This window comes from Zootoca vivipara, chromosome 15, assembly GCF_963506605.1.
Source record: "Zootoca vivipara chromosome 15, rZooViv1.1, whole genome shotgun sequence".
Classification (NCBI taxonomy): Eukaryota; Metazoa; Chordata; class Lepidosauria; order Squamata; family Lacertidae; genus Zootoca; species Zootoca vivipara.
The window spans coordinates 7,257,926-7,719,759 of NC_083290.1; the positions used below are offsets into that span (position 1 = coordinate 7,257,926).

General features: G+C 45.9%; 8 protein-coding genes and 1 long non-coding RNA gene across 24 annotated transcripts; 5 read left to right on the forward strand and 4 right to left on the reverse strand.

Annotated features, from left to right (window-relative positions):
• Positions 1-11,983: 11,983 nt before the first annotated feature.
• Positions 11,984-341,399, reverse strand: LOC132593242 (uncharacterized). The gene is made up of 2 exons (XR_009558600.1): positions 341,351-341,399; positions 11,984-12,811 (listed from the first exon to the last, which is right to left on the reverse strand). It is a non-coding gene; the product is annotated as an uncharacterized LOC132593242 (long non-coding RNA).
• Positions 13,491-75,841, reverse strand: HNF1B (HNF1 homeobox B). Of its 3 annotated transcripts, none has more exons than XM_035139222.2 (9): positions 74,969-75,841; positions 59,655-59,854; positions 53,511-53,697; positions 50,065-50,303; positions 27,225-27,394; positions 22,230-22,362; positions 20,690-20,875; positions 19,300-19,418; positions 13,491-14,166 (listed from the first exon to the last, which is right to left on the reverse strand). In XM_035139222.2, the coding sequence occupies exons 1-9, from the start codon at positions 75,367-75,369 to the stop codon at positions 14,146-14,148; spliced, it is 1,656 nt and encodes a 551-aa protein (XP_034995113.2). In that variant the 5' UTR covers positions 75,370-75,841; the 3' UTR covers positions 13,491-14,145. The 3 variants fall into 3 exon arrangements, with proteins under 3 accessions (XP_034995113.2, XP_034995111.2, XP_034995110.2); XM_035139220.2 differs by having other exon boundaries at positions 20,674-20,875; positions 53,511-53,775; XM_035139219.2 differs by having other exon boundaries at positions 53,511-53,775; positions 74,969-75,840.
• Positions 120,711-143,681, reverse strand: HEATR6 (HEAT repeat containing 6). Its single transcript, XM_035139695.2, has 20 exons — positions 143,432-143,681; positions 142,952-143,059; positions 142,054-142,194; positions 141,523-141,638; positions 141,177-141,291; positions 140,180-140,281; positions 138,957-139,094; positions 137,393-137,670; positions 136,999-137,176; positions 135,190-135,396; positions 134,748-134,847; positions 133,970-134,334; positions 133,118-133,240; positions 132,296-132,382; positions 131,667-131,801; positions 131,006-131,128; positions 127,386-127,510; positions 126,564-126,660; positions 124,948-125,152; positions 120,711-123,756 (listed from the first exon to the last, which is right to left on the reverse strand). Exons 1-20 carry the CDS (start codon positions 143,657-143,659, stop codon positions 123,203-123,205), a joined length of 3,525 nt encoding a protein of 1,174 aa, XP_034995586.2. The 5' UTR covers positions 143,660-143,681; the 3' UTR covers positions 120,711-123,202.
• On the reverse strand, positions 171,800-186,626 carry DYNLL2 (dynein light chain LC8-type 2). Its single transcript, XM_035139685.2, has 3 exons — positions 186,302-186,626; positions 176,727-176,865; positions 171,800-173,436 (listed from the first exon to the last, which is right to left on the reverse strand). Exons 2-3 carry the CDS (start codon positions 176,856-176,858, stop codon positions 173,299-173,301), a joined length of 270 nt encoding a protein of 89 aa, XP_034995576.1. The 5' UTR covers positions 176,859-176,865; positions 186,302-186,626; the 3' UTR covers positions 171,800-173,298.
• Positions 229,984-237,607, forward strand: SRSF1 (serine and arginine rich splicing factor 1). 3 transcript variants are annotated; one of them, XR_004693997.2, is made up of 5 exons: positions 229,986-230,632; positions 234,438-234,622; positions 235,114-235,286; positions 236,164-236,283; positions 237,105-237,607. XR_004693997.2 is itself a non-coding variant. In XM_035139436.2 (4 exons), the coding sequence occupies exons 1-4, from the start codon at positions 230,439-230,441 to the stop codon at positions 236,200-236,202; spliced, it is 591 nt and encodes a 196-aa protein (XP_034995327.1). In that variant the 5' UTR covers positions 229,984-230,438; the 3' UTR covers positions 236,203-237,607. The 3 variants fall into 3 exon arrangements, 2 of the variants coding, with proteins under 2 accessions (XP_034995327.1, XP_060124598.1); XM_035139436.2 differs by having other exon boundaries at positions 229,984-230,632; positions 236,164-237,607; XM_060268615.1 differs by having other exon boundaries at positions 230,000-230,632; positions 235,558-237,607.
• Positions 280,073-315,040, forward strand: VEZF1 (vascular endothelial zinc finger 1). 6 transcript variants are annotated; one of them, XM_035139376.2, is made up of 9 exons: positions 280,075-280,505; positions 301,292-302,010; positions 302,644-302,707; positions 305,658-305,841; positions 307,690-307,731; positions 309,124-309,258; positions 312,685-312,723; positions 313,562-313,606; positions 314,303-315,040. In XM_035139376.2, exons 1-9 carry the CDS (start codon positions 280,473-280,475, stop codon positions 314,728-314,730), a joined length of 1,689 nt encoding a protein of 562 aa, XP_034995267.1. In that variant the 5' UTR covers positions 280,075-280,472; the 3' UTR covers positions 314,731-315,040. The 6 variants fall into 6 exon arrangements, with proteins under 6 accessions (XP_060124508.1, XP_034995270.1, XP_060124509.1 ...); XM_035139377.2 differs by having other exon boundaries at positions 280,076-280,505; positions 301,292-301,989; XM_035139378.2 differs by lacking the exon at positions 280,075-280,505 and adding an exon at positions 281,061-283,919.
• On the forward strand, positions 328,161-393,955 carry CUEDC1 (CUE domain containing 1). 7 transcript variants are annotated; one of them, XM_060283092.1, is made up of 13 exons: positions 328,163-328,439; positions 351,925-352,049; positions 367,504-367,629; positions 370,515-371,154; positions 374,427-374,554; positions 378,861-378,987; positions 380,975-381,158; positions 381,831-381,914; positions 385,092-385,166; positions 385,762-385,855; positions 387,451-387,514; positions 387,783-387,851; positions 389,029-393,955. In XM_060283092.1, the coding sequence occupies exons 4-13, from the start codon at positions 370,864-370,866 to the stop codon at positions 389,059-389,061; spliced, it is 1,149 nt and encodes a 382-aa protein (XP_060139075.1). In that variant the 5' UTR covers positions 328,163-328,439; positions 351,925-352,049; positions 367,504-367,629; positions 370,515-370,863; the 3' UTR covers positions 389,062-393,955. The 7 variants fall into 7 exon arrangements, with proteins under 7 accessions (XP_060139076.1, XP_060139075.1, XP_060139072.1 ...); XM_060283089.1 differs by having other exon boundaries at positions 387,783-387,846; XM_060283091.1 differs by having other exon boundaries at positions 328,163-328,359; positions 387,783-387,846.
• Positions 393,956-398,330: 4,375 nt separating this feature from the next.
• On the forward strand, positions 398,331-404,207 carry MRPS23 (mitochondrial ribosomal protein S23). The gene is made up of 5 exons (XM_035140134.2): positions 398,331-398,475; positions 398,969-399,145; positions 401,582-401,659; positions 401,772-401,895; positions 403,772-404,207. Exons 1-5 carry the CDS (start codon positions 398,432-398,434, stop codon positions 403,919-403,921), a joined length of 573 nt encoding a protein of 190 aa, XP_034996025.1. The 5' UTR covers positions 398,331-398,431; the 3' UTR covers positions 403,922-404,207.
• A 46,908-nt stretch (positions 404,208-451,115) lies between these two features.
• Positions 451,116-452,340, forward strand: CCDC182 (coiled-coil domain containing 182). The gene has a single exon (XM_035139786.2). It carries the CDS (start codon positions 451,728-451,730, stop codon positions 452,313-452,315), a length of 588 nt encoding a protein of 195 aa, XP_034995677.2. The 5' UTR covers positions 451,116-451,727; the 3' UTR covers positions 452,316-452,340.
• Positions 452,341-461,834: the final 9,494 nt, after the last annotated feature.

Consider the following 461,834-nt stretch of genomic DNA (forward strand, 5'->3'; position numbering starts at 1 on the left):
GCAGCTCTGTGAGGGGAACAGGGGTCTCCTCGCAACTCTCAGCGCCCTTAACACACTGCAGCTCCCATAATCCTTAGGGGGGGGAGGAGCCATGACTGTTTAAAGTGGCCATCATAGTGCAATTGTAGTCACACAGGCACACAGAGGCAGATCGGCTGAGGAGCAGTTATCTTTGCCCGTCAAATGGTCCGCCCTCTCACCGTGCGTGAGGCAGCGATGGCCACCAACTTGGGTGGCTTTAAAGGAGCAGCAGTCAAGTTCATTGAGGAGAAGGCTACCAACACCGACCAGCCAGGAGGGTGGCTGTCCTCTGCCTCCCCCGTCAGAGGCAGTTTGCTTCTGAGCACCAGTTGCTGGAAACTCGGTGAGAAAAAAGTGTTGCTGAGCTCAGCTCCTGCTTTCGAGCTTCTCATCGAGGCATCTGAGTGGCCGCTGTGAGAACAGGAAGCTAGACTGGATGGGCCATAGGCCCTGATGCAGTGGGGCTCGTCTTCTTATTTGGTGACCAGGGAAGGAACAGTCTGAAAGTCTTCTTTGGCGATCACTCGTAGCCGAGTAAGATTGTCTTCCATAAACACAGTTTTAACAATGGGTCCATAAGTGACTGTGGAGGCCAATTCTGGATCCACACGTCCTTCCACAGTGGGGACATAGGTTTCCAGACAGGAGTTGATCACGGTGAGGGTTTGCCAAGCGTGCCTTCCTCTTAGCTCGTTTCTCCCTTTCGTCTTGAGTTTGAGCGTCTTCAAAGTCCATGACATCTTTAGTAAAGGCTGTTCTCCAATTGGAGCGCTCGCAGGCCAGTGTTTCCCAATTGTCAGTGTTTATTCTACATTTTTAAAAAAGATTTGCCTTGAGACAGTCTTTAAACCTCTTTAAACCACCACCATTATGCTTTCCATTTTTAAGTTTGGAATAGAGTAGTTGCTTTGGGGGACGATCATCAGGCGTCCGCACAACATGACCAGTCCAACGAAGTTGATGTTGAAGAATCATTGATTCGACACTGGTGATCTTTGCTTCTTCCAGTACACTGTTATTAGTTCGCCTGTCTTCCCAAGTGATGTGTAACATTTTTCGGAGTAAGGGGATCCCAAGCCACAGGGTTTTCACTGCAAAAGAACTGCAACAGTTCGGCAGTGGTTTGGAGGGGATCTCAAAGTTTGGGGTTCATAGATAATGTTAAGTATGAACGCCTGTGTTCTTTAACTACGTTAATGACCAAAGATCAAGATCTTGTACTAACTGCTCAATAGTTACATGCAGTAGTATGTTTGAATATTGAATGCTGGACAAGTGTTTAATAGTTTTTGTATTTGTTTAAAAAACAATAAAAATTTGTCTTCAAAAAAAGTATGAACGCCGTGTTTTGATGTATCAATTACTCTGTTTGTGGGGTGCTGCAAAATGCAGGGTTTTTGCCCTGCAAAGCACTGCAAAAAAACTGCAAAGTTTTGCCACAGGTTTTGCCACAGATGCCCAAATTGGTGTGTGTGGCTTTAAATCTTCAAGTCATCCTTGAAGTGCCTTAAGGTGAAATAAAACCAGGAGGTGTGTGCATGGCGGGTGTGTGTGTGTGTATCCAACCAAAGAATCAGCCATATAGCTGAGTAACAAAATGCAGTTCTCTGCTCCAAGGAGCATACAGTTTAACCTGACCATTAGCGCTTTGAATGTGAAGCATCCGCCTTGTGGCCAATCATTGATGGAACTAGCCGTTTCTGAGGATTGGAGCTTTAGGGAAGGTCATGCGGACAATGGGAATGCTTGGTCATGTAAAAGGGAGAGTCCCGTTTGTATATAGTGGCAGCCCTCAAGGAATCTGCTGAGTAAGTGCTGATGGCGGCAGGAAAGGAAACACAGCGGGCTTTTCATCAGAGGTATGAATTAAAACAAGGGAGGCCAAACCCATCCTTCTTACCCTGTATCCTGTCTCCAGCAGTGTCCAGTAGAGAGGAGTACAAAAAAGCGGAACAATTGCGGAATAATGAACCATTCCTCTTCTCTCTCTCTCTCTCTCTTTCTTTCTCTCTCTCTCTCTCTCTCTCTCTCTCACACACACACACACACACCCTTTGACAAATCCAAAACTTTCCACAATTCAGATCCCTTCTGCCATACCTAAGAATCCGCTTGAAATTAAAGGCCGCAAGCGCATTTATACTGCACCGTCCACACAGCAATTCACTTTCTTAGTTGCCCTGTGATCTAGCTCAGTGTTGTCTACACTGACCAGCAGCAATATTCCAGGGGTTTTTCAGGTAGGACTCGCCCTGGAGATGCTGAGGATTCATACTGGGACATCCACCTCTACCCTTGCCCTGTAGTGTCCACACCCTGAACATTTGCACCATAGATTTCATAGAATCTTAAGAGTTGGAAGGGACCCCTGAGGGTCATCTAGTCCAACCCCCTGCAGTACAGGAATCCTGCCCACAGAAATCTCTGGTCAACAGCCAGACTCACTGGTCCATTGTCCCACGGGCCTTCCGCAAACCTCAGCTCATTTTTAAACTGTGGTTAACTGTGACGGGAAAACTAGACCATTGTATGCAAATCTAAAATAAATAATAAGTTACAATACGAATGCATTTTGGCAGCTAACTTTCGCAACCTTGTTCAGGCAGTGCTCAGAACAGGGCACCCCGTTGCCCTCCACATTTACTTACTATGGATCCTTAGAAACTTTTAAGAGTCCCGTTTTGTTGATTGACACATGCCAGTCAATAGCTGCTTCCCGATCTCCTCCCGAAGATGTTCATTAGCATCAAGCTGTCAAGCAATTAAACTGGCTCTCAAATGAAGATGCTACCCTCTCTTGTCATCATCCCCCCCAACCTCATTTTGTTTTAAAGCCGTCCCATCAAAGGCAGAACGAGCCTCTCCTTGTCCAGCTAATCTGGGACAGAAATCTGGTATGGTTCAGAGGGAAGCTGGAAGGTCAGCAAGAGAACTTAGGTGGCTGTCCCGGGAGAAAATCAAGGCTGTCTTTTCCAAGTAAACAGAGAGCACTGGAGAGGTAAGGTTTATGAGGTTTACTCAGAAGGACACACCTGTGATTAGCTACAGTAGGCAGCTTTCAAGTATGCTTGGAGGGGAGGGGACAGACTCACAAGGAAAGAGAGCCAGCAACCAAAGTGATGGGCAGGCGGCAGACAGAAGGCTTTAAATTCCGCAAAGGGATCAGTGCAAAGTTCCTCTTTATTTATTTGTTCTGAAGCAGTTTTGCCCTGCTCTGCAGCCGAGAACAAAACACACTGTCGCTTCCCTCAAGCTTGCAATCTAAAAGACATGTCACAAAAGGGGAAAGGGATTGGGAGGGAGGAGGAAAAACAATAGCTTTGCACAAAAATGCACTCGAAGGCACAGGGAAACACTTGTCTTGACACAACGCTTGTGAGAACTTTGGAAGTAAGGTCACTTCTAAATGACCAGTTTGTCAAGCACTCGTCCCAGTTTGGTTGCACAAAGTTAGCTATTAAATGAGCACTCATTCTTATTTGTCTGCAAGTTGGCTGGACGATGCTGTGTGCCTTGCAAAATCAGAAAAAGTGTGAAGTCCTAAGGGTGGCTATGTTTCCGATCACATAATGTTTTGGAAAATGTAAACTGGCCAGGTTCGCCTTTCAATGCAAGCTTGAATCAAATTAATTCCCTGTCCCTAGCTGGAACACAGAGGCGCATCTCAGCAGCAACGGATCCCACCTTCCTCTGCTGAGCTGGTCTTTTGCAGACATCAGCTCCACACAGATCCCTGGGGCTTAGCAGCCGGGCCAGACTGCAACTGAGTTCTCCATTCCTCTCCCAGGGCAAGTAGGCGGATTCAGCTAAGCAAATCTCCCAGCAGACTTCAAAGGACTTGTACGTATTTGCTGTCTGCAGGGGAGTCATGGCACTGTTTTACTTTTGACCTGACTCATCATCAAAGGAAAGTGGCTGGTGACAGCCGACCTGCGAAGGTATGACTGGAAGCACTTGCAAGAGATGAAGAAGAAGAAGAAGAAGAAGAAGAAGAAGAAGAAGAAGAAGAAGAAGAAGAAGAAGAAGAAGAAGAAGAAGAAGAAGAGGAGGAGGAGGAGGAGGAAGAAGAGTTTGGATTTGATATCCCGCTTTATCACTACCCGAAGGAGTCTCAAAGCGGCTAACATTCTCCTTTCCCTTCCTCCCCCACAACAAACACTCTCAGTTCAGTTCAGTTTTATTACAGCAAAAGCCAGCAATACAAAGTACCTTAATTCCAAACAAAAAAATAACATCACCAGAAGCAGAACAGTTACACAAAATGAATTTGCAATGTATTATTCAATAGAAGAGATTTACGTTTCTTAATAGCTAAAGTGCAGAATTTGGCCACATCATATGATACTGGACCTGAGGAATCTTCCAGAAGGAATTTTCGTAAGATTTCGGAGGAGAATTCCAAATAATATTGTAAGGGTATAAATTTTGATAAAAGGGGTGAAATAAGTCAAGCTCGTTCTTCACTATAAAATTCACAAAATAAAAGGATGTGAGTGACAGATTCTACCTTATTGGACATGCAAGGGCAAAGGCGCTCATGAATTGGTACTCGCATAAATTTGCCGTACAGCACAGCTGAGGGCATTGCCTCAAAACGGGCTCTAGAAAAGGCCCATCTATAGGCTTCGCTAGTGATACAACAAACACTCTGTGAGGTGAGGGGGCTGAGAGACTTCAGAGAAGTGTGACTAGCCCAAGGTCACCCTGCAGCTGCATGTGGAGGAGCAGAGACGCGAACCCGGGTCCCCAGATTACGAGGCTACCGCTCTTAACCACTACACCACACTGGCTCTCCCGTAGTCTCTCCCACGCAATTGGGAAAATCCCTGCCACTCCTTGAGTACTGTGTCTCTTCCTGTAATGCATGCTTGGAAACTCTGTACCAGTCCTCAAGTATTGTTATTCCCTGCAATGCATGCTGGGAAGCTGCCTGCTGCGCCTCAAGTAAATTTGTCGTTTAGTCGTTTAGTCTAAACCAGCCCAGAGCATGCCAGGCACTCCTGTCTTGCACTGCCTCCCACAGTTGGGTCAAACTCATGTTAGTGGCTTCGAGAACAGTGTCCAACCATCTCGTCCTCTGTCGTCCCCTTCTCCTTGTGACCTCCATCTTTCCCAGCATCAGGGTCTTTTCCAGGGAGTCCTCTCTTCTCATGAGGTGGCCAAAGTATTGGAGCCTCAGCTTCAGGATCTGTCCTTCCAGTGAGCACTCGGAGCTGGTTTCCTCCAGAATGGATAGGTTTGATCTTCTTGCAGTCCATGGGACTCTCACGAGTCTCCTCCAGCACCATAATTCAAAAGCGTCAATTCTTCAGCGATCAGCCTTCTTTATGGTCCAGCTCCCACTTCCCTCAAGTAAATAATACGGTAATAAAATCTGCCATCAAGCAGCTCCCTTACTGTTGGAGACAGGATGCCTCTGAATAATACCAGTTTCTGGGAATCACAAGTGGGTAGGGTCCCCAGAGGTATCTGGTTGTCTGCTGTGATAGCCTGCAGCAAAGTTCTTCTTATATTCTTACCTTTCCATTCTCGCTGGGGCTGGTGAGCATTGGAGTCAAACAACAATATTCAGAGGCCTCTGTGTAAAGAGCTTCACCTGTTGTCTATGGCCTGGAATAGTCAGTTGTGTCGTTCAATTTCTGTTCTCCCTTCCTCCTATTTAAGAAAGGTAATCTTCCACCAGGATGCGGGTGGCGGTTTGGGTTAAACCACAGAGCCTAGGGCTTGCCGATCAGAAGGTCAGCGGTTCAAATCCCTGTGACGGAGTGAGCTCCTGTTGCTCGGTCCCAGCTCCTGCCAAGCTAGCAGTTCGAAAGCATGTCAAAGTGCAAGTAGATAAATAGGGACCGCTCCAGCGGGAAGGTAAACGGCGTTTCCATGCGCTGCTCTGGTTTGGCAGAAGCAGCTTTGTCATGCTGGCCACATGACCCGGAAGTTGTACGCTGGCTTCCTCGGCCAATAAAGCGAGATGAGCGCCCCAACCCCAGAGTTGTCTGTGACTGGACCTAATGGTCAGGGGTCCCCTTTACCTTTTAATCTTCCACCCTTGTCTCAAACTCTGATCATTAATCAAACAAATTGACACCTCTTCTTTTATTCTAAACATGTCGTTTTCCTTCCCTACAGGATGGCACTACAATAAAATGTTGCAGCACAGAGCGCTCCTGTTCAGTGTGCCAGCCAACCAGCCATGTCTTCTTTCCAAGTTCTCCATTTGATTCCCTCCTTCTTCCTGGTTTTATTGCTTTAGGACTTCCACACCCCACCTTTCCTCTAAGAAGCTTCAGGTGACATACCCCCCCCCGCTTTCCATTTTACCCCCACAACAACCCCATGAGGTAGGCTGGGCTGAGAGAGCTAGGATTGGGCCAAGGCTGCCCAATAAGCTTAATGACCGAGTGGGGATTTGAATCTTGGTTTCTCGGGTCCTGCTCTAACCACTACACAGCACAGGCTTCTCTCCCCACAACAGACAGCATCCACCCCCACCCCCATTGTGCTATTTTAGTGGGGAAGGACAGTTTCCCCCTTTATTTCCGCACCCCAAAATTTTGCTCCTGCCTCTGCCAACCAAGCATACGGATCTATCATTTCTCTTTAACCCTGCTTGGGTTCAATAACCATCAGCACTCAGCACTTACGTTTGATATTAGCACCTATTATTTTATTACATTTTGGCCAGGAGGGCATTGGTAGTGGGCATAAGAATTTCAAGATCTGTTGACTCACTTGTGGGTCACGACCTCCGCTTGCGATGCACCAACATCACACACACACACACAACCCCCATGCAAAACAGGACTGTGCTATCAAAAAGCCCTAATGCAATGGTGCCAGCGGAATTGGTAACCTCAGCATGACCTGGCTCCATCTGCCCCTCCAATCTCACCTGCCCTCCTCCAGAGCAAACAACGCCACTGTTGGCAAAGAGGATTTGCCTGTCTGAACAGGTGTGGGCCAGGCCTCACTTTCTTCGGAAGGGTGAGCGAGAGGTCAGGTCTTTTCCCACCGAGCTTCTTAATGCCCGCCCAAGAGGTCTGCCATGCACCTCTGCGTCACAGCTGAGCTTTTCAAGGCAACAGCGAAGGTTTCTTCCTGATAACCATCTGATTGAGGTCGCTATATTGCCTTTAAGGTCTAGGAAAGTCTTGTTTTTCCACAGGGCAGTCGCAGAAGCCGGAACTGAAGGTGCTGAGATGTCTCCCTCATGGGAGGTTTTTAAGCAGAGATTGGATGGCCAGATGCCTGGCCTCTGTTATATTCTCTGACCGATGGAGAACCCCATAAGGGCAGATTTTTGCTTATTACACAGGACATCTTTAGCTGTGACCCCTGCATTGCAAGGGGCTGGACTAGAAGACCCTTGGGGGTCCTTCCAAACTCTGCAATTCTTCAAGTTCCTAATCGGATATGCTGAACGTTGTGAGAATTTTAAGGTCTAAGATATAAAATAAATAACAGGTTTCCTGCCAGGCAGGATTCTGCTGTAGACCGCCCCTTCTGTGATGTATGTATGATGTATTGGGGTGGTGGTATTGCGCTACAGGGTGGCAATTTTAAAAGTCTTTTTAAGGGCTTGTACACCATTGTTCTGGGTTCCTCCTCCCTCCTGCGTGGGGGGTGGGGTGGGGCGAGCGCCCTGTTGTAACAGTTTAATAAAGATCAGGCTTATTAGTTGCTTTGCTTCTGAATATTCTCTGGTTGACCTCTGTTATTTTCTCCTACTTATAGAGAACCTGGAGCTGGACCATAAAGAGCTGGACCATAAAGAAGGCTGATCGCCGAAGAATTGATGCTTTTGAATTATGGTGCTGGAGGAGACTCTTGAGAGTCCCATGGACTGCAAGAAGATCAAACCTATCAATTCTGAAGGAAATCAGCCCTGAGTGCTCACTGGAAGGACAGATCCTGAAGCTGAGGCTCCAGTACTTTGGCCACCTCACGAAAAGAGAAGACTCCCTGGAAAAGACCCTAATGTTGGGAAAGATGGAGGGCACAAGGAGAAGGGGACGACAGAGGACAAGATGGTTGGACAGTGTTCTCGAAGCTACGAACATGAGTCTGACCAAACTGCGGGAGGCAGTGGAAGACAGGAGTGCCTGGCGTGCTCTGGTCCATGGGGTCACGAAGAGTCGGACACGACTAAACGACTAAACAACAACACGGGCTCTTGGGTACCCCATAAGGGAAAAGGAGCAGGTTTTTTTTCTTCTTACAACACTGAATAACACACCAGCATCAGAAGGGGGGTGGGGCAAAGGAGTCCTTGTCAGGGCCCAGTGCATAGTTGCCCATTCCTTTCAGGCCAGGTTAATTGTGCCCCTTACTATTTAATTTTGACCTACTGTACTTGCTGCTGCTATTGCTATTGTGCAGTTTTTGGCAGCCTGGTGCCCTCCTGATGTTTTGGACTACAACTCCCATCAGCCCTCGTCAGCATGCTGTGTCACTGAGGGTTAGGCCACAGTTCCAAAAGCAAAGGGATGGCTTTTCATCTGGCAAACGAGCCAAAGAGAGAGGCTGTTGCAGACTCTTGACAGGACAGCTTTCCGGAGCCAGCTCACCTCTGTGTTGTAAATCCCCGCTGTCTGTCACTGGCATTAAAATGGCAGTCCTGTGCAGTTAATTATCCAGAGCGACGATAGAAAAATACAAAAAGGAGAGGGTGTCGATCAGAACTGAATTGGGACAGGGAAGGGTTCAAAACTCAGTGGTTTGAGCCTGGTTATTAAATGATGAATGTGTCTATGACAGCTGCCAAGTCACACGCCGCCCCCCCAATTAAACAGGTTGTGCTTCTGTGCTTTAATACCCACTTGAGCTGCAGACATGAGCAGCACATCAACTGGCTGTGAAAAGAGGCACAAGAGCAGGTCACAACAGGTGTTTCAGGTCAGTTGGCAACCTACCTTCTGCACGACGAACTCTCGTTGGTTTTAACTGTCACGGCTCTATGTCCGCTGTGAAGGATCCTGTGGAATGCAGCTTGCTGTGGGTGATGAGGGTCAAATTGTTGTTAATAGGGAATGTGTGTGAGAGGGATTCCCCGTTTCCCACCCCTCACTGCTTTAACAACAGAGGCTCTCCCTGTGCTTCTATACAAACGGGAGTAAACCTCCAGTGTCCAAATTGGACTTGTCTCCAGGGTACCTCAAGGCTCTGCGTTCGAAACCTATTGCCACCAGTGGGGTCTCCCTCCCATGGATCCCTACTGCTACAATTTGCCTCTCCCTTAGGCAACTATGTGGCTCCCTTGGCTTCACTAACCAGCCCTTTGTAGGACAGGAGAAAAAGCAAACAGTAGGACAGGAAAGTTTTGTTCTCGCCTCTTAGTCACACCTCTGAAGGTACCGAGACACTGCCCGAGTCCATAGGCACATTTAACTTTATTATTTAACTTGAAAACATGGATTTCTTTGGTTCTTAAAAGTGCATATCTTCTTTTCATATAATACAGACTTGTTAATACACCTCCTGCATCTTGATAATAACAGTTATAACCTTTCTTCCCATCCACCCCAAACCTAACCTCCTGCTCCCTCTCTACCCCTCCACTCCCCAACTGCCAACCCCCAACTGCCTTTCAACGGTTGTTCCCCCTCCATTTAGAACGCTGTCTAGCTCCGCCTCCCAGGGAACACCTGCCTATCATGGGAGTGATAGGTTAACCCATGATGAATCGGAATCATCATCAGGCACTATTCCCCCATAGTGTGGACTGCAACCAAATAGAACCAGTGTGGAGCCAGGTCTGATCCAATGAGATCCAGGTTCAAATGCCTACACAGCCATCAAGCTGTGGGCCCATTGCTATCTCTCAGGCTAACCTCCCTCTCGGGGATTGTTATGAAGATCAAATGAGGGTTGGTCCATGTCTGTTCTTGAGCTGCTTGAGCAAAAGGAAGGCTGGAAATGTAATAAAATTCAAATAACTACCCTCCTGTTGCCTATAAGCATTCTTCCCCCCCCCCCGGCTTCCTCCCCTCTCCAGTCATCAGGAGCCCCCTTTTTCTATACCCATGACTATAGGGATGGGGAAAGAAATTTGATTTTGTTTGCATTTTCATGAGAAATGACCAAATCCACACTTTTCAAACCATGGGTGAGGTGAAACACATCAATCTTTCAATGTACACACTACTCTATAGATTTTGTGATGCAGTTCCCTGTCCAACAATGTGTACAAAAATGACTGTATTAGGGCAGAAGGGGCTAAATTTGGCCCTCCGGCCTCTGTATCCAGCCTTTGCGATCCTACCCAGGCCACCCCCTGCTCTGCACCACCCCCTACTGGCTTGAAAGTGTCATTGAACTAACAAGGATCATTATACCTCTTGGTTGACTGGATTGAGATGGGTGTACGTTTGGCCCTCAGAAGGTTACCCAAGTGGGAATTTGGCCCTCAGGCTGGAAAAGGGTTCCTTATCCTTGTATTAGGGGAAAGTATGCATACAAATGCATATTTGTGCAAAGAACATGCAGATATGCATTATATCCAGGAGGAAGTGATTGCGGCAAAGCTGCATACAAAATATGTTTGTATTTGGAGAAATTAGCATGAAAATACTGATGAATTTTCATGAGGATTATTTTTTTTAATGCAAATTGCTGCAGGAGGTGTGGGGACCAGGATTTAAGATCGGAAGACTGAGAAACCAGGAGGAACTGAAACTGACATGTCCCTAATCATGATGTTAAATGCTGCAGTTTTGCAGAAAGGGCAGCTCCAGTTTTGAGCAGCAGCTGCGTATTGATTGCAGCACGGCAGTTTGGACCTGGGGTTTCTCAGCTGCTCACCTTTGGCCCTTGCTCTGTCCCTGGGAGGGCAGGTGCCACTTATGGTCAAGGAAACAGGAGGTGATGTCGGAAGACTGAGATGCTAGAGGCAATCGGGGCTGACAAGGCATGCACTTCAGGGTGTCTGGACGATCCTGGGCTATAACAGCCTCCAGACATACCGGTAGCAAGGATAGTCATTCTCAAGGCTTGCAGGACCATGGACAGGTCACTGAGAGCTAGCACCTTGCTGTAACAGAGGTATCTTCCATCTGCTTATTGAGCATCCCACCCGATTTGCTTGCAGGAAGGCTGGGCAGCACCAGCTATTTATTGAGTTGTCTAGAACTACAAAGTGCATTCACTTTCCTAACTGCAAAAAAAGCCTGGTGGTGTTTTTTTTGGAGGGGTGGAAGTGAGCTAGGTGTACAGGAGCAACAAGTCGGCTTTCTGTACAACCTGAATTCGCTGCTCCCTGTAAATAGTGATAGGACAGAAGCTCCCAGAGACCCAACTGCAGGCATAACCTTTACTTCTCTCTAGGCCCAGACAACTCTTCTCAGACTCTGCCCCGCTGTTTCGAGGATTGAAGCTCTTTTCGGGGGCAACCCACAAGCCCCACTGCCAAGTGCTCCAACACCTCCCTGTGACAAATCCTTTTATGTGATCCTGTGGGGACTGATGCCTATTGAGCCTGTAAGAAGGCAGGCAGGTGTTCACTGGCTGAAGAAGGCAGGTGGAGGTTGGTGGGGCAGTGGCCCATTTGCCCCCATGGACCTGCCACCACTGAGTTGTGATCTCTGCTCCTGTGTGAAGGTACTGGAGAGTGACTGGCAGCTGGTGGGAAGAGGCTCAGTCCTTTATTGGGAGGAGGGCCTTACTTGGGAGTCTCCAGGTACCAGGCAATGAATAGCAAGAACAGAGTCTTGCATCACTGCTGATCATGGGGATGTCTAGACCTCTTCCTCAAAGTCCTAGTTCAAGGATGGCCTAGTTCTGGCCTAAGAGACAACTATGGCCCCCAGCCTCTCCCCTATCAGGCCCTCAGGACCTTCCCAGGCTACACCCCTCGCCAACCCTGCTTTGCACCTTCTTTGAATTTTTGTGCCAGTTGGTTTGTGCCCTCAGATCATGCCTCTTGCTTGTCTGGATAGAGAGGCAATGTGTGTGTGTGTGTGTGTGTGTGTGTGTGTGTGTGTGTGTGTGTGTGTGTAGAAAACAAGCCTACTTTACAGAGGCAAAATTCACATTTAATAATGTGCTTATTTTTTGCCTCTGGCTCTCCCAACCACTGGCATGTGGGCCCCAAAACATTGCCCAGAAGGGAATGCACCCCTGCCTTGCAGAGACAAAGCAACCATTCAGAACCATTTGTCTATGGTGTTGATACACCCAAGCCCAAGACTTGGCAGTGGCCCGATTATGAAGGTGGGAGAGGGCCTCTTCCTTTTGTGATCTCCCTGTTGAATTGCTGCTTTTAGAAGGCCGCAGTGAAGCAGAGTTTGGCTTAAATTAGGGGGAGAAGGGCTAGCAGATTTTGTGCTCTACCTCGAGACCAGGTGCCAAATGCAGTCTTTCAGCCATCTCTTGTCCAGTCTTCAGGACTTTGCCCAGGCCATACCCCTCACTGACCCTTCCTGCATGAATTTGTATTTGGCCAGAAGGTGTCCTTGAACTGAGATGGTATTTCTTGCTTGTCTGGATGGAGAATGCTGCATGTTCTGGCCACACTCACCCTTGGTAGGTGGCCCTAGCAATGTTGTTGAGGTCGAATGTGGATCTCAAGGGCTGGACTGAGGAGGAATAGTGGAAGCCCCACCCCCTTCGCCTGAACCTTCCCAATGGCAGGAGAATAGTATTGATTTAGAACAGTAACTTGCAGAGGGGCATAGTCCAGAGGGGGAAAGCTGGGAAATACTGGGTGAGGAACAGCTAGAAGGGGGAACACCAGGAGAGGGACAGCTGGCAGATTCAGTGCCCTTGGACAGCATTCCTGACTTCCCTTCGCCTAGGACTAGACTGGCTGTGAGAGTGATAGAACAGAAAGCGCAGAGGCAACAAGATCAGATTACCAAGTGTAGGAGTGACATAGATTAATGGGGATGGAGGGGGTGAACCTTAACTGGGAGCCACACCATTTTTAGAGAGATATTCATTCCTTTGTCTCTTGCTGTGATTATTAAAGAAACTATCTGGCAAAAATGCTCCCTTTCGTTTGATCTGTTTAATTACTACCACTGGGGGAGGGATCAGATTCCCCGAAGCCTGACAGTGGCCAATAATCCAAGTGTTACTTTCAGTCTTCAGTTTTAACACTGCTCTTGGACCATAATCCTTTCTATCTCCCCACCCGAAACACACCATAGGGAATGCTGCTAAATGATCACACTTGGCTAGGAACATGGGAGACAAGACAACTACCCACAAGGTGTTCTACTTGCAGTCAGAGGCACTATGCTGTGGGGAAAGTGGGATATTGGCCTGATCCAGCAAGCTCTTATATCCTCAGGTTATTCTCTCCTTCCCTCTTGTGTGTATTAAAAAAAAAAAAACCTAAACAAACAAAAAACCCTGGGATTACTGCAAACTAACTTCTGCCCTTCCCAGAGAGAGAGAGAGAGAGAGAGAGAGAGAGAGAGAGAGAGAGAGAGAGAGAGAGAGAAAGAAATAATAAAGAGACCTTGTGTTCTATGTACAAGTGGGGAACATTGCACTTATTTTCTTTTACATCCATTGGACAACATTAACTTTCTTTAATATATAAATCTCTCTGGATAGGCTGTGGGGGGGAAGGAAAGGGAGGAGCCGGGAAATCACGGCGTTTCTCTATATACAGTTCCATTGGCTCAGTTCGACAGCACAGGCAGCTCATCCTCCACAACCTGAAGTAACAGCCCCAATTTCACTCTCTGGTCCATTTTGGTAGAGGAATGTAACTTTGTTATAAATATGATTGATCTTCAGCTTTTGCACTCTCTCCAAACTCCTCCTCAGTCCAATATCCATTTTGTTCTCACTTCTCTCGCAAAGAAATGCCCTGAGGGAAGGAAAATACTTTCAAAATCCTTAAAAGACAGTGAGTCTTGGAAAATACTGTGGGCTGGGTGTGTGTGAGAGAGACAGAGACCCACAGGGATGTCATCTTTGCACCCGTTGCAAAAGTCGCCGAAATGTTTTGTCTTCGAAACTTCCAGCCCTCTCGCCAGGTTTGGTGGGCTCTCTTTGTGGTATGGTGCCAGACCTCTTGATAACCTCCTGGCCACAGTACTCTGTCGTCGCTCACTGGCAGGATGATGAAGGGAAATAATCTCTGGTTGCTATAGGCAAAAGCAAGTGAGGTATGGAGCATCACCAAGCTTGCAGCGGACACTAAAAGGGGCAGGGGTGTGAGGCGAGGGAAAGAAGAGGGAGGCAGAGGTTAGAAGTCATATACCAGGAGCGGAGGACTTCAGGCCCAGGGGCTAAATGCCTCCAGGCCTCTGAATTCCCCAGGCCACCCCTCACTGGCTGGGCTTCAAGCCCTCCTTGAGTGTTCTTCCCCGGCTGGAATATGTCATTGAACTCTGATTACGTCTCTTGCTTGTTGAGATGGGAGAATAGAGAAGGGTATCTGTGCGTATCAGCTGGCCTACTGCACAATGGTAATGTCTACATTCATTGATGTGCCCACTTTTGCCTCTTGGCCTGGCCAATCACTGGCATGTGGCCCCCAGGAGGTTGCTCAGAAAGGAATCTGGCCCCTCAGGATCAAAAGGGTTTCCCACCCCTGCCACATACAAAAAGATTACCTTGGAGAAAAGTATCACTGAGTGGAGAAAAGAGCATTTCTATACACTGTAGGATGGTGTTTTGATCTTTTATGCTGTAAATTGCCATGAGATCTACAGATGAAGGGCGGTATATACAATTGTTGTTGTTGTTTGTTTGTTTGTTATGGTGTGTGTGTGTGTGTGGATGGGACCACTGTGAAAGGTTCCAGACATTTACAAAACGGTTTACCTAGCTGGTTAGGTTAAAGTACAGAGACAGGGCGGGGCTTCAGTAGCACCTTGGACAGCTCCCTGCAGAGCTCAGCCTGGCTGCTCCATAAGAGCAGCACTCAAATGTTGCTTCAGCATGGGCCACCCTCAGACTGAGCCTGAAATAGGAGCTGCAGCTGAGATGAGCCTCTTCGTTTAAAGGGGCCCACCCTGCTTTAGCACTTTCTGGCTCTGATAGAGCAGGGGAGAATGCAGTTGCACTAGGACACAGTGGTAGCCAACATGGTGCCCTCCAGATGTTGTTGGGTTTCCAACTACCATCAGTCTCAACCAGGCTGGCCAATGGTCAAGGTCAAGGATAGAGACAGTTGTAATCCAGCAACCTCTGGAGGGCTATTTCTGCACAAGGGCTTCTGAGCTGGAGTCCTCCCAAGTCAGAGGAAGGCAAAGCAACCTCCTTGGACTAGAGAGCTACTTGCACAAGGGGCTTCTCTTGAGCAAGTATTTCTGGCTTAGTATGCACATCTGGGGATGGCACTAAGGACCATTCCACTCTGAACCCCCCTGACCTCATCCCCAATTCCTCAGTGTCTGGTAAATATGCAGCCAGCTGCATCAGCTCAAAAAAAATTGTTTTGTTTTTTAAAGGGCTTTAAAAAAGGATTTTAAAAAATCATCTTCTGTGGTCGTTATTTGAAGGTTTGATCATAGCTGCCAAGTTTTTGCTTTTCTCGCGAGGAAGCCTATTCAGCATAAGGGAAAATCCCTGTAAAAAAGGGATAACTTGGCAGCTATGGGTTTGATTGCACATGCTACTGCTGGGGTCTTTGCTGCAGACTACTGAACTGTATTATGATGCTGAAGGTTGGATGATTCAGGACAGACACCCAGAGCAAAGTTCAACTAGGGGACTCACTCCCACAGGAGGCAATGATGGCCACCAACTTGGATGGCTTTAAAAGAGGCCATCTGGGATAGTTCCGTCGGTAGAGCATGAGACAATTAATCTCAGAGTTGTGGGTTTGAACCCCACCTTGGGCAAAAAAACAACAACCCTGCATTGCAGGGGGTTTGGATGTGGTCCCTTCCACTTTTACAATTCTATGGTTCTATGGCTTTCAATAGCTACTTGCTACAATGGCTATGTTCTACCTCCACTGTCAAGAGGCAACAGTGCTTCTGAATACCAATTGCTGGAATCCACAAAAGGGAAGAGTGCTATTGAGCTCAGGATCTTCTTGCTGGTTTCCCCACAAGCATCTGGTTGGCCACTGTGAGAACAGGATGCTGGACTAGATGGGCCATTGGCTCAATCCAGCAGCCTCTTCTTATTATATTGGATTTATTTAAAATGACTGTTTATACTGTAAATTGGATTGTATGATCTAATGTTTGTTAACTGTTATTAATGCAAGCCACATTGAGAAGGATATAATCTGAAAGGCAGCTTAAAAATACATATATAGGTAAATTTATTCCAGCCTCTATTTGTACTTGGGTTTGAAATTGTTCTTACATATGAAATTGTTTTTAATATGTTGTTATAATATTGAATTACTTCCAATTGTTTGTTTATGTGTATGGCAGTCATTTCGACATGTGGAACTGCTGTAATTGTTTCAACATATGGTATTTTTTTATTGTTGATGTTTTTGCTGTCAAATTGCTTCAAGGTATTTTTATTAGTTTTCAATTACAATCCAATAATAGCCTCATTATAACAAGGTATTTTTTTTATGGGAGGTGACTCATAAATGGAAACAAACAAATAAATTTAATAACAATTTATTCGTATTATTTTATGTAAACCACTGAGAAATTGTTTTGATTAAGCACTGTGTGTGTGTGTGTGTGTGTGAAACTTGTGTGTAAATAAATGGCTGGATATAAATATAAATATGGGGAAACAGCTGATTGCTGCCGATTATCCCAAACAGCTCTCTTCTAACGATAGGCTGAGTTTTCTTTACCACCACCACCCATGCCCACATTTGACTGCCCCAGCGAGGCCGAGCAAGCAGCATCTTGCTGGGTTTTGATTAAGAGACGCTTCCTGAATCCAGGAGGGCTTGTTCCAACACGCAAGCATCAAAGTCAACTGGAGGGCAAGATGGAATAATCAATCAAGGACAAAGTTACGGCTGGGTGCCTGGCAGATGAATCGATAGAGCCTTGCTAAGGAAATGGTCTTCTTCCCCCAGTGGTGTGGATGCGCCTGATTGCTTGACTGATGGAGAATGGTGGGCAAGCGGTTTCTCCGGCTCACTACAAAGGGTGGGAACCCAACAGGAGTGGCAGGCTTGAAAACAACAGCTTTGCCTTCCAGTGCAATGTGGTAAAGGCTTCTCTGCAGGCCCCATGTGGTTCCAAATCCAGACGGTTGCCACCAACCAATATGGACAACATGCTCATATAAACAAATCAGGCAGGATGGTGGAAGCTGAAGCAGACTATGAAGATGCCCAAAAGGAACTCTCCAGACAAGGTGAACAAAAGTTCAGTGTTGTAAATTGGTGTAAACTAGAGCAGGTGGCGCTGTGGTCTAAACCACCGAGTCTAGGGCTTGCTTGCCGAGCGGAAAGGTTGGTGGTTCAAATCCCCGCAACGGGGTGAGCTCCCATTGCTCAGTCCCAGCTCCTGCCCACCTAGCAGTTCGAAAGCACGTCAAGTGCAAATAGATAAATAGGTACTGCTCCAGCGGGAAGGTAAACGGCGTTTCTGTGCACTGCTCTGGTTCGCCAAAAGCAGCTTAGGCCAAGCGGCTCCCTTGGCCTATAGAGCGAGATGAGCGCCACAACCCCAGAGTTGTCCGCAATGGACCTAATGGTCAGGGGTACCTTTACCTTTTCCTTTTAGAGGGGGAAATTATTCTCACACGCACACAGATTTCACACACTGGCTGTGGTAGATCTGAACTGCTTGTGATGGGACCTAATTTCACGGTTCTTTCTGAGGCAAAACAATTGAGGGATTTCTCAAAAGCATCTTTACCAAACCGGGCAAAATGTCTTGGAGGGTTACTTGTATGTTTATTGACATCCTTAGGACTGGAATGAGGTTTTTGCATCCGGCAAAAATATCTGATGAACATTTTAAAGGGGAGAATTAAACTTTAGCTAAGAGCAAAATTCTCCAAGGATTTCATACCCATTTCTCATTGAATCATGTTTGGCGTTATAGTTGCTAGGCTGGTCATGATGGTCAGTTAAAGTAGACTTAAGTCCCATTCAGCAGTCTGCCAGGGGATGAAAGTTCCAGTCAAATCAAATTCTGTGGACTCATAGAACCATGTAGAGTTGGAAGGGAGCCCCTGGTCATCTAGCCCAACCCCCTGCAATGCAGGAATCTCAAAACGCAGTTCCTCCATCCATTTTGAAACCATAACGGGCCATTTCCAAATGTGCTTGCAGTTTTATTGCTGCACCACTAGGAGGTTAGGACTTAGGAACATAAGAAGCTGCCTGACACCAAGTCAGACCACTTGTCCATTTAGCTCAGTATTGTCTACACTGACTGGCAGCAGCTCTCCAGGGTTTTAGAATGGAGACATTCCCAGTTCTGTCTGGAGAGGCTCAAGATTGAACCTGGAACAGTTTGCATGCGAAATATGTGCTCTAATCACTGAGCAATGGGTGGCCCTTTCTCAATGCACCCAGAACTCATGCAAACCCCGGCTGTAAGCCCCCACAGAGACTTCCATTCATCAGCCCCTTTTGTGCAACCTCCAGGAAACAAGCTCTCGTTCTAGACATTCTTGAACCCAGCCCATTATAATAATTTTGGCACGCCTTGTTTTCTTTTAAAACGCGAAAGCTTATCTGTTGAGAAGTTCAAGGTTTCCCCCTCTAACTATCTGTTAATCGATAAAGGCTGAATATTTCCCACGGTCTGCAAAGCTGCCTTCAAAGCAGGAGAAAAGAGGACCTTTTGTTAGAACTCCTCACCAAGTGGCTCAGACCATTTGCAGCAAAATGGACTGGTTAGGGGATTTTTTTTTTTTTTGGAGCGGGCGGGGGGGGTGCACTAATGTGTCTCCAAAGGTTTCATAAAGAGAGCAGGTATAACCGCCGGGCTATCCTCTCCCGACTTCAAACCCCACCCCTGAGGCACTAGGAAGAAGAAGGAGAAGAAGGAGAAGAAGAAGAATTGGGGGAGGAGGAGTTTGGATTTGATATCCCGCTTTATCACTACCCAAAGGAGTCTCAAAGCGGCTAACATTCTCCTTTCCCTTCCTCCCCCACAACAAACACTCTGTGAGGCACAACAAGGTTCTTCCTCAGACCCTCCAAGTGTCACTCACTGGGCTGCACCACACATTGTTAGGCCCTTCTGCATCTTAACAGGCTCCAGCCCCTAGCTCCGGGCTCGCCTCCCTCAGGAGACGGGGCAAACCTAGTTGTATAGGAGTGCTGTCGGTCAGCTAGGAGGCTGGCAGAACCCCAGCTCATATCGGGCTATGCTCTGTGGCTTTGTTTGGCACACCAGTTCCCACAAAGAAGACTTGTGGCTGATCATTATTTACCTGTTTACTGGAAGACATATTGGTTAACGAACTGATGCTGCTGGTATCCGTGACCACCATGGCTGAAGGGAACCGGGATGTGTGGGAATACTGAGGGGGTTCCTGCTTGTGCGCGTACACTGTGGAGGGAAACGACAACAGCACTTCTGTCACGTGAGGCAGTGGGGAAGACGGGCAGGTCTTTTAGCGCGCAACTTATAAACGGACCCACCCCACCAATGGAGAAAGACTCGCTCCAAACCTTCTAAAGCAAGATGTTCTGGGGTGGGGGAAGACGATGACTCTTATATTATTAGTTGGGGGGTTTTATTTTATGGAGTTTTAAAATTTGTTAGAAATGGAACCGGGAGCACAAATTACACTTATTGGCCCCATGTCCAGAACAGAAACCATTCCAGTGAATGCAGTTGGTATTTGCTGTTGTTTTCAGCTTGGAAACTGAATAGTTACATAATAATTATGTAAATTTCCACCACAGCAGACAGCAAGGCAGATAATGTAATATTGGGAGCTGAACCGCAGCGGAATAGATACAGCGTTGCATGCAATAAATATGGGTCAGAACAGAAATCAATGGCATCTTATGCCCCCGCCATCCCTTATCCTTGGAACAAACCTATGACAGAACTGAAGCTAAACAAGACTGAGTGGCCCCAACATCACTCTGTAAGCTCTGAGGCTGAATGAGGATTTGAACCCAGTTCTAACCACCACACCACAGTGCCCCTTCTGCCCTGTTTTCGCTTCTCAATCTGCTGTCCAGGCCCCTCCAACTCTCCCGTCTTAGGGTTCTTTATTTTAAACTGGACTTGGGCCAGGCAGGGCTGTGTTCTGCAAAAAGCATGGCAAACCCTACTTTCTGCTTTTTGCAGAACACAACCCTACCTGGCCCAAGTCCAGTTTAAAATAAATAAGTTTTAAATAAATAAGTTTTTTAAAAAATAAGGCAGTGATTCACAGATTCTGTTTTTTCCCCTGGGAAACAGGCAACTACGAAGGAGATTCAACGTTTTAAAATTCTGGCCCCCTGTAGCAACTGTTCCTCCCAACAATACAGACAAACAGCACCTCGGCCACATCTGCATCATACATTTAAAGCTCTCCTGCAGCACTTTAAAGCATCATGGCTTCCCCCAAGGAATCCTGGGAAGTGTAGTCCACTAAGGGTGCTGAGAGTTCTTAGGTACTCTCTTCTTTCCCTCATTCGAGAGCTGTTATCTCCCAGAGCAGTTTAACAATCAATCCCTCTTCCCCAAGGAACTCCCAGAATCCTGTGGGGGGAGCCGTGGCTGTGAAGGCGGTATTAATACCTTGCTTTAAACGTAAGGTGGAGACGAGGGCACAATTAGTCGCTCTTTTCACCTCGGGAAATACCTGACAAGATCCTTACTGTGTGAATTCTGCAGCTGCGTCACCATGAAGGGCTGCTGTGCCATAGGGTTGGGTGACTGCTGCATGATGGGCTGCTGGTGGGGGCTGTGCAGCTGCTGGGAGAACTGGACGGGCTGCAGGGCTGCCAGGCTGCTGGCCACGCTGTTGATGACGGGGATGCTCTGTGCTTGGGAACTGTTTAGGCCTGCGAGAGAGATGGGGAAGAGGGGGAAAGGGGAAACAAATTAGAGAAGGATGAGGAATATGGGCCCTTGCAGCTTTCTGGAATGTAATCCACAGTGCAAAGGTATATGAGTCTCATCCGCTGCTGTTCCCACTTTGCTTCCGGCTCTGACCACCACTGTCATGCAACCCCTGGAAGGCTGCCTACAAAGGAATGCTTCCTTGAGCTGGGAAAGGTCCCCCAGATTATTCCTAACATACATCAATTACCTTTCTGCCTTGATTCACACACGGTGGTACAGTGGTACCTCCAGTTGTGGACGAGATCCCTTTTCGGAGCTCCGGTCGGCTCCTGAGGCTTCCACAACCAGAGGTGCCTGTTCTGCGCATGCACGCAATAGAGCGCTACTGCTCATGTGCGCGCGGCAAACCCCAGAAATATACTTCTGGGTTTGCCACGTGCGTATCCCGAAGGATATGTAACAAGAGGGGCACATAAGTGGAGGTACCACTGTATAAAATTTCTAGAAATTCTTAATGAAAGTCTCTAAAGTTTTACTCATGAGTAAAAAAGGTAAAGGTGTACTCAGAGTAAACCTAATGAGATCAGTAGATAGGGTTGCCAGACTCAATAGTGGACAGGACTTCTGTGCCTTTAATTGCCCTGCTCTCTTTTGAGTCTGGAAACCTTAAAGAGAAACCAGCAGACCCTTTGTTTAATTTCCAAGCAAATGGTCTGCTGGTTTCTCTTTAAGGTTTCCAGACTCAAAAGAGAGCAGGGCAATTAAAGGCACAGAAGTCCTGTCCACTATTGAGTCTGGCAACCCTATCAGTAGACCTAAGTTAGCTATGTTCATGAACTCTGTGTATGACTAACATTGAATGCAATCCACAGCTAGCAAAAAAAAAAAAGCGACTTCCTTCCTTCCTTCCCCTCTTCAAAGCTCACTTTTTTCTATGAAGCCTCTGGCCCAACCCCTTCATCACCACGTGCTCTGCTGCAGACAGCTAATGTGGTGCTTCCCATACGAATGATGGACTACATTTCCCATCATCCATTCCCATTGACTATGCTTGCTGAGGCAGATGGGAGCTTCAGTCCAACAACATCTGGTGGGTACCATGTTGGCTGTACCTATCCTACTGTACACTTAAGCTTAAGTATGTGTAAAAACATGTTATTTCCGTGTTCACGCCTGTTTCCATTTTCCTCGCCTTCCTCTGTTCTTCTCCCAAAGTTGTTGAACTTTGGCTTGTAAGATCCTCAGGGGAGAGACCTGCCTCCTGCTCCCTCTAAAATGCCCTTCACACTGATGGCATATCATATAAATATGAAAATAAGACGCAGCCTCCCTGTCCAGCAGAAAAGCACTTACTTTGTGTGATAGCCATGACACCTGATAACGGCGCCATGATGAGGTTCTGGGACTGTTGTGGATTATGATGGGAAAAGCTGTGGATGTTCGTGAGAGTACTGACCGGGGGAAGCCCACCTCCTGGCGCCGTAATCTGCCAAGAAAGGAAGAAGGGGCAATTCAAAACGGAGGCATGGGCTCTAGCTCCACTCAGTGCCTCATACAGGCAGAAAGTCAGGATATAAAAGTTACAAATAAGTCAGATTGTGCACAGAGGTTTGTGGTACAGCCTTTACTACTGTTGTACGCCCTTTTGGAAATCTTTTGTTGTTTTACCTCAGAATTCCCAGAGATGCTTACTTTGAGCAGAGGCCTTCCAATTCGCCTCAGATTTTCCTTCGGGGGAAACCCAGTAGTGCCCGAGACATTTATATATTTACTTTTACTTTTACACCCCTCTTCTCCAAGGGGCCTTAACACCGTTTACCACAGCCCCGTTTTATGCTCACAACCCTTGTCCGGCTCGGAGATGGTCGCTCAGTGAGCTTCATGGCCAAGAGGAGATTTGAACCCGGTGCTCCCAGGTCCTAAGTCCAACACACTTACCACAACACCACACATGTCCTTCCCTGGCCCCGAATGATTTTGCTATTCTTATCTCAAAAGTCCTTCAGCATTCCTACAGGCGTCATCACCTGGCCTTCCAAAAACTAGCCTCACATTTCATGCCGGGTGTGTGTGTGTGTGTGTGTGTGCAGTTCCCTGGCAGCATTATTTGTAGAGTGCCGTGTGAGCCTGGCTATGGTAGTCAATAAACGACTTTCTGGATGGAAGGCCAGGTTGTCTCAGAAGAGAACTATGCACCCCTGGCCAAGGGAGAGAAAGCAACTATAAAAACCACGCAGTGTGACATGAATCAGTCAAGCTAGGCCAAGGAAAATAACCCCACAAGGTGAATTTCTAGAATATTCTCACACTTCTGGTACTGAAAGCTGGCATTGCCCAAACAAAAGAGGGGGAATAAGTGTTATAATACCAGGGACCGGGGGCTCGGGAACAAGGGGCTAAGAGAGGGCAAAAACACTTCAGAGGTTGAACTGTGGATGTTTGAAACGGTTTCCAAGATGGCGGCCATTACACTTTGGGCAGGAAGGTCCATTTGCCTGGCCCCGTGGCAACGGCATCATTGCGTGTGCTGAAGTTCACATTCTCCTCAGGCGGGTCATTGGCCAGGCAGCCGGCCTCAGTGAGGACATGCCGTCCAACACACGTAACGCGCCCATTCTGGCCACACACTGAGCGGAAGATCAAGTGATAGGCCTATCTAGTGATAGGTGAGCTGTCTTTCAAGACTGGTGTCGTGGGGCAGCTATTGCCACTGTAAATTACCCACAATGCTCTGCGGTGTGGCTATATTGGTGCAGGGCTCTGTGGTCATTTAGAACAGCCTTTGCCTGCTGCTTATCAGATGAGTGTTGCTCATGGTACTCACCCAACCTTGCGTCAGGGTGGAAATAGGTGCGAGGAGGACATAGGCCACCTGCTGGCTCACAAATATATGGGTGACCTGGGGCCACAGTTACTGCCTCTCAACCGAACATGACTAGCAGGGTTGTTGTGAGGATAAAAATGGGGAGGAGCTTGTACTCCGTCTTGAGGTGGGATATCAATATAATTAAATAAATCATAAATAAAGCTGGGGTTAGCCCTTCTCCTTGAGGAACTTCTAATAAACCTCTGAGGCAAGCTAGGGAGGGAATGGGGGAGAAATCTGGCTTGTGTTTTCATTTTTAATGAGAAACTACTTAACTTGCACTTCGCAGACCAATATGCAAATTGAAATGCAAGTATCCTTCAACAATGGCACGTCCCTGAGTTTTTGCGATGCAGCTCTCCAACCAACCAAAAAATGCATACTTAGGTGAAAGTGTGCATAAAGATGCATGTGTTAGTGAAATTAACATAGAAAAATGCATTAGATTATGAGAACTGGCTTGCAGAAATGGTAATAATAATAATAATAATAATAATAATAATAATAATAATAATTTATTTATTTATACCCCGCCCATCTGGCCGGGTTCCCCCAGCCACTCTGGGTGGCTTCCAACAAAACACCAAAATACAGAAATCCATCAAACATTAAAAGCTTCCCTAAACAGGGCTGCCTTAAGATGCCTTCTAAAGGTCTGGTAATTGTTGTTCTCTTTGACCTCTGGTGGGAGGGCATTCCACAGGGTGGGTGCCACTACCGAGAAGGCCCTCTGCCTGGTTATACAAGTCAAAACTGCATACAGTTTATTGGGGTGGGGTGGGGGGAATTGCACTAAATTGCTGAAAATTTCCATGAGGATTTTTTTATTTTATTTTTTTAAAAGTAAATTGCTGCGGAGATGTGACAAAACCAAACACTATAGATTTGACCATTTCTACCTTACAGGCCACCAGAAACACAGATGGATTGAAAGCAACTTACAGAGGCATATCTGCTAAACCTTTCAGCACTCTCTGATCATACATTATAAGAATTGGGGGGGGGGGGCGCTTCCTTCAACGCAGGACACAATTCCTTGTATGCTTACCTTGAGGAAGGAGACATTCCTCAAGTCCAGGTCGCCTGTCAGGCATGCATGTGATACAAAAAAAAACTCACCCCATTTACACAAACCATTTAATGCATCAGCAAATCTTGAAAAAGCGATTAGGGACAGAAAAATATATGAATTAATAAGGACAGGGGAGGGGAGTCACCTGACCAGGAAAGAATTCGACCCCCATGGTCACAAAGAAAACTTGCAGAGGCACTCTCCAGAGTTATGACCCTGAGTGCAGAGTCATACAAGACTGACCGCACACCCAGAGATCAGACGAACACATGTCGGGAATTAAAACATTGGCATAATGCCTAGGCAAATTCCAATGCAAATTCTGATTTTTACCTGATGGGGCTAGGAGACTAATTTCATTTGATTTTATTTATTTGAAGGATGTATAATATATATATTTTTGACCATCATGCGCCACAAAGCACTCACAACATATATCAAAATAGAAATCCCAAGTCTAAATGAAATGCAGCATAAAACCATTTTTAATATCAATGTGCTAGACACCCACCAACCTGCACATGAGCTCAACTCCTGCTTATATCTAGCAGAAGAGGACCTTTGTAGCCCCACCTCTTTAGACCTGCCTCCTTAGCCCTTGGTCCTGCCCAGTTGGCTACTAGAGGGTTTAAAAAAGGTTCCCCACCTTTGCTTAGATAAAAAGTAATTCTTAAAGGCTCCAAGGGATTTTGAAAAATATGCTGTGTTTATAACTAGTTTCACAGGGCAATCACAAACTAAATCTGTCCCAGTTCTAATCAGGGGGCCCAGTGCCTTGCATTAGAGTTTCCACGTAACACATAAAACATGATACAGCACAGTTTAAATGCTACCTATACACACACTGATTGGCCAGTGCCCATGACATCACTAGGAAATCACCCATGCCCCTAATCTCAGGTTAGTTTTGCAGGATTTCTTTTAAGAAAACACTTTCAGATTCTAATTACGTCATGAAGGGATGGTTAAATATGCAAACTCTGCTTTTGAAAACAATCACACACAGCACCCTTCCCCAAAAAAGGCAGAGTCATAGAATCATAGAGTTGGAAGAGACCACAAGGGCCATCCAGTCCAACCCCCTGCCAAGCAGGAAACACCATCAAAGCATTCTTGACGTATGCCTGTCCACCTGAAACATGGCAGAGGGGGAAAGACCCAACAGGTACCTTTCATTTGTCAAGCAGGGACAAAGCTAGGATCAGCCAATGGCCAAGGGGTCTGCCCTGAGCTCTCTTTTATATAATGTCTTCTTGAGACAGAGAGCCCGTCCTGCCATTGTTGTCATTCTTTCCACCTCTATTGGGAAAAAAACAATGGCCTGGTTCACAAGTAACACTAAACCATGCCTATTGATAACCATGCCTAATGATAACCATAGTTAATGAACCATAGAGTTGAAGCATCTGGCAATCACTTAAACCATGGGGTTTTTTTATGCCACATATTTGTTAGAAGCATGAGCAACAGCAGCCAAGCTTTGAGAGTGGCTTGAATTTTTTACCGCTCTTCACTTGCAGTGACGGTTCCTTAACCATAATTAAGAAGGAGGTTTGCTTGTAATGTTAAGCCATGGTTAATGTTAACTAAGGCTAATAAACCAACTGCAAACCTTAGTTATCCATCTTTAACCATAGTTAACAAGCCATAGTTAATCCGCTTAGCTGGGTTCACACATAACACTATGCCATAGTTTAATAAACCATAGTTTACTGTTACATATGAACCAGGCCGTTATTACTTTTGCTAACATCTGTTAGCCTGAATGTAGATCAGGCATCCCCAAACTGCGGCCCTCCAGATGTTTTGGCCTACAGCTCCCATGATCCCTAGCTAAGAGGACCAGTGGTCGGGGAAGATGGGAATTGTAGTCCAAAACATCTGGAGGGCCGAAGTTTGGGGATGCCTGATGTAGATAGTCATGGGGGTTAAGAGAGAAAGGGATCATGGGAGTTTGCTAAATGACTTCAGTGGGGTTGGAATGATTGAGGGTGGGGTGTGTGTGTTAATCAAATGGAATGTCATCAACAGCGAAGAGCAAACGATCCACCCCACCGTTCCAATTTAGCAGGCATTCAATCAATACCCTGAGAACGGCTCTGTGTCACATTTATTGGCGGGTTTCAAAGCCTGTGTCACTACCTGTTGCCAGGGGAAAGGTAAGGTCAGCATGATGACTTTTTCCTCAGTGTACTCAGGCTTTCCCCCTTCCCGTCCCTACAAATGCCTCATTGTTTTAGCACAGGTCTTGTGCAAAAAAAAAAAAAACCCCTACAAAAAACACATGCACACACAAACCCCCAGAGCTTTCAAAAAAATATATATGAAAAAGAGAAAGTTTTGTTTGTTTTGCTTGCTAGGCCATCTTATCTTATCAGTCCCTGAGCTACAATAGGGCAGGTGTGCTCACCATTTTGCCATCCGGTGGGAGCAGGCTGTGGCTGTGACCTGGGTCCAAACCGGCTGGAGACACTTGCTGTAGGGCAGCCTGGCTGGTGGTCACCATGGAGCTGTTGCCGTGGTGACTAATGGCGGAGGAGGAAGTGACTTCATTGCTCCCAGGTTGGCTGTAGCGAACTCCTGGGGAGAAGATAATTCAAATAGTTTCAGGTGTGTTATTTATTTGTTTTAAAGGCATTTATATCCTGCTTCACCATTAGCACTTTCTAAGCGGTGTACATTTGATAATAAAAAAAAGCCATATGGGGAATAAAACAACTTAAAAGATCACCATAAAACCCACACAGAAACCTGAATGCTACCTTAAAATTTCTCCTGGAATCAGAGACTATTTAGGCTTGTTCACAAATTACACTGGACACAGATACAAGCTGTCCAAGTGTGTGGGTGAAAACGTGCAGGTGCGTTTCTTTCTACAGCTGAGATTTTGTGTACACAGAGTCTGTGTGCATGTTGAACGTGACATGTTAATAACTATACAAGTGTACAGCTCAGCAGCTTTGTGTCCACGAAAAGAGCTGTTCACACATTTGACTGGACGCAGGCACAAGCTGTCTCTACACAAGTACAAGTTTTGGTGTGAAAGTGTACGCTTGTTCACTTGTACAGCTCACCTGTTGTATACATGCGTGCAAAGACTGTGCACTGGTTTAACAGGACATGCAAATGATTGTACAGCTCCACTATCTGTATCACACAGGCACGCAGGTTGTACACTTGTTGGGTATAATGTGTGAACTCCCCTTTTGTCATTCACGTGAAGTTCAGCAAGGAGGGCTCCTGTCTCGTCTCAAGTCAGAGGGAGTTGCACAGGCCTGGGCCCACAATACTGAATGCATGGAGGACCACCAACAGAGACCCCCCCCCCAAGAGTCAAGGGATCAGGCTGTCATTGAGATGTCCTAAATCAAAGCTGCTAAGATCCTACACTGACTGGCAGAGGGTCTCCAGGGTTTCAGGTATGGGTCTCTCCCAGTCCTACCTGGAAATGCCAGGGGATGAATCTGTGAACTTCTGCATGCCAAGCAGATGCTCTGCCACTGAGCTGTGGTCCTTCCCTATACAGTTGTACCTCAGAAGTCGAACGCCTTGCGAGTCAAACGTTTTGGCTCCCGAATGCCGCAGACCTGGAAGTGAGTGTTCCGGTTTGCAAACGTCCTTTGGAACCCAAGCTTCTTGCAGCCAATTGGAAGCCACGCCTTGGTTTCCGAAAATTTTGGAAGTCAAACGGACTTCCGGAACGGATTCTGTTCAACTTCCGAGGTACCACTGTACATCCTTCCCATATACCAGATGTGTGTCCAAGAATACACGCCAGCAGCTGTGAGAAAAATAGACAGCTCATTTTGTTAAACAAGGAGCAGTTGGAAGGTATGAAATGATTCGCCGTAGGTGTGTTTAAGTTTTTTTATATATAATGTTCAAAACCTTCACCCATGGGGTATACTGGATGCGGCACTGGAAGGCACACAGAGCAGATCAGAAATAATTAACTGAGGAAGCCAGCTGGGAAACAAAATCCCTTTTATCAGTCCTGGGGCTCAAGAAGTAATTTGTTATGCACCGTCATGCGCCACAAACCAAAAGCATTGTTGGAAGGCGAGCCGCTGAAGGAAGACAAAGCTCGGGCAGCACCTGGGCAGCTAAAGTGACCACAGTGGACCTGGTAAAGGAGGAATCAGTGGCAGAACCCCTGCTTTGCCTGCAGAAGGTCTCGGGTTTAAATCCTAGCATAACAAAGATAAGAAGAACCTGCTGGATCAGGCCAGCAGCCCAGCCATATCTCAGCCTAACCTGCCTCACAGGGTTGCTGTGAGGATGAAATGGGAGGAGAGCCATGTACACCACCTTGAACTCCTTCAAAGAAAAGGTGGTATATAAAAGCAATAAATACGCCCTCTCTTTTTCAGGGGGTACTAAAGGGTACGCAGTACTGGCACCTCTCACTTACTGTAATACCGTAACTTCATGGTGAGTAAAGGTAAAGGGACCCCTGACCATTAGGTCCAGTCACGGACGACTCTGGGGTTGCAGCGCTCATCTCGCTTTATTGGCCGAGGGAGCCGGCGTACAGCTTCCGGGTCATGTGGCCAGCATGACTAAGCCACTTCTGGCGAACAGAGCAGCACACGGAAACGGCGTTTACCTTCCCGCCGGAGCAGTACCTATTTATCTACTTGCACTTTGACGTGCTTTCGAACTGCTAGGTTGGCAGGAGCTGGGACCGAACAACGGGAGCTCACCCCGTCCCAGGGATTCGAACCGCCAACCTTCTGATCAGCAAGCCCTAGGCTCTGTGGTTTAACCCACAGCGCCACCCACGTCACAGGCACCTATTTTTCCAGGGGGGGGGGGAAGCACGGAATAAATGCAAACACAAACGTGGGTGTGCATGCTGCCAAAAGCTTGTGGCATAAGCAGCACCCGATCCCACGATAAAAGTTCCGTCTGGAAGAGCCCTTTGCCCATCTAGCTCAGTATTGTTGACTCTGACTGGCAGCAGCAGCAGCTCTCATGCAAGTCTTTCTCATTACCTACCAGCTTATTCTTTTAACTGGTGAGGCCACCAGGGCTTCAACCTGGGAACTTCTGCATGCAAAACATGACCAGTCCAAGGTCCCTTCCCAAGACTTGCACTCCAAATAAGACTCATACTCAGCCCCACCACTTCCCTGCGGTCTAGTTCTGGATAAGATGCATAAGTTAAAGCAGGGGTAGCCAATATGGTGTCTTCCAGAGGTTATTGGAACACCCCACCCATCATCACAGACCATGGACCATGCAGGCTGGAGATGATGTGAGTTATAGTTCAGCAACATCTAGAGCACGGGTGTCAAACACAAGGCCCGGGGGCCAAATCCGGCCCGCCAGACCTCGTCATGTGGCCCGCCGAGCGCCCCAGCCAGCGGGACCCAGCAGCGGGACCTTGCTGCTGAAGCGCTACGCCGACAAAGCGCTGACAAACAGCTGGGGCAGGGGGGGTAGAAAGGCGGCCGGAGCAGCGCCGCACGGAGAGTCCCGAGCCTCTGCGACACAGCAGTGCTCTGTAGCACTTTGAATCCTCCTCCTGCCACGGCTCGGCGCCTGGAAACGGCTGCTGCTCCTGCTGAAGCACAGACAAAGCACCCAGCAGCGGCGCGTGGAGGAGGAGGAGGATTCAAAGTGCTACAGAGCACTGCTGCGTCCCAGAGGCTCGGGACTCTCCGCACGGCGCTGCCAGGCACCAACCCGGCAAGCCGCCTCCTCCTCCTCCTCCTCTTGCCTCACCTCCTCCTCCTCCTGCCGCGGCTCAGCCTCACGAACGTGCAACTCTGAGGCTTTACGCACTTCTCCTAAAATGGACACCCGCTGCCTCACGTTGCACAGGAAATGCTTTTTGCCCCTGGGTCCCTTCGCGCTCTTTTCTGGCGCTGAATCAAGGCGGCGACCCTCCTTTCCCTTTCTTTCTTTCTTCCTCTCTCTCGTTCTTATTCTTTCTTTCCCTCTCCTTCCTTCCTTCTTTATCTCTGTCTTCTCTCCCTCTTTCTTTCTTTTTCTTTCCTTCTTTATTCCTTCTTTCCTACTCTTCTTTCTCTCACCTCTTTCCTTCCTCTCTCCCTCCTGCTCCCTCTTTTCTTTCTTCCTTTCTTCCTTCTGTCCTTCCCATCTTTCTTCCTCTCCCTCATTCTTATTCTTTCTTTCCCTCTACTTCCTTCCTTATTTCTCCCTTTCCATCTTCTCTCCCTCTTTCTTTTTCTTTCCTTCTTTATTCCCTTCCTTATTTCCTACGCTTCTTTCTCTCCCCTCTTTCACTTCCTTCCTCTCTCCCTCAAACTCCCTCTTTTCTTCCTCCCTCCCTCCCTCCCCTCCCCTTCCCTCTCCCTCTCCTCAGAAACATAGGATGCTGCTTTATACTTCTGGCCCTTAAACCCTGGAACCAGGAGAGCAGCTCCAGTGAGTCAACCTCAGCCAGTCCCTTTGGTGAAGGGTGGTGGCTCACTGGCAGAACATCTGTCCTGCATGCAGAAGGACCCCAGCATCTCCAGGTACTAGTAGCTCTGCAAAGGTCCTGCATGAAACCCTAGCGAGCCTCCACCACCCAGTGCAGTTACCAAAAATCATTTTTCAATAAATTGTACAATAATTGTACATTTGAATATCTACTTGCCATTATTCTGACTATGTTTCTGCTTTCAGAGCTAGTTATTACTTACATTATTACAAAAATCAGTAATAATTGAATGCAGTGACAATAATTTATGATAATAAAGAGTGGACACATAGTCCTACAGATACAACCGGCCCTTTGAGGGTGACCAAACTGCTGATGCGGCCCCCAATGAATTTGAGTTTGACACCTCTGATCTAGAGGGTTGTTGACTCCTGAGCCAACAGATTACTCCACTGAAGCCCAGTAGCCAGTTGACCAATACAGGAAACAGGATTCTGAATTAGATGGATATTTGATGCAATTTTGCAGAGAAGACCATGTGGATGTATCTTCTACCCTGTTTCCCCGAAAATAATACATACCCATAAAATAAGCCGTAGCAGGATTTCTAAGCATTTCCGCAATATAAGCCATACCCCAAAAATAAGACATGGACACGGCGCTCGCTGCCCTCTGCCATGCTGCGCCGCACCCGTAGCCCTTCCCACTGGAATAAGACACACACACACCCTGAAAATGAGCCCATAGTGTGCCTTCTTGATGAAAAATAAATATAAGACAGTGTCTTATTTTCGGGGAAACATGGTACAGTATCTGGGTATATACACTGATTCAGTCAGGCCATGCAAATCCACTGAGTTGACCTCAACCCAGAATATATATATACCCACCATACATTTAAAGCGCATGTTCTCCGCCCACAATGCATCCTGGGAACTGTAGTTTGCCGAGGGTCCTGGGAACCGTGAAAGGCAAGCTATGGTTCCCAGAATTCTTCGGCGGAAGGAATCTGCTTTAAATATATGGTGTGTGGATATTGTGACCCATATAGACCCCATGCCACAGATGCGAAGAGTGTTTGAGAGGCCTTTTTCTCGAGATGTCTTTGGCACCCTCTATTTTCCCCGTCCCTGATAATGGAAGAATGCTCTTTGACAAATGGACCTTTGCCAGCGCAAGTGGATGCCCCAGACATGAACAGGGTAAACATTGCTCAACCTGAAGCGCTGTATACCCGCATTCTTCGACTGTATTCCTAACCTCATGCAAAGGGTGCCCAGGCTCGGGCCAGATCAGAAAGTCTGAAACATTGTTTGAACAATGGGAGGGAAGATAATTAGAACAAAGAGAGCTGAGTTTGAGGGACGGGGTTTGTTTTTTCTTGATTGAAACGTAAATAATACCGATTCCTTCATTACCTCCTCCCTCCCACAATCCACATGGATTTTGCAATTTTAAAAGGAGAATCGGTTTCTGCTTAGGAATGTTAATTCCAAGGTGAAAAATCCCGTTAAGAGATAATTAAAGCTTTATGGAACCATCTACATATTTTATTGCATTAATACACAACACAATTAAATAATGCCAAGCATATTAAGGTACCTGTATATTTGGAGTTCTGAAGATTCTTGTGCTGATTCTATTCCACTTCCCCACCCACCCCCCACACACTTTTTGGGCCCCCAAATCCTAAAATTTCTAGTTACAGACCAGTGGTTACAGTTTATACAGGGTCTTCTGGCAGAATGGATTTCTTTTTAAGCACTGGAGAAACCAAGTACGAACATGCTTTTCCTGATCATGTTCTCTGGTCCTGCCCTATCATTAGGCAGTGAGGAGAACTGCTTCAGGCAGAAGATGCTAGGAGAAGGCATTGGCAACCCCCTGGCTGTACCCTTCTGCTGGAGGACAGGGCTGAGTGTGTGCACGCCATGTGGTCTGTCCCTGCACCGCCATAACTAGCCTGCTCCCCTAAGGAGCGGTGGGGAACACTCTCCCATTGCCTGGAGCTAGGGCTGAAATGAGGGTCAACTCGCAGTCCACCCAGCTTCTGCAATGGTGCCATCTTGTATTTCACCTCAGCTTTGGGCCGACCCCACCTGCGGAGATGGCAAGAACATCAGGAGAGCCCTGCTAGGTCAGACCAAAGGCCTATGTAGTTCAGCAACCTTGCTCTTGGAGGCATATGGGGTTGGACTAGATGACCCTCGTGGTCCCTTCCAACTCTACATTTCTAGGATTCTATGAAAATGCAGTTGCAGTGTATGGCAAAACTGGCTGAATTTTATTGTCATGTGTGTTTTTAATTGGTTGGCAAGTCGCTTTGGGGGATGTGCTTTGCAGCATAACATACCAAAACAAGGAAACAAACAACATTTCTTACCTGCCTATGGCTGTTATCATTAATAATAGTTCACATCCCACACTTCCTCCCAAATGAGCTCATCCACACGTCCGCTTGTCCCGTGCCTAGAAAAGACTGGGCTGAGCAGTTTCCCACTTGTCTCATGCTTTCTAGGCATGAGTCTAAGTGGTTAAGCCTTTGACTTGCTGCTTTCCCCTGGAAAAACCCGCTCTTTAGGAGCTAAATCAGAGCAAATGTCAATCTGGAGAAAACCCAATGACATTGGTTCCGATTCGGGGCTGTGTGGATGAGCCCAAACTCACAAATGATAAAACAGTTTAAGACATTGAAAAACACAGGGCCGTCCCTAGGCCTGGGCTGGGTGGCGCAAGGCGCCAGGGCGCATGGCCATCAGGGGCGCGGAAGGGGCGCAGAACGCTGGTGTCTGCCTCCGCGTGCCTCTGCTGTTGAGCAGCTTCAGGCAGCTCTCCGGAGGCGCGCAGGGACCACGAGCCTGGGGCCGCCTCTGCTGCGCCTCTGTCTCAGCTGTTGAGCGGCTTCAGGCCACTCTCCAGAGGCACGTGGGGAGCACTGGCCTGGGGCCGCCTGAACAGCTGAGAGGCACAGCACGGCGCCCCCAGGCTCGCGCTCCCCGCACGCCTCCGGAGCTTCGCGCAGGGAGCGGGAGCCTGGGGCCGTCTCCTCCGCGCCTCTCAGTTTTGAGCGGCTTCAGGCTGCTCTCCGGAGGCGCGCAGGGAGCACGAGCCTGGGGCTGCCTCCTCCACGTCTCTCAGCTCCCCGCGTGCCCCTCCTGCCCACCTCACTCACCGGGGGGCGCCGGAGGGATCTTGGCACCAGGGCGCCAGATATGGTTAAGACGGCCCTGGACAAACAATTCCAGTAAAGATGCAGACTGGGAAAGATCTCTACTAAGAAGCTGGTTTGGGACCAAGTGGTTCCAGAGTGGGATGCAACAATTTAACAGTACAATATTATAACAGTTAATGATGGATTAACTGTCGTTACAGTTTTCAAGGAAGACAATAGGAAGGCTCCTCATTAGGGCTGGCCGATACTTGGTTTTCAACATTGTGATATACTGTATCTTTTTTTTAGGATAAATTCTTTGTTTATATTTTAAAATTGAACACACAGCAAACATACATTGAACAATATTCACACAACTCACAAAATTTTGAAAAGAAAAACAAGAAAAGAAAAAGCGGCACATTAATAAAGGGTAAAAAAACATCAACATGAACAAACCTTTTGAATTTCCATAAGTATCCAATCCACACCTTATTGGTAATAACTTCCAATTATTCTCTCTGTAGCTTATATACTGTGTTTCCCCAAAAATAAGACACTGTCTTATATTTTTTTTTCCTCAAGAAGACACACTATGGCTTATTTTCAGGGGATGTCTTATTTTTTATTACGCGTCCAGCCTCGCCTCTTCCTTGGCGCCCTCCAGAACTGCGCCTATCACTATGTCTTATTTTTGGGGTATGGCTTATATTGCGCAAATGCTTAGAAATCCTGCTATGGCTTATTTTATGGGTATGTCTTATTTTCGGGGAAACAGGATATTTACATTATTTTGCCGCACAGTTATAATTTCTGCTTGCTAATTTTCTATTCCATTTACATTTTTTATTTCTTTAGTTTTAAACCAGATTCAGCTTTGGTCTCCCATTAGGATTCCAGATATACCATTGCTCAATAAATATTCTTTGAACATCACCAGCCAAACATTGTGATATACTGTACTGATATATCACGATGTCCTAAGTGGAGCTCTGGGTGGAGCTCTGTAGAGGCATTGGCTGGCTTCACGGTTTTCCCCCCATTGTGATTTTTGCATCACAATCACACACACACACACACACACACACACACACACACAATTTATGATACATTGCCAAGTCAAAAATTATGAAACGGATATCACAATATGGACTTCAAACCGGTTTTGGACGATATATCAATATATTGCCCAGTCCTACTCCTGATCTCCCTTGCCTGCCCCCTCTCTGTATGTGTGTATGGAGTCAAAGTCCAGGGCAAAATGTTGTGCGTTCAACAAACTAAGACTACATAGTAAAGGTGCTGGGTGCACCTTTGTGGGGAGGGAATTCTCCACAATTCAGGGGCTGCAACTATTTATTTATTTATTTATTTATTTATTTATTTATTTATTTATTCATACCCCACCCATCTGGCTGGGTTTCCCCCACCACTCTGGGCGGCTTCCAACTAATACAAAAATACATTAAAATATCACAGATTAAAAACTTCCCTAAACAGGGCTGCTTTTAGGTGTTTTCTAAATGTCAGGTAGTTGTTCATCTCCCTAACCTCCAATGGAAGGGCATTCCACAGGGCGGGCGCCACTACCGAGAAGGCCCTCTGCCTGGTTCCCTGTAGCTTTGCTTCTCGCAGTGAGGGAACCGCCAGAAGGCCCTCGGCGCTGGATCTCAGTGTTGAACAATGGGGGTGGAGACGCTCCTTCAGGTATATAGGACTGAGGCCGTTTACGGCTTTAAAGGTCAGCACCAACACTTTGAATTGTGCTCGGAAACGTACTGGGAGCCAATGCAGGTCTTTCAAGACCTAGTGTTATGTGGTCTCGGCGACTGCTCCCAGTCACCAGTCTAGCTGCCGCATTCTGGATTAGTTGTAGTTTCCAGGTCACCTTCAAAGGTAGCCCCACGTAGAGTGCATTGCAGTAGTCCAAGCGGGAGATAACTAGAGCATGCACCACTCTGGTGAGACAGTCTGCGGGCAGGTAGGGTCTCAGCCTGCGTACCAGATGCCCTCTCCCGGGCAGACACACCCCCCCCAAAAAAACCTGATGGTGAAGGAACTACCAAGAGGAACCTCCTCTGATGATCTTAACACCTGAGACGGTCTATAGGGAAGGAGGTGGTTTCTCAAATATATTTGAGGCTCAAGTCGTTCAGGGCTTTAAATGCTAATATGAGCACTTTGAATTGGCCCTGGAAATGAAATGGCAGCAACCAACATGATATCCCTGGCTTGGAATGAACAAATAAATATTGAGAATCCTCAGCAGCATGCCTGGAAGGTAAAGATTCCCTGGCTTCTGAATGTCTTGGGATAATATATTGTGCGAAGGATATTGCCTGCGGTTTATGGAAAACCTGGGCGAGACAGGCATTGAAAAGCCCAGCCCATTGTTCGCCCTCTTCCCTTGCCACAGCGTGAGGCTCTTGTGGCATGGAGAGGTTTCATTCTTCCCGGAGCTCACTCTGCCATTAGCTCTCAGCAGCAAAGCCTGACAGAAAAACCACCTCTGCATGACTGCGCCTTGCTTCATAAAGATGGCTTTAGTAGAGGAGCAGACGGAATATAAAAGTCTTGTTTATGGGACCTGAACTATTGTTTCCGACACCAGGTTGCAGAGCCCATCAAATGCTTTTATTGGTTGCTTCGTGTTTTCCTGCCCAAGCACAGAAAATATTGGTTTCCTAAACACATGGGCTTGTTTGGTGAAACTTTCCAAAGCAGATCCCATCTCAAATTTCACATTGTGAGTAGGTTGGGGGGGGGATATTTCCTTTCGGGTTCCTCCTGACATCCTTTTTATCGAACACTCATGATGATTTGAGCTTATGATAGTATCTGGGCGGTCACGCACACAATCCCACTTCCAACACTGTATGTACCTGCAAAAGTTTTGGGGCAGTCACACTGCTTCATTTCCAGTAGTTTGTATCCTGTAACTTCCTGATGGAATCCCAAACCCATTTTTACGCCACCATGTCCTGGTTTATTTTTGTTCCACTTTTGTTCCACTATAGCCCCTTGAGACAGTGCTCATAGAAAAGCACCACAAAATAAAGTAAAGTATAATAAATCAACCACTAATGCACTATTTCTGTGTCAACAACATGCTGCAGAACTGACCCACAATAAAACACCCGTCTGGAGAGGCCCTTTGTCTGTTCTGGATCCATTGCCCATGAATTTAACTTGGATGACCTTGAATTCTAGCATTATGGGAGAGGGAGAAAAGGTTTGCTCTCCATGCCATGCCTAATTTCATAAAACCTCACCTTAACAATTCCCTCCTACCCTCAAACGAGAAAGATGCATCGTCTTTTCCTCATAGGGAAGGTATTGTACATACACTGGTTTTATTGCCTTTTTCTGCCCCTGTCCAACTTTTCCAGCTTGCCTGGTGCTTTCATTACATATCTTTAGGTGCCAGGTGAAAACATTCTCTTTAACCAGGTCTAGGGCTCATTATAAAGGTAAAGGTAAAGGGACCCCTGACCATTAGGTCCAGTCGTGACCGACTCTGCGGTTGCGGCGCTCATCTCGCATTATTGGCCGAGGGAGCCGGCGTACAGCTTCCAGGTCATGTGGCCAGCATGACAAAGCCGCTTCTGGCGAACCAGAGCAGCACATGGAAACGCCGTTTACCTTCCCGCTGTAGCGGTTCCTATTTATCTACTTGCATTTTGACATGCTTTCAAACTGCTTGGTTGGCAGGAGCTGGGACCAAGCAACGGGAGCTCACCCCGTCACAGGGATTCGAACCACCGACCTTCTGATCAGCAAGCCCTAGGCTCAGTGGTTTAACCACAGCGCCACCTGGGTCCCTATAGGGCTCATTATATGTCCTTTTAAATGTGTTTGTGGGAGTGGGGGTTATGGGTTTGTTCTTGTTTTTGTTCTTATCATGCATGTTTTCATTTTGCTTTTTTATGTTGTGAACTGCCCTGTGATCTTCGGGTGAAGGGCTGTATATTAATTTAATAAATTTATTATTATTATTATTATTATTATTATTATTATTATTATTATTATTATTTTGAGACAGGGCTCTCGGAACAGAGTGACTGTAGCTCAGTGGTAGAGAGCATCTGCTTTGCATGCAGAAGGTCCCAGGTTCACTCCCCAATATCTCCAAGCAAGACTAGCAATGTCCCTGGCCTGTCAGTGTAGACAATACTGAGCTAGATGGATTACAGTCGGACACCGTATAAGGCAAGTTCCTCTGCTCCTAACCAAATTCAAGTACAGTGGTACCTCTTGTTGTGTTTACCTCCGGTTACCTATCCTTCGGGATACGCACGTGGCAAACCTGGAAGTATTTTTCCAGGTTTCGCTGCGTGCGCATGCGCAGAAGCACTTTACGTGCCTCGCACATGCACAGAAGCGGCACCTCCGGCTGCGAATTCCTCGGGATGCGACCGGAGCTCTGGAACGGATCCCATTCACAACCGGAGGTGCCACTGTATTCCAAATCGTGCCATGCCATATATTTTTTTAATATAAAAGCGTGTCATTACCGGCAGTTTTATTTTTAATACTTCCCCCTCCTAAAACTGGATGTTTTATTTTGGTTATATTCACACCATACATTTAAAGCACTATGATACCAAGCTTTGAGCTTCCATGGCTTCCCCTAAAGAATCCTGGGGGCTGTAGTTTGTTAAGGATGCTGAGGGTTTTGGTTTTTTTAGGGGAGCCCTCACAGAGCTAGAATTCCCAGCACCTTTAGCAAACTACAGTCCCCGTGATTCTTTAGGTGGGGAACCATGGCCGTTGAAGTGGTGCAACAGGGATTAAATGTATGGGGTGGCTGTGACTTTTTAGTTCATAAGCCGCACATAGCAGAGGAAGGAAACCTACCCCATTGTCCACAAAGTCTCCAAGTCACTAAGGGCTTTTTCTACAGTTCTGAAGGCATGGGTCCAAGTGGTTCTAAATCAGAATAAACAGTAATCCACTGAAAACCGGAGTGCCTTTTTCCTATGACTGAGCACTAAGGAATGGTTTCTCTCTGGGGAAAGAAGCAGGGAAAGAGGAAGTGTGGATAACCCCTTCTGACTCGCGGGGGGGGGGAGCTCTTTCCAGCAACCCCCCCCCCAAAAAAAGGCCGATCTACCAAACATTTCTGCCTTTGTACCATTTCATCTACAAGAGCCCACGGATTCTATTGAGAGAGCCAGCAAAAGCTACGAGAGAGTGCCACTCAAAAGGTGCTCTCCTGCGGCTGTAGGGCGAATTGTTTATGTCCATTATAAACCAGTTTATTGTGACTGTCCTCCTTTGCCTATTTGGCTGGCGCCATAAAACTCTAATTATCCCCAATAAAACCAGAAAAGGTTCCTAAACAACGTGTTGAGCTGATACAACACAATAATGAGCAAGAAAGCGTAAAATATGGGGCTTGGATGGGCCGTTCCCCCTTTGGCATTCAAATCCAGCATTCTGTTGCTCCTCCTAGCAGTAGAATGGGGAGGAATAAATCACTGAGAACCGCTTTAAGTGCTCCCCTTCCCCCAGAAAAGTAACCCCCACAACTTTATTCCAAAACACTGGAAATCTTAATACATGTAGAAACAGGGGTATAATTAAAGAAGAAGGCACTTGTCTCCTTTACATGAAGAATAAGTTAGCATGATCTCTGATGTGGTTGACTTTTGATGAGTTGATTTATACTAGAAAAAGAGATGTCAGAATGGATGCCACGTCCATTCCAAAACACCACCCTGGTTACGTTACAGTTCATCTCTGGTGTGACTGAACTCTCTTTAGCTACTCCACGGTGAGTGAAATACACTCACGGGAAATGTAATTCATTAATTTCTTTAATTCACACATTTCAGGGTCAAGTCTAGCTATTTGAAAGCAGATGCCCAGGCTCAATCCTGGCCCAAATTAAGTCCCAAGTACCATCTTGGGATCCTCCAGATAATAGTAGTAGTAGTAGTAGTAGTAGTAATTTATTATTTATACCCCACCCATCTGGTATATGATGAACTGTTTATTTGAGCATTTCATCTTCATTTGCTTGCACAAGGCTTATGCAGAGGTTAAACAATGCCCAGTCTTCATTGACCATTTGTTCAGATTTGTTTGCAGGAAGATTATACAAAAATGAGCATTTTTCCTTATTTGCTTGCAGGGTAGTTATGCAGTCATTTATCCAACCCTCTTGAGTACATTTCCCTGTTACTTTCCTACCCTCAAATGTCTGATTTTATAGATGGCACTTCCCAGACTGTCACTATTTTCTGGTAAATTCAGGTTGCAGAATTAAAGTTGAAGTGGAGCTCCTGAGCGACAAACCCACTGGCCCAAAAGATGATGATGATGATTGCAATACAGAAATTTCTGGGGAAATGCACATAAAAGGAGGATAACACTTCAGGCAGCAAAGTATATTGGGCTGAACCTGCACTAGGGAATTATCTATGGGGCAGACTGTCACTGTTTTCAGGTGGGATTTAATCTCATCCTGGAAAATTCAGGATTGTGTAATGAAAGTCCATTTGGAGCTCTTGAGCAACAAGCCTGCTTCCAAAAAGAAAGAAAGAAAAGACAAAGACAAAGGGGACTTTTTGCGATAAGGAAAGTGATGAGAAGATGCCCTGGAAAACTATGGAATTACAATTGCTTCATGCAACAGTGTTTAACCTTCCTGCGCACAAATCAGAATGAATGCTTAATAAACGGCCAATGTTGTCTAACTTCCCCACAAACCTTGTGCAAAGAAATCAGGATGGAACTCAGTAAGCATGTGGCCTGGAAGCAACCTTTGTCTGGATCCTCAGTCCCTCATCTGTAAAATGGGAGTTATAGTGAACTACAGCACAGGGTTGTTGTGCAAGCAGACACAATAAAAATTGTCATCAGCAATTTTAAAAACAAACCTCCCCTTTTGCCATCCCCTTAAGAAGGTTTAAAGAAAGTTACAGACACACAAAAAAATATGTATAAATTATGCTCTACCTCTTTCCTCATCCCTTCATAATTCAAAGCTTAATTGCATACAACCGTTGCACATTATTTAGTACTGGCTAGAGTGGCTTGGGACAGAAGAGGGTTGCAGACGATTTGAGGCATGCTATTAAGCAGTTAAGGAATTTAGTGCTCCAGACAACCCTACAGAAACAGTGCAAGGACAGTTCAAATCCCAGCATGGAGAGTCATCAGTGGGGTCAGCAAAAAAAACAAAAAAAAAACAGCCGGCCTGTGGGGAGTTGCAAATTCCATCTCTCCCCTGCCCCTTGCATTGTGCAGGTGAGTAAATTAAAGAGGGGATATTAAACCTCCAACGAAGAGCTTTACAGCAGTAGGTTTCAGCCCTTTTTCTTTCAGTCTCCGGAAGGGATCCTTTGCACATCAGCTGCTTAGGAAAGCCTGATGTGCAGGACTGTGGAAGGATCTCCAGTGTGTGGCAAAGGATTCTGGGATACATTCTAGAGTAAACACAGTAGAGCCCTGCTAGATTGGACCAAGAAACTGTCTAGCCCACCACCCTCTGTCACACACGGACCATCCAGATGTCTTAGAGAAGCCCACAAGCAGGACCTAACAGCAAGAACGCTCTCCCCAATTTGTGATTCTCAGCCACTGGTATATAAAAAGATTCCTTATACTGTACCAGGTCAGACTATTTGCCCACCTAGCTTAAAGGTAAAGGGACCCCTGACCATTAGGTCCAGTCGTGACCGACTCTGGGGTTGCGGTGCTCATCTCGCATTATTGGCAGAGGGAGCTGGCGTACAGCTTCCAGGTCATGTGGCCAGCATGACAACGCCGCTTCTGGCGAACCACAGCAGCACACGGAAACGCCGTTTACCTTCCTGCTGGAGCGGTACCTATTTATCTACTTGCACTTTGACGTGCTTTCGAACTGCTAGGTTGGCAGGAGCAGGGACCGAGCAATGGGAGCTCACCCCGTCACGGGGATTCGAACCGCCGACCTTGTGATCGGCAAGCCCTAGGCGCCGTGGTTTAACCCACAGATTGTCTGTTCTGAGTGGCAGCAGCTCTGCAGAGGCTAGGGCAAAAAAGGGCGGGTCTCTCCCATCACCAACTACGTGGAGATGCTGGGTTTTGAACCTAGGACCTTCTGCATGCAAAGCAGGTGCCCTACCACTGAGCTATGGCCCTTCCCTCTAGACATGGAAACATAGGAAGCTGCCTTCCATTGGTCCACCTCGTTTAGTATTGTCTACACTGAAAGGCAGCAGCTCTGCAGGATTTCAGAGAGGAGATACCAGGGATTGAACCTTCTGCGTGCATACTGTAGTTTACCTTCCACAGAGCTACAGTTCCTGGAAGCCATCAGAAACTTGTGGAAATGAGGGGTACAAGTTTTAACTAAGTAGCTCTTTCCAGGAAAGGGGTGAGAGAAGGGCTGCTGCTTACTGGTAGAGCTTCTGTTTTGCATGCAGAAGGTCCCAGGCATGCTCAGTTTAAAAAAGATCAGGTAATAGGTGAAGGAAAAGTCATGGAGAGCTGCTGCCAGTCAGGGCAGACAATACTGAACTAAATGGACCAGAGAAGTATATTGCAGCTTCCTGTGTTCCTGGGATGCACTGTGGCTAAGCTTTGCATGCAGTAGGTCCCAGGTTCAATTACTGGCCCCTCCAGATAGGGCTGGGAGAGACCAAAATGGTCAAAGGCCTGGAGACAATGCCTTATGAGGAACGGCTTAGGGAGCTGGGTATGTTTAGCCTGGAGAAGAGAAGGTTAAGGGGTGATATGATAGCCATGTTCAAATATATCAAAGGATGTCATATAGAGGAGGGTGAAAGGTTGTTTTCTGCTGCTCCAGAGAAGCGGACACGGAGCAATGGATTCAAGCTATAAAGAAAGAAGCTTCAACCTAAACATTAGGAAGAACTTCCTGACAGTAAGAGCTGTTCGACAGTGGAATTTGCTGCCAAGGAGTGTGGTGGAGTCTCCTTCTTTGGAGGTCTTTAAGCCACCTGTCAGGAATGCTTTGATGGTGTTTCCTGCTTGGCAGGGGGTTGGACTGGATGGCCCTTGTGGTCTCTTCCAACTCTATGATTCTATGACCTTTGTCTGAAATCCTGGAGAGCTGCTGCCAGTCAGTATAGACAATGCTGAGCCAGATGGACCATTGGCCTGACTCAGTATAAGGCAGAATCAGCGTGGTGACTATTCCATGTCTCTCACTTTGGTTGGCAGGGCCCTCTTCTTTCGGACTGGAGTCTCTGCCCTCTGAGGCAAACGAGGCCTGTACAGTAATGGCAAACCTTGCTGACCCCAAAGTACAATGCTATTTATTTTATTGTTTAAAGGAAGGGATATAGGGATGGTGGGTTAAAAGGACCACATTTAAGAGCCTTTCCATCCTCTCGGAATAAAACTGGACACTGGTTGAACCATCTCAGTGACCCCCCGTAATAAGAGGGAAAAAACAAAAGCAAGTCATTGGCTACCTCAAGAGATGCTGGAGGGATGCAGAGGACACATCAAAGGCACCCACACTGGTTCAAAGCCCCAACTTTAATTGTCAATTAAGCATGCATAACCGGGAGGAGTTGTGGGGGGCTGGAAACAAAGCCATGGTAACCCACCCCCACCCCTGCCCCGACTCCATGCTGGCGTATTATTGTAAAGGCAGGCGGGGGAAACACTGAAAACAGCTGATTTTGCTGACAGTGTGCTGGTAGTGCATCTTGTAAGCAATCAGGCCCTGACAGAAGAGAGCAAGCTCCTCTCTCTGTCACAAGGGTATTGTGTGGGACATTCCACCACTAGGGTCACATCGTGGTCAGTGGGGAAGAGAGCAGAGCCGCTTTAGGCAGCTGCTTCAAAGCACATCCAGATTTGGCTTGCTGCATTTGCTACCCGGGACAGTCGGAAGGAACACGTCTACATACACACCATACGTCTAAACCATATTTAAGACACACATCCCTGTGAACTATAGTTTACTCCTCAAAGAGCTACTGCTCCCAGCACCCTTCAACTACAGTTCCCATGATTATTTGTATTTTTTTTGTTATACAGTGGTATCTTGGTTCTCAAATGCCCTGGTACTCAAACAACTTGGGACCCAAACACTGCAAACCCGGAAGTAAGTGTTCCGGTTTGCGAACATTTTTTGGAAGCCGAATGTGCTCCGTTTTGAGTGTTACGCTGAGGTCTGTCTGTTTTTGCTATTTATTTTGCGTTTTTGTTTTTGTGGTTTGTTTTGTTTTGTTTTTGTGACTGTGTGGAAACCAGTTCAGCTACTGATGGATTGATTGTGTGACTGCAGTATATTGTTTATTGCTTTCATTTTATGGATCAATGGACTCGTTAGATAGTAAAATTCAAGTTAAATTGCTGTTTTAGGGGTTGTTTTTAAAAGTCTGGAATGGATTAATCCATTTTGCATTACTTTCTATGGGAAAGCGTGGTTTCGGAATGCTTTGGTTTTGGAACGGACTTCCAGAACGGATTAAGTTTGAGAACCAAGGTACCACTGTATTTGTATTTTCCAGCCCACCTTTCCTCCTAGCAGCTCAAAGGTGAGTAATTAACAACAACAACAATAATAATTGTAAGCTTGCAATTGGGTTGGAGTAGACAACTTCAAGCTCTATATATAATTCTAATATTGGCGGCAAGGAGTGGTTTTGTGATTCCCCTCTAGCACATGCTTTAATCAGTTAACGGGATCCATATACCGTGTTTCTCATATTATAAGACACGTCTTATATTTATTTTTTCCTCAAAAAAACACACTATGGCTTATTTTCAAGGGATGTCTTATTTTTTTCCTCCTCCTCCTGCCGCGGCCGGCATTGCTGCTGCGCCTATCACTATGTCTTATTTTCGGGGTATGGCTTATATTCCTTGAATGCTTAAAAATCCTGCTATGGCTTATTTCATGGGTATGTCTTAAAATATGAGAAACGGTAGTTTTGCCACAGCCTGATTATTACTAGCGTGTGGTAGCGTGGAGTTGAGCTTCGACACCGGTGGCACCAGGTTTGTGAAATGCCCTCATTGCCCAAATACAGGAGCCGCCATGAGGGCTGGCATTCTGAAGGCACATCCCTGTCTACGCAAGCCTTCCCCTGAACTGAACTTATTGTTTCATTCTTTTTACTGGTTTTTAAGCTTTTTAAGTGTTTTAATTGCTGTGCTGTTCAATTGTTTTTTCCATTATTGCATATTCCAATTAAGGATGTTCAATTGTTTTTCCATTATTGCATATTCCAATTAAGGATGGCCTCGGTCCAGTATACTATACCTGAAGGAGCGCCTCCACCCCCATTGTTCTGCCCAGACACTGTGGTCTAGCGCGAGGGCCTTCTGGTGGTTCCCTTGCTGCAAGAAGCCAAGTTGCAGGGAACTAGGCAGAGGGCCTTCTCGGTAGTGGCGCCCGCCCTGTGGAATGCCCAACCACCAGATGTCACAGAGAAAAACAGCTACCAGATTTTTATAAGACATCTGAAAGCAGCCCTGTTTAGGGAGGCTTTTAATGTTTAATAGATTACTGTATTTTATTTTTCTGTTGGAAGCCGCCCAGAGTGGCTGGGGAAACCCAGCCAGATGGGCGGGGTATAAATATATTATTATTATTATTATTATTATTATTATTATTATTATTATTATTAGGATGTTTTACTGTGTATTTTAATTATGGATTTTATGGCCATTTTTTGGTATGTAAGTGGTATACTGTACATATGAACAAATAATGACAATAATAATAATAATAGTAGTAGTAGTAGTAGTAATAATAAATGCATGTTCAGGAACACCAAAGGCACATGACGCACACAGTACAGTGGTACCTCACAAGATGAATGCCTCACGCAACGAAAAACTCGCAAGACGAAAGTGTTTTGCGATGTTTTTGGTAACTCGCAAGACAAAGTTTTCTATAGCCGTGCTTCGCAAGATGTTTTTTTTCCCGCGGTTTTTTGTTTTTGTTTGTTTGTTTGTTGCCATGGCAAACCGCACTTCGCAAGACAAAATTATCGCAAGAATTAATTTCGTCTTGCGAGGCACCACTGTATATGTGGAGGTATATTTTGATCTGTGCTAGCACATTATCAGAAAAATCATATCTGTCCCTGCCCCAGCCCTAACATATCTTTAACTAATGCTATCCTGGCATTTCAGTTGCTAGAGAATAGGCTGTAAAATGACTAAGTAAAATGGGTGAAATCAATACAGGGGGTGGGGTGGACTCAAGCCATATCCACGCCGTGCAGTTAAAGCACATTTATACCACTTTCAACCATCATGGCAAATCAATCCTAGGAACTACAGTTTGTTAAAGGTGCTGCAAGTTGGTAAGAGACCCCTCACAGAGCTACAACTCCCAGAATCTCTAGCAAGCTACAGTTCCCAGAATTCTTGGGGAACCCCAAACAAAGGTGTCCTGCCCTTAAATAGAAATTTGAAATTGGTTTTTAGCCCACCCCCCAGAAGCAACTCTGGGGTTGCGGCACTCATCTCGCTTTACTGGCCGAGGGAGCTGGCGTACAGCTTCCTGGTCATGTGGCCAACATGACAAAGCCGCTTCTGGCAAACCAGAGCAGCGCACGGAAACGCCATTTACCTTCCCGCCGGAGCGGTACCTATTTATCTACTTGCACTTCGTGCTTTTGAACTGCTAGGTTGGCAGGAGCAGGGACCGAGCAACAGGAGCCGTCACGGGGATTCGAACCGCCGACCTTCTGATTGGCAAGCCCTAGGCTTTGTGGTTTAACCCACAGCGCCACCCGCATCCCACTACATTTAAGATTAATCTTAGTGATATGAACACACACATACTCTGGTGTATCCTAGGTTCGACTCCAGAAAGGGCTTGGGAGAGATTTGGGCCTGAAATTCAGGAAATCTGTAGACAATTATTCTTCTGAGGTTCTTCCAAGGCTTTAATTTTAGCCACAAATTTTTATGCTGCAATTAATAACATGCTGTGAACCACCCTGAGACCTATGGGTAAAGGATGGTGTTATAAGAATATTATTATTTAACAAATGATGATGATGATGATGATGATGATGATGATGATGATGTAATGGCTCCCCCACCAAAACATCCTGGCAATTGTAGTCTGATGAGAAGAACGAGGGTCCAGTCCAAAGGTGGCCCTGATTGACACCGCCAGTGTTATACTGAATTCAGGTTCCTCCCAGACACCCTGTTTATTGAAAGTTTATTCTGATGTTTCCTTTGCACCAAGTTTGTGAGGATGTCAGAAGACATTCATTTAAAGCACATGACTGTGCTTTAAATGAATCCTGGGAACTGTAGCCTGCCCCTCCCAGAGTTAAAACTCCCGGCAACCTTATCGAATGACAGATCCCGGGCTTCCTTTTTATGGTGGAAGCTATGTGCTTTGAATGCATTATGTGGATCATGCAACCAACATTATTCAAAGATTGCTTCATAGCTATCAAAGCACTGTGTAAGATGAAAACAGACCCAGACCCCCCAAAATGTAACATTCTCACAACAATGGTATCGTTCTGACAAATTCTAAAAACCAAAGAAGAATATTTATGCAGATATATAATTGATATCTTATAAACAACTGGGTCAGCCATCAGGAAAAGCCTCCTTAAACAAAAACATTATTTAAGTATTTAGTGAGAACTTATTCTGATTGGTGGGTGGAGGGGTTAGACAACATTGCATGAAGCAGTCATTATCCCACACTTTCCCAGTGGAAGATCCCATAATTTTCCTCCCCACATAAAATCCAGTGAGGGGGGGTCTTTTTTTTTTTTGGGAGGGAGGGGGCAAGTAGCTGTGCTGCGCAGGAGTACCAAATCACCTTTAATCATACAACCTGAATGTGCTGGCATGTGATTCAATCCCAACCAGAAAACAGAAAGTCTGGTTGCACTCTAGCACCGTTGCTGTTCCTAAGTGTGATGCAAGATTTTGAGGGCTTCCATCATAAAAGATGACTCAAAAGGTGCCATTTATCAGTTCCCTGTTTGTAACCAGCAATGCTGGATACCGGTAGAAGTTCTGCGCCTTCCATGCTGCAACTGGGTGGGATTACATTAGTTGTCTCCCTCCTCCCATTCCTTTAGAAGGGGGGGGGGAGAGAGAGTGATAGAGATTGAGGATGCTGCATTGTTTAAGGAACCAGCAGCAGAGACCCAAAAGAAAAGAGCTAGTGACCCCACACTGACCCCAACACAACCCTAACGCTTGTCAGAAAGCTGATTTCTGTTGTTTGCCTCTTGAGCTCGCTGACTTTGGTGTGTAGATTACAGGTACAAGAACAATGGGGATTGTTCTGCCCAACAATGCTCCTCGCTCTACACCACTCAGTCACTTGAGATAGCCTCCCCCCACCTCCCCCAATTAAGCACCACTCTCTTCTAGCCTTGTCCCTTTCCAAACTCTCCCAATTTAAATGTGCCTGCTTCCCCAACTCTCGTCCCTCCCCATTATCCTGCTTTGCTTTTGTGACAACCCTCTGGTCCACCCAACAAGTTATAAAATGACCAAAGACTTCCTATAAACACAGATGGGAGAGAGCATGAGACAGGCAGTGAAAGTTCCCCTCTGGGTGTCCCCGTTTTTATTGTGCATCCATGGTAATTTGTGCCCATGATGGCATCAGGAAGGTTTTAAAAAAACTGTTGTTCCGAGGGACACTGCCTCTTGACAGTGGAGGCAGCACATAGCCCCCCCCCCCCGTGGCTAGCAGCCATTGGTGGCAGCCTTATCCTCCATCAATTTGTCTAATCCTGTTTTAAAGCCATCCAAATTGGTGACTATCACTACATCTGTTTGGAGCAAACTCTGCACTGTGTAAATAAGTATTTATTTTGTCCATCTAGCATTTAACTTCATTGGGTGGTGCAAATTTCTAGTATTTTGAGAAAAGGAGAGAGTCTCCACCCCCATCGTTCTGCCCGGACACTGAGGTCCAGTACCAAGGGCCTTCTGGCGGTTCCCTCGTTGCGAGAAGCCAAGTTGCAGGGAACCAGGCAGAGGGCCTTCTCGGTGGTGGCGCCCGCCCTGTGGAACGCCCTCCCATCAGATGTCAAAGAGAAAAACAGCTACCAGATTTTTAGAAGACATCTGAAGGCAGCTCTGTTTAGGGAGGCTTTTAATGTTTAACAGATTATATTATTTCATTTTTTCTGTTGGAAGCTGAAATATTTATATATTTATTTATTTATTTATTATTATTATTATTATTATTATTTCTCTATATTCACTTTTCTCATACCATGAAAAGTTTTATACACCTCAGTTACACTGCCTCCGACTCGCCTCTTCTCTAAACTAAAAAAGCCCAAATGCCGTAACCTTTCTCCCCATAGGGGTTCCTCATCTTGGTTGCCCCTTTCTGAACCTTTTCAAAACTGTGCTCAGTCTTCCAAAAGTGGACATGCCATAGATCTGTCCCGCACTCTGTTCTCACAGTGGCCAGCAAACAGCAAACAAAACCCGGATGCAACAGCTCTCTTGCTCACCTGGAATTCCCAGCAACACAAGACCAGCACTTACGAGATTTCGTAAATGTTGGTATAACAAACCGTCTCTATTACTGAGTTCCCCGTTGTCTGTTTTCAATTGTAAGCTTCTTGCAGGCAGTGAACTACTTCTGGTTATGTCACTTTGTTAAGTCGTCATTTACTCTGAAATGTACTATAAACAGCAAACACCGCAAGTGCTTATAACAGTGTTTGCTAGGGAAACACATAATTCTCATAATCCTCTCTCCCCGCATTTCCTTACCTGGCATTTTGCTTGGTGGGGAAGAGCTGGGTTGCGCATGATGGGGGGAATTGTGGGAGAGCAAAAGGTTCATGCTGTGAGGTTGGCCTGTGCTGTAAGCATCCATAGCCAGCTTCTGACGAAAAGCCTCCTCTTTCCTCCGGTTCGCAAACCAGTTGTAGACCCGGACTTCTGTCACCAAATTCGAACCCAGTCCATGTGCCTTAGAGGGGGACACGCCCCGCTGGTGGCATTCTGCCCTAGGAGGAGAAGAATAAAGAGAGCTCATTGGAAAAGCTTGCAATAAAAGCCTTCGGTAGGCAACCAGAGCTATCCTGGCACTGCTGGATCAGGCCAGTGGTCCACCTAGTTAGGCATCCTGTTCTCACAGTGGCCAACCAAATGCCTCTGGGGAGCCCACAAGCAGGACCTGAGCACAACAGGATCCGTCCTTCCTGTGGTTTGCAGCAAACTGACATCCAGAAGCATACTGTCTCCAGCAGTCGAAGTGCCTTAAAGACTTAATGAATTTATTATGGGATAGGCTTCTAAGGGTGACAGATTCCACTGGTGTTCAGAACTTAACACTTAACTTATTCACCTTTGCTGTACTACTTCCGGCACCTGCTAAAAACGTTTTTGTTCAGGAAAACCTATGTAAAAGCTGGAATGTGCTTTAATCTGCTTTTAGCTTAACTCTTGATTTTACTTATATTTAGGATTGCGCGTGCACACACACTCACATTTTCAACTTTAGTCTTTTCTTGACTTTTTTTTAAAAAATAAATGGCTTAGAATTTTGATTTACAGTCAATGGGTATATAAATTTTGCCACTTAAATAAACGAAAGTCCCATCATTCCTGACCACTGGCCACACTCAGTAGGGACTTAAGGGAACCGAAAACCCAAGGTGAAAGACAAGCTTTGCACAGAAGGAGATGGTATTTTGCTTCTATCAACCGCATCGCCTGGGCCATCTTCTCTACCCCTCAGAGCAATCAACAGGAACACCAGCTGAACTAAGCAAAAATGATCCAAGGCAGTACTGGCTGGAGCCCATTGGACAGGCAGAGGGGACCAATTCTAGTTTTGTCTCCATCCTCCTCCCTGCTGAGTTATACAAGGGCGACACTGAGACTGAGGAGGAGGAAGATGACAGCCAGTCTCAACCCCATGCCTGATGATTAGTAAGGGGGCAGAAAAGTTGGGGGCTAGCTGAGGGCAGACTGGGGTTGGTGGGGCAGTTCTCCCAAATGGACCACCCTCCACTTCACAAAGGGCTCTCAGGAATCCATAGAGATCCATCAGCCTCCAAGGTGGGACATTCTGGTAGGTTTCCTGTGGAAGGAAATTAGCATGCTTGTATAATAATACATGGCCTTCCTTTTAAGCCATGCTATTACAGAAAAGAGAGACTCTGGATAAAATTAGTACTATAACAGGTTGGTGTTTTTAATTTAAGACAAAATTAAATTTGCCTGCTTGTTGAGATCAAGGAGGCATCTTTACAGGACTCTTTCTAGCGCCTGCTAAAAACTTTCTTGTTTACACAAGTTTACCCGGATGCTTAGAAGGTTGAAGTTTCATTTGTTTTTAGCAATTGAACTTTTTATGTTTTGAAGTGTGGTTGTAAATTTTCCTTGATTTCCTGGTTTTATCTTTTTGCAAAATGCTTTTAGGTGTTGTGGGGTGGTTTTTTTTTTTTTTTTTTTGCAGCCAAGCGCTGTATAAATCTTACGAAATACGGTAAATAAATATTTGTTTGCTTAAATCATCATATTTACCATCATCAACTTTGAAAAGGCTACATGGGAACTTGTGCAGATGAAACGAAAGTACAAAAATACATTCAAAATATTTCTGAAACTGCTCCAGGCATATAATAGTGATGTAAAGCTTTGTTATTCACCATGAACCCTTTCCAGCACATCTTTTTAAAACGCATAAACACATGCCTATGAATGCTTCTGGGGCTTTCTAGCCCCCCCCCCTCCCCTAAAAGGGTGTGGGTATACAAACCTTTGCCTTTTGCATGGCTGAAATATAACCTGCTTTAAAATGTAGGGATCATACCATTGCTCTGCCCAGTCTTCAGTAGTGACTGGTTGCACATCACAAAATGTTGCCCTCAATGAAATATTGCCGTTGGACTGGGAAAAGTTGCTCAACTCAACACTAGGAGCTCAGTTTCAATATTGTATTTTTTATATTGTCATAATCTGCCCTGGGGCCATTTTTGTGAAGAGCGGCTTGGAAATCCCAATGAGAATAACCAGATTATATTTTGCTTTCAGCCGCCTACAAAACCAGGGGCCATTATACATCCCTTGCGGAGGCCCCATTAACTACGAAGAACACAGTTTTGGATCCCCTCCAAACTGGTGCCAATGTTTTGCAGTGAAAACCCCACATTTGGCACAGGTTTGGAGGGGGTCCCTAATTTGGGGGTCCGTCGCTAATAAACCTCCTCGGGGACTGAATTTAACTTGGTGGAGGGCTGAGTCTCAAACTCCTGCAAGCCTTACCCAATCTCCGTTGTTGACTTATGCTAGATGGTGAGAATACCAGGTTCTTTTTCTTTTGACACAGGACGTGCCAGACACTTCACACAATGGGGGTTAACGAAAACAATGCAGGCTTTGCCCTCTGCCAACAACTAATTAGAAGCAAGACAGGGGGGAAGACGCCTTTGTCTTTTGTGCAGGGTTTAAGTTTTAGGTGTTCTGATGGGCACTTATTTCACCCCCTTATTTAGATAGATAGATATCTTTATTTCGGCTATAAGCCCACAGAAATAAAAATGGATCAATAACATAAAATGCACATACACATTTCTGATACATAAATAAAATGTGACTATAAAATGATTACACCACCACATATAGGGGGCGCAATCTTTAAATATCACATATGAATACTGATAATAAATCAAATAATGTGTTAAAATGTCAATAATTGTGGAGCATTCCAGTTCGCCTTTTGTGAGAAAGAACTGAAATCAGAAATCTTGCTACCTGCAATGTTCTGTGTGCGGGTCATTGTCTTGAAGCACACATGCTAAATGGGACTCAGATGGTTTATCTGCCATCTCCAAAAATTATTGGATTTAGAACGCTGGTCCGAGCAACAGTGTGCAGGGGGCAATTAAACCATTATATGGTAAAGGGATTCTATTGATTTATTATCGCAAGCACATAAAATGGAAACTTGGCCTTTGGAGAACCTGTGGCTCAATACATTCCCCAAACTTCGGCCCTCCAGATGTTTTGGACTACAATTCCCATCTTCCCAAACCACTGGTCCTGTTAGCTAGGGATCATGGGAGTTGTAGGCCAAAACATCTGGAGGGCTGCAGTTTGGGGATGCCTGCATTAGATGGAAACACATTGAACCTCGCTTTGATGAATGCAAATCCATGTGACGCAACGGAAAGGGAGGACAGATATACCCCCTTATTTCTGTTTACCTGTTGCACTCCTCAACCAGGGCCTCCCTTTCCTCCTTGCTGGGATTCTTTTGCCGATCATAGGCCTGGTACAAGATCTGCTGCGAAGCGGGGCCCCACTTGAACCGGTTCCGCCTCATCTTCTTGCTGGGCGTTTCGGCGCAGGGGTCGTCCAGCTGCCCCACCCCCTGGCTTTGCTGGTTGAATTCTGGAAAGAGAAACAGCAGCTGATCTTGACTGCTTTTGTCTGTCATATTTCCCGAACCCTGGACTGTCTGGTTGAATTCTGAAAAGAGAAAGGAGCAGATTTTGATCGGGCCTATAGCCGCCGCCACTCAACAAGAAAACCTTCATTGCACAAGAGTTCACTTCACTTCATGGAAGTCAGCCAGTCTGATCAAGCTTCTCCTATGATTGCTCTGGGGCCAAGGGTAGCCTTAACATTAGGGTTGCCATAATTCAAACAGTGAAAACCCGGACTGAAAAAAAGTTGTTGGCTTGGCAACCTCTGAATGTTATTGGACTACAACTCCCATCAGCCCCAGTGGACAGGAATGATGGGAGCTGGAGCCCATCCACTCCTGGAGGGCACCACCGTTGGCTATTCCCCTGACCTAGGCTATTCCTCCTGGCGCAAGAGGCACGTGCTTTTGAACTGCTAGGTTAAGTGTGGGGAGAGCAGGGGAAAACCCCTCTGGAGATCTTATTTGCCCCAAGGGACAGCAATTGCTTCCCACTACAACAATTAACGATCCTCCATTTTGTACAGATTGTGTGATTAAGGAAACACATCGAGCTTTTAAAAACCTCTTTCCAGCTAAGAAAGGCACATGATGGGCCCATTTCTTTGAACATGCTGCAGTGAATTGGTGGGTTGGGAACCTGCTTTCAAGCAGAGAAGCAGCAGATGGGAGCAATCTGCAGGAATATTTCTGTGTCTCAAAACTGGAGACATTGTGGCTACAGAGTGGGGGGGCTTTAGTAAACGACTGAAGTGGTGAGCACGCTAGTTTCTGACCAAAAAAATGGGGAGAACAGTGCCTCTACATTTTACCTCATAGGTGCAAATGCTAGAAACATATTATTTTTTAAAATGAAAACTGGGAATCTGGGGGTTATGTTTCATCAGGTCGGGGACTGCCCCCTTACCTGCCCCATGTATATCCATGAATGCTTAACCCTTCTTGGGATTTACCCCCCAAAGCTGTTTTTCTTCCACTCAAAGTTCACACTGAGATGATCCCAGCTAAAAGAAAAGGTAGCCTCCCCTCCCACCAGGTATTTTACCCTTGAAAACTGCTCAGTGGCAGTCCACGTTCAAAGGCCTAGGCTCGACCTATAGTTCTTCCACCCCAAGACAAGCAATGCTGAAATGTTTAAACTTCAATCTAGCGAGGGACAAATAGTTCAAAAAGGCTCCAGTCTGCTTATTGTTTATTTGTTCACTTATTGCATTTAGAGAATTCCCTGCCCTTCCATTTAAAAAAATCCCCCTGGCAGCTGAATAATAATAATAATAATAATAATAATAATAATAATAATAATAATAATAAAAGGCATACAATAAATACCCATTGTTTGTAGGCAATAACTGTATTTTCTTAGCTATCAGCCATGGCAAAATTGTTTATAGGTAATAACTGTATTTTCTTAGCTATTAGCCATGGCAAAATAGAAAGCAAAAAGCTAAACAAGCAAACAAGAGTATGAAAATTTCAACACAAGAGACATAGAAGAGCAGAGTAATAAAATCTGGCTGAGCCAATAAAACCGACTTAATCAATATGCTAGGAAAATTTAAAAACACATTAGATTTGGTGCCAGGCAAACCTCCCTGGGGAGGGAATCCTACATCTGGGACCACCAGCTGTGCCCTCTCTCAATCTATGCTGAATGCCCTCTCTCAATCCAAAAGTTGCATAAGATTCAGAGGAGGGCCCTTGAATTTGACTACCAAGCCCGTGCTTGTGTGTAAGAAGTGGGCAGATGATCTCAAGTTAAGCCCTTTATGTCAGGGGTGGGGAACATATGTAGCCCTCCAGATGTTCATGGTCCATCTCCCATCAGCCCATTCAGTAGAGTCAGTGGTCAGGGACAAGCCCATGCAGAAGGGGCAACTGGGTATACAGTGGTACCTCTACTTACAAATTTAATACATTCCAAACGCACATTCGTAAGTCGAAAAAATGTGTAAGTCAAATCCCATAGGAATGCATTGGGAGAAAAAATCCGTAAGTCGAAGCAACCCTATCTAAAAATTCGTAAGTAGAAAAAATCCTATCTAAACCGCATCCAAGATGGCGGACAGAGCTCCATTCGTAAGTAGAAACATTCGTAATAAGTAGAGTTACCACTGTACTTGCCCCGGGCCTTGAAGGGCTATGCCAGACTTATGCTGTCATGCCAAGAACACCCCATGCCTCCCTGTCGCCCCAGGTCTCAGACAAGCCCTGGATGGGCCCTAGCTTCATGCTATAATTCTGTGTACCCAGGGCCGGCTCTAGGCCCGCTCCCGGTGGTGCGGGGCGCCAGGCCACCAGGGGCGCCACGGCGCCCGCTGAGAGGCGCGGCTGAGGCTGCCCCAGGCACGCCTCCGCTGTTCAGCGGCTTCAGGCCGCTCTCCGGAAGCGTGCTGGCCTGGGGCTGCCTCCGCCGCACGCAGGGGCGTCGCAACAGGGGGCGGGCAGCACCCCCGGCCCAGGGCCGGCCCTACGGCAGGCTGGGTGGCGCTGTGCAGCTGCGCCCGCGGCAGCCCCCCTGCGCGCGGCGCTCGCCCGCCGCACTGGGAAACGGGCGGGGGGGTGCTGGAGGGATCCAGCGCGCCAGGGCGCCGGGCATGCTTAAGATGGCTCTGTGTGTACCCTTAGGTCCCATCTGCACTAGACATTTAATGCAGTATCGAACCAGTTTAAATTGCTGTGGACCCCAAATATGGGTCCTTATGTAGCCAAAATCCATGCAGGAGAGAGAGGCATCAGCCGACTTGGAAGAACCCAAGGTTTGCACAAGTACAAAAGATTTGCAGCGGGAGAAGTGAGCACAGAATACTGACTGACTGTGAAAAGGGCAGAAAAGCAGGAGGTGGGAAGCATTGTCCCGGTTTAGGGTATGACTGGCTGGCTGCCTGTTACCCGCAATAGCAGGAGAAGGCACAAACTAACCAAAAGCTACAACAAACTGCAGCTGCATTCATAACATAATGTGAAGTCATGGGTTTTGTTTTACCAGTTGGTTCAAACAAACTGAGTTGTCTCACAGATGAGCAAACAAACCAAGGTGTGTTTCGCCAGAGCTTTCTGTTTTCCAGCTGCTCTTGACAAGCATTTGAGGTGACTGCCCCAACAAGCCATGCTTATTCAAGGCTTGGGCTCAGAGGTGTAACAAACCATGGTTATAAGCCATCAGCAAGCCATGGTGTTTGAGCAGACGCTAAATGGGCCACCAGTCAAGGCCACCACAGAATCCTACACTGAAGATCGTATGAATCGGGGAGTTGCACTTGAATGACTTCCAAGGTCCTGTCCAACTCTGTATGGTTCTAGGTCTCTAGAGAGGTTGGTCTAAGCCCCTTGGCCTACCAACACCCTAATCAAGTTTTGAGTTTGAATGGCCTGTAAGGTTGACGTTTTCTCTCTCTGGGCTTGCATACACCAGAGAAAAATGTGGATTTATACCAGCCTGTTTCCCCATTAATTTAGGGACATCGATATGATATCCTCCCCATCCCAGCATTTTCCCAGATCTCTCCCCGCTTTAAATGTGGGCCTTTTTCATCTTTGGGAATTTTGAAACAGCCAGGATTCAAAAATCTTGCATTTAAAAAGGGGAAGGGTCCAGGAAGACTCTGGAATGACGTTCACATTTTGGTCTCGTGTGGACAAACTCTCTTTCTCTTCCATGTAGGCTTTAATACAGGGGTTCCCAAACTAAGCCCCGGGGGCCGGATGCGGCCCAATCGCCTTCTAAATCTGGCCCGCGGATGGCCCAGGAATCAGTATGTTTTAACATGAGTAGAATGTGTCCTTTTATTTAAAATGCATCTCTGGGTTATTTGTGGGGCATAGGAATTCGTTCATATTTTTTTTCAAAATATAGTCCGGCCCCCCACAAGGTCTGAGGGACAGTAGACCGGCCCCCTGCTGAAAAAGTTTGCTGACCCCTGCTTTAATAGCACATGAGAAATTTTTCCTGCATATTGAAAACCTGAGCTGCTATATTTCTGCCTTTTGTGTGGCTGTTTAAATGCTCAGAAGTTTTCCCAAGATAAAAAGAAAAGAGGTGGGTTTTTTTTAGGGTGGGGCAAGAATCTTATACGTGTTGGCTAACTGAGAAGCTCTGATCTACCTCAGATCTATTCATCAAAAACAGTGATAATTATACTGTGCAATACCTCCTTGGTATCTTGTGCCCTGCTTAAACCTTGTGCCATAAAACAAAAGAAAGCAAAACAAAAGTCAACCAGTTTATCTTTGGATGTGTCAGAACGCAAGCAGCTACCGTAATTGGATCACTCTGTCCGCATGACATTGTCCTCCCCAAGGAGATCGTGCTGCATTTTGACACAATAGCCTATTTAAATTTACTCAGGTCTCTGTAGACAAGCCTGGAAGGTGCCACAATGCCACACAACAAAACAAAACAAGAAGTTTGTATATGGGATTTGGGAGGAAGCAGAGATGACATAAACCCAACTTTCCAGATGGGAGGTGACAGAATATGTGGCACAATCCTATAAACAGCCCGCTGATCTCAACGGGGCTAATGCCCAGATAAGTGTTAACAAGATTATCTTAGCCTCAGCTCCCTGATCAACAGGGTAGGTGAAGCTCAATGATAGAGCACTCAGATGCTTTTGTCCTTCGTCAGCAAATCACGGTGGAGCAGGATGAAGTGTGGTTTTCCAAATATTGTTGGGACTAAAACTCCCTTCACATATGGGCCATGCTAGCTGGGGGTTGATGGGAGTTGTAGTCTAATAACATGTGGTGGGTGCCACAGGTCCCCCATCCCCTGAAATGGAAGGGTTGCCCAGAAAGCTGCCTCAATACTGAGTCAGACCAATGGTCTGTCTAGCTCAGGGGTCAGCAAACTTTTTCAGCAGGGGGCCAGTCTACTGTCCCTCAGACCTTGTGGGGGGCCAGTTTTTTTTTGGGGGGGTGAACAAATTCCTATGCCCCACAAATAACCCAGAGATGCATTTTAAATAAAAGCACACATTCAACTCATGTAAAGAAGACACACTGATTCCCGGACCATCCATGGGCCAGATTTAGAAGGCAATTGGGCCAGATCCAGCCTTAGTTTGCCTACCCATGGTCTAGTTCACTATCATCCATGCCAAGGGTTAGCCATCATGGTATAGTCCAGATGTTTTGGACTAACTACAACTCTCGACGGCACGATCCAACATGGCCAATGGTCAGGGATGATGGGATCTATAATCAATACTGTCTACCCCTGGTCTACTTAGAATCATAGGATTGTAGAGTTGGAAAGGAGACAGAGGGTCATCTTAATCCAAACCCCTGCAATGTGGGAATCTCAACACATGGCCCTCCAATATGAAACGATACCGAGCCTTGCTTAGCTTTGCAAATGTGCTAGTATATTTCCTAATATTGCCTGGAGATGCTGCAGATTGGGACCCTATAGCCCTCCAGATGTTGCTGGAATAAAAACCCCATAATCCAGGCATCCCCAAACTGCAGCCCTCCAGATGTTTTGGCCTACAACTCCCATGATCCCTAGCTAACAGGACCAGTGGTCAGGGGTGATGGGAATTGTAGTCCAAAACATCTGGAGGGCCAAAGTTTGGGGATGCCTGCCATAATCCCTGGTTACTGGCTACATTGGCTGGGGTTAACAGAAGAAGAGTCCTGCTGGATCAGGCCCATCCAGTCCAGCATCCTGTTCTCACAGTGGCCAACTAGACCTGAGTGCAACAACACTATTCTCCTCACTTGGGGTTCCCAGCAACTTGAATTCAAAGGCATATTGCCTCAGGCAGTGGAGGTGGAGCACAGCCAACACAGAACATCCTTCCTTCTCATGGCAAGTGCATGTCAACAGGTTGCCAGCTGGAACCCACTCTCTTGTCAAGTTACACAATGTGGACGCATGCCCACAAACACACACAACAACATGCAAAAAAAAATATGTACTTACGCCGGAGAATCTCCCTCTGCTTCCGGACGTACCACGTGTAGAGAGCCGCCCGCTTCTGTGTTTTCATGGGCGTCCCCTTGTTGAGATGTTGTGAGAGATGGGACTGATTCAGTCCAGTGACATCCACCACCTCCCTCTGGGGGATGTTGTGTTGCTGCATGTAACCCTTGATCATTTTCGCCGCTCGCCAAGGGTCCTCGCTAAGAAAGGGGGGGGGGAATGACAGTTAACCACCACTCTGTAGAAGGCACTAGAAGAAACAGTTTTAGGCATATAAAATGTTTGGAGTGTTCAGGATCAAAAGGTAGGGCGGGGAGTTATGCTTTTTCCCTTGAGGGGAAAGTAGATTTGGAGAGAAATTTGTTTAAAATTTATCTGATGACTCAACCCAGGGTGGCTCTAAAATATTTGCCGCCTGAGGCTGATTGGCAAAATGGCATGGTTACCACCGCCCCCAACAAAGGCACCCAGGGCAAAGAGCTGTTTGACAGTGGAACGGACTCCCTCAGGAGGTTGAAGACTCTCCTTCCTTGGAGGTTTATAAGCAGGGATAGGATGGCCATCTGTCATGAATGCTGTAGTTGAAATTCCTGCATTGCAGAGAGTTCCCCATTCCTCTCAGGAAAAATGCAACAACAACAACAACAACAACAACAACAACAACAACAACAAATTAAATAACGATTTGCTGCCCTTTCATGTCACCCAAACCATCTGCCCTAGGCAAGCCACTTCACAATGCCTAATGGCAGGGCCGGTCAGAAGCTGACTAGAAGCCATGATGCAGGACAGAATTAGCCATTCATAGACTCAGGTCTTCAAATAAGCCAAGAAACCCACAAACACGTACACAAAGTTATTTGTGTTTTGACTTTTACAGCTACTCTGGGAAATTCTAGATACACATTACTGGTTCTAACTGGAAATCACTCCAAGGCTGACTCAGGTGTGTGAAGAAGACACAGAACACTCACAGCCTGAAATTTCACCTCAGATGTGATGGCCTCGCGTTTGCTCTGCTCTCAAGGGCTGGCCTCCAATGTGAGGTAAAACTTCATGCCTTCAATTTTGAGGGAGAAATGTAGAAATTGCCTCTACCTTCCTGATTTTTTTTAAAAAATCACCAGAGTGTGTTGAGTTACTCTTGGACCAAATTACAGGTCTCTAGAACATTTGGACTCCTGCTAACCTAGCAGTTCGAAAGCACGTCAAAGTGCAAGTAGATAAATAGGTACCGCTCTGGCGGGAACGTAAACGGCGTTTCCGTGCACTGCTCTGGTTCACCAGAAGTGGCTTAGTCATGCTGGCCACATGACCCAGAAACTATATGCCGGCTCCCTCAGCCAGTAAAGCGAGATGAGCACCGCAACCCCAAAGTCGTCCGCGACTGGACCTGATGGTCAGGGGCCCCTTTACCTTTACCCCTTCCAGAGAGCAATAATGGGATGTACCACTAGGGAAGCCCCACGGCACCAACGAAAACAGGATAAATCCACCACAAATGCTCAATTATTGGGTCAAAAACATATTGTAAAATGTACCCACAACCCACACCCACCCCCGATCTCAAGTAACCCTTAACAGATATGAAACAGGGAGGGGGGGCATTGAGGGAAAGGGCAGATTTTGGAGGAAGAAGTTGGTATTTCTGCAATGCCTGGCTGGGCAGAATCCCCTTTGTATGTGAGTGCAGATATAGTTAAAATAGATTTTGTTAATCCAGAGAGCCAGGGTGTGTTTTTTTAAAAAAATATAATCCAGGAGAATAAATTATTGGCATATATCTTGGGAGGATGTTGTGGGGTTTTTATTTGCCTACCCTTGTTGTGAAGATGGCTGAGACGCTGAGGGCGGGAGAGCAGGGAAGGTAAACTCTGCGACAAAACTTATCCGAAACCACAAACCCGCGAGCCGCCTGTGATTGGGCAACTTCCAATGTTTGCTGGAGGATCGGTGTGTCTTCCTGACCTCGTGCATATAGCTATCGTATGTTTCTGTGACTCAGCAAAGGGCCTGACTTTCATCCAATAACTCTGGGTACACAAGGCAAGAAAAGAGATCGCAAAAGAGATGCACTCCCTGGTAGAGTGAGATACTAACTCAGTTGGTTAGTGACAAACTCTATCAGAAGCGTGCCTTTGGCGAGCGGCGGACTTGGGGAGCAACCGGCTCCCCGGAACGGATCGTCGTCGTAAACCGAGGTACCACTGTATATGTCATGAAACATATGCCCATACTCCCTAAATCAAGGATGGGTCTTCCAGGTGTTGGGCTACCTTCAACCCCAGCTAGCAGGACCAGTGATTATGACAGCCATAGTCCAGCAGCATCTGTCACCGCTCCTGCCCTAGGTGGCAAAATAAGTTCTCATGGGATGGATATGTGCTTATTATTTTGTGCTCCTCACTCGGTACACAGAGGGCCTGTGGGCGGGCCTGAACTAGGCTCCCTAATGCCAGCCTCTTCTCCAGGTACAAAGGCTCCCTTTAAAGCAAACAGGGACCTCATTGCAAAAGCCTCTTCCAGGCCATGGGATTGATCTTTTGTTTGCACAGGAGGGAAACTTTGCCCTGACACTGGAAACCCTGGAGCACTTGGGGCGGGGACTCTCTGGGTCTTCTGCATCCAAAACTGCACCAGGGGAGAGGACTGAACCTTCAATGGATGGCAGAAGACATCGTGATTCAGGTTGTGTTTCCTCTGCGGAGGTCTACCTCTTCACTGCTCCTGGATATTTATTTGAGCCAGCGGAGAGGAGCCCCTGGCTCAGAGGCTGGAAATGGGCTTCCAGTTCTCTTTATCAGACACGTAGGAGTCTCTGCAGCCCCTGCCAGCCACTGGCCCACTTTGGGTGTTTTGTTTAGCTGGAATCTGTTCTTGAACTATGATAATATCTCCTCCTTGCCCGGATGAGAGAAGTGAGTGGTTGTGCATGGGTAGGAACACCTGGTTTATTCGTAGTTGGAATGTTGGCTATTCCACAAAGGTAAAAGGCACATCTCTCTTGCTCTGCCCACTTTTGTTTCTGGCTCCACCAACATTTTCCTCTGGCCTCTCTCCACTACGGGCATGTGGCCCCTGGAAAGCTGCCCACGAAGAAAAGCGGCCCTCGTGCCCCTCCCAGGTCAGCTTGCAAAAAAGTTAAGCAATCACAGTAAGACAGATTAAAAGGAAAACGTTAAGATGAGAATATAAAGCAGTCAGATGATTTTAAAATATATATACAGTGGTGCCTCGCTTAATGAATGCCCTGCTTAACGAAATTTCCGTTTAACGAAAGGATTTTTCGAGCAGAGGTTGCCTTGCTAGACGAATTCCTTTTACGAAAAATTCATCTAGCGAATCGCGGTTTCCCATAGGAATGCATTGAAATTTAATGAATGCGTTCCTATGGGGGGGGGAATTAAAAAAAAATTCAATGCATTCCTATGGGATTCGCTAGACGAATTTTTCATTATAAGAAAAGACCCGTGGAACGAATTAAATTCGTCTAGCAAGGCACCACTGTATAGTAATGAGCACAAAAGCAATGTACAGATTTTAAAGCCGGGATGTGTGTGTGTGTGTGTGTGTTTTGGAATCTATTGCATTCAATATTTATACTGATTTTTAATGGCATTTTTATTGCTTCTTTTATGTCTTCTATTGTGTTTTGCAACAAAAGAAGCAATAAGAATAGAACTGAAAATCATTCAACATCAAACACAGCGAACGGCAATCAACAGAAGACACAGAAAAACCCACCAAGAGACCCTAAGCAATTTTCAAATGGCCCGTGCAGGTAAAAAAAGAGGAAGGAACCGCTGCTCTAATATGAATATAGGTTATGGAGACTGAAATAAAATAGCATCCTATATTTACTAACAGCACACTCATTGAGTGTGGATTTATGTAGCCAAAATGGCACCACCTGTGCAACAAAAGGCAAGGTGCCTGTCGGCTTGGGGGAATGCCAAGGCTTGCAGACCTACAAAATAGCCACACTGCAATATTCTGTTGCAGATCTCACTTCTTTCACTCTTAGGGGACAAATGAAACTGCAGAGACACTCCCTCGCCCACTATTGTTTGTGCAGCCACCCCCTTGCCCCCCACCCCCAAGGAAAGATGGCAACCAACTGCAAAGCACCTGGATTTTGCCTGTTGGACCCCCACCCCCACCCCAATGGACCAGGAAGTTGCATCTCTGGGTGGCCTTCAAACGGCAAACTTCTGTTTGCTTTTTAATTATGCACTGAAGACTGGTCTCTTTTGGTCATCTGCTTTATGAGCCATGAGAGCACACAATTTAGTCAAGTCACAAGAACTGTCATTACAGTCCACCACCCCCACCCCATGACCTGGGGGGGGGAGGAGAAAGAAACAGCTTTTAGGCTGAACAGCACCAGGTAAGCTATACTGTGACATCTCTGACTCAATCCAGTTCATAACCAGTCTGCACTCATAACCAGCTGCGGAAAATCACCTCCTACCCCCCAACACAGAAGGCAAAAAGACAAAAGAAACAGGTGATCAAGTAGGTGGGGAACCTCAGGCCCAGGAGTCAAATGTGGCCTCTGGACCTCTCTGTCTGGCCCTCAGGAAGTCTTTCCCCACACCTCACCCCACCCCACCCAGTAGCATAGTATTGCACCCAAAATCTTTTTTGCCTGACTGAAATGCATCCTTGGACTGTGATAACGTCTTTCACTTGCCTGGATGGAGGCTAGAGAGAGGGGTGGGAGTGTGGGGGGGGGGAACAGTCAACTACTATACAAAGGTAATATTTACATTTGCTGCTTAGACCACTTTTACCTCTGGCCCCACCCACCCCTGGCCCCTGCAAGGTTGATCAGTAGGGAATGAAGACGTAAGAGTGAAAAAATTACCCCAGTCCTGAATTACTGGGATGGATGGGAAAGGATCAGTTCCAAAACACAGGTCCCCTCCTACCAAACTACCCAAAATTATGTTCCAGGTGCTTGATAATCCCTCAACAGTGTCTATCTTTGGTTGTTACATGTTTCAAAAGGGGAGGGGGATAAAGAAAACAATGTGTATACTAGAGATGGAGTTGGATTTCCACTCTCTTCCTGTCCTTTTTCACTTGTGTCTATTATCATCACCATCCTGTGAGCAGGGACTGCCTTGATTTAATTCCCGCATTGAACTAGCTCTATAATTTTATGATTCTATGAATTGATTATACATAAGCTGCCCTGGGCGCTTTTTTGGCTGAAGAGTGCGGTACAAAGGCACTAAATAGATAAATAAATAATAATCCCTGTACCACATGCTACAATGCAAGCCTATGGAAGCCTGTACAGCAGAACTTTCCAAACTTTTCATGTTGGTGGCATGCATAATTTCGCGACACAGTGGTTCAGTTTTACTAGCAAACCAGAGGTTCAACTAACCCCTTTTAGAGATACGGACACATATGGCACAACACACCTGCACACTGCAGCCGGCACACTAAAGTGTCGCGACACACAGTTTGGAAAGCTCTGCTGTACAGGGAAATAGAGCTGTAATTCAGATATGAACCAAATACCATTTGTATTATAAAACCGTAAACACAAACAACGGCACGTGTGGTTTCTTACTCCTTTCATCCTGATTCTCAATACTGTATATAGTTTACACTCAAGAAGGAAGAAAGGATTGGAATATTATTTTGGAAAGGACAAGCAGCTCTAAAAGGCCACTAATCTACTACTTCCCAAAGCAATTTAGAAAACATCATCGCAACAATATATTCTGTTCTTTCCCTTCTTTTCTACAAACTACTCTCTTGTCCTTCAGCAGACCAAGATCACTAAAAAAAATGGGTGGTGTAGGGGAATTAGAATGCATTTAGGACAAGCAAATTTTAAATGGCTAAGGAAAATACAAGCTATATCAACTCGGATAAGGACAGGGACAGCTGCTCTAGTTTACGTAAAGCAAAAACCGATTACAGCACAGATGTCAAAATCAGAAGGAACTGAGTGGGACTTATTCGCAGGTTAAATGCGTCTAAAGGTTTTTAGCCGTGCAGCGCGCAACCCTATGCACATCTCCTCAAAAGTAAATCCCATTTATCAGTGGGACTCAGTCCCAGGTAAACATGTACAGCAGGGCGGCAGAATATTTTTTTAGCCTGAGGGCCACATTCCCTACTGAGCAACTTCCCGAGGGCCATATGCATGTGATGGGCATGGCAAAAGTGCGCAGAACAACAAATGTACATTTAACCTTTGTGCTAGGAAGTTCATTTCTACACACGCAGGTGCTGTAAATAACAAGGGTAGCAATAGAATTCCCATTGTCCTAGAATGGGAATTGTAAAACAAAACAGAACACCTGTTTTCATATATTTTTCTTCTCATCAGCCATGAGCTCCATACCTTGTTCAGTGGAGTTCAAATGAGGGGCATCCTGGATTATGGGTTATTATAAACCTGAGCGTTTTTACCTCTGTGTCACAGATTGAAGATAACCCGTTTGGCTGTGGGTGAGTCAAGTTGTTTACAATGCATGTTTAGTATTTTCAGACCTCCCTAGCAGGGAATGAAGATACACCCAAGCGTACAAGGAAAGGCTGGTGTTAAATATTAAGGAAAACCATGGATCTAGATGAGCACTTTGGCAATTAACAGCCAGCTGAGGAAAATTAGGGAATCTCCTTCCTTAGAGGTTTTTAAGGGAAAGTTTAGTGTAGCTTTGATTGAGTGTTTTGGGTACTGTCTTGGTTATCCATTATCCAACTCCCTTGAACTCTCACTTGAGACCAAATCAGATATTTTTCATTTCTTCTCTCTCTTATAAATATGAATATGCATTAAAAATAGTACTGCCTAATATGAAAAGATTGCAGGGCGATTTACATTAAGATTCATTAAAAAATACAGTAACAGCGTTAAAATAAATCCGAAGGCGTTAGTGGTTAGCACAAAATTTAACTTTAAAAGGTTTTTACAAACTGCTGGCACTAGTTCTTCAAGCAATATGTGTTCAGCACAGGTCAGGTGTTACACTTTTATTGCACACCTGTGCTCCTTGTGGGACGTCTGCAACATCACGAGTGCAAATAGACAGGGCCAGAGATAACCTCACAGAAGGGATTTTGCTCACACACACCATACCCTTTCTAATGCAATGCTTTTCAAGGGAATAAATCCACAACTTCACATTAGAATAAACTTACATATGCTAGGAACTGTTCAGGGATGGACCCAATTGCCTAGAGGGGTGAACAGGCTCTGCCTTGGTGGAGAATGCTGCATCTCAGTGATAAGAGCATCTGATCCCTAACATCTTCAGAGAGCTTCCCTGCCAGATGTCCTGGACAGCTGCTGCCAGTCAGTGTAGACAATACTGAGCTAGACAGTGCAAAGATCTAACTCAATATAAGGCAACTTCCGATATTATTTAAGTTATCCAGCAGAGTTTGGTCACCTGTGAGCTAGGTATTCACCATGATGATGATGATGATTCAATTAATTTATTAATCACCTTCTAAACCACTCCAGGTGATTTGCACATAAATAATTTAAAATTGTTTAAAACCCAACAACAACAAATACATATAAAACAAGAATAAAACTGTTACAAATGAAAACTAATGGTAAAGACCCATCTGTCTATTTACCCACTGGAACAAATACGGTATGTACAGTATTAAGCTTTTTCTGGAAAGTGCATATAGTGAGTGCCTTTTGTATCTCAAAAGGAAAAAGCTATTCCACAGGGCAGGGGAAGCCACACTAAAAGCCATGCTGCTCTGCATAATAATAATAATAATAATAATAATAATAATTATTATTATTATTATTATTATTATTATTATTATTATTATTATTTATACCCCGCCCATCTGGCTGGGTTCCCCCAGCCACTCTGGGTGGCTTCCAACAAAATATTAAAATACAGAAATTCATCAAACATTAAAAGCTTCCCTAAACAGGGCTGCCTTGAGATGCCTTCTAAAGGTCTGGTAATTGTTGTTCTCTTTGACCTCTGGTGGGAGGGCGTTCCACAGGGCGGGCGCCACTACCGAGGGCATTACCTTGGAGGGAACTTCTGCAAATTTTGGACCTTGCATGAAAGATGGTCCCCGAAGTTTGCAGCGATCTACCAGGTGTATAAGGAATAAGGCAATCTCTCAAGTAGCCTTAGCACTGACATCCTGAACTTGGTTTGAAAGCAAGCTGTTATATGCTGGCCATAGCTTGCCTCCAACAAGCAACCTTGCCACTGTATTCTGCACCAACTGCAGCCTCCAGATCAGTCCCAAGGGTAGCCCCGTGTGGAGTGCATTGCAGTAATCCAACCGTGAGGTTACAATGCACAGACAACTGTGGTCAAGATATCCCAATCCAGGAATGGCCATAGCTGTCTCACCAACAAAAGTTAGTGAAAGGCACTCCTAGCCACCGAGGACAGCTGCGCCTGCAGTGATAGAGCTGCTTCTAAGAGCACCCCCAAACTGCTGCTCCTTATTGGGGACTGTGATCCTATCCAGAGCAGGACCTGGGAACTACTCACCCACAGACCCTCTGTCTTGGCAGGATTCAGACTCAGTTTGCGAACGTGTGAAAGATAGAAAAGGCAGCCCTTCACATGACAAGCTATAGCTGCTGAAATCCCTCTTCTAAACCAGTATTAATAGTGCAGATACCATACCATCTTTTACACCAACGTTAAGGTGGTCTACAGCCATACTACCCTGAACACACCTGATCTCGTCTGTTCTCAGAAGCTAAGCAGGGTCAAGCCTGGTTAGTACTTGGATGGGAGACCAATACTGAGGCATAGGATCCCTGCACCTTTCCACCTTAGTCACAAAGTGGTTTTCAAAACACTTCATTCAGATTAATAAACGTTAGCACTTTCTAACACTCACAACCCAACCAGAGGCAGTTTTAGGGAAGTGTGACTGGTTGGCTGCAGTGAAGAACAGAGTGTGGGGGGGAGGTACATCAAATTTTAGCATCACATGACCCCACCCTGCTTGTTCGACCATCAAGAGGGAGCTGATCTCCTCACTTTTGGAGGGGGGTGCACTTATGGCTGAAGTGGGGGGTGTTAGTCATGCAAGAGCCCAGAAGTGATTAAAAAGTCGAAATAAATTTAAAAAATAAAAAATTGTCCAGTAGGACCTTAGAGCTTATACCCAGAACAAACCTAGTTGGTATCCAAGGTGCTACTGGACAATTTTTAATTTATTTATTTCAACTGCGTCAGACCAACACGGCTACCTACCTGAATCTAATAATATAAGGACTGTCTGGCAGGACCATACAATCTAGTCCAGCCTTTCTTCGCAGCAGGAACTAGCCAGATGTTCCAAGGGCAGAGATGGGGAACCTGTAGCCACCAGATGTTGCTGAACCACAGCTCCCATCATCCCCGACCACTCGCTATGCTGTCTGGGGCTGATGGGATTCAAAGTCTAATGACATCTAGCAGGCTTACAGGAAATTGGCTTTTTGTAGCAGCTCCCCTATTAGCGTCCTTTGATTTCGCAGTTCCGTTTTCACCTCCACTCCCCGCCCAAGCACGAGACTCTATTAATCTCAGGGTCGTGGATTCGAGCCCCACATTGAGCAAAAGATTCCTGCATTGCATAGGGTTGGACTAGATGACCCGCGAGGTCCCTTCCAGCTCCACCGTTCTATGATTCTAAGGAGTGGGTGCCCGTTTCAACCAGCTACAAGTGTGAATCCAGCACCACCATATGAAAGGAAAGGCCCTAACCTCAAGGGTACAACATCTGCCATGTAGGCAGAACTCCCCACGTTCAATCCGCAGCATATCTCCAGGTAGGGCTGGAAGAGACCCCTGCCTGAAACCATGGAGAGCAGCTGTCAGTCAGTGTAGACAACACTGGTCTAGAGCAGGCATGTCCTAGAGAGGAACCATTGACCTGACTTAGTATATGGCTTAGTATACTATAAGACTTAGTATAAGGTTCCAGGTAAGACTGGGTCCCAACTGGAATGACCTGCCTTGGTGCAAATTGACTTGAGCTGCGCAGGCCAAGGCAATATTTGAGGAACCTTCCTGCAAGAGCTTCTGCTTATTTATTTAAGAGTGTGCTTTGAAAGACGTGGCGGCGGGGGAAAGATCTCTGTGTTTAAGCTTTCCCTCTTCACTTCTTAGCCAACCAACATCTCCCCCCACCGCTACACAGAGACACATGTGCGTACATACACAAAACCAGGATTTGATTTACAACTTCGCCAATGAATAACCCTCCTCCCCTCTCTCTCTTTTTTTTAATCGCAAGCTCTTGTGTATCTTTCTGTTGATGATTTATAGAAATAAATTAATAATAGCCAGTCCCCACGTGCTGGAAGTTTATGTTCTCCAATATCTTCCACACACCACCAGATTTGGGTCAGATTTATTTAAACGTAAGAACTGCTTCATTGTACGTATCAGGGGAAAGTGTCCATCATTCTTGGTTCCTGGCAAGCTGGGCGACCTCCCCTTGAAAGACACGAGTTTCAGAACCCTTGGCAAGATATGAACTTCCCCTGTTATCAGTACCAAGCAGGTGCGAACCAGAGGTAGACTGCTCCGGACTTGGAGGTTCCATTTTGCCATACATCCTAACATTTGATAATACTGTACACCAAAACACACACACACTCCAAAACCATCATTTGGGTTGACTGAATATTTGCAACAAGACAGTAGAAATGTACGCATCATCCTCACACCCCGTAAGTTTTGAGTATGTTTAAGGGTACTCTTAATGTTAACATTGGGGAGGGGGGTTTGCCTCCCTTTAAACAGGAAGAGACAAAACTTAAAACTCACTCGTTTATCTGCCAAAATAAAATAATATGAAAACTTGGGAATCTGGATGAAAGCCCTCGATAAAAATTGGTTTGGTCCTCTTTGGATACTTTCTATGCTGTGCAAAGGCACTCTAAACTGGTTCCTGCTTCGTGGACTCCATGGAATTCTCCTAGGCTGCGATCCCCACTGAATTCCGTGGGCCTTACTTCTGAATAAGTTCGCCCCGGGTTGCACGGTAAGGGTCAAACTCCACCGGACTTAACCAGGCGTTTTTAATTAGGCTGCGATCCTATGCTCACACTTCCCTGGGAGCCCAACTCATTGAACTCAACGGACTTCGCTTCTAAGTAAATACGCATTCATTGGATCAGACTGTTACGAACCGGTTCTGGATCGAGAGAGGCCTGGACCTCTTGCGAATGGAGATCATTCAGATCAATGGGAAGCTGGCCAGGTTAGGATCCACAAAACGCCAAGTCCCTTTAGCCTACAAGGGGTGCCAAGGGTCTCTCTCCCAGAAGGGCGCGGCCTGATCTTGCGCGTGTTTACTCGTGAGTCAGCCCTGCTGAATTCAAACCGGGCTTCCTCTTCCTTTCTAACTGAGGAGCCGTGGATAAGATTGCAGCCTGTACAGTACAACGTTTAAGGCCGCAATCCTAGATAGAGGGGGAGGGGGTGCGGCTTCTTTCTGAAGACAGACGTGTTGAAAGAGCACCGTACTGCGAATTTCCATATGCTCCGGTTTCATGATATGGCGTGTAAACGGACCGGTGGTGGGGAGGGGGCTTCGGGTCCCTGCTCTCTCGGAGCTGTTAAAATGACGTATAGGTTCAAACCTTTTTTATTCAAGAGTTTGTCCAAGACAATTGGGTTGACCTACTGGCCTGAAAATCTCAGGGGGGTAGGGTATTTTGGGGGGGATTGTCCCTTCCCCAAACCCACCCCTCGTGACATTTATTACCCGTACGTAAATGAAACTGAAAATCAAGGCAACTTTGCTACGTCCAAATGGGCCCGGAGTGTTTCTTTGGGGCGATATGCCTACCAGTTTAAACAAAGCAGTTGAGCATTTACCCGGAAAGTAAACCTCGTTGAACTCACTGGAGTTGACTTGTGGACAAAGACGCGCGCAGAATGTGCATCTTATATAGGCTGTTAAAAAAAAAAACTCTTACTCAGAAGTAAGCCCATTGGAAATAAACGAAGGAAACTTGATTAGGATCCGGGCCGGCCACAAAAGAAGAAACGTGGTCTTCGGGATGAACTTCCCCAGCCAACCCATGGGATCCAAAAGTGTGGCCTTATTCTGGTAGGTTTACTCCGAAGTAAGCCACTTACTTCCAAAGTAAACGGGCAATAGTAGATTGCAGCCCACACAGCCCCGGTTCCTGACCACCTTTGTTCGGAAAAGTCCCGTTCACTAAATCCTATGCTGCCCAGTTAAAATTGGAGTAGGCTAAGCGCGACTGAACTCCGTGGAACTTGCTTCCGAGTAAATTATACGTTGGATCGGGTGCCAAAAAGTACCTTAATAATTAAGGCTGCGATCCTCAACACATTAAGCATATCCCACTGAACACACTTCAACGAAATTGAATTAGACGAAACAAATTGTTCAATAAACTACTGAATTTCCTGGATTCTTTTTAAAAAACAAAACACCTCATTTTTCCCAATTAAGGAGCTTAAAACAAAAAGCAGGATGGGTGTAATGGGGAAATATATTTATCCTTGGCTCTCCTAACCTAACCTAATTCTGGTCAATTACATTCCATAATCAGAATAAAACAAGAAAACGTTTGTTGTTGTTTTTTAAAAGTTACCTTTAGACTGAAAGCCATTTTTGAGCTGTTGGTTTCTAAGCCGCCGAGGAGAGTCGAGCTAAACCGGGAAGAAATCCCCAGCTTCTCTTTAAATTGAGGCGTGGGGTTAATAAATAGCAGAGTTTATTTAGTTGATATTTTGCTAAAGGAAAAAAAAAATCGTAAACTACGCGGGATAATTAGTAACCAACTTGTCAAAGCCGTTCAGCTGACTTTCAGTTGGGAGACACACATATATTTATAAGGAGATCTTTCTTTAGCTAACAAATCGAAGGGAAGAGACTTGGACCGGAGAAGGGGATGCAAGAAAACGAGGTGCTTATTTGACAAAAGAAAAGTTTTTGGAGAGAGAGGAGGGAGGGAAATCTTACTAGGAAGTGGAAGGGTTTACTCGGGGTTAATTATTATTAGATTCCCTTTTAATCAAACTCACACTTCTCTCTCTGGGGCCTACCCCCAAATATATTACTACTACTACTACTACTACTACTACTACTACTACTACTTATTATTATTATTATTATTATTATTATTATTATTATTATTATAATATTCCCCTTAACAACAAACTCCCACTTCTCTTTATGGACTTTATATCGCTATTGTGATGGATTATGATGGATGGCTTTTTGACTAGATGATGGTAGATTGTTAATACAGTATTTATTATGGATTATCATGCTTATGGTTTGTCTTTTAGAAAAAGCAACTGAAGAGTATATATCTACACACACACACACACACACACACACACACACACAAACAAACACACACAAACACAAATGTTATATATTCAACAACATGGGTCAGACAACGTTGTATTAGAGTGACTTCCGAAAAGTTGGCCGCTTGTCGATATTCATGTATATAGGTGCTGAAAATTCCCCACAGTGTGTGTGTTTCATGAAAATGTTGCATATTCATCGATATATATTAGATAATGTCAGCGAATCCCCAAAAACTTGGCCAATTCTCGAAATTGCGTCAATTCTCGAAATTGCGTCAATTCTCGAATGTTGCCAGTTCCAGGCAATCTTTGCAAATAAATGAAAACTCGATTATATGCACGGGTATAATACGCCGAGGTTAACCAAAGCTAATCGCCAGCGATTTGTATCTGAATCACAAGGAGTTGTCTGCCTAGTTTCCGACCGTCCCGAAACCTAAATCCACCTGAGATTGTCAAAATCCACCAAATTTTTGACCTTCACCGAATGACACGTGCGTCATCCATATAACGCGTGCAATGCCTAATTAAGGCACGACATAATACGTCCTGTATCTTGCCTATGTGATATCTACTCTACGTATACGGTATTATACAAATTATGTACACACAGGTGCACGCTCACACGAAGAAAAGCCCATTTAAATAAGCAGATGTGAAATAAAGGAAGAATCCCCACGTTATTCCCCCCCCATAAATTATCCCCCACCTCCCTCAGGCGGTTTAAGTCTCGTCCTTCTTCCCTTTTGGCCTTCACCTTGGGCAAAGAAGCGCCTGAGGGGAGGGGCAGAGGGCAGCTGGAAACTCAACTTCTAGGTAAGTTGATTTCAAAAAGCACAACCACAAGAACAGCTGTAGCAGCAGAGCAGCGACTGAGCTCTTCTGCGTCTTCTCAAAAAGACCCTGCAGCGGAATCCTAGGGGAATTCGCTCAGAAATAAATCTCCTTGCATTCTATGGGACTTACTCTCCCCTAAGCGTGGCTAATATTTCGGCTTTTCTATTTAAAAAAAGATCCATTCCAAATATTACTTTTCCTCCCGCTTAACCTGTTGAAATGGCGGGTGGGGTCATGGTAAGTGGTTTAGAGGGTTTGGGGTTTTTTTCTTTTTCGATTTTGAGCAATCTACAAATTCTGTAAAATAATTTTTAAAAAACAACAACAACATAGTATATACCTCGCTTACCGTGACAATTTGTTTACTAGCTTGCTGGGCGTGAGAGGGAAGGGTTTCACGTGAGGGGGTTCTGGGAAGGCGGGAGTTTTTCATTTCTCTTGGGACTTGCACCCCTAAAACAGGCTCCTTAGGAAAGAAGACCCCACTCAACACAGCGGACTAACTCCCGGGTAAAACACGCACAAGATCCAGCCGCCCGCGTCCTAGGAAAGCAGGCTTTTCGGTTTTTGTTTTAGGGAGCATGGCAATCAATTTCCATGCATTTAAAAGGGGGTGGCAGAATAAGGAGAACACCTCAGTCCTGAATACAGACAAGCCTTCTCAAATTGCGCGCGGGTGAGGCATGCGTATGCTGGCCACGGGGACCACAACAACGTGGTTGGGTACACTATTTTTTTGGGGGGGTTCCCCAATCGAGCCATGTTTCAATAGGAGACCTGAATTAAATGGGTATGCACTGTGGGGCGGGGGGGGAGTTTAAATAGAAACTTCTAAAACGACCCCACCCCCATTTTTCTTTAAGCGTTCCAGTCCGTGCTCTTTTTTTAAAGAGAGTTTTTGTGCTTGAGATGAGCCAAAGGCTCGGCTCCCGCCGGCTTCGAACGCTCCCTCAAACCGAACGTTCAGTTTATCCGAACGTTCCATCCTCCCCTTTTGATCTGGACGTTCCATCAGAACGTTCCATCCCTTTTGACCCGAACGTTCCATCCTCTCCCTTTCACTCGGACGTTCCGCGCGCGGTGCTGGCTGCGCCCCCGGGCTTGCCTGGAGCCGGGTATCCTCGCCTGCGGTCCGTCCGTCCCCGCTGCCTTTTTTACCTGATCATCCTCTCCACTTCGGCCCTTTGCTCGGCCGCCTCCTCGGTGTTGAGCGCCTGCAGCTCGCGGAGGATCTGCGGGGTGTCGAAGTCATCCCCGTCGTCGGAGCCTTCGTCCCCGGACAGCTTGTCTTTGCTGTGCCCGTTGGACAGCGTGTGGAAAACCGGCTTGCTGTCCACGTCGGGTCCGCCGCCTCCGCCGCTGCTGGGCGAGAGCTGCAAGTTTTCTAGTTTGACCCCGTAGGCGCTGCTGCCGTTGCTGGCGGTGGTGCTATTCCCGCTGGCGGTGCCGGAGGTGGGCATCAGCTCCTCCAGAGCTTGGATCAGGACCTCTTTGGTGACCCCGGAGGTGAGGAGCGCTTCGAGAAGTTCTTGCTGCAGAGCGCTCAATTTGGACACCATTTTAAACCAGGAGGGAGGGGGGAAGGAGAGAAAGAAAAGGGAGGGAAAGGGGGGGAGGGTTAGGGAAGGGGTGAGGAAAGAGACCCCCCAAAAAACTCCCGACCCTCAGAAATCCAGCTTTGCTTCCCTTTCGGATGGTAACCCCCCGAATCTCCAGTCTTGACACCTGTTTCTGCCGAGAGAATCACTGGAGAATCACTCTCGAAGGATGCCTCGGCCGGCCTCTACTCCAATTTGATGATCTCCATTAGGCAATATAAGATATGCAAATGAAGTGGGCAGACGGGGGCATTCTTGCAGCATGCAAATGATGGGCAAGGGGGGTGGTACTGGGCAGGAGGGGAGGGGGAGGGGGGAGAGAGGGAGCAGCAGTACGAGCATTCTCTCCCCTGCCCGGCGTCTAGAATTGGCTGCGCTCAGAACCAGGGTGTCTCTAAGAGATCGCCAGATCTTTTTTCTTCTTCTTCACTGTACTTTGAACCTGTTTAGGGAGAGAGAGAGAGTGAGAGGGAGGGTGAGGTGAGCTATCAAGGGCGACCGAGAGTCTCTCCTTCTTGTGGGGAGGGGGGGAGCTAATCTGGAAACCGCTGGGCTACGCGTGCAGGATCGAAACCTCCCCGCCCCCCCCCGTTCGCTTAAAAAGAAAATAAATTGGGGAGAGATGGGTCCCGATCCCTTGAGCGGCTCTGCGGGATCCGCGTTTTACCTTCTTCCGTCTTAAGATAGTGGCTTGGTCAATTTCACGTTCCGTTTTTATAGCTATAACTCCCCAGATTTCTTTCTATCTCCTTCGATTTCTTTTTGGATTCAAGTTTGGTAAGGAAAAACTTGACAGGGCAAATATTACTTCGCAAGGTGGAAGAACTTCCCAAATTATTATTATTGTTATTATTTATTTCTCCTTCTTATGCCCCCGACTACTCACTACCAGTTCCAATTTTCTGAGGTTCATTAGAGATAAATTTGTCAAGACTTAAAAGAACAGCAGAAGCCGTTTGAGATGTGTGTATTTTTATATTCGGGATCTGCGTCCAAATTTGAACTATAGAAAACAATATATTACATGATTGAACTGGTCAAAATATATATACTTTAACTGAAATATGATAATACTTCATTTTGAAATAATTCCACGTTGGAATATATGTTGGTTTTTATTTCCAGCCCAGATACTTGAGAATAAGTTGAATTGAAATTAGGAATTGAAATTTAAAAAGTAATTTGTACTTCGCAAGAATGCATTAGTAAACTTTCCTTGCATGTGTACATGTGTCAACAAACATTTCTCAATTGAACAACGAAAAAGGCTCTCCTTGTGGTTTGTAACGAGGCACAAGAGCAAACTTTCATTTTAACTCAATGAATTTCAAGTTAAAACAAAACGATTAAACACTTTGCAGGCAGGGTCCGGCTAAAGTTAAGCGCTTCCAGTCCTCTGAAATGATTCGTGTATACTTAGAAGTAATTCCCACAGAGTTCACTGGGACTTACTTCTAAGTAAACATAAGCAGAGGGGCTGTATGTTGATTGTGGCGTAAGCTCCACTGTTTGTGTCCAAGGACTCACTTCCTGGTAGAAGTGTGGTCAGCCAGCCTCAGACATGTGCTTCTCTCTCTCCTTCAGTAAGAACAAAATAAAAAAAAAATCCTTCAGTAGCACCTTAAAGACCAACTAAGTTTTTATTTTGGTATGAGCTTTCGTGTGCATGCACACTTCTTCAGATACAGACAATGCATGTTTACTCAGAAGTAAGTGCCACTGTGTGCCATGGAACTTACTCTTAGGCGTGCATAGAACTGCAGCCTTAAAAGTTCACACACACCCAATGTCAGTGGGCGATGCCTTTGTTGCCTTTGAACATGTCAAAGAAAAGCGATATGGTCCTTATGTCCGTATGGCTTTTAAAAAATGCAATTCGTTTTTGTTTTTTTAATTACTTCAGCCGGTGATCTGGAGAAAACGACTAAACTTGTGGCGATGTGCATAAGAGACTCAGCCTTGCACGTGGCCGTGGATTGCACGGATAGGCAGAGTGAAGTAGTACACGGAACCCCCACCCAATCTGCAACCAACTTCTCACCCACCCACCCCCGCCCCAATCTACATTTAGGAACTGTTTTTAGCAGTAGGAGATTGGATATCACAACGGAAGACTCCCCCAACTTGTGCCTGCTTACCTGATCATAAGCCCCACTGAAGTCAGTGGAAATTACTTCCAAGTAGACCAGTATAGGATTGCACTGTCGATTGCTTATTTATTTGTTTGTATCTGACAGGTCCCAGCAAAACATTTTTATTTATTTACCGGCAATCAAAATGCCTTTAATTTTGGAGATAGATATATGCATGCCACAAAATTACTTGAGAAGCTGAATGAAATTTAACAGCCACACACAACAAAGGTGTGTGCTCCTTTCCAGGTCTGTTTACCTGCTTCCACTACCCAAAAAAAAGAGGGGGGGGGTAAACAAAACTTAACTGAGGGCATGGCCGGTTCCAAGGCCATTTAGGCTAAGCAAAGAATCCTAGGTGGTTTTGTTTAAACACTTTCCAGTTTTTCCTCCAGAGGTGTATTTGAAAGGGGGTGGCTAGAGAAAAGAAGACTGTTTAATATAGCTCCAACAAGGAAGTGCCCCAGCTGACTGTGTTCGCAGCAGGAAAAAATAATAATTTAACGTCCAGAGAGTGGGCAGTGGTTATTTTAAGCTGTGATGGAATGAGGCAGAAGTTGAATGTGGGGGGGGGGGAGGTTGTTTCTAGAAAACAATACCTGAATTGAAAGGAGGCCCCTTTGCCATATAGCTGGAGGAGTCTTGGTTTGTTTTTGTTTTAAAAAGCACTTTGGCAGAGCCTTGAGTGAAAAAACGGAAAAACCAAAGAGAGGAGGAGGAGGAGGAGGAGGAAGAAGAAACCTCAGACTTTTATTCCAGTGGATTCTGCAGGTTATCTCACCCCTAAACCTGTACACACAGGTGTCACTTCTGCATAGAAAAAAGCCTCTGCATGGAGCAGGCATATAAGAGGGGCAGAGACCTGGGGGGGGGCACATGCCAGGAGTGGGCAGGGTTAAACTCAAAAGTGGGCAGAACTAAGAATGTAAATTTTACATTTGTACACTAGACTGGTTTCAACACACCCCTCTCTATCCTCCATCCAGGAACAAGAGGCGTTATTTAACCATACATAAGATATAGATGATCCAATCTTTTTCTTTTAAAACTTTTTCTTTTAATTGCACTAGAAAATTATTTGCTAATAACAAAATCTAGCACATGAGTGAGGTCAGGCTGACAGTGGTGGTTGCTGGGTGCCAACCAAAGCAGGGTAGACAGGTTGGGGTGGGGGGCTCCGTGGCTCTCCAGATGTTATTGGACTACAACTCCCATCAGCCCCAGCAGCAAGCATGACCAATGGTCAGAGATGATGTGAGCTGTGTTGAATCCAGAAACACCTGGGGGGCCATAGGTTCTCCACTCTTGCATTAGATGAACTATGGCCAAATCTTTCTTTTATAGGCATGAAATAGTGAAATGGATTTTTTTTTTTTACAAAATGGTTGGCCTCACTCCAAGTTATATAGAATCAAATGCAACCTGTAAAGTTGCCATACGTCCAGGGTTGGCAAAATGTCTGGGTTTTTGCCAACAGAACCAGGATGTGTGTTTGAGTATCACTCTTTGCCTTTTTGGGTTAAATCCCAAAAGAAGCTAAACAAATATGGCCAATGTTGTTGGCATTAGTCTTTCTGGAGAGACAATGGAGCATGCATCCAGGGGTGAAGTCTGTCAAATTATACAGAGTCTATAATTTGACTAGGATGCATTTCCTAGAACAAAGAGTTCTGCAGAACCCCAAATCTTGCAGAATAGTCACAAAATTTCAATTAACAGGAGCTCAGCTTCATCCGCATTCCCTATTGTCTGTTATCTGTGGCTTTCTCTTTCTTCTGCCTCCTATCATCTTGTTGTCTGCAGCCCCACTGTCAGCATTTAGACTGTAAGATCTTACGGGCAGGGAACGATGACGATCTAGTTTTATTTTTGCTCGTGCTACCCTAAAGTGTTGTGGATATTGATGTATTTCAACAGGTATTTTACAGCTTTCTATTTCCACAAATACAGTAGTTTAAACCTTATTCTTTGCGTGGTCCACACCCCCAGCATTTTATATACAGTATACTGTTTAGAAATTGCTTCCAGATGCAGGAGCAGTATACCTTTGAATATTTACTTATTTATTACATTTATATACCACTTCTATCTTCCAAGGATTTCAGGGTGGTGTGCATGGTTCTTCTCCTTCCCATTTCAGCCACACAACAACCCAGGCTAAGAGATGGGGAATACCAGGTGCGGAAAGAGGGAAGACCAACAGGAAATTAGATGGAGAGAGTAGGTGTTTGAGCCTGCCATGCAAATGCAAAATTTACATTTGTTTCCCATTTTTGCCTCTGGCCCTACCTAGCACTGGCATGTGGCCCCCAGAAGGTTTCCCAGAAGAGAATGTGGCCCTTGGGTGGAGAATGTTTACCATCCCTGCAGTAGCTGGAGTGAGGTGCCTGCTGTAGGTGGGGAACACTGTACAGGGGAGGACAATTGCTGTTGTGGAGGTAAATTGCAGTTCTTAGGATTCTTTGTGCTTTAAATGTATGGGGTGTAACGCAGTCCAAGATTTGCTTGCCAGTCCAGCCAGCTTCTCCATATGCAATGTGCAGCAACATCTTGTTCTTCAGCTGCAAAGCATCTTGCGCCTTCCCTATCTGACCACTCTGGGCATTTGGCCTGGCTACAGAAAGCTTTGGCCCAGTGCCCTGAAACGTCAGGTTTAAAAACGTCATTCGCCCCTCTCTGGCTAAGGGGACTGTACAAAAGATGCATCGCACAATGGAGACTTTGGGAAGTGTTTCTCTTTCATCCAATTATCAAATCAAAGCCTTCCCTTGAAAGAACAAGGCCCTTTTAATCAAGGTAGGCAAACTGATGATTGCCATCATGTCTCCCTCCTTAGAGGAGGAGAGAGGGTGTGATCAGCGAGGCACCAGTCTGGGCTCTGCAAATACTGAGGTATTAATCTCTCAGCCAAGGACTGATTCACATAGATGGGTATTTACTGGGGTAGTTAATCCAAGCCTCTCAGGCAGGGATTCTGGGGAAGATTTTACAGTCTGAGGGCCACATTCCTTTCTGGGCCACATTCCAAGGGCCACATACCAGGGCCAGGCATGCGGAAAGTAGGTGTGGTCAGACAGCTACACCCCATAGCTGTCAAGTTCTCCCTTTTTAAAAGGGAAATCCCCTTATGCTGAATAGGCTTCCTCACGAGAAAAGGGAAAACTTGACAGCTATGATACACCCACCCACCCTATTGATCCAGGAGGAACAGGTATTATTACATGTGAAGGACACATTAAAGGAGGGGGCAGAGCAGAGCCAGGGAGAGGTGTGGCCTGGCTCCAGCCTCTTCTTGAGGGACACAGAAGAGATCCCTGGAGAGCCACATTCAACCCTCAGACTTGAGAGAAGGGAATATTAACTGAATCTTTTTTGCTTCCGTGCAAAAGAGCAGGGCTGGCTCTAGGTAGAGTCCCAGTGGCGCGGGGTGTCAGGGCGCCGGGCCGGTAGGAACCCTGCGAGGGCGGGGGCGCTGGAGCGATACCTGCCCCTCAGCGCAAGGGCGCACGACCTGCTCGAGACCTGCAAGGCACACCTCAATATAGATCAGGCATGATCTAACATCTCTGTATGCTTTGTGCGAGGAAATCAGGATGAATATCCAATAAACAAGTCATCTGGGGGAACTCTTAAGAGTCTCTCCGGCCATCACAAAAGATGGAGTTCTAGAACTGTAGAGTTGGAGGGGACCCCAAGGGTCATCTAGTCCAGACATCCCCAAACTGTGGCCCTCCAGATGTTTTGGCCTACAACTCCCACAGATCCCTAGCTAACAGGACCAGTGGTCAGGGATGATGGGAATTGGAGTCCAAAACATCTGGAGGGCCGAAGTCTGAGGATGCCTGATCTAGTCCAACCCCCTGCAGTGCAGGAATCTCAGCTGAAGCATCCATGACAGATGGTCATCCAACCTCTGCTTTAAAACCTCCAAGGAAGGAGAGTCCATCACCTTCCAAGGTAGGCCAATTGCACTGTCCAGCAAACCTAGCCATTAGCAAGTTCTTCCTGATGTTTAGTTGGAATCTCCTTCCTTGTAACTTGAAGCCATTGATTCAGGTCTTACCCTCTGGAGCAGGATATGAGCCTGCTAAACATTTTGTTTCTGGGTTCCTGAGTACATTCCAATGGTTCTTTTGCCAGCAAAAGTAGGGGCATGGAGTGCTTCTGTCTATTTCCTCCATATGGCAGAACCCAGTTGATATAGAAAGGAAATTAGGGACTCAGCTACATTAGTGAAGAAACAGTGATTTGAATGCACTATAAATATGCAACACCAGATGGTGCCAGAGAGCAGAAAAAAAATTAAAAAGTGATTTTCCAAACAGATTTTTTGTTGTTGTGAAAATGATCTAATTTCTAACTTATTTATAACGTGTGCCCCCCCCTTTAGATCCACCCAAGGTTTGGTACATATTCCTGCATTGCAGGGGGTTGGACTAGTTGACCCTCATACTACCTTCAAATTCTGTAGGCGATCCGATCAAGTTCCTTTTGATTGGCTTACAGATAAAAGGAAGGATGTCTTCTCTACAAAGCCCCTTTCTAAGGGTTGTGTCAAGAGATAGGCACAGTTTTGCTTCTGTCTCCTAAGAGTAGACACACACACAAGATTCCATGTAGGTATTTAAAGCTATTGTTTCTTCCCCTCCCCTGATCCACCACCACCACATCCACACCTCCAAACCTGTATGCATTTGTCTTCACAGATGCACTGACCCTGCAATCATAAAACATCTTTATTCAGAAGGAAGTGCCTTCTGAGTTCACCTCTAGAAAGTGTATTCTAAAAACATCCTGAGTTTTTAGAAGCCCTTCCTCGCAACTGGTGAGTCATTGCACACAGCTGATTCTCTTATCGAACAGTTGGGAAGGTGACCCTCCACACAGTTTGTTGGACTCCAACTCCCACCAGCATGGTAGTTGAGTGGGGGATTCTGGGAACTGTAGTCCGAAAACATTTGAAGGGCCTTCAGATGTTGGTGGTCTACTTTGATTTTTTTCAGGCAAAATCTTTAGCCCAGCTCCTGTATGGCTCTCAAATTGGACCTTCTGCCAATCTTAAGACCCTTGAAACAGTACAATCAAAATTTTAAAGATCACTATTCGGTACCCCAAAGAGCACACCTAATGCAGTGTTAAGGCAAGAGGCAGGACTTCTCAGAGTGGAATTAAAAGTCTGGGAGCAAGCAATATCCCTCTGGTTGAAAATCCACTACAATCCAAAGGGAATGTTACCTCATTTCCTGGCCGCAGTTCCCTATCCACTCTGGCTTATGCAAATAACTAACAAGATCAAACAAATTGGCCTAAATCCTGAAGATCTTTTTAATGGAACTCTGCACAAGGCAAAAATAATTATTACTCAGAGACTTTACGATGTCGAATTACAACAAGAAGATGCCTTACTCCCGGAGAATTATAGATGTCTAAAATCGGGGCCTAATTTTACAGCTGCCCCTTAGTTATCTAACATCACTAACGAAGCTTATAGATGGGCCTTCTCTAGAGCCCGCTTTGAGGCAATGTCCTCAGCAGTGCTGTACGACGAATTTATGCGGGTACCAATTCATGAGCGCCTTTGCCCTTGCATGTCCAATAAGGTAGAATCTGTCACTCACATTCTTTAATTTTGTGAATTTTATAGTGAAGAACGAGCTCGACTTATTTTACCCCTTGCAATATTATTTGGAATCCCCCCCCCCAAATCTTACGAAAATTCCTTCTGGGAGATTCCTCAAGCCCAATGTCATATGACGTGGCCAAATTCTGCACTTTAGCTATTAAGAAACGTAAATCCCTTCTATTGAATGACACATCGCAAATTCCTTTTGTGTAATTGTTCTATTTCTGGTGATGTTATTGCTGATTTTCTTTCGTTTGGAATTATGATATTCTGTATTGCTGGCTTTTGCTGTAAAACCACTTCCACATCTCAGGAGCTCAGCCCCCTCACGATTGGGCATTCCCGCCTCCATCATACCCGGCCAACCAATGAGGTCGGCTGGGGGGCGGGGCTTGCGCTCTTTTAAACAGGCCGGAGAGGGGAACTCTGCCCCTTGCTGGCCAGCCCGATCAGTTCACCCGCCCACCCACCCTTTAGGCTGGGCTGACGCTGCTATGGACTTCGGTTGGTCGCCTGGTAGGACTTTTCCCACTTGGGCTAGCCAAGATGGTTTTTTCGCCTACCTCGTAGCAATTCGTCACAACTTTAGTTTGGCGGTTAGGCATTGGAAATTTGCATAAAAAGAAGGAGGAGGGGGCAGATTGCGTCATCATCTGCCCAGAAATTGGAGAAGTATTCCGTTAAAGGTTTCCGGGGGTGGAGCTTGGTCCAGAGCCTGCTGAGGTCAGGGTCGTAAGGCACGCCCCAACGGTGGCCACAGGAGGAGTTCCGGTAGATGTACATCACTAGGCTCCTTTCTGGTGGTTAATTTCTCCCAACACGGGTTGCAATAGTCAGATGTAGCCGGTTAGGTTCCAATGCCTAAGCCAATACCGCTCAACATCCGTAACCAATAAAGTTGTGGCCTTTTCGCCCACTTAAAATCTATTCACTGTGTCTTATTTCACGGGGAAGGAGGGACATTGCCACACAATAAAAATTGAACTTGAACTTGTTGGACTACAACTCCCACCATCCTGGACCATTGGTCAAGCTTGCTGGGGCTCATGGGAGATGGAGCTGGAGGACGCTGCCTTGGAGAAGGCTTCCCACAAGGTCCACTACTGCCTTCACTCTTGCATTGATGGCTTGTACCCAGGTCCATGCAGAGCTTGTGTGAGGCCCAGGGCGGGAGTCTTGTTCTTGCCATGACAGCGTAAGTTTGGCAGCTCCCCCCCCTCCCGGCAGGGTCCCCCCAGTTGGCTTTGCCCTCTGAGGCCCAGGGCAAGTCACCCGGCTGCCTGCACCTCCCCTCTGCCTGGGGCTCTTGGTGCCCATTAGGACTGTTATGGCGGAAGTGCAGGGAGGAGAGAAAAAGCCCATGATAGGCAGGACCAGCTAATTCTGCTGCTTTTGCCCCCATCATCCTCTGAACCAGTGGTTAGAGTGCGATGCTGATCATGCCAATTTGTAAGATTTTTATTAAGGCTTTTTCATAATACATTACAATAAAAAACAAACTTAACAAAAATGAAGGGAGAAGTGGTGGAAGGGGGGGGGAGACAAAGTCCTCTTTCAACCTTAACTTGTCCCACACAGAGAAAGGTGAACCCTCCCAGCTCTCACCTGGGAGCATCCCTTTCTTCTCTTTCCTTCCCTGCCTCTCACACAGAGTCCTTCATCAACTAAAAAATCACTCTCCTTAACCCTGAGTAGAGGACCAAATGAAAGCAGAGCAGAAACAAAAGCAGCGCAGAAACAAAATGAAAAGATGAAGGCTGCAGGTCCGTTCCCCATAATATGGACCCCTTCTGCATTGCAGGGGGTTGGACTCAATGACCCCTGGAGTCCCAGTTCCAACTCTACAATTCTATACTAAGTTCTACAAGCGGCAACATTAGACTGCAGAGGAGGAGGAGGAGGAGGAGGAAGAAGAAGAAGCTGACAGGCAGGGCCACCTCCTGGACTGTTGTACATAGAAGAGCAGGCAGGAGGGGGCTGGCTGTGGGGAGACCGAGGGTGGTGGGGCAGTGCCCCATTTGCCCTAATGGACAAATGGCATAGCTGTCAGCTTTTCCCTTTTCTCGCGAGGAAGCCTATTCAGCATAAGGGAATTTCCCTTTTAAAAAAGGGAGAACTTGACAGCTATGACAAATGGAGAAGCCTCATTGCACTCTTGAAATCTGTAAGGGGCAAAGAGGAGGAATCAGGGCCTGGGGCAGGTTCAGGATATTCTAGGGGGAGGGTGCCCCCAAGCTAGAGGTTAATGTGATTTGGGATTGCCTGGGATTCGCCACAGGATCCCATGCCTCTTATTTAAGAACCGCGATACCTCTCAAGGACCGCCTCTCCCCATATAAACCAACCCGGACTCTGCGATCATCATCAGAGGCCCTTCTTTGTGTGCTTCCTCTAAGAGAGCCCCAGAGGGAGGCAACATGAGAAGAGTCCTTTTCTGCCTGGTGACTTCCTTTGGCTGATTAATATTCTACAGTATAGCCTTTTAAACGCGTTTGTGGGTCATCGTTTTACTGTTTCTGTTATTTGTGCTTCTTGTTTCGTGTTATTAGTCTGTGAACCAGCCTGAGGTCTTTCGATGAGGAGCAGTATATAAATCTGATACATCAAATAAACCAGGCATTCCCAAACGTCGGCCCTCCAGATGTTTGGGGGCTACAATTCCCATCGTCCCTGACCACTGGTCCTGTTAGCTAGGGGATGGTGGGAGTTGTAGTCCCAAAACATCTGGAGGGCCGAGTAAGAAGAGCCTGCTGGAATGGATCAGGCCAATGTGTCATCAATCCCAGCATCCTGTTCTCACAGTGGCCAACCAGATGCGTCGATGGGAAGCCCGCAAGCATCAGCAAATCTCCTCACTTGCAATTTCCAGCAACTGGTCTTTGACCTCGAGGTCTCTCTGGGTTTCAGGTTGGGCAGGATTCTGACAATCCCTGACCCGAGCTACCGAGGATTTTGAGAGTTTAAAAGACAAAGATCCCTGCACGCACCAAGCGACCTCCTGAGCTGGTAGGTCGACCGGCAGAGATTCTGTGGTGCAAGAAGTCAGCCATCTGTGAAGGAACGCCTCAGCTTGGCCTTTGAGCAAATTCCATGCCCGTTTGATTGTAATAATGTTCTGTCACAGTCAGTAAGCCGGGCCTTGGCCGCTCCCCACACTTTTGGAAACACCGTGCTAATTGAGGAGGCGATATTGCTCTCCTTCCCTTATTGCTATTCCCCACCACTGCCCCTCGGCCCCCTTCTCGCCAGACCCATCGCTCCTCAGGCAGGATGTCCAGAGGGAATTGTGAGAGTTGCTTGGGTGTTTTCTCTCCCCACCCATTACTATCCTACATGCCTCATTAATTCTTCTCAGATGAAGATCACGGCCATTCTGCTCGCCCAAGGTTGCTGGGTTCCTCAGGGCCTCGGACAACACACCGTTTCTCAGAAGTTTCAAGCTCAAGAATTCTGTCCCCTTGGGAATCGGTCGTGGGAAGGGACAGGTGGGGGTGGGCAGAGGAGCTCCTGTTACTGAAAGCAACCCTGCCACTGTCAGATGAAGGGCTTGATGCACATGCAAAAGGATCCAGGATTGCTCCCCAATGGCATCTCCAAGTAGAGCTGGGGAAAGACTGCTGCCTGGAACTCTGGAGAGCTGCTGCCAGTCAGTGTAGACAATACTGAGCTAGATGGACAAATGGGTCTGACTTGGTATAAGGCAGTTTCCGGTGTTCTAGGGATGAGCGGTTGTGCTCATTTCGATTTCTCCCGATTTCTCATTTTTCAAACCCGAAATTCAGTTCTCCACATTTCCACCTCAGTGTGCTCTTTTTTTAAAAGAACATTCTCATGAAAATTCTCCAGCATTTAGGTGCAAATTTATCCTATACGCATTTTTTTTAATTATGCGATTTCCCCTAACGTACACATTTTTGCAAAGCAATTTCTCCTGATATAATGCATTGTGTTACTTTCACCAACAAATGCATTTATAGGCACACATTAGCATGGGCACTTTTGTTACCTGTTGCTTGCCTGGAGAACTGCGGATCTTGAAGGAGGGCTGCGTATCAATTTACCTTTCGTTTCAGAGAGCTCGGCTTTAAATGTGAACTGAATTGAATCCGCCCCTCCCACATACCTGCTATGTTCCTATGAGCAAGCATATGTTCCTCTGAGGGATAGAATCCTAGTCACAGAATTGCAGAGTTGGAAGGGACACCCCAAAGATCATCTAGCCCAACCCGCTGCAATGCAGGAATCTTTCGCCCAACATGGGGCTTGAACTCATGACCCTGAGATTAAGAGTCTCACGCTTTACTGACTGAGCTATCAGACTCCTCATTATTTGTGGCGATTCCTGCACTGCTGGACTAGATGGCCCTGGGGGGGTTCCCTTCCAGCTCTACAATTCCACGTTTCTCTACATTATTTTTTTTTGGGGGGGGGAGACACCCACAGGATAGAACTTTGGATCAGATGACTCAGCAGAATGAGCAGGAGGGGCTCCTGAAATGCAGCAGGGCTGACTTGGCACATTTTGAAGAAAATGAAGGTAATGCCAGAGGGGGTTGGTCTGTTTGGGTATCTCTTCTCTTTGGCGATCACTCGCAGCCAAGTAAGACTGTCTCCCATAAACACGGTTTTAACAATGGGTCCGTAAGTGACTGTGGAGGCCAATTCTGGATCCACACGTCCTTCCACAGTGGGGACATAGGTTTCCGGGCAGGAGTTGATCATGGTGAGCGTTTGCCAAGCGTGCCTTCCTCTTAGCACGTTTCTCCCTTGCGTCCTGAGATTGAGTTTCCTCAAAGCCCATGACACCTTTGGTCAAGGCTGTTCTCCAACTGGAGCACTCGCAGGCCAGTGTTTCCCAGTTGTCAGTGTTTATACTACATTTTTTCAGATTTGCCGTGAGACAGTCTTTAAACCTCTTTTGTTGGCCACCGGCATTACGCTTTCCATTTTTAAGTTCGGAATAGAGTAGTTGCTTTGGAAGACAGTCATCAGGCATCCGCACAACATGACCAGTCCAATGAAGTTGATGTTGAAGAATCATTGCTTCAACACTGGTGATCTTTGCTTCTTCCAGTACACTGATATTAGTTCGCCTGTCTTCCCAAGTGATGTGTAAAAAAAAAATGGAGATACTGTTGATGGAATCTTTTGAGGAGTTGGATATGGCTCACCGGCCTTGGTCTGCTCTCAGCCTGCTCCCTCCCACCCGCCTTCTTACTTGCTTCCAGCCCAGGTGTTATGTACTGAGCTGAATCATAGAACAATAGGATCCAGAATCAGCAGTCTGATTGGTCCGCAGGAGCCACCCAATCCATCTCCAGGTGGAAGTGAATCTGCAACCTGATTGGCCTGCAGGAGCAGCCAATCAGGCTGCTGGCAGAAGTCAATCCACAAACTGATTGGCCCCCAGGTGCAGCCCTGAAGTAGCCAGTCACGCAAAGCCCATTGTGTAAATAATGTATATAAGCAGATGGTTTGGGGAATAGGGCATTCTTCTCTTCTTCTCCTTGACGACTAAGAGTTGAATAAAGAGCATGAAATTCACTCTCGACTCCGAGTATATTTCACCAGGGGTGGCACAGCTGCCACCTTCCTCCTCCTCTTTACTGTGCTGCCCTCATCCAAGGAGAGGGTGTGGTGGAAACTAAAATTAGTAGTTAACAATGGCAAGAGAAACTGCTGAACTATGCAGCAATGGCAAAATTGACAGACAGACTAGGGGGGAAAGAACAACAGTGACTTTGAAAGAGAACGGGAACCAGAAAGAAAGGAAAACTATTGGCTTGATGGCAGGATTTAAATAAACACCTTTATCATAAAAAATATGTAGAAAACAAAGAAATAATATAGTGTATTCTTTTTGAAACAGCAGTGTGTAACAGGGGGAAATAAATCAGAAGTGGAAGTTGGGGGGAGCCCAGGAGGGGTGGGAAGAGGGAATGTAATATGAATGTTATAGATATGTGATGTTTGTAATAATTGAAAAAGAAAAAGGAATAAAAATTTAATAATAATAATAATAATAATAATAATAATAATAATAATAATAATAATAATAAAGAAACTAAAATTAGTTGGCTCTGCCTGTCATTGGTTCCGGCTCTGTCTGTCACTCACCCTGGCTCCACCCACTGTTGGGCTCCCTATCTTCTACCCCACCTAGTCCCCAGTGGGCACCATCCACAACTGGGTAATATTCATGCCAAGTCCAGAGCATCCGAATTGCCCATTTGCAACCAATGGGTGTAACAGTAAGTACAGACTCTGGCTTCCCAGTAGCCCTTGCAAAACAGTTTGTCAATGTGGAACAGCCCCTTTAAAAGCCCACAAAAAAACCGGTAACTTTATTTTATTTTTGCGGCAGGGAAGGCGAAAAATCACTTCCGAACTCAAAAGAGAAATTTAGAAGCCCTAACTCAGGCGTCCCTAAACTTTGGCCCTCCAGATGTTTTGGACTACAATTCCCATCTTCCCTGACCACTGGTCCTGCTAGCTAGGGATCATGGGAGTTGTAGGCCAAAACATCTGGAGGGCCGCAGTTTGGGGATGCCTGCCCTAGCTAGTTTCTATCTACATGTGGCAGAGTGATGAAGGGCTCCTTCCGATTCAATCACATCCCTCCCAATCCAGGTCAAAAAGCTTGGACTTCTTGTGATGAGGAAAGTGAAAACACTTCGGAATGTGTGGGGTAACACTTGCTATGAAGCGACTGTCCTCTGAAGTCCCCACCAACAAATCAGAATGGGTACTCTTTGAAGACCCAGCATGGTCTGATCTCCCTAAAAGCAAATTGGGATGAACGCTCGCTCATTAAACAAGCGGTGTGGAAGTGCCTCAAGAACGAATACTGTATGTGATTTATTTATTTTTTCAGAAGGAAAGAAAACAAAGGTTCTATTTTACAATTTCTTCTGAATGCATCAGTGCATCCAACAAACTGCACTCCGACCTCTCGGTCTGTGGGTGAGAGGTGTTTTTCACAAACAGGGCCATTAAAAAACACGTCTCCATGGGATTCTGACTCCTTTGGCTGAGGACAGGGCCCCTTCCCCCTCCTCACTTTCTCCAGGCACACACGCACGCACACACACACGCACACGCACGCACACACACACAGAGTGATGTCATCTTTGCCAGCTCCTTTAACTGTGTTTCATCTCCACCTTTGCTAAATATGACCCGTATTTGATCCCCCAGCCTCTGGCTGATGGGGAAGCTGTGGTTTTGGTTTTTTGTAAAAAAAAAGATAGAAAGAAAGCAAGCAAAGAAAGGAACCGGCATGAAAGAAGTCACTTATTTTTTTATATACTTTTGGCCTCCAAGCTCAATCAACTCCACAGGAATTGCTTGGAGTTGTTTCCACTTGCACTAAGGACATCCTACTCCTAATATTTACAGTCTGAATTGCTGCAGTAGGTTCAGGCGGGTGGGAGTAAGGGGAACAGGTTGTCCTTTTGCAAAGGGGGAAGGGATGGAGGGGGCATTGGGATGCCCTCTTTGGGCTCATGAGACAAGCGAGGGGGGTGGAGAGTTGGGGGCTCTTTTAACACCTATACTTCTCCTTATGGGACGCGGGGGGGGCGGCGCTGTGGTCTAAACCACAGAGCCTAGGGCTTGCCGATCAGAAGGTCGGTGGTACAAATCCCCGCGACGGAGTGAGCTCCCATTGTTTGGTCCTTGCTCCTGCCAACCTAGCACTCTGAAAGCACATAAAAGTGCAAGTAGATAAATAGTTACCACTCTGGCGGGAAGGGAAATGCCGTTTCCGTGCGCTGCTCTGGTTTACCAGAAGCGGCTTTGTCATGCTGGCCACATGACCTGGAAGCTGTATGCCGGCTCCCTCGGCCAATAAAGCGAGATGAGCGCCGCAACCCCAGAGCCATCCACGACTGGACCTAATGGTCAGGGGTCCCTTCACCTTTACCTTACTTATACTTATTGATTTGGTTTATATGCCATCTCTTCCCTAGTGTCCCGTTCCCCCCCAAGCATTTCCTATCAGAAGAAGGGCAAATGCCACCATCACTTAGACAAATAGGACACAGCACACACCCCCTCCAGTGTGCTGAGAAAACCCCTTAATCCTGATTTTATTTTATTTTTTGTAAGATTTACAAAAAGTAATGCAAAAAATGGAAAAAAATTAGAAAGGGGCAATGTTAGATGTGGTTGCACAAAGCACTTTAAAAAAATCAAGACTCTGCTCCCCTTTATTCCCGCCCAGGGCGGCGCTGCCCCTGCCCGCCCCTTGGAGCCTGCGCGTCATGCAGGGTTGGACCTTGGCGCCGTTGCCTTTCCTCTTCCTCACCTGCTCTCCAGCAGTTGCTACGAGCTGCCCAAGGGAGGAGGCAGGCAGCAGCAGCCATGGGTAGGCAACGGGATGCATTGCTGCCGTCGCTGAAATGCAACTTCCGCTTACATCATTGCCCGTTGTCAGCCTGGCAACCTCCCCCTCTTTGCCCTGCATTGTCTCCTGCGTTGCTGATGGCTTGAAAATGAGTGCAGGGTTTAAGTTGGGGTCCTAACCTGCGGTGCAGAATGGTGCCATGAAGGTGCGTTCCAAATGTTATTCTGCTATCCTATTGTTCTACAGAGCTATTCGCCTGGTCACACATAAAGCTAAACCATGGTTTGTTTAGCAATACTATGGTTTGTTCATGCAGCCCAGCCCTCACTATGGATTTGGATTTTGGATTTGATATCCCGCTTTAGGAGTCTCAAAGCGGCTCACAATCTCCTTTCCCTTCCTCCCCCACAACAAACACTCTGTGATGTGAGTGAGGCTGAGAGACTTCAGAGAAGTGTTACTAGCCCAAGGTCACCCAGCAGCTGCATGTGGAGGAGCGGGGAATCGAACCCGGTTCATCAGATTACGAGTCCACCGCTCTTAACCACTATACCACTCTGGCTCTCAGACTACGGTTTGTTTTCTGGCACAAAGCCATGATGTAAAGCTAGAATTTGCTGTTGGCTCACAAACCGTGGCTTGTTTCACCTATGGTTTGGTATTACTATACATTTGAACTCAATAGCCTCACTTAATCACAGTTTGTTTCGCCATTCCATTATGCCAGGCACTCATCAAGCCACAAAGTCTTGATGCCAACGCAGCAACAAATAAACCAAGGTTTAGAGAAATAGGATGTTGTGTGACATTCATAACGACTCAGGGTGCCCAGAACAAACCATGCTGAAAAGAAACTATGGCTTAGCATTGTATGTGAATGCAGCCATTGCCTTACGAACACAAATGTGCCCAGTGTGAAACTGCAGGCCTTTGTTTTGCCAAGCCAATAAAAGGCTCAAGCTGGTGCCATCAAAAGACATGATCCAATCATTAGGAAAGCATTTGCCCCAGCCTATGAGTTACTCACAAGGCGGAAGAACAGGAGCATTTTAGATCCTAGATAATTTCTGGAATTGTTTTATTTTGTTTCTAGCTTTTGCCGGGGTGGTGGTGGTGGTGGTGATTTACCATAATTACTTGAGCCTAATGCACCATCAACTCTAATGCACACCTCATTTTCCAGAACCTTGAAACCCCAAAAAGTATTTGCTGGTGGTTGTAAATGTGCCATTGACTCTAATGCACACCTTAATTTTCACAACATAAGTTGGCCAGAAAAGGTGAGCATTAGATTCGAGTAAATACGGTGTTTTGTTTGTTTTGCTTACTGGTTGCTTCTAAATAGCCCTGATATGTTGTGTGAATCAATCTTAAGTCACGCTTTCAGACACCACCCTGGAATCTTTGGATAAAGGGCAGTTAAGAATTGTTTCAGATCCTATACTACATTATACATCCAGACTCGTCACTTTCCAGACTGTAAGGAACAGGGGCATCTTTCCCCGGGGGTACAAGGGGTGTGGGGCACCTGGGCGCTGAATTCCGGGGGGCACCAGACACCCACCGCTGAAGCCACCTAAGCTCTTACAGTAACTATCTACCTGTTATGAAATAATAATAATTTTGATCAAGCTAGAAAAACAAAATATATACCTAGGTATTACTGAAATGAAATGAAATCACTTGGAAAGACAGGCGAACTAATATCAGTGCACTGGAAGAAGCAAAGATCACCAGTGCTGAAGCAATGATTCTTCAACATCAACTTCATTGGACTGGTCATGTTGTGCGAATGCCTGATGATTGTCTTCCAAAGCAACTACAGTGGTACCTCGGTTTAAGTACACAATTGGTTCTGGAAGTCTGTACTTAACCTGAAGCATACTTAACCTGAAGCGAACTTTCCCAATGAAAGTAATGGAAAGTGGATTAATCCGTTCCAGACGGTCCACAGAGTACTTAAACTGAAGCGTGCTTAACCTGAAGCGAACTTTCCCATTGAAATTAATGGAAAGTGGATTAATCCGTTCCAGACGGGTCCGCGGAGTACTTAAACTGAAAGTACTCAAACCGAAGCGTACTTAAACCAAAGTATGACTGTACTCTATTCTGAACTTAAAAATGGAAAGTGTAATGGTGGTCAACAAAAGAGGTTTAAAGACTGTCTCAAGGCAAATCTTTAAAAATGTGGTATAAACAATCTTACTTGGCTACGAGTGATCGCCAAAGAAGACTTTTGTATACCTACTGTATACTTACTGTTTCACTAAGGGACTTTCAACTTTGTGCGCTCATTTACCAAAGACGCGCCGCACTAGCGGCAGCGCTTGTCATTTAACGGCGGCGCTTGTCAGACTCAGCGATGGCGCTTGTCATTCACAACGGCGCTGTGCACACAAAATTAACTCTTACATCAAAATATTATGTAACATATCATATTGAGCTGCTATGCGGCAGCGGGGTCAGCGGCACCTTTGACACAACTGATGTTTCTCCTAAGCAGGTGCCTAAAAAATACGTATAAGTTTAAGTGTGGTGTATACGGTACTTAAGTATAAGTGTATTGTAAATACATGAGCAAATAAGGAAGTTTGTTTCTTTTTCCTCCCTTCTTTCGTAAACAAGAGATAAGGTGTAAGTGTGGTGTCTGAACTAAGCAGAATAAAAGTTAATTTGGGGGTTAAACCAAATTTGGGGGTGCTGGGAGGATCTTTGCACCCCGGTGGCGCATATGCTAAAGACAGCGCTGGTAAGGAACTTTGAGCATCACACACAACAAAAGCGCGCCACTGGGATTTCCTAAGCAGTCTTCTCATTTGTTACTTCCCAATGCTTTGGGCCAGTTCTCCTCCTCGGGCACATATTCGCAGGACTGGTGCCCACCATACCAAGGCCTGTGGGCAGCACTGGTTCCACCTATTCCTCGGGAGACGCGGCGTAAGATCTTCCAAATGTGCCTTTCAAGTTGCAGGTGTTAGGACTAATCTGCAAGTGATCAAAGATCCTCAGCGCGTCCTTAAACCTCCCACGGACTGTACTTTTCTTTGGCAGAGGACAGACAACAGCATGTGTCTCTGTAACTGTGTGGCTAGGGCAGGGTGGGGGAAAACGAGGCAGTGGCCAGGATGCTCCCAGGAACAGGCTACCTGTGGCATGTCGCTGCTGCTCAGAGAGGCTGAGCCAGCTAAGAAGTCACTACCAGCCAGGTCCAAGGTTCTTGTGTTACTTCACAAAGCACGAAACAAGCAAGGCCGAAAGTGCCTTGAGGGTCGCCTGACTCCATCTCAGTCACCAAGGTCATCTGAGGGGACACTTTCGATGACCCCACACATCTCCAAAGTTCAGCTGGCCTTGTCCTGGGGAACTCTTTGCCCCTTTTTTGCTGCCTTCAGCACCTGGGACTTAGAGGGAGAAGAGAATTGTAGAGTTGGAAGGGATCCTGACAGTTATCTAGTCCAGGCATCTCCAAACTTCGGCCCTCCAGATGTTTTGGACTACAATTCCCATCTTCCCTGATCACTGGTCCTGTTAGCTAGGGATCATGGGAGTTGTAGGCCAAAACATCTGGAGGGCCACAGTTTGGGGATGCCTGATCTAGTCCAACCCCCTCTTGCCCAAGCGGGGCTTGAACTCATGACCCTGAGATTAAGAGTCTCATGATCTACCAACTGAGCTATCTTCCCATCTGGAGGGATGAGCAAATAGGTTTCTCTTATTTTCCCAGTCGTAAGCTTGGCTCTCCACATTTCCACATCAGTTTGCATTTAAGAATAAAAGTCCTCCTGAAAATTAGCGTTTGAGTGTTTTTTTCCTCCCCTAAAATAAAGCATTTTGGCATGTGATTTTAAAAACAAATATATGCATTTTAAACACACTTTCCCCTAGTAGATGCATTTTTGTGCACATTACTTGCCTAGAAAACTGAACAGCAAAATTTGCAATGCTGCAGACTTCCAAGGATAGTTGTGCTTCAGTTTGTGTATTGTTTCAGAAAGGACGGATTGGGTAAATTCACCTTGAAATGTGAACTGAAGGAAAATTTCCCCCATCCCTACTCACAAGGTAGACTTCTCCTGGGCATGAGGGTTCCATTTAGACTGCTTAACCATTTCTAGGCCATCTCACAAATTAGCCTAGTCTTAAACTAGTGGGCAGTGAATTTTTTGGGTTAATTTTATGCTTTGTGGAAATAAGTGCTTTTCAACACACTCAGCTTTGCTTTGTGACCTATTGGAACTTCTATAAATATACAGGAGGGAGGCACAGCTGGGGGGGGGATGACTTCTTGTTGCCCCAATAATTGATGTCTTTTTGAGCACTTTGCAAACAAATCCTGGGTTTTCTTTGTCCAGGAGGTAAATAACAGCCACTTTGAAGTTATCCTCCTCACTTTTGGAAAGCAAAGAAAGAGACCAGCCAATATATAATCTCAACAGGCATGAACAAGAAGTCTTTATACACATTTCTTGAGTGAAATTGCTGCAACGATTAATATTCGTTTTGGGGTGCAGATTAGGAACTGATGGAGGTCGTAAAGGTGCAGAGGAGAAATGTTATCTATAGCCACCCTTCACCTTCTTTTAAATAAATATCGCAACATACATAAATATCAACGGCCACATCAGGTTGTCCTCCCCCCGCCCCCACCCCCCATGTACTCTGCAGCATGTCATTGCTGCAGCCATAGCATATTCAAAGTGGATGTGTGCTGGTCCATCCACACTTCATTCTGCGTTATAAGTTCTGTGAAGGTTTCCCAATGTGGCCACATTGTGGTTATTTGGAGGGGAACTCTGGCACTACGGGACAGCAAAAGCTGGACAACATGCATATATACCGTGCAACATTTGCGGGACGAAAAGGATTTCAGCAGGAATTTATGGGACGTACACTGGCTGGACACGGGACGCGGGTGGCGCTGTGGGTTAAACCACAGAGCCTAGGGCTTGCCAACCAGAAGGTCGGCGGTTCGAATCCCCGCGACTGAGCTCCCGTTGCTCGGTCCCTGCTCCTGCCAACCTAGCAGTTCAAAAGCACACCAAAAAATGCAAATACATAAATAGGTACCGCTCCAGCGGGAAGGTAAACGGCGTTTCCGTGCGCTGCTCTGGTTCGCCAGAGGCGGCTTAGTCATGCTGGCCACATGACCCGGAAGCTGTACGCCGGCTCCCTCGGCCAATAAAGCGAGATGAGCGCCGCAACCCCAGAGTCGGTCACGACTGGACCTAATGGTCAGGGGTCCCTTTACCTTTACCTTTACACTGGCTGGAAACAAAACAATATGACCACCCCAAATCCTTTGCAGGAGCAAATAGCACTGTAAATGGGATCAAGTGTAACCACCCCAACACCATCTGGAGCACAAAAAGTAATGCTTTCACACTAACTTTTCATACCACTGAGGATTGCCCCACTTTAGCGCAAGGGATAGCTCAAGGGTCAGAAAGAAGAAAGGGGAATGCATCCTCAATAAAATCACCCTCCCAAACCTTCTCCCCCCCCCCCCAGAGCAACAGATACTTGCACAAGACACATGTACTTTGAACAGGGGTCCTTCTGCTCCATTGAACACTCATCCAATGGCGTTTCGGTTAATATTTAAGAAAGGAACCAAGCAAAAGGTAACACGCTTAAAAGGAAGATTCTGCTTTCCTTGGGGAACAAACTCTAAATTTTGTTTTATTTTAATTGGGGTGGGGGAGGTTGCATCCAATGTTAATCCTACCCAGTGCACACCTATTTAACTTAATGAACTTGACTAAAGTGAGTCCATTAATTTCAATGGGCCCACTCTGTCCATATGGGTGTTTGCAAGCGTCAGATCTCAGATGGGGAAGGGGAGCAGGGAAACGGCAGGTGGGGAAGGGGTTAAGCAGCCTACCCTGCCATCACTCTCCCACTCAAAGCATAACCCCCTGGAGCTGTTGTTCATTTAAAAGCGGAGTGTTGTGTGTGTGCGTGAAACCCCACTTATTAGGGTTTCATGACACACCTTGCATATATGCGGATATTGTGTGTGCTTTTCCGCGACACATCATGAAAAGGCTGTTCCCTGTTTCGAATTCTGAGATAACCTGCACAGTCATGAACCCGCTCCGCGATGCCAGCCTTCATTTCAAAACACAGGAAGTGAGTAATGGCATTGCCGTGGGCAGCAGAAACAAGATGCGGTGACCTTCAGACCCCTAAAAGGGACCCATTTCGACAGGCTGAATAAATTGAGCTTGGCAGCTGTAGGTGTTACTGGAAGATTCTGCTGGGACGCAGTGGAGGGTGGGGAGGAAAACATCACATTTGGACTGGACACCCTGCAAGGGGTAGTTCTGAATGAATAACACCTGCAATGGTGAGCTGCCAAAGGTGAGTTTCAGGTATGAAACACAAGTAGTGCAGAAACCCTGAGAAGTAGCCTTCAAGCCACACACCCCAGTCCGAAGCTGTTCAGACTTGCATGCAGAAGGTTCCATGTTCAATACTAGGGCATCTCCAGGTAGGGCTCTTAGAATCACAGAATTGTTGAGTTGGGAGGGACCCTGAGGGCCATCTAGTCCAGCCCCTTGCAATGCAGGAATCACAGCTAAAGAATCCCTGGCAGATGGCCACCCAACCTCCTCTTAAAAACCTCCAATGAATGAGACTCCGCTACCTATTGACAGAGTCCACTCAGAGGCAGATTTAGGGGAGCATGACTGGTTCAGTCACACTGGGTGTGGAGCCTCAGGGACGCGGGTGGCGCTGTGGTCTAAACCACTGAGCCTCTTGGGCTTGCCGATCAGAAGGTCGGCAGTTTGAATCCCCGCAACGGGGTGAGCTCCTGTTGCTCTGTCCCAGTTCCTGCCAACCTAGCAGTTCAAAAGCACACCCAAAAATGCAAGTAGATAAATAGATACTGCTGCAATGGGATTCTGTTGCGCCAGAAGCGGTTTAGTCATGCTGGCCACATGACTTTCTGTGGACAAATGCTGGTTCCCTCAGCCTGAAAGAGAGCTGAGCGCTGCAACCCCATAGTCACCTTTGACTGGACTTAACCATCCCAGGGTCCTTTTACCTTTGGAGCCTTGGGAACTCTGCCAGGGACACTGCAACTATGATTTAGAATGGAGCATGAGAGGTGGGAAGGCGTTGGCTTTTGGCGTCACACAGGGCGCTGCTGAAATTGGAGACCCCATTCCACTGTCTGACAGCTCTTCCCACAGCTCTTCCTAATGTTAAATCGGAACCTCCTTTTTTTGTCATTTGAATTCAGTAGTTCAGGTCCCACCCTCTAGAGCAGGCATCCCCAAACTTCGGCCCTCCAGACGTTTTGGGCTACAATTCCCATCATCCCTGACCACTGGTCCTGTTAGCTAGGGATCATGGGAATTGTAAGCCAAAACATCTTGAGGGCCGCAGTTTGGGCATGCCTGCTCTAGAGCAGCACCTTCAGATATTTGAAGGTGGCTATCCTATCACCTCTCAAGTCTTCTCTTCTCCAGGCTAAATGTACCCAACTCCTTCAACCATTCCTCATAAAGTTGGGATTGTTGTTGTGGTGGTTTAAACCTCTACTGTATACTGCCCTTCACCCAAGGGTCACAGGGTGGTTTCCCATTGCCGTTGGCACCCGTCTGTCTGGACAGACAATGGAGTGTACCTCCAGGGGTGAAGTCAAACCACTGCATTGGCTGCCGGCATCAAAGTGATCTCCCCGAGGCAGTGTGTATGGAGTTGCTGGGCTGTCCAGACGACAAGACCCTTCATTCGGCCTCACTGATATGGTCCAATGGAAAGCAGAGAAGCACGTTTACAATATAAAAGGAAGAACAAAAATACACACCATAGTAACAAACAAAAACAGTACCCCCCCACACACACTCATGGATTGTTTAGTGAGCCAAAGGCTTGGGAGAAAGGGTATGTTTTTGCCTGTCACTTAAAGATATGCAACGAAGACCAGAGTTCCCCTTCCGGAAGGTAGAGCTGAAATGTCAGCTCCTGACCTTTAATGTGTGTCTTCATGCAAATAGGATCCTAAAGCCTTATGCTAGTTCAAAATCATGCCTGGGTCTTTAGCAGGTAAACCTTGACCCGCGCAACTGCATTATATTTTACACATTCCATTCTATGGGCATCAACAGAACTAGGGCCTCTTTCTTTCATTTCGGTTTTTAAAAAGGAGTTAAAATAAAGAAGATATAAAGAAGGAACGAAAGGGAGCAAGGGAAGGGGAAGGGGGAGGAGAGAAAGAGAGAGAGAGAAATAGATTATTAGTGGGCCCTGAGTCTGGAAAGGTTCAAAGCTACTTTCCTAGGGCCTCCCATAGGTATCTGGTTGGTTCAAGAAGGATACTGACAAGCTGGAACGTGTCCAGAAGAGGGCAACGAAAATGGTCAAAGGCCTGGAAATGATGCCTTATGAGGAACGGCTTAGGGAGCTGGGTATGTTTAGCCTGGAGAAGAGAAGGTTAAGGGGTGATATGATAGTCATGTTCAAATATATTAAAGGATGTCATATAGAGGAGGGAGAAAGGTTGTTTTCTGCTGCTCCAGAGAAGCGGACACGGAGCAATGGATTCAAACTTCAAGAAAGAAGATTCCACCTCAACATTAGGAAGAACTTCCTGACAGTAAGAGCTGTTCGGCAGTGGAATTTGCTACCAAGGAGTGTGGTGGAGTCTCCTTCTTTGGAGGTCTTTAAGCAGAGGCTTGACAGGCACATGTCAATAATGCTTTGATGGTGTTTCCTGCTTGGCAGGGGGTTGGACTGGATGGCCCTTGTGGTCTCTTCCAGCTCTATGATTCTATGATTACTGTGAATGCCGGAATAGATGGTGCTTTGGCCTGATTGAGTAGGGCTTATGTTCTTAGCAGCTGGGATTCTGAAATTGCCAGCACCTGTACAGCAGAATAAGCAGGTACACACCTGGAGAGATCACTGGTCACAGTCATCCCCACTACAGTGGGGTGTATTATACTGCTATTTAAAGATTTGCATCTTTGATATATAAATTAGCACATGCACATTTATGCAAATCTCTGTCATCTTGACAATGGGTAAATGGCCACCTGATGCAATCCTGAGGAGGATGCCCTATTGATTGCAGCCGCACTTTCTTTTGAGTAAACATGTGCAATATTGCACTGCAAGATGAGACTTATCTTGCCAATGGGCCCAGGTACAAATTTTATTTTCGGGTGCGTTTGAACCAATGGAACGAGTGTTATTTGTTTATTCCCTGCTTTTAAAACAGTTTTCAAAAGTGTCTTACAGAAAAACAAAGTGTAATAACAATAATAAAAAGTGACACTTAAAATATATAAAGTATAAAACACAGGGTTTTTTTAAAGGAGCAAATTTAGAAATTCACAATTAAAAGGCAGCAGAAATCAATTATAAAACACCTTTTTCTTTTCTTTAAAAAAATCAATATTTGTCTGCTTCCATTCAACCAGATTATTGAGATGATTTGTTTGAAGGGAAGTTAGATGTTGTGCCAAGCAAATGTTATCCCACATTTTCCAATGCATTTCCTCATCACTTTCCTTGTTGCAAAAAACCCAGTTCCAAATCAACTTTGATTGTGTAACCTTAATTTGCTGGTACAGTACGTAGTTGACTCCTGCCTGAAAATAGAAACAGTCTGGAAGTGTCCTAAAAACAGAAATAGGCCCTGTTCCCGATAGCCATCCATCAAATATTTGCTAAAGCCAAGCCAAAAAGCAGAATCATTGGTGCTGTTTGTGAACTTATTTATTTATTTAACTAAGGGGACTCACCCACACTCCTGCATTTTTGGTCTTGATCCTGTTTGCTCACCAATCCATACCTGGACTCTTGCAGATAATCAATTAATCAATCAATCAAATTTCCCATGCCACCCTTCATCCGAACATCACAGGGTGGTTTACAATATAAAAAAACAAAATACATACCATAATAACAAACAAAAACAACACACACCCCCACAAACAAAGTTTAAAAGGCCATAGATTGTTTAATTCGCCAAAAACCTGGGTAAAGACCTGAAGGAGCGTCTCCACCCCCATCGTTCTGCCCGGACACTGAGGTCCAGCACCGAGGGCCTTCTGGCGGTTCCCTCGTTGCGAGAAGCCAAGTTGCAGGGAACCAGGCAGAGGGCCTTCTCGGTGGTGGCGCCTGCCCTGTGGAACGCCCTCCCATCAGATGTCAAAGAGAAAAACAGCTACCAGATTTTTAGAAGACATCTGAAGGCAGCCCTGTTTAGGGAGGCTTTTAATGTTTAATAGATTATTTTATTTCATTTTTAGTGTTGGAAGCCACCCAGAGTGGCTGGGGAAACCCAGCCAGATGGGTGGGGTATAAATAATAAATTATTATTATTATTATTATTATTAAAGAGAAATGTTTCCGCCTGGTGCCTAAAGATACGTAACGAAGGTGCCAGGCATGCCTCCCTGGCGAGAGCATCCCACAAACGGGGAGCTACTGCAGAAAAGGCCTCTTCTTAAGTTGCCACCTTCCGGACCTGTCACAGAGGAGGCAAACAAAGACAGGCCTCAGAGAAGGAATGCAGGGTCTGGGTAGGTTCATATGGTGAGAAATGGTCCCTGAGGCCTCATCGGTCAAAACCAGCACTTTGAACTAGACTTCTGTAAATAAATATGCCCATAAACCGATCCTATGAAGATAATTCCAAGTGGGGCTATGTGAAAGGAATAATCTTCTATTACTGCTTATACACTTAAAGCACATCACCACCAAAAACAGGTTTTGCTCTGTTAGGAGAGAACTACAGTTCCCAGGAGTCTTCGGGTGGAAAAATGTACTTCAAATGTATCTTGCGCATGCAGCCTTTCACTGCTGTTGACCGGTTTCGGAGGCGAGAGTCACGTTTAGCACCCCCTGAGATAGTTAAAAACACCTATAAACTCATCCCCTTCCAACCTCCTTTCCCACAAGACATGAAGCCGTGGCCCTTGATCCAGCTAGTGACCCTTCGTAAAGGCAAAATTGGTTGTTTGGGGTCCTAATTTGATTGTCTTCTCCTTTCCCAAGAGGGCCTTCGGGTAGCTTGGTGGGGGAGGAACGGCCAAAAACTGCCCACTTTCTCGAGCGCGTTTCCTACTGGATGCAGCAACCCTCTTTTCAGCAGACCGAACTCGATCTGGGGGAGACTGTTAGCGGAGGCAGTCTCCCAGAACCCAACGGTTAGACCCAGGTGTGGAATAATCTCCAGCCGTCAACCAGAGAAGCAGGGGCCAGGGGACGAACTCAGCTTCTAGGCTGAAAAGCCTAACGCTTGGAAACTTTTGTGGGGGTCTCCAAGAAGACTGGCTTTTCAAAACGAAGGTTTGGTTATTATTATTTGAATGAAACACACTCGCACACAAGTAGAATGAAGGAGATGGAAACGGGGAGAGCAATAAATATTTATTTTTTTTTAAAAAAAGAGGGGGGAATCAAAGAAAATTGGCCAAGCCAATGGCCCATGACCGAGTCGGCCTCAGCGACTGTAGTGTGTGACTTTGATTCTCCTATCATAACCCTCCTGAATTAAAAATGCGGGCAATTACTTGCATGGCTTCCCTCCGATGAGGGCCAGGCCTGGGCCTCATTAATGCAAGCGCACAGAGGAAAGTCGTTAGCGCTTGTGAAATGGAATGTTTCTCTGAGAACAGTTCCGCTTGAGGGGGGAATTTAAAAAAAGAAAAGAGAAGAGAAAGAGGAAAAAGTCCAGAGAAGAAATTGGGAGGGTAGGGGAGAGAGAAGAAGAAAAAAGTTAAATTTCACACCGTTCTGAGCAGAGCGAGAGTGACGGAGTCACACAGGTGGCCTGACACCTTCGCTGGGGAAAGCCAAAAACGACAGCCACCCAAATGTTAAAACAGCGTCTCTCCTCGCGCGCTGCCCACACTTTGCCCTGCAAAAGGTGAAGCTTCACACACTCACTCACACACACACACGAAAATATGGGCATCTCTCTTCCCTCAAACAGGTGGAGCTGGCTGTTAACTGGATTTCACTGGAGCGCAATAGAAAGCTGGCCACGGGACGGCCATAGGCCAGCTGCCTCACGTCTCCAAGCTGGAAGGCTGACGGTGTTCCCAGCGGGGAGTTTCGGACCCGCAGGCAATGGCGGACTGAAATTCACTGCGCACTGCCCGCTTTGGGGTTTTGGAGGAGAGGTACAGGGCGATTAGCCCTCCCTCCTTTGTAAAGATAGAGAGAAAATAGTCTTTCTTGTTTGTTTCTGAATTTCACAAAATACCCCAAGCTGGAGAAGGGACCTTGGATAGGTGATATACATAGTTTGGGGCTGATGGGTAGATATATATTCCATATTATTATTATTTAGTACATCTGTATCCCATCTTTCCTCCGAGGAGCTCAAGGTGGAGAACCAAGTTCTCTCCCTCTTCCCCATTTTATCCTCACAACAACCCTGTGCAGTAGGCTAGTGTGAGAGTGAGTGACTAGCCCAAGGTCGCGCTGGGAGCTTCATGGCCGAGTGGGGATTCGAACCTGGGTCTCCCATGCCCTAGTCTGACACTCTAACCACTACACCACACTGGCACAGCAGCAGTTGGGCCATATTGCACCACAGGGGTGGCCGGGCCAAGATGGAATATAGAGAACCGGTATGGGGGTCAAGGGTGGAGTCTAGAAGATTCTGGATTTTGCAGAAGGGGTTCCTCAGCATTTTGTCCCTAGTGACATTGGGCTGTTTGAGGTCAATTTAAAGGGGGTGCCATAATTACACCCTTGCCTCTAAGATTATAAGAGCAGCTATCCTGGATCAGACCAGCATCCTGTTCTCATTTTGGCCAGCCAGATACCTATGGAAGCCCAGAAGCAGAACCTGAGCACTCTTCCATTTTCTGATTTCCAATGACTGGCATTCAGAGTAACGTTGTCTCTGACAATGGAGGCAGAATACAGCCATCGTGGCTAGTAGCCACCGATAATCTTAATTTGTCTAATCCTCTTCTGAAGCCATCCCAGTTGGTGCCCATCATCGCTACATCTCGTGGGAGGGAATGCCATTGTTCCACCTTGCACAAGACTTTCTTTCGCCTGTCCTTCAGCTTCATTGGGTGTCCCCCTGGTTCTAGTATTATTACAAGAGAGGAAGGAGAAGCTTCTACAAGCCTCGAAGCTCCTATATTGGTATATGTGATCAATCACATTTGTTTGATGAACACACACCTTTCCTCCAAATTGCTCAGGGTGACACACACTCTCAAAGCTGCGTGGCACCTTCAAGGCTATCACATTTACTGTGACACAAGCTAAAGATGCCATTGGTTTCCGCAGCATTTTATGTGAACCTAACAGAGAATTGGGTGGTGCTGAAATATCACCATCCCTGAATATGGGCCACTCCAGCAGGGTCTGAGGAGAGCCGGAGGGAAACAATATCTGGTAGACCACAGGCGTCCATCCCCCCATTGCTGGTGTGCTGCAAAAAAAGGGGGGGTTGCACCTTTAAGAATGGTGTAGTAGCCAAAGGAGTTTCAGCAGGTTTGTTCCTTTGTTTTATTTAATAAAATTTATAGGGTTTTTGTTTTGTTTTGATTGTTTTTAATGGGAAGTCACTCTGGGTCGCTCTGTGAGGACAGCAACAAACAAAATGTTTTTAAAATGTAGTGTGTAATTTCACCCAACTGTTCCCTGTCTTGCTAGATGAATGGGAGCCGATGCTAATTTTAATTTTAATGACCTACAGATTATAGCCATCTCCTTAGAACAAACCTCACTGCTTTTGCCTTCTTCCCCACCTGCCCTGCCCTGCTTACAAGCACCTCTTCTAGAAGCAGAGCCAGCTAGCAACTCCCAGGCTGAAGCTGGCTGATGTTATAATTCTTGGGAGCTCAATATAGATATACGGTATATATATCTTTGAACCGCCGCGGGGAGGACAAGGGGAGTCAGAGTCATCCCAGAAACACATTCACTTGCAACTGCCTCCTCCACGTTGGCAAGTCAGGATCTTCTGACATCCCATAAATCAAGCCAGCTCAGAAATCGGCTAGGAGGGAAAACACCACCAAAGGAGTTGCAAATGTGGGAGGAGGAGGGAGGGAGGAACCAGAGGATCTATGGCAGGCACCCCCAAACTTCGGCCCTCCAGATGTTTTGGCCTACAACTCCCATGATCCCTAGCTAACAGGACCAGTGGTCAGGGATGATGGGGATTGTAGTCCAAAACATCTGGAGGGCCGAAGTTTGGGGATGCCTGATCTATGGGAATGGTGTGCTGCTTGGAGGGGTAGCATAGCGCTGCACTGCGTGACTGTACGGTTCCTTGTTACCAATGGGGGCAGGTCCATAAGGGTGAACTGGACCCTGCAGCACCAACCTCAGTCTACCTTCAGCCAGACAATCACCTGCCTGCTTGCTCTGCTGACCTTGTAGAACTCAGCAGGGAACAGGATGCAGGCAAAATTAGATTTAGCCTTGCCTGTCAGTTGGCTTTGTCTTCATCTACTGTTGGGCTCCCTGCCTTCTGCCCCACCAACCCCAGTGGGTCACCATGGGTGACCAGACCGTGCCTCTCCTCTAAACCACTTGCCTCTTTGGTTGCCTCCAGACTGTCTACAGTACACCATGAATTTGCATTTGTGCAGCACTCTGTTGCAACAAAGTAACTGGATAAAAAAAACCCTACAGACTTTTTACAGTTAGGAAAGTGACGGGGAAATACTCTGAAAAGCATAGGATAGACAAATACTCAATGGGAAAGCATATAAATACCCCACAAGCAAATCAGGATGAACACTCAGCAAAGACTGGACATAGTTTAACCTCCAAAAAAGCTTTGTGCAAGCAAATTAGGGTGAATGTTCGTTGTCCCACAGCCTCCCTGCAAACAAATCAAAACGGATGCTCATTAAAGATCAGACATGATCTAACTTCTCTGTATGCTTTGTGCAAGGAAATCAGGCTGAATAGCCAATAAACAAGTGTCTGGAGGAGCTCTAAGAGTCTCTAAGGCCATCACAAAGATGGCATTCTGTAGAGTTGGAAGGGATCCTGGGTCATCTAGTCCAACCTCCGTAAGTGCAGGAATCTTATCTGAAGCATCAATGACAGGTGGCTATCCAACCTCCAATGAAGGAGAGTCCACCCCCTTCTGAGGGAGACCGTTTCAACTGTTGAATAGCTCTTGCTGACAGAAAGTTCTCCCTAATGTTAAATTGGAATCCCCTTTATTGTCATCTGAATGCACAGGTTCGGGTCCTACCCTCTGGAGCAGGAGAAAACAAACTTGCTTCATCTTTCACATAGGATGGTTGCATAGCTGGATTACTGCAATACATTAAGCATCCGTTTCCTTTTAAAGAGTATTTGAAGCTGCAGCCATTTCAGAACTTGGCAGCCGAGTTGGTTGTTAACTGTGACCTACTACAATGTACATTATTTTGCAGATGCTTTAAAGATTTGCAGTAGCTTTTGGGTCATTTCTGGGCACAATTCAAAGTGCTGGCTTTGACCTCTGAAGTAGGGCTGAGCTGAAATGTGAGTGTGTGTGTGTAGAGGCATGAGGTGAAATACAAAGAATATTTTAAGGGGAAAATTAGAGGCTAAGTAGAAATAAATAATGAGTTAATGATTAAGTAATGTGAAGTATACCAATAATGGATGAATGGCAGAAGAAGTTGATAGAATATGTGGAATTGTCTGAGTTGACTGGGAGACTTCGAGATCGGAGTGAAGCAGCAGTGGAAGACGATTGGAAGAAATTTAAAGTTTATTTAAAGAATAAGCGTATAATAGATTAGAATTTATGGAAGTGAGAGAGATACAAAGAGGTTGTAGATAATACAATGGTGAGAAATAAGTATTGATAGAGTTAGTCATAATTGAGTAAAACGAAAGGAAATAGTTGGAATGTTAAATATTAAGATATAAAAGGTATAATCTTGTATAAGATCTAGAAATTACTAAGGACGATTTATAATGGAGCGCAGAAGGAGGAGGAATGAGGAAGTCACTAGGTTAGAAACAACGTTTATAAATTGGAGTTTTTGTTTTGTATGTTTTTTGTATTTTTGTATTTTGTATTTTGTAGTTTTTGCAGTGGTTTATCATAGTCTGTATGTTGTTGTTCGTTATAAAAATTTCAATAAATACATTTAAAAAGAAGAAGAAAGAAAGAAATACAAAGAAACCATGTAGTACCAGCAATGAACAAATATACGGTATTAATTTCAGTTTCTCCTGGTTTCTCATTTTTTCCCAATCTTAAGACCAGTTCCCCACATCTCTGTATCAGTTTGCAATTCTTCTTCTTTTTTTTTCCTAAGTCCTCATGAAAATCTAACATTTTTAGTGCAAATTTCTCTATTGGCAACTGCCCTTTGACAAGATTTCCAAACTAGAAATTGGGACACAGCACCACCTAGTGCTTGTGTGGAGTCACCACAGGATATATTTCCTCATCTCGGTCTAGCGCAGGGATGGGGGAACCAGTAGCTCTTCAGATACTGCTGGACTCCCGACTCCCATCATCCTCAGCCCCAACGTGGCCATTGGTCAGCAATGATGGGAGCTGAAGTTGGCGTTTCTCACCATTTATGAACAAGTTGCCACACAATATTGCCACCTGCAGTACTGCTTGTTCAGGATGCCAGCCAGCCAAGCCCACAGACCTTTTCCCAGGTCTGTGGGCTTGGCCATCCAACCTCCAACATTTTTTCAATCCCTCCCCCAAACAACCCACAAGGGGCTTCTCGATAAATACCAATGTGCGTACATGCCTTCAGGCAAACACAGAACTAGAGTCAGGCATCAGTATCGTGAGTGCCCTGCAGCTAGACTTGCCAAGTGTGCCTTCCTCTTAGCATGTTTCTCCCTTGCGCCTTGAGATCGCCGAAGAAGAAGAAGACAGGTGGACATTTCTTTCTTTTTTCTTTTTAAATAATATCTTTATTGATTTAAAATCTAAGACAGGGGTCCCCAAACTACGGCCCGGGGGCTCCCCCGCCCGCCGGCCCGCACAGGCGCGCGCTCGACCGTCCTCCGGCCCGCCGCGCGATTGGCGTGGTGGGAACCGGCCCAAACGCCGGTAAGTCTGGGGACCCCTGATCTTATTTATTTAAATATTCTTTAAATACTCCCCATTCCTTATTGACTTCTTGTTTCATCAGGTGGACATTTCGGGCAACACAAAACTTTGCACACAGTGACCTGGGAATCTTGGTGGTCCAAGGTGCACGAAGTGGATCATTATGTCCCATCCTGCCTTGGGACCTGTTGGTCAAGGGCAGGTAGTGAATAATAAATACAACTGCTGAAACCACTGCCTGCCTCCTCTGGGCCTTGGAAGTTGCTGTCCGCACAGCTGCCCACTTAGCAGAAATCGACCAACATTTCAGCAGCTGTATTTATTATTCTTATTCACTACCTGCCCTTGACCAGCAGGTCCCAAGGCAGGTTACAACGATTTAGCATCCTGAATCAAAAGCAGCCACAGGAATGAGCGGGTCCTGCAAACACACATCTCAGCCGGCAAAGGTCAAGGAAAAGAGCGTGCATAGAATCAAAGAGCTGGAAGGGACCCTGAGGGTCATCTAGTCCAACCCCCTGAAATGCAGGAATATGCAGCTATTCCATACAGGGATCAAACCTGTGACCTTGGGGTTATTAGCACCATGCTAATCCAGCGTCACAAAGATGTCTGCTTCCCGCTTAGCTTTCTTCATCTGAGCTGTTTGGGCACCGGGAAGACATTTTTGCCGTTGCCATTAACACTTAGCTCATCTGGGGAAATTCTACTCCACTCCTGGGCCTGCACCCTACAGAATATTGCAGGGCAGTGAGTCGGAAATGGGAATTTTTTTGCCGCCCCCCCCCCCCCCGGTACTGTGGAATGCCCTTCCCTTGGCCTTGTATGAAGAAGTAACCACCAGTTGCTTCAGGTGCATTGCAAATGCATTAGGGTGGAGCCTGATTTATGTGCCCTGAAATTTTAATTTTCTTTGCTTTTATATGTTTATATACTGCTGAGCTATTGGTTTGCCGTTGTGCTTTTTGCTTTAATGATATTGTTGCTGTTGTTAGTGCTTAGAGATTTTTTTAAAAAGAAAAATACGAATGAGTTTACAAATGCTTTAATAAAACAACTGGGCATCAGAAACACATCCCAGGTTCAATCACAGTAGAGCAAAGAATGTCACCGGCCTGAAACCCTGGAGAGCCACTGCCAGTCAGAGCAGACAATACTGAGCTAGGGAGATTAATGTTCTGTACTCCAAATGAAGCAGCTTCCTATCTTCTTAATATGGGAGAACTGGTTACTTGCCCTTATCTAAATTGGAACTCTGGATTAGATAATACTGCTTAAATCCTTGTTTTATCTGTCTAAACCAGCTTCCCCCTCTCTGCTCCCTGGAAAGGTAATGGAAGAGGGTGCAGCTAACCCCAGCTGCCACCCACTTGATAAAAAGCTGCAATCAGGAGCTGGCATAACTTCAAAAGCAGACGGGGTCACACCCACTGCAGCTTAGATGGGAGACGGCTGGTGTTTGATGTCCTCTCAAGAGGTTGGCCGGGTTTGGGCTGGAGCCCAGATTGTGCAGGGGGGTGTTGGCGGGTTTTCTTCTTGGAACCAGAAACATCTCACTGGCTCGCACATGCATTGGTGAATTGCATTTAAATCCTCCTGGTAACAATTGAGGATTGCTAGTGTGTACATCTCGAAGCCACCAACATGAGTCCGACCAAACTGCAGGAGGCAGAGGAAGACAGGAGTGCCTGGCGTGTCTGGGTCCATGGGGTCACGAAGAGTCGGACACGACTAAACAACAACAAGTGTATGCATGTGTATATACGCATATCTCCTTTCCCCATCTAATCTTAAGAAGCTACGGTCCTAAGACTCACTTGCAAGATACAACTGTTGTGTACCATTAGGGCACGGTGACCAGCGGTGCTTGGTGAAAACTGCAATAATGACAACAACAACAACAACAACAACAACAACAACAACAACAACAACAACAACAACAACATATTACTTATACCCCGCCCATCTGGCCAAGCCTTCCCAGCCACTCTGGGCAGCTCCCAACAGAATATTAAAAACACAATAAAACATTAAACATTAAAAACTTCCCTAAACGCCTTCAGATGTTTTCTAAAAGATGGTTGTTTATTTCCTTGACATCTGAAGGGAGAGCGTTCCACAGGGCAAGCGCCACTCCCAGTTCCTCTGCCTGGTTCCCTGTAACCTCACTTCTCGCAGGGAGGGAACCTCCAGAAGGCCCTCGGCGCTGGATCTCAGTGTCCAGGCAGAACGATGGGGGTGGAGATGCTCCTTCAGGTATACAGGGCTTTGAATGTCAGCACCAACACTTTGAATTGTGCTCGGAAACGTGCTGGAAGCCACACATGCAACATACAAACGGAGGCAAGGGACGGGAAAGAAGTTGCCTAGTAAAAATTATACCACCAAGGAAGAATGCTCTGCTCTATGCCTTTCTGTAGGAAAAGGTGTGGTGCAGCCCACTCTTTCAGGGCTGTACCACTTCAGATGTGCTAAATGCCAAATATTGAGACCCTGCCCTTAATCCAAAGATCTTGTATATCCAGCTCAGTCATAGCAGACTTACTGAAATGAATGGACATAAATAAGCCACGTCTATTGTTTCAGTAGGGACGCAGGTGGCGCTGTGGGTTAAACCACAGAGTCTAGGGCCTGCCAATCCGAAGGTCGGCGGTTCGAACCCCCACGACGGGGTGAGCTATCGTTGCTCAGTCCCAGCTCCTGCCCACCTAGCAGTTCGAAAGCACGTCAAAATGCAAGTAGATAAATAGGTACCACTACAGCGGGAAGGTAAACGGCGTTTCCGTGTGCTTTGTCATGCTGGCCACATGACCTGGAAGCTGGAAGCCAGCTCCCTCGGCCAATAACGCGAGATGAGCGACGCAACCCCAGAGTCGGTCACAACTGGACCTAATGGTCAGGGGTCCCCTTTACCTATTGTTTCAGTGGTTCTGCACTTGAATGTTGTTAACACTGGCAGAGGTGGATTTAGGGCAGTGCAACCAGTTCCACTGCACTGGGCACTGAGCCTAGGGGATGCCGCAGGTTGCTACAGCTATGATGTAGTGCATGGGTAGGCAAACTAAGGCCCGGGGGCCGGGGCTGGCCTAATCGCCTTCTAAATCCAGCCCGTAGGTGGTCCAGGAATCAGCGTGTTTTTACATGAGTGGAATGTGTCCTTTTATTTTAAATGCATCTCTGGGTTATTTGTGAGGCATAGGGATTCGTTCATTTTTTTTCTTTCCAAATTATAGTCCGGCTCCCCCCACAAGGTCTGAGGGACAGTGGACCAGCCCTCTGCTGAAAATGTTTGCTGACCCCTGACATAGTGAGTTGAGCAGAATGGAAGATGGAAGGTGTGAGGGGGGGACACACACCAAATTTTGCCCTTGCACAGGGCACCACTGAAATTTCAAAGACCAAAGTTAGTCCCTGACATTGGGTAAAACCCAATAAATCTTCGGCCCTCCACATGTTGTTGAATGTCAACTCCCAGCAATCAGCACAGCCAACTGTGAGGAATGATGGGAGTTGTAGTGCAGTTTTAGGGGGCCACAGGTTCCCCCACCCCTTGCAAAAAAAATAAAATCCTAGCCCTTCAATAAATACCAATCAAAAACAATAAAAACAGGATATATAACCCTGGCAAAACAAAACAAAAACACCAGATCAAGCATAAAACCAGAGACTGAGCACCATTGCAGACACCCACATTTTAAGATGATGTCAGAATGACGTGAATGTAGATTCCTATCAAATCTCAAGCTGGCAGGAAATCCAGAGCGCCGCCCCTGGAGCAGGCTTCTCGCCGGTATTTCACGAAGGCCCCCAACACAATATGGCCAGAACTATTGTCAATTCCCCCCACCCCAACAACTCGCTAGCTTTGATCAGTCATGATTAGGGATGGGGGAGAAATTCTGTCTACCTAATTCACATTTTCTGAAAACAATAAGCGAACTGAAACACAGCCAGCCTATGAAATTTGCACCTCTCTGAATACTGCAGGGAAGTTCTCCCTTTAAATTATTTGTAGAGAAACGCATCTATTCAGGTAAAGTGTACACAGTAAAGCATACATCTGTGAAAATAGCATACAAAACTTTATCGGGCGAAATGCTGGGCAAAAATTCCCTGGTGAGTTTTTTTTTGAGGCCTTGAACAAGCAAATAAATCACAATCTGATGTGGAAATGAGGCGTAAGAGAGTGGAAGAATGAGAACTGGATAAAAACCAAAACTGATAGATTCTAGGTGTTCGTTCGTGTGTGTGTGTGTGTTTGCATGTTTAAAATATTTATATTCCACCTTTCTGCCTCACAACCAATCTCCTAGGCAGCTTACAAGAAGTGAAAATGAATATGCATTCATCAGTAACTCTGTTTAAAAAGGTGATGAAGGCTCTGAGTGGGACAGTGATCGAAACGTCCACCTCCCAGGACACAGGTGGTACTCTTTTGCTGACAATACATACGGTCACTTTTCAGGGATGCTAAAGTGGGGCATCCCTTGGGGAAAGGCTGTGGCTCCATGGCAGAGCATCTGCTTTGCATGCAGAAGGTCCCAGGTTTAATCCTGGGGTATATCTAGGTAGGGCTGGGAGAGATTCATGTTTTAAACTGCTGCCAGTCAGTGCAGACAATGCTAGGTTAGGTGCACCATATGTCCATTTTGGTTTCTCTCACTTGTTAAGGGTGCTCAGATGTGTCAGGGGACCCCTGTTCACTTCACAGAGCAACAGTTCCAGAATGGTTTGCCAGTACCTCTTCCCAGGGAACTCTGGGAATTGTAGCTCTGTGAGGGGAATAAGGGGGCTTTCAAAAAAAAACCCTCAGTACCCTATCAAACTACAGCTCCCAGAATTCTTTGGGGAAGCCATGACTGTTAAAGTGATGGTGATACTGCTTTAAATGTATAGTGCAGATGGAGCCTGTGCGTCAATGTCCTGCTACACACTTCCAACCTGAATATTTTGTTCATGTGCAAAATCTCCCTCTTGATTTAATTTAGAAAAAGAAGGTGTGTACTTCTATCTATTAGAACAGGCTTCCCCAAACTTCGGCCCTCCAGATGTTTTGGCCTACAACTCCCATGATCCCTAGCTAAGAGGACCAGTGATCAGGGATGATGGGAATTGTAGTCCAAAACATCTGGAGGGCCGAAGTTTGGGGATGCCTGTATTAGAACTGCAGGAAGCCCCAAGACGCTTTCTGCATCTCCCTGAGCACACCCAAAGATGACAAACATAAGAAAACACAACCCTGGTGGTAGATTGGATAAAGTCAGTTTACAATCTCCCTTCTTGTGTCAACACAAAATAAGCTAGATATACTGAGGAGGCTTAACTAATCTTGCAATAAGTGATCCCAAGGAAGTACCTTCAGCTAATTGTTCCTGGGTCACCCGGTTCGAGGGTGTTCTACAATCTCCACAACAGAGATGAGATTATTCTCAAAGACCCATCTGTTTCTCACAGTGGCTAACTGGGTGTTACTGGGAAGCCCACAAGCAGGATGTGGAAGGAACCTGCCTTCAGTTCCCAAGCAAAGGGATATTCCAACATCTACAGCCTCTGATTCTCAGAAGCAGCAGAAAGCAATCATGGCAAGTTCTCATGGACAAACCTGTCGTCCATAAAGTTACAAAGCAGTTGCAATCGTCAGGAACGAGTGTGCTTGCGCTAAGCTATGGTTTGGCTTAGTGTTGTGTGCAAACACGGTCCCTGAGAAGCAGGAGAGGTTGGACAGCCTAGCTGCAGAACATCTGATTGGTTGGAACCCAGAACAGAAGCACACCTATTAGGTGGCAACCATACATTGCCGTGTTCTGGAGGCAGGTTCCCACTTCTTTCATTGATTAGAAGGTGGCTGGAGAATATATAGGAACGTAGGAAGCTATCTTGTACTGAGTCAGACTATTGGTGCATCTAGCTCAGGGCTGGGGAACCTTTGGCCCTCCAGGTGTTGTTAGACTACAACTCCCATCATCCTTTAAGCATTGGCCATGCTGGCTGGGCCTGATGGGAAATGTAGTGCAACATCAGGAGGGGTTAAAGGTTCCCCAGCGCTGATCTAGCTCAACCCTAGTAAAAAATGAACAAAAACACAACGGTTGAACTGAGAAACATGGGAATCAGATGAGTGGGGCCATCAAGCTCAATAGTCTCAACACTGACTTGCAGTGAGTTTCCAGGCTTGTAACATTTCCCCAGCCCTGCCTGGAGGTGCCAGGGATTGAACCTGAGACCTCCTGCATGCCCTACCACTGAACTACAGTCCTTCACCTAAAAGTAGATCCCAGTTCTCATGACTCTGAAGCTGACTTATACTGAGTTAGCCCATTGCTCCACCTACTTTAGTGTTGTCTACACTGACTAGCAGCAGATCTCCAGAGGCTCAGACAGGGGACAGTCTCAGACCTACTAGGGCCACATCAAAAGTTGATGGGTAAGTTCCTGTAATACCTTCATTGTCAGGTCTTCTACTCATTGGCAGGTTGAAGATCTTTTCCCAGCCTCACCTAGACCTGCTGCGGTTTGAACCTGGGGACCTCCTGCATACAAAGCAGATCCCGTGCCCCCTGACTTATGAACCTTTCTCTAACCCTCTCTTCCCTGACAGAGGAAGCCCTCCATTTAAAATAGCCAGCTCCTCACAAGATGAACCCTCGGCTCCCACCCTCAAGCAAGGTGGAAGACAATTCAAGCAATTCAAGGCAGTCAAGGATGAAAGAACAGAGAACTTTCCACCAGCTGAGCTCAGCAGATTCCCAGCTGAGCCCCATGCAGTTTAGACTTTGGACCCCGCCGAAAAAAATCTCTGTGGTCAGTGAGGAACCTGCCATGCAAAAAAAACAAACCCCAATAAAAACAAAATAATTGAGCTGTGCACCAGAGTTTGCTTGACCTAAGATTAACTCATGTGTTTGTTTGAAGCTCTGCAAATTTGGGGGGGGGGACAAAAACACACCCACAACCCTTTAAATTGTGGGGTTTTTTAATCTGTCAAAGGGTCGCTCGCAGGATTTCCTGGATGTGTCTTTATCATTGTGGGTGGGGTGTTAGAAGAAGAGAAGGAATGGATGGGGAATGAATGGATTTCAGCCTGGCCTCGCTCTTATCCATTTTATGGCTATCTTCTCCCATAGTTACACTGGGGTCATTTCAGCGCCACCCGGGACGCGACAGACAGCAATTTGGGAGACCCAAAATGTCATCCTAATCTAAATTCCAGCAGGTGACTCCTTTGGGCCTCTCTCAGGACAGCTTGGTACACCAGAGATAAACAAGGTTTGCTTGGATTGACCTGCGCCAGGCTGCGCAAGGTGGGACGTCCAGCTCCCCACCCCACGCCAGCTCTCTGGAATTTAATGCAAGAACGTAAGAATGTAAGAAGTGTCCTGTTGGATCAGGCCAATGGCCCATCTATTCCAGCATCCTGTTCTCACAGTGGATGAGCAGATGCCTGTGAAAAACCCACAAGCAGGACATGAGCACAAGAGTAATCTCCCCACATACGATTCCCAGCAACTGGCATCCAGAGGAATACTGCCTCTGGCAGTGGAGGGAGAACATAGATGGCCAATGTGGCTCATAGCTGTTAACAGCCTTCTCCATTCATTTGTCCAGTTCCCTTTTAAAGCCACCCAAGTTGTTGGCAGTCACTGCCTCCTGCGGCAGGAAGTTCCATAGTGTGGTCTACAATTGTAACTTGGTCTACAATTCTGAATGCTGTTGCTGTTCTATAGGAGGGATTCAAGCGCATATCAGATTTTTTGGTTTGCACAAATAAAGTGGGTTAAAGTGCTCCGTCGTCCAAGTACAGCATAACCACCCACTTTAAAACAGAAGCAGGCATTTTGCAGTTAGGAAAGCAATGGTAAAATACAATGAAGTGTGGGATAGATGAAACTAATTAGGACGAATGCTCATGGTTGGGAAACTGCCCCTTAAACAAATCAGAACCACTGCTCAATAAAGGCCAGTCTTGGGAGGGCTGGCTGACCAAAGTTTGGGGCACAGCCCACAAGGTCAAACTAGAGGACAGTGGAAGAGCTGAAAGCTGAAGAGAGGGTTTTGATTTTTGTTTGTTTTTATAAGATCTGAAGCGGGGTATGAGAGAAGTATCGTTGCCCACCAACCAGCATGCAGAATACAGGCTGATGACTTTTCCTTTTATCTCCATCAGTCAAAGGGCCAGACATTCATTAAATGAATTTACAAAAGACGTTTCAGGGAAAGTGTCTGGAATATACCCCAACAGGCGAGAGGTTGGTATTTGCACCACAGATCATTATTTATGATTGTATCCCATTGTGATCTTATGCAGCTGGCAATAGGAGTGAAGATTCTAACCCAGGCACCCCCAAACTGCAGCCCTCCAGATGTTTTGGTGTACAACTCCCATGATTCCTAGCTAGCAGGACCAGTGGTCAGGGAAGATGGGAACTGTAGTCCCAATCATCTGGAGGGCCGAAGTTTGGGGATGCCTGCTCTAATCCAGGCACCCTCATACTCGGCCCTCCAGATGTTTTGGGACTACAACTCCCATCGTCCCTAGCTAACAGGACCAGTGGTCAGGGATGATGGGAATTGTTGTCCCAAAACATATGGAGGGCTGAGTTTGGGGGTGGCTGCTCTAATCCACTGGGATATGTAAGATGATCCATGGTATTAAAATAGGGAGATTACAAACTGGCTCCTATTGCAACCTGTGACGTGATGGAGGATATGGGAAAGTATAACAGTTAAACTTAGTCAGGCTATTTGTCCATCTAGGCCAGGGGGGTGCCTTCTGCATGCAAAGCTGGGGCTTTCTGCATGCCAGAGACCCTCTCCCCATAAATATAGGTTAAGAAAGCACACAATTTTTAAAATGGCAAGCTGGGAATGGAGTTCAGTGTTTATCAAACTTTTGGAAACAGTCGCCTTAACCCCTGTGGGGTTTGCAGAGTCCTCGCTGGGGCAAAGTCAAGAAAGGAACTATCTTGTTCCTTTTCGAACAGGAAAATGGCATGTTTGACCTCCATAGGTCATGAAGCTATAAAACTGGGTTGTATAACTAACTCAAAGCTGCAACTTGAGCTTTGGACTTCTGATTGCTCGAGGCTTAGGAGGGGGGGGGGGAGAGAGAAGGTGGAGATGCCCTTTTCAGGAGCAGGACAAGCGAGGAGAATCTCCGCTCCAGTCTCATGCCATTTTCAACCTTTGCCTTCAAAGCTTTTGCAGGAGAGCCTCAACATCCAAGCCAAAAAAATCTGTATCATCTTCCAAAGGGCACTCTCGGTTCACACCAGCGGTGGCACCACAAAAATATGAGACTTGCAAGGGCATTTGAATGGGCACTATGAAGACTGGAAGGAGCTTCAGATCTGACCCACGAGGGCTCTTATTTATTTTGCTGAACATTTTTTTAAAAATACACTCATTTAAAACAGCAGCTGAAAACCTCTGGCAGTCCAGCACACTGGTATAAAGACCTGGCTTAAATAATTAAGGAACAATTTAATAATCCACAGCAGTAAAACACTTTAACAACACACACACACACACACACACACACACACAATTCTGCCCAGCATCCCAGTTAAAAGCAGATTGAAATAAATTGAGCATGAGAAACATTTAAAGGCCAATGTGGATGTCTCTTGGGAGCATGTTCCACAGGTATTGGGCCTGCCAATCTGACTGATCTTAAAAGAAGGGCCTGCAAGGAGGACTTCTGAGGCTGATGTCAAGGCCTTGGCAGACTCATATAGAAAAGCAGGTTGACTTTCACATCATTCGTTTCCAAACCATTTGGGGTTTAAAATCAGAAAGCATTTAGAGGAACTCCCTATTAGCTTTCAAGAAATCCTAGGGTTTCCCCCAGAATACTGTTTGGAAGCCAATGCAGAACAGGGCTGTTGGGGATGAGTCATAGCTCAGTGGGTAGAGCATCTGCTTTGCATGGCCAAAGGTCCCCAGTTCAATCCCCCGCATCTCCAGGTAGAGCTGGGAATGCTCCCATCTGAAGCCCTCAAGAGCTGCTGCCAGTCAGTGTGGGCAATGCTGAGCTAAGTGGACCTGTGATCTCAACACAGTAGAAGAAGCTTGCTATGGACACTGACACAGGATGGAAACATGTTCCTAGTTAAGTCACAGTGGGCTTGTTTTCACTAGGAAAGATTAATTCACCAAGTTGTAATTCCTTGTAGGTATGGGATTCACAAGGCCAACAGTGTCACCCCAGCAAATCCCGGCAGAATGCCAAGAACCAAGAAACACAATAATTTGAATCACAGAATAAGGTGCACAGGAGAGATGGGGAGCCTGTGGCTCTCCAATATTGAATATAACTCCCATCATTGCTGAACTTTGGTATGTTAGCTGCAGTTCTACCCACACAGCAAAAACTAGAGCGGTTTAAAAGCCTCTACCCTTTGCTTTCAAAGAAGCCATATGTTGCTCTGATGTGCCCTGTTACTTCTTAAAGGTAAAGGTACCCCTGACCATTAGGTCCAGTTGTGGATGACTCTGGGGTTGCAGCGCTCATCTCGCTCTATAGGTGAAGGGAGCCAGCGTTTGTCCACAGATAGCTTCTGGGTCATGTGGCCAGCATGACTAAGCCGCTTCTGGTGAATCAGAGCAGCGCATGGAAACGCCATTTACCTTCCCGCCAGAGTGGTACCTATTTATCTACTTGCACTTTGACGTGCTTTCGAACTGCTATGTGGGCAGGAGCTGGGACCGAAGAACAGGATCTCACCTCATCCCGGGGATTTGAACTGCCGACCTTCTGATTGGCAAGCCCTAGGCTCTGTGGTTTAGACCACAGCGCCACCCGTGTCCCTTACTCCCTAGGTGATAATAAATCATTCCTCCAGCTGATAAGCTAAGTGGCCTCACCTTGAAACAATTCACAGGGAAGTCTATAAAAAGGGCTGTCTTGCAAACAGAACAACAAGGCGAGCAGCGCAATAAAAGCTGGTTCAGGGCAAGGAGGAAAAAACACCTCCACCTTTTAAAAAGGCTATTAAAGCCCATTCCCTACAAATGTGAGGCTGCCAAAAGAAAAGAAGAGTTAGGAATCAGTCATCTGTGACACTGCTTTGAGAACTCTGCTCTCAGGTTTGCATTTGAAATCCCAAGCAAAGCCACAACCACACATTTAAAGTGATCTTACACCACTTTACGGCTCCCCCCTCCCCCCTCCAAAAAAAAAGAATCATGAGAACAGTTGTATCAGGGTGCTAACCTCAGAGCTGGAATTCCCAGCATCCTTAATAAACTAGAGTTCCCAGGACTCTCCACAACTGTTCAAGTGGTATAAAAGTGCATTGAATGTATGGTGTGAATCCAAGTTGCTAGTCCTTAGGACATCATTAGAACGAAGTTCGAGAAACAGTGCAAGATGCAGTTCATAACAGCTCAGTACCCAGAAAGGGGCTTTGGAATTCCTCCACTAGTCTGGGCATTTATCCTAAACTGCTCTTTGCTGACCTCCTCTGCCTTGCACCATAACTGCCTTTTCTACTCTTACCTTCTTCTGGTGGCAGCACAGAGGCAGCCAGGTAGGGAAGAATCTGCAGTGCATTCATGGTATGCACTGTTGGGCTTCCTGCCTCAATCTTCCAATATTTTATTCTATCTCTGGCCAATATATCTCAGGGCAGGATCCGACAAAGCCATTGGCCATGGTGACTGTGACCGATTTCAGCTGCAGTCCAAAACATCTAGGGCTAGAGGTTGGTGAAGGCTGTAACAGACCAACAGCAGAAAGGAAGTGTCAACTGCAATCCACCAGCACAAAGCAGCTTCCTTGAAGAAGCAGGGCTTGACCGGCAAAGAGCTAGCTAAACATGTCTACAAAGAGAAGCATACCCCTGGGTGTCACCACAAAAAAGGCCAAGTTCTGTCAAGCCAAGGTAAATTATAAATTTAGGGCCAAGTCCATGCGTTTTAATAACAGCAATTAAATAAGTAAGCTCTGCACAGTCTAACACCTTTAAAATTCCCAAAGGCAGAATAATCAGAGGACTGTGAGCCGCTTTGCTGGGATGTATAACATTTAGAAGTTTCCAAATAAGGTTTGTTATCCTCTGCCAAGGGAATAAGCCAGCTTGTTCCAATATGTTTTGCAATAAAAATTTATAAACGTTTCACCAAGACAGAGGTAAATATTTTTGAAACCCACGAGTAAAAAAAAACAAACACTGGGTAAAAGATTCAACTAAGACAGCTCTTTAAAGGTTTCTGAATAACCACAAGACTGTACAAGACTGCTTCTACGTTTGCTACCGTAGTTGTGGGAGCAGCACACCCTTAAACATTTTGAAAAAGGAAGCTGTATAACCATCTAGGCTAGGAGCCTTGCCTGATTTAAGATGCTTAATCGTTTCCAAAATCTCCTTTGTGGTTATGCAGTGCTCAAGAATGTTCCTGTTCACCTCCCTGAGCTGAGATATTTACACAGTATCCCCAAAAAATGTTGTCTTGGCTGGGGGAGGCAAACAGGAACCATACAAATTGTTATAAACGTTGGCAAACTCTTCAGTTTGCCAACTGTATTTCACTCCTATTTAAACAGAGTTATTGGCCAGATTTTCTCATTATCTTCAAAACTCCAGTTTTATGTTATTTTTTTGTAATTTATTTCCCATTAATATGAACATTCCATATTCATAAAATCTGTGTTTCTAGTGCAGCAGATCAACAAGTTTGATTCATCTCTAGTACTTCCTGTTCTTTCTGTTTACATTCAAGTTGTTTGTACATCTGTCAGGAGCCAGTGACTTTACAAAGTTGTTCAAGGTCCTGAATATTTCTTTTCCAGTGTTTTGTGTCTGACCCACAAACCACCCCCTTTTCAGAGTAAGTGAACCCTTCGTGCATGCCTAACGATAAACGGAAGCTGGTTCAGTGACTTGGCAACACTTTTTCAAGTTAAGAGACAGAGCGAGATTTGGAGAAACCAGATTTATTATTTTTAAGAGGCAAACTGTTGAGTCATAGGACTTCTCTTCAGGCTTAGGCGATGTTGGGAACTGGGTTGGGTGGTTGCCTCGTTAGGCTGTTTGCCTGGACAGATCTGCTTTACTCACAGCACAAAACAGCAGAAGTTAGGTAAAACAGACACCGTAAGATAACAAAGAATACATTCTGCCCAAATGGAAATCACACAAAGCCCCGTAAGTCCAAATCAGCAATATATAAATTATGGTACCCCTACCAAAAAAGGGAGGGGAGGAAGAGAGGAGGGAGAGAGAAAAACCTAGAATTGGATATATTTTAGCTCAGATCAGGCATCACACGCAACCACAGATTGTGCCAAGTCTAGTATAATATACAAACTATGGCTGAAACTTTGAAAGCATTCAATGAACAGTTGAGTTGCAGTTTCCTAAATTTACTCCCATCTCCATAGTACAGGAAGTTTGGGAGATGAAGGAACAGTCATAAATATGGCTTGTCAATTCGTTCCAAACCACTGTTAAGCTTCCCAAACCATGGTTGGCTTGTTTGTTTTATTTCATAAAATTTATATACCACTTGATTGTAGATAAAATCTCAAAGTGGTGTACAAAAAAGATAAAACAAAAAAATCATCACTAAAAAAATTACAACGATAATTTACAGAAGGTTAAAACCACAATAGAGGTTTGGTGTGATGTCTGAACAGAGTCATAGTTTATCCACCCTGATTATTATAAAATTCTGAAAATGGGATGCTTTCTTCCCTCGGTCCCTTAATACCAAGGACATAAACATCTGTCATATGATATGTCCAGGCCTTTTTGTCATTAGAACTCAGTTCCGGCACTTCTCAGGTGGGTGCTATTGCCATTGTAAGAAAACAAGGGAGGCGTTCGTGGTGATTTCCGGCACCTCTTTTTCTAGAAAAATAGCACTGCATATGACAGTAGCCAGACTATGTGGGAACAGATGGGGGATGTGATAGAACTGAAGGCTACCTCAGACTGCCACGGACTAGCAGGAATGGAGCTCTGGGTCATGTGACAAATATGGAAATGTAGAGGAAGTCATGTGACAAATATGGAAATGTAGAGGAAGGCCCCCTTTCCCTCGGTTTCTGAATCCTCATATTGGGAGAGGAGGAAGGGTTATTTTTGTCCATTTAATTATTCTAATTATCTAGAACTTTCTGATTAAATTCATTAGTTGCCCGGCAACCCAGGTTTTCTGACCAACCAATAAGTTAGAGCCACTAAAATCCAATAAATAAGGTGACTGCATATAGGAAGGGAAAAGTTTGTTAGTGATTTATTATTATTAAACACATGACCCATTTATTTTTCGTCAGAACAGAGTTGGTGACTGAGAATCTTACTTACCAGGTTCTTTTTATTTGGTCTGAATTTGTGTTTGGCATTTAACTCCCCTTTTCCCTGACAGTATTGGGCACTCTCTTCCCTTTCCTTTAATGCGTGTATCTTCCACTATCACGCTCCCCACTTGGGGAAAAGAGTTCTTAGTAACCTGAAAGTCTGCCCCATCCATGTCAAAGTGCACTGACTCGTCGACAGAAAGGGGCTTGATTTTACTCGCTGTGCGCTGCTACTGCTTCTGAGGGACCAAGACAGCCATGTCTAAGCCCCCTAGAGGAAGACTCAAGGCAGTTTTATATTGCCAACAGCAAAGCTGCCTTTTGCGGCACCCGACAAGATGCCCTCTGCTTAGGCCACATTCCTTTAAGCTTCCGAGAGTCCTGTGGCACTGTTGTGGGCTTCCAATATGTCTTCTAGATAAGCTACTGTCCCCCTTTTCTTCGGGCATCCTTCCAACAGCTCCTCGATACTTCGCACATGCTCAACAGCCCTTTCCAGGAATTTGCTCCTTTCGGGAAAATTCTCACCTAGCCCCACTTCCTCTTCGGAAACTCCAGATTTCAAATACTGCAACATGTAGGATCCAATTACTTCTCCATGCTCAGCCACCGCCTTCTCGATGGCCGGCAGGTCCACCTCGTCTGCCAGGCTCAGCAAATGAAGCAGAGCATGGCAGAGCTGTGTCCGCAGGCTGGCGCTGTACTTGAACTCCAGGAAGTCTTGGGCCTCCTCGCTTCTCTGCAAGGCCACGACCAACGCACTCCAGATCTGGGAGAACTGCTCAGGGGTCCCGTAGCGCTTCCTTTCGGCTGGCACTGAGAGGGCTGCGGCTGATTTGATGCGGACTTTGAAATTCTTGCAGGACTTGACAACAGAGGTTAGGGCGTTATAGGCTTGGGCAGTCCAAAGGGCTTCTCCTAAAAGAATTGGAACCAGGAAAAAGCAAGGGTCAGGAGATTGGTTAAGGTGCTTCACAGCCACAATCTGCCAAAAATCTAAGGCAGATGGGCTGTTTTTTGGGGGGTGGGGGTTACTCACAGAATACAGAATTGCTGTAATAAATGTCTAGCTATTGTTGCTAGATAAATGACAGCTGCGCTGGCTGCCAATCAGCTACCAGGCCATATTCAAGGTCCTGTTGTTAACATATAAAGGCCTGAACAACTCAGGACCAGATTACCTGAAAGACCACCTGCCCATGTTCACTTAGATCACCAGTCATCAACTGGTGGGTCAGGACCCACTAGTAGCTTGTGGCCTGATCCAACATGGGTTACGACAGGAGCACTACCACAACACAAAAATGTGGTAAAAGGTTGGAATGGGTCCCAAAATGCATTCTGGGGTTAAAAGTGGGTCCTGGGTCTGAAAAGTTTGAAGATACCAACTTATATCACTAGGGAGAAATTCTACTCATGGCGGCACTGCACGCTACAGAATATCATAGGGTGGTTACTGCCCCTGTACTGTGGAGTACCCTTATTTTCTGCCATATGTGAAGCAGCAAACGCCAGTTGCTTCAGATGTTTTGTGAAGACTTTACCATTTTTGCTGGGGCTTTCTCTGGCCTATAAGACCAGACCCTGATTTATTTGTGCAAATCTCCTGAACACCTGATTTACTTGCCTCCGTGGCGTTTATAAAAAGTTTTTTATTTTATTTTAATGTATAATGTTCTCATATTGTACATGGCTTAAGAGATTCTCATACTATTAAGTGGTTTTGAAATACTTTTAAGTAAAATAAAAATGCAATGGATAAATGGAGTTTCAGAGGCAGTGTGCCACTGAGTAGGGGCAACAGGAGTGGGGGTCCTTTTAGAAATACTTTGAGCCTTGATAATGGGTTTCAAAGAGGCATCCAATTGGCCACTGTGGGAAGCAGAACAAGATCCTCAGTATGATACAACAGGGTTTCCCTTGTATTCTTACACCATACTGCCTGTGATCTGTAGACCAGGTGCCTTGAAGAGACAAGAAGGGAAATCTTTGCCAATATCCACTCAAAGGACACATGACCCTAGGCCTCATTTTTGCACATCCATTTGGGATCAATAACATACAAGACAAATGAGGCACAGAAGCATTGAACCATTGTTTTGCACTCACCCAGCGGCAAGGCACGATTTTTGAAGACGTTCCCAAGTGCGTAGCAGGCGTTCCAGCAGACTTTCATTCTGTTTTCACTCTGCACTGTAGAGATCAAGGCATGTACAGATTCCTCAATGGGTTGGCTGAACCTGGGATTAGCAATCTGTGACGGCTGCAGAAAATGAAGGAGGTTTCCAAGGGCACGGACAGCATTGCTTTTCACCTGGAAGAGAAATTTTGAAATTCTGGTATGTGCAAGAAAATGGTTGCTGCCACTGCCTTCAGTCACAGATTTACCCAGGCTGTGTAAGATGATCAGCTTTGCCTTCTGTGTCACTGTCTTGGGCCTTTAGGTGACTGACCACAAGAAACAGGACCTTCTCGGTAGTAGCGCCGTAGGTCTGGAATACCCTCCATTCGAAAATCTATCCAGCTCCCTCTGTGGCTTCTTTTCATTGTGAGCTAAAAACGGGTTTTCCCACCCAACTACTGCTGGTATTTGTATTGTGTTTTAGATTGCTACTTTTAATTTACTTTTGTGTGCATTTTGAAGCGCTTTACTTTATTATATGTGTTTGCAAAGCCACGCCAAGTACCTATGAGCTGGGAGTAGAAAAATAGTTCCACACTCCATCTGGTGGATCTTGCAAAGTTTGGAAAGCAGCTTCATTCCATGTTCCTTAAACTGAGGGGTGCACATATTGAACCAGGTTCAAATTGCAATTCAGCCCCAGACCTTTTCAGAACAACCACTCCAAAGTGAAACTACCCCATATTGTTGCTAACTGTAAAGAGGAGTGAAATGTTTCAGAGGGACAGTCACATCAGTCTGCTGCAGCAAAACAAGAAGTCACATAGCATTTATTTTTGTAAACCTCTTTTTTCTGTAACAATCAAGCAGTATATATAAATGTTGATAAATAAAAATACATTTAAACACTAACAAATTTATTACGGCATAAGCTTTGTGAACTACAAGTCAGTTTGTTTATTTGGCAAGACTGATATACTGCTCAAACAACAAAAACATCTAAGCACCTAAGAACAGATGAAGTTGACTTTAACTCTGATGAAGTGAATTTTAAACTCATAAAAGTAAATTTGTATTTCAAGTGCCACAAAGGCTGGAAAGATGGGAAATAAAGAAGCCACAAAACCTGCCCCCTTGTGGCAAGAGGTCATGTGCAGAAGTGCAAAGAAGTGCAGCGCCAGACTTCACATTCCCCTGAAAAGAACCGATTTGGAGCTTGCTTACAATCATAGTTGCTTGCCTCTCCAACAATGCCAAATCCAAGCTGGAGGCAGGAAACATCTTGAGGAAATGTACATTTCCCAAAACACTCCAGCACTTAGTCTATGTGGGACAACAACTACAGGTCCTGCTTTCAACTGCAAAGTCTCACCACTTCAGCCAGCCAGAGTGACACCACTGCCATCTCCGAATCCACTGGTCATTCCAATGCACTCCTGTTCTGGTCCTGGCTGAATGGTTAGGTGGGTACCTCAATGTGTCTAAATAACGTAACACACTTTGGCCACCAACTCTGGAACTCTTGGCACTCCCAGTATTTCAAGTGTGTCTGAATCCAAGTCCACAGCACCACCAAATACAAAGGGACCGTCAATGTACTTGCCTTGTCTTTGTCCTTTGACGCATCAGTTGCTGACCGCAACATTTTCAGAAGCAGCAGGTCTGAGAATTCATCCTGGAAGCTTTGTCCCAACAACTCCCTGCATTCCCAAAACGGGAAGGGGGGGGGATCAAAAGAGGAGAGGTCATAATTAGAACAACTGCTGCAAGAAATGCACACATAATGCCCACCTGAGTAAAAGACGAAACTCAAAACTATGTCAAGTTAGCAGAAGACAAAACAGCAGTGCCCTTGGATTGAACATTTCAAATTGTGGGAAGGGAATCCATGATTAAATTAGGAATCTATCGATTGTTCTTCTACGCACTTCTACTTACTGCTTTTTTATTTTAAAAAAAGTCAAAAATAAGTGATGTACATTGTCTCAAAATCAGATTCATTATAGACTACCTGCCTAATCCCTGCAAGCACACACACACACACAGAGAGAATCTCATTAGGACAAAACAGCAGTATCAAAAACTAGGCTCTGGTATAGGCAGGTAGTAGAATTTTAAATGCCACTCGGGCAACAGCACACAAATAGGCTTGTGTACCAAAACCCATCTTGAAGGTTGGTATCTGGGTCAAACCACTAAAAGGAGAGGACAGGGCCTTCTCTGTGGTGACCCGTCAGCTTTAGAACTCCCCCCCCCCACCAAGGTGTTATCTTTTTGGCACTGAGTAGAACCTTCTCACTTTCCCAAACACTTGTTTCTTTTACATTTTAATTTTATGGGATTCAGTTGCTGTTTTTCCGAATGTCATTTAAATAATGATTTAATAAGATGTAAAAAAAAGGTCCCAACAGAGTTTGCTACATACATGTTGATGATCAGAGTGTCTGTCAGGTTGCCCAAGGCCCAAGCTGCTTTGGCGCGGACGTTTGGAGAACTGTCACAGAGGGAGTCCAGGATTGCGTTGGCTGTGTCCGCAACGAACATCACATCCTAAGGATAGATATTGACCAATTTTTTTGGTCCATTTGATTTCACCCTCTTCACCAGGAACCCTGCTGGGCTGATTTTATATATCACAACCCAGCAAGGGATTTTTGTAGGAGTGTCTAGCTCAGCTGCCACAGAAGGGTGTCTGGATACATTTGCAGCTTTTAAGAAAAAAAGGTAAGCAGGAGGCAACATGAGTGTACTGTATAAAATTAAGCATGGTGTGGAGAAAGTGAGTAATAACAACAACAAAAAGGTCTCCCTCTCTTAACACAAGAATTCAGGAGCATCCATTAAAAGCAGAATGCTGGAAGATACAGGACAGACAAAAGGAAGTAGAAAGAATTTGCTTCCACGTGAGGCAGTGATGGCCACCAACTTGGATAGCTTTTAAGAGAGAACTGGCCAAATTCGGGGAAGGCTATCAATGGCTACAAGCCACAATGGCTAAGTTCTGCCTCAATTGTCAGAGGCAGTAGGCTCGTGAATGCTAATGGCTGGAAACCACAGGCAGACAGAGTCCCTATAGGCATCTGGGGAGAACAGGATCCTGGACTAGATAGGCCACTGACTTGATCCACCAGGCTCCTCTTAAATTCTCCTGCTGGTTGTCACTGGCTGAGCATTCTTACCCTGCTTCTACCTACGACTGGCCAAGCTGCTCTTATGGTTACCCATGAGAGGGATGGGGCAATTAGAGAGAACTGAACAGGGTCTGGACCATGAGACAGGACAGGAAATGGGGGCAGAAGAAGAAAACTGAAGAGCAAATAAGCCAGCGGTGAAGCTCTAGCCCTACGGATGTTGGTCTAAAACACCCAAAAGCTTCAGATAGCATGTTAATGGTAAGGGATGGTGGGTGTTGTAGTCCACCAACATTCCATCTCAAAACAGCTGTCGGTTATGTGTTTTCAAGAAGCCTACAAGGGCAGGAAGGCTCTCTCTCCCTTGTTTATCCCCAGCATGTGGGAGTTATGCTGACTCTGGATATGGAGTTCATTTTATTCCTCTTGGCATGGTCACTACTCCTGTGGCAAAGTTGTTCTTCAGCTTTGTAGAGAAGCCTGCAGAAGTTACTAGCCTGCAAACTTTAATAAGCTGCTAAGAGGCTAATAGCCTGAATTTCCATGTCGGCCATGAAGGACAGGAAGCCCCCTGCTCCTTGGTAGGCATGGAATCACAGGCTACTGGCCTCTTAGCAGCAGGTTGGTGGAAGAAGAATGGAGTGGTTGCCTGCATGGAATTCCTGGTTGCCTATGACCACCAGGTGCCTCACTAAATGCAGAGTTGGGCTTCCTCTACACATTACGGGCACTGTATTACATTTTATCCAATATACCCCGTCACCTTGATTGAATGTTAATTACTGACGGGTTGTATGAGGTGCCCAAACTTCACTGGTCTCCTGATACTACAAGGGCCTCTGAGTACATTTTCATCTAATTGGTGCTCCAGCTATTAAATTCAAGTGCAATTACCCCAAACCGCTAATCTTATCCTTTCACTAATCACAACCTATCATTAAATTAATTGCTTCTCAGTACTCCCCAGTGACCTTACAACTCTAATCTGCTCTTCAGTGTCACGCTCCATTTGTCTTCCCCTTTCTTTGCCATTGTTATTATTCATTTAAAGAAAAAAGCCACACACTCTCTCTTTTTAGCTTCAGTTGTTTGGGTGTTTGCCTTAGCAGTGCTCTTTTAAAGAGCAGCCTGCTTACTAAAGGACAAGCAAGCATAGACTTGAGGTTTGAACAGAAATGTTGATCTCAAGCTGTGCTTTGAGAGCCCAAAGGATTGTCAAGTGAGTAGTTGTACTCAGTTATATACAAGAGAAATTTATAATATCCACGTCCCACCCACTGGTGAAGGGGGACATTTGTCCAGGACCCAAGTAGGGTGATGTGTAACTAGACCTGTATACTTGCTTCAGTCCCATGTTGAAGGAAGCTAAGAGCAAAAAGGTCCAAGATTCGAAGAGGCTGAAGATATTGCTGCAAATATAGCAGTGATTTTACGGGTGGCTTAATTAAGACTTGCAATCTGCCCTTTGTGGCAAAACTGAATTTGCATTTGTGTGTTGGTGGTGGAGAAAAAACAGAAGATTTTGAGGGCCTTTGAACCCCTTTCATTTTCTATGCAAGTCAGAAATTCAACATGGACATGAATGCATTTGAATATTTTCATGGCAGTGAAAAAGAACCATGAAGCATTATGAAGTGCATGAAATTTGCAGTTGTAAGGGTTAGTGTACAGTCGTATCTTGCTTCTCGAACAGCTTAGCTGCCAAAACAAATCGGCTCCCAAATGCTGCAAACCTGGAAGTAAGTGCTCTGGTTTGTGAATGCTTTTTGGAAGCCGAACATCCGACACGGTTTCCGCTTGAGTACAGGAAGCTCCTGCAGCCAATCGGAAGTCAAACGGACTCCCGGAACAGAGTAAGTTCGAGAACCAAGGTACCACTGTATATGGATTTTGTACGTGATACAATTTAAATGACCCACAGCGCATGTTTAACATTTTGTAAATTAAAATGCTGAAGACTGACTTATAATAGGACAGAGAACTACACTTGTCAATGCCACAGCAAAGTGAGAGACTGAACACACTAGCAGACCTCATCCTCTCATGGAACTCACTGTTAGATGTGATACTGGTCTCTTGTTCTGACAGCTTTAAAGGGGAATCAGCCCTCTTCTCATCCCTGAAGTTGCCTATCTAAAATCTATCTTCTACAGTGGTACCTCGCAAGACGAAATAAATTCATTCCGCGAGTTGTGTCGTATTGCGAAAACGTCGTCTTGCGAGGCACCGCTGTATTTCCACTGTATATCCACTAGGTGGTGCTGTGGCTTTAGAAAAAAAATCATCTTGCGAAGCGCGGTCGTCTTGCGAATCACCATAAAAATTGCAAGACGCTTTCGTCTTGCGAGTTTTTTGTTGCGTGAGGCATTCGTCTTGCGAGGTACCACTGTACTGTCAGAAAGCCTATGGCCCTGAATACCAATTGCTGGGAATCCCAGGTAGGGAGATCACTATTGTGCTCAGGTCCTTCTTGTGTGATTCCAAATAGGCATCTGGTTGGCCAATGTGAGAACAGGATGCTGAACTAGACAGCTCACTGGCCTGATCCAATGTGCTCTTTTTAAGCTGTTGTTGTTGGACTAGATGGGCCACTTGCCTGATCCAGCAGGGCTTTTGCTATGCTCCTATATTTCATAAATTATTATTCTTATGTTGAGTGAAGAATTACATATTGTCTGCCTTGGAATTCATTGGGTGACCCTGAATTTAGGAGTCTAGTGGCTCAAGGTTAGATGGTTTCATCTGCATGGAAAAAGCAGAACAACAAAAAAGCCCACAATTTCCCCCCCCCCCAGCTAGTAAGTTTTGTGGGCTTATTTACAAGACTAGACTCAACAACAACACTGTTCCCATTTCATAACAAGATACAGAGCAAAACCAAAAGGAACAGAGGACACAGAGATCAAGCTATGACCTGCTGGAGAGACGGGAAGACAACGTAGACCCCAAGTGCACGAGCGGCAGCAGCTTTCACCAGTGGATTCTCACTGTGGTTGAGCCCAAGAAGAATAGTGATGCAGAGGATTTGCTTGTCGCCCTGCCCATCAGCAAAAGGAGAGAAGTCATCAGTCAAACATCACACAAGCCAAATACATTTTGATGAAAGGGATTTCAGCCCAGGGTTAAAATGGTTAAGTTAAACAGAAAACAGAAAATATGGAAGTCTAACAGACTGAAGGTACTGCGAAGGGATTTTAAACAAAGTCACAGTGAGCCACAGTAAAGGCATCGTGGCAAACCACATTGGAGGGTTTGTATCCTGGTGTCCAGCAGGGGTCAAGAACCTGGTGCCCAGGGGAACCTCACCCTGAGCCACACACCTCTGCGCAGCCACAACCTCCCACCCCAGGCCATCCCTTTCACCAGCCTTGAATCACACCCTCCTTGAATACTTTTTGCCAGGCTGGAATGTGTCTGTGGTCCCTGACAATGCTGCTTCTTGCTTGCTTGGATGACAGAGAGGTAGAAACCAGCCATCCTTACCGAGGCAACGTTTACATCCATTGCTCCACAAACTTTTTGCCTCTTTCATTCCCACAGGAATACTGACATGTAAAGCTTAGCAACATGCTTACCGGGAGACCACTGAAAGCTTCTGGTAAGATGGAAGAGAGAGCATTGCAAGAGCTAGTCTGAAGTGTTGGATGTTGGGCATTTTGGAGGGCGCCCAGTAAGGGTCCATTCAGCATTCTAGTCCAGAATGTTACAACCTACAGGGAAAGCAAAAGCCTGGTTGCATTTACCACCGCTAGGAGTCTTTCAGTAAATTGCTACACAGAATCACAGCACTGGAAGAAATCACTCAGTCAATGCAGGGTGCAATGAGAGCATCCCTAACAGGAGACTGTCCAGGCACTGTCTCTTAAATACATCCAATGAAAGGGAATCCTCCAGTTCTAGCTGTAAGGAGGCTTATGCTAAGACTTCACCAAATTCTGCTTCCCTGTAAGTTTTCATCCATTAAGTTCTAACCCTGCTGGTTAGAGTAACAGAGAATAATAAGTCTGTTCCTTCTGTGTGGCAGTCGCCTTAAACCACTAGGCATAATATCATGTCTCCCCTTAATCGTCTCTACTCCTGGCTAAAGATACCCAGTTTCTTGCCAACTACTCCTCACAAGAGGTGGTTTCCAGATCCCTCACCCATTCAGATACTATTTCAAAAGCCTGAAAAATGGAATCAACCACATGGATATTATACACACCAGGTCGACAGGCACCCGTTGATCTGCAGTGACAGCCACATCTGACTTGTGCTGCTGTATTATACCAACACCAAGCTCATCCAGGAGCTGACAAAAACACACACATACAAGGAAAATGAATAAACTGAAATACATCCACAAGTGTATGGAACAAAACATCATGTGGTCCCAGGTAACTTTCTTACTGATCTGTCTTACTGAACAATTCCCATTCTCCCCAATTTAGAAAATAAAAAATCTCCAGAAAATACGACAAGGCAGTCACAATACTGTATATATGTTGCTGTGGTGCCCTTTAAATGTTGTTTTTCAAGTTATAATATGGAAGCTGCCATTAGCTTAACTGGACGGCCTTTTCAACCATGGAATTTAACTTGTATAATGGCCCTCCACATAGATGCTCGTCTGACAATCACACAAGAGTGTTTTACCAGCCAGGTGAAGAATGCTCTTCTGTTCTTACAGGTCTCTTAAACACAATAAGTATAGTCATCTGGTACTTTTAGATGCTTGAACCATATTATTCCCCTTGCAGGTTTTTAGATTTTAGCTGCTCTTCTTATGCTAGGTTCCTACACACACACACACACACACACACACACACACAGTGTTATTTGTAATTTGGTGTTGCTGTCTTTATTGCCATTTCTTAAATTTTGATTTGTTATTACATGGGTTTGTAAACTGTTCAAAGAGCTAGGCTGCAAATATATGAATTTAACGAACAAAAAAAGTGCATTTATCTGGAACCAAAGAAGTTTGGACAGAAGCTATTTTTTTACCATACAACACCAACATTGGACAAACTCTACAAGCGCTTACTTTTGCCCCGTGGAGCTGGATGGATGGATCTGTTTCCTCCATGCACTTACAAGCCACTTCACCAAGCTCTAGCAGATAGCTCTTGGAGACTGAGAAATACTCCTTGACAAGTAGGGCTAGGACCTGTAATAGATAAAGATGGAGAGAAGAGCAACTGATTGTGTCAGATGAACATAGGCAGCTACATTCCTCCAGCAGTGGGAATCCTCTGGGTCATGGGCCAATCCTGGTCTGTCAGTAGGGCTGCATCTAAACAGCTATAAAAAAAACGCTCTAAAAACGCTCTGCAAAAAAACTGTTTTAAAGTTCACAATGGAAAATTTCATAGTGTTCCGACTTCAGCTCCACACCATCAATTGTCATAGTGTTATAACGCATTTATAACTTTTTTAAAAAAAAAAACTAATGTGGCTTAGTCCTGGGTCTAATTTGGTCCACGAGGCCATTTCCCCAAAACCACACCCACCTGCTTATCAGCTGATGTCACTTGAAATGTCACCTAATGGGCAGGAAGACAGGGATAATTCCTGTACTGGCTGCATGTGCCTGTTCTCAATGGGTACAGCCAGAGCACCAAAATGTAATAGCCCCCCAATTGAGCAGCTGATTAGTTGGGGCTGAAGCCTGATTCAGGAGGGGTTTTTGCGTGGAAACGCCTGCTAAAGCAGAGGGAGGAAACTTCATTTTGGCAGCACCTTGCAACCAACTTCCCTGTGACATCAGGTGATCAACAGGTGGGCTGGCATGTGCTTTCCGACTGAGCTATGGTCTTCAATGTGCCAGAGGACTCCCTTGTTTTAACTGTAGGGAAAAGGTGGCTACCATTCTGGACATCTAGCCTCATTGACTTACCTGCAAGGACTCCAGCCGAACTGGAGAGGGTTCGTATATGCTAGTGGCTGGCAGGCAGCCGGTGTCGCTATCTGAGTAGCTGTCTTCCTTGGGCAGCACAACCAGAGAGATGCAGAGATTTAGCAGCCAGCAGGGCTCTGCTGGTTCGTTCCCCACAGCAAGGGGCTCCTCTCCTGGAGCTGCTGGGGCTTCTTTGCGCCATTCAGGTACGCCAGAGCGTGTAGCTGAATGCGGTATGGCAGAGCGGCCATCACTGAGCCCTGAAGAGCTGGGCTGCTGCAAAAGGCGGTGAACCTCCGGCAAAGGAGCCTGAGCCGATACAATGGCTCCTATCAATGTGAGGCTTAACACTCGAACGTTAACATCTAAGTAGAAAGAAACAAAGAGTACCTGTGAGGCAGCTGCAGTAAGGCCAAGGTCAGGCCGCTCCCTTATATGCATTGTATACTCTGGCATCATGGTAAGTCTCTAAATGCAGGGATCAGCAACTGGAAGCCCTAAGGCAAAATGTGACTCTCCCTGGCTAGCCCCCTGTTGCCAACCCAAATTGGTGTGTGTGTGGGGGGGGGGAAACGACTCCAATTTGTGGAGCAGAAATATTTGACACCCTTCCCCAGGGTTTCCGGCAGCAACTGACAAGTACAGTGCTGGGTTACAGGCCATAATGCAGCAGACAGTTTCTCAGAATGGAAGTTTAATACACAGAAGACCATTAGCATGCAAGACTGTGGCACAAACCACCCCCCACCCCCCAAGGAGAACTGGGACCTGCGCGTACCTTTGTGTCTGATGTATGGCTTTATCTGGTGCCATATTCTTGTCAGCAGCCCGGGCTTTAGACGGCTGTATGGCGCGTTCGATACCAGATTGGCAAGGCACTGGAAACGTGCAAGGAAAAGAGAAGGTGTTAGCTTCTGGGGGACAAGCCACAAGCCAGGCAAGCAAGTCACTTAAAAAGTAGACACCATGGGTGTTTCTTGTGCAGTAGTACCTGCAGAAGGACTGTCTTGGGCAAGGACTAGTAGCAGTAATAGGCTTAGTAGTCTTTATTTCTGGTTGTCTGCACATTAGCAACAAGAGCATAGCCATCATGGCTAATGGCCACTGATTATGAGAATCTGCACAACTGCTGGAGAAACAATACATGTTGCAAAAATTACATGGCGAGCAAACTAGTAGAACTGACAACATGAAGGGAATTCCTGCAGCCAAAGATTTACCTTGATTATTTGGGTGAGCGTCTGGGAAGAGGATTCAGCCACCAAGGCCAGCAGCAGACAGCGGTGGAGCTCTCGGATGCTGGATGCAATGGAAACCGAGAAGGGTGTGAAGGCTCTCCTGTGATCAACGGCATCTTCGGCAATGGAAAGGAACTGCTTGGAGCCTTCCAAGATGGCCGAGAGAACTTGGAGGGCACAGGCCCGTGTCTGGAAGAGGGAGGGATTCATTTCATGGGAAGGACAATAGCTCAGTGGTAAGGCAAAGACCCTACAGGCAGATGGTCCTGGGTTTGATCCCTACCATCTCCTAGTTAGAAGGGTTAGTTACAGGTAGGTAGCCGTGTTGGTCTGAGTCGAAGCAAAATAAAAGAAATCCTTCAGTAGCACCTTAAAGACCAACTAAGTTTTTATTTTGGTATGAGCTTTCATGTGCATGAAAACTCATACCAAAATAAAAACTTAGTTGGTCTTTAAGGTGCTACTGAAGGATTTTTTTTATTCTAGTTAGAAGGAACAGAGATCAGACAATGGGGAAAGACCCTGGAGACCATGGCTGGTCAAAAGTAGACAATGCTGGGCTAGAATGATAAAGAGTCTGACTTGGTATAAAACAGCTCCCTACAACTTAGTAATAATAATGATAATAAAATAATATCGCTTACACATCAAAATGGCTTCTAAGTGGTTTACAAGATTATGAAATCCATACATAATTAGAACACACAATAAAACAATCCTGTTTCAAAATGTTAATGGTTAAAAAAAAACCCCAATTAGATTAGGTAAGACTTTCCTTGAACTTGGGACTTCCCAAACAGGTTTGCCTTCAAGAGCCAGTGGAATGCCAATGCTGATGAGGCATCTTGTATTTCAGCAGGGAGGGTGTTCAGCCCTGTATACCTGAAGGAGCGCCTCCCCCCCCCCCCAATTGTTCAGCCCAGACACCAAGGGTGTTCTGAAACCAGGCAGAGGGCCTTCTCAGTAGCGGTGCTTGCCCTCTAGAACGCCCTCCTGTTAGATTTTGACATTAGAGATGAACTATTATACAACTTTCCATAGACATCTGAAGGCAGCTCTGTACCGGGAAGCTTTTAATGTGTGGTTTGTGTGTGTGTTCTTTTATATTGTTGGAAGCCGCCCAGTGGCTGTGGAAACCCAGTCAGGTGGGCACGGTACAAGTAATAAATTATCATTATTACAACACTGAGGCCACCAGTGAAAAAGCCCACCTCTGTGTTACCACAAGGCGCAAGTACTAGTACCAAAGCTGGGTATTCAAGGTGTCACAGTGGCCGGAGTGGGCTACTTCAGAGTAACGACTCTACACAGCTCTGCATTTTATCTTTTTATTGGTGCTGCGTATTTACAGTGCTAAAGGCAGTGCTATTTACAGAGACACATCTTATCCGCTTGAATCAGAACCTCCGAATGGCGTTTGGCGCGTTTTTCTCCAACATAACAACTTGGGGAGACCCATCCTCTTCCCCCTACGTTTTCTGCGCAATTCCGGAGTTGGGGGGACAGGTCTGCCCCCCTTGCTTCCCCCTTCCTGTCCCACCTGGGACGCTGGCTCCGCTACCCTGTCTGAGCCTCGGACCCCACTTCCTGCTTCCCCACTTGAGACGGAACTCTCCCTGCTTTCCCCTGCGCTCGGGGATGGGCTGGAACTCAGGAGGGGAGGGACTTCGCGATATCCCCTGTCCCTCACACAAGGGATACAAAGGACAGGCAGTCTGACACGGACAGGTTGGATAAACTAAGAATGAAAGTCCGCCAGTGTAAGTCCACAACTGCCAGTGAACTTCTTACCTTCGGAGAAGGATCTTTTAAAGCAATAGTCATCAAGGATACAGACTGTGGGCTTCCTATTCCAGGCACATCGGGAACGAACGCTGACCAGTAACCATAGAGGACTTTCTTCTCTATCGATTTCACAGTGGAAAGGAAGCAAGTTAAAGCCCCTTGACGAACTTTAGCTTGGAAAGACCTTGCACAAAACAAGAGAATACATTTTTAGGTGCACAGAACAGATAATGGATTTAAAAACCTGGATTAAGATTTATTTATTTATAAAAAGGATTTATATACCGCTAAATTATAAAAGATATCAAAGTGGCTTACAACATCGAAAAGGTAAAAACCATGCAATAATAGCGTTAAAAATAATCTAAAAGTACGGTATACCTTATAGGCTTACACCCACCTTGTTTTACTCTGCATCCCCCCTTCAGCATCAGAATACTCCGAGTCACTGCTGCTAATTCTTTTCCAGCCCAAAGCACTCAGAGGTAAATGGTCATTCCCAAATGACGATTGTATGTCACTGGAAGCTCGATTCCAGACCTCTGAATCAGGATCTGGCAGTGCATCTCCACGTATCTTCTGCTTGTCTAGTTTACCTCCTCTGTCACTTTCTGGCTGCACTTTCAGCTCTTCTTCCAACTTTCCCTTCTGCTTCCCTTTGGGCTTTTTCTTCCTGCTCTGTTGTTTGAGAAGATAATCATGTACAGAAAAGGATAATCAGAGTTTTGGTTTTATATAATGAAACAAGAACAATAATCTGCATCAGCAGCCAGAGCACATCAACCTCCCCTAACCTCTTCGGCACAATTTAAGGTTTTATTCCTGCATGCCTAAGAAAACATCTTGTTAGAAATGTCATTCGTATACAAAATTTGATCACCGATATGTATGTGAGTAATGCTTTTCCTGAGTGCTCAAAGAGCTTAACACTTTTGCCCGGAAATCATGATGACTCTGCAAGGGAGATCGACTTTATTAACTCCAGACATAATGGAAAATATAAAATGCAATGTCACTTTGAATTTGGCAACAATCTGACTAAACACAGTCAGATACACAAGGCATCAAAGAGAAATACCTGGCTACCAGATTCAGTCTAAATCTACACATTACAGATGAGACACTGTGACCAATAAAAAGTGTTAGTTACAGGTAGGTAGCCGTGTTGGTCTGACGTAGTCGAAAGAAAATTAAAAAATTCCTTCCAGCAGCACCTTAGAGACCAACTAAGTTTGTCATTGGTATGAGCTTTCGTGTGCATGCACACGAAATCTGAAGAAGTGTGCATCTGAATAAGTGTGCCTGCACACGAAAGCTCATACCAATGACAAACTTAGTTGATCTCTAAGGTGCTGCTGGAAGGAATTTTTTTATTTTGTTTCAATAAAAAGTGCTTTGGTTGAGCTCACCCTGTACACTGAGGTGCTATTGGAACCAGAGGCCCCTAGCTCACGCTCATGTGGTTAACCATCACACAACTTTTTCTGAGGAAGGTCTGCCCCCTTTCAAAGTAGCCAAAACTTTCTTAAAAGGGTAAAACCAGACTTTGCTTATTCCTTTCAAACTCTCTCTCACGCCCCACCTTTGCCAAAACCCGATTCCAAGGCCCTGCGGAAACTCAGCCTGTAGTCATCTGTATTGAACCAATAGCATAGCCCACCCATTAACCTGCCTCTCCTTCCCCTGAACTCTGCAAACCCCCATGCATTTAGAGATTAATGATTCTAGACAAGCATACAAACCAGGGGAGTGCATGGCATGTATTTTCACTACTCGCTATTAAAGATGGCCCCCTGCCCTTCCTGTCCTCTGTTGCAAAGTGTCCTTGCCTAGGCATCCTTAAAATATGGTGAAGCAGAGGCCAGCAGGTGGATTAAAAATGTGCTCAGTCTGTGCTGATGCAGCATTTGAGCTATTTTTGAATGATCTACACAAATGAAAGATCAATACAAAAATATGTTTACCCCAGTCATTTTAGCATTTCTCAGGTCTGACTTCTCCTGCTTGTCCGGCGACCTGCTGTCATATTGAGGAAGCAATGCTGGATATAAAATGGCTGGCATTTCTATGTTCAGTCCAGGAAGCCCATGGAACATGCACTTCTAAAATGAAAAACAACACCACACCCACCATGAGAATTGCATTATTTGGTGACAGCAAGTCAATACTCTATGGTTCCCCTCTTCTTTTTGGAAATGGTACTTTAGTGGCTCCAGACAAAAGCTACCATCCTCTTTCTTTAAGGTGTCTCTGGATTCCTGTGTCATCCCTCTCTCCTTTTTTTGTTGTTGTTGCTAAACACTCCTAGATTCACTTCAGACTTCTCACTATACATTTTTTTAAAAATCAGCTTTGCTACTCTAAAATATTTTTAAAGCATGCCAACCAAATCTATCCATGCAAACTCAGCTGATAATGTCCAGCTAGAACCTGCCCGTATAAGCTGCACTCAAATGTAGAAGGAGGAGGAGGGAGGAGGAGAGGAAGGAACCATGGCTTATCCTAATGGGAATTAGCCTAACCTCCACCAGAGGCTCACATGCTCCCTCTCTCCCCTCTGGCACAACCATAGAGAGATCAGAAACGTTTGCTTTCATTTTAGGTTAGCCAGTTCAACCCTGAACTGTGGCTAATTTTAACTATGGTTTGTTGAAAAGGTTGCTTTAATAATCCATGGTTTAAAATGGACTTGTTTCAAATGACCATAGATTAACCAGTTTGCTGATTAAAGTGGCACAAATGATAGTTAATAAAAAAAAATGGAAGTGAGAGTTTCCCAAGTCTTCCTTGCAGCTGCAGTAGGGGGGACAGGACAGCATTCCCCTGGGGGAAGGGGAAACTAGGCTCATTTCAGTCCTGATACACCAGGCTTCCCCAATCTGACGTACTTTGGATGTCGTTGGACTAAAACTCCCAACATCCCAACTGTAGTCCAACAGATCCAGAGAGAACCATGTTTGGAAATGCTTTGATACACTATAGTTTTATCATGATGTTCAAACTCAAGACACAAATCTAGTCCTAGAAAGTGAAGGAATTTCAAAAGCGGATGGAATGCAGGAGGTTGAAAGGCGGGATCTATTGCTAAGACAAGTATTTGCAGTGCAGAGTATGAGTAGCATCCTGGCCAGAAAGTTCACCTTCCTCTATGAGAAAAGGGATAGGACTTCCATTTTAAACAAGTCACCTTTAATACAGCAAGAAGGGAACCCAGATGATCAGTTTGTGTCAACTTCATCTTCCCACCATTTAAGAGTAACTGGATTCCTTTCAAGGCATTCTGCAACAACTAGAAGACCGGGGTGGGGTGGGGTGGGGTGGAGAGAACAACAACATTAGCCACTTGGCCCATCAACTTGGTGCTGTCTGAAGTCACAATGCTGTAGCACATGATACAATTAGTGTAAAGATTTAAATTTCATCTGCAAATCTTTCCCAAATGCCAGAAAGTACTTCATAGCACCACACCCAAATTTAGTCACAAGCTCAGCATGTGGCTTTGACCAAACAAAAATCTTCGGCCCTATGATACAGGACTGCACATTAAATCAATTTCAAAATGTTATCAGCTTGTTCCAACAGCAACATTAAAAACAGGAAAGTAAGAGGAGTTGGCCAACTAATTATGAGTTCCAAGCAAACTCCTCGGAGCGGGATAGAACTCTGAAACAGAGCATATGCATTCCATTATATGTCATCCCAGTTCCAATTAAGAGATTTCCTGTACCTCGGACAAGGGAAAGACTTCTGTCCGAGAACCTGGAGCGCTTTTTCCAAAACATGACTGCAAAGAAAGCCAATATGCTCCTTCAGCAATAGGTTGACCACAATTTAAGACAGGCACAGAGAATCTTCTTCAGCCCAAGGGCCACTTTTTAACATGCACAATCTTCTGGGAGCCATATGCCAGCAACAGGTGGAGCCAAAACAAAAAGCAGACATGGACAGAGCAGGTGGTGTCAAAAATGGCACAAGCACACCACAAACATACAAACAACACACATGCGGACTCTTACCCTGCTCCAAAGCAATTAGGCTTGGGAAAAGGAATTTTGTTGTTAAATAAAAGGGACATTGCTGTAAGGCATTGCTGCATTTTACAGTTGAGGAAACTATCCCCAGAAGTGATCAGGAAAGTTGCTGCTTACCATCGTGTCTCAGACAAAAGAGCCACATTTGCTTACCATGCAAAAGGTGATGTCATCCACCCCGGATCCTTTTGAAGACTGTAAGACATTAAGGAAAGCCTGAAAGCAGATTTCTCTGTAAGGTTCCTCCAGACATGATTGCCCTGGTGTGCTAAAAAAAAACAACAAGCAGTTAAACCAGGCATCCCCAAACTGCAGCCCTCCAGATGTTTTGGCCTACAACTCCCATGATCCCTAGCTAACAGGACCAGTGGTCGGGGAAGATGGGAATTGTAGTCCAAAACATCTGGAGGGCCGAAGTTTGGGGATGCCTGAGTTAAACAGAGCAGGCGAGAACGTCTATTACAGAGACAAAAGACACCACCAGAGCAGCTTTCCTTACCTGAGGCAGAGATTTGCCATGCCAAGCACTGCAGCCCTCTTGAGCTCGGTGTCCATTTGAGCAGGGCTGCTGAGTTGCACCAGAACTCCATTTTCTCCCAGCAAATCCGGAAGGTACTAAAAATATAAAATACCATTCCCCTCACTGCTGGATACATCATCCAATTATTATTATTATTTAAATGAAAACGGCTTATTATCTCATAATACCCTGAAGCCAAAACAGACTAAGACCTCCTTCTTTGGAGGTCTCTAAGCAGAGGCTTGACAGCCATATGTCAGGAATGCTTTGATGGTGTTTCCTGCTTGGCAGGGGGTTGGGCTGGATGGCCCTTGCGGTCTCTTCCAGCTCTATGATTCTATGATTCTAATACTCAGGTGCATGGAAGATAAAAAATAGAACAATGATGAGGGGCCCCAACATGACATCCTAAGATACCTCCCTTGGCAACTGCTAAGGCTCCTTGGCCCTCCATCATCATGACACCAGATGACTGACAGGGGAATGGCCCCACCTTGTTCTAAAACCCACCTTTTGGCACTTAGATCCAGTATTGTAGACAGAAGCTGCCAAGGCCTGCAGGATTTCAACATGCGTCCAAGTGCTGCACTGCTTCAGCGCAGAGATAAAATAAGGCAGAAGATATTTCAGACTCTCCTCATCAACTATAACCTGCGATTGCATAAAGAAATTGTTTTAAACCTCTATGACGTCTCACCTTACCCTTTCGTAAACTAAAAAGTCCTAAACGTTTTCTCATATAAGAGTTGTTCCAGCCCCTTGATCTTATTTGTTGCCCTTTTCTGCACCTTTTGCAGCTCTACAATATCCTTTTTTAGGTGAGGAGACCAGTACTGCCCACAGCACCCCAAACATAGTCACATCATAGATTTGTATTGAAAGGAAAGGTATCAAAAATTTATCTAACCGTCCCTCAACATGGTCTTTGCCTTTTTCTCAGGTGCCGCATAATGGGTCAACATTCTCACAATACTATTCACTGTGAACTCCAAATCTCAGACCCCATTCATATGAATTTAGGACTTCTTGCCCCAATGTGCATAACTTTATAATTGCTCAGGAAAAGCTACCTGAGATCAGACTAGTTGTCCACCTAGCCCAATACTGCCTGTTCCGACTGGCAGCAGCTCTCCAGGGTAACCAGCAGAAGCCCCTCTCAATCACCTGCTCATGATCCTCCTTCTAACTGCAGGTGCTGGAGCGTATGCTCCACCACTCACCTACAGACCCTTTCCATTTCAGAGAACTTGGAATACTGCAATAAATACTGCAGCGCAATAACCATTCAGTTCTCTGGTCCCAGAGACAGCTAAGCAAAAACCACGTGGGGGCACGAACACCTAGCTTCAATTCACACGCTGGATCAGAAAGTAGGGGAGGGGGGGAAGGGAGAAATTAATTTTCGTACCGGAAATCTATTAAGCAAGTGATGAATCAGCTGGCAAACTTTGTTGACAAGATGTTCTTGATTAAGCTGGACAAGCTTGCAAGCCTGAACGAGTAGTTCACAGACATCCTGCCAAGGAAAACACACTCAAGGTTTTTAAATTTTTATTTTTTTAAATTGAATTTATATACCGCCCTATACCAGGGGGTCTCAGGGCGGTTCACAGAACAGAATATGCGTTTCCAGTTGGCCGTCCCTCCCAAGGAGCTCGACCCCACTTCACCTTGTATCCTCACGACGACCCTGCGAGGGAGGGACAAGGGAGAGAGACTGGCCCATCGTCAGTTGCCCAGACAGCTTCATGGCTCGGGGAGGATTTGAACCCCGGTCTCTCCCGTCCTGAACTCTCCTCCCTCCCACGCCCGACTGCCCCCGCTCTCCCCCTTCATGGGCCCCCGCCCACCTCTACACCCTCCACCTCCTCCTCCTCAGCCCCCTCACCTCTGGCCTCGGCGCCCCCGGCCCCGCTCCCCCCGGCCCGCAAGTCTCGGAGATGAGCTGGTCGAAGAGCAGATGGAGCTCAGTGCGGCGGCCGCTCTCGCCTCCCGGGACCTGGCTGGCGTCGCCCCCGAGCCGCAGGGCGCTAAGCCGGGCTAGGTAGCGCTTCAGGAAGGGCGCGGGTTCAAGCCCCGCCGCTCCCTCTCTAAGCGTTGCGGCCTCGGCCGCCATTTTCCCAGCCCGGCTGCAGGTTGCCACGGCGACGGTGCCGCGCGACCGGAACTTCCGGTGGAGAATGGAAACGCCGCCATTAGCCGTGCCCGAGTCTCAGTGGGCGCTACTCTAGGCTGCGACGTCTCTGTGGTGGAAAGCCCCGCTTGGCCAGGCGTTCGAATTCGCGTCTCTGGGCAGGCGCTGCACGTCCTCGAGCGCCCCCTGGTAGCAGCTCGGCATTTAGCTCGTAGGACTTAAGCCTGAAAGTAAGCAAGCCACGAAACTATGACACAGCTGGATATTGCTGGCTGGGGCTGATGTAGTCCAAAATATCCGGAGAGCAGCTGGTTGGGCAAAGGCTGGCACAGACAATGATTCTGGCGACCGCTGTTTCAAGTGCCTCGGTTTGCACAGCACATTATATGCATTGAAATTTGTAACACAAGCTTCTGTTCTGGAGTGTGGGTGGGGACTATGAGTTTCAGATTAATCTCCCTGTATAATCTCCACCATCCTCCTGCTGAGCCTTAAATTATTATCCGCTACATTAAATATTTTTATCCCTTCACCATCCCCCTAAATTGTTGTCTCCCCGCTCCTTTTTTTTGCTCCTTGCATTTTCCTCTCACTCCCTCCATGTTAGTCACAGATACACAGACAAATGTCTGAAAAAAACAAAACGGAAAAAAACATCTGGGTATATTTGCAACCATTCTATCTGCCTAAAAGCTGCAATTTTGCCTTCACAACACAGTGCTGATTGTTCACTTTTGCATAATGTGTAAACTCTGGATGCTTCGTGGTGGCTGTATAAACTTTAAATACAAAGGCCATCATCCTTGCCAAGCTCTAGACTTTTTTTCACATCCCTTTGACTCCAGTATGCTCAGTCTTAAAATTCCCCCGGTGGATTAAAAATGGGTGCTTCATTTCAGCTTCATTTCACCCCCCCAAAAAGGCAGCAGAAATGCCACACAGCCTCTCATCATATTTCTGCAAATGAGGGTAGACGTGTTTGAGAGGGGGCAGTCTTCTAATTGGAAGTTCTGTCCGTCCAAGTATCATTTCAAGACCAAGTACCCTAAGGGGTGGGGTGCTGAAGAACATAACATAAGAGGTGTGCTAGATCAAAGCTGTTCTAGTCCAGCGCTCTGTTCTCATGGTGAGATGCATCTGTAAAGACTGCAAACAGGATCTGCCAAACATCACCCTCCCCATTTGTGGTCCTTAGCAATTGCTATTCAGAGGCACACTGCCTCTGACCAGTGGAAGTGCAACACAGCCATTGTGACTAGCATGGGCAGCACCAGGGCGGGGGCAAGGGGGAAGTACTCCCCAAACAAAGAGCATGCGTCCCCATTCCCCCCCCCCCAATGTTGGACTCACCCTCCAACATTTCTCTTAGGAAAATAGGGATGTCCTGTTGCATAATAATAATTTTATTACCGGTATTTACAGCCCGTCTATTTGAGTTGCCCCGGCCACTCTGGGCGGCTTCCAACTTATATAAAAACACAAGGAAACATTAAAAAAAACTTCCCTATACAGGGCTGCCTTCAGATGTCTTTTAAAGGTGGTATGGTTACTTATCTCCTTGGCTTGGGGGTCGCATAATTCTGTACCCTGCAACATTTCTCTGATGTTAAATAGGGACATCCTAAGGAAAAAAGCAGGACCTTCCAGGAGCAAATCAGAATGGATGGCTTCTGTAAATCCACGACTGTCCCTGAAAAATAGAGACACTTGGAGAGTTTTGCTAGACTCCTGTCATTAACATATACCGTTACTTCTCTTTCAGAGTTCTTAACTTGGGGATCACAACTTGCTCTCCTAGAAATATACTTTGCCCCTTCTTCTGAGTTGTTTCTGGTGCCTTATCCTCCATAAATTTTCTCATCTCCTTTTAAAGCCATCCACGGACAGTATGATGACTGCACAAGACGAGCCAGGCAACTTTTATGAATGAGAAAGGGACTGTTCATTCATTTTGCACGATTTCTCAGCTGTGACTCAGTGTGGCAAATCACAGCCTTTGCGCTTTGTGTGGGAGCCTTGCATCTTAATGTGGCAATTACCTTTCCAATTAGTGTTTTGTAGTGCACGGAGGTGTGCATTCACAAGCCTCTGTGGTGTGACTGCGGCACACCCATAACAAAGAAATCCTTCCTGCCCTGGGGAGCACCTTTCCTTAGAAACTGGCATATTAGTTGTTTTGGTTAGTTAAGGCCCCTGTTGGACATTTCCTGCTTTACTGGCTGAATGATCACCCCAGGCCCTTCATCTCCACTGCATAGCAGAACACGGGGGGGGGGGGGGGGAGAGAGAAAATGGCATATGGAAGGATGCAAACAGTTACACATTTCTGAGCAGTGAGAGACTCCAGGGGTTCAAAGTGCTCTTTTGGGGTTCGGTTTCCTTGGAGTGAAGGTCAGCAGATACTGTGATGTATTTAGGATATAGGCAACTCCCCATTTAAGCACATTCAAGGCACACGTTTTTCCTGTTTCCTGGATGTTGTCCCCAGCTCTGCTCCTGGATTTGATTTCGGTTCAGAAGAGTCCTTCGGAAGAGATACTGCTCCATATAAACAGAAAAGCTGCCAGAACCGCCCAGGGCATCAGCTGAAGCTTTAAGAACTGCAACTGTACTTGAGCTTGCTTTTCCCTCCTCCCTCCTCTTCCTTTTTCCTCATGTCTTCTTTTCTTTTTCTTTTTTTTAAAAAAATTCCTTCCAACAGCACCTTAGAGACCAACTAAGTTTGTCATTGGTATGAGCTTTCGTGTGCATGCACACTTATTCAGATACACTGAAGATACACTAAAGTGTGCATGCACACAAAAGCTCATACCAATGACAAACTTAGTTGGTCTCTAAGGTGCTACTGGAAGGAATTTTTTTATATTGTTTTGACTCCGTCAGACCAACACAACTACCTACCTGTAACTTTTTTTTAAGATTGCGAGCCTGAGAGCAAGAACTGTCTTAGAAATGATATTTTTGGAAGATGCTCTCAGAGTGCTCATTTAGTGGTGTAAAGATAGATAAATACATTTCCAGGCTATGCCCTCTCTGGCTTTTAGTGGGAACTGTGGCCAACTTTCTTTCTGTTTTACTTCCCAGGAGATTTGTTTTGGGGCCTGAGACTGAAACAGTGGGTGGGATTCTCAGAAAGCAACAAGGAAAACACCAAGGCAGGCAGACTCAGGCTGCATACACACCCCAATACTTTGGCCACCTCATGAGAAGAGAAGATTCCCTGGAAAAGACCCTGATGTTGGGAAAGATGGAGGGCACAAGGAGAAGGGGACGACAGAGGATGAGATGGTTGGACAGTGTTCTCGAAGCCACCAACATGAGTCTGACCAAACTGTGGAGGCAGTGGAAGACAGGAGTGCCTGGCGTGCTCTGGTCCATGGGGTCACGAAGAATCGGACACTTCTAAACAACTCAACAACAACAACAACAACACACCCCTTGTCCATGGGTGCTGGAAATGATAGTTCCATTAAGGATAAACTACCATTCTCAGGATCCTTTGGGGAGAGTGCTTTAAACGTATGGTGCCAATTTGATTTCAGTAATGCCAATCAGATTGGGGTCACCACTATGGCCAAATCTGTTGTTCCATCTTTTCGATTTAGTCCTGTATTCCCACCGCTGGAAAATCCCCAGCAAATTATACAAGGATCTCCAGTTACCAATGGTGGATTTTGGGGTTATTGTGGGGATTTTTTATATGCAATTGCAGGCTAAGCACTGCTCACTTTACACAAATGCCTCTGGTTCTGCAGCGGACTTCAAAGGATGTATATATCATTATAAATTGCGCAGTTCAAAGGGGGGGGGACACAAGGCAGCTGTCAGGGGAGGCAAAATAGGCTGGTCTCTCTCTCTCTCTCTCTCTCTCTCTCTCATATATCTCTCCCCCGCTGCAACGCTTTACTTGCTGAATTTTTCATTCATTTTAAGAACGCCTCTCAGGCCTTGTTGGCAAACCATGTTCCTGTTATTATTCATAAAGGAACATCTTGGGTTTTCAGCGGTTGGGGAGAGATGGCTCATTATCACCACAAAGCAATCTTGCGGCCCCGTATGTGAATGCTTCTGGGAGGGCAGCAACTCTCACGGAGGTAAACCCCCCCTACAAACAACAACAACAACAATATGCAAAATGACATTCTTACACATTTGGCAGAGAAACATACTATTTCCAGCCAGGGTTGGCCCAGAACATTTTGCTGCCGGAGGCAAAACAGAAAATTCCACCCCACCACAGCCTCCGCCCCGTCAGGCGCCACCCACCCGCCAACAAGCACAGGATCTGCTGCCCCTCCCAGCTGCCCTGAGCCTGTTTGCTGCCTTGTTTTTGGCATTATTAGGGTTGCCACCTTTTTCTGGCAGCTGCACACTGCCAAGTGAAACCTTGGGATCCCCACTTGGGATGGGGTGGGGAGAGAAGCTGGGGAGGAGGAGAAAGAAACACTTGTTGCCCTCCGTCATGAATAGGGCTACCCCAGCCCCTTCATTAAAAATTTGTGGGTGCTCGGACGCCCAAGACCCCGCACAGCCGGCGCCTATGCAAGAAATATATTTCCAACAACTTGAGTACTTGGGTACTTGAACCATGCATGATTGACAAGCGCATGCCTGGATCTCAGATTTCCCACCTGACACCACACCTTTTCTAGGACATACCTATGGTGTTTTGATGATGCTGTGCGAAATGAATTATGGGTGTTGTGACGTGGGGTTTGTGATTTCAGCTCTCTTGACAAAACATGCTGGAGACAGTTCTCTAGTAACAGCTCTTTATTAAAGTGAACAAGACTGAAGACTGAGGAGAGGAAAGCTACATTTATAGGGACAGGGGACTAGCTAGAAAGGGATACATTTTGGAGGGAACAATATCAAGCAATCACAGTGCTGCCTTTTGGAGGAAACCAATAAGACAGAGGATCCAAATACAGCAGCTTAAATGAACCAATAGTAGCTGTACCCTCTGGAACCAAAAGGCAGTTACTTTATCCTAATGCAAATACAGACAATAATAATACAGATATAAAATCCTTTGACTCAATACACAACACCCCTCCCCCCCTAGTGAGCACAGCAGACGTAATCCCTCAGGTACTGTGGGGTCCTACAACTTCTACCTGATCTCCTGACAACAGGTGTTGCAGGTTCTGGATTGGGTGTTACCTGTGGTGGAGGGGCTGCTATAGGGGTTTCATCAGGAACAGATGGAGTCCCAGACATCTCAGGGTCCCCGACCTGTACCTCGTCATCATGAGGACTAGCAGACCCTGGTTCATTTGCTGAAGCCCCTGGTGACTGTACCTCTGGACCATTTTCACTCTGGTCTTGCAGCTGTGCGTCATTAGCCAGGGATGAATTATCTGACTCCTCCCTGCTGAGCGCCCGGCGCCTCAGCTGATCTATATGTCTCTTCCAAACTTGCCCATTTTCCAAGGTCACATAATAGGACACAGGTCCACTAGCCCGGGTGATCACACCGGCCACCCACCGCGGACCTCGTGAATAGTTCCTCACCCAGACCAGATCTTCAGGGGCGAGATACCTTGTTGTGTCAGTCTCAGCCTGGGGGGTTGCTCTTGAATTACGGTTTGGCATTTTATCTGGGTGGACATAATCCAGCACCGTTACCAGTCTTCTACCTAAGAGCAGCTCGGCTGGCGACTTGCCCGTCGCAGTACACGGCGTCGCATGCTGCAAAAATAACATTCGCGCAATGCGAGCCGACCAGTTACCCTCCATTAAGCGCGCAATGGATTCTTTGGCTGTTCTTACCATGCGCTCAGCCTGCCCATTGGAGGATGGGTGAAAGGGCGCGGATGTGACCCCTCTTATAAAGTTATCAGCCAAGAATGCCCTGAATTCTTGGGATACAAAAGCTGCCCCATTATCTGATACAATGGTCTCAGGTAACCCGTGGGTAGCAAACAGCTGCCTCAACACCTTGATTACGGCAGCTGATGCCATGCTAGGGACCATCGCCACTTCTAACCATTTGGAATATGCATCAACGATAACCAAAAAGACCTTTCCTTGGAATGGCCCAGCAAAATCTATGTGCAGCCGGCTCCAGGGAGTCCTGGACTGCTCCCACCAGTGGACTGGTGCTCTAGCCACTTCTGGCCGCACCTCTTGGCATGCCTTGCATGTTCGTACCCATTGTTCTATGTTCTGGTCCATTCCAGGCCACCACACATAACATCGGGCTAGCGACTTCATCCTGACCATTCCCGGGTGTCCCATGTGAAGCGTCTCAAGAACCCTGTTTCTCAGTGGTGCTGGGATTATCACCCTATCTCCCCATAGGAGACAACCCTTATGCATGGACAATTCGTGCTGCCTTGTCGCATAAGGCCTGAATTTTTCTTCATGCGGACCACCTGGCCACCCCCTCCCCACCCAAGTGAGCACACGGGAGAGAACAGCATCTTTCCTAGTTTTCTCAGCTATATCCGTAGCTGTTACAGGAGCCCCCGGAAGTGTTTCTAGCATCATAATGTGCTCCGCCGGAGCAGGATCCTCATTGCTCCCGCCAGGAAGGGGCAATCGACTCAGCGCATCAGCATGGCACAACTGTTTCCCCGGCACATGGGTCAAGGTGTACTGGAACCCATTCAGGAATATTGACCAACGCAACATTCTGGGGGAGAGAATTTGTGGCGTTTGTTTGTTTGGGTTGAACAACCCTAACAGTGGTTTGTGGTCCGTTTCAATGGAGAAATGGCGACCGTACAAATAATCATAGAACCTTTTGATTCCGGACACAATAGCCAGTGCCTCTTTATCAATTTGAGCATAGTTGCGCTCTGTGGGCGACAACGTACGGGAATAGAAAGAGATGGGCTTTTCCGACCCATCCGGTTCCCTATGACTCAGCACAGCCCCCAGACCGTATTGAGAGGCATCACATGCCAGGACCAGCGACTTTGACTCATCATAATGAGCAAGGACGCTCCTGCTACTCAGCATTCCTCGCAAGGAGTCAAAAGCCTTCTGCTGCTCCCGCCCCCATCGCCACACATTCTTTTTCTGCAATAGTCTATGTAATGGTTCAGCTACCGAAGCTTTCTGGGGTAAGAACGAATGATAAAAGTTAATAAGTCCCAGGAATGACTGCAACTCCGTCTTGTTCTGTGGTCGTGGTGCCTCGATGATGGCCTTAATCTTAGCATCTGTGGGGTGGGTGCCTGATGCATCAATTTTAAACCCCAATAAATCCACAGTTGGCACCCCAAAACTGCATTTTTCTTTTTTCAGTTGCAACCCCACCTCCTTGAACTTGAGCAACACTGCACGGACACGTGCAACCAGTTCCTGTGGGTCTTTTCCAGCAATCAAAACATCATCAAAAAATGGCAAGACCCCCGGCAGACCTCTTAACAGGCGTTCCATGAGCCCTTGAAAAATCCCTGGGGCCACACAAACTCCGAACTGTAATCTGTTAACTCTGAACGCCCCTTTATGTGTGACAATAGTCTGTGCTTCCGCTGATTGTGGGGTTACTGGCAGCTGTTGGTAAGCTTGTGCCAGGTCAATTTTGGCGAACACCTTGCCCCCAGCCAGTTTAGCCAACAGATGTGATACGACTGGAATGGGGTATGAGTTTCCCCTGAGTGCCTTATTGATAGTACATTTGTAATCTGCACATATCCTGACTTCCCCATTTGCTTTAAGGGGTGTGACGATTGGAGTCTCCCACTTAGCAGAGTCCACGGGTGAGAGAACTCCCTGCTTGACCAATTTATCCAGCTCTGCCTCGATCTTGGGTTGCAGTGCAAATGGCACTCGCCTTGGTTTGAGTCGGATTGGAGCCACCCCGGGGTCCAACTCGAAGTCAACTGGGGGCCCTTTATAACAACCCAGTTTTCCATTAAAGAGACCAGCAAATTCCTTGCATAATACCTCACTCATCTCAGGGCAGGTTTGGATTGAATTAAGCCCTGAGATACTCAGTCCCAGGGCAGGGAACCAGTCAGTGCCCAGGAGACTGGGGCGACTGCCCTTCGCAATCACCAGTTTGAGTACAGCCTGTTTGTCCCGGAACTGTACTCTCACGGCACACATTCCCATAACATGGATGCGGCCTGCTGAGTACGACTGCAAGGTTGCCGGAAAGGGCTCCAGAGGGGGCAACTTACCCCTGGGGAAGAATGTCTTCGCGGTCTGGTCCGACACGATGGTGAATGCGGATCCGGAGTCCACCTCCATGTCGCACTGCTGACCCTCAATCTTCACCTTGACGTGTGCCTTGCCTTGCGCTGGAAACTGCACGGCCCTCCCGTTGATCTCCGTTACGTAGTGGCAGTCCTTTAGAAAACGAGTTGCTGTGGGCGGTCTGCGATGCTCCAGTCTAGGTGCTCCTGTCGCTCCCGACGCCACCGATCTACAGACCCTGGCGATGTGACCCGTCTTTCCGCACGTCCGGCAGATAGCATCCCTGAAACGACAACTCTTCCTTTCATGGTTTCCGCCACAACCTGGGCAACTGCCTCGGCGATCTCTGTGCACTGTGCAGGCCTGACGCACCGACTCGACCCCACGGACTGGGCTCTGGCTCGGAGTAGCCTCTAGCTCGTCCATGGCATGCGCAACTTCTATCTGTGGCTTAGTGGCCTTGCGACTGGCATCAAGCTCCTCTCTTTCATAATTCTCCGTGGCGGTGGCCTCTTTCAAGGCTGAAGCAAGGGTAACCTCTTCTTTAGCCACGATGCGTCTTCTGGCTTTCTTGCTGCTCAGACCACCAATAAACCGATCCAGGAGAGTCTCTTCCAGATTTTGGAAGCCGCAGTGCTGAGCGAGCTTCCGGAGTTCAGCCAGAAATGTGGATACAGACTCCCCAGCATGCTGCTGCCTCTTATGGAACTCCATCCGCCGGGCCATCTTGGTCTCAGTAGGCGCCAAGTGGCTTGTTAGGCAGGCAAGAATATCTTTGAGAGATGTCTCACTCAGCTTCGCTGGAGCAAGTAATGCCTTGGCCAGCTTGAAGGTCTCGGGCCCACAGTAGCTCAGGAATGTGGCCCTTCTTTTGCTGGCATCGGTGATCCCTTGAGCCACTGCAAAGAACTCGAAGCGTTCGACGTAGTCTTCCCAGGTGTGGGGCTCTGATGGCTGGAAGGGCTCCAATACCCTTGGACTCTCCATTGTCCTAGCGGGCAGGGTCGTCTTCTCAGCTGGCCAGTGAGTCTTGTTCTCAGCTGCAATCCGGACTCTGAGGCAGGGTTGTGTTTAACCGCTCCTCAGCATTCCGGATCCCACCTTCGTCGCCAGTTGTTGTGACGTGCGGTTTGTGATTTCAGCTCTCTTGACAAAACATGCTGGAGACAGTTCTCTAGTAACAGCTCTTTATTAAAGTGAACAAGACTGAAGACTGAGGAGAGGAAAGCTACATTTATAGGGACAGGGGACTAGCTAGAAAGGGATACATTTTGGAGGGAACAATATCAAGCAATCACAGTGCTGCCTTTTGGAGGAAACCAATAAGACAGAGGATCCAAATACAGCAGCTTAAATGAACCAATAGTAGCTGTACCCTCTGGAACCAAAAGGCAGTTACTTTATCCTAATGCAAATACAGACAATAATAATACAGATATAAAATCCTTTGACTCAATACACAACAATGGGAAATGGTGGGAACTCCTCAGAACCCATGTGCCCTTTGTTCTGGACTTTTTCTTCCTCGTTTTGCCTGGAACCTTGCTGCAGCAATAAATGATCAGGCTTCCTAGCCACTGTTTTGCTTCAGATTTGCCTGGATGTCTTCTTGCTTGAACCTAACATATTCTGAACCCACAGGGCTAGACCCTAGCAAAGCTGGGAAATGATTTAAGTATGATGATGATAATTAATAATAATAATAATAATAATAATAATAATAATAATTTATTATTCATACACCACCCATAAGGACACGAGTGGCACTGTGGTCTAAACCACTGAGCCTCTTGGGCTTAGAATCATAGAATCATAGAGTTGGAAGAGACCACAAGGGCCATCCAGTCCAACCCCTTGCCAAGCAGGAAACACCATCAAAGCATTCTTGACATATGCCTGTCAAGCCTCTGCTTAAAGACCTCCAAAGAAGGAGACTCCACCACACTCCTTGGCAGCAAATTCCACTGCCAAACAGCTCTTACTGTCAGGAAGTTCTTCCTAATGTTTAGGTGGAATTTTCTTTCTTGTAGTTTGAATCCATTGCTCCGTGTCTGCTTCTCTGGAGCAGCAGAAAACAACCTTTCTCCCTCCTCTATATGACATCCTTTTATATATTTGAACATGGCTATCATATCACCCCTTAACCTTCTCTTCTCCAGGCTAAACATACCCAGCTCCCTAAGCCGTTCCTCATAAGGCATTTTGGTTGCCCTCTTCTGGACACGTTCCAGCTTGTCAGTATCCTCCTTGAACTGTGGTGCCTAGAACTGGACACAGTACTCCAGGTGAGGTCTGACCAGAGCAGAATACAGTGGTACTATCACTTCCCGATCGGCTTGCCGATCAGAAGGTTGGCGGTTCAAATCCCCACGACGGGGTGAGCTCCCGTTGTTCTGTTCCCAGCTCCTGCCCACATAGCAGTTTGAAAGCACGCAAAAGTGCAAGTAGGTAAATAGGTACCGCTCCAGCGGGAAGGTAAATGGCATTTTCGTGCGCTGCTCTGGTTCGCCAGAAGCGGCTTAGTCATGCTGGCCACATGACCCGGAAGCTGTCTGTGGACAAACGCCAGCTCCCTCGGCCTATAGAGCGAGATGAGCACCGCAACCCCAGAGTCGCTGGACCTAATGGTCAGGGGTATCTTTACCTTTACACCACCTATCCGGCTGGGTTTCCCCAGCCACTCTGGGCGGCTCCCAACCGATCAAAAACAGAATAAAACATCAAATATTAAAACTTCCCTAAACCGTACCCCAATATTTTGTCCTTATCATAAGGTACTTCCTTTGCCAAAATGCCAAAGTGAAAAACCATAAAAAGACTCAACACCGAAGATTAAAAACGGGATAATTAGTAGAAAGGCCTTGGGCACCGTGCATGTTAATGCATGCAGTCTATTTTGAATAAATCGCAAACTTGTGGGTGCAATGTGGAGAACTGAACTGAACTTCAGTTGCCAGCCTGAGGTTGGAACAATGAGAATATGGGAGAAGTAGAAACTGGTGGATTCGCAGATCGCTAGAGAATGGGGAAATAATGCTGGGTGTTATGGGCCACGGTTTAGAGGAGGATGTGGAAGCCAACCACCGCTGATCTGACACCAGACTTTTGGGTGGGAAGGTTGAACGTCATGCCCTGGCACCCACTGTCGTGGGACCGTGCCTGCTTCCTTGTATATAGTGCTGTTTTTTAGAGTTTAAATTCTAGAGTGCCTCGGCAGGAAGGTGGCATATAAATCCAATAAATAGCCACACTTTACACCAACGGATGCATTTTACACACACTGCTTTGCTGGAGAATTGCACAGAAACATTTGGGAAAGCACATGTGTGCTTTTCAGGGTTGGCTGTGTTTCAATTCAGACATCATTTTGGAAAAGGTGAGCTAGGTAGATTTGCCTTTCAAGGCAAACTGATCCAAATTCCTCCCCATCCTTAATCATCTTTCTTGGCCGAGGGCAGAAAGTTCGCGTTCCTGCTCATTTTCTCATTATTCGAGTTAGACTGCTCATTCCACACTAAAGCCTCTTTCCAACGGACAAAGGGGGGCAGTGATTAGAAAGCCAAACATAAAATAAAAATAAATCACAGTTGCCATGGTACAGGGGATCATGACCACCTGAAAAGGTTTCATTCGCAAGCGGAGCAGCCTAGATGACTAACGAGTATACTGTATTATAAAGGTAGCTTTAGGGCAGGGACAGCCAACATGGGTCCTGCCAGATGTCGTCAGACTACAGCCCCATCGTGCTTCTCCATCGGCCATGCTGGCAGCAAAGGTGTGTCCTCGGAGTTCAGGGCAGTAGGTGCAGGCTCTCTAAAGACTGCAACTCCACGTGATATGGACCAGAGAAGGGATACATTTCCTCCTCAGGGCAATAGATTAGCAGCACAGCACAGAGGAATTATACCAGAAAGATATGGAGGTCTCGTACACCCCAGGTAGCGTGGTTGCTGACCTTGAGCCAGACATCTTGGAGAGTGAAGTCAAATGGGCCTTAGAAAGCACTGCTAATAACAAGGCCAGTGGAAGTGATGATATTCCAGCTGAACTATTTAAAATTTTAAAAGATGATGCTGTTAAGGTGCTACACCCAATATGCCAGCAAGTTTGGAAAACTCAGCAATGGCCAGAGGACTGGAGAAGATCAGTCTACATCCCAATTCCAAAGAAGGGCAGTGCCAAAGAATGCTCCAACTACCGCACAATTGCACTCGTTTGACACGCTAGCAAGGTTATGTTTAAAATTATACAAGGCAGGCTTAGGCAGTACTGTATGTGGACCGAGAACTCCCAGAAGTGCAAGCTGGATTTCGAAAGGGCAGAGGAACCAGAGACCAAATAGCAAACATGTGCTGGATTATGGAGAAAGCTAGAGAGTTCCAGAAAAACGTCTACTTCTGCTTCATTGACTATGCAAAAGCCTTTGACTGTGTCAACCACAGCAAACTATGGCAAGTTCTTAAAGAAATGGGAGTGCCTGATCACCTCATCTGTCTCCTGAGAAATCTCTATGTGGGACAAGAAGCTACAGCTAGAACTGGATATGGAACAACTGATTGGTTCAAAATTGGGAAAGGAGTACGGCAAGGTTGTATATTGTCTCCCTGCTTATTTAACTTATATGCAGAATTCATCATGCAAAAGGCTGGACTGGATGAATCCCAAACCGGAATTAAGATTGCCGGAAGAAATATCAAGAACCTCAGGTATGCAGATGACACAACCTTGATGGCAGAAAGTGAGGAGGAATTAAAGAACCTTTTAATGAGGGTGAAAGAGGAGAGCGCAAAATATGGTCTGAAGCTCAACATCAAAAAAACCAAGATCATGGCCACTGGTCCCATCACCTCCTGGCAAATAGAAGGGGAAGAAATGGAGGCAGTGAGAGATTTTACTTTCTTGGGCTCCTTGATCACTGCAGATAGTGACAGCAGTCACAAAATTAAAAGACGCCTGCTTCTTGGGAGAAAAGCAATGACAAACCTAGACAGCATCTTAAAAAGCAGAGACATCACCTTGCCTACAAAGGTCCGTATAGTTAAAGCTATGGTTTTCCCAGTAGTGATGTATGGAAGTGAGAGCTGGACCATAAAGAAGGCTGATCGCCGAAGAATTTATGCTTTTGAATTATGGTGCTGGAGGAGACTCTTGAGAGTCCCATGGACTGCAAGAAGATCAAACCTATCCATTCTGAAGGAAATCAGCCCTGAGTGCTCACTGGAAGGACAGATCCTGAAGCTGAGGCTCCAATACTTTGGCCACCTCATGAGAAGACCCTGGAACAGATCCTGATGTTGGGAAAGATGGAGGGCACTAGGAGAAGGGGATGGCAGAGGACGAGATGGTTGGACAGTGTTCTCGAAGCTACGAACATGACTTTGACCAAACTGCGGGAGGCAGTGGAAGACAGGAGTGCCTGGCGTGCTCTGGTCCATGGGGTCACGAAGAGTCGGACACAACTAAATGACTAAACAACACAGCATCTGGCTTGCAAGCAGAAGGTCACAAGTGCAATCCCTGTCATCTCCAGGTAAAGCTGGGAGAAACTTCCTGCCTGAAACCTTGGAGAGCTGCTGTCAGTCAGTGTAGAAAACACTGAACTACATGGATCAATGAATCTGAGTCAGCATAAGGCAGTTTCCTGTTCTCATGAGGACTCTCCCTCCTAGGATTCCTGGCCTGGAGTTGTTGGACTGCAGCTCCCCTCATGCTGCCTGGGGTGGCATACAAATTTAATGAAATCATTTAAAAACCACAAATTATTAGGTAATTGATTTTATTCTCATTTTGTTATTAGGATTCGTTTTTGGATAACTTTTTTTTGGAAAAAAGATAATGCACTTATTACTTTTCTAATAAACTGTCTTACATTTTAGAAGGAAAAGCAGTTTGTCAATAAAGTACTAAAGCTGTGTTGCAATGTTTGCATTCTGCCACTAGGTGTCACTATAGGTCTTAGTTACACAACTAATACAGCAAGTAATGCCTTTTTATTTAAAAACAAACAAACAAAAAACAAGCAGGGAGACAATCATCGCTTGTAAACAACTAAGTCTGGGATGCTCAAATAAAATTCCCCACAATGCCCTAGGACCATGCTGCATCAAGCAAATCGGGGCATTGTTGAAAATATAAAATGATGGATGGTTTCCAGACTCAGCCACAGGTGCCACTTAACCTTACTGCTAGGACAACAGATAGCACTGGTGAGCCCCACAATGCCACAAGGACAGTTTGACCCCTGGAATCTGCCAGAGGGCTCCGGTGCTGATACTGTCTGGCGATTCTAGAGAGAAAGCTTCCTTAGCAACTGCCCAAACCCTTTTAGCATACTTTAAGTCATTGGTTGCTCAACAGCAGAAAAATAAACCTATTTTGCTCCTTTACCAAGAGAAAGAAGAAAACTAAATTTGCATTTCCTAACCTATATATCAGCAGGCTACACAGAGATGCAATATTCTCTCCCTCCCTCACACACACATCCCCTCCCCCAATCTAAGCAATTTAGCTGCAAATCTCTGCCACCCAACTCGATAAAAGAGCACTCACCATTTTTCACTCTCCGCGCATACTAAAAATCTGAAATAATCATGGCAATTAGAGATAATTACAGTTATTTTGAAATAGGAATTCGAGTTGGATTCCGACTCGGCATCCAAGAGAGAGAGAGAAAGGGGAGGGAGAAAAGAAAAGGAAGGGGGAAGAAAACCTGAGGAGTGCTGCCCCATTTATCATGCAAACCACTCACTCCTTTAGTTGATGATTTGCCAGATCTTTCTGTTTAAGGATTCTCTGTATAAATTACTGGGTGAGAGACAAGCGCAGCAGAAGCCGGCTGCCTGCTGTTGCTTAGCATAGCATGCGGGTTAGTTCTGCAAAAAAAGAAAAAAGAAAAGAAAAAAGACAGAAGCTTGGATTAAAAAATGCAGAGTCATAGAATGGTGCTTGCCACCTCTCATCGCAGCTGCATGCACCTTGTATTAATGTATTATTTACTAAAGGAAGGGGGAAAGGAAGAGCTCCGCCATATGCTTGCCTTTCACTAAAGCAATACGAAGGACTGTATGCAATCAGCACACAAACACAAAAATATTGAAAGCCTGGGCTAGAGTACCAAAAGAGACTGTGGGCGCTGTCTTAGAAGAGTTTGGATTTGGTATCCCGCTTTATCACTACCCGAAGGAGTCTCAAAGCGGCTAACATTCTCCTTTCCCTTCCTCCCCCACAACAAACACTCTGTGAGGTGAGTGGGGCTGAGAGTCTTAAATGTGTGCACATCACAAACCTATTGTTGGAAGACTGGGTGGAACTCAGTTTGTAGGAGGAGGTTTTTTTTCACAAGTTAAGGCAGATAGAGTTAGGGACCTCCAGATTCCCAGACTAAACCCTGCATCTTTAACCTCTTGAGCCAGCTTCAGCCTGGCGAAACCCAGCCAGATGGGCAGGGTATATAATAAAAGTATTATTATTATTATTATTATTATTATTATTATTATTATTATTATTAACCTCGCTGCCTCTCCCATGTTAGACAGATGTTCTCATGTTGTGCTCTGTACAAGCTGCACCTCCTTCTCATACTTCTCTCTGCCTTGTTCTTCTCTAGACTAGAGCAAAAACACTTTCTTACGTATTTCCTACAATAAACATAGCGCCAGATTTACTGAGGTGCGAGCGGTTCCCACAGATTGGGCACCAAGCCAATGGGTGCAAAATGGAGAAGCTCCAAAATTGATAAGATCCATTTTGGGGCACCAAATTTTGGGCACACTCAGGGCACCATATTAAGGATTACCAAAGCCCGTGCCTGATAAGCAACTTTATTATTTTCTTACCTACAATCATCTGTGTTGTGTGATTGCAACAGGTAAGGTCTACTTTCAAATTGAGATTCACTACCGGTAGTTTAAACGCTGGTCACTCTGCACACAGGTTTCAATAGGTAATAGGCTCTGTTATCCTATTGCATATGGAGATCCACGCTGGCCTTAGCACTCTCTTTCCAGCCAGGCTTTGGAGCATTTGCAAACTGGATCATGGCAAGGGGTAGAATTCTATTGCACTGTCATTAACCAATGGCAAGGGCAGGTGAAACATACTCGGAGTCAAGAGTGAATTTCATGCTCTTTATTCAGCTCATAGTCATCAAGGAGGAGAAGAGAAGACGAATGGCTCTTTTCCCCAAACCATCTGCTTATATACATTATTTACACAATGGGCCTTGCGTGATTGGCTACTTCAGGGCTACACCTGTGGGCCAATTATATTGTGGATTGACTTCTGCCTGCAGCCTGGTTGGCTGCTCCTACAGGCCAATCAGGTAGCAGATTCACTTCTGCCAGCCGCCTGATTGGCTGCTCCAGCAGGCCAATCAGGTTGCGGATTCACTTCCACCTGGAGTTGGATTGGGTAGCTCCCGCTGATTCTGAATCCTATTGTTCTAGGATTCAGCTCAGTACATAACACCCCTCCCCTCTAAGTTCCAGTCCTGCCCGGGAAGTTGCATTCGTAGTCCCCAAGGTCTGCTGGCCGCCTCCGTGTGCGTTGTGGCCTGGGGTGTTCCTTGGTCAGGGGTTCTGGTTCTGGCTCGTGTTCCGAGGCTGCTGGCTGTGCCGGGGCTGTCTGGTCTGGCGCCACTGAACCACTAGGTTGTAGCCCTGGTTCCGGTGTCCTTCCAGCCTCGGGGCGCCCCTCTGTGCCTACTGCTTCTGCTTCCCCTGCCCACCCCTCTCGCTCTACAGGCCTCACTGCCCTGCTGTCCCCTTGGGACCCCTCTGTCCCGCTCTCCTCCCGGGTTCCTCCTGGGAATCGTCGCCGTAGCTGGTCGCAGTGGCGGCGCCAACATTGCCCCCCTTCTGTTAGTACCTCGTACGACACGGGACCGGTCACCTTGGTGACTGTGGCGGGTACCCATGCTGGGCCTGCCCCAAAATTCTTTGCATACACTGGGTCCTGGGCCACAAATGTCCGGGGGTTCCTGCCTTTCCCCACCACTACCTCATCCTGAGCTCTGTCGGGGTGAAGTCGGTCCAGTCTAGTTGCAAGGCGCCGGCCCATTAGTAATTCAGCTGGGCTTCGGCCCGTCGTTGTGCTTGGGGTGCTGTGCTGTGCTAGAAGAAAAGCGGCAAGGCGGTATTCCCAGTCCCCTTGTGTCATGCGGCGGAGGCTGTCCTTGGTGGTCCGCACCATGCGCTCCGCTTGGCCATTGGTGGCAGGGTGGAATGGTGCTGAGCGGATGTGGCGGATGGCGTTCTGCGCTGTGAAGGTCTGGAACTCCTCTGACGTGAATGCGGTTCCATTGTCCGAGACGAGGGTGTCAGGGAGCCCGTGGGTCGCAAACAGCTTACGTAGTACCCGGATGGCTGCCGCCGTAGAAGTGGATGGTACCAGTGCGACCTCCAGCCATTTGGTGTAGTCCTCCTCTCGTGGTTCTCCCCGCAGCTTGCACAGTTCCCTCCTTCTCGTCGAGGCTGCTGTGGTGTGTGTGCTGCTTGAGTGCGCCGCTGTACTCGGTGTACTTCCTCCCTGTCAGATTCGGATTCGTCGGTGAGGTCTTCGTGGTAGACCCTCGGTTGGGATGGCGGGGCCGGTCGTGCCTCTTGCGTTGACCTCTCGGCGGCTTCGGTTGCCAGGGCTTCCTCCAGAGCAATCTGGAACGTGAGGTCTTTTTTGGCGTAGAGGCGTCGTTGCAACATCTCGTCCCTCAGGCCACCGACGAGGCGGTCACGAAGCATGTTCTCCAATTCTGAGAAGTTGCATAACCGGGCGGCTTGGCGGAGGGAGGTCACAAACCCAGTTATGGTTTCCCCCGGGGCTTGCCGCTTTGCGTAGAAGGCATTTCGGCAAGCTACCACCGAGGGCTGTGGTGAGAAGTGCTCCTTCAGCCGTTCCATTATTGTTTTGTAAGAGACGGTAGCGACATCTCTAGGTGCAAGGAGAGCCCGGGCGATTTCAAACGTCTCCTCTCCACAGACGCTGAAGAATGTCGCCCTCTTCATGGCATCGTTGGTGACTTCTTTCGCTTGCAGGAGGAAGTTGAAACGGGCGGCGTACCCTTCCCAGTCTCCTGATGCTGGTTTGAATGGCGAGAAGCTGCTGTCGGTTGCCATTCTGGGTTCCTTGGGTCCTGGAGCTGAAGCCTGGATGCACGGTGCGATGCAGCGGTGCAGCAGGTGGCGGTGCTGCGGTGCAGTGCGTGGTGGCGGTCAGCTCAGCAGGATCCCATCCTCGTCGCCAGTGAAACATACTCGGAGTCAAGAGTGAATTTCATGCTCTTTATTCAGCTCATAGTCATCAAGGAGGAGAAGAGAAGACGAATGGCTCTTTTCCCCAAACCATCTGCTTATATACATTATTTACACAATGGGCCTTGCGTGATTGGCTACTTCAGGGCTACACCTGTGGGCCAATTATATTGTGGATTGACTTCTGCCTGCAGCCTGATTGGCTGCTCCTACAGGCCAATCAGGTAGCAGATTCACTTCTGCCAGCCGCCTGATTGGCTGCTCCAGCAGGCCAATCAGGTTGCGGATTCACTTCCACCTGGAGTTGGATTGGGTAGCTCCCGCTGATTCTGAATCCTATTGTTCTAGGATTCAGCTCAGTACATAACAGCAGGGAAAATGTGGCACAGTCCAGACATTAGGACTACAACTCCCATCATCCTTAACCATTGGCCATGCTGATAGGGGCTGAACTCCAACAACATCTCGAGGGCCGCAGGTTCCTGATCCCTGAATGATGGGATCATAGAATCATAGAGTTGGTAGTGACCACGAGGACCATTTAGTCCAACCCCCTGCAATGCAGGAATCTTTTGCCCAATGTGGGGCTCGAACCCACAGCCCTGAGATTAAGAGTCTCATACTCTACCAACTGAGCTACCAAGGATGGTTGCTTTTTCATACAAAGAAGAAGAAGAAACACCTTCAAATGGTATCTCATGAAAGCCTTTAATTAAGGTAAATTGGCTTGTCAGGAGGAGGAGGAAGAAAACAGTTCCCATTTTTATTTTTGCTGTAATTGACTTGTAATACTGTTTGCTAGATTTTGCAATAACTCATCTAGTTGGCATAATAATAATGCCCTCACATGCACACGTATAAAACATTGCAGTGGCTATATTTAACATTCTTACCACAGTCCCTACTTGCCTATAATAAGGAAATCTGGTAGTTAAGAATGGAAGAATTTCCTCTCTGAGTCAGACTTTGGTCCATCTCATTCGGCATCCTGATTCCAAAATAGGTTTCGTCCTGGTTGAATAATAGTCTAGGGACCCACACATCCTCCAAGGAGGGACCCTTGCCTTCCCCTGGGAAATCATTCAGAGCGTGATAAGAGTCTGCTGGATCAGGCCAATGGCCCATCTAGTCCAACCAGGTGAGTGGCCAACCAGATGATTATGGGAAGCCCCAAAGCAACAGTATTCTACCAATTCCCAGCAGCTCGTATTCAGAAGTATCATTGCCTCTGCCCACCACTGAGGTCCAGGTCCTGACAGGTGAGCCCTGTCTGTCTCACAGCCACACCATGCATTTTAAAAGCACTATTACCAACCGTTTGTTAAGGGCTGCGGCCTCAGAGGGTTGCAGTTCCCAGCACCCTTAACGAACTGCAGCACTTCTCCCTTACCAGTCACAATGGGCAACAGCCATCACCGTCAAAGTGACATTTCTAAGATGTCTACAGGAGTCTCTCTGTGTGCTGCACATCACTGAAACCTCTGCTCTCCCTGATGAAAGCTGCACTCCTGTTTGCTCTGCAGGAACCTGCCCTCCCCTGATTTAAAGAGCCAAGAGGGTGCTCGTTCTTTGGGTCTAAAAATAGACAGGGAAAACATAATTGCCCTATTGTATACTATTGACAGATCAAAAACCAGCCCTCCCCACCCCCTTCAGCTGGTGGCTTGTGCAACCATTTAGTACATGGGTAGGCAAACTAAGGCCTGGGGGCCGGATCCGGCTCAATCGCCTTCTAAATCCGGCCCACGGATGGTCCAGGAATCAGTGTGTTTTTACATGAGTAGAATGTGTCCATTTATTTAAAATGCATCTCTGGGTTATTTGTGGGGCCTGCCTGGTGTTTTTACATGAGTAGAATGTCTGCTTTTATTTAAAATACATCTCTGGGTTATTTGTGGGGCATAGGAATTCATTCATTTTTTTCCCCAAAATATAGTCCGGCCCCCCACAAGCTCTGAGGGACAGTGAACCGGCCCCCTGCTGAAAAAGTTTGCTGACCCCTGATTTAGAAGCACATGCAAACTTCGGAAACATAAAGCAGGCATCCCCAAACTTCGGCCCTCCAGATGTTTTGGCCTACAATTCCCATCTTCCCCGACCACTGGTCCTATTAGCTAGGGATCATGGGAGTTGTAGGCCAAAACATCTGGAGGGCCGCAGTTTGGGGATGCCTGACATAAAGCATCCTCCACATGCTCAGAGATTTAACATCAATAAATTTTGAGGAAGGAGCCCTGCCTTAGAGGGTCGGTGTAGCATGGTAGTTGAAAGACTAGGCTGCCAATCAGAGACCACGTCCACACCTTACATGCAACGCAGGCATGAGGAACCTTTGATCCTCCAGGTGTTAAAGGTAAAGGTAAAGGGACCCCTGACCATTAGGTCCAGTCGTGACCGACTCTGGGGTTGCGCGCTCATCTCGCATTATTGGCCGAGGGAGCCGGCGTACAGCTTCCAGGTCATGTGGCCAGCATGACAAAGCCGCTTCTGGCAAACCAGAGCAGCACATGGAAACGCCGTTTACCTTCCCGCTGTAGCGGTTCCTATTTATCTACTTGCATTTTGACATGCTTTCGAACTGCTAGGTTGGCAGGAGCTGGGACCAAGCAACGGGAGCTCACCCCGTCACAGGGATTCGAACTGCCGACCTTCTGATCAGCAAGCCCTAGGCTCAGTGGTTTAACCACAGCGCCACCTGGGTCCCTCCTCCAGGTGTTGCCAAACTACAACTCCCAACCACCTCAGGAAGCAAGGCCAATGGCCAGGGAAGACGGGACTTGCAGTTGGGAAGCACCTGGAGGGCTCAAGGTTCCTGGCACCTGATTTAAAACGCTCTTATGCCACTCTAACAGTCCTGGCTTTCACCACCAAAGTATCCGGGGAACTGTAGTTGGTTAAGGGTGCTGAGATTGGGAGCTCTGTGACAAACTAACTACAGTTCCCAGGATTCCGTAGGGGGAGCTGTGACTGTTAAAATGGTGTAAGAGTGTTTTAAATGAATAGAGTTGTACGCAGCAAAAATTTATGCAGTGTAGAGTCATTGAAATTAATGGACCCGAGTGACATCACTGGGGCTTCGCCCTGCAACATCACCAGAGGGGGGGGTTGCCCCTATGTCTCAGGTTTGTGCCCTGAAATCTCAAACTCTGGTATGCTCTTTATCTGGCAACCCTACTCATTAAATAATATGAGATAGCATTAATCAGGTTTCTATCAATATTGGGTTTGATGTAATGTTAACACTGGGAATCTTTTAAAGCACTTTGTGGTTTTGCTTCATTTTCCTCTCTTTTTTTCTTTCTATAATGCTTTCGTAAACTCCATTATGCAGCTACCCCTTTTTTCACCTGCATCATTATACACAGTACTTTTTGACTATTCTGGGTGTTTCTTGGAGGCTAGAGTTAAAATTCCTTCTCCTTTTAGCAGCGCATATTCATTTGGTCAAGAACGCAGCAGGCTGCTCGGTACAATTCTACACGCCGTTCCCCCCCCCCATGTTGCATTGATGCCACTTAGGTGGCAAATGCAGCATGCATTTCAGGCACGTGACTCCCACCCCGCAACCCCAAAGAATCCTGGGAAGTGTCATTCGCTAAGGATTCTGGGAACTGTAACTCTAGAGGGAATAAACTGCAATTCCCAGGATGCTTTGAGGAAAGTCATGTGCTTTGAATGTGGGTGGCAGTCTTCTTTGTTATTTTGCAACGTTATATTTTCTGCTTGTATCATTTATCTACTTCAGTAGAGGAACTCATTCCGTTATGGATTTAATCTTGCACTGGTTGATGCAAACTTCCAAAAGATTAGCAGAAAGGTTTCTTTTGTGAGGTGGGGAGGCCTAGCCCAAAGGCAGAGGAGGTCCTTGGCATGCAGAAGGGCCCAGGATCAATCCCTAACATCTCTCGTATTAAAGCGGGCCTGGGGAGCCTTTGGTCTTCCAGATGTTGCTGAACTACAACTCCCATCGTCCTCAGCCACTGGCTATACTTGCTGGGCCTGGTGGCAGCTGTCATTCAACAACATCTGGGGACCAAAGGTTCCCCACACCTGTGTTGAAAGGATTCGGTAATAGATCAACTGTGAGGAGCCTCCGATCGGTCCCTGTCTGCGTGGGCTGGGGCTTCTTGGTGAGGCTCCCACATGCGGCTCCGGAGCCATGGGTTGCCGACCCCTGGGCTAGCTAGAAGAGCACCTCACCTTCTGCAGGACTCCTTGCCGAAGAGGCCGCTCACTCCCGCGCCGACTAAGCCCTGGGCGCCGCCAGCAAGAAAAGCGAGAGTGAGACAAACAGCAGCAGGCCGTGGTGGTGGCTGTTGAGAGCTGCGCTCGCCCCGCCCCCGTCATGACCCGGCCGGCTTCCTTTCCGGCGGGTCAGCGCCCCTAATGGCGGCCGCCAGTCAGGTGACAGGGCAGCAAATCGCCCTTCTCGTCGCCAGCGTCTCGCGGCACACCAGCCAGCGTCCCACGGCACACTACTGTGCCGCGGAACAGCGGTTGAGAAACGCTGCTGTAGGGGAGTGTTGGATTGATGTTTTGAAACTGACATATGTCAGTTTATGAGGACAGGGCAGGTAAAGGTTAGGGCAGCCTGCCTCAAGTGCTGAGCGGGTGTTCTTTGCCACACACGCCACAATCCTTGGCCACTGAGCTGGTGCTGAAAGGATTTGCAGAAGTCAAAAAGCCTGGGAAACATTGGCTGTAGCTGAATCAGCCTTTAGCTCTTCTCCTGTTGGCAAACTCCAACTCCCATCAACCACACCAGGATGACCATGGAAGATAGGAGTTGTAGTTCAGCAGCGTTTGGAGGGCCACAGATTCCTCAAACCTGATGTAACAGGTGATGGCAAAGACTCCTCCCTGCTCCAGACTCTTGAGAGCCACCAGCAGAGTTGGCAATACTGGACTAGATAAATAGCCTGACCTGGTAGTATAGGACAGCTCTCTGTGCAGCCGAGACGCTAGTTTTTTACATGCAGGGAATATTGTTATTTGGAGGATTCAGCCGCGTGAGCTAAAGGCCAGACACAGGTTGACAGACAACTCACTGGGCATCATCCAGGCGTGCTCTCCATGTCGTTGTGCCCAATTATCCCAGGCTGTGGCTCTTGTGTCCAACTCACTGTTATTTAATAATAACATATTAGCATTATTATTAGCACTAATAGTACGCTTTCCAATCCACAGAATCTTATACCCATTGAATTGCAGAGTTGGAAGGGATCCCAGGCGTCATTTAGTCCAACCCCCTGCCAAGCAGGAAACACCATCAAAGCATTCTTGACATATGCCTGTCACGCCTCTGCTTAAAGACCTCCAAAGAAGGAGACTCCACCACACTCTTTGGTAGCAAATTCCACTGCCGAACAGCTCTTACTGTCAGGAGGTTCTTCCTAATGTTTAGGTGGAATCTTCTTTCTTGTAGTTTGAATCCATTGCTCCGTGTCCGCTTCTCTGGAGCAGCAGAAAACAACCTTTCTCCCTCTCCTATATGACATCCTTTAATATATTTGAACATGGCTATCATATCACCCCTTAACCTTCTCTTCTCCAGGCTAAACATACCCAGCTCCCTAAGCCATTCCTCATAAGGCATTGTTTCCAGGCCTTTGACCATTTTGGTTGCCCTCTTCTGGACACGTTCCAGCTTGTCAGTATCCTTCTTGAACTGTGGTGCCCAGAACTGGACACAGTCCTCCAGGTGAGGTCTGACCAGAGCAGAATACAGTGGTACTATTACTTCCCTTGATCTAGATGCTATACTCCTATTGATGCAGCCCAGAATTGCATTGGCTTTTTAGCTGCTGCATCACACTGTTGACTCACTGTTGAATCACAGCTGAGGAATCCCTTACAGCTGACCCCCCCCCCAATCCCTGCTTTAAAATCTCCAGTGAAGGAGAGTCCACCACCTTCCAAGGCAATTCCTCCCACTGTTGAACGGCGCGAAAGTTCTTCCTAATGCTTTGTTGGAATCTCCTTTCTCACCATTTGAATCCACTGGTTTGCACCATCTTCCATGTGACAGCCCTTCAGATATTTGACGATACCTGATTCAGCTAAATTATTTTCATTATTACTGCCTTTATATCTCGCCATTCCTCCAAGGCACTCAAGCTAGCATACATGTCTCTTCTCCCCATTTTTATTATTCTTATTTTTATTAATTCACTAAATTTGCATACCACCCTTCACTCAAAGAATTCCCAGGGGGTCCACAATGTAAAAACGCAAAATGAGAACTAAACCAGTGTTTCTCAACCAGTGTGCCTCCAGATGTTTTGGGACTACAACTCCCATCATCCCTAGCTAGCAAGACCAGTGGTCAGGAATGATGGGAGTTGTAGTCCCAAAACATCTGGAGGCACACTGGTTGAGAAACACTGAACTAAACAACCCTGGAAGGTAGTAGCAGTCATCTTTCTGATTCAGCTACAGCCAATGTTTCCCAGGCTTTTTGACTTCTGCAAATCCTTTCAGCACCAGCTCAGTGGCCAAGGATTGTGGCGTGTGTGGCAAAGAACACCCGCTCAGCACTTGAGGCAGGCTGCCCTAACCTTTACCTGCCCTGTCCTCATAAACTGACATATGTCAGTTTCAAAACATCAATCCAACACTCCCCTACAGCCACACAGATTGGTAGGAGTTGCAGGCAAGCTGCCTCCCGGGGGAGATCTCTTCGATTATCGACCGACCACCATTACTGAGGAACAGACTTTGAATAAAAGAAAAAGCCTGTCTGATGGATGATGCCCAAAGGCCCATATGTAGCCCCCCAGCATCCTCTTCACTCACAGTGACCAATCAGATGCCTCAACGAGAGGCTCAACGAGAGGCTCGCAAGCAGCACCTGAGCTCAACACCAGCTCTTCCCACCTGAGACTGCCCTAACCCATTGTGGCTAGTAGCCACCTATGACCCTTGCCAGGAGTGGAACTGGGGTTTGTGGACTCAACTTGCCTATTATCGTTGCAGAGTCTCCAAATCAAACAAAATACTTCAAAAATCAATGCTGCTGCATTTCATATGGAAAGCAGACTCCCGAACGCCTGATTTTCCCCCCTTAATTTTTTCAAATAAAAAAACCTTCATAGAATCATAAAGTTGGAAGAGATCACAAGGGTCATCCAGTCCAACCCCCTGCCAAGCAGGAAAGACCATCAAAGCATTCCTGACATATGCCCGTCAAACCTCCGCTTAAAGACCTCCAAAGAAGGAGACTCCACCACACTCCTTGGCAGCAAATTCCACTGCCAAACAGCTCTTACTGTCAGGAAGTTCTTCCTAATGATTAGGTGGAATCTTCTTTCTTGTAGTTTGAATCCATTGCTCCGTGTCCGCTTCTCTGGAGCAGCAGAAAACAACCTTTCTCCCTCCTCTATATGACATCCTTTTATATATTGGTGATGATTGGTGATATATGGTTATCATATCACCCCTTAACCTTCTCTTCTCCAGGCTAAAGATACCCAGCTCCCTAAGGCGTTCCTCATAAGGCATCGTTTCCAGGCCTTTGACCATTTTGGTTGCCCTCCTCTGGACACGTTCCAGCTTGTCAGTGTCCTTCTTGAACTGTGGTGCCCAGAACTGGACACAGTCCTCCAGGTGAGGTCTGACCAGAGCAGAATACAGTGGTACTATTACTTCCCTTGATCTAGATCAGGCATCCCCAAACTGTGGCCCTCCAGATGTTCCCATGATCCCTAGCTAACAGGACCAGTGGTTCAGGGATGATGGGAATTGTAGCCCAAAACATCTGGAGGGCTGAAGTTTGGGGATGCCTGATCTAGATGCTATACTCCTATTGATGCAGCCCAGAATTGCATTGACTTTTTAGCTGCTACATCACACTGTTGACTCATGTTTGTGGTCTACCAAGACTCCTGGATCCTTTTCACATGTACTGCTCTCAAGCCAGGTGTCACCCATCCTGTATTTGTGCCTAATATTTTAGGCTGGTTGAATAAACCTGAATGGTGGTACATAAGGCGCAACCTTTTGGTGCAACAGTTTGGGTACCCCCCCCCCCCGCCTCCATAACCTGCAGGGTCCTCCTACCTGCTCCTTGTATTAGAACTGCTAAGGCCTGTTACATCCCTCATTTAAATTTTTATTTGATTTGTGCCCTTTGGGGGTAAAAAGGGAAGGGGAACTACCTTTGATTTTATTGCTTGGCTGAAGCACATTAAAAGGTTCTACCACACACAGACCCCAAATTCTGCAGCCTGAAAAATTGAATTCTGAAGCATGTGTTGTGTAAATCTGCATGTCATTGCGTATCACACTTCAAACAGCCTCTCCTCACGTTGGTCAAAAGAATTATTTAAAAACTGAATGCTTGTCCAACCTGTAATTCTCTACCTGAAGTGTGAATGAAAATCTACAGCGTCTCCTCTTCCCATTAAGATGTGCCTTCTTTTGTAGAAGCATTTAGGAGGGGGAGGGAACCCAACCACAAACTTGCTTTAATATAGTTTATTCTTAATATTTCTCTTGCCACAATGAGGACTAGTTTTGCTAACACCAGATGCAGTATCAAGCCATCCCACCCTAAGATATCCCAGTCAGCGGAAAAGCACTTTTATCCTTAAATGATTTCTCTGCTACCTTTCGGGAACAGGTTCTGAACTTGTGCGAATGGTCAACAACAGTGCTCCTCTAGAAGCCCACAAAGGTTTTGGAAGGCTGAGATCTCCCTCAGGAGACAGTGTTGGGCAGTGGTTAGAGTACTGGAGGCCAGGGCTCAAATCCCTGCCGAGCCATGAAACTCACAGGGTTGTTGTGAGAATAAAATGGGGAGGGAGATAACCATTTATACCACCTTGAGTTCCCTGGAGGAAAGATGGGACATAACTGAGTTATTATAAATACTGTAAAATAATACCCCACCCCTCAAAAGTAACTCAAGTTGCACTCTGCATAGAAATTAGACAATGTTGACCATGTACACACTCTAAGTTAAAAACATATATCCCCCAACCCCCCCCCCCAAAATATCCTGGGAATTGTAGTTCACCCCTACAATTCCTAACACTGTTAACTACAGTTCCCAGGATTTGGGGGGGGGCGGGACGCTTAAAATGCATGTTGCCTCATTTTAGCCTTGGAGATGGTCAGGGTAAGGTGCAAAGCTCATCCCACAATCCCTTGCACTCTAGTCTCTCATCAGCCTCAAGTATTAAAAAACAAACAAACTGGACACTGGTATCTGAAGAAGTGTGCATACTAAAATAAAAACTTAGTTGGTCTTTAAGGTGCTACTGAAGGAATTTTTTTATTTTGCTTCGACTCAGACCAACACGGCTACCTACCTGTAACTAAAACTGGACACTGTTCTTAAATGTGCCAATTCCTGCTCTGTATGTGTTCTAATGTTTTTGAAAAAGAAAGAAATGTTTCATTTCAAGCATATGCAGTTAGGAAGGTATTTTGCACTCCATGAAGTATCAACATATCCCCAGTTAAGACTCATGCAGGCTGGGACAGTGGGAAAACTTCCTTTTCCGGAGAGTGAATTTTCTGTGTGAGCATGACCAAGGCAGTTCCTCTTCCGCCCTCTGACATCTTTAGATGAGAGACGTAAGTTATCATCAAATAGAAGAGCTACATCCACCTCCTGTGGTGTGTTTTTTTTTCCTGCAGGAAGGGGGTGTTAACAAGTTGGTTCTAACAAAACTATGATACTTTTAGGCATACTTTAGATTGTCGCACAGACACCACAAAAGTGTTTTTCAGAGACAGTCTGGGTCACCCTTGTTTTATTTTTTTCACAGCCAAAAGGGAGAAAAAGTTATTGACATGCTTTCCTTCCCGCCAAATCCCAGGTTATACAAGCACAGATGAATCCCCATCTCCTTATGATCTAAGCTCTGGAGACAGTTCCAACTCCTTAGGTTATTTTTGAGGAGGGGGGAGGTCGGAGTGGTTCCTTTCCCCATCTAATTTGTAGACTTCTTGACTGCAAAAGCAACTAGATGTTTTGGCTAAAAAAGCACGTCCAAGGAATGATCTTGCAAAAGAAAAACAGAGAAGGGCCCCTGGAGCAGGTGGACACCTTTGCTATAGAACTGAAATCATACAATCTGCTTCTCAAAAATGTTGAGGGTGGGGGGAGACACAAAACGACCAGGAAAGGGCTTCTGTACATCAGCCACAATGTTGGGAGTTATGTGGAGATTGCGTGTCTCAGAGTTAAAAGCAGAGGCAGACTAAAAGCACAGCCAACACCGAGCCACCGATTTGGAAGAGGGTCTTCCCACACTAAACAAGTGACTGGAAGCGAGGTGGCAAATAAGGCAACGCTGACTCAAACTGGGATGAGGAGAGGCCTGGTCACAGTTTTCTTGCATCATGAAGACACATGGCTGGGCCACGTGCCCAGCCAATACTTCAGCACAAAAATATGAGGCAGCTCCCTTTGAAATGGCTTTCTGGGGGCGGGGTGGGGTGGGGGTGCAATAATGTATTTCAGACCAGGACAACCCACTTCGGAAATACGGCACTTAAAATTCCATTTTACAGCTAAATACCAGCTGTCACCCATTTTTACTGTCAAATATTAGGCATGTCTGAGAGACAGTTTTGGATCAAGAAGAAACAAAAAAAGACCACCTTTTCCCCTTTTACAGCAGAGGCAACTTAAAAAGGAGAACAATGCACTCTTTGGGGACAGAAAAGCAGGCTGGATTTTTTTTAAAAAAAGAAACAAAACATTGAGTACCTCATTTCAAGCCAGATTCCAAACCTTAATTTCCACTTTTTTTTTGTCTGCTTACAGCCAGCTTCTGAACCTTTCAAAAGGAATTTAAAAACCAAAGGATTTCTTGAATGGAATTGTAGAGATATTCTTTTTATTTCATTTCTCCTTCCCGCTTAAAGGCCATTTGTTGAAGCATTTTTAATTTATTTATTTTTTACAGTTCTCCTAGTGCAAAAGAAAATTGAAAAAGAAAGAAAGAAAGAAAAAAGAGCAGAAACCGAAAACAAGGAACATGAAAAAGATGTTGTTGCCTTGCTTCTCCCAGGCAACCAAAAACAAAAACAAAAAAACGAACAGAATTTTAGGTGGTGTTTTTACTGCAACATATACACATTAAATATAGTTTACAGTCCATGCAGCGGCGCAACCATGGTTGAAGGGTTCCTGGGCCCCCACCTTCAGTGCACTACAGTCCATGTTCCTCGCCCGCCGTCATCGTCCCCACTCCACTGCCGTCTGCCTGCCTCCTAGCCTGACTTGAAGAGGAGAATTGCAACCTGGCCCAAATAGAAATAAATGAAATGCTTCGTCTCGTGTGTTACGTAGCTGCCGAAATTCCTGCCCACGATGCAGTGCCAAGTGGGGTTGTATTTCTTGTCAAATTCCTGAATGGGGAGGGGGAAAGGGGGGAGACAGAGAGAGAAGGGGGGAGAGAAGAGAGAAAGTTACTGAAATGCAACAGCATCAAAAGGAGGCAGATCTGTGCCCCAAGGAGATTACATCTCAACACCTGATACAGGAATCGGGAAGGGTCTTTCAGAGCCCAGAGCCTCCCAAGCGCTAGGCCCATCCTCACACACCCCTACTCCTGGGCAACCCCTGCATTGTTTCCTTCAACTGGGGGGGGGGGAGAGAAGATGGTAGTTTCTGCAGTAGGATCAATACCAAGGGTCAGCAAACTTTTTCAGCAGGGGGCCGGTCCACTGTCCCTCAGACCCTCAGACCTTGGGGGGGGCACGGACTATATTTTGGAAAAAAAATATATGAATTCCTATGCCCCACAAATAACCAGAGATGCATTTTAAATAAAAGAACACATTCTACTCATGTAAAAACATGCTGATTCCCGAACCGTCCACGGGCCGGATTTAGAAGGCTATTGGGCTGCATCCGGCCCCCGGGCCTTAGTTTGGTGACCCCTGATCAATACAGTTTTGGAGTCCAACCCACCCAGAGACCAGCTTGAGACATATTGATAGAACGAACAGCTACATTGAAGAGGTGCCTCCCATAATGCTTTGCAGTGTTTCACAGAACATAGTTAGGCAACTAATCCCCAAGTGACGTGTGAGTTTGTCAGTCAGTATCTTCTAGAAATGTAGCACCAGGCACAGAAGGTCCCAAGTTCAATCCCCAGGTAGGGCTGGGGGAGATTCCCTGTCCAAACCCCCGCTGCCAGTCAGTGTAGACCTGGGGTCGGCAAGGCTTATCTTGCCCGAGTCGGTTCACTGCCACGGAGCCCCCTCCGGGGGCCGGATTGCGGGTGCACCCGCTATTTCCAGCATCTGCGCAGACACGATTTCCAGCATCTGCGCGATTTCCAGCTCCACAAAGCAAGTCCCTGTGCTGCACCGGTTTAGCGCAGCGCGCAGGGACTCGCCGAGTGGGCGGCTCGTGGGCTGGTAAAACGGCCCCCGTGGGCAGCTCGTGGCCCATGGGCCTTAGGTTGCCGACCCCTGGTGTAGACAATACTGAGTTAGATGGACCAATGGGTCAGTATAAGGTCGCTTCCAATCAGAGCCGAAAGCCATGGGTGCAGGACCTTGAAAACCAGGGTTCAAATCCCCACTCAGCCACGAAGCTCATTGGGTGACCTTGGGATGGTCGCCGACTCTCAGCCTAACCTGCCTCACAGGGCTGTTGTGGGGATTATATGAGGGAGGTGAAAACCACGTACGCCACCTTGAGTTCCTTGGAGAAATAGGTGGGATATAAATGCGATGAACAAAACTTTTCGGTTATAGTGAATTTCATAGAATTGTAGAGTTAGAAGGGACCGCAAGGGTCATCTAGTTCAACCCCCTGCGATGCAGGAATATTGAGTGCAGAGTGTACCAGTAGCTCTTCCCAAAAACCGGCATTCAGGGGCTTACTTCCTCTGACAGCGGAGAGAGAAACTCTCTAGAACAGAACATTTATATCAAGGCAGAAACAGTGAAAAGTGTAACGGGCCTCCTAAATACCCATTTCCAAAGACAGGTTTTCCCCAGCTCACGGGAGACATTGCAGTGTTGTTTTATTGTTTAACATTTTACTTTATTTTCTTAGTTACAGGTAGGTAGCCATGTTGGTCTGACGTAGTTGAAACAAAATAAAAAAATTCCTTCCAGCAGCACTTTAGAGACCAACTAAGTTTGTCATTGGTATGAGCTTTCGTGTGCATGCACACTTCTTTACACACTTCCTTTATTTTCTTATTTAGGAATTTTGTTTCCATTGGTTTCTGTGTATTTCTGGCTGGGGGGTGGAGATGAACTTACTGGTGTTTTAATGTGAATCGCTGACCGATTCTGCATATTAAGCCATATACAGTGGTACCTTATAAATATTATTAATACTGTACGCTGAAATAAAAAGGCGGCCTTGACTTTTGCCACACCCTTACCTGGCTGTTAAGTGACAGGCAGACAGCCACATGAAGTCCATTAGCACATGTACCCAGTCAGTGGCTTTATTTTAAAGAGGTCTTGCAAGGTCTTAATCTCAGGGTCATGGGTTTGAGCCCCACCTTGGGCAAAAGATTCCTGCATTGCAAGGGGTTGAATCAGATGACCCTCGTGGCCCCTTCAAACTCTACAATTCTATGATTCTAAGATGTTTTGGACATTGTTTCCCAGCAGGGAGGTAGCCAAAAAATAAGGTGAGGGGCGTTACTGGTTTCTTTCCGTTCTTATTTTTATTATGTATTTTGTATTTTTTATATTGCAATTCTATGTTGTGAACTGCCCTGAGATCTACAGGTAAAGGGCAGCATACAAATTTAATTAATTGTAATAAAAAAATAATTTGGAAGCAAATAAAAATGGGATTATACAATTCCATCAAGGATAGCAGCCTATAATCCTGCTTTCTCAATTCAATTCCTGCTAAAACATGCAGGGTAAAAGTTGGTAACTCACAATATTAGTCCACAATATGTTTTATCTTATTCTTACTGAATCAGATTGTTACTATTAATGTTTGGTGTTTTATTATTTTTCTATGTGTTGGAAGCCGCCCAGAGTGGCTGGGGCAACCCAGCCAGATGGGCGGGGTATAAATAAAAAAATAGTATGGTTTATTATTACAGTGGTACCTGGGTTTAAGAACAGCCCTGTTTATGAACCATTCGGTTTACGAACACCGCAAAACCGGAAGTAGTGTCCTGGTTTGCGAACTTTACCTCAGTCTAAGAACGGAATCCGAACTGTGGAAGGGTAACGGCGGAGGGAAGCCTCATTAGGGAAAGTGTGCCCTGGTTTAAGAACGGTTTCGGCTTAAGAACGGACTTCCGGAACGGATCAAGTTCGTAAACCGAGGTACCACTGTATTTATTATTCTACTGCATTTGCATCCTACCTTCGCTCTAAAGAGCTCAAGGTGGCAGATGTTTCTCACCCTCCTCATTCAATCCCCACAACAGCCATGTGATGTAGGTTCGGTTGAGAGAGGCGGCAACTGGACAGTAAGCTTCAAGACCAAGTGAGGATCTGAACCTACATTGCAATGGTTCAGAACTTTGCCAGCTGCCAAGAAAAGGGTTAGCTAAAAATAACAGGAACGGAGGGCTGGTGACCACATGCCCTGTTCACTTCCTCGGAGCATCTGCCTTGCCATGGCAGAATGCGACTGATGAAACTGAGCTCACCCAATCAAGGCTCTTTTTCGTCTCTCCCAAGTGCGGGGGCCACAATACCTTTTTGATGTATGCCGCTATGTCCTTTTCTATGTTGTACTTCTCCATGGCCTGAGTGGCACAATCGACTGCATCCTGCTGCATGTCCTCGGACATGTCCGCATTCTTGATCACTGCCTTTCTGTCAGACATGATGGACCTGCCAGGAGGAAGCCAGAGAGGAAGGTCAAGTCACGCTGCAGACCACCACGGGTCTGCCACGGCGCCACCCCTTGGAATGGCGGTGTAAGTGTGCTGTTGCGGCTACTCCTGAGTAACAACGTCCGAGTCTGCTCTGTCTTTAAGTTTTATCGTGCATAGTATTTACAGTGCAAAGATGGTAAAGAACATGACCTATCAGTCACTCGCAGAATCCGGGAGTGGACGCCTCCTGCTACGTGACCAGCAGATAAGCTTGGGAACCCCAAAACACTGCCCCCCTGACCTTACGCTTCGGCACGCGCCTTAAATCAGGCGACGGAAGTGGCTGCCTGCTCTCCTCCACCTGGGGCTCTCCAACATCGCTGAGCCTTAACTGCTCCATCCCGCTAACTTCCTCATTTCCCCCACCTGACCCGCTGCTGCTGCTCTCACTGGTCAAGGTGCTGGTGTGGAGGATGGGCTGAGGCTCCCTGAGGCTCCCTGACAGGCGGCTTGCAAGGAGGCAGGGTTGGGTTGAGGGGCAGACTCAAGCTGTGCTGCGTCCACTCCAGTGGATGAGCCGCCACTGCTGCTTCTCTACCAGCTTTCAAAACAGGTTCACACATGGGGCTAGTCCACAAGAAAAGCACACTCTGCACTGTAAAGCAGTGCAGCCGTTTATTCTGGCATGCCAGCGACCCTCCCTCCATCTATTTCAGTCCAACCTGCTTGAGAAAATACGAGTTTTTAAGCAAGTGGTCCTCCCTTTGTGACTGGGGAAGGGGGCAGTTTGGTGTGTCGAATTTTGCGCAGGCCTGCTCTATCAGCACCAGGCATCCACGCAAATGCACTCTCAAACACACCTCCACAGCTCTCACTTCCACTGCCATTGGTAGATGCTAAGAGTTCTTGGAGAAATCTTCTATTGTTCACTCTATAGCAAGGATAGAGTACCTAGTGTTGCTAAGACTACAACTCCCATCAGCCCCAACTAGCATGGCCAATGGTCAGGGTTGGCCAGAGTTGTAAGTCCAGCAATATCTGGAGGGCTGCAGGCACCTTAACGCCTGATCTGATGAAGTCAGGCTGTTGCTTGCAAAACCACCATTTCTACCTAGTCAGCAAACCTATAGCAACTGAGTCAGACCTGTCCCACCTTATGCTGAACCCACATGCTCTGTAATTGCCAGACCACCAAGATTTCAGGCCAAGAGAAAGGGGCCTCAGCTCATTGGCAGAGCACCTGCTTTTCATGCAGAAGGTCTCAGGTCCAATCTCTGGCCTCTCCAGGTGGGACTTGGAAAGATTCACTGCCCCAAACCCTGGAGAGTCACTGCCAGTCAGTTTAGACCAGGCATCCCCCAAACTCAGCCCTCCAGATGTTTTGGGACTACAACTCCCATCATCCCTAGCTAACAGGACCAGTGGCCAGGGATGATGGGAGTTGTAGTCCCAAAACATCTGGAGGATCGAGTTTGGGGATGCCTGGTTTAGACAATAGTAAACAAGTCAGGATCAATGCTATGAATCACTATTAAGGCTGCTTCCTATCGGCCTAAGATGCTTTTGGATAGGACGTCAGAATTGGGCCCAGTGCACCTGGTCAGCAGACGTCAAGTTGCAAAGCTGTTTCAGGTGGCAAGGAAGGGCGAACATGTCCGAAAGCAGCCCAGAGGGGGTGAATAAGCTGTTCCCTTCTATCAGACACTTCTAGAGAGCTAGGCCCCAATGGGAAATTGTACATTTAAAACAGTATCCTACCACCCTAAACAGTCGTGGCTTCACCCCCCAAAAAATCCCTATTCCCCTCCCAGAGCTAGAATTCCCAGAATCCCTTGGGAAGAATGCAGCTCTGTGGGGGAGATTCTTCACAACTCCCGGGACCCTTAATAAAGCAACAGTTCCCAGGATTCTTTGGGGGAAGCTGCAACTTTTTAAAGTTTTAAAGTGGTATGATACTGCTTTAAATGTATAGTGCAGACCGGACTTTAGTGCAATCAAGATCTGGCTTTACTGGGTAGGAGGAAAAGGAAAACCAGAAGACAGCAGTCCCCTGGCAGCCTCAGATGCAACGGTTCACAAGCCCATGTTCTACATCTTCTTTGAACCGGACACCACAGCTGAAATCCTTGACGTTTTAATGCAGATCTGCACTGCCACACTGGGCCTCTTTTATAAAAATAGAAAGTGTTCCCCAACCTGATGTCCTCTAGATGTCCCTGGGACTCCCCAACTCCCACCAGCCAGGATGGCAGATAGCCAGGGATGACAGGCAGTATTGTGCAGTGGTTAAAGAGTGTTCAAACAGGACCTGGGAGACCAGGACGTTCAAATCCTCACCCAGTCAAGCAACTCACTGGGTGACCTTGGGCCAGTCGCCCTCTCTCAGCCTAACCTACCTCCAAGGTCGTTGCAAGGATAAAATTGGGAGGGGGGAACCAAAAACCCTCCTTGAGGGTGCGAGTTTGGGGGACCTGGTGAAGGATCTAACCTCTGGGGGTGGGACTACCATATGTTGCCTTCAGATTCCCCATCCTGGCCTCCCTCCAGCAGGCAGAGTCAACCCCTTTCTTACCTACCAGCATACAGTTAAAACTGCACATGTGAAGACCATTTAAAAATCCAAAACATGTGACAACTGGGACAAAAATCTCTATTTGGAAGGCTCTTTGAAAGAGGAAGAGGGACCACCAAAGATAACAATAGAGATGGCACCCGTCTGATACACAACAAGATGGAATCCCAAAGGGTAGCGGACTCCACCCTAAAGGTCCAATTCCTGCTCTGTGTAGAACAGACCTCTCTCCTGCAGAGCACAGTGACCAGCTGAGTATACAAGGGGTGAGACTTTTTAAGGCATCCTGATCCCAAGGCATACAGGGCTGTGTGCCTATAGGGCACCTTGAACTCTGCTACGGTAGGTGCTGCTCTGAAGACAACAAACCAGAACAATGCCATCTTTCCCCTTCATCTCTCTCTCATATCAAACCCTCTTCCTCCTCCATTACTCCACTATAACTGAGCTATGAATACATGTAACCGAAATGACTGTAGATGCTTCCATTATTGGCTCTCTCACCTCCATTTCCATCTCTTATGGGCAATGCTAGATTTGTAAGCTCCTCAAGACCACAACTGCCCACCCATGTCATGAGTTAAATCCTGCATTGGCTGTGTACCTCCAGTTCTCAGCAGGGAACCGGCATAACTTCCTGCTCGCCAGCAGATGCCCGGGGAGTTAAATCCTGCTCAGTTCTTCAGGATTCCATGCAAACTTATTCCCAGTTCAAGGAGTTTGCATGGAACCCCCTGCTAAAATGAAGGGGAGGGACCTTTGGTTATAGCAGCTCCTTGCAAGGTGCTTTGAAACCCCAGCTTCAAAGAACCTTGCACCTGACGCCAGGTCATTGGCAGGTTGGCAACTCTGTCAATCTTGGCCTGCAAGGCTGATCCCAGAAGAATCCAGCCCAGGGAGCCAAAAAGTCCACCCACCCATTGTAGACCACACCCCACACTGGCACAGCATAAACAGGACCCTTAACCCTCCCCACCCAACATTCAAAGGCTGAAGATCAGCATTTCCTTGCAAGCCTCTACCAACAGATCACAAGAGCTGCAGTTTCCAAAGCTTTCAATGCCCACACTAATGCATGCAGGCACCACCCACTGAAATAACTTGGCCACACACAAGCTTGTTCATAAATGTCAGTTTACATAGCCAATCACCCACAGTCTTTCACTGGGGTGGGTGGAGAGTGTCTCTACTCAGCTGCCTTAACCACAAACAATGCAAAGCCACAAAAGGGTTGAGCCACAGGTGCAAATGCTGCAAGGAAGAAGTGAGGTCGGTCTCTGTGGGCACGTCCAGATTACAAATGTAATAACCAGGGCTGTGGTTGCGGTTGTTTTTTTAAAAGGCTGCTCAATCACATCACTCACACCCCTTCCCAACGGACATCTTTTAGGAACATTAGAAACCGCCCAGCAGTTAATTCATGGTTAATTCCCATGACAGAGTAGAAGTTGTGACAGTTAAGCCAGACTTTTTAAACTAAGTTACTAGTCCACATGATTGACATGCTGCCTGCCTGCCAATCCACAGCCTGTTAATTTGTGCCACACACCATGTTCCACTTAGCATAAACAAATAGATAGCCATTTTGGCTGGGAGCCATAGGTAAGTTCTAGCTCTACTATCAGAGGCAGAACACCAGGTGTGAATACCAGGTGTAGGGGGATCCATGGGGGAGGGGGGACCCTGCTTACGGGCTTCCCATGGGCTTCTGATTGGTCACTGCGAGAACAGGACACTGACTAGCAGGGTCTTTCTGCTGCTCTTCAAAAGATTTCTGGAAGAGCTTTCACTCCAGTGGAAGCTCATCGCAATCAGGAGATTCCCCAGCAACCATCGCAGAAGACAGTTCCTGGGGTTCTCTAATCCACAGCCATTTAGAAAGCAAGGAGCGAGCCAGAGTTTACTCAGCGGACACCACCCCAGTTTCCCCTGCCTGCAGGAGGAGCTAAACTCACTTTGCAAATACCAAACCTTATCCACCCAGAATCGTAAGCATTCCCCAGTCCCCTGCAGTGTTAAGGAGAAATGCCAGAATGGTTGCAACGTGGAAGACAGGGTGGTGTTAACAAGAAGCCCTGAGCCTTACCAGAACCAGTTTGCAGGAATCTCTTGAACAGGAGTGAGGAACAGCAGCCTGGAATGTGCCCTGGAACTCTGATGTTGCTTGTTGCTTGCATGGATGGAGGACAGGTGTGTTTGCATGTGTAGAAACCAGCCCTGATGTACAAACTACATCAGTCAACATTTATATGCTTGGCCCCACCCACTTTCTCCTCCAGCCCCACCCACCACTGCCCTGTGGCCCCTGGAAGGTCCTGCAAAAGGGTGAAGAAAAAGGTTCCCCACCCTTTGCTCTCGAAATAGCCGTAACTATCAAATTCAAAGATTTGGGAAGGGGGGCCAGCTCAGGAGAAGAGCACCCAGAGCTGGATGCGCACCTGGGCCCAGCTTTAATCCACGACATCTCCCATGAGGAGGAGGATCAGGTAGGTGCTACCAGCCAGAGCAGACAACACTGAGGTCGATGGACGAGCATTCTTAAACTGGTATAAAGCAGCTCCCTGCATTCATAGCAGATATGTGGCTGGGGTTATCAGCCAGCAAGGAGATACTCAAGGAACAAAAGGTGTGAACGGCAAGCTGATTAACTGACCCCTCCTCCCCTGCACACATACACAGTCCTATGGAAGAGCTACGTGGAAAATCTATATAGTCAGCGGCTTATCCAGCTTTTTACACACTGCACCACCCACTGGCAGCTAAGGGCAAGCAAGCCAGTTTCCTTATAGGCCAACCACTACTAACAGAGACGTAAGAACATGTGCTTGAGCTTGCTTTCCCCTCCTCCCTCCCCATTCTTTTTCCTCATGTGTCATGACTTTTCTGTTGTAAGCCTGAGGGCGGGGGGGGGGTCTTAATACTGTACAGATTTCTGCAAGCTGCTCCATAAAGCCCCCCTCCCCTTTTGGCATTAAGTCCGGGGTATAACTGCTACAAATGAACAATCACTATAAAAAAAAGAGGAAGAGTTTTTCCGTCAGGAAGCACAGAGGCTGCATGCTGAGAGTGATTCCCGTCTCTTGGCAGGATCTCAAAAGGGACTGAAGGAATAGTTTTGTTGCAGCCGTTAAAAGATCGCTATCCAAGAGCAAGGAAGGAACCCGGAACCCGTTACATAATAGCCATGGCCAAGGTTACGTTTATCCAAAACTTTGTGTCACACCCACCCACACACACCCCGGCCCAGCTTGAAGCCGACCCTGTGCATCCCTCTCTGCCTGAAAAACAACAACATTATTGCATTTACCATGAAGGAGCTGCTACATTTACTAGAACTGTAACAAGAGGAAGACTCCCACTTTGCACACAAAAAAGCCCTTGAAAGGCTATGGGGGTTTGGTGCAAGGAACCAGTGGCCCTCCAGATGTTGTTGAACTACAACTCCCATCAGCCTCAGCAAGCCTGGCCAATGAGGCGAAGCATGTCAGCAACATCTGTAGGGCCACAGGTTCCCCTCACCTGTCCTAGAAGAGCCAGTCTGTTATTGCTAGCCTGCAAGGACTCTTGGCACCGATGCAGGAGATGGATTCAACCCGGCAACCACCTCCTTCGGCTTCCACTTGCTCCCATTTCACAGGTGAGGGAAAGAGAGGCCTCTCCTGCAGGAGGGGCGGAAAGCACACCAATGACTGCAAAACCACCCTGGAAGTTTACGAACAGCATCCAAGGCAAGGCCAATGGTGTCCTACCATGCTCTCAGAAAAAGAAGCCCAAATGAAAACAGATCCGATTTTGAAAGATCGAGGGGCATCGAGGGAAGCAAAGAGAATTAGCTAACTCGTTTTTATTTTCTTCCATTGAGGAAGCTGCGTTATATACTGAATCAAATAATACATGTGCATGGCAATGCTATTGCTACGTCCTCTGGCCTGTAAGAAATTCAAAGCACCGTCCGCAGGGGAACACTTGCTGCAAAGCCAGGGATGTTGCCAGAACAGGTTGAAGGGCCAAATTGTCCCGCCAGCCAGCCGTGTCCTGGGGTCACCCTTCTTCCAGCAGCATATTAGTTCCACTTGAACTCAACACCAAGCTTATCAAGTACCCGTCTCGGCTAAGATGAACTTAAAAAACAAAAACACAAAACCAGGGAAGGTATTTGCATAGTTCCTTCTAATAGGGTAAGCCAGTCTCTCCATAAAATATTTACAGCATGAATATTGGGGGGTGCATGCGGGGGGGACCCCCCAAAGGATCTTACATTGGATACATGCATGCAGGCCCCTTGCAACAGCACCGGGGAAAAGGGCCTTGGCTCAATGGTTAGAGCACCTGCTGTGCATGCAGAAGGTCCCACATCCAATGCTAAGGTAGAGCTGGGAGAGACATCTGCCAGTCAGTGCAGGCAGCAGTGAGCTAGACCAGGCACCCCCAAACGTGACCCTCCAGATGTTTTGGGACTACAATTCCCATCATCCCTGACCACTGGTCCTGTTAGCTAGGGATGATGGGAGTTGTAGTTCCAAAACATCTAGAGGGCCGAGTTTGGGGACAGGACAAAGGGAATCCCTGTGCACCACCCGCCCTTATTATGGTCATCACTTCTAGAACAGTGAGGACAATTCAATAATTTGTGTGGCATGCAGTTGAGTGGGCTGGGAGGGGAGTGAAGGGACCCTGGGATTCATTCAAAAGCCCTATCATAAAGGAAGGGGTCTTCTCCTTGGCCGGGACCACCCTGCAATGACAGGGAAACTCTGGAGGAGAACACAACACGGTGGGCAGCATGGGCATAGCCAGGGGGGGCAGCTGCCACCCCCAGATCAAGTAAAACAATTGAAATACTTAACTGGCCAATCACGTCGGTTCTGCCCCCCCAAAAATGTCCTGCCCGCCCCCCAACAAAAATCCTGGCTATGTCCATAGTGGGCAGGCACATTATCCCAGGTTGCGTCCCCCAGAATCCTTGCAATATACACCATCCTCATGTCTCAGTGATGAGAGTTTTGCTCCGATCCCCCCCCCACAGCCAAGTGACAAGGAGGTCAGTAACTAGAGGACCGCAAGCCTGGATTAGAGCATGCAGAAGGTCCCATGTTTGATCCCCAGCATCTCTGGGTAGGGCCGGGAAAGGATCTCTGCCTGCATCCCTAGAGATCCACTGCCAAGCAGCATCAACGATGCTGGACCAATGTCCTGACTCATGTTCACGCATGCATGGGTTGGGGGGGGGGGGGAGAGTGTGTGTGCAGTTATCACCTGCCCAGCAAAATACAAATGCCATAAAAGGCTTGTTTACAACATCAGCCAATTAAAACCAGTCCCTTTTACTCTTGCAGGGATATAGTGCCAGTCGGAGCAGCCTAGCGGGGTTGGCAGGAGGGTGAAAGGGAGAAGGAAGCAAGAGAGCCGGGGGTGCCACTTTGAGGTCCTTGGCAGAAAAAGTGGGGTGTAAATACGCAATAGTAAATAAAACTGCACTTGGGAAGCGGAGATTCTATTTCCTCCAGAGAGCATCTTTCCTTACTATGAGGCTGCTGCAATGAGGAGTTTCCCTTTCATACAGCCTCTCTCCTTTTGGGGGGGGGGGGAGAGAAGCAAGGAGAGGATGGCTTGTAGAGTAAGCCCCTGAGGCCACACCACACATGCAATCTTCCTTGGATCCTGCCCAAGTTCAGCTCCACCTGCAGGTTCCAAAGGTGGCAACAGCCTCCCCAGCTAGAAAAAGGCCTCGGCAATGTTTTTTTCCCCTCCCTTTTTTTTCTTAAAGCTTTCCAAGTCCCTACTCTAGAAGGATCCATGCTCAATCCCATGATCTCGGTTTCCTCCATCCCTGACAGGGACGTCACTGGACTTTGAAGCCAAGGGCAGCACCAGCAGAATCCCGTTGGCTCTGCTGCAACCCTCCTAGGAAGAGCAAAGGCAGCCTTTTAAGTTTGTTGCACCCTTGGTACTGAGTAAGGCAAGCATATCACGGACCTGAACCTGTCCTTTGCAAGAGGGGTTAACAATCCAATGAGGAGCTAAACAATCCTCCTTCCAGCTCCTATGTCACAAAGGGGCTTCCTAGAAAGGCTTTAGGCATCTTATTTTTTTACCAGCACTCCAAAAACTCTCCAGTCTGATTTCAGGCTTGACCTTGGGGTTTTTTTGGGGGGGGGGCATAGTATAAATATTTAATTTTAAAATCAATATATGGGGGGGGGAGAAAGAGAACTAGCCCGTTGATTCTAGAATGAAATGTTACAATAGCAGCTGCATCCCCATCAACACTCCCACAACTACTGCAGAGGTGAACAAGAAAGCCAAGTGGAAGGACAGTTTGCACACTCACACTATATATTTATTTTGGGGAGGGTGTAGCTCAGAGTTAGCAGAAAGAGGTGGACCCACAGAAACCGTGTCTGCCAAGTTTGGTACAAAGGAAGGTAGATTGCACACTCAATACCCAGCAGCTGTGCCCACTTTTTGGGGAGGGGGGAAAGGGAAGCAGCCTGGGTTGCAATCATCTGCACGCTTACTTATAAATAATTGTGATTTTTTTTAAAAAGTCCCACTGGGGCTTTCTGAACTCAAGGGGGTTTACTTCCGAGTAGGCATGCATGAGATTGCACTAGGCGCAGGAGCCTAAGGGGCGTGGACTAAAACAGAGAGAAAAAATGAAAAATAAGACGGGAGGAAGGAGGGGCGGCCAAAATCAAGTATCCCCATCACTTCTAATGACCAGAGCCCCTCGCTGCTCGCGCAACTATTTGAGTGCCCCCCCAAAGCAGCCCCCCAATCAAAACCTCCGTCCCAAATTCGCCCCATCCGCATGCAATTCTGCAATGGGGGGGGGGTCAAACAAAACGAATTAATAAGTCACCCGTTTGCAACCGCTTACCTTCACAGTGTTAGGCAAAGCCTCCAATTATTTATATATATAGATATATATATTTTTAAAAAAATAATAATTAAGGGCGCGCTCTTCCCCCCACGGCTCGTCGAAAGGCAACGTTGCAAAGGCGTCTACAGCCCCCCAACGCCCGGACTCCTCTGCGCGTTCCTGCCCCGTTTGCAAAAAAGAAAAAGGAAAAGGGGGAAAGCACCAGCGAGGCGTCCGATGCTGCTGTCGGCGAAGATGGTTGGAGCGTCTCTCGCTTACTCAGCGCAGCAGCAGCGCCGGCACCCTCCGCTCTCTTCCCCCCGCGAGCCTCCTCTGGCTGCCTGCCCTGGCCCCCCCTGGGCTGAAATAGGCGCCCCTCCCCTTGCAGTAGCTCAGCCACGCTGCGCCTCCATTGGCTGCCGCAGAGCCTCGGCCCACAGCGACGTAGCGTTCTCCTCTCGCTGTTCTCTGTCTACATCTTATTTCATCCCATAATGCCACGAGGAAATTGCAGAACCAATTTTTTTTTTTTGGTGGGGTGGGGGTGGGTGGGTGGGTGGAGAGAGGCTAGGGGTGGGGCTGGAGTGGAGTTTCTCGCTTTTTGTTTGTTTGTTATTAAAACAGAACGTCGATAAATGAGCCAATGAAGAAGCGGGCATAATTATTTTTGTGTGTGTCTTTTCTCTCTGCTCCCTTCTTCTTCTGCTCTGCCTCTCTCTCTCTCTCTCTCTGTTTCCTGGCAGGGAACAGCTGCATCACCAGGCAGAACTGCAACAGGTGCAGCTTTACCCCAGCATCACTAGGCGGGGAGGTGTTGGTGTTGGAAGCTACACCTGTTGCATTGCTGCCTTTCAAAGGAGCACTGGAATGAGGAAATGCAGCTGGTGGGGGGAGATAGATAATTTGCCTGTATGTAGCAGCCAAATCTTTTGGGTTATGTAACAGAGGGTACAATGCCCTCTTGCTTGGGTGGGAATAAGCATAGCTGCCAAGTTCTCCCTTTTTTAAAGGGAAATTCCATTATGCTGAATAGGCTTCCTCGCGAGAAAAGGGAAAACTTGGCAGCTATGGAATAAGCCCAATGGAACTCAGTGGGACTTACTTCTGAGTAGACGCCCATAGAATTGCCCTGGAAGTCTCACTGGCTTGGGTGTTATTTGCAAATTGTTTGAATGGGAGGTGAGGTGGGACTTCCTTGGAGCAGGGAAAAACAGAATGTAACACACACACACACACCATTTATGTGGTTCTTAAATTGATTAAGAAACAGCTGTGTCTTTTGATTCCACAACGAAAATATCAGGATGCGGAATATTCGTGAATATTTGTTTTTTAAAGGTTAAGTTAGCTAGATTTTGTTGTTGGGGGGTAGTCCCTGGAAATCGAATCAGTCAACAGCAAAGGTGAGGAACCCCTTTCAGCCGTGGGGGGGGTCACATGACGGTGATAGAAAGGGCCAGAGGTAAAAATGGCATAGACTAGAGCAGGCACACCCAAACTTTGGCCCTCCAGATGTTTTGGACTACAATTCCCATCATCCCTGACCACTGGTCCTGTTAGCTAGGGATCATGGGAGTTGTAGGCCAAAACATCTGGAGGGCCACAGTTTGGGGATGCCTGGACTAGAGGTATAATTCTCACCTTGGTGCAGCTGGCTACATTCCTGCTATGGAAGAGTCAGTGGTTTCCATATGTGCACCCACCTCCCCGTAAATATCAGTCTGTCTTCCATCCAAGCAAGCAAGAGGCATTATCATATAATGGGCAAATTCCAGCCAGGCATAATAGCCCAACTGGTAGAGTATGAGGTTCTTCATCTCAGGGTCGTGGGTTCGAGCCCCATGTTGGGGCTGGACTAGATGACCCTTATGGTCCCTTCCGACTTGATAAGTGCTGAAGGAAGGTATGAAGCAGGGCTAGTGAGGGGTGTGTCCTGGGGAGACTGGGTGTGGCTTGGGCAGGGGGCCAGAGAGGACGGCGAGGCCCAGAGAGAGAGAGAGAGAGACCTGGAGGGCCTAATTCAGTCCTCAGTCCTGAGGTCCCTCAACCCATATATGCAGCGATCAGAAAACAGAGGGACAATTATTCCCCCTGTCCACTGAGGACAATACATGCTTACTCCAAGCACCTGCCTCCCCACTCACATATCTCAGAATTCAATGAGTGAAACACTTTTTCTACGAACATTTCATTTGCTGAAAAAAGGTCACCTACAGAGCAAACAGTTAAAGCAAATGGCTCCCCCCCCCAAAAAAAAGGATCCTGGAAGCTGTAGTTTGTTAAGGGTGCTGGGAATTGTAGCTTCCGGAGATGTGAACTACAGTTCCCAGGATTCCGGGGGGGGGGGACTTTAAATGTGTGGTGTGGGTGTGTCAACAAAGCTTTGCCAAGTTCCAGGCCCGCAAGGATTTGTGTAAGGCACAGAAGGGGAGATTTTATACAGCGCTGCTTCTCCCGTTACAGGAAACGGAAGGGATGCAAAGGACAGGACTTCCTCTGGAACACAGAAGCCTAGCAATGGAAGAGTGATGAGCGGAACCCAAGGCATGTATTCTCAGAAGTGAATCCCGCTGAGTTCCAGCAGGGTTTACTCTCAGATCATTGGGTACAGGGCTGCAGTCTCCACAGGTGAAGGGGTGCCTAACTCTGTTATCTTCCAGGTGTTTCTTGACATATAGCTCCCATCATCCCTCCTCATTGGGACTGATGGGATTTGGGGTCCAGCAACATCTGGAGAGCACCCAAGGATTCCTGCATTGCAGGGGGTTGGACTAGATGACCCCTGTGGGTACCTTCCAGCTCTACAATCCTATGATTCTAGGAGTTATCCTTCCAGAAGGCAGAAGGGATATAGCTCAGTGGTTAAAGCTTCTGAGCTGCATGCAGAAGGTACTGGGTTCAACCCACAGCATCTCCAGGCAGAGCTGAGAGAGAGTCTTCAACCCTGGAGAAACTCTGCTGGTCAGTGTAACTCACGTGTGGGGAACCTTTGGCCCTCCAGATGTTGCTGAACTACAACACCTTTCAACCCTAGCAAGCATGTCCAATGCCAATGAATGATGGGAGTTGTATTTCTGCCACATCTGGAGGGTCAAGGGTTCCACACACCTGATGTAAACAATATTGAGCTAGCTCAGGGTTCCCCAAACCTGGGTCTCCAGAAGTTTTTGGACTACAACTCCCATCATCCCTAGCTAGCAGCAGGACCAGTGGTGAGGGATGATGGGAATTGTAGTCCCAAAACAGCTGGAGACCCAAGTTTGGGAAACCGTGAGCTAGATGAATATTTGTCAGCTCCCTTTGTCGCTTGCCATCACTTCCTTCCCCATCCAGAGAGGTTTTCAAAATACAGTAGAGCTGAACACATACCTGTCACGGCCAAGAGGCTGGATCCAGATCAGGCATCCCCAAATTTCGGCCCTCCAGATGTTTGGGACTACAATTCCCATCATCCCTGACCACTGGTCCTGTTATCTAGGGATCATGGGAGTTGTAGGCCAAAACATCTGGAGGGCTGCAGTTTGGGGATGCCTGATCCAGATGGTCTCTTACGCTCATTGCAATGCTGTTATTGAAAGAGGGCCTGGGGGAGGATTAACGAGGATATGGATGAAAGAAGGCAAAACGTTAAGCTTACTACACGTCTCTAAAAATATATATAAGCAACACCTGAGCTTCGCTGACTCACTCATTGAACAAAGGTGTCACGACTGCCAACACACAGGAAAGCTGAAATGTGGTACGCGCACCATCTAATTCATCTTAATTAATGGGCAGTGGGGGGGGGGAGATTGAACGATGAATGAAACTCCTCTGAAGGCGAGGGATGGAATGCTGGGCTGCAGAATCGCCTCTGCTAGCAGCCTGATAGGCCAGACAGACAGACAAACAGACAGAGAAAGAGACGATTTTCCAGTGGCAATGAACACATTTTTATTTGGGACAAGTCAGTGGAGACTGCTTCATTAGGGCAAATGGGGCACTGCCCCGCCTACCTCAGTTTGTTCTCAGCCAACCTCGTTTCTCTGGGCACCTCCAGACGTCGTTATTACTGTGTGTTCATGATGGTTTGAGCTCATGAATGGTATCAGGGTGGTGATACAGGATCCCGCTTTCAATACTATTTACAGCTGCAAACATTTCAAGGCGGACATACAGCTTTTGTTTCCAAGCAGTGCATTTCCACAGCTTCCTGCTGAATTCCTGTAATTTTTAATATCACTAATGTTCTAGGTTGTGTGTGGGTTTTTTTATTGCTGCGCTTTAGTGCGAGAGTACCCCTCCTGATGGCAATGATGTGTGGGGCTGGCCCCGGACATGTTGCTGTTTCAGGCAAAACAAAATCCTAGGGCCCCCCCCCCACACCTAGCCAGGCACCAGCCAGGGGTGGACTTGGGTCTTTCAAATTTCAGCAGCACCCTGTGCGAGGTCTAAATTTAGAGCCCCCTGGCGCTCGGCTTCCATTCTTCTCAGTTTACTATGACTTACTTGTGATGCTCTGCGGCACCTCCTAGGCCTGGCACCAATGCAGCGGAAGTGGTCACACTAAATCTGCCTCTGCGCCACCACCTCCTCTTCTGCAGCCTGCACGGCTGCCACCACCTCTTCCTTTGCAGCCCCCTTGGAGGGAGTGGTGGGACAGGTACTGGCGGAGGGGCAGACACAGAGGAGACAGCTGTGGGCGGATGCAGGCAGGTACAGAGGACGAGGCAGGCAGGCAGGCAGCTGGTGGTGGGTGTGGAGGATGGGCACCTGTAGAGGAAGGTCATTCATGGCTCTCTCCTCAGAGGCCAGATCTGCCACCCGAGGCAACTGCCTCGCCTCGCCTGATGGGCAGGCCAGCCCTGATAACATGGCAACATCCACGGAGCATCGCAGAAGAAATAACGCAGAATGATATACAGACAGCCCAGTATAAATCCACTACTAATGCACGATTATTGCATAACAACAGGTTGTAGAACACAGTATAGCCCAAAGCTAGGGTTGCCATATTTCAAAATGTCAAAATAAGAGTTGTTGATATTTTTGTTTGTTTTGTTTTGTTTTTGAGCTGCTTTTTAAGGAAATTCGCCAAAATATCAACACTTCCCATATGGGCAGCCACACGCCCGGATTTCCCCGGACATTTTAACCGATTTTCGGTGGGCGAATCCCAGATATGTCTGGGGGATTCCGGACGTATGGCAGCCCTACCAAAGCCCAACTCTGTCCCCTTTCATTATGAAGGTTGCTAACCACACTGAAAATCTGCTGAACCTCTTTGACCTGAGACCACACAGAGATGAAAGGACACCACAGACAGTGATGCCTTTGCCGTGCCACCTTCAATGAGCTGGAAGAGTACCGTCTTCTTGCAGCCCTGTTTTCATTAAATCGCAACACTTGTTAGTGCTAATTAATTTGTGCAACTGCTAGCCCCCAAAGACACCCCCCCTGGTTGCTTCCAGGCCACCTGTTTATTCAGCCTTCCTCCTGATTGGATTGCAGGGATGTTAGACCGCATCAGCTGTCAGCTGAGTGTTTATTCTGATTGGTACACAGGGAAGTCAAAACAATGTTGCATCAGGAAAATGTTGGGGGGCACACACACAGCCCACACACTTTCCAGTACAGGTAAAGACCAAGGTGTGAGTCTGTGTAATAATAATAATAATAATAATAATAATAATAATAATAATAATAATAATTTATTATTTATACCCCGCCCATCTGGCCGGGTTCCCCCAGCCACTCTGGGCGGCTTCCAACAAAACAGAAATTCTAAAATACAAAAATCCATCAAACATTAAAATACAGAAATCCATCAAACATTAAAAGCTTCCCTAAACAGGGCTGCCTTGAGATGCCTTCTAAAGGTCTGGTAATTGTTGTTCTCTTTGACCTCTAGTGGGAGGGCATTCCACAGGGTGGGTGCCACTACCGAGAAGGCCCTCTGCCTGGTTCCCTGTAACTTGGCTTCTCGTAGTGAGGGAACCGCCAGAAGGCCCTCGGAGCTGGACCTCAGTGTCCGGGCAGTACGATGGGGGTGGAGACGCTCCTTCAGGTATACCGGACCGAGGCCGTTTAGGGCTTTAAAGGTCAACACCAACACTTTGAATTGTGCTCGGAAACGTACTGGGAGCCAATGTAGGTCTTTCAGGACCGGTGTTATGTGGTCTCGGCGGCCGCTCCCAGTCACCAGTCTAGCTGCCGCATTCTGGATTAGTTGTAGTTTCCGGGTCACCTTCAAAGGTAGCCCCACGTAGAGCGCATTGCAGTAGTCCAAGCGAGAGATAACTAGAGCATGCACCACTCTGGAGAGACAGTCAGCGGGCAGGTAGGGACTCAGCCTGCGTACCAGATGGAGCTGATAAACAGCTGCCTTGGACACAGAGTTGACCTGTGCCTCCATGGACAGCTGTGAGTCTAAGATGACTCCCAGGCTGCGCACCTGGTCTTTCAGGGGCACAGTTACCCCATTCAGGACCAGGGAGTCCTCCACACCCGCCCGCCTCCTGTCCCCCACAAACAGTACTTCTGTCTTGTCAGGATTCAATCTCAATCTGTTAGCCGCCATCCATCCTCCAACCGCCTCCAAGCACTCACACAGGACCTTCACCGCCTTCTCTGGTTCTGATTTAAAAGAGAGGTAGAGCTGGGTATCATCAGCATACTGATGGACACCCAGCCCAAACCCCCTGATGATCTCTCCCAGCGGCTGCATTTGGTTGTTAAAAAGCATGGGGGAGAGGACAGAACCCTGAGGCACCCCACAAGTGAGAGCCCAGGGGTCTGAACACTCATCCCCCACCACCACTTTCTGAACACGGCCCAGGAGGAAGGAGCGGAACCACTGCATGACAGTGCCCCCAGCTCCCAAGCCCTCTAGACGGTCCAGAAGGATGTTATGGTCGATGGTGTCAAAAGCCGCTGAGAGATCCAGCAGAACAAGGAAACAGCTGTTACCTTTGTCCCTAGCCCGCCGGAGATCATCGACCAGTGCGACCAAGGCAGTTTCAGTCCCATGATGAGGCCTGAATCCTGACTGGAAGGGATCCAAATGGTCCGCTTCTTCCAGGCGTGCCTGAAGTTGTTCGGCAACCACTCGCTCAATCACCTTGCCCAAGAATGGAAGATTTGAGACTGGCCGATAGTTGGCCATATTGGCCGGATCTAAAGATGGTTTTTTAAGAAGCGGTTTAATAACCGCCTCTTTCAGCGGGTCTGGGAAGGCTCCTTCATGGAGAGAAGCATTTACCAACCCGCGAAGCCCATCGCCCAGCCCTTCCCGGCTAGCTTTTATAAGCCAGGATGGGCAAGGATCAAGGAGACAGGTGGTTGGTTTCACTCGTCCAAGCAGCCTGTCCACATCCTCGGAGGTAACAGATTGAAATTGATCCCACAAAACTTGACTAGACAGGACTCTAGCACTCCCCCGCCCCGGCCCTGCTCCCACGGTGGAGTCTACCTCTTCCCGAATCTGAGCGACTTTATCTGCAAAAATGTAGAGGGGTGTGGCCTGGGGAGAGTTCAAAGGGTCATCTCTGCCTTAGAATCTTGAGATCCCGAAGCACTAGATCAGATAGTGTGCAATTTATTGATGCAAGAAGATCAAACCTATCCATTCTGAAGGAAATCAGCCCCGAGTGCTCACTGGAAGGACAGGTCCTGAAGCTGAGGCTCCAATACTTTGGCCACCTCATGAGAAGAGAAGACTCCCTGGAAAAGACCCTGATGTTGGGAAAGATGGAGGGCACAAGGAGAAGGGGACGACAGAGGACGAGATGGTTGGACAGTGTTCTCGAAGCTACGAACATGAGTCTGACCAAACTGCGGGAGGCAGTGGAAGACAGGAGTGCCTGGTGTGCTCTGGTCCATGGGGTCACGAAGAGTCGGACACGACTAAATGACTAAACAACAACAACAACAAATATAAAGAGATATTGGGAAGTATTCCTGGATAGCATCTGGGAAATGGCAGGATGCAGTCTGAAATTTGACCTTGTTCCTTGCGTTATTTGGCAATGTAAAAACACAAGGGGGGGCTACATCTTTACACAGAATAGGCCTATTGGAAATCAATGGACGCTGTGGGTTAAACCCCTGAGCCTAGGGCTTGCTGATCAGAAGTTTGGTGGTTCGAATCCCTGTGACGGGGTGAGCTCCCGTTACTTGGTCCCAGCTCCTGCCAACCTAGCAGTTCGAAAGCAGTCAAAGTGCAAGTAGATAAATACGGTAGGAACCGCTACAGCGGGAAGGTAAACAGCGTTTCCGTGTGCTGCTCTGGTTCGCCAGAAGCCACTTTCTCATGCTGGCCACATGACCTGGAAGCTGTACTCTGGCTCCCTCGGCCAATAACGCGAGATGAGTGCGCAACCCCAGAGTCGGTCACGACTGGACCTGATGGTCAGGGGTCCCTTTACCTTTACCTAATTAAACAGGTCTACTCTGAATAAAACTTAGCTGAATGCTGCCCAAGGTGCCAAAATATGAAAGAGAGATGATTATCTCTTTTCTATTGGCAGCTGACTGGCAATTAGCCACATATGGAAATAAGGAGGCTTGAGATCATCAATTTGTTAGGATGTTCTGAATGTGGGACGTGGCTCATATCAGCAGTGTGCGACTACCGCATCCTGTCGGTACAATGAGTTTTTCTTGCAAAGTGGGACTCCACACACACACACACACACACACACACACACACACACACACACACACTCCAGATCTGCTCCAGAGGGTTGGGGAACCCCTAGAACAGATTTGTGGGTGGAGGGGGAGAAGAGGGGGCAACTGTGTCATCACTCAAGCAGAAAGCCACTCAAGCAGTCGCATAGCATGGCATTGGAAACAACCCTTCGTTGAATCTCACAGATCAGACCCTGAAATAAACCACAGTACAGTACTTGATTTTAAAAAATGGTCTGATGACACTACCATTTTTTAAAATGAAGTTTTTATTATAATTTACTTACTAAGAGTTTATTATGTACTGGAAGAAAGTCCCCAGCAATGCTCAACTCATAATAGCAAACAACTATAAATCTTATCTGTATCTTATGTAATAATATCAACTGCTTGCTTTGCTTTGGGGACTTCTTACTGTGGGTCATAGTATTTGATTTTGATTCTAAAAAAAAAAACCCATCCGAAAAAACCTTCAAAATTATTGGGAATGAAACTTTCAAATCCCAGACCATTGATCTCCGGTATGCATTCCAACCTGCTTGGGATCCCACTCTGCATTGTGGTTGATCCAGCTCTCCAGTAACAGATCACACAGAAAATAATACCGGCAGTGAATTAAGTGAAAGGAAGGACAGCGTGGGATTGCCCATTTTCAGGCACATCAGTACGAAATGCCTTCCAGAGGGCCAATTAGCTGATGGGTAATCTGGACACAGGGACTTCACCGGCGCCAACTCACTCCTGAAGTTCAGAACGCAATCAAAACGAAACTTCCCTGCTGCTCCTCCGTTCACCTGCGAACGGGGTTTCAAACAGAGGGGCCAAGAAAACGACTTCCTCTCCGCGGGGCAGTTTGGCAAAGGTGGAGAGAGCTGCCTTTTTGGATAAAGGCATGAATGAAGAAATTCTTCAGTCGGCAGGCTGCGCGATGTGTTTGAAGGAGGAGCTCCTCTCCTCTGAAGGGAACATAATAGGAGTGCCTTTTACCAGCTAGGCCTGCTTCACGAACGACGCCAGCTCTTGCGCTGTGATTCATGCACCGGCAACCTCCTTGCTCCATTTTTGCAATGCTCTCTGCGTGGGGCTATCCTTGGACCTGGTCCAGAGCTGCCAGCTGGTGCAAAACGGTGCAGCTAGACTGTTGACGGGGAAAGTCTACGGCCAGCACATAACTCTGGTGCTCAAAAGTCTGCACTAACTAACTGCCCATACAAGGTACACTACAGGGCCGGGTTTGAGGTGCAAGCATTAATTTGCAAGGCTCTTTAAAAAAAAAAAACCTGAGTCCAGGATACCACCCACCTGCCTGCCTTATTACGGACTATCAGTCTGTGAGTCACAGATAGTGGCCTCTGGCTGTCTTTGGCTTAGGCTCCCTTTACTGTTGGGCTCCCTGCCTTCCTCCCCATGGGGGACCAGCACCCAATGACTGGTACCAGGGGGTTGTAATCAGGAAAAAACTGCTCCTTTTCCCTTATGGGGTACCCAAGAGCCCGTATATAGGTTCTCTATCGTTAGGAGAAAATAACAGAAGACAACCAGAGAATGTTGTTGTTTAGTCGTGTCTGACTCTTCATGACCCCATGGAGCAGAACATGCCAGGCACTCCTGTCTTGCACTGCCTCCCACAGTTTGGTCAAACTCATGTTGGTAGCTTCGAGAACACTGTCCAACCATCTCATCCTCTGTCGTCCCCTTCTCCTAGTGCCCTCCATCTTTCCCAACATCAGGGTCTTTTCCAGGGAGTCTTCTCTTCTCATGAGTTGGCCAAAGTACTGGAGCCTCAGCTTCAGGATCTGTCCTTCCAGTGAGCACTCAGGGCTGATTTCATTAAGAATTGATAGGTTTGATCTTCTTGCAGTCCATGGGACCAGAGAATATTGAGAAGCAAAACAGCTAGTAAGCCTGATCTTTATTAAACTGTTGCAACAGGGTGATCACACACACACACACACACGGCGCGCGCCGGAGGGAGGAGGAACCCATTGGTGTGCAAGTTCTTATAGACCTTTGAAATTGCCTACCCTGTAGCTCAAGACCACCCCCAAAAACATCATACATACATCACAGAAAGAGGTGGTCCCCAGAAGAAATTTGAGTGTGTTGCTTCTCTCCTGTCTGCCAGGCTACCTGATAATGCCTTATCTCAGGCATCCCCAAACTGCGGCCCTCCAGATGTTTTGGCCTACAACTCCCATGATCCTTAGCTAACAGGACCAGTGGTCGGGGAAGATGGGAATTGTAGTCCAAAACATCTGGAGGGCCGAAGTTTGGGGATGCCTGCCTTATCTGATTGCCTTTTCTCGGTAGCCTGGCCGTTCCTTTGAGATGGTAAATATTTAGTTCCTGAATCTATTACGCATATTGATAGTGTGCTCAGCTTAACAGATACTTGCCAGACTGTATTTACAGGGAGGTGTAAGCCCCTACAGTCCAAAGACAATTGGAGAGCTTTTCCCATATCCCTCCTCCTTGCAGAGGAATATTTGAGGTCAATTTGGGAAGTCAAAATGGCTTCAGGATTGTTCTCCTGTACTATTTCAGACACGTAGTTTATAGATTTATGTATAGGTTGGTGGTTCAAATACCTGCAATGAGGTGAGCTCCCGTTGTTCAGTTCCAGCTCCTGCCAACCTAGCAGTTCAAAAACACACCCCAAAGTGCAAGTAGATAAATAGGTACCACTCCAGCGGGAAGGTAAATGGCGTTTTCATGCGCTGCTCTGATTTCGCCAGAAGCAGCTTAGTCATGCTGGCTACATGTGCTGGAAACACTGTCTGTGGACAAATGCCAGCTCCCTCGGCCTTTGAAGCGAGATGAGCGCCGCAACCCCAGAGTCGTCTGCGACTGGACTTAACTGTCAGGGGTCCTTTACCTTTACTTTTTATGACCTTAGAATTCCTATACGTAACAGGGTCCTGCTTCTGGGGCTTTCCCTCCAATCAAATTCCCTAAAGAAAGGGAATCTAGTCTCAGGGTCTTGACACATACCCTGGCAGAATTGGCTCCCTCCATGCACCAAGCTTGACAGCAGCTGATCTAGCAGTGTCCTAGTGTAAACGGCCGATGCCCTTGTGCATGTGCTACACAGGCTTCGAAAAGGTAGCAGTTCTCAGCTATGGAACAAACGAGTCAAGATGAATGGGTAGCCAACAGGGGTGAGATTCAGGAGCTGAGAACAGGAGGTTTGGGTTCCTAATGGAGTTTGAGCTTTCAGATCATTTCCTGCCTCATGTCTCATCCAAAGCTGGTTGCAAAACCCTAATTGTACAGTGCTTCCTTGACTTAAAAAAATATATCCCAGAACTCCTGAGGATAATCTTAAAACTGCTTAAATCAGATTTGATGGGAGGGGGGCGTTCTTCCCTCCTGAACTCCTTAGCTGTTTACATGGCAAATCTCTGAAAATCCATTGCAGAACAACTGCCAACTATCCTGGGCTGGGGAGCTAAGGCTTTTGCAAATTAAATCAACGTTATGATGAAAGGATATCTGAACGAGTCGGCTTCCTCTTCCCAGATCTTGCTGCCATGCTAGTATTAAAAAGCCGGACATTTCTTGTCTTCCATCCCTCTAAAACTGATCCCCTCCCTCTGTTGATTTTCTCTATTAGCTGAGCTTCTTTTGGTCTTTTCATAAGCATCAGGCCAGAGACTCAGTCCACGCATCATCATCATCATCATTAATTATGGTTTATTTTATTACACTTTGTTATTACACTGCTACAGAAATCAGAGAAAAATTAAATGGAAAATTAAATGTTTCTCCTGCCAAAGTAGATGGGAACATCTGATGAAAAGTGGTATCCGTTTAAGGCTTCGGTATCTGGGGCAGAGATAGCTCTGTTTACAGTTGCATTTGCGTCAGGGAATTCAGCGCTGCATCCTTCTGAATATGATCAGGAAAATACATTCTTGCCCTGGATTAGGGATGAAGGGGAAATTTGATGCAGGACGCATTTTAAAGCCAAATTGATCAGACCTGCACTTTGCAAACCAAGGCGCATCTGTCCTGCAAAATTCGCACTTATCTGAATGTTGTGATGCAATTCGCCAGCCAGACATTGTTTACAAAAACACATGTATCTGGGGAGAACATGCATAAAAATGAATATATTAGAGAAAGTAATATGTAAAAATGCATCACACCAGAGGAAATTGCTTGGAAAAATGTGAACACTTATAAATAGGGGGTTTATTAGGAGAAATTCATACTAAAATGCTGGTGAATTTTCACGAAGATATAGTTTTGTTTTGTTTTGTAAAATTGCTGCAAAATGTGGCGAACTGAATTTACGACTGGACCTGTGTAAAGCATGGCTTTTCTCAGTTGTAGACAAGCAAACAACCCATTCACAAGAAAGGAGAGCAGCCAAAAAATCCAAGTCTTTTTTATGCCATTTGCCATGGCTTTATCCCATAGGCAACCCTGAATGAACACAAACCGTGGAGACCTTTGGAGTGATGCTTTCATTTGATAAAAATGATTGCTCTCTGTGATTTCATTTATCATTGCTTTTTGGGGCGGACACACTGCTTTTATTCCCAATCAGTGCATGTCCCATAGCTTCCTGTAACTTTCCATATCACAAAGGTTCCAGGGCGTGTGTGTTGTGTTTTAAATTTTCTCCCACTTCTGCTGTGCTATAGGGCAAGAGCTCCCCTCCAGATGGCAATAATGCGGTAACATAGGGGAAGCACCACAGAACAAATAATAAATTGGAATGCTGTTTGGACAGTAGAGCATAAATCCAACACTAATGGACTTTGATTGTGTCAAGTTAGGATACACTCACAAAGCCAAAAATAAAATAAAAGGTCTGAAGAGGTCCCAAAATAACACCACCACTCAACAGATTAGAAACTGTTTACAATCACCCAGAAGCTTTCACTTTCTCTGTGTTGAATCCATCCCTCTTAATAAAAGCATTATCTCTCTCTCTCTCCCCCACCCCACTCACTCTCATAAACACGCACACGCACACGCACACACACACACACACACACACATTTTGCTTCTGGGCTTCTTGAGAGTGTTCAGTCTTCAAATACAGCAGGAATGATGTTAAGTGCAGTAACTTTGCGAGCGCTTTATAGTCCAGTTCCTGAGAGAGAGTGCAGCTCGTGAAATTGGCACCAAAAAAAATAACAACGAGAAACCTACCCACTTTGCAGGATGAGCACAAAAGCCATCCTTTTCAAGAACTGTCTGGAAACCCAATGATTGCCATTAGCTCTGCAGACGAATCTTCAGTCCCTCCATGGAGTGATGCTATGACGCTTCAACAATTTTGAAACAGCAGAGAACAGGGAGAGGCACCTCGGTTTCCTTATAAAGAGATCCGCACCAGGGATTTTGCAGACCCTTGGCAGGATGCGGTCCTAGGGTCCTCTCCTATCTGAACACCAGGGGGGAGGGATGTTCTCCTCATTGTCCGCAACTGCAGCCCATTATCTGCATGTTTTCTGTACTGGCGGCCATTGTTTTTATTTATAAAGAAGTAAGTGATAAAGCAAAAGAGGAAAAATGTGTGAGAAAGGAAGGTGTAAAAATAATGCAATAGGTAAAATTGATACACTTCTATACATTGTTCTATAGAATTGAATGATGTTGTACTCCTGATACAAATGTATTTACAGTGGAACCTCGGTTTATGAACACCTCGGTTTACGAATTTTCGGTTTACGAACCCCACGGACCCATCTGGAACGGATTACAGTAATTCACTTCCCATTACTTTCAGAGGGAAAGTTCGCTTCAGTTTATGAACGCTTCAGTTTATGAACAGACTTCCGGAACCAATTACACCCATGCTTCGGGTTAAGTACGCTTCAGGTTGAGTACTCCGTGGACCCATCTGGAACAGATTAATCCACTTTCCATTACTTTCAATGGGAAAATTCGCTTCAGTTTATGAACGCTTCAATTTATGAACAGACTTCCGGAACCAATTGTGCTCATAAACCGAGGTACCACTGTATTCATAACCTCCTACAGTCTTCATAAGTTCATTCCAAATATCACTATACAGTGGTACCTCGACATACGAATGCTTCGACTTCCGAAGGTTTCGACTTACAAAGTTGACAACCCCGAAGTATTTTCGCAAAATTGTGCTTCGCGCATGCGCAGAACGGGCACTTCAACATCCGAAAACCTTGACTTATGTAGAGCGCCGCGGAACGGGTCGTCTTCGTAAGTCGAGGTACCACTGTATTTGTGCAAAGTCTATGTCTGCAAGCAATCCATTCATAAGTTGCGAGTGTTGTCATATTGTCGATCCATTGGTTAAAGGGAATCTTATCTTCAATATTCCAGTTCATCCGTAGCAATCTCTTGGCCACAGTCAGGGCTCGTAGAATCCATTTTCCTTGTCCAGTTGTCAACTTCCATACAATAGGTATATAGCTCAAAAGAATATTCTCCTCTGAAAATTTTACCTTTTTTTTCGATGCAGGCAGACTGGTTATTCATTTGCGTTAAGTTGCTCAGCGGGGCTTAGTTCCAGGTGCATAGGACCGCAGCCTTCACTTTGCAAATTTTTATTTTAAAAAGGATCCTACTGCCCATCAGATTCCCCAGGGTCTTTGCACTGATAGGGTAGAACAGCCTTTGCCAAACTGATACCCCACCCCATGTTGGCTGGGGCTGATGGGAGTTGTAGTCTTGTTGGTTGGTTGGTTGGTTGGTTAGAATCATAGAATCATAGAGTTGGAAGAGACCACAAGGGCCATCCAGTCCAACCCCCTGCCAAGCAGGAAACACCATCAAAACATTCCTGACATATGGCTGCCAAGCCTCTGCTTAAAGACCTCCAAAGAAGGAGACTCCACCACACTCCTTGGCAGCAAATTCCACTGTCAAACAGCTCTTACTGTCAGGAACTTCTTCCTAATGTTTAGGTGGAATCTTCTTTCTTGTAGTTTGAATCCATTGCTCCGTGTCCGCTTCTCTGGAGCAGCAGAAAACAACCTTTCTCCCTCCTCTATATGGCATCCTTTTATATATTTGAACATGGCTATCATATCACCCTTTAACCTTCTCTTCTCCAGGCTAAACATGCCCAGCTCCCTAAGCCGTTCCTCATAAGGCATCGTTTCCAGGCCTTTGACCATTTTGGTTGCCCTCCTCTGGACAAGCTCCAGCTTGTCAGTATCCTTCTTGAACTGGACACAGTATTCCAGGTGAGGTCTGACCAGAGCGGAATACAGTAGTACTGTTACTTCCCTTGATCTAGATGCTATACTCCTATTGGTTGGTTGGTTGGTTTAGCATTCTGCCCTTCGCCCGAAGATCTGGAGGGCATCAGGTTGGTGAAGGCTTCCTCTCCACCCTCCTCCACAAAGCTGCCAGGGTTTCGAGTGCAGGGATGCAACACATGGCACAATTAAGCTGCATTTCCAAAATGCCCAGGCCAATAAATAAACAGAAAAGCTGGGGGAGGATTGGGTCAAGATGCCAGTGGCAGCCCGGCAAGATATATAGCCCATTGGAGGGGTGAGGAGCTGCGGCTGCATTGAGCAGTGTGCTCATCAGCATTCTGCACAGCTGCAACCCAAACCTTGCATCAAAGAGAGAGGGAGGCTTTTTGAGCAGAGCAAGAGAGCAGCCAGAGGAGTTCAGAACTGTTAGAAGTGCCCTGAGGAAGGAGAGGATGGCAAAGTGAAAAGTGGATGCATTTTGGTTTCGGGCAACCGTCCTTTTTGCAGGCAGGGTTGTAACCGCCCCGTCTCTGCCACCATCCCAGTCTCTCTCTAGGGATGGGGGAGAGATTTGATCGCTTAGAAGCAAACTGTCCTGATTCTCACTTGCAAGATGAGATCTGAAGAGCAGCTATCCTTCATAATCTGCACTTTTCAATTTTGCAGTGGAGTTCTCCAGCCAAGCATTGTGCACAAAAAATATATGCTGTTGTAAAGTGTGTATGAAATGGCATATAGATATCTAGGAAACCAACATTAAAATGCATTATGTTGGGGAGAAGCACACTGCAATAAAACTTCTATATTAGGCAAAATTGCATACAATCTGTATGTACATGATGGGTTCTCATGAGGACTTTCTTAAAATTGAGCTTGCAAACTGGTGTGGAAGTGTGGGGAATTGAATGTAAGCCTAGAAAAAGAAGAATCTGAGAGAAACTGAAATTGATGCACACAATCATACATACTGTACTCTGGTGAAAGCCAACTTTTTTTGTTTTTATACTTGCTACACCATTCGGACACCAGTTCCCCTTCATCTCTGCCTCCTCTTGGTGCCATCTTCTACTATGTTGGGGCGCCAGGCCATTGCTGAACCTTCACATTTGCAAATAAGCAGGTTGCAAGTGGGGGGCTGCAATAAAATGTTGCAGCATCGAGTTCGCTTGCTCGGGGTTCCAGCCTGCCTCCAGGATATTCCACTCCCCTTCTCCTTAGCTTTCCATTTCTCCCCAACAGCCACCCAACATTCCATGACCACTAGGCACCCTGTGTCCCAACAGCCACCCAAGTTCCCTCTTCTCCACAGGCATTTCCCAAGCAATCAGAGACTAAGCCCAGGTGCAGCCAACCTCTCCTCCACCCTTTTTATGTCCCTCTTGGTTCAGGGAGACACGGGGGAGGGGAGTTTGTTGCAGCAGGAGTGGGAGACACCTGTGACTCTTTCCCAGCCAGACTCATCTCTGCCTCTTGGCCTCCCTCCTCTCCTACTTAAGCCTCTGCCTCTGATTCTCTCTGCCACAGACTCCCTCAGCTCACTAAGCCCTGTTGCCCCTTCAGCTTCCGACACCTCCTTCTCCCAGTCAGCTCCCACCACTCACCATCATCCCACCACCAATCCCTGGGCTTTGAACCTTCTTCCCTTGGGAGTTTTCCAGCTGGCTCCTCCCACTGTTCCTTTGCGTCCAACCAGTCTATGATGCTACCCCACCAATCTCACCCTGTCCCCACCCACCTGCCTGCCTTCCTACTTGCAACCAACCCTTTGGGTAGCCTTGGCTGTCTGCTTCCTCCTTCTCACTCTCCGTATTGCCCTTGTACAACTCAGTGGGGAGGAACATGGAGACAAGACCTGAATTAGTTGGCTTCCCACCCCTGTCATTGGCTCTGGTTGCCGCCTTCTGTCTTTCTGTCCCACCAGTTTCCAGCATTGTCTCGTCTGGAAGGAAGCTTGCTCTGTAAAGGCAGCCCCACTCCTTCCACCTCTCAAGGAAGAACATGGCCATGCTTTCCTTGGATGAGAAAGTTCCGCAAAAGTGGAATGGGAATCTTGTTCATTCTTCCATTCCCTTGACCTTCCCATTTGTCCAGGTTCAGGTTAGATGGTGGGGGTCTTTGCCTTCAAGGAAAAGCCGTGAACATTACTCACACCCATGGCTGCAGTTCAGCAAATGAAGCGAGAGGACAGTTAGGAGCCAGTGGCATTTGAAATTCATGGGCATGCAGGGTTGCTCTCCTTGAATGAATCCGGAAATGCTCACTCCTCAGAGTCTCCTGGGGAGGGTGCATGCTTGGCATCCCGCAGTGAGGACAGATTAGTTATTTTTAACACAGGGAAGTGAGCCCGGTGCCATTGCTGCCTCTTTTTAGGTGCCAGGCGAAAACATTATTCGCTAGCCAAGCTGGTGTTGTTTTATTGGCAGGGTAGTTAGATAAGTCAGCGGCCTTTGCTTGGTTTTGCTGCATTTGCAGCATCAAAGTGACCTCTCCGAGGTGCAAGCCTGGGTCTTGTGTATGGAGGTTCTGGGCTGCCCAGTCGTGGTCTTGCTGATGTGGTCCAAAGGAAAGCAGAGCAATACGTTTGACACCAGTTCGGCTGTAGGAGTTGCCAGAAGGAGGCGTACAAGGCGTCATCAAACTGCCTTAGGGACTCCGCTCCGGATTTGTCTTGGGTTTACTCCTTAGCCTTTTATTCTCTGTCACAAGACAGCAGAGATTTAGGATCAGAGTTTTCCTTCTCCTAGATGGGCTCCCTTCCCAGGTTGAGGAGTCCCATCTGCCTTTCATTTTCCTCCTTTTAAATATATTGTTCATTTGATATATCTTCTCTAATGTATCTTGAGATAACCTTGTCTGGTCTGCATTTTAGTTTTTTTATTGCTGTGGTTTTTTAATCTGTTTTTAATGTATTTATTATTTTATTTTTACCATGCAAGTTACTTTGAGGCTTGGTTTGTTGCTGTTACTTCAGCTGCACAAATAAGAATAGGGAAAGAATAACACTGTTTTCCCTGCCCTCTTGGCCTATATTTTCATTTCACACTTTATGGGGGAAGTGGGGATTCTCTGCTCTGCCAGCGATCACCTGTTTAATTAAAACAGAGTTCAAAGGTGCGAAAGAAATCACCTTTCTGATGGCATTTCAGTGCCATCAATTAGCTCCTTTTTAATCAGCAAGCTGCATCTCCTCGGATGCTGGGAGATTCGGTGCCTTCTTGCAAAGACACAAAGAGGTTGTGGGTTTACACCAGCTGAAACAGGTGCAGAGGCCTGGTGAGTTGTGGCTGTGGATGCAAACAGAGCTTAGCTCACTTCTGGGCAGCCTGTTTAATGAGCAATAACCCCGATTTGTTTCCAAAACAATTGCAAGGAGGTTAGATGACATTGACAGTTTATTGAGCATCCATCCTGGTTTGTTTACATGGAATCCTCTGCATACCCAACTGGATCACTGCATTCTGCAGCAGAGGGCACCCTGCAGATACCGTTCAATCAGGAGGCCACATGATGTGAGAACAGGACCTTTAATGTGGTGGCCCCGACCCTTTGGAACTCCCTCCCACTGCATATCAGGCAGACGTCTCCTCTGCTGATTTTTTGACACCTGCTAAAGACGTTCCCCTTCCAACAGGCCTTCAGAAACCTTTATGCCAGTTGGAATCTATCTTGGAATTGAACTGTTTTTTTTTTTTTGCACTGTTGTTTTAAACTGTTTTTATGCTTATAAGGTGTGTGTGTGTGTGTGTGTGTGTGTGTGTGTGTACTGCTCGATTGTAAAAGAAACAAAACCTCATGGTGGTTTACAAAGAGATATATGTGCAGATGCAACAGATATAGGCAATTGTTTAAGCTGTTTTTATATAAGTGATTGTTTTATGTATGCTATCATATTGTAAATCGCTTCCAGATGCCTCATGGGAAGTAATCCATAATAATCTATATATATATATATATAAATGTAAACTGGACATGTGGGTGTATCTCCACTTTTATCCGAAACCGCTTGACCGATTGCGTTCAAATTTGGACACACCATCCCATGTGAATATGAGAGTGACCCCATACTGTTTGCTTAGACAGATGTCACACCTGGGCCACGTAAAACCCAAAAAACCACGTGTTCCAGAATTCACAACTCAGACGATAGTGCATGCTGGGAGCACAGGAAAGGTTTCAAAACAGCGCCCTCTAGCGATGGCTACACTGGTACTGCAGCTAGGAAAGCTTCCCTCTCCACAGCATCTCGGCTTGGCTTTGCAGACTGGGCTGAGTGGAGGTGGGGGGCTCTCCTGGGTGGGAGATGGGGGGAGGAGGGGGCGGGATAGGTCATGGGTCGGGACAGGGTGGGGCCAATCACAGGGATGAGCTGGGGGTGGGGGGAGCAGGGGGCGACATACCTCATGGGTTGGGACAGGGTGGGGAGCGTCACAGGGATGAGCCTGTGTAAACAGAACACGCATAAAACATTTCAACAAAATGAAGGGGGACTCTGAAGGTGAGTGGAGTCTGAAGGGGGACTCTGAGGGTCTGTTTAACAAACTGAGCCACAGCAACGCATGGCCGGGCCAGCTAGTAATATTAATAATCATCATAATGATGGTGATGATGTCCCTATGACAGTGGTCAACTTCAAGGTCAGCAGTGGGCCCCTTTGCTGGTGTCTAGGCCCTGGCAGATGCCCAGCTACATCATTACAAGTTGTTGGAAGGGGGCACTAACCCACAAGGCTTCCCACTCTTTAGCGGACAGTCACATGGCCCATTCAAAATAAGCTTTCCTTTTCTCCCGGTGCACATGGGTTTGCCATGCCCTCCGGTGAACCAGCAGAAAGCCTTTGCGACGGTCCCATCTGGGCGAGAGGGAATGCATCTCCCTTTCAAAAAGCCCTCGCCTCCCATGAGTGATTTTTCTCTCTTTCTTTCTCTCTTTCTTGGCTGCCACGTAAACAGGGAGCAAGCAACAACAGCTGGGCTGTGTGAGCTAAGTGGATGGCACTCAGCTCTGAAGACATTGCTTTGCTTGAGGGTCCATTTCCACTGGTTTGTTCCCAGAGACGCACCCAGGAGTGGGGCCGCGTGCTTGCGGATAGAGAGCATCCAGGGTTGCACTGGGGAGATCCAACTCCGAGGGTGAAGATCACTGGGTGGCATTGAGCTGCCTGGACTGGCCAACTTTGCAAGGTTGTTCCGAGGATAACGAGCTAAGCCTCCATATAGGTGCCAGGAGCGGGCAACATTTTTGCATGTTAATTTCATTTAATACAGCGGTATCTCGGGTTACAAACACCTTGGTTTACAAACACTTCAGGTTACAAACTCCGCTAACCCGGAAGTAGTACCTCAGGTTAAGAACTTTGCTTCAGGATGAGAACAGAAATCGCACGGCGGCACTGGGAGGCCCCATTAGCTAAAGTGGTACCTCAGGTTAAGAACAGTTTCAGGTTAAGAACGGACCTCCAGAACGAATTAAGTTCGTAACATGAGGTACCACTGTATCTGCCTTTGAAAACACGCTTCATTTATTTATTTGAACAATTCATACACTGCTTTTTTACAAACATATTTTTATTAAAGATTTATTGGTTTACAAAAGTATGTGCAATGTCTCTTTTTCAAGTTACATTTTCTACAGATCAGTTTCATTTGTTGTGACACTAGTGTTACATTAGGAAGAAAAGGGGGAAGAGTTGGAGGGGGGCATAGTGGTGGGTGGTCTCGGGTGGCAATGCTTCGCTTCTGCTTAGTGTATGTGTGGGGTTTTGTGTCAGCGTCGCTTGTGTGGGTTCTCTTTACTATTCGCTTGTAATCCTTTGGTGTGGTGAACTTCGTTTTCATGTGTGAGTGGGGTGGGTGGGTGTTTTTGTATCAGGTTAGCCATACCGATTCGTATGCTGTTGGTGGATTCTTGTTGGGCTGTGATGTGATAAAAGGGAGCCATATTGGGGTGAAGGCTCTTCTATTTGTCCCTGTGTCAGTTTCAGTTTATTGGTTAGTTTTCCTAATAAGGCAGTTTTCCATACTATTTGATATCATTGGTCCATGCTTCCTCCTGACAGGTGTATACAATGTGTTTTGGGGCATATTACTTGGCCAGAGAAGTGCACTGCAAACTTTGGGGAATTGTGACTTTCGAAGGATGACTCTGTTTCATTGCATTCAGGAAGTGTGGTTTAGGTGGGTTGGCCTTTAGATGCGAACAGAACCGGCACTGTCTGGGGCTGATTGGAGTTGGTGTCCGAAACATCTGGAGGGCACCAGGTCAGCGAATGTTGTTGTATACGAATGGGAGGAGGTGCTATCTTCTCCTTTACCTCCAGCGGCAAAAATGTCTCAGGCCGGCCCTGCTGTTTGCTTCAGGAGGGAAGGTGCTGGAAGAATCTTCATCAAAACAGTGACACGGGGAAGAAAGAATTAATCTCTACTTCCCTGCACAACAGGATCCAGAGAGAGAGAGAGAGAGAGAGAGAGAGAGAGAGAGAGAGAGAGAGAGAGAGAGAGAGAGAGAGAGAGAGAGAGAGAGATGCTATTTAAAACTGAAGCAGACATGGAATGTACTTCTGAATAATTTTGGGAAGAATTGTGTGGTTCATTCGAAGTAAACACCCATAGGATTAGGCTGCCTACAGGAGCTCAATTTTTATTCCACCAACAGGATGGTTATTTCATAAATATTAAGGGCTGCGAACAGTCAGGACAGTCTGTTTCCAAAGACCTTCTTTCTAAATTTAGTGTGATTGCCCTGCAACTTTTTTTTTTTTTTTTTGCATACCAAAAAATTACAAAGTAAGAAACAAAATAAAAGTTATCTGGAGTCTTATTAATATGTATCCGGGTCATATGATTTTAATATACATATATTTGCAAGTGAGTTGGGGTGTGCTCCCTTACGCAAGAGGCATAAATAAAAGCATGCTGCTCTGATGTGTGTGGAATGCAGGGGTGCCAACATCTGGCGGCGGCAGCAGAACAGGAGGAGGAGGAGCTAGCATATTGCAACATCAGCAGTGAAGGCAGGGGGGAGAGGGACGCTCAAGATAAGCTGTGGCTCATGATGACGTTTTTGGAGAAAATCAGAACCCACTTTCTCTCTCTCTCTCTCTCTCTCTCTCTCTCTCTCTCTCTCTCTCTCACACACACACACACACACACACACACACACACACACACAGAGAGAGAGAGAGAGAGAGAGAGAGAGATTTCAGGGGAGCTGCGCAGTTATTTCCCATATATTCAATAAATGTTTTCCAATCCTCTCGCTACGTATCTTCTTCTTGTTCTCTTCTCCTATATGTTAAGTCTGCAAGCTGCGCATATTCTGTCAACTTATCGTAAGTTGCCATTCTTTTTTCATTGGGAGCTCACTCATTTTCCATTTTGGGGCTAACGAAACACGGGCTGCAGTAGTGGCATAGATAAATACCCTTTCTTGACACCTGGGAATTTCAGTCTGAATTATCCCCAACAGAAAGGACTCTTTTACATGTGGCCAAAATGAAGCCAGTAAGTTAACACCAGTGCATACTAACCCACGGTGACTAAACTTGGAGAAGAAGCAGTAAGGGAGTAAAGCCTAAGAAAACAACCTACCTGTGAGCAAGCAGTTCCCTAAGGAGGAATCCGCCATAGGAAATAATAGGCCACCTTTCTGTCTATGCCCCCCACCCCCCAAAAAATGAAACTGGGTCAGGCAAGTGTTGTTGCTTTATTCCCAACAATTCACTACAGTATTTGGTAACTACAGTGGAACCTCGGTTTACAACTACCGGTACCTCTGTTTATGAACGCCTCCGTTTACGAACGCCGCAGACCCGGAAGTGTTTACATCCGGGTTCCGCGGCGTCAGATGCGCAGGTCGCACGTGTGCAGAACTCTATGCGCAAAAGCGTGCCTTTGGGGAGCAAATGCCTCCATTTACGAACGCCTCCGTGGAACGGATTGCGTTCGTAAACCGAGGTTCCACCGTATTAGGAAAGTGGCAGACATGCTGGCTTGGCCCCGCGACCATGGCTCCCTGCGGCATGCTGACGTCCCTCATGCAGAGTTTGCAACCCAAAGCATTTGTAACCCAAGGTACCACTGTATATACAACCTGAGCCTACAATGGAGGGGCTCACAGCATTAACACCTTCAAGAAGGCCTTGCTTCTCCCACAGCCATGCCCTTGGATGGAAACAGAAATCAAGCATCTCTCTTTCTGGCTTCTGCCTGCTTCTATCTTTCAGGTCACACACACAACTCAGGCTTTTGTCTTTCTGACTACCAGAGGGAGGAGGCAGAGCCTCTTCCTTTGTTGACCTCTATTTAGGCCATTACCACAAAGCTGGCCTGGCTATTTGAGCAATTGAATCTTTTCTGGGTCCGGGAATTAGATTGGATTCGGGCATAAAGCCTACCCACCCACCTCAACTCACAACACTGCATTATTAGGCACAATTTACCCCAGTCTATGTATTAATATTTCTAGGCATTATTTGGCTGGATAACTGCACTGCAAAATTCAGACGATGGCAAATTTCATAGGATGGGTGTGTTTCAGTTCTCGCTGTTGCTTCAGAAAGTGTGAATTAGGTAGGTTCACCTTTTGCTGCAGTTAAAGCTGAATCCCCCCCCCATTTCCTTTGGTGAGGTGCAGAAGAAAATATGGCAATGTTCTGATTCATCTCTGGTTCCGACCCCCTTTGCTAACCCCCTCCCATGAAAAGGGCCGGATTTAGGTTTGGTGAAGCCCTAAGCTACTGTCTGACCAGAGTAGTGTATGCTCTGGTTATCTCCCACTTGGACTACTGCAATGCGCTCTACGTGGGGCTACCTTTGAAGGTGACCCGGAAACTGCAATTAATCCAGAATGCGGCAGCCAGACTGGTGACTGGGAGCGCTGCCGGGACCACATAACACCAGTCCTGAGAGATCTACATTGCCTCCCAGTACATTTCTGAGCACAATTCAAAGTGTTGGTGCTGACCTTTAAAGCCCTAAACAGCCTCGGTCCTGTATACCTGAAGGAGTATCTCCACCTCCATCGTTCAGCCTGGACACTGAGGTCCAGCGCCGAGGGCCTTCTGGCGGTTCCCTCACTGCGAGAAGCAAAGCTACAGGGAACCAGGCAGAGGGCCGTCTTGGTAGTGGCACCCGCCCTGTGGAATGCCCTCCCATCAGAGGTCAGAGAGATAAACAACTACCTGACATTTAGAAAATACCTAAAGGCAGCCCTGTTTAGGGAAGTTTTTAGTCTGTGACATTTTAATGTATTTTGATGTGTGTTGGAAGTCGCCCAGAGTGGCGGGGGAGACCTGGCCAGATGGGTGGGGTATATATTATTATTATTATTATTATTATTATTATTATTATTATTATTATTATTGGTAATAGAGTCCTTTATATGTCCAGCTGTCCTCTGTCAACAACAAATTGTCACTTTTTTGTGTTGAATATATGCTATATGGCAATTAGCCCTGAGTGCTCAGTGGAAGGACAGATCGTGAAGCTGAGGCTCCAATACTTTGGCCACCTCATGAGAAGAGAAGAATCCTTGGAAAAGACCCTGATGTTGGGAAAGATGGAGGGCACTAGGAGAAGGGGACGACAGAGGACGAGATGGTTGGACAGTGTTCTCGAAGCTACGAACATGAGTTTGACCAAACTGCGGGAGGCAGTGCGAGACAGGAGTGCCTGGCGTGCTCTGGTCCATGGGGTCACGAAGAGTCGGACACGACTAAATGACTAAAGAACAACAATATGGCAATTTATGGACCTAATAGGTATCTAAAGCCATTTGCACATAATAAAATATGTATTTTATCAAAGTAATATTTATTTCATCATATATTTTGGAAATGTACATCCATGTTTTTTCCCCTTTAACATTTTTTGGGGGCCCCAAGAGAGTGGGGCCCTAAGCTATAGCCTGTTTAGCTTATTTAAGGCTACCAGACATCCCCGTTTCCCAGGTACAGTCCCCAGATTTACAAATCAGTCCCCACAGAAAATCCATTAAAATGGAAGTGTCCCCAGATTCATTGAAAAAAATCTGGCAACCTTATTATACGTAAATCCGGCAATGCCCATGAATGCCATTCACTTCCTGTTCCCCAAAAGCTTACACTTCAAATGATGCAAAGCTGGTGGTGAGGAGCACCCAGGCAGGTTGGAAGAATGAATTATGGGATGGAGCCACTCCAGCAGAGCAATTACGGGAAGCCTTATTAACTCTGCGGGAGTTGTCTCAGAACTTTGACGGTAATTTATGACAGCCAAACTCCCTCGCAAAATAAACACGTCCAGCAATATTAAGGAAAGGTTGGCCAGCTTTCCCTGGAAGAACCTCTGTCAAAACGTCAAAGCCAGCTCTCCATCTGCAGCATAGTTCACGTACTACCTATATTTCCTTCCCACTAAATCCAAGAGGCAGTGGCAGGCTGGTGCCCATTGGGGCCAGTGGGGCAGACGAAAAGGAGGTCAATGGTAGGCAGAGCCAGAGCCCAGGACAGGCAGAGGCAACTAGTTTTGTCCCCATCCTCTTCCTTGCTGAGCTCTACAAGGTTAACCCTGAGACTAAGGAGGAAGATGATAGGCCGGGCCAACCCCTGGGCCAGCTTGTAAGTAAGTGGGCAGGAAGGTGGAAGGGTGTTTCAGGGTGGTGGGGGCCCCAGTGGGCCAGTCTCCACTGTCAAATGTTTTGGGGTGGGTGGGCACTAGCTATATAAAACCATAGAATTGTACAGAGTGGGAAGGGACCCAAAGAGTCGTCCAGTTTGATGATATTGATATGTTAGCACTCCTGAAGTTTTCAGTGCTGTTTCCCAGGTCTGTTTTACAGCTTAGGGACAGCCTTATCCCTGATGTTGCTCATGAATTCAAAGGCACAAAAAACTCAGCGCAGTTTTGAAATCAGTGGTTAAAGTCTGCTCACTTTCGAAATATTTGGTCTACCGTCTTGATTCGAAATGGTGTCCAATTGTATCCAAACACAGAAGAAGACCTGCTCCTTGATGTCAGGAACCATCAAGCAAAATTTGGTTACAATATCATAGGAGCTGTCCAAATGCAGAGCAAACAAACTGCTTTCCAAGAGATACAGTGGTTTGCGCAGCTTTTCTAATCTTAGGTTAATAGGGCAAGCAACTCAGCAACTAAATAAGTAAATCAAAATAAAAATAATCAACCAATCTCCAATTTAGCTCTCAGTTCTAACACAACTTCTCTCATTGCATCTACAGAATAAGTTTTTTTAAAAAAAAATTAAAACAAAAAAACAAAATCCACAAACCAGGCCCCAATTCACAGAAAAACTGAGAACAGTGGGTTGTATCCAATTAAGTTATTCTCAATGTAGACCCACTTAGGAATGCCATATTTCAATAAGTGAAAATCCGGACAGAAAAGTTGTTGAGCTTTTATTGCAAAATCTCAAAAAAGGAAAGGAAAGGAAAAAGATATTCCAACATGGGTTGCCATATGCCCAAGTTTTCCTGGACATTTTAACCAATTTTCAGAAATTCTGCTTTTTCCCATGGATATGTCTGGGAAATTCCAGAGGTATGGCAGCCCTAGATCACTGAAATTAATGAACCCATGTTAGTCTTGTCTGTTAAGTTTAAATGGATCTATTCTGAGTACAGCTAACACAAGACACCACCCAATATTTCTGCTCCATCTCCAGGTTTGCCAGAGCAACAGGGAGGAAAGTTGTAACAGCTAGGAGTGCCACTGTGAAGCAAAATGCAGATATCGCTCTCAACCAGAGCAGGAAAAACAGGCATGGTGGGTGAATGAACAACAGAGCTACAGGCAAAACCTGCTCCTGCTACAATACAATGGAACCTCGGGTTGTGAACGTGATCCGTGTGGGAGGCACGCTCGCAACCCGCAGTGCCGTGTCTGCGCATGTGCATGATGCAATTCGGTACTTCTGCGCATGTGCGAGCGCCAAAACCCAGAAGTAACCCGTTCCAGTACTTCTGGGTTTGGCGTGTCCGTAACCCAAAAACGCGCAACACGCAGCGATCACAACCTGAGGTATGACTGTATTTGGAAACTTTGGGTTTCTGTGCTGTGCTCAGCCACTGGGGGAAAGAGCTGCATTATAATCAATACACTGTCTCATTAATAGATAAAGAGAATTCTCATTTGTCACTGAGCAAACAATTTCCTTAGTATTGTGGGGAGGGTAATGGTGCCTCCAAATTTCTGTGAGAAGGGGATTAATATAATCGGAGCCCATTAGGCAGACTCTGTAAGACAGGCCTCCAGTAAAAGGGATGACGGGGGGTGTCAGTGTTTTGGAGGGTAAATGCTGCAATCTGTCATTGAACTACAGTAGTCCCTTAGTGGTGGCTTTATACTGGACATCATTCTGCTTTAATAGTTGTTCTGTGATGATTCCCTAATGCTGTTGCATTATTGCTGCCAAGAGAGTACTCTTGCACCATAGCGCAAGCAAAGCAGGACAAAGCAAAAATCCCAGAATATTTGCAGTATGTCCAGTTTTTATTGAGCATTTGTTCTGATTCATCTGCAGGGAGGTTATATGGCAATGAGCACCCCATCCTGTGTTCATTCTGATTGGCTTGCAGGGTGTTTCCCTGTCTTCCTATTGCTCAGTCATTCACCCCACACATTTCAATTCATTTCCCAACCACTTTCCAACTAGCCAACTTTCCATTCACCCTACAGAAGCTCAGTGTTGTGACTGCCAAGCGTGTTCAGCCTTCGTTGGGCTGTTGCGGGGCATGGGCCAGTTTGCCTATTTAGGTCCACCCCCTAAAGTTTTTCTGGATTCTGCAAACCTTGTGTAATGATCTCAGGCAGGCAAGCAAGCCCCGGTAAGAATTAATGACTCTCCGGCAGTTTTGTGTCACGTTTATTTACAAAAACACATCCAGAGCATGGCTTCTCGCCTGCTCACATTGACGAGAGTTGGTCAGTCTGAATCTCAGTCCCTTTCACAGCAGGAAGAATGCCAAACTCCCGCCCTTCCTCTCTTGCCCTTCTGTTGTCCTCTGACCTTATCCAGTCTCCTAGAACGGGGACTGAGAGGCTGGCCTTCCCCATCCCCACTTCCACTCAGCACACTCTCTGTCCTCTGCTTATCTGCTGATTGCCTAGCAACACTCTGGCTGCCTCCTAACTCTCCCACTTCTTGAGAGCTAACAGTGTCTTCTTCAGGAAGGAGGGTCAATCTACCCCTTCCAGGCTCTGTCAGCTAGCTTTCCTCTGCAGAGTCAGCCTCTCTCTCACTGAGCTCAATTTCTGAGTCTGACTCTTCCCCTGTGCTCAGGTGAGCCACTCTCCTGACACCTTGGGGTTTCCCCAGACATGCCAAGACCACCCTCTTGTTATTCAGCGGCCCTGTTTGGACAACAGTTCCAAAAGCACTCGGCAGCCAAGTTTGGTGTTAGTGGGAATGATTATTACAAAGACACCAGAATTCTCCTGTGTTGGCTCCCCTGGCTGGCTCCAGGGTCTTCCTGGATCTCAAGCTCATCTGCTACCTGGGAATGGAGGATAAATTCACAAAAATGTGAGCCTGTACAGCAGACTAAAAACTTCCCTTAGGAGAAAAAAAGTAAATTCTCAGCCCTTTTGTATCTTGGACAAAACAGAGCAGCAAGAACCTCCATTCATATTCCCCAGGTCCACCCAGTTCAGGCAGTTTGGGGGAACAGAAATACATTGTTTGGGGAATGATAATCAGTTACATCTTCAGCATCTTCTGAAGCCTTGGAATTATTCCCATGCCTTTGTTTCGCCTCGACTTGTGAAACTTGACTCAGAACGGGGGCGGTGATGCCGCTTGGGGCTGAGTTATGGCTTAATAGTTTGCCATCCCCCTAATGAAGAGGTTGTCTGCTAAGACAGGCCCCGAACCATTACAAACAAGCCCAACAATTAAAAAAAAAAGATAAAGAAATTGCCCACTTTGCTGCTTTCCTTAGTCTAGGGCTGTGTACACGTGAGATACCTTCAAAACACATTCGGAAGACATTTGTTTCCTGCAAAGAATTCTGGGCGCTGTAGTTTGCACCTCACAGAGTTACAAGGCCCAGCAACTCTTAACAAACCGCGGTGCCCAGAATTCTTTAAAGACATAGTGCGTATGCGGCCTAATAATAATAATAATAATAATAATAATTATTATTATTATTATTATTATTATTATTATTATTATTATTTACAGGTACCCGCCCACCCTTGCACGTTCTACTCATGCATTACCGCATATGTTCACGGCACCGGGAAATAAGTAAATAAATAGAGTCATGCCAGGAAATGGCTGAAGAGTCCTTGTGGCTCACAAGGAAACCCTCCACAGAACCATCAGTGAGGGTGGAAAAAGCCCCAAAGAGACTGGAGGTGCAGGAAGGCTTTGTTTAGGCTGCTCACTCTCCCTGCCTAGCTGTTGCAGCAGCTGCTTTCCTGCATTTCCTCCAGCCTCCAGTCAGCCCCAGAGCTTCAGCTCTAGATATTTTGGTCTGGATAGGAGAGAGAGCAGGGGAGGAGCAAAAACAGGCACTTAGACTGAGGCTTCTTAGAGGGTGCTCCCCACTTTACGCAAGGGGGTCCGGAATGTAACCCCCCTCATAAGTGGGAGGGTGCCTGTATACCCAGCTAAATATCTACAAGGTTCAAGAGCATATTCCAGCCAGGTAAAAACACTTGAGGAAAGCGTTGCCTTTCGGAGGGGATGTGGCCTGAGGAGAGTCCAAAGGTTGCTAATTTCTGGTGCGAAATGTGCTTGTGACGGATATGAATGCTGACACTCAAATGCACATCCCTCTCTGCTCTCCCTAGATACAAGAGGCAGCGTGGCCGCCTCCTCGTCCTCCTCAATTCCTGGAGCTGCTTTGTTTCCGTCTCCAAATTGGCAGGTCTTTTCAGCTGCTACTAGCAACACCTCGCAAGGGATGAAAGCAACGGCAAGCAAAAAAATAAAACAAAATCGCAGATTACATGTCAGTTCACACTCGCTGCGGGGACGCCTGGAAGTGGAGTTTGTTGTGGCAAGTCGTGAATAGCAGGCGACCTGCGGCAAGCGGGATTGCCTGTTCTTTTGCTGACAAATTGGGGGATTGAATCCCTGGCTCAAGAGACAATGATGTGTTAGGCTTTTGATGGAGGCTCCTGGCAAAAAAACCAAAAGAAATAAAATGGGACAGAGAGTGCCTGCTATTTGGGACTGCTGCAGAGACCCCTGGCTTGTGGGAGTACTGTTAAGAGAAACTATTTGTCTCCACAACATAAGGAGAGCTGTCCCCCACCCCTTGTCTCTCTTTCTCTGGCACCCACTTCCCATTCACCCATTTATTCCCCCTCCTAGTCCACTCCCACCCAATACAGGAATCTTTTTGCCTCGACGTGGGACTTAAACACACAACCCTGAGCTACATTAATCAAAAAACAAAGTTGTGAATTCATTGCAAACATGCAACACCAGATGGTGCCAGAGAGCAAAGAAAATTCTAAGCAATTTTTACATAGCGTTTTTTCCTTTGTTATAATTATTTAATTTCTGACTTATTTATAGCATTTTTATAGCCCTAAGTCTCATGCTCTACTGAGCTATCCGAGTGTGGGGTTCCCAACAGAATCTGGCTGGCCACTGAACATGGTAGGGCAGAGGGGCAGCTGTTTTCCCCAATCAAGTAAATCAATACAAATACTGAGCTAACTGAGGTTCTGCCTCCCCCAACATAAAGCCTGCCCCCCTAAAATAAATCCTAGCTACTCCCATGGGGTGCCAAACTAAATTATCCTTTCAACTCTGCATGTTTTCCTTTACATGACTCTCCCAACATTCAGCATCAACGGATGACCCCCAGGTTCTTCTGTTATGAGAAGAGGAGAAAAGCCTCTCTCTCTCTCCATGTGAACATGCTGACTCCCGGAGAGATGAGTTCATACCTGCTTGGCTTTGCCTTAGTATGTCCTCTGAACATATGAGTCCTGGCCAAAGTCCCTCCTCTTTAACCACAACTTGTAACTATAGGGCAAATCTCAAGCTACACGTTGTGGTTAAGAGGAAGGGAACTTAGCCATGATCCCAGGAAGGAGCCTTGCAAAGGTCTCAGGTTCAATACATGGCATCTCCAGGTAAAGCTTGGGAAAGCTCCTGCCTGAAAAACCTGGAATGCTGCTGCCAGTCAGAGCACACAATACTATGTTTGGATGACACACTAAGCCAAGCCTTGGTTTAGCCCCTGTTGAGATCTCTTTGGGAGCCGGTGCATTTCCACTAAGCCATGGTTTGGAGAGATGTGCGTCTGGCTACATCCCATTTGTGGATAAGGAACACAATCAACAAAAGGCAGGCTGTTGGGGGCTGGGAGGCCGGGGACCTTTCTGAATGCAGCCAGAAAGCCATTTGAATAAATCAACTTCTCCATAGGCTTGGCTTGATCCCTTGCTGCAGACATCCAGATATGATTCCCCTCCTCTCCCCCGCCCAAAGAAGAAGAACTTAGCACATATACTCATCTAGGCAAAACTGATTTATTTATTAAAAGTTGGCAGGAATCCGTCCACCTCTTCCCACATAAACACAGAGGCACTGTTCAGTCAATGCTCCAACTGAAAGCCATATGCTGATCCTATTGTCAGGGTGCTGAATGCTTGTGTTACCCAGTGTTCTTTTTTTCCCTGCTGACAATTAGGCTGTAGGAGTCAGGCAAAAGAAGGGAAAAGGCCAAGCTGGCTTTAACATGAAGCAGTGGGGTGAAAATGTGCAGCTAATGTCCCTCTCTGTGTCTGGGCTGGCAGGCATAGCGGATAGGAGCAAGGGCAACACTTGAAATGTGAGGTGGGGCCACCGCACTCCTAGGAAGTACCCTATTAAAGCACTTTGTTACCTGACACAACAAATCCACTTACACACACACACACACACACACACACACACACACACACACACACAAAGTGATACTTTCCTGTTAGGAAACTGACGGGATGATTAATGTCAAAGATGTACATATAACGTCCCTGCAAAGAACTCTGAGCAAATGGTCAATAAAGACTGTACGGTATATAGTCTATCCTCCACATATGTATACTTTTAGGACCCACCTCACTTTTGTAATTTTAGGTTGCTTTAAACTGTTTTTAATATTGTTTAATAAGGACAGGAAGGAGTAGAAAAGAGGGCTTCCTGGTCCAGCTAAGTCTTGGGTTTGTTTCAAGTTCTGACTGCAGGCTCGCTCCTTGACCCTACCTCCTGGTTTCAGCTGTGGTCCTGAATTATGCTTGGGTCTTGACTACTGGCTGGTCCTGTGGCTCCTGCTCCAGCTCAGACTGCTGTTTGTGATATGTCACAGGACAAGATTTTCCCCAAGTCTGGTATAACTTCACTGATCCACTGCATCATCGGCATGTTGCAGAAAGGACCAAAGCTCATCAGCAGAGCATCTGCTTTACATAGCTTTCCATGTTCCACAATAAACCACTGATTAGACTTGGTTGCAAGAAGAAAATGGTATCAAGCATTCCATGTCCTATCATGAACAGATGGGGCCCTGTTTTTGGTGGCTGGTTGGTGTTGACCAGCCTTCTTGGTGGTGGCTCCCCATTTGTGAAACGCCCTCCTTGCTTGTGTCTCCCTGGTTATTGCCTTTCAGGAGAAAAATATAAGGACATCCCAATTTTCCAGGCATGATGGCTGATTCCATGGCAACCTTGGAATCAGTAACTGTGAGGGTCTTTAAATGTTTCAAATATGATTTGCTTAATTTTAAATTGTACCACTGTAATGTATTGACAGTTACTGCCATGGTCACCTTTGGGAAAAAGGGGGGGTTACTAATACAGTGGTACCTCGGTTTATGAACTTAATCCGTTCCGGAAGTCCGTTCTTAAACCAAAATCGTTCTTAAACCGAGGTGTGCTTTCCCTAATGAGGCCTCCCACTGCCGGTGCCCTTCCACCGTTCGGATTCCATTCTTAGACCAAGGTAAAGTTCGCGAACAGGGACACTACTTCCGGTTTTGCGGAGTTCGTAAACCGAATTGTTCTTCAACAGGACTGTTCTTTAACCGAGGTACCACTGCATAGGAAAAGAAAAGAAAAGCAGCAGTCCTGGTTCCTTGAAGGAAGTGTGAGCGGCGATAAATCAATGAACAGAAAATACTATCTGCCTTCTCTCTTAACAGCCAAGGCCACTGAGTTGGGTCTTTTGGAAAGACAGGCTTTTGTGAGCAGAGTCCAGTTGTTTGTTACAAGAACCCCGCTGGACCATGAACTAGAAGTGTAGCACAGAAAATTTGATTTATTATGTTCAGAGGAGGGAGAGGGCTGGAAATGCCTGGCTTTGGGGTTGTCAGGAAAGGGCGACCTGTGGCGGACAGCAAGCACCGGTGCCAAGTCAGTTCAAAGACAATCGCTTGGCTCCATTGCAGTGGTGGAATTATTCGAAAGGGCTCCCTAGATGGAGGATGAACTGAAAAGTGAGTATTCCCTGCTGCCCTCTAGAGGGAAGTTTCTGCACCACTGATTTGTAACATGAAGCACCAAATAAATAAAGAAACCCCACATTGAGCGAAAAGATTCCTGCACTAGATGATCCTTGTGGTTCCTGCCAACTGTACAATTCTGTGGTTCTGTATTTTGTATTTTTCTGTTGTGAACAACCCTGGGATCTCTGGATGAAGGGTGGTATACAAATTTAACAAATAGTAATGATAACGATATTATTATTTGTACCCTGTCCATTGAACTGGGTTGCCCCAAGCTGGCCAGATGCCTGAGTACAACAACTCTTTCCTCTCTTGCCATTTTCAACAACAGGCATTCAGAGGCATCCTGCCTCCACTTACTCATGAGTGGACCCCCTTACTCATGTGTCGAAGAACAACTCTGGACCCGTAACTGCCTGCTGTGACATCCCTCTTCTGCCAGAACCTGACGCTTTTGGTGCTGGTGTTCTTGAGGATGGGAGCTGGGCAGCTCCACCTCCTGCTCTAACAACCTGGAGGGCCTTCAAGGGGATCCTCACCACTGGATTCAGGGAGCCCTGCCTGCTCCTCAAGGTCCTTGTTCTGTGGTATGTCTGGCTCATCCTCTGAGGACTGCATGTCTAATACAAGGTAAGGGCATGGCACAGACACACCCAAAAACAATCTTAATGGAAATGCTACCTGCTGACTCTGGGCCCTGAGAGCATGGTGTTAACGACCCCAGGGCTGTGAGTTCAAAACCTGCCACGGCAGTACTCCTCCTTTTATGGATGAATTCATGGAGGAAAATTGGCAATCTTGGGGGGAAATAAAGGCAAGAGCTAATTTGTCGTCACAGATATACTGCCTTAGATCCCAATGCTTTGAACCATGATAAAACCATTGTTAATGAAGATTGGCCTCCCAACCTTTCACAGCCAAATCCAGCCACACTATCCAATGATTAAATTGCCAACTTTGCAGAGAACGAGGCTCCCCTGATTGCCAGAACAGCGTAATCTATCCATGAGCAATTAGGAGTAATAAGAAGGAAATTAGACTCTTGTTATGTCAATAGCCAACTGCGATAAGGAGGTGTCAGTGAAGGCTAATCATTCCAATTTCAGAGGAGGGTATCCTGGAGGAGGGTATTAACCCCTCTGCAGCGCCACAAATCCAACTCAATGATGTAACATTGGAAAATGTCAATCACTTCTCCGACCTAGGCAGTTATCTTTCCACAAGAGCCAACATTCAGCATCGCCTGAGCTCTGTGAGTGCGACTTTCTCCTGATTGAAGTGCAGTGTGTTTGAGGACCAGGACATTCGCAGGGAAACCAAAATGCTTGTTTACAAAGCTATTGTACTGCCAACCTTACTATATGCTTGTGAAACGTAAACGCCATCTCCAACTCCTCGAAAGATTCCATCAACGGTGTCTCCGAAAATTTTTACACATCACTTGGGAAGACAGGCGAACTAATACCAGTGTACTGGAAGAAGCAAAGATCACCAGTGTTGAAGCAATGATTCTTCAACATCAACTTCGTTGGACTGTCATGTTGTGCAGATGCCTGATGATCGTCTTCCAAAGCAACTACTCTATTCCAAACTTAAAAATGGAAAGTGTAATGCTGGTGGTCAACAAAAGAGGTTTAAAGACTGTCTCAAGGCAAATCTTTAAAAATGTAGTATAAACACTGACAACTGGGAAACACTGGCCTGCGAGCGCTCCAGTTGGAAAACAGCCTTTACCAAAGGTGTCGTGGGCTTTGAAGACACTCGATCTCAGGACACAAGGGAGAAACATGCTAAGAGGAAGGCACGCTTGGCAAATCCACACCGTGATCAACTCCCACCTGGAAACCAATGTCCCCACTGTGGAAGGATGTGTAGATCCAGAATTGGCTTCCACAGTCACTTACGGACTCATTGTTAAAACCGTGTTTATAGAAGACAATCTTACTCAGCTAAGACTGATTGGAGGAGGAGGAGGAGGAGGAGGAGGAGGAGGAGGAGGAGGATTAGTCACTGTAACATGCAGTCCATTCTTAGTTTCCATATGCTGGACTGGGCAGTGTCTGGTCGACCTGTGTAAAAAATTTCCTTCTTTTGCGTGTGTGCTTAAGTGTTACATGTGAAGTACACCCTGCAGGTGTGAAGTCAAACTGCTAGATTAGCAGGACCCAAGTGACCTCCCCAGGGTACAAGCCTGGGAAGTGTGCATGGAGGTCCTGGGCTGCCCAGTCATGGTTGATGTGGTCCAAAGGAAAGCAGAGCAATGCATTTGGGACCAGCTTGGCTGCAGGAGTTGCCAGAAGGAGGCATACAAGGCACCATTCAACTATCTTAGGGACTCCACTCTGGATCTGGGTAGGGTTTACTCCTTAGACTTTTCCTCTCCTGAAGAAATTTTCCTTCTCCTAGATGGGTTACCTTCCCAGGTTGATGAGCCCCATCTGCCCCTCACTTCCCTCTGCAGAAACCGCCTTCTTGACTGTTGGACCCACAATTGGTCTCGTCCGCTCAACCCACCAGAGGCTGTCTTTGCATGTAGGGAAAGTTAAGTAATGTGTACAACAATAGGTAGATAGATGGATAGAGATATTCATGAAAAGTGTACATGAAAATGCATATATTGGTGAAAATAACATAGGAAACGGCATTATACTAGAGGAAGTGGCTTTGCAAAAAAAATGTATATAATGGGCAAGATTGCATGCAAAAATGTGTAGATTGGGAGAAATGCACACAAATGCTGAGTTTTCATGAGATTAGTTTTTAAAAGAAATAAAAAATCACAAATCACAAATTGCTGCAGAAATGTGAACTGAATTTAAGACTGAAAAAACAAGAAACTGAAAGTGGCAGAATTGCCCACCCCTAGTCAAGAACCCTTAACAATAATATGTTGCCAACATTCCTTTTATTCCTCATTATCCTTCTAACCATCCAGGATATGACATTATTCATATGGACGGCATAATAAGCTGCTCCTTTTTTAATGCCGTCAAAGCAGCTGACAAGTAGCATATCAAGCAGGAGTTGAAAAGGTGAGGTTTGGGGACTGGATCTTAACATATTTTGGAATTTCTGAAGACTCTCCCTTCTGTGCCAAGAATGTCCATGTGCAAAAACCCAGTACAGTACACAGCCGTATACCCCAGTATGGTAAGCCACCTCGCAAAGATGCCTTTGTTGCATGCAATTTTGAGTAGAAGCCACTGGGTGGCTCCATGATGCACACTAGCCCCAAGAAGACAAGAAAGAGCAAGGCAAGGTTAAGAAGAATAAGCAAATAATTAATATGAATGAGCTGTGTGTGTGTGTGGAGCAAGGTCCGCTGGAAATCAGGGACAGAGACAACTGAGCACAACTCAGTACAAAACAATTTCATGAATAAACAGTAGAGGACAAGGATCCGGAGACCTTAGCTGCAGCTGTTATGAGAGAGCCTAGGATTTTTAAGGCGAGCTTAAAATTGCTCCAAGTCTATACACACGAGAACAAAAGCCCTTATGAATGGCCTAGGACAGGGATGTGGTGGGAAATGTTCAGCCAGGGGCCAAATTCCAAGGGTGTATGGGGCCAAGTGAAAGGGAAGGGAGTGGAGCAATGGATGTGATTAACTTTTTATGGCAGGCTACATTTCAACTAGCAGTTCAAAAGCACGTCAAAATGCAAGTAGATAAATAGGAACCGCTACAGTGGGAAGGTAAACGGCGTTTCCGTGCGCTGCTCTGGTTCGCCAGAAGTGGCTTTGTCATGCTGGCCACATGACCTGGAAGCTATACGCCGTCTCCCTCGGCCAATAATGCAAGATGAGCGCGCAACCCCAGAGTCGGTCACGACTGGACCTAATAGTCAGGGGTCCCTTTACCTTTACATTTCAACTGCTCAGCAGGTTCTACACACATAAAAACCTCTCTTTGTCCATTTAGGGAAGTACGTAACACTGCTCAGTGGTAGTGTCTGCCTCAAATGCAGAAGGTCCCAGGTTCTTGGCATCTTCAAGTAGCACTGGGAGAGCCACTGTCAGTCTGTGAAGACAAGACCGAGCAAGATGGGCCAATGGTTAGACTCAGTATAAATCAGCTTCCAACCCTACAACCAGGTGAGCAAGAGGCGTTATCACAGTTCAAAGGCACATTCACAATGGACAAAAGCACCCAAAGAGGGTGTGGGTGAGGGATGTGACGTGGGGTAAAGAGCTGTGTTCTTGGGGGAATTTCTACTTTTCCGTGGAGGGGGTGGGGAGCCCCCCAGTGATATCAAAGAATCATATAATTATATGCTTGAAAGTACTAGGGGGAAACTGAATTCAGAGGATGCAGTTTTCTCTTTTAGGACCTAGGATGCAAGGAACTACTGTACCATGCTAGGCCCCTTAATTGTATAAGTTTTCATTGCAGAGACAGAGCTAGCAACCCGGATGGAGCTGTAGTTCTAAATATCGTACATTCTAAATAAGGTTTGCTTTTTGCTGAAACAACATTTGAGCCTGAGCTTCACCTGGAGCTGTCCAGGGTGCTTAACTTTGCCTTATTGGAACCTGACCAATTCTTTCCTTGACTTTTGCCTTACTGGAAAGTGCCCTCTGATTTGTTTGGACTCATCAGGTCCTTGCTGACATTGCCTTAGTGGAATCCTGAACTTGCACTTACATGACTTTGCCTGGCTTCCCTTCCCAGGAAGCTGAACTTGTGCCTAGCACAAACACATCCATCTTCAGCTAGAACCCCATCTGCCTGAGACTGCTGCCTGGAGCAGAAGAAAAGCCTGCCTGTGTTTTGGCAAAATATATCTGCAAGCATGTAACAGTGGGATGTTACGTAACATTACATACTGATGAACAGAGATCCAAGGAAGTATATTAAATAATTGAAATGGATTTTTTGCAGCAGGAAAACTGTGGTATCAGCATAGTACTAATTACCACCAATGGTTAGGATGCTGCCTTTATCTTCTCTTCCTCGTTTTCCTTTTGCATGGTTAAAGCACAGCATCTCCCAATAGCCCCGGGCCCTTCAATGCAACATCAATATGCTCAATCATTCTTTAGGCTGTGTTTTTGAACCATCCTCCTAACTAGGCCATCCTGCTGCTGTCCCCTGGGGTCTGAATCCGTTGTCAGAATTTAAGAACAAACACTTCCCAGGCAGTGATTATAGTGAGTTGTGATATCTCCTCATTATATTGATTTGTGCTCCCGCATATTGACCTTTCTGCAAATCTGGTTCCCTTGTGAGGAAACATAACTTTTATGCAGCATTTGTTCCTGAAAAGCTAGACAATAGGATTCCCTCACTCTGTCCCTCCATGATTGCTTCCTGCTAGCCATTTCCAAATTCTCCGACTTCTCTCTTTTCCTAGCACACTCAAACTGCTCCCTTCAGCTCTCCATCCCCAAGGCAGGTCAAGTGTGTACAGTGGCTAGCAGCCAGAAAAAGCCATTAAGCAAGTAATTGGCATGTCCTGTCACATTCCCGAGGAAGACGCAGATGATGAGGAAATATAGGCTGCTTGCCACTGACTGGTTGGACGCAGAGGAGTGGTGGGAGGAACCAGCTGGAGGATGCCCAAGGGAAGAGCCAGGGGATTGTTGGTGGGATGACAATGAGTGGTCAGAGGGAGAAGCCTGGGAGGAGGTGTCAGGAGCTGAAGAGGCAACAGGGTTTATTGAGTGAGAAGAGTCTGTGGCAGAGACTTGTAATTTCTTGAGGCATGCCGCTGTTTGATGCATTTCCCCTCAAACCAGCTTCCATCTGATCTGAAAGCATACGTTGCTGTTAGGCTGAGGAGTGTACATTTAAGACAGCTGTTGCGCATGCGCGGGCAACAGCTCCACTGAATCAGGTGATGCGCACTTGGTGAAGACATCTCTGCCCCCTTTCTGGTGTCTTCAAGTAGCATAAAAGGTGACTTGAAACTCAGCAGAGTGAAAATTACCTTTATGTGTTTTAAGCCGCTAATGTGTAAAAGTAAAGGTAAAGGGACCCCTGACGATTAGGTCTAGTCGTGACCGACTCTGGGGTTGCAGTGCTCATCTCGCGTTATTGGCCGAGGGAGCCGGCATACAGCTTCCAGGTCATGTGGCCAGCATGACAAAGCCGCCTCTGGCGAACCAGAGCAGCACACAGAAACACCGTTTACCTTCCCACTGTAGCGGTACCTATTTATCTACTTGCACTTTGACGTGCTTTCGAACTGCTAGGTGGCTAGGAGCAGGGACCGAACAACGGGAGCTCACCCCGTCACAGGGATTCGAACCACCGACCTTCTGATCGGCAAGCCCTAGGCTCTGTGGTTTAACCCACAGCACCACCCACATGTACATAGCCTTAACTGAAAAGAATAAGAAGCCCTGTCCTATAAGATTAAATTAAGTGGTTTGAGTCTGAGAATAACCGTGTATCATGAGAAACCTAGAAGATGGGAGCAAAGTTTTTACCTATTCTAGCTCCTGAAAGAGTCGTGCTGTAGCAATGGAAGATGATAGGGCTGATCTTTGAGCACGACACAGAGGGCACAAGTAAATTTATGGAGTTAGCTAGCAAACATGGCAACAGTGGGAAAAGGTTTTAAGTAGGTTTTCCAGTGTTATACCTGGGTGTATACTAAGGAGGTGTTTAATGATGTCTGAGGAGCGGGGTTTTGTTGTATATGTGGGTGGTCTTAATGGGATTAGAGGAGACTTTGCAAGAAAACTGAAGATTTACCTGAAAGGGGCATTGTGGTGATATCCGATAGCAGGATTGTGATGAGGAATGAACCTGAGATATGGGACGGAAAGATCACTCTGTTAAAGTACTGACACAACAGGCATAATGATTGGTGGTGCTGTTTCCAGCCCGCAAGCCTGCTTTGATTTCCTCAGCACTGTTCACTTGCAGGATTCATCAACCACAGATGGCTCAATGCCACTCTGAAATAAAAGTGCTTCAAGGAGTTTTAACCGCTGGCTAGTAGTCTCTGCTGAGAAATTTGCTGAGAATTTCTGGTGGCAGGGCTGGGGTATGGGGTAGCAGTCTATAGTGACCCAGGAGCCATGGAGAAAGTCCCATAGTTAGGACCAAAAAACAAGAGGCAGATCAAAGGAGAAAACCGAAGGTGATTATAAAGGACAACAAAAGGATACAGGAATGCACGGGCGCTCAGGAAAACGTTAGTCCTACTCAGAGTAGACCTATTGAAAGTTACCAACATGCCTAACTTAGCTGCATTCATTTCAGTGGGTCTTCTTTTGAGTAAAACCTAGCTGGATACAACCCAATGTTGAGCACAACTGAAGTCGCCGGGTGGTATACGTATTCCACTGGCAAAAAAAAATTGTGCCAGCAGAAAACTGTAGTGTGCAACAGAGAATACAATAAGCAGGCTGCTGGTAACTTTGTAACATTATAGATTGTGCAACCTGTTGCTCACCAAGTTTCTACTTGTGCAAGTGCTGCATTGGGATTCATCTGTTACATAACATTAAAAGTCACCCACCCACTAGCGCAAGAGCCCTTGCTGTAGCGGAGAGAGCCTTCTGCATACAGCCTGCAGATACTTAAGCCTCTTTATACTCCTTCCTGTTCCTATAGCCTCCCTTTCCCAAGATTTAAGGACCACTTTCATACCTGGGCTTTAAGATCAGCATCAGAGCAGCTCTCTGGTTCATTATTAGCAATGAACGGTGCCTCCAGTCACTATTCTGTAGGAAGGATTCAAACGCACACCAGAAATTTAGGTTTCTTGTCAAGGGACTCAAGATTAGAAGGGAAACTATACTCTGACCCTTACATCAACCATAAACTCTCTGTGCTTACAAATGATTTATGTAGTATTACCATCTGCTTGCAAGCTGCCTTGAGAGTAATTTAATTTAAAGGCAGGATATAGCTATTCAAAATAATAAATAAGTATACCTTCAAAACAGAAAAATACAAAATGAGAATACAAAATACATAATAATAATAATAATAACAATAATAACAATAATAAACATATAACCTCCCCTCCCAAGCTCAGTGGGTGACTTTGGGCCAGTCACTGCACTCACCTTAACCTACTTCTCAGGATAAAACAGGGAGGGGAGAACCATGTACACCACCTTGAATTCCTTGGAGGAAAAGGTGGTATATAAATGTGATAAATAAAATAAATACGCTCCCCTAACCTGTTGCCGCCAGATGTTTTACACTACAACTCACATCCCTGACCATTGGCTAAGCCATCAGCTGATGCGAGTCCGAAACATCTGCAGGGCACCACATTGTGTTTTTTAAATTGTAGTTTCATGTTGTGAACCGCCCTGAAATCTGCAGGAATAGGGCGATATACAAATTTAATAAATTTAATATCTGAAGAAGTGTGCATGCACACGAAAGCTCATACCTATGACAAACTTAGTTGGTCTCTAAGGTGCTACTGGAAGGATTTTTTTAAATTTTTTGTTTCGACTATGTCAGACCAACACGGCTACCTACCTGTATTTAATAAATAAGTAATAAAAGAAGGCTGAAAACTCAGGGTTAGTCACAAAACGCCTGCAGCATGAGGAAGCGATAATCTATTTGCAACAACTTGTGCCACTGATCATCTCTTCTTTGGAGATCCCTCATAGCTGAGTAAGATTGTCTTCCATGAATATGGTCTTAACTGTGTGTCCGTTAAGTAACTGGGTGTCAATTCTGGATCTGCACGTCCTTCCACAGTGGGGACATACATAAGTTTCCAGGCGCGAGTTGATCACAGTGAAGATTTGCCAAACGTGCCTTCCTCTTTAGCACGTTTCTCCCTTTCGTCCTGCGTTTGTGCTTCTACAAAGCCTATGGCGCCTTTGGTAAAGACTGTTCTCAAATTGGAGCACTCGCAGTGCCACTGATAACTGTGCATTCGAACACTGGTTTATCTCATTCACACGTTACATGTGTGATGTACAACTTCAATATCCAGGTCTACATGAAAGGCGCGGGGGGCGGGGACTACAGTAATAGATGCACTTGCCCTTATTCTTACATCTAACAGTTATCATGTAAGGTCTACTGGGGCGGATTTTGTTTTTTTGTTTGCTGTCTATTCTCCTCTGCCCTCACGCCCTATTGGCCAACCGCTCTGCATTGTGGGACTATTCCTTCCTTGGCGCCAAGGCCCTCTTACGCGTGTTGCATTGTGGGGGAAGCTCATCTCCCGCCGGATCTTCTTCCCAAGTACTTTTAACGGTCCGCACCGCTTGAGGGCTAACGGAAGCCCCTTCGCTCCGCACGGCTTAAAAAATAACAAGTCGTCCGCTTTCACCTCACCACCTCTTTAAAACAAACGTGCGCCAACCTCTCCTCGTCGCCTCCACCAGAAACAAATAGGGACTACTTTTTTCCCTTACTCGAAAGGGGGGGGGTTAGAAATCGGCGCATGCGCCCTTCGAAGGTGGATATCGCGAACGGCAAGCATGAACGTGAGTGTCTCCACAGCCCGCCTCCAAGCCAGCAGAGTGTGACGTCGAGGCGGCGCGGGAGGATCCTTGCGCAGGGCAGGTAGGGCCGCGTGAGGCGGACGCCATTTTGTGGTGGCTTCAAGGAGTGGGAACGAAGAGGAGGCGCCGCGCTGCCGCTACTGCTGCTGCCGCCACGACTAACCCCGCCGCCACCACCACCACCACCACCACCTTCCTTCCTTCTCCTCTCCCGCCTTTTCTTCCCATCTCTCTCTTTTTAAAAAATAATAATTTTACCTCAGCTCCTTTTTAAAACATTTGCCCACATATATATCTCCACCTGCCCTTTTCCCACCCGCTCCCGGGCCTCCTCTCCTCGGCTCCGTCTTCCATTTTTCTCCCCTCACAAGCGCCCACCACCCAACCGCAACCATTGCCGACCTAGCTATGTCTGGTGGCGGCGTGATCCGCGGCCCGGCCGGGAACAACGACTGCCGCATCTACGTGGGGAACCTGCCGCCGGACATCCGCACCAAGGACATCGAGGACGTCTTCTACAAGTACGGCGCCATCCGGGACATCGACCTCAAGAACCGCCGCGGGGGCCCGCCGTTCGCCTTCGTCGAGTTCGAGGACCCCAGGTGGGAAGGGCGGGCGAGGGGCGGCTTCGGGTGCGGAAGAAGGAGGGGAGGGAGAGTGTCGGCTGAAGAGATCCGCCGCAGCCGAGCAGGGCCCCGTCTTCAGGAACCCGCCGCGGGCTCTACTCGAGAGTAGGCCCGACGAAATACCATCGCTGACTCCGGGAGGGGGGTTTGGCTCTCTCGACGCTTTGCATGCCGCCCGCAGCCGCGGAATGCGAAACTGGGTACGGTTACCTTAGCGCGAATCCTGCTTCGTGCGCACGGTCCTCTTTTACACGCCTCAACTGCCTCGTGTTGCACGCTCTGGGCGAAGGAATCTCGACGGCATGTAAAGAAAAACAACCGCGCTGGGTTCTGTCCCGCGGGCCCAAGTTATTTGCGCCCGTTAACTTCAGCGGGCCAACTCCGAGAGTAGGGCTGGGCGTTGGGTGCCACCCGCAGTTGGAAATGCGACGTGGAAACTGATGAGCACTCCGGTGCGGGTTTCTCCTACAAGGCGCACATTTTTCTATGCGGTTTTTGGCTAGGTGGTGGTTATGTTTTTTTGGGGGGGCGCAAAGCGATTTCCCCTAATGTAATGCACGTTTTATAAAAATCCAGCGTAAAGGCCACTGATTTCAATAGTCTGCTCTTGAGTAGTACTGGGAAGCAGACGGCCAATTAGAACCATTGGGTTGTCTCACTTTTATTCAAGAGCAGAATTGAAACCTGGAGGCACGAGTCCATTTTCTAGACCCACAAGATTGGGTTCTGTTTCTTTACATGTTAGAATTCTTGGGATTTCTGTTTTACATGCTTTTTATATGTATGTTTTTAATACAGCTGTTTTATTTGTGTTAGGCTGTGTTCCTTGTTTAACATTTTAATGATGTATTGTTTGTTTATGGGGTACACACAACTTAAGAGTTTTCTTTTTGAAATATTGAACGGATTTTAAATGCTTTTAAATAAACAAGTTGTGACCCCTATTTTCAATGGATCCACTCTGAGGATACAAACCAGTAGGTCTACCCTTTGAGTAGGACTAAAATTGGGCATAGCCAATTTTGTGTACTTGTTTAAAAACAGGATCCTAAATCATTACTTTTCAGAAAGTAACAGTTGAATTCAATAGGGCTTACCTCCAGGTAAGTGAAGTTAGGATTGCAGCCCGTGGTGGTTCTTTCCCCCCTACTTTCTTAGCACAATCAGTCTCAGGACCACTAACAAATTCAAAGGTTCTCATCCATCCTCCTTTTTGTCTTCACAACAATCCTGTGGGGTAGGTCAGGCTGAGATAAACACACTGGCCCAAGGACCCTAAGGCTTTGGGTGATGGGGAGAGAGTGTGCTTATAGCTAGCAGACCTGTACTTAAAAAACATTTACTTATTCTAAATAATTTATCCTGGCCTTCATAAGTGCTCTGCATATCTAACCAATCCAAAGTTTCTCCCATACTTCTTTATCAGTTCTTGCACCAACCCTGTTAGATAGGTTAAGTAGAGAAAGTGCCAAAGGCCACTTCATATGCTTTATAGTTTGAGGGCTTTGAATCATTTCCTTGTAGTAGCCCTGCTAGGAGGCTGTGCTGAGATGTGGTGACTGGCTCCCAAGATCCTTGAGCTAGTTGCATGCTGTCAGCTTGATGTACTTTGCAGGGTTGTTGTAAAGGATAAATGATTTACCGTATATCCCCGCACAACCCTGTGAAGCCCACTGGAGTATCATTATCAGTATTTTTACTCAGCCTGACCTGGCTTACAGGGTTGTTGTGCAATGCTCAGAGAGCCTTGGAGAAATGGAGGAATTAAAATCTACTGTAGTAATGTGCAGTCCCATATGAATCTTTACTATGCATTCATAGGATTTGACACTTTTTTATTTTCTTGTTTGTTGCTTCAGGAAAGGAAGGTGGGTTGCAGGTATTAAATGAAATAAAAATGGAATGATCCTGTGAGTGCTTGCTTGGAAGCATGTTTTCCTAAGCCAGTTGTCTTCAAGCCTTTTTGCCCCAAAATTCATGTTTAACTCCCAGGCTTTTAGTGGATGAAATCTCATGCTTCACTGTGTACGTGTAGCATTGTGTTAATTAATTGCTCTTTTTAAAACAATGTTATAAAAGCTTGTGTTGGCTTACAGGCAAATGTCATCACAATTTTTCTTAAACTTTATTGCTAGCTACCTTAGAAGCTTCTGCTGAAATGCAGAGTAGATTTTTGCTAAATAGACAAACTACAACTTAAAAGTAGGACCCACCCATTTTCAAAATCAATTTTGTATTGCATCTTGTGTCTCAAGGGCAGACAGAACCTCTATACTGTAACTTTTTGTGTATAAAATGAGATTTTATTTGGGAGAAACTGCCTGTAGAAATTTCCACTTTCACAACTTTTCAGAATTTGTGGGGCTGTTCTTCATTGCCTCTGTTTTTATCAATTGTCCCAATGCTTTTGAATGCATAGAAGATTACAACATATTACATATTTGTGAGCAATTTGGTTAAAAAAAACCATTTGCATGCTTTCCTGTGCATCTCTGTGTGTAAAAGGGTAAAATACTTTTCTTATAAATAAAAATTTAGGGGAGGGAAATTCCCCAAGAGTGGTGCAAGCCCTGGGTCCTGGCATAGGCAGACATCATTTACTGCCTCTCTCTTGAGACTCAAGAGAACTATTACAGTGTTGATTTTTCTACATGGAATCCCACAACTCAAGCTACTTTTAACTATAAGCAATCTTGGTATACACCTCACTTGAAGTCTAGTGACCGGCTTAGAATTCTTTCAGATCATTCTGTGTATGTAGGACTGTGGAGTTCTGTTTACTACATTGTAGGTGTACATAGAAGTTGCAGACCTTTAAAAGTTCATTTAATGTTCTGCTTTTTTAACGAGCATGCATATATGGCAAGTAGTTTTCCATATAAACATAGTGGCTAGTATACAACTAAATCATTGTGGACAAACCTCCCCTCCCATTTTCTTGCCCCACAAGCTCTCCCATCTGCTCTGTGGCTTCCTATAACGCTTCAGAGCAGATTTGGGACTGTGCCAGAGGGGGGCAGGGAGGAAAGGAAGGAAAAGTTAACTGATTTAGTTGAGATACAGCTCAGTACATGTTACTAAAATCTTATTAATGACTTAAAACCATGTCTTCGTTTTACATAAAAGTAACATTCTTTTAAGTCATTAACAAGGTTTTAGTTCCTGTTCTGTTGTGGTGGTCTGGTTCCTTTATGCATTGGCATAGCACATGCAAATATAAAAGGCTTCACAATGCACAAACTCAAGCACTTGCTTGATTTTGATTTTATCCAGCCTTTACCTCTATCTTTCTATATACCACTGTGTGTTTAGGCAGGGATCCCTTGTACGAATTGATTTCTCATTCCACCTATTTTCTTTTCCCTCCCAAATCCCCACCAGTGCGTCAAATTTCATGCTTTGACATGATACAGGGTACAGCTCTGTTTCTTGTTTCCCAGTTTGTTGATCTAGCTCAGGGTTTTCCAAACTTGGGTCTCCAACTGTTTTTGGACTACAACACTGGACATGGTAGCTAGGGATGATGGGAGATGTTGTCCAAATAGCTGGAGGCAAAAGTTTGGGAAACACTGATCTAGTGCTAACACCATTCTAACAGGTGAAAAGTTCTGTCACTCAAGACTGTGTTGGTTTCTCCTCTTGCAACTGCAGCCTCTGGTATAGTGACCTGTTCTTCTAGTGTCATTGACTTAAGGGAGGGGCAGTAACAAAAGCACAATGTGCTGCTAGCTCCCAGGAGCCTTTGATCTATCTTCAGTGTGGTTCTTTTCCATTTTTGCAGGGATGCGGAGGATGCAGTCTATGGACGGGATGGATATGATTATGATGGGTATCGTCTACGAGTGGAGTTTCCTCGAAGTGGACGGGGCACTGGCAGGGGTGGAGGAGGCGGTGGAGGTGGTGGGGCCCCAAGGGGCAGATATGGACCCCCATCCAGGCGATCAGAGTACAGAGTGATAGTATCAGGTAAGTCATTTGTACACTTGGGAAAAGCAGCTTTCTTTGTTCAAATACAGCTTGGTCATCTAGGAAGAAGATAATATATATCTGCATGTATCAGATGTATTCCCATTTGCAACTTTGGGCTGGTATATAGTGAGTTCTCAGAATTTGGCATGCTGCAAAGCTTAGTTTTCACTTTCTTTTTTTTAATGGTTGTTTGGGCTTGTTAAAAAAATCAAAAGCAAGCTTGCAATGGTTATTTGGGGCCCTAATGCCTTATAGAGCTTCCTGCTTCTATTGCCTTTTTAAAACAACAATATGCCTTTGTACTTTCCAAAAATCCTGAAACCTGGATGTATGTACTTAATCGTGTTGTTAACATGCCACTTGCTGGAAAAAATGAATTTCTACTTGTGACCCTCTCCAAACACGGTCCATTCTTGAGTATATGAAGGTCTGATTGCATCAATCTCTGCTTAACATCATTTAACTGAAAGTAACTGTCTCTTGTTCAGGACTACCTCCCAGTGGAAGCTGGCAGGATTTAAAGGATCACATGCGTGAAGCAGGTGATGTATGTTATGCTGATGTTTTCCGAGATGGAACTGGTGTCGTGGAGTTTGTACGGAAAGAAGACATGACCTACGCAGTGCGAAAACTGGATAACACTAAGTTTAGATCTCATGAGGTAGGTTTTCCACTTAATGTTTTGACCAGAATTGGATGCACAGGGTTACAATTGGATGCAATAGGATTGAAGGTAAGGAGGCGCAGTCTCTGTTTGCAGCATTAACAAATACTGAAAACTTGTTGGGACATCCCATGTTAAGAATAGTATGCAGGGAGATGTGATGCGACTCCTCTTGGTTCTTGTAAAAAGATCTTCAGTCTGTCAGCATGCCTGCAAAGACAGCTCAAAAGCGTAGACCTTTCAATCGAAAGTTGTGTCTATTTGATAGGGAGAAACTGCCTACATCCGTGTTAAAGTTGATGGCCCAAGAAGTCCAAGTTACGGAAGATCTCGCTCTCGCAGCCGTAGTCGTAGCAGAAGCCGTAGCCGAAGCAACAGCAGAAGTCGCAGTTATTCCCCGAGAAGAAGCAGAGGATCTCCACGCTACTCTCCCCGTCACAGCAGATCACGTTCCCGTACATAAATGATCTTTAATGGTGCTCCTTTTTGTAGAAAACCCCTCCATGTTGTACGCAGTTTTCCTTTACTCAGTACAGTCTTTCTTTTTTAAAAAAAATTCAAGCTGTTTTACTCAAAATTGGCTAAAGTGTTGAATTGCATTCTTGTATATTATCCCTAGTGAGTATTTGCTCCTTAACATCAACATTCCCTCACGTCTTTGATGAATTGTATTTTAACACATCCTAGGCAGGGTTCTCTCTAGTTAGGTAGTTTGCTGCCCATATTCTCTTCCAATATGGTATTGCTGTATAAAATGTCTTTGTTCAACTATGGTTTCTACAAGCTGGGAATGTTGGGGGGAAATTGTGGTTTAACTTGTCTCTTCTGGGGGAGCTTACATTTTTATCTTGCCTTTTCATGTGTCTTTCTGTAGACATATCTGAAGAGATGGATTAAGAATGCTTTGGATTAAAGGATTGTGGAGCACATGTCAATCATTTTAGGATTGTCAAAAGGAGGATTGAGGAGGATCAGATCAATAATGGAGGCAATGGTATGACTCCAAGTGCTATTGTCACAGATTAAATTGGCAGTATTGACCTTATACCGAAACTAGGCTAGTACACAACATCTCCATTGTTCCATTAGTTAGCTGTAATCTTCTAACTTCCATGATGCAATGAATGCTAAATATACCCATGTAACTCTTCCAGTCTCTGGGGGTGGGGGGGCGTATGCTGAGTGACTGCAATGTATCAGTTGATTACAGGTGCAAACCATTAGTGCACCTGTAAAGTACAGGTTGTTTCAAACCTGTAAGTATAATCTCAATACTGCTAAAATCTGCATGTCCTCTGTGTGACTGATATAGCATTGCTGTTTCATCTTAAAAGTAACAGAATGAAAGCAATTATAGGAGGGGTTTTTAAACATGGGGGATCCTTTTTAAATCCACGTCTTCCCCTTCAGGATAAGTCGAGAGTTGACTTGCATCAATTAAATTTGTTACCTCCCAGATAGTACAATAATGAGCTTTTAGTTTAGATATGCAGTAGGTGGATAGCTTTAGCAGCAAGTTTTTGCAACTTCATAGAGAACTTTTTTCAACCACCAAACCTGTAAAGCGCCATATAGGAATTGATATGTTGGCATTATCAGTTACCCTGTGTAAATACTAGAATGTTTCCTCCAGATAATTAACATTGCTAAAATCTGAGCTTCACAATTCAAAAGCTTGTCTTGGGGAATTGATAGTTATGAATGCCCATCTTTATTACTCAGTAGCAGACATAACTTATCATTCTCCTAAATCCTATTTTCCATTACGGTATCTAACTTTCTGCCTCCTTTTTTTTGGTTTTGCTGGTTATAAAGGTTTGGATTGGAGAGGGCTCACTGGATCCCAATCCTTGGAGCTGGATCATTGGATTCAAATCATAATGTGGATAGGATAGGGAGGATCAATTGCAAGGATTCATGGAGCGGGATCAGATTACCAGGAACATAGGAATGGATTCCTGCCCCAACCAAACCGCATTCGTGTGGATTTTTATTCAACTCAATTGGCTATTCCAAAGATTTTTCCTATTTTTGACGATTGGAGCCCTTAAGATGCACGATGGAGTTTTCATTTTTTGGTAAAAGGAGCAAAGCAAGGACCTGGAGAGGTACGCTGGAGCATTCTCCTTGGAAGGATTCAGCACGAGTAGATGGTAAATGTTAAACGGGAAAAGGGGGGTTTGTTTAAAAACGTTAAACTAATAAGTCATTTATCTAAATTTAAAGACACAAAGAAATTGGAGTCTTAAGATTAAGTAGGTTTTCAATTGGCTATTGCCTTTTTTTCTTTTGACAAAATAAAATTTTATAAAAAAGTGCATGGTGGTTCTGTTGTATTAAATAATGCCCTCTTGCATTGTCTTGTGCCATGATGAATGAACTCAGCCTTTAAGCTCCTCTGTCCTTGGCCTGGGAACTGAATGGGTATTTTGTGGCCCATTCATTTCCATTGGATCCCTGTCACCCCTATGGGAACAGTGGTGAGTCGTGAAGAGGGTTGAGTCTGACCCCTCTTGGAAGTTGAACATCGTGGATCCTACATGGTCATGCATCTGGAGTTCAAGCAAAATAGTCTGCTCCTCTATAGTGTGATAGAAAACATTCTTCAAGGGCTCTCACAATTGTTGGTGAGTGCAGATTTTGGATAACAAGGTAAGACTATTTGACTTCTGTATTGGGCGAGACTAGTTTATCAAGCCAGTGCTTTAGTTTCGTGTAAATAGACCTTGGAATGTGAACTGCCTGTGGGCTGACTCACTGTTGCATTGCCTTACGTTCCTGCTTCAGAGCTCTTGAAAGGCTGCACTTGTGGGCTACTAAAAAACAATCCAAAGAAAGTACTTTCCTGAAAGATAAATGGCAGCACCTGCCTGAGGCCACCTCATGGATCCTAGTCCCAGGCTCAACACTGCACTTTGCTGGCCATTAAGTATATTTCCAGATGTGTTTGGCTGCAGCACCTGTCCCCTGTGCTAGGCAGTACTTCTCACCACTCTTGACATATCCTGTATGCAAGTAAAGCGATGCACCCATCGCTCCACCCACATGCTCAGAAACTAAGGTTTTGCAACCTAGCAGCTGTAAAAGTTGTCTGATTAGCTGACTTGAGTAGGGGGTCCATTTTTAAGTAAGGAGGAAGAGCCATTGTGTTACAATGTGAATCACACAATCTCAGGTTCCTGCTAATCTGAAAGTGATGAGGATGTCCTTATGGTTGTCCAGTACTGGTACTTGCTATGTCAGCTGCTATAAAGCTGTGTGCCTTAAGATGTAGTGCTTGCAGCTAGTTCATACTAACTAGAGTGGCAGGAATAGTGCCAGAAAAATCCATCTGATAGGCTACATTGTGATGAAGAAGCCATTTAAGGTGGAAAAAGCACCAGCCTCTTGAGAGTTCTGATGGTATAAACAAGTTCTTTGGCCATGCATCAAATGCTAAAAGTTACCTTTTAGCAAGCAAATACAAAGGGCCCTGGAATGACACTGGATCCTTTGTGTGGTTCTTCACCCCTGTTTAATTGTGTAGCTCATTGGATGAAGATTGGATCCTGAAAGGCTGGGTTCAGATCTCTTAGCCATAGAGTTCACTGGGTCAGGGCCAGTCAGTATCTCCACCTTCCTGGTGGAGGTAGAGAGGGAGTCCATCCTATTTGTAGTGCTTAGGTTTTTGCCTTCACTGGTGCCGGGGAGGCCCTGTGCATCTCAGCTGCTTTTTCAAAGTCCAGTAAAGTCCACTTGAACTCTGTAATGAGTGAGGAACAGTGAGCTTCCTCAGAAATGTAAACTGAAAATAGCCTCTTGGGTAACTGCTGCAGGATGAGACTTTGAACCTTGCTGAGGTAAGCAGGATTCTAATGATAAAAGGTCTACACTTGTTTAGTAGTGGCTAAAACAGCACAAACAAGACAAAGGAAAAAGGTAAATATTCATCAGGGGGGAAAAGCCAGGCCTGTAATTAACATGTGACTTGCCCCTTTGCATAATAAAACACCTGGGTCTTAGCTTGAGGCAAAAGATTGTCAGCCTCATAAGGTTTCTGGTGCTGGATCAAACACCCTAGAGTGTGGTGCTTGCTGCATAATAATGCAAATTATAGCCTTCAATAATTAGCACATGATCCTTCAATAATTGGCATATTGCAAGTTGCTTAGTGGAAAACAAAGTGATACTGGTAGGGGAAGGCCTCTGGCTTCTCTTAGCCATTAAAGCTACAGTACTTCTCATTATTCCCTACAAGAGAAACATTTTACTCAAACTACTTGGAAGCAAAAAATAAAAAGGTTAATGCTCCTGAATGTATGTATGTTGTTGGGATTAGCAGTTAGGGGGCCTAGTAGCCAAGTAAAACAGGAATGGAGAGCTCATAGCCTTCCAGAGGTTGCTGGCATACTCCATTATCCCTTTCTTCTGACCATAGCTGCCAAGTTTTCCCTTTTCTCATGAGGAAGCCTATTCAGCATAAGGGAATTTCCCTTAAAAAAAGGGAGAACTTGGCAGCTATGCTTCTGACCATGTTAGCTGGGGCTGATGGGAAGTGGATCCCCACAGCTGAAGGGCACCTTATTGGTTATTCCTGGTTTAAGGAATACAATTCTGCACACTTAGTTAATTTAGCCAACTAAAACAATTGCGTAGAACCCTTGCACTCTGCAGGAGGGTATACTTCAAGTTCAGCTCTTGTCTGAATCCCACCTGCACTCCAGAAACTATCTCTTGCAGTAATGTGTCTGCACGTGTCGGATGACAAAGGGCCCAGTTGTCAGTAATTGGGTAGCGACCAGAATTTTCATTTATGTAGGATGGAAAGGAAACTCCTTTCAGTTACATCCAATGCGGCCATTCTGCTTTTGCTTTTCCTCCTCTGAGCATCCTGCTGTTCAGCCTCAAAATCTCCAGGGGGCTGGGAGAGACTAGCAGATTTTGGGGTAAGCATGGGTAGGAGAGAGAGAGACAGTCTTATTAATGCAAGCAGAACTTGTATTATTGTATTTTAAAATTTTCATCCACCCTGGAACCTCACGGTAAAGGGACCCCTGACCATTAGGTCCAGTCGTGACTGACTCTGGGGTTGCGGCGCTCATCTTGCGTTATTGGCCAAGGGAGCATTTCTGTTGCTTTTCCGGGTCGGAAGTTGGCAGCCGCGCCACACCACGCCGGTAAGAGCGGGTGGCGGGGCCCCTGGGGGCCGCATAAAAGAGCCTCGGGGGCCCCGGGCCATAGTCTGCGGACCCCTGCCCTTGGCTCTGGTTTAACCCACAGTGCCACCCGCGTCCACGGTAAAGAGTAGGTAACAAATTAATAAAAAATAATTCAAAGAGTAAAAACAGGAGTATATAATACCACTCCAGTGGCTGCAGGGGGTTGCAGTGTCAGATTATTTGCCAGATCTTGACCACAATATCCTTGTGAAGACCTTTGGCCATAAGCCAGAGGTTTTCAACCTTTTTGAGTCCATTGGTCCCTTAAGCAACTACATCCTTTCTGTGGGGCCTAGGAGCCCAGTTATGTCACCCCTTGCCTGCTGAGCTGGCAACCTCGTCCTTTTTCAAATGCCCTACCTTAGCCGCCTCTCTCCCCAATCCTGAAGAGAGGTGCCTCCCCGAGGCACCATTTGCCTGAGGTATTTGGGAGGCTGAGACTCCGGAGGGCATCAGAGGAGGGAGGGAAGGAAAGGGGGACAGAGATTTGACTAGTATCAGCAATGTGATTGGCGCCTGGGTTGGGCAAGTAATCCTTTGGTTGCTGCAGTTTGAAAGGGGCAAAGTGTGGGAAGGGTGCAGTGGAGAGGTTTTAACAGGCTTGTAAAGAGGTTTGTTAAACTTGAGATGGATAGGACCTGTGACCCTCCAGATGTTGCATGGCTGCAACTCCCATCCCCGACCCATGTTGGCTGGGGCTGGTGGGAGCTGAAGTCCCAACACCTGGAGGGCCACAGGTGTGTGCCCCCCCCAGCATGAAACTTCAAAATCCACAGTTGGGTGCTGCTTTTTATTGGGACCTGCAAAAATGTGACAAGCTTTCAAGATGTCCAAGATTCTTCGTCAGGAGAGCTCAGAAGCTTTGCTTCTGCCACATTTTCATAGGTTCCAATAAAGGTATGGCTGAACTGGATTTTACGAACCTACATGGTTACAATAGCTTTCTAAGTGCATTAAATGTTAGTGTACAATCTACTTTTTTTAGTTCAGGCAATAAAATTTTGTGCGCTAGAGTTAAATGGACCCCAGGATTGCCCTCTTGCTTTTTAAAATGTGTGTTGCTTTTTGGTAGTCTCTCTGTTTCTGTTTCCTACTTGCTCAGAAAAATGTAGGAGAAAATCGGTAAAACCAGGAAATGAAACATGAACTCTCTGGCTGCAATTAGTTTGCATATCGTTTCTGTTAACAGATGACTGAGGCATGCAGACTTGGAGCCCTGCTGGTGGATGATTTGAACTTGGAGCCAGGAGAGGATTCCTAGAGGCAACCCTTTTCCTCCTTGAATGTTTTCAGGCCCTTGCAGAACAGTTCAGCAGTACACAGGAGAGGAGGAGACCCGTTTTTGTTTGCTGGATCACGGCCTGGCAAGCTTTAGCATAGAATTCCTTCAGCATCACTGCCATTGTGTTTCCAGGAGTCCATATCCACCAAAGGGGAAGAGGGCATTTAGGCATTGCAGTGACTGAGGACTGTTGAACCCTGCTGGATGTGATGCCTCTCAAAATGGGGTGGGTGCAGATTGGCCTTTTTTGCCTGGCCCATGGTGATTTTCAAACGCAGTTGGCATTAACATTTTCATGGAGACCTCAAATTGTCAAATGGCTGCTGGCATTTTTGTTCAAGAGCCAACTCTGTAGCCAGTGAGCAGCATACAAACTATATAAACAACACCAGATCTCTGAGTACCCAGGCACTGCAATGTGCTCGGACCCAACTAGTCACAACCTCGTGCTCTCCTTGCCTGACAGTGTGCAAGTTGTTAAGCATATCCACCACTCCAGGCATGCACACACTTGCTTCCCTCAAGTTAGGGAAGGAAAGTTAAGCATACTGCTGAACCTAGGTAAAGGGTAAAGGTAAAGGGACCCCTGACCATTAGGTCCAGTCGTGACCGACTCTGGGGTTGCGCGCTCATCTCACATTATTGGCCGAGGGAGCCGGCGTATAGCTTCCAGGTCATGTGGCCAGCATGACAAAGCCGCTTCTGGCAAACCAGAGCAGCACACGGAAACGCCGTTTACCTTCCCGCTGTAGCGGTTCCTATTTATCTACTTGCACTTTGATGTGCTTTCGAACTGCTAGGTTGGCAGGAGCTGGGACCAAGCAACGGGAGCTCACCTCGTCACAGGGATTCGAACCGCCGACCTTCTGATCAGCAAGCCCTAGGCTCAGTGGTTTAACCACAGCGCCACCTGGGTCCCGATACTGCTGAACCTACTGAGTACAAATACTTGGTCAGAGGTCACATACAGAATTTGGCAGACAGGATTTGAACACAGGACTCCTAAAATCCATGTCCAGTTCTTGTTTTCTATGCCCCTCGCAACTCATAAATCTTGTGATCTGAAGCATTTATAAAAATTGAATTTACTTCCAGTACTACCATACTTGTGGCTCTTGATTTTCTTTGCAACTCTAGGTCATGAGGCCTATGTATTGAAGGTCCTAAATAATTGTATTCAAAGCATTTCTTCAAGTACAGTGCAATGCACCAGAATTTCATCATGTCACAAATAAGGACCAAATACTTCATCCGCTTCCCCCAGCTTCCCCCAGCTGTGGTCATTTAGTTTGTGGAACCAGTCCGTTGAAAATAGTACAGCAACTGAATTAAGTAAAAATCATGGGGGCCCTAAAACAACATATTTTGAATAGCTGCACAATTCAAAGACTTGGAAAAATGCTCTAAAACGGCTCTTGATGAGCTGTGCTGTTGGACTCGTGAGATCACGTTCACATTCCTATGGTGCTAAATCACCCTTTCTGGCAATCCTTTTTCACTTCTGCAAGTACCGGTAATGACTGCTGCAAAATTGAGCAATGGCTTAATTCCTAGTGACTTCGGCACGTGTTTACTGGATGAATTACAACCCTCCCCCTTGGTTCTTGCTTAATGTACAGGCTCCATGCCAGTTTAATAGCTGCACTGCTGAGGAGCTGAGTGCAGTGCAGGGACACCTGACCTTAGTTCTGAAAAGTGTGTGATGTTCTGTAACGTTGCTTGCACCTTTGAATTCTGTTTCGAGGATCCAAAGAACCCATGACTGCAGAAAGCTGTCTTACACTGAGGTCAGACCAATGGTTCATGCAGCTCAGTATTCTTTGGCTCTCCAGGATTGAAGGCAGGCTTCTCCCCGTCTTCTAGATACTGGCAACTGAAGCAGGGATGTGTCTGCAAAGCAGATGCTTGTCACTGAGCTACACCCCTGCTCCTAACATCACAACCAGTTTCTTGCACCCCAAGCAAACGTGTTCCTTGATAGGTCTTCAACGGCACATATGGAAACCACTTTCAGAACAGGAGGGGTGGTTTTTAAGGGCGGTCTGTTAGAGTCAACAAGTTATGCTAGACTTGTGCAAATGTCTCAAAAGCCACAGTACCCACCTTTCCTGGAAAGTCTTTCATTCTCATTGTTTACAACAAACCAACTGAAGAGCGGTTTATCTGTTAGGCCTGGACCTTCAGTCCATCTCCAACTCTGGGTCCATGCTAGGGATGGATGAATCTCATCTCTTTGCAAGTCCTTCACTCTCAAAAGTGTTTGCTCTTAAGTCCACATGAAAAACAACCAAACGTTTTCGTTTAGTTTTTTGAAGGTGTTTTATGCCCAAAAGATGCATTAAAATGCTTTATTCTTTATGGTGAGGACTGTTTCAACATTGGGAGGAATGTATGAACCTACGAAAATGCTGCAGATAACCTGCTTTTGCAGAAGAGCATGCTGAGCCACAACCTTTATCCCTGATGTGCTAGCCTTCCTACTTGCAGGGAGGTTTCTGGGGAGGCACCACTTTAAGGGGTTGGCATTCATACTCTAGACAAGATGAGACTTTCCAATTGCAAAGAACTATGCTGCAGCTGCATTTTGGGATGGTTATCTTGGAACATGAGCCAGATGGTAAGACAATGATTGCTGTCTGCTTTAAAGCAGACAAGGTACTCTGCCTCCCCAGAAGGTTCAAGACTGATGCTTCCCCTGAGCTGTCTTTTAACCAGTGATCTGATAAATTCCTCCTCATAACCAGCATAGCATTGCTCAAGGCATGGTTGCGAATTTTAAAACTCCACTAAATGCTTCTTGCTTGCATTCTAATAAAAGACCAGGGGCTCACTGATGTAGCAAGGAGGGCGTTTTGTGGGTTCCTTCAAAACCTGGGCCAAGCCTTGTGCATGTGTGCGCACATGCATGCTAATATGCATATATTGTGTGTGTATTTCAGTGGAAGTTGCTTTTGGGTCTTAGAAAAACAAATTTTAAAAACAAGACCACATTTTCTTGCATTCTTACTCTTCTGCTTCCAAGTTTTTCCGTGGGCAGTGATCTGCCTTTTGAGTTACTTTGACACTGTATATAGGAATGTGCTATGAATTAAAGCAACTGCTCTTTAGATTCCATCCTAGTTTTTTCTTTTTCTTTTAAGGTCTGTTGGGGCCATTTCCTCACCCAGCCACCCACCCACCCACCCACCATTGTCCCTTCATAAGTCACTCTGTTTATACTTTTAAATTTCTGAGCAAGTGCCTATTTTCTATTGGAGCGGCCTACACATAGTGCTTGATGCCGACAATGGTAGGCCCTTTTCAAACAGGCCCTTTTTCTTTCCAAGAACTCTTCAGGCACTCGCAGAGCATGCAAATTGGAATCCCATTGCGTCTCAGGCTGCAATGTGGCGATGTGCCATCATCCCTGCCTGCTGAATGTGCTGTGGGGAGCACTGGAGGTGGGTGGCACGAAATAAATATTGGAAATCTGTGTACCCACAGATGAGGCAGCCTGCTGCCTCTCGGAACAGTGGCTGGCTCTCCCATTTCTTTCCCTAGAGGCATGGAATTCTGAACCACCACCACTCCCTGTGGTGCGCAGCGGATTGAATCACTCAGTTGCTCTTGCAGAGGCACACAGCAGACTTGGCTCTTGCCTAGAACTGGGAGCGACTTTCTAGAGTTTCAGGCAAAGACGCTTCCCCAGAATTCCTTGGAGATGCTAAGCTGCACTGCTAACTACAGAGAAATGTTCCCTCCATCGTTAAAAGTAAGCCCCTTTCCAGTCCTCTCTTGACTACAGGCTGCTTGTTATTAGGAACAGAACTAATTCACGATATTTATTTATTTTATTTATTTATTTATTGAATTTATATACCACCCAGGGCGGTTCACAGAATAAAATCAAAATATAAAACCACGAAAGACATAATCGAAATAAAAACCAATAGCCCCCCACCCAAAAAACCCGCCCACATTTTAAAAAGGCATAGGATGTCAATCAAATCAACCAAAGACCTGGTTAAAAAAGGAACGTTTTTGACTGGCGCCTAAAGGTGTATAATGAAGGCGCCAGGTGAACTTTCCCGGGAAGAGCATTCCACAGATGGGGAGCCACTGCAGAGAAGGCCTTATTCTTGTGTTGCACCCTCTGGACCTTTAGAGGAGGAGGCACATGAAGAAAGGCCTCAGAAGATGATCTCAGGGTCCAGGTAGGTTCATATGGAAATAGGTGGTCCTTGAGGTATTGTGGTCCAGAGCTGATTAAGGCTTTATAAATCAAAACCAGCACTTTGAATTGGACCCGGAAACTAATTGGTATCCAGTGCGGTCAGACCAGGACTGGTTTAATAGGCTCAAACTGTTTTGCTCCGGTGAGCAACCTGGCCGCTGCATTCTGCACTAGCTGAAGTTTCCAAACCATCTTCAGAGGCAGCCCTATGTATAACGCATTACAGTAATCTAACCTTGAAGTTACCAGAGCATAAGCAACAAAAGTTGTCCAGATAGGGGCGTAGCTGGGCCATGAGCTGAAGCTAATGAAAGGCACTCCAGCAAAGGCAAAAGCGACAGCAAAGGATCCAGGAGTACCCCCTGGCTACGAACCTGCTCCTTCAGTGTAACGCCATCAAAAGTAGGCAATCTCCCACCCATCCAGTCTTGGCAACCACCCACTAACAGTGCCTCAGCTCCCATCCAGTCCATTACCGAGGCAAGACACTTCCATTGCCTCACCTGCAGATATAAAGGAGAAATAGAGCTGAGTGCCATCAGCATACTGCTGACAATGTACGCCAAACCTCTGGATAACCCCACCAGTGGTTTCATGTAGATTTTAAACAACCTACGGGATAGGATTGAGCCCTGCAGAACCCCACATTGAAGGTTCCACAATTGTCCTTACTGGCAGAGGTATTTTCCCATTAGCTGGGGGCCAATTTTGGCAATATGGCTCCCTGAGCAAGGACAAATTTTGGTGCCACCGCTCCCCCCATATTTCATATTTTCACAATACAGATGACTCCCAATTTATGTGGGAGTTACGTTCCAAGGTACTGCATGTTTAAGTGAAATCATGGATATTTGAAACACCAATTGCAAACCCCCCGTTCTGCCCCCATTCTGTTGGGTCACTTCTGGGTTTGGTGCGATGCACCTACTGTATGCGTGGTCACGCACATGTTGTTGTTGTTGTTTAGTCGTTTAGTCGTGTCCGACTCTTCGTGACCCCATGGACCAGAGCACGCCAGGCACTCCTGTCTTGCACTGCCTCCCGCAGTTTGGTCAAACTCATGTTCGTAGCTTCGAGAACACTGTCCAACCATCTTGTCCTCTGACGTCCCCTTCTCCTAGTGCCCTCCATCTTTCCCAACATCAGGGTCTTTTCCAAGGATTCTTCTCTTCTCATGAGGTGGCCAAAGTATTGGAGCCTCAGCTTCACGATCTGTCCTTCCAGGGAGCACTCAGGGCTGATTTCCTTAAGAATGGATAGGTTTGATCTTCTTGCAGTCCATGGGACTCTCAAGAATCTCCTCCAGCACCATAATTCAAAAGCATCAATTCTTCGGCGATCAGCCTTCTTTATGGTCCAGCTCTCACTTCCATACATCACTACTGGGAAAACCATAGCTTTAACTATACGGACCTTTGTCGGCAAGGTGATGTCTCTGCTTTTTAAGATGCTGTCTAGGTTTGTCATTGCTTTTCTCCCAAGAAGCAGGCGTCTTTTAATTTCGTGACTGCTGTCACCATCTGCAGTGATCAAGGAGCCCAAGAAAGTAAAATCTCTCACTGCCTCCATTTCTTCCCCTTCTATTTGCCAGGAGGTGATGGAACCAGTGGCCATGATCTTGGTTTTTTTGATGTTGAGCTTCAGACCATATGGGTGGCCCTGCATGGCATAGCTCATAGCTTCTCTGAGTTATTCAAGCCCCTTCGCCACGACAAGGCATTGATCCATGAAGGGGCACGCACATATTGAAAGTGTGTAAATGAGGAGATGCCTGTAATTGAGTAGGTACCTGTATAAATATAGCTATTTTTTATTTTTTTTTTATTTTGCATCTCCTCGGCTCAGTGCCCTGTGCAGAGGATCCACCCAGCAACAGCTGTTTCAGGCACCTTTTAACCTGGAGGTTTCCAGGTCTTCCCTGCAGCGCATGTGCTCTGCTCCTAAGCTACATCCCCTGCTCATTGCTCAGGCTGGGGTCTAGTTTAAAGGAAAATAATCTCCAGGCATGATTTTGGGCACTCCTCATGCCTTTTGCTTTTAAAATCAGACATGCACAACCCAGCCCTCTTTCGTACATGTTTGGAGTAGGCACCCAGATGTTGCTTCTCATTTGTACCCAGATTTAAAGTGGTTTTATTTAACATTAAGCAGCAGCAACAACAACAACGAAGTGTCGGATTGCTTTATTAGAGGAGTGCTGTTTTCTTGACCAGATGCAAGTAAGTAGGAACTGTGCAGAAAAAAACCTGTTCTGTCCCAAATTCACTCTGGCTACATCTTCGCTGGTTCCAAACAGGAAGGGATCCTTTTCCTAGGGTTACTGTACGGATAGCGGAAGAGTCAAGCGCATTCCTCATTAAGATGTTAGTCACGTATATCATCTTCCTATTGCTAAAGCCACTTAGGAGGGAGGCTGTAAAAAAAATCGCTTCCCAAAAAAACCGTGGCTTGCTGAAGCCATCTAGTGGGGAAAAACTGAAAATGCCGTTTGGGTTTGCAAGGGTCTTCCCTTTGCCTGATCAGATGCATCGTGCCGTCTGTTTGACTGCTTCGAGACATGTAAAGCACAAGTTAATAGATGAAAGGCAGGGATAAAGTTCTCCAGGTCATGCAAGTCCTTTGTGAACTGAAGGCAAAGGGGCAGAGTGTTTCTAAAAACCACATTCTCATGCACACCAGAGTTCTTTGGAAACTTACAGAATGCTAATCACCGGAGGGTGAGCGTCACTGAAAGCGCATTGAGGAGACACCTGCTGGATCGGGCCAGAAGCCCAGCATCTAGTTTCCTACAGTGGCAAATCAGATGTCTTCAGAAGAACCACAAGCAAGGAATAAAGTCGATAGCCCTCTTCCTGTTGCTGCTTTCTCCGCAACATCTCATAGACTACTACCACGGGTGGAACATTCTATGGCACGCTCTCAGTTCAAATATGACAGAAGAGCCCAAAAGACCACACCTGTCAAAAGGGTATGAGCTCTGCGATAGCATCCCTGGGTTCTTTGGCAGACATGGCAGAGACTACGATGTTCCTGGAAGGCAAAAAGTTAGGCAAGGACACGGGAATGTGCGATGCCACAAATAAGACGGACAGCTGCTGTCTAGAATAAAGTTGCATTCTTAAGCATGGCTATTTGGGAGCATGGAGCTTACTCATGAGTAAACAAGCATAGCACGGTGCTGCTAAGTGTGCTGTACTATAACTACAGTAGGAATGTATTGTCACGTCAGGGAACAATGGGTCAGTGCTTCTGGCTGTTAACCAGAAGGATGCTGGTTCAATCCTGCCCAGGGACAGCCCAGACTTGCTGTAGGCAAGATTCCTGCATTGCAGGGCATTGGACTTGGGATCTCCTCCAACTCTATGATTCTATGAAACCACCTAAACTGGAATGCTGCTGATCAGGGATTCAACCATTGCAGTATAAACTGGGCAGAGAAGCTGAGCCCCTCCAGATATTGCTAGACTACAACTCCCATCATCTCTGTTCCATTGGCCATGCTGACTGGGGCTGATGGGAGTTGGAGTCCAACAACGTCTGGATAGCCACAGGTCTTTCCCTCCCGTGTTCAAGCATTGCCCTGGTTTGCCATTATTTCCCAGCTGACACTCGACCAGCTGTGGTTACTGAGCATGCTCAGGCTTTAATTTTGGCCTTGTTCGCCTAAATAGATCAGCAAGTCTGGGTTTTCCTAAGAGTACACCCCCCTCTTTTTTTGCCCTGTTAGTGGTCCCTGTCTGCCAGCACCATTGCCTTCGTTCGCCATGAGGCAAAGTGCAGTGGCGAGGAAAGGCCACATAGCTCAGTGTTGGAGCAGCTGCTTTGCATGCAGAAGGTCCCAGGTTCAACCCTCAGCATCTCCAGCTAGGGCTGTGAAAGGCTCCCTTCTTGGACCCATAGAGAGCCACTGCCAATCATTGTGGACCTAGGATCTATATCCGAGGTAGCTTCCTATTTCCATAATTAAATCAACCCTTAATTCAGAATCATGAGGACTGGAACCGTGTTCCGTTTTTAGGAGAACAGCTGTAGATCAATGGCAGAGTGCCTGCCTTGCTTCCAGAAGGTCCCAGGTGGAATCTCTGGCGTCTCCAGGTAGGGCTGGGAAACACCCCTTGCATCAAACCCCAGAGAGCTGCTTCCAGTCAGTGTAGAACAGTGTTTCTCAACCTGTGGATTCGGGACCTGCGTGAACCCTGTGGAATCGGATTGCAGGCTTTATCATATTTACTTGCATGCCTCAAGTTAATGTTTATCAAATAGGCAAACGTGCAGTTAAAATGGTAGCTGAAGACCTGAGGTCCAAAATTCGGGAGACAATAAACCAATGAGGCCAAGTAAATTTGGGTTTGTGGGTCATCATCATACCCAAAAGGTAGCATGAACTAAGAACGTAAAGTAGGCTTCCTGTACATCAGGAAAATTCCTGACATGTCCTGGTTTCCGGGTGTAAGAATGGCGTGGGGGGGGGGGGATTTTGCTGAAGTGACAAAATGTCAGGGAAAACGATGGATGGATGGAAAAAAATAGAGGAAGCAGCTCCCAAAAAATTCACTATTTTGAGGGTATAAAGGTAAAGGGACCCCTGACCCTTAGGTCCAATCATGACCAACTCTGGGGTTGCGGCGCTCATCTCGCATTATTGGCCGAGGGAGCCGGCGCGCAGCTTCCAGCTCATGTGGCCAGCATGACAAAGCCGCTTCTGGCGAACCAGAGCAGCACACGGAAACACCGTTTACCTTCCCACTGTAGCGGTATCTATTTATCTACTTGCACTTTGACGTGCTTTCAAACTGCTAGGTTGGCAGGAGCTGGGACCTAGGCTCAGTGGTTTAACCCACAGCGCCACCCGCGTCCCCAAAAAAGCTTTCCCCCCAAAAGCTCAGCCATTTGGGTTTGCTCTAAAAAAACCACAACTTTGCGGGTGTCAGGATTTTTTTCTGAAATATGGCAACCCTAGCATAAAGTCCAGCATCCGATCCACTCAGCAGCCAGTTAAATAGATCTAGGAAACCAGCAAGCAGGAGCCGAGTTCAGCTGCAACGCTCTCTCGTCCAGTGGCTTCCAGCAGCTGGTATTCAGAAGCCTTTATGTGAAGAGAGGCCGACAGCTAGATGGACCTCATGGCCTGACTCAGCCAAAGGGCTTCCTGCATTCCTCTGCCCTGCAGACGAGGCCCTCTCGACAGCAAGCCTCGCATGGGCCCGTGCAGCTGGCCTGCCTGTGTCTAATGAAAGAGGCAGGAGGGTTTTTTAAGCAGGCAGTTTTTATGGACTGCCTCGAGAGTCTTTCATGCTTCCCCCTGGTTTTCGTGGGTTTGGGGCAGCCTGCGACTGCCGAGAGAGCGCCAGCCCCCATTGTCTGGCAGCTGCTGGGAGGAGGGTTTCTTGTTTCCAGCGGAATTCTAGACATCCCTCTAAGCTTTCCCCGCCTTTGATCTGCCCGTGAATCTCTGCCTTTGTCCTCTTGGACTCCAGGGGCCTCCTTCGCCGGAGAAATATTTCAGCCGTCTTCCCACTTTGCTTCGCGAGGTTCCTTCCGCAGAAAAGCAAAACTGCATGGGCTTTGCTATCCGTCCTTATTTGAAATTACAATTTTTCTTCTTTTGTGTGTTACAATTTTTTTGCACGCAAACACATACAGGCACAACGGACACCAAAGAGGTCGCACAAATTCAGATTTTAAGTGCCATCAAGAGCAGCAGGTGACACAGATCTGTAGCAGGAAGCAGACCCACTGGGCTCAATCATGTAAACGTAACACATCATTTTATTTTTATTATGTTTTTTAAAAAGCATGCTACTGTGCTTTAGGCTTTATTTCCTAAATTTATATACCGCTTGATTTTTTTTAAAAAAATGTGGTTTGCAAAAAGAATAAAACATTATTATTATTATTATTATTATTATTATTATTATTATTATATCATAAAAAACAACATCCAAACAATTAAACCCAGCAATAAACTAATCAGCTGTCTAGATATCTGGGTAGGCTTGTCTAAACAAAAATGTTTTTAGCAGGTGCCAAAAAGAGCCCATTGAAGGTGCCTGACTGATATCAGCAGGCAGGGAGTTGTGGAATAGTTAGTCTATGGTACCTGCAACAGTGCCAGTTCCGCAGACTGAAGTGGTGGAAGAGGGTATATAGATTGGGGTAACATGGTCTCGTTACTTCTTCCAGGGAGAAGACTCCCTGGAAAAGACCCTGATGTTGGGAAAGATGGAGGGCACTAGGAGAAGGGGACGACAGAGGACGAGATGGTTGGTTGGACAGTGTCCTCGAAGCTACGAACATGAGTTTGACCAAACTGCGGGAGGCAGTGCAAGACAGGAGTGCCTGGTGTGCTATGGTCCATGGGGTCACGAAGAGTCGGACACGACTAAACGACTAAACAACAACAACATGTTCTCGTAGGTAAACTGCTCCCAAGTTGGTCAGGGCTGCAATTCCTGCATTGCAGAGGCTTGGACTAGATGACCCTTGGGGATCCCTTCCAACTCTGCAGCTCATTGATTCTATGACTGACGTTGTCGCCTGCATATTTCAAGCCACTTTGCTTTGCTTTTCAAGTTGGAGTGCCCTAGTGCAGTGTTTACTCAAGTCATTAGCTTTGTCTTCGGGTGAGGACTTGGAATGCTGAAGGAGAACATTGCCAGCTAGCAGAACTCCTAACCAGACCCTGACCCAGCCCCCCCCCTCATGCCCCCTATCACATGCACTCCAACATTTCTTCAATTAAAATAGGGACATCCTATTCAAACATAATCATAATCATAATAATTTTGACCAGGTTGCCCCAAGCACTCTGGGCGGCTTCCAACATATATAAAAACATAATAAAACATTAAACAAGAAACTTCCATATACAGGGCCGCCTTCAGGTGTCTTCTAAAGGTTGTATAGTTACTTGTCTCCTTGTCTTGGGGGGCATGTCGCATAACTCCATACCCTCCAACATTTCTCAGATAAAAATAGGGGCGTCTGTGGATTAAACCACAGAGCCTAGGGCTTGCTGATCAGAAGGTCGGCGGTTCGAATCCCCGTGACGGGGTGAGCTCCCGTTGCTCGGTCCCAGCTCCTGCCAACCTAGCAGTTCAAAAGCATGTCAAAGTGCAAGTAGATAAATAGGTCTACTATAGCGGGAAGGTAAACGGTGTTTCCATGTGCTGCTCTGGTTTGCCAGAGGCGGCTTTGTCATGCTGGCCACATGATCTGGAAGCTGTACGCCGGCTCCCTCAGCCAATAACACGAGATGAGCGCTGCAACCCCAGAGTCGGTCACGACAGGACCTAATGGTCAGGGGTCCCTTGACCTTTAAGGAGATTTTACTTTCTTGGGTTCCATGATCACTGCAGAGGGTGACAGCAGTCACGAAATTAAAAGACGCCTGCTTCTTGGGAGAAAAGCAATGGCAAACCTAGACAGCATCTTAAATAGCATAGACATCACCTTGCCGACAAAGGTCCGTATAATTAAAGCTATGGTTTTCCCGGTAGTGATGTATGGAAGTGAGAGCTGGACCATAAAGAAGGCTGATCGCTGAAGAATTGATGCTTTTGAATTATGGTGCTAGAGGGGACTCTTGAGAGTCCCATGGACTGCAAGAAGATCAAACCTATCCATTCTGAAGGAAACCAGCCCTGAGTGCTCACTGGAAGGACAGATCCTGAAGCTGAGGCTCCAATACTTTGGCCACCTCATGAGAAGAGAATAATCCTTGGAAAAGACCCTGATGTTGGGAAAGATGGAGGGCACTAGGAGAAGGGGGCGACAGAGGACGAGATGGTTGGACAATGTCTCAAAGCTACGAACATGAGTTTGACCAAACTGCGGGAGGCAGTGCAAGACAGGAGTGCCTGGCATGCTCTGGTCCATGGGGTCACGAAGAGTCGGACGCGACTAAACGACTAAACAACAACAACAAGGAGATGTGGGACATTCCAGGATCAGATCAAAAATCCAGGATTGTAAATCCAGGATTGTCCTTGGAAAATAAGGACACTTGGAGGGTCTGCTATCACTTCCTTGGCGCTCTGCGTACCAGGGATGGAGAATCTGCAGCCCTCAATTTATTGTTAGGCTCCCATCACCCCTGGCCATTGACCATCTGGAGCCACAGATTCCACATACAGATACAGCTTAGGCCCAAGCTCTCTGAAGGGCTGCATTCTTCCACACAACCCTTCTCTCAGTCGCAACACCTTCACGAGCACATGTAGTGGCAATGCAGGAGAGGGCCTTCAGGGCGGCTGCTCCCTAGGCATTGGAACTCCCTTCCTAGAGAGGCTAGACTGGCTCCCTCCATGCTGTCCTTCCTCCGGCAGGTGAAGATTTGAGTGTCCCTGTTTTCCAGGGACAGTTCTGAATTTAGCATCAGCTGTCCTGGTTTCTGAATATATACTTGGAATATCCTGCTTTTCCTTAGGACATCCCTATTTTCATTGGAGAAATGTTGGACGGTATGGAGTTATGCGACCTCCGAGCCAAGGCGATAAGTAACTATACAACCTTTAAAAGACAGCTGAAGGCAGTCCGGGAAAGGGAAGTTTTTAAATGTTCTATTATGTGTTTATATGTGTTAGAAGCTACCCAGAGTGGTTGGGGCAACCCAGTCAGATGGGTCGGTTTTAAATAATAAAAATGTATCATCATCATTATCATTATTATTGAATAGGATGCCCCTATTTTCATTGGAGAAATGCTGGAGGGTATATTTCAGTGAGCTTTGGGGAAATGTCCACTTTTTAAGGAAAGATCTTTTAATACCGTAGTGCTGTGCTGTTTTGTTTTTTACTATATTTTATTTGATGATGATGATATATTATTATTATTATTATTATTATTATTATTATTATTATTATTATTTCCACCACCTCCCATCCGGCTGGGTTTCCCCAGCCACTCTGGGTGGCTTTCAACAGAACTTTAAAAACAGAATAAAACTTCAAATATTAAAAACTTCCCTAAACAGGGCTGCCTTCAGATGTCTTCTAAAAGTTGGATAGTTGTTTATTTCCTTGACATTTGATGGGAGGGCATTCCACACGGTGGGTGCCACTACTGAGAAGGCCCTCTGCCTGGTTCCCTGTAACCTCAATCTCGCAGTGATAGATGTAATAGATTTGTTTCATTTTTTATGTTTTTGCTTTCTGCATTGTATCCATGTTTGTTTTATTTTTTGCGAGATTCCCCATGCCTTTAGGATGTCGTTCTCCTGTGCATCCCTTCCTTTCAAATGACACACTGAGGCATTGGTAGCTGAAGTAGTGCTGTCTAGACATTGTCCAACTACAGTTCCCACAATCCCTTGCCTTTTAACCAGGCAAGCTGGGGCCGCTGAGAGTTGTCATCCAACATGGTGTTGAAAAGGTTTTCGAGAAGCAGAGGAGGGCGACCAAGATGATCAAGAGTCTGGAGACCAAGCCTTATGAGGAACGGTTGAAGGAGCTGGGTATGCTTAGCCTGGAAAAGAGGAGACTGAGAGGAGATATGATAGCCATCTTCAGATATCTAAAGGGCTGTCACATATAAGAGGGAACAAACTTGTTTTCTCCTGCTCTGGAGGATAGGACTCAAACCAATGGCTTCAAGTTACAAGAAAGGAGATTCTGACTAAATAGCAGGAAGAACTTTTTGACAGTAGAGCCCTTCAACAGTGGAACTGTCTCCCTTTGGAGGTGGTGAACTCTCCTTCCTTGGAGGGTGTTAAGTAGAGGTTGGAATTCTTGCATTGCAAGGGGTTGGACTAGATTAGGGTTACCAGACGTCCCCGGATCCCGGGGCCAGTCCCCGGATTTGCAAATCTGTCCCCGGGACACGTGGCAGCGGCAGCCTCAGCAGCCCGGAGCCAGCCTGGTAGTGCAGTTGGCTCTGGCTGGCTTCAAGAGCTGCTCGCTGCTGTGGCAACTGCCATTTTTCCTGCGCCACGGCAGCGAGCAGCTCCTGAAGCCAGCCAGAGCCAACTGCACTACCAGGCTGGCCCCTCCTGGGCAATGCATGCCCACCCGTGACTCCTGAGCCTCCCCTGATCTGTCAAAACAAAGGGGGAAGAAGATCAGGGAAGGCTCAGGAGTCATGGGTGTTGCCCAGTTTTTAAAAAAGCTCTGTGCATTTATGTTTCTCAGGGTGCGAAAGAAGGGCTTTGCACCTTTATACAATATGCATGTGTGCTTAGGCCCAAGTTCTTTTGCCTCACTATCCCCACTACTGACTCCCTGTTGCTACTCAGCTTCAAAATAAAAATTGTCCCCAGATTCATTGAATTTTTTTTTTGTAACCTTAGACTAGATGACCCTTGGGGGTACCTTCCAGCTCTATGATTCTATAATTCTCTGAAAAGCCCTCTTGGTACAGATCACGCATGGCCAAACTTGGCCCTCCAGAAGTTTGGGGACTACAGTTCCCATCAACCCTGACCACTGGTCCTGCTAGCTAGGGATGATGGGAGTTGTAGTCCCAAAACCTCTGGAGGGCCAAGTTTGGCCATGCCTGGTATAGATCAACTAGAGCTGTGAGGCTGTGTCCTAGTAGCCACTTCCCAATAGAAGGGTGGATTTAAGCTGAACTCATCTGTCAAACTGGCCTGCATGGGAGGGGGAAGGTAAAGATCTAGCCCACTTCCCCACCATGGGATCTGCTGTGACCACATATAAAAGAGGGCGGAGTTCCTTTGCATTTTGCATATTTGTGAGGGTTCACAGCCTCCAAAATTATTCCGTCCTCCCTTTGGGCTTGTTTCCTTTCCTCGGTCCAATATACCTGAAGGAGCGTCTCCACTCCCATCGTTCTCCCCTGACACTGAGGTCCAGCACTGAGGGCCTTCTGGCGGTTAGGGAGGGGGAGAGCCACATTTTGGGGTGGGGGCAGGCTGAAAATGTTGAGCTTTTTTTAGGGGAGCCAAACCTGTTGAGCTTCTTTGGGGGGAGCCAGTGATCTACCAGTAATCTTACCACAGACATCCAGTGATCTACCGGTAGATCACGATCTACCTGTTGGAGTCGGACATGCCTGGCCTACACTGACTGGCAGCAGCTGTCAAGGGTTTCAAGCAGGGGGTGTTCCCGAGCCCTACCTGCAGATCTTATTGGGGATTGAACCTGAGACCTTCTGCCGGCAAAGCAGGTGCTCTATTACTGAACTATTGTCTGTTACCTAAACAAAGGGGGGGGGTCTAAAGGACTGAGTTAAGAATGTAGGAAGCTGCTGCATTCCTAGGATAGCTCAGTCAGTAGAGAATGAGACTCTTAATCTCAGGGTCGTGGGTTCAAGCCCCATGTTGGGCAAAATTTCCCCACATTGCAGGGGGTTCGGCTATATAACTCTCAATATGGTCCACTAGCTCAATATTGTCTCCTCTGACTGGCAGCAGCTCTCCGTGCAGAGGGCATTCCCAGCCTTGCCTGGAGAATGAAACTGGGATGTTCTATATGCAAGACAGCTGCTCTATCACTGAGCTACAGCCTTTTCTTTACTGCACTCTGCCACTAGGCCTCACTGCCTGCACCAGGGCAGCAGACCTCGGCCCCCAAGGCTTGTTTGTTTTAGTGCAAGCAGGGAGGGGGCGGGGAAGAGTTTTGCTGCATACATTGGCAGCCTGCCCAGTATGCAGAAGGCCTCTCTGATCCCCATGTTTTCCTGCCCGGCATATATTCTCATAGGAATCCCTCTTTCGCCATACAGTATTAACACAGCCTTATATCAAGTCAGGCCATTGGTCCATCAAGCTCTGTATTGTCTACACTGAATGGCAGTGGCTCTCCAAGGTTTCGGGTAGAGATCCTTCCAACCCCTGCTTGGAAATGCTGGGGACTGGGCTGGACTGGCGGCCTTTTGCATGCAACCACTGAGCTAGAGTTCCTTTCTGAGAATATAGGAAGCTCCCGTACACTAAGTTGCTTCACTGGTCCACCTAGCTCAGTATTGTCTACACTGGCTGGCAGTAGCTCTCCAGGGGGTTCCAGACAGGACCCTTTCCCAGCCCTGTTTGGAGATTCAAGGGATTGGACCTTGGACTTTTCACATGCAAAGTAAATAAAAAGCAAGATTCCAGTCCTCGTGGTTCTAAACAAGGAGCTGGTTTAAACACCAGCATAGGGAGGGCAATCCCAGCCCAGTATCGCCTACTCTGACTGTCAGCTTCTCTAAAGAGTTTCAGGGCAGGAATCTGTTCCTAGCTCTACCCGAAGGTGCCAGGGATCAAATCTGTGACTTTCTGCCTCCCAAGCAGGTGCTTTGTCACTCACCGTAGATGATGCTCCCTTTGAAAGCTTCTTGGTGATTTTGCAAAACAGGCTCGCCCCGTGACCTAGGGAATTCTCTCTCTGCATGGTCTTCTGTTCATTTAAAATGACTACTGCTCCACTTTTAAACTAAATCAAATACATCTTTCCCCCACCTCACCCCACCCCTACGGTACCTTGAACTGCAGTTTTGGCACTTTCCCCGAAAAAGACCAAAGTTTCACACAGATGTATTGGGGATGTGGGCGGATGGAAACATGAACAGGCCGGCTGGAGGTGCCAGACTGTTTATGAGTAGACAGAAACAAGGTGAGGTGTTTGCCTGATTTATGACTCAGCGCCGAGGACTTCCCAAGCACGTGTTCTTGCTTTCTCCAAGGATGACTCAGCAGAAAACTCCAGTTCCATAAGCCAAGTTGCTAGCGTTTAAAGTTGACGGACTTCTCTGCCAGGCGAGTCAAGGCTTATTTAAGTTATATTCAGCTTGCACCTTCCCTGTGGGCAAGTTTCCATGATGGACTTATAGAGGCACCAATAGCCCTTGCGTGAATGACTTCTTCTCCTCCTCCTCCTCTCTTTTTTTAACACATGACCTGTTTATTGAGAGTGTTCGCTCTGATTTGCTAACTTCTGATACAAAGTTAGATCCTATCTGGAATTTACTAAGCGTTTGGTCCGATTTGGTTGCGGGGAGAGTATATGACAATGAGCATCCATCCTGATTTAGAATAATAGAATTGTAGAGTTGGAAGGGACCCTGAGGGCCATCTAGTCCAAACGCCTTGCAATGCAGGAATATGGAGGTATCCCACACTGGGATCGAACCTGCAATCTTGGCATCATCAGCACCATGCTCTAACCAACTGAACAATCTAGGCTGACTTGATTGTGGGGTGTTTTTACAATCTTCCAATTTGTTCATCTCACACTTTTAATTGCATTTACCCATAATTTCCCTACCCACATAAGTCCATTTATTTTCTTTTTTAAGAAAAAAACAAAAAGTGGTTTTGTTGCGCTAGTGTCCAAGAGGTAGATCGTGATCTACCGGTAGATCACTGGACGTCTGTGGTAGATCGCCGGTAGATCTGTGGCTCCCCCCAAAGAAGCTAAAAAACTTCGGCTGCCCTAAAAAAAGCTCAACATCTTTGTCCTGCACCCCTAAAATTACCTGAACCACAAAAAACAGGGCTTTCCTTCCTTAAAAAAAAAAAGCTCAACGTCGCTTTCTTCCCTAAAGAAGCTCAACAACTTTTACGTGAACCCCCCAAAACAGGGCTTTCCTTCTTAAAAAAAATCTCAACAACTTTGACCTGAACCCCAAAAAGGGGGGTAGATCACTGCCAGTTTTTAACTCTGTGAGTAGATCGCTGTCTCTTGGAAGTTGGCCACCCCTGCGCTAGGGTGACAGAGCCCTTTAATCCACTGAAAATGTACAAACCTAAGCTTCCTTCCTGCAAAAAAACACTGACTCTGTGGACAGTGGAGAGGCTGGCTGGTCCATAGGGCAATTGGGGCACTGCCCCACTAACTTCAGTTGGCTGCTCTTGTAGAACTCAACAGGGAGGCGGATGGGGACAAAGCTGGTTGGTTCTGCCTGTCATTACCTCCGGTTCTGTCTTAACTTCTGGCTCCCTACCAGCCCTTATGGGCACCAGTCACCACTGACTCTGGAGGCACCTTATATAGATAGCAGGTGGTTTTTCTAGATCGAAACTGTGGACCAAATTACAGCTGTTACTGCAGGATAAACGACTCTTCTTCCTTATTAAAGCTCTGTAAAGTGATAGCAAATTGCAGGTTAGATGTGGGTTGCAGGGCCAACTTTCAGACTGTGCTGAGATGGCTAGGGGAGTGAAACAGGGCTGTGTTTTGTCCCCCCACATTGTTTAGCCTTTTCCTAAATGATTTAGAGGAAAGTCTAATGGACTCAGATGGTCATCTCCTATAAACAGGAACCAGCTATATGCAGATGATGCGACCATCCTTTTTGTTCCAGACCTGGCTTATTTAGTATTTCAAAATAATCTTCCAGCATCTTTTTTTGTGCTTTTACTAGCACATTTTGGTCATCCAATAAATCTTCATTTAATCTCCATCTAAATTATGTTTGACTTTAGTTTTGAATTTCCATTATCATGGATCTAGTTACAGGTAGGTAGCCGTGTTGGTCTGAGTCGAAGCAAAATAAAAAAATTCCTTCAGTAGCACCTTAAAGACCAACTAAGTTTATATTTTGGTATGAGCTTCCGTGTGCATGCACACAGATGTGTATCTGTGTCTGCATGCACACAGATGTGTATCTGAAGAAGTGTGCATGCACACGAAAGCTCATTATCATGGAGTTATGGTCCGACAATGTTCTGGGATCCTGGCTTGAAATACCAACTAAGGAAGTTCTCATATTACTGTTCTGACAACGGGTTATCCATCAACTATGAGAAATCCAAAATTTTGGTCTCTGATAAAATATGTTCCCCTCGTAAATGGGTACTGGATGGCCATGATCTAGAGCAGCGTTTCTCAACCGCTGTTCCGCGGCACGCTAGTGTGCCGCGAGACGCTGGCTGGTGTGCCGTGACGTGCGGCGAAGAGAAGGGCGATTTGGGGAGAAGGGCAATCCCCAAAGCGAAGAAGACCTCAGGCCTGGCAGCTAGGCCTCTTCCCCACTCGCACTCCGCGCCGTCTCCTAGCAACCGGCCGTCTGCGGCGCTGATTGGCCGGTGCGGCTCCCGCCGCCATTTTCAAACGGCTTTTTTTTTTTTTGCCGAGGCAACCATTCTCGTCCCGGGCTTAAGCGGAGGCGAGTCTGGTCTCGCCCGGCATGGAGAGCGGCCCTCTGGCTGAGAAGCCCCCTCTGAGGAGGAAGGGGAGGCGGCGGCAGCAGCAGCAGCAAGCGGCGAGGTCCGCCGCCGCCGCAGGGGGAGCGCCTGTGAGGCGCAGCGACGGCGGCGCGCTTCTATTTGAGACCCCCGGAGGGGCCCGGCAGGCCTCCTCCTCCTCAACCGCCTCCTCCTGCGGGCGGTAAGTGCCCCCTCCCACCCCTGCCCTGGGTCCTTAGGGTGAGAGGCGGGTGACGAATAAATTCATGGTAATAGGAATAACAGTAATCGACGAGGGGGGGCAGGCGGTGTGAGGTGCTGGGGGTGTTGACCCCCTCCCCAATATTATTCGCTTCAAAAGGAGGGGGGCGTAAGAACCTTCAGCCCCCTACCCGTCACAGGGACGATCCGATTGCATCGCCACCACCACAATCGTTATTGATTACAGTACTATTGAACCCCAGGCCCAGTTTTCTCCCCGAAAAGGGGAGGGCGGCACAGAGTTGGTGTGCCTCGTGATTTTTTTCATGGAACAAGTGTGCCATGGCCCAAAAAAGGTTGAGAAACACTGATCTAGAGCAGACTAAATGTTTCCGGTACCTAGGGCCACGGAAAGTCCTGGAATTACCATTGGAAGACTATCTGTCAGAAGGCGGAGATGAGCAAGATGTATCGATTAATAATGTTAATAAGTCATGAAATAAATGATAAGTTCATAAAACAAAATTTAAGGTTTAGAAGTAAGGTTAAGTTAAAGTTAATTGAGTTAAGGATTTAGAGTTAGAAATTACTAAAATAAAGTTTTTCAATGTAACGCAGTGGAAGGAGGAAGTCGATAACTAGATTAATACTAAGAATTTTTTTTGTAACAAAAGATTTTTGGTTTGTTGTGTCTCTTTTTTGTATTGTATCTTTTTTTTGTATTGTATTGTATTGTATTGTATTGTATTGTATTGTTAGGTTAGAGCCGATAACTAATGAGGCTCAGCTGTCGGACTTGGCTGATAGCCCGGAACTGGAAGGGAGGCTTGCTTTGATAAAGGAACTGGCTGGGAGGGGTGAGCAAATGGCAGAAATAACTCAAACCTCAGAAGAGAGTTTGTCCGAGTCTGGTCCTAGTTCTTTAAAGTTACAGGAACGTAGGAGGGGAGGGTTACAGGATAAGAGGAAATGGCAATTACAGAGAGAGAGGCAGAGGGCGTTGTTCGAGCGTAGGAATAAAAGGAGGTGGACTCACGCTAGAGAGCTAGATGAGTCATCATCTGATTAACTAGTGGTCTTGAGCAGGAAGTTGCAGTCTTTCTTGTGGTTACTTGCCTTTGTTTTGACTATTTGGAATAAAACTCACTATTTACACACAGACTGTGTGCTAGCCATTGCTGTTGCTCACAGCATGACTCATCTAACTTGCTGCTGAAGGGGAAGCATGTGGATTTAAGCAAGAATGGAAGAAAAGGGGAAGCAGCAACCGGCTGGGGATTTATCAGTCGGCGCAACAGCAATGGAGATGAAGTTAGAAGATAATACTGAAGCTCTCTGGGCAGAGAACCAAGAGTTGAAGGCAAGATTAGCACGGCTGGAAGGAGTGACCTCAGAACAAGCAAGACAACTCTCTGACTTATCTGGCAGGCAAGTGGCAAAGAATTTTGTTCCCCTTCCCCCACGTTTTAGTGGGAGCGGTGCAGAGTATGATTCATTTCGGGCTTCCTGCTTGTATTATTTAAGGCTTAAGGGAGAAGAATACAGAGATGATGATGCCAGAGTGGCCCTGGTGGTGGGGCTTTTAGAAGGGAAGGCGCGGCAGTGTATTGCCCCTTACCTAATGTCTAATGACCGAGTGCTCACCAACTTATCAGCCTTCTTGAAGCTTCTGGATAGCATGTTCAGGAATCCTGCACAAGAAGCAGAGTGGGAACAGGAGTTCTTGAGCCTTAAGCAAGGAAAGGGAACTGTAGCACAGTTCTGGTCCTCTTTTGTGAGACTTGCTAGACAACTAGGCTGGGAAGGAAAGGCCTTGGTTGGATTGTTTAAGGCGGGACTCAGTGAAGAGATTCGGGTGGAGTTGGCAAAAAATCCTGGGTTGAAGACCTTGGAAGAGGTGGCACAAGTCGCCTTGCAACTAGACCTGAGGTTCCAATCGCTGGACAGGTTGCGTAGGGGCCAAGGAAGGTCAGAGAGCCGCAGGACATTTGTGCCCTTAGAGCTGCCGGATTCACGAAGGGTGGAGGAAGAAGCACCCATGCAACGTAGTTCTATCAGAAGGGGTACAACACCTAGTATTACACACGCTGAGAGAGAGAGAAGGTGGAGAGATCGGTTGTGCCTTATCTGCGGCTCCCCCAATCACATGGCTCGTCAGTGTACTGTAGGAAGAAACCGAGGTGCGCTGTCTGGCACAAATGTAACAACACCTGGAGAGGGCATAGTGGAGCAGTCGGGAAACGAGATGACCCAGCCCGTTCTGGAGGCCTCGGGTTGGGGGAAAAGAGACCCAAAGGGCTTCCACCTGGACCGATCTTACCAGTAATTACAGCATTCGCAATGCTACGACTCCCAGATGGAAGGGGCGAGCGTGTGGAAGTTCTTATTGATTCTGGAGCCTCGACTGATTTTATAGACATGGACTTGGTGAGCAGGTTGGGAATAGAGACACAGTCATTGGAAGAACCTTTAGAAGTTAGAACAATTGATGGTAGAGTGTTGCTGTCTGGCTGTGTGTCAGAGGCCACAATGCCAATTGGTCTAGAACTGCCGGGACACCGAGAGGTCATTGCATTCCATATCACCAGGTTGAACTCCTACCCCGTGGTTTTGGGGATGAGTTGGCTATCCCGTCATGATCCGATGATCTCCTGGGGCCAGAGATCGATGACCTTTTCGTCAGTGTATTGCCGACTACATTGTTTGGGAATCAGGGCGGAGAAGAATGGTGAGGCCAATGGTACGCCAGACTGTGGTCCGCTCACTGGGGAAGAGAGACAAATACCCCCACAGTATAAGTCTTTTAGAGACGTATTCTGCGAGAAGGAGGCAGATCGGTTACCACCGCATCGCCAGTACGATTGCAAAATAGATCTGGTGCCAGGGGCTGAGATACCCGCCAGCCGTATCTACGCTATGTCAGAAGTGGAGTTGGCAGAACTGAGGGAGTTCCTGCGAAAAAATTTGGAACGGGGTTTCATACGGCCTACCAAGACTCCGGGAGGAGCTCCAATTTTCTTTGTGGATAAGAAGAACACTTCTGAGAAAAGACTTGTAGTTGATTACAGGAAGATCAACCAGCGCATGATTCCCAGTCGTTACCCGTTGCCACGAATTGGGGATTTGCTGGAAAGATTACGGTCGGCTAAAATTTTTACAAAACTGGACTTGAGGGGGGCATATAATTTGATACGAGTAAGAGAGGGAGATGAATGGAAGACGGCCTTTAACACCAGGTACGGCACATTTGAATATCTTGTCATGCCGTTTGGACTACAGTCGGGCACGGCCACCTTTCAGGCATTTATTAATTACGTGTTGTCCGACTTGTTGGATCGTTCGGTCCTTGCTTATTTAGATGACCTATTAATCTACTCGGAGAGTCTGGAAGAACACGTACAACATGTGAAGGAAGTGTTAGAGCGTCTAAGAGAACATCGATTGTACGCTAAGTTGGAGAAATGCCACTTTCACGTAACAGAAGTGGAGTTCTTAGGCTATAGAATCACCCCAGAGGGGGTGCACATGGATCCAGCAAAGGTTCAGGCAGTAGTGTCATGGCAAAGACCCAAGACTCGAAAAGATGTACAAAGATTCTTGGGGTTTGCCAATTACTATCGGAAGTTTATACCAAGGTACTCAGGCCTTACAGCACCGATAACAGATTGTTTGAAAGGCAAAAAGGCGTTTAAATGGACTGAGGAAGCCCAAAGGGCGTTTGAGAGACTTAAGAACTTGTTTGTGGAGGAAAGATACTTGGCTCATCCAGACCCGTACAAGCCGATGGTCGTGGAAACCGATGCTTCGGACAAAGCCATTGGGGCGGTGCTTCTCCAGGAAGATGACAAAGGGGAACTGAGACCATGTGCCTTTCACTCAAGGAAATTAAACTCGTCAGAACAAAATTATACTATATGGGAGAGAGAGTTGTTGGCAATAAAGGATGCTCTACAAACTTGGCGGCATTTCTTGGAAGGGGCGCAGCATCAGGTGGAGGTACGCACTGATCATAAAAACCTAGAGTACTGGCAGACGGCTCGTCAATTGAACCAACGACAGATTAGGTGGGCGCAATTCTTTGCCAGGTTCAATTTCCGGATTAAGTATGTGTCTAGTGCTCAGAACCAGCGGGCGGACGCATTGTCCCGAAAACCGGAGTATTCCGAAATAGAGACCGGGTTAGAACGGAGATTGATCCTGAGCCCCGAACAACTGCAGCTAGCAACAATGACGGCATTAGAACGGTCAGACTTTCTCCAACAAACGCAGAAGGATGGGTTCGCTCAAGAGAAGAGGAAGGCAATACGTAAGGGGGAAGTCCAAGGGAAGGAGTTTACTGAGAGAGGAGGGCTGCTGTACAAGGGGGAAGCTCTCTATGTGCCAGAGGGAGAGCTTCGTGCGAGGGTGCTGAGACAATGCCATGACAGTCCAACAGCAGGACATTTTGGGCAGTGGAAGACAGAACGTCTGGTATCAAGGGATTTTTGGTGGCCACGGATGCAGGAGGAGGTCAAGGAGTATGTCCGGGCATGTGAAGTGTGCCAACGGTCCAAAAGACCTCGCGAAACACCAGCCGGGCTACTTCAACCACTGCCCACACCACAAGCACCGTGGGAAGGCATTGCTATGGACTTTATCACTGATTTGCCCGAGTCGCAGAAACAGACAGTGGTTTGGGTGGTAGTAGATCTGTTCTCCAAGATGGCACACTTTGTTCCTTGCAAGAAATTACCGTCGGCACAGGAGACCGCGCAACTCTTCATAGAACATGTGTTCAAATTGCATGGATTGCCGCAGAAGATTGTGTCTGATAGGGGAACGCAGTTTACCTCCCAGTTTTGGAGGAGACTGATGCAATTGCTGAAGGTGGAGGTGTGCCTCTCATCGGCTCGGCATCCTCAGACAAATGGAGAGGCCGAACGGACGAACGCGACGTTGCAACAGTACCTACGTTGTTACGTGAATTATCAACAGGATGACTGGGTTGGGAAACTAGCGTTGGCTGAGTTTGCTTATAATAATGCTGTGCACGCTTCTACACAGCAGACGCCATTTTTTGTCTGCCATGGGCGACATCCACGGGTGTTTCCAGGTCAGGGAGATGGACTGGCAGTGCCTGCAGCTGAACAGTTCGCAGAAGAAATGGAAGCGTTGCACAGTATTCTGCGAGAACAGCTAGAAAAAGCGAAGGCTCTGTATAAGGCAGAAGCTGATAAACACCGGCAAGTGGGCAAGGAGATAAGGGTAGGGGACCAAGTTTGGCTATCCACTAAAGATTGGCCGAGCAAGGGACGTTGTAAGAAGTTACTGCCGCAACGGGTAGGGCCATTCGAAGTGTTGGAACAAATAAATCCTGTTTCATATAAGTTACGTTTACCGACTTCAATGAAGATGTATCCGGTGTTCCATCGGTCACTCTTATCGCCAGTAACGCCAAGACACCGGTATCAGAAGAGGAAGGAGCCACCACCTTTGCCCATCTGGGTGGAGGGTGAACCGGAATATGAAGTGGTTCAGCTATTGGACTCTCGTAGAAGGGGCAGGGGGGTACAGTATTTGGTGGCTTGGAAAGGGTACGGACCAGAGGAGAACTCATGGGTGAATGCGAGTGATATACATGCATCTAGGCTGCAGAGAGAGTTTCACCATAGGTACCCTAATAAACCCAAACCCCGGGGTTGGGTAGAGGAGCAGGCAGAACAGGCAGACTGGGAAGCTGAAGTGAATGGTGGGTTTGAAGAGGAGGAAGAAGTAGAAGAGTCGCAACCGGGTTGCAGTTATTGGGGAAGTGAAGAGGGAGAATGGTGGGAGGTATCTCATAACGCCCCAAGTAAGGAAGTGCGGAGGCGGGAGGAAGGAGAGGAGGCCCCTAGAGGGGGGGATGATGTTAGGTTAGAGCCGATAACTAATGAGGCTCAGCTGTCGGACTTGGCTGATAGCCCGGAACTGGAAGGGAGGCTTGCTTTGATAAAGGAACTGGCTGGGAGGGGTGAGCAAATGGCAGAAATAACTCAAACCTCAGAAGAGAGTTTGTCCGAGTCTGGTCCTAGTTCTTTAAAGTTACAGGAACGTAGGAGGGGAGGGTTACAGGATAAGAGGAAATGGCAATTACAGAGAGAGAGGCAGAGGGCGTTGTTCGAGCGTAGGAATAAAAGGAGGTGGACTCACGCTAGAGAGCTAGATGAGTCATCATCTGATTAACTAGTGGTCTTGAGCAGGAAGTTGCAGTCTTTCTTGTGGTTACTTGCCTTTGTTTTGACTATTTGGAATAAAACTCACTATTTACACACAGACTGTGTGCTAGCCATTGCTGTTGCTCACAATTGTATTGTATTTTTCTGTATTTTCTTTTTTCCCTGTAATTTGTATTTGTATTTTGTATTAGGAAATGGATTGATTGTTTTTGTTTTTTTATCCTTTAAATTTTTTAAAATAAATATATATTATTTTTTTTAAAAAAAGAAGGTGGAGATGAGCAAACTTGCTATACTGCGTTTATTTTTATCAAAGGTGTCATAGACTTTGAAGATGCTTGAACTCAGAACGAAAGGGAGAAACGTGCTAAGAGGAAGCAATGTTTGGCAAACCCTCACCATGATCAACTCCCGCCCAGAAACCTCTGTCGCCACTGTGGAAGGACGTGTGGCTCCAGAATTGTCCTCCACAGTCACCTATGGACACACCGCTAAGACCGTGTTCATGGAAGACAATCTTGCTCGGCTACAAGTGATCGCCAAAGAAGAAGACTACACTGTGAGCAGTTCAAACAAGTCAGGGGTCAATTAATTGAACCCCTATTGGTAAATTTAACTGGAAAATCCAAAATATTCCACCTCAAGTACCTCCTTGGAGAAAATGTCAAATGACACTACCCTGGTTGTAGCGAAGTTCCTCACGGAAGTATTAAGAAACAGAAACCTGGATACAGTACTCGGGATAAAACATAGCCACCACCTTGGTGCCCTTTCCCAGTATTTCTGTTTTATTTTGCTTTTGAAAATGTTTTTATGGGTCTTTGGACTGAAATGAATTTTATACACACCACACCACACCCACACACGAACACACCCACACCCACCCACCCACCCACATTATATATATATATATATATATATATATATATATATATATAGCAGAGGCAGGGCCCTGATCCAGATTGGGATCCTGGAATGGAGAGGAGACAGGCTTTAATACTCCCATTTTGGATTCCCGGTGCCACAGTTTCCCTCTGAAAAGCCATTCACAGTTCTCAAAAGGGTTGATTGAAAGAAAGGTGTTTCATCGGCTTGGTCACTTAACCACAATGGGTTGTTGTTGTTTAGTTGTTTAGTCGTGTCCGACTCTTCGTGACCCCATGGACGAGAGCACACCAGGCACTCCTCTCTCCCCCTGCCTCCCGCAGTTTGGTCAGACTCATGTTGGTTAATTACAATGGGTTAATTACTACCTAAAAATTCATTTTAAATATTAGTTACTACAGTTGAGGAAAAGCAATTTGAACAACCTTTGTAATTCCTTTAAAATCATTAGATACTTCCAGCTGCTTTTAAGGAACTGCTTCCACATGCTGTCCCTCCGCCACACGCTCCCAGCTGTTTTTTTTTTTAAATAAATGAATGTTCCTTCATATGTACAGCATGCCCTATCAAGGCCCAGAATAACACTAATAAAAGCAATGTGATAATTTAACCATTCAGAAGAGAAATGACTTTTCCCCCTACTTTTGTTTTGAAGAGATTCCTATGCATGTTTACTTCTGTGTAGTGGATTGCAGTCAATGGCTCTATACTGTAGATACTTTTTCTGGGAATGTGCCTGATTGATTTCAATGGGTCTTACTCCCAGGATACTCTCTGTGGCTGCATATATGTGTGAAAACACATGAATCCACCTAAAAGCATCCTGGGGCATCTTAGTACCCTTAGAAAACTACAGTTCCCAGGATTCTTTGGGGGAAGTCATATTCTATCTATGTATGGTGTGAGTACAGCCTATGGAATTTGCCGCCTGTGGCTGTAAACCCAGTACACCAGGTGTGGGGAACCTTTGGCCCACCAGACGTTGCTGAACTACGACTCCCAGAAATATGGGCAATGGTTGTGGCTGCTGGGAGTTATAGTTCAGCAACATCTGGCAGGCCAGAAGTTCCCCACACCTTGCTGCACACCAAAGCATGCACACAGAGCATGCATTCGTTGCAGAGCCGGCCTGCCCATTCGGCGGAGTGAAGCATCTGCCTCAGGCAGCAGAAACACAAGCACCCTGCCCGATGACTTCTACCACCACTGGAACACCTCCTCTCTCTGACTTTTTGGTCAAAGGGGGACTTTCCAGAATGTGGCATTGCTGTTTGTCTTCCTCACCACTGGGGTAGAGAAGATGCCATAGACTGGCTGTATGCAAGAGGTGTGGTGGGAGGCACCAGCTGGGGACCCCCAAGGGCACCCCCGGGGAAGAAGCCTCAGAGCCGGTGGTGGGATGACGATGAGTGGTCACAGGGAGAAGAAGGAGCAGACTGGAGGAGCAGGTGTCAGAAACAGAAGAGATAGCAGGGTTTGGTGAGCAGGAAGAGGCTGTGGCAGAGAGCAGTTCAGAAGCAGAGGCAGAAGTGGAGGCTGGAGCCTGGCTGCTGAAGTAGCCAGGGAGTCTCCCCCTCCTGCTGTGACCAGCTCCCTTCTCCCCTGGTCTCCCGGAACCTGCAGAGGTATGAAGAGGGCAGAGCAGAGGCGGGTTCTGTGCAGGCTCAGTCTATGACTGCTTGGGAAAGACCCTGGAGAGGAGGAGACTTAGGAATAGGGCAGGGCAATGTACATTGTCCAAAACTGGTCTCAAGTTCACATTGTGGTAACAGTTTCATAATACTCAACATGGCAATATATCAGGAATCACGATGTGTGTGTGTGCTATGAAAAAAATTGGAATGTGGGGAAAACCATGGGTCCAGTCACCACTCCTTTCATGATTTCTGCCGCCCCTGTTGCTCTGTAGTATAGAATAACAGTTGTAACAATATAACATAAGTAAAACATATAACATACGGTAAGTTAAAACACAGGTGGCGCTGTGGTCTAAACCACTGAGCCTAGGGCTTGCCGATCAGAAGGTTGGCGGTTCGAATCCCCGTGATGGTGCGAGCTCCTGTTGTTCAGTCCCAGCTCCTGCCAACCTAGCAGTTCGAAAGCACGTCAAAGTGCAAGTAGATAAATAGGTACCGCTCCGGTGGGAAGGTAAATGGCGTTTCCGTGCGCTGCTCTGGCTCACCAGAAGCGGCTTTGTCATGCTGGCCACATGACCTGGAAGCTGTATGCCGGCTCCCTTGGCCAGTAAAGCGAGATGAGCGCCGCAACCCCAGAGTCGTCTGCGACTACACCTAACGGTCAGGGATACCTTTACCTTTAAGTTAAAATGTATCAGTGTTAGACCCCTAAGTAGCTGTTGATATCACCAGCTAAACATCGCAATACAGTCGTACCTTGGTTTTCGAACAGCTTAGTTCTCAAATGTTTTGGCTCCCGAATGCTGCAAACCCAAAAGTGACTGTTCCAGTTTGCAAACTATTTTCAGAAGCCAAATATCCAGCGCGGCTTCTGCATCTTCCAATTGGCTGCCGGAGCTTCCTGCAGACAATCAAAAGCCGCGTTTTAGTTTCCCAACGTTTTGGAAGTCGAACAGACTACTGAAACAGATTCCGTTCGACTCCCAAGGTACAGTATGAATGTACTCATATATCACAATGTCTAAAATAAGGATGGCACTACGCAGAGGCAAATGGGGCAATGTCCTGGCAACTGCTACTACGTAGGGGTCTAAAATGTTGAAAACCAGACATTGCTCAGCCCTACTTCAGAAGTGGGATCACTAGGCCTGCATCGTTGGGGTTCCTTGAATAAAGAGTTGAGTATTTTTCTTTGATTGCTGACTTATGGCTTGGCTCCGGCTCCTGACAGAAGATGAGCATCAAGGCCTTGCGGAGTGCTCCCCCACTTGCCATTTGGTGAGGGTGAGGGGGGGGTGTGTGCATTCCAGCAGTGGCGGGAGGAGGGCGATGCTGTGGGGCGGGGGCGGCACATTCCCTTTTTGCCTCAGGTGGCGGAATGGGACAGGCCCATTCATTGCAACTGACTTGACAAGCTGGAATGTCTGCAGAGGAGGGCACCCAGACGACCAGGGGCCTTATGAGGAATGGTTGAAGGAGCTGCATGGAAAAGAGGAGAGTGAGAGGAGATAGGGTAGCTGTGAGGGACAGAAGCTATAGACAGCCGCCTCCCATCTTAAACACAAGCTCTTCGCCCAGCGCAAGTGGGAGTGGGGAGGGGGATGTTTCTAGCGAGGAATCAGGAAGTAGGAGCCAGGGCTCGGGCAAGGTAGCCGAGCCAAGGCGCCGCTTGGGAACGGAAGGGGGAAACAGGGAAACCGCGGGAAGAAGACCGATCCCAGCGACCCCGGAATTGCGCAGGAAACGACGTGGGCGGAGATTTAGTATCCCCAGGCTACTTTGCTGGAGGAAAACGCGGGAATCTCCATTCGGAGGTTCTGCACCCGACTGACAACATGTACATAGCACTGTTTCAGCACTGTAAATAGACTGCACTAAATAAAAGGATAAAAATGCAGAGCTGTGAGGAGTCGTTACTCTAGAGTAGCCACCAGCGCCACTGTGACAGTAGCCATCTTCAAATATCTCAAGGGCTGTCCCGTGGAAGAGGGAACAATCTTGTTTCCTCCCGCTCTGGAGGGCAGGACTCGAACCAATGGCTTCAAGTTACAAGAAAGGAGATTCCGACTAAACATCTGGAAGAGTTTTCTGACAGTAAGAGCTGTTCGGCCGTGAAACGGACTCCCTCAGGAGGTTGTGGACTCTCCTTCCTTGGAGGTTTTTAAGCAGAGGTTGGAAGGCCACCTGTCATGGATTCTTCAGCTGAGATTCCTATGTTGCAGGGGGCTGGACTAGATGAGCCTTGGGGTCCCTTCTGCGATATTTTTGAGTAGGCGTGCATAGCACTGCACTGTAAGTCTCTGATCTGCGTGAGACGGAGACGGAGAAAACCCAGGCTCTTCCCATTATTGTTAGACTGCAACTCCCTTCTTCCGTGACCAGCAAGTTCTCCACCCCTGTGTGTCTGTAGAAGAGATTCCCGACACATTTCTACATTTCCCTTTTAGATCGGGCTAGAACGTCTGTATCTAATCAGCTGCCTGGTTTCTTCCCCTCCCGCTGCTTATGTGGCTTTCTAATGCGTCTCGATTTCTGAATTTCATCCAGGTGGTGTCACAGATTTATTCTCTTTTTTTTTTGCGGCTGGCCTCCTTTCTCGCCTTGCGTTTCCTGGAGGTTTGTTTTTAATTACTCGCCAAAGCGAGCCTGTATTAAACACGTATGCCGTATATAGGCCAGAAAGGTAAATCCAACTCTGAAAGGAGCTGGGCGGCGGAAGGAGGTGGGGGGGAAGTGTTTGGAAGAGCTGAGTGACCCTTTGCAAGGGGATCAATAGCCACCACCTCACCCTTTGGCCTTCTTTTGAGCTGTGTTGTGCATCCTCCGCTGTCAGCTCGCCTGTAGCTGCAGTCAATCCCACACACACACACACACACCCTTCCTTTTCGATGGAAGTAGCACATCCCTGGTGGATTGCCACAAGCAAGGAGCTCCGGTTTAATGGGGCATCTCCTTCTCAAAGTAGCATCATCAGCATATTTCTGGGGGTATGGGAATGTGGATCTGAGTGCCTGTGCAGTAGGGGGTGGGGATAAAAGGACCTCAAATCTGCAAGGCACATTGCAAAACAAGGAATATATATGCCAGCCTCCTTCTGCATTTTTGGCTCCGCACTGCCATTTCAAGTGGATTTTGTAGCGTTTGTTTTTAAGACTCTGCTTCTCCTCGCCCCCCCCCCCCACGGAGGTGAAGTCGGTACACTGCAGTCATATGAAAGATGCCACCAGAGAACACATAATTGGCACTGTGTGGAAGGGAATCCTTTCAAGGAGCACGGCTGAAATGCATCCACGATGGAGCAGAAAAGCAGCAAACGGGGGGGGGGGGCAATAGAAAGCTTTGCAGATCAGTGGCTTAGCTGCTTTTTTTAAAAAAAGAAAGAAAAGGTATTACAGAGAAAAATATAAGGTCCAAGAGCATGCACGGCGGGAGAAATTAGATGGTTGCGATGGTTACCGTTGCCAACTTTTTAATTGCCCCTGCTCCTGTGTCTTCAATAGTGGACTGACCAAAAAAACCAAAATGAAACAAGGTTAACAGGCAAAGTGTTTCCTAACAGGGGATCTAGGGATAAAGCGATGTGAGGAACCTTCACCTGCTTAATTTTTGCACAACAGCCTCCTGTTAAAAGACACAGGAGGAAAAGGGGCAACCTTAGGTATCCCCTGAAATATTAGCAATTCCTGCAAGGTTTAACATGAATCTGTAATCCAGTGCAGGGACTTCCTGCCCCCAACTCAGCCCACCCCAGCTAGGACTTCACCATGAAATATGTGAAGAAAAATTAAGGTTGCCATTTTATTTATTGCCTGCTCCTTTCTTTATTGGCTTTAAAAACAACAATATTATATGCATTTATTTGTCACCTTGTATATTTATTTATTTGTTCCGGGGAAATCAAGGTGACTTATAGTAAAATCAGTCAGGAAGCAGTCGATATATGTACAGTGGTGCCTCGCTTAACGAATGCCCTGCTTAACGAAATTTCCGCTTAATGAAAGGATTTTTCAAGCGGAGCTTGCCTCGCTATACGAATGCATTTTACTTAAAATTTCGTCTAGCGAATTGCGGTTTCCCATAGGAAGGCATTGAAATTCAATTAATGCGCTCCTATGGGCAAAAAAAAAGTCGAAAAAAATTCAGTGCATTCCTATGGGATTCGCTACACGAATTTTTCGCTATAAGAAAAGACCCGTGGAACGAATTAATTTCATCTAGCGAGGCACCACTGTACTTCAGTAAGAGCAAGAAGGTTGTTTTCAGTGGACCAGTTCTACACAAATAGACCCTGTAAAGTTAATAGATCCATGTTATACATGCCCATTTATTTCAGGCGGTTGTATTCCCACTACGCCCTGCTTAGCACAGACCTGATGACATGAATGGACCAAAGTTGGCCGTGTCCATTCATTTCAATGGGTCTACTCCAAGTGTAACCAACACCACATATGACACAAAAGAGTCTACTTTGAATAGGGCTGGCATTGGATACAGGCCAATACAGTAAATATAAAACTACACACCCGCAAAACTACAAACAAAACCACTTTCTTTTATTATTTTTAAAGCCCCCCCCCAGTAACAGCCCACACCCAATATTTTCACTTCCACAATAGAAGATATTCCAACATGCTAAATAATATTAATATCCTGCCCATCAGACTGGGTTACCCCAGCCACTCTGGGTGGCTTCCAACAGAATATAAAAAACATTATGATGTATCAGACATTGAAAGCTTCCCAAAGCAGGGCTGCCTTCAGGTGTCTTCTAAGAGTTGTATAATTGTTTAACTCTTTGACATCTGATGGGAGGATGTTCCACAGGGCGGGCACCACTACCGAGAAGGCCCTCTGCCTGGTTCCCTGTAACTTCACTTCTCACATTGGACCTGTGTTATGTGGTCCCGGCGGTCGCTACGAAGGACCAGTCTGGCATCAACAGAATATGTAACAGAGTCCATTCCCCCAACTCCCTGATCAAACTGGGTTCTCGATCCATCCTTCTCTTCTGTGTATCCAACCCCCTTGCAATGCAGAAATACGCAGCTGCCCCATACGGGGATCAAACCTGCAACCTTGGAATTATCAGCACCACGTTCTAACCAATTGAGCTACGCAGATACTGGTGACTTTTCTTCCCGAGGGAAGCTCTTGTGTGGAGGACAAATATATTGATTTCTGTGCTTATTTATTTATTTATTAAGTAACTTAATTAAAATTCTGATGTTAAGCCAAACCGAGTGTGACCTGTATAAATCACTGATGAGACATACCTTTGGCCCTCCAGATGTTGTTGGGCATGGACTCCTATTGGCCTCAACCAACATGGCAAAGGGTTACGGGTGATAGAAGCGGAACATCTGGAGTGCTGCAGGCCCTCCACCCCAGGGAAATGATGCAAGGGGGGTAGCTAATCTCATGGGAGGGTAGGTTGCTCAATGGCTATGAGCTGTCACAACGAAATGGAACCTCCAGGTTCAGAAATAGTATATCATAAGGCGGGGGGAAGCAATCGGAAGAGGGCTGTGGGTTTTACATCCTGCTTGTGGTCTTCCTGAAAGGATCTGGTTAGCCATTGTGGGGAAACAGGACCTTTGGTCTTTCTTACCCAGCAGGGCTCTAAAGTTATATATATCTGCTCTGTGAAGGAGAACAGACTATGTATTGACCGCTTTGGTTTCTGAAGTTTTCTTGAACATTGTCAACAGGTTTGTTCAGCAAACTTTGCCCCTTTAAGGGTAAAGTTATGGCTTTTAAAATGTAGAGGTTTGTTGAATTCTTTTCCTGTGTTTCCAGGATCCCGTTTTGCCTGTGAATAGGTGGTTGCATGGCTTTCATTACTGGAACAATGTGTGAAAATGCCATTGGTGCTTGGATAGAGACTACGGTACCTGATGGTGCTTTACTTTGCAGTTCTTATTAGGGGAGCTGAGCTGAGTATACTATTCCAAGGTTTGTAAATACTATTCTTAGGGTTTGAGGCTCTTTTTTTGAGGGGGCAGGGACAGGCAAGGACCTCTAAAAATGACTTTTTTTTTGCAGGTCCACAAATGGTTCAAGTCCTTGCCCAGGTACAAACCTAACTGGGTGACCAAAAGCCTGTCGCTGTCCCTTAGCCTAACCTACCGTCCAGGGTTGTTGTGATGATGACATCAGGAGAGTGCCACTTGGAGCACTTTGGAGGAAATGTGGCATATAAAAGTAATCATAAAATAAACCAGTGACTTTTGTTATGGGCTACTAACTTCAGCAGACTTATTGTGAGGTTATTTATTTCGTAGCATCATAGCCCATTTTGTGCCCCTTCTACAGGTGATGGTACCTAGGGCAGAGATGGGGAACATGTGTTTCCCCCAGATGTTGTTGGATTCCAACTCCCATCAGCCCAATTAGCACTGCCCAAGTTTAGCTGTGATGCAAATAGTAGTCCAAATATAGTTTGGAGGGCCACAAGTTTCCCCACCCCTTGACATGGTTATATGGTGATAATGTATCCATCATTTTCTTTCTTTGCCGCCTTTCCAAAGTTAAAACCACTCTCAAGGCGGCTTGTGCAACCCGTAAAAAAAATGTCATAACTACAAACCTAACAAAAACAGTCATAAACAATGAACAAAACATCAAAAAGTACAAATCTAACAATTCCACACAAATAAGATCCAAAATAAAGACACATATTGTAATCAGGCTGCTGGAAACTTCCTTAAGAGGCTGACTTTGAATTGCAGGATGAGAGTTTTCCATTCTATATCATACATATTTTTTAAAAAGCACAAAACCTCTGGGAACTGTAGTTTACCCACCCACCACACAGAGCAGCCTTAAAAAACTACAGTGGTACCTCGGTTTATGAACACAATTGGTTCCGGAAGTCTGTTCATAAACTGAAGCGTTCATAAACTGAAGCGAACTTTCCCATTGAAAATAATGGAAAGTGGATTAATCCGTTCCAGACAGTCCGCGGAGTACTTAAACTGAAGCGTTCATAAACTGAAGCGAACTTTCCCATTGAAAGTAATGTAAAGTGGATTAATCCGTTCCAGACGGGTCCGCGGAGTACTTAAACTGAAGCGTTCATAAACTGAAGCATGGGTGTAATTGGTTCCGGAAGTCTGTTCATAAACTGAAGCGTTCATAAACTGAAGCGAACTTTCCCATTGAAAGTAATGGAAAATGAATTAATCCGTTCCAGATGGGTCCGCAGCGTTCATAAACCGAAAATTCATAAACCGAGGTGTTCATAAACTGAGGTTCCACTGTATAGTTCCCAAGATTCTCTGGGGGAAGTCATGTGCTTTTACTGTATGGTGTGTACTGGGTGTAGGGTTGCCAGACTCAATAGAGGACAAGAATTCTGTGCCTTTGATTGCCCTGCTCTCTTTTGAGCCTGGAAACCCAAAGGGTCTGCTGGTTTCTCTTTAAGGTTTCCAGACTCAAAAGAGAGCAGGGCAATTAAAGGCACAGAAGTCCTGTCCTCACTATTGAGTCTGGCAACCCTAACTGGGTGTACAACCTGAGTGGCATTTGCCTAAAGAGTAGAGCTGTAACTGTTTTGTTGATCTGTTAATCAGTTAAACACTATGTGACCAATTAAACAGTCATCTAGTCCCCTGGCTAATTGACCAGCAGATATTTTGTAAAGACAACAGCAATCAACTGTTAATTGCTGCTTCTACTAGCAAACTCAGGTGGTGAATACCACCAGCAGGATGGTAGCCCAAAAGTGGCTACTGTGATTGAAGCAAGAGGGAAGTGGAAACCTGCTCAGGTGATCCCCAAATATTTGGAGTGGGGGAAATCTAAGTGAGCTAAAAACAGCCCACGAAGGACCGATCATGCTCTGTAGCAACAGAATGCAGAGTTGGGGAGTAGATTTTCTGCTTGGAGGGAACAGCTGGCTAAGAAACCTGATCAGGAACATGTTTAGAAGGAAGGAAACGGTGCAAAATTTTGGCAGAGCAGGCCCCAAGTTCAATTCCAGGCAGAGCTGGAAGCCTCCTTGCCTGAAATGCTGGAGAGCCACTGCCAGTCAGTGCAGACAGTATTGGGCTAGAGGCACCAAATGCTCTGACTTGGTCTAAGACTCTAAGGCAGCTTCCCATGTAAGTAAGATGTCAAGCAGGTGGGGGCTATCCGAGGGCAGAAATTAGTTTGGTGGGGCAGTGCCCAGCCACTATTGACTAGCTAACTTTTGACTGGATTCAGATGTTTTTGCTCTAGGGTTGGGGTGAATCTATATTTTTCAACCACAATCCAGTACCGTACTACTTTCTGTTCCTTGGATTTCTGGGGCATTATAAAGAGGTGCGGGCCTCTCCAAAGAGCGAAACACAATGGGCAGCTAACTTCCGAGTGGGTCTTGAATGTGTGAACCATGTTTCCATTAGATGTTTAGTAGGGTTGACAGATATTTCTTATTCTAGGATACCCCAGTTTGCATACTAAATAAACCTTAGAGATTCTGTTACTGTGGCATAACTTTTCACAGACAATGCCTAGATTGTATGGATGGCTGGAGAGTAGATGAAGTAGAGAGAATCAAATAAAGAAGCAAAAACTATAGGAATACACACATGGTCGAGCTAATAGAATCAATATACTGCAAGCCATAGATTAAGACCATTGTTTATGAACAGTTAAAAAAACCAATATTGCCAAATTTGGCAATTATATCCAATCACTTATTAATAACTTGGCACCACATATGTTGAATTGCTTTCTAGACTCTGTGTAATCCCAAACATCTTTTACTGAGTAGGAAGTCCCATTAACGTTACTTGAACTTAACTTCCAAGTTCATTTAGGATTGGATTGGATTGGAGTTGTCTGCCACAATCCTATGCAAGTCTGGGAGTCCGTTTTTAACAGTGGTTTGTTTTATGCTGAAGAATGACGGATAGGATATAAGTATCTTAATAAATAAATTTTATTCAGAAATAATCTTTCTTCAGAGTAAACATGCAGGATTCTGCTGTTGACCTGACAAATTGTACTTCAGATTAGAATAAGGAAACCCTACATTACTAAAGAAATCTGTACAGGGTTCTGTATATGTAAGTTAGCTGTAAATCGTATTGCATTAGATGAGGCTTACAGCCAACTGCTATACAGGGCAATCCTAAGATTACTCAGAAGAAAGTAAAATTATTTTAAATGGGACTTACACCCATGTAAGTCTTTTTAGGATTGCAAGCTTAGATGGTGTAAATGGCATGATTCTTTTTTTCTGCAGGACACAACTTTCTAAACTTCCCCAATGTTGCAATTTTGAATTTTAGGCTGGGGATTTGGGTTTGACATGGAAGTGCTCTGCCTGGGCTCATTATTTATGAATGGTGACATTGGCTTCAGAACGTTATAACAAGCTAATTATGTTTTGAAAGGCATGCGAGAAGCCCATTTGATAAAATAATTCATATTGTCATCTTCTTGTGTGTATGGTTGGGTTTTTTTGGGGGGGTATGCCTTTCTCTTTGGGGAGATTTCTCCTCGTTAGGCAACACCTATTGCTGTATACATATTTGTGTGAAGCAGATTTTTGTGGATTTTAATATTTCTCAGGGGAAAATGGAATTCCTCCCCTCTAAGATGCTGTTTTTGACAGGAATTCCTCTTCCCTGCTTTTCAACCTCACAGGACACTCTGTGTTTGGCTTCATTTTTTAAAAAGTGAGGGCGGGACGGGGAATAGCCTTGGTGACCATCCCGGGCCTTCACCCTCAGCCCTCTCTCCTCCATCTTCTCACAGCTCAAAAACGGCTCAAGCGCTTCTCTCTCTCTCCACCTCCCCCCCCCCCACCGCCCCGCGCTTCAGCAGCCTGAGGAGAGCGGGCCGTTCCATTCCGCGCCTCCGTGGGGGTGCCCTTCTCACCACCCTCGCCTCGCGCCTCCCCCCCAGGCTCCCATTCGCCCCTCTCTTCCCCGCACCGCACCGGAGCTCAGCCACCCTGGAGCCAGGGCGCGGAGGAGCGGGGTCCCCGGCTCCTCATCCGGCTCCGCCCTCTCTCCTCTCCCCGCCGAACCCCCCTATTCGGGGCGATGGTACGGCCCGCGGGTTAGCGGAAGCGCGGCCGCTGTGGCGCTGCCATGTTGAGCAGCCTCCTCCTCTCCACCTCCTCCTCCTCCTCCGTCGCCGCCGCCGCCGCCGCAGCAGCCCCAGCCGCCGCCGCTTGTGCTTTGTTGTCGGCTCCATGTAGTTGGGGGCCCGGGGAGGGAGGAGGGGAGGGGGGCGGGCGGGGGAGAGAGAGAGGAGAGAGAGAGAAAAAAAAGAGAGGGAGAGGGAGGCGAGCAGGCAGGAAGAGCGAGCGGGCGCTGTGAGGAGCCGCAAAAAGACCAGGCCGCCGGGCCTGAGGAGAGAGAGGGAGGCACCATTTATATAGATATAGATATATATAAAACTTATCTATCTAAATACAGAAGGCACTATTTTTTATTTTTTAAAAAAACATATATATATATATATATATAACCCTCCGTATTCCCGGCCGCCGCCACCGCCGCTTCCAAAGCCATGGAAGCCAATTGGACCGCGTTCCTCTTTCAGGTGAGGGGAGAAAAGACGACCACCCTCTTGAAAACCAACCCCCCCGCACCGCGCGCGCACTTCTGAAGAGCCCCCCCTTAAATGTCCCCGCCTCTCCCTCCCCCAACCCCCCCTCCCTCCCTCCCGCGCTTGCCTGCCTCTCCCCCCCCCCGCACGAGGCACCCCGCACAACCCTCCCCGCCAGGCCCTGATTCTTCTTGCAAAGGGCCGGCTCGCTCTGTCAGCAGCAGCTGCAGCAGCAGCGGCGGGCGACCCCCCCACCCGCTAGAATAGCCGCGCGCGAGGGGGGGCGGAATAGCGGGAGGGAGAGGGAGGGAGGGAGGAGAATGTAGCTGCTCTCTACGGCGCTGTGGGAGGCCGGCTATAGCGCGCTCGCTCTCCCTCTTTCTCTCTTTTCTCCTCTCCTCTCTCCCGCACCCTCCCCCCCCCTGCAGCCGCCTGCATCCGAAACAGCAGCCCCGCCACTACCGAAAAACAAACAAACCTGTTTTGCGTAGGTGGTTTTCCTCATCCCTCCCCCCCCCCAAAATACTTTGCCTTCGTTTTTTGTGTGTCCATTTTTTCTTCCCAGAGAGGGAGGAATTCGAGCTCGCTCTCTTTTTAATTTGGGGAGTGGTGGCTGCCCTCCGCCCTCCCGTCTGCTCATCGTATTTGCTCAGATATTGATGGCCGATGTTTCTTTTTTTAAGGGGACCATCCAGTGTTTTCTCCCCCACCCATTCTAGAGTCCCCCCCCCACTCCATCTTGGGCTCATATCGGTGGCTTTTAAGGGGAACAAAACCTGTTCCCATATATATTATTGTACTTCTTGGGGCTTCTGTGCTTTTTCTCATCTTGTGCTCAAGTATCCGTGCCCCTTTATATGTTAAACTCCTTGACACATTAGTTTTTCTTTCTCTCCACCCCACTGGATTTTTCTACTGATATATATGTGTGTGTGCTCTTAGTTCTTTTTTATGTCCTAATTGTTTACGATTTTAATTAATCTCCTCTCCCCTTGCATATCCCTCTCCCCACTCGCATTTTCAGCTGCTGCATTCTTTGGCTCCCCTCAGTTCTTTAGGACTCATTTACTAATTTTCCCTCTTCCCTCCATGAGCTTCTCTGTGCTCTCTCTTGCTTCTTCCCTTGCCACCACATTTTCGGCTGCATTCTTTATTCCAACTCCCTCCAAATGCCTGCTATGAGATTCTCTGTACACTCTACTTTCTTCTCTCCCCTCAACTCTTTTTGCATTTTCCATCTCTCCCCCCACCCTGTGTTTAATTGGGATTCTTAAATTATTTTTCTCTCCTCACTCCCACAATGGAAAATAGGATTTTCTGCATACTTTTCATTCGCTGCAATCTCCTCTACATCTTGTGTTCTCCAGCTACTTATTTTTCTCCCTCAATACTTCTGCTGCTTTGGGACTCCTTAACTAATCCTTACCATGTCCTCTCTACCCCCTCTAAAAATTCTCTACACCTTTTATTCTCCAGGCTCCTAGTAGTTTTTGGTCTGCATTATTTCTCTTGTCCCAAGATACTTTTGCTGCCTTTTATTATTAAAAATAAGTGCTGGCTCCCTCACCCTTGCCCCATTTATTTTGATTTTATGTTTTCTTTGGTGCTTTATTTGCATTTATTCCTCCCTTTTACTCCGATCATCTGCACTTTCCCTTTAGTCTTTTAAGGTGCCATAGGGCCTTATGTGTGTATGTGCGCGTTCTGAAACTAACGGCTACTCTGGAATTTCTTACTTTGTAAGTTGCTGCTACTTTGGCCGCCCTTCCCCCAGCATGTTACCTTTAACTGTTCCCTCCCTTTTTTAACCATGTTTTTGGTGGTGCCAATTTTACAGATTTTTAATTCTCTTTCTGTCCTGCAAATCATTGATCTTTTGCCCCTCCTTACTTTGGCTTGTGGAATTCTGTATTCCTCCCTCTTATGTTGTTTTCCAGTTTTGAACTGAGCAGCTAATTCTTGTTCCCTAAACAATTATGCTCTTCCACCTTTTGCAACTTTGTCCTCCCATTTTTACTACCTTTTCTGCCCTCATATTTTTCTATGTGATGTGCCTCCTGGTTCCTTCTCCCTCTTTCTGTTCCCTCTACCTTTTTCCTTTGTTCCCCCCTCAGTTTTTACCATGAACTTTTAAAGCATTTTTTTTCTTTAAAGATTAATCACTTTCTCCAGTTTGTCCTGTTTCCTCTCCCTTTTTTCTAAAGATGTGTATTCACATGTTTCATTTCCTCTTAGCCAATTCTTCAAAAAATTGTCACTTTCTCTACCCTTTTGTTCTGCTCTCCTACTTTAAGTTACTATTCTCTTCTCCCTTCTCCCATATTCTGTTTTCTCTCTGTTACTCTGTCACATAAAGGCCTTCTACTTCCCCCCTGGGTTTTTACTATTCTTCCCTTAGGAAAGTAGTTCACTGTCTCCTGAAAATTATTTGTAAGTGGTTCTTTGAACAAGTCTTAAGGACAAATTATATTTTAATTTCCATGCCTAACCCTCTTTATCGGGATATAGGTCAGGAATCCCCTTACCTGCATGTGGAATCAAATACAGCACTGGGCTTCTTTGAGGAGAGAGCATGTTGATAATGTAGCTGGAATTTGTTGACTTAATAAGAAAACGTTGGGACAAACCATCTGGGGTGGGGGCCGGATATGTTCAGGTTCCTAATCAATTTACTAGTCTGCAGTTTTGATTTCAAAGAATACTTGCCCATGATAATTTTTGAGGGATTGCTCTCTAAAACCAGGGCCTGAGTGAATGATGAACATGTCTTCTGTTAAGCAGCTCTCCTTGCTTAAACCCCTTTGAAAAACAAAACTCCCATTTACATGCTTTTTCTTAAAAAGATGCCAGAATAATGTAGTAAAAATGATGTCATATAGCCTACAACTTGAGTCACTTAAAAGCATTAATATTCTGTAAGGAATGCAGCATGCCAAGCTTACTTCCTCCTTAAATCTACAATCCAAGTGAGAACCTAGATTACAAACCATTCCCCTTTTTTAGCTTGGAAAAAGTAAACTAATTACAATACCTCTTCTCCCCCTCTTTCTTGAAGGTAAAATAATCCTCTCTGCAAATTACAAGTCTGCGTCATTTTCCCACTGAGTCTTCTGTTCTCTTTAAAATACAAAGCATGACTCCAGTTTGAAAACATGAAGCGAAGGAATAAATTGAGGCAAATGCACTGCAGTCTTTCTCTTCTAAAGGAAAATAGTCACCCAAGTACAAAGATGAGTCATTCACTTAGGTGCCCAGTTTTTGGATGGAGGCTTAAAAATCCTCTTGAAAACAGAATCTGTTTGAGCTTATGATAACTAAGAGCTCTTGTGTGACTTTTATCTTTGAATACAAGGAATGAAATGTTTTACCATAGGCAGATTCTAGCAGTGATACATCTGCAGTCCAATGGTGGGTTTGATTTATTTTCCATGTTTAGAGATTTGAACATTGTTAATCTCCTTAGTGAATCATAGGTTATAAGATACATTTTTTTCTTCTCTTTACCAACCTCTACTCCCTTGGTTTCTTTCCATAATAACCACTTGAAGGAATGATTATTGTGAAAATATACATTAGGCCCTTAATGGCTGGCTCACAGTTATATTTGTACTTCACTTTTACTGTTTAGCTAAATAATTTGGTACAGTATTTCAGAGTTGGGGTAAAAATTAATCTTATGAGGAGGTCAACTTCATAAAAATATGCTAATGTCAATCAGTATGCATGATGGATTCTCTCCCCCACCCCCACTTTTTAAAGGTTTTTGATCTTGTTCATGTGTTGAAAATGTTCTGCTCTGAAGCAAGGTGGAGGTTTTACGCCTGAGTAACTTTTGCCTACACTGCTGTCTGAGCTTATGTATATATTAAAGCAGATTTTATAGCTGCCTAGGAAGTACACGTTGCATGTTTAATATTGGGGGAAAGATAACCCATCTAATAATGCAACCAAGGTATGACTCAGTTATGCTAATTGGTTGCTCTGACATCAAGGCTTCAGTGCAAAAAATCTTTGCCTCTGGCAATGGAAGTTCACAATGCCAAATCCTTCCACCCTGGGTCATTAAACTCTTTTGTTTTCCATCACAGAAATCACAGTAATAGAAAGAAAATCATGAGCTGTTGATTTGAATCCCAGGCTAAATAAAAACTACTGTACACTGCAAGTGAATGAAAATGACTTAACAAAAGATAGTCAGATGCTGTTTCATTCTTCGTGCCCTCATTTACCATTTAGCCCCTGATCCTTTTTTAGAAGGCCTTAATGCAAGAGATCAGTAGGAATCACAGAAACCATTGCTTATGGCAGAAAAGGGACATTGATTTAGCAGTTTCAGCAAACTTTTAGCAAGGTGAGATACCCAGGTCTTAAAGTACATACTGTATCCTTGTTCAAATTATTTTTATAGGAGAAAGCTCTATGAGTATATAGAGTTCAGCTATCTTAACAGTTATGTAGGTTTTGTGTTAAAAGAATGAACCTAGCCTCCCTCAGACATTCCCCCTTGCCTGGTGGGGCTGCAAGGAAGAGTTTGGATTGGAAGCTTCCACTTCAATTTCAGATAAACCACAGTTTAGTCTAGTATCCGAACCCTAAATCTTACTGGTGATTAGTGAAAGCATGGCAGCCTCTCTTAACTATGGTTTGAAGTTAGATTGTTTCCATTAACCATAGTAAAATAATTCAGTTTTTCAAGATGTAGATAACATGGCAAGTTGCTGGTAATAAGAGAGGACCTAAATGTCTTCTCATGGTTGCATGGGGGTTGGGGAGAAGAGTGTGCAAGTCCTAGAGAGAAGCTAAGCTTGTTCTAATGATGCTAAACCATAGTTTCTTGTTGGGTCCACACGAACCTAAAAGCTTATTAAAGTGTGGTTTCTTGAATCTTGTCTGAAGGATTTGTGTTCCATTTTGAACTGATATGTTTGTGCCTTGATAATGTGATTTAGGTTAGGTGCCTTGGGCCAAATCTTTCCCTTCCATTATTTTTTATTGGTACCTCAGTTACCAACAGAGGTAAAGGGAAGGGTATGGAAGCAGATGTAGGAGCTGTGCTAATCACTAACAGGCTCCTTTGATAGAGGTGGCTATGGCCCTGACCCCCTGCTGAGAATTGCTTGCAGGCTGCCATTGTAGATAATGTGTGCAGTGTATTAAAATATGTAAAAACTTTGTATGAAGATAATTGGGCCCTGAATGCTTACTGTCTTCAATTTTTGTGTGTAGAGCCTACAGGGAAATACACATACAGTAAAAGAGTTAAAGCTTGTCTGAGTTAGGTTTCCAGTGGTTGCATCCTTGGCTGCAATTGTTTTACAGGATCATTATGATATTTTAGTTGAAATCTTGATGAAAAGTGGAACCTTGTGTTGGGTTCACGCTCTGGTCATCCAGCCTCCAATCCCTGCTATATTAAAGATGCCTGTGAGCTATTCTAACAGGCTCGAGAGCATTTCTGGGACAAAAATGGTTTCGTGCCACACATACAAAATTGGGCGCTCAATTACCTATCCTCCCCCCCCTAAAGAACAGCACAGTGCCATTTATCTTCAGTGAGCAATCATTTCAAAGGTGGCGGTTGGAAAAAAGGTTGCAGCCATTTTTGGTCTCAATAAACTGTCAGATGCTGCATCTGACAGACGTACTTGCACAGGCTTTTTTCTTTTTTGCTTTTGGAGGGATGTGCTACTGATCGTGAATTAGTAATTAGTGACTTGCATGTGCTGTTTTATGCTTTGCTGATTTTATTGTATTATTGTTGTGGGTGGCTTTTATTGAATTTTGGTGTTAGAATTAAAAACCAAATTAAAATATTACATGTCAGCTACAGAAGTACATTTACTAGGTGGCTTAATAAGTGAAATGAATGAATGAATGAATGAATGAATGAATGAATGTTAAAACAAACCTGACAGCAACAGCTAACTTCATAATAATGGGAGGCTAGACTCTCCTAAACCCATCTTTTCAGCTTGGAATATAGTGGAGGATTCTGTAAGGACAGAAATATCTCCTCTTCCACCCTTGCTGAAAGTGGCCAGAGGTGCTATCTTAATTTCCAAACCATGTGCAGATGGAGTAGAGAATGGCAGAAAGGTGATCAGGGAAGCTGAAATACTTCCTGTACTCTGTGCCTGGTGAGATATTTGTAATGGCTTGTGGGCATGATGCAAAACCATGTTGTGGGTCACCGGTTGGCTATTCCTTGTATATGAGGTGGGTTAGCTGGTTTAAGTCAGGCTATCTCACGTGAAAATATGTATATGGTTGAAACTGTACGATTCATGAGAGGGTTGCATGTTGTTTAGACTTTGTTTTCCTCTGAAATAAGCTATACAGGTGTTTCAGTACCAGCCTATGCTATCCAGAGAGCCCAGTTCTCACAAGGCTTGTGCATGCCTCTAGTGTGAACATAACATGGCCTGGATTTACTCACTCAGCATGCCTTTCAAGTCTCCTGAAGCTATTTCTAGTAGCAAAAGTTTGTGAAAGGCTTTGTTTTTCACTTTAGTACTTGATAGAGTGCCTCTAGACATGAACTGCAGGGGGAACTGCAGAGGTTCTTTCAAAACATGGTTGTTCAACTCGACTTCAATAAGGTCTGTCTTCAAATGAAGAACCATTTCAATGCTGGATTCTGATTCAGACGAAAAATGTATGACTAATTTTGGTTAATCCCAACTATTGAAAAGCAAATGCCAATGCAGATCATACAGCGTGAAAGGAAAGAAGGCTCAGTTTTTTTCTTACCTCTGTAGACAAAATTTAAATAAACTGTGCTGGTAACAATTAATTTGGCCAGTTGAAGAGAACCTATAGGGTCTGATTCCAGGAGGAGCAAGAGTACAGGCAAACTGTTCATTCCTGGGAAATGACATAGTGTGTACAGTCGTCTTTCTCTGCAGTCATTCAGGGTCAGCTTGTACTCTGGCAAGTTTTAAGAAGTCTCTGCTTGAATTCTCCCCAGTCCTATACAGTGAAACCCATTTATGGTTTTAAAATACTTTCTTTACTTTGAAAGCAAGCTTAGTACAACTTTGATTTGTTAAGGTTGCCAAATATTACATACCGGTAGTACCCCTAGATAACACTTGAGTATGGCTGGAAACCACCCCTTCTTAAGCAGTCATGGAATACTTGGGCAACTGTATTCATGGGATCTCTTTTGTCTTCATGCTGGGCAAGTGAGTTTCAAAATGGATACAGCTAGCACCTATTCTCACATCTCCCTTGATTTATTCTGTCTGATACAGAGCACTGTCAAAGGCTCTCCTTAAATGCTGAGAAACAGGGCCACACATATACTCTTTAAGCACAGGTTAGCATGCATTTGAAAAGTTGCTCATCTGAGAATATTTCTCTTGTGAGCTTTTTTTATATTTTTTTAGCATTGCAAAGTGAGAAACCCAACCAAATGTCATGTCCTCTCCTACGTTTGCTCCCTCTATACAAGTGTAGTTCAGCTAGAACTACGGTATTCCCTTTGTCCTTGAGCCCAGCTTGTTTGTCCTCTCCATGGCATCCAGGTGATATGGCTTGCAGGCCATAGACCCATTATGAATTCAGAAGTGAAGCCTCTTGGGTTGTCACCAGATCCTTGATATTTGCCGATCTAAAATCTATTCCCCAAGGAGCTGCTGACAGAATAAGAAGTACATTTCTTATTTTCACCTGTCTTCAGCCTGGAATGCCTTAGTCATTGTGTTACTAAATATATACATGTCAGAAGGTGTGAGTTCCCAGTACATGCTCCTTGTGTTTAGTTCCAGCATGGGCAAGCTATTACAAGCACAACTGACTTGGTTGTACAGTCTGTCTGGCGGGCTCAGGGTTGGCTTTCAGAAGCAGCCTTCCTGTCAGTGGACTGGTGTCGACAGTTGTGTTATCCCCCATGTAATGTATCCACAATCTAATAGAGCAGACTGGGCATTATAATTATATTTGTAACTTGTAGTTAACCAAATAGGCTGTCATTAAGATAGGGATCATGTAATATGTTGAGCAGCATGGCATACACCCAGTCATTAGCTGCAAGAATTGCTCCCCTCAGGAATTAAAAAAATGGTTTGCTGAAACGTGCACCTTACTATATCCGCCTGATGAACGCCTGTATTTAGAAAGCAAGTGGCTTATCTTCCTTTTGGGGAAATTACTGTGGGTGGGATTATATAACTCTAATGTCCATTTACCTCAGTTCTTATGTTGAGGATTTGCTCTTGTATTTATAGTGGGAAAGAATGGCATAGTAAAAAGGTGGAAACTTCATTGGTTTTGCAGGTGACATTGCTATTTAAGTTGGCCAGCAATTTACTTTAAGAACACACTCCTGGTGGTTCAACAATGGCAACAACAAAATATTTCCTTCCCCCATTATATGGCTGAAATGAAGAAAGCTAGGAGTAGGGGAGGGGATCTTTTTGTGGAAGGGCTGAAAGCTCTGTCAGTTGTACTGTATTAAAAACAAGTTATTAGGTTTAAAATGTTTTAATTCTAAGTGTGTCTTTTGTTCTGGTTGGAGGATTTGGGGTTTTAGTAAAAAAAGAAAAAGGAGATCTCACATGTCTGCCTACCTATATTTAAGTCTGCCTACCTATATTCTAGGAGTATGATTGGTTCAAGCAGGTTTAGTGATGAAGTTGAAAAGTGAATACAGTGGTACCTCGGGTACAAACACTGTGGGTTACAGGCTCCGCTAACCTGGAAGTAGTACCTTGGCTTAAGAATTTTACCTCAGGGTGAGAACAGAAATCGCACAGTGGCTGCACAGCGGCAGCAGGAGGCCCCATTAGCTAAAGTGGTACCTCAGGTTAAGAACTGTTTCAGGTTAAGAATGGACCTCTGGAACGAATTAAGTATGTAACTAGAGGTACCACTGGAGTGATAATAAACATAAGGCATAGCCCAAGTATGGTCCCAAGTATTTAAGTATTAGTTCCTCTGCTCTAATGGTCAGCTGCTTTCCAGAAATTCAGGCAGACATCTTTCCCATCACTAGTTGCCTGAGATCTTACTTGGCAATGCTAGAAATTGAACTAGATACCCTCTGCAATGCAAAGCTTGTGGTCTGCAACTCTCTTTGTCTCTTTTCTGGGTTCCTTGGAAATTGCCCTGGAATCTTCTGCAATCCATAGTCATTCCTTGGTACTTCAGTCAAAATGGGAAAAGTCCACTGAAGAGAAAAAGTTTGAAAACCCCGTTGTTGGTTATGTCACTTTTCATCACAAGAGAGTAACCCAGAGCAATTTACAAAAACTGTGGCAGTCTGAGTGGGCAGTCTACATGAGACTCTCTGGGTCAGACCAATTATATGCAAATCTGTTATCCTAATCTTGGTGGAACTTATTTTCAGTAAGTATTTGAGAACAGTGACCTAAAAAAAATGTTGTAGCTGCAATTTTCAATCCTTACTATTTTCTATTATTTAGGATGACTTGCTCTTTAAAAAAAGTTCAATTCATCAGCAGTCAGTCTGCATAAATATACTTCCCAATAATCAGCAATAAGAGAAACTATTTTATTAATATTTTGAAACAGTTCAAGACGCCTCACAAATAAAATGGGTTCTGTAGTGAATTTTACTACTGCTGAGTTGCATTGAGCTTGCCTTCTGCTTTTAACTTTATTTCTAGCCTGAAGCTTACTGCAAGTCCTAACTGCTGTAGTCAATGCATTGGTAACCTCGATGCTGGATAACTGTAACACACACTGTGTGGGTGCTGCTCTTGGGCCTGGTTCAGAAGCTTCAGCTGGTGCAGAATGCTATAACTACATTGCTGATGGAGGCATCTGGCTGACAGCATGTGATACCAATGTTAAAGTACCATATATACTCGAGTATAAGCCTACTTTTTCAGCACCAAAATGTGCTGAAAAAGCCACCCTTGGCTTATATTCGAGTGAGGCAGGCGGTGGCAGAGAAAGGCACAGGACTGGGGGTTTGGAGAAGCCCTGCGACTTTCTGAACCCCTGTCCTATGCCTGCTCTGTGTGAAGCGGTGGGGAGGGAGACATGGCGAGGAAGGGGTCCTTCCTCGCTGCTTCTCCCCCCACCCCACCGCCAACAGCTGGGAAAGGCATAGGATGGTATTTATTTTTATTTTTGAAATTTACCAGTAGCTGTTGCATTTCCCACCCTCGGTTTATACTCGAGTCAATAAGTTGTCCTAGTTTTTTGGGGTAAAATTAGGTGCCCCGGCTTATATTCGGGTCGGCTTATACTCGAGTATATATGCACTGGCTGCCCATCTACAGGCGAACCAGGTTCAATGCGTTTGTATTGCTTTACAAAGTTCTGAACAACTTAGGTTCAGGCTACTTTAGGGACCACCTGAACCCTGATATCCCAGCTCAGTCACTTTAGTCATCTGCTGGAGTGTGATAGAACCATAGAATTATAGAGTTGGAAGGGACCCCAAGGGTCATCTAGTGCAACCGCCTGCAATGCAGGAATTTCAACTACAGCATCCATGACAGATGGCCATCCAACCTTTGCTTAAAAACCTACAATGAAGGAGAGTCCACAACCTCCTGAGGGAGTCTGTTCCACTGTAAAACAGCTCTTTTTTTTTTTTTTTTTTTTTTTTTTTTTTTTTTTTTTGAATTTCATTTATTTATTAAGCATCAATCTTTGTACAACTCAACATAAACAATAAACAAATATTCTGTAAATCAATGAACATAAAAAATAATCCGTAATATCCACAAATAATAATCATAACAATAAAAAAAACAAAAAAAAAAACAAACATACAAACAAAAACAAAAAAAAACAAAATATACAGAGTTTCACCATTTACCAATCACCAGTTACCAATCACCCCCCAGCTCCTACCCACCCCCATAAGCTTCCCTCCTTTATTTACCCGACTTCTTTTTTCACTTTGGTTTCAATTTCTAATTATAGTCCATCACTTATATATTTTCTCTGCATGCATTCTTCCTTTCCTGTATTCCTCTATCACTCTTATCTTATATCTCCACTCTTTATTTTTATAACCCTTCATATCTTTTTATTCTAAACATGTGAACATACCCTCTTTTAAAAAATATTTTTTTATATATTCATCATAACTTTCCCATTCGCTTCTTAACTTTTGTTTCGGTTGATTTCTCAAGGCTACTGTTAGCTTGGCCATTAATAAGTACTCACTAAGCTTGTTTATCCACTCTTCTTTCGTTGGTATTTTGGATGTCTTCCAATATGTAGCTATTAGAACCCTGGCTGCTGTGCACGCATACAAGAACACTGTCTTATTCTTTGGGGGGATCTCTTCACTTAATAAACCTAATAGGTAAATCTCTGGTTTTTTCTTTATCGATTTTTTCATCATTTTCTTTAATTCTTCATGAATCATTAACCAAAACTTTTTTATTACTTGACACGTCCACCACATATGTATAAATGTGCCAGGTTCCTGATTACATCTCCAACATAAATTATTTTTCAATTTATATATTTTGGCCATCTTTACAGGTGTTAAGTACCACCTAAAATACATTTTGATAAAATTTTCTTTTATATTATAAGAAGCCGTAAACCTTATGTCCTGCTTCCATAATTTCTCCCATTGATCGATTTGTATTGTCCGACCGAGATCCTGGGACCATTTGATCATAGATTCTGTCGTCTCTTCTTGAAATAAGTCCCACCCCAGTAATAGATTATATGTTCTGGATAGCAAATTGCTTTTATTTTCAATGAATTCTCTTTCAAATAATGAATCTTCTTTTGCAAAACCTATCTTTTTGTCTGCTCTAAATATATTGACCAACTGTATATATTGCCAATTACTGATACCATAACATTTTAATTCTTCATATGACTTTAATTTATACCCCTCATGGTGCTCTTCTATTAATTGTTTGTATATAGGCCATTTTGTATCAGTGGTTAATTTTTTGCGTGCATAAGCCTCTATGGGAGAAATCCATAGCGGCGTTTTCAAATCAATATACCTCTTATATTTGACCCAAACCTTATATAATGCCCCTCTTAATATATGGTTGGTAAATTCTTTATTTATTTTAGCTTTTCCGTAATTCAGGTATGCATGCCAACCATAGCTAGAGTTAAAGCTCTCAAGATCCAAAATTTTTGTATTTTCTAATTTCATCCAATCCCGCATCCATATTAAGCATTCTGCCTCATAATATAATCGTAAATTTGGTAGTGAGAGCCCCCCCTTTTCCTTCTTTTGTGTCAATAATCCAAATTTTATACGAGGTTTTTTGCCCTGCCATATAAATTTAGTTATGTCTTTCCTCCAGGTATCGAAGCAATCCTCTTTTATTATCACCGGTATAGTTTGGAATAGATAAAGCATTTTTGGTAATATATTCATTTTGATAACTGAGACCCTTCCCCACAATGATAAATGCAATTTGTTCCACCTATCCAAATCTCTTTTAACTTCTTTCCAAACTCTCTCATAATTATTTTTGAATAAATTTATGTTCTTCATAGTGATATCTATTCCCAAATATTTGGCTTTATTCACAACTTTTAACCCCACCTCCTCTTCTAATTTCTTTTGGTCTTTTTCCTGTACATTTTTTATTAATAATTTGGTTTTTTCTTTATTTAATTTGAATCCGGATACTTCCCCAAACTTTCTAATTATTTCCAATGCTTTGCTAATGCTCTTCTCTGGATCCTCTGTTGTTATTAGGATATCATCCGCGAAGGCTCTCACCTTGAAAATTTCCTTTCCTAGTGTGATTCCAGTAATTTCCTCCTCAGCCCTTATCTGATTCAGCAGTACTTCCAGTGATAAAATAAACAATATCGGTGAAAGGGGACACCCCTGTCTAGTTCCTTTTTCCACTACAAACCAATCTGTTTTATCTCCATTTATAATTATATTTGCAATTTGCTTTTGATATATTGCTTTAACTCCCCTACAATAATCTTCGCCTAGCCTTGCCATTTCCAAAACCTTATAGAGAAAGGATCTTGATAGGCTGTCAAACGCTTTTTCCGCGTCCACTAGTACAAAGCCGGCTCTTTTACTGGGTCTAAGTTCCAAATATTCTATTAAATCAATAACTACTCTCATGTTAGTTTTTATATATCTTCCCGGTAGGAACCCTGACTGATCTGTATTTATTACATCTTTCATAACCCTTTTTAATCTATCAGCCAGGATTCCCGCAAAGATCTTGTAGTCATTGTTTAACAGAGAGATCGGTCTGTAGTTATTTACCAATTCTCCATCCGTTCCTGGTTTGTGTATTAGTGTAATAGTAGCTTCTTGCCAGGATTCTGGAATTGAGCCTTCTTTCATGATTTTATTCAGCAGGATTTTCAATGGCAATACTAGCGAATCCTCAACTTTTTTATAATGTATCGCAGCTAGCCCATCTGGGCCAGGTGCCTTTCCTATTTTCATCTTTGCAATTGCCTGGTGTACCTCCATCAGCGATATTGGTTCATTTAAATACTTCATATTTTCCTGATTAACCATGGGGATTTCCTTCCCTTGTAAATATTTCGTTACCTCTTGTTCTGTCTCTTGGCCTTTGCTATATAATCCTTTAAAGAATTTTAAAAAACCCTCTTTAATTTTCTCCTCTGTATCTAGTACCTGCCCTCCATATACGATTTTATTCACATATCTTTCTTTCTGTTTTTTCTTTATTTGCCAGGCGAGCAATTTTCCAGGCCTGTTCCCGCTTTCAAATGTTTTTTGCTTCATCCACTTTAATTTATTCTCCAGCTCCTCCGACAAAAGTGTGGATAATTGAGACTGCAATAATTTGGCTTTGTTTTTTAATTCCTTATCTCTTGGGTTCTTATTTAATAGCCCCTCATTCAATTCTATCTCTTTCTGTATCTGTTTTAACTTAAGCTCCTTCGTTCTTTTTTGTATTATACTCTGTTGAATATAGAAGCCCCTTATGTATGCTTTCCCCGCATCCCAGACCGTTCTTATATCTATATCTTGTGTCATATTTATATCAAAATATTCCTTCATTCTTTTTTGTGCCTCTTTTACTATTTTTTCATCATTTAATAACCACTCATTCATCCTCCAACTTTTATTCCTTCTACTACTCCCTTTTAACTCCAGCTTCATCGGATTATGGTCTGTGATGGATTTTGGCATTATTTCAACTTTAGAAATTTTTGTCATTAAAACTTTTGAAGCCCATATGGCATCAATTCTGCTGCAAGATTTGTTAGCCTCCGAATAAAATGTATACTGTCGCACTTTATCATTTTTCGCCCTCCATGCATCCTCCAAACCGTGGTCGTCCACCAGTTGGAAGAAGGTCCCTGGTAATCTTCCTGATTTTAATCTTGATTTAGCATTGTTTTGGGATCTATCCCATTCTACTGATGTCACCCCATTCCAATCCCCCATTAATATCATATCATCATCATTATAATCATTTAACATCTTATGCAATTTCTCAAAGAAGGGTCCTTGATTCCCATTTGGGGCATATATTCCTACTAAAAGTAATTTCTTATTTTCTTTAATTACTTGTACCCCCAGTATCCTTCCCTCTTGATCTTTAAATTTATATTCAGCTTTTAATTTGGGATTTATATACATGACAACTCCCCTTTTTTTTACCTTATCTGAATTTATATATTCTTCTCCCAATCTTTTGTTAATCAAGATCCTTTTATGTTTTTGTGCGATATGTGTCTCTTGCAGACAGATCACGTCCCATTTCCCCTTTTTTAATATATGTTCTATTTTGTTTCTCTTTTTCTTATCATTTAGGCCATTTACGTTCCAGGATGTTATCCTAAGCTCCATTTGTTATATTCACTACAGTCGAAGAAATTTAATCACTTTATTTGAATACCTTACAGAATCACCAACAGAAATTCTAAACCAAAAGAAAGCAAAGTCACTTATAAAATGGTTCTTCGTTATTGTGTTCGTTTTACGTTGTCACCCCCAATCTCTCTGCCTCCTCCTCTCCTACTCCTTCCTCTTCCTCTCTTTCCGAATCCCCCTCTTCCCCCAGTTCCTTTCTATATGTTCTTCTAACCTTCTCCATCACATCTACTGATCTGATAACCTTCCTTGTGTCTTTAATGGTGAAGGACAGACCTTCCGGGACTAGCCATTTGAATCTAATCCCTTTCAGTTTCAGCGCGTCTGTTAGAACCTTATATTTTTCCCTCTTTTTCAAAATGCGCTTTGGAATTTCTTTATATATGATTACATTATTGCCATCTATTCTCAATCTCCGTTTTTGCAATATCTTATCCTTTAACAATCTGGAATTCAGATACACCAGACAATCTCCTGGACCTCTGTATTGTTTTTTCCCCTCCGGTCTCACTCTAAATATTTTATCCACATCCATTATCAACTCTTCTTCTCTTACTCCCAGCCATTCCGCTAATTCTTTTATCAATTTACTCATAATATCCTCTCCCTGCACCTCCGGAACGCCCCTAAATCTCAAAATTAACTCCCTCTGATACATTTCCAAAATCGCAATTTGGTCCAGGATATCTTCCTGGGCCTGCTTCAGTTGACTCATTCCCACATTAGTGGTATCTTGGTATTTCTTTAAATCTCTGTTCTCTTGCTGGATTTTCTTTGTAATATCTTTCATCATCTCCTCTTGTTTCATCACTTTTGTATTTACTTCCGCCACTGATTTTTCAGTCTCCATGTTTTTGATTGTTAAATCCTTTATCTGTCCTGATAAGTCCGTAATTATTTTCGAATTTTGTTCTATCAATTTGGAATTCTGTTCTATTTTGAGTCCCATATTGTCCAGCTTATCATTCAATGTTTTGTTCATATTTATTATCAATTCTCTAATATCTGCATTATGGTCCATTTCCGGAGCAGATTGTCTTCTCGGCAGAGCCGCTGGGATCGTCATTTGAGATTGTCCTTTTTTAGTTGATGTCATGGTTCTTCCTCTATATACACAATGTACAAAGTTAATCAATTGCAGTCCCCACCCTATATTGATCAATTAAATGCACCTTATCCTTCCCCCCTTTTTGAAAGTATCAAAATCCCCCCCACCGCTCAAACCAACAATATCCCCCTTAAATCAAACCACAAATTTCATAATTGATCCAAGCTAATTAATCTAAATGATCCAATCTGATTAATCTAATTGATCCAATCCAATTGATCCAATCAATTCAATTTAACCTTCCAAACTTTTAGTTTCTAAAAAAATATATAATAATTTTCCCTTTTATCGAATTAAAATTAATTATACACCTTTACTTATACACCTTGATTCCTGGGAGTTTAGGGGTAATTACACTCTTAGTTCATCCTTTCCATTCCACTATATGTAAAAGAAAAAAGAGAGATACATTCAATACATTAGATTCACTACTTTCAGTTCATTTAATAACTCATTCAATTCCCTTGTCCCTCCACTGGGTGTCGCTATGAGAGCGTTTCTCCAAGTTTCTGTGAGATTCCTATGGTTTCTTTCCAGGTCTGCAATATGTATAGACTCTATCGTTCCTCTGTGCAAGAAGAAGGCGGAAGTGAACTCAGCGTTTTTTAACTCTCTTTCGTCGCCATTAATCCTTTATTTATTTATTTTCTCGGCGATCTCCTGCGCTCTCCCTCGTATTCCTGATTTCTCCCCTCATCGATCCCGTCCTCTTTCTCCTCCTCTCGCTTTTCTATTTAGCTCTTGTTTTGATTTTATTTCGAGAGCCTCCTCTCTCTTTCTCTCTCCCCCCGCCTTCCCCGCTCTTGTTTACTGCTTTTTGCTATGGTGCGCGTGTATTTCAACATATATTTCAGCCTCCCTTGCGATCTCACAGTTCCTTTGCTTTGTATATATTTAACTATTAGTTTCTCTGCCTGGGTTTTAAAAAGCAGTTCTTACAACACAGTTCTCTTTAAGCGCTGGGGGTTTAAATCCCCTCCTTCGCTTAATACTCTCCCCAGGCAGTCGCTTACTTTATCCTCCCGGTTTTGGACTTCTGCTCACAGCGTTATAAAGAGTGTGTATTTACCGATATGAAGATCTTTCCTGCATTCCAGCCCATCGAGTAAACACGGAGCTCCGGTATGTTTTAAATCTTTTTTCAGCCGCCGTTTTCTCTTACTTCTCTTACTTCAAACTTATCTCTGGCCCCGTTTGTTCTCTTATAATGTATTTCCGCTTCTTAAATGAGTCCCTTGTTCGTGTTTATTGGTAGTTGTAGCCTTATTTGGGGGCCAGCTAAGCGCGGCTTTAGAAACGGAGAGTTCGGCACCACTCACCAGATCGTCGCGGCGTCACTTGGCTGAGGCGGCCCTTCTTACATGCGCTGGGGGGGTCTTCTTCTCCCTTCCACTTTTCAGTGCCGGGAATTCAAGAACCCCTCGTTTTGCGCTGCTCTGGTCACCACTGGTCTGAACTATCCTCTCAGACCTTTTTTGGGGGGCAGAAATTCGCCGAAACTGCCCCCCCAGTCCCCAGCCAGGAGCGGAGAAAGTTTCCCTGATCTGCCTCGTGAGAGTGCCTCGCCGGAAGTCCCCTTAAAACAGCTCTTACTGTCAGAAAGATGTTCCTGATGTGTCACCAACTAAGTTGGTGAGGTTCATTTGACAAGAAACAAAGCCTTTAGTGGCACCAGCCCAGTATTCTGGATTCAGAGATTCAGCAGGCTCCTTCAGTTTCAAACTTTAAATGCCTGCTGAAAACTTTTCTATTCCATCAGACTTATGCAGGCAGTTACGAATACATCTTTCCACAATACAGTAACAGTTAGCTGATCTTGATTTTAACTTTTTGTATGCTTTTTTTGTTTTGTTTTACATGCAGTTTTTCTAAACAGCTCTGATATACAGGTGAAACTCGGAAAATTAGAATATCGCCAAAAAGTGCATTTATTTCAGTAATGCAACTTAAAAGGTGAAACCAATATATGAGATAGATGCATGACAGACATGCAAAGCAAGATAAGTCAAGCCTTTATTTGTTGTAATTGTAATTATTTGTCATTATGCGGGTCAATTAAAAATGGAATGTAATTAATGAAATGTAATAGCAATGTTAAGGGACGCTGGTGGTGCTGTGGGTTAAACCACAGAGCCTAGGGTTTGCCGATCAGAAGGTAGGTGGTTCGAATCCCCACGACGGGGTGAGCTCCCGTTGCTCAGTCCCAGCTCCTGCCAACCTAGCAGTTCGAAAGCACATCAAACTACATGTAGATAAATAGGTACCGCTCCGGCAGGAAGGTAAACACCGTTTCCATGTGCTGCTCTGGTTTGCCAGAAGTGGCTTAGTCATGCTCGCCACATGACCTGGAAGCTGTACGCCAGCTCCCTCGGCCAATAGAGCGAGATGAGCGCCGCAACCCCAGAGTCGGTCACAACTGGACCTAAGGGTCAGGGGTACCTTTACCTTTAATGACAATGTTTATTTTTGTATTATTGTAACTTTTTGTTTTATTACTGTGGAATTTCCAAAAGAAAGCATTTGTAAAAATTAAAAGAAAAATAAAAAAGAATAAGTTGCATTACTGAAATAAATGCACTTTTCAATGATATTCTAATTTTCCGAGTTTCACATGTACTTTTATGATTAAAGTAGAATGAATATACCTGCTGGGAACAAAAGGATCGGTATTACTTTCCTTTCTCTTGGATAAGTTTGTCCCTTCAGGTGCTAGGTGGACCAACACCCCACTTTCCAAGTAAGAGTGGCTTCTTCAATTAAAATCCATACAAAATCCACCACCAGTTGATAACGTATAAAAATGTGGATTTGGGCTGAGTAAGTACAGAGGACAATTCTATTAAGTAACAGGTGAGGTGGACCAAACATTACTTATTATTCCTGGCCTGTTAGCTAGTTGAGGACCAACATTCTGATCCCATTGGTGGCCATGTGGGTGGCTTTCTTAATGGAGCATGGATTAGGATTTTGGTGTCTTGGGAGACTTTGGAATTTTGACATTCCCATCACTTTCAGCAAATGATCATGAATTAGTCCGAAATATGAGATGAAAGCACACTATAGTGCAGTCATACTTTGGATCTTGAACACCTTGGCTCCTGAACAAATCGGCTCCCAAACGATTGAAACCCGGAAGTGAGTGTTCCGGTTTTTGAATGATTTTCAGAAGCCAAATGTCCGGTGCGGCTTCCGTGGCTTCCGATTGGCTGCAGGAGCTTCCTTCAGCCAATCAGAAGTCATACTTTGGTTTCCGAATGTTTTGGAAGTTGAACAGACTTCCGGAATGGATTCTGTTCGACTTCCAAGGTACAACTGTATATAGCAGCGATCAGCAACCTTTTTCACCATCCCTCAGACCATGTGGTAGGCTGGACTATATTTTGGAAAAAAATAATGAATGAAATTCCTATGCCCCACAAATAACCCAGAGATGCATTTTAAATAAAAGCACACATTCTACTCATGTAAAAACACCAGGCAGGCCCCACAAATAACCAAGAGATGCATTTTAAATAAAAGGACGCATTCTACTTATGTAAAAACACGCTGATTCCCGGACCGTCCGTGGGCCGGATTGAGAAGGCAATTGGGCTGCATCCGGCCCCCGGGCCTTAGGTTGCCTACCCCTAGTATATAGTATACAGGCCTCTTGGCCTTCCTCTCAGCTGCAGAGCACAAGGGAGTTAGTCAGAAGTACAGCCCTGACTGTAGCTGTGTCTGTAGGCTCTCCTGCTCTATACGGTACATGTTCTGTGGTGGTTCATACTCTTAGCTTTCCCTCAAACCAGGAAGTTTGATACTGGTTGCTATTTAAAAGGCATACAGTAAACAAAAGCAAATGCCTAAACCAGTACTCAAACTGCACTCTTCCATTTATTAGCCTCAGGGTGGGGAACCTCTGGCCCATCTATAGGAAAATTTGACTAAGCCATACCTACTTGTCAATCACCTGTTTTGGTATAAAAAGCACTATCAGCTAATCAGCAGATCTTCAAAGCAATGCACAGCACTTTGAAATCCTGATTTTCAGTAGATATCTGTGCATCACAGCACTGCAATGTCATTTGTGATGTCAGATGATTGATAGATGAGCAGCCCCCCCCCAATGTCAAATTCAGCCCAGGGGGGTGGGGTGGGGAGCTAAGGATCCAGTTTTCCACTCCTGCACTAGCTATAGCAAGTTTCCAGTACTTCATATCAGTATAAAGAAGATTTTATGAACTGCCTTCACCTGCTTCCTAAAAATAGAAAATGACGAGTTTAAGTGGATCTCCTGGAGGAGGTAATTCTATAAAAGGTGTGCCACAAACTGCTGGCTAGCTGTACATGAGAACAAGTTTCATTTGTTAAAACAGGTTTCTTGCTTAGAGAGTGAAAAATTTGAAAGCACATTGACTGACTGATGACTTGAAAATGAAACATAACTTTAGTCAGGCCTGTGGTAAACCTCTGATGTCTTGCAGAGTTGCTTGTCCCTTCTGTTTGCTCAGTCTGTATAACTTTCATTCAATTCTTGTGTCAGGCTCCCTAACTCTTGCTAATAATGTGGGGGGGGAATTAAAAACCTGAATTTTGGTAGTGGTAGTATAAATTAGCAAGGTAAGATATGTACAGATTTGCTTTCAGCATTCTCTGTGTGCAGCTTGAATCCTTTTGTTGCCTTGTGTGTGCACAGTCCTACATATTAAGTGCCATTTGAACATTAGGAGCTGGGGCCCCTCAAATCTGTTCCAGTGAAGGGCAGCTCTTGCCTTCCAAATTAAACCCTACCAGATTAGGTAATGTGTGGTATTTACCATCCCAACAGGTTTCTGAGAAGTCTTCCCTTATCAAAGCCAAGTAGTGCATTTGTAAGTTACAAATGAATATTTCTGTTTTTAGGCACACGAAGCATCCCATCACCAACAGCAGGCAGCGCAGAACAGTTTGCTGCCACTCCTGAGCTCTGCTGTTGAGCCCCCCGACCAGAAACCAATTTTACCCTTACCAATAACACAGAAACCTCAGCCCCCACCGGAAACGCTAAAAGATACCATAGTCGGGATTAAAAAGGAGAAACCGAAAACCTCCTTTGTGTGCACATACTGCAGCAAGGCCTTCAGGGACAGCTACCATTTGAGGCGCCATGAATCCTGCCACACAGGGATAAAGTTAGTGTCACGGCCAAAGAAAGCTCCTGCAACGATGGTGCCCCTAATCTCGACCATCGCAGGTGACAACAACCGGTCAACGCTGGTTTCGACCATCGCAGGTATCCTCTCAACTGTCACTACGTCTTCCTCCGCCACCAACCCAAGCAGCAGTGCTGGTGCCACGGCCATGCCGGTGACGCAGACGGCGAAGAAGCCCAGTAAGCCTGTCAAAAAGAACCACGCCTGTGAGATGTGTGGCAAGGCCTTCCGTGACGTCTACCACCTCAACAGGCACAAGCTGTCCCACTCGGATGAGAAGCCTTTTGAGTGCCCAATTTGCAACCAGCGTTTCAAAAGGAAGGACCGCATGACCTATCACGTGAGGTCTCATGAGGGTGGCATCACCAAACCCTACACCTGTGGTGTTTGTGGAAAAGGCTTTTCGAGGTACCATGTAGAAAATCCCAGGCGAGCTCAAGTATTGGATTTTCATTCCGTGTTCGCGTGGGGGGTGGGGGTGGGAAGGGGCCGTAAGGAAAGTGAGTGTGGGAGGTGGGGTGGGGGAGGGAACAGTGACCCTTCTTGGGTCTTAAAATCTGAATCTAAAGGCAATTTTGCAAGTGATAGGACATGCCTGTGAATTTAAAACAAAAAGTTAATTATGTTGGTCTGCATTGGACCTTGCATGAGCAGGCCGTGGATGGAGATCTTAAAACAACTCTTTTTATAGAGACCAGAAAGAGTACCAATCTATCAGTATTGGGGAAGCAGAGATTCTGTTCTATTTGGATGATCTCAGTTCTAATAGCTAGTAGATCTTTCTCTTAAAAAGAGAATTATACCAATGGAGAATACCCTAATTATACCATTGGGGGGGATTAATTTATTTCTAGGCAGACCTGCAAATAATCACAGGCAGGCCATGTGACCTTTTTGAGGAATGCAGTTAGAATGCTGCTTATAGGGAAGTATGGATTTGAAAGATTTGGGTGGTTGGTTAATTGTTTATTGTGAATGATGTTGGGTTTTATAAATGACCTACACTGTGTTATGTGTAACAATGTGTTCTCTTTGTGTCTCTACTTTTTCTTTCTTATACAGGCCTGATCACTTAAGTTGTCATGTTAAACACGTTCATTCCACAGAGAGGCCCTTCAAATGCCAAGTAAGGGGTTTGGTGATCTACTGTGCTAAATTTATTTGCTGTCTGCTAAACTGCTTCACACAAGAGTTTAGATTTGGATGTCATAGGGGCTCTTTGAATTGGAAATATTGGGGCATGAGAACCATATTGGGTCCCATTATGGATCCTTGGAATGTCATCTTTAGGCTGCATCAGTAGGGCTTCGCCTTGCTTTAGAGCACTCTTTCAGCTTATCTTCATGAGGCGACTTTGGCTAAGTGCTGAAATGGCCCAGAAGACTTTTTATAGGGTAGGTGAAAAAGCACAAGGGACAGAGAAGCTCCAGCTTCTGGTAGCCACTTCCTTGAACAGGGCTCTACAGATCTCAGGCTGACTTTGGTAGCCAGCCCAAAATGGTCATGTCTGTGCCATTATGCTCAGCTTGGCATGTCACAGAAGAGCACTGTAAGTTCAAGCGTCTTTCCCGGCTTCAGAGCATGAACTTAATAAACTCACCAAAGCAGGGACACTTAACTGTCATAAGAGAAAGTGAAAGAACCATAGTTCAGTAGCGAAGCATCTTCCTTAAATTCAGAAAGTCCCAAATTCAATCTCTGGCATTTCCAGGTATGACAGATGAATCAATGCTCTCACTTAGTAGAAGACAGCTTCCCATGTTCCTAATCTGTCGACCATAGCTAGGTGTGTTAGGTCCACAGACTGACTGTGCATTGGCCCCAACCATTCCAGTGTATATATGAGGTGTACAGTGGTGCCTCGCTGGACGAAATTAATTCGATCCACGGGTCTTTTCTTATAGCGAAATAATTCGTAGCGAATCCCATAGGAATGCATTGAAATTTTTTTGATTTTTTTTTTTTTGCCCATAGGAACGCATTAATTGAATTTCAATGCATTCCTATGGGAAACCGCGATTCACTAGACGAATTTTTCGTAAAACGCATTCGTCTAGCGAGGCAAGCTCCGCTCGAAAAATCCTTTTGTTAAGCGGAAATTTCGTTAAGCAGGGCATTCGTTAAGCGAGGCACCACTGTATATGGGTGTGAGCGCATTTTAATACAGTCGTACCTCGGGTTACGACCACCTCGGTTTGCGAACAGTTCGGGTTACGAACTGCGCAAACCCGGAAGTGTTTTCGCCGCACGCATAAGCCGCGCGCGCGCAATCGCGCACTTTGCGCATGCGCAAAATGGCGGCGCCCATCGCGCTTGGTTTGCGAACTATTCGGGTTACGAACTGCGATCCGGAACGGATCGCGTTCGTAACCCGAGGTATTACTGTACTGTCATTGTAAGCTTCTTATATAACTCTTGTTCTTCAACATGAATGAATGTTCATGAATGCATTTAATGAGTGAATAAAAAGTGTAGCTATGTGTACTTGGCTGAATGTACATGCTCCAGATGTTCTTGATGGAAGCATGAATGTATTTTTGTCTCTGTATTTGAGCAGGACTGTACACGTGGATTACTTGAGTGTCTTGTTTTGCTGTCTTAAACATGTTAACTTCACTGTTTCCTCCAGTGGAATGGAAAATGTCCTCCATCTTGACACCATATCTAGTATTAGTTCAGTAAGCACATTCTAAGGCATTTTCAGCAAATATTGCCAGTTCTAGCCCCTGTATTGAAAACAATTTCTTGTGATAAAAGTTAGCTAGGAACCAAAGACAGACCTGCAAATATCTGTTTGCAAATAGGAATCTACTTCAGCTGACTGCATAATTAAGCTTTTGTAAACTGAAGGAATAGTTGTGTTCTTTTTTTTCACTTGCATCTTGTCACTGTGCCATAAATGACAACCTGCCTGCATATGTAGGCAGACTAGCAATTCTTTTTGTATTGGCTAATAAGTTGTCAGCTAATTTACGAGGCTGATCTTAAAGGCAAGCAAAATGGCTAAGTTGATTGAACAGTTGGCTGTTCTTCTCTCTTGCTTCATCTGCAAGACTGAGCTTGTTCTCCGTGACTCAGCTATGGCCAGCTAGTGCTTTGAGTTAAAAGGAATGACTCTTCATGCTTTGTGCTTAGTTTTTGTCTTGATTTTTATTTAACTAAATGTAACTGAACAGTGGAAAAATCATAAGCAGGAGTGTTGGCAGGAAACAATACAAGAGACCACCTGTGTGTGCATTCCTAGCATTTATAAGCCCCATGGCAGTTTGGTATGCGAGACTGTCTTGCTATCAAAACACAAAAGTCCCACTTTTGTCCTCTTTAAGTATTACTTAGCTCTATGACATGAGTGTGCTGTTCAGTGTTTGGATAATGGGTACATCAGTTAAGAGACGGTTGGAACCATAGTTGGTATCCAGTTCATAGAATCCCAGAATGTATTTAGATTGGTCTTTTATCGGCTGCATCTTCATACTGCCTGAATACTAACCAGCTGCAAAAGTGTACTTTGGTGGCTAAGCATGTTAGGCCTGGTAGACGTGCTAAAACTTCCCAAACCACTTCATGGTTCACATAGTTGAGTGGCACTATACGCACACACAGATTCTTTCCAGAAAGAAGGAGAGGAGAGCCTATACTGCAAATAATTCGCATGCAGGAGGATTCAGTCATGATACTCTTCCCTGCTGTCTTCCCACCCTGGGCAGTTTAAAGTTGTACAGTCCAGATACAGGTTTACAATTTTACTTGCGTTTTAACAAATTAAGTGTTGCATCCCGTTTACACATACTCTGATTGATTGATATGACTACTGGGGTGGGGGTGGGGAGCTGCCATACTGGTTGGGCTACAAATGAAAGGGATCTTCCTTCACTGTGTATTCTTACGGGGAGGAATACTGCTATGCTTTAATTGCACGTCAAATTGGTTTGAACTAAATCTCAAATTTCCGTTTCTCCTTTGTGGGTTGTAATGACTTATGGTGTATTGGCAGCTTAATAATAAGAATATACCTAAAATTAGCATTCATTGGAGTAAGGGTATCTGCCCAAAACTTCTGTTTTCCTTCCATGTAGACTTGCACGGCTGCCTTTGCCACCAAAGACAGGCTGCGGACACACATGGTGCGCCATGAAGGAAAGGTGTCATGTAACATCTGTGGTAAACTTCTGAGCGCGGCATATATTACCAGCCACTTAAAGACTCATGGGCAAAGCCAAAGTATCAACTGTAATACCTGTAAACAAGGCATCAATAAAAGTAAGTGAACACCCCCTTTTTTTCAAAACAGTCTTTCAATGTACGCTTTAGCATCAGCTATATGTAGTGTATGTGTGGCATGTTTAAAATAAAAAATACATGATGTAGCTCAGGCATAAGCAAACTCGGCCCTCCAGATGTTTTGGGACTACAACTCCCACCATCCCTAGCTAACAGGACCAGTGGTCAGGGATGATGGGAGTTGTAGTCCCAAAACATCTGGAGGGCCGAGTTTGCCTATGCCTGCTATAGCTTATGTGAGAAATGATGGGGAATTGTAGTCATACAAATGAGACTTGAAAGAAAAGGAATTTCTGTATTACACTGGAGTTTGCACGAATTTTTCTTTCCTTACCACAGTCGATCTCAAACGTTGCCAGGCCTTATCCAAAGCCCTTTGAAGTCAGTGGAAAGTATCCCATTGATTTTAGCAGGCCTTGAATTGTTGCTTCAAAGTTCTTGACATGCTAGAGCTCATAACTAAACAAGTTTTTTTAAAAAAACACACACAAAGCGTTCATCCTGATGGAGTTTTTAGAGCATTGAAGATAAATCTTGGTTGTTGCAGCTGAAATGCGCAGTCATGTTTAGCAGTGCAGATAATGAAGACATTTCCTCCTCTAAAACAGCTACATAAGAATGGGATTTTCAGTGGATCGTAAAGGAGTTGGGGTCCAGCAGCTCACTTCAGTCCCTCTTTTGAAGGATTTCCATATCACAACAAATGTTTTCATTTTTTTCTTCATTTCTCTGTGAAAAAGCTTGAAGGCACGTATTAGCTACGGGGAAAGCAAGATAATAAATTTATGGGATCGAATTGTTCATCACATAATAGGTTTTGATGTCTTTGTCACAATCTGCAAATCCAAACATAGGTTTATAAATAACAAATTGTGGTGAGTAAGGATGGGCAGGAGTTATGACTTTTAAGTCACTTAAAAGATTTGGACCATACATGCAGTAGAATGAGAAGGTAGAGATCTGAAGTGGTACAATGGGCTGTGCCACCTCATTGAGTGGCATTTTTTTAATGCTAGTTAAAAATAAATAACACTTCAGGCAGAAAACTGGCACAAGAAGGAGCAGGCTGCAGTAGATCCATCTCCCTGATGTTTTTTGGTAGAGGGGGTTATTTGCAGAGAAAGTTTTATTTTCAGTACTAAAAGACCTCCCATCTTCCATCTGCTGTCTAGAAAGTCCAGTCTACCAGCTCAGAAATCTTTTGCCTCATTCTATTGCATGTGTAGATGAGACACAACGAATAAGATGTGGGCTAGTAACTTTCATAGATTTATTAGTATGGCTGCCTAAGAACTCTAAAACCTACAAAATAAGTGATAACCTACCAAATTGAAGGAAAATAATTATGTGTGATGTTGCCTGGTCTCCAAAGATACAAGAGGCAAGAGTCGGTCATGAATTAGCAATCTGGAAGAAAGGTTTCTGTATTGCCCTTCCTCATAACTCCTGTTCTTCCCCAATAACTTCAAAAGGGTTGTTTCAGAATATATATTTTTACTTGTGATACCACTGAAACAATCCAGTCAGGATCGATTCAGACTTAGCTAGTGGTCAGCTCCATGGCTTGGCAGGGGGACTTGAACCAAGTTTTCCCATCTCCAAACTGTAGCCTGTACTCACCACTTAGGCTCTGTTGCTTTCCCCTTGTACAGCAACCATCCTTTGCCTGTGTATCCCCCATTCTTTCACCTTCTCTGTCATCTACCCCTTTCCACATTGTGTCTTTCCACATTGTGAGTGCAAATGAAGTCTTTTTTTTGGTGGAGATAAAGGGTGTCTTGTGTTAATTATTTAATGTTGCTTCACTCACATTCCTCTTAATTGCAGAATTTGGGTTTTTCAAGCAAGAGAATCTGCACCTACCTTCTTGTGAGTAGCAATTGTCTAAAATGGATATTATTAGGCTGGAAATGCATGATGCAGTAACTGATAACCTGCCCTTATTAAGATACTAAGTTTTCTATTGATATGGACTGCTTTGCATGTTAAACTATGACTTAACACAAATGAGCAACCACTGTACAAATCAGAGCTGTGCCCCTCTTCTTTGCTGTGCCAGAAGGACACAAACCAAGTGTTGACTTAAGTCTTATGTGCACCCAGGACCCTTGATTGGTTTCTCTCCAAACAAGTCACAAGAATAAGCCAAAGAAGATATTCCTCGTTCTTATTTGTTTGGAGAGAAACAAGCCACAGTCGCTGATGTACATGTAACACTAAACTAGTGTTTATGTTTGTTTTCTTCTGGTTTTGCAAAAGAGAGGAGGTGGGACAGGTGCAGTTTGACAGCATGCACTAACACACCTGTCTATTCATAGTAAACCGTAGTTGCTTAACTCTTGCTTGCCATTTTGTATGAACCAGGCTACTGAGAGTTGTTGTATCTAACGTAAGGCCTACTCAGAGAGGACCCATTGAAATTGGTGCTCCTAAATTAGCCATGTCCATTAACAGCATTGGGTCTACTCTGAGTAGGACTAGCTTTGGATACCACCCTGAGCCCTTGTACAAGCCATGGTGGCATAGGTTTCCAGTTTTACCCATAAATGATTCCAGCCAGTCTGTCCTGCAGTGCAGTCTGTCAATGCAGCTAGGCTACCTTCCATCCATCTGTTTATCCACAACTGTGGCCACTGCGCACACTTCAGTCTGACTTAGGAGTGGTCAGGTGCCCCATTTTGGCACAACTACATCATGGAACTCCCTGTTGGCAGAGATGGTATACCTGCAGTAGCTACATGTTCGGAAAGCAGCTGGGTCTCTTCCAGTGGGAAGGTCTGTTAAAACTCATTTGTTCTTGCTCTTAATCACAAGGACTTAAGGAGGGTAACATCCACTCTGTATAAAGTAGACAGGTCAGTGTCCCTTAAAGAACTCCAGATCTAAGATGAACATATTGGACCCATGAAATGAGAGGCAGTAGTAGGCTATGTTTGTCCCAGTCATCTCAGCAGCACATTTAAAGGTGAGGGTTTGGTCTCCTAGTTCTTCTCCAATCTATTAAATGGCTGGGTTTGAAGCCTTATATGCAGCCGTCCTAGCAGAGGTGATGTTGGGAGTGTTAAATTATTTGCACACAACTGCTTTTGTTCAAAATCATGAAGGGATAGTTTTATGGAAAAGCTAATGCAAGTCTTCCAGAACCCAAACCCACTTTCCTCAAAAGTTGCCAAACTTCAACAAAATTATTCCTTTTGATGAAAACTCTAACATATATCTGTATATATGTGTCTCTCTTAAAAAAATATTTTGCTGGACTAGCATGCATGAATGAAGAGAGTAACAACCAGAAGCAGCAGCAACAGCAGCAGCAGCAACAGCATGTCACAAACTGGCCTGGAAAACAGGTAGAGACCCTGAGATTATGGGAAGAAGCTGTTAAAGCAAGGAAGAAAGGTAAAAATCTATGCCCTTAGAATGTTGTTAAGTGATGCTATTGATGATAGATAAATTCACAATAACACTTGTGTCACGGCAGCAGCCACTAGATAATCTGGCATTCCCTGCCTGCCATTGCCAATCAGACTCACAATAGGTCCTTACCACTTAATCACCTCAAGCAATTGCCCAATTATGAGAACCAGGCTGGGAGGCATTAGTCCTATTATGTATTAGCAAGTCACCTGTCAGCGTGGTCTGCTGCTTAAATAAAAAATTTGAGCTCTTTCTCCAGTGTTAAGAATTGGGGACATACTGTATAGAAAACTTTTGATTTAAAACCTTTTATGGCAATTTCTTTTGTAAAGCTATGAACTCTAGCAATAGAATTAAGATCAGTCAGAGGCATACTAAAAAAAGAAAAGAAAAAAGAAGTCCGTCATCGGAGAAATAATTTCTGGGTTCCCCATGGAGAATTCTCAGCAACTTTGGAAAGCCAGAGAAGTTAAACTGGTATAAAGCCACAGTGTAACAACTTTCTGTTGTTTTCTTGTGTGATTAGTTGCCAAACAACAAAAAGTGGTATATTCTCTTCTTGCCAGGGTGACTCCAAGACCTGTTGTAGGCTGAGCTGGTCACTCAGTTGCCTTTTTGTAGCTCATTTTTGTCTTAACTTCAAAAAGCACACTAGCCTAGGAAGTCTTGGCTGACCATTGCAGGATAATGACATAACTCATCTAATGGAGTCTAAGTTACTAATTCTTCTCCACACTTGAGCTTCTAATGACAGCCCTTTTGTTTTAGATACATTTTTTGCTTAAAATAGTATGAAAAGTACACTTGTCTTTCTATTCTATGTCTTGCGGTGGTTTCCATATAAGGAAGTAGCAGTGAAAATCAGTGCCAGATTTTAAAAATCTTTGTTTAAATGCCGATAATAGTGGCCTAGTTTGCACATATGTTAAGTCATGGCTTGTTAAACCATGATTTGTTGGCTTGTCTGATCCCCTGTCCAGCAGCTTAACTATGGTTTGTTAATTGCCAAGAAACCACATTCTGAAGCCATAGTTCGCTGACTAAGTTTTGTTTTGACAATGGCTTGACATTGCGTGCAAATCCATACTTTTCCTTAACAATGGTTTGTTCAGCCACTGCAACCTAGATGCTTGCCAAGCTACAAAGACAGAAGGCAAGTGTAGCTAGAAAAAAATCAAACTCTTGAGAAGGAAGCCATATTTTGATAGATTGCCTATGGAACAACTCTTGGTTTGTTAGCCAAACGAGGGTTTAGGGTTATGGGTGAACTAGGCCAGTATAATATATACATGTTATTTTTTCATGAATAGAAGCTACAGAACAACTCTCCACACTAACTTTTTCAACTGTTGTAGATCAGTGCTTACTTAAAGAACATTACTGTAGTAGAAGTCTTGCAAATAATGATCATGTGGCAATGTCCAGTTTTTTATTAGAATTAATTATATTGTTATCCTTATAATTTGGATTTTTGTGTTGTACACCAAAGAAATCTGGCAATTAGAACAAACCATCCAGATGTTCCTCTTGCATTATTCTGCTTTCAGAGTTAAGATTTTCAGGATGAAGAATGATACAGTAGATTCCATAATTATAATTTCTGGGCCACTAGAACACACTCCTGACACATACTAGTCTAACCAAGCTTTCTTCTAATTTCCCTTTGAAAAAGCTAAGACTTCTTGGGATGCAGAATCCTGAACACTAAATCCCACTCTTTCTAGTGAAAGATGTAGCAATATTTAATCTTATAATCCTGTTCCTCCTCCAGTGGCAGCATGCACGGCTTCATGCTAATTTGGCTTCACAGATAAATTGAGAATGTAACTGGTTCAAGGTCGTTACTCTATGATTGAATGGGGATTTGAACCTGGGTTCCCCCAATGCAAATCCAGGTCGCTTATGTATATGAACCTGACACACTCTTAATGCTTAATGCATAGAGTCTTCCTTAGGACCCAGAGTTTCCCTTCCTTTCCAGATAAAGGTGTGTTGAAGTGAACTCCAGTTCCTAAATGACTGACGTCATATTTTAGCCCCACCAAACACCTGCATTTCTTTCTTTTGTTGACATTTGCTCCTTCATCTTCCTCTGGTGCTTATGGTAGCTGCTGGCATCTTCATTTTCATTCCCCTATTTTTTATGAACTGTGCATGCACACGGTATCAGGGAACTTGGGGATAGAGAGACTGTTCTTAGAGTTGTAGCTGGGTGGAATGCTGAACTGTCCATAGGGTGCAAAGACTGAACTGGGAGAGAATCCCCTGCAACCTAGGAACAGTGATGGCTTGACAACTTGGTGGAAGCTGAGCCTGCAGTTGCATGAATGGCCGACTTTCTTGGGCAAGAAGCAGAAGGCATTGGCCATTCCTTAAGGCAGTTTTAACCCTTGATTGTTGAAGACAGAGTTTAAACACATGATGTAGAGTAGCATTTTTATACCTCAGAATGCAAGAAAAGGGGATGTCAAGAAAAGAAACCATTCAAATAATTTTTGCCTGGCAACTAAAGGGCTGTGGAGATAGCCTGAGAAAGGATGGCCAGAGTGCGAGTGGAAAGTGCTTTAGTCTTAATCGATTCTGAATCACTTGCACAAAAGGAACAAAAGTTGCATTCCATTGAGAAGTAGAACCCACTGGCTCTGCTGCAGAAACACCAGCCACAGCACAAAGCAGCCCCGTGAACAAACGGAAAGATCTGACTTCAGGATGCATCCTGCCTTGGGTTCTTGGGACACAAGTCAGGATTTGCTTATCCCAGGGATACCAGGAAGCCTGGATGCCCTACTTGTGTTTGCTTCTTTTTCTCTTGCATTGTTGAAGTCCTGAAATCTACCTTTTAAAGTCTGGGTGCTCCTTAACTCATTTTCTCTTGTGATGGCAAGTCACATTGGTGCACACTGAATTATTGGCACCTAGGTTCCAACAGTTATAAATGCATGGCAGTATTGTGCATGCACAGTATCCTAAGGAATGTGATGTTCAGGACTGGAGTGCTGGCAGCTTCTGTATGCAATAGGTGGCAGATCAGGGCACGGTGAGAGGCTGTAAGTCAGTTGAAAAAACCCATGCTTCACAGGTGGCAGATGTCAGATTCAACCCCTGGCATCTTAAGTTTAAAAAATCTCAAATTTGCTGAGCTTGAAAAGTCCCCTGGTTCTCTGAAGACTTTGTGGCTGCTAGTAAGAGTAGGTAGTACTGGGATAGATTTTTGCCTCACAGGTTGAGCGCCTATGTTGCCGAGGAACACTTGGCTTTGCTTAGAAATTTTAAAGTTGGACATGACAGTTTCATGCTCGTGTGTAAATGCAGCCACCTTGGTTATACTAGAGAGTAGGGGAAACTAGAGAAATGTCATTGAATGGCTTAATTGCAACACCTTTCCTCCACCTCCAATTTTGATTGCAGAAAGTCAACAGACACTGAGGCCAACTTCAGTCAAGCAAGGTAGGGTCAGATACATTTATATAGCTTGTATGGTAAGACCAACCCTTGGCTCTCTTAGAATCTGATTCACCAGATACAGTTCCTCCACATTTGTGGGTTACAAGATGGCAGTTTCCAGACTCTGACAATAACACTAGCTGCCTGTCACTAAGAACTAAGCACCCTGGGGAATTGTATAGGGGCTAGAGCCCTGTCTACCCAACTACCTTTTGCCCATGCCAGTCTTTTCTTAATCTCACCCTCCCTAGTTGTGCAGTATGAGGCCCACCTTTTGAAGGGTGGGATACAGTCTGTTGTGCAGCAGAGCAATAGCATGGCACAACCAAGGCTTCACACAAGTTGCTACCTGAAAGGGATTCTGGCTATATGGCTTTGGCTTGCCTAAGTTGAGGTTTCCAAGAGCAGCTAGCTGTTTGTTTTCATGCCATAACTGGAGGATTTAGTTGCACATCCTCCCCCCCCCCCATGTGAGCATAAGTATTCTATGGCTAGCCAGCAGGTGGTGCTGATATACTAGAGGTATTTACCTCTACCATGTACTCTTCCTGCTTATTCTCCCCATGCAGTTAGCCCCAAGGGTCCTTCTGGTGTACAGTGTAAGCCTAACTCTTTCTCTCAAAATTCTAAAGGAAATAACTTTTAGCCAACCTGAAAAGCTATGTGACCAGTGGGGTTTGATGCACACACCTTATTGACTGGGGTGTTGTAGTAATTTAGTAAGAATTTACACTTACTAAATTATTCCACCAACTGTGGTTTAAATTGGTCTTAAGCAGGTAAATAGTGAAACCAGCTTTATCTATTGGTCCCTAATAATGACTTTTTAAAACCTTCACAGAATGTCAGTACAACTTTGAGAAGGCTATAGAGTACGTACCATTCGGTATGTACACTCTCCTCTACTTATAATGTTCCTCATGAGAGGATTTTCTGCTAATACTTTGCTGTTTTTATGAACAAATCCCCCTTTTATATTTTAAAAAACAACTTTCGAAGGAAATGTCTTTAATTCAGATGAATTGCATGATTGAAGTTAACCTAGGCTGTATAATTAATTGTATTTAATGATCTTATTCCCAAGTTGATGCTGTTTGAGGATACTTAACTGTTGTAGAGAGAGAACTGAGAATTTGTTGACTGCCATTAGTTTTCTAAAAAAACAAATCCAGTGGTTTTGCCAGATTACCAGGAAACCTGAGAATAGCCGCAGGTTGATGGTTAATTTGTTGGCCTGCAAGCACTCCGTAGCCATTGGCTGAGCTGCTGTGAGGGGATCAAAACATTCTCGCTTCTCAGGAGTGAACTGTCAGCAATGAGGGCCTGGAGCTGGAAGGGACCATGTGTTGCAGTGGGAAGGGATACTTAGAGATGGAGGGCTGGCTTTGCAGGAGTACAGGTATGAACCCACAAAAAATTGCAGTAAGGTTTATGTAATGGACTAGCCGTCCATTACTTAATGGACCCTTCTAAGGACTGCCATGCCAGGGGTTCAAAGTCTTCTCTGGGGTGTCTTTTATTTTAATGTTTAGGAAAAAAAACAACCTTTGGTCTCTTTTTATATCTCTTTCTTGTTTTTTAGAAGCTGCTAACCTGTGCCAAACGTCCACTGCTGCCACTACGCCTGTGACTCTTTCTACTCCCTTCAATATAACATCCTCAGTGGCATCCGGGACCATCACCAACCCAGTCACAGTGGCTGCTGCAATGAACATGAGAAGCCCAGTCAATGTATCAAGCGCAGTTAACATCTCCAGCCCAATGAGCCTAGGCCACCCTGTCACCATTACCAGTCCGTTGTCTATGACCTCTCCGTTAACACTCACCACACCTGTTAATTTACCAACTTCAGTAACTGCTCCAGTGAACATAGCACATCCGGTCACTATAACCTCACCCATGAACCTCCCGACGCCAATGACATTAGCTGGTCCATTAAATATAGCAATGAGGCCAGTGGAGAGCATGCCTTTCCTTTCCCAGGCGTTGCCAACCTCTCCCCCATGGTAAAAACAAGCAAACAAAAACTCACAACAGTATTAAAAAGAGGAATGAAAAGCAAGTCCTTACCAGCAATTATGTTTTTGTTTCGTTTGTTTTTGTTTCGTTTTAGTTAACAGCGGTAATGAAACCAAGCTAATTCAGCTGGGGCAAAAATAATAATAATAATCATGCACCATTTTTAAAAATGGAAAACTATTATAGTGTCTCTGTTTAGTTAGCTGGCTGTTGATCTATATTACTGGACCACATTTGTTTCCTTCAAGCTGGCAGTGATGTTGGAAGAGGAACAGATCGGAGTTTAATCCAGTCATTTTTTTAATAAAAAAAAATCAGCATTGCTGATAGCCCTGGAAATTTCGAATGAAGAAACAGTTTTAATCTAATGAAGAAACGGTTTTAACCTGAACACTAGAAGGCTTAAGAAAGGCCCTCCATATTATCATAGGGTGGAGATGGATCACTTGCCAGCTCTGTGTCCCTCTGATTCAGAACGTAGTGTTTGTAGTGTTTTTTTTAAAAAAATGCATTACATTTTTGTAAAGGCATTACATGGTCCTTTTTTTGTTATGTTTAAGAAAATGCATTTTGAGTAATTATGCATTTGAGTAATTATGCATTTTACCTTTTGGGAATATGATAATTTCAGGCCGAATTCCCTATGGGAAAAGTGATACCAGCTCTGATATGCAAAGCATATGGTAACTTTATCATTCTACCTGCAACATATACATAACTAGGGATTGTGACCTGATATTTGGAGATGTAAATACTACGAGACATATTACCCTAAGGGAATACAACATCATAGTCAACATTAAAAAGGAGAAGAAAAAAACTGTTCAATGTTTGGCAAGGAACAGCTGTGGCTGGTGGAAGAGGATTTGAAACCTACACAACAAGCATGGTCTCTGCTCAAAACCCAGTTGGGACTCTTTCGGAAGAGCAAATAATGGGCTTTGGAACACAGAAGAACAATGCTTTAAGCTAGAAGACTCTGGAGATGCTGGGGTATGATGTATGTATGCCCCCCATTCTCCCAATCAGAACCTGCTGACTGTGTTGTCAAAGGAGAGCAGGTGTTGTTCACTAGAAGTTTTTTTTGTCTTATATTATAAAATGGTATACAGTTTTTATTCTAACCACTAACTAGTTAGGATGCCCCTTCAGGACAAGCCAAGTGTGCATCTTATTGTTTTGTGTTCTTTTCTTTTTTAAAAAAGCCCTTTTCTTCCCTTCTCCTGAATCAAGTGTTGTGCAGATCTCTTCAACTTTGTAAATATTTGCAGGAGGAAACCCCCCCCCCCATCATTTTTACTTTTAGTTAATTGTGTTAACCCATAGTTATCAATTTGTGGGGGGGTTTCCTAGTAACTACCTGACCTATCCAGTGAAGGAGAGGAGAAATGCCCCTTTCCCTCACCCAATGGTCACATTAAAAAAAAAAAAATACAGCTACACGTTTCTTTCAACTTTTTTTATCTGTACTTAAAAAGTAGGATGGAAAATCTAGGGAAGAGGTTACTTTTTTAGGCTATCATGTCACAAACATTTTTTAAATCTTCATTAAGACCTGCCCTATAAACAAGATGATGTGAGAAATAATTGGAGGAGCAGACAGGTGGCTATTGATTAGAACCAGGGGCCTCGCCTCACGACAAAGTGGCTATCAATACTTTGATTTTAATGGGATACAGGCAAGCCCACTTTTTGGTGCGTGTTAATACCCATCGTGTCAGTGTAAAAGCAACATATTCCGTACTTTTGAGGCATACATCTGGGGTCAGGAGATGGATGCCCAGATTATGTGAAAACAGTTCTAGGGGCTTGGACTACATAGTAAAAAAAAAAGTGGGGGGGGGAGGTATAATAGAACTTAGTGTAAAATAATTTTATAAATGATCTTTTGTACCTTAGGACATCAAATTGTACAACTTTTGTATATATAAAAGCTTAGGAACTTCCTGTGTAGCAGAAAGAGAACACATTCCTACACTTTTAATGTATATGTTTGTTATAATGTCATGTAAACATATGCCCCATGTTTGTGCCTTTTAATTAGTTTGTCTCAATAAACAGAAATGTAGAGACGTTGTAGTTATGTGTGTATTGCCGTACAGTATTTGTATTTATACACTGTTCCTTTTTCTATTTTTGTCAAGATCAGTGCTTGAGGCAGCTTGCAAAAAAGGTGCAGTGTTTCAGGGATGTATATGTGCTCATATGAAGATTTTGATCTATATGTCCTGCCTGTTCTATACAGAAGAGGTAACCATTTATTGGGACGAAACCATCAAAAAACCCTCTTCCATTAGTGGGAATGCCTCCCTGCCCTGGAAGAACTATTTCCTGCTTTACAGAAGAATGAAAGACTTTACACAAGCTCTTTTAATGAACTCCCCCACCCAGCCACAAGTTTCCTTGCATCAACGTATGTTACTACTGTACTCCTGATGTATAGTGGCTCTGAGCAGAGGAGATAAGTCATTCTCTTATCTCCATACACCCCATACATACATAGATGTAAAAAGGGGCAGGGCTCCAGAGTTGGAGATCACCCAGTAAGAACACTTGTGTAGGTGTTGCTGGTCAATGGTCCTGTCAAGAGCCTTTCCTACACATTGTAGGTAATGAATACATATAGAAGGTTGTATATAAGGACCAGCCAGGTTGATGTGTTGGTTTTAATGGATTAATTGCGTATGGAATTCTGCAACTCTGCTCCTACAGACTTAACTTGTGCATCCCAAATAGTTTATGTGTATGTAACTCTTAAAGAGTTCACTGCCTGTGCTTTGCAAGCTCAAAGTAGTGATTCATTCACCTAGAAAGGCAGCATCCTCAGCAGGTAAGTTCTATTGCCTCTGTTTCAGGTGTTTTTGTATTGTAAACCACCTTGTGATTCACATATGAAGGGTGGTGTAGAATTTTTTTTAAATAATAATAAAGTGGGCCACCCAGAGACAGTTCCTGTTTCCTGTTGCTCCAAACAGCAGTACTACAACAGATGGATGGAAATTGCAGGTTGGGTGAGGTAAGGTTTTTTTTTAAAAAAAAAACATTCCTTCTGCCCAGCTGGCTGTCAGGAGAGGGTCAGAGAGCTCTTTCCAGAAGTCTGAACTGATCTCTTGCAGAGGGCTTCCTTCCCACCCCATTGCTTCCTCTGTTCGGCTCCCCGCCCCCCAAACCTACATTAAATTGAGCCGGCACACATCCACACAACCCATTTAAAGCGCTCTCAAGTCACTTTAAACAGTCATGTTGTTGTTGTTGTTTAGTCGTTTAGTCGTGTCCGACTCTTCGTGACCCCATGGACCATAGCACGCCAGGCACTCCTGTCTTCCACTGCCTCCCGCAGTTTGGTCAAACTCATGTTCGTAGCTTCGAGAACACTGTCCAACCATCTTGTCCTCTGTCGTCCCCTTCTCCTAGTGCCCTCAATCTTTCCCAACATCAGGGTCTTTTCCAAGGATTCTTCTCTTCTCATGAGGTGGCCAAAGTATTGGAGCCTCAGCTTCACGATCTGTCCTTCCAGGGAGCACTCAGGGCTGATTTCCTTAAGAATGGATAGGTTTGATCTTCTAGCAGTCCATGGGACTCTCAAGAGTCTCCTCCAGCACCATAATTCAAAAGCATCAATTCTTCGGCGATCAGCCTTCTTTATGGTCCAGCTCTCACTTCCATACATCACTACTGGGAAAACCATAGCTTTAACTATACGGACCTTTGTCGGCAAGGTGATGTCTCTGCTTTTTAAGATGCTGTCTAGGTTTGTCATTGCTTTTCTCCCAAGAAGCAGGCGTCTTTTAATTTCGTGACTGCTGCCACCATCTGCAGTGATCAAGGAGCCCAAGAAAGTAAAATCTCTCACTGCCTCCATTTCTTCCCCTTCTATTTGCCAGGAGGTGATGGGACCGGTGGCCATGATCTTGGTTTTTTTGATGTTGAGCTTCAGACCATATTTTGCGCTCTCCTCTTTCACCCTCATTAAAAGGTTCTTTAATTCCTCCTCGCTTTCTGCCATCAAGGTTGTGTCATCTGCATATCTGAGGTTGTTGATATTTCTTCCGGCAATCTTAATTCCTGCTTGGGATTCATCTAGTCCAGCCTTTCGCATGATGAATTCTGCATATAAGTTAAATAAGCAGGGAGACAATATACAACCTTGTCGTACTCCTTTCCCAATTTTGAACCAATCAGTTGTTCCATATCCAGTTCTAACTGTAGCTTCTTGTCCCACATAGAGATTTCTCAGGAGACAGATGAGGTGATCAGGCACTCCCATTTCTTTAAGAACTTGCCATAGTTTGCTGTGGTCGACACAGTCAAAGGCTTTTGCATAGTCAATGAAGCAGAAGTAGACGTTTTTCTGGAACTCTCTAGCTTTCTCCATAATCCAGCGCATGTTTGCTATTTGGTCTCTGGTTCCTCTGCCCTTTCGAAATCCAGCTTGCACTTCTGGGAGTTCTCGGTCCACATACTGCCTAAGCCTGCCTTGTAGAATTTTGAGCATAACCCTGCTAGCGTGTGAAATGAGCGCAATTGTGCGGTAGTTGGAGCATTCTTTGGCACTGCCCTTCTTTGGAATTGGGATGTAGACTGATCTTCTCCAATCCTCTGGCCATTGCTGAGTTTTCCAAACTTGCTGGCATATTGGGTGTAGCACCTTAACAGCATCATCTTTTAAAATTTTAAATAGTTCAGCTGGAATATCATCACTTCCACTGGCCTTGTTATTAGCAGTGCTTTCTAAGGCCCATTTGACTTCACTCTCCAAGATGTCTGGCTCAAGGTCAGCAACCACACTACCTGGGGTGTACGAGACCTCCATATCTTTCTGGTATAATTCCTCTGTGTATTCTTGCCACCTCTTCTTGATGTCTTCTGCTTCTGTTAGGTCCTTACCACTTTTGTCCTTGATTATGGTAATCTTTGTACGAAATGTTCCTTTCATATCTCCAATTTTCTTGAACAGATCTCTGGTTTTCCCCATTCTATTGTTTTCCTCTATTTCTTTGCATTGCTCATTTAAGAAGACCCTCTTGTCTCTCCTTGCTGTTTTTTGGAAATCTGCATTCAGTTTCCTGTATCTTTCCCTATCTCCCTTGCATTTTGCTTGCCTCCTCTCCTCCGCTATTTGTAAGGCCTCGTTGGACAGCCATTTTGCTTTCTTGCATTTCCTTTTCCTTGGGATGGTTTTCGTTGCTGCCTCCTGTATAATGTTACGAGCCTCCATCCATAGTTCTTCAGGCACTCTGTCCACCAAATCTAAATCCTTAAACCTGTTCCTCACTTCCACTGTGTATTCATAAGGGATTTGATTCAGATTGTATCTTACTGGCCCAGTGGTTTTTCCTACTTTCTTCAGTTTAAGCTGGAATTTTGCTATAAGAAGCTGATGATCTGAGTTACAGTCAGCTCCAGGTCTTGTTTTTGCTGACTGTATAGAGCTTCTCCATCTTTGGCTGCAGAGAATATAATCAATCTGATTTCGATGCTGCCCATTTGGTGATATCCATGTGTAGAGTCGTCTCTTGTGTTGTTGGAAGAGAGTGTTTGTGATGACCAGCTTGTTCTCTTGACAGAACTCTATTAGCCTTTGCCCTGCTTCATTTTGAACTCCAAGGCCAAACTTGCCAGTTATTCCTTTTATCTCTTGATTCCCTACTTTAGCATTCCAATCCCCTGTAATGAGAAGAACATCCTTCTTTGGTGTCATTTCTAGAAGGTGTTGTAGGTCTTCATAGAATTGGTCAATTTCACTTTCTTCAGCACCGGTAGTTGGTGCATAAACTTGGATTACTGTGATGTTAAAAGGTCTGCCTTGGATTCGTATTGAGATCATTCTGTCATTTTTGAAATTGCATCCCATTACAGCTTTTGCCACTCTTTTGTTGACTATGAGGGCCACTCCATTTCTTTTACGGGATTCTTGCCCACAGTAGTAGATATGATAGTCACCCGAATTGAATTCGCCCATTCCCTTCCATTTTAGTTCACTGATGCCCAGGATGTCGATATTTATTCTTGTCATCTCATTTTTGACCACATCCAGCTTACCTCCATCCATGGTTCTTACATTCCAGGTTCCTATGCAATATTTTTCTTTACAGCATCGGACTTTCCTTTCGCTTCCAGGCATATCCGCAACTGAGCGTCCTTTCGGCTTTGGCCCAGCCGCTTCATCAGCTCTGAATCTACTTGTACTTGACCTCCGCTCTTCCTCAGTAGCATGTTGGACGCCTTCCGACCTGAGGGGCTCATCTTCCAGCGTCATAACTTTTATATGCCTGTTGTCTTTGTCCATGGAGTTTTCTTGGCAGGGATACTGGAGTGGCTTGCCAGTTCCTTCTCCAGGTGGATCACGTTTGGTCAAAACTCTCCACTATGACCTGTCCATCTTGGGTGGCCCTGCATGGCATAGCTCATAGCTTCTCCGAGTTATTCAAGCCCCTTCGCCACGACAAGGCATTGATCCATGAAGGGGTTAAACAGTCATAGCTTCCCCCAAAAGTACCCTGGCATGTGGTTAGGTAAGGGTGTCGAGAGTTGCTAGGAAACCCCTATTGCCCTTAAGAGTTACAATTTCCAGAGTTCTCTGAGAAGACAAATGGATAAACCATTCTGGGAATTGTATCTCTGTGAAGGAAGTCAGGGTTTCACAGCTACTATCGGCACCCTTTAACAAACCAGTTCTTTTGGAGAAGCCGTGACTTAAAAGTGGTACAAGTGTCTTTTAAATACAGTGGTAACTCAGTTTATGGACTTAACCCATTACGGAAGTCCGTTCTTAAACCAAAACTTCTTAAACCGAGGAGCGCTTTCCCTAACGAGGCCTCCCGCCGCCTGTGCCCTTCCACCGTTCGGGTTCCGTTCTTAGACCAAGGTAAAGTTCTCAAACCAAGACACTATTTCGGGTTTTGCAGAGTTTGTAAACCAAATTGTTCTTAAAATGGACTGTTCTTAAACCGAGGTACCACTGTATGCATGATATGGATGTGACTCTGACTGCCAACCTCTGATTCAGCAGAGGAGCATTTTGAAATGTTTGTGGTCTTGTAGTCCTGACTTCCTTGGGTTGCTGTTGTTTGGGGGAAATGTAGGGGTAAAGGAAATCTCTGATAAGCTGGACCCAGGCCATTTTGGGGGTTGTAGGTAATTACAGCCACCTTAATTCAATCTGGGAGGCTCACTTTTTTAATTTTAAGCCTATGCATAGACCTGATGCCTGTAGGCTTAATTAAAATATTGGTTGGTTGATAAACAAGTTTGTTTTTTTAAAGCATTATTTATTGAAATGTGTGAAAGCTCAAGAAAATAATAAATATTTTGCATCAAGACTGGATGCAGTCAGCTGTCACAGAGATGTATAACTTAGCAGTTGAGTGCCAGCAGGATTGGAGTCAAAAGTGGGGGCGGTGGGTGTTCCTCTGAAACTTACTCAGATTTATTATTTACAGACTTTATTAATTGCTTTATATTAGAAATATCAAAACTGTCTAAAAATCAATTTTTTAAAAAAAATTCTCTGCTTTTACCAAGCAACCTCCATGAACAATTTTACCCAGCTTTCGGCTGTAATACTTGAAGCCAAGGCAAGCTCGCTCTCACTGCAGTTTGGGCCCGTCATACCAAATTGGGTGAAGTCACACCAAAATCATGTTTTGGTCTGCCATGTTTATTCAAAATGGCACCCTGCATGCAAACTTTGACAAAGAGTGCTGCCTCCACTTTGGGGACTCTCATGTTGAGTTTGGTGTTATATTGAGAGATGGCCAAGCCTATCGCCAAAAATGAGTGAAGTCGTCCCAAAGTGATGTTTCAGTCTTCCATCTTGATTCAAAATGGTGTCTGCCATACCAGTATCAAACAGCTGCCACGACCTCGGAAACACTCCTGCAGAGTTTGGTGATGATAACCAATGTTGGGACCCATAGAGTGAACAGACCAGAGAAAAAAACAGCTTTCCAAAATACATAGTACACAAGAGGGAAGTGCCTGATGCTGCCAGGGAATTCTTAAAAAGCAAAAATATACAGTATGTGAGTTTGGACCCGTCAAGCCAAAGTTACGAAGTTTTGCCAAAGTCATGTTTTGGTCCATCTTTATTCAAAATGGTATTGGCATCCAAACATCAGCAAAGGTTGCCTCTGCCTCCTCAGGAACCCTTGTTGTGAGTTGGTGATAGATTGAGTGGTGTCCAAACACATAGGAGCCAAACAGGACAGACAAGCAATAGGCTTTCCCAAATACGGAATTTCTCAAGTACGGAGAGGCTGGTTGGCTGACAGTCTGAACACTAGCACTTCTGTTATGGCATTAGGATACAGTGCAATGTTTTGTTTAAGGCCCTGCTCATCTGATCTAAAACTTGTCAATAGTCCTGTTGATGTCTAGCTTTGTTCAATTCTGGATTTTGTATTGTAAGCTGTGTTGTCAATTCACTTTACTACAGTTCTATCAAGCTCCATGCCTTCTCTCTGACCTACACTTTGAAACAAGACTGGATGATTAATATTTTAGCAATCATTTGCTGCCTGTACTTCAAAGCCAGCTTGAAATGATAAAAAGTCATTGGCGCTAGACAAATAGCAGGGTTGGTTTTTTAAAACCAAAAAACCTGCCTGATTGTAAAAGTGCACTTTGTCCTCCTCCCATTTATAATAAATTGGCTTTAAAGCCAGACAAAAATCCACAAATGCAAAACTTGGAATATTCTGCATGTCAGACACAAAATGACATGCACAGCACTCCAAAGGATGGATCACTGGGTGAGTGAACATTTGAGTAATTATAGCTGGCCACAGGCTAACCATGATTCACAGGAATAACTGTTCTTTAAAAAGAAAAACAAAGGAAGTACCTTTTGGGGATTTGACAGTCATATCCTAAAGATGAGTAATAGCTCTTTAGTTTGGTTCCAGACTTCAGCTCCATTTTTTCCCCATCATTAAAGTTGTGTTGATCCTGCAGATGATATAACTACAGTAACAGGCACTTGTTTTTTTAATTTGGTCTGATTTATTTGTCTAGCAGTGCAATCCTGGGCATAGGAGCCACTGTTTCACAGTGCTTAATCCCTAGTACAGGGTGACGGTGGGGATTTCAGCCCACTTTCCCTAACGGCCACAAACCAATGGTGAGTGTGGCCCATTGGGACAGGTGGGGTGGAATGCAGGGAGGCCAACAGTAGGTGGAGTCAGAGCTAATGGCGGGTAGAGTTGGAGCCAATTAATTTTGCCTCCACACTCCCTGCTGAGTTCTCCAAAGGCAACACTGCTACTGAGAAGTTGGCACTGCCACCCCCTCGACTGGTTTGCAGCAGGTAGGCAGGTGAGGTCTGGCTGAGGGCACACTGAGCTTGGCATAACAGTGCCCCAACCAGGTGGGGCACTGGATGTGATTGTTGCCCTTGTACAGTAGGCTACAGCCCAGCTACATACATGTACATCTCTCTCCAGACAAGCATGAAGCATGAATATAATTGAAGGACACTTACTCCAGAGGAAAAAAAAGCCTGGGGAAGGAGGAGGAAGCTGACAACCAGTACCAGCCCCTAGACTGGATTTACAGTGTCTCAGCTTTGTGTACACTGGCTTCGTCATGTCCACAGTATGGAAGATGGCAGGATCCCCAAAGACATGGTCTATGTGGAGCTGGCTTTCAGCACCAGGCCAGTTGGCAGACCAACTCTTGTGTTACAAAGATGTCTGCAGCCGGCACATCTGGCAACACCAACTCTGCCATGTGGGAATCCCTTGCAGACAACCACAGTGCCTGGAGATAGGCAGTCAGGTCGTGCAGAGTGACCAGAGGAGAAATGACTGCTGGGAGGAGTGCAGAGAGAAGACACGCCCTGGTGCATCTACAGCAGCACTACTAGATGCCTTCATCTGCCCCAGCTGCAACAAAACATGCCTCTCCCGTATCAGTCTCTGCGACCACAGCAGGTGCTGCAACCTTCCCAAAAACATGGCCTCACCCCCAATGGCGCATTTAGGTAGGTGGGGTGCTGGCTGAGGATAGACTGAGCTTGGTGGGCCAACCCCCTCCCTACAAACAGTTCAGATTGCAAAGCACGTGAGAGGAACCTGAGGTTTAATGTGTGCTAATAAAGGATAGTAACTGAGTTTTTTTGTTTGTTTTTTGGGGGGGCAGATGAGATGGTGATCTATTTATGGATGCTACCTTTCAAAGTGTGCTAATGGATGCTAAAAATACCAGCCCAGGTGACACAAGTAGGGCTCTGCCCGTCTAGAATGGTTGGGTGATGAATGGGAGGAAGGCGAGACTGACTAGGCCTGACTCATCAATCCCAGTTTGCATGAGATTGCCTTATACAGGACCAGACCGTTGATCTTTCTAGCTTGGTCTAAGGCAGCTTCCTATGTCCTTAAAACCACACCTATCACATGTGATCTGTGGGGTGTGCTGGACCTGATGCCCTCCAGATGTTTTGGACAATGATTTCCATCAGCCTGAGCTGGCAATGCTTGTCTTATCTGGTTTTGTCATTACTCATTATGTTCTGTGGACTGGTTGTTTTGGAGAAGGGGGAAAGCACCTGTCTCTACAGGAGGCAGATTGGAGTTTGGGGGAAGTGTCATCACTGTTCTGGTGACCCTTAGCTCTGCTTCTCCATAACATCTCAGTCAGGAGAGGCTGTACACCATCTGGACCAGTGTTTCACAAACTTGGGTGTCCAGCTTTTTTGGACTACAATTCCTATCACCCCAGCTAGCAGAACCAGTGGTCAGGGATGATGGGAACCGTCGTTCAAAAGCAGCCGGAGACCCAAGTTTGGGAAACATTGATCTGGACCATAGTCTGGGCACAATGGCAGACTGGATGGGGCCCAGTAAACTGATCCTGAACCCTGGGAAGACTGAGGCGCTGTAGGTTGGTGGTTCCTGAGTCTGGGTGTTCTCCTGAAACTCTTTTTGTCACTAGAGGCCCAGTGGCTAGGATTGCCTTTCACCTACCACAGCTGGTGTGTCAATTATGGCCATTCTTGGACAAGGATAGTTGAGGCCATGGTGATTAATAGAATCAGGAAGGGATCCAGTACATCATCTATGAATATGCACCTGTCTCCTACGGGGATCGAACCTGCAACCTTGGCATTATCAGCACCATGCTCTAACCCAGGCATCCCCAAACTGCAGCCCTCCAGATGTTTTGGCCTACAACTCCCATGATCCCTAGCTAACAGGACCAGTGGTCAGGGAAGATGGGAATTGTAGTCCAAAACATATGGAGGGCCGAAGTCTGGGGATGCCTGCTCTAACCAACTGAACTATCCAGGCTGAGCACTGAGACTCCATTATTGCAGGCCTGATCTAGAGGCTCCAACTGGTGTCTTCTGCATTTGCAGCACCAAAGTGACCTCCCCAGGGCACAACCCTGGGCGGTGTGTATGGAGGTCCTGGGCTGCTCAGATGACAAGATGGCCTCTTGGCCTTGCTGATGTGGTCCAAAGGAAAGCAGAGAAAGTTATTTAGGACCAGCTTGGCTGCAGGAGTTGCCAGAAGCAGGAGTACAAGGCACCATCCAACCGTCTTAGGGACTCCACTCCAGATTTGTGTAGGGTTTACTCCTTAGCCTTTTATTCTCCTGAAGATGTTCTGCAACGCACCAGGTACATATTTTTCCTCCTTCTGAATCAACAGGGACCTCATTGCTGCATCTAATGTTACTGCCTTGGTCTTCTAAGCCAACAAGTGTGCACTGACCCACTAGGAGGGTTGGGTGGACTGGACATCTTATTGGGAGGGCCATCTCAGAGGTGGAGCATCTGCTTTGCTTGCAAAAGGTCCCAGGTTCAATCCCCAGCATCTCCAGGTAGGGCTGTTAATGTCCCTTCCCTGAAACCCTGGGAAACCACTGCCAGTCAGTGTAGACAATACTGAGCTGTGTGGACTAAGGACTCTGTATAAGGCAGCAGATTAAACCAGTTGCTACATTGGGGGAGGTACCAGCATTGTTAGGGCAAAAATCTGGGTGCGAGAATGCTCAGCCACCCAGCTCATCAGGCAAGGGTCTGTGGTTGTTGCGGAGTATAAACTGAAGGAGTCCAGCCACGATCCGGAGCAAACAGCAAGGTTTATTACTGCGCAGCAGGTTCAATGCCAGACTGAACACCGTGAACAGGGCTGCAAGAACTTTTAAAAGTTCCCACCACCCTCCCATAATGCACATCAAAAGCATCATACATACATCACTTGTGACAGGGTAAAACGTCAGAAAAAAGGGGAAGGTGCAAGGGACATTAGCATACAGGTAAACAGGAGGTAAACAGGATTAACATAAGGTAACAATGCACGATGTCCCAGGGCATTGATAAGCAAGTACCAGTAAGTATCTGGGAGGGGATCCTTGAGTACCTGGCGGGGGGGGGGGGGGCGGACAATGGGTCCAGGTGTGTGTATTGCCTCTGGCTTCGGAGGGTCGGGAATGGCAGGAGATGGTACCTGAATGGATTATGGATATGCAGAGGAGCACCACCCTGGCTACGTGACCTCTTGCTTAAAGGATTATGGCTGTTCCCTGCATCCCTGAGAGTCCTTGACCAGAGTCGCAAAAGGGGGTTTCATTTAGAAATACAGATACACGGTATTCATTCATAAAGAAATATGGTTACATAGAGTCTCAGGCAACAGAGAAAGGGTAGGAAAGGGAGCCTTTATTACACAGGGCTTGATCTTGAGGGGTTCGTGTTGGTGCGATACTAGAGTGGTGTTGTAGGATCAGACGGGGTCCCCTTGAGGGCATTTGTGCCAATATTGATTCCCAAATGAAGCCTCGTTTGGGTGCCCCCCCTATAAAATTCCCTAACAAGTATTTTAATGTTGCTTGTTAGTAAAAACACATGGGAAATGGGTTTTTGATTTTATTCAAAATGTTAGATTATGGGTTGTAGCCAATGCCAGTTTGCTAGATCACTCAGAGTAGATCTACTGAAAATAATGAACACGAGTCACTTGGGTCTATTAATTTTAATGGGTCTATGCAGAGTAACACTGAGTTTTGCCCACCCACAAATTACTTGCAGGACTGTCCAAAACGCCATAATAATAATAATAATAATAATAATAATAATAAATAATAATAATAATAATAATAATAATAATATGGTCGTATACTTTCTTGAGCTTGTCTCTTGGCCCCGGCGGGCAATGCTGAGGAGTCACAATTTGATATGTGCCCGGGTCCTCATGACATGTGTTTGCGCGTGACGGACCGGGGCTATGGGTCTGAAGATCCCCAACAGGAAGGGAAATTAGGGGGAGGGCAAACTCCCGGCCAAATTTGGGAGCTGCTGCTCTAGTCTTTTGTGAGCTCCTCCTCTTTCTACCCCGCCGTGTTCTCGACACCCCCCCCCGCTTTCCTCCTCAAATCTGTGCCACTTGTGGCGAGGCGGCCTTCCTGCGGGGAGGAGGGGTGTGTTACACAGCTGCGTTTCAAACAACCGGCCGCTAGGCTTGGGGAGGGGAAAAGGTGGGGGGGGGGCTAAGAGAAGCAGAGAGAAAAGGAGCTTCGCCCGCCGTTAAGTTGCCCTCCTGTGTTTGCAATGGATCTGTGACCATCGGGGAGGGAGAGGCGACCCAGCAAAGCAGCCACACCAACATATATTAAAAGGTGCGCCTTCTCCAGCGACCAACCTGCCCCCCTCTCCAAGGTCTTGGATACGGAGGAGGAACAACTGCGAGGGAACTAACGTAGGTAGACCGGGAGAGCGGGGAGGGAGAAGCGGGCGTAGCTTTTCCACAGGGGAGGGGTCGGCGGCGGCAGCAGCGGCAGCAGCAGCAGGAGGATCCTTGCAACACCCAGCGCGTTCTCCCTACCCATATCTTCGGCTAGCCCTATCCTACTTCCCCCAGCAGCCCAGCGGTGTCGCGCGTCTCCCCTCCAAGCCCTCCTTGACTGGCGCGGGTAAGCTTTGGAACGTTGGGGGTGGGGAGCTGGGCGGGGGAGGGGCCCTTTTGGAACGCCGAGGAGCCTTTTGGAACGCCGGGGACGGAATTGTTGCTACTTTTCGCCGCTTCCCTTTTCGTGCGCGCCGAGGAAAATAAAGGGGGTTGGGAACCCCACCCCCGAAACACGGGGTAGGCTGTTCCTACCCTCCACCCGGCCGGGTTTCCGAAAGCTGTAGCAGCAGCTGACTTTTCAGCCCACCCACCCCGCATCTCCCCTCCATAGCGGCCTGTTTTTGAGCCAGCGGTGCCTCTCGCCTCCCTCTCCCTTTGCGCCTCAGAGGGCCCTCTCCTTTGATGAGGCGCGTTCTCGGCTCTGCTTTCGGTTCCTCGCTCCTAAGAAGGACCTGGCGGATTGGAGACGCGTGGGTTGGCTGGTTGGTTGGTGTCCCTGCGCGTCTTCCTTCTTTTCCAGGCGGTCATGTCCCCCACCCCCTTTTGCCACCACCCCACCCCCTTATTTCAACTACGAGGGGCGTGTGGTTTGGAGGGCGCAGATAGAGCGTCTAGCGACTCTAGCCCAATTTAAAGGGGTGTGTTTTTAAGCAAAACGAGCTTTGCTTTGAGAGGGCGCAGAGAGAGAGAGAGAGAGAAGCTGGCAAGCATGGCTGACCTGGGAAGGGAATCAAGGAAGAGCTTTGTTGTTGTCTTGACACCTACCTTTCAAAGTTTACTTCTTTGGCATACCTTCCTTGTTTACATAATGAGGCGCTTTGGAGAGGTTTGGGACCACCTCTCTTCCCCCAACCTTCATTAATTAGGAGGAACTGGTCCTAGAATTGTATTTCTACTATTCTTCTCACAGCCCCTCTCCCAAATAATCTACTTTCCCATCTCCATTCCACAATAGTTGCACATTTGTTTCACTTTTTCAAATTTCTTCCAAGTTCAGCATCATAGTAATAATAATCCGCAGTATTCTCATTAATGAATATATATACTGCTTAATTGCCAAACACACCTTTTAAGCAACTTACAAGTATAAAACCAATTACAAAATAAGAAAATGGTGTGTAAATAAGAATGCACAATAAAACAATTCGATTGAAACATTAAAATAAGCATGTATAAAAAAGCAAAGCAAACACCTTTGAAGAGCGCAACAGTTAAAAAAAGCAATTAAAACAATAAAAATTAAATATAGTAATAGTAATGTGTTTGCATTGAACTGGAGTGCTCTGATGCTGCTGATAATGTATTCTTGTAATCCATGAGACACCTGTCAGGTATAGTATGGCTATGGTATTATCTCCACATTGCAGAGAGGATAAACTGAGGCTGAGAGAGAATGGCTTGTTTAAGGCTACATAGTTCTTGTGGGAGGTGAGATGAACTGATTTTACTCTGGTTGTAGCAGCTACTTAATGCCAGTGCTTCATTAAAAAAGAAAAATGAGAGGTTCTGTATCCTGAATGGTGGGCTATCAGTTGTAATAAACGGGACCTAGTTATGGCTGGTTTATTTCCGGTAGTTTCTTCATTTTTGATACACACTAATGCAGTTCCATTTCTGAAATCTGTCTCTACTTTGTCACATAGATGCATTGCTTGAGTGGCATGGGAAATTGGCTACCTTTGTGCAGGTAAAAGCACCCACTAGGTAAAGGTAAAGGACCGTTAGGTCCAGTTGTGAACGACTCGGGTTGCGGTGCTCATTTTGCTTTATTGGCTGAGGGAGCGGGTGTACAGCTTCTGGGTCATGTGGCCAGCATGACTAAGCTGCTTCTGGCGAACCAGAGCAGCGCACGGAAATGCCGTTTACCTTCCCGCCAGAGCGGTACCTATTTATCTACTTGCACTTTGACGTGCTTTCGAACTGCTAGGTTGGCAGGAGCAGGGACCGAGCAACGGGAGCTCACTCCGTCACGGGGATTCGAACCGCCAACCTTCTGATCGGCAAGCCCTAGGCTCTGTGGTTTAGACCACAGCGCCACCCGTGTCCCTGAAAAGCATCCACTAGTGTCTCTCAAATGCTCCAATTTGACAAAAAAGGTAGCAGAAAGCTTGTTGTGTGGGATCCACTGGTGGTCTACTAGGTTCCATTGGGTTCTCGGGCTGAAGTTGGAAGTGACTGAAGTGTCATTGTTTCCAAACTGCACTGTTAAGATTGAAAAGATTTGGTTCTCATTGTCTGACTCACTCTTGGCCAGTTGGAGTGTTGCTCCCCACCTGAGAATTGATGCCGTAGCATCACTGTTCACATTGCCTGCCAGGTAAAATGGCACAGACAGTTCCCAGCACACGGAAATAAATGCAGAAAGTGCTTTTCTGGGAGAAGGATGACACCTTGTTTCTGAGAAGAATCTTCCTTCTTCTATCAAAGTCATTTTGATGGTTTGGATGTGGCCTGGGAAGTTTTCATTGTTAACTGTTGTGACAGGATTCAATTTCATTGATAGTTGTTGATGACATGCCCATCAAAGGATGGAAATGCTTGAAATCCGCTTGGAATTTTGAAACTTGCAAATAAGGAAGGTGGCAGAGACCATGCATTGGTTTATTCGCTGGTGATGTCATGATGCCCCTTTCCTTATTGCTGTTCTTTGTCGAATTGGGCAGACCACAGCTTTTCCAAGATCAGTCTATTAACTTTGACCCTAACATCTTTCTCACAACACCTTTCTCACTTGGTTGGATAAAAGATTTTAGAAGGAGTAATTTGATAGGCTCAGTTGCAGGCATCTGAAGGATATTACAGTACTGGTACCTTGATTCTACCACACAGAAGTGATTTTATGTTCCATTCTTCTGTGCAACACCTTAACAGAATATATTTAATTAGATGCAGATGCAATTCCAAAACGTGGAATAAAGTCTAAATATGAAGGTGGGAAATGAATACAAAAAGAAATACAATCTTCCTCCTGGAATAGAAATATTCAGGCTCTGCAATCCTGTACACACTTGAATTCAACAGGGCTTAACCTCTAAGTAGGCATGTAGAGGATTGCACTGTAAATCTGCTATATATTTGGACAGCTGCCTGTTAGCTATGCATTCAGACATCTCTTAAGATATAATTTGTGTGATGATTCCTGAGATCCATGAGCAGGTTTTTGCCTGTGTTTGGATACAATTGAACATCACTTTGAATCAAGATGGTGGCTTGAACCTTTCAAAATTGCACTGATTGTAACTACAAGCAATACCAGGGATGGGGCTATATATTTCGTCCTGTGTTCTGTACATCGACTGCTCCTGTTTAATAGTGACCCAATTAAAGAAACCTTAGTTGGCTGATTGTATGAATTTTAGTTGGTTGATTAACTAAATTTGCATAAATTCACCCATGGATAAAACAATATCTAAATAGTTCTTTAAACTTGTAAAACATCTTGACCTGGACCCAGGTGGCGCTGTGGGTTAAACCACAGAGTTTGGGGCTTGCTGATCAGAAGGTTGGCAGTTCAAATCCCCGCGACGGGGTGAGCTCCCGTTGCTCGGTCCCAGCTCCTGCCCACCTAACAGTTCGAAAGCACATCAAAGTGCAAGTAGATAAATAGGAACCGCTCCGGCGGGAAGGTAAACGGCATTTCCGTGCACTGCTCTGGTTCGCCAGAAGCAGCTTTGGCATGCTTGCCACATGACCCGGAAGCTCTCTGCGGACAAATGCCGGCTCCCTCGGCCTATAGAGCGAGATGAGTGCCACAACCCCAGAGTCGGACACGACTGGACCTGATGGTCAGGGGCCCCTTTACCTTTTTAAGCAGAGGCTTGATAGGCATATGTCAAGAATGCTTTGATGGTGTTTCCTGCTTGGCAGGGGGTTGGACTGGATGGCCCTTGTGGTCTCTTCCAACTCTATGATTCTATGATGTTGCCATCAACAAAGCAGGACCCTCTTGGTCCTTCTGTGCGGTGCTCAAAATTCCTCTGGCGTGTTTTGCAACTGGTACATGCCCAGTTGCGACCACCTGCATTCTGCCCTACTGGTGCCAATGAGCATCTTTTAAAAGTGGGGTTTGATCACAGGGCAGCATTTCAGATTTTGGAAGGTGGTGGAGGCAAAGAGAAGAGATAATCATCAAGGTTTAAAGGATACTTTTTCCAATCTGACTCCCACCATCCCTGACTATTGGCCATGTGACCTAGAGCTGATAGACGTTGTAGTCGAAAACATCTGGAAGACACAAGAGTGATGTAAAGGCCAGGTTTTTTTGATACCCTGAGAATTAAATTGCCAAATTAAATTTCCCAGAAACAGCATGCTTTAAGAGCATTTGCTGTGGTTACTTTTTTTAAAGACCCATAATTATTGTGATATGATTGGCACAGGCTAGAATACCACCACCCCTCCGAAGTAATGGGACTGTGCCTTCCAGCATGCAAGCCCATTTAATAGTTTATTGTTGGGTTGCTATGATCCTGCGCGTGCTTTCCTTGGAAGAGGCCCCACTGAATTCTGGGAGACTTACTTCTGAGTGAATATGCCTGGAACTGGGTTCCAGCTCTGAAGCATCTTTGAGCAGGCTCAAGATCTAGGTTGGTCCAGAGGTGTGTTGTGGAAGCCAGTTAGTGGGATAGATGCATGGACTTAGCTTCTGAATTTGATCCCTGTATCCTCAATGTCTCTTAGTGTATCGGAATTAATTTGGGAACTGCTTGCTGACAGCCCGGATCACAGATGTCTGTTTTCTAAAACAGTGTGGTTTATTTCCCTTTGTTAAGAATTTTACATTCCTGTGGGCGGACAATAACTCGCCTTTGGATGAAAGTCTGCAAATGTTTCCAGCTCAGAACATACCTTCGCTTCGCCTCTAATGTAAAGAGTACATTTTCCAGATGCCATCTAATACTGCAGTAATATATATAGATTTGCAGCCCTCCAGATGTGCGGGTGAAAACTGGCCGGGGAGAGGTGTCTGTGGGTGGGCGGAAACTGCTTCCACTCCACTTCCTGAATCTTCCTCACCTCCTTGTGTTTTGTTTTCCTCTTGGTCTCTTTCATCTCGGGTGCTACCAAGTGTTTGGTCACTATGCCGTCGACTTTTAAGAGAAGCGGGAATCAAACTTGGACCTAGAGCTGCTAGGTCTAACCTCAGAGCGCCTTGCGAAAGCTCAGCAAATCATAAGAGGAGATCGGCTTAAGTTAAGGTTCAAACCTTGAACGGAGCAGAAGAAGACTTAAAATGAGTGGTGAAAGAGTGGGCCAACCAGTTCCATCTGTCTGAGATTTGAAGAAGAGGCTGCAATCCCATGTGCACCTTCCTGAGAGTAAGGCAGTGGGGGTACTTCTGAGCAAACATGCATAACATGTGCCATGTGTTTCTTAGGTGGCAACATCCCCATATTTAAATCACACCGGACACCAAGGAGACCTGTGGTAAGGGGCGAAAGCCATGGCTGAAACCTCTTAGTAAGCAGGGGAATCAAAATTGCCACTGGGTGCACCAGTGTGGTAACCCATATTTTAATTTCGATTGTGTGCGTTGGATGCAAAATGCCTTGGCTGCATGCTACCCAGGGAAGGACCAAGATAGACAGCATTGTGCATGCTGGGTGGGACTGATGGGAGTTGAAGACCAATAGCACCTGGAGAGCCACCAGCCAGGGCTCAGAGGGGCTCAGCACATCTGATTACATAAGTCAAACCTGCATGTGATAAAGCAGGCATCCCCAAACTGCGGCCCTCCAGATGTTTTGGCCTACAACTCCCATGATCCCTAGCTAACAGGACCAGTGGTCAGGGATGATGGGAATTGTAGTCCAAAACATCTGGAGGGCCAAAGTTTGGGGATGCCTGTGATAAGGTGATCGGAGGATTGTTGGGGCAGAGGACTGAGGAAGCCAAGCATTTCGTTATTGGTTGGTAGTTTCAAAATCAACCCCGTGATTTTTTTTTTTAATGGGAAAACCATCAGACTCCAGTGGGGGAGAAATGGAATGGATGGTGGCTAATGGATTGAAGTTGAATCCCGACAAGACAGAAGTACTGTTTTGGGGGGACGGGGACAGCAGATGTGGGGGACTCCCTGGTCCTGAATGGGGTAACTGTGCCCCTGAAGGACCAGGTGCGCAGCCTGGGAGTCATTTTGGACTCACAGCTGTCCATGGAACCACAGGTTAATTCTGTGTTCAGGGCAGCTGTCTACCAGCTCCATTTGGTACGCCGGCTGAGACCCTACCTGCCTGCACATTGTCTCGCCAGCATGGTACACGCACTGGGTATCTCCCACTTGGACTACTGCAATGCACTCTGTGTGGGGCTACCTTTGAAGGTGACTCGGAAACTACAATTCAGAATGCGGCAGCTAGACTGGGAGCAGCTGCTGAGACCACGTAACACCAGTCTTGAAAGACCTACACTAGCTCCCAGTACGTTTCCGAGCACAATTCAAAGTGTTGGTGCTGACCTTTAAAGTGACCTCGGCCCTGTATACCTGAAGGAGCGTCTCCACCCCCATCATTCAGCATGGACACTGAGATCGAACACCAAGGGCCTTCTGGCGGGTCCCACGCTGTGAGAAGTGAAGCTGCAGGAAACCAGGCAGAGGGCCTTCTCAGTAGTGGCACCCACCCTATGGAATGCCTTCCCATCAGATGTTAAGTAATTATTTAACATTTAGGAAACATCTGAAGGCAGCCCTGTATAGGGAAGCTTTTTAAGGTTTATGTTTTGTTATGTTTTTATGTATGCTGGAAGCTGCCCAGATGGGTGGGGTACAAATAATAAATTATTATTATTATTATTATTATTATTAATTGATTTACTAAGATAAAGATACAGCAGGAAGGATTCAGTAAAAGAAAACCAATTTAGGGAGCAGTCCAAATAGCACTTGAAATTGGTGCATTTATGTCCTCTGAAGCTCATGAAGTTGAGCAAATACAGACACAGCCATTTCTCTGAGGCCACATCAGCGCATTTCTGGGACGGCTGCTCTTGGGTATTTGCAGTCTTTTCCGCTGCACGGCTTTGCCGCCTGATGCTTATTGTAATGGCTCAAGAGCTAATGTCCTAAATCCAAAATAAATTAAAAGGTGTTCCTTCATTTACCGCAACAAAATGACTTCCTCCTCCTCCTGCCTCTAAATCCTGGGCTGGCTATTAGTTTCCTGGCTCGGTGTTGGGGCAATTATTATCCTCTGTTCTTCCAGCATCTCAAATCTCCCTTGCAAGATTTTTAATTTAAAATCTAATTAGCTAAGCACGCAGTTGGGTTGTCATAGGTAACGGAAGCGGACGCTTTGTTGTTGAGGCCTGCGGATGGCCTTTCAAGATAGTCTTTGGGCATTCAGGAAAGGACTTTCGGGGTGGCAATGGTGTTGTTGAGACCTCTTAACAACGATTGGTTGGGCTGCTGGGCTGTCACAGAGGGACAGAGCAATCGGAAGGCCTCTATTGGTTGCGCTGCTCTGATTCTAAAAGAGGGCTGGGGCAGAAAGAATGGTCTAGGGCAGAGAACCTGATGCCCTCCAGAGGTTGCTGGATTATACCCTGCCATTTCTGAATACTCTGACAACTGGCCATGCTGGTTGGAATAGAATCAACATTTGGAGTGCCCATTCCTAGCCTAGGGAATTTTGAAAGCCCTGGTATTCTTTGGGGAATCTGAATTCCTCCCCTTAACCTGAACCTTGCTAGGTAAACCAAATTAAACAGATGTCTTGTTGTGCCCACCTTTACCACAGACCCCACAAGTGTCCCAAATTATTTGGCACATCCTGAATTGGCAGAAGATGCCCCTTCTTCTCCTACCAATCCCGAATGTCCTGGTTTTGCACCCCTGTGCTGGTCAAGGGAGCAAAAGACGGGCGTTTTTTAGTTATTCCATGGGGCGAGTCCAGAAACAGGTCCAAAAAAACGGAAGAAAAATTTAACCTTGACCTCCTCTTCCGGAAGTTCATCTGCGGTGCTGGAAAAGGAGGCGGAGGGCAGGGACTAGCCCAGGAAATCACTATCTGCCACCCACCTACTGAATTGGAAGCGCTCTAGGAAGGCAGTGTGGTGCAGCAGTTAGAGTATTGGACTACGACCTGGGAGATCGGGGTTCAAATCCGCGCTCGGCCATGAAGCTCACTGGGTGACCTTGGAGTCAGTCACAGCCTCTGAACCTACCTCACACTGTAGTAATTACCTGAGGGGTGGGGATGGGCCATTCGCTCCTTGGAGGAAAAGGTGGGATAATAAATACATTAAGTCCTTCTGCTTACCTGCTTAAGAAAGCTGGAGAGGCCAGCCAGAGATCTCTATGTGGTCATAATTGGACCCACGCCAGTTGTAAAACGCATCTGGTGCCTGGCTAATTTCTAACACTGGACAGAACGTTGGGTCAGCTGTCTGGAGACCCTTAGCCAATCATGGCTGGGATGGGAAACCTCCAATCAGGAGGGAGAGAGTTAGGAAAAGTTTAATTTCAGCTGCAAGATAGGGCCTGGATTGGGAAGTTGGTAGGATAGACATGGCGAATTCCTCAGGCAGAGGGAAAGGTGGCTTGGCATTTTTGTTTTTTTACAGGCAGGGTAGAGCAGAAACCATTCTAGAGAGCACTAGATTTCATAGGAATGGATTCGTTGAAGAGACTTGTAAGTAAATTTCTCTTTTAAGCCTGTAACAGTGTTTACGACTGATCCCAAGTGCTTTTATTAGTGAAACCATTGAAAGTGTCTGTTAAAATAAAGTACGGTATTGTTTCCAGTGTGCCTCAGCTTTAATTTATACACAGAACTGGGAATAAATTCCCTTGGGAACTCCTCGTTGCAGATTCTTAGTGTTTTCTGTCGCTCATAGAAAATCCCTGCATTCACACTTGATTGATACAGGAAGTGGCCATGGATAGATTTTCCTGTTCTCAGTCCTGTTGCCTCGGGAATTTCACCTTCTGACTCTTAAATTCTGTGATTCCAGGTGAGAATGTTTCCAGTTGTCATTCACAAATGGCAGAATTGCAGCCCATTAAATAAGTAGATAATAATACATGGGTTCTAATTTTTCCGAGCTTGTTCTAATAGGCAAGGAGGTTATACGTTGCATGCTGGATCCGAAGTAAGAGGCAATAGTGTAGTTGAGTCCAGAATTAACATTCTCACGTCTTTTCCTCCTCCCTTCCTGGCAAAAGTTGCAGGGTGGACTTTGATTTAATATTTTATTTAATATTTGTATTCCAAGGATGAACGTTGTGCTCAAAGCTGCTCACAATAATCACAATAGCGGTAAAAGAACAATAATTGCAATCACGATAATATAAAACACAGTAGCATATAAAGCAAAGAACAACCAATTCATCAAAACAATTGATGCAATTTAATATAGCCATAGTAGTTCAGATTTCATCGTGCATCATAAAATCATAGACTTGTGGAGCTGGAAGGGGTCAGAAGGGTCATCTGGTCCAGCCCCCTGCAACCCAGGAATATTTTGCCCAACATATGTCTCGAACCCACAACCCTACGATTAACAGTCTGATGCAGGGGTCCCCAGACTTACCGGCGTTTGGGCCGGCTCCCACCGCGCTGATCGCGCGGCGGGCCGGAGGACGGGGGAGTGCGCGCCTGTGCGGGCCGGCGGGCGGGGGAGTGCGCGCCTGTGCGGGCCGGCGGGCGGGGGAGTGTGCTTACTGGCGCGGCGGCGCGCTTCCAGGGTGGAAAAAGCGCCGAAAATCCGTTGTGCGCATGCGTATGGGCCTCCCCCGACCCGGAAGTACACCAGAAATGACCTCTTCCGGGTCGGGAGAGGCCCATACGCATGTGCACAAAGGATTTTTGGCGCTTTTTTCCCGACCCGGAAGAGCGCTGCCGCGCTGCGCGCCGTAAGAGCGGGCGGCGGGGGGCGGCGGGGGTCGTCGCAGGCCGGATTGGCAGGCCAATTGGGCCGCATCTGGCCCCCGGGCCGTAGTTTGGGGACCCCTGGTCTAATGCCATACCAACTGAGCTACCAAGGCAGATAAGAAAACACATAGGGCTCGTTGATGTCTTTGGTTGGAGACAAACTGGAAATGCAAGACATGGGTGTTAATAGTCTGTAAAATGGGTGCAATGGCATAAGCTGGTTTGAGAGGAGGCTGGCCAGGAGTGGAATTAAGGCCATCCAATTGTATCAACATGTGTCCTTGGGGAGGAGTCATAATTCTGCGCCAGAGTTTGTGCAATCCATGCAGAAAGTCCTAGCTTTTATTCCTGGCACCTCCAGTTGAAGAGATAAGATGGCAAGTTGATGAGGAAATCTCTCCAGATTGTTAAATTTCGTGGTCCTTGCAGACCAAGTTTGTCAGGTGGGTGGGGCTGCCCTCCTGTCAATCACCTGGTGTCACAATGGTATCTGTAGGGATATTGCAGAGCGCTCTCATCACCACCTAGCTCAGTGATGGCCAAACTTCGTCCTCCAGCTGTTTTGGGACTACAACTCCCATCATCCCTAGCTAACAGGACCAGTGGTCAGGGATGATGGGGACTGTAGTCCCAAAACAGCTGGACCTGTTTGGCTATGCATTTTTTAAAAAAATGGCCAACACAACTGGGTTTGCTGTGGTAATAGCTCAGCACAAATATTTTAATGTGCTAGAATCCCCATTGCTTACAAAGAAGGGGCGGTGCACAGGCTTGCATTACTTTTAGTGAGGAGGAGGAGTTGGGCTACATGTTTTTCCTATTAAAAAAAAAAATCCAGGCCAAAACTTTACTACGAAGTTTCCACAGTAGGTGGGAGGGAAGCAGGAAATCGAGTTAAGTTCTACAGAAATAAATATTTCTCTGGGTAGCTTTGCAATGGCCCTGGCAGTTGATTAGGTTGTGTGTGAGTCACTCTTCATTTATCCTGTAATTAGGACAGCTGTGTGTGTGTGTGTGTCGTAGAGTTAGCATAGTGTAATGATTTAACTGCGGCTTTCCATGGTATTTTAATTTTGTTTGGTTTTTGTCCTATTGTATGATGTGTTATTTAACGTATGTCTCATTTTTGTAAGCCCGTCTGGGTACGTACGATTGGCAGAGTGGTTCTTGTTGTTGTTTTTATTGCTGTCGCTGTTGTGTAGCCAAGAAACTGAAGTACAAATTAGGAGAACCCGAATTCGAATCTTGCCCCTACATTAATTCACGTAAAAGCTTAGCAGGGCTATTCGTATGCTCTTGGGGGCACCTGGGTTGAATTTTTATTCATTTACAGTACTTGCTTGAAAACTGCATCTATATTCCTCCTTTCTTCCAAGGAGCTCATGCTGGTGTTATGACTCCTCCTGTCCCCATCTTATCCTCACAACAACCCTGTGAGATAGTTTAGCTTCTGTCTTTTCCCGTAACTTCTGCTTACTGGGATCACCATCCAAGACCTTTCTCCATAGGCCCTGGGTGACAGGAGGGTGAGAGAATGAAACTTTTAGGCGGTGGTACCCACTTAAACTCCAACTCCCATCAGCCCCAGCCAGCAATGGCCAATGGTCAGGGATGAGGGGAGTTGTAGGCCTGCAGCGTCTTAAGAGAGCTACAGGTTTCTCAGACCATCTAAAGTAGCATGCATTTATTTTTTAAACGGAGTTGATGCAAGCGTCATTGTGTTGCTGTGCTTCCTTGAGTTTTCACTCTCTTGCTCCACTGCAATATTTCTCGAGTTGCCAGACTCAATAGAGGACAGGACTTCTGTGCCTTTAATTGCCCCGCTCTCTTTTGAGTCTGGAAACCTTAGAGAGAAACCAGCAGACCCTTTGCTTGGAAATTAAACAAAGGGTCTGCTGGTTTCTCTTTAAGGTTTCCAGACTCAAAAGAGAGCAGGGCAATTAAAGGCACAGAAGTCCTGTCCTCTGTTGAGTCTGGCAACCCTAAATATTTCTGTTTGTTTCCTATCTTCGTATTTTATTGGATTTTTATTCTAAGTGATGGGACGCAGGACACACACACACTGAGTGATGGTGGGCGTGGTACAGCTCTCTGCACACTCCTGAACCATGAAAATGTCTTGCTCCTTTGGCCTGATCCATGCCAGGCTGTAGAATTCACCTTCGTTTCATGGAAAACAGGCCTGCCTCATTTTTCCAGCTGCAAACAAGCAAGTTCCAGCATGCAGCTGTTGCAAACTGCATGTTTGACCTGCCTCATCTGAAGGCAAAACCCGGACTTCCTCTCTGGTTGCCGACGGCTCACTCATTCTTGCTTTTGCCAACACGCTCACTGTGGCGGATGAGACCTGGGGGTTGCCGGTCTGCCAAGTGCTTCCTTATTCAGATGTGGACTTTTTGGGCTTCCCACCCACCCACATGGGGTGCTCAGCTATGGAGTGGCCAAATCCTTTCTCAGGCTCTGATTAGCCCTTGTCCTGATCATCTGATCGGCTAGAAGTCCTGTAGCGTGCACCTTTTGCATAATAATAATAATAATAATAATAATAATAATAATAGTCTTTTATTTTTATCCCGCCTTCCCCAGCCGAAGTCGGGCTCAGGGAGACTAACATCAGATATATAACATTGGTATAAAATCAAACAATAATTAAATTTACTCCTAAAAACAGGTCAGAATTAAATTAAAGTCTAATTAGATAGCTTTCCGAAGGGTTAGGGTTGTGAACAGTAAGTGCTCATCATTACCAGTTTGGGAAAGCCAGGCCGGTTCAGCACGCTGGTGTTTGGCATTTGGGTCTTACTCAAGGGGCCACTGTTCAGTGGTAGAGCACCTCTCCTGATACAGATGGGAATGTTCCTTGAAGAGCTGCTGCCAGACAGTGTAGACCAGGCATAGGCAACCTTGGCTCTCCAGATGTTTTGGAACTACAACTCCCATGATCCTTGACCACTGGCCCTGTTAGCTAGGAATCATGGGAGTTGTAGTTCCAAAACATCTGGAGAGCCAAGGTTGCCTAGGCCTGGTGTAGACCAAACTCTGTTCTCCAGCTGTTTTGGACTACAGCTCCCATCATCCCTAGCTAACAGGACCAGTGTTCAGGGATGATGGGGATTGTAGTTCGAAAACAGCTGGAGAGCCAAGTTTGGGAAACCCTGATCTAAGAACTCACTGAGTGACAGGGTAGCCAACTGATCAGCAAAAATGTAACCTGACCTGCTTCTGTGTTTTTAACAGAGACAATTTAACAGTGCAGAAATCAGCAGGCAAAACTTTTCACTGCTGATCAAACTTGAAAACTTTGGTCCCCCATCCTGCACTCAGCTCTCACCTGTGGCTCCTAGAAGCTGTCAGCATGTGACAGTGGCCACACCCCCAGAAAACTGCTTTGATTGGCTGGCTAAACCAGGTGAAGTCAGCAGGTGGGTCCCAAGCCCTCAGTGAGTTAGGGAGTCCTGAGGGATTTCACCTGCATGCAAGGACAGGCTCCGAGGGATTGAGCGGAGGAGACCAAGACTAGCTTTCTTTCTCTCCCCCCCCCCCATTTTGAGCATTTTTGGGGAAACCAAAGCTTTTGGAGCTTTCAAGCTTTTGGGTTTCCCCTGACATTTTGCCAATTCGGCAAAATTCCCCCCCGATGCCATTTTCACACCCAGAAACCGGGACATGTCAGGAATTTTCTCAAGTATGGCAAGCCTAGGAAACCCTGATGTCAGTGTTCGAAATTAGCCAGGTGCGCTTTGTACCTGACTATTGGCCACTTTGCAACCAAGTGAAGATGCCCGGGTGCCAGGATGGCCCAGCCTGGCATCTCCACCATCTGGAGATGCATGCCTGGGGATCATTGAATCTCGACTGTTTTCACACACTAATGCCACACCCTGTAGAATTCTATCTGTTCTATTCTATCTGCCCAATCTGAATGAATTTCAGGAACCAAAATGTTTTTTTCCTGTGCAGCCTGAGCAGGAGCAGTGAAAAGCTTTACAGTTAATTGTTGCAGCTTGTCTTCATTTACCCCACCCTACTGTCCTGCTCACAGTTGTGAATAATATTCTTAGGTTATGAATGGTGTGTGTCATAATTAAGAAAAGAGGTAGGAATAGGCCAATATAAGTGTGGACTGTCCCTGGATCAAGTGAGTTTTCTTCTTTAGGTTCTCAAAGTTAGTTGCCATAGGTCCTCCTTTTCCAGGACAGGTTCACTTTTCCAGGGGTAAAATTTCTGTCCAGGTGGATTTTTTGAATTTGACAAAAAGTCTGGCGGTAAGGGAGCAGGCTGCTTTTTATGTTTCATACGCAATACTAGACAACCAAGTGCAAAACATATACCAGTATACCTGAAGGAGCGTCTCCACCCCCATCGTTCTGCCCGGATACTGAGGTCCAGTGCCGAGGGCCTTCTGGCGGTTCCCTCGCTGCGAGAATTGAAGCTACAGGGAACCAGACAGAGGGCCTTTTCAGTAGTAGCACCCGCCCTGTGGAATGCCCTCACACCAGATGTCAAAGAGAAAAACTATCACCAGACTTTTAGAAGACATCTGAAGGCAGCCCCGTTTAGGGAAGCTTTTAATGTTTAATAGATTACAGTGGTACCTCGGGTTACAAACGCTTCAGGTTACAAACTCTGCTAACCCAGAAATAGTACCTCAGTACTTAAGAGCGATGGAGGTGGAGACGCTCCTTCAGGTATACTGGACCGAGGCCGTTTAGGCCTTTAAAGGTCAGAACCAACACTTTGAATTGTGCTCGGAAACGTACTGGGAGCCAATGTAGGTCTTTCAAGACCGGTGTTAAGTGGTCTCGGCGGCTGCTCCCAGTCACCAGTCTAGCTGCCGCATTCTGGATTAATTGTAGTTTCTGGGTCACCTTCAAAGGTAGCCCCACATAGAGCGCATTACAGTAGTCCAAGCGAGAGATAACTACTAGAGCATGCACCACTCTGGCGAGACAGTCCGCGGGCAGGTAGGGTCTCAGCCTGCGTACCAGATGGAGCTGATAAACAGCTGCCCTGGATACAGAATTGCGTGATGAAGGAAAGGGGTAAAAATCCAGGGTGTGTGTGTGTCCCAACCACTGATGCCAAAGTTGGCTTTTTGAAGCATCCCCAGCCCTCTATGTATGTATAACACATTGGCTCACTCTATCTCTCCCCCTCCCCCTTCCATTCCTAAGCTCCCTACCCTTCTAGCGCTGGGCCAGCTGCTGTGGAGGATGAGTAGATAATTCATGTCAGCAGCTGGTATCCTTTTTTTAAAAAAAACAAATCCTGGGGAACCGGAGACGACTGCCTGAGCAATCCCACTCGATGGCAACCTTGTCAGCCGGCAGCCCTGCAGGGACAGCTTATGTGTTCGCATAGCAGTGAGCGCCGTTGTCTGTAGACAGCTTGTTGCTTTCTCTGGGTACCTGCTGCACCGCTCTCTTGCCTCGAAGGGATCTCTGGGCGCGGATGCAATTGGCCAGGCAGGTTTCCGAAATCGCATCACAGGTTGCTTCCCTTCTGCCTCCCGCCTGGCAGCAAACGCTGTCTGTCCCCCTCCTTTCTTAAAGCACAACCCAGGCTACTGCAATGATTATTATAAGGCTGGCATTGCCTTTGTAATAAAACGCACGTGCCCGCTGTAGTGCTATTGCATAAGATGCTCTCTTAAGGACCAAGTCAGATGACTGGTCCACGCTAGCTCAGTATCTTCTACACTAGTGAGGAATCTGTGCCCCCCCCCAAGATGCTCATGAACTACAGTTCCCATCACTCCCTACCAGTGTCATGGATGGTGAGAGTTGGAGGCCAGCAAAATTAGGAGGGCTGCAGGCTCCTTACCACCGGGGATGTAATAAGGCACCATTCTCTGTTCTGCCTTACATCTGTTGCAGAAATATTCTATACTAGGCATCCCCAAACTGCGGACCTCCAGATGTTTTTGCCTACGACTCCCATGATCCCTAGCTAACAGGACCAGTGGTCAAGGATGATGGGAACTGTAGTCCAAAACATCTGGAGGGCCGAAGTTTGGGGATGCCTGTTCTTTACCATTCCCCCCACATGTATCTTTGCCTTAAAAATCACATTATTTTCTGCATTGTTTTTGACATTTCCCTTCCAGGGAAGGGATTTAAGCTAATTGCATTTAAGCTAATTAATCACATAATTAAATACACAAGTTTTCAGCCACAGCAGTGAGATGAATAATGTGGGTTTTAGTGGAAACCGAATTGTAGTGGAATAGAAGCAGCGCAGATTGCAATGAGCACAGGTTGGGGAGAAATCATTGGTTCCTTAATAGAAGGAACCACTTCTTTATTAAAGGTGTAATAGAGCCTCAGAGATCTGAGTACAGGCCAGGGATGGGGTAGAAATTTGTTCCGTTTGCTTTTGAATGTGTACCTACCCAATTTCTCACTTGCCACACTGAAACGCAGCCACCCTTTTCTGAATTTTGTGATGCACTCCTCCAACCCCTATCCCCCCAAATGCATATTGTATATAAAAAGCATGTATCAGAGAAGGATATGCTCACAAGTGCTTGTTGCATTAATGCAAAATGCTGTAAGAAGATGTATTTAACTTGGAAGAAATTACTTGCAAATTACTTGAGTGTCATTAGGTGGCTTTTTATGCAGACTCTTTAATCGTCAAGCAATGTGACAACGGGGAGAACTGAACTGAAGTTTAGGAGGGGGAAATGAGAAACCAAAATGGGCAGAATTGTCTTTCCCCAGTACAGGCCCAGCTTTAGTGAGCAGCATCCTTGAGCAGCTGTTGGGGACTGATTTGGAAGAACAGTTGATAAATGGGGCCAGCCCTACCCTTAGGTGAGATGTGGGCGACCTTTGGCCCTTCAGATTTAGCTGAACTACAATTCCCAGCATCCCTAGCATTTGAAGGTTCCCTACACCTCCAGTGGGCAGTTGATGCCTACTGCTGTTCCATTGCCAGTGTTGAAGTAAGATTCAATTGCCAGTACAGTCAGCTTCCATACATGGAACGGGGACACCATCTGGTCCACCATACCCCTGTAGCTCAGTGGTGGAGCATCTGCTTTGCCTGCAGAAGGACCCAGGTTCAATCCCAGGCATCTCCAATTAGGACTGGAGAATGTCCCCATTCTGAAAACCTTAGAAAGCTGCTGCCGGTCAGTGTAGACAGTACTGAGCTAGATGGACCAATGTTCTGACTCTGTGTAAGGCAGCTCCACCACCCCCACCCCCAATCTCAGGCAATCAAATGCTTTGGGCCACTTCCTGCTTGGTAACGTGCAAACAGAAAATAAACAAAACAAAACAAAACTGGTGACTGTCTTGGCCTTTCGTGAAACCTCATGATACTTGGCTACATGGTGTAAAAAACACAGAAGGCTTTTGGAAAGCAGGGAAGAACGAGTCTTAATGGGGTTGTTGGTGGCAACAGGAGAAAGCAAACAGGGATGTATGAGATGAGCAAAAGGGCATTCTTTTAAGATTTTTATTTTCATTCCGCTCCTGGGCTCTTGGGTGGTTAAGAATGTGTGAAGCTGACCACTACTCCCCCCCCACCCCCCCAAAAATTGCCTTGCAGATATTAAACCCTGCATTTCTGAATGTTCTATATACCATTGTCATTCTGACATGCAGGATTGTGGTGTGTGCGTGTTTACCAATTCCTCACCATTTCCCCAAACTAGCTGTTTTTTCAGACAAATTCAAACACAACGAGTTTTGCTGGATCCAGGCCCGTGGCTACCTCTAGTCCATCATCCAATTCTCACAGTGGCCAAGCAGATGAGCCTATGGGAAGCCCACAAGCAGCAATTGAGCCTAACAGCACTCTCCGCTCCTTCGACTCTTGCATACTGGGCATTCAGATGCATACTGGGCATACTGCCTCCGAGGGAGAAACTAGCTGTCGTGGCTGGAAGCCATTGATAGTTTTGTTCTCCGTGAATATTTTCTGTCTGTATTTTCACTGTTTGAAATATGGCGCCCCTAGCTTACTCCTTAGCCTTTTCATCTCCTGAAGGTATCCTGCAAGGCAGCACAGGTTTTAGGATCCTGCAAGGATCTGTTGTGGAGGGTTTGGGAGCACCTCCAAAGAAATATGGAAGGTGATTTAGGAGACACTTCCATTCAAATTCTTGCAGTGTTCTTTACCTCCCCTAAGCTAGCTGTAACTCGTCTCTGACAGCTGCCGTTTCCCCCCAGCTGAGCAGACTATACCGTGTTTCTCATATTTTAAGGCATCCCTAAAAAATAAGGCATGGCAGGATTTTCAAGACCTGGCGAAATATAAGGCATACCCCGAAAATAAGACATGCTGGTACGGTATGGCAGGGCACGCCGTGCCAAGTCCCGACCCAGCGGGACCCGGCAAGGGCAGCAGCGCGCGCTTTGCCGAGCCCCGACTGAGCGGGAGCCGGCAAAGGCAGCAGCGGCGCTTTGCCGAGCTCCAAGCCGGCGGCGGGCTGCTGCTTTTGCTGGTTCCCGCTCAGTCGGGGCTCGGCAAAGCGCGCACTTTGCCGAGCCCCGACTGAGCGGGAACCAGCAAAGGCAGCAGCCCGCCGCCGGCTTGGAGCTCGAGCCGGCAAAGGCAGCAGCGGCGCTTTGCCGAGCTCCAAGCCGGCGGTGGGCTGCTGCCTTTGCTGGTTTCCGCTCCGTTGGGGGGGGGAGCAGGAAGTCGCTCCTCCTCCTCCTCCTTCCCGCTGCGCCTCCCCTTTCTGGGTTTCTCGGCGGAACCTCCTTCTCCTCTTCCGACGCTGGCTCACAGGGTTGTTGCGAGGATAAGATGGGGTCAGGGAGATCCATGGACGCCAGCTTGAGCTCTATGGAAGAAAGGTGAGCTATAATCTTGGAGGGATGGCTCAGAGGAATCTGGTGGAATCCTCTTTCATCACACTGGTCTCCTAGCAGCTGTCTGTTTACCTAGTTTGGAGACCAGGTGTTCTGTTATCTTGAAAGTGCATTGGGTATCAGGTCGGGGCTCGATAAGGAGCTTAGCCCAGTGTTTTGTCCTGTGGGATCAGAGAAGGTAGGTCTTTGGGTCAGCTGTACAATCCGTTACATGTTCCTTACAGTTGGGTGTATTGCAAAAGTGCCCAGTCCAACCACCGCCACCCCTTGGGTCTGCTACACAGCCAGCAGCATTTTATAACAAATGTTATTCTGAACGCTGGGAATGGGCTGATCTGTCAATTTTGGTTTCTCTCCGATACTCAAATTTTCCCCACTCTTAAATTCAGTTCTCCACATTTCCACATGATTTGTGGTGGGGTTTTTTTTTTTTAAAAAAAGACCTCCTGAAAACTAATCAGCATTTTAGTGTGAATTTCACCTAATGCACACATTTACCTGCAGTTTTGCCTAATTTTAATTTTTGAAAAGCAGTTCCCCACGATACAATATTTTTTGGGGGCTCATTGTTTTCACTTTACTCAGTACATGCATTTTTGCACACATTACTTGGCTGGAGAACTGTATTGCCATGTTCAGAGAAGTACGAATTTGGAAGATGCCTGTGTTTTGGTTTGCATAGTGTTTTGGAAAGCATGAATGAGGTATGTTTGCCTTTAAATGCAAACTGAATTTAATCTAGTAGCACCTTGGAGACCAACTAAGTTTGTCATAGGTATGAGCTTTCGTGTGCATGCACACTTCTTCAGATTCTGAAGAAGTGTGCATGCACACGAAAGCTCATACCTATGACAAACTTAGTTGGTCTCTAAGGTGTTACTTGGTAGGGCAAAATCCTGGGTGCGAGAATGCTCAGCCACCCAGCTCATCAGGCAAGGGCCTGTGGTCGTTGCGGAGTATAAAAGGAAGGAGTCCAGCCACGATCCGGAGCAAACAGCAAGGTTTATTACTGCGCAGCAGGTTCAATGCCAGACTGAACACCGTGAACAGGGCTGCAAGAACTTTTAAAAGTTCCCACCACCCTCCCATAATGCACATCGAAAGCATCATACATACATCACTTGTGACAGGGTAAAACGTCAGAAAAGGGGAAGGTGCAAGGGGCATTAGCATACAGGTAAACAGGAGGTAAACAGGATTAACATAAGGTAACAATGCATGATGTCCCAGGGCATTGATAAGCAAGTACCAGTAAGTATCTGGGAGGGGATCCTTGAGTACCTGGCGGGGGAAAAACAATGGGTCCAGGTGTGTGTATTGCCTCTGGCTTCAGAGGGTTGGGAATGGCAGGAGATGGTACCTGAATGCATTATGGATATGCAGAGGAGCACCACCCTGGCTACATGACCTCTTGCTTAAAGGATTATGGCTGTTCCCTGCATCCCTGAGAGCCCTTGGCCAGTCGCAAAAGGGGGTTTCATTTAGAAATACAGTACAGATACACGAATTGATGCTTTTGAATTATGGTGCTGGAGGAGAAGAGTCACGAAGAGTCGGACACGACTAAACGACTAAACAACAACAATTCATTCATAAATAAATATGGTTACATAGAGTCTCAGGCAACAGAGAAAGGGTAGGAAAGGGAGCCTTTGTTACACAGGGCTTGATCTTGAGGGGTTCGTGTTGGTGCGATACTAGAGTGGTGTTGTAGGATCAGACGGGGTCCCCTTGAGGGCATTGGTGCCAATCTTGATTCCCATATGAAGCCTCGTTTGGGTGCCCCCCCCAATAATTTTCCCTAACACTACTGGAAGGATTTTTTAAATTTATTTTTTGTTTCGACTACGTCGGACCAACACGGCTACCTGCAACTGAATTTAATCTCTTCACCCCCCCCCGGCATTCCTAGTGTCCATTGGGACTGGTGGGTCAGAAGGCCCAAACAGTAGGCGGAGACAGAGCCAATGGCGAATTTTCTCTCCCCACCTCCTCCCTTGCTAAGTTTTATATGGGCAAGATGGAAACTTAGGAGGAGAAAGCTGACAGGCAGTGCTACCACCTGGAGTGGTTGCAAGTATAGAGGCAGGCAGGGGTTGTGGGTTGTGGGCAGAATGAGTGCCCCATTTACTGCAATGGACCTGCCTCCACGACCTGGAATATATCCCTTCTGTTGTCTTCAGAGCTTTAATTAAAGCATGTATCAGCGCTGCCCCTTTAATTAATGGTTCTTTTGCAGACAGCTGGTATGATTCCGTCCCTTTTTAATCCCCTCTGCCTCATTTGCATATGGCTTAGTCAATGATCTAGCCTCCTCCATCTGAGAAATGCAGAGGGATTCCCACTCCCCCTTATGGGCATATGCAATGCACTCTAGGTAAGATGATCTCTTTTTTATTGACTTTATTTTATCAGCGGAGGGAGCAGGATGTAGGCGTTTGTGTTACACAGAACTCATTACCAGGTGGAGTTCTCTAGAAGGTCAAAAGCCTGAACGCTCCCTTTCGCAACCCACAATGGCTTATTTAGAAGATCACCTTTAAATATTTGCATGTCCTCTTCTGGGGCGATGGCTGTCTCATCGCAGGTCGTGAAAAAGATAGCTCCTGCTATGATATGCCGTGATTTTTGCCATAGGAAGTTCGGTAGAATCCTATTCCCAACCATATTCTTAAAATCTGTAATTCTGGAAAACTCCTATTCTGCATTTTAATTATTTATTACACTTCTATACCACCAGCTTCATATCAGAGTGGGGATTTGAACCCTGCTCTCCCAGGTCCTACTGGTAGTCGGTAGGGCACGCCATTTGCATTTTCTTCTTGGTTTGCATGCGTTTTGGATTACAAACACGTCAAACTCGGAAGTGGGTGTCCCGATTTGCAACCTTTTTTTGGAGTACAACCTGTCAAGGGACGTCCCCAGAGTCTGCGGGAGGAGGAGGAAAGGAGATCGAGTTACAGGGAGCCCTGGCCCCCCCTTTCCAGCAGCACCCTGTCCAGTCGGGAAGGCAGCCAAACATCCAGTAGGGGGGAGAGGGAGGTGGTCAGCACGGAGAGGAGAGGGCTCGAAGATGCTGGGTTGGAGCCCTCGCACCACCTTTGACCGGAGGGCTCAGAGAGGGAGGTTGGAGTTTAGCGTCGTTACTCGTGAGCAACCACCTCACGATCCTGACACAACCCATTTTGGGGGGATTACGAACAAATTTATTTTTGGAGGCCCCATTGGCGAAAGCGTGCCTTGGGTTACAACCTGTTTTGGTTTACAAACGGACCCCCGGAGTGGATTATGGTTGTAAACCAAATAGGTACTGTACCTATTTGGGCATCGAGGGCGCCATCTAGGCTGCAGTTCCAGTTTGCCTGGACACTGTCAGCTGACTCTTGAGGGCCCAATCCCAGGCCACCAGCCCCTATAAAGCCCTGGCCTCGGGGGATGTTCTTCACCAGGGGTCAGCAAACTTTATCAGCAGGGAACTGGTCCACTGTCCCTCAGACCTTGTGGGGGGGGGCGGACTATATTTTTGGGGAAAAAATGTCTATGCCCCACAAATAACCCAGAGATGCATTTTAAATACAGTGGACCCTCCAGATACAAACTTAATTTGTTCCGGGGGACCTTATGTACCCCGAAAAGTCCGCAACATGAGGCGCCGCTTCTGCGCATGTGTGTGGCGCAATAGAGTGCTTCTGCGCATGCGGCGAAACCCGGAAGTATACACTTCGGGTTTGCCACGTTTGCAACCCGAAAGTTATGTTACCTGAAGGTAACGTAACCCAAGGGTCCACTGTAAAAGGACACATTCTATTCATGTAAAAACACACTGATTCCCAGACCATCCGGAGGCCGGATTTAGAAGGCAATTGGGCTGGATCCGGCCCCCTGGCCTTAGTTTGACTACCCATGCTCTTCACTCTGGGAGCTTTGTGTTGTGGGCAAGGCCTGCAAAATCTTCTGGGCTCTGCTTTTGTTGTGCAGCTTTGTGACTCTGAGAAGATAGATTTTTGTGCTCCATGAAGTGGCTCCTTTACACCACAAGGACTGAGGCCTAGTCCCAGTTACCACAAGCAGGCTGAGGATGGGGACACAGCGATAGTTTCCAACCCTGGGGAACCGGTTTTCCTGGCACATATCGAACGCTGGCAGTCTGCAAACATTAATATTTGAGGAGGTGGTGAATAACTGAGGGGCGATGAGAAAGCAACACCGTTTGTGACGTCTTCGTGTGCAGAAATAGCTTTAATGTGCAGAAATAGGAAGCACTTTTGTGTTTTTCTGGTCGGCGTTTAACGATCCCTCGCCCCAACACCTGGCAGTGGGTTTGCTCATTTTATGGGTGCATTTGTTGCTTAATGTTGAGCACATTTTTTTGCCCCATTGTATGTCAGAGCTATCTTGAGAAAAGACCCAGAAATCTAAAGCTCCTCACGTGAAGCATTGCCTTGCTTCATTGCTCGAAAGGAAGCTGCACAATCCATATTCTGGAACTGTTCCATGTTTAGATGTGTGTGCAATCGTATTGTTACTGCCGTTAACTTATTTGCACAGTGCTTCCAGCACACACCAGGACATGCCGAATGTCCCAGGTCCCCAATCCTTGGAACCTCCACTTTTTAAAAAGGATATTCTCTGTTTCAGTGCTGCCGTCTCTGAAGAATGGGCCTTCACGCTCCAGCTTGAGTGGAAAGCAGTCAACAAGCAGGAAGCGGGCATCGTTCCAAGTAGATTCCTAAGGGGTGCCAGCCAGCCAGTGCTAATTGAAGGTAATTGCCTCATCAATATTTATAATCCCTATTCTTTCCCCTCCCCCAAACGATGATCTGGTTATGCCAACAAATCAGCGTGGGCCTGGGGGGCCCTAGTGTCGTCGTCACTCGCTAATGCTTTCTTTAAAATGCCAAGGACTTGGAAATTAATGAAAAACCCACAGTCCCCCAATCTGCAGGCTTATGATTTACTTGTTGGGAGAGGAAATGTGGATCTCTGGCTACCTCTCCGTTGTGGTGTGATCTGCCACCACGATTCCAGGACCACATCTGCACCACACGTCTAAAGCAGGATCATACTGCTTTGGACAGTCTGGGCTTCCACCAAAGAATCATTGGAAGCTGTAATGGTAATGGCAATAGTAATAACAATAATACAGTGGAACCTCAGTTTACGAACACCTCGGGTTACGAATTTTCGGTTTACGAACAATTGTAACCTGGAAGTAAGTAACCCGAGGTTTCCAAGGCCTACGGAGGCGCTCCTTCACTCTGGGCCTCTGCAAAGGCATCGGAGTGTTTCTGTGGCTGCAGCCCAGTCGCGGACGCTCCGATGCCTTCGCGAAGGCCCGGAGAGAGAAAGAGAACGGGCTCGGAGGACGGGCCCGGAGGAGCCGGCTCGGACTGGGCTGCGTCGCTGCGCCCGCCCCTCACTCTGCCGCCGTTGCCACCACCGCTGATTGCTCCCGCTGCCACCCGAGCACCCCTCACCTCACTCACCGTAAGGAGAGGCAGCGGCGTCCCCCTTCCTAGCCAAGGTCGCCTGCCATCTCCACAACTGCCCCACAGGATGCCCAGCAGGTAGCTTCCCAGCCCCAAAGTTAGGTAAGGAAAATAAATGTTTATTTTTTTTCATCTACAATACTGTCTTTAATTATTTTATAGTACAGTACATTGATTATTGCCTTCATTTTATGTATCAATGGTCTTGGTAGACAGTAAAAATCATGTTAAATTGCTGCCTTAGGGGGTGTTTTTCATCGTCTGGAATGGATTAATCCACTTTCCATTACTTTCAATGGGAAAGTTCGCTTCAGTTTAAGTACGCTTCAGTTTATGAACAGACTTATGGAACCAATTGTGGTTGTAAACCGAGGTACCACTGTAATAATAATAATAAATAATAAATAATAATAATAATAATAATAATAATAATTTATTTGTACCCTGCCCATCTGACTGGGTTTCCCCAGCCACTCTGGGCTCCTGTAGTATTATTATTATTATTATTATTATTAGTAGTAGTAGTAGTAGTTTTTGAGTTTATATACTGCTCTATACCTGCAAGTCAGTTCCAAGGATAAAATTAGAACATAAAACCATAAAATACATAATCAAAATGAAAACAACAGCAACCAGACTGGTTAGGAGAACCCCTAAAACAAAGCGCAGTGGTTTTTTCTTTCTTAAAAAAACGTTTAGGGGTTCTCTCATTTTGACTCAAGAAAATCCCGATTTTATAGTTTAAATCGGGGAAAATAAATACAGTAAATGGACAAAAGTACAAAGATTCACAAAATGTTTAGGGGTACGCATGCCCCTGCGTCCCTCCCAGAAAAAAAAAGCACCGAGAAAGCATCCTGGCTTAACCTAGTCCTAGTCAAGTTAACTGGCTGCATCTTTGCCTGGTGTTTCGGATGCCCATCTTTCTGTGATTTCTCCTTCCAGCAAGGATGAACTGTTCCACCAATGGAACGAGAGAGCTGGTAGGGCAACCTGCCACATAGGTGCAATTGGACAGGATGCTCCAGCATTTGCTGGGCTCTAGCAGCTGTTGCACAGGGTGAGAAAGCAGACGCTTGTACCTGTCAAGCAGCAACAGTTGGAGATCGTGGAGGTTTGCCACGAAGCAGCAATTACGATAGAACCGGGCTTCCTATAATATCTCAACATGGGTGCACATGTCAGCAAGAGAAGATCAATAGGAGGTTGTCAGATTTCCTACGCCTAGAGAAACAGGATCTTCAAATTCACTCTACTTTTTTTGTTTGTTTTCTTTTCCTTTGACCATTTTTAAAGCTGTGTGCTCTCGGCCTTGATGATCAGTGTGGGAGGGGAGAGGGAAGATGGGAAATTTGGAGCTTATTAGAAGATGGGGCTTGGTTCTATAAAACCAGCTTAGTTTTACCAGTCGGCTCTGCTGGGGAACATGGACGGTTTGTTGAATGAGGAAATCTGAAAGTGGGGGGGGGGGGGAAGGAACCTCTTAGAACTGCCTTCTTCTATAGAGCCTTGCCTTTTCTCTTAAGAGCTGCATGCTACCCAAAGATGGGACTATAACTGCTGTAATAGCTTTATATGTTGGCTGTCTCTCCAGGAAATAAACCAAACCCAGATGCATGGGATAAACCCTTTTTCATTTAAAAAAACACCCCCGCTATGAGCCATTTCTATTTGCAAGACAGTAGGAGGATTGTTTGTTCCATAGGCTTCTTTTGAAGACCTGATTCACTCTTGGCAATGCCGACTAAGCCCCCAAACCTATCTATTGTTGTGAAATATGAGCCAGAGTTCAATCACAGCATTAAAAGAGTTGCTGTGACTTGGAATGTGTGGTGTAATAATGTGTGGAGTGCCTTTTATTTTATTTGGGAGAGGGGCTTTCAGGGGAGGGGCTTCAACATGGATGTGAGCCCCAGCACTTATCTTTACAAATTAGCTGCACGTTTTCTGTCTGTCAAAAGAGGAGTGAGGCTAGCTTCATGTTGTCAGGGATGGGCAACCTGAGTTTCAGGGCCAGATGTGACCATCCAGTATTCTCTATCTGGCCCTTAGGCCTCCTTTCATAGAATCATAGAGTTGGAAGAGACCACAAGGGCCATCCAGTCCAACCCCCTGCCGAGCAGGAAACACCATCAAAGCATTCCTGACATATGGCTGTCAAGCCTCTGCTTAAAGACCTCCAAATAAGGAGACTCCACCACACTCCTTGGTAGCAAATTCCACTGCCGAACAGCTCTTACTGTCAGGAAGTTCTTTCTAATGTTTCCAGGCCATGCCCTGTCCCTAACCGCACCCCTCACTGGGCCTACTATAATGCATTTTTAAATGTACAGTGCAGATGGGGCCTTAGCCATGTCTACTCGTTTTAGTGGGCGAGTAGGTCCAATTGGATACCACCCTTTGGTTATTAAATCTTTGCCACCATGTGGAAGGTGCCATTTTGGATCCTTTGCCTCAGGATCCACCCCATTTCTGGCTCCTCCCCCAACACTTTCTTTCACCTTATTGACTTATTAAGTGCAGAAGGACACAGCTTCACTTGTGGCAATAGAAAATGCGTATTGTTGTGCATTTTTGTATTATTATTACGCTGGTGTTTTTTTTTAATGTGGTTTTCCATATTGTGTGCTTACTGTTTAATGCCGCAGGGTGTTTTTTTTTTGCAAGCAGGGCATTATTATTATTATTATTATTATTATTATTATTATTATTATTATTTTGATAAGCCAATAATGTAAGACCTAAACGACTTTGCCTTCTGCTTCCCAAGCATTAGGCCGGTGGGTCTGAAATAAGCAGGTTGTGTCTCTCTGCATAATGAATAGCTTTAAATCTTTCCCCTTAGACCTTAATGGACAGAACCTTGTCCTGCTTAAATAATTTACAGTGCCCATAAACGAGAGGGTTTTCTTTCTCCCCCACCACCACCTCACTCTTTTCAAACTGCACACATTCTGTTTCCATAGAAACACATGCAGTCTTTCTGCCTTTGCCTCGCCTTTGGCAAATCAATAGTGGTTTATTTCTCTTTTCACACACACACACACACACACACACACACACACACACACACACACACCCCTCCTCCTGCCTTTCAAGGCCTTCTGTGGAGGCCTTGGGGGAGAGAGAGAGAGATGTCAAAGGCACGGTTCCCTTCTGCACTCTGTGGGATAACTTTGCGGCGTAGAGCCTGGGGAGGTCTGAGCAGCAATTGACCCACTGGTGTGATTAAGAAGTGGCGGCTTTAATTGCACATTATACTGCAACCCACCTCCCCTCCCCGTGAAATGCTGCTGGCTGAGGACAACCCAAAGCTCTTGGATCTTCGAAGGCCCGCCGTCATGAGGAACAGGCCCAATGTACGGGGCGGCACTATATAAATAGCTTAAATGGATTGCCTTTATGATTTGTGAGAAATTCCACAGTCAGAGCTACAAGGTCCTATTTCCTTTTGTACAAGAGAGCTCTGATGATTTATTGGATCCTCGGGGAACATAGGAAAGCTGCCTTATTCCTAGTCGGACCATTGCTCCATCTGGCTCCGTATTGTCATCAGAGCAGCCCTCCAGGGTTTCAGACAGGAGTCTCTTTCGCAGCTGGGGAATTGAACCGAGGACCTTTTGCATGCAAAGCTTGTGCGGTGCCACTTATTGGAAGGCTCCCCAGAACAGGCAGAAAAATGGTTGTTTCTGCATTGTTAGATTCTCAGAGAGCAACATTGCCCCTCCCTCTTCCCTCGCGCTTCATGGCTTAGGCTGCTTCTGGCTCAGCTAAACTCCCAGGTCCGCGTTTAGATATATAAGTGTTTGTAGATGCACCGCAGGTGAAAACGCTCTGATGGATGTCTCATTCCAAAGGCCAGGGGGAGAGATTCCCAGGCCATCAAGGAATGGGGAGATTTCGTTAGGTAGCTGCCTACCTGTTAAGTTTAGCAGGCAAAACTACTGTATAGCAAAGACTCATTTTGATGTTTAAGTAAGGTACCCATACTTAGAACATGAAAGCCACTTCCTCACATTCCAACCCTTCCCATCTCACTGCTTTGTTCCCCACCTCACCCATCCCTGGACAACTGCAATTTTGAACCTGTTTTGTAGGTTCTTGCAGTAAAATAATCACACAGGATGGTGCTTTTTTTTAATCCCACAGTCATTGCCCTGTGAATAAGGTGCAGACATTTAGTCAATCAGGATGCTTTTAATTAATCAATTGGATGGATTGGCTAAATGTTTGCCTCCTTTAAATTGCATGTGTATTAGTGCCAGTGGGCTTTTTCTGTTGCTACACTTCAGTATGGAGTTCTGGCACCTTTTTTTATTCTAACATTATTATTTATTGAACTTACCTGCCACTTTGTTTACTAAACTTAATTCAAAGAGACTTACTTACATACATACACTAAAACCTAGGTAAAGGTAAAATGGAGTAAAAGCTAAAATGCATTCACATTTATAAAGAGGCAGGGCTAAGACATTCTGCTTACTGAAGGAGGAGGTCAAAGGCCTGGTGGAAAAGAAATGTTCTTGCCTGGCGTCCAGATACAGGTAATGATGGCGCCAAGTGTGTCTCGCTGGGGAGAACATTCCATAAGCAGGGGGCCACTACTGAGCAGGCCCATTCTTGTGTTGACACCCTCTCTACTCCCTTGGAGGGGAAATGAGAGAGAATGGCCTCTGGTGACTAATGGGGGTCTCGGTTGGTTCATGCGGAAAGATGCGGTCCTTGCGGTATTGGGTCTTGAGCTACTTTGTAGGTCAAAACTTGAACTGAGCCCAGATAAGTGGAAACTAGTGTGGTCATGCCTGAATTGGTGTTATGTGCTCAGACCATCTTCTGTTGGTCAGCAGTTTGGCTGCAGTTGCCAGGCTGTCTTCAAAGGCAGGCCTACATATAATGCTTTGCTGTGATGTAACCTAGAAGTTAGAAGGGTGTAGACAACAAAAGCAGGGTTGATGAAACCCTGCTCCAAATTGTTACTTCCCTTGCCACAGAATGGGCCAACTTTGGCAAGGGGTAGGCCCACCAACCTCTCAATCATTTGATGTGATTGACACTCGTGGAGGTGGGGGCAAATGGCACACATGAGTAGACGTTCCACTCTTCACCTGTTGGACAGGAAGTTCAATCCTGCTTTGTTCAGATTTGGGTGTGTGAGTCAGTTCCATACATGGTACCCCCTCATGCACCCAAATTGAGGAGGATTCAGCTCCCCCCCCCACCATCAGCTAACTGGTTCGGTGTTGGTGTTTGATAATCCTGCTTTATGCCGGCTTTGTGTTAGTGAAGCAGGCTTTGAGTTGCCCGCATCCCGGTTTCTGTGTTACAAAAGCACTGAGTATTGCTTTCACATTCTCGCCGTCCTCCCTTCTTGTAAATCTTATTTCATGTTTGAATTCCCTCAGCTATTTCAAGAATGTCATCCTACTGAGGTCAGATTACTTTCCCATGCAATGTATAGAGAGCGCAAGCCTGCGAGGCATGGCACTTTTCAATTAAGTCCCTCTACTTTTCTCAATTAATTTCTTAATTTAGAAGTATAGGAGGCTGGAATTCCAGTATGGAATAGCAACACATCAGTCACAAGATACAAAGGGGGAGGGGGACCACACACACACACTTCAGATATTTTTAGAGGCTGTTCTAGAGAGGGTCAACACCCCCAACACAGTTTTCTGAAAGCCAGATGCGGTTGTTTGGGTCCTCACCTTCGTAGCATTGAAATATTGCTTTTTTAAAGACATAATTTACATTGCGGCTTGAGAGTTGAGCAAATAAGGTGGCAAGACAGGCGCTCAACTAGTGGGGAGGGGGGAAAGACGCCCACATTCTCCAGGAACGGAGAGGCACAGGTTCAAATCCATGACTAGTCTTGCACCCTGGACCCCAAGGAGGAGACACTGTTTCCCCTGTGTGGCAGGTAACCCAGAGCAGCCATAGGAACAGAGACCCCCTTTCCTTCCCACAGTTGCTGCAGCAAAAGTGCTGCCTGGTGACTAACAGTAGGAGGCTAGTAAAAACATGTCATTTTCTAGATCCCCTGATCCTCTTTGTGTGCCCATTCTTTCCATTGATGTTGTTGTTATCAGTTTGTTCATTTGTTCTCTCAGCTTCTTTCCCCCATTTTGAGGAATACAGACAAACTCTACAATTTGCCATTGGTTCTGCATCCCCTGATGAAGCTTTTAATCTGCTGTGGAGTCTTGAGGATCAATTCTTGTTGGGAAAGTGTGTGTGTGTGCGCGCCTGGTTGTCCCCAGAGGGCTTGCCCATTTCATTTCCTCCTGATTGCTTTGCGTCCCTGTCCCCCGACAACTAGCTTAGTCTCTGCAGCTTAATATATGGCTGAACGACATTAACAAGGGATCACTCAGGTGCTTTTATTTTATCAGAGTTAGAGGCCAGCGCTCGCCTCCTCCTTCCCCATGTTTTGATGGCACGGCAGCAATGCTCTGAATTGGCACCGGATAGCCAGGAGCTGCCATTTAAATTTCCCACAATGCCCCAGAGCAATAATCCTTCAGTTGCATTGTGGGTAATTTAAATGGTGGCTCTCAGACTCAAGACTATTTTGAAATGGAGGGAGAGAGGCCAAGCAGGTGTTGGTTTGATATGCTGCTACCAGGACCCTTGTAAGCAGGGTCTGGCCCTCGTAGTAATGACACCCTCAGTGTGGTGAGCAAGAATTTGGGCCTCTGCTTGTGACATATATGGTTTTGCCCTTCTCCGTTTTAACCTCACTCAAAGTGAGTGGCTGGCCCAAGGTCACTCAGAGAGCTTCATGGGCAGGTCCTCTACCTTAGAATCATAGAATTGTTGAGTTGGAAGGAACTCCAAGGGCCATCTAGTCCAACCTCCTGCAACCTTCTATGATTTTGAAGGTGAACGCAAAGCTACTTCAGCAGGTCATTAAACAATGTTTTTACCGTTTCCGGTCTTCTGTCATTTAGCAGCACTTCTAGGGATGGGGGATAAATTACTGTAGATCCAGTTTGCATTTAAAGGCTAACCTACCTAATTCATAGTCCCCCAAACAGTACCTGAACTGAAACACGGTCATTCTTCAAAATGGGCTTGTGTTTAAATTTTGCAATTCAGTTCTCCAGCTAAGGAATGCGTACAGAATGTGTATATTGGTGAAAATACATGATACTGTATTAGGCAAAACTGCTTTGCAAACATGTGCCTATTAGGAGAAATTCGCACTAAGATGCTGATGGATGAGACATTTACTTTTTTCAACAAAACAAACAAATAAAAATAAATCGGAAACTTATATGCAGATGTGGAGAACTGAAGATTGGAAAAATAAGAAATGGAGAGATGCTGAAATTTACAGTTCTAAGGAGAGGCTCTTTTGCACAACACTGAGCTTCGTAGGCTTAGGAGGTTCGTTTTTGCAGCCTTCTGCCCACTGCGTGTGTGGGATTATGCTCCCAGCCCTGCTAAGGATGACAGGGGAGTTTCCACGACTGGCCTCTGCCACCTCTGCAAACCAAAGACAGGTGTTCAAGGTCTGAGCCGACGTGGTATTAAATGCTTTGGACTCCCACATACGAAGATCAGCTGTCAGGAATCCGCACAACTCACGTAGGTCTGCCCAGGTCTGCGGCACGATGACGCAAAGGACAGGGAGCCAAACGTATGCCATGATGTGTGACCCAGTTTTGCCTTTCGGAGGGAATGTCTTGTCAACTTTTTGCTGGTGTGAACTGCTCGTAGCGACGCCATTCCTCAGAATTCAGCTGCTGCTCCAGAGTCTCGAGGGGTTATGTCTGGGAGGGCATGTGTGGCGTGCAAACACCTTCTTTTTAGTGTACCCGTTGGGACAGGGGTAGGCAACCTAATTCCCGTGGGCCAGATGCGGCCCAATTGCCTTCTCAATCTGGCCCACGGATGGTCCGGGAATCAGCGCGTTTTTACATGAGTAGAATGTGTCCTTTTATTCAAAATGCATCTCTGGGTTATTTGTGGGGCCTGCCTGGTGTTTTTACATGAGTAGAATGTGTCCTTTTATTTAAAATGCATCTCTGGGTTATTTGTGGTGCATAGGAATTTCTTCATTCCCCCCTCCCAAATATGGTCCAGCCCACCACATGGTCTGAGAGACGGTGGACCGGCCCACAGCTGAAATAGGTTGCTGACCCCTGCGTTGGGAAATACATCCATGTTGATACTTAAGGCCACATCCACACCATCCACACACACTCTCATTCCTCTTTAAACTGTCATGGCTTTCCCCAAAGCATCCTGGCGGACTATAGTTTGTTACAGGTGCCGAGAGTTATGCGGAGACCCATGTTCCCCTCACAGACTTACAATTCCCAGCGTCCCCTGCAAAGAGGGATGAATTGATAAAACTACTGTGGGAATTGTAGCTCTGGGATCTAAGTGTCTAGGAAATTGCCTTATCAGCAGGCCAGATCAGTGACCCCAATATTTGCTATAGTGACTAGCAGCTAGACTTTCAAGACAAGTTTACCTCATAACTCTGCCTAGAGAGGCCATTGGGGATTGAATCTGGGACTTTCCGCATGCAAACCAAGATGCTGTACGATCCTTTCCCTGTCTCGGCCGGCTGGTGGCCCCCTTGATGCCAGCAAATTGGTGCTGTAGAGTTCACTCCTGCAAGTGGTAGTTATGGCCACCAACTTGGATGGCTTTTAAAAGAAGGCCTGGACAAATTCACGGAGCATGAATCTGTCAGTGGCTACCAGCCACAATGGTCATTCTCTGCCTTCATGGTCAGGGGCAGTAATGCTTGTGAATACCAGTGTCTGGAACAGCACTTGTGTTCAGGCCCTGCTTGATGATTTCCCACAGAAATCTGGTTGGCCGCTGTGAGGATGCTGGACGAGATGGGCCCTTATTCATTATTTATTATATTTCTATACCGCCCTTCATCTGAGGATCCTATAACAATAACCCCCCCCCACAGTATTTTACGGTTCTTCTGTTATGTTCAATTCAGTTAAAATATCAACAGCTTCTGTTTTTCTACTTCTACTGGTCAGCTGTTCTCCGGATGCAACCGCTGGCTTCATCTCGCTTTTTTTAAATATTTAGCAGTCATTTATGCCTTCCTTTATAAGCAATTTTTTTTAAAAAAAGTGCTTCCTCAATGTTGTTCCATTAATCCCCTTCTTGAATTGGAGGGCTGGGAAGCTAATCTGTTCATGTGCAGGAGGATTGGCTTACAAATAATTAGCAGAGGATTTTTGTGCCAAATATCAGAAGCTAGGAGGAGAACCCCACAGCAGAAAATGTAAGTTGATGAACATGGTCTCTTAGCCAGATTTTTAAACTAAATGGATGAAATGTCCCTTCCCCTCCCCCCCGCTAAAGCACTCTCAGTGATTTTTGTTTGCTTGCGTAGAATAATGGCTTCCAACCTGAAAGCAGCAAGGCTTCCATGCCACTGCATAATGAAGCGCCATAATGATCAGGTGATGTGGCCATGGATAGCAATTGGTGGAGGGGAGGAGTCAAATGGCAGCCAGTCCTAGCTGAGCCAATGGAGGGTCCCTCCCTGTCTCACCTCTCCCTCATTGAACGCCAGGGGAAATGGTGTTATATCTGACTTAGAGGAGCTAAAGGGCAGTGCAAAAATTTTAATGGAAAATGGCCAGTACTCTTCACTGAATTACGGAAATGTGTAAAACAATTATCTGTAAACTTCGATATGCACATGAACTATTTTGATTTGATGCTGCATGTGGATTTTTGTTCGTCATTCAAAATCAAAAGAGCCAACTACAGTCGTACCTTGGAAGGCGAAAGGAATCCGTTCTGGAAGTCCATTCAACTTCCAAAACGTTTGGAAACCAAAGCACGGTTTCTGATTGGCTGCAGGAAGCTCCTGCAGCCAATCGGAAGCCACGGAAGCCCTGTCGGACGTTCGGCTTCCAAAAATAGTCCGCAAACTGGTTTGCAGTGTCCGGGAGCCAAAACGTTTGAGAACTAAGCTGTTTGAAAACCAAGGTACGACTGTACTCCATTAGACAACATTGTAGGCCACTGAGCTGTATTTAAGTGCATTGTAAGTTTATTTCTTCTAACTGCCCAGCAGGTGGTGGGTGCCCTTATCTCTGCTTTTAAGGCATATCCTACTCTGGTTTACGAGAGCAGCAAACTAGTTTCTCATTACTCTTAAGTGGAAAGTTTTGAATTTCTCATGGCTTGTGGTCTTGGGTGTGTTTGTATGTGCGTAGTTGCAGCCCCAGCAAGTACGGTCGATGGACAGGGATTATGGGAATTTTAGTTCAGAAACATGTAGAGGGTCAAAGGTACCCCGCTAGTGACTTTCTTATTGTTTAGGCATGGTATTTTAACACCTTTTCTGGTTCAGGGAATGGACAGAGTTGGAGGTGGCAGCCACAGAACTAGGTTGGTTGCCTAGAATTCATACTACTCTACTTAGAATCACAGAATTGTAGGGACCCCGAGGGTCATCTAGCCCAGCCCCCTGAAATGCAGGAATCTCAACTAGATCATACATGACATGTGGCCACCCAGCCTCTGCTTAAAAACCTCCAATGAAGGAGAATCCACCACTTCCCATGGGAGCCTGTTCCACTGTCAAACAGCTCTTACTGTCAGAAAGTTCCTATATTGTCAGAATCTCCTGTCTTGTAAGTTGAATCCATTGGTTTGGGTCCTAACCTCCAGAGCAGTTGAAAACAAGCTTGCTCCATCTTCCATGTGACAGCCTTTTAGATATTTGAAAATGGCTGTGAGATCTCCTCTCTGTCTCCTCTTTACCAGGCCAAACATACCCCGCTCCCTCAACCATTCCTCATAAGGCTTGGTTTCCAAAACCCTTTATCATCTAGGCTGCCCTCATCTGCACACATTCGAGCTTGCCAACATCTCCTCCTTAAATTGTGGTGCCCAGAACTGAACATAGTACTCTAGGTGTGGTCTGACCAAGGCATAATAGAATAGTGCTATTACTTCCCTTGATCTGGACACTTAACTTCTGTTGATGCAGCCTAGAATAGCATTAACATTTTTTTCTTGCTGCTGCATCAAACCCGTCTCCTCGCTTTGTCCTGGGGCAGGCGCTCACCAGCATAAAAAACGAGGTTGCTGCTGGCAGCACAGTTCTGGTCTCTTGTGCAAGGGTTCTTGAGAATTTCCAACATTTCTTTGCACTGGAATGGGTGGAATAGCTTTGAATGGAACACGTGGGAGGCTTTATTGGCCCGATGAAAACCTGCACACATGCCAAAAGCTGTGAATGAACAGTTAACATGCCTGTGCGGGGGCAGAAGCATGTGTTCAAGGGCCCTCTATGAGACATTCATGGACAAATTGCAGAAGGGCGCAATATGGTTTTGAAAAATGGCAGCGGGTGCGTGCCAGGTTTTTCCTAGGGCCGTCTGCGTAATGGTGAGGGTGATTATTATCCAGGCGCTGTTCTGTCTTATCCAAGTGGGGGGATGGAATGATATAGAAACCGTGAACACCTAGCTGTTTCCAGCAATAGGAATGGGGGGCAAGGGGTTTATATTGAAATAATGTCAGGCGATCAACCAGGTTGCTGCATTTCAGGGTATGAAAGAGAATAATTCCCCATCTTGCTGGGAGCCGACAGCTGTGCTACAGCTGTAATCCTGCTGTGATTGACCTCAGTGCTTAGAGACTGCCTACCTTGGAGAGTGCCAGCTGCCGAGGGCAAGCAGCAGAGGATGCCCCATCTCCCTGGAAGCTGCTGGGTGCAGAGAAAAACATTGGACTGGATGGGACCTTTTGGCCTAGTCCAGCAGGGTTGTCTTCTTATAAGCCCCCGGAGAGAGTGCCTAGAACAAGAGTGGGGATCCTCAAGCCCTGGGGGGCTGAATGTGGCCCTCCAGGCATTTCTGTCTGGCCCTCAGAACTCTCCCTGGGCCAGGCAGAGGTTTGTTCCAGCTCTGCCTGGAGATGTAGTGGATTGAACCTTGGACCTTCTGAATGTGAAGCAGATAGCCCGGTTGGAGCATGGTGCTGATAATGCCAAGGTTGCAGGTTTGATCCCCATTTGGGACAGCTGTATATTCATGCATTACAGGGGGTTGGACTAGAAATCAGGGGTGGCCAACTCCCAAGAGACTGTGACTCACAGAGTTAAAAACTGGCAGTGATCCCCCTTTTTAGGTCAGGTTCAGGTCAAAGTTGTTGAGCTTTTTTTTAGGGAGGAGGAAAGCCCCATTTATTAGGGGTTCAGGTATTCAGGCAAAAGTTGCTGTGCTTCTTTAGGAAGGAAAGCCCTTTTTGGGGGGGTTCAGGTACAAGTTGTTGAGCTTTTACTAGGGGAGCAAAAGTTGTTGAGCTGCTTTGGGAGGAGCCAGTGATCTACCAGTGTTCTACTACAGATGTCCAGTGATCTACCAGTAGATCACGATCTACCTGTTGGACGTGCCTGGACTGGATGATCCTCAGGGTCCCTTTGAACTCTACACTTCTATCCTTCTTTTCTTCTTGTAGCTGAGTCCACTCTTTTGAGCTAAGGCACTTTTCTGATATGTAAACTGGGAGGTCCCATCACCTTTGCTGGAATGCCTCTTTCTGGAGGCGTGCTAAATTCACGTCCAGCGGTGAACAATACAAAGCAAAAGTTGTTTGTGCAAGTGAGCACTCAGAACAGGATGCAAAAGAGACACGGGTGAACCAGTTTTGTTCCTCAGCGAGCTTGTAATAACCCGCTCTGTGGCACCTTGGAGACGTTTACTTAATTGAATTCAGTCTGCCGTCAGGTTAACGTCCCTTTGCTTGTTTGTTAATGAGGCTGGTACTAAGGCTCCTTGGCTCTTTCCCCAACTTGCAGCAGGAAAGCTCCAAAGGCTTGCATGGAAATGTTCAATTTGCTGGGGCTATTCCTTGAAATCCACTCAAAAGGCAAAGCATCTGCAAGGCAGATGAACATTGGGCCTGCACAGAAGTAGCCACCTTGAAACATAACAGAGGTGGTTTCTTTTTTCCCTTTTTTAAGGACCTCTCCAGATGTCTTTTATTGTGCATTCATGATTATTTGTGATCACAATGGTCCGGGGGCAGGTCTATGCAATCCCACTTTGCTCCTGCACAAATTTCGAAGCAGACATGCTGCCTTTATTTCCAATTGGTGCCTTTCGCATAACTTCCTGCTGAAACCCTGTAACTTTATATACCACAAATGTTCTGCTTTCGTGGTGCTATAGCGCAGGAGTGACCCTCCCGATGGCAAAAATGTGGTAACATCAGGGAATCGTCACAGAACAACTAATAAAGTTGAATGGTGTGTGGGTGGACCAGTATAGACCCACCAACAGTGCACTGTTATTGCATCAGTGATGTGGCAAGAAAACAACCACCCTTTAGCCTGGAGGTATTTGGGCCAATATGTTTTCGAAAGCCACAGCACTGTGCGACAGCCTCCCATGCTCAACCCAACTTTCTCACCAGAGTGTCTTCGCATGAAGGTTGGTGACCAAGCCACTTGGTTGAGAACAAACTCGCATATGAAGCAGGAGAAAAGCCACACCCACCCAAGGCCTAGTCTCTGCCGTTCCCACGCTCTTGTGTAAAAACTAGACTGGAACTGTTCCAAGCTCTGCTAATCTGGGACACAGAAAACCTGGCCTGGGTTCCCTTAACATTGCAACCACCACAAACCTCCCAGAATAAGGGCCACACCAGGAGTGTTTGTTTGAGGAGGATCTCAGGTATACTCATGCAATGCCTGTGACATTGAATTGCCCTCCAATGGCACTCCCCCCCCCCGGAGGATTCTGGGTTGTTTTAGAGGGTCCCAGCTGGAACTGCCTCTGGTTTCTTTATTTTCTGGCTAGTGGAGCAGGGAGCTGGTGCTTAATCTACAAGGCTCCCTGCTCAAGACCCACTGAGCAGAAGGGCCCTGTGGATTATGCCCCATGGGTCGGACCTCTCTGTGGATCCTTTAACAACCTTTGACAAATTGTTTTCTAGTTATATGTACTGCTAACATGTGATAAAACGAAGCTCTCTAATATTTCCTGAGTACGGCAGGTATGAAGAAATTTGTTGTTGTTGTTTAGTCGTTTAGTCGTGTCCGACTCTTCGTGACCCCTTGGACCATAGCATGCCAGGCACTCCTGTCTTGCACTGCCTCCCGCAGTTTGGTCAAACTCATGTTCGTAGCTTCGAGAACACTGTCCAACCATCTCGTCCTCTGTCGTCCCCTTCTCCTAGTGCCCTCAATCTTTCCCAACATCAGGGTCTTTTCCAAGGATTCTTCTCTTCTCATGAGGTGGCCAAAGTATTGGAGCCTCAGCTTCACGATCTGTCCTTCCAGTGAGCACTCAGGGCTGATTTCCTTAAGAATGGATTGGTTTGATCTTCTTGCAGTCCATGGGACTCTCAAGAGTCTCCTCCAGCACCATAATTCAAAAGCATCAATTCTTCAATGAAGAATTCTTCAATGAAGAAATTGTGACGACATATTTACAAGATGTAATAATTGTGCATGGAACACTTTGCTCTTAATATTAATCTGCAATCTGCAAACTGTCACTGCCCTGCAACACCCCCACATAGGTTTCCCACAATTTGAAATAGCAAAATGCACCCTGAATTCCCACTGAAAGTTGTTGGGGAAGGTTTGTCTACATGCCAATCTAATTTTGTTGGTCGGGGTCCTTTTTTTTGCTGCTTTACTTTCCCTGTGAAACATTCCCCCACAACCGTTCAGCAAACTAAGGAATGACTTAGCACTAACACAAGCATTTTCTTACAGGTTGCTATGGTTCCCCCACTCTCGGTCTGAACAGGCAATGAAAGAATCTCCTCCTCTTGGTAACAAGTAGCTTTCTTGGAATCGCTGGAGAATGAGATGGCGGTGCGGCCCCTGTGAATTGTCCCGGTAAGTCTTCTATGTATTCCAAAACAGTTCAGCTGAAAACACAAGGTTTCCCCCCCTCTAATAAATTCATTTTATAAGAAGAGTCCTGCGGTGACAGGCCATAATCGAAATCATAATTTGATTGAAAAGTCTGCTGGAATATACAGTCTTCAGTAAGCACCAGAGGTTCTGGCCTCAGTTGCGGATCCACAATGGCCCCTGGTGGCTATGAGCTGTGTATCTGAGCCATGGGGGGAAGAGTATAGGCAGCTGGTGCAAGCTTTTGACCCCCAACAGCAGCCTCTAGGGCAGGGCAAAAAGGACCAATTAGGGAAACCTCCCTTTTCTGAAATCAAAGATCCCTGCTAGATCAGACCAGAGGTCCCTCGAGGCCAGTCTTTCTCAATTTGCAAGGTTTTTCTTTTTCATGACAATTCATCAGCATTTCAATGCAGTTGCCCTCCGTACATTCTACCCGGCCCTCAGAACTCTCCCTGGCCCTCACCACTCACTGGGCCTGCTTCACACTCCTGTATTTCCCTGCCTGTAGAGCAGTGCTTTCCAAACTTGGGTCTCCAGCTCTTGTTGGACTACAACTCCCATCATGGGCGTAGGCAGGGGGGCAGGGGGGGGAGTTGCCCCCCCTAGAAGCAGGGCCGCTGGCCAGCCTGCCCCACTGCCTGCCGCTGACTGGTGCCGTCTGTGGGGCGGGTGGAGAGAAAGCCCCAGAGCCGCGCAAAGCGTTTGGCTGGCTTTCCCTCCGCCCGCCCCACAGCCAGCCGGCTAGAAGGGATGTCTCCCTTCTCCCTTGCTGGCTGTGGGGTGGGTGGAGGGAAAGCCAGCTTTCCCTCCACCCGCCCTGGCGATCGCGGAGGGGGAGGAGGGGATCGGAACAGCCCGATTTCAGGCTGATCCTGGCGCCCCCTCGCCCCTGCCGATCGCGGAGGGGGAGGAGGGGGCCGGAGCAGCCCACTTTTGGGCTGATCCTGGCGCCCCCTCGCCCCTGAACGACCATGGATTTCCTTGCCCCACTGTGGCCCCTCCCCCCGCCCCTTGCCCCGCCCTAATTTTGATCCTGGCTACGCCCCTGACTCCCACCATCCCTGACCACAGGTCCTGCAAGACAGGGAGGATAGGAATTGTAGTCCAACAATAGCTGGGGACCCAAGTTTTGCAGGGAGTCCCATAGTGGTTGGAATTGGAGCAGACAACAGGCAAAGCTGACTCATTCTCTTTTTGTCCCTATCCTCTTTCCCATTGCCTAGTTCTACAAGGGCAACACAGACTATAAGGAGGAGGGAGTTGGAAGGCAGGGTCACCTCCTGGACTGGATGTAAGAAGTCAGTCAGGCAGGTGGAGTCTGAGTTCAGACTGAGGTTAGTGGGGCAGCGCCCCACTTGTCCTACCAGACCAGCCTCCCGTGTTTCCAAGAATAATTCAGTGCGTTAAAAGGCTGCAGTTTTATCGCTGACATGAATCGGTTAGTACAAGAACAGAACATCTGTGCATAATATGTGTGCGTGATAAGAGAATTGTTAACGCATGGGTAAATTTTGCAGCTTATTGCTTTGCCTAATGGTGTTAAGTCTGCCTGCACGCTGTCTCGCTAAGAGGTTCTAATGACATTTCTTGTTCTTTTGCGTGTACACACACACACACACACAATTAATATGGTTCTATTATCTTGTTGGCTTTTGAAATCTTCCGCCTGCCACGTAATGGAAATGAGATAATGTGATGGAACGCTCCCCCCCCCAAAAAAACCCTGCCCAATTCATTCCTGGTATAATTTCATCCATCAGTGGAGTCTGTACCAGGAATAAATGGTATTTTCTTTCTGTGTTTTCGAAGGGGGAAAGGCAATACTAATAATTGAATTTGTGGTGCTTTCTGCTCTTGTGGATTTGAGGTATTTAACAGCAAAGCAAAATACTATGGGTTGCTTCTAGTGTTAAGTCATGCTCAGACCAGTTGAAAATAATGGGCATATTTAACACAGGTCCATTGGGCAGTATCCAGCAAACGCGTCCTTTCAGCTCAAGGATTTCTGCTTTCTCTGTCTTTTCTTCCCCGTGCATGCCCCGTGCCCTTAGTGCTACATTGAGTACAGCTCACCAACTTCAGTGGGTCAGCTTGGAATAGAACCTGCTTGAATACAACCCTATGAGGCACATTTCTGCAACATGTCTTGACGTATTGTTTTCCTATCCATTTTGTTTCCATGTCCTTTATATATTTTCTTTTTGACACTGAAATCAACACAACCAACGTAGCAAATAGAGTGTTGTTTAATTTTCTTGCTGTGCAATTGTGGACACATTGGTTCATTTGTTTTAAATTAGACGCTTTCTCTAGTATGTTTTTTTCCTTTTTGATGCTGCAAAAATCCATTTCATCTTGTTTTTTAAACACATTTATATCCAGGGTTGCCAGCCTCTAATTTCAAAAGCAAGAGCCGTAGCTCATTAGTAGCACATCTGCCTTGTATGCAGGAAGATGCCAGGTTCAACCCCCAGCATCTTCAGGGAGGGCTGGGGGAGACTCCCTTTTTGAAACCCTGGAGAACTGCTGCTAGTCAGTGTCGACAATACTGAGCTAGATACCAGCAGGTCTGACTCAATATGATCCTAAAAGTAATGACACACTTGGAGGAGGCAAGAGGAATAGCCAACACAAAACCTCCCTCTCTCATTATACCAGAACTTGGGGACATCAAATGAAGTGGAAACTTTGGTTAGATGTTTGAATAAATTTTATTTGAGGATTTCCACCCCCAAACTCAGGTCAAATTCTGCCAATTCCTAGTTGTCTCAGGAGTTGTGTGGGCAGGTGAACCGTTTAAAACCAGCTATCTCTGGTTACATTTCTTACACAAAATAATAATAATAAACCTTTTTATTTTTCAGTCAAACATGCTTCTGAGGCTTCGGACGCCGTACTGAAGGGCCTTCTCTTGGACTTCCTCCTGTGGTAGATTCACCCTGGTCCGAAATTCTCCAGGCATATTCAGCAGCGTTGCGTTTTGGCATCGCCAATGTCCCGCCATTTTGTTGTGGATTACTGGCTAGTGGCGCTGGAAGATGTTGACGTAGCTTCTTGACGACAAATCTGGAAGGCCGACTTGCGTGCCTCCTCACCTTTTCTTCCTCCTGGCCTGGGGATTTATACGTTTATTCTCTTTCCTTCCTTTCTACCTCAAAAACTGGTTTGAAGAAAAAAAAAAGTCTAAACATTTTCCAAAAGCAGTTATCAAAAATGACAAGTCTGTTCCGGCGGAGCAGCAGCAATGGCAGCTCGAGGAGTGGCTCCTCTGCCCAGGAACTCAACAACAGCCGCCCCGCGAGGCAAGTCCGGCGGCTGGAATTCAACCAGGCCATGGAAGATTTCAAAACTATGTTCCCCAACATGGATTATGACATCATTGAATGTGTCTTGAGGGCGAACAATGGCGCAGTGGACGCCACCATTGACCAGCTGTTGCAGATGAACTTAGACGGCAGCGGGTATGACGACAGCTCGGATTCAGATGACAGTATTCCTCCTGAGGTAAACCTCACTGTGTTGTGGGACGATGGTGGGTCTGGCTGCATCTCCAAGGAGGCCGTCCGCAAAATGCCCTCTGGTGGACCCCTCCTTATGCTTGCGTGCCATGCATACCTAACATGGTGGTGCTTCTTCCATTGCTGCTGGGTATCCTCTGTTTTTACTGCCCATAATTGCTGTGGGGCATTGTGGGAAGTGAAAATGGCAGCTGCCCAGCAATGAAGACCGGGGGGGGGGGGGGAATGGGAGAATCCAATGAAAGGTGCCAAGGCCAGCAATGATACTGTGTGGTGAAACCAGGCCCGGGTGTTTGCTAGCTGATGTTCCAGGGGTCTGCTGTTTTTCTTGTGTGGAGAAAATAAAACCAGAGGATTTGGGGGGGGGGGGAGCAGGGGACTATGGAGTCAACAAACTGGACTGTGTTTGCTGAGGTAGTGGTTGTATTTTATACTACGGTTTTGTCATGCTGCTTTGTTTCTGATCGGTGAATATCCTGTAACTTGCTGCGGGAAGCCGGAAACTTTTTAGACCCCAAATGTTCTGGTTCCCTCCCCTCCCAACATTTGCTTTATTAATGCCATGTGGTAGCATTGGAGAAGCATCGTGGAATGACTGATAGAGCGGAATAAACCCGCCACTAATGCACTGTTGCTGTGTGAGGAACGTATTACGGTACTTTATAGGTCTGTGTTTCGCACACTACTCCATTATAAGCCATTCATTGTTTTCTTCTAGTTTTTAGGATTATTATTTTTTAAAAAATGAAAGTTGTGGGGTTTTTTTGCTTGTTGCTCCCACTGTTTTTATGTAGACCGCTTAGCAGTTTGCAATGTATATAGCAGTATATATTTAAAAGAAATAAATACACTAGTCCCTCCAGCCCCGCCCTGCCCAGCGCCCCATGTTTTGGACTACAACTCCGATCAGCCTGAACTGGGGAAGAAAAATTCTATAAAAATATGAGCTGAGCTGTGCTGGATCAGTCCAGTGGCTCATCCAGTCCAACATCCTATAATCGCAGTGGATGCAAGTGGGAAGCTCTCAAGCACGATCTGTTCACAGGAGCACTCTCCCGTCTTGTGGTTTCCAGCAACTGTTATTCAGAAGCATAACCAGCCAGCATGAACTTGTCTAGTCCTCTCCTGAAGCCCACTCAATTTGGCGTCCATCACTACCTCCTTCGGGAGCAAGTTCCATAGTTTAACTGTGCAGTGCATGAAGAAGTACTTTCTTTTATCTATCCTGAATGTTCCAGCATTCAGCTTCATTAGCTGCCCACCAGCCCCAAACACTACAACAACCTTCCTTCATAGGCGCTCCACCCCCTTGATCATTTTGGTTGCCCTTCCCTGAACCTTTTTCCAACACTACAATATCTTTTTTCAGGTGAGGCACCCATTCCAAATGTGGTCGCACAGTGGATTTGTATAACATCATTAGGATCCCTTTTCTTTACTGGGTCAGTGTCCTTCATTGAGCTCTCTGCTGTGACTGACTACAAGGTCTCCTGTTCCTGGTCAGCCACTGCCAGTTCAGACCACATGCAGGTTTATGGGTTTGGGGCTCACCTGTGAATAAATAAGGAGCACAAGAGTTATAGGGCATTAAAGGATAACATCTCCCGCCCCCTTAAGAATGGCAGTAGGAAAAACTATGTGCACAAGAGCTTTGCAGTGCAGAAAAAGACAAGGCGGGGGGGGGAGAGAAAGGGGTGGATGACAATATCAGAGCAGCCATGGTGAGATGAAGCCAACGGCCTCACATTCTTCCAAAGCAAATCTGACAAGGGCAGGCTGTGTGTCGCGCTTGGTTAGAGGGGCAACTGCAAGCGGGTTTCATGTTGCGTGAATAGCTCGCCGACTATTTGCAGATTTGAAAACATCCTGGCAAGATGATAGCACAAGCTCCGTGCTCCAAGGCTGCCAGGATCTCGGTGGAGTTGAAACTCTTTATTTTTTATTTTTGCTCTAGTAGCGGGAGGCGTCGGGTGTGGAGGGGCACGTCCTGCCTTGGGTGACTTTAAGGCCAAGCGGCCAGTTGTCTGCGCAGTCTTGCAGTTCCCCCCAGGGGTCTACCCGCCTCACGGCCCTCGCAAGATGCATTCAGCCCACCAGCTGGGCACAGCGGGGCCTCCAGAGGGCAATGGGAGCCTGGTTGTGTCGCGTGTTTGAGGCTGCAGAAGCAGAGGCGGTTGTGAAGCACCTGTCAGGCCCTGAAAGGTGGCTATTGAAGTTTATTAAGCTGTGTGGCGTCTTAAGATGCCAAACCTTGCTCTACTGCAGTGCTTGCCAAACTTGGGTCTCCAGCTGTTTTCGGACTATAACTCCCATCATCCCTAGCTAGCAGGACCAGTGGTCAGGGGTGATGGGAGTTGTAGTCCAACAACAGCTGGAGACCCAAGTTTGAAAATCACTGCTCTACAGGCAGGGAGCCTTAGGTGCGTGAAGCAGAGGTGTGAAGCAGGGCCCGTGAGTGGTGAGGGCCAAGGAGAGTTCTGGGGGCCAGGTAGAATGTATGGAGGGCAACTGCATTAAAATGCTGATGAATTGCCATGAAAAAGAAACTTTGCAAGTTGCTGCAGAAATGTGGAGAGTGAATTTAGGGTTGGAAAAATGAGAGGCTGAGTGGACGGAAAGTTCTTCCGTGACTTGTCCCTTGCTGCCCCCTCCCTTAACCCTCACTTGCTACTTTTAACCTTCAACTCCTTCTGCAGATCTTTTGAGTTCATTTTTCCTTTGGCCTCCTGCTGTCTCCTTTCCCACTTCCCCTGCCCTTCATCTTACAGAGTTGTCAGTAGCTTTTTAAACAACAAGAAATTAAGAGCTGCCTTCTTTTAGTGAAAGCGAGGAAGCCACAGGCATGAGACCTCAGTGGGGATGTCATAGAATTTGGTCAGAAATGGGAGCAAAAATTGCCACAATTTATATATTTTTTCGCCTCATGTCGGGAACAGTATTTATGGTTGTATTTTTAGTCTGGAAACCTAATGTAAAGGATTGTGTTACTGTCTGTATCGTTTTTGACGTTGCCCTTCTACTGAAATGCATTAATATGAATTATGATATCAATTGCACAAGTTTTCGCCCTAGCAGATAGAGAGGCAGTTAACGTAGGTCTTAGCAAAAGTCAAATTGTAGCAGAACAGAAACGCTGCTGATTGCAGTGAGCACAATCGCTGCCTCCTTTACATCCCTAGTCCTCACCGTTACTGGATCTCTGTAATGTCCTAAGCCATTCTAAATTCTGTCTCCTTCTGCCTCTCTCATTTGATTCAGATCTTGGAACGGACTCTAGAACCTGACAGTTCAGATGAAGAGCCGCCTCCGGTTTACTCTCCCCCCTCCTACGACATGCACGTGTTTGACAGGCAGTACCCACAGGCTCCCCCAACACCACCTCCCAGGTAAGCAGGCTAAACTCTTATTGGGAGTTCACAAAATTCTAATGCATTTTGTTCAGCAATCAGGCGATTTGCATCAGCTGTCCATCTGAGGCATAAAGTGCATTGCCTTGCTGGCCTAAGAGCGGAGTGAAAAATAGCTGAATCCACAATATCTGGCCCACTAATCCAGTCTTGCAATTAAGCACTAGCCTGGTAGCCATAGGCAACCAGGAGTTTCATGTAAACAAGTGACCAGGCTGGCAGAGGAGGAATGGAATATTCCATCCTTCCTCTGTGCGTGCCACAGAAACCAAGCAGAGCAAAGCTCCCCTCCTCTGCACACAGTCTGTGGAGATTAGGAGAGCAGGGCAGGATGTTAGAAGCAGGGGTTTCATCACCAGCTGGATGAATCACAGACCTTTGGAAGCTACCCCTCTCCCGCCCCATCTTCAGCTAAAAGCAAGCTGCTAAGAGGATGCTTGAATGCAGGGACTCACCTGGGCTGTGTGGAAGCGGCTGCAGTTTGCATCTCGGGATGTTGGAGGATTCCCACGCAAACAAGAAACTGCTGCAGTTCATGTTTACGTCTGTAGCCAGGAACGGAAATAATGCTGTTATACAAATCTATGGTGCGGCCGTTGTTTGGAATATTGTTCACAGTTGTGGTTGCCTCACTTCGAAAACGATATTGTGGACTTGCAAAGGGTTCAGGAAAGGGCGACCCAAACGATCAAGGGGATGATCCCCTCATATGAGGAAAGGTTCAGCCTTTGGGACTTTTTAGTTTGGAGGAACGGTGAGTAAGAGGCGACATGATGCAAGTTCATAAAATGATACATGGCGTGGAGCAACTAGATGGAGAAAGGTTTTTCTTCCTCTCTCATAAAACTAGAATCCACAAAAGTTGAACGCTGGAACATTCAGGACAAATAAAGGAAAGTTCTTGTTCATGCAGCACAGTGTTAAACTTTGGTACTCCCTCCCACAAGAGGCACTGGTGGGCACCAACTTGGATGGCTTTAAAAGAGGATTGGACAAATGGGTGGAGGAGGAGTATAGCCATGCTGGCTATACTCTGTCTGCACCATCAGAAGCAGGAATGCTTTTGAAAACCAGTTGCTGGAAACCACAGGAGGAGACAATGCTTTTTTACTCGAGTCCTGCTTGACCGTTTCCCACAGGCATCTGGCTGGCCACTGGGAGAACAGGATGCTGGACTAGATGAGCCACTGGCCAGATCCAGCAGGCTCTTCTTATGAGCCAAGCCAACACGATTTGCATTCCTCCACACAGTTGCTGTTTTTAAGTCCCCAAACAATATGTAATTAATGACTTTATTTCAGCACATTGTGTCGTTTCCTTTACCCTTGAAATAAGTGCTAAGTTAAAAAGCAGACAGTGAGATGGAATGATGTAGTATTTAGCAGAAACTGAACTGCAGAGGAACAGAAACATTGCTGATCTTTATGGATACAGGACAGAATGGAAGCCACTGCCTTCTGACATCCCTTTTGGCATCCTGATATCCAAGGTGAGGGGCAGCACAGCTCTTGTCTGCAAAGCATGGGGGGGGGAGGTTTGAGCCCCAATATGAGGAAGGGCTGAGCCCCTGGCCCACTTTGATTTGGGATCGTTCCCTGCCAGCATCTCCACCCCCGGCTTCAGTTACCTGCTCACTACCCTCTCTTTTTAAAAACCCTGTCCTAATGAAGACACTAACCTGTGTATACAGTCATAATTGCCTCTTGCCACCCTCTCTGACTTTCACGCTCCAATGAAGGGGCCGTGAAGGGGAATTCCCAGCGTTGAGATGCTTGGTTATTAGCAGCTGCGAGCCGAGCCAAGATCTGAAATATAGCAGAGCCTGGGTCCCTGTGGCGTTCTTTCCTCATTTTTTCCTCTCCTTCTTTGGCTTTGAGCCCTCTTCCACGAGTTGGCCTCCTTCGCGTGTGCCAGTTAAGGGAGCCTAGGCTACTTTCCTCTCCCTTCTCTTGAAATCCTGGCACAGCAGAGAGACCAGATCTCGATGGGTGTTCTCAGCCTCCTGCCTCAGCCTCCAGAGTTTGTTGAGTTCCCCCCCATAGAATCTTAGTTGGAAGGGACCCAAAGCACCATTTAGTCCAACCCCCTGCAATCCATTGTGTGGAGATTTTCCTTCCACAAAGAACGAAGGACCGTTTTTGTTTTTTGCAGGTGTATTTTGCAGCTTGCTGCTGACACAAAAATAATAGTTTACTACTTAGGTCTTCAACCAGTGGGTTCAGACAAAGCTTTGGCTACCATGTTGGTGTCTAGATAAAGCTCACCAGAGCACTCTATGACGTGTCTGGGCTAGATGTAAATGTCTGGTGCAACACTCATTTTCTCAATTTCTATGAGTGCTGCATTGTGGCAAAGGAAAGGCACGAGCATTTTCCAATAAGATACATATTTCTGACTAGTCATACTTTCCTGTGGCTATGCCTGCAATGAGGGCACTCGGTTCACTTTCCAGTCTGCTCCTGTGGCTTTCAAGACTCCTCGTAAAATGGAATTTTGCTGGGAACTAGCGTGCAGGGACGCGGGTGGCGCTGTGGGTTAAAGCACTGAGCGTAGGGCTTGCCGATCAGAAGGTTGGCGGTTTGAATCCCCGCAACGGGGTGAGCTCCCGTTGCTCGGTCCCTGCTCCTGCCCACCTAGCAGTTCGAAAGCACGTCAAAGTGCAAGTAGATAAATAGGTACCGCTCCAGCGGGAAGGTAAACGGCGTTTCCGTGTGCTGCTCTGGTTCGCCAGAAGCGGCTTTGTCATGCTGGCCACATGACCCGGAAGCTGTACGCCGGCTCCCTCGGCCAATAACGCGAGATGAGCGTCGCAACCCCAGAGTCGGTCATGACTGGACCTGATGGTCAGGGGTCCCTTGACCTTTACCTTTAGCGTGCTGAAGTGGTGAGGCAGCTTGGTTGCCATCATAGCAGCAGTGGCAGCCCAGGAAATGACAGCAACCGTCTGGTAGCTGCAGGAGGTTAGCGCTTCTGGAGGGAGAAGGGCTGCAGTGTTTGTTTGTTTGTTTGTTTTTCATTCATTTCATTTCTATACCACTTCATATTAAATAAAAAATAAATAAATAAAATCTCAAAGCAGCTTACAATCTACATAAAAACATCAAATAAAAACAGTCCAGAATTAAACGTTATGGAAGAAAGTCAAATACAAAGTATACATTCAAAGGAGCATAATCAACGGGAGACTAAAATATTATCTTAAAAGATTTCAGAAGGAAACATTACAAAGGAGGTCAAGTGCAGAATGCACATGTAACGCAGCAAAGTTGCCCCCCCCCATTTAATCTCAGCATTTCAAATGAAAACCTTACTAATGGAAATCAAATATAAAATGCATGTTTAAAACAGCATAATTAGCAAGAGACTAAAAATATTTTCTTACAGCTGTTGCTGTCCTGCCAATGGAGGTACACGGCTGGTGGCAGCTGTGAAGATCAGGCTTTGGTGACCTGAGTCTGCACTAAGAGACAGCCAAGATGTCTCTGACCTCTAACAGCTTCAGCTTTTGTAGCTGGAGTCAGTCCGGACCTCGCCCTCCCAGGCCAGGTGGGAAAAGACCAGCAAGGCAGGGAGCACGTCATCCAGGACCATAGCTGCCAAGTACCCCGTTTTTCCTGGGAAACCCCCGTATTTTCTTACCGTTTCCCGCTGGTCTCCCAAATGGATTTATATCCCGTAAATCCCCCAGAAAGCAGCTCCTGTTTCTGGTGCCGCTCTGCCCATGTATGGGCACCGTAAATCGGGCCCCGCCGGCATCGGAAGTCACTTCTATGCATGTCTGGAAGTGCGTAGAAGCGACTTCTGGTGCCGCTCTGCCCATTTCCAAAATGGCCGCAGTGCCAGAAGTTGCTTCTATGCAAGTCCGGAAGTGTGTAGTTCAATCCGGAACTTGGCAGCTATGTCCAGGACTCACAGCCAAAATGGTCATCCTCACTCCTCCCCCTGGAACTTGAAATTTGGCTGGGTCAGGGGAAATCCCGTACGGAATTGATAGTGTTAAGTGCTAGGAGAGAGAGCCAGCCTTCCAAGCCTAGGAGCATAGGAAGCTGCCGTATTGCAAGTCAAGACCACTGGTCCATCTAGTTCTGTATTGTCTACACTGACCGGCAGCAGATCTCCAGTGTTTCAGGGAAGAATCTCTCCCACTCCTATCTGGAGATGCCCAACAAGGGCTGGGCCTGGGGACTTCTATATGCAGAGCAGATGCTCTAATAGTCTACTACGAGGTTTTGAAGCTTTGTCTTAATACGCCTCCCACCCCCACCCCACCCCATTGACCTTGCAGGAACGATCTCCAGAATTCCAGCGGCCCCCAAGTGCAAAGGCGGTACCGGAACTGGAATCCTCCGTTGCTAGGCAACCTGCCTGATGACTTCCTTCGCATCTTACCCCAACAAATGGAAAAGGTGCAGGTAGGGTGGATATAACTCTCTATATTTGGGCTATGAGTTCAAAATACCGACAAGGTTTGTTCAGTGTTTCGGCCTTTCGGGGCATTAGGTAGCTCAGCAACTTGGGTGTGTGTGTGTGTGTGTGTGTGTGTTGCCACAAGCTCTTGAAACACACTTCAGCCCTCCTCAATTTGCATATAGGCCCTAATAGGTCAGGTACCACCTGCTGAACAATAGAATTGCTTCTGGGACATACTTGTTCTCTGATCTGAGCAACGTAGGAGTCATAGAATTGTAGAGTTGGGAGGTACCGCAAGGGTCATCTCGTCCAACCCCCTGCAATACAGGAATCTTTCACCCAAGGTGGGGCTCGAACCCATGACACTGAGGTTATGAGTCTCATGCTCTACCACCTGAGCTATCCCTCAGGCCCTTGCTGCTTCCTCCATTGCATTCCTCCCCCTTTTACCTTCTCCATCCTGCCCTGCTTGACCCACATGGTCATGCCTCCATTCCTAGAAGTCCCTTTTCCTGCCCTTTTGGGTTAGTTTTAAGAGCAGGTTTTAGATCTAAGCTTCAAGTAACACATTCAATTTTATATGTAATCATAGAATCCCAGGGGGGTATTTTATTACTTGTAACCGTTCCAGATCAGATTGGATGGCAACCCTGTGAACCTGATCTTTAAAAGATCTGTTTCAATGAAAGAGGATTCAGGAGAGAGGAGAACTCCCAAGGAAAACCAATAATGTTGAATGTGGTGTACAAGCCTTTAGAGCAGGCATCCCCAAACTGCGGCCCTCCAGATGTTTTGGCCTACAACTCCCATGGTCCCTAGCTAACAGGACCAGTGGTCAGGGATTATGGGAATTGTAGTCCAAAACATCTGGAGGGCCAAAGTTTGGGGATGCCTGCTTTAGAGGCAGGCAAGTTGTTGCTGTGGTTGTTTTTTTATTCATTCATTGCATTTATATCCCACCCCTTTCTCCAAGGAGCTGTACATCGTTCTCTCTCTCCCAACTTTATCATCACAACAACCCTGTGAGCTAGGTTAGGCTGAGTGGGGATTAGAACCCTGATCTCCCAGGACCTAGTCCAACACTCTAACCCAGGGGTCAGCAACCTTTTCCAGCCGTGGGCCGGTCCACCACCATCCCTCAGACCACGTGGTGGGCTGGACTATATTTTTTTGGAGCGGGGGGGGGGAGGAATGAATGAATTCCTATGCGCCACAAATAACCCAGATGCATTTTAAATAAAAGCACACATTCTACTCATGTAAAAACACGCTGATTCCCAGACCGTCTGATTGAGAAGGCGATTGGGCCGCATCCGGCCCACGGGCCTTAGGTTGCCTACTCCTGCTCTAACCATTACACCATACTGAGATCAAAAGCTGAGCCTTTCCGTTTGCCCCAAGAGACACAGTTTAGGTGGTGCTGTGTTTGGAAGAGAAGAGACTTGTGGGTTTAGCGCCAAGCTGGACATCCAGTATCAGAAGCCCATCACAAAATGTAGGCTCCCACCAAGCATCTAAAAAGCGTTAAGTTTGGAGTGTATGATTTGGAGAGGAAATGCCCGTGGGCAAGAAAACAACATTTCACTCTGTTTCCTGCATTCCTCTCCCCCAGCTCCCCCCTCCCAAATCACACACTCCCAGTCCTACTTTTTAGAGTTAGGCAGAGATCTGGTTCTCCACTGAAAAATGAAGCCTTGTGGATTTGAGTCCTCAGAGTGACAGCTTCACGTGTTACCTTTTGGGGGAGGGCCGGTAAAGGTGTACACCTAAGATTATTATTTTTTAAAGTGTCTATTTAAAAGAAAGTGTGAATGCTGCAAACCTAGGTTAGCAAAATGCATGCATCATACAGGTGCAGCCATCGGGGGGTGGGGAGGGCTCTGATGGCTCTGGGCTCTGGCTCCCTGTGGTGGCCATGGGTTTGCTGCCCTGTGAAGCTTGCAGTCCCTAGCCGTTCCTTCTCTCTCTCTACGTAAATGCCACCTCCAGAGTCCGCAAAGCTGCCACCAAAAAACAGCAAGCCCCGGAAGCCAGAGGGCCCACGGCTCATTGGACCAGGAGAGGAAGTGGAAGCAGTATCTAGAAGACGAGCGGATCGCACTCGTCCTGCAGAATGAAGAGTTTATGAAGGAGCTGCAGAGGAACCGGGATTTCCTCCTGGCCCTTGAGAGAGGTAATGGCTTATTTCATAATCTTAGGGTGCTTTGTTTGTTTGTTTGTTTGTTTGTTTGTTTGTTTCCTTTTTGGTAGGAATGTGGATTTTCTTTTAGCCAATCAATTTTATGAACGGTCCCCTGCCCTGTTTTGTTTATGTTTTATTACTGTTGTTGCTTTTGAATGGTGTGCTCTGCTGTATTTAGGAAACTGAGGTGAGATAAATATATGACGACACACATAAAGTAACATTCCTCAACACAAAGCCTTATCTGAGGCAGAGCAACAAAAGCCTGTCAGTATAGAAAGGTATTGACCAGGCTTCCTCGAACTTTGCCCTCCAGATGTTTTTGGCCTACAACTCCCATGATCCCTAGCTAGCAGGGACCAGTGGTCAGGGGTGATGGGAACTGTAGTCTCAAAAACTATCTGGAGGGCCAAGTTTGAGGAAGCCTGGTCTTGACTGACCAATGGCAAATGGCAGAGAGTGGGCCATTTGAACCTCAAGCAGCAAGGAATTCCATAGAGGATTGGCCTGAATGCAAGGCAGCAGGTCTTCGCCTGAGCTATGGTGCCTGAATGGAAATCAAACCCAGAACACAGAAGGGAAAGTGCCCAATTCCTGACCACTTGACCGCCAGCTTGTGACACTCATGCATTTCCTTCTCTTACTTTTTTGGTCGCCATCTAGATCGATTGAAGTATGAGTCGAAGAAATCCAAGACGAGCAGCGTTGCCCTCAGTAATGATGTTGCTTTCACCTCTGTAATATCAGGTATTAACTCCCCCAATAGTCCCCCCCCCAAAGGACGGGTGTTAGCTTTGTGGTCAGCTGCCAGAATGTGAGGGTGCAAATCCAGCAAAAAAATATTCCAGTTCAATCCGTACTTAGGTTACTTTGATTATGCAGGTGTGGCCAATGACTGGCTCAAGGTCACTCAGAGAGCTTTGTCTCCATGTAAGAATTTGAACCTGAGTCCCCCCCCCAGGCATTGTTTGACACCAACAGTTAAGCTGTGTATGGGGAAGCTTTCTTTTGACCATTTGGCACGTTCTGAATTTTGAGAGAGTGCTGGGGGTGCCAGTCACAAAATGGCTGCTATGGGGTGTGTGTGTGGCATAAGACAAAATGGCTGCCGATGGTAACACAGAATTAGACGGTCACTCGTGACAAATTTAGGCTTGCCATGGGAAGTCAGCTTTGTCCTGCTGTTCCAGATCGTGGAGATCATGCAGTATTGATTTTACACATGCACACACACATTCTCTTGCTGTCTGATATAACAGGGAGCATTCTTCAGTAGCAGCAGAAATAAACCACACCATGTAGACTCTTGTTTCACAGAAATAGCTTAGAGGAGAACCTGCACATTTTGCACCAAAACTTCCCTTTTTAGGAAGACTAGAGACTTTTTTTTTAAAATGAAAGCTCAGCATTGGGGATGTTGCCCCAGGGCAACAGTGAGAGCCTCCACGGGCATCAGTTGCACCCATAAGTGCCAGGTTGGACATGCCCGGTTTAGTATGTCCTGGGCACCTGGGGCAAATAGCTGGTGTGAAGCGACAAACAGCTTCTGGAATATGTTTTCAACTCTTGCCTTGTACATTTGCAAGGAAATGCTCATAAGTATCCTTTTGCTTTGGGCTGCTGGATCAGGACTTAGTCTTCCCTGCTCCCCCCACTCCAGTTCCCCCCCCCCCATCCCATGAGGAATGGGCACAAAATGGTGAGCAACCTGCTCTGGTCCCCAGTCATAGTAAGCACAGATTCCTCCTTCCTTTTCATCTTTGAACAAAGGGGATATTGGCTCGCTGGCAGAACAAGGAAATAATCCTGCTTAACCTTCACTACCCGAGCCGAGCGGCAGCCTCGGAGGAGGGAATTAGAGCCACTGTCTGTCGCTATCACATGAAAACCATGGAACCGCCGGGGCCTAACCAAGTATTATAAAGAGACTGCTTTGGCTGAGGATGCAAACAGCAATTGATGCTGCGCTGCAGGCAGTGGAATCTGGTCTGTCTGGGTGAATGGGGCAGTGCCCCACCAAGCTCAGCCTGTCCCCTTCCCATAGCTGCCAAGTCTCCCATATTTCCCGGGAAACCCCCGTTTTTCCAGCTGTTCCTAGCTGAAAAAACAGATTTTTTTGTTTTCCCCTGGTTTATTCTGGTGCGGCGGCCATTTTGGAACTGGGCGGAGCATGCTCAGAAGCGACTTTTGATGCAGCTCTGCCCAGTTCCAAAATGGCTGCAGTGCGACTTCTGGTGCGGCGGCCATTTTGGAACTGGGCAAAGCAGCATCAAAAGTCGCTTCTGAGCATGCTCCGCCCAGTTCCAAAATGGCGGCAGCGCTACTTCAGGTCTGCTACTTCCGGTCCGGTCCCTTATTTCTCCCACAGGAACTTGGTAGGTATGCCCCTTCCTGTGCCTTATCATTTACAACTAGTCTACGGGGTGGCCCTGCCTGCCATCTTCCTCCTCCTTAGTCTCCGAGTTGCCCCTTTAAGAACTCAGCAGGAAGATGGAGGCAAAACTAGAATGAGCTGGCTCTACCAGTCTTTGTCTCTGGCGCCACCTGCTGTTGGGCTCCCTACCTTCTGCCCTACCATTCCCAGAGGGCACCAGCCATCACTGGATTCAGGGGCAAAATTCTGGAAAAGGCAGTTCAAGAGGATTGGGGCATTCTGGGCATGTCCCACTGTCAGACCTCACAAGAGCCAAATTTGGTGCTGAATGCCGAAGAGTTGCGAGGAGACGCTCTCTGGTTCTTTATTTATTTGCATTAAGTTCCTAGTCCTTAAGGCTGTAAATGCTGCATTGCATGATCTGGAGAAAAATGTAGGTATCTGAAGAAGTGTGCATGCACACGAAAGCTCATACCAAAATAAAAACTTAGTTGGTCTTTAAGGTGCTGCTGGAAGGAATTTTGGAGAAAAATGGACAGGTTCCTCCCCTATCGTACTACCCTGTCATGCAGAATTCAGCAGTCAGGGTGCTCACTGGGGACAAGACGATTGCAGATGTAGCGCCAATCCTGGCCCAACTTCACTGGCTGGCAGTTAGTTTCCAGGCCCAATTCTATGTGCTGGTTTTGACCTATAAAGCTTTAAACAGTTCAGGACCGCAATACCTCAGGGACCGCCTCTCCCCGTATGAACCAACCCGGACCCTGCAATCATCACCTGAGGCCCTTCTTCATGTGCCTCCTCCACATGAGGGTGGCAACATGAGAATGGGCCTTTCTGGGGCGACTCCCTGCTTGTGGAATGCTCTCCCCAGGGAGGTCCACCTGGCGCCTTCATTACCTATCTTTAGGCACCAGGCAAAAACATTCCTCTTCACTCAGGCCTTTGGCTAATTAAACAATATATGACCTTTCAAACTGTGTGTGTAGTGGTTAAGAGAGCCAGTGTGGTGTAGTGGTTAAGAGCGGTAGACTCGTAATCTGGGGAACCAGGTTCGCTTCCCCGCTCCTCCACATGCAGCTGCTGGGTGACCTTGGGCTAGTCACACTTCTCTGAAGTCTCTCAGCCCCACTCACCCCACAGAGTGTTTGTTGTGGAGGAGGAAGGGAAAGGAGAATGTTAGCCGCTTTGAGAATCCTTCAGGTAGTGATAAAGCGGGATATCAAATCCAAACTCTTCTTCTCTTCTTGTGTGTGCCGGGGCGTGTGTTATTGTTTTTCGTTACTATGTTATGTATTTTTGTGTTTTTATATCGCAAACGGCCCTGTGATCCTTGGATGAAGGGCAGTGTGGAAAATTAATGAGGATCATAAGAAATGGCAACATGCCTAACATGTTTAATTCCCTCTCCGTTTTTCAAAATACATACAATCGGCTTTCCCGCCACAATACCCCTGACTTTTAGCATTTTGTCTTAACTGCACATGTTGAAAATCCGCCTCTGTTTCCTCAGCGTTGTGTTTTAATCCCGAGTTTGTTTTGCCTTCCAGACGATGTAGCTCGCTCCAGTGGTGCCGTCTCCGATGATGCCTTATTCAGGGACAAGTTAAAACACATGGGAAAATGTGAGTTGTGTCACGGTGGATTTGGAGCTGCGGTGGGATTTCCCCCAGCACCCTGCATGAGTGAATGTATCGTAAACGCTGCGCTAGGCCACTGAATTACTTTGCCAGTATATGGGAATCTGAATATCTGCCTGTAACCGATGGGAGTTTTTGGGAGGGTGCATTTGACCTTTGCAGTATACAATGCAGGCATGAGCTTTTGCCAGCACAGAGGGGTGAATGGGGGTGATTGCACAGTGAGCTCAGGCCTTCGGATCCATTTTCCTGGCCCACCACATTTGGCCCCTGGGTGGTGCAGGGGGCCTTTTCCAGGGGCTCCTCCACATTCTTCTCATTCTGTAGTCAGGGATATGGATACCTTCTCTGCAATGTGCAGAAAGCCGGGTGCGGAATTCAGTATCCCGAGAAGATCACGTCTTTTATTTTAAACAGGTTCTCAGTCCTTAAGGCTAGAACCCTAATTCCAAAAGCCAGAACGAGTAGGGTGTCCAGTGGTCTTTGATTTAACAATCCTTAGAGATACTGCATGGCTACATCCTCTTTCTCCTTTAAAAAAACAACAACAAACCTTTATCTCCACCACCACCCCTTCCAGCTACACGCAAGAAGCTCTTTGAACTTGCCAGGGCTTTCTCAGAGAAGACCAAAATGAGGAAATCGAAAAGAAAACAGTTGTTGAAGCATCAAGTGTATCCTTCCACGTGAAGTCTTGCTTGTTGTGTCTTGAGGGTGCTAAATTCCCTGCAGTTCCGAGCACATTTAAAGTACATGGTTTCCCCCAAAGAAACCTGGAAACTGTACTTTTACCAGCCCACAGTTACAGTTCCCGGCACACTACAAACTACAGTTCCCATGGTTCTTTGGGGGGAAACCATGTGCATAAAATACGCTTTAAATGTTTGGTGTGCATGTGACCCTCAGAAACACGCCTCCTGCATTCTAGTGTGAGGTTGGCCATGCCAGCCAAGTTACGTTGCTGGCACAGAGCTGGCTTTCTGCACTCAAGTTCCTTGTGGCATGGCCCAGGGGTCAAGAGGGGCCTCCCTTTGGGCTTTCTCCACTGTCCATGCCTACCCCAACAGCAACCAGTGAGCTTTTTGCTTGAGCAGGGAGTTGAACTCCTTTCTCCTCCTCCAACTTGCGAGTCACCGTGTTAAATCCCTGTGCTGTATTATTATTATTATTATTATTTATTTATTTATTTATACCCCGCCCATCTAGCTGGGTCTCCCCCGCCACTCTGGGCGGCTTCCAACAAACACCAAAATACATTAAAATATCACAGATTAAAAACTTCCTTAAACAGGGCTGCCTTTAGGTGTTTTCTAAATGTCAGGTAGTTGTTCATCTCCCTGACCTCCGATGGAAGGGCATTCCACAGGGCGGGCGCCACTACCGCAAAGGCCCTTTGCCTGGTTCCCTGTAGCTTTAGCAGTATTAGACTTCATTCTGCGGCCGTCTTCGTAAGTCGAGGTTTTCGGATGTCGAAGCGCACGGTCGGCGCATGCGCGAAGCGCGATTTCGCACTTCTGCACATGTGGCGACCGCGCACAGGGAAAAGACTTCCGGGGTTGTCGACTTCGGAAGTCGAAGCCTTCGGAAGTCGAATTGTTCGGATATCGAGGTATGACTGTAAAAGGATGTCATAGAGAGGAGGGAGAAAGGTTGTTTTCTGCTGTTCCAGGGAAGTGGACATAGAACAATGGATTCAAACTACAAGAAAGAAGATTCCACCTAAACATTAGGAAGAACTTCCTGACAGTAAGAGCTATTCAACAGTGGAATTTGCTACCAAGGAGTGTGATGGAGTCTCCTCCTTTGGAGGTCTTTAAGCAGAGGCTTGACAGCCAACTGTCAGGAATGCTTTGATGGTGTTTCCTGCTTGGCAGGGGGTTGGACTGGATGGCCCTTGTGGTATCTTCCAGCTCTATGATTCTATCCCTGCTGTGTACGTAGTTGCGAACCTGCTCCTTGATCTCAGGGTTATGGTATTTAAAGAGGTGGCCAGGTGCATAGAGATCAAACAGCTTTCCAAAATATATAATAGGTGATGACGATGCAGTGTGACTTGGGAATCTTTGGATTCCCAGTTGAGTTTGCAGATCACTGAGTGAAAGACAATCTTGCGCACACACAGAGGAACCCTAGCTTTGGCTTCTACTCTCCCAGGGCTGAGCCATAGCCATGGAAATCACGGTTCTGGAGCTCAGATCATCTGAGGCCTGGCTTAGATTATGCCCTCAAAATGTCACTGGTTTCCTCTTTTTTCCTCCTTAATCGCAAGTGCAGGATGGGAACAGCAGCTTCAACAGCTAATCTTCTTGATGACGTTGAAGGACATTCATGCGGTATGGACTAATTCACCCATTTAAGACCCTTTCAAACTGTGTATAATGATGGCTGCTCCTTTATTGGTGTAGACTTCTGATAGCTCAAAAATCTCACCCTATATCTTCACCTGTGGAGGCTGGTCTAATACAAGATTTCCCAGCCCCCCTGCTTATTCTGTGCTGTCTCTCTCGTTCGTTCTGTGGGGCCCATCTGACGGCAGCTCCACGTAACTGCTGCTTCTGACCGGCAGGTTTCCATATTCTCTTGCCTTCCTCTGCCTTTCAGATGAAGATGGCCAAGCAAGAAAACGACAGCTACACACGGAAGATGAAACATCAAAAGAAGCACAGTAAGGTGAAAGAGTATTTGGAGATTAGGGAGAGGGATGTAGCTCAGTGGCAGAGCATCTGCTTTGTATGCGGAAGGTCTTGGGTTTAATCCCCGGCATCTCCAGGGAAGATTCAGTGTCTGAGAACCCTGGAGAGCCACAGGTGGTCAGTATAGACCAGGTGTGGAGAAGCTTTGGCCCTCCAGGTGTTACTATCTTCTGTGGCCATTAACAATTTCTGTTTGGGCAGCATAGGTTGACCAACTTAGTTTATTGGGGTGGGGGTGGCTTTTTGCGTGAGTTTAGCAAGCATTTTTATGGACGATTCTTAATTTTTCTGCTATTTCAGTGTTTACTCCATTCTTTTGGGATCGCTACAGGATTGTATTTTAATAGTTTGTTGGAAGCCGCCCAGAGTGGCTGGGGAAACCCAGCCAGATGGGCGGGGTATAAATAATATATTACTATTATTATTATTATTATTATTATTATTATTATTATTATTATTATTACTGAACTACAGCGCTCATCACCCTTGGCTATCAGCCATGCTTACCCAGGGATTATGGGAGGTAGTTCAATAGCACCTGGAAGGCCAAAGGCAGGTATAGGCAAACTCGGCCCTCCACCTGTTTTGGGACTACAACTCCCATCATCCCTGACCATTGGTCCTGTTAGCTAGGGATGATGGGAGTTGTAGTCCCAAAAACATATGGCGGGCCAAGTTTGCCTATGCCTGGCCAAGGGTTCCTCACATCCAGGGTAGACAATACTGAAGTTATATGCACTTTGGGTTGGATTCCTATGCAGAGCTTTTGCCTTGGGTTCAGTATTGAATATTCCATTTTTTAAAAATAAAAATAAAAATAGATGTTTCCAGAAAGTGGGTGTTATTTTTTTCCTATTTTTTTCTATTGACCCTTCCAGTTTGATCCACTAGAATCTGCTGTCTTGGTCATAGCATGGTGCTAAAGGATGGCGAGACTGGTTTCGATTCTGGTTTTGGGGTGGCTATACATCCCACAAAAAAATCTGAAGTTTTAATGTTTGAAGTTTTATTCTGTTTTCACTGTTCTGTTGAAAGCTGCCCAGAGTGGCTGGGGAAACCCAGCCAGATGGGCTGGGTAGAAATATTAAATTATTATTATTAATATTAAGCTCAATTTCACTAAGCATTGACATCTGCCCTCCTTTGTCTTCCAGATCCTGAGCTGGCCAATATATATATATATTTAAAGAAAAGGTGAATAATGGGAGAATTAGAAGATGTCAGAGAAGCACGATGGGGTCAGGTGCTTTTGTCCTCCCCTGGAGCTGTCAGATGCTTCCCAAAGCCCAAGCTTTTTATTATGCCAGGCACATGGTTGGTCCTTTCTTACCAGCTGAGTTCGAAAACAGTTATCGGTTGGTTTTTCCTCCTCCTCCAATCTGAAGAATTGCCAGCCCAAAAGGAGGAAAGAAACAGCAATCCGATTTTACAGCTGACCTGATTTTTTTTTCTACGTCAAATATTTGCAAACTGCAGAATGAATTTTTGAGATCTTAAGGATGGGTCAAGGACCTTTCTTTCTTTGTTATACTGTAGCGTTCAGACATCTGGGGGGTGGGGGAGAGGTGCTGTTCAAATGTGGATTCTGGCCTGGTGTTTTTAAACCATATCTCTTTAACTAACAGATGACCTTTCTCCAGCCACAGGATGGCCTCAGAATTTCATTGTATCATTGATGATTATCATTACATAATTATTGCTGCTAACAGAAAAATAAGCCCAAATCAAGAGATTGGATGGTCAGGATGTTATAAACTTCTCTCCACGAAAAAAAGAAGAGGAGAGAGTTTCTGCTGATTCCAACTACAACCAGAAATGCCTCACAGTGGATTAATCACCTGCCCTTGGTCCTTGATGATTATTATTTTTAAAGTGGGCCTTGGAATCACCGTCCCTCCAGCTACTTTCATCCCATTGCTTCAGCGTGGCCCCCCCTCCTAACTATGTGTTCCTTGTATTGCTGAAAATTATGATTGGAAAATAGGATTGATGTAAAGGGTTGTATTCTGTACGTGTTTCTGTGAATAAGGCGTTCTTCATGTGATGGTGTGAAAGCCATGTGGTCTTTGTCCCACGGTGCTCAGGTGACGCTCGAAAGCCTGGAGCCAGGCGATAAATTAAACTTAGTGGGGCATTGCCTCGTTTGCCCTAACGGCAAATGACCCTTTGTCCGGCCCACCATGCCTGATGCTTGTGACTGCCAAGGTTTGATCTGAAACAGACACTCGTCCTGCCATTCACAAGTGACACTGACCATAGCGATCTGGGTTGTTTTGGTTGTTTTTTAATGCCCACCCAAAGCAGTGCCAACAGCAGAACCTGCGCCTGTTGCTTTAAATCACAGGCGGAGAATGCCCAGCCGGGCTGTAACAAGAGGGAGGGGAGGGGAAAGCAACAACCACCCAACCCCGCAAAACCCTGAATGAAGGTTTGTATGTTCTCCAGCGCAGAAGTGACGTCAGTGCAACTTAGACAAAAGTTCAGCTTCTTGGACTCTCTCCGCAGGGCTGTTTTGTACAGGATCCAAGTTTCCAGGGAGAGTTGGGAGAAAGCAGTACTGTATTGCTTAAAAAGATCCCCAAACTTGAGGGGCTGCCAGGCAGAAACGGTTCCCTTTTGGGGAGGGGAACTGGGGTAAGCAGAGAGAAAGTGAGTGTGAGAGAGATCCTCAGGATAAGACAACCCCCCTCACCCAAAGCCGTCTTTGAGGCTAAGCATCCACTAGTTGCCAAGGAGAAACCTGGAGAGAGGCCACTGGAAATAAACAGCCAGAGAAGTAGAAAAGCCTTCAAGCCTCTCCCCCCACCCCCGTGGGTTCCTAGCTGAATAAGCCACCGGCTGTTCCTCTTTTCACATCTATAGCTGGACTTTCTCTCTCTCCCTCTCCCTCTCTGAATGCTTGGGAAGGACTCAAATTCTGGAATCGGATCCGCTAGTTTGAAGGCTCCATTGCTTCGTGGCTTAACTTTTTAAACTTTCCGTTTTATTTTATTTTAATGACGCAGACAGAAGCCAGGGGGGGGAATCTTGCCGCATGGCAATGGAAGCTGCTCCTTTAGGGGCGGATGGAGCATTGCCCCACCAACCTCAGTCTGTCTTCAGCAAGCCCCCCAACCTGCCTGCTTTCTTAAGAACAACCTGTATGGGGCGGGGGGTTGGCCTGCCCCCTTACAGAACGCAACAGCAAGGAGGAGAGAACGAGAGCAAAACCAGAATTGGCTGGCTCTTCCTGTCGTTGGCTCTGGCGCCCCCTGCTGCAGGGCTCCCTGCCTTCCACCCCACCAAGAAGGCAGGTTTGCGGGAAGTGTCATGGGGAAGAGGACATGTCCATAGCTGCCAAGTTTTCCCTTTTCTCGCGAGGAAGCCTATTCAGCATAAGAGAAAATCCCTTAAAAAAAGGGATAACTTGGCAGCTATGGACATGTCAAGGGCACTTGCCCTTCCTCAGGACACGCTGCCTGTTGTGTCTTTATCCCTCTAGCCTCCGACAGTGGAAAAAGCCATGCAGACAGCTTTCCCCAAGAGGTGGGGAAATGGCCCCACCTGTTTTGAGCGAAATGACTATAAGGGATTCGTTGCACGGCAGGAGGGCAGAAATATGAGTAAGCGGCACCCACAAGCTGCGATGCATTTGCTGAATTTTCTCCCTGCCAGACTTCCTGTGCCTTTAGCTGGCAGCTAGTTGAGGAAGGGGCATAGCTCAGTAGCAGAGCAACTCCAGGCAGAAGGACCCGGGTTCAATCCCTGGCGTTTCCAGGCAGGGCTGGGAATATCCCTTGTTTGAAACCTGGGAATCCTGGAGAGTGACAATACTATGGCCCTAAGGTTGCAGGAGGAAAGGAGGAATGGACCAGGGTCCCGTTTTATTACTACGGTACTCCAAAATGGGCTGTTGCAAAGTTTCACAGCCAAAGTGCCCAACAAATGTCCTTGACGCTGGGTTGGCAGTTTTAAATCTTTGCAGGGTGGGTAGGAAGGGATACTTCTCAGGCAGGAGGGTGGTTTTTGCATCGGGGCTTCTGGCTGCTGGTCCTTACTGACTTCTGCCAGCTCTTGCTCCTTAGCAAGCTTTGCTTCTCCATCCTGCCCTCATTGGCTTGACCAGGACTCCTTTTTAGGAGCCACGGCTCAATCGGTTCCTTCTGCCATTGCAAATTCTTTGCTTCCCCGTTGTCCTGCTTTATTTTATTTTTTTACATTTAAAACCTCAGGTCAATGTGGTCGCTCCTCTCTGCCTGGCCCTTGAGGCTTTTCTCCAGGCAACACCCCCTCGCCAGCCTTCCTTCACACCCTGCTTGGGTGTGTTTGCTTGGCTGGAACATGTCTTTGAACTCTTATTAATTTCTCTTGCTTGCCTGGATGGAAGAGGGAGAGGAGGGGTGAGTAGAAATCAGTCTCCTGTATGAAGGTAAAATCTATATTCCTTGCTCCACCTACTTTTGCCCCTGGTCCCTGCCCACCACTGGCATGTGGCCCCTGGAAGGTTGCCAATGAGGACATGCGGCTCTTGGGTTGAAAAGGGTTCATCGCTTCTGTTTTAAAACAAGTGCTGGCTGCCCCTTGCTGTGATTGATAAGTTTCAGCATACAAATGAGAATCTGGGTACATTTGTTCAGCTCCCGTGAAACCCTGCAATCCTTGTGAGTCTACACAGATGAAGCCTGGGCTGTTTCAAGCAGGTGCGGGGAACCTGTGCCTTCCAGATGCTACTGAACTGCAACTCCTATCACCCCTGGCCATTGCCCATGTTTCAGGGGCTGATGGGAGTTGTGTTTCAGCAACAACTGGAGGGCCAAAGGTTCCCCATGCCCAGCTTAGAGGCTGGGAAAAGTTCTTTTTTGGAGACCCCTCTCAGCTGTTTAACAGTACTGCAGCCTGAAAGGGCACATCCACTCCAGATAACCGGTTTATTGAGCATTCATACTGATTTGCTTGCATAAAGCTTATGCAGAGGTTAGACTACATCTGGCCTTCACTGAATACCCATTGTTTATGACAAGCATTTGTCCCGATTTGCTCGTTCAGCGTGTTTAACATCTTCCCCGCTAAGCATCGGTTTGTCCCACCTTTTCCGATGTGTTTCCCCATCACAACCTTAACCGCAAAAAAAGTCTGATCTTTCGCAAAGTGGGTTTGTTGCGCTCGAGCGAACAGAGCGCTCTGATTCACTTCAGTTGCCCAACTCTACACTTCCGGTACAAGCTTGAATACATTCCTGCAGAATATTGGCAGTCTGGGTGCAACTGTGACCCTGTGTCCTTCAGCAGTTGAGAAGAGCAGGTGGGCAATGGGGCCAGGACTGCGGGTGGGAGAAGCGTAGTTGAGTCCTCCTTGGTAATGGGATAGGTCTCTTAAAGAGAGGGTGGTTTCTTGGATTGGCCCGGCAAGAGCGATGAGGGATTTGCTCCTTCCATATTTTCTGGGAGTTTCATGGATGGAAGGGAGCAACTGTTTCCAAAAGAGGCTCCCATATAAATAAAAGCACGCACACACCCCAATGCCCGGTGGAGCAGGATTAGAACCCGGGTCTTCAACTTCTTCAGGTAGCTACACTGACATCCTTTTAAGCCTTGCACACTGAAGAATGTAGGCTACATGAGAGAAGTCGGGGAAGGGCTGTAGCTCAGTGCTGGAACACTTGCCTTGCATGCAGAAGGTCCCAGGTTCAATCCCCGACATCTCCAGGTAGGGCTGAGGACTCCCAACGAAAAACCCCAGAGAAGCTGCTGCCAGTTAGTGTAGACAATACTAAGCCTGGTGGGCTGAGGATGGATTCTGTGTAAAGAAGTTCTCATTACTAGGTTTGGAAAGCAATTGGGAAATGGCAAAAACAGAATGGTTTTGTATATGTGCAGGTGGGTTGAAAGTTTTAAGACCTTTCCTTTAGCAACCTCCGGACATTTGGACCAACTGAGCCCATGGGGCGTGTAGCCCAGGGGAATGAGGGCAAGGATGTCATTTTTAAAGAATCTAATGTAAATGCATTTTAGAGGCTGCCAAGTTGGGCTCCTAAACCAAGCTGTGTTTCTCTGACCACCAAATAATGTCCTGTCCTTGGTAATGTTTGTATTCCTTTCTTTTTTTAAAAAAGGGGGGTTGTTTTTTTTAAAGGAGACAAACCAACAAAAAGAAGAGGAGACTTCTGTGACGTTTGTGAGTGTTGCTATTTTAGAATTTATTTCCATACATGATTTTTTTTCTCTCTTAAAGATGTTTAATAGTAATTCATATAATAAAGTCATGTTGTACTCTCGTAATGCTTTTGGCTTTGTGAATCTCCGCTGTGGTTTGCTTATTTATTTTCAGAAAGGGAAACTCGAGACAACCTGTTAAAACACAAACATTTAAAAGAAGTGCAAAAAAACAAGGACTATAGCTCAGTTGGTAGAGCGTGAGACTCTTAATCTCAGGGTTGTGGGTTTGAGCCCCATGTTGGGCTAAAGATCCCTGTATTGCAGGGGGTTGGATTGGATGACCCTCGTGGTCCCTTCCAACTCTATGACTCCATAACTTAGACTGCTCATTTAGAATATGGTGCAAGAACAGATTCAAAGGTCAAGCCCACTTCCTGCATCCCAAATGTTGGGTTGAAGAAGGGAGACAGACATCCTTTTTAGATACAGAATGTGGGCTTTGCATCGGCTGGTCTGTAATTAGAACAGTAGGAATCTCTAAATCTAGCTTACTGGTATTCTTAGGATGTCTCTCATAGACGTTTCCTGGAAATACTGGAGGTATGAGAAGACTGCTTGTTCCAGTAACCTTGGGGTAGGTGTTCCAGCACATTAATCATAAGAGATGGTTGGGAGTGGGTGAGAATACGAATACTGTATGATGTAAAGTGTTACATCTGGTGACATCTGGTGGACACATCTTGGAAGTGCTGGTAAGCCCAGGAAAACATTCACAGAGACCCCCGAAGACTAGGCCTCAAGCCTTCCTAGGCTGTGTAAAATGATGCCAAGCTAAACATACTGTGCTGTGCTCAATTGAAATATTTCCTCACCAGAACTAGGCTTGGGGAAACCAAGTTAGTTGCATAACCCTACTCTGCATAGCACTGATTGGCTAGGACCCGTAATGTCACAAACTTGCTGCCCACCCCCGGAGTGATTATGCGATTCTTTCGAAAGCAGTTCCCTGCTTTTAATTACAAAGGCAAACGAACCAAAATGCAAACCAAAACCTAAAGCAACAAATGAGCAAAGCGAAGAAACAAATGAAGTGCCTGATTCAAGGCTTGGGAGATCTAATGTTCAGTTTTCCCCGCTTAGTCATGAAGCTGCGTGACTCTGGGGCAGGCATCCCCAAACTGCGGCCCTCCAGATGTTTTGGCCTACAACTCCCATGATCCCTAGCTAACAGGACCAGTGGTCGGAGATGATGGGAATTGTAGTCCAAAACATCTGGAGGGCCGAAGTTTGGGGATGCCTGCTCTGGGGCATTTGCTAGCCTTCTAGTTAACCCAGCACAAAGTCCTGTCATGAGAATAAAATGGGGTGGGAGCAGCAGTGGAGGAAGGCTCTCAGGCACCTGGGACAGCATGCCCAGGGGCAGGGCAAACCGCCCATAGGGGCAGGGCGCAGTGCCCATATCGGTGGGGCACACAGCGTCTCGTGCCATCCCTGTGGGAGCTGTGGCGCACGCCGTCCCTATGGATACTGCACACCCTGTGTGGCACCCATATGGATGAGAAGGGCCACCGTATATAGTGGGGTCTCAGTACAGAACCTGTGGGTGCTGAGACACATGGCTCGTGTGCGCTGCAGGCCCCGGGGTGACGAGTGCCGCCCACCATTTTGTCACACCCCCCCCCCGTCAGGGTGACACCCGGGGCGGACTGCACCCCCATTCGTACGCCCCTGGGTGGGAAGAACTCATTGGAAAAAGGATACGATAATGAATAATAAAAACCAGAATAAAACAACACTAGCATTTTGGTGGAAACCTCCTTTTCCAGCCATTGTTTCAGCCTGTTGCGGTAACCCCCAGGCTATATGTGCCCCCCTGGCCCTCAGAACTTCCCTACTTGCCACCCTTGCCTCACACCTTCCTTGAGTGTTTTTGCCTGGCTGGAATGTGTCCTTGATCTGAGCATGCCTTTTGCTTGCCTGGATGGAGGACAAAGAGGGCTCTGTGCAAGTGTGTGTAGAAATTAGCCTACAGTACAAAGGTAACATTTACTTTTGTTGCCCTGCCCACTTTTGCCTCTAGCCTCGCCTACCACTACCTACTCGAAAGGTTGTCAAGAAGAGATTTGCAGGGTTTCCCTTCCCTGCTCTAAAGCATGGTGTATGTGACCCAGAGCTGAGAGGCTAATATCTGGTGATCTACCGGTATTAAAGTGTGTTTTTCAGTACAGTACAAGTTTCCAAAGGGGTATACAGTTTAATCATGGATTGCAACAATCAAAAACACTGTGTGTCCTAAAATATCATATAGCAATTTAATCACAATTCAATAAACCATGACCAGGCTTGCCCTGTGCCCTTCTAAAATGTTTTTGCCTAGCTGAAATGTTGTCCTCTGTATGGGATAATGCCTTCTGCTTGACTGGATAAAGAGGGGGGGGTGTTTGTTTGTTTGTATGTTCATATTGTAAACTACCCTGTGATCTTCGGATTATATGGCAATATAATAGGGATTTTTTAAAATACAGCAATCTCTGACTTTCCTTGGCTGGAATGTCCCATCCTGTACAGAGGCCCTCCTCTGCCCCTAGCCACAACTTCAATCTTCTTTCTCACTGGCTGCATTCCAGCTGTGAAACTCTCCCCTCCACCCACCTAATCTTCAATTCAAGCAGGTGGAATTGTATCTGGGAGCCAGCAACCAGCAGCCATCAAAAGCCATCAATGCTCACTAGGCAACTGTTTTTAAAGCAATCAACGCCCATCTTTAGCAAAAGTGCTCAACAAGTCAAGCAGAGAAGGGGAAAAGGCCCATCCTTCCTTGACATCCGTTAACAATGTCTTCCTATTACGAGATAATTGCCACAAAGTGCACATCTATTTATGTTTATGCCGGGGAAACAAAGCTGACAGAAGCCTCATCAAGCCTTTCAGGTTTGGGAGCCATCTGGACTCTACGCTCGGCCATATGGTCTGAGCTTAAGGACTTTAATTTGTGTTAAATTGCAAGGCACACCGAGCGTCTGTCCTCCTCCTCCTCTACTCAGATGCGTTTCCTTTCTAATGGGAAGAAGAGTAGCATTTGCCAGCATCGCTGTTCGCTTCACACTGTCGCGCTCTGGGACTAATAAGCAGCTGAAATGCCTTCTGTCCCTGTAGAACCAGTTCACGTGCCATAGCTGTCAAGTTTTCCCTTTTCTCGCGAGGAAGCCTATTCAGCATAAGGGAATTTCCCTTAAAAAAAGGGGAGAACTTGACAGCTATGGCACGTGCCCCTTCGCGATCATGTGTGAAACGAAGGAGAGGGGGAGACCGCGTTGGCTGGTGCCCGGTGGGGGCGGAAGGCAGGGAGCCCCACAGTGGGCGGAGCCAGAGCCAACTAAAGCCAGTTTAGCCCATCTACCTCCTCCCAAGCTCCATTAAGAGGCAACCCCGAGGTTAAGAAGGAGGAAGCCCCTCGTCTGGTTTGTATGTAAGAAAGGGTGAGGTTGGCGGGGCTCCATGCTCCATGGTGCAGCTTCCACTCCAAAGAGAAGATAACCAGGACCCCCGTCCCCTGCACACACCCCAAAGCCAGGCTGTCTGGGGGAGTGGTTCCGGAGTTATAGATAGGATGGTAGAGTTGGAAGGGACCACAAGGGTCGTCTAGCTATTGAGCTGCTTTTTAATGCACTGCGAATGTTGATACGTATACCATATTGGAATAGGGTTTTGATGTGAATTTACTTTGGTTGTTTTTTTAATATAATACTAATTTATAACAATAATTTATTATTTATACCCCGCCTATCTGGTTGGGTTTCCCCAGCCACTCTGGGCGGCTTCCAACAAAATATTAAAAATACAATATTATTTGATACATGATTGTCCTGTCTCCGATTCCATTTGGAGAAATGGTGTGTTTGGGGAGTGCTTTTACAGCACATCTCCAGTTTCTTAGGTCGAACTAAATTCTACTCCGAATGAGGGAAGCAATTTCACCCTCACGCTCCTTTACTATTAAGGTTGCAAGCCTACAAACAGTTACATAACATGATGAGAGTAAGCCAACTTCCCAGTAAGCATGCATGGAATTATTATTAATGATAGTAACTGCATTACCAGTTGCATATTCTATGGCTGAGCCATAATATTGCAAATGGGTTCTAGGGCAGAGATCAAAAGGAAAACCGTCCCCCCCCCCTACTATACAGAAGGCAGGCAGCGCCCTCTTCAGCCAGCCCCGCTCTTCCATCAATTGCTTCTGCCTGCCGTCGCTCATCCATTCTTCTCCTGCTTCTGTTTGCAACTGTTCATCACAAGGCTGTGAGGCGCTTGCGTCCGGCAGGCGTCTCGCGAGGCTTTGCGTTTCCGGTTCCGGGTGCTGCGGGTTGCTAGGGCCTGCTCCGGGTTGCTAAGAGAGGCCTAGCGAAGGCCCGAAGGCGTTATGGCGGGGAGTAGGTTAGAGAAGCTGGGCAGCGTCTTCAGCCGGTGAGGCAAGCTTTGCGGGTCCTCCGTTTAGCAATTGGGGGTAGGGGATGGTGAGGAGGGACTGTCGAGGTTGCAGACTCGGGGCGGCTAGTGTAGCGCGTAAGGAAGAGTGTGGAAGTCTCGATGAACCTTTGGGCGCTGGGCTCGAAACGAGATGTCATAAGAGAACGCAAGAAGGGCCCTTTTGGTTGGAAACAAATGTTATTGTAGCTCAGGTGTGTGTGTGTGGGGGGAGAAACCTGCGCGCCCTTCAGATGTTGCTGGACTACAGCTCCCATCATCCCTCACCATGGTATTGTTAGCTGGGGCTGATGGGAGTTGGAGTCAAATAGAAATCTGGAGTGCTACAGATTCCTCCCCGCCCCCATTTCTTCCTTGCCCTATCTTAGACTGAGGACACCCTAACCTTGGGTTTTTTTTTTTTTGCTGATGTCATACTCTTTCTTTCTCTCTCTCTCTCCATCTGTATATTCACTTTTTAAAAATACTGCAGCACACGGGACCTGTTACGTTCAGGGGTCATTCCTGAAGCCAAGAAACCCATCTGGTTCGATGTTTATGTCGCTTTTCCTCCACTGAGGGAGCCTCTCTATCGGGAACTTCGTCCACAATATGGCAAAATCCAAGATGTGGTCTGCCCCATCCTGTACAAGGAGGACGAGATTAGAGCGTAAGTTCATGCCGTCACCTCTGCCACACACATTTCCGCTCTTGTTCATTCATTTGCTGATTGCATCATTATATCCCACAGTTTCTCTCTCTCCAAGGAGCTCAAGGTGATGTATGCCCCCATATAATCCTCACAACAACCCGGTGAGGTAGGTTAGGCTGAGTAGGAATGTGGCTGGTCCAAGGTCACCCAGTGAGAGCTTTGTGGCCAAGTGGGGATTTGAACCTAGGGGTCGTCTAGCAGTGAAATTGATGGACAGTAGATTCAACATGAAGAAAAGGACACCCTTCTTCCTGCTACAAGATGTGGTGATGGCAACTAACTGAAAAGGCTTCACCATGGGAAGTGTTTATTTTGAAAACTACTTGTGTTTTAAAGTGCAACCAAACATATATACAATCAAAACCATATAAAATGGTTAAAAAGGGAGATCAGCTAACTACTGTATACTGGAGTTGTTGTTGTTAATTGCCTCTGTAAGCTTGGTAGCATAAAAAGGTTTCCAGCAGAACGCGGCAAATTTTTGGAAGAGGTAAGGCTTATTGGATGCGGGTGGCGCTGTGGGTTAAACCAGTGTTTCCCAACCTTTGGTCTCCAGCTGTTTTTGGACTACAGTTCCCATCATCCCTGACCACTGGTCCTGCTAGCTAGGGATAAAGGGAGTTGTAGTCCAAAAACAGCTGGAGACCAAAGGTTGGGAAACACTGGGTTAAACTACTGAGCCCAGGGCTTGCTGATCAGAAGGTCGGCGGTTCGAATCCCCACGATGGGGTGTGCTCCTGTTGCTCGGTTCCAGCTCCTGCCAACCTAGCAGTTCGAAAGCACGTCAAAATGCAAGTAGATAAATAGGAACCGCTACAGCGGGAAGGTAAACGGCGTTTCCGTGTGCTGCTCTGGTTCGCCAGAAGCGGCTTTGTCATGCTGGCCACATGACCTGGAAGCTGTACGCCGGCTCCCTCGGCCAATAACGTGAGATGAGCGCCGCAACCCCAGAGTCGGTCACAACTGGACCTAATGGCCAGGGGTCCCTTTACCTTTACCTCTAAGGCCTATTGGTGACTGTTACCATGAAGGGCAAATGGCATGTTCACATTCAGAGGTAGTATGCTTCTGGGGACATAGGAAGCTGCCTTATGCAGAGTCATATGCTTAGTACATTCAGCTCAGTGTTGTCTGCACTGGCTGCACTGACTGGCAGGTGTCTCTACAGGATTTCAAACAAGGAAAATACCCATCCCTACCTGGAGACTGAACCTGGGCCCTTCTGCATGAAAAGTAGACACTCTGTCTCTGAGCTAGGGTGCTTCCCTTAAGAACACAGGGACCTGCTTTATATTGGATCAGACAAATGCCTATATAGCCCTTGTCTACACTGGCTGGCAGTGGCTTTCCAGGGTTTCAGAGAAGGGTCTCTCCCAGCCCTACTTGAAGATACCTGAGATTGAACTTGGGACCTTCTGCATGCAAAGCTCAGGCTCCACCACTGAGCTTCAGCTCTTCCCCCAAATGTTGAATACCAGTTGGGTTTTTTGGGGGTGGGTGGGAGCTGTTGCCTTTAGGTTCTACTTTGGGCTTCACTGACACATCTGATTTACTACTGTGAAAAGGAGAATGGAGGACTAGATGGCTCTTTTCTTAATGATTCCCCTGTTTTTTAATTCCAAGGAAAATACTGGTAGCTTGGCTGCCTGGTTATATTAGGAAATTCTTGCTTGAGCAGAACTTCTAGTAGGGAACGCATCTTAAAAATGTTTGCCACTCTCAGCCTCCTGCGAATAAGTTTGAAGTCTTTAGTGGATGCCTGGCATGTGACCAGAAATTTCAAGTATTCCTTGGAATGTAAATATATTATTTGACTGCTCATCACCCATGCCTGAGCCTACATTCAGGAAATAAAAGAAGATTTGTTTAGAACTCCATCTCAAGTTCTTGGAGTAACCAGCAATAGTCTTGTGTGAAATGTGTCCATATTACAGATTTGTATTCACACCTGCATGCTTTATCTAAATCTGTGTCGCCAGAAGGCAGTCATCTGTAAGCTAAATGTTGGCTAAATCAATAATCAACTTTGGCATTGGTTGGTCAGCAGGGAAGACAGTTTCATAAGTTGATGCTTATGGCCCTACAGAGGATTGGAAATTCTAATCTGAGGTAGGCATGGGGAGGGGGACTATCTTTATTATGGATTAGTTTACTTGCAACCCTTTTGTTTCTGGCTGTACCCACCATTTGCACCCACTATCCATTGCTTGTATATAGTCCCCATAGAATATAACTTGACTTCATCTTGAAGTTGTGTAGGAATCTAGCTCAGATCATGAAGGGGGGAAACCCTCTAGAAATTGCCTTTGCTTTATCACTACTGGATCTACATATTTATTGACATTACTATATATGGATCAGTCCCAAACTGAAACTTATTGTCTTATTGATTAGGAAATTTTATCAAGCTTATGGAAATGGTCCAAGAGCCTTTGAACTGTCCAGATTAAACTTCAAATCCACCTGCCAAAGGTAAGTGAATAAACTGTGACATGAAGATTTGCCCCTGAAATGATGGGAGGAATAGGGATTCATTTCCCCTGTTTGTTGCTGTTTAACTGGTGATGGGCACCTTGAATTGCAGGTTTGTTGAGAAATACATTGAACTGCAGAAACAGGGAGAAATTGATGACAACAAACTGTTTGAAGAAACAGGGAAAGCACTCTTGGCCGAGGGACTTCTCTTACGCAGAAAAGTGTCAGAGAATGTAAGTATTCTAAAGAGTTGCTCTAAAGGAGAGGCAGGGGCTGAATTAAGTTTTTGAATGGTCTTTGGGGCCTCAGTGTATGAGGGCCATGGACTTGAAGACTGGTGGCTGGAGTTTAGCTTTGGAAATGGCCTTAGCTGGTGATTCACCAGAGCTAACTCGGCAACAAAGTTACCATTGTAATGCGTGCGAACCCTTACAATATATATTTTAAAAGCAGTTTACTACTCAGAGGGTAACCGTGTTTTATTTCTGTCCATTATTGATACATATTCAGTTTCACAAATAAGTCCTGATATAACAAAGGCAGTTTTAAGGTTACGGTGATGGTCCTTGTAGCACATTGGTTATCCAGGGGGCACTGTCATATAGAGGGGACCCTTTGGGGTAGAGTAGGGACTGGTGTTCCAATGTTTTCCTTGACATTGGCCTATAAATGTAGAGCCAAACTAGACAAGACCCAATACACACAGATAAATTGTGTGGGTGTTCTTTTAAAAAATAAATGGAAAGTGTGGGGGTGTGGGATGATCTGGATCAGAATGCTGGTGGGGATTGGTTAAGCCTTTGCTCCCTGAGGAAGGGCCATCACTCAGTGATAGAGCATCCGTTTTCATGAAGAAGGTCCCAGGGTCAGTACTTGGCATCTCCAGATGGGGCTGCAAGGCTGTCAGTCATTGCAGACGATATTGAGCCAGATGGACCAATGGCTCCAGCTCTGTATAAGGCAGCTTCCTATGTTCCTATGCTGTGTTCTTGGTTAAGATCTTCCATTGTTATTAATGGAACGACTCACCTCCCAAAGCAAAATACTAGGTGTGGATGCCCCAAGTTAGATCAAGACCACAGTGGCGAACAGAGGGTTGGGGGGGGGGAACCTGTCCCAGAGTCCTCACCTACTTAACTTCCAAAAACTATTATTGCAGTGGATACCTTTACCTTTAACTGTGAATAGCATCTCATCTACCGTGTTTCTCATAAAATAAGACACCGTCTTATTTTTTTTTAAATAAGGTGTCTTATTTTTAAAAAAAATTACCTCCTCTTCCTGTCGCGGCTCGGCGCCCGGAACTGGCTGCTGCTGCTGCTGGGCGCTTTGTCGGCGCTTCAGCAGGGCACGCTGCTGGGTCCCGCCGGATCCAGGCTCCACACTGCGCACGCTGCGGCTCTTGCCGGGTCCCGCCGCCGGGGCAGAGCTCGGCGCGATGCACACTGCGGCTCTTGCCGCATCCCGCCACCGGTTCGGCGCTCGGCACGGCACACGCTGCTGGGCATTTTGGAGGGGCAGCAGCATCCGGTTCCGGGCGCTGAGAGGCATCTTCCTCTTCCATGGCGTCATCCAGACCTGCTCCCACCACTATGGCTTATTTTTGGGGTATGTCTTACATTTTTTCAACCCAGGAAAATCCTGCCATGGCTTATTTTCTAGGTGCGTCTTATTTTATGAGAAACACGGTAGTTTGGCCCTAATATCGCTGCCCATAGCTGAGGTCAGTAGTGGAGCAACTGCTTTGCATGCAGGAAGTCCCAGGTCCAACCACCAGCATCTGCAGGTAGGGTTGTGAAAGATTCCTTGTCTGAAACCCTGGAGAGTTGAGCCAGTCGGTGTAGACAATATTGAGCTGCCTGGATTAATGGTCTGACTTTGTATAAGGAAGCACCATGTGCTTTAATTTCCTGATGCTACAGCAGGGGTGGGAGGTCTTCAGCCCTCCATATATTGGTGATATACAGGCCCTGGCAAGCATGGGCAGTGGCTACGGATCAGGGGAGTTATAGTAACGGATGGTACAGCAACCCTGTTAGGGGCTAGACTCAAGCTTCTGACTCCGTTTCATTCTTGCCTCTCTGTTGTTCATCTGCTTGTAACCTCCAGGTAGCCCAGGAGGCTTCTCAGGAAGCCAGAACCAGGGACCCGATGTTAGAAATGCGACTCCAGAACGTGCTGCAGGAGATGCAGGACGGCAAGCAGGAGCAGGAGCTTGAAACCACAGGTGCACCAGAGAAAGGCCCTGCCCCATCCTAAGGGCTCCACATTTTTCAGTTGCCTTGTAAAAGAAGGGTTAGATGCCACCGAATGTCTTGTCTGTGGACATATGACTGGCTGGACTGGGAGACATTTACAAACAAGCGGTTGGCCTTTTTCCAGCCACCTCAATATTTCATGTCGTTACACACATTGACATGCAGCAAATGGATAACGAGGACTTTGTCTCATTGTGACTTGCTATGGCACAGGAGGGGCCAGTCCTGCATACTCGCTTGCCTGTCCGATATGATGGATTTGATTATTAAAACTTCCTTCAGAAGTGTGTCTTGCCTTGGATGTTTGAGCTTTCAGTTATGTGGTGGGTGAAGGGCTTGTGGAGTCGTCTGGTCACTAGGCTTCTATTCTTTACACTCACTCGGCAGGAAGTCCCATTGAACTCGGTAGGACTGACTCCTGAGTGGATAGGATTGCACTGTGTGATGGATTATAGCAAGAAAGGACAAACTGAAGTTTTGTTTGCATCCTTTTGTGTGTGTGGGGGAGGGGTTCTTTCTCCCTTGCAGAATATAATTATGGTGTATAATATGGACAAAACTGATGGTTCTAGATGGGGCGAGTAATACCATGGAGACCTCTCCCTCCCCTGTCCAAATCTCGACTGAGTAGGTGACCTTCAGACAGTTGCAGTGTCTTGCGGATGAAATACAGCAAGCCTCTTACAATAACTTGTAATTGCAGATGAATTGCCAGGACACAGCAATAATAATAACAATAATAATAATTTTAGTTTGCCCTGTGCTTCTGTTCTTCTTCACCACAGGAGTGTGTGTATTTTAATTTTTGTTGCAGCTTGTATCCTGAAATATTTGCATAAGCAACATGGTTTAAAGCAGGCATCCCCAAACTGCGGCCCTCTAGATGTTTTGGCCTACAACTCCCATGATCGCTAGCTAACAGGACCAGTGGTCAGGGAAGATGGTAATTGTAGTCCAAAACATCTGGAGGGCCGAAGTCTGGGGATGCCTGGTTTAAAGCATACTGGAGGTGGGAGGGAATTGGGAACATAAGGAGAGCCCTGCTGGATCAGCCTAAAGGTCCATCTAGTCTAGCACTCTGTTTTCCCAGTGACCTACCAGATACCCAAGGGAAACCCATAAGAAGGACATGGGCCTGACAGCGCTCTCCCAACTGCAATTTCCAGCTACTGGCATACTGCCTCTGACAGTACAGAAGCACAGGAAGCTGCCTCATACGGAGTCCGGCCCTGGCTCCATTTAGCTCCACCTTGTCTTCACTGACTGGCATTAGAGTCTTTCCCAGTGCTACCTGGAGATTAAACTTGGAACCTTTTGCAGGCAAAGCAGCTGCACTGCCACTGTGCTTTGGTCCTTCCCCATAAAGATAAAGTAAGATTCCAGTCCTCACAATAAAATATCTGGTGACATGTAAACGGGAAGCTGCCTTAAACGAAGCCAGACCCCTGGTCCATCTAGCTCAGCATTCTTTGCATTGATTCAGGGATGTCTTTCCCAGCCCTGCATAGAGACACATAGGATCGAATCTGGGATCTTCTGCAAGCCACCCAGGAACTATGCCACTGAGTCTTTTAGTTATGGCACTCTCCCTAAAAGTTCCACAATAGGGGTAGGACATGGTCATAGTGAGTGTTAGTAGCCACTGAGAGCTTTCTCCATGAATTTGTCCTCGGTGCCAAATAAAGGCTGGAATCTTTCAAGGGAGGCCAGTCCCACAGCCTGCAGCTTAAACAGAGATTGTTACACACAATTAAGGCTAAGCAAATTAAGGCTGTAACGCTATGCATGCTCACCTGGGGCCAGCCCTGTTTGTACACATTGGGACATCTCAGCACCGAGGATTGTGCTTTCAGTTCTGTTAATTTTAAAACTCTGGACTCCTATCTTCTTCAACCCAGCACCATCTTTTTTCTCCCTCTGCCTCCAGTCCATGCTTTTGTGTCTGCTCATCCTGTCTGAAGAAGGTTTTTGTGAAACCCACAAAAGTTTTCCCCACTTCTTTTAGCTCTTCAGTTGGTTCTAATAAATGGTATTGCTTGGCTGTGTGTTTTGCAAGGAGGGGGGGGGATTTTACCTAACTGGCCAAATAGCCAACCAAATTGCAGCTGTCTTCTTAAACCTGATCACTAAATGGAAAACACTTGCCGTGTCTCTGGGGGAACATGTTGGCTCCAGCAAACCTTTGGTGCAAAGGAGCCCCATGGAGCCCCATCTCGGTTTGCACAGTGTACCCAGATGGTTGAATTTGGGGAATGTTCCCTGCCCTCATCTCTTTCTTTAGTGTTTGGACTACTGGGAATGCTTCTAACTAAACACTTGTTCTAAAATTAAAATTGACTTGGAGAAGAAGTCCCAAGGAATTTCACTCGTCCAAGGCTGGGAGCTGTCGTCTTGGCTGCCGGTTTTATGATCATGGCTTGGCTTGACACGTTGCCACCTCTCGAGAGAAGCCGCAGCCATTGGGCCTGCCGCCGGAGGGGAGAGAGGCATGATGGTGTTCCGTGTAGCTAGTAATGTGGTCCAATTAACTGGAAAGATTTGAAATGCCTAAGTGAACAGCCAAGCTAAATGAGCTGGCAGGGGTCAGGACTTGCTGCTGATGAGGGCGGTTTGTTGGCTCTTCTGAGGCAACAGAGATGGGGAAATAGTTGCTTGTTTCTCTCCCCCCCCCCTTCTTTAATTTTAAAGGCAGCTTCCAGAATTGGAAATAGCTTTTTGGAATCTAAGTTGCTTGTTGGCTGACCTCAATCCCAAAGAACACATCAGTTGGAGTAGTGGCTGCCAGGCAAGCTCAGTCTCTCATTTCCTCCAGCTGGCTGGGAAGGGGGGCAATCTTTGGGGGTTCACCTTTTGAATACACAATGTGATTTGCAAGTATCTTTCGCATTATGAAGGAAACAGCTCAGAAGGAAACCATGTGTCTAATCCCCCCTTTCTGTTGGGTGAGCCCTTTGTACTCTGGGCTCTGTCGTCCTTAGTGACCTTACAGGAGCTGGAGTATTTTTTAATTAAAAGGTTGTAAGCAAAACCCCCAAGGGTGACCTATTTACTTATTTATCAAGCATTTACCTTCCAGCTGTTAGCAAAAGGTCACTAGCTTCAGTTGATGCTTTAGGAGTTATGAGTGTGTGTGCTTTTTAAAATTCATTTCCCCCCCTTTTTTTCTTTTTCTTTAGCTTAGATGAAAAAAGATGCTCGATCAGTCACTCCACTAACCTTGGGGTGGGTTTTTCTTTTTGAATGCAGGCAACATTCCTTGCCAATAACGATGTTGACTTTTAGGATGTTGTGCCTGCCTAACATACAGGGACAAAAAAAAGTGTGTTTCTCATTGGTGTTTGTTTCCACAAAAACCAAACAACCGGCTAGTGATTATGGCCAATAATGAGATATTGATTGTTTTGCAAATGTCACTGCTGGAAGGGCAGCCGAGCTGGCAAGCAACATTGCTGGTTATGCTTCAATCCACTTGGTGGCACTGTAGGGTTTGCCATGACAGTCTGTTAATTTCTGTTTTTATATACAGTACCATGTTTTCAAGGAGCAGTGTCTCACCTCCCCAATAAATCCACAGGTCTATATTAGGTTTATTTAAAGTTGTTCAGTTAACAGTGTTTAAATATCATGAAGCACATCCATTTTATTGTTTGTTTATATCCTGCCTTTTTAATGAATGTATTTGAGGTGGCTTATATACAATCAAAATACTAGATAGGCGGCTATATAAGTACAGTGTGTGCATGCATGTGCATAAAACATTTCCAATATTTATCTAATTTTAGCCAGAGGTGAAAATGTGAATTCTAACCCTTCTGGCAATTAACAGGAGCGCACAATTTGCACATAGTTCTTTATGCGCAGACACCATTGGAAAGAATCTGCTAGTTGAAGTCCGCACCAAGTTCTCTTGCTTTGGCTGCATAGAGTCCCTGTTTTATGAATTAAAATTTGATACACATCCCAACAATCTATTATTATTATTATTATTATTATTATTATTATTATTATTATTATTATTATTTATACCCTGCCCATCTGACTGGGTTTCCCCAGCCACTCTGGGCGGCTTCCAACAGAAAAGTAAAACACAGTGATCTATTAAACATTAAAAGCCTCCCTAAACAGGGCTGCCTTCAGATGTCTTCTAAAAGTCTGGTAGTTGTTTTTCTCTTTGACATATGATGGGAGGGCGTTCCACAGGGCGGGCGCCACTACCGAGAAGGCCCTCTGTTTAGTTCCCTGCAACTTGGCTTCTCACAATGAGGGAATCGCCAGAAGGCCCTCGGTGCTGGACCTCAGTGTCCGGGCAGAACGATGGAGGTGGAGATGCTCCTTCAGGTATACTGGACCGAGGCCATTTAGGGCTTTAAAGGTCAGCACCAACACTTTGAATTGTGCTCGGAAACGTACTGGGAGCCAATGTAGATCTTTCAAGACCGGTGTTACGTGGTCTCGGCGGCCGCTCCTAGTCACCAGTCTAGCTGCCGCATTCTGGATTAGTTGTAGTTTCCGAGTCACCTTCAAAGGTAGCCCCACGTAGAGCGCATTGCAGTAGTCCAAGCGAGAGATAACTAGAGCATGCACCACTCTGGCGAGACAGTCTGCAGGCAGGTAGGGTCTCAGCCTGCGTACCAGATGGAGCTGATAGACATCTGCCCTGGACACAGAATTGACCTGCACCTCCATGGACAGCTGTGAGTCCAAAATGACTCCCAGGCTGCGCACCTGGTCCTTCAGGGGCACAGTTACCCCATTCAGGACCAGGGAGTCCTCCACACCTGCCTGCCTATCTACATTATTGGGGTGCTTCCATGTTTAAATGCACACACAGAACCCATGCTACCTTGTATAGTTTTGCCCTGAACTGAAGGTCGCAGGGGCAAGAGCATAGGGAAAGCTGGTGCGGTTAGAGTGTTGTACTAGAACTTGGAAGGTCAAGGTTCAAAAACCCCACTTAGGGACCTTGGGTGACCTTGGGCCAGTTCAGGGAGGGAGGGAGGGAGGGAGGGAGGGAGGAGAGAACCTTGTGGTCCTTGGAGGAGAGGTAAGATATACATGCATTAAGTCATAACAACTTGGAAAATCTATTCATGACTTTAAGACTTGGAATGCAAGGTCTGTAGCTGAGTGTTAAGAGTGTCTTCTTTGCAATTAGAAGGTCTGAGGTTCATTCCCCAGCACCTTTAAGTGGGGCTGGGAAAGGTTTCCTGTCTGACATCCCAGAGAGCTGCTGCCAGTCAGTGTTGAAAATGTATGCCACATGCAACAGTGTATAAGGCAGGTGTATTCCCTTCTGGGCAACTTTTCAAAGGTGGTCATAGTCTAGTGGTGGGTGGTGCCAGAGACAACAAGCGGGTGGAGTATAGTTTTTGCCTTTGCCCCATTGGCCAGTTTTCTACACACCTTTCTCTATCCTCCATCTAGACAAGCAAGAGGCATCATCACAGTTCAATGACACATTTCAGCCGACAAAAACAATCCAAGGAAGTTGCAAAGAGAGTCAATAGAACAGGGGTCAGCAACCTTTTTCAGCCTTGGGCCGGTCCACCGTCCCTCAGACCATGTTCTGGGCTGAACTATATTTTTTTGGGGGGGGGGAATGAACGAATTCTTATGCCCCACAAATAACCCAGAGATGCATTTTAAATAAAAGGATGCATTCTACTCATGTAAAAACATACTGATTCCCGGACCGTCCGCGGGCAGGAATTAGAAGGCGATTGGGCAGCATCCGGCCCCTGGGCCTGAGGTAGAAGATCTCTGCAGTAGAAGATGTGGCTTGGAAAGGGGAGGACCCCCAAGGGTCAGGTAGAGAGTCTTAGAGGGCTGCATTTGGGGTCTGAGGTTCCCCACTTCCGTTTAAGCACACATGGTTAGGTGTTGGGATAATTTCTGAGAAGACAGTAATTCATTATTTAGGTCCCCAGCCCTGCCCTGCCAGTCACATGCATATGGCACCTCATTCAAAACCCACTTTTGTGGAAGTCCCTGGAACCATCCTTTTTCAAGCTGAATACTGAGCATGGCAGAGAATGAGCTAATGGGAGTTATAGTGCAAAACCTCCTAAATGCACCTGCTTTGCTAAGGTTTGTTGGTCTAGATCAGGCATGGGTAATTTCTGTAGCCCTCCTGATATTGCTGGACTCTCCGTTATAATCCTTGACCAATAGCCATGTTCTCTGTTGTTGATGGAAGTTGCAAGAATCAGCTTTTATGATAGTTTTCCTCAGGCATAGGCAACCTTGGCTCACCAGATGTTTTGGAACTACAACTCCCATGATCCCTAGCTAACAGGGGCAGTGGTCAGGGATCATGGGAGTTGTAGTTCCAAAACATCTGGAGAGCCAAGGTTGCTTATGCCTGGTTTTCCTTCATCAGGAAACCATTTAAGTAAAAACAACAGGCCCTCCCCTGGGATATGTAATGGGAAGGGAGCTTAATATAGTATGTAATAAGAGGGCCTGTCTTAATCTTGCACGAAACAAGGAACTGAGATCTCTTATCTCTCTCTGTGTGTGTCTCAATTCACTTAAAATTCCCAGTCTAAGACCCATGGCAATGTGGAGGCGGGCAAAATGTCTGTCTTTTGGGGGGGCATAAAGGAAGCTTTCCATCCAAGACTGCGGCTCTATAGCTAATGAACAGAGTTGGGCTTTATCTGTCTCTAGAATCCTATACCCCATTAAGAGAGCACCCAGTTGACCTTTGTGGGCTAAATTGCTGGTGACCTCCTTCCTGGAAGCTAACCAAAAGGGATATGGATTATGAGCCCCACACGAAGCTTCTGGCAAGCTTCATCAGAACACATTGTGAGCCAGCCAGTTAACAGTCAGTGGCAAGAGGTCAGCTTCTCGCTTCCACCATATGCCTCGAGGCACAATGGAGCTTTAAAATAACATCCTCTCATTTAAACGCTTCAGAGCAGGAATGAACTGTCACCCCCTTCTGCCTCCTCCCCAAAAGGCATTCAGGTGGGCCTGTGCTTCTCAAAGGTTTCCCAAATTTCTCATAGCAGAGGCACCCTTTGCTCTGCTGAAAAGATGTCCTTTGGAAGCACACGAGGTTCACCCACGTTCCAATAGTGCTTTATAGCCTCGTTATGCCTCCTAATAAGAAGCCAGAGCAGTGTTTCTATAGGAGGGACAGTAATTATTAAATTGCATCTAGTGCTAGGACGAAGCAGAATTAAATTGCATCTGGCGGCAAATGCATCTACAACAAAACAGCGTCTATTCTAAAAACATTCTGTCAATCTCACTGGAAGGAGCCAAGGCCAGAGCAGTATATCATACAGAGATGCAACAGGCGGCCTTCTGAGGGCGAGTAATTCTGTGTTGACTTTTGGGAACAAATGGGTCATTTAATCCTAAACAGTACCATCCACATACGGGAGGGAAAGTATCAGCAGGCTTGGGAGAACTCACAATTTTACGGAAGTATAAAAAAAAACCCTTTATTGCGGTGGGGGGCTCCCAAGGGAGTGAGGAACCTGAAAAACATTTCAGCTACAACTGAGCATGCTCACTAGCCACAGACTGCTGACTGGCGCCAAGGGAGAGAAGAATGGAATGGAACAGTCAACACTGCAACATTATTATGTTGTAGGTTGTCATACCTGATAGAGAACTAATCCTACCCTGGAAGAGGCTGATTGGAAGAAACCAAGGGAAGAGCGGTTAATCATACAGAGATGCACTGACAAACATCCTCTGTGCATTGAAACATAGGGCTTACCATTTGTTGTTAGGAATAGGATTGCTGTTGAAAAGATTTGATGTGAGAAGGAATTTGAGGCTAACAGAAGCTCTAATTAAAGAGGGGGGAATATGTTCTGGCAGATTCTGTTTTATTGCGAAAAGATTTCCGGCTGTGTTCCTCAACAGCTTTAAGTGCCGCCAGATATTTGTCTGAGGTAAGATATCTAATAGGTCATTAGGGGATACAGACATTAATTGGAATAATTTACACTTTCCTCTTCTAGGAGTCCAGGGCATTTAGTAATACAAGTGTATCTCTGTGTGTGCATGCACACACCCACGTAATATGTATTAGAGCTGCAACGTTTAGTCAATTAAAAATCTTGCTCACTTAAAAAAGCTTCCCCTGACTAACCAAGTACCAGTGTTTTGTTCTGTTTTGAATAGTTTTTGTATATAAAGTTGCTTTTGTTATAAATTCCTGCTATGGCATTTGCGTCCATCATCTGAAAAACAGAGGGATGTTCCTCTCCGTCATACACACTGCACATTTCAAGCAACCCCCCTCAATAATCTTGGGAACCGTAGTTTGTTAAGTGTGCTGGAAGCTGTAGCTCTTTGAGGGGTAAGCTACAGTTCCCATGATTATTGTGGGCGGGAGGGAAGGAATGTGCTTTAAATGTGTGGTTTTGTAGGCAACATTACTCTGAGTTAAATGGTAGCTCATTAAAACCAAGGCAACAGAAGTGTGGAACATTGAGTGATATTAATTGATTGATTGACTGGTTAACAAACATTGCTTCCTTGATGGAGTTTGGTGCCTTGAGAATATTTAACCCAGGGCTTGATAATATGGCAGGCCTCTGCATCAGTGCATGCTGAGCTGGGGTAGTTTCTTGAAAACCAGTTCCTTTTGGTAAAAAACGTCCTCAGTCGGGATGGGAGGGACAGGAGAGCAAACAAGGAGTGCATGCTCCTCCTCCCTGCTTTGCACCCACGCTGCGCTGGAACAAGCATGTGTCGATCATTTGGGAGGCAATCCACGGGAGCTTCTCAGCTTGCCTTGTCCTCCCCCCCCCCCCGGTGTGCCTCCGCCGCTGAGCATACTGCAAGCTCATTCTGCTGTGCGCTAATGCTATTATCCTCCCGAAATTAAATATCAGGCCCAAACCTATAATGTTTCACAGGGTGGGAATTGGGGTTATATATTCCTGGGTAGAAGCTACCTTCTATTTCAGTCATCGCATTTAATTATGATTGGTATGTTAGTGCCCACCAGAGCATAACAAATTGTCATTATGTTATTCTGCTGAGTCTAATTTAATTGGCAAGTTGTCACAAAAGCAATTATCCGTCATTTATTTTGTTGCCATAACCACATCTTGGAGAGCACCTGCTGTCTGTGATGTGGGGCGGTCGGGCGGGAAAGGATCCCCAAGTCCCCACCCTACCCCCCAGTCCTAGATTCCTTCCACTTTCCCCAATGCGAGAGCCCTTTCCTTTGTTCCTTTTCGGTTTGGCGTTTAAAAAACTGAGTCCTGGTCTAGAAAATGTGACATCCTTTTGCCTAAAAAGTGCATGGCGTTGAGGGGAAATAGGAAATTGGGGAATGGCCCAACAGTGTGGGAATCGGCTCGAACAGCATTTGGCTTAACCAACCAGCTCCTCTCCTCTTGCTATTCGCTTTACTATTTTATTTATTGACAGTGAATAAGGGAATATATTTTGCCGTTCTACTTGGTGCCCATGGAAGACCACAAATAATACTGCAAGTGACACCAATTTAAACTGCCGGTGTAAATAAGAGCTCTAAAAATGCAGCGTTCTTAACACGCTCTGTGTGCCTGGACTTTGTCTTCCTATCAGCCAGAGCTTTTCCCAGGGACCAGCGCAGTGCAGATTAGGTCAGGCAAAATCTATGGAAGTGCTTTTTGTTTGGATCCCATCCAGTGGTAACGCCAATCTATAAAAAAAAAACAGCAAAACCCTAGGAAAACTAATAGTTTAAAATTTGTTCTCTCACAAATATATTGTGATCTGCAATTTGCTTTGTAACAGAGTGTTGGATCTTGTAAATGGCTTAAAGGTTTTAAGTAGTATATAAATTTTGTTAAATTAACTGATACTTTAAAAAAAAGGAAGCAGAAATACAGTGGTACCTCGGTTTTCGAACGTAATCTGTTCCAGAAGACCGTTCGAGTTCTGAAATGTTTGAAAACCGAAATGTTTGAAAACCGAGGAGCAAAGGGCGGCCGCAGATTTAATGGTGAAAACTGAAAACAACTCAGAGGAAGCCGTTCGACTTCCGAGGCGCATTCGAAAACGGAAGCATTTACTTCTGGGTTTTTGACGTTTGAAAACCGAAACGTTCGACTTCTGGGACATTTGACAACTGAGGTACCACTGTTCTGATTGGGAAGGGTTTGCTTGCCTTACCCCATATGTGTTGTTACAAGTGCCGCATAATTCTCATTCCACATTTGTAATAAGAAACCATTATTTCAGTGTGGCAGCACCTACTCTTTGGAACTCCCTGCCTATTGACATCAGGCAAGTGCCTTCACTGTACACTTTTTGGGGCCCACTGAAAAGATTTTTCAGTAGGAAAGTGTATCTAGACATGCAGAAGCTGAGGTTAAAACACACATCTTTTTAGCCTACTGTTGATTTCAATTATCCTTTGAATGTGTTCAACGGTCTTTTATTAAAAATTTGAAGGGTTTTTTTTTTGTAGACCGTTTAGGTTTTATTACAGTCAAAATTAGTTAAACATCTAAGGCCATGGGTAGGAAACCTGTGCTCATCTAGATATTGCTGGACTCCAACTCCCATCAGCCCTAGCCAACATGGCCAGCGGTCATGCATGATGGGAATTGTAGTCCAGCAAACATCTGAAGGGCCACAGAGGTTCCCCACATGTGATCTAGGCGTTTTATTAACATAACACACTTGGTTGCATTACTCCTGACACAAAGGGGGCTTTCTCGCTGCCCTGTATGTGGAATGCCTCCTTCAGAAAGGCTCTTTCTGATGCCAACACTTATTAAGAAAGCTGAACCCTCCCTTGCCCTTAGATTTTTCTCTCAGAAGTGAACCACTCTTGAGGGGGAAATTTCTGCATCCACAGAGTATGAAGAAATAAGATGGAGAAATGGTTTAGATCCCTTCAAACATGTGTGCCATTGGATGAAAAAAAAAATCACAAACACCAGAGTACCCTGCTCTCACTCCATGTTTTATATTTGAATGGGGAGTAGAAGACAAGTGAACAAACAAACATGGCTGCTGCCATCATGTCAAGCTCAAATTAAAATGTCTGAGGAAAATTTAATGGCTTTAGTCAAATGTTTAAAATTACTGCTGAAGTAGTACTTGAATGGAGTAGACAAGTGAACAAGCAAACATGGCTGCCGCCGTCATGTCAAGCTCAGGTTAAAATGTCTGAGGAAAATACAACGGCTTTTGTAGAATGTTTAAATTACCGCTGAAGTAACCTAACAGGCTTTGGGGAGGGAGGGAACGGGTGGCTACAGTTGGGGGGAAGATGTCATCTCGTACACAGAGTTCCCTTGTTCCCTGAACCATTTTCCGTGCGCAAAAAAAGATGGTTGCGTTGAGCTGGCAGAATATGTTTCGTGCGAGCGAGAAGAGAAAGGGGGATCTCAGCCCTGATTGTAATGGCTTGGTAGGAAATTAAAGCTGATCTCCTGGCTCTTCAGAAGAGCTCGCATCTTCCTGATGGGCTCTGATTCCGCATTACTGAAAGGGCTTGATTATTATTCCGTGCAAATGAGAAGTAATTCCACCGAAGCCAGAATGGCTGCTTTTTCTGTGGACTTTGCTCCTAAGCATAGTTAAATAAATGCTCGGTGGTGCCTCCTTCCAGTCTACATTGCAAATTACTGAGGCCTTCTTAATTGCTCTTCCCCCCTCCCTCCAAATTTGGGCAAATTAGCCTGTGTTTGTGTGGCTCCAACTTTTAGCTTGAAATTGTTGGTGTGGATTGTGCCATTATGCCTGGAGGCACATTATTAGATTTTGGTAATCCGTGCTCCGGTAGCCTCCCGGTTGGATTACTGCAATGTGTTGCACTTGGGGCTGCCTTTGAAGATAGTCCAGAGTTCAACAGGTGCAGAATATAGCAGCCATGATTTTAACTGGGACCGAGCATCATGAACACATTAATGTGTCCTTTCTGGCTTTCTGATTGTTTCCAGGCTCAATTCAAAGTCTTAGCTTTGACCTATAATCTCTGCAGAGATCGAGACCTTGATACCTGGCGGACCACTTCCTGCCCTTGTCCTAAAATAATAAACAGAGGTCCTTCTCCAAGCCTGTGATATGGAGAGTGCTATACAGGAGGAAGGCTTTGCTGTCCGCAGAGGGGTTTGCTTGGTGTTCATGCTACTGTATTTTCTGTGCCAGGCAAAGACTTTTATTCTCCCAGGTCTTTTAACATAATCTTAAATATCTATTTTGCCATCCCATCGAACTTTTATAGAACGTGTAGGTTAGCGTTGCCGTATTTCAAAAAGTGTGAAAATTCAGACAGAAAAGTTGTTGAGCTTTTTTATTTATTTATGATCTCTTAAAAAATTGAAGCCTTTGGACTATTTTTAAGATAAATAGCCAAAAACGACACTGCCAACATAAGCAATTTCTGGCTATGTTCAGGAAATTCCGGATGAATGGCAACCCTAGTGTAGGTGATCTTTTGAACTATTTAATTTATATTGTCTTTGTGGTTGTTTTAGTTTTTGTAGCACTCTTTCAGCTATTTCATAAGTCAATCGCTATTACTTCTTATTTGGGGTTTTAAGGGATTTTTAAAAAAGAATCTCCATGGTGAATTTTTCTGTACTGTATTCATCTACTGTACAGTACTATATATTATGGAAAGTGGTTGGTCTGTCTGTCTGTCTGTCTGTCTGTCCGTCCATCCATCCATTTGTTCTCTATAAGTTTGGCCTCCTCTTGAGATACCATTGCCATGAGGGTTTCTGAGGTGGGGGGCAGGGGTTGTCATCGACATTTGGACACTAGCTGCCATTTTGAGCCAACATGGCGGACCAAAACGTGACTTTGGCTTGACTTTGCCAAACTCAAAAATTACACTATCTGTTTAAAAAATCACATTTCTTTGGGTTTTTACAAATTCCTGGGTACTCCCCGCTAGTTATAACCTGCAGGTCACCTAGGGGTCCCCTCCCCATAAATAAAATGTGTTTTAGGCACATAAATAAGTCCAGATGGCATTGGACTTATTTATATCTAGGTGCAGTCATGAGTTCACTGTGTCCTGTTATTGTGAGAGTCAATTTTTTTGTCTATCTTCCTTTGTCCTCTAAGCCAGTGTTTCCCAACCTTGGGTCTCCAGCTGTTTTCAGACTACAGTTCCCATCATCCCTGAACACTGGTCTTGCTAGCTAGGGATGATGGGAGTTGTAGTCCAAAAACAGCTGGAGACCCAAGGTTGGGAAACACTGCTCTAAGCCTTTCATGATAGCATTCCATTTTGTAATTATTATTCCTTTCTCCCCACCACCTTTAGTCTCATTATGATGCACATATGATGCATATAGGAGGTGATTATGTTTCAAGAACATAAGAGCCTGCTGCTTCAGGCCAGTGCTCAACTAGTCCAGCACCCTCACAGTGACCAGCCCGATGCTGATGGGAAGCCTAGAAGCAGGACCTGAACACAACAGCACTCTTCTCATGTGCAATTCTGAGCACTCTGCCTCCGACAGTTGCAGTAGAGCATGGCCACCATGTCTAGTAAGTAGCCTTTGGGTTGTATTAGCCAAGTTACATTCATAGACCCATTGGAATGAGCAGACTGGTTAGCCATGCACATTTGTTTCAATGGGGCTGCTCTAAGTAGGATTCAGATTAGCCCAGCCCATCATTAGCTTTATCTTCCTTTATTTTGCCTGATCTTCTCTTTAAGCCAAGTTGATGGCCACCACTACTTCTTGTGGGAGCAAGTTTCAGAGTTTAGCAATGTGCTAGGCGAAGTAATACTTTCATTTGCTTGGCCTGAATCTTCCAGCATTCAGTTTCATTGGATGGCTCCAAGTTCTAGTGTTAAGAGAGGGAGAAAACCTTTTTTCTATGTGTTTTATCTGACTTTTCATTGCAAAATACAGTGGAACCTTGGGTTGCGGATGTAATCCGTGACGGAGGCACGTCCGCAACCCGCAGCATCCGTAACTTGCAGTGGTGCGTCTGTGCACGCGCGTGACGCAATTTGGTGTTTCTGCGCATGCGCGAGCAGCAACACCCGGAAGTAACCCTTTCTGGTACTTCCGGGTTTCCCGCGGTCCGTAACCTGAAAACGCATAACCTGAAGTGTCTGTAACCCGATGTACCACTGTACACCATCATCTCCTTTTTTGGTGCAGGAGAGATATCTTGCACCTGCTGCCAGTTTCATTGAAACTTCATGTCTCCCTCTGTCCCCCTGGAGTTCTATAAAAAGAAATGCCAGGAATTCTATACTATTTTTGTTTTGAAAGCTAAAGAGGTAAGCTGCTTTGATAGCTGAACAAGGGGCTTGCCTCTTCAGCTTCCTGAAATGCTAATGTTGCTTCAAAATGTGATGGAAATTCTGGGGGATTAGAACAAATGAATAAATTGTTTCCTTTTGCATTGACTAGCTTTGTTTTGCTTTTTGCTAACACCGTAGAGATATTTTCAATACACACGGGTGGGTCTTGCCTGTATATTCCTCTTCCCATTTGGATTACAGCTTGTGTTCTTGTTCTTGTTCCTAAACCTTTCAATATCCTAGCCCCTCTTTCCATTACTTTGTATTATGAAGAATTCTAATAAATTCAGCGCAAAGATGTTCAGAACAACACACCATTCTAACCTCCCTCCCCTTAAAAAAAAATTCTGATAAGTAGTGGTTGGCTATATGATATTTGTGCCAGAGAGAGGGGCAGGGAAGAGGGTAAAAAATTCCTAGCCTTCTTTTCTTTCTCATTACTTCAGATTTGATTATTTTCTAAACCAAGGAAATAGCCTAAGACCACGATTTATTCATCAGACACGCGTTGGGGTGATGTAATTCTGAATTGCAAGCGAGGCAGGGGCACCAGATCAGTATAATTCATTCCTCTCTTTCAGACACCAGCCCTCCTGCTGTAAAATCTGCACAGCGCTCTCCCTGCAGAGAAGCTTAATTGTTTCACCTGAGGGGGGGGGCGGTGGCTTTCCTGTCCCTTTTTTATGCAGGAGCGCTCACTTTCAGAAGAGCATCTGCTCCTGTGAATGTGTTTATTATCCCAAAACCTTCTCCTCTGGTTTGCATTGCAGCTTAAAAATGTTAAGAAGTTTGCTGCTGCTAGCCTCAGTCAATAGCTCACAAGTAATATTCAGATAAACCAGCCTCTCCGGATGTAATTTTTATGCTGCGCAGATGATGATGCCCTGTGCTCGCAATAGTATTGGGGTGGTTATATGCCACCCTGCTTGTTGTTTGCACCAACAAAAGTTCTGATACAGACACAACAGACTTGTTTCCAGTCAGTGCACGTCCTGTAGCTTCCTTCTGAAACCCTGTAACTTTTCGTGCCACAAATGTTCCAGGTTATTTTTTTTGTCTCACGCTGTTGTGCTGTAGCGCACGAGTGCCCTTCCAGCCAGCAATAATGCAGTAACATTGGGGGAACATCGTTTGATGCAACCATGTGTAACCACTTTGTAAACAAATCACAGTGAATGCTCATTAAACAGCTGATGTCATCTAACCTCCCTACACACTTTCTGCAAATAAATCAGGATGAACGCTCCATAAACTGGTCTTCTAGAAGCGACCCGAATGTCATTTCTGGCTGAGGAGTGCACTGGGACTACATGTCCCAGCATCCCTGGCGAGGAATCAGGACCAGGTCCAGGGGGTGGGTTTCCTCTGATACCCTGCTGGGCTGACCTGGCAGTGAATGCAGCCGACAGCAGCAACTATTGGGTGACAGAGGGCCAGCGTTTGAATTTTCCACAATGTCCCAGAGTAATGCTACTTCAGGGGCATTGTGGGAAAATTAAAATGGCATCTAGAACCAGCTAGAGGGCTGCTGTTCAGAGCACTTGGCTGCACTGAAAAAAATAAAAGGAGCCTCCAGAGTCTTAGCACAGGCATAGGCAAACTCGGCCCTCCAGATGTTTTGGGACTACAACTCCCATCATCCCTAACAGGACCAGTGGTCAGGATTAGCAACTGACTAAGGATGTCAGAGGCTGACCTCTGCCCTGTAGGAAGGTGATGCTATTTGCATAATTTCCCACCAGTAAAGGTAAAGGGACCCCTGACCATTAGGTCCAGTCACGGACAACTCTGGGGTTGCAGCGCTCATTTCGCTTTATTGGCCGAGGGAGCCGGCGTACAGCTTCCAGGTCATGTGGCCAGCATGACTAAGCCGCTTCTGGCGAACCAGAGCAGCGCACGGAAACGCCATTTACCTTCCCGCCGGAGCGGTTCCTATTTATCTACTTGCACTTTGACGTGCTTTTGAACTGCTAGGTTGGCAGGAGCTGGGACCAAGCAACGGGAGCTCACCCCGTCACGGGGATTCGAACTGCCAACCTTCTGATCGGCAAGCCCTAGGCTCTATGGTTTAACCCACAGCGTCACCCATGTTCCCACCAGTAGAGGGGGCTAAAGATTAGGAAAACAGTTGGAATGTGTGGCAAACTTGCCTGAGTAAAGGGTAGGAATAAAGGAGAAATTTAGGTCTTGTCCACACTTCTGCCGGGCCTGGAATGTGTGGGTCTGATTGGTTTTCCTCTTGATCCACACTTTCTAGGCATGGGTCTTATCAGTTTTCTGCTTGCCACGCTCCTTTCCCAGGGAGGTCCCGCTCTTTGGTGCTAAATCAGAGCAAACATAAATCTGGAGAAACCCTGAATTGCTGTTTGCTCCATTTGAGTGCTAAAGAGGAGGTTTTCCATGGAGGGAAGCAGCAGGGCAAGTGTGGATAAGCCCTCTGTTGGCATTTTAATGTGAAAACTACCAAATTCACACTTACTGGACCAAAACATGTACCGAAACACACCTGTCTTTCAATATCCGTAGTTCTCTGAATTTTGTGATGTAGTTCACTAAGCAAAACTTTATTGCAGCTGCATTTTAAAAAATTGTGTACATAAGGAGAAAGTGTGCAAAAAAGTTGTACATTAGAGAAAATAGCATACCAAAAATATTGGGGAAATTGCTTGCAAAAATGTCTGTTGGGAGAAATGCTGATGAATTTTAATGAGGACTTTTCTTTCTTTCTTTTTCTTTTAAATGCAAGCTGATGCAGAAATTTAGCAAACTGAATTCAAGAATGGAAAAATGAGAAACTGACATTGGTCAGATTTGTCCAGCCTTAGTAAAAAAGCTATTCCAAGTCTCCCCACAGAGCCCACAGAGCTTGCAAAGGTTGGTCCCTTTTCTTGGACATATGCTTCCTCCTGTTTCTACGTATGTTGGGCCTTGGCGAGAAATGAGTCTTCTCTTTGAAACGGCTCTGCTTTTTTAACATAGTTATTCATCCCGACATCAGCATTTTGGATGGAAGAAGACTGAACAATAGCAGCTGCCAGAAATATAAGACAGGGTGTGGAGGGTGAAATCCAGGAGTGGGAGGCAGGCAGGCAGGTTGATCATGGAGAAGAGCTTTTCCCATTTCCTGTAATTTGTCTTGACAGGTCAATTCTATTGTTGCTGAGCGGGGGGGGGGGGGGTTATGATGAGAGACGTGTTTGCTGCTGTTGTGATTCCCGCCCCCTGACCCCCTGATTAGGCTTCTGTTTAATGTGGCAAATAAATAAATGAAGTGTAGAACATAGCTATTCCCAAGAGTCAGCTCTGTGGGAATCTTGCCCTAACCAGGAAAATACTGTCAATATCCTGGATCAGCCAGGCTGCAGAGCAAGGTGATCAGATCCCTTCTCATGTTGCATCTGGACACATCCACACCATATATCTAACACCCATGGATTATGGGTGAAACTGCCTTGGTCGCACTGGTTGATGATCACCGGCGGGCTAGGGACAAAGGTGAGAGCTGTTTCCTAGTCCTGCTGGATCTCTCAGCGGCCTTTGACATCATCCACCATAACATCCTTCTGGACCGTCTCTAGAGGGGTTGGGAGCTGGGGGCACTGTCATACAGTGATTCCGCTCCTTCCTCCTGGGCTGTGTTCAGAAAGTGGTGGTGGGGGATGAGTGTTCGGACCCCTGGGCTCTCACTTTGGGGTGCCTCAGGGTTCTGTTCTCTCCCCCATGCTTTTTAACATCTACATGCGGCTGCTGGGAGAGATCATCGGGGGTTTGGGCTGGGTGTTCATCAGTATGTGGATGATACCCAGCTCTACCTCTCTTTCAAATCAGAACCAGTAAAGGCGGTGAAGGTCCTGTGTGAGTGCCTGGAGGCAGTTGGAGGATGGATGGTGGCTAACAGATTGAGATTGAATCCTGACAAGACAGAAGTACTGTTTGTGGGGGACAGGAGGAGGGCAGGTGTGGAGGACTCCCTGCTCCTAAACGGGGTAACTGTGCCCCTGAAAGACCAGGTGTGCAGCCTGGGAGTCATTTTGGACTCACGGCTGTCCATGGAGGTGCAGGTTAATTCTGTTTCCAGGGCAGCTGTCTATCAGCTCCATCTGGTACGCAGGCTGAGACCCTACCTGCCTGTAGACTGCCTCGCCAGAGTGGTGCATGCTCTGGTTATCTCCCGCTTGGATTACTGCAATGTGCTCTATGTGGGGCTACCTTTGAAGGTGACCCAGAAACTACAACTAATCCAGAATGCGACAGCTAGACTGGTGACTGGGAGCGGCCGCCGAGACCACATAACACCGGTCTTGAAGTGTTGGTGCTGACCTTTAAAGCCCTAAACAGCCTCGGTCCAGTATACCTGAAGGAGCACCTCCACCCCCATCATTCTGCCTGGACACAGGTCCAGCGCCGAGGGCCTTCTGGCGGTTCCCTCACTGCGAGAAGCAAAGCTACAGGGAACCAGGAAGAGGGCCTTCTTGGTAGTGGCACCCGCCCTGTGGAACACCCTCCCATCAGAGGTCAGAGAGATAAACAACTACCTGATATTTAGAAAATACCTAAAGGCAGCCCTGTTTAGGGAAGTTTTTAATCTGTGATATTCGATGTATTTTAATGTTTGTTGGAAGCCGCCCAGAGTGGCAGGGGAAGCCCAGCCAGATGGGCGGGGTATAAATAATAAATTATTATTATATTATTATTATGCCGAAGAATCTTACGAAGTAAGGGCACTGGGAATTATAGCTCTGAAGGGTAACTGCAGTTCCCAGCCAGGGGTCTTTGGGGGAAGCAAAATATGTTAAATGTGCTTTCAACTTATGGGTGTGACCTGTGATTACTTTGCTTCAGTAGTGGGCATAGTCACAATCTAGGTGGTTACAGAGTGGTAAGATGCTGGATTCTAAGCCATGATTCTAAGTTACTGTCCACTAGGGCTATGTTCTACCTGTATGGTCAGAGCATTATGTCTCTGAATTTCAGTTGCTGGGAATCACAGGAGGAGAAGTTGCTGCTGCACTCATGTCCAGCTTGTAGACTTTGCATAGGCATCTGGTCATCCACTGTGAGAACAGGATCCTGGGTGGGAAGAATCATTGGCCTGATCCAGCCAGGAGTCGGCTTCACCTCCTGAGCAGCAGCCTGAAGGGGCAGAAGGCGAAGTGACTCCAGCTGCGGCTGATCAGCCTTCTTGCTCTTGATGAGACCCAGCTGGCTCCAGCTTTCTTAAACAGGGTTTCCAGCCTCAGTCAGTTGCTGGAAACAACATTTGTTGTTCTTGGCCAGACCTTGCTGCTTCTTGTGACCTTGGACCCTCGGCTTTCTTGACCCCCAGATCATCTGACTATGTGATCATTCCTGACCTTAGGACTGGACTGAACCTTGTATATGGACTCTGCCTACAGGCAAGTACCTCCCCTTGAAACTCAGCCAGTTGGCTGGCTTCTCCCTCCACTGAGCTACCCAGTTGTTGTTGGGCTCTTCCCGATGATGCGTTAGTTGCACATTGATTCTGATATGCTTGTGCAGAGGTTAAAAGACAAGGAACATTCATCCTGATTTCATCCTGATTTGCTTGCATGGTGGTGGTATGCATCTTCCCATTGTTCAGCTGTTTATCACAGGGGGAAATGCCTAGGCCTAGACTTTGGTCAAGAAAACTGCTTACATGACAGGGGATAGGAGGGGTGATGAAGAAAATGGGAAGGCTCCAAGAACATACAGTCTGTTCTGTAACCACAAGGATATTATTTAAGTTGATGAACGTGTTTTGAGCTTGTGTTGAAAACACATTGTATAATGAGATAAAGAAGTATGCTAGTATGGGTTTTTTTTCCTACATGAGGTTGGTATTCTCTGCTTATGATAGAAAAGCTTGTAACACTTGGTTGTTGGGTTGTTTCCCCCTACATGCTTGGAATAAAGGAGCACCAGGTGATGTTCTAATCAAAGCACAACACATGGTTATTTTCCACAACATTTACCACAGTTTTAAGTGCATTTCCCTGTCGCCTTCCTAACTGCAAGAAGTCTGGTTTTTTCCAGTGGATTTGTTACAATGGTGCCCTTTAATATATTTTAATTGCCCAAACCCGCATTTGCAGTGTGCAGTTGAATCCCTCCCTCACAATACCAGTGGTGCTTCCTGACTGTCACTATTTTTGGATGGGATTCAATCACATATTGACAAATTCAGCTTGCCAATTTGAAAGTTGATTGGGACGTCTTGCACAACCAATCTGTTCCCCGTGACCCAAAAGATCTGACATTTTGCAATGAGTAGAGTGATAGCAACATGCACTGGAAAGTGTGAGATACTGCTAGCTTGGTGCAGCTTCATATACCGCAGCTTCCTTGCAGACTTTGTGCAAACTTAGGATAAATGCTCAATAAGTAGCTTGTCTTGAAGCAACTCACATAGACATTGCCTACCAGAAATGTTTTACTTTATGCTACAACATTGACCCCCCCCATTTAAGCACAGTTCTGCAAATATTTTAGAAAATCTGGGTACAATATTTTAAGAGATTGAAAATGCATAGTGTACAAACAACTTTCCAAAACATATAGCAGATTAATTCTGATTTGATTGCACAAAGCTTACGATCTGGTTAGGCTATTTCTGGTCTTTATTGAGCATTCATTCTGATTTGTTCATGGGGCAATTATATACCTATGAGCATTCAGTCTGATTTGCTTTCTACTTCCTCCTGTTATTCATCTGCCCAGCCCATATTTTTCAGTGGATTTTCAATGCTTTCCTCACATCACTTTCCCGTAGGTAAATAGTCTGTTTTGTAAATAAAGTGGATTGGGTTTGCTAGGATAACCCAGCACTTTAACCCACTTCAAATGAGCAAACATAAATTAGCAGTGCGGGCTTGAATCCCTCCTGCAAATACTGAAAACAAGGCAGCACCTCCCCTGCTTAAAATGTGAGTGAATGAAGCATAGCAATTCCATACCCAAATGCCTGGCGTTGAAGTACAAGTGTTGGAAGTTGGAAATGCAACAGTTTGGCAGTGATATTAGTTGGGCTCTCCATGAAAACTCTGGGAACAGGTGATCTCTGAGCTGCAGGAAATGTCTAATGTGGAAGGAGTACAGATAAAGAAGAAGAAGAAAAAAGAAACCACCTTAGTAGAAAAGGAAAGCTGGAAACTAGCCAGCACAGAACATTCTGGCCTTTTTGGATAAGGACTGCTGGTATACTGGGCTAAAGTTCAGCAAGGATGGCATGAGCTAATGTAGTGGTAACCAAGGCTCTTGCTTGACAATGGATTCTTTATCCGTTTCTCTGTTTGCATCATCACTCAGATGAGTCACCCTCTAGTCATCTAGGGTTTTCGGGAAGCCAAACATCTCACACGTTTGTGATGGGAGATGCTGGAATAGAAGCAAGTTGATTTGGAGGTTTTGAATCCTGTAGTTTAATCACTGGGGATATACAATAAAGTTGGCATATTTTGAAGAAAACAAGCAAAACAAAAAAGATTAGGAGAATTAGTTAAACGATTATACCCCACATTTTACATGTGCCTCAAACTGGCTTACAAAAAGAAAACATACTGGGTACAAAATTGAAAGCATAGTTGAAAGCATCAGAAAATAAGAACATTAGAACAGTGTGCATCCTGGAACAAATCTACTTTGACCTGACATCTTACGTTTCTACTGGGAGGAAGTTGCAGACAATGGAACTTTTTGTTGATGTGAGTCATGCTTCTAGTCCATGGGGAAACCATGTAGTTGACTTGGTATCCCAAAGCAAATAGATTGCTTGTAAACAGGTCTCTTGAAAAAAAGAACTTTGAGAAAAGGGGGAGACGAAAGCTGAGAGCTCATAGTACAAATGTGAAACAAAAAAGTACTTCTGGCTTCAGAGCAATTATTAATACAGCTGGGAGGGATAATGGGTGCTTTAATGAAAACCAAAATTTGCATGTAATATCCTTGTGATTTTCTTGGAGACACGAAGGGTCACCCACTGTTCTAAAGCAATATTTCATCCTAAAAATCATTTCGCATAAAAGTAGGTGCTATGAGAAACCGAAATGCCGCTCCTGCGTTGGGTTCTGTCTATGGTTGTATCAGTGCAGCTCATAAACCTACCTACTTGGATGCAGAATCAGGACTCCCTTCCGCAGGGGTTGCTAGCGGGGGCTGTGATAGAAAACAGCTGGAGTTAGGTGTAGCTTTGGGGAATGACCTGGAAAATGTCTCGGATACCTTTTCAGAAGGAGCTGTGGAGAGCAATAGTACCAGAGGGGCAAACTGGAGTCTCTATCAAGCCAGAGACAGATGGAGAATCTCTGGAGAAGAGAACATGGGTGCACAGTGATCCCAAATTCCTTAAGGGGGTGAGTGCATACAGGGTAGCAGACCTTGTTCAGTGAACCCCTTTACCTCAATGTTTGCTTACATGGAAATGTGGGAAGGCCCTGGAAAGAATTGGAAGGGGGCTTTCCCCATATTCAAGCCTGTCCCAGAAAAAGGCTGAGTCAGATCTGCCAGGAAAAGGACAGCCTTGCTTGAAGTAAAGTTAAGACTGCACGTACTTTTTGCAAGAGAGTGACATCACTGAGTGAGACCATTGGCATGGACTGGGTTATTCACAGTGTGCTGTAACACCTAATGTAATGCCTAATAAAAGCTGTTGAGTTGAGCATTCCTTATGATTGTTCATTTGTATAAAAGGAAAGGAAAGCAGGGCCCTTTGATGTGCCGATGCCCAACACAAAGGAGGATGTGGAAGTGAGATGGGATCTCTCAAAGCTTCCTCTTAACATGATGTCAAACCAACAATTTTTCCTTAGTGGGATGGATCAGGGAAAGGTGCATGGCTCAGTAGTGGAGAGCATTGCTCTGCATGCAAAAAGTTACGGCTTCAATTCTTGGCATCTCCAGATAGAACCTGAGGGATACTCCCACCTGAAACCCCAGAGAGCCTATGGCAGGTCATTGTGTAGACTGTGGATTCCAAACTGTTATTGGGTCTTTTAGGGATGTTTAGGGGTCACTTCTGGGTTCGGTGCTATGCATGTGTGCACATTCGCACGTAAATTGGCCATTGCCTGTGCAGTGAACTCCCTGTTTGTGTGGGGGTTGCATTCTGGGTCACTGCATATGTGACCCTTCCAGGATCGAAAGCTGTGTGCATGTGTCCTTGTTTGTGTGCAAAATGGTCATTCCCTGTAATTTAGTTTAGAGATTACCAGTGCATGAATCACTGTGACCAGGCTATCTCTGCTCAAGTACAGCTGTACAGTAATTGTCATACCAGATGTAACAGGTAAAAGGCACTCCAAGCCACTGAGGCTACCCGTGTCTCGGGTAGCAGGGGTAAATCCTGGTGCCTTTCCCAAACTATGGAACTTTTTTTTTCAGAGGGAGCACAACCATTTCCAGAGCAGGCAACTGGTCAATCTCATGTTGTAGTCCAGCAACCTCTAGGGGTCACCACACTGGCCACCTTTGGCATTTGAGCACTTGCCTCAGCCTCAATAGAGCGCACATTTGTTATGTGCGTCTGTTGTACGATTTCAACTCCTTTCAGAGTTTGCACCAGCAGAGGGTGCTGTGCTCACAATTTTAGCAGCTCGGAGAATTTAGAGGAACAGCAAATAAGGTTACTTGTTCAGGGAATGTTGATATGAAAATGGAAATAACAAGACAACTTTATTCTTCCGCAGGTTTTTTTTGTCCAAAAAATATTATTGTTATTAATATTTTCTTGCTCCCCAGCCAGCTGCTGTGGATCGTGATGATATTAGGAATGACAGCTAAGATTTCTTTTTCCATCCGCCATGAGAGAGGCTTATTTCAATTTTCTGTAATCCGGAGATGGGGAAGGTGTCCTTCTGTTGTTGACCTCTGCTTGAAGACTCAAGGAGAAAAAGCATAAGCACCGACCAGCTCTTGGGAGGCTGGGTGTCATGGCAAGCCTCAAGAGAAAAGGCCAGGTCTCTGGAAGCTTTGAGCCCCAGAGCAATTGGATCCACCTTTTTCATAAATCCAGTTGCTGGGGCAAAATGAGAGCAGAATGAGGCCAAGCCCAGACAAAAAATGAAAAGTAAATGCATGGGCATAGCCAGGATTTTTTGGGGGGAGTGGGGCAGAATCCGAGTTTGCTATGTATTTTTATTTAAATTTTTTTTGGGGGGGGAGCTGCCCTTCCCTGCCCCTCCCCGGCTATGCCTCTGAGTAAATGCATCAAGAAGAAAATTGTGAGCTGCACTGTGTCTTTATCAGGAGTGAGTAATTTATGGCTGTCTGGATGTTGTTGGACTGGAAATTGCATTATCTCTGACCCCCCCCCCCCCACTGGTGTCTGATGCCCATTGAGATTGGCAGTGCAGAAGGTAGGGAGCACAACCCGTAGGTAAAGCCAGAGCCAATGACAAGAAGGTGGTAATGTGGAGGCAGACTGAGGTTGGTGGGGCAGTGCCCCAATGAACCAGCCCCTAGTGTTGACCACTGGGTCTTCTAGCTGGGGCTGATGGGAGTTTGAGTCCAGTGACATGGGAAGGATCACAGTTCCGTCCCCCCCAAACCTGGTCTGTACCACTGTGGAACTGCCCATTCCATTCCATCTCCATTAACCAGAAAAGTCTGTATGTCACTCTAGTGCAGGCATCCCCAAACTTCGGCCCTCCAGATGTTTTGGACTACAATTCCCATCTTACCCCGACCACTGGTCCTGTTAGCTAGGGATCATGGGAGTTGTAGGCCAAAACATCTGGAGGGCCACAGTTTGGGGGTGCCTGCTCTAGTGCTACCCAGAATTCTGGTTCCAGGTTTCGCCAAGGTACCGGTAGCTTGATGGGGGTGTCCCCACTTTGAGTGGGCTCCCCCCACCTCTTCCTTACCCTGGTCACCTCTGCTATTTCCTTGTTCTCTCCTTGGGGGCTCACATCTGCCCAGTTTTCCTAAAGGAGCACTGAAGGCAAATTGAGGATTGCACCCAGCGATGCACCCTTCCCTTGCCAAGTGCAGATTGTCCAGAGAAGGAATATATATGATGTGATTGATCCAGAGGGGCAGAGCTTAGCTACTTTTACAACATTCTAAGGCAGTGTTCAAGGGCAAAGCCTGGATCACGAGCTCCTAGGAAAGAGAATATATTATAGTCATCTCTCGAACGGTCATTTGATGCAAAATGTGAAATAATCTTTCTGTGTCATCAGTGAGTATCATGCCTGAGCGCAGTGAAAGAGGATGCATGTGGGATGAAGGTAGAGTTTTACAGAGAGATGTGCTGGGTGCCTCTTGCTAGGCTGAAATGTACTGAGAGATAGATCGTTGTTGTTGTTTAGTCGTGTCCAACTCTTTGTGACCCCATGGACAGAGCACGGCAGAAGACACCCGTCTTCCCTGGCCTTAGAGGGGGAGAGAGAGAATGAACTGTTCCACACTAGCTTGACTCTGCTTGTGAGAGTATCTCCAGGAGGCAAATGCCTTTGTAATAGAGACTGTTAGCAGGTACCTGGCAAAGGAATGGTGCCGAGTTTGTGTCAGGGCTGCGTACTTCAAAAGAGGTTGACATATATAATGTTACGCAGGTTTCATTCTCTGGTGGCTTGTAAAAAAAAAAATAATGAAAGAAGATGCGCCATCTTTCTCTTGTGTGCATGTGTGCCTGTCTCTCCCACATGACCTTGGCTATTTTCTTAGCAACACTATTAATGTGAATTAGGGAAGACGGCGTGTGCAACATTTTATGGTGATGATTTATTACCTGCCCTTCACCCTAGTTTCCCAGGGTGGGTGACAACAATTTAAAACAACAAAGCTAAAAACAAATTACATAATAAGTCCTAAAAGTATACCTCTCAGGTCTCAAAGGCCCAGGTAAAGAGGTTTGCCTTTCCCCATATGATGAAAACTGTATAGTGAAGGTGCCAGATCCCCCTCTTTCAGGATTTTTTTAGCTGTGATTCCTTTATTGCAGGGGGTTGGGCTAGATGACCCTTGGGGTCCCTTCCAACTCTGCAGTTCTTTGATTCTATGTTTAAGGTGACTGACTAATTTAAAAAAACAACTTAAGCAAAAGTCAAAAGCGAGTGGGGCCTGCTGAATCTTTGCTGGAAGAGCATTCCACAGCATGGGACCAGCGACACTAAAAGTCTGGTTCTAGTTGAGCCTCTGTAACATGGGGGACAACTGATAGCACCCAGATACTTCAGGGTAGGAATGGAGCCCAGTGGCACCTAGTGGGCAGCAGAGGATGGCGATCAAGTGCCACTCTCTGATCTGCTAGACTCCCTTTCCCCCTCCACATGCTGAGAATAGAACTTGAGACTTTCTGCATACAGATCTCTACTGTTAAGCTATGATGCACACACCTTCAAGATACAGGTTATGAACATAGCAACCTTCTGGGGAGCATTAATTTGTCTTGCAAAGCACATGCTCTATCACTGAACTTTTGTCCCTATGCTTCGGACATTGCAGTGCTGCTTCCAGTCGGAGAATCCCATACTGGGATTGATAGACCAGTGGCCCATCCTGGCTCCATGCATCCATCAGTGGGCAGCAAAAATCCATTTATCCTCAAAGCAAGGGTCTGCTGGGCTTTGGGCAATGTGCCCAGAGACCAGGATGAGTCCTCTACTTCAAAGTTTTTGCCTTCGCCTTGAATGCTGTCCTATCAAAATAATCTGCGGATTACCACCGGTTGAGTTTATTGGCAGCAGAGATAGTGTAGGTGTTTTTTTCCGGTCGTACAGGGGGAAGTGGAGATAAGAGGGAGGAGGAGGAGGAGAGCAGGAGGACAACTTGACGAACTGACTAAGATAAATTTAGTGTGCTACAGGAAATCGAAATGGGAAATAAAGATCTCCAGGAACTGAAATATTTAAAAAGATAGAGAAGTTAGGCCACAGGCGTGAGCCGTTCCAAGCCCTGATTTCCCCAACAAGCTGATCCTTAAATCAATCTATCACCCTAGCCAGACAGAATATTGTAAAGCTAATAGAATGGAAGAAAAATTGAAATGGAGGTGAGGCCATTCTACGAAGTACAATGACAGAATCCCTGAAATTTCCATTATAGTTATAAACATATTTCCATCTTTGCTGCTCCCCCACATATGCTATGCCTTCCTCTGAGTGTATACATAGATATTATTAAGATCACCCCACTTTATTTGGTGAGAAGTTGGAAGGATGCAGTGCTTACCTGAGTTTGGTTTCCTTCGGAAGCATATTGGCATTCTGTAATGCTAGTGTCTATTTACAAATATAGGTACTGGCTGGTCATAAGCCAGGAGCAGCCAATGTAGTACCCTGCAGATGTTGGTAGACTACAGCTCCCATCAGCCCCAGCCAGTATTGCCAGTGGCAGGGATGATGGGAGCGCCCTCCAACCACACCTGGAGGACACCCTATGGGCTGGGCTGTGTTCAAGGTCACAGGGAACACTCCCAACAGGCAGCCAAAGTCCATCACTCCCATGTCGGGTCACTCCAAACTCTACTGGCTCTGGCTCCATCTCTCCTTCAAACTTCAGTTTGCTCCCTTTGTTTTTCTCACAGACACTTGCCCGGTGGTAGAGCATCCATTTTCCATGCAGAAGGTCCTCTCTGAAACCCTGGAGGGCCGCTGCTGGTCAGTGTTGACAGCACTGAGCTAGATGGACCAGTCGTGGTATAAGGAAGCTTCCTGTGCTCCGGTGCTACTACAATCAAAATACCAGCATCAAACTGTGAGTATAAGAATGCCAGATTTCCTAATTTAATCTAGATTTACCCTTTCCACCAAAAAACCCCCAAAACCCTAGTAAGTAAGAAACAAAAGTATGTTGTCAGCAACCGAACTGCGATATCTGAATGACTTATTTGCAATATTAATCCCCTATCTGGAAACTCCTTAAAACTGTTATCTATAGACCCACTTGCTTGGGTGTAAATCCTATTACCGTAGCTGAGTTACTTTGGGCTCCCTGTCTCTTTCTCCTCCCTCCCCTTTCCCTGGGAAGATCACTTCAGTTCTGCTGACACAGCGGTTTGGCTTCACCCCCGGAGGTGCACTCCATTGTCTCTCTGGTTGCGAACGGGATCCGTTCCGGAGGCCCGTTCACAACCTGAAAAGGTCACATCCTGAGTGCCGTGTCTGTGCAGGCACGTGACGTAATTCATCGCTTCAGCACAAAGCGCGAAGGTCACGGACGCTCCGAACCCGGAAGTAACCTGTTCCGGGACTTCTGGGTTCGGCGCGTCCGTATCTCGAAAAGACGCATCCTGAAGCGGACGTAACATGAGGCATGACTGTACAGAGGGATGCCAACAACATATTTTCCTTGCAAAATTAGACATTCAGTATTCTGCATTGTATCCAATGTGAGTCATGTTTAGGAATGCAAGTAGGCATCCTTTTCTGTTCTGCCCTATATTTCTGTTTCCAATCCATGATGGTCAGTCACAAGCCTCAACACCTGCAGGTAGGGCAGGAAGATAGTGGCCATCCATTGTTCTTCCTCCCCAACACCTGGAACTCAGAGCTATACTGCTTCTACACATGGGGGTTTCATTTGGCTGTCATAGCTAGTGCATGGTTAATAAACCTATCCTTCACGGATATTTCTGAATAAACCTCTAGCACCTAGCACTGCACAATGTGGCAGTGAGTTCTATGAAGTACTTCCTATTGTCTGTCCTGAACCTAATAGTTAGTGCAATATAAATCAAGAAATTTTTGGAGCCTTTGCTGCATGGCTGTATAAAAGCTGGGGCGGGGACAGGAATCTTTGCCCCCAGCAAGTTGAGAGTCCAAGTAAGTTATTGGAAATTGGATGCTATTAAGCACCGCCTTGTGTGTTTTTTCCTGCTTGCTTCCATCACGTTGGAGGCAATCACGACTCCAGCCTGTCGGAAGATTGCCTTGTCTATTCCAATGATCTTTAACTGCCCGTTTTCACGGCAAAAATCACAAACGCTTTTCTCATTGTCCGGTTGCCTTGCTGGTCGCTTCCCATTTCTTTGCTTTCCAATCCCAGGACTCTGGGCCAGTCACATCCCATCAGGCCTTTTCTACATCTTGCCCCTTTCTTTTTTCCTTTTGGTTGCCAGCAGTTCTCCGGATGGCTTCAGCTTCTAGGAACATTGCCACCATGATAAGCTAGGAGGTTGTCATGTGTGTGTGTGCTGATATTCTTGGGCTTGCTGCTGAATGTATATTGAGATTGCTGTTTGCCAAGGCTAAATGGAGCAAGCATCAGGGAAAAGGGGGGCACCATCCCACTAACCTCCATCTGCTCTCAGCTAACCCCCCCCGCCTTCCTCCCTTCTTATTTACAACCAGCCCAAAGGGTAGCCACCAGCATCTTCCTCCTTTTTCTCACTGATGCCCTTGCAGAAGTAGATTTAGTTGGCTCTGTCTGCCATTGGCTCCGGCTTCACCTACTGTAATGATAAGTAGGAACCAAAGGGTGCTATGAGTGGGTCCACAGAGGGAAGCAGTTCCAGGGAACCCCAGTGGAGAATGGAAACCTACAAACGGTAGTTTTCTAAAAGGTGCTGAGAATACCGGGTAGTTAGGAGACCTCTCATAGAGCTATTCCCACAACAAACTACAGTTCCCAGGATTCTTTGGGGAAAGCCATGGCTGTTTGTGGTGTAAAAGTGCTTTAAATGTATGATGGTGATGTGACCAAAGTTTGCAATTACATACCACCACAGTTTCTATTTGCACATCTGGATTGAAATTAAACCACTTTTCTACAATGTAAAGTGATATTATTGCTGCTATTTGTAGTAGTAAATATGCACGGTCCTTTTCTAAACGAGTGGGTTGTTTCCAGATGACCTGTTTATGTGAGCACTCATCCTGAATTTTTTTATTGGGTGTTTACACATCTTCCCACTCAACATTCACTCACACTGCACTTTCCAGTTCTTTTTATCATCACTTTCCTAACTGCAAAAAAGCTTGTTTAATTTGTTGTTGTTGCATGCAGGTGACGGTGTTTTGATCCTCTGTAATTGCACAAATCTAACTTTCCATTAGATAAATATATACTTGAGCCCCTCCCTCAAAATAGTGGCAGTCTGGAGGCACCCGCTAACCTGAGACTTTCAATGCCTTGACCTTTCTGTGTGGATTAGAAAGTGAGGAATGGTATGGGCCTGTCAGCTTCTGTTATGTCTTTGGGAAGAATTAGATGCTTTTTCAGGTGACTGTATATATGCCCAGTGAAACACCCCATTTACCATACCCTTCATTCTATTTGGTAAGTTTGGAATCCGACCCTTCCCACTGTAGGCTTCTGGGTCTCTTTGCAGGCCTCAGAAAAGCAATCTAGTTTGTCTTTCTCCCGGCTCCCCCCGCACCTTCCCACCAAGCCCCACTGTGCATACAGCTGCTAAATAAAAAAAGCATGTAATAGAGATAGTTGGATTGTCAGCTTTCATAAAGTAGCCTAGGAATCTACAAGCCAGCCTTTCTTCGCCAGCCTCGCTCCTTCTCCCGTAACTGAGCTAACAAGATATCTCAAGGATATTCCGGTTAAGTGGTTGCAACATGAGCAATCGGCAAGAAGGATGTTGGGTCGGGCAAGGGGGGCAGGTACTGTGCTGTGCTTTTCTGAAAGGAGAGGAGAAGAGGAAGAGACGGAGATTTGTGCCATGTGGCATCAGGTGAGGCTTTGCAGCCTCAGTGGAATAGGAGGATGAAGCACCATGGTGGAAACGAAAGGGTCCTTGGCATCACTCAAATCTGGAACGCTTGTTCAATATTGTCTTTACATTAAGTGCCTATTAGGGGAGAGGGGTTGACTAAGTCCCCTTAGGGATATTTCAACCCCATTCCTGGATTTTCAGCTTTCATTTAAGGTTCCTTCAGGGACATGGGTGGTGCTCTTGTCTAAACCACTGAGCCTATTGGGCTTGCCGATCGGAAGGTTGGCAGTTTGAGTCCGCGAGACGGGGTGAGCTCCTATTGCTCTGTCCCAGCTTCTGCCAACCTAGCAGTTTGAAAGCATGCCAGTGCAAGTGAATAAGTACCGCTGTGGCAGGAAGGTAAATGGCATTTCTGTGCACTCTGGCACTAATCACTGTGTCCCATTGCGCCAGAGATCATGCTGGTCACATGACCTGGAAAACTGTCTGTGGACAAACACTAACTCCCTCTGCCTTAAGCGAAACGCGTGCCGTACCCCATAGTTGCCTTTGACTGGACTTAACCATCCAGGGGTCCTTTACCTTACCATTTACCTTCACACAACTGGTTTGTTGAACACTCATCCTGATTTGCTTACACAAAGCTTAAATAATGGTTAGATTGGGAACAGGAGCATTCCACACTGCAACATTTTGTTGCCGCCATGTGTGTCCCCCCTATATAAGATAGGCCTGCTAAGACAGAGCACAGCAGCAACTCGTCTTAATGCCACCTAGTAACTTGTTATTGCTGCCACTGTTTTAAAAAGGCTATTAACCACCTTGAGCATTTTTTTTAAAAAAAGGAAAGAAGGGGCATAACATATTTTGAATAAAAGAACCCAACAACGATAACTTCATGGTAGAGGAAAAATTGTGGGAACTACCTGGTCCACAGTGTGTAATATTGTAGCCATGTTGCCAAATAGCCCTCCTGTTTTTCCTTCCTTAAAGCACAGTGGATAAATTTACCTCGGACTTTGTGCCTCTGAAAAAATAAAGTCATGGGCACCCATTATTGGCTTTATTTTACCTCAGTTGATGCATCAACTGAGATGAATATCCCTTTACGCTCTTTTTGCTCCATTGGAGGGGGATAGAACAAAAAAAAAGTGAAAAGAAAGAAATAAGAAAAAAATGATGGGAAACATCGATATTCTCCATCTCCTAAAACCCGGCAACTTGCCTTTTGACACTCCATCTTCACAAAGCCTCTGCTCTCTGAAGATTAATTGATGTTGTGGTCCACTCAGCCTGTTTCCAAATCCCTTTTGAGCCACCTTTTAAAAACCACCTGCCTTTAAGAATAAATAAATAAATAAAGTCAACCAAGCCTTCCCACCCCCCTTACACTTTTTTTAAAAAGGAACCTGGATTCTCAAATGATTGTCCGGCTTGACAAATTGGATTCTGAAAGCTGATTCTTGAAAGAAAAGGCCACAGGTTTGACAAGACAAGAAACAGCTCATCCTCTGAGGCGGGAGGATAAATAAATAAATAAAGGAAAGGAAAGAAACCCCATTCTTCCACTCTCGTGCGACTCAATGGGCAACCCCCCCCCACCCTTGTTGCTGATAAGATTATCTCCTCTATGATAGGCGGCAGAGCCGTACAATGGAGACCTAAAGCAAGCTGTACTTTTGATAGCCCCCTGATTAATAGAACTGTCCAATGAGGACCTTGGCATCTGGGAAGAATGATTAATGACATTTTGTGTGACCTTAGACCCTTCCCTCTTCCCCAGGAAACATGGGGAAGAGAAGCCCGATAGTAGCTGGTGAATTCTCTCAGGGTGACAACTTCAGATTTGTGCCCGACACCCTATTGTGTATAGGAAATGGCACTCTGGCAGGAGGCAGTCCCTTTCTCACAAAAATCAATATCTGCTTTGCCCAGTCCCTTTACCGAGACATGGACTTGGCTGCGCCTGTTCCCAAAAGGTGGCCTTTTTTCAATAAGGGGGTGGAATCCGCCACTGCCCTATTTTTTGACACGCATCTACTCCAGGCTCCCAAATTCACTTGGGATCCCATTATCTGGAATGGGACTGCCCCGCAAGTCACCATGATGTTAAGGACAAGTCAGAGCCGGTCTGAAAATGCCCTAAGCTGCATTTAGTCCAGACGAAACCTATTGCTGTGTGGAGTCAAGCTCTGAAAACCACAGCTGTGCAGTTCTGCAGTAAAAGCTAGTTGTGGAAAGTGCAGGGTGGTTTGGTGCCCATGGAATTCCCTGAGCGGTTGAGCTGTTCGATTTTATTTTATTCTATGCTGTTTTTCCAGTAACAGGGTTCATTTTTTAAATTTAAAACAGTTATATACCACTTTAATATTTGAAAACATCCTAGCCTAGATGATCTAGTTTGCACCAGTTGAGGAACACCAGACAGATATTAATACAGTGGTACCTCGGTTTAAGTACACAATTGGTTCCGGAATTCTGTACTCAACCTGAAGCATACTTAACCTGAAGTGAACTTTCCCATTGAAAGTAATGGAAAGTGGATTAATCCGTTCCAGACGCGTCCGCAGAGTACTTAAACTGAAGCGCACTTAACCTGAAGTATGAGTGTAATTGGTTCCGGAAGTCCATACTTAAACTGAAGCGTACTTAACCTGAAGCGAACTTTCCCATTGAAAGTAATGGAAAGTGGATTAATCCGTTCCAGACTGGTCCGCGGAGTACCTAAAGTACTCAAACCGAAGCGTACTTAAACCGAGGTATGACTGTACTTAAGTCCCTCTACCATTTCCCCTATCTTTTCCATGTTTCCCCATCAGTTTGCACTGGTTTTTTTTTAAGACCTCATGAAAATTCAGGATATGAATGTGAATTTTTCCCAATATCACATTTTTATGTACACATTATTTGTAAATGTACACATATTTGTAAAGCAATCTTTCCTAAATAATGCATTTTTGTTTGCATTTTTCAGTAATTTATGCACACTTTATTTGTTTAATTTATTACATGTCTATCCTGCCCTTGCTCCCAAAGGAGCTCAGAGCAGCAAACAACAAGTGATAAGACAATAATGTATTTTTTAAAGCCTTTAAAGAAATTCCTGTGCAGATGTAGACTGAGAGAGATCTCAGCTTAGAAGCCTCGTTGAAACAGGAAGTTCTTTCTGCTGCGAGGACAGCCAAGATGGCCCTTGTCTACCGGTAATATTCAAGGGGAGGGAATTCTGAAGGGCAGGTTCCAGAACACCGAAAAACCAATTCCTATATTGTATGGGATGAACTGCATGGCAAAATTCAGAGAAGGACAAGTTACATTGTCTGACTGTTTTAGTTCCTATGTTTCAGAAAGTGCAGAGTCAATTTGGTTCAGTTCACATTTAAAGTTGAACATACCCACTGGTATGTTCAACTTTAAATGTGAACTGAACCAAATCCCCCCCCCCAATCCCTATTGTGGGGTGAGGCTGGTCAGCTGATTTCATGTAGCCTTAGGATGTGGCACACTTTGTTGCAGGATGTTTTCTTTCTTTGTCTTGCTCTCTTTCTTTCTTATAAATACATGCCACACAACCTAGCGGCTAGCCCAACCAGGAAGGAGAAGGGCTGCAATCAAATGTTCTCAGTCAATATAAAATAAGAATTGTCAGACAGTGCAAATACTGCTGGTCTAAGTTGAAATGGGTGGGTTTTTGAATGGCTGAATCCCCACGTCTCTCTCAGGGACCCAGGTGGCGCTGTGGGTTAAACCACAGAGTCTAGGGCTTGCTGATCAGAAGGTCGGCGGTTCGAATCCCTGCGACGGGGTGAGCTCCCGTTGCTCGGTCCCAGCTCCTGCCCACCTAGCAGTTTGAAAGCACGTCAAAGTGCAAGTAGATAAATAGGGACCGCTCCGGCGGGAAGGTAAACAGCGTTTCCGTGCGCTGCTCTGGTTTGCCAGAAGCAGCTTTGTCATGCTGGCCACATGACCCGGAAGCTGTCTGCGGACAAATGCCGGCTCCCTCGGCCTATAGAGCGAGATGATCGCTGCAACCCCAGAGTCGGACACAACTGGACCTGATGGTCAGGGGCACCTTTACCTTACACATCTCTCTCATATTCTCTCTCTCTCTCTCTCTCTCTCTCTCTCTCTCTCTCTCTCTCTCACACACACACACACACACACACACACACACACAGCGAGAGAGAGTTTCTAAGGAAATAATTTGCATTCTTGTTTTTAACCATAGTTTGATCCACCTTAGCTGTGTAAAGCAGGAATTTAAAATCTTGCTCAGTAAAGGGAGTTTTCCATGGTGCTTGCAGCTGCAGAACTATTAGCCCATTTAATACCAAAATACTGTCCTCTGATACTGGTTTTTGCAGCTCCTCCACCCCACCCCCAATTCTACAAAGGGCTACTGAGGGGGAGAAAAACGCTGACACAGGTCCTCTAATGCAGAAGGTGCTTGTGAACTCCCTGCTGTGACTTTCCCCTCTCCCTGTTATCTTTTTGAATTGCAAATAGAGCTCCAGGTCTCCGGATGAGTCATTTGCTGGCTTGTTAGGCAATGCATAGAAGGCAAGGCAGAAGGAGCTACATGCAGTTTCACTGCTCTTGCTGATCTCCAGGAGTTTACCTGGCTTTTTTTACTGTAGCTGGCTTTGTGCAAAACCTTCATCCCTGCAGAGATGGAGCAGTCTCCTATGCTAGGCAGTGTGACAAGTGACTTGCACTCCTACCTAAGGACAATGAGATGGCAGCCTTGAGTGATGCTCCTCAGTGCTGTAACGGTAAGTTCTGAAGTGTAGGGAGAGCTCTGCACCCATAGCTGTGTCCCCAAGGAGTGCTTAAAAATGTGGGCATCTTACGCACATTTAACTTCTGCAATTTCAACCTTTTGCAGTTGAAGTCTAGCTTGTTGAAATCCCACGAGTTAAATGTGGAGGCAGTGAGAGGAGAAAGCCTTGCTTGAGCCTTGTTCCTAACAAACATCTTCACTCCCCCCTTGTTCCAGGGGACAGCAGCAGCATTTTGTGGTTCGTCTCAGGTGCCAAAATGGTTTTTAATGCATTTTACAATGTTGTGACACGCCCTGAGACATCATAGAATCGTAGAGTTGGAAGGGACCACAAGCATCATCTAGTCCAGGCACATCCAACAGGTAGATCAGGCATCCCCAAATTTCGGTCCTCCAGATGTTTTGGACTACAATTCCCATCATCCCTGACCACTGGTCCTGTTAGCTAGGGATCATGGGAGTTGTAGGCCAAAACATCTGGAGGGCCACAGTTTTGGAATGCCTGAGGTAGATTGTGATCTACCGGTAGATCACTGGACGTTGTGGTAGATCACTGGTAGATCACTGGCTCCCCCCAAAGAAGCTCAACAACTTTGGCTCCCCTAAAAAATGCTCAAAATTTTAGCCCTTCACCCCCCAAAAAACGGCTTTCCTCCCACCTCAGAAAATCTCAACAACTCTGACCTGAACCCCTAAAAAAATGGGCCTTCCTTCCTAAAAAAAATCTCAACAACTCTGTGAGTAGATTGCAGTCTCTTCGGAGTTGGCCACCCAGGGCCGTCTTAAGCATATCTTAATATGCTTAATATGCAATGCTGCGCCCCCCTGGAGGCTGTTTGTCCTGGCGCCCTGCGCCACCCAGCCTTGCTGTAGGGCCGGCCCTCTGGCCACCCGTGATCTAGTCCATGGGTAGGCAAACTAAGACCGAGGGGCCGGATGCAGCCCAATCACCTCAATTCGGTCCGCAGACAGTCTGGGAATCAGCGGGTTTTTACATGAGTAGAATGTGTCATTTTATATAAAATGCATCTCTGGGTTATTTGTGGGGCCTGCCTGGTGTTTTTACATGAGTAGAATGTGTACTTTTATTTAAAATGCATCTCGGGATTATTTGTGGGGCATAGGAATTTGTTCACCCGCCCCCCAAAATAGTCTGGTCCCCCACAAGGTCTGAGGGACAGTGGACCAGCCCCCTGCTGGAAAACTTGGCTGACCCCTGATCTAGTCCAACCCTCCTGTAATGCAGGAATCCTTTGCCCAGTTTAGGCCTTGAACCAATAACCCTGAGATTAAGAGTGTCATGTTCTACCAACTGAGCTATCCTGGTGGTAATAATACAATTTTTTTAAAACACACACACACACACACACACACACACACACACACACACACACATTGTGTAGGTAGGAGAGTATTTCAGTGAATTCACTGAGCATTTCACCTTTGTTTACTAGACACCCGGAGAATCTGAGGATGAACAGAGCCTAGGGTCCATGTAGCTGCAGATTCCCCCCGCCTAATTTTTGTCCTTACGGATTTATGTGGTATCACGAATCACTTGCCTGAGAACACGACATCCCTCTCGCAGATTACTGCTGTCAGCAGATGAACACGGTCACTCAGAAAAATCTATTTCTAGCCCTCTAATGCCATCCCCAGATGCTACTTGTGGTCACTGCGACTGTGTGAAAACAAAACATCGAGATTTTTTTTGCTGTAAAGGGTTTGCTTTGAATTTGCTTCAGCAAAGTGCTCAGAGACCTATTAATTAGGAGAGTTGCAGATTAAAAAGAAAACAAAACCCTAGCATGGTACAAACAAATGCATAGTGTTCCCAGTTGCCGTGCCGGAGGTCAGCGAATACAATCTGAGGAGCTGGCAGTACCTAGTTTGCTATCATAGTGAAAACTCCGGCAATCCTCGTCCCTGTGATATTGACAAGCAGATATGCTTATTTCTCTGAAGGTCGCCTGGCAGCTTCCAAGCAGCTGTTCAGCATTGCACGACCTCAGGAATGTTCTGAAATAAGAGGTTTCACTCCTGATTTGCACATAACCGGAGGCTTCTTCCACTTGATGTCTGGTAATGAAGCCTTTGTTGGATCTGCTGTGCTGTATGGAAGTACATCGAGTTGACCATATGGCTGGGGAATATTGGAAGCTACAATCGTGACGTGGTGCTAATTAACTGGTATCTTTATCTGCCCTGTCTGCGTTATTTTTAACCGTGGAAGGCCTTTAATTATTATTTTTTTAAAAGCCCTTATTAAATTGCCAGTGCAAACAGAAAAGCAACAACAAATCTAACCCCAATGACAACACAGCCGAAGATCACATACACCCCTGTCTGTTCCTTTCTAAGTCATATGTAGAGCAAGCAAGCAATAAGCCATGCCAAGCAGCCAGGATTGCTTGGCATGGCTTATTCTTCTGATTTGCAGTATTGGTTTTTCAGGATTTTTTTCACAGAAAAAGGAACAATCACACATTGAAGGGCCTATAAGATGCAGATATATGAAGTTTCAAAGTGGTGTTTTAGTCTCAGAGTAGCATTTGGGGGCACATCTACACCATACATTTAAAGTACACAGCAGCTGCAGACGTTAACCTTAGTTAAATGAATCCTTACTTGGAGCACACCTTTTGGTTGAAATGTATTCAGACGGAGACTTGGTATAAAACAGGCTTCCTCAAACTTGGCCTTCCATATGTTTTTTTGGCCTACAACTCCCATGATCCTTAGCTAGCAGGACCAGTGGTCAGGGATGATGGGAATTGTAGTCTCAAAACATATGGAGGTGCTGAGTTTGAGGAAGCCTGGTATAAAATATCAAACTTCTAAGAAATGCCAAGACCGATTGTTGTGCCACTCCAATCACCTGCCTTTGGCTGTTATTTGTGACCTCTAGGTTGTGGTGCTCCAGACTGGTGTCCTGAAACTAGCCTTAATGGTACTGCTGTGTGTGTTTGCGAGTTTTGTGAGAGGCAGTATAGTGTAATGGTTATAGACTCAGACTATGTATTTGGAGACCTAGGCTGGAATCCTTTATGGCCATGAAGTTCACTGGGTGGCCTTGAGCCCGTCACTATCTCTTGGCCTAATCTGCTTCACAGGGTAGCTGATAGGATAGATAAAACACACACACACAGAGAGAGAGAGAGAGAGAGAGAGAGAGAGAGAGAGAGAGAGAGAGAGAGAGAGAGAGAGAGAGAGAGAGAGAGAGAGAGAGAGCCAATATGCATCACCCCGAACTCCTAGGAGGAAAGGTGGGATTAAAATGCAATGCCTATAATCACAGCCCTTCAAACCTCATGCAGAATACTCCTGATTTTGAGAGCTGCATTCTGAGATTGCAATTCACGAGCAATTTTAGCAGATGCAACTTGAGCTGTGAAACCAGGGTTCTGCCAAATAGCCCTGAAACATGGACGTGTGTGTGTGTGTGTGTGTGTGTGTGTGTGTGTGTGTGTGTGTATCAGAGACCACATAATTCACTCTTGACAACCTGATAGGAGGGCCATTGGCTTCTGCTGAGCTGCAAGGTAGTTCGACATGATGTTACTTGGTGTAATGGTATAGGCGCTCCAGGCTATGGAAAGGCTTAACCTGCCCCCCCAAAAAAGGATTCTGCTTTGACTCTTATCTGTTGTTTTCTAGTCAAGACAGCTGGCTTCCAGAATTGCCTGACAGAGGAGAGGATGGTTAATCAGAGCAGAATGTTTTGATACAATTGCGTCTTCTCTTTCTTCTTCCTCTTTCCCTCCACCTGCCCCCTACTAAGGTATCATGGGGAGCTCCATTTAGTCTGGTCTGAAGTTTAGGCTCCAAATGATGGGAAGGCATCCCAGCAACAGGGTTCCCACTGTGAAATCCAGCTGGGTCTCTAGTACTGAAAACACATTGTGCTTGGCGGTGGACGTTTCGGCACGGACATTTGTGCACTCCTGCACAACAGCAACACGGGTTTGTTGCATGTAATGCTCCTTTGACATCACAGCACTGCACTGTGTCTTTCTACCAGGGGCCAGCCACCCAGTTCTTTACCAACGGGGGTGTATAGAAGTTGCACTGGCTTCTTTTTGCCTGCATATCCAAGATAAAAATTAGCACACAGAGCACTATGCCTGCTTTCTTCTAAGGCTTGCTGCTTTCTTTGTTTCCCTTATACAGTGGTACCTCGCAAGACGAATGCCTCGTGCAACAAAAAACTCGCAAGACGAAAATCTTTTTGTTGACTCGCGAGACGAATTTTTTTGCATTTTTTTTTGCTTTGTTGAAATTGGAAAACCACAAGGCGAAATTTTAGCATTACAAAACAACTCGCAGAGCGAATTAATTTCGTCTTGCGAGGCATCACTGTACTTTATTTCTTTGGTCTCCAAATAACATTAGTTAATAAGTTTGAAAATAATGATAATAACAACAAGGAGCAAAAAAAAAAAGGAGCACCCATCAGTTCCAAATGTAACCATGGCTCCCACAAAGACACCTTCGCTATATTAATTAACAGGGGCATATTCCTCCTGGACTGATGAACATCAATATTAAATCTGAAGAGGGGAGCACGCATACTGGTTTGGTGACCCCTCCACAGATTTTCCCCACCCTTCAAAGTCTGTTTGATGATTGGCAGTGTGGAAATTACGATCAGCTATAGAAGGAAAGTGGAGTTTTGTGTGAGATTGTGCATGCAAGGTGTGTGTGTGGGAGACTGTTTTAGGGTGGGGGCATAAAGGCAAATAGCGGTTTGAGAATCTAAAGGAAAACTAGGCCAAGAGGAAAATGGTTTCCAAAAAAGGACAACACAAGTGGCTTTGATATGGATACGTTCACTGCCTTGAAGAGACACGGCTCTAGAGAAACTCTTTATCAGTGTCAAATTATGACAAATGACATTGGGGGGAAAGTCACAGGGGCCGCTGAACACTGTCGCAGCAGGAACACCTTAGAAATTACACAGGTATTTTTTTCCACCGCTCTGTGCCTTCGGAGGGGGGATAGTTCCCTCCCCTCATTCTTCTTCTTTTACTTCTTCTCCTTCCCCATTTCAGTATTAATTAATCAGAAGGAATAAAGGATTGTCTTCTGTTCTATTCATATTTTCTCCTTTATTTTAAGCGTAAGAAAATGGGGGGCTGGGAAGGAAAGAAGCAAGAAAATGGAGCGTTGGGGTGAAGATAACACCGCCCAGCTTCTTGGCGTGTGCAGAAAGACGTTATTTGCCTCTTTTGACAAGACAAATTGCAAAATTTGTGACCTGCTGTCTCGTCTGGCAGGACGGCTTGGCAAATGCAGAAATGTAAAATAAGCAGCAATTATGGGAAGACAATAAAAGCCAGGAGGCTTTTCTTTTTCCTTTCTCTTTTGGCAGCAGTTTATGAGAGGTAACCTTAGCGTGGAAGCTAAGCGGGGGCCTCCAGACTGTCACTGTTTTACAGGAGGGGTTCAAGCACAGACCAGAACTTTTTGAGCTGCGTATACACCATGGATTTAAGGCACATTTAAAGCACATGGCTTCTCCAAAGCATCCTGGGAGCTGTAGTTTAAGGGTGCTGAAAATTGTAGCTCTCTGGTTTGTGAATTAGTTCTCAGGATTCTTTGGGGGAAGCTATGTGGCACTGTGGGCTAAACCACTGAGCCTAGGGCTTGCTGATCAGAAGGTCGGCAGTTCGAATCCCTGTGACGGGGTGAGCTCCCGTTGCTCGGTCCCAGCTCCTGCCAACCTAGCAGTTCGAAAGCACATCAAAATGCAAGTAGATAAATAGGAACCGCTATAGCGGGAAGGTAAACGGGAAGGTAAACGGCGTTTCCATGTGCTGCTCTGGTTCGCCAGAAGCGGCTTTGCGAGATGAGCGCGCAACCCCAGAGTCGGTCATGACTGGACCTAATGGTCAGGGGTCCCTTTACCTTTACCTATGTGCTTTAAATGTATGGTGTGTACACAGGCTAGGTTTGCGCAGTTTATTATTATTTCTTAGTACATGTATATCCATCCTTTTCTCTAAGGAGCACAAAGTAATATATATACACACTTCTCCTTTCTCTTTTATCATCATGACAACCCTGTAAGGTAGGTTAGGCTGAGAAGTAGCCCCAGTGGGCTTCATGGCTGAGTGCGGATTTGAACCCTTGTCTCCCAGGTCCTAGTCCTGCATTCTAACCACTTCAGCGTGGAAAACATTCCCTATCTGGAAAGTCTGAAAAACACTGATTGAGACCAAGAAAAAGCAACCCTTAATTCCACCTCTCCAGTCTGTTTTTTGTTTTCCAACAGCTCCCCCAAAGCCTTGTCTATATAAATGTTGAATTATATGGTTCTTTGACTCTTTACTAGAAATCGCTCAGTATTACCTTCTTTACAGGGACGCAGGTGGCGCTGTGGGTTAAACTACTGAGCCCAGGACTTGCTGATCAGAAGGTCGGCAATTCGACAGGGTGAGCTCCCGTTGCTCGGTCCCAGCTCCTGCCAACCTAGCAGTTCGAAAGCACGTCAAAGTGCAAGTAGATAAATAGGTACCGCTCCAAGCGGGAAGGTAAACGGCGTTTCCGTGTGTTGCTCTGGTTCGCCAGAAGCGGCTTTGTCATGCTGGCCACATGACCTGGAAGCTGTACGCTGGCTCCCTCGGCCAATAACGCGAGATGAGCGCTGCAACCCCAGAGTCAGTCACGACTGGACCTAATGGTCAGGGGTCCCTTTACCTTTACCTTCTTTATATAATCTTTTTCATTTCCGTCCCCCCAATATTCTGCCGTATCTCACAGAGGAATATCTGTAACTGTCAAGAAGCACACACACACGCCAAATCGGGAGACAGCTGTGTTGCTCACGCCTAATAAAGTTGTCCTCTTTCAGCTATGGGGCAGTAATCTGAAATAAAAATGTTACCAAAAAATGAGGTTGGATGGGTGGAAATCTTCGGCACGGGTTTTCTTAAGACACACACATACACACAGCATGTTGGAGATGAGATGGAACAGAGAGAGAAGATGGTTTATCAACTTGTTATATTTCTGATTTCACCTTCTGCCCTCATTCCTGATGGAATTCCAGCTGGGTCAGTATAAAAGGTTTCCAGCTGAACTCGCAGTGTGTCTCTGTTTACAAGATCACACCGTTCTTACCTGGCTTAATTCATCTGGAAGAAGTACCACCCTGTTTACCGTCCTCCTAAGAAACAATTAGGTTTTTCAGCCACACTCTACGTCGGAGGCGGTCAGAAGATAGATTAGGTAGGATCTGCTGATCTGCAAATAGCTCTCTGCGCGATTTGCACCAAAGTTTTCTGATTCCCAGTTGTTTCACAGCAGAAAGTTAAGGCCATTTCTGCTCTATAAAGTCCTCTTGTACCACTTAAATAGTTGTGGGTGGTCCCAAAGAGTCCTGGGAGCTGTAGTACGGATGTAGCCTAAAATAGCCAGTAAAAATAGGTGAGCTTCAAGCCCTTATTTGTGTGGCCAGTGGGCCATTGGTTTTCTACTTGTGAACTTCAGAAGAACTGGGGAAACCAATGCTGATGATTTGAACCCAGGTCTCTGCAGTCTAAAATTCCACCCCCTACAGAGATAAAAGCATTCCATGCCCTGCACAGTGAGCAAACACGTACATTTTTTACCTCTTGGCATTTCGGCCAGGCGTGAGCCCCATTCTCACTTTCCCCTTAGCGTGTAGAAGGATCAATCAAAATAGAATTACAAGGACAGAACAGGACAATATTTGCTCAGCCTAATGGATACGCTGATCCATGGGGAGGGGACATTTCTGTTTTATGGGGCTGTTGCCATCGGGATGCTATATTTAGGACCTTACACTTTAACAGAAAGAAAAACAACAACCCCTGCCCAAGAGCGAAACTTTCCTCAGAAATATTTAGTCACGCTTTTGGTTTCAAAATACTGTATTTACCTGAATGTAATGTGATCCTTCTTTGGCCCAATTACGTCACGAAAATTAGGGTGCGCATTAGATTTGATGGCACATCTGCATTCAGCAGCAAATAACTTTTTTTGTTTTTTGTTTTAAGGTTTTGAAAATTGAGGTGTGCATTAGATTTGATGGCGCATTAGATTCATGTAAATGCGGCACTATGTGCAGAGGGCTTCTAAACCTATTTTAGTTGTTGTTTGTTTATTTAAACCTCCATCCACTCTCCTCTTTATCCAGAAAGGTCCCAGAGTGAATCTTACATAATATCTGTAACAAATCTGACAGTCCCTGCAAGGCTAGGAGGAGTGGCGGTGGTTCAGGCCTTAACTTCCCCATAGCTGGATGACAATCTCTTTCCCAGAAGCCTTTGTGGGGGCTTTATCCCCCATTGCCAACATGTCCTTAAAGTAGCTACCAGATCCATCGAGTTGTAGAGAAGTTTTGGATATTGCTCTGTGAGACCGGGGGGGGGCAGGGGGGGAGTTATCACATTGTTCACTTTTTGAAAATGCCAAGGACTGACTCTCCCAGAGAATGGAGCTGTGGGGATTAAATCCTTTTCAGGCGGAAGCAAAAACTCAGCATTATGATCTTCTCCCACCAACAAGGCAGAAGAATTGCTTAGCCCAATCCACAGGGGTATTAGGAGGACTAATGGGATGAAACTAAAGAAGCAGCATTTCGGCTTATAGCCTTGTGAAATTCGTGGCGGGGATAAGAATTAGGCTGCCAAATAGCCTCCTCGGGAGAACAAGACTTTATCTCTCCCGGGACCTTTAAAATTAAGGAGGACACAGTAGTCACAAATATTCTGAGGAGAACCTTTAGCTAAGTTATACAGGGCTGGCTGCGTGTGGAGGACGAAATATGTGGGTGGGCAAAACTAGGCATTTCCCATTTTGGGCTTGGCCGCCGGGATGTCTTTTAAGAAGGGAAGAATGATCATGCTGTCAAATTATTGAAATTATTTTAGCCGATTAAACTGTCAGGCTTTTAACTTGACTAAAGCAATGAAATAATTTTGCATGCTAGGCTCCTCAATACAGGTGCTTTTTTTTCAAGGTTCCTCTGGCAAGGTGACTGCTTTCCTTGATACACGAAAGGAATTTCTGGAAAAACAAACTCTTACTGCAGGGCCACACCTAAATAAGTGTTATATAAGTGTTATATACAGTATATGGAATACTGGCTGCTCTTTTTTTCCTGTTAGCTTGGTTCCCCCGCTCCAGTTTAATATATAAATAGTTCTGGAATCAGTTTTGAGGAAGGGAAATATAAAATGTTTGTAAATAAATACATGTTAGCTAGTAGCCATCAGCTGCCAAAAGCGATTGTCTGACTAGAGATGACCAATATAGCATCGTCCAGATGTTTCTGGACTACAAATCTCATCCTCCCTGACCATTAGCCATTGCTAGCTGGGGCTGATGGGAGTCATAGTCCATTTTTTTTTAAGAGCACCATGTTATCTACTCCTGAATTAGAGAAGAAAGTTCCCTCTTTGCAGCGCAATAGCAAGCCTATTGCAATGCTCTCATTCTTGCTGATCAGGAGTAGAAACTGAAATAAAAACAATTAATAGGCCAACAACCTGTAAGAAATAAACTTCCACAACTTACAAAATCAGACGATTAGAAAATAGCTGCATATGATCGATTGGGAAAGTATGGTTTGACAAAGTCATGTTGTGCTGTGCAATTTTATTTAAGCAGCAGGCCTGACATACGTCATGCAACCAACTCTGCCATTTGCTGATTTGACTCTGAGGTCACAATCTCATAGCTCAAGCCCACTTATGACCTACAATTGGCCTAGCTAGGATGACTTCAGGAGGAGCCATGGGGATTGCAGGACCTGGAGAGCTTCATTTCCCCTGCCCTTGAACTACCTTTAAGACCTAGATGGAAACCTGGAGAAGCTTTGAGCTTGTTGGGATGGCGTTAGGACGACAGTCCCAAGAACACGCTTCAGAGTCTCCATCTGGAAAGATAGTCTTAACTGGCCCCGCTCAGAGCACCTTAGCCTGCCTTCTCTCCACCATGACTTCTGCGGTTTGTACCCAATATGCCCTGGATTTGGAGAGATTGTGCCATGACCTGAAAAACACTCAGGAGGACATGAAGAACTTCCAGGACAAAGTCACAGGCACCTTGGAGAAGCTGGAGGGCATCCATGGTTACTTGACAGAAGTGGTGGCCAGGCTCGAAACCAGAATCCACAACGTGGAGCAGAGTTTGAGGGTAGAAGAGGACAAAGGCACAGCACAGAGCAAGTAGTAGTAGTAATCTTTATTATGGACACTGACCAGCACAATAATTGCATTACATCATTAATGTTTAAAATATTTAAAAAAATTAAATAAACAAAAATAACTTATCTAAAAGGGATCAGTCAACCTTTGATCCTTATTTTTTATATTAATTATTTACTTTGCAGCATAAATTATAGTGGAATCTGGCTCTGTTCAGGAGTTAATTTAAGTACTTCCTATATAGGCGCACCGAATCCTGATAGCATTTGCTCTGAATCTTGCCACCATAGCGGTGGCCTTTGGGTTAGAGTCTGAAAGGAGCCATTTAGTTTGCAATTCTTCAGATCGTCCAGGTAACTGGTCAAATATCTTTAGGGTAGATTCATTTCGGAGGTCTCTGTAAAGGGAACAACGAAAAAATACATGGGTGGTGGTCTCTATTTCTTCAGAACTGCACGGACAAAGCCTGTCTTCTTGGGTAACTTGTCTAAACTTCCCATATAGAACCGCTGATGGCAGTATATGAAACCTGGCCAGAGTAAACGCCCTTCTGTGTGATGGTATCTCTAAATGGGTTAGGTAATCAGCTGGAAGCGACAGATATCTTCGGTCTTCCGATATCGGGAAAGATGGAACTTTATTGAAATCATTCTGTCTCTCAATGTCAATTATCCTCTGTTTGACTATATATTTGGCTATAGGTAAAGGTAAAGGGACCCCTGAGCATTAGGTCCAGTCGTGACCGACTCTGGGGTTGCGCGCTCATCTAGCATTATTGGCCGAGGGAGCCGGCGTATAGCTTCCAGGTCATGTGGCCAGCATGACAAAGCTGCTTCTGTCGAACCAGAGCAGCACACAGAAACGCCGTTTACCTTCCCGCTGTAGCGGTTCCTATTTATCTACTTGCATTTTGACATGCTTTCGAACTGCTAGGTTGGCAGGAGCTGGGACCGAGCAACGGGAGCTCACCCTGTCACAGGGATTCTAACCGCTGACCTTCTGATCAGCAAGCCCTAGGCTCAGTGGTTTAACCCACAGCGCCAATCACAGGAGATGAGGTGAGTTTGTTGGAGGCCTATAATTTGTAGCTTATTTTCAATGGCTCTAGTAGTCCATGGCGAATGATAGTTATCTTTCAGTATCAACGGGACCAGGCCCTGAGGATTGTGATGTAATTTCAGCCATAGATTGCACACTTGTATCCAGATTTTGGCCTCCACCTGTATCGTTCCTGTTTCTAACCGTAAAGTGGCACCTGACACACAGGTAGGTGTTTGGAGAGCCGTTCTAACAAACTTAGACTGGACTGTTTCTAATTGGATTAGACTTGGGATAGGGGCAAATAGTTGATCCCCATAGAGTGGTTGAGCCTGTGCCTTCGCCTCATAAGGCTTTAATGCTGCCAGAATGTAATGGGCGCCTTTTGTTCTTAGAAATCTTATAATAGCAAAAGCGGTTTTGTTAGCTTCTGTTGTTACATGAGTTATATATGGGCTTTCCTTAAACCTTTATCATGGAAAACTACTCCTAAACACTTAAAACTATGCACTTGTTCAATTTTTCGACCATTTATAGTCCATGTTTGAATTTTGGCACGTTTTGCGAGGGACATTATTTTGGTCTTTTGATAGTTAATCGTAAGGAGGTTCTCTTGACAATATCCTGCCAGAGAGTGAAGCGCCCGTCATAATTCAACAGGAGTCCTAGACAGTATCAGGGCATCGTCCGCATATAATAGTATAGATATTTTCTTGTCTGCCAATTGGGGTGGATGGAACTCTGATTTCTATATGCATATGCCAGGCAAAATATGAAATGCATATGTCATGCAACCAACTCTGCCATTTGCTGATTTGACTCTGAGGTCACAATCTCATAGCTCAAGCTCACTTATGACCTACAATTGGCCTAGCTAGGATGACTTCAGGAGGAGCCATGGGGATTGCAAGACCTGGAGAGCTTCATTTCCCCTGCCCTTGAACTACCTTTAAGACCTAGATGGAAACCTGGAGAAGCTTTGAGCTTGTTGGGATGGAGTTAGGACGACAGTCCCAAGAACACCCTCCAGAGTCTCCATCTGGAACGACAGTCTTAATTGGCCCCGCTCAAAGCACCTCAGCCTGCCTCCTCTCCACCATGACTTCTGCAGTTTGCACCCAATATGCCGTGGATTTGGGGAGATTGTGCCATGACCTGAAAAACACTCAGGAGGACATGAAGAACTTCCAGGACAAAGTCACGGGCACCTTGGTGAAGCTGGAGGGCATCCTTGGTTACTTGACAGAAGTGGTGGCCAGGCTCGAAACCAGAATCCACAACGTGGAGCAGAGGTTGAGGGTAGAAGAGGACAAAGGCACAGCGCGGAGCAAAGTTCTGTCCTTCCTGCTGCCCAGGGAGAATGATCTACGCAAAAGATGTGGGATAATGGAAAACATGTTTTTCAAGAAGTGGACCTGGCTGGAGGAAATGTTCCAGATATGGACCAAAGATTGGAGAAACCCAACACAATTTGGAATCAGTGAGAGAGGAAACGGAAGTCTTGCCCTCAAACTTGGGTCAGAGGACCAAATGTCAACAGAGTTATGAAGGAATGGGATGGGAATGAAACAAAATGAGGATAAGTAATCGTAATAACATGTAGACACTGTGCATCCTAATGCTCCATGCTTTCTAGCACACCTGAGTAATCTTGTGAACTTTGGAGGTAATAAACTAATTATTTGTTCCCCAGTTTATTTAATGTTTTAATGGTGCAAAGAGAGAGATTCTAGTTGATGCAAGAAATACAGTAGGCTGTTTATTTTAAGCATTTCCTTTTGGGAAATGTATCCTCTCTTTTTGGGAGCAGGATGAATGAAATGCTATTTAAGAAACATACACTCTAAACATTCTGAAAAGCCTGGATGAATAAAATTATTCAGCTGGTGCCAAGGAGATAACAGAGATGGCACCAGGCAAGCTTCCATAGGGAGAGACTTGGCAGAATGCCCCAGAAATGAAGACCCTATTCCATTTCACATATGTTACCTTAAATACAATCAGTGTTAGTCTTTACCCTGCCAATTCCCAGCCAATAAAGGTAAAGGGATCCCTGACCATTAGGTCCAGTCGTGACCGACTCTGGGGTTGCAGCGCTCATCTCGCGTTATTAGCCGAGGGAGCCGGTGTACAGCTTCCAGGTCGTGTGGCCAGCATGACAAAGCTGCTTATGGCGAACCAGAGCAGCACATGGAAACGCCGTTTACCTTCCCGCTTGGAGCGGTACCTATTTATCTACTTGCACTTTGATGTGCTTTCGAACTGCTAGGTTGGCAGGAGCTGGGACCGAGCAACAGGAGCTCACCCCGTCGCAGGGATTCGAACCGCCGACCTTCTGATTGGCAAGCCCTAGGCTCTGTCGTTTAACCCACAGCGCCATCCGCGTCCCAGCCAATACAATAGCGTTAATGGGTCCTCTAAACAGGGTTCGAAATTGCTCAATAACATGAGACAGAGTAAAGCATGGTCACACCCATGCCAAAACATTTAAAGCTCATTTCTTCTCCCAAGGGAAACTTTAGTCTAAGGAGGCTGGAAATAGTAGCTCTGTGGGTAATAGACTGCAGTTCCCAGGATTCTTTGGTGGAAGATATGTGCTTTAAATGTTTGTGTGGATGTGAACCATGATCAGTGATAAGACTACAGGCTCAAGACTGTAAGTGAAACATATAGATTGGTTAATTTTTTTATTAATGTAGCAAAGCATCTATATTACAATAAAATCTCTGTGTTTACAAGGAATTGGTTTTAATTCCTCATCATTATCTTCACATGGAAGCTAGTGGTATGTTGAATTTGGGAGAACACAAAGTGGTTTAAATCAATGTAATATAGCAACACAGTATTTTTTTGAAAACGCATTAAGAATAGCATTAGAACTGCATAGACAAAGGAATCACACTGTTTGTTTTTTCCTGTTCTAGTTGACCATTTGGCCTCCTCCAGCACATCTAGTTTTGACACAGAATTCCTAGGTTTTGTAGCATCTCAGTATTTGGGAATGAAGTTCATAGCTACCCATCTGTGACTGCGGGCCAGGATCTTGTAGCCTTCAGCTGGGTGAAAGCAGGCCAAGCAGAATAGACAGCAGGTAGAAAGAGAACAAAGGATTATTTGAACACATCTTATATTGACCAGCAAACTGGGCCAGGAGGGTGGAATTTCCCATCTTTACATCAATTTCATTATTTATGTAAGAGAACCCCGTAAGATATTGAGTGGCATAACTTGTCTGGGGCCCCTGCTTTTCCAACACGCCCTTTACAAACATTCCAAAAGCATTTATAATTCTACTGCCATTGTGATGTTATTCTTCTCATCCCATCCCATAGTAGCACTGCTTTCAAAAGACGAATGGCTCTCTATTTATGCTGCTGGTATGATGTTATCTTTTAATCTTATCACTGTCCAAAATGCCAAGGTCTCACATGACTATTACTGAGAGTCGGCAGGAAGTTCCAAGCAACTTACATAAAAGTGAGATGGAACTGTATTTTTTCTTCCATTTTGGCCCAATCATGGCAGCTCTACTGTATGCTAAAATTTTCTGTAGTTGATGGTTCTGCAGGCTTGGGTGGGTCCAGATTGGCAGCACCCTGCCTTTCTGTTGATAGCACAGGGGGCTACAGAATACAGAAACGCCTTGTAGGAAGCTCTTGTTACCTGGGCAAGTTACGATTATTTATTGAATTTATATCCTGCCCTTTCTCTCGAAGGCGCCTAGGATGGCAGACAGAAGCACACTTTAAAAATGAAAACAAAGTGAAAACATTATAAAACAGTCAAAACATTCTAAAAACATTTACAGTTAAAACCATCTAAAAGCAGTTAGAAACATACTTCCATCCAGTGATCTTGGGGTTGCTAGGAACAGTATCATTCAGCTGCCAAATGCCTGGGTAAACAGGAATGTTTTCCAATTCTCCCTGAAAGTTAAGATGGAGACTGGCACACCTCACTAAGGAGGGCATTCCAGAACTGAGGAACCAACACTGAAAATGCCCTGTTATGGGTCAGTGCCAGCCAGGCACCAACAAGGCCGTACCTGTCAATTGTAGTATCTGAGATGGTTGGTATTCAGGAAGGTTCTCTTTTAAGTACTTGGGTCCCAAGTTCATGTGGTCCTTGAGATCTTCCGGCCCTAAGCCTTATGTGACGGATTGACCTGGTGGGCAAAAGAACTCCAGGGTGCAGAGAGTTAAACCCCAACCTCCTGGATAAATGACGCATTCCATTCCTGAGGGGTGGGACTGCCAGGAGTTTAAAAGGAATGGGAGGCAGTTAATTCGGGGGAGAGGGTTGTGGGAGCGAGGGAGAGTGTGGGTAGGCGTAGGAGATCTTAAAGTGTTCTGAGGAGTTTAATTGAATTATATTATCTAGCCATTGTTAATTGAAACTAAGAATATGATCTAAGAACCGGTACACATGAAACCATTACGCTTTTAAAAAGTCATCTAGTCTAAATAAAGCTTTCTTAAATGTTAGCGGATGTGCTTAGTTATTCCAGCTGGGTATCTAAACTCACAGAAGTGGTGGCTCAATAGAGGACAAAACTTACCTCGGGAATAGAGGCAACGGTTTGTGCCTTAGAGTTACACTGAAGAGGCTTAGGAGGATAACCTGGGGTGCTACAAAGTTGCCAGAGTGGAAAGGGCAAACTTTAGCAGTGGGGAATCAAACTGAGTGAGACCCTTTACTGTAGGCAGGAGGTTATTCCGTCAAACAGCCTAGAGTTTCTCATGATACCAGGCCACATAAGCTGGAAGACTCTCTTTACTAAGGAACCCAAGTAATAGGAGTTCATTTTTAAGGCGGCAGGAGAAGTGGGGGGTGGTGATTTCACCCCTGGATTCCTGTGGCGCATTTTTAGTAATAGAGAGTGGGACATTTCGTTACACCTTATTAGGCTACAGTCCTACATCTTTCTAGATGCAGCAATATTGCCAACTTCTTTTCACGAGCTCTGCTCCTGTTGCTTAAGCAGCAGGCTGATATGCAAAACATAAAATGAAATAAAATTCCTTCCAGTAGCACCTTGGAGACCAACTAAGTTTGTCATAGGTATGAGCTTTTGTGTGCATGCACACTTCTTCAGATGATGCAAAACCTAAGTTGATGGATGCTGCTTTACTTTGAGGAGTACATCTTCTTCATTACACTGAGACTTAGTTCTAAGCATACATGCAGAACTTCAAGTTGGAAGCTTTCCCCACCATTGATCTCACCATGCCATGAATAGCTTCCCTTGTTTAACTTCTGCATCCCAGGCTGCGTTTAATGGTACAGGAGTACCAGTACAAAAAAAGGGGTGAAAGTACCTACCGTATATCTACTGTATGCTGCCCTGCCTTCTGCCCCCCCCAGGCCCACTAGGGACTAGCCACCACTGAATGCCTTGGAATGACACACTGCCAGGTGTTCAGGGGCACTGTGGGAAATCTAAAATGGGGGCTGGAGGGCAACCAGTCTAGGAGAGAACCCGCCTTGCTGAGACCTCCTCGGACCTGGACCTGCCTCTTCTAGCATCTGCTTGCACCTCCTCCAGAGAGACGCCTGCCTTGCTCTTTGAGAACCACTTTGCCAATGAATCTGGGTTCTTTTCCCATCACTTTCCACACCAGCTGCGCCCCCACCTCCTTACCTGATGCTGATGCTACTCTGCCTGACAGCCAGTTTGAAACAAAACAGAACCGCCGCAAAAGAGATCCAGCCGGCTAATCGTACATGGCAGATAAATAATTAATCATCCACCCCAGCTTAATACCAGAACAAACCAAACAACACACAAACAACAGAAAAGTCAACATATTTAGGAGCGGGTGCCTGCCTGCTGCAGAAGGCCCCGTAGCCCTGCCTAAGATTTAAAATTTACAAAATGCTAGCTCGCTAAATAATCAGACGGCTTCGGTTGTGTCTCAGAAATGGCCACCTGCGGCTAATGCTCCAATTTTAAATGCATTCCTGAGTCAATCTTTGTAAATTCCACATTAAAAATTGATCTGCCTGAGAGGAGCCTTAATATGGGATGTTTAGCATACACACATTACATTCAGAGAGAAGCCGTCGAGCTGGGAAATTTAAGAGCACATACGATTAGAAAGAAGAGTAGTTGGGCTGTTCATCTGTAGTGAGCGGAAATTGAGTCAAGGTGATCCTGGAAGGGAGCTTTCTAAATTGTGGTGGCACTTTTCAGACAAATACGCTGTGCACAAATAAATTTGCATAGAAGTGTGGGCAACCGGACAGTTCCACCCAAGTCACGATGGGTAACAGCAACAATCGGAGGAAATAAAGACATAACATCATACATGGAACTTGAAGCTTTATTAATTACCTAATGAAACAACATGAATAGAAATCATCAAGACTGCAGCTGCTCTATAAAGGGTTATAATTTTAACTTGAATGTAACTGAAATTAATAAGATTTTGGAATGCTGGCAAAGAAAAAACTTATGAAGCCATCAAACCTAGCACGTGGGGGGGAAGGACACCTTAATTAAAATGTATAATTTGGTATTTGAATAATTTGTATTAATAATTGTATTAATTGGATATGAAATGCCATTGTTCTAATAGGACCACTATTGGAATAATACTGGAAAACATAATCATTTATTTTAAAAAAATAAGACGTGTGTGCAACTCATCTAGCAAATATCATCTCTGCTCCCTGTTTTGCCGGCTCCAGTTGACTGTAGTAGTAGTAGTAGTAATAGTAGTAGTAGTAGTAGTCATCTGTTCTGAGAACTCCCTTCCTTTGTGACTTGGTTCACACACACTACAGACTCAAATGGAACCTCTGTGTGGTAGGAAGTCTGTGAGTACCTGCAGTAGGTATGTGTTCCAAGTGCTGCTACAGTTCCCTGCAGGAGGATCTCTGTTCAGCCTCTTTGTCTGAAACCTGGAGTTCTGTTCAGGTATTCAGGTATTGTCTTGCTAGGTAGACTTGATGGTCTGAGTTGGCTTTAAAGTAGCTTATGCTTCTGTGAAAGAGTTGGTCAGAATTTGTAGAGGATCCTTAGCTCACTATCTGCTTTTGCATGCCGGTTCGGCCCCTGAGATCTATGGATGAAGGGCGGTATATAAATTTAATAAATAAATAAATAAACATCTCCAGTAAAAGGGATCTGGTAGCTGGTGATGGGGAAGGCCCAGTGCTATAGCGGAGCAGGGTGTGGGCCTTTTCTTTTCCAGAGCAGGAAGCGATGATGTTCTAGCCACAGTTCCAGGGTAATTGATGGCTTATTCTGGCTTTGGCAAGTGAATGAGGTGATAATGAGGCTTTCATCTTTGTTTGTGATAGATTAGCAAAGAGAGGAAGCCAGAGTCCGGGAAATGATAATAAAAGTGGTGACTGAATACTCTTTCCTTTTCTTTGGTGGGGAGTTTTAACAGTTCCTTGCAAGATTATTTGCTCTACTACTTAAAACTTTAAAAGTTTGCATTTCGGGTGGTTAAAGGTCCTTTTGTTTAAAGCTCAATGTGTTTTCCATTCAGAAGTAAGCACTATGAAGTTCAGTTGCAGTTCTACTGTGTATTGCTGCTCTGATGGGTTGGGTCATGTGTGGCAATGACCACTGTTAGGATGAACTCCTTCAAAATTGATCATTATTCTACTTCAAAGGCCTCTGCCTACCTATCTATCTGATACCCTGGAAGGCTGCTGCTGCCAGTTAGAGTAGACATTACTGAGCTAGATGGGCTTACAGTTCGGCACAGTTGTTTCTAAGCCATTTTTATACTGCTGCTCAGTTCAAGATTTCCAGGTAATGGGCATGCCCTATGCTTCAACTGTAGCATGTTGTTAACATGTAGAATGGGTCCAGTTCAGATCTTCCTATCTCGGTCTGATAAACTGTGGTTTGTTGGGCGGGAATTGTGCCCACACGGTCCCTTTTCTCACATGCTGCTGATAATGCCAAGGCCATGGGTTTAATCCCTATATGAGTGCATATTCCTGCATTGCAGGGGGTTGGACTTGATGATCCACTGGGTCCCTTCCAACTCTACGACTACAGTATATGAACTACAAATGTAATGGAGATATTGGGGATATTTCAGATCCCGACAAGACATCGTGGGTGTCTTGGGGCCTGCCTGCCTGCCTGCGGGCTGTGTGCCACCTACCGCAGTTCTTAACAGATCCATCATTTTGTATAATTCTATTTTCCTTGTTCCGATTGATTGGTCTTGGAGTGCATTGATCGGCCTTGAGCTCCATAGTGGACTAATTTGGGTAAATGTTGATTATAAGAGGAGCTGATGGCTGGCTCTGGGGGCCCTGCCAGGCCCGTGCAAAACTCTGCTTGCAACCGCATGGAAGGGAAAGTCGCATGAGTGTGTGTTTTAAATTGCAAGTCCATCCATTAACTGTCATTTGCGTAGTTCCAAATAAACCCAGAATAAATACAGCACTGACTCAGATTTGCCACGACTACTCCATTTCTTACAGGTGAGGGAATTAATCTTATTTTCCTCAGTTTAAATATAATTACGCCACTAAGCTATTCTTTCCTCTTTACTGTAATTATACAGATTAAAGGCTACTCATTTCCTGTACAAAGATACGAGCACAACATATGGCAACAATGGAGCTTTTCATAAATTATATGTATGTTTCTCCCCAAAATATATTGAAAGCCAGGCTGAAACAAACAAACTGCCTATAATGGAGAACAGCAATCTTCCCCCACAAGAAAACAAAGCAGACGCATCTCATGACAGGTGTAATTTTGACAGAAACCTGCTTCATGAATATGGAATGGCAATTAGATGTTTTATTTAAAACTCGGATGCCCTTAGGGGGAAATCCAGGCCCCCCACTTCATTTATTTCCCTAAACAGAACCTGGTTTAGCCTGACAACTTATTTGAATGATTTTCTGCTCTTCTTTTGCACAGAAAAGAATTGAGGGGTGTCTGCACCGCAGATGTCATTGGGTTAGACTTGGGAGCAGGGCAAAAGTCCACGAAGAAAGAATCCTCCGGGGACACACCAGGCTAAAAACAGGAGGCCGCCACTGTGGGCTGCAGCAACTTGTGTGGGTGCTGCCAAGTGGGCCACCAAACCATTCATAAAAACCCAAGCAAAGCCCTGCTAGATCAGTAGATGGAACCAGCTGCTTCAGACCCTTTTCCTTGCAGAGGCAAGCCAGACCATTGCAAGCTGGGTCCTGGTCATCATTCGGGTGGCACAAGCATTGACCCTACACTGCATACACCAGTCTAAGGAGGTAGGTGTCTGGGGTCTCTTGCCAGATGTGAGGGTGTAAAAGGTTCAGAGGAGTGTATCTGCCGAAGCTTCCGCCTGGCTGTGACTTCTTAGCTGAGTAAATGTCCAGTATTGGAGCCTGCGTAGAGTTGGGATGACTTTAGGAAGCAGAGGGAGGGTTCAGAGATAGGTGTTCTGGCTCCTGTATAACACACACACACACACACACACACACACACACACACACACACACACACACACACCATAAAACATAAGCACCCAAGAAGAGCCTGCTGGATCAGGCCAGCAGCCCATCGAGTCCATCATCCTGTCCTCACAGTGGCCAACCAGATGCTTCTGAGAAGCCCACAAGGAAGACCTAAGCACAGCAGCAATTCTGCCCGCTTGTTTCCTTCAACTGCGGGAGATTTGACTAGATCCTTTCAGCTTTTAAGACTCTTAAGAAGCCAGATCTTCCCAACCCCCCCCCCCTTTTCTTTTGGATAACATTGATTCTCTTCCTTAACTTAAACTGATAACTTCTAGTGTGTGTATCATTAAGCCTAGCCTCTGTTTGCATATGTCAGTCTCATTACCAACTGGCTAAGCAAAGCAGCCCTAGCTCCTCTCCCACCATGATGGACATGTGCAGGAAGCATTTGGTGGGAAGTGTGGGTGACATCTTCCCAGGGTGATAATTTATCCACCAACAAAGGCCATGCTCCCCAGTTGTTTGAGTGTGCAGAGTTGGGTAAAGGAACATCTCAGTTCTGTTGGACAAGTTTTTTGGGGGCAAGTACTGCTTATGCTACAGGGACGCAGGTGGCGCTGTGGGTTAAACCACAGAGCCTAGGGCTTGCCGATCAGAAGGTCGGCGGTTCGAATCCCTGCGACGGGGTGAGCTCCCGTTGCTCGGTCCCAGCTCCTGCCAACCTAGCAGTTTGAAAGCATGTCAAAGTGCAAGTAGATAAATAGGTATCGCTACAGCGGGAAGGTAACGGCGTTTCTGTGCGCTGCTCTGGTTCGCCAGATGCACCTTTGTCATGCTGGCCACACAACCTGGAAGCTGTACGCCGGCTCCCTCGGCCAATAACACGAGATGAGCGCCGCAACCCCAGAGTCGGTCACGACTGGACCTAATGGTCAGGGGTCCCTTTACCTTTACTGCTTATGCTACAAGCTGAATGGGTTTGGCAGGTTCAGAAAACAGAGCCAGTAAATAAGCCTGTGTATAGCTTTTTTAAAAAATTTTTTTGGACCTGTACTATTTTTCTTTTAATGTCACTGAGAAGGGCAAGGGCAATGGCTTAGCACTTTTCTCACAGGTGCTCCAGCAAAGCTGCCCCCCCTACACCTGCATCTGTTGAGGCTTTGCAAATGCACCAGTGGGAATGCTGATAGTTCCCCCTACTTCATATGGTCATTCACTCTCTGCTACGTATAATCCTATGCATTTTACTCAGAAGCAAGCCCCATTCTCTTCAATGGAGCTTACTCTCATATGCATGTATGTGGGGTTGTAGGCAAGATGCCCTGCCAATCCCAGGGTCACCTGCTGCTTCCGCACTCATCTTCCTGTCCTGACTTGGTCTCCTAACTCCTGAGTCCTGGCAGTGTGTGTGCACGGACACACGCTTTTTAGCCAAAGATAGAATGTTTTATAAATCTGAGTGGTACAATATCGTGATTTCGTCTTGTTAAACATCCCCCAGGCTCCTGTGGGATGATTTTTGGAAACGAGATACAGCAATCTCAGCGAGCTTATTCCTCAGCGCTTGAACGTTAAGCAAAGAGAAATGTTCCATGCAACACTGTATATAAAGAGAGCCAGGATTAGATTTCGATTTGCTCCCTG

What these genes read in the sequence shown, in the direction of transcription:
- SRSF1 (XM_060268615.1), top strand. Translation starts at nt 230,439, where the DNA reads ATGTCTGGTGGCGGCGTGATCCGCGGCCCGGCCGGGAACAACGACTGC. An exon ending in GTACAGAGTGATAGTATCAG is followed by an intron (nt 234,623 to 235,113) that starts GTAAGTCATTTG and finishes TCTCTTGTTCAG; the next exon opens with GACTACCTCCCAGTGGAAGC. An exon ending in CTAAGTTTAGATCTCATGAG is followed by an intron (nt 235,287 to 235,557) that starts GTAGGTTTTCCA and finishes TCTATTTGATAG; the next exon opens with GGAGAAACTGCCTACATCCG.
- MRPS23 (XM_035140134.2), top strand. Translation starts at nt 398,432, where the DNA reads ATGGCGGGGAGTAGGTTAGAGAAGCTGGGCAGCGTCTTCAGCCG. An exon ending in CTGGGCAGCGTCTTCAGCCG is followed by an intron (nt 398,476 to 398,968) that starts GTGAGGCAAGCT and finishes AAAATACTGCAG; the next exon opens with CACACGGGACCTGTTACGTT. An exon ending in AAGGAGGACGAGATTAGAGC is followed by an intron (nt 399,146 to 401,581) that starts GTAAGTTCATGC and finishes CTTATTGATTAG; the next exon opens with GAAATTTTATCAAGCTTATG.
- DYNLL2 (XM_035139685.2), bottom strand. Translation starts at nt 176,858, where the DNA reads ATGTCTGACAGAAAGGCAGTGATCAAGAATGCGGACATGTCCGAGGAC. An exon ending in TAGCGGCATACATCAAAAAG is followed by an intron (nt 173,437 to 176,726) that starts GTATTGTGGCCC and finishes CTCCCCATTCAG; the next exon opens with GAATTTGACAAGAAATACAA.
- VEZF1 (XM_035139376.2), top strand. Translation starts at nt 280,473, where the DNA reads ATGGAAGCCAATTGGACCGCGTTCCTCTTTCAG. An exon ending in GGACCGCGTTCCTCTTTCAG is followed by an intron (nt 280,506 to 301,291) that starts GTGAGGGGAGAA and finishes TTCTGTTTTTAG; the next exon opens with GCACACGAAGCATCCCATCA. An exon ending in TAAACAAGGCATCAATAAAA is followed by an intron (nt 305,842 to 307,689) that starts GTAAGTGAACAC and finishes TCTTAATTGCAG; the next exon opens with AATTTGGGTTTTTCAAGCAA.
- HEATR6 (XM_035139695.2), bottom strand. Translation starts at nt 143,659, where the DNA reads ATGGCGGCCGAGGCCGCAACGCTTAGAGAGGGAGCGGCGGGGCTTGAA. An exon ending in ACTTGCTTAATAGATTTCCG is followed by an intron (nt 142,195 to 142,951) that starts GTACGAAAATTA and finishes ATGCAATCGCAG; the next exon opens with GTTATAGTTGATGAGGAGAG. An exon ending in AAGCTTTCAGTGGTCTCCCG is followed by an intron (nt 131,129 to 131,666) that starts GTAAGCATGTTG and finishes GCTGATGGGCAG; the next exon opens with GGCGACAAGCAAATCCTCTG.
- CCDC182 (XM_035139786.2), top strand. Translation starts at nt 451,728, where the DNA reads ATGGAAACCTGGAGAAGCTTTGAGCTTGTTGGGATGGAGTTAGGACGA.
- CUEDC1 (XM_060283089.1), top strand. Translation starts at nt 370,864, where the DNA reads ATGACAAGTCTGTTCCGGCGGAGCAGCAGCAATGGCAGCTCGAGGAGT. An exon ending in ATGACAGTATTCCTCCTGAG is followed by an intron (nt 371,155 to 374,426) that starts GTAAACCTCACT and finishes CATTTGATTCAG; the next exon opens with ATCTTGGAACGGACTCTAGA. An exon ending in CGTTGAAGGACATTCATGCG is followed by an intron (nt 387,515 to 387,782) that starts GTATGGACTAAT and finishes TCTGCCTTTCAG; the next exon opens with ATGAAGATGGCCAAGCAAGA.
- HNF1B (XM_035139219.2), bottom strand. Translation starts at nt 75,369, where the DNA reads ATGGTGTCCAAATTGAGCGCTCTGCAGCAAGAACTTCTCGAAGCGCTC. An exon ending in GCAGAGGGAGATTCTCCGGC is followed by an intron (nt 53,776 to 59,654) that starts GTAAGTACATAT and finishes TTCTCTTTTCAG; the next exon opens with AATTCAACCAGACAGTCCAG. An exon ending in GCAGCTGCAGAATTCACACA is followed by an intron (nt 19,419 to 20,689) that starts GTAAGGATCTTG and finishes TTCCCTCCACAG; the next exon opens with TGTACGCGCACAAGCAGGAA.